General features: G+C 49.1%; 1 protein-coding gene across 3 annotated transcripts; it reads left to right on the top strand.

Moving 5' to 3' along the window:
- Window positions 1-115730: 115730 nt before the first annotated feature.
- Window positions 115731-383148, top strand: LOC146797210 (uncharacterized). Of its 3 annotated transcripts, XM_085624168.1 has the most exons (9): window positions 115978-116158; window positions 141240-141315; window positions 141410-141532; window positions 146490-146616; window positions 171440-171553; window positions 209766-209879; window positions 245797-245907; window positions 250083-250181; window positions 381937-383148. In XM_085624168.1, exons 4-9 carry the CDS (start codon window positions 146583-146585, stop codon window positions 382617-382619), a joined length of 1155 nt encoding a protein of 384 aa, XP_085480294.1. In that variant the 5' UTR covers window positions 115978-116158; window positions 141240-141315; window positions 141410-141532; window positions 146490-146582; the 3' UTR covers window positions 382620-383148. The 3 variants fall into 3 exon arrangements, with proteins under 3 accessions (XP_085480293.1, XP_085480292.1, XP_085480294.1); XM_085624166.1 differs by lacking the exon at window positions 141240-141315 and having other exon boundaries at window positions 115735-116158; XM_085624167.1 differs by lacking the exons at window positions 141240-141315; window positions 141410-141532 and having other exon boundaries at window positions 115731-116158.
- Window positions 383149-572159: the final 189011 nt, after the last annotated feature.

Raw genomic sequence — 572159 nt, 5'->3', positions numbered from 1 at the left:
AGACCCATCGAAAGGGACGAGATATTGTTGGCCTTGACGGGTATGAAGTCCGGTAGCGCCCCCGGAGTGGATGTCCTCACAGTGGCCTTCTACAGGGCGTTTCTTGATATTTTATTGCCTCACCTGTGTACGCTTTATGACGACATGTGCCAATCTGGCACTATGCCGCCCTTGATGAGAGAGGCCGTCATAGTCGCAATACCCAAACCGGGAACGCCCCCGGACAAGTGTGGATCATACCGCCCGCTTTCCTTGATAAATGTCGACACTAAAATCTTTGCTAAAATCCTTGCGAATTGGATAGTTCCCCTCGCTCAGATTTTAGTTGCCCCGGAGCAAGCTGTGTTCATCCCGGACAGGAACCTCACTTATAATTTATGTATGGTCTTTGGCGCCCTACAGCATATTCGGCAAGACACCAAGGCAGTAGCGGTCTTCCTTGACATGGAAAAGGCCTTTGATTCTGTTGAGTGGCCCTTCATGCGTCAAGTCTTAACTAGGATGGGTTTTGGGCCGGTGTTCATAAAATTAATTGAGGTGCTGTACAATCACCCCTCCGCCAGAGTCCGAGTTGGCAATCTAGTGACGGACCCCTTCATCATTACCTGGGGGATGAGACAGGGATGCCCGCTGTCCCCTATATTATATGCCCTTGTGGCTGAGCCTCGGGCCTGTGCATTACGAGAATATCATGGTCACAAGGGTATTAGATTCCCGAAGTACGAATTAATAGTGTCAACCTAAGCAGACGACACATTATTATATGTACGGGACCCAGACAACAACCTCTCTTCTGTCTTGCGTGAGGTAGTGCACTATGGTGCCCTCTGGTGCTGAGGCTTAATTGGTCCAAGTCTGTTGCGGTCCCACTCGCGCCTGCCACAACGCCATTTGAACCAGACTACCCACTGCAATGGTCCACTGATTCGATCAAGTACCTGGGTATACAGGTGCACCCTGACTCAGAGGTAGTCTTTCGGGAAAATTATGGTGCTGCTGTTAGTAGGTTGGAGGACGACGTGGACTCATGGATCAGGCTGCCTCTACCACTGTTAGGCAGAATATCGATCATGAAAATGGTGGTGCTACTGCGATTTTTGTTCTTATTCATGAATATTCCCATTGTTTTACCCATCTCTTTTTTTAATCGGGTCACGACATTACTGATAAAATTAGCCTGGGCGGGCAAACACGCTAGAATTAAGTGGCAGACGTTGACCTTGCCGTATCATATGGGAGGACAGGTTTCACCCTATATTATAGGGCTATGCAGAGTGCACATGTATATCATTGGCTACTCGGTCCGCCAAATGCTCCTCATTTTCGTATTGAGACGCTTGTTGCGGACCCGCTGCCTCTTCCGGCCTTGATATTTGAAAATATAGACCGTAGGACAGGCATACTTGATTCCATCAATGTTACGCTGCATGCCTGGCACTCACTGTTACAACTCCAAGCCGGAGCACTATTATACTTTCCAGTCATGCCCCTTGACTGGGCCCGTTGGCTGCCCCCATGCAGAGACAGTGGGGTGATTCGTGCATTGAGCTCCCTGAACATTCAGACGGCAGGTGATCTCTTTCACAACGGCGAGGTTAAAAAATGGGAAGAGTTGGTACAGCAGGAGCCCCCTCACACCCTACTGCAACGATTTCAATTCCATAGGGTGAGGCACGCCCTACGAGATATTCTGGGTGACGATCTCTTGGAACCCCCGAGGTCCTGGAATTATCCTATGTCATCAAAGCAAAATCCCCCTGCAAGATAGTTTCCAATATTTATAAGATTGCTATGTCACACAGGGTTAATCAGTACGCCAGGGCTCGGTTGGACTGGCAGCGAGACTTGCTATGTGGGCGAATTTCTGCAACAGTACACGATGCATCTCGTTAAATGGCAGGCATAGGTTGATCCATTTTAAATATCTAAACAGGGCATATTATACGCCGGAGAGACTCCACAGATACGGGTTGAGGGACACCGCTGCCTGCGACAGATGTGCAAAACAAAAAGCAGACTTCTGACATTTAGCCTGGTCATGCCCTAGGGTACATAGATTCTGGGAATTGGTCTTTAGTGAGTTCAGGAAAATAATGGAATTGGTGCTCCACCTAGACCCTGCCCTTGCCCTGCTGGGTTATTCCAAGAAGATCCCCCGAGGGGGGCGTAGACTGATAGACATGGGGCTTCTTCTAGCTAAACGCAGAGTAGCGATCAACTGGCTTCGTGGCCCCACCCCTACAATGGCACAGTGGTATCATGACATGCTTTTTTGCTGTACGCAGACAGAAACCTTCAGCAATCTCCTTCCCCCCAGGAGTCGCCCGAAAAATTTCTGGGGACTCTACACGACATACATATCTGCTGGGGGGACGGACCAGTCAGAGCCTGACCGAGACGTGCCGAGCCAAGTCCTTACTGCTCCTCATGATTGACCCCACTTGTGACATTATTTGGCAGATACCACGAATGTTGAGTGGATGTAATATTTACTATTGATCCATTCAGGAGATGCTGAAAGTGTCAATATCACAGCCCCTAGTATGGCATATCACATTTGTATGCACTGGCAGGTTGATTGGTACTAGATCTGTTTGTATTATGCTTTATTGTAACCACATTGTACACCATGTGTTCATTTCACATTGATTGAGATGTGGCATCTTGCTTCTTGTATGTACTGATAAAGCTTCATATATAAAACATAAAAACAATGTTTTTTTAAATGTCATGGCCCAATTTATGGGACTGATTGCCATGACATACAATATGCCATCCCAGCACCACCTCCTGAGCAAATACCCAACACAATTCCAAGGACTTGTACACACAGGTCAGATATTCACCAAGTGCCTGTGCATCTAAAACAATAAGTTAGAATGAAATCAAAGTCTGCTGGACCAAGACATTATTGAGAGAGCCACTGGCCTTACCCCTGGGCTGTCACCCATTGTGGTGGTCCTCAAGCAAGACACCAAAAATATATGCATCTGTGTATTCATAAGTATTTTGAACACTGCCATTTAATGAGAGCAACACCCAGGACCACTGCTGCACTAACGCAGCATGTGTATTTTCCAAGCTAAATCTTTAGAAATAGTACCACCAAATCCCACCGTCTAGCTACAGCATCACTTTCTCAACATAAGTGGGTTTATTTTAATACAAACACTTCAGCTTCAGAGGGTCATCTGCAGTGAAAATATTTGAGAAAACAGTAAAAAGAGTGATTCGTCCTATCAAAATTGCTTCAACAACAGGAAGGGTGTTTTAGTGTTTGGGTGCACTAAATAAGGAAAATGATCTCGCACTGAATGAAATGTGCACCCAGGTGGAAGGCGCTGAAGTGACTATCAATGCAAACAGTAGTGAACTAGGAAAAGGAGAGCTCATATTCACTGGCCACATCTCCCTCTGCAAAAGAATGCAGACAGGCGCACCAAGTCATTGCACTGAGCAAGGTGCCTTCTCTGACTGATGTCTCATATATGGACAATGTCCTGTGGGACTCATTCAGAGTGTGTGAAACCTCTAGAACATTTTAAGGAATAAGCCATCCAATGTCATATCATTCTATTGTACCAATATTTTGTTACTTGATGGCGTGGCCACCAACATGGCCGTGTAGCCACATTTGCTGTTCGCTCCAGCTACCTAGTTTTAGTTCAATAATTATCCGACCCTTTCAGACGCCATCCATAAGAAATATAGCATCCTAAATGTACCTGGATTACCTCTGCCACATTGACGGTGCTTCCCAGGATACAAGACCGTCCGGGGCCACATCTGCGTACTTCCGGCTTGCGGAGCTGCTGCTGAAGCTGCAAAAGATGGTGACCTGCTTGTGTTGATTGCGGGTGCGAGACGGAGGGGTTGAGGCAAGTGGGCCGCAGCGGTGAGCACCTACCCTGCGCTGGCCCTCTGGTTGCTTAGTGCCTTGTGGGACACCATTACCGGTCAGAGATCTCAGGCATGTGCAGTCTGTCCAGTCTGCTGACGACCCCTGGGGGCGAGACTGCTGTCAGTGGGTCCTGAGATCAGGAGAGGGCATTGGGACTGAAGAAGCCAGACTGGGGCTTATCGGAGCCGGATGCCATGGAGGAGGCCTGAGGGCCGATTAGAGATCCCGTCAGGTGCTGGAGTAAAGGCCCTCTCCCACTGGCGACAGCGGGCTCATCTGCAGGTCTGCCCCGAGGTTTGCCAGGAACGCTACCCAGTGAAAAGCAACGTCAACGGTGGGGCCGCCTCGCAGGCTCCGGGCCTGGAGGTGAGGAGCAGTTGTATAGGGCCCCTGGGTCTGCATTGACTGGGGCTAAAATGTCTACCGGCGGCCCAAGCACCTTTGACAGACACTGCGTGGGCTGGCTGGGAGTTCCCGAGGGCATCGGACGAGAGGCGCTCTCCTCCCCCTTTGATCGGGAACTCCTTCTGTCTGCCGGCTCCTTCTTTTTTTGATCCTTGGGCAGTGGACTGCGGTGCCAGACAGAGGCTGGGAATTGAGTTTGGCCACCAACGGAGCTCGGGCTTCCTCGTGGCCCCACAGCACGGACGGGGGTGGGGGGGTCCTGTGCCCGGTGGGACTATCAGTGACGCAGTGTTAATGGAGCCCTTGCTGCATCCCTTTGGCTCCTCAGAGCCCCCCTTTTCTGGACTCAATCTTGGGAGCCTGCTTTCATATTGGGGCCTGGATGGGGACACACAGGACCGGCGATATTTATCACTAAGCGCACTTAGCGCTAGGATAATTATCGCTGGCTAGCGTGGATTTTTATCGCTGAGATAGCGTGCTATTAGCAACGCTTATCTCAAAAGTGATAAAATTCCAAGCGCTAACTGCCAAATGTGAGATTATTGCTGGAAATCCAGCGATAATCTCACAAAGTTTGGCGATAGCTTGATGATAGGGCAAGGCATATTTAGCCATGATATCCACCGTACATAGGATATCATGGCTAAGTCAGTTTTGAAGCCGGCGTAAGGAAAGTAGCGATAACAGAGGTTATCGCTACTTTACTTGTCGCTCTGCAGGTTAGCGTGCCCATTGATAATTGGAGAAATGTCGCTTAGCGACATTTCTCCAGTTATGTCAGGTCAGGAACGCCCACTTTGCATCTCAATAGAGATGCAAAGCTGGGCGTTCAGTAAACAGGCGCTAATGCAAGGATTCACGCGACAGCGTGACCTTGCTGATAAGGCAATAAAATTATCGCCACTTTTCGTCCGAAAACGGACGCAAAAGCGGCGATAATTTTATATCGCCTTCTTGATGATATGCCCCTAAGTGCGTTTCTCCACCCCTGAGTGACTCAGTTGGCTTCTACCAAGTGGGATACTGGGGGGCTGGCTGTGATGAGGATGTGCGGGCCCCTGTGCTGGAGACCTGGACTGGGCTCTGATGGGGTGTCAGGGAGGGCGGGGACCAAATGTTGAACAACCCACTTGCCTGCATTACCGAAGGATTTCACTTCACACAGACCTCATTCTGCCTTTAGAGGTCCAGGACATTGGCGGTTACCCGGGGTTTCTACCGCGGTGGCCGCTAAATTCTCCTGTGGTGTGAACACTGCAGAGAGTGGCTCACCCTGTAACAGAACAGAGATGCCCCTTTTGCCTCCCCTGCTGCCTTCTCCTCACCTACCGGGTCACCCATTCGCTGTTTGGACACTGTGCATCCCTTCCTCCCTGTTAGACTGGACAAGACATTATCTATAACTAAGACCAAAGACAAGGAGTAAAAACAGGTGCGACAGGGCAAGCTGGAACGCCACACAAAAGTCATGTCTGGCAGAACAAGAGGATACCATCACTCCTGGCCCAAGTAATGCAGATTTATTACAAGCTAGCCAATCCACCAAAGAAGTGATTGAAGGTAAAATCGATGAGGTACGCTCAGAGGTGTCTCGCTTGCGTCAGGACCTTCGTAATGTCTCTGACAGGGTGACAGTGACAGAGACAAGGCTTTCTAAGGTCAAAGAAGAAGTGATCCAGAATATTAAGAAAGGAACAACGTAGGACCAATGCTGGGATCCTATGGTGGATTCAAGATGCTGAAAATCAAGCCCGAAGGTCCCATCTCCGCTTTGTTGGATTCCCGGAAGGATTTGAGGGCACTGCCACATGAGAGTTCCTCACCTCCTGGTTAAAGAATACATTTCCCACCAAACCATTTTCCTCTTGTTTCATGGTGGAATATGCCCGAAGAGGCCTGAGAGGAAAACCTCCCCTCAGGGCTTCCGCACAGATCATCACTGCAAAGTTCCTTAACTTCCTATACAGAGACGTGATCCTCCGGGAAGTACGCTGATTGGGGGACATATGCCCGGAGGGCTCTCAGATCATGATATTCCCTGATTACAGCCTCGAAGTTCAACATCAACGATGCACGTTTGACTCTGTGAAAACGAAACCCCGTGCCCTACAACTGCAATACATGTTGCTATTTCCAGACAAGTTAATGGTCCTATACCAGGGGAGATCCCTCTTCTTCCACTCTTGGAAGAGGCCTGAACATGGTTGGGGGAGCGGATGGGGACCCTATATGGTTCCATGGCTGCCAATGGATGACAATCACTACGAACACCGGGCAGCAAATCGGAGACTGGTCAATAGCTGCAGCGAAGACGGAGTCGTAGGGCTACCTCGTCTGGACTGAGGACCGTATATCAGATAAAAGGTCAGAAGAAAGACAACCATTGGTCGACGGACACAGAAGGAGATGACCACCAGGAGCCAAAACTATCCAAGAAATGCCCCCCCTTTGGAGCTTTAAGGTCAGGCTTTGGGGCTGCGGATTCCTCCTCTGGGCTGGAGAGTACTCATCCTTTGGCGCTGGAGCAATATCTGCTGACCCGCTTCTAGAGATTCAGACTTGAAACTGACAGCATCTGACACAGGGACGCGCTTCTACTTACTCTGACCTCTGCAAGCTGATCGGCTCCACATTTTATATAACGCTGCCGTGAGGGGAACGGCTTTTGGGCACTGAGACTACATTCTTCAATCCGCTGCCGTGAGGGGAACGGCTCTTGGGTGCAGAATAACTACATCTCCCATAAGGCCATCATCAGAGGGCGCCAAAAGCCCTCTTAATCAGCACGGGGCACACGCAGCGCTAGACGCACGCGGGCATGCCCGGGCGCTACCCGGGCGAAGCCCAGGCCAAGGGCGGGCCCGTCCGCGTCCGTCCGTACCCCTCGAAGCCCGAAGTAGTCTGGGCCGGGCCACTCCTCCAACAATTCCAGATCGGTAAGCGCAAACATCTGGGTAACTCTGATAAGGGGGGTGTGAAAGCTAAAATACCCAGAAAGTCACCATCTATAATTTCTTATCTAACCTCTGCTGTGGGTGCCTTGAATAAAGAAATAACGAATGCGGAAAAGGAGCTAGGCTTGGACTCAAGTGAAGCACCTAGGGAAGGGACCGAGGCGACAGCATTCTTGGCATATGCTCCCGTACCCCTGAACCCTGTGGTATTGATTAATGTTCCCAAATCAAAGACTGATGCTCTACCCTCTGCTTTGGCCGGTATAGATGGCATGCCTAGCGCCCAGAGCACCTATACTTTACCATGTGGCAAATTAGAAAGGGCTCCACTGGAGGGGCCTACTGGAGTAAAACGTTCTCACAAAAAAAACTATAAAGCGCACTAAGGGCTCTAAGAACAGCACCTCTAAGCCCTTCCAGGGAATTGATGAATCCATTCAACAATCTTTGCGGTCCCTTATTGAGGATATTTTTAGCACAAGATTCGAATTAATGTTGACCACTAATGCTAAGAACATTATTGACACTATGAATTCTTGTGTGGCTGATTTAAAAAAGAAATGCGATCATTTAAATACTGTTATGGAATCCCGTCTGAGAGAAAAATTGTGTCCCATGGTTGACAATATTGATGTGTTTCCAGCACCATCTGGTCTAGCTAATAGAGGGAACAACCAATCGAGTGACTTGCCGCCATCCTTGGGGAGGGGCGGTACCCTGAATTCAGGGGATAGGATGGATGTCCCTCTTACTGTGAGCCAAAGGGATCCCAATGTTGCCCCCTGTACCGACACTACGCAGCCTAGAGGGGCGGTACCCTGAATTCAGGGGATAGGATGGATGTCCCTCTTACTGTGAGCCAAAGGGATCCTAATGTTGCCCCCTGTACCGACACTACGCAACCTCGAGGGCCGCCCACAGCCATGAGGGGGAATTCTGAGCAGTATAAGAATTCTATATTTTATAACTACAATAGGATTGATCTCCCCCCAGAAGCTACTTCTTTGGTTGCCATTCTTGTTGGGGTTCCTTCCCTAGAGCATCCGGATAAAGAATCAACAAATGGTTTGTTGCGTAAAACAAAAAGTTGGTGTAACCATTATTGTTCTGGTTCCTCTAAGATCTCAGACCATATTATTATGGCTAGACGGCTGTCTTGGGTGGGTAATCATCCCAAAAGAATCGCTGGTGATTGTATAATAGTCAATTTTAACAAACCAGATGTAGCGGACCGGTTGTTTTGGGATGCTACTGACCTAAATGTGGACGGCATAAGGGCCGTCCCGTGGGGTTATTTTTACCCACCAATAAGTTCAGGTTACTCTTACAATAGGTCAAAGGCCAACATTACTTCCCATGTGCTGCTGCACCGGCCTGTAAGACTTGTAAGCAGTGTTTCCAGTCCTGCAAGTTTGTGTGGAGTTGGTGCCCTGTCTCCTTATATTATGGGTGTGCGGTCAGGTTCTAAGGAGGAGGGTTTACCACTGTCAAATAGATTTTATCCATTAAGCCAGCTGGAGTCAAATGATTGACTCCCAGTGACAGCGGTTAGTTCTTCTGTTCCTAGCCTTAATGTCTTGGAGGGTATTGATACCGGGAGTGAAAATTGTCTATCTGTTATGCCTCGTATCAATTATGCCCAAAAAGTTACTGGCAACGCAAATTTATCCAAATGCAGAATTATTAGCTGGAACTTTGCGGGCATAAGAAGTAAAAGAGATAACCCTCAGTGGCTAGAATTTATAAAAGCTTTTGACATAATTGCCCTTCAGGAAACTTGGGATAGGGGGGATAATTTTTGGCTGGATGGTTTTAGCTCTTATTTCTTACCAGCCCGAGCAGCTCCAGCAGGAAGAGCTAAGGGTGGTCTTATGTTACTTCTGTCTCTGAATTTACGGGGATCTATGAAAAGGATTGACATAGACTCCTTTAACTGTCTGGCAGTAGAAATATGTTCCCCAAACTACCCCAAGATACTTCTTGTGAATTTCTATAACTCTGGGGAAAATGACTACAGGAACCAACACTTGAATACTTTGAAACGTTTTTTAGGAAATTACAGGGTAATGCAAACCACTTTATATTATGTTGTGCTTATGGGCAATTTTAACATACATCCTTGCCGCTCTCATTGTTGTATTGAAGATGATCTTGGTTATAATTTTGCAATGACCCCTCATTTTGAACATTCAGAGCGGGGGGAGAGCTTAGAGTCCCTCTTGTCCGAAGTTGATCTCTTTGAACCTGGTTTTACTAATATTCTTGACCGGTGTCCTACATTTAAGTCTATAGCCAGAGATACTATTATTGATTACATTTTTTTGTCTCCTGTGCTTTTAGGCAAAGTAGTCTTTTATAATGCCAGGGAATCGCCCTTTAGTGACCATAACCCTGTCATCTTGGAACTAGATAAAAGCTGTGGCCTATTAGCACTTGGTAGTAGGCACCTCGCACCCTGTTCCATAATTACCTGTGATCAGGGGAGAAGGCTCAGATGGTCCAAAGTTTTGCCGGACATCTTCTTTACAGATTTGTGCGATAAATGCCAAGGGAATATTTTAATATGTGCCGACCCTTTGAGCACGAAAGATGCTATTTTTAGAGCCTTTAAGGGTATTTGCAGTCAAATAGCTAGCGAATTAACAGTCAATTCTAAGCCGAGAGTGTCATGTGGCTTAAAATGGTTTGATAATAAATGCTCTCGTGCTCACCGACTTTTAAATCTAGCATTATAAAGCTCACCACGTGATAGGGTCTTAATAGCTGATTTACGGAAACAGTATAAAACGGTAATTAATAGCCGGAAAGCAGAGATTAAGGCTGAGGCATGGCAGGCGCTGTTATCAGTAGATGTACTCAGGGATAGTTCAAAATTTTGGGGAATTATCAATACCCTTTTTTCTCAGGCTTGGATAATGAGATCCAGGAATGTAACATCACAGAGGCTCAATGATTGTCCCATCTTAAGGCAATATATGCCTCCATAGAGACTCAAGACTTGTTTCTTGGTTCATCACCTTCTCAAGTCCGAGTCCCATTTGTGTTCCTTGAAGAGGAAGTGGAGAAAGCAATAAGGGAGACTATCAGTGATAAGGCCCCTGGCCCTGACTCTGGGGCATATTATCAAGGCAGGCGATAAAACTGCCGCTAAAACGGCGATAATGGGCTTGATAATATGCTCTATGGAATTCCAATTGAAGCTCAGGTTAGATATCCTTCACATCTAACATCTAACACCATAAATAACGTTTTTATATGGTTGTCTGGAATGAAATTTCTGTAGTTTGCCCCGTATGGATTATATCTTTTTAGCATCTTGCACTTTATAAAAAACGTTGCACTTTAAGATATATTATATGGAGAGAAAATCGAAGTTTCGTATTTTAATATGTTTGCCATTTTGCACTTTGAAATTTTATTTTGAAGACTAACGCGCTATTTTAATTTATGAGCTTTTTAACTGCATTTTGCACTTTATACAAAATTTGTACTGTATGCTTAGCAAAGCTCTAGCACTATAAGATGGTTCATAGGAAAAGACTCTTGTAGTTTTGCATTTCTTGTATTTTTGAATCCTGCCTATTAAGTTCCTTTTTCACATGGATTGTTATGAGCTGCCTACCGAGCTGTTATCAGGATAGCTTCCATTTTAAAATGAATTGTAGTATTGAATGAAATGTTTGCTTTTATGACATTAAGTTGTCGAATAAAGCATTCATGATGATGATGATGACACAGGAAGTGGCAACTGAATATCCGAGGAGCAGTGCGGTAACCTAACTGCGAAAGCATGGTACGACACCCAAGAGAGCAAAACCAACTTTGGGCACACCCATTACTCTGTCTACGTTGACTACTCTCTCTCTTTTTTTTTTTTTTTAAAACCGTTTTTATTGCAGAACAATATAATAAGCAGCTTACATACATAATGATCCTGCACCGCCAGTGCCAGTGCCATTCCTTGCGTGGCCATTAGGCTTTCGCACACAGCTTGTTAGCCCACATCCCAGAGGCCGGGCAGCGGTGACAAGTAGGCCATTGTACCGAATCATAGTTCAACCTGTACCTTTGCTACGAACATAATAGGGTGTCTGCGTTCCGCTTTAAAGTTTCCTCCCCCCTTCTCCCCCACCCCGTCACTGCCCCTCCCCAGTCCCTATCCCCCAGCCCCCTCCCCCACCACCCTCCAGTGCCCACGCCTGTCCCCGGCCTTAATGTGTAGTCTGGGGTACATATCAGAAGTAAATAACCATCTACTGTGTGTGTGTGGTTGGGATGCTCCGGGGAGCAACATCAGGCTCAGAGGGCGCCTCGTCCTCCTCCGCCATGCTGCTGCGCAGGGCCTGTACCAACACTTCCCACGCTGTGGCCGCCGCCAGTGCGCGATCATCAGTCCTGCGGATCGCCAGTTGGTATCTAAGTGTTCTTTCACTTGCCGCCCACTTCTGCAGTTCCTTAATCCACCTCCCATGTGTGGAGCCCACCTTCGACTTCCAGAGTCTCGTCACTTCTCTCTTTGCCAAGAGGAGGCCCATGTCTATGAATTTACTTGTGGTCTTGTTCTTGGGTGTATGAGGAAACCAGTGCAGGACACAAACCGCCTTAGTGTATTGCAATTCCCTGTCCGTTACCTCAGCCAGCGTTTCACCCACTTCCCTCCAGTATTCGCGCAGGTGAGGGCAGTCCCATAACATATGTCCTAGCTCCGCTCCCATAACGCCGCATCTAGGGCATGCCGCATCTACCACCCCGAAATGCCTCCTGAGTTTACCCGGTGTGAGGTAGGCCCTGTGGAGGATATAAAAGTGTATCAGCTGGAAGCGTGCGTTTCTGGTACTTTTCCTGGCCCTCTTCACTAACCCCGCCCACTTGGTGTCAGGGATCTCCATTCGATGTCCAGCTCCCATTTGGCCTTTAGCGCCGCCAGCGGCTGCAAGGTTTCGCGCAACATTCTGGAGTACAGACAAGTCACCGCTTTATAAGTGCCGGCAGACATCATGGTATACTGGCAAGCCGCAGATGTAGTAGGCTCCAGGAGCCCCTCTCCCCAATGCGCCTGCATCGCTCCCGTCACCGCCGCGTGCAGCAGATAATCTCCTCGCGGTAGATCGAACCGCTCCTGCAGGGTTTGATAAGGGATCAGCGCTCCCTCCTCGTATAAGTCGCCCAACATTTGGAGGCCCGCCTCCTCCCACACCTGCAATCCCGACCAGTCTCCACCGTGCGGGAGCGCCGTCACCATTCCTAGCTGAATCTCCGGCGCATATGGGTGCCGCACTCCCGCACGACGTTGCGACCGATTCCAGCAATGCCGGAACGTCTGCTCCTCCAGGGACAAGTCTCCAACAACCAGCCTCTGCTGCAGCGTAATATACGCCAGCACATGGCGAGGGGTGCCTCCCTCCCTGTCCTGTTCCGGCCCCCGATATACTCTTGCCACCTCCTGTGTAAAGATCTGTAGCTGCGCCGCCAGATAATAAAACTCGAAGTCCGGGACCGCTAGGCCTCCCTCATCCTTTGGCCGGGTCAGAGTCGCCAGCGCAACTCTGCGCCGTCCCGTGCCCCAGAGGAACGAGACTAATAGCGATCGCAGCTGTCGGAAAATAGAGCCCGGTATCCACACCGGGAGCGTGCGGAAATAGTACAGGAGACGTGGCAACGCTATTATTTTCAGCAACGAGATTCGCCCCGTTACCGAGAGTGGTAGTGTGGCCCAGAAGGACATGCTACCCTTCAGTGCTCGTATACAGCGCCCCACGTTGCCCTCCAGCATATCTACGGTAGAATGATATATATGTACTCCGAGGTATTTAAGGCAACTAGGCTCCCAATTAAGCAGTGGTCGGAACGCTGGCCGCGGCTCGCCCCGGCGCAACGGGAACAAACAGGTCTTAGACCAGTTTACCCGCAGCCCGGAGATTCTACCAAACCTCGCAAGAAGCCTTTCCGCTCCATCCAGTGCGTCCGCCGCATCCTCCAAAAACAGGAGCAGATCATCTGCATATAGTGAGATCAGTTGCGGGGTCCCTCTGTAAACCAATCCCCTGTAGTAACGGCCTGTTCTGGCCTCCGCCGCGAGGGGCTCTATTGCTAGCGCGAACAAAAGTGGGGAAAGCGAGCACCCCTGTCTGGTGCCCCAGCCCACGTGATACTGACTCGATACAAGGGATTCCACCCGCACCCTTGCCACCGCTGAGGCGTACAGGACCTTCGTCCAACCAATGTATCCAAGGCCGAAACGCTTCATAGCTCTGTACAGGTACCCCCACTCCAGGCTATCGAATGCCTTCTCTATATCCACTGATAAGACGAGTGGTACTTGTGCGCCCTCCAGCGGGTCCCCCAACAGGCGGATAAGTCGTCGGATGTTAGTGGTGTTCCTCGCGGAAATGAACCCCGACTGGTCACTATGAACCAGTTTCGGCATGTGCCGCAGCAGCCTGGTCGCCAGTATGGTGCTCAGGATTTTATAATCCGTCGTCAGCATTGATAGAGGTCTATAAGAAGCGGGGTCCGTTCCCTCCCTTTCCGGCTTCAGCAGTGGGATCATCCGGGCCTCGCACATGGATTGTGGCAGTCTACCCCTTGTCTTGGCCTCCCCATACACCGCCTGGAGCCTTGGGGCCAGTTGGTCCAGATATTTACCATAAAATTCTATGGGCAAGCCGTCCAGGCCCGGGGTTTTATTTCGAGCCATCCGTTTCACTGCCCCCCTGATTTCCGCCAGATCTATGTCTCCCTGCCCTCCCTGCCTAAGGCCTCCGCGTCTTCCCGGTCGAGTCGCGGCAGTGGCAGCCCCTCCAGAAATGCGTCAATGTCCTCCTCCAGCCCCTCCAGCGCGCTTTTGTAAAGCGTCCTATAGTACGAGCAGAAACTATCCAGTATATCCATCTGGGCCGTGACCACTTCGCCTCCCTCCCTCTCTAGGGCCAAGATCGGTTGGTTACGTTTGGCGGGATTGGCCAGCCAGGCCAACAGCGTTCCCGCTTTGTCCCCCTCTGCGTGTGCCCTCACCATATAGTTCTTGTAGTCAAAGCTGCGGAACCTCTCCACTTCAACCGCCACCGCCTGTCTAGCCTCACTCACTGCCTCTTGGAGCTCGGGGCGACCAGGCCGCGCCACCTCAGCCGCCCGCAACTTCCCCTCCGCCTTGTCCAAGTCCTCCAACAGAGTCCTCCGCACCCCAGCATATTTCCCTATGCAATGGCCTCTAACAACTATTTTGAAGGCGTCCCACTCCATCGCTCTGGACGCCGTGGACCCGCTATTCTCGTTAAAGTATTGAGTAATCCTTTCACCGAGTGCCACCCGGTATGGGGGGCCATCTAGTGTATCAGGCCTTAGCTGCCACATTGGGACCCTCGAGATCTCAGTCATCCAGTCTAACTTCAGCAGCAAAGGATTATGGTCGGACAGCATTCGGTTTAAGTACTCCGCGTGTGCGACTGACTGTAGCACGGCCGGGGAGCACAAGAAAGCATCCAGCCTAACATGGAGGTCATGCAGTGTTGAGTAGTCCCTCGTTGTTGCATCCTCCAGGCCACACCTCCCCTGCCATTCGAGCCTACGCTTCGCTAGCCGGTGTACCGGTGATGTCTCTAAAGGCGGGTGGGACCTATCAAGTGCAGGGTCCGTTATTGAATTAAAGTCCCCTCCCAGCAAGATAGGACCCGTCAAATAACCGGCTAGCACTCCAGAAAGTTTCGTGAAATACGGCCCTTGATCCATATTAGGTGCATATACGCTACATAGCACGATGTCCCGGCCCCTAAGTTTACCTTCAACAGCCACATACCTACCCTCTGGGTCTATCGTGTGCCTAACTACTTGGAAGGGGGTCCCCGCACGTATCCAAATCAAAGTGCCCCTCGCAAAAGCAGAGTACGTGGTGTTAAATAATTGCCCTCTCCACTTATGCTGCAGCGCAATGCCCTCTTGCTTCGTTAAGTGCGTCTCCTGCAAAAGCGCGATCTGAACACCCCTGCGCACCAAATAAGCGTGAATCTTATGCCTCCGTGCCATGGTGTGGAGTCCCCGTACATTCCATGTCACACATGTCACCATTCCAGTATTAGCCATAGTCCCATGTCAGAGGCCAGGTTATAACACCCCTCCATGTCCAGTCGCGCTCGGTGACACTGTCCCATCCCACCCCTGAAAAGACCTTTTCCCCCCCTCCAACTCCCCCGCCTCGAGTCCCCCCAACTACTCTCGGCCCCACCCCCCCCAGAACAGGACCTAACTTCGAAAAAGCAGCTCCCATCCAAACTAAGGAAGAGCAACCTTGCTCAACCGCCCACCTAAGCCGCAGTCTACACTGCGGCGGCGTTATGGGCCTCTAGGGTGTAACCCGGCACCAAGGGCGGCAATCACAATCCCGTCCCCCCGCCCCCCAATCCCCCATTGTCACTCACGAACATCCGAACAGTTCCGCAGCATGTAGCATCCTCGGGAAGAGCCGGCTCCCCGGCCCCCTCGTACCGGCCGCATGGGAGGGCTGCTCCCTCAGCCCTCAACAATTTCTCCCGAGGTCTGCGGGGTCACCACCGGGCCAGCGGCCCCATTAAGTTCTGACTGGTCTGTGTCTGAGCTCATGACGCGGCTTTCCGAGCCCGACCCACGGGTCGACTGGGTCGCTACAGTTCCCGAGAGGTCCACCACCGCTTGCAGAGCCGCTCTCCTCTCCTCTTCTGTTTGCGAGTCTGTGGGTCTTCCAGCTCTCTGCCTCCGCTGCCGGAGCCTCCGCGATTTCCGCACTGGCTGCAATCGTTGCTCCTCGGCAGCTCGGAATCTCGCCCCATCTGTCCCTGCCTTGTGAACGTCCCACCACGCCCAGGCGTCCTCCGCTGTGGGGAAGAAGAGCGTCTTGCCGTCGGCCACAACTCGCAACTTGGCCGGGAAAAGGAGCGAGTACTGGATACCCCCAGCTCTCAGCTCACATTTGAGAGGCAAGAAGGAGGCACGCAATTTCTGGGTTTCGAATGTGTAATCCGGGAACATTGTAACATTACTGTTATCCACTTGGAATGGGCCCACATCCCTGGCTCGCTGCAGCAGCCAGTCCCTGTCCTTGTAGTGCAGCAGCTTCATCACCACTGGGCGCGGTGGTGGACCAGGTTTGGGGGGTCTCGCCGGCACACGGTGCGCCCGCTCCAGTGTAAAGAAGGGCGAAAGTCCCTCCGGAGCCACTTCTGATCGCAGCCAAGCGTCCAGGTACCCCACCATGTCATCCCCTTCCGTTTTTTCCGGCATACCCACCAAGCGAATATTGTTACGCCTGCTGCGGTTTTCAGCATCCTCCGCTCACCGCTCCAGGACTTGTATGCGGTCTAACGCGTTAACCAACCGCCCTTCCAGGGACTTACGTGCCGGCACCAGTTCCTGCAACGTGTCTTCTATGGTTGTGACTCGGTCCTTTAGTTTGCTATGGTCTGCTCGCAGGATCCCCAAGCCAGATGCCACTTGAGCTATGTCCTGCTGCAATGCATCTTTTGTGGCCGCTATGGCCTCCAGGATACAGTCTCGCAACTGCTGCAAGTCTGCGGGGCTCTGGGTGGCCCCGTACCGCGCCTCCGATCCAGGCGCCACCTCTCCTCCTTTAGCCTTGGGCTTGCCCATCATGCAGGCGCGCCAGTCGGTCGCGGCTCTCCCGCAGCTCGGGTGTCCTCCGCCAGGCCGGTCTCCCCCAGAGTCCACAGGGGTGCGCCCGGGTGCCGCCCGCCACCCTCCAGACCCGCTGCAATGCTGATCCCCCCTGTCCCTGGGGCTCCACCTCCTCGTTGGTTGCTCCTCGTTCTCGCGCAGGGTGTGCTCCAAGCGTGCAGGCAAGCGCAGCCCGGCCCCAGCAGCACACCTCCTCAGGGTCCGCTCCCTGGCGGGTGCCTCCTCCCGCGCACCCGGCGCCGGCCTCACTGCTACAGCCAGCCGACTTTTCAAGGGCCGTGGGACGCAGAACTCAACCGGCAGGGTGCCCGTCCTCCTTCCAGCAGTCCCCTCTTGCAGCTCGCTGCTCCAGCTCACATCGGGGGCCCCGCCACTCAGGAGAGGCGCAATCCGGCGCCCCCCCCGCCGTCTCACTCAGCCGTTCTCGCGCCGGTCGAGTCTGGGCCCAGTAGCCGCAGCAACCTTAGTGCCCCAGGTCGCACTCCCACTCAGGCCTCCGTCATTCGGTGCCCCCTCGAACCCCGCAGGCACCTCCAAGGGCAGGGACACAGTCTTCGGGGCCCCCAGTCGCTCACCTCCTTCGTGTCGCTGGCAGCCCAGGCCGCCCCTCCTACCGCGTAGCCGCCGGAGCCCTTCGCCAGCTCCGTCAATGCCTCCACTGCCTGAGTCGCGGGTCCGTTGTCCCGGCGCCGGGTCGGCCGAGGTGTCAGTCCCTCCACGGAGCTTCGACTGGGGCCTGCCAATCCTCGTCTTCCCGCTGCCTCGTCCCGCAGTGCCGACAGTCAGCGGGCCTCAGGGTGGCCGCCGGGGCGATCCCCACCCTCCGACGGCCGATCAGCCGCCCGCAGAGTTCCTGCCCTCAGCGCTCAGGACCGCAGCTCCCCCGTCCCCCGTGTTCAGGGCCAACCCGGCGGGGTCTCCACGCTCCGTGCTTGGTCCCACAAGGGCTGTCTGACCCAGATCTCCGTCAATGGTGTAGGTCCGGGAGCGCGGCCGCCATTTTAGGTCGCGCCGCTCGCCAAGCTCTTCGCTCCCCTCAGCAGGCCAATCGCCCCAGAGGCAGCACCGGAGGACGTCCCGTGCTGTGCCGCCGCTTGTCTCGCACTCAGCGCCGCTGCAGGGGACCGGTTCGCGCCGGATTCCGTGTAAGTTTCAGGATTTTCGTGGGGATCGGGAGCGGAGCTCTGAGCTCACGCCGCCATTCCCTTCAGCATCCAAGCCACGCCTCGTTGACTACTCTCTCTTCTCTACTGTTTCTCTCTCTTTTCTCTCCTCTCCCCGGCTCATTCTCTTTCCCTCCCTTTTCCCTGACTTTTCTCTGTCCCTTATTTCTTCCCCTCCCTTTATGTTTATTCTGTCGAGTTGACCTGTACTCTATTTGAACAGCTATGATGGGGAGGGCGATATAGCCCCCATATTGGGCCTGCAATGTGTTTCCCTTGCAAACTGCTGAGGTATGCACATGTGGGTGGGGGGGTGGTATGGGAGGGTGATGGATTTATGGTTAAAAATTGTTTCTTTGAATTGTTGTTTACATTTTTTCCATTGGTGGTACGGACACATTGAGTACACTATTGATATAACTCAAGATGAGAGCTGGCGACAAATGACTTCACCCAGACATAAGCACACTACTGACTGGGGTCCCCAGCAACATTTCTCCCTCACCTGGAATGTAAATGGGATGGGTAGTAAGATCAAAAGAGGGCTAGTGGCTGCATACCTAAAACGTCTCAAGCCAGAAGTAGCTCTGCTGTAGGAGACTCATTTCAGAGGAACCCTTTGTCCCTTTTTGGCACGAGGAGCATATACCGTGCTGGCACATTCTGGCTTTACATCTGGATCCCGAGGGGCTAGCGATTCTGATCCGAAAATCCCACCACCCCTTTCATGTGCAGAAATCTTGGCTGGACCACCAGGGGACATATGCTGCAGTTCAGTGCCTCTGGGGGAGGTTGAGTGTCATGCTATTCAGTGTCTATGCCCCACTCCATCTTCAATCATACACCTTAGCCAAACTCACTGATATCCTACTAGAAGCCAAATCCTCTGTCCATATTATATGAGGTGACTTTAATTATGTATTCTCTCCAGCCCTGGATAGATTGAGAGTGATGCTTACCTCGTGTAGAATTATACCCCTATCGCCATTTGTTGACACTTTGGGATTCACTGATCTGTGGAGACGACACCACCCGCAAGGCCAAAGTTACTCCTTTTATTCGGGTTCTCACAAAGAATACTCCAGAATCAACCATATATTTGCATCAGCAGGCGAGGTGGGCACGATACAAAGAATGGATACACTTAGCGAGGGGCTTTTCAGACCACTCTCCATTGTGGGTGACCAATAGATCAGAAACACTGTGACACTTCTAATGTCTGGAGGCTGAATGCCTGGGAGCTAACAGATGACAATATGCTGCGAGAGAGTAGTACAGAATCAGACTTCTCTTTCTTAGAAAACAAGTTGAATCGACTGTTACATTACGGGAGGCGTACAAGGCAGCCATGTGGGACAGAATTCAAAATATCATTGCCTTTAAGAAAAAAAGGCAACTGGGAAATAGCAGGTTAAGAAAAATGACTCTTGAAAGCAGAGACCAAATATATCCACACTCCGAATCCTCTAAAAAGACGACGGATAGACACCCTGTGCACTGAATATAACGAATTGACTAGAGATGTAGTGTGTAAACTTTTTTTGGCCACACACCATCGTCTCTATGAGGTAGGCAACAAAGCCAGGAAATTGTTGGCCTGGCTAAGCCACCGGGACATGGAGGCCAGATGGGTCTCCCAAATTCAAGACATGGAGGGCAACCTCTGCTCTACAGATGGGGAGATCACAAGAGAGTTTGCAAAATATTACGCAACCCTCTATGAAGATTGGCCCTTGGCAAATGCCACCCAAATTGATGATTAGATCCCCCTCCTGACCATATCCAGCAAAGACCGTGAGTCCCTCGATGCAGACATTACTTTAGCTGAAGTCCAAAATGCTGTAAGTTGAATAAATTCTGGCAAAACCCCAGGGCTTAATGGGCTCACCGGTCGACATTTTCAAGAAACAAGTGGATATACATGCTCTCCACATACTCCAACTATTCCTGAAGGCACGAGCGGAGAGTATCCTCACACCTGACCTGCGCAGAGCCATGATAACAGTAACGCATAAAGTTGGAAACAAAACACCTCTTACCAGCTGATTTTATTGATTAATATAAAAATTTTAGCCACTATCCTACCCACTAGACTCTTGAGAGAGATTACCCCATTGATCCACAGTATTCAATCCAGATTCATGCCAAAACCCTCTACCAGGGGAAATCTACGCATGACTCCATGACTCCATAACTGGATGGTGACGGCTCAAACCAGACAAGCTCCCCATCTTTTTATTTATTTTTATTTCACTTGACACTGAGAAAGCCTTTCACACGATCCACTGGCCCTTCATGATCCAGACACTGACGAAAATGGGGTTCAGACCCCACTATCGAGAATGGATAAACCTTACTTTACACAAAGCCTGTGGCTGTCATAAAGGTAAATGGCGTGCTGTCTCCTGAATTCCCTATTGAAAAAGGAACCCGACAGGGCTGACCCCTTTCCCCACTCCTCTTTGCTCTGATCATAGAAACTTTAACGTGTTTGATCCGTGCCCACCCTGGGGTCAGGTGCTTCCGAATGGAGGGCACACCAATCCCCGGAAAAAAGATTTCCCTCTATTCAGACAACATCCTGCTTTACCTATCCCAACCTCAAGATTCGATCCTAGCTGTCTTACACACATTTCAACGTTACGGCACCCACTCTGGGTACACAATAAATTGGAAAAAAACTATACTTTTTCCCGTTTGAGGGTACTTTGACCTGAATGACCTCCCTTAGCAACTTAACATAACTAGGGAGGGATTTCAATAGTTGGTAATATATGTCATGACAGAGACGGAGAGATGCATAGAACGAAATGTTAAGACTATATTGATTGACTTTTAATCAGATGCCAGCCACTCTAAGAAGCTCCCCCTAACGCTCTTGGGTAGAGCGGCAATATTCAAAATGATTACCCTCCCAATATTTTTATATACCTTACAGAATGTATACTATAGGCTCCTGGATGATATCTCTACTAAAATTGAGGGTGAACTGAAAAGACTGCTGTGGAATGAGAGTGATCCGCGAATAGCCCTCTGAAAGCAACAGCACAACTCCTACAACAGAGGTATTGCTCTCCCAAATCTCCGGGTTTATTATTGGGCATCCCATCAAGTAGCCATTAATGTCTGGGGTTATGCAGACAATGATCTTGCTACATATGCCCTAGAGAGGACTCAGTTCCAGGTGCGCCCATAGCACCATTATCTTTATGGAAGGTAACCTCCTGTATGGGAGGGAAACAGAAAATTACCCACGAAACCCACTATGGATGGGTAGAAACTTGAAAAAAATACCTACATTAAAAGGGTTTACATCTTGGGATCGGATAGGCATTTCCAAAGTGGGTGACTTGCCCAAGACGGAAATCTTGAGGCACTTTTCTTCCCTCCAGAGGGAATTTCACATCTATGACCAACAGCATTATAAACACCTACAGCTCGGAAAGCGGATAATATCCCACTGGATCACCCTGAATACGCTCCCTTGGAGGGCAGGCTTCTAGGGCCTCATTTATTAAAAGTGACGCATTGCTGCGTGAAAACAGTGATGCGTCACTTTTCATTGCGCCCTCCTTGCGACATGCTGGATGCGTCATATTTACAATGTGACGCATCATGTTGCAAGGAGTTACAAATCCGTCAGTATTTCTGATGTATCTGTAGGCGCAAAATGACGCATTGCTTGAGTGTGTCACAAAAGTGACGCAACTCCAGCAATGGGTCATTACACATGGGCAAGTCCCATGTGAAATGTGCCTGCGTCAGTCTTACGCCTGCCATGAGGCAGGCGTAAGATATTGACGCATTTGCGTCCTAGAAGTGGCGCAGTGAAATCTTATAGATTTCACTGCGTCACTTCTACGAGGCTTACTTGCGTTGAAACGCCCACCCTGCATACATTATACCTGGTGCAGGTATTATGTGGCACAGGGGTTTACAAAGTGACGCATCTACCTAGATTCGTCACTTTGTAAATATGGTGCAACAAGGCTCATTTTTTATGCCGCAGGTGCGTCACAAGAAGTGACGCACCGGCGGCACAAAACTGACGCAAGGGCTCATAAATAAGCCCCATAACTTCTAAGGAATTGCATGAAAAAGCGGTGTCTTACACTTACAAAACTATACATAATAACATGCCTGACACCGTCCTAAAATTGAGGGTTGCATGGGAGGCTGATATTGGTGCATTTGAAGACATAGATTGGGAGGCAGCATTGTTGTTCCCACGAGAAGTAGCAATTAGAACCCGGTTACGCCTCATCCAATTCATAATCCTACATAGGATACATTATGATAGAGGTTGCCTCCATGAAATAGGCAAAGTACCCTTACCAGACTGTCTGTGCTGTGGGAAGAATCGGGGCAACTTCATTCACACACTATGGACCTGTTCAGCCCTACATCTATACTAGAGCCCAGTGTTGGCAGAACTCAATGCCATACTGGGGTTGCAGTTGCCTAAAGACCCTAAGTTTGTCCTCCTAGGGATACTGAATGACGTGGATGTACCACGGGCAAAGGTGCTGCTGTGTAATCTGGGTTTGGTGGTGGCCAATGCGACCGGAATGGAGGATGGGCATGTATTTATTCATGGCAGCAGAAAAAGTAATGTATATAGGCAGGGGGTGCCCACCTGCTCTTCGTAAAATATGGGGGAGCTGGATTGCATATTATGGACTTGCTGAGGATGATGATAAGGTTGCTGCCCCTCCTTTGTAATTACACTGTGAAATCTATGATAGTTCAATATGTCGGGGTGGGATGCATTCTTTCGGCAAAGCTCACGGATATTCAGCACCTAGCCCTGTCCCCAGGTTCCAACACAGATGAAGGACACCATGGCCTCGGTGTCTCTGGGCTGGCGTGCCACAGTCTGGTTGGGGAGCTAAGGTTGTGTTTTTATTGTTCGAATTTACATTGGTGTAAATTGTACTCCCTGGACCACCGCACTAGGGGCCATATGTACATATGTAGGTAAATCTGAAATACCGATTCGTTAATACCGAATTTTACCGATTCGGTATTAATAAATCGGTATTTCCGATGTACTTAAAGATTTGGTATAAATTACCGAATCGGTAAAAATCGTTAAGAAATACCGAATCGGAATGAATCCAATTAAAAAAAAAAACGAATCCCCATTACCGAATACTAAATACCGATTCGGTAAATACCAAATCGGTAAATACCGATTCGGTAATTTAAAAAAATCACAATTTGTGGAATCAGCCAATCCTGTGCATCCTCATTACCTCCCAAACAGGAAGTGACCACACCCATGCAGCTGCACTGAACCTGGAGCTGACTGTGAGGCAGGGAGCAGAGGAGAGAAGCCAGGTGCAACTCCACAGACTTTGATATCCAATTGCCATCCAAATGGAAAACCAGGAGAGGGAGAATGAGGCACCAGAGAGGAAAAGAAAGCAGAAATTCAGTGGGAGAGAGCTGGAGGTCCTCATTGAAGATGTCACCAAGGACCATGACCGCCTATTCGGGAACCAGTCCCTGCAGGTGCCAGAGTCCCAAAAAAGAAAGATCTGGCTTGCTATCCAGGACACAATTAACGCCATTGGAGTTACCCACCGCTCCATTGATGACCTCAAGAAAAGGTGGTATGACCTGAGGAAGGCTGCAGAGAGGCGCAAGCAGGCAGAGCGCACATGTGGAGGGAGGAATACAGCACCTGCACCAACTGCTCTGCATCTGCTGGTTGAGTCCACCCTCCAGCCGGAGAGTGTGAGTGGGGTCGGCGATGCAGACAGCTCAGCCAGAGCTGCCAACAAACAAGGTAAGATGCATTCACAGCATGCTGTGCAACCCCCACCCTACCCCCAATCCCCAGAGAGGCATAGGGACTCCCACTCCAGTTCATGTTTTACCCCTAATCTGCAATGCATCATGGGAGATGTAGTCAGAAGTAACACATGTCAGAACAGTCAGTCCAGCAAACCCAAAGGCATGTGACAGCAATTAGCAGGCAGAGGACAGTCAGTGTGATTAGCAGGCATTAAATTTATTACTATGCAAATGCTGCCAGAAAAGTGAGCAAATGTACATTCTGTCTCCACAGGCGAGCCATCTCGCAGGGCAGCAGAGGGGAGCAGAGGAAGGGCACCCAGGCCAGAGAGGAGAGAGGAGGAGGACCAGTCGCCTGCAGGGCACACCACCCCACCACCACCACCACAACACCTACCATCAACGCCACCTCCATCACCATCACCACAGCTACCATCAACACCACCATCACCAACGCCACAATTAACGCCACCACCACCGCCAGGCAGGAGGCATGCAATGGCCACCCTCCAGCCGATGGAGGTGTCCGAGAAGGAGAGCACGGGTGGACAACAGTCTACAGTGGCTGAGGTTGACACCAGGGCAGGATCACAGTCCCCCACAGAGCACGCCCACACATCTTCCAGGCGCCGCAGGGCAAGGGCAGCCAGTCCTCAGGTCCAGGCCGAAGATGACAGTGTGTTTGTTGGCCTCGAAGGTAACATTCTGAAGGTCCAGCGCCTGCAAGGGAGAGCAATCAGGTCATTGCAGCGGGGGATGGCACACATGAATGCCCACATGCACCACATTGAGAAGGGCATTGGTGCCTGTTAGAAAGGGTAGACGGACCGGGAGGGTCGGCCGGGGTCAGGAGGAGAGGCCTCCGGGGAGAGCCGTCTCCAGCGATCGTACAGACAAGTAACTTCCCCCCCACAGACAGATACCACACACGGATAAGGTTCAGTGTTCTTTATAAGCACTTCTTAAGGTACGGTTGAATGGTACAAGGAGGTCTGGACTCAGGGGTCCCCTCGATTCAAGTCTCTCAATGCAGGGTAAGGGGGAACGGGACAGTCTGGTTACCAGTCAGGTAGTTCGGATGAGATGATGACTAGCTCACAATCCTCGAGCTTGGTGGTTTAGTTGGTACGGGCCGCGGCAGCGCCAGCAGGTCCCGGTCGAGATGGTCGGTACACGGTCCGCGGCAGCGCCAGCAGGTCCCGGAAAGATGGTCGATGTACGGTCCGCGGCAGCGCCAGCAGGTCCCGGTGAGGATGGTCGTTACAACGGGCCGCGGCAGCGCCAGCAGGTCCCGACGAGGATGGATGTTGCAGAAGGCCGCGGCAGCGCCAGCAGGCAGGACGATGGTTCACAAGAGCGGGCTACGGCAGCGCCAGTAGTCCGTCAAGGCTGAGTTCTCTCGGTGTCTCTCGACTCCAGGATACAACTGCCTTCCTGCTCCGGAGTTGCCCCAGTTATAGGGCAGGCGCTCTTTGATGTCCGGACCCTCGCACTTGGAGGTCGGAGGGCCCGGGATGAAGGTGTCCAGACACCCAGCAGGGGGTGGAGCCAGCGCCTGGGGGAGCTGGAGGCGATCGGCACCTGGCGGGGGAAGAGCTCTTGACACTTCGTCCTCCCATTGACCTGCCAAGTGGTCCGCTCACCTCCCGGGTGGATGGTGGTGCCGGGATGTCGGGGCCGGTCAGGCCCGGGGTTAGGGTCGGGGCGAGGCCACGCGGCCTCGTGGTGCAGGGCCCAAGATGGCGTCTTGAACCGGCCGGGGGAGCCGGTGGGGCTGGGCCCCGTGATGAGTAGAGGTCCGAGGGCAGAAGATCCGTCGGGAGACGGGGTACAGGTGCTTTTCGTGGGTTATGCCTGGTGGGCCGGAGCTCGGGCCCTGTCGTGCGGGGAGGGAGCAAGCCCTTCGTGTGGCCTGTCCAACATGCGTCCCCCCCAGCTGAAGGCGGGGAGAGTCACCCATCTCCTTGGGGACTCTCTTCGTCGAGGCGGAAAAAGCGGGACAGGCCATCCGCGTTGGCCTGGTCGGTGCTCCACAGTGAAGTCCATTCCCTGCAGGGAAATGGACCAGCGCAAGAGTTTTGGGTTCTCCCCCCGCATCTGCATCAGCCACGGCAGGGGTCGATGGTCGGTTTGTACCCGGAAGTGGGTACCGAAGAGATAGGGCCGGAGCTTTTTGAGGGCCCACACCACTGCGAAGGCCTCCCTCTCGATGGTGCTCCAGCGCTGTTCTCGGGCCAGGAGACGTCGACTGATGAAGGCCACCGGCTGGTCATGACCTTCGGGGTTTAACTGAGAAAGGACGGCTCCGATGCCGTGGTCGGAGGCGTCGGTCTGTACCATGAATTCCCGACTGTAATCGGGGGCCTGGAGCACAGGGGCGGTGCATAGAGCGGCCTTCAGCTTCTCGAAGGCCGCTTGACAATCGGGGGTCCAGTTAATCCGCTTCGGCTGGTTCTTGGACGTGAGACCCGTGAGGGGCCCCACGATGCTGCCGTAGTCCTTCACGAACCGCCGGTAGTAGCCGGTGAGCCCCAAGAAGGCTCGGACCTCGGTCTGGGTGACGGGGGGCTGCCAGGACTGGATGGCAGCAATCTTAAGTTGTAGCGGGGCCACCAGCCCGCTCCCCACTTGGTGCCCAAGGTAGGTCACAGACCCTTGGCCAATTTGGCACTTGCCGGCCTTAATTGTGAGGCCGGCCCGCTGGCGGGCCTGTAGGACCTCTTGGAGGTGACGGAGGTGGTCGGGCCAGTGGCGGCTGTATACAGCGATATCGTCCAGGTAGGCAGCGCTGAACTCTTCGAGCCCCGCCAAGACCTGGTTCACGAGGCGTTGAAACGTGGCGGGGGCATTCTTCATGCCGAAGGGCATGACCTTGAATTGGTAGTGGCCATCGGGGGTAGAGAAGGCTGACCGTTCCTGAGCCCTGGGTGTGAGGCCGATCTGCCAGTAGCCCGCTGTTAGGTCGAAGATACTGAGGTAGCGGGCGGCCCCCAGCCGGTCGATCAGCTCGTCTGCTCGGGGGATCGGATGAGCGTCGGTCCGGGTGACAGCGTTCAAGCCCCGGTAGTCGACGCAGAATCTCAGTTCAGGTGCGGTGCCGGGGGCAGCGGCTTTGGGGACCAATACAACCGGACTGGCCCAGGGACTGTCCAAGGGCTCGATGACCCCGATTGTGAGCATCTTGGCCACTTCCTCCTGTATGCAGGCCCGTACCCGATCTGGTACGCGGTAGGCCCGGTGTCGGACAGGGGGACTGTCCCCGGTGTCCACGTCGTGCAAACACCAAGGGGTGACCCCGGGGGTGAGGGAGAACAGGGTAGCGAACTGCAGCAGGAGGTTCCGGCAGCCCTGGCGTTGCTCCGAAGTGAGGGCGTCAGAGAGCCGGACCCCGTCCACGGAGCCGTCATTCTCCTGAGTCTTCAGAAGATCCGGGAGGGGTTCGGAGTCTTCCTCTGCCCCACTGTCCGTAGCCATCAGGAGGCTGAGTTCTGAGCGCACAAAGTGTGGTTTGAGTCGGTTGGTGTGGAGGACCCGAAGGGGGTTCCGGGAGGTCCCCAGGTCGATGAGGTAAGTGACGGGGCTTTTGCGCTCGACCACTTTGAAGGGCCCCGTCCACTTATCTTGCAAGGCACATGGTTCGGTGGGGGACATCACCCATACTTGTTGTCCAGGCTCGAACTCAACGGAGGAGGCATTGTGATCATACCACCTCTTCATGTCCTCCTGGCTGGCCTCGAGGTTCGCCTTGGCCATCTCTCTGAAGCGCCGGGTCTGATTGCGTAGGGCCAGGAGGTATTTGAAGACGTCTGGAGGGGTCTTTAGGGGGGCCATCTCCCAACCTTCTTTTACTAGGCTGAGGGGCCCTCGCACAGGGTGCCCGTACAGGAGTTCGAAAGGGCTAAAACCGAGGGACTTCTGGGGAACTTCTCGGTAGGCAAAGAGGAGGCACGGGAGTAGTACATCCCACTGGCGACGGAGGGGCTCTTCCAATCCCCCAATCATCCCCTTGAGAGTGCGGTTAAAACGCTCCACTAGTCCGTTCCCTTGGGGGTGATAGGGGGTCGTGAATCTGTAGGTGACCCCGCATTGTTGCCAGAGGGACTTCATGTATTTGGATATAAAGTTCGTGCCTCGGTCGCTGACGACTTCTCGGGGGAAGCCTACCCGGGAGAAGATCCCCATTAGGGCCCGGCCAACCACCGGAGCTGTCACGGTCCGTAGGGGCACCGCCTCGGGGTAGCGGGTGGCATGGTCCACCAGTACTAAGATGAACCTGTGTCCTTGTGCCGTGCGGGGGTCCAGAGGCCCCACAATGTCTATCCCCACCCTCTCGAACGGGGTGGTGACCACAGGGAAGGGTTGCAGAGGGGCTTTCAGCTTCCGACCACTCTTCCCGCTGGCTTGGCATGTGGGGCAAGATCGGCAGTGGTTCAGGACGTCGTTCCTCATTTTCGGCCAGAAAAAGTGGGTCACTAGGCGGCTGTACGTTTTGTCCTGGCCCAGGTGTCCAGCCAGGGGGACATCGTGGGCCAGGTTGAGCAGAAAGTCTCTGAAGCGGAGAGGTACCACCAGTACTCGACCGGCCCCCAGCTCGGCGATTCTTTGCTCGCTGTATAGCAGGTCGTTATCCCAGTAGACCCAGTGAGTTCCGGTGGAGTCCCCTGCGTTCTGGGCGCTGGCTTGTTGGCGGAGTCCCTCGAGGGAGGGACAGGTCTTTTGTTCCTGGCGGAACTGTTCTTGGGTGGGCCCCCCTGCTTGACGCCACTGAGCCAGGTCAGGAAGGTTCTGGGGTTGCGCGTCCCCTTCGGTCGTCGGGTCTGGGAGGCTGGCCTCGTCGTTGTCTTCTACTGGGGCGACCGGGGGCGGAGGTGCTGGCCATTCTGGTTCTTCTGATCGGGGGACGGCACGGGCGGCCATGGACCGGGTGGTTACGCAGGCCCAGTCCGGGAGGCCCAGCATCCCCAGGTGCTCTCTTCTCTCAACGGTGGCCCACGGGGAACTCTCGAGGTCATTCCCCAGGAGGCAGTCCACGGGGGCATCGTCCCGGACCGTCACCTTCAACAGGCCGGAGACCCCTCCCCATTCGAACGGGACGCAGGCCATTTGACACATACTCTCAGAGTTGTCTGCCGAGTGGACGGGGCAGAGAATGTTCGGCAGGATCTGCTCGGGCTTCACCAGGTGACAGCGGACGGCCGTCACACTGGCGCCTGTGTCACGCAAGGCCTCGGCTCGCTGTCCATTAATGGTCACCCACTGACCGTATTTCCTGGTGTTAGCGGGGAGGGGGGCCCGTGGGACCATGTCTCTTCCCCCTAAGCACGCCAGGACCATGGCGGCCGGTTCCCACTCTTGCGGGGCCGGCTCATACTCTTCTGGTTCCCCCGATAATCGCTCTTCCCCCAGGGCGGCGGCAGCTACCTGGCGGGGCTTGGGTGTTTGGTTCTGCGGGCAGCTCGGGTCATTGGCGTAGTGGCCGACTCGCTGGCATCGGTGGCACGTGACGTTGGCTCGGAACCCAGGACGCCACGGGGGGTTGCCCCGGCCGGCCGGAGGCGGGGTGCTGGCCACGGGTGTTGCTGGCAAGGCGTCTCTCCCTCGCCCCTGGCCCCCTCCTCCTCCCCGAGGATGGTGCTGGCCTGGGTTGCTTCTGTTCTGTTCGTGTGGCCCCCTCCGGCCCACCCGGGTGCTTTCCCATCGGTCAGCTTCGGCGGCGAGCTGCCGGGGGTCAGTTAGCTTACTGTCGAGGAGGTGCTGCCTGAGCTCGACGAAACAGTTGTTCGACAGGTGCTCCCATACCATAAGGTTAAAGAGTTGTTCGTAGGTGGAGACATGGCTCCCCTTGATCCAACCCTCGAAGGCACGGCTAAAATAGTTCACGTATTCTACCCAAGTTGTACCTAGGATCCGGGTGCAATCTCTGAACCTCTGGCGGTACATCTCGGGTATGAGGCCGTAGCGGGTGAGGAGGGCAGCCTTCATGTGGTCGTAGGACGACATTTGGTGATCTGGGAGCTGCAGTAGGGCATCGCGACCCTCGTTGACAAACCTCCCCCAAAGTCCGGCTCCCCAATCACTCCGGTCGATCCGGTGGGAGGTCATGGCGATCTCGTAGGCTTTAAACCACTGTTGTATGTCGTCTTCTCGGACATACTCGCGGACAACATCCTTGGGGATGTGGACTTTTTTCTCGATTGGCCCCGGGGTGTGTGGTCGCTCAGGCACCCCCAGTTCTTTATTCTGTTTCCGAAGTTCTATCTCCGCTAGTTGGCGCTCGTGCTCGAGCGTTATTTTTTTCTCCTCCAGCTCTCTCTGTCTCTGCTTCTCTTCTCGTTCTTCTCGGAGCCGCATATGCTCGAGGTTGAGTTTCTGTTCAGCTAACTTGAGTTCCCCATCCATCTTGAGTCGTGCCATTTCCAACTCGTGCAATCTGGTTCTTTCTCTTTCTCGGATCTCCTCCTGCGAGAGGCCCGTTCCCCGCTCCTCGGGAGCCGTGGCGTTCCCCTCTGGTGTGATGCTGCTTTGGTCGGAGGGTCCGGCGACCCCAGTTTCTGTCCACGACTCTAGGGCGTGCTTTAGATCATCCTTGGTACTCAGGCCGGTGGTAGCAATGCCAAGTTCTATGCAGAATTGTCTCAGTTCGCGGTGGTTGTATTCTTCCAACGTATCCATTTGGAATTTCTCGGTGGAGCTGCTATCTTTGGCTGACATCGTGTTTTTGTCGTGGGGTGAGCTACTCTCTGTACGATTACGCGTTGATTCGGATCGCGCCGCTGGCCACCAATGTTAGAAAGGGTAGACGGACCGGGAGGGTCGGCCAGGGTCAGGAGGAGAGGCCTCCGGGGAGAGCCGTCTCCAGCGATCGTACAGACAAGTAACTTCCCCCCCACAGACAGATACCACACACGGATAAGGTTCAGTGTTCTTTATAAGCACTTCTTAAGGTACGGTTGAATGGTACAAGGAGGTCTGGACTCAGGGGTCCCCTCGATTCAAGTCTCTCAATGCAGGGTAAGGGGGAACGGGACAGTCTGGTTACCAGTCAGGTAGTTCGGATGAGATGATGACTAGCTCACAATCCTCGAGCTTGGTGGTTTAGTTGGTACGGGCCGCGGCAGCGCCAGCAGGTCCCGGTCGAGATGGTCGGTACACGGTCCGCGGCAGCGCCAGCAGGTCCCGGAAAGATGGTCGATGTACGGTCCGCGGCAGCGCCAGCAGGTCCCGGTGAGGATGGTCGTTACAACGGGCCGCGGCAGCGCCAGCAGGTCCCGACGAGGATGGATGTTGCAGAAGGCCGCGGCAGCGCCAGCAGGCAGGACGATGGTTCACAAGAGCGGGCTACGGCAGCGCCAGTAGTCCGTCAAGGCTGAGTTCTCTCGGTGTCTCTCGACTCCAGGATACAACTGCCTTCCTGCTCCGGAGCTGCCCCAGTTATAGGGCAGGCGCTCTTTGATGTCCGGACCCTCGCACTTGGAGGTCGGAGGGCCCGGGATGAAGGTGTCCAGACACCCAGCAGGGGGTGGAGCCAGCGCCTGGGGGAGCTGGAGGCGATCGGCACCTGGCGGGGGAAGAGCTCTTGACACTTCGTCCTCCCATTGACCTGCCAAGTGGTCCGCTCACCTCCCGGGTGGATGGTGGTGCCGGGATGTCGGGGCCGGTCAGGCCCGGGGTTAGGGTCGGGGCGAGGCCACGCGGCCTCGTGGTGCAGGGCCCAAGATGGCGGCTTGAACCGGCCGGGGGAGCCGGTGGGGCTGGGCCCCGTGATGAGTAGAGGTCCGAGGGCAGAAGATCCGTCGGGAGACGGGGTACAGGTGCTTTTCGTGGGTTATGCCTGGTGGGCCGGAGCTCGGGCCCTGTCGTGCGGGGAGGGAGCAAGCCCTTCGTGTGGCCTGTCCAACAGTGCCATGAACAACACCATGGCTAAGGGCATGAATGACGTGGCGGAGGCTGTGAGGCTGCTGTGCAGCAAGTTAGACGAGGACCGTCTTTCAAGGCGCAGGGAGCGGCAGAAGCTGGACAATTACACCAAGGCGGAGACCCGCCTGTCCACAGCAACCTCTCTCATGTGCAGACGCTCTGTGGCCATGCAAGAGGAGATGGCACACTGCAGTCGTGATGTTGCTAGGGGACTGGTCACAGTGACCACTGCACTTGAAGTGCTCCAGACAGACAAGGTGGCCACAACAGGTGATGGGGGTGAAGGTGAGGAGGCTACTAGCAGTAGTAGCATCACTCCCCTTCCCACAGAGTTCAGGAGGCAGAGCGAACGCCACAGCGCTGGCTCTGGCCAAACCGGCAGTGCGGACAGTGGGGCAAGGGAACGTGGCAGTGCAGCGCTTGGGCGCAAGAAGTAGAGGCAGCCATGCTATGGTTGTACTGACATGGGTGACGTAACCCATGTATGTGTGGTCACTGCTTTTGATCTTGGTGGTGTGCTATGGTCATTAAACACCATCACTAAAATACAGTAACTGGCTATGTCTCCTTACTCACTCAGAAGTAGTTGCATGTTATCTCAGCCCGTCTGTGTCTCCCATCCGGTGCTGCTGCCACACCTACTGCACTGTGCTCTGGCTGTGGACAGTCCTTACCCTCATCCTCAGAGTCAGTTAGTTCCACTGCTGTTCCTTTCTTTGTGGCAAGGTTATGCAGCACTGCACATGTTGCTATTATTTTGCAGCAGGTGATGGGGCGGTACTGACGTGCACCTCCACTTTTGTGGAGGCAACGGAACCTGCTTTTTAGTAGTCCAAAGGTGCGCTCCACAATGTTGCGCGTGCTTTTACGTGCCACATTGTATCTCCTCTCACTTGTTGTGGATGGATTGAGAAATGGAGTCAGGATAAATGACCACACGGCATATGCGCTGTCACCTATATGGGAAAGAAAGTGCCATTAATCTGAGTCACCAATACATCAGGGTGTGTCACATTGATTTACCTAGCAGGTATCCTTCTCCAAATTCTCCCCCAGTCAGACGTGTGTATATCCCACTGTTGCGGAATATGTAGGAGTCATGGGTGCTCCCAGGGAATTTTGCCACAATGTCAGTGATGATGTTGGCTGCATCGCAGATGACCTGCACGTTGATGGAGTGGGTGGTTTTTCTGGTGCGGTAGATGTACTCGGTGGCTGCAGGTGGGAAGATAGGTATGTGTGTCCCATCAATGCACCCTATGACATGCGGGAACTGTGCCTTTTGGTAGAAGTCTGTTTTTGTTGTCTGCAGTTCGGCCTGTGTGTTGGGGAAGCGTATGTAGTGATGCATCCTTTGCATCATGGCATCCAAGAAATTGTTAAGGAACCGAGACAGGCAGCTTTGCGACACTCCACCTGCCGCAGCTATCATCCCCTGGTAACTTCCTGATGCTAATAGGTGGAGGCAACAGAGCACCTGGACATGTGGTGGTATGGCGTGCGCCCTTGGTGTAGGATGCTCCAGGAGTGGGTGCAGGTCCCGTATCAGGTTCAGGATAGTTTGGGGGTGTAGCCTGTACCTTTCATGTATTTCTGCCTCAGTGAGTTGGAATAGTGTGATGCGCCATCTGTATATGCGCTCCTCCCTTCTCCAGATCCTCATTCCTGCTGCCCGTAGTCGTAGCCGCCTTGCAATAACATAGAGGGCCGCCATTGTGTTGAGACTGTTGCATTTTGGGGCTGTTTAAATGCTGTGCACATGATTACCACCTGCTTTGAGTCAGTGGTAATTACCGACTCTTAAATACCGAATTTCATGAAATTCGGTATTACCGATTTTTGGTACATCTCTTTTACCGATTCTTATTTACCGATTCGGTATTTGGGGTTTTCGGTATCACCGAGTTGGTAATAAGGAATTGGTAACTGATTTTGCTTATTTTACCGATTCCTTATTACCGAATCCATTCGGTATTACGTACATTGCAATTGGCTAAATACCGGTCGGTAACTGTGATATTTACCGAATTTCACCTTTACCGACTGGTATTTAGCCACCTACATCGGGCCCTAGGTTGGTTAATGTTTTGTTTTAATTTAGAAGAGAGGTTTTAAAATGCCTGCCTATTCAGCCGCACCTTGCTTTTAGTAGCGCTCCCTTGTAATAGTCTTCCCTTTATCTTTTATTACCATTCCCTGGAACCTAACTTATTAGCCAGTCGGCGCTTGCACAACTCTAAAGCATTTAAATGCGCGGCCGGCCCCATCGTGTCCTTCAGTTTCCCACTAGTAGACCTGAATGCCAACTTAAGGAAACACAGACATAACAGTAATTAAAATATAGAAATGGAGATTCTAATGTTTAAACCCACACTAATCCCAACGTATATTAGTATTTACCTAGCTTGTAGCAACATGTAAAGCAATAATACTCACCATTTTGTAGTACTGAAGCACAAACAGTCACAAAAGCAACATAAATCATGCAACTTTCTATTTCACCACAATCTAAGGTTAGTTTGCCTACCATAGTTAATTTAAATAATTATTTTGCCATTCAATTTGCAATTTAGTCCCACGTGTATCGCGTGTTTATCAAGGTGTGAATGTTGATTAGTGATATTTCACTTCAAACCAATTAGTACAAATTAGATTTAGAATGATTACGTACTTAATTTCATGCAAATTAGAGGAGGTTTACAAAATTTTGTTTTACCTGCTCCATCAATCCCTCCTTTGGTGATTTTTAACATCACCACTAATCACTAAATGTTCTAAATTTCTCTACAGAAATGGTGTTATTCAGTCCCCTTGCATTTGTTAGGTTACATCATAGTGTTTCCCATATCGTTCTCTTTTGTTTTCTAGTACATATTTTCTTGCAACTCTTCTAATTCTATATCTTCTATCTCTCTTTCTCTTATTTCCTTCTCTTTTCTTTTCATATTTTCTCTTTTTATCTTATTTTGTAATTTTCTTCTTTTTATGCACACACATCCTAATCTTAATATTAACACTAAGATAATCACAAAGGTCACAGGTATCAGTATTTTACCCACAAAGGAACTACCTAATTTTGTTAATAAATTCTTAATAGTGGAAAAACCCTTACCAAGTTTCTCCCGTACACCTTCAACCTCCAGTGGAACAATTTCTTCATGCAAATCAGTTATATTCTTAATGTATTTCTTTAGGTTCTGACCTTCGTTAGGAATATAAGAACAGCAATATTGCACTTTCAGCATTCCACAGACTCCTCCCGCTTTGGCCAATATAATGTCAAGGGCAAGTCGATTTTGCATAAACATAGCTCACATGGCAACCATTTCGGTATTCACCATTAAGAACCCTCCAGCTGTGCTTGTCGATAACCGATCCACAACTGTAGACAATTTTCTAATTGTATGTGCATTCAGAGATATTCCAACTGCTGGTATCAGTGCTCCAAAAATATCACCTATAATTTCTGACCAACTTTCCCTCGTTCTACGTGTTAGTTGTCTACCTATTTCGTGCAAACTGTCCTCTTCCCTTCCCACATGAAATATGTTTGGGAAGACCAGGCCTAGGTAACATGTCCCATACCAGTGGTCCGATAACCTATAATAAGCTCTGTTCCCACAGATGTAATATATTCTAGGGAATACCGGATCATTTCCTCCTTTAAATCTCCATCCTCCCATGATTTTATATAAAGTCATGGCATTCACTTGCACCTACAAAATAATTATCATATACAGTATTATCTCTACTGATGCACAATTTCTCTTTCTGGGGCCAATCTAAAGCCATTGTTGGATATGTTTCTCCCTTCAAATGATTTTCTTTTCCAACATCCCAAAATGTTGCTTCCATCTTTTCCCCAGACACCTTCCTTTGCATCTTAACTCTCCTCTCCTCTACCATGTTCAGGAAAGTTTTCTCTTCTTTTCTCAAACTACAAGTAAGGTTATTCATAAATACTTCTTCTAAGGTTAATTCTCTTGTTTCCAGGAAAAATTCACCAAATGCTCTACCAGGAATTGGCTTGTTTAGTTCAGGAACTACAGGAATCTGTGAGAAAATATTATCTACATCAGTGTAATAGTATTCTAATGTTCCTGTTTTATAAAACAAACTAGCTAAGACACTACAAGTTATCCCATATGTCAAAGGAAGGTGATGATAAGTGACACCTTCTGATACAGATGCAGGTAACTGCATGCAAACGTAGCAGTCTCTAACCTCCATGGCTTTTACATACTCGTACAACAACCTTGAAAGAGCATTATTAGAAAAATTATTTATGGACTTATCTTTGTGATGTTCTGTTCTATCTACCAGTTTGGTAACATGACTTTCATCGGCCTTTTCCTTATTAGTTCCGTTTACTGTGTGCTCTTCTATATTTTCAAATGTTACTGTAAATGAAATTGTTATTGCTAATATGATCCAGACAAGCATTAGTAATCCTGTACAACAAAAACACATTTTACACCATCTTCGGAGAAACCCACATGTGGGACTTCTATCTTCTCTATTTTCGGTAATGATCAGTGTCTTTTGACTTAGCCTCTTTCTTTAACAATTTACCTGTGTCCACAGTCACCTTTCTCAGGCCCTTTTCAATCTTATCACCTAAATATTGTACTTCTTTCTGACAAAACTGTAATTTTAATGGGGATACTTTGAGTCCTCCATCGGCCAAATGATTCAACAGTGCAATTGTGTCAACCACGCATGCCTCTCGCGTCTTCGATGCCACCAATAGGTCATTGATGTATTGCACAAGCACTGAACTTTCAGGCATTTTTAAATAGACTTCTTTAGAATCTGATTAAATATTGATGGACTTTCTGTATACCCTTGAGGGATACGGCACCATGCCAAAATACGCTCACCGAACCGGAACGCAAAAATGTGTTGGCTATCAGGGTGCAATGGAATAGAAAAGAAAGCATGACACAAGTCAATGACTGTGTACCATTCTTCATCATGGGGAATCTGATATAGAATTACCGAAGGGTTCGGCACAATGGGACAGCATGGAACAACAATTTTATTCACCTTTCTCAAAACCCGTACTATCCTAAAGGACCCATGATCGGAGAGTTACATGGACTACTCATAATATCTCTCAGAATTCCTTATTCAATCACTCTGTCTATTACAGGCGTTACTCCTGCAATTATCTCTGGTGTTAATTTATAATGAGGAATATTCGGGTAATTTACTCCTTCTTTTACAATTATTTTCCCAGGATCTACTCTTTTCATTAAACCAACATCCTCTCCTGTGAAATCCCACACTTCGGTTTTCACGGTTTCCTTCAACTCTAGAGGCAGCCCTTCCGGATAAAATACAACAAATGCCTCAGTGATTTCAGGTTCTAAGTTTGCCATTGTCATTCTATACAATACGTCTTAATCAGGAGTTTCAAAAGCTATACCATCAGGGTACCAAAGATGGTGCAGTTCATATTACACAACAAATCTCTCCCCAACAGATTTACAGGACTAGTGTCACACACGACAATTCGATGCATGTCAGTGAATTTCCCTATTTTAACATTTACAGGATCGGTAAGATGAGCTTTTATCTGTCTGTTTGCAACGCCGACTACTTGGATTGTTTCACCAGAGAGAGGAAGATTTTTAACGTCAGCTGATTTAACAGTTGAACGAGTAGCACCAGTATCCACTAGGAAAGTAATGTTCACTTAATTCACCTTTCCATCCACAAAGGTTCCTGTCTGGTCTACCTCTAGAGTTGCGCCAAGTATGCACTCCTCTTCCTCTCCTAGGCACCGTCAATAACTCTCTTCTGACTCACTCTCATCGCGTTGCAGCCAATACTGTGAAACGGCAACAGCGTGCGGTAGCTTTGTTACCTGTTCTTCGGTGTAGAATCCTGTCTCATTACTGTATCTTTGAGGATTTACGTGCTGTGGAAAAGGTGGCTTTGGCACCTGACACTGTTGGGTAACAACCTGCTGCTGTCGCGGCGGTTGGCAACTTACCTCATTCTGCACCTGTGGATTCAATGATGAATTATCACCATTAGCTCTCTGTGGGAATTTACACTCGGATTTCCAATGTCCTAATTTTCCGCAATTATGACATGGCCATTTCTTTTTAGCTTCCTCTATGCTGATCTGTACTTTTCCTTTTCCAATATTAGGTTTTTGTTTTGCATGCCCCATACCATTAGCCTGCTCGATCAACTGGGCTTCTTGTCGCTCGGCTACCTTAACCTTTGCCCACATTGCCTTTTCTTTCAGTTTATGCTGTCTGGCTTCAATTTCATCACTAAAATATTTTGCATGTCGTAACACTTCGTCTATCTTTTTGTTCTGCCAATCCACTGTATGCTGTTTAATCATTTCACTAACCTCAGGCTTTAAACCATAAACAAATCTGTACACAAAATTCCTCAAATCCTTTTCGCTTAATTCTCATCTCCACTGTATTGTTTAAAAGCCAACAATAACCATTCATAATACGCATGTACTGATTCTTTAGCCTCCTGATGAGTTATGTCAATTTTTACCCAGTCAGTTTCTTTCGGAGGTACTTTATTGTTCAAAAAAGTAATTACCTGATCATATTTTTTCATTACTTCCGGATCAGGAGCTCCTGTCTTAGGATCCCTAGGATACTCTTGCGTGGCCAATCTATTGTAATTTTACATTCTGCCCATAAATCTGCAGGTACAATTATATCAAAAAGACCATTCAGATCTACCACAACACCTTTGAAAGTTTGACAAACCTTTCTACCTGTCAGTACCATTCAACAGGTTTTTCTCTTAACCTTAGAAAATCATTGGTATATGACAAAATATCCTGTCTGGTCCATGGAACATGCACATATCCTCCTCCAGGAATTTCTCTCATGGGACATTCTGTTACCACTGACTCCTTTTCTCTCACTGGAAATGCTGAGAAGGCCTTATCTGTAGTTTCCTCTCTCTTTCTGAACCATCTACTTTTCCATCGATTCACTTCACCCCATTTCTTTACCAATGCAATCAGTTCTTTAATTTGGGTCAACCTCCCTGCAGTATTCAAGTTTTCAATATCCTTTTCGGAAAAATCTACCCTATATGGCTTCTGTAATGACCGTTTTTTCTCAAAATCGATTCTCATTTCACTCGCTGTCTCTTCTAACTTTTCAAGCAAAGTCCTTGCTCTCCAAGTTGTACTTTTGCAGAGATACATTAATTCCTCATCCTGATATGCTTTTAATTTTTCAGTTGGAATGGTTCCTACGATTAACTCTTCTAATGTTACTTTTAATTTTGTTACATCTAAAGGTTGTGGCACTGTATCTTTTTTCTGTAAGCTTCTTAACCATTCACTTAATTCTTCCGATGATGGTCCTACAGGGGAGGTCTCTGTTCTTATTTTATCTATCATTCTCTCTGGGGTTTCGGTTGCTGATTCTGTTGTCATAGGTGTCTTACTCGCTGGACTTTGATTTACAGTTACATTTTTAGGGGTACTTAATCCTGATGTTCCTGCCAACCCCTTCCAATCATTTCCTCCGGAACCACTCCTTTATTTCTCCTTTTGCATACCTTAATTATATGGGACTGTTAAACAATGCTCACTATCTTTTTGTTTATCAAAAACAGGTATCACCGGTCCTATAGTTACAGGTACTGTCACTGCTTCCATATTCTTAGTTAAGTCTCTAATTTTCTCCGTTAATTGCAGTGTAGTTCTATCTAACTCTGCTGAATTTTCATTACCAGTTCTAACGGGTTGTGACATTTCAGAATCTTTAAATGGATTAGTTCTTCCCAAATTAGGTGGCATTTGCTCAAAATTCTTATTCATTACAGTGTCCTTTGGCGGTGCACTCGGCGTCCTTAATGAGGAATTCGGTTGATATGGAGGTTTTTTTTTATAAAACATGTCTTCCAGCACTTCATCTTCTGATTCACTCACTCCATATCTGTACCCTTCTGACCCTGTATTATTTATCTTTTCTGTACATTTCCTGCCACTCGTCTCTTCCAACATTTCTCAGAGGAAACATACCATCAGTCAAATTCGCATTCCACCATCTTCTCATTCCGTCATCATGACTTTCTTGACCACAATGTCTACCAAACATGTAATTATACCTTCTTCCACTCCGATGCCTTTCTCTTTCATACATCTCTTCTTCCCATTCAGTCAAAGCCTTGAATTGGGTAGGTCTGGGTTTTGGTTCTAATCTCATCATCCTATCTCTTAAATTTTGTAATACTGCCAAACTAAACAAACCATTTTCTGGAAATGCTACTACTCCATCCTCTTTGGTATACTTTGCCCAATTCTCTAACCAAATACATGTATGATAACCATGTTTCGCTGCCATAAACGATGCAGGCGATTTCGGTGGAGGAAGTATTTGTCCTTCCCTAGTCACAATCGGCTTATCCTTCTTAAATAGGTTTTTTATTTTCCCAAACCATGATTTTTTCTCTTTCTCAGGTGGATCGTAGTACATCATTTTTATCCTTTCGAAGTTTTCAATCAACTAAGCTTTTCAAATCAGTTCCTTCACGGCTTCTCCGTATTCTGTCCAATCCTAGCGCGACTCACACTAACGCACCAATCCTGTGCATCTACGCCACTCTCCTTTACAAAATTTATCGGCAAACTTTTTCTTACGTTTTCTTTACTCAAAATCTGTTAGTAACAACATAAAACATCTCCATTGCCTGTTTCGCTAAACCAAAGAGATAGTTTTGTCCATTAACACAAGAATTCTGTCTTTCCAGTAGGCAGCGCTTACCTCTACACTACCACAGAATTTTCCGTTACGCTGATAAATTAGCACTTCCCTCTACCTTACCCTTCTAACAAGCAAAAGGTGAACCCGTTTCCTTGGGGATAAAACACATGTTGAGACTACAATTCTCCTGAGAATTAAGGCCAGAGTTTCACAAGAGAACCTATTGCTATTTCACTCACACACATTCATCTGGAAAATGTCCCTAAAGATAACACACGACGATATTACCACTTTGAACTCAGACAATGCACTGTGCGACTTCACTTGCCACACGTTTGTCCCTGCCTGCATACAGGGCAATCCACTTCCTACTTTCCGGAAGCTTCAAATTTCCGACTACATGTAACGTAGACAATACTCAACATAAAGTGTTTACCATAAATCGATAATCACCAAACCAATGCAATAAAACCATCAATCTGCTACCAAGAAATCTGATGCAGCGCAAAGAGCAAATTTACATATTCTCCCTATGTCACAGATACGTAATCACAAACAACTCATTCATACACTCATTCATTGGTGGGGCCCATAACACCAACACGCACTCATCTTATTCAAATCCGGACACAGGAGAAAAAGCGCTGGACATGTGGGTACCTTATTACCTTTCAGGATTAACTTCTTAACACTATATACATTATATACACGTGCACCTAAAGAATCCTGACCTTAACATCAAGGCACTCCACCATTTGGGCGATGGACCAATTAGTTGGACTGGTTGATGGTGATATAGAACCAGCTAACACACAATTAAAGCCTAGGAAACATTTGATTATTTTCTATAATCAATTAAAGAACCACAAACTCATTTCTTATTAGTTCAAATTCTGTTTATCTAATAATAATTTTCTCCGAATTAGCATTTAGGCACTACAGGTCATAATATAAATTCAGTTTATTTCAAAGAGGAAATCGGACATCCGGCAAATCAGCATAGATTTAGAAAGCACATTTAATAATTACCAGTTAGTACACGTTGGCGACTCTCAAACAGAGAAATACCCGCATTCTCTGGTACAATCTCCGGGATATCTGTCCGACCCACAGCAAAGAGGAAACCATCAAACGAAATAACTCCCCGAAAATCCACGAAACCCAAGGTAAACCATGGAAATCTTCACCAGTTCAATGCAGACCCAACGCCATGAAAGATCAGCCCAATGAACCACCCCCCTTTGGCGGATGAGGGCATTTTAAACCCTTTTTCTCACAAGCAACATTTTAGGGGTAAAGAAATGTTCTGATTGGATAGTCCGGGTTTATCTGCGAGTCTTTCTAAAGTTTCCTAGGGCAAACTGGTTCTCCATGGGACTTGGCATAGAAAAGCGCAAATTTATATTATTCATTCAGTTCTCAGGCGAAAGTTTCGAAAGTAACGTTTAGAGGAAGAAAAGGCATTCCAGTACAGGTTCTGCATTGTTCCCCTTTGCTGTTCACACCGTCCGTCTGTTGGCAGTCAAACACGCTCATATCTTTGACAAGGAACACTGTGTCACAGAGCTGAGGTCATTTGGAGATCTCCAGAGCCATCCGATTCTCTGCAGAAGTCATTGCGCTCACATGGTGACGGCTTCATAGGGACTCCATTTTAGGTACTGCGGCCTAGTAGGCCCGAATGCCAACTTAAGCAAAAACAGACATAACAGCAATTAAAATATAGAAATGAAGATGGTAATGTTTAAACCCACACTAATTCCAACGTATATTAGTATTTACCTAGCTTGTAGCAACATGTAAAGCAATTCTACTCACCATTTTGTAGTACTGAAGCACACCACAATCTAAGGTTAGTTTGCGTACCATAGTTAATTTAATTAAATATTTTGCCATGCAATTTGCAATTTAGTCCCACGTGTATCTCATGTTTATCAAGGTGTAAATGTTGATTAGTGATATTTCACTTCAAACCAATTAGTACAAATTAGATTTAGAATGATAAAGCAATTAATTTCATGCAAATTAGAGGAGGTATACAAAATGTTGTTTTACCTGCTCCAACAGTATCGCAGAGGTAAGCTTTTTTTCCCCCACCCTGAAGGTAAAAATGGATAGTAAGACACATTAGCCGCGGTGAAGAAGAAGCTCGCTGGATTCAGGGCTGCTAATAAACTTCAATTGTAGTAGGCTTTGCGTGTCGAGTGTTACCTTACAGTAAGGAGACGCACATCGCTATCAGACGTTGGCTGCTTGCAATGCACCATCAGTACAGCTGCTAGCATTCTGACAACCACAATGGTCCTCTGCCCTCCTTGGCTTCTCCTCGCTGTGTTTGTAGGAAAACCTTGACAGTCTGTCTGTAAATAAACATCACAAATGGCCGTTTCACAGACCCCAGTTCATGCTTTTGCAAGCCCGGCTGTGGACAGTCAAACCTTCATTGGGTTTTCAAAGGTGAGAACCATTGCTAGGCAGCGAGGTTGGGATGTGTTTTCACCGGGCCAGGCACCACATGCACAGCATGGAGCCCCCTGCACAATATTATATCAGAACATTTATCATCCTCTACCAGTGTTTCTTACTAAGACCCTAACATTCATGTAACTTGCAAAAGGCACATTTTGACTTTGGACTCTGCTCGTTAGGATGACAAGACCTTTTTATTAAAGATCCAATCTATTACTATTACTTTTAAAATTGTAAATGAAGGCGCAGACGGGAATAGACTTTTTACTGGTCGGATTTCAAGCTTTTTGTCAAGTGACCCTGACGTGGAAAATAACTTTACCTTGCAACGACCATTTGTAATCGAAAAGCAATGTAAGACGGGTGTAAGAGCAGGCCGGTCATGAGGGACAAGTTACTTCTGGCCACCTGAAAGTAAAACAAATCAGAATACATTGTTTATTTTCAGTATTATGTAGCGCAAACTCGACCCAATGGTTTTGGAGTGCTTTAAACATGCACAGGTACATTGCAAAAGGACACATTCATTTTTTGGGTGGGCATGGAGAGATTAAGTGGTTTGCCCACAATCACAGGATGTATTTCTCTCTCCTCCCTCTACCACACAATTATCTCACCAGCTTTAACAACCTACCTGTAAACACACTCTCTCTCTCTAACACTGCCTTTTTCTAACTCTTTCACTCTCTATCTTATTCTCTCTTCACTTTATTCACAAATAACTCTATCTCTATATACCATCTCTCTCTCACTTTCTATCACTTTCACACTCGCCCTTCCCATTTGCGAGTGCTTTACCACCCTCTTGAAGAGGGCGGTACATTGTGAGTGTTTTTGCGACCGAAATTGCGGTCGCAAAACATTCTTACATAGGCCTCTGACTCGCTATTAGGAAGGGATGCCTACGGAACGGCCCTTCCTAATAGCGACTCGCAATTCCTATTTAGCGAGTCGCAAAAATATTGCGACTCGCTAAATAGGGATTGTACATGGCCCTATTAGATTTTGCATGTGCAAACGGGTCACAAACCAGTTTGCGCATGCAAAACAGGGTCGTACATTTATCTGGCCCTTGGTCCCGAAGAGACCCTTTCATTAATAGGGGCTCGCAACATCGACAAAGTCTCCGCTTGGTTCCCAGATATAATGATACCAGTAGGAACTGTGGATTTACCTACATCGTCCTAATATGTACACTTGAACTTCTGTACAGAACCAGGGGAATTGCGCAGTGTCTTTTGATATATATGGTGTAAATGTTTGTTCACTTCCGTTAGCCCTGTCTCGTCTGCACTTTGTTCACTGATCCACTGACCACTGCATATGAATTGTGAATAGTTACTGTTGACAGCTACCTTTATCAGTACCTTTTTTTCTTCTTTTTCTCAAGTAATAAGATATTGTTGTAATATGACGTTGGATGGTGGATTCCTCATAATGTTCAAGAGGTTTCACACACTCTGAAAGAGTCCCACGGGACGTTGTGCGTATATGAGATATTGACCTAGGTCCCCGTGGGCAGGTTGGGTTATCCTTGTTTATTACTACATAATCTGACTGGTCGTTCCTACGGTTGGCAAGCTGCTTCTCCAGGTATATCAACAACTTTCCAGCTACTGTATTCCTTCTACTCAGAGAACTCAGCAAGCAAGGAAAGCTGTTCACATGGTTGAAAGAGTGCAATAAAAGATGCATCAGCGACTGTCAATCATCTTGCCTACTTTGAACCTGAATTATACACCTAACTGTTTGTTGCTGCTAGTCCAGTGGATCTGGGTGCCATACAGACCCAGCACAAGCCAGGCACAAGCCAGGCAGAGACTGTCTGAGGAGGGTTATCAGATGTGATAGCAAAAGTCTCAAAGTCTCACTGAAACAGAAAGGCCCGCTAACCCACTGGAGAAGGAGAGTCTAACAGTAGAGAGGGATTGTGAACACCATCACATGTTTATATGGGAAGCTGTTCTTCATTGTGTCCGATCACAAGCACTTCTGAACTTCTGACCTTCAACGGAAACACAAAGGCAAAAGTACTCTGAAGAAGAGATACATGGGGGATACCATTGATAGAATATGATTTCAAGATAGTCCATATGCCGAGAAAGGCCGCACCCCAGCATACTATCTGTCCAGACACTCACTCCCTGTTATGGGTAAGAACCGTTCGCTAGGAGACGAGACTATCAACCTTGTCCTACATTGATCGATGCCTGAACGAGTCTCTATGGATCACCAACTGCGCAGACGCCCTTGCACCACTGAAGAACCCCCCCAGCAGACGCGGCAGCAAGAAAACCTCCTGGTTCACCGACGAACTCATCACCTCCAGGAAGAACTGCTGCTCCCTGGAGAATACCTGGCGCACCAACCAGACCACAGACAACATGACTGCCCTCAAACACGCCACCCGCAAACACCACCAACTGATCCGCGCCACAAAGAAGACAGCCTTCAAGGAACGACTGGACAACAACACCCACAACAGCAAAGAACTCTTCACCATCGTCAAAGAGCTCTCCAACCCCGACGCCGGAAACAACGACATCACTCCCTCGCAAGACCTCTGCGACTCTCTCGCAGCATTCTTCCACGACAAGATCGCCGACATACACAACAGCTTCGGCCCTCCAACCACGAACCCCACCACCAAACCGACGACCCCCACCGCCACCCTCCGCACCTGGACCCCGGTCAGCACCGAAGACACAACTCGCACGATGAACACCATCCACTCCGGTTCCCCCACGGACCCCTGTCCACACCACATCTTCAACTCGGCCGACTACATCCTCTCACCCCACCTCCGCGACATCATCAACGCCTCCTTCAACACCGCCACCTTCCCGGATTGCTGGAAACACGCCGAGATCAGCGCCCTGCTGAAGAAACCTACAGCAGACCCCACCGACCTCAAGAACTTCCGCCCCATCTCGCTCCTTCCGTTTCCTGCCAAAGTCACCCATGTAAGAGGGTCAGTCGCCATGGGCTTGACAAACACACCCGAAGGAGGGACAAATGTCACCATTCACCACACAAAAGAAAAGTAGTTGGAAAAGCACAGGAAGCAACCAACGAAAAGTGGTGGGTGTGGCCAAACTCCTGATACAGAATACAGCATGCCTCAGGGAGCAGAGTAGGCGCACTGACTCTAGGCTCGACCTAAAAAGGAAGAGCAACATGGAGCACATAGGGTGGGTAGAAAATCAAATGTGTGAGAGTGGCAGAGCATTTGAAGCTGGGAGGGGGTAGAAACACAAGAAAGCCACATGGGTGGAGCACAAGACGACAAGCAAATCATGGAGGGAGACAGGGAAGAAGCACACGGGTGAGAGAACAGCATGGAGAGGGGAAGAGAAGCATAGTAAGGAGAGAGCTGCAAAACACATGCATTCCCGTCGAGTGCTTAAAAAAAAGAAAAATGAAGTGCCTGAAAAGCGAGCTGTGCAAGGCCACAGTCATTTGTCCAGGCTCCAAGGGAGGGTGTGAGGAAATGTGGTTTATTATATGGTGTGGTTGAGAGACCTCACTGTGCAAGAAACTCACAGCCCTGTTTTGTGTCCAGTCATGCTTGTTTGCCAAACCTTAGCTCAACCCTTGGTAGTTGTAGCTTCAAGCAGTCAGGCTTCAACAAAGGAACTAGTGTAAAGCATGTAAACACCACCAAAACAACCACATAAGATACAAACATGACTCTCAAGAAATATGACACCAATTTATAAAAATAGACTGTGTTTTTAAGAATGTATAGACCTGAAAAAAAACAAAATCCACTGGAGGGTTCCGGAGATTTAAATACTTAAAGAAACAATAAATCACAGCTTATGACTGAACCGCAGTAAAGCATTGGTAAGTACTGTAAATTTAGCACTTAGGAACTTTTTGAGAAAAACTGTTATCAGAGTTGAGTGTGGTTACTTCCGGTTACTTTGGATGACCAACTCCGGCAAGGAGCAGGTCAGGGAGAACGGTTACCTTGAGGAAATAGCAGTCTCCAGTCCAGTTACATTGTTAATAAACATTTGCCTTTCACTTCTAGGGAGTGGTCCTGATGCAAGGGATTCAGGAAGCTGAAGGACGCTGAGGATGCTGTGCCAACGATGGGAGCTTTCTGCGGCTAGTCCTCAATCCACGGTCTTGGTGGAGCGACTTTGGCCACAGTGGTCAGTGTCCCTCAAAGTCCTGATGGGTCCAGTGAAAGTCCAGTTGCCACTGGGCTACTGGTCTCTGATCAGAACAAACCCAGCGTTTTCCTTCTACTGTTGATAGAATTTCCTTCTGGGTGACCAAACTGCTTTCCGAAGGCTCTCCTAGGTCCAGCAGACTCGGGTTCAACTGTTGAGCAGCAGGACTCGGTCTTCCAGGTTGCACTTTGGCAGTGGAATATGATGCCGTGATCTGGGTACCAACACACCAAGACATGGTTCTCCTTCTTTTGTTGCCAGGGTGCTGGAACAGGAAGTCCGACAACTGACTCTTGGAGTCTCTGCTTTTGTCTGGGGCTTGGTAGATGACTTCTCCATGAGCAGGACACCAAATGCACACTCCTCTCTTCTAGCTGTAGGAGTGTTGTAAATTGGCAGCGATTGGCTTAGCATTAGCAGAATCCATCTTGTATTTAGAGGCTATCTTGTCCATTTCGCTGAATCCATTTAGTATTTCTGACAGCCATTTTGTTTGCCATGTGCTCACCATGTGCTTTGTCCTCCCTCAGTGTTGACTGCTCTTGTAATCTGCCTAGAAACGAACTATATTTAGCATCTTCCACCTTTGCACATGCCCAGTGAGTTTTCAACTGTCCTTGCAGCTGTTAGTAGTATGTAACTGTCAGGATGTGTTTACTAGCATTTGCAAACTGTTAACTCCTCCTACTTGTCGACTGTGACCTTATATGTACATAAAATCTTCTGCTGTACTTGTACCGCCCTCTTTCAAGCCCCTGTGTGGGTATAAAAGGACCATGCTCCTTCTGTTGGGTGTGCTACTTCATTCAATACCGAAGGGTGCTGTGTGAATGTAGTTCCACCTCATGAGGTTTATTAAACTTTGTATTTTCTATTCCAGTTTCTGTGCCAACTTCTTCCTATTGGTCTGAGGACTCTGTGCAGAGAAGGGCGAACCCCTTGCACTGGTAGGCCTAGCTGAGGCCCACTTCTACAAATTGGCGCCCATCCAGTGGGGCTCATCGGCGACTCGGATGCCCAAAGGATTGGTCACGACGAAGGATTGGAATCTCGCTCTGGACGCGATCGCTGCCCGATGAGACCCGAGTCTTGGCAACCACGGCGTTTTTCCTTTCTTTCTGATCTGACCATCCAGGTGGTGCCGGTCCTCGAATGAGATCTCTTCTGTTGGTTCGCCGTGCAGTGACCATTTGGTCAATTTTAGAACTTGGCAGTTGGAACCTGGACACCAAGTGATTGGTAAGTGTCATTCTGCGGCACTTGCTGTTGGTTTTTATGCCTGGGATTGGTAAGGTAGTTTAGTAACACTTACTACGGCTTTTGTATTTTGGAATTTGTGTTGGCCAACTTAGATTTCTATGTGATTCATATATAAATTGCAATTTATATAGGCAGGTAATGAGGAGAATTTTCTCTATCTGAATTGATTTGAATGGCACATCGTACTAAAGGTACCTTAAGTGCTACTTTGATTATAATACTGCATATTCTGCATTATTTTTGGCATGCCTGTTTTTAGCACACTTCGTAGGATGTGTTGCCTTTGTAGTGGTACCAGTTTGAGACTCGATGAAGCACAACCGTGTGGAAATATAGATTTTTCTGATCAGTTATGTCCCCTATCTTGGACCCCAACGGTTCCATGTATGAATCACAAGTACATGTATGTTCCCTCCAGTTCCAGTTATGAAGACGCAAACACATGTGCGTCCACCGTCAACATGTCCTCTTTCAGATCCGCCATGAATAGGCCGGATATTCTATTCCTAAGTATGAAAGGCCACCGGCTTTATATGGTTCACTTATGCCATTTTACAGTTCAGGCAAGTAGGCCCTGATTCCGTCGTCAAACTCTTCTTGCCTTCTGCCTCTGAAAGCTCCAGTCTGAGCCCGCATCTGTGACCATGAACTTTGTCTCATTCTCTGCGCGGCCCACGAAGCCTGACATCAGCTTGCTGCCTGCCAAAAAACTGTATTTCACCTTCGAAATTATCTGCTCCGCCCCCTGCCCGATGCATTCCTGTCTAGTAGTTTAAGTAAACATTCTTCCAGTTACCGAGCAAAGGCCCGGCTTCTCTGTCTTTATGCAAGTAATTCATAGCCCTATTACTATGGAAGATTTCTACCCACGCATCTAGTGTAGACACTTAGACGCTTGTACATGCACTAACAGTCAGTATAGTCAGTATAGTCAGTATAGAATAAGATTCTACTCTAAGAAGACCTCTCTTTTGGATAACATAGTTCTTTAAACATAGGATGTTAGATATGATTTGGGATTAGGTTGACTTGACCCTCCAGACTTCTGTCGCCACATGTAGAGCTAAATGTCAAGTCCCCTTCACCCCCTAGTTACACGTCAATCACACGTCATGCGGCTGCGCACGCACTTCTGCCAAGTATTTCTGCTGACATTGCGAAATTCTTTCATGGAACCACCCTATTATGACATCACATCTGATGACGTTCTTTAATCACACCCAGTTACGCCTATTTTTGCTACGCATGAATATATTATCCACACTATCAATTGTTACGCCTCTTGTATTTGCTTCACTGTAATGCCTATTGTATAAAAGTGATTAATTATCAATAATATGTGTACTTCACTTCCTGAACCTTCGTGGTGATGGAACTTGGAGCAACCGATTCGAATCGACCATTGGAATAAAGCCCATTCCGAACCTCTAATACCACGGATTCTGCCTCTTATTTACTGAGCTATTTTTATTATGTTTATGTATCAAATTAAGTCCCGGTAATTAAATTATTTACCACATAAATGGCGCCCGAATAGGGACACTTTCTCATCTCACGCGCCGGCGGTGCGTTGCAGGCCCGGTCTCCTGCCACAGCTGGACGGACAACAACGCGTACCAGCAGGATTTCCTGTATCTCCCTTCGGTCAAGCGGGGGCGACTGAGGCTGCGATCAACACCCAGACGAGGCGGTGAGAAGTGCGAAGTATCCCGACCAGAGCCTAGCTGAGAGAGCAAGATCCGAGGTATACAGAGGCCCATCAAGTCCCGCAGTCCCGAAGTGTCCGAAGTTTTCGAGTCGAGTCCAGTCCAGTCCGGTCCAGTTCAGTTCCGTTCCGAGGCCTTCCGTTCCGAGCTACCCGGTGAGTACCATTACTGGGGAGGCGTTCTGACGTGCACATAGGTTGTGCCGGTCAAGACGGGTTTGGGTACACAAATCCGGTCTGCACTGTTTCAGCAGTGTATCTGTACTGTTTAGCAGTATATCTAGTATATCAAGTATATAAATTCAGAATAATTCAGTTAAATGGCGAGTATTATGTTTAGTGATTAAGTTTTCCTTAGATCGTCATCATCATCGTTGCTCAGTTAAATGTTAAATGTTAAATGTTTTAAATACGTTCTGCATATTGTGGTGTGAATGACTGTTCATTATTGTGTTTATTTGTATTAAGTTTGTTCAAGATCAAGTATCAGATCAGTTCTCAATATGCCGCTCTTTTCGAAATTAAGACAGATCACAACAAGAAAAGGGGTACTCGAAGAAGCGGTCCCTATTCCTCCTAGGGACACTCCAGGGTACTTCATGTATCATAAACACGGCTTAGACGCTATATTATTTCTTGATTTATGGGTAGACTACACCAAGGAATTACCAGAAAGTCAGAGGTGGCCCGCAGCTGGGACCTGGGATGCAGAGTGCATCATGAAAGTAGAGGAAGAGTTATGGAAAAGGAAAGTCAGACAGTCACAGAAAGACGCCGTTGAGTTATGGCGTAAAGAATCTCATAGACGTACAGAAAAAGCACTCCGACAGGAAGAGAAAAATAAAGAGAATTCAAATAAAGTCCGAGAAAATCTATTAATTGAAGAAGGTACACGAGTGAAATCAGAACAAATAGACAGACAAAGAAATGCCCTTATGAATGGTATGTATCCCCTCCTGGCCGAGGGATTACCTAAGGCTACTCCGGAAATACCAAAAGACTTGCCACCCCCATTATTTCCAATAAAAATACATCCTAGGGGGCATCCTAGAACCGCAGAAGATGTTTTTCTTTCCTCATATTTAGATGACGCAGCTCCCGAGTATGCTAATCCCGCCCCACATAGACCGCCTGCCAGGGAGGTTCAACGCCAAGATCCAGTATCTGTATCTCTACAGCCACAAATCCTGACACAAGTTCCGGCAAGCACATCTGTTTCTACATCTGTTCCTACAGCTACTTCTATAGCTGTGTCCACACCTATAGTTGCTGTATCGCGTTCAACGAATCCTTTCACGCCCGATACCCCAGATGGGGCTACGGGAGGTGCTACCAACATTTTTTCTACGCCACCCAGAGTAAATAAACTTACTTTCCAAGAGTCAGCACATTCACGTACCCCCAAACTCATAAATGCCCGCACGCTTAAGGAACTTCTTATAGATTGTAGATATGACCCTGTGCCCGGCAAAGAGGACGAAATGATCATGGCATCATTACGTATCAGACGAGCCGCGGTGTATCTAGGGAAGTTACCAGGAATGACTGTGCATCTAGATAATATATACCATTTTGTCCAAACAGGGCGAGATTCAGAATGTATTAACAGAGCTATGGAATACCAGAAAGTGGAGATACAGGGGGAACTGTTACGTTTCCTCATAAATTGTGTGATCAGAAATCAAGACCGACCGGGGGTAGACCCGGAAGCAATGCAAACTCTTACCAGATGGAGCCAGAATATATCAGAAGGGAGACATGATAAGCAAAATTGTATAATAGCCATGTGCCGAAAGATCCGTAAAGAAATAGAACGACTACACGAAGAGAGATTAGCTGTAGACCAGTTCGAACAAAGCGAGGAGGAAGGATCAGGACTGCCCACAGGACAGTCAGAAACCATAGCCTATGTAGGTAGAGGAAGATCCTGTAATAGTACTAGATGTTTTATTGACCCGATACGTCCGATATGTCCAGATAATAACAGGAATTTCCAAACACCTATAATAAATATAAGGTCTCACGAACATTCGTTCCAAGCCGCTGACAAATTACTCCGAGAACGAAGGGGTTATCATTTCCTCGATTCTATGGATGAACAAGAATTAGCCAGGTCAGCCGTTCATTGGGTTGACAGTCCCGGAAAATATGGTGATGATACAGTAGCACACACATTTTTGAACCTCACCCCAGATGAACAGCGTTTAGCTGGGATTTATATGATTCAACAACTCCTTATACTATATCAGAGTCAGCATTTAGATCCTGGTCCCTTACCTGAAATACTGACTGAACTACTCACGAATAGATGGAGAGGTTCAGGTACTAAGTTAATTAAAGAAATACTAGAATCAAGAAAGCAGTACATTCTCTTTGTATGCCCAGAACATGTCTCACTGCCCATTAAGGAAAGAACCACGTATTACATGGACAGACAGAATCCCTTACGAGAAGTACACCCAATAAAAGGCGAGGACAATGAGTTTAAACGTGTATTTGTATATACGCCCATATCGAAAATAGAATTGTTACAAATGAAGAAAGTGGTACCCAGTCATGACAAAGACCCAGCGGGTTTCCACCGAGAAATTAAAGACATGTTACTCATGGGAGAGTATACCTATCCCGACATTATGACAATATTAAAGGTATTAATGCCTGCTGGCATTTATGAAAAACTCAAGGAAAAAGAATGGGAGGTGGGAGACCAAAAGATAGAATGGTCAGCATTAGAAGCAGAAGAAAAGGCCCGAACTGCAGGAGCAGGACTTGGGGATAAAACTAAAGCACTACCAGGTTTACTAGTACAGGTACTGCCACGTTTATTAACTACGAAAAAGGAAGACTGGGGTACAATTTCAGCCTGTAAACAAAAGCAAGATGAAGACACTAGTGATTTCTATGCCCGATTTGAAAAATGTTTTGGTATAAATAGTGGCATAAAACCAAGTAGCGAATCATACCCACATCTGTTTGTGACAAAATTAGTTGAAAATTCCTTGCCTCAAGTGAAGAATAGAGTATTAAAATTCGAGAGTACCTGGCAAGGTAACACACCATCACAAATGTTACAAATGTTACAGTATCATCACAATAGAATTAGAGAGGAACAAGAACATGAACAAAGACGCATGAAAGACACGAAAATGAAAATGCTAGTCTCTCAGACAGTTCCAGCTGAAGGACATAAAAAGGGTATGACACATTCCGGTGATTCAGCGGGACCTGTAAAAGGGACATGCAACTATTGTAAACAGCCAGGTCATTATATACACGATTGCCCAGTCCTGAAGCGTAATATCGCCACAGGTAAAACACAAGAAAGACCACGGCCACCTAGACAGGATCAGAATGAACAAGGAGCCCCGCAGCATGCACAGTCCATGCCAGCTCCACCACAGTCTATACAGTTTGTGCCAGCTGCACCAGCGCTGCCTGTTGCTGCCACACAAACCACGACACGACAGCTGTACCAGACCGCACAGTATGACTATCCTGATTATCAGCGATACGCATGAACCAGCCTAGAGAGGGAAGTTGACTTACCCCTTATTGAGGTCCCTGTAGACCAAGAAGGACCTTATGTACATAGTGAATTATTAGGCCAAGATAGAAAATTTTTACTTGATACAGGGGCAAGTCGAACAACCATAAAACGTAGTGAAGTTCCAGGGGCACCCCTCTCAGGCTCACAGAACATTTCCCTTGGTTTTTCAGGAAAACCTATTGTTAATGAAGTATCACAGCCTCTTCCACTTACGATAGGACCTTTGACCCGAACTACAGATTTATTGCTTACTAAATCATGTCCAGAAAACTTGTTAGGTATAAAAACACTGAAAGCTCTAGGAGCTATAATATGTTGTTCTCCGGAAGGAGTAAGATTGTTTTTACGTGATTTCAAAGGTCACTATGTGTCTAGAGACATGGATTCCCGATTGCAGACTTTACCTACACATCTATGGGCACAAGGCCCTACTGATGTTGGTTGCATGAATATTACACCATATCGAGTTACACTAAAGGCAGGAGTGGTACTACCACGAATGCGACAATACAAGTTACCACCAGAGGCTGTAGTGGCTTTACTGCAAATCATTGACGAGCTCATTGCCCAAGGAGTGGTCGTGGAAACAGACTCCAATGTATGTAATTCACCGATAATTCCGATTCTTAAACGAACAGATCCGAAGGCCCCGCCAGTATATCGATTGGTTATTGATCTGCGCGAATTGAACAAGTGCATTGTGCCACAATTCCCTGTGGTCCCAGATATCTCATCATTACTGACAGCTATTGATTCCGAAGCAACATTCTTTACTGTAATTGATCTGAAGAATGCCTTTTTCAGCGTCCCAATAGATCCGGAAAGCCAATACTTGTTTGGATTTAGTTTAAATGGACGTAGCTTTAAATTCACACGCGCACCTCAAGGATTTACAGAAAGCCCCAGCATCTATAGCCAAGCACTGAAAAGAGAACTCGACAGTATCCACATGCCAGTTAACACCGCTCTGCTTCAATATGTTGATGATCTGCTGATCACCACGAGAAGCGAACCCGAATGTGAGAAAGCATCACTGACAGTTTTACAATCTCTAGCCGAAAAAGGGCACAAGGTGTCCCCTTCTAAGCTGCAATTCTGTGTCCAGCGAGTTGTTTATCTTGGACACTCGCTGTCCAAGGAGGGAAGGCAGCTTACACCCGACCGCATTCAGTTAATAGCTAACATGCCAATACCCAAGACACAAAAGGAAGTGCGGGCTTTCATAGGCCTCACTTCATATTGTAGGCAGTGGATCCCTCAGTATGCATTTCTAGCAAAACCACTCATTCAGTCGACAACACAGGAGGCAGCCACATCGACTGTTCTCCCTTGGACTCAGGAACATACACAAGCGTTTGAAAGCTTAAAGACAGCTTTATGTCAAGCACCTGTTTTAGCAACACCATGTTACCATAAGCAGTTTACACTCTTTGTTACAGAACGCGAAGGTACTGCCTTGTCAGTACTCACACAGGAACAAGCAGGATCACACAAACCATGTGCTTATTTTTCTAGTACATTAGACCCCGTAGCTCAGGCTTTGCCTGCATGCCTAAAATCAGTGGCAGCAACAGCTTTAGCAATCAGACAAAGCGATGCCATAGTGTTAGGACATCCATTGACAGTTCAAGTACCACATGCAGTAGAGGTTCTTGTAAATAGAACGCAAACACAACACTTGACTATAGCACGACTTACAGGGTATGAATTAACATTGTTTCAGCCACATATAGAAATCAGACGTTGTAACACATTGAATCCTGCCACACTTTTACCTGTGATCGGAACAGATCCACTAGCCCATGACTGTATTGAAGTTATTACAATCACGACGAAACCTAGACAAGACTTAACTGATGTCCCATTGTCAGACCCAGACCTGACGTTGTATGTAGATGGTTCATGTATGAGAACAAATACAGGAGAGTTAGTGGCCGCTTACGCAGTCACAACAGATACTGAAATCATTGAAACAAATTGCATAAATACCTTGTCAGCTCAAGCCGCAGAGCTTATCGCTCTGACACAAGCCTGTATTCAAGCCACAAATAAAAAAGTCAACATATATACTGATTCACGTTATGCATTCGGAGTTGTACATGACTTCGGCGTGCTGTGGCGAGAGAGAGGTTATTTAACTTCTCACGGTGCCCACATTCAGCACGGACCCCTCATTCATGCCTTATTAGATGCAATACATCTACCCACTGCAATATCAATTATGAAATGTAAAGCTCATACGAAAGTTACTGATATTATTTCTCAAGGCAATGATCTAGCTGACAGAACAGCTAAACAGACTGCTCAAACTCAAACATCCGACATGACAAAGACAATAGTCCCGACGCCAACACATTGTATGACGGTTAAAGATCCTACTCTTGACGTAATTGATATACAGACACATGCTACACCAGACGAAATAAAGAAATGGACTGAATTAGGAGGGATTCAAACGGATCAAGGATGGATGATGAAGGAAAAATCTGTATGGTTCCTTCCTGATTCCATGGTCCAAGTTATCATTAATACAATACATAGTCCAGCGCATCTAGGAGAAAAAGCTATGCTAGACAGCATTCAACACATTTGTTTTAATAAACATTTACGAGCAGCAGCTAAACAAAAAGTTCGTACCTGTATGATCTGTTGTCAGTTCAACCCAGGAAAAAGCGTTCCCGTAGAACAGGGTGGATTTCAGCCTCCTGATCACCCTTTTGAAGTCCTCCAGATGGATTATATCCAGTTGGAACGATGTCGAGGATTCAAATATGTTCTCGTAGTTGTCTGTGCTCTTTCCCGTTGGACAGAGGCATACCCGGTTTCAGATTACACTGCCCCGACTACTGCCAAACAGTTGGTTCGAGAATTCTTCCCACAGTACGGTTTACCACGTGTTGTCTACTCAGATAACGGCCAGCCGTTCTCATCCGAATTAATGAAACATGTTTCACTTTTGTTAGGCTATCAGTGGAAATTCCACTGTGTCCGACACCCCGAGGCAGCAGGTCTCGTAGAAAGACATAATCAGATCCTGAAAATCAGATTGTCCAAAATATGCAGAGAGAAAGGTGTCGACTGGGTAGTAGCGTTACCAGTTGCACTCTTTTACATGAGAATGGTAGCACACTCTCGAACAGGGCTATCCCCGTATGAGGTGATCTTTGGCAGACCACCAAATATGTGGGGGACGCCCATACCACGCAAAATAACTGATATTGACTGTAATATGCTGACAGATTACTTGGCTTCCTTGATGTCTGCACTACAATCTTGTCGTTCACAGGTAGCTGCAGCCTTTCCCGACAACACTGAGGTGAAACCCCATGACGTAATTCCAGGCGACCTGGTCCTAGTGAGGAACTTTGATCGAAAGACTCAACTGGATCCTAGGTGGAAGTCGCCGCAACTTGTCTTGCTCACCACAAGGACAGCCGTGAAGATCGAGGGCAGAAAAGGCTGGGTACATTCAAGTCATATCAAGAAATTTCATGGACTACCATCGGATGTGAATACCACACCTCGTGTGTCTTCACCCATTGACTCAAAACTCCCTTTGGTTGAAACGAGTAATTCCGAACATTATAAACTAAAACTCAGGTCTAATCAGTCAAGCAATTTGATTGTTTAAGTCCTCTCCAAGGTGAAGCGGTTGAATTGTCTCTGACATGTATCCCTTAGACCTGAATAGAGAAAAAACCCGAAAAATGTTAAAACGACATGCGTACTGTAAATCACTGCGTAGTCATTGCACAGTGACGTTATTAATTTTGTTTTTCTTAAGTCTTTTAATAATTACTGCAAGTATATTGTTGCACATATATTATCCTATTTCTAGACATATTTACAATGTTACTGCTGAACATTCTTTTAGTGAATTACCTCCGCTTGAGTTGTCTTATAGATTTGCGCTGCGCAATAACACGTTTATTAGTATGTTACATCATTCCCATCAGGTTAGCAATGCTACAAATTGCTGGATATGTGGCCGACTCCCTCCCTATCAGAATTATAAAGGAATTCTACCTCTCTTTCCATACCCGTTCACACACAACGGCTCCTGTGGAGCATGGTTTAGTTTAATTAATTCCCTAGATTCGAATTCTGCAGTTTATCAAGACAACTGGGTATGGGGAAATTTGAACTTAGTTTTACTTAAGGTCTGCTACCCTAACAAGGAGGGACTTCCCAAGAGAACAGGAACTGATCTAGAAAACGAAGTGTATGGATTAGGTAATTTTACACTTAATCTTATGATTCTAAATGTCGAATCCGAAGTTACTCCAATTTTGCCCGCTATGTCAATATTTCCAGTAAAAGGTGAATTATGTGTAAGAAAGAATGGTTCCATACATATGGGCCATAGTAGATGCACCACTGTAGTAGAATTTAGTGATCAAGGCAAGTCTACATTTAGAGCTTCCCGCCATTCCTATTTCATATGTGGTCAGACGGCCTATGTACGTTTGCCTCTAGATTGGGATGGTACGTGCTACATTGGATTCCTTTTGCCACCCGTTTTCCTAGCTCCTCCTGATTATCACAGAAATACTCATTTAGTACACAATAGAGAAAGGAGAGATCTCCCAATAGTCGATTACACTGAAACAGCATGGGAAAAATACACAGATTTCAATAAAGGTCTCTTTCCCTATATAGGTACAGTTACCAATAGTAAGCTGATACGTAGATTAACCAGAACCCTTGAAGCAGTAGTGAACGAAACTATTTCCGCCTTAGGCAATTTAACAGAAGAGCAGTCTGCTATGCGGATTGTTGTGCTTCAAAATCGTCTTGTCCTTGACGTCATCCTGGCCGATAGGGGCGGAGCTTGTAGGGTCATCGGATCAAGTTGTTGCATTTTCATACCAGAAAATTCGCCATCTGTATATAAAGCCATAACTCGCCTTCATAAGATTGTAAGCCAGATACACCAGAATCCAGGCACCTGGACTTGGTCCGGTTGGTTTTGGAGTGTATTATCTACCTTTGGATGGAAGGTCCTATCCTTCTTAGGTATTGGCCTTCTCATACTATTCAGTTGCTGTCTATGTCTACAATGTGGACCAGCGATTTGTGGTCTGTGTGCCACATCGTGTATTCCACCACCAAGATTTCATTCATCCCAGAAGAAGAAAGAAGAGCAAATGATGCTATATGAACAGATCAATGGATTGATGAAGATTGATATCTCTTAACGGGCAAGTAGGGGACAAGGAGGGAATGTGGAAATATAGATTTTTCTGATCAGTTATGTCCCCTATCTTGGACCCCAACGGTTCCATGTATGAATCACAAGTACATGTATGTTCCCTCCAGTTCCAGTTATGAAGACGCAAACACATGTGCGTCCACCGTCAACATGTCCTCTTTCAGATCCGCCATGAATAGGCCGGATATTCTATTCCTAAGTATGAAAGGCCACCGGCTTTATATGGTTCACTTATGCCATTTTACAGTTCAGGCAAGTAGGCCCTGATTCCGTCGTCAAACTCTTCTTGCCTTCTGCCTCTGAAAGCTCCAGTCTGAGCCCGCATCTGTGACCATGAACTTTGTCTCATTCTCTGCGCGGCCCACGAAGCCTGACATCAGCTTGCTGCCTGCCAAAAAACTGTATTTCACCTTCGAAATTATCTGCTCCGCCCCCTGCCCGATGCATTCCTGTCTAGTAGTTTAAGTAAACATTCTTCCAGTTACCGAGCAAAGGCCCGGCTTCTCTGTCTTTATGCAAGTAATTCATAGCCCTATTACTATGGAAGATTTCTACCCACGCATCTAGTGTAGACACTTAGACGCTTGTACATGCACTAACAGTCAGTATAGTCAGTATAGTCAGTATAGAATAAGATTCTACTCTAAGAAGACCTCTCTTTTGGATAACATAGTTCTTTAAACATAGGATGTTAGATATGATTTGGGATTAGGTTGACTTGACCCTCCAGACTTCTGTCGCCACATGTAGAGCTAAATGTCAACTCCCCTTCACCCCCTAGTTACACGTCAATCACACGTCATGCGGCTGCGCACGCACTTCTGCCAAGTATTTCTGCTGACATTGCGAAATTCTTTCATGGAACCACCCTATTATGACATCACATCTGATGACGTTCTTTAATCACACCCAGTTACGCCTATTTTTGCTACGCATGAATATATTATCCACACTATCAATTGTTACGCCTCTTGTATTTGCTTCACTGTAATGCCTATTGTATAAAAGTGATTAATTATCAATAATATGTGTACTTCACTTCCTGAACCTTCGTGGTGATGGAACTTGGAGCAACCGATTCGAATCGACCATTGGAATAAAGCCCATTCCGAACCTCTAATACCACGGATTCTGCCTCTTATTTACTGAGCTATTTTTATTATGTTTATGTATCAAATTAAGTCCCGGTAATTAAATTATTTACCACATAAATGGCGCCCGAATAGGGACACTTTCTCATCTCACGCGCCGGCGGTGCGTTGCAGGCCCGGTCTCCTGCCACAGCTGGACGGACAACAACGCGTACCAGCAGGATTTCCTGTATCTCCCTCCGGTCAAGCGGGGGCGACTGAGGCTGCGATCAACACCCAGACGAGGCGGTGAGAAGTGCGAAGTATCCCGACCAGAGCCTAGCTGAGAGAGCAAGATCCGAGGTATACAGAGGCCCATCAAGTCCCGCAGTCCCGAAGTGTCCGAAGTTTTCGAGTCGAGTCCAGTCCAGTCCGGTCCAGTTCAGTTCCGTTCCGAGGCCTTCCGTTCCGAGCTACCCGGTGAGTACCATTACTGGGGAGGCGTTCTGACGTGCACATAGGTTGTGCCGGTCAAGACGGGTTTGGGTACACAAATCCGGTCTGCACTGTTTCAGCAGTGTATCTGTACTGTTTAGCAGTATATCTAGTATATCAAGTATATAAATTCAGAATAATTCAGTTAAATGCCGAGTATTATGTTTAGTGATTAAGTTTTCCTTAGATCGTCATCATCATCGTTGCTCAGTTAAATGTTAAATGTTAAATGTTTTAAATACGTTCTGCATATTGTGGTGTGAATGACTGTTCATTATTGTGTTTATTTGTATTAAGTTTGTTCAAGATCAAGTATCAGATCAGTTCTCAATATGCCGCTCTTTTCGAAATTAAGACAGATCACAACAAGAAAAGGGGTACTCGAAGAAGCGGTCCCTATTCCTCCTAGGGACACTCCAGGGTACTTCATGTATCATAAACACGGCTTAGACGCTATATTATTTCTTGATTTATGGGTAGACTACACCAAGGAATTACCAGAAAGTCAGAGGTGGCCCGCAGCTGGGACCTGGGATGCAGAGTGCATCATGAAAGTAGAGGAAGAGTTATGGAAAAGGAAAGTCAGACAGTCACAGAAAGACGCCGTTGAGTTATGGCGTAAAGAATCTCATAGACGTACAGAAAAAGCACTCCGACAGGAAGAGAAAAATAAAGAGAATTCAAATAAAGTCCGAGAAAATCTATTAATTGAAGAAGGTACACGAGTGAAATCAGAACAAATAGACAGACAAAGAAATGCCCTTATGAATGGTATGTATCCCCTCCTGGCCGAGGGATTACCTAAGGCTACTCCGGAAATACCAAAAGACTTGCCACCCCCATTATTTCCAATAAAAATACATCCTAGGGGGCATCCTAGAACCGCAGAAGATGTTTTTCTTTCCTCATATTTAGATGACGCAGCTCCCGAGTATGCTAATCCCGCCCCACATAGACCGCCTGCCAGGGAGGTTCAACGCCAAGATCCAGTATCTGTATCTCTACAGCCACAAATCCTGACACAAGTTCCGGCAAGCACATCTGTTTCTACATCTGTTCCTACAGCTACTTCTATAGCTGTGTCCACACCTATAGTTGCTGTATCGCGTTCAACGAATCCTTTCACGCCCGATACCCCAGATGGGGCTACGGGAGGTGCTACCAACATTTTTTCTACGCCACCCAGAGTAAATAAACTTACTTTCCAAGAGTCAGCACATTCACGTACCCCCAAACTCATAAATGCCCGCACGCTTAAGGAACTTCTTATAGATTGTAGATATGACCCTGTGCCCGGCAAAGAGGACGAAATGATCATGGCATCATTACGTATCAGACGAGCCGCGGTGTATCTAGGGAAGTTACCAGGAATGACTGTGCATCTAGATAATATATACCATTTTGTCCAAACAGGGCGAGATTCAGAATGTATTAACAGAGCTATGGAATACCAGAAAGTGGAGATACAGGGGGAACTGTTACGTTTCCTCATAAATTGTGTGATCAGAAATCAAGACCGACCGGGGGTAGACCCGGAAGCAATGCAAACTCTTACCAGATGGAGCCAGAATATATCAGAAGGGAGACATGATAAGCAAAATTGTATAATAGCCATGTGCCGAAAGATCCGTAAAGAAATAGAACGACTACACGAAGAGAGATTAGCTGTAGACCAGTTCGAACAAAGCGAGGAGGAAGGATCAGGACTGCCCACAGGACAGTCAGAAACCATAGCCTATGTAGGTAGAGGAAGATCCTGTAATAGTACTAGATGTTTTATTGACCCGATACGTCCGATATGTCCAGATAATAACAGGAATTTCCAAACACCTATAATAAATATAAGGTCTCACGAACATTCGTTCCAAGCCGCTGACAAATTACTCCGAGAACGAAGGGGTTATCATTTCCTCGATTCTATGGATGAACAAGAATTAGCCAGGTCAGCCGTTCATTGGGTTGACAGTCCCGGAAAATATGGTGATGATACAGTAGCACACACATTTTTGAACCTCACCCCAGATGAACAGCGTTTAGCTGGGATTTATATGATTCAACAACTCCTTATACTATATCAGAGTCAGCATTTAGATCCTGGTCCCTTACCTGAAATACTGACTGAACTACTCACGAATAGATGGAGAGGTTCAGGTACTAAGTTAATTAAAGAAATACTAGAATCAAGAAAGCAGTACATTCTCTTTGTATGCCCAGAACATGTCTCACTGCCCATTAAGGAAAGAACCACGTATTACATGGACAGACAGAATCCCTTACGAGAAGTACACCCAATAAAAGGCGAGGACAATGAGTTTAAACGTGTATTTGTATATACGCCCATATCGAAAATAGAATTGTTACAAATGAAGAAAGTGGTACCCAGTCATGACAAAGACCCAGCGGGTTTCCACCGAGAAATTAAAGACATGTTACTCATGGGAGAGTATACCTATCCCGACATTATGACAATATTAAAGGTATTAATGCCTGCTGGCATTTATGAAAAACTCAAGGAAAAAGAATGGGAGGTGGGAGACCAAAAGATAGAATGGTCAGCATTAGAAGCAGAAGAAAAGGCCCGAACTGCAGGAGCAGGACTTGGGGATAAAACTAAAGCACTACCAGGTTTACTAGTACAGGTACTGCCACGTTTATTAACTACGAAAAAGGAAGACTGGGGTACAATTTCAGCCTGTAAACAAAAGCAAGATGAAGACACTAGTGATTTCTATGCCCGATTTGAAAAATGTTTTGGTATAAATAGTGGCATAAAACCAAGTAGCGAATCATACCCACATCTGTTTGTGACAAAATTAGTTGAAAATTCCTTGCCTCAAGTGAAGAATAGAGTATTAAAATTCGAGAGTACCTGGCAAGGTAACACACCATCACAAATGTTACAAATGTTACAGTATCATCACAATAGAATTAGAGAGGAACAAGAACATGAACAAAGACGCATGAAAGACACGAAAATGAAAATGCTAGTCTCTCAGACAGTTCCAGCTGAAGGACATAAAAAGGGTATGACACATTCCGGTGATTCAGCGGGACCTGTAAAAGGGACATGCAACTATTGTAAACAGCCAGGTCATTATATACACGATTGCCCAGTCCTGAAGCGTAATATCGCCACAGGTAAAACACAAGAAAGACCACGGCCACCTAGACAGGATCAGAATGAACAAGGAGCCCCGCAGCATGCACAGTCCATGCCAGCTCCACCACAGTCTATACAGTTTGTGCCAGCTGCACCAGCGCTGCCTGTTGCTGCCACACAAACCACGACACGACAGCTGTACCAGACCGCACAGTATGACTATCCTGATTATCAGCGATACGCATGAACCAGCCTAGAGAGGGAAGTTGACTTACCCCTTATTGAGGTCCCTGTAGACCAAGAAGGACCTTATGTACATAGTGAATTATTAGGCCAAGATAGAAAATTTTTACTTGATACAGGGGCAAGTCGAACAACCATAAAACGTAGTGAAGTTCCAGGGGCACCCCTCTCAGGCTCACAGAACATTTCCCTTGGTTTTTCAGGAAAACCTATTGTTAATGAAGTATCACAGCCTCTTCCACTTACGATAGGACCTTTGACCCGAACTACAGATTTATTGCTTACTAAATCATGTCCAGAAAACTTGTTAGGTATAAAAACACTGAAAGCTCTAGGAGCTATAATATGTTGTTCTCCGGAAGGAGTAAGATTGTTTTTACGTGATTTCAAAGGTCACTATGTGTCTAGAGACATGGATTCCCGATTGCAGACTTTACCTACACATCTATGGGCACAAGGCCCTACTGATGTTGGTTGCATGAATATTACACCATATCGAGTTACACTAAAGGCAGGAGTGGTACTACCACGAATGCGACAATACAAGTTACCACCAGAGGCTGTAGTGGCTTTACTGCAAATCATTGACGAGCTCATTGCCCAAGGAGTGGTCGTGGAAACAGACTCCAATGTATGTAATTCACCGATAATTCCGATTCTTAAACGAACAGATCCGAAGGCCCCGCCAGTATATCGATTGGTTATTGATCTGCGCGAATTGAACAAGTGCATTGTGCCACAATTCCCTGTGGTCCCAGATATCTCATCATTACTGACAGCTATTGATTCCGAAGCAACATTCTTTACTGTAATTGATCTGAAGAATGCCTTTTTCAGCGTCCCAATAGATCCGGAAAGCCAATACTTGTTTGGATTTAGTTTAAATGGACGTAGCTTTAAATTCACACGCGCACCTCAAGGATTTACAGAAAGCCCCAGCATCTATAGCCAAGCACTGAAAAGAGAACTCGACAGTATCCACATGCCAGTTAACACCGCTCTGCTTCAATATGTTGATGATCTGCTGATCACCACGAGAAGCGAACCCGAATGTGAGAAAGCATCACTGACAGTTTTACAATCTCTAGCCGAAAAAGGGCACAAGGTGTCCCCTTCTAAGCTGCAATTCTGTGTCCAGCGAGTTGTTTATCTTGGACACTCGCTGTCCAAGGAGGGAAGGCAGCTTACACCCGACCGCATTCAGTTAATAGCTAACATGCCAATACCCAAGACACAAAAGGAAGTGCGGGCTTTCATAGGCCTCACTTCATATTGTAGGCAGTGGATCCCTCAGTATGCATTTCTAGCAAAACCACTCATTCAGTCGACAACACAGGAGGCAGCCACATCGACTGTTCTCCCTTGGACTCAGGAACATACACAAGCGTTTGAAAGCTTAAAGACAGCTTTATGTCAAGCACCTGTTTTAGCAACACCATGTTACCATAAGCAGTTTACACTCTTTGTTACAGAACGCGAAGGTACTGCCTTGTCAGTACTCACACAGGAACAAGCAGGATCACACAAACCATGTGCTTATTTTTCTAGTACATTAGACCCCGTAGCTCAGGCTTTGCCTGCATGCCTAAAATCAGTGGCAGCAACAGCTTTAGCAATCAGACAAAGCGATGCCATAGTGTTAGGACATCCATTGACAGTTCAAGTACCACATGCAGTAGAGGTTCTTGTAAATAGAACGCAAACACAACACTTGACTATAGCACGACTTACAGGGTATGAATTAACATTGTTTCAGCCACATATAGAAATCAGACGTTGTAACACATTGAATCCTGCCACACTTTTACCTGTGATCGGAACAGATCCACTAGCCCATGACTGTATTGAAGTTATTACAATCACGACGAAACCTAGACAAGACTTAACTGATGTCCCATTGTCAGACCCAGACCTGACGTTGTATGTAGATGGTTCATGTATGAGAACAAATACAGGAGAGTTAGTGGCCGCTTACGCAGTCACAACAGATACTGAAATCATTGAAACAAATTGCATAAATACCTTGTCAGCTCAAGCCGCAGAGCTTATCGCTCTGACACAAGCCTGTATTCAAGCCACAAATAAAAAAGTCAACATATATACTGATTCACGTTATGCATTCGGAGTTGTACATGACTTCGGCGTGCTGTGGCGAGAGAGAGGTTATTTAACTTCTCACGGTGCCCACATTCAGCACGGACCCCTCATTCATGCCTTATTAGATGCAATACATCTACCCACTGCAATATCAATTATGAAATGTAAAGCTCATACGAAAGTTACTGATATTATTTCTCAAGGCAATGATCTAGCTGACAGAACAGCTAAACAGACTGCTCAAACTCAAACATCCGACATGACAAAGACAATAGTCCCGACGCCAACACATTGTATGACGGTTAAAGATCCTACTCTTGACGTAATTGATATACAGACACATGCTACACCAGACGAAATAAAGAAATGGACTGAATTAGGAGGGATTCAAACGGATCAAGGATGGATGATGAAGGAAAAATCTGTATGGTTCCTTCCTGATTCCATGGTCCAAGTTATCATTAATACAATACATAGTCCAGCGCATCTAGGAGAAAAAGCTATGCTAGACAGCATTCAACACATTTGTTTTAATAAACATTTACGAGCAGCAGCTAAACAAAAAGTTCGTACCTGTATGATCTGTTGTCAGTTCAACCCAGGAAAAAGCGTTCCCGTAGAACAGGGTGGATTTCAGCCTCCTGATCACCCTTTTGAAGTCCTCCAGATGGATTATATCCAGTTGGAACGATGTCGAGGATTCAAATATGTTCTCGTAGTTGTCTGTGCTCTTTCCCGTTGGACAGAGGCATACCCGGTTTCAGATTACACTGCCCCGACTACTGCCAAACAGTTGGTTCGAGAATTCTTCCCACAGTACGGTTTACCACGTGTTGTCTACTCAGATAACGGCCAGCCGTTCTCATCCGAATTAATGAAACATGTTTCACTTTTGTTAGGCTATCAGTGGAAATTCCACTGTGTCCGACACCCCGAGGCAGCAGGTCTCGTAGAAAGACATAATCAGATCCTGAAAATCAGATTGTCCAAAATATGCAGAGAGAAAGGTGTCGACTGGGTAGTAGCGTTACCAGTTGCACTCTTTTACATGAGAATGGTAGCACACTCTCGAACAGGGCTATCCCCGTATGAGGTGATCTTTGGCAGACCACCAAATATGTGGGGGACGCCCATACCACGCAAAATAACTGATATTGACTGTAATATGCTGACAGATTACTTGGCTTCCTTGATGTCTGCACTACAATCTTGTCGTTCACAGGTAGCTGCAGCCTTTCCCGACAACACTGAGGTGAAACCCCATGACGTAATTCCAGGCGACCTGGTCCTAGTGAGGAACTTTGATCGAAAGACTCAACTGGATCCTAGGTGGAAGTCGCCGCAACTTGTCTTGCTCACCACAAGGACAGCCGTGAAGATCGAGGGCAGAAAAGGCTGGGTACATTCAAGTCATATCAAGAAATTTCATGGACTACCATCGGATGTGAATACCACACCTCGTGTGTCTTCACCCATTGACTCAAAACTCCCTTTGGTTGAAACGAGTAATTCCGAACATTATAAACTAAAACTCAGGTCTAATCAGTCAAGCAATTTGATTGTTTAAGTCCTCTCCAAGGTGAAGCGGTTGAATTGTCTCTGACATGTATCCCTTAGACCTGAATAGAGAAAAAACCCGAAAAATGTTAAAACGACATGCGTACTGTAAATCACTGCGTAGTCATTGCACAGTGACGTTATTAATTTTGTTTTTCTTAAGTCTTTTAATAATTACTGCAAGTATATTGTTGCACATATATTATCCTATTTCTAGACATATTTACAATGTTACTGCTGAACATTCTTTTAGTGAATTACCTCCGCTTGAGTTGTCTTATAGATTTGCGCTGCGCAATAACACGTTTATTAGTATGTTACATCATTCCCATCAGGTTAGCAATGCTACAAATTGCTGGATATGTGGCCGACTCCCTCCCTATCAGAATTATAAAGGAATTCTACCTCTCTTTCCATACCCGTTCACACACAACGGCTCCTGTGGAGCATGGTTTAGTTTAATTAATTCCCTAGATTCGAATTCTGCAGTTTATCAAGACAACTGGGTATGGGGAAATTTGAACTTAGTTTTACTTAAGGTCTGCTACCCTAACAAGGAGGGACTTCCCAAGAGAACAGGAACTGATCTAGAAAACGAAGTGTATGGATTAGGTAATTTTACACTTAATCTTATGATTCTAAATGTCGAATCCGAAGTTACTCCAATTTTGCCCGCTATGTCAATATTTCCAGTAAAAGGTGAATTATGTGTAAGAAAGAATGGTTCCATACATATGGGCCATAGTAGATGCACCACTGTAGTAGAATTTAGTGATCAAGGCAAGTCTACATTTAGAGCTTCCCGCCATTCCTATTTCATATGTGGTCAGACGGCCTATGTACGTTTGCCTCTAGATTGGGATGGTACGTGCTACATTGGATTCCTTTTGCCACCCGTTTTCCTAGCTCCTCCTGATTATCACAGAAATACTCATTTAGTACACAATAGAGAAAGGAGAGATCTCCCAATAGTCGATTACACTGAAACAGCATGGGAAAAATACACAGATTTCAATAAAGGTCTCTTTCCCTATATAGGTACAGTTACCAATAGTAAGCTGATACGTAGATTAACCAGAACCCTTGAAGCAGTAGTGAACGAAACTATTTCCGCCTTAGGCAATTTAACAGAAGAGCAGTCTGCTATGCGGATTGTTGTGCTTCAAAATCGTCTTGTCCTTGACGTCATCCTGGCTGATAGGGGCGGAGCTTGTAGGGTCATCGGATCAAGTTGTTGCATTTTCATACCAGAAAATTCGCCATCTGTATATAAAGCCATAACTCGCCTTCATAAGATTGTAAGCCAGATACACCAGAATCCAGGCACCTGGACTTGGTCCGGTTGGTTTTGGAGTGTATTATCTACCTTTGGATGGAAGGTCCTATCCTTCTTAGGTATTGGCCTTCTCATACTATTCAGTTGCTGTCTATGTCTACAATGTGGACCAGCGATTTGTGGTCTGTGTGCCACATCGTGTATTCCACCACCAAGATTTCATTCATCCCAGAAGAAGAAAGAAGAGCAAATGATGCTATATGAACAGATCAATGGATTGATGAAGATTGATATCTCTTAACGGGCAAGTAGGGGACAAGGAGGGAATGTGGAAATATAGATTTTTCTGATCAGTTATGTCCCCTATCTTGGACCCCAACGGTTCCATGTATGAATCACAAGTACATGTATGTTCCCTCCAGTTCCAGTTATGAAGACGCAAACACATGTGCGTCCACCGTCAACATGTCCTCTTTCAGATCCGCCATGAATAGGCCGGATATTCTATTCCTAAGTATGAAAGGCCACCGGCTTTATATGGTTCACTTATGCCATTTTACAGTTCAGGCAAGTAGGCCCTGATTCCGTCGTCAAACTCTTCTTGCCTTCTGCCTCTGAAAGCTCCAGTCTGAGCCCGCATCTGTGACCATGAACTTTGTCTCATTCTCTGCGCGGCCCACGAAGCCTGACATCAGCTTGCTGCCTGCCAAAAAACTGTATTTCACCTTCGAAATTATCTGCTCCGCCCCCTGCCCGATGCATTCCTGTCTAGTAGTTTAAGTAAACATTCTTCCAGTTACCGAGCAAAGGCCCGGCTTCTCTGTCTTTATGCAAGTAATTCATAGCCCTATTACTATGGAAGATTTCTACCCACGCATCTAGTGTAGACACTTAGACGCTTGTACATGCACTAACAGTCAGTATAGTCAGTATAGTCAGTATAGAATAAGATTCTACTCTAAGAAGACCTCTCTTTTGGATAACATAGTTCTTTAAACATAGGATGTTAGATATGATTTGGGATTAGGTTGACTTGACCCTCCAGACTTCTGTCGCCACATGTAGAGCTAAATGTCAAGTCCCCTTCACCCCCTAGTTACACGTCAATCACACGTCATGCGGCTGCGCACGCACTTCTGCCAAGTATTTCTGCTGACATTGCGAAATTCTTTCATGGAACCACCCTATTATGACATCACATCTGATGACGTTCTTTAATCACACCCAGTTACGCCTATTTTTGCTACGCATGAATATATTATCCACACTATCAATTGTTACGCCTCTTGTATTTGCTTCACTGTAATGCCTATTGTATAAAAGTGATTAATTATCAATAATATGTGTACTTCACTTCCTGAACCTTCGTGGTGATGGAACTTGGAGCAACCGATTCGAATCGACCATTGGAATAAAGCCCATTCCGAACCTCTAATACCACGGATTCTGCCTCTTATTTACTGAGCTATTTTTATTATGTTTATGTATCAAATTAAGTCCCGGTAATTAAATTATTTACCACATAAATGGCGCCCGAATAGGGACACTTTCTCATCTCACGCGCCGGCGGTGCGTTGCAGGCCCGGTCTCCTGCCACAGCTGGACGGACAACAACGCGTACCAGCAGGATTTCCTGTATCTCCCTCCGGTCAAGCGGGGGCGACTGAGGCTGCGATCAACACCCAGACGAGGCGGTGAGAAGTGCGAAGTATCCCGACCAGAGCCTAGCTGAGAGAGCAAGATCCGAGGTATACAGAGGCCCATCAAGTCCCGCAGTCCCGAAGTGTCCGAAGTTTTCGAGTCGAGTCCAGTCCAGTCCGGTCCAGTTCAGTTCCGTTCCGAGGCCTTCCGTTCCGAGCTACCCGGTGAGTACCATTACTGGGGAGGCGTTCTGACGTGCACATAGGTTGTGCCGGTCAAGACGGGTTTGGGTACACAAATCCGGTCTGCACTGTTTCAGCAGTGTATCTGTACTGTTTAGCAGTATATCTAGTATATCAAGTATATAAATTCAGAATAATTCAGTTAAATGGCGAGTATTATGTTTAGTGATTAAGTTTTCCTTAGATCGTCATCATCATCGTTGCTCAGTTAAATGTTAAATGTTAAATGTTTTAAATACGTTCTGCATATTGTGGTGTGAATGACTGTTCATTATTGTGTTTATTTGTATTAAGTTTGTTCAAGATCAAGTATCAGATCAGTTCTCAATATGCCGCTCTTTTCGAAATTAAGACAGATCACAACAAGAAAAGGGGTACTCGAAGAAGCGGTCCCTATTCCTCCTAGGGACACTCCAGGGTACTTCATGTATCATAAACACGGCTTAGACGCTATATTATTTCTTGATTTATGGGTAGACTACACCAAGGAATTACCAGAAAGTCAGAGGTGGCCCGCAGCTGGGACCTGGGATGCAGAGTGCATCATGAAAGTAGAGGAAGAGTTATGGAAAAGGAAAGTCAGACAGTCACAGAAAGACGCCGTTGAGTTATGGCGTAAAGAATCTCATAGACGTACAGAAAAAGCACTCTGACAGGAAGAGAAAAATAAAGAGAATTCAAATAAAGTCCGAGAAAATCTATTAATTGAAGAAGGTACACGAGTGAAATCAGAACAAATAGACAGACAAAGAAATGCCCTTATGAATGGTATGTATCCCCTCCTGGCCGAGGGATTACCTAAGGCTACTCCGGAAATACCAAAAGACTTGCCACCCCCATTATTTCCAATAAAAATACATCCTAGGGGGCATCCTAGAACCGCAGAAGATGTTTTTCTTTCCTCATATTTAGAGGACGCAGCTCCCGAGTATGCTAATCCCGCCCCACATAGACCGCCTGCCAGGGAGGTTCAACGCCAAGATCCAGTATCTGTATCTCTACAGCCACAAATCCTGACACAAGTTCCGGCAAGCACATCTGTTTCTACATCTGTTCCTACAGCTACTTCTATAGCTGTGTCCACACCTATAGTTGCTGTATCGCGTTCAACGAATCCTTTCACGCCCGATACCCCAGATGGGGCTACGGGAGGTGCTACCAACATTTTTTCTACGCCACCCAGAGTAAATAAACTTACTTTCCAAGAGTCAGCACATTCACGTACCCCCAAACTCATAAATGCCCGCACGCTTAAGGAACTTCTTATAGATTGTAGATATGACCCTGTGCCCGGCAAAGAGGACGAAATGATCATGGCATCATTACGTATCAGACGAGCCGCGGTGTATCTAGGGAAGTTACCAGGAATGACTGTGCATCTAGATAATATATACCATTTTGTCCAAACAGGGCGAGATTCAGAATGTATTAACAGAGCTATGGAATACCAGAAAGTGGAGATACAGGGGGAACTGTTACGTTTCCTCATAAATTGTGTGATCAGAAATCAAGACCGACCGGGGGTAGACCCGGAAGCAATGCAAACTCTTACCAGATGGAGCCAGAATATATCAGAAGGGAGACATGATAAGCAAAATTGTATAATAGCCATGTGCCGAAAGATCCGTAAAGAAATAGAACGACTACACGAAGAGAGATTAGCTGTAGACCAGTTCGAACAAAGCGAGGAGGAAGGATCAGGACTGCCCACAGGACAGTCAGAAACCATAGCCTATGTAGGTAGAGGAAGATCCTGTAATAGTACTAGATGTTTTATTGACCCGATACGTCCGATATGTCCAGATAATAACAGGAATTTCCAAACACCTATAATAAATATAAGGTCTCACGAACATTCGTTCCAAGCCGCTGACAAATTACTCCGAGAACGAAGGGGTTATCATTTCCTCGATTCTATGGATGAACAAGAATTAGCCAGGTCAGCCGTTCATTGGGTTGACAGTCCCGGAAAATATGGTGATGATACAGTAGCACACACATTTTTGAACCTCACCCCAGATGAACAGCGTTTAGCTGGGATTTATATGATTCAACAACTCCTTATACTATATCAGAGTCAGCATTTAGATCCTGGTCCCTTACCTGAAATACTGACTGAACTACTCACGAATAGATGGAGAGGTTCAGGTACTAAGTTAATTAAAGAAATACTAGAATCAAGAAAGCAGTACATTCTCTTTGTATGCCCAGAACATGTCTCACTGCCCATTAAGGAAAGAACCACGTATTACATGGACAGACAGAATCCCTTACGAGAAGTACACCCAATAAAAGGCGAGGACAATGAGTTTAAACGTGTATTTGTATATACGCCCATATCGAAAATAGAATTGTTACAAATGAAGAAAGTGGTACCCAGTCATGACAAAGACCCAGCGGGTTTCCACCGAGAAATTAAAGACATGTTACTCATGGGAGAGTATACCTATCCCGACATTATGACAATATTAAAGGTATTAATGCCTGCTGGCATTTATGAAAAACTCAAGGAAAAAGAATGGGAGGTGGGAGACCAAAAGATAGAATGGTCAGCATTAGAAGCAGAAGAAAAGGCCCGAACTGCAGGAGCAGGACTTGGGGATAAAACTAAAGCACTACCAGGTTTACTAGTACAGGTACTGCCACGTTTATTAACTACGAAAAAGGAAGACTGGGGTACAATTTCAGCCTGTAAACAAAAGCAAGATGAAGACACTAGTGATTTCTATGCCCGATTTGAAAAATGTTTTGGTATAAATAGTGGCATAAAACCAAGTAGCGAATCATACCCACATCTGTTTGTGACAAAATTAGTTGAAAATTCCTTGCCTCAAGTGAAGAATAGAGTATTAAAATTCGAGAGTACCTGGCAAGGTAACACACCATCACAAATGTTACAAATGTTACAGTATCATCACAATAGAATTAGAGAGGAACAAGAACATGAACAAAGACGCATGAAAGACACGAAAATGAAAATGCTAGTCTCTCAGACAGTTCCAGCTGAAGGACATAAAAAGGGTATGACACATTCCGGTGATTCAGCGGGACCTGTAAAAGGGACATGCAACTATTGTAAACAGCCAGGTCATTATATACACGATTGCCCAGTCCTGAAGCGTAATATCGCCACAGGTAAAACACAAGAAAGACCACGGCCACCTAGACAGGATCAGAATGAACAAGGAGCCCCGCAGCATGCACAGTCCATGCCAGCTCCACCACAGTCTATACAGTTTGTGCCAGCTGCACCAGCGCTGCCTGTTGCTGCCACACAAACCACGACACGACAGCTGTACCAGACCGCACAGTATGACTATCCTGATTATCAGCGATACGCATGAACCAGCCTAGAGAGGGAAGTTGACTTACCCCTTATTGAGGTCCCTGTAGACCAAGAAGGACCTTATGTACATAGTGAATTATTAGGCCAAGATAGAAAATTTTTACTTGATACAGGGGCAAGTCGAACAACCATAAAACGTAGTGAAGTTCCAGGGGCACCCCTCTCAGGCTCACAGAACATTTCCCTTGGTTTTTCAGGAAAACCTATTGTTAATGAAGTATCACAGCCTCTTCCACTTACGATAGGACCTTTGACCCGAACTACAGATTTATTGCTTACTAAATCATGTCCAGAAAACTTGTTAGGTATAAAAACACTGAAAGCTCTAGGAGCTATAATATGTTGTTCTCCGGAAGGAGTAAGATTGTTTTTACGTGATTTCAAAGGTCACTATGTGTCTAGAGACATGGATTCCCGATTGCAGACTTTACCTACACATCTATGGGCACAAGGCCCTACTGATGTTGGTTGCATGAATATTACACCATATCGAGTTACACTAAAGGCAGGAGTGGTACTACCACGAATGCGACAATACAAGTTACCACCAGAGGCTGTAGTGGCTTTACTGCAAATCATTGACGAGCTCATTGCCCAAGGAGTGGTCGTGGAAACAGACTCCAATGTATGTAATTCACCGATAATTCCGATTCTTAAACGAACAGATCCGAAGGCCCCGCCAGTATATCGATTGGTTATTGATCTGCGCGAATTGAACAAGTGCATTGTGCCACAATTCCCTGTGGTCCCAGATATCTCATCATTACTGACAGCTATTGATTCCGAAGCAACATTCTTTACTGTAATTGATCTCAAGAATGCCTTTTTCAGCGTCCCAATAGATCCGGAAAGCCAATACTTGTTTGGATTTAGTTTAAATGGACGTAGCTTTAAATTCACACGCGCACCTCAAGGATTTACAGAAAGCCCCAGCATCTATAGCCAAGCACTGAAAAGAGAACTCGACAGTATCCACATGCCAGTTAACACCGCTCTGCTTCAATATGTTGATGATCTGCTGATCACCGCGAGAAGCGAACCCGAATGTGAGAAAGCATCACTGACAGTTTTACAATCTCTAGCCGAAAAAGGGCACAAGGTGTCCCCTTCTAAGCTGCAATTCTGTGTCCAGCGAGTTGTTTATCTTGGACACTCGCTGTCCAAGGAGGGAAGGCAGCTTACACCCGACCGCATTCAGTTAATAGCTAACATGCCAATACCCAAGACACAAAAGGAAGTGCGGGCTTTCATAGGCCTCACTTCATATTGTAGGCAGTGGATCCCTCAGTATGCATTTCTAGCAAAACCACTCATTCAGTCGACAACACAGGAGGCAGCCACATCGACTGTTCTCCCTTGGACTCAGGAACATACACAAGCGTTTGAAAGCTTAAAGACAGCTTTATGTCAAGCACCTGTTTTAGCAACACCATGTTACCATAAGCAGTTTACACTCTTTGTTACAGAACGCGAAGGTACTGCCTTGTCAGTACTCACACAGGAACAAGCAGGATCACACAAACCATGTGCTTATTTTTCTAGTACATTAGACCCCGTAGCTCAGGCTTTGCCTGCATGCCTAAAATCAGTGGCAGCAACAGCTTTAGCAATCAGACAAAGCGATGCCATAGTGTTAGGACATCCATTGACAGTTCAAGTACCACATGCAGTAGAGGTTCTTGTAAATAGAACGCAAACACAACACTTGACTATAGCACGACTTACAGGGTATGAATTAACATTGTTTCAGCCACATATAGAAATCAGACGTTGTAACACATTGAATCCTGCCACACTTTTACCTGTGATCGGAACAGATCCACTAGCCCATGACTGTATTGAAGTTATTACAATCACGACGAAACCTAGACAAGACTTAACTGATGTCCCATTGTCAGACCCAGACCTGACGTTGTATGTAGATGGTTCATGTATGAGAACAAATACAGGAGAGTTAGTGGCCGCTTACGCAGTCACAACAGATACTGAAATCATTGAAACAAATTGCATAAATACCTTGTCAGCTCAAGCCGCAGAGCTTATCGCTCTGACACAAGCCTGTATTCAAGCCACAAATAAAAAAGTCAACATATATACTGATTCACGTTATGCATTCGGAGTTGTACATGACTTCGGCGTGCTGTGGCGAGAGAGAGGTTATTTAACTTCTCACGGTGCCCACATTCAGCACGGACCCCTCATTCATGCCTTATTAGATGCAATACATCTACCCACTGCAATATCAATTATGAAATGTAAAGCTCATACGAAAGTTACTGATATTATTTCTCAAGGCAATGATCTAGCTGACAGAACAGCTAAACAGACTGCTCAAACTCAAACATCCGACATGACAAAGACAATAGTCCCGACGCCAACACATTGTATGACGGTTAAAGATCCTACTCTTGACGTAATTGATATACAGACACATGCTACACCAGACGAAATAAAGAAATGGACTGAATTAGGAGGGATTCAAACGGATCAAGGATGGATGATGAAGGAAAAATCTGTATGGTTCCTTCCTGATTCCATGGTCCAAGTTATCATTAATACAATACATAGTCCAGCGCATCTAGGAGAAAAAGCTATGCTAGACAGCATTCAACACATTTGTTTTAATAAACATTTACGAGCAGCAGCTAAACAAAAAGTTCGTACCTGTATGATCTGTTGTCAGTTCAACCCAGGAAAAAGCGTTCCCGTAGAACAGGGTGGATTTCAACCTCCTGATCACCCTTTTGAAGTCCTCCAGATGGATTATATCCAGATGGAACGATGTCGAGGATTCAAATATGTTCTCGTAGTTGTCTGTGCTCTTTCCCGTTGGACAGAGGCATACCCGGTTTCAGATTACACTGCCCCGACTACTGCCAAACAGTTGGTTCGAGAATTCTTCCCACGGTACGGTTTACCACGTGTTGTCTACTCAGATAACGGCCAGCCGTTCTCATCCGAATTAATGAAACATGTTTCACTTTTGTTAGGCTATCAGTGGAAATTCCACTGTGTCCGACACCCCGAGGCAGCAGGTCTCGTAGAAAGACATAATCAGATCCTGAAAATCAGATTGTCCAAAATATGCAGAGAGAAAGGTGTCGACTGGGTAGTAGCGTTACCAGTTGCACTCTTTTACATGAGAATGGTAGCACACTCTCGAACAGGGCTATCCCCGTATGAGGTGATCTTTGGCAGACCACCAAATATGTGGGGGACGCCCATACCACGCAAAATAACTGATATTGACTGTAATATGCTGACAGATTACTTGGCTTCCTTGATGTCTGCACTACAATCTTGTCGTTCACAGGTAGCTGCAGCCTTTCCCGACAACACTGAGGTGAAACCCCATGACGTAATTCCAGGCGACCTGGTCCTAGTGAGGAACTTTGATCGAAAGACTCAACTGGATCCTAGGTGGAAGTCGCCGCAACTTGTCTTGCTCACCACAAGGACAGCCGTGAAGATCGAGGGCAGAAAAGGCTGGGTACATTCAAGTCATATCAAGAAATTTCATGGACTACCATCGGATGTGAATACCACACCTCGTGTGTCTTCACCCATTGACTCAAAACTCCCTTTGGTTGAAACGAGTAATTCCGAACATTATAAACTAAAACTCAGGTCTAATCAGTCAAGCAATTTGATTGTTTAAGTCCTCTCCAAGGTGAAGCGGTTGAATTGTCTCTGACATGTATCCCTTAGACCTGAATAGAGAAAAAACCCGAAAAATGTTAAAACGACATGCGTACTGTAAATCACTGCGTAGTCATTGCACAGTGACGTTATTAATTTTGTTTTTCTTAAGTCTTTTAATAATTACTGCAAGTATATTGTTGCACATATATTATCCTATTTCTAGACATATTTACAATGTTACTGCTGAACATTCTTTTAGTGAATTACCTCCGCTTGAGTTGTCTTATAGATTTGCGCTGCGCAATAACACGTTTATTAGTATGTTACATCATTCCCATCAGGTTAGCAATGCTACAAATTGCTGGATATGTGGCCGACTCCCTCCCTATCAGAATTATAAAGGAATTCTACCTCTCTTTCCATACCCGTTCACACACAACGGCTCCTGTGGAGCATGGTTTAGTTTAATTAATTCCCTAGATTCGAATTCTGCAGTTTATCAAGACAACTGGGTATGGGGAAATTTGAACTTAGTTTTACTTAAGGTCTGCTACCCTAACAAGGAGGGACTTCCCAAGAGAACAGGAACTGATCTAGAAAACGAAGTGTATGGATTAGGTAATTTTACACTTAATCTTATGATTCTAAATGTCGAATCCGAAGTTACTCCAATTTTGCCCGCTATGTCAATATTTCCAGTAAAAGGTGAATTATGTGTAAGAAAGAATGGTTCCATACATATGGGCCATAGTAGATGCACCACTGTAGTAGAATTTAGTGATCAAGGCAAGTCTACATTTAGAGCTTCCCGCCATTCCTATTTCATATGTGGTCAGACGGCCTATGTACGTTTGCCTCTAGATTGGGATGGTACGTGCTACATTGGATTCCTTTTGCCACCCGTTTTCCTAGCTCCTCCTGATTATCACAGAAATACTCATTTAGTACACAATAGAGAAAGGAGAGATCTCCCAATAGTCGATTACACTGAAACAGCATGGGAAAAATACACAGATTTCAATAAAGGTCTCTTTCCCTATATAGGTACAGTTACCAATAGTAAGCTGATACGTAGATTAACCAGAACCCTTGAAGCAGTAGTGAACGAAACTATTTCCGCCTTAGGCAATTTAACAGAAGAGCAGTCTGCTATGCGGATTGTTGTGCTTCAAAATCGTCTTGTCCTTGACGTCATCCTGGCCGATAGGGGCGGAGCTTGTAGGGTCATCGGATCAAGTTGTTGCATTTTCATACCAGAAAATTCGCCATCTGTATATAAAGCCATAACTCGCCTTCATAAGATTGTAAGCCAGATACACCAGAATCCAGGCACCTGGACTTGGTCCGGTTGGTTTTGGAGTGTATTATCTACCTTTGGATGGAAGGTCCTATCCTTCTTAGGTATTGGCCTTCTCATACTATTCAGTTGCTGTCTATGTCTACAATGTGGACCAGCGATTTGTGGTCTGTGTGCCACATCGTGTATTCCACCACCAAGATTTCATTCATCCCAGAAGAAGAAAGAAGAGCAAATGATGCTATATGAACAGATCAATGGATTGATGAAGATTGATATCTCTTAACGGGCAAGTAGGGGACAAGGAGGGAATGTGGAAATATAGATTTTTCTGATCAGTTATGTCCCCTATCTTGGACCCCAACGGTTCCATGTATGAATCACAAGTACATGTATGTTCCCTCCAGTTCCAGTTATGAAGACGCAAACACATGTGCGTCCACCGTCAACATGTCCTCTTTCAGATCCGCCATGAATAGGCCGGATATTCTATTCCTAAGTATGAAAGGCCACCGGCTTTATATGGTTCACTTATGCCATTTTACAGTTCAGGCAAGTAGGCCCTGATTCCGTCGTCAAACTCTTCTTGCCTTCTGCCTCTGAAAGCTCCAGTCTGAGCCCGCATCTGTGACCATGAACTTTGTCTCATTCTCTGCGCGGCCCACGAAGCCTGACATCAGCTTGCTGCCTGCCAAAAAACTGTATTTCACCTTCGAAATTATCTGCTCCGCCCCCTGCCCGATGCATTCCTGTCTAGTAGTTTAAGTAAACATTCTTCCAGTTACCGAGCAAAGGCCCGGCTTCTCTGTCTTTATGCAAGTAATTCATAGCCCTATTACTATGGAAGATTTCTACCCACGCATCTAGTGTAGACACTTAGACGCTTGTACATGCACTAACAGTCAGTATAGTCAGTATAGTCAGTATAGAATAAGATTCTACTCTAAGAAGACCTCTCTTTTGGATAACATAGTTCTTTAAACATAGGATGTTAGATATGATTTGGGATTAGGTTGACTTGACCCTCCAGACTTCTGTCGCCACATGTAGAGCTAAATGTCAAGTCCCCTTCACCCCCTAGTTACACGTCAATCACACGTCATGCGGCTGCGCACGCACTTCTGCCAAGTATTTCTGCTGACATTGCGAAATTCTTTCATGGAACCACCCTATTATGACATCACATCTGATGACGTTCTTTAATCACACCCAGTTACGCCTATTTTTGCTACGCATGAATATATTATCCACACTATCAATTGTTACGCCTCTTGTATTTGCTTCACTGTAATGCCTATTGTATAAAAGTGATTAATTATCAATAATATGTGTACTTCACTTCCTGAACCTTCGTGGTGATGGAACTTGGAGCAACCGATTCGAATCGACCATTGGAATAAAGCCCATTCCGAACCTCTAATACCACGGATTCTGCCTCTTATTTACTGAGCTATTTTTATTATGTTTATGTATCAAATTAAGTCCCGGTAATTAAATTATTTACCACAACCGCCCCCCCCGGAGGGGACGCCTAATAGGGATATGTATATTAAGTATGGTCTTTCTTCTATAATGTACAGCACATTATGGAATAAATACACGCGTAAGGATCCAGAGTTGCGTTGGCCTATATATGGGTCATTTGATTTACGAAAGATTGAGTATGTGGAACAATGTATGTTTAAGCGAAAGACTAGGCAAGATATGTTTGATTGTGTACGAATGTGGGAGAAAGAAGTGCGTGAACGAATGAAGCATGAGCAAGCCTTGATTGAAAAAGAACAGCGAAAGAACATTTATGTGAAAGCATTAGAGCTGAAGAACAAAGAAATAAAAGAGTTAAAAGAGAGAGAAGATAGGGAGCTAAATTTACAGGTAACTGGCCAATACGCTGTTCGGCGGCCCCTTTATCCTATACTTAATAAACCACAAGATGATTCCTTATTATTAGATCGTCCTCCACCTCCGTATACTGTTCCTTCTGCCCCTCATGAGTCAGATGAGGACTCTAGTTTGGAGGAACACAAGGCACGAGAAACTCGTTCTATGTTGACCGCTGCGCGCGTCCCAGCTTAGATCTGCTGCTCGGAAAGCAGTTCATAGCATTGCCCCCGCCTCTGAACTTCTAGATAGTATGAAAGGGTGGCAGGAAAGAGAGCAGCTATATTTTACTGAGGTGTTTGCCGCAGAGGTCCTTGAGTTGTTTAGGAAATATTCTGAGGAGTTAGAGCCCGACGATGTAGCAGTTAATTGTAAGCAAATGCGAGATGGTCTTTTTGTTTTCCCCCAGGTGAATGATACAATCAGGCGTTTGGTTAAACTGTTTATTGATGCAGTCCGTTTGCGAGAGGAGAAAAAGGCTGCAGACGTAGCTGCACAGACATCTCAGACCGGCATGGCATAAGCTTCTATCTCCGGAACAGATAAGACTATGATAGTTCATGCGAAACCTATGCGGGAGGCCGCGCCTTTGTATGTTCCTCCTAAAGGACAGGGTACAAGTGATGATAAGGCCTCTATCGATGCAAAGGGTTATTTTATTTATAATTGGGTTTACAGTCCTTGGAATAGGACGGATGTCATGGCACTTAAAACTGCATTGCCTGATCCGCAGAAAAATCCAGCCGCTTTTTATGAGGAAGTTGAGGGTGCTATTAGCTCTTGTACTATGACTTTTCCTGATATTGATTTATTTTTTGGATTGATATTACTGCCTGATATGTGGAGAACTGTTCGTAAAATTGATGATGGTGCAGCTTTTGGGGCGTTATGGAAAGACTTAGAACAAATGGATGTAGAAAGGGAAGCCACACAGAAGCCATGTCAGTTAATTTTAGATCTTCCCGCAGCTATATTAGTTAAGTTAAAAACGATTATTCCCCCTAAAAAGATAGATTGGACTGTTTTAGCGTCTTGTAAGCAAAAGGCAGATGAATCGGTCTCTGATTCCTTTGAAGAAGCATTCCACGTTTTAGTGGCCAGTCATTGACAGATGACACGGGCAGACATCTGTTTGTCGATAAATATGTCGCAAACCTGTTGCCAGGAATAGCTAGTCGCTTAAAAGCCAGTGAGAGTTCATGGACTACCTCTTCTCCGGTTTCTCTCTTGACTATGGCTCAGTATTATGAACGCCAGAAATTAGAAGCAAAGGGTAATGAGGATAAGAAGACTAAAGAATTAAAAACGAAGGTTATGTTGGCTCAGGCTTATGGTCTGCCTTTTAGAGATAGTGATAGAGGTGGACGTGGATCTTATGGTTCGTCTTTCCCTTCTTATACTCGTTCGAATTTGTCTGCTGACCAGTGCGCGTACTGTAGGAAATTTGGGCATTGGGCTTCCGATTGTCCAGCAGTGCGTGCTCAGCAGTGTCCACGTGGTCGGGGACAAATGAGAAATCGTTCAGGATATTCAGGGCCTAGAGGAAGCACAGGTGATCGTGCTAGGTTTGATGCTAATATACGTGGGCAGAATGGATTTAACACTTTTGATAGAAGGAACCAATATCAAATGGTTATTCCACCAGTACATATTAGTGTCAAGGAGGGCGCTGTGCTGCCACGTTTGCCTCAATACAAAATTTCACAGGAAGGTGAAGAAGCACTCATACGTATTGTCCATGATCTCATTGAAGTGGGGGTTGTTGAGGAAGTTCCTTACAATGTTTGTAACAGTCCGATTCTTCCTATTCTGAAAAAAGATACTGACACTAGGATTTACCGATTCATTATTGATTTGCGAGAAGTTAACAAGATTGTAGTACCACAATACCCCGTGGTTTCTGACATAACGACACTTCTTACTTTGGTTCCTCCGACAGCAACTACATTCTCTGTGATAGACTTGAAGCATGCTTTCTTTTCGATCCCTATTCATCCTGATAGCCGATATTTGTTCGGTTTCACTTTGAATAATCGATCGTATAGATTTTGTAGAGCTCCTCAAGGCTATACTGAGAACTGAGAGTCCTAGTATTTACAGTCAAGCATTAAAAAGACAACTTGATTCTTTTGTTTTGCCTGAAGGTGTGGCTCTCATACAATATGTCGATGACATCTTGTTGGCAGCCGATACCCCTGAACAGTGTGAAAAATGTACTTTGTCCTTGCTATCTTTTCTTGCTTCCCATCATCACAAAGTGTCACGAAAGAAATTGCAATATTGTAGACCGAAGGTAACCTACTTAGGTCACCTTCTGTCTAAGGAGGGCCATGCACTCACACCAGATCGCATTCAAGCTATTTTAGACACACCAGTGCCCCTTACTCAGAAAGATGTCCGTGCATTCATTGGTCTTACTTCTTTTTGTAGGCAATGGATATTAGGGTTTTCACACATTGTTAAACCCTTGCTAGCACTTTTGACTAACGATACTCCAATGCCCCTCCCATGGACAGATGAATGTGAGAATGCTTTCCGACAGTTACGACAAGCTCTTTGTTCAGCACCAGTGTTAGGTACTCCAGATTATACGAAGCCTTTTACACTATATGTCCATGAGAAAGATGGATGCGCATTGTCAGTTTTAGTGCAGACACACGGTGACAAACAGCGTCCATGTGCATATTTTTCAGCAGTTCTTGATCCTGTTGCTCGTGCGTTACCTGGATGCTTCCGTTCAGTTGCAGCAACAGCTGTGTCAATACATCAGAGTGAAGGGATAGTTTTGTCACATAAGCTGTTGGTGCTAGTACCCCATGTGGTTGATGCCCTTTTAAATCAGATGAAGACGCAGCATTTAACTAGTGCTCGTCTGACAGGATATGAATTGACATTGTTGGCCCCTCACATTACACTAAAGAGATGTGCGATACTAAACCCAGCCACTTTGTTGCCATACCCGGTGACTCAGTCTCAGTCACAGGAGTCTCATCATTGTATATTCCTTACTGAGGAACAGACAAAGGGTCGTGTCGATTTGCAAGACACGCCCCTTTCAAGTGTTGATGGGGAACTATGGGTTGATGGGTCCTGTTTGAAGTTACCAGATGGTACAACATCAGCTGCATATGCAATTACAACACTTCAGACGGTAGTTGAGACAGCTCGTATTCCACTGAAGTCAGCCCAGGCAGCTGAGCTAATAGCTTTAACACGAGCATGTGAACTTAGTACTGACTTATCTGTGAACATTTATACAGATAGCCGCTATGCTTTCGGAGTGGCTCATGATTTTGGGCTACTCTGGAAGGAGAGGGGCTTTCTTACATCCCACGGGATGCAAATAATGCATGGAGAATTAGTACATAATCTCTTGACTGCTTTAACATACCCGAAGAGAATAGCAATTGTTAAATGTAGCGCACATAAGAAAATAATTGATAAGATAGGACAAGGCAATGCTTTTGCAGACCAAACAGCCCGTGAAACTGCCATGCAGCGAAGCACCACGTCTATGTACGTAGTGAAGTCACAGGCTGAATGTTGGCATGATACCAGACAGGAAGTGCTAGATATGCAGAGATCTGCTTCTGCAGAAGAAATTGAGCAATGGTCTAAGGAGGGAACATTGGACGATGAGGGCTGTTGGAGGAATAAAGAGATGAGCAAGTGGAGACTGCCTACCGCCTATTTACAACCTATGATTCATATGGCACATGGGCCGGCACATGTTGGAGCCTTCTCGATCACAAAATTGCTCACGCAAGTTTGGGAGCATCCAGAAATTGCCGGCACAGCTAAAAAGATGGTGCATTCTTGTCTGATTTGTCTTCAGCATAATCCTGGTAAAGGGACACAAACTCCTACAGGAGGGTTTGCTACGCAACCGCACCTTTTGAAGTTTTGCAATTGGATTACATCCAGCTTGAGCGCTGTAATAACTTAAAGTATGGTTTGGTAGTGGTATGTGCCTTCAGTAAATGGATAGAGGCATACCCTACGAAGGACAATACAGCTCTCACTACAGCAAAGGTACTTTTGAAGGAATTCTTCCCTAGATTTGGTGTCTGTAAGCATTTATGGAGTGATAACGGACCCCATTTTGTTGGCCAAGTTGTCGACTATGTCCTGAAGGGATTAGGAATTAAGCACAAGTTCCACGCTGCTTTCCATCCACAATCAGCAGGGCTAGTGGAAAGGTATAACGCCACACTTAAATTGAAACTGGCGAAAATACTGGCTTCCACATCCTTGAATTGGCCAGACGCATTACCTTTGGCACTGTTGTCCATTAGATCAGTGCCACATTCGCGATCTGGTCTTACACCATATGAGGTGGTGTTTGGAAGGCCTATGAACATTTGGGGAATTCCTAAACCACGCCCCATACATGATGTACCATGTGTGTTGATGAGTGGCTACCTATCACAATTGACTGACAGTTTGGTTTCTATTCAACAGGTTCGAGAAGCTCTTCCTGATAGGTCTGCAGGTGAAGGCCATGGACTTCGACCTGGAGACCAGGTGATGATCCGATCATTCCAGAGGTCAAGCAGCTTGGAACCGAGGTGGCGCGGCCCAGAGCAGGTGCTCCTTTCAACGAGAACTGCGGTCCGAGTGACGAACAGGAGGAACTGGGTGCACTCCACCCATTGCAAGAAAGTGCTGTCTACCTTGGTGGATCCTGCTGCCTTAATCGACCATTGGGACATCCTGGATACACAGAAAGGCCAAGCCATATCACCTGACGAACTTGAGGGAGTCTTCCCGGACCACAGGATTCCTGGAGTATCCCGATACCAACTGAGACAACGGAAAGAGCCCGCATCGTCGAAATAGACTGGTTGAGCAACCGCCCTGGGTTAGTGAAACGGAATGCTGATGTGGCAAGGGGGGGGGAATCAGTCTTGTATAGTGTAGTGACACCCGTCTTGACCCTCGGTGAAGAAACCAACGGCTGCCCAGGGATAAGAGCTCCAACGATTGTTTTCAACGACAAGCTGATCATATCCACAATGAAATCAACTGCTGCTAAGAGAAAGATCATTTGTGCTATAGGGTTTGTTGTTGCTATGGTGGCTGTAGCAGTAATAACCTGGTTCGTTGAGAAAGTGGCTCCTGCTCGAGAGCTTTTGGCCGCCACTACTCCAGTATCAGTTGAACACCACTACTTTACGCTTCCCTACCATGAGCAGAAGCATCGACAATCTTATTTAAATAATACCTTTATCAAGATGTTGCATCATACTCATAATGCCACAAATACTACCAACTGTTGGGTGTGTGGGATGATACCTGCACATCAAAAGAAAGGAGGAACACCTTTTATTCCTCTTCCCTTTTCTCATAATGGTTCTTGTCAAGCTTGGTATGCGCTTCTGTTTGTATCTGGAAGACGTACAGTAGGCGGGCTTCTTTTTCGCCTTAATAAAGTATGCTACCAAGATAAAGATGGTTATCCTCAAGCCAAAGGGACCAAATGGGAATGGGACGAGTATCAACCGGACAATATTTCAACACCATATGTCTTCACAAATATGAGAACTTTTACCAGTAATGAACAATTTGTGATTTCTGTTACTAGAGCTAAAGCAGATCTATGTGTAAGCAGTATTGGGAGAATTCCAGTGGGGAAAAGCGAATGTACTGTAATTCTGACTATTGAAGGTATAAATAATAGCAGTTTTATAGCCTCACATAATACCTATTTTGTCTGTGGTAGCCACGGATATTATCAACTACCTGCTGGGTGGTCAGGTGTGTGCTATGTGTCCTTTCTATTGCCCTGTCAGGAATCACAGGAGGTTTCCTCCTCCTATTTCCTCCGTAGCTACTATTCTCTCTTCGCAAACTCAAAGAGTAGCTAATCCTTTTAGTTGGAGCGCTAGTTGGCACCGTAGAAACTCCAACATGACTGCCAACATCCTGACATTGCAACAGCATAACGCTGTTTAGCAGTCTAGTCTTTCTGCAAATGACAGTTGTTGAGGTGTGCTCCAACATTCTATTGTGCACTTCACTGAAGATTCTTCTGGAGCAGCACCTGTTGTTCATGCGTCGCGAAAGTTAGTCAGGGTAGTGGCGGCATATGCGGGGTTAGCTTCGTCGGTTACTACCAATATTCAAGATTAAAGGTTAGTGTCAACTTCAAAGTATTATTTCTGTTCCCATCCAAGTTTTCAGGCAATAAGCTGTTGAAACATAATTCTGACTGTAGCCTTGCTTGCGCTAATGATTGAAATAAATCTGTGAAGAAGATTAATTCAACTTTAACCAATTAAATATATTTAGTATTGTATTTCCTGAGAGAATGACAAGGAAGAGAATGTTGACAAGTTCAGTTAACTCTTAACGTCCTGTAAATTCGCGCTAGGGAAAAAGGCGAGCATTGTTTCTCTGAGCTGCGTTATTCTAGATCGAATGTCTCATTCTGGATTTGAAGTTTACTTGCGGGCACTGTTCCTTTGTGCCTCGCGGTACCTAAAGGCTGCAGGAATTAAACTCGTGCGCACGTTTCAGTTAGTGTGCACTACCGGCAAGGTTACAGAAATTCATCTGCAATATTTAAACGCGCCTCTCTTTTGAGCTGCGTAATTCAAAAAACGAACAAGTGCGAAGACTGAGAGATTTCCGTTCGCGCTTCATTACATTTTTTTCCCTGAGAAGGAATATATTAAATTGCACACGTCTTGGCAGCCGCCATAAGAGCTGTGATAAATAGTCATACCAAACTGATTACAAGCACCTTCTCTAATTGGCTGGGAAGCATAAATCAGCAAATCTTCCATTTAGAAAAAATCTTAGACAGGTGCAATTGTCCTCATATCTCTATTTAATTGAAGTTCTCATACTTCAGGCAACAAATTATAAACATCTCAATCACTTGTCCAGTAAGTACATAGGTAGGAAGGGAACATCGAACTACATTACATACTTACAGAACAGAAAGATAACTTGCCTTGTTTTTCCCTTTATCAAGACAGAGAACCTTAGAATAGAACGGCCTGCAAGGAAAAGAACAAGTGATTAGAGAGAAGGCTTCTCTGGGTAAACACACACAACGCTCAAGAGAAGTAAGAAGAGTGGCAAGCCCAAAACTACTTACTGGTGAGATTAGTTATTAAATGTATATGTATCTATATTAAGGAAAGCAGTCTGTCAAGGTAACCGATATATCTGACTATTTAATGTTTCTAGCCTAACAACCTGAAGAAGAAGATTAAGCAGGACCAGCAGTGTTTTGGAGCTGTCTCTTCTCTGTCCAATCCCCTTTCCCCCCTCAGAACTTACCTGAGATGGATTAAAACAAACCTAGCAGGGAGGGTCCTGAGAAGAGCACTGGGAGTTAGCGTCATTCTGCTCCTGTGTGATTCGTTAAGTTCCCCTGACAGAGTGAAGTGCCCACGTTGGTACTAACACCTGAGCAGAATGACGGAAGGTCTGGATCTAAAAAATTTAGGCAAGATTTTAAGTAATATACAAAGGGACTTAGAGGCAGTGAGGGAGGAGAATAAGATATTAAGACAGGAGATTATAACCTTTAAAACGGGAACACCAGTTCAGGTAGCCAGTCAAGCCTCCACATCTTTTACTACATGGAATCCAAACGCTAGCACTCCGTCTTTTGCCACCACCCAAGTCATTCACTCATTATCCCCCATAATTCCTCTTGCTCCACCAGAGAGGTTCAATGGAGATCCGCAAAAGGCACAAATTATTTTGACCCAGTGTTCATTGCACTTCATGTGCCGTCCAACCATTTTCCCTGATGCCCAATCCCGTGTGGCATTCATCCTGTCCTACCTTAGTGGGGACGCCGCTTCCTGGTCCATGCCACTAGTGTCTCAAGATGATCCACTTTTATATAACCTTGAAGACTTCAAGAAAGAATTCCTTCGCATCTTTGATCGTAGAACTGCATCACAGGCGTCTGACAACGAACTGTTAGAATTAAAACAGGGTAACCGCGAACTCGTGGCCTATCTAGCTCAATTTAATAAATTAATAGTAGAGACGAATTGGCCAGAAAATAAAAGAGCAGCAGTATTTTACAGGGGATTGCGAGAAGAATTGAAAGATGCCCTTTCCCAAATCGACCTACTGACATCTCTGCCCTAGTGGATTTGACTCTAGAGATTGATTATTGGCAAACCGAGCGAAAAAGAGAACGTAGACGGGAGTTTCGACCTAGTGTTCCACGTTTTGATCGAGTTAAAACTGAACCGTCACGAACAGCGGAAAGTTCCACTGGAGCAGAACCCATGCAAATTGGAGTAATCAGAGGTCCACTCTCCAAGGAGGAAAAAGAGAAACGAAGATTAAACAAGTTGTGTTTGTATTGTGGAGGAAGTGGACATTTTGTCAGGAACTGTTTAAAAAGACCAAAATTATCAGCAAAGGAGAAGGAAAACTAGAGGCACTACGGGTGAGCGGAGTTGGACCCGTGGTTGCGAAAGGAGCAACATCTCCAACAGACCATCAGGTAGCGAACACGTTACAAGTCTCTTCGCCCCATTTGGTTACGACAGTAACATTACGATTTAGAAGTATAAATTTGACCGGAGTTATTGTCATGGTTGATTCTGGAGCAACAGGTAATTTCTACGACCATAAATTTGCGGATCAAATTGGATTACAAGCCATTAAAAAGGAGAAAAGCGAGAAGGTCCGAGCAGTTGATGGTACTGAATTAACTTCAGGACCAATAATCAGTTATACAGAATCGGTACACATGACCACCATTGAGGGACACCAAGAGACCCTGCAGTTTAATTTAATTGACGCCCCCCCAATTTCAACTAATCTTGGGCCTACCTTGGTTGACTGAACACAATCCGTTGAAAGATTGGAGAGCCCGGACTATTCAATTAAATTCGGAATATTGTGCAAGACATTGTTTTGAAGATATGGCTCACCCTACCGTAACCAGTGCGGTCATTCAGTTATGCACTAATGGAAATTCTATATGTGTCATTCAAACACCTGAAATACCAGAGCTTTACCGAGAATTCGCAGATGTCTTTGATGAAATTAAAGCTGAAACATTACCTCCACACAGGTCTTATGACTGCAAGATCGACCTGGAACCCGGAGCCAACCTACCTTGCAGTAGAGTTTATGCCCTAACGGAAAAGTAAAATCTCCACTTAAAAGACTATTTGACCAAGAACTTGGCAAATGGCTTTATTCGGCCATCCCAGTCCCCTGTCTCTTCCCCCTTTTTTTCGTGCCAAAGAAGGTGGGGGGAATTTTAGGACTTGCATAGACTTTAGAGCAATCAACAGAATCACCATAAAAAAACGATACCCGTTACCCCTCATCTCGGTATTGATTGTTCAGGTGAAAGAAGCTAAGATTTATACTCTCCTAGACTTACGTGGAGCATATCATCTAATCAGACTCCGAGAAGGCGATGAATGGAAGACCGCGTTCAGAACTAAATTCGGGCTCTATGAGTACCTTGTAATGCCGTATGGTCTGTGTAACGCACCTGCGGCCTTCCAATTCTTTATCAACGATGTTTTAAGTAATTTTATTGACCGATGTGCAATAGTCTACATTGATGACATCTTAATTTATTCAAATACGACTGAAGAACATTATGATCAGGTCAGAGCAGTTCTACAATGCCTACGGGAAAACTCTCTATATGTAAAACTGGAGAAATGCCTCTTTAACACCGACACAGTGGAATTCCTTGGCTTTGTACTCTCGCCTAGTGGAGTTCAAATGGATGAACAGAAGGTGAAAGCAATAACAGACTGGAAATCTCCTACTAGTATCAAAGAACTTCAAAGCTTTATTGGATTTGTCCAATTTTTACAGACGATTCATTCATGGATTCTCTTCTAAAATTCTTCCTTTAACTCGTCTTCTGAAGAAAGGCGTCTCTTTCCACTGGTCTGATGAAGCTGAAGAGGCCTTCCGATTAATGAAAACCAGTTTCACCACAGCCCCAGTTTTACTTCACACAGATCCCTCCGAACCCTTCTATCTGGAGACGGACGCTTCAGACCTAGCCATCGGAGAAATTCTTTCACAGAGACACAAAGACACTGGGCAGCTGCATCCTGTAGCGAAGACCACATGGCCTGACCATTTATGGACTGCTGAGTATGCCTACAATAACGCTTTTAATGTCTCCACAGGTTGCTCACGTACATAATCTTTATTTAGATATAACACAGATATCTTTAAAAGAAATTACAAAATTACAAAATGTTCACCTTTCTTTATAAATTCGGGCAGGCATCCTAATTCCCATGTTAATTTTGACAATACTAACCTTCCTGCTGTTCAGTATATTGCCCACCAGTTAGCTAGGATCCACCACACTGTAACCCAGAATTTGTCCACAGCAAAGGCTCGTTACAAACACTTCGCTAATCGAAAACGTAAAAAGGCACCTGAGCTTCATGTGGGAGATTTAGTCTGGTTGTGTACAAAAAGTCTTAGACTCAAAGGTTCCCGTAAATTCCAGCCTCGTTTTATGGGTCCTAATCCAATTGAGAAGGTCATTAATCCAGTTACTTACCGATTATCTCTTCCTGGTTCCACCAAAATTCACCCGGTCTTTCATGTTTCTCTTTTGAAACCAATTCACCCTGGGTTGCGTAGGTCTTCACCTCCTGATCCTCTAATCCTGCATGGTGAGGCTGAGTATGAAGTTAAACGGATTTTAGATTCAAAACTCATCCGTGATGAACTCTTTTACCTCATTGATTGGAAGGGTTATGGACCTGATGAACGTTCCTGGGAAAGAAGTACTGATGTCCATGCCCCTCGATTAATTAAAGCCTTCCATGCTAAATTTCCTACTAAACCCAGATTGGAGGAAACCCAGTTGGGAGGGGGTACTGTCAGGAATCACAGGAGGTTTCCTCCTCCTATTTCCTCCGTAGCTACTATTCTCTCTTCACAAACTCAAAGAGTAGCTAATCCTTTTAGTTGGAGCGCTAGTTGGCACCGTAGAAACTCCAACATGGCTGCCAACATCCTGACATTGCAAAAGCATAACGCTGTTTAGCAGTCTAGTCTTTCTGCAAATGACAGTTGTTGAGGTGTGCTCCAACTTTCTACTGTGCACTTCACTGAAGATTCTTATGGAGCAGCACCTGTTGTTCATGCGTCGTGAAAGTTAGTCAGGGTAGTGGCGGAATATGCGGGGTTAGCTTCGTCGGTTACTACCAATATTCAAGATTAAAGGTTAGTGTCAACTTCAAAGTATTATTTCTGTTCCCATCCAAGTTTTCAGGCAATAAGCTGTTGAAACATAATTCTGACTCTAGCCTTGCTTGCGCTAACAATTGAAATAAATCTGTGAAGAAGATTAATTCAACTTTAACCAATTAAATATATTTAGTATTGTATTTCCTGAGAGAATGACAAGGAAGAGAATGTTGACAAGTTCAGTTAACTCTTAACGTCCTGTAAATTCGCACTAGGGAAAAACGCGAGTATTGTTTCTCTGAGCTGCGTTATTCTAGATCAAATTTCTCATTCTGGATTTGAAGTTTACTCGCGGGCACTGTTCCTTTGTGCCTCGCGGTACCTAAAGGCTGCAGGAATTAAACTCGTGCGCATGTTTCAGTTCGTGCGCACTACCGGCAAGGTTACAGAAATTCCTCTGCAATATTTAAACGCGCCTCTCTTTTGAGCTGCGTAATTCAAAAAACGAACAAGTGCGAAGACTGAGAGATTTCCGTTCGTGCTTCATTACATTTTTTTCCCTGAGAAGGAAAATATTAAATTGCACACGTCTTGGCAGCCGCCATAAGAGCTGTGATAAATAGTCATACCAAACTGATTATAAGCACCTTCTCTAATTGGCTGGGAAGCATAAATCAGCAAATCTTCCATTTAGAAAAAATCTTAGACAGGTGCAATTGTCCTCATATCTCTATTTATTTGAAGTTCTCATACTTCAGGCAACAAATTATAAACATCTCAATCACTTGTCCAGTAAGTACATAGGTAGGAAGGGAACATCGAACTACATTACATACTTACAGAACAGAAAGATAACTTGCCTTGTTTTTTCCTTTATCAAAACAGAGAACCTTAGAATAGAACGGCCTGCAAGGAAAAGAACAAGTGATTAGAGAGAAGGCTTCTCTGGGTAAACACACACAACGCTCAAGAGAAGTAAGAAGAGTGGCAAGCCCAAAACTACTTACTGGTGAGATTAGTTATTAAATGTATATGTATCTATATTAAGGAAAGCAATCTGTCAAGGTAACCGATATATCTGACTATTTAATTTTTCTAGCCTAACAACCTGAAGAAGAAGATTAAGCAGGACCAGCAGTGTTTTGGAGCTGTCTCTTCTCTGTCCAATCCCCTTTCCCCCCTCAGAACTTACCTGCGATGGATTAAAACAAACCTAGCAGGGAGGGTCCTGAGAAGGGCATTGGGAGTTAGCGTCATTCTGCTCCTGTGTGATTCGTTAAGTTCCCCTGACATGCCCCCTGTGTTTCTGGCACCTGCATCATATCACCGGGACTTTAAATTATTTAACGATATCTCTAGAAATAGATACAAGAGGACAATAAGTACTGACGAAGTAGACCAAACTGATACCACTCTGCAACAATATGTCGATTTTAATTTAGGTTTGTTATTCTTTGTGGGTGCTGCATTAAACAGTAGGAAAGTAAGACGATTAACTAGAGTTGTGGAAGCTGTTACCAATCAGACAGCTATGGCACTTGGGAACATTACGGAGGAGCTGCAAATTGTAAGGATTGTAGCTCTCCAGAACCGAATGGTTCTAGATGTGGTTCTGGCTGATCGAGGTGGTGCATGTTGCATCATCGGTAGCAGCTGTTGCGTATTCATACCAGATCACTCACCTTCAGTATATGACGCAATATCAAAACTGCATAAGATTGCTGCAGAAATTCATCCAGAGACTGGTACTTGGACTTTTGCTGGATGGTTTTGGACTCTTGTTTCTGCTTGGGGCTGGAAGCTACTGACTATCCTGTGTGTAATGATTACGATACGTTTTACATGCTGTGTCTGTATCCAATGTGGTCCAATGCTTTGCTCCATTTGCATCTCTGCCTGTATACCTGTCAAAAGGAATGTTGCAGAAACAGAAGCCCAACAAATGTTGAATAAAGAGGTGGCCGAAATAATGCTAATAGATGTACGGGATGCATATTTAGATTACCCCAGAGGAACAGATGTCTTCAGCTAATGCTAAAAGGGTCGTCTGTTGTAAATTGGCAGCGATTGGCTTAGCATTAGCAGAATCCATCTTGTATTTAGAGACTATCTTGTCCATTTTGCTGAATCCATTTAGTATTTCTAACAGCCATTTTATTTGCCATGTGCTCACCATGTGCTTTGTCCTCCCTCAGTGTTGACTGCTCTTGTAATCTGCCTAGAAACGAACTATATTTAGCATCTTCCACCTTTGCACATGCCCAGTGAATTTTCAACTGTCCTTGCAGCTGTTAGTAGTATGTAACTGTCAGGATGTGTTTACTAGCATTGGCAAACTGTTAACTCCTCCTACTTGTCGACTGTGCATTTCTATATGACCTTATATGTACATAAAATCTTCTGCTGTACTTGTACCGCCCTCTTTCAAGCCCCTGTGTGGGTAAAAAAGGACCATGCTCCTTCTGTTGGGTGTGCTACTTCATTCAATACCGAAGGGTGCTGTATGACTGTAGTTCCACCTCATGAGGTTTATTAAACTTTGTATTTTCTATTCCAGTTTCTGTGCCAACTTCTTCCTATTGGTCTGAGGACTCTGTGCAGAGAAGGGCGAACCCCTTGCACTGGTAGGCCTAGCTGAGGCCCACTTCTACAGGAGCAGCAGGTGCAGTACAACTTCGGTGCAGCTTCTCTTTGCCAAGTCCAAGGTCAGCAGGACAGCACTTCTTTGGTCCTCTTCTCCAGTACAGTCACGATCTGCGGTCTGGGGGCAAGGGTACCTCCTTTATTCCTAGAAAGTGCCCTCAGGGGATGTTGCATTCACTAACCAATGGGCTATTTGGATCCATCCCACCTAATGACAGGTTCCTGTGAAGTCTGATATTTAGCTAAATGAGAATACTGAGTTATGCCCACTCTCAAGATGGCAGAGCTCCCCTATTGGCTTGTGGCTACCTATGGGCTACAAGCTCATGAGCAAACCTATTCAGCAACTGTTTTACCCTCTGTCTCCAACGCCAACCTGTCTACCCAGACAAAAAAAATACTTTTGAGTGTGATCACCATTTGCCCTTCAAAGGTGGCTTCCCCTTTGAAGCTTATTGTGTGTACTCACACCTGGTGTGGCTTTCAGCCAGGGGGAGGTAGTACCTCTCCAAACGGCAGGCCTTTATTGTGTCCTTTTCTGAAAGTCTTTCACACTCCTAGGAAGGCAGAAGGCTGGCTTGAAGGTAGCAACTGTTAAGTGGCCACTGGAAACTTGGACAACAGAGTGGCGGCTTTTTAAAGGTACCTAATGCCTGAAAGTTACTTTGTATTTGACTTAGGCATCAAGTCAGATTTAAGTTAGCGATTCTTTTGATACCTTGAAGTACCAACTTTGTTAGTCCCATTGAGGAGCTAGCACGGCTGAGCTGTCATTGTGTAACCCTGTACTGGCCAATAGGGCTACTAGCCTTCCCACAGTAAAAATTACAATTTGGAGTTTTCACTGCTAGATCATATAAAAACATACCCCACCCTTTAATTACAGCCCTCTACATTAGGGCTCGACAGGCCTACCTTAGGGGTGACATATATATTAATGAGGAAGGTTTAGGCTTTGCTAAAAGTTTATATGGCAAAGTCAGGTTAGCAGGTTAAAAGTGCTCTACCAGTCTGTAGTGTCAGGCTGCGAGGCTTTCTTTACTTTGTCACACTCATGGGGGCACAATAAGTGCTGCAGCCATTGAGGGACACTAACTTACAGGCCCTGGGTACCCTGGTACCATATACTAGGTCTTATAAGTAAGTTACCTGATGCCAATTGGGTATAAGTTAATTAAACATGTACTTTTAAAAAGGGTCAGAGTACCTGCACTGAGGCCTGATTAGCAGGGCGCAGGGCATTTCAGTCTTACAGCAGTGCCCAGTAGTCAAAATGTGGGGGTGAACCTGCAAAAAGCCTGTTTCCTGATAGAGGGACAAGCAGAAGAAGCACCCAGAAAGTTCACACGTTAAAGAAATAAGAAGCAGGAAGCAACAGTGACAATGAAGCCAGCCAGTGGCAAGCAATGGGCGGGCTTTAAGCCTGAGAGTGACAATGAAGCCAGCCAGTGGCAAGCAATAAGCGGGTTGTAAGCTTGAGAGTGACAATGAAGCCAGCCAGTGGCAAGCAATGGGCGGGCTCTAGGCCTGAGAGTAACAATTAAGCCAACCATTGGCAAGAAATGGGCAGGCTGTAAGCCTGAGAGTGACAATGAAGCCTGCTAGTGGTAAGCAATGGGTGGGCTCTAGGCCTGAGAGTGACAATGAAGCCAGCCAGTGGCAAGCAATGGGCGGGATCTAGGCCTGAGAGTGATAATGAAGACAACCAGTGGCAAGCAGTGGGCGGGCTCTTAGCCTGAGAGTGAGAATGAAGCCAGCCAGTGGCAAGCAATGGGCGGACTGTAAGCCTGAGAGTGATAATGAAGTCAGCCAGTGGCAAGCAATGGGCGGGCGGTAGGCCTGAGAGTCATAATGAAGCCAGCCAGCGGCAAGCAATGGGCGGGCTCTAGGCCTGAGAGTGATAATGAAGCCAGCCAGTGGCAAGCAATTGGCAGGCTCTAAGCCTGTGAGTGACACTGAAGCCAGGTAGTGGCAAGCAATGGGCGGACTGTAAGCCTGAGAGTGATAATGAAGCCAAACATTGGTAAGCAATGGGCGGGCTCTAGGCCTGAGAGTGATAATGAAGCCAACCAGTGGTAAGCAGTGGGCGGGCTCTAAGCCTGAGAGTGAGAATGAAGCCAGCCAGTGGCAAGCAATGGGCGGGCTCTAAGCCTGAGAGTGACAATGAAGACGGCCAGTGGCAAGCAATGGGCGGACTGTAAGCCTGAGAGTGATAATGAAGTCAGTCAGTGGCAAGCAATGGGCGGGCGGTAGGCCTGATAGTGATAATGAAGCCAGCCAGCGGCAAGCAATGGGCGGGCTCTAGCCCTGAGAGTGATAATGAAGCCAGCCAGTGGCAAGCAATTGGCAGGTTCTAAGCCTGAGAGTGACACTGAAGCCAGGCAGTGGCAAGCAATTGGCGGGCTCTAGGCCTGAGAGTGACAATGAAGCCAAACATTGGTAAGCAATGGGCGGGCTCTAGGCCTGAGAGTGACAATGAAGCCAGACAGTGGCAAGCAATGGGCGGGCTCTAGGCCTGAGAGTGACAATGAAGCCAAACAGTGGTCAGCAATGGGCGGGATCTAGGCCTGAGAGTAACAATTAAGCCAACCATTGGCAAGAAATGGGCAGGCTGTAAGCCTGAGAGTGACAATGAAGCCTGCTAGTGGTAAGCAATGGGTGGGCTCTAGGCCTGAGAGTGACAATGAAGCCAGCCAGTGGCAAGCAATGGGCGGGCGGTAGGCCTGATAGTGATAATGAAGCCAGCCAGCGGCAAGCAATGGGCGGGCTCTAGCCCTGAGAGTGATAATGAAGCCAGCCAGTGGCAAGCAATTGGCAGGTTCTAAGCCTGAGAGTGACACTGAAGCCAGGCAGTGGCAAGCAATTGGCGGGCTCTAGACCTGAGAGTGACAATGAAGCCAAACATTGGTAAGCAATGGGCGGGCTCTAGGCCTGAGAGTGACAATGAAGCCATCCAGTGGTAAGCAATGGGCGGGCTGTAAGCCTGAGAGTGAAGATGAAGCCAGACAGTGGCAAGCAATGGGCGGGCTCTAGGCCTGAGAGTGACAATGAAGCCAAACAGTGGTCAGCAATGGGCGGGCTCTAGGCCTGAGAGTAACAATTAAGCCAACCATTGGCAAGAAATGGGCAGGCTGTAAGCCTGAGAGTGACAATGAAGCCTGCTAGTGGTAAGCAATGGGTGGGCTCTAGGCCTGAGAGTGACAATGAAGCCAGCCAGTGGCAAGCAATGGGCGGGCTCTAGGCCTGAGAGTGATAATGAAGACAACCAGTGGCAAGCAGTGGGCGGGCTCTTAGCCTGAGAGTGAGAATGAAGCAAGCCAGTGGCAAGCAATGGGCGGACTGTAAGCCTGAGAGTGATAATGAAGTCAGCCAGTGGCAAGCAATGGGCGGGCGGTAGGCCTGATAGTGATAATGAAGCCAGCCAGCGGCAAGCAATGGGCGGGCTCTAGCCCTGAGAGTGATAATGAAGCCAGCCAGTGGCAAGCAATTGGCAGGTTCTAAGCCTGAGAGTGACACTGAAGCCAGGCAGTGGCAAGCAATTGGCGGGCTCTAGGCCTGAGAGTGACAATGAAGCCAAACATTGGTAAGCAATGGGCGGGCTCTAGGCCTGAGAGTGACAATGAAGCCATCCAGTGGTAAGCAATGGGCGGGCTGTAAGCCTGAGAGTGAAGATGAAGCCAGACAGTGGCAAGCAATGGGCGGGCTCTAGGCCTGAGAGTGACAATGAAGCCAAACAGTGGTCAGCAATGGGCGGGCTCTAGGCCTGAGAGTAACAATTAAGCCAACCATTGGCAAGAAATGGGCAGGCTGTAAGCCTGAGAGTGACAATGAAGCCTGCTAGTGGTAAGCAATGGGTGGGCTCTAGGCCTGAGAGTGACAATGAAGCCAGCCAGTGGCAAGCAATGGGCGGGCTCTAGGCCTGAGAGTGATAATGAAGACAACCAGTGGCAAGCAGTGGGCGGGCTCTTAGCCTGAGAGTGAGAATGAAGCCAGCCAGTGGCAAGCAATGGGCGGACTGTAAGCCTGAGAGTGATAATGAAGTCAGCCAGTGGCAAGCAATGGGCGGGCGGTAGGCCTGAGAGTCATAATGAAGCCAGCCAGCGGCAAGCAATGGGCGGGCTCTAGGCCTGAGAGTGATAATGAAGCCAGCCAGTGGCAAGCAATTGGCAGGCTCTAAGCCTGTGAGTGACACTGAAGCCAGGTAGTGGCAAGCAATGGGCGGACTGTAAGCCTGAGAGTGATAATGAAGCCAAACATTGGTAAGCAATGGGCGGGCTCTAGGCCTGAGAGTGATAATGAAGCCAACCAGTGGTAAGCAGTGGGCGGGCTCTAAGCCTGAGAGTGAGAATGAAGCCAGCCAGTGGCAAGCAAGGGGCGGGCTCTAAGCCTGAGAGTGACAATGAAGACGGCCAGTGGCAAGCAATGGGCGGACTGTAAGCCTGAGAGTGATAATGAAGTCAGCCAGTGGCAAGCAATGGGCGGGCGGTAGGCCTGATAGTGATAATGAAGCCAGCCAGCGGCAAGCAATGGGCGGGCTCTAGGCCTGAGAGTGATAATGAAGCCAGCCAGTGGCAAGCAATTGGCAGGTTCTAAGCCTGAGAGTGACACTGAAGCCAGGCAGTGGTAAGCAATTGGCGGGCTCTAGGCCTGAGAGTGACAATGAAGCCAAACATTGGTAAGCAATGGGCGGGCTCTAGGCCTGAGAGTGACAATGAAGCCATCCAGTGGTAAGCAATGGGCGGGCTGTAAGCCTGAGAGTGAAGATGAAGCCAGACAGTGGCAAGCAATGGGCGGGCTCTAGGCCTGAGAGTGACAATGAAGCCAAACAGTGGTAAGCAATCGGCGGGCTCTAGGCCTGAGTGACAATGAAGCCAAACAGTGGTAAGCAATGGGCGGGCTGTAAGCCTGAGAGTGACAATGAAGCCAGCCAGTGGCAAGTAATGGGCGGGCTTTAGGCCCACGGCAAGCTAACAATATGTTATGTTATGTTAGGGTGATTTATAAAGCGCACGATTACCCGAAGGTGTCCTGGCGCTGAAACACTTCTCTCAAGACAAGGCTGGGCCAGCGGGATTATTTATCAAAAAGCCAAGTCTTCAGGTCTTTTCTGAAGCTTAACAGATTCTTAGCATTTTTCAGGTGGAATGGGAGCTCATTCTAGGCCTTAGCGGCACAGAAGGTAAAACTTCGACCACCCCAGTGGGCTTTTTTTCTTGGCGGAACAGCGATCAGTTTTGCTTCAGAAGATCAAAGTATGCGCTTAGGTTTATACCATTGGAATTGGCTTTTGAGGTTGTCCGATCCTTCTCCATGCAATGCCTTGAACACTATACATAGTGATTTGAAGTGAACCCGATTTCTAACAGGGAGCCAATGCAATTTTTTTATCACACTAGAAATCGAGGCAAATTTTGGGGTACCTGTGAGGAGTCTAGCCGCGGCATTTTGGAGCATCTGGAGCTTGTGCAACAGCTTTTGTTGATTGTTCAAGTATAAACTGTTGCAATAGTCCAGTCTTGATAGCACCAAGGCCGTGACCACTGTTTTGCGACCGTCCAGCGGAAGGAGGTTTAATACTTTTCTCACTATTCTTAAAACGTACCTTGTTTTGGAAACAACCGTATTAACCTGAGCTCCCATAGTGAGTTTTTCATCTAACAGTATCCCCAGATTTTTTACTTTTTTTGCTGGAATGGGCAGAGACCCCATTGAGGACGGCCACCATGAAGGGGTCCAAAAACTGTGGTTGTTCCCAAACAGCATCACCTCGGTTTTATCGGAGTTCAGCCTCAGGCAGTTCCCTGCCATCCATCGTCCAACTTTTTCCATACAAGACTGGAAACGGTTATCCAGCCTGGTTTCTTTCCCAGGTAGTAATGCTACCACAATTTGGGTATTGTCTGCGTACGAGGTGATCCCGAACCCAAATGCCCTAATGACTGATGCCAAGGATGAAACATATATATTAAAAAGAGTCGGGCTCAGGGATGACCCCTGCGGGACGCCACATGGCAGTGAGAAGGGTTTAGATTGAGATTTCCCCAATGCTACTCTCTGGCTTCTATCAGTTAGAAAATAACTCAGCAGCTCCCAGGCTTTGCCGATTACACCACATTGTTTTAAACGGTCCATCAACCTCCCATGATGGACAGTATCAAATGCGGCTGAGAGATCTAACAGGATCAGGGCTGCTCTACCTCCCTGATCCAGGGCTGATCTGATCTCCTCTGTGGCTTTTATCAAGGCAGACTCAGCACTATAACCCTCTCTAAAACCCTGTTGGGAGGGGTCCAGCACTTGTGCATTCTTCAGGAATGAACTGAGGTGTCTATTCATGGCCTTTTCCACAATCTTCGCGGGAAGAGGGAGGCGGGAGATTGGCCGAAAATTGTTGGGATCAAGTGGGTCAAGGCTGGGCTTTTTTAAAAGAGGTAGAATGGAAGCCATCTTCCAAAGTTTAGGGAAAAGTCCATCTTCATACATACCGTTAAAAATAGCGGTAAGACAGCATGCACTGGGGACAGGGGCCAGTTTATTAATTTTCAAAGGGCATGGATCCAGAGGTGAGCCGGATTTTGCACCAGTTAGCAGGTTCTAGGTATCCTGCACCGTCATAGGGTTAAAAACCTTCATTGTTGCCACTGGAACATTTTTATGTACCAAATCAGTATCTTCTACCAGGGCTGCCTTATTTTGATCAGCAAGATCAGAAAAAATATTTGTGACCTTTGTTTGAAAGAACGTGGCGATCTCTTCACAGAGCTCGGGGCTAGACTGGATCGTGGGAGGTTTCAGAGTCGCCAACTTGGAGACCGTATAAAAGAGCTCTCTGGGTGAGTTCTTTGCCGATTCTATTTGAGATGAGTAGTATGCCTGTGATAGAGATCAGGGTATCTAAAATATGCCCACTACCACGGATAGAGTAATCACACAGTTACACGCACATACATTCATCATACACTAGGGCCCATTTCACTAACATACGCTCAAATACTCTACCAGCAATAAACCTGTGGAAAGAAAAACACCTAAACACCCTGCATCAATATCAGGTCGATCAGATCTGGTTTAGTGACTGTCCTAATCAATAACATAATCTACACAACATATACAATAATGATCAAAAATATAAACCCAATAATTGACAAGAAAGAAAATTCAACACCATGTTTAAAATTATATTGCTTTATCTAAAATTAGTCAAAGTAAAATCAATCACAATAAATCATTTCTCATAGTTACCTATTCTAACTAAGTGTCAGAACGGGTCAGGACAAGTCTCTCGGTAAAGTCTTTCAAGACGAAGTCCTCAGCACGATCCTCGGCAACGCAATCTCCCGCAGCAAAGGTAAAATGGCAAGAGGCAAAGCCCTCCCTAGGCTAACAATTTTTATAGTAAAAATTACAATGGAAACACTCATCAAATTTGCAAAATACACTGAATCACTGAGCAGAGCGAGAAGGAAAGGATGCAACATTGCAACATTTGTGAACCTCCGCTCAGGAAAAATACACATAGCGAAGACTACGGAACAGGAACCAAGAAAATAAAACATGTATCACATTTAATCCGGCTTCTCCTCGGCCATCGAGCCACAGTTCAGAGTTTTCCTCTAAGGCTCCTTTGTCTTTCGAGATTGCCAAGGACACTTTCACTTCTCTTGGAGAACTCCCAAAAACTGCTGCTGTCCTCATGGAAAGTTTCATAGAAGGACCATGGTCAGTCAACTTCAAGACCATTTCCAGCAGGGGTCTCCCTCGTCACGTCTTTCACATATTCACTCAAGGCCAGGCTTCAAAATTCAGCCATCTTAATACAGCCTCCATAGGCCACAATAGACCATCTTTAATTAAAGAGACAAAATAAACGTTACTACAGCATAATGATTAAACAGTGTTAACCCCACTAATACCCTTATGTGTATGCATTTATCTAGCTTTTGCAACATAAAAAAAAAGCATTAATTCGGACAGCGTTTTGTGCTCAAAATAAACAGCACACAGCAACGTTTAAACATGAAAACTTGCACATTATTTTTTAGAAAACAGAAACAGCACACACATGCTAACCCTCGTGTAACTTTCTCTTATGTTAAGACAAACGAATTGATTAATAAAAACACACTTGCACAAGACAAATAATTAATTGTTATTCATTAATAATTAATAAAACGCATAGACATACTAGAGCTTCAAAAGCCCCTGAATTTTCTAAATGAAAACTCTGCTCCAGCAATCCCCCCTTTGGTGATTTTATCACCAAATAAACCCAAAAAAAAAATTAGTGAAAATTTAGTCCCATTTTAGGAGAAATCAGAAATGTCTTTTCCCCTTACACAACATTAAACACCAGTCACTCTTTCATCATCTCTCTTTGTCTCTAAATAAACACTCTCCCTCAATTCTTCTAGTTCAATTTCTTGAGGTTCTCTTTTCAACTTCTTATTTTTCTTTTCCTTATTCAATTTCTTTTTCCCTCCCCTGTTTTACAACACACACACACCAATCTTATTATTAATAAAGCCACAATTATACAAGACAAAGGAAACAATATTCTACCTATAATAGTACTACCTATTTTTGCAATAAAATCCTTAACAGCTATCATTTTATTAGCTATTTTAGTCCACAAATTCCCAGCTTCAAGTGGTACTAATTCTTCATGCAAATCAGTAATATTTCTGATATAGACCTTCAGGTCTTTACTTTCGTCAGGAATGTAAGTGCAACAATGTTGAACTTTCAATATTCCACAAACTCCACCCTCCTTGGCCAATAGAATATCAAGGGCAAGTCGATTTTGCATAGACATGGCACGTACGGCACTTAATTCCGTATTCACCAAAAGAAACCCTCCTGCGGTATTTGTCGATAAGCGATCAACCACTGTGGACAGTTTCCGAATTCCATAAGCATTTAAAGAAATTCCCACTGCTGGAATCAAAACCCCAAAAATATCACCCACAATTTCAGACCAAGTTTCTCTCTTAAAACGTGTTAATAAGTTAATATCTTCTACATCTTTTATTTTATCTGTATGAAAAATCTTAGGGAAAACCAGGCCCACATAACACGTGCCATACCAATGGTCAGGCAACTTGTAATAAGCCTTATTCCCACAAACATAGTACACTCCTGGAAAAATTGTATCTTCTCCACCTCTGAAACCCCAACCTGTCGCAATGAAGTATGTATCATGGCACTCACTAGTCCCCACAAAATATGTATCATATTGGGATTTCCTTCTTGTAATGCAAAGTTTTCCCTTCTGCGGTGCATCCAGAGCTAAAGTTGGACTAGCCCCATTCTTCAACTCTTTTCCCATCTCAATGTCCCAAATTGTCTCACTCACTTCATATTTTCCCCCTTTCTCATGCATGTTCACTCTCCTTTCTTCTACCATATCCAGGAAAGCTCTCTCCTCTTCTTTCAAACTGCAAGTTAAATTATTCTTAAAAATGTAATCTAATGTTAATCCTTTTTCTTCAATAAAAATCTCACCAAAAGTGTTAGCTTCTTTAGCTGGATTCAGCTCTTTATTCATTGGCAAGTGCCCAAAAATACTATCTCTGTTAGACATCTTATAATCTATTTTCCCTAACAAATAAAAAACACTACTCAAAATACTACAGGAAATACCATATGTAGCTGGTAAATGGTGATAAGTAACACCCTCTGAGACAGATGCAGGTAATTGCATACAGACGTAGCAATCCCTTACTTCCATTGTCTTCACATATTCATATAACAGTTTAGAAAAAACATTACTAGAAAAATTATTAATTGACCTATCTTTGTGTATGTAACTACTATTTCTAATTGGAACTACTTTTTGTGAATTCTTCTCTACATTTGTCACATTCTCTATATTCATTCCAAACTCTACTCTAAAAGTAACTAATAAAACTAAAACACCCCATAGAAGCATTAATAATCCAGTACAACAGCAGCACATTCTACACCACCTCTTAAAGAAGGCACATCTATTTCTATTATCCTCTATGTTAGCCATTTTAGTTTAGCCTCTACTCCACTACTGTTTGAACTTCTTCAATTCTTCAGCAATTCTTCAACTTTCAGTTTATCCAAATGATCTCTTCGTTCACTTGATCCAAATGAATCCTACTTTCACTCAGTTTGGATACTTGTCATTCTTTACTTCAATTTCTTCAACATCAAATTGTATCAGATCTCCAACATCAAGATCCTCAGTACTCGACTCTTCTCCAATGTCAGTCAAGAGTACTTTCAGAATTTCACCAGTATCTTCCTCAACCACTTCTCTCAAGACCACTTCCGGATTATCTCGAGTCACTGTTTCTTCTTTTCCTCCTTCAGTCAGTGCCACATAAGACCATTCCGGTGATCTGTACTTTTGGTTGGGTCTTCTTATTCTTTTTATTTCCACTGGTTCGTTTGATTCCTTTGATTCTTCTCCTTCAGCTTTTGAACTTTGACTTGAAACTTCATTCACTTGTTCAGCTTTCGATGAATTTGCTCTTATCACTCTGTATCTTAGCCTCTTAACTCTGTTGTTAGGCCAACGGTCTCCTCTTAACACCTTTTTCGGCTTTGTTTCTTTATTACTCCTTTCTCCAATCCAAGTTCTCTTTCTCAGAACTCGACCCTCTGTTTGTTCATCCTCATCATCTGTTTCAAGTGCCTCTTGTTTCCGTTTTCCAGCAGCTTTCTTCTTCTCCACAGATTTTTTCACCACTGTTTGAGACTTCCCTACTCCTGTCCCTCCTCGGGTCTCCAACACGCAATCTTCTTGCTGTCTACTTGTCCCTTCACCTGACTCCTCATGAATGTTCCCTACACCTCCTCGGGGGTCTTCCGCAATCTGTCCCTCTCTATCTTCTTCTGACCTTACTTCTTCAAGTATAATCTCAAGTGGTTCTTCAATCTCCTCCTCTTCTGATTCAGGAGTAGTCTCTGTGTGATTCCTCTTTTCTTTTCTTTTCCCTTCGCTGCTGTTTGAAACCTCAGGCTCTCTTACAGAATTTGATCTTCTCTCTGATACTCGCAGTGATTCTCTTGAAGCTCTCTCTGCTTCTTTTCTCACTGATTCCGTATCTTCAGTATCTTCATCATCACTGGAATCTGACTCTTCAAAATACTCTTTACCAGTCCCTTCTTTCGGATTTGGAACTCTCAGAGTATGACTTGCATGTACCCAGTGCTTCACTCCAGCACACTTTACTGCAGTCGTTGTAGTCAGAATGACTTGTCTCGGCCTTCCCCACCTTGGAATCAAACAATTTCTTCTTCTGTGTACCTTAATCCTCACCCAGTCTCCTGGACTCAGATCATGGGCTTGCTTCTTCTCAAGTGTGGTAGCTTCTTCTCCAACCTGGTGAAACACAGAATGAACTGCGTCAGCCAGGCCTTTACAGTAATCCAAAATCATGTCATCAGTTATTGTCACCAACTTATTGACAGGCACGAATGCATGGCGCATAGCACGTCCCATGATTATCTCGTGCGGACTCAAACCAGTAGATCTCATTGTCATCAGAACTAAAGGCAAAACATCTGGCCATTTCATGCCAGTGGCTAAGCACATCTTTCCAATCCTATTCTTGATCGTGCCATTAATCTGCTCAACCACACCAGAAGCCTCTGGTCGGTATGCACAATGTAGCTTCTGCTGTATTTTCAATGCTTCACAAATCAAACCCATGAGCTCATTTTGAAAGTGTCTACCTCTATCAGACTCAACTGTTACTGGAAACCCGTACCTAGGAATCAACTCCCTCAACAGTAACTTTGCCACTGTTAATCCATCATTTCTTCTAGTCGGGTAAGCTTCCACCCACCTTGAAAACAAACAGACTACCACTAGAACATACCTCAGTCTGTTTACTTGGGGCATTTCAATAAAATCAATCTGCATTCTTGTAAAAGGACCTCCTTCTCTGCCTATTGTTCCCAGACTCACCACTGTCTTTTTCCCAGTGTTAAATTGCTGACAAACTAAACACCTCTGACAGATGCTCTCTGCAATTGTCCTGAATTTTGCATTGTACCAGGTCTGTTTAAACGACCTAACCATCGCGTCTCTCCCCAAATGTCCCTGGCCATGATACATCCTTGCCATTGACGACAAGATAGAGTTAGGCATCACTGGTCTGCCATCTCTGTAGACCCAAACATGGTCTGTTTCTCTTGGAGCACATCCTGCCTTAATCCAATCTTGTTTCTCTTCATCTCCTGCCTCATCTTGTAACTGTTTCACTTCATCCCAGGTCTCTAGGACATTAGTAAACATCACAGAAAGAAAAGACATTTCCTTTTCTCTTTCCCTGTTAATGGACTGATTGGTCTTGGCACAGTACTGCGCAACATCATTGGCGTACCTATTTCCAATCGTTATAAAATCCTCCCCCTGACCATGGGCAGCACACTTTACAACTGCTAACTCCTTAGGCAGCTGTATCGCCTCAAGCAATTTTCCAATCATTTCAGCATTCTTTATTGGAGTTCCACTCGATGTCAAGAAACCTCTTTGTAGCCAAAGTTGGCCAAAATCATGCACCACTCCAAATCCATACTGACTATCAGTCAACACAGTCGTCCTCAAATCTTTCCCAATCTCACAAGCTTTTGTCAATGCTATTAATTCAGCAACTTGCGCAGATTTCACTCCTTTCAATGGTGATGCTTCCATGACCTCTGAAACTTTGCATACCGCATATGCTGCACATAGCACACCATCATCATTCCTCAAGCATGATCCATCCACAAACAACACATGGTCATTCTCAGGTAAGGGAATATCCCTTATGTCTGGTCTTGGTTTTGTACAGTACTCAAGCACATCCAAACAATCATGATCATCTTCCATTTTCACACCCACATTTTCAATGTCTGGCAAAAGTGTCGCTGGATTCACATTCACACATCTCTCGAGAGTCACATTTGATGCTCCCAGAATCACTTTTTCGTACTTAGTCAACCGACTATGTGACATGTACTGAGTTCTACTTCTTGTCAAAAGAATTGCCACATTGTGAGGTACGAATACCCTTACAGGATATCCCATTATGATTCCCTCACTCTGTTCCAAGCTTCTGCATGTTGCAGCCACAGATTTCAGACAACCTGGTAAACCCACAGCTACAGGGTCAAGTGTTGATGAGAAGTACGCAATAGGCCTTCTCAATTGTCCATGTTTCTGGATTAACACTGAAAGTGCACATCCATTTCTCTCACTGCAGTACAGCTCGAATTCTTTTTCATAGTCAGGCATACCCAAAGCTGGAGCCTCACACATTTTACTTTTGAGCTCTTCAAATGCTGCCAATTGTTCTGCATCCAGATCTAATGGATCTGTCATTTCACTTTTTGTCAATTTAATCAGTGGCTTTGCTATCAGAGAAAAATTAATTATCCACTGACGACAATAACCCACCATACCCAGGAACATTCTCACTTCTCTCTGGGTTTTTGGAGCTTTCATTTCTCTGATTATTCTGATCCTGTCAGTAGTCACTTTTCTCAGACCTTTTTCAATATTGTGTCCAAGATAATGAACCTCTTTCTTACAAAATTGCAATTTGGCTGGAGATACCTTTAACCCTCCATCTGCCAGATGATTCAATAAAGCTAAGGTATCCACTTCACAAGCTTCACGTGTCTTTGATGCCACCAGTAGGTCATCAATGTACTGCACTAACACTGAGTTTTCGGGCATAATCAAACTCTCCAACGACTTCTTCAATAACTGATTGAATATCGAAGGACTCTCTGTATACCCCTGTGGGATTCGACACCATGCTAAGATACGCTGGCCAAACCTAAATGCAAAAATCGGCTGGCTGTCATGATGCAATGGAATTGAAAAGAACGCATGACACAAATCAATCACTGTATACCACTCAGCATCATGTGGAATTTGATACAGAATCACTGATGGATTTGGCACAATAGGACAACATGCCACCACAATTTGATTAACTTTTCTCAGATCCTGTACGATCCTAAATTTGCCATTAGGCTTTTTCAGTCCCATTATCGGTGAATTACACGGACTACTCAGTAGTTCTCTTAGAACTCCCTGCTGAATCATTTTCTCAATTATAGGAGTTATCCCTTCAATTATTTCTGGTGTCATTTTGTACTGAGGAATGTTAGGATATGTAATTCCCTCTTTCACTGCAATTTTCACTGGATCTACATTATTCATCAATCCCACATCCTCTCCTGTAAAATCCCAAACTGCTCTTTTCACTGTGTCTCTCAACTCTTGAGGCAAATCCTCCGGATTAAACACAGCAAATGCACCAATTAACTCACTTTCTCTATTTTCTAGAGTCATTCGGTAGAAAACATCATCATCTGGTGTCTCAAAAGCTATTCCATCTGGTGTACAAAAGATTGTGCAGTTCATTTTACACAATAAGTCCCTACCTAACAGGTTCACTGGACTCGTATCACAGACAATAAATCTGTGCATGTCTGAAAATGTTCCTATCTGCACTCTTACTGGTTCAGTAAGACGTGTTCTGATTTGTGTATTGGCTACACCAACTACTTGGATTGCTTCATCCGAGAGAGGAAGATTTTTAACATCTGTTGACCTGACAGTTGATCTTGTCGCACCTGTGTCTACCAAAAAAGTAACACTCTCCTCATTTATTTTCCCATCCACAAATGGTCCCGCCTGGTCTATTTCTAGAGTTGCACCAAGTATGCACTCTTCCTCCTCTCTTCGGCACCGTCAATAATCACCCTCAGACTCACTCCCTTCACTCTTTAACAAGTACTGCTGTACCTGGTTAGAACGCCTTGGTTTGTTTACCTGCTCATCATTGTAGAATCCTGAATCCTGATTATACTTTTGTACCCCTCTATTCTGCGGCAAGGGCGGTTTTGGCTCTTGACTCTGCTGTCTCACAACTTTCTGTTGTTGCTGTTGATTATTCCCTTCGTTCTGGTTCTGCACCTGTTGATTTAAAGGTTTACTCTCATTACTCACTAATGGTGGATTAGGACATTCAGATCTCCAATGTCCCAGTTGGCCACAGTTGTGACAAGGAAACTTTTTCTTTGCTTCCTCAAGACTTCCTTTCCCCTTTCCTGCATATCTGGGTCTATTTCCTGCATTATTTCCTGGATTATTCGCCTGTTCCACTAACTGTGCTTCCTGTCTTTCTGCAACTTTCACTTGTGCCCACATTGCTTTCTCTTTCAGCTTTCTTTGTTTTGCTTCAATTTCATCACTGAAGTATTTTGCATATCTCAGAATCTCATCTACTTTTTTACTCTGCCAATCCACTGTGTGTTCACGAATTCTCTCACCAATTTCAGGTCTTAGACCATATACAAATCTGTATACAAAGTGACTCAAATCTTTGTCACCCAGGTGTTCATCTCCACTGAATTGTTTAAAAGCCAGTATCAGCCTCTCGTAAAAAGCATGAACTGATTCTTTTGCTTCCTGTTGTGTTCGATCTATCTTAACCCAGTCTGTCTCTTTTGAAGGAACTTTACTCTTCAGGTATACCATCACCTGATCATATTTTCTCATTACTTCTGGATCTGGTGCCCCTGTTCTTGGATCTCTTGGATATTCCTCAGTAGGCCAACTCACAACTATTTTACACTCAGTCCACAAGTCTGCTGGAACAATTATATCAAACAGACTATTCAGGTCAACCCACAGCACTTTTGACAATTTCACAAACCTATCTACCTGCCTATACCACTCGACGGGCTTTTCTCTCAATCGAGGAAAATCATTCGTAAATGATAAAATATCCTGTCTGGTCCATGGAACATGTACATATCCTCCTCCAGGTATTTCTCTCATAGGATAATTATCCACCGGTTTCTCCTTTTCTCTTACTGGAAATGCTGAATAAGTTATTCTATCTACAGATTCCTCTCTTTTCTTATACCACCTATCCTTCCACTTTTCTACATCACCCCATCTTCGCAATAATGCCACCATTTCTTTAATCTGTCCTGTTCTACCAGAAGCATTCAAATTTTCAATGTCCTTCTCAGTAAAATCCATCCTGTAAGTTCTCTGTAAAGCTTTCACTTTATCAATGTCAACTCCTTGTTCATTTGCTATTGCTCTTAGCCTGTCATGAGTATTCCTTGCTCTCCAGGTAACACTTTTACACATAAACATCAGCTCACCATCATGATGACTCTTCAGGATTTCTGTTGGAACTGTTCCTGTCACAAGCTCTTCTAATTCTATACGTAACCTAGCCACATCAATAACTTGTGAATCCTTATCCTTTTTCTGAAGAACCTTCATCCAATCATTCAAATCATCAACTGTTATTTCAGCAGTTTTTCTCACTGGAACCACTCTTTTCTGCGGTTCTAAAATTGGCATCCCTGAACAACTAGGTTCACTAGCATCCAGGAGTTCACTACATGTGTCATGTCTGGTTTGTCTCAGGTCACTTCTTTCTGCTCTTTTATCTGAATCTCCTGAAGGACCAACTGAATTTGTCAAATTATTCCCAACATATGGAATCACTAGTCCATTCTCACCTGCTCTCTGTTTGTCAAACACAGGCATAACCGGACCTATAGTTACAGGCACCGTAACAGCTTCTAGATTCTTCGTTAACTCCTTAATTTTCTCAGTCAGTTCTGTTGTCGTTTTTGCTAATTTTCTGGCATTTTCCTCACTACTTCGATTCTCTCTCTCCCTGAAAGAACTACTACTTCTTGATTCAGGTGTCACTTTTTCTTTCTCAATAATACAGACTGTATCTCTTATCGGAGAAACAACTGGTGTACTCTCATCTGGTTCTGGTCTATATGGAGGTGGTCTCTTGTAAATCATGTCATTTAAGACCTCATCATCATACTCATTAACTCCAACTGCTCCTTCTTCAATTGTTCTCATAGGATATAATCCCTCTGACATATTAACATCTCGCCATCTTTTCATCCGATCATGATGTGTTTCACGATCATGTCTCCTCCCAAACATATTCCTGTAATACCCTCCAGACCTTTGCTTTTCTCGCTCATGAACTTCCTCTTCCCATTCCACTAAAGCCTCGAACTGTGTAGGTCTCGGCTTCGGGTCCAGACGTACCATCTTTTCCCGTAAATTTCTCAACACGGCCAAATTAAATGAACCATGTTCTGGAAATGCTAGAACACCATCTTCTTTAGTATACCTAACCCAATTCTGCAACCATATACAGGTATGTAATCCATATTTCGCAACCATGAAGGATGCAGGTGTTTTCGCTGGAGGTAGCAACTCACCCTCTCTCGTTTTAACCTCTTTATCCTTGGTAAACCACCTTTTAACTTTCCCAAAGAATGTTTTTTTCTTTTTCTCCTCTTGATAATACATTTTAGCGCTTACCAAAACTCTCTACTCTTTCCGTATTATAAATATACAATACGAGCTTTTCAACCAATAGCAGCGCGACTCACACTAACGCACCAATCCTGGAGCGTCTACGTCACTAAACAGCTCTTCCAATCCCTGCGCGACTCACACTAACGCACCAATCCTAGCGCGAACCCTATTCTGATCCACTATCCAATCAGAGCGCGGACTTTCTGACGTCAACAGTCGCTGCAGTCGCTTGTCTCCTGTCTTCTGTCACTCGTCTACCCCTCCTTTACAAAATCTCTCAGTAGACTTCGTGTCAAGATTTCTACAAAATCTATTAGTTACAACATAAAAACATCTCCATTGTCTGCTTCGCTAACCACAGAATAGTAAAAGAGAGTCTATTTTTCAAAAGTCAACAAACTTTCATACATCTCATAACTGTTTCCTCTAGGACTTATCCAAAGAGTCTTACAATCAATAAATGTATATACATTCACGCACATTCATGCAAGAAAAATATAGTACATGCACACAGAATCCTGTTTCCCGAGAACAGCGCACAATCTGCTCCACTACAGAATTATAACATACATTAACTAAGCAACTTCGCCCAGTTCCTCAAACAAGCTCAGAGAATACCTATTACTCCTCCCGCGATAAGCTTTAACGGAAATCCTCTACGGATCCCTGGGACTTAAGACCAGAGTTTCACATATAACCTTCACTATGATACACACTCCTTATATACCAGAAATATATTCTAATAGTAACATACAACAATGTCACTGATTCCGAACCCAGACAATGTGAACGCGCAACTTCAATTGTCACACGTTATTCCTTACAATCCCGTCTTTCCCGAGAGCAGCATATACTTCCCTCTGCCCTACTACGGAACTGCTACAACAGCTTCCAAGTTCCAGAAGCACTACATATAACTCAACATGACGACTTCAACATATAATATTAGTACATATACCAATATTGACAAAATAAAATCAATAATCAATAAGCCAATGTACAACAGGAACAGGAAGCAAAAGAATCAGTTCATGCTTTTTACGAGAGGCTGATACTGGCTTTTAAACAATTCAGTGGAGATGAACACCTGGGTGACAAAGATTTGAGTCACTTTGTATACAGATTTGTATATGGTCTAAGACCTGAAATTGGTGAGAGAATTCGTGAACACACAGTGGATTGGCAGAGTAAAAAAGTAGATGAGAGTCTGAGACATGCAAAATACTTCAGTGATGAAATTGGAAGCAAAACAAAGAAAGCTGAAAGAGAAAGCGATGTGGGCACAAGTGAAAGTTGCAGAAAGACAGGAAGCACAGTTAGTGGAACAGGCGAATAATCCAGGAAATAATGCAGGAAATAGACCCAGATATGCAGGAAAGGGGAAAGGAAGTCTTGAGGAAGCGAAGAAAAAGTTTCCTTGTCACAACTGTGGCCAACTGGGACATTGGAGATCTGAATGTCCTAATCCACCATTAGTGAGTAATGAGAGTAAACCTTTAAATCAACAGGTGCAGAACCAGAACGAAGGGAATAATCAACAGCAACAACAGAAAGTTGTGAGACAGCGGAGTCAAGAGCCAATATGCCCACTACCACGGATAGAGTAATCACACAGTTACACGCACATACATTCATCATACACTAGGGCCCATTTCACTAACATACGCTCAAATACTCTACCAGCAATAAACCTGTGGAAAGAAAAACACCTAAACACCCTGCATCAATATCAGGTCGATCAGATCTGGTTTAGTGACTGTCCTAATCAATAACATAATCTACACAACATATACAATAATGATCAAAAATATAAACCCAATAATTGACAAGAAAGAAAATTCAACACCATGTTTAAAATTATATTGCTTTATCTAAAATTAGTCAAAGTAAAATCAATCAGAATAAATCATTTCTCATAGTTACCTATTCTAACTAAGTGTCAGAACGGGTCAGGACAAGTCTCTCGGTAAAGTCTTTCAAGACGAAGTCCTCAGCACGATCCTCGGCAACGCAATCTCCCGCAGCAAAGGTAAAATGGCAAGAGGCAAAGCCCTCCCTAGGCTAACAATTTTTATAGTAAAAATTACAATGGAAACACTCATCAAGTTTGCAAAATACACTGAATCACTGAGCAGAGCGAGAAGGAAAGGATGCAACATTGCAACATTTGTGAACCTCCGCTCAGGAAAAATACACATAGCGAAGACTACGGAACAGGAACCAAGAAAATAAAACATGTATCACATTTAATCCGGCTTCTCCTCGGCCATCGAGCCACAGTTCAGAGTTTTCCTCTAAGGCTCCTTTGTCTTTCGAGATTGCCAAGGACACTTTCACTTCTCTTGGAGAACTCCCAAAAACTGCTGCTGTCCTCATGGAAAGTTTCATAGAAGGACCATGGTCAGTCAACTTCAAGACCATTTCCAGCAGGGGTCTCCCTCGTCACGTCTTTCACATATTCACTCAAGGCCAGGCTTCAAAATTCAGCCATCTTAATACAGCCTCCATAGGCCACAATAGACCATCTTTAATTAAAGAGACAAAATAAACGTTACTACAGCATAATGATTAAACAGTGTTAACCCCACTAATACCCTTATGTGTATGCATTTATCTAGCTTTTGCAACATAAAAAAAAAGCATTAATTCGGACAGCGTTTTGTGCTCAAAATAAACAGCACACAGCAACGTTTAAACATGAAAACTTGCACATTATTTTTTAGAAAACAGAAACAGCACACACATGCTAACCCTCGTGTAACTTTCTCTTATGTTAAGACAAACGAATTGATTAATAAAAACACACTTGCACAAGACAAATAATTAATTGTTATTCATTAATAATTAATAAAACGCATAGACATACTAGAGCTTCAAAAGCCCCTGAATTTTCTAAATGAAAACTCTGCTCCAGCACCTGTTTGGCCAACCGGACCTCTAGCTTATATCTTTGCAGGCTGGCTTTATATAGTTCTCTGTCAGTGTCTAGGTACCCTTTCCTCCAGTTCCGCTCCAGTCGTTTACACAAACACTTATGTTTCTTTATTTCCGCTGTGTACCAAGGGGCTGAGGGGAAAGCTCTTTTCATAATAATTTATTATACATCTTGCAATAGACAGCACATGTGCCATGTAGTAGGCGAGACAGAAAGAGGGGTCCACTCATAACGCCCATCAAGTATTTATCGGGGGAGCCAGCACAGTTTCCTCAGTGATGTTTTCATTTTGTATTTATTTTAGGATGAGTTATAAGGCATGACTAAAGCTCCGAGGGAGTCGGAGCACCTCATTATACTTTCATTCTCAGACCCCTCTAGGAAGTTTGTTCATCATTGTAAATTTGTAATATTTTCTTGTACATTCCCCACCCTTGCTTGCTGTGTTTGATATTGTGTTCTTGCCTTCTATGGTTTTACCCTACCTCTTCTAGTCTCCTGTTTATTTCTGGAGCGTTCTATTTTGTAACATTTCTCTCATGTGACGTAACTGGTTCTATTGTACAGCGCTCTGACACCTTCGGGTAAAGTCCGCGCTATATGAAAATGCATTAAATAAATAAACCTCATAATAAACATTTATTATCACAAATGCTGTTAAAAAAGAATAGATGCCGTGCACCACCTATAGAAACAGACGTTAGTATGTGGGGTGCAGTGTGGGCTACAATGTCAGCTGCCTTCTGAAATCAAGACGATCATACCACATGCGTCAGAAGCACGGCGGGCGCGTGTTCATAACGGCTGTATCAGGCAATTACAATGATAATTCTTGCCTTGAAGAGAAAGCACTTCCTGGTTGCAAGGTCAGATTTCTGGTGCAGCGTCATTGAGGAAGCTGCAGCCGCATCAGTGGAAACACGAACCTGGGCTGAAAGAGGCAAAATGGATCAACCCCCCGTATTCTGACTGACTATGAGTGACTGCCTAGTGCCGGTATCGGGGTTCGGTTTGAAACTGAGTGCATTGAGTGGCTTTATAGCGCCTCCGTCCGAGGCATAGTCCTGCATCCTGCACCTTCGGGCAGGTCCGGGGGAGCAGTGTCTCTCTTCGGGGCCTGTGCATAGCGCAGCGAGGCTCGGGGCACAGTCAGAGGCGCTGTGTGGGGTGGAATGAACTCTTGTCTGCTCTGCTCTGTGCAGTCCACAGCACCAGACGCTTAATCCCCGAGATCTCTTGTGAGAAGCCGCTTCAGCACCTCGGAGAGGCATGTCCAGGCGGGGTCCCGAGGAGGTGAGATGCCTGTCCTAGGGTCTGTTCTGGGGTCTGTGTGCCGTGCCCCCCCCCCCCCCTTCCCTTGTCCTAGTGGATGCAGAGGAGGTGGGAGGCCTGTCCTGGGGTTTGTGTGGTGTGATCCCCACCCCTTGGCCTAGGGAATGCAGAGGAGGTGAGGCATGTGGTGTGCCCCCCTATCCTTGTCCTGGGGGTCCAGAGGAGGTGAGTCCTGTCCTGGGGTCTGTCCTGCGATCTGTGTAGCGTGCCCCCCCATCCCTTGTCCTATGGGATGCAGAGGAGGTGAGGCATGTGGTGTGCCCCCCAACCCTTGTCCTGGGGGTCCAGAGGAGGTGAGGCCTGTCCTGGGGTATGTGGTGTGACCCCAACCCCTTGTCCTGTGGGGGCAGAGGTAAGATATGTCCTGTGCTGGGGTTTGTGTGGTGTGCCCCCCACCCCTTGTCCTGGGGGGTTCAGAGGAGGTGGGAGGCCTGTCCTGTGGTTTGTGTGGTGTGACCCCAACCCCTTGTCCAGGCGGGGTCCAGAGGTGAGGTCTGTTTTGTCCTGTGGCTTGTGTGGTGTGACCCCAACCTCTTCTCCAGGCGGGTCCAGAGGAGGTGGGAGGCCTGTCCTGTGGTTTGTGTGGTGTGACCCCAACCCCTTGTCTAGGCGGGTCTAGAGGAGGTGAGGCCTGTTTTGTGCTGGGGTTTTTGTGGTGTGCCCCCTACCCCTTGTCTTGGGGGTTGCAGAGGAGAGGAGGCCTGCAGTGGGCTGGGGTATGTGTGGCGTGTCCCGATCGCTTGTCATGGGGGATGCAGAGGAGGTGAGGCCTGTCCTGTGCTGGGGAGTGCTGTACCCTCCCACTCACCGTTTGTCCTGAGGTGTCCAGAGGATGTTAGGCATGTCCTGTACGGTGTGTGTGTGGTGTGCCCCACTTTTAGTCCCTGTCCTTTGCAGGGGGGTGTGAAGTGTGCCCCCACACTTAGTCCTGGGGTGTGCAGAAGAGGTCAGTCCTGTCCTTTGCAGGGGGGTGTGAGATGTGCCACCCACTGCTTGTCCCGGAGGGGCAGAGGTAAGACATGTCCTGTGTTGAGGAGTGGGGTGTGCCCCCCTACCCCTTGTACTGGTGGAAGCAGAGGAGGTGAGGCCTGCCCTTTGCTGGGGCGGCTCTGGCCCCCACCCACGGCTTGTCCTAAGGTGTCCAGACGATGTGAGTCCTGTCTTGTGCAGAAGGTTGTGTGGTGTGCCGCCCACTGCTCATCTGGGGTGAGAATGGCCGAGGTAATCGATGTCCTGTGCTTAGGTGTGTGTGGTGCGTCTTAACCCCGTAGCCCTGAGATGTGCAGAAGAGATCACTCCTGTCCTTTGCAGGGGATGTAGGGTGTACCCTGCCGCTAGTTGAGGGGCAGAGGTAAGACAGGTAAGATTTTGTAGGTTTCCATGGGACGACTTAGTTGGTGAACCAGGCAGCAAAGTTCTGGACGCCCTGGTCGAGGTCTGTTGAGGCCTCGGGTTGGGAGGTGGTGAGGGCCTGTGACCATTGAGGTTTGGTGACCTTGCTGCAACTGCAGTGGAAGAAGATCTGACACTTGGTGATGGTGTGCTGGGCGTTGGTGATGGGGAAGTGTACAATGGTGTGGCCAGTCCAGGTGAGTTCTGTTGTGCAGCTTAATTTGATTCTGTCGCTGTAGGTGAGAATGAGGTTAGGTATGTGTCCGACTTTGTGCGTGGGTTCGGTGACCAGTTGGGTAAGGCCAATGTTGTTCAGGTTCTCCAGGAGGGCAATGGAGTTGGCGTGAATGGGATTATCTGTGGAGGGTAAGGTCACGGAGTAGGACGTAGTGGTGAGAGTCAATTGCTAGGGGGCGATGAGGTTGGGATGGCGCCCCAGAATGTTGCTGAGGGTCCTGGGGTGCCTATTATCCTGGGCTTCACGTCAGTTTGTAATAGGAAGTTGAGGTGTTTCATGAGAGGTGTGGGGTCATTGTTGAAGATGATGGCGTTGCCTTCCCTTGCTTTTTGGTGCAGTCTCGGTGTATCATCTTGTAGCCTTTGGGAGTGGCGAAGTTGATGTTGGGGTTCGAGGGGTTGAGCAGCGTTCCGATGATGAAGGCAATGTCTATGGATAGGGTGGTGATGGTGTCCCAGATTTCCATGGCATGTTTGCAGAGTGAGCGGGCATTGCGCAGGATACAATGGAGCAGGTGCAGGGTGTTCTTGGTCTTGTGGGGAGGAGTGGTGCGGGATCTTTTGTAGGTTTTGTCGCAGGAGACGTGGCAGTGTCGGCAGGTGAAGGATCCTTTGGTGGATCATGGGTAGAAGGAGAGGCAGCTGGTGTTTCGGCATCCAGGGTCCAGGAGTTCCTTGTCGGTGTACCATCGGGCGGCGTGAGGGCCAGGGGTCCTGATACTGGGAGTTGTCCTACCGGCGGAGAAATGGCATCGAACCTGCTGCTCCTAGTGGACCTGGGTGCTGGGCAAGGACCTGGAGCAGGCAGTGCAGGGGTAGCAGGCAGCCCAGGGACCAGGACAGCAGGCAGCATAGGGCCAGGCTGGGGGGGGGGGGGGGGGCAAGCAGCACAGGGTCACCAGGCAGTGCATGGAGAGGGACTGCCGGCAGCATAGGGACAGAAAGCTGGGCAGGGACTGCATGCAGTGCAGGGGTAAGGACAGCAGGTAGAGCAGGGACTGCATGCAGTGCAGGGGTAAGGACAGCAGGTAGAGCAGGGACTGCATGCAGTGCAGGGGTAAGGACAGCAGGTAGAGCAGGGACAACATGCGGCGTGAGGACAAGGACAGCATGTGGTGCTGGGACAGGAACAGCAGGTGGCACAGGGATGGCAGGCGGTGCAGGGGCAGGAACAGCAGGCGGTGCACGGACAGCAGACAGCTTAGGAGCAGGGACAGCATGCAGCATAGGGACAGGGACTCCAGGCAGCGTAGGGGCAGGGACAGCAGGTGGCATAAGGACAGGGACTGCAGTAGGCATAGGTACAGGGAAAGTAGGCAGCACAGGGACTACAGGCAGCGCAGGGACAGGGACAGCAGGTTACGTAGGAACAGGGACTGCAGGCAGCGCAGGGACAGGGGGGCAGGCACAGTACCTTAAGCTGGGGCACAGGCGAGAGAGGGGTGACCCGTCCTGCGAAGCAGGAGCTGCAGAGGAACTTTAGGTGCGAAAATATAAAGACCAGCTGACCACGCCTCGGGCTGCTGGGAAATCAAGTCCGGTTCAGTGTGTCCTGAGGGTTAGGGAGTCCGAGGCACTCTCAGTGCAGAGCAGCTGGCAGGCAGCAACGGGGGGGAAACACTTCCTGGAGGGAAGGGTGAAAGGCAGCTTCCAGAGATGCGGGAGCTGCAAGGCAGATTTATTCGGTGCCGGGAGGCTCGACAATTTAAAGACCAACTGGCCCACCTCTGGGGTTGCTGGGAAATATAGTCCGGTACAGTGAGTCAGGTGGTGAGAGGGGGTCCGTGGCACTCTCAGCACGGAGCAGCAGGCAGGCAGCAACAAGAGGAGAGACACCTCCTGGACGAAAGGGCGGAAGGTGGCACTATTCAACTTTACTCAACTACACTCTATGCAACCCCATTGTGCGCCATTCCACTCTACCCCTCTCCATTCTACACCACTACAGTCTACATCACTCTACTCTATGCCACTCCACTGGACTCTATTCCACTGTACTTCACAGTAACTCACTCTAATGTAAGCCATTCCACTCTGCTCCACTCTACATCACTCTACTGTATGCCACTCCATTCTACACCGTGCCGCTCTATGCCACAGCACTCTACGATATTCCAAGTCAAGTCAAGTCAAGTCAGATTAACTTTATTCGGCACACAGCCGTAAAATTTTCGACAATTAAGCAATACAAATTTAAAATACACATTTTCCTTTAAAAAAATATTATTAAGATAAAAGTTCCATTATAAGCTAAAATCATACTTATGCATCGATGTAATAGTAGCTGTAAAATTTGGACCAATTTGAGATAAAAACAAGGAATACAGATCATTTCTACTCCCCACCCATTTATTGCACTTCATAGCGTTTCCTAATGCCCTTTGCTGTTCTAATAAAATTTAAAACAGCATTGCAAATAACAGAATTGGTAAGTGATTGCAGATATCTGTACCCCTCAATTTGTGTACATGGACGAGTACTCAATAGTAGGGGTAACAAAAATCTACTCCGTGGCTCTTTATAAAGTGCACAAAAAACCGTAAAGTGCAAGGTGCTCTGAGAAGTTCTGTTGTGGCATGGGCAGGCAATAAGGTTGTCCGTTCACCCCGATTGTTTGGGGAACGCTACCAAAAAGTGCAGAGCGCTAAGGCGAAATCTTGTTAAAAGAAAACGCATCTGACTATTCGTTGTGAAGGATAGGTAATATTGCTGTTTGGGCATGAAAGGGCAACTAGGGCCGGGTGCCACCAATTGTAAATGACGCGAATTTGCCCAGACCCTATACTCCTCTTTATACCCTTTGCATTTAAGGGGCTACTCGATGGAGTGTCAAAGTACTCATCCAACCCAATCTTGCATAACCTATCCCTCTCAAACCGAAGCCTAGGGATCTTCACAGATTTGTCCAAATGAATACAGTCTTCGATGATCTCCCTAGAAAACTGTAACTCTTCTGAGACCCAGATTTTGGCCCACAAGACCAAAGGGGCAGCAGCGATACGATCTTCTATGTATTCCATCCCCACTTCTCGATGAGAAAATGAGGTAGCAGAGCTGCTTGGAATCATCAACAAGTGTTTTATAAACTTGTTCTCCACTACTTGTAGTGGGTGACTTCTTTGATAGCCCACAATGCCCACCCCAAACGATGCGACTGACAAGCATTTTGCATTGAATAGGGTAACCAGCTCGGACACTGGCTTGTGGCCTAGCTTACAGGTGAACCGAAAGAGCCCCTCCACTACTCTACTTGTCTGCTGTGCCCTAGCCATAATCAGGGAATCCCATTTCAAATCCTTGCTAAACATGTTCCCCAAGTATGCAAACTGATCCACCCTTTCAATGGACATACCCCTGACATTAAAACTTCTGGTTTTAATCTTTTTTGGGCCGCATACCATTATGTAAGACTTTGAGAAATTAACCCTCAAGTCTAGAGCCGCCATAAAATTAGTAAAGGCATCCAGGGAGGTTTGGAGGCTGTTCGCCTTCAAGGCCATGAGTACAGTATCGTCCGTATACGAGAGCAGCGGAACTGGCTGACCATTAATGCGGGGAAAATCAATTTTCTTGCCTAGTAAAAATGCTTCTAGACCATTTGTGTAAATTAAAAACAGAAAAGGAGCTAAAATGCACCCCTGCCGAACTCCTTCTGTCGAGGCAATGGGCTTTGTCCTTTCCCCGTGTGATCCAAATCTTATGGAAACAGATGTATTAGTGTGTAGCCTTTTTAGGAGCAGGATTAGTGCACTCTCAAATCCCATTTCTGTCATTAGTGCCCACAGTTTCCCTCTGTTCACAGTATCAAATGCACAGGACAAGTCCATGAAGGCAAGGTGGATAGAACCACTCTTTGCCCTCATGTACTTGCCCATGATCAAGGACAGATTTAGGCACTGCTCTGTTGTTCCCAATCCCCTCCGGAAGCCATACTGTGTCTTCGAAATGATCCCCCTACTAGTTGCCCATTACTCTAGTCGGGCAAGGATTACCCTACCCAATACTTTGGCGGTAGAGTCAATAAGGGAAATGGGCCTATAACAGGCAGGGTCATTTCTATTCCCTTTCTTAAACATGGGTACGACTATAGCCCCTTTCCAGGATACTGGAATTGTACCAATCACCACGGATTTAAAAACTTGCGTTAGCAGGGTGCCCAAAGATTTATATTTAACTTAAAACGATCTAGTGGAACTCCATCTGGACCTGGAGCTTTACTGCAAATTCCCTTTGCAATGGCCTCCTCCACCTCTGACACCGTAAGTGAAGCACTAAGCTCAACTGCCTGCGCCATATCAGCCGGAGGCTCCTCAGTAGAAATCGGCAGCTCCCTACCATTTGGGTTAAAGATAGTTGCAAAATGTAGTTCCCAAGTATCTCCCAGGATTAGTAACTCCATTTTTCCCACTTCCTCAGTGAATTGAGGTCCGTTGATGATGGCCCAGAAGCTTTTGCTATCTCTAAGAGCGCTAGCTCTCTCCCGGTCATCCCAAGCTTTCACCTCAGCTCCTCTTTTCTTTCACTGATGGTGGTTTTATATAGGCGTCTTGCGTATTTTATTTGTTCTCTGTTATGGGGGTGAGTCTGGAGGACGGTTTTTAAGATCTTATGGGCTCCGTAACATTCTGTATTAAACCAGCATCTCTCACGATGCTGCTGGGGCCTAGCTGGGTATGTTAATCTGTTTGCTACGTTAGAGTAGAGCTGTTCAAAGTTCTGCACGATTGTAGATGAGGAAGAATCCTGCTCCAAACAATCCATGATCAGGTCGAAATTAGATCTAACTATTTCCTCCTCAAAAAGTATTGGATTTATTTTTCCCCAGTTAAGTCGAACACCTTTATTGCGATTATAATCAGTTGAGCGACCATCCCACCCTGTAGTTCTAGCTATTACTTTAAGTGAAGCGATTAATGTGTTGTGATCACTCGCTGTTTCCAGGTCCACATGAAAATCACACACCAGTGAGGAGCATTCCCTGGAAATAAACATAAAGTCAATAGAACTTTCCCTACCCCCGCCAACAAAGGTAGGGAACTTAACTGAGAAACTGTTAGTCAGGCTGTCCAAGTTATTCTCAATGATTATGGTATTCAGTGCCTCTCGCTGCGGAGAATGAATAACTTGCGCCAAAGGCTGATCATCTGTGTCCGAGAGACACAGACTCTATCATTACTGTATTCACAGGCTGTACAGTTAAAACCCCCACCCATAAAACACATAAAGGTTGCCACTTCCCAGAGATGTTAGTGATTTCCATTTGCAAGGCTTCTATAACATGGCAGTTCTTTGGATCGAAAATATTATAGTACCAGTTTATAAGAAGGACTCTCACCTGGCGCATGTTAACAATCATAATCAATTGAACGATTGAGAGGATCCTACACAAAAAACTTTTATGGAACCAAATCTGACTGAGAATAAGATTACCAGCCCTCCCCGACGACGATGCTGTGGCCGGCACATCAAAGGCCTGATAGTCATCCATCTCTATACTTTCTTTGGCCCACGTCTCCTGCAAATAGATTACATCAAAAACCCTGATATTCCACTATATGCCACTCCACTGTTTCACACTCCATGGTATCTCATCCCAATCTACAACACTCCACTCTACACCACACCAGTCTTTGCCACTAAAGTGTACACCACTCCACTGTGTGTCCCTCCACTCTACTCTACACTATTCTACTGTACGCAACTCTGCTGTGTACCACTCCACTCTATGCTATTCCATCTAATGCCACTTCAGTCTTTATCACTCCACTATATGCCACTCCACTGAACGCTATTCCACTGAATCCCACTCCACTATATGCTACTCCACACCACTCCACTCTACACCCCTCCACTCTTTACCACTAAACTTTTTGCTATTACTCTCTACAGAAGATCTTTCTACACTAATCCAATCTGCGCCACTTCACTGTACGCCACTCCACTCTACACTGTTCCACTGTACTCAACTCCACTTTACACCACTCCAATCTATGGTATTCCACTTAATGGCGCTCTAGTGTACGCCACACCATTGTATACTATTTCACTGTACGCAACTCCATTGTACATCATTGCACTCTATTCCATTTCACTCTACACTATTTCAATGTAGACCACTGCACCGTACCATACTCCACTCTACTGTACGCTATTCCACTCACGCCACCCCGGTCTACGCCACTCCACTCTATACCACTACACTGTATGCTATTCAACTGTACACCACTCCACTGTACCACACTTCACTTTATTTAACCCCACTTTACGACACTACACTCTATGAAACTACGCTGTATGACACTGTCCACCACTGTATTTTACGACACTCCTCTTAATGACACGCCACTTGATGACACTGGACTTTATGATATAAAAACACATTTTTATTTTTTTACAACATTAAAATTCAATGAAAAAAATAAAGATAATCCTAAGGAAAACTTTATTTATTCTTTCTATACAAACCAAACGTAAACTACACAGATATTACAAAAGTTATAGTTATAGCTTTAATTTTTAATTTAAGTATCACCTTTCAATTACTATAACTTTATTTATTCTTTTTATACAAACTACATTTAAACTACACAAAATGTATGAATTCTGAAGTTATACTTGGTCATGCAAAACAGGAAGAATGTCTGTTAGTCTAATCCTTACATGGTGCTTACAGTGCAACTCTGCATTCTGATCCATACCTGGCCCTTCCAGCGAATGGAAGAGTAAGTGCTTGGTGAATCCGGGAGTATTACTGCAGTCACCAGTACTCTCCTAACAGTGATTTCATCTCATGAAAAGGATAACTAGATGTCTTAATGTCACCAGGAATGCTTGCTTTCAGCCCTGGGTTTTCATTGAACAAATCTGTGCATTGCAAGAGTTGCTGTCTTTGTTCAGTTGCTTTAACACCTTTGGACTACCTTACTTAAAAAAAACATTATTTACTAGAGATAAGACCAGGCTATCCACATAACTAGAAATCATCTGTTAACCCCAACCCCTGAATGTCCTGGTACCCTGAGATGAGTAACTGGTCTCTATTGTGAATGAGATGTGTCCAACAAACCTCAGATTATCCATGTGGATAGGCCAGACAGGCGATGTGGAGTCACCATAGGGCGCTCCTTTGGGGCAACCTGGGCGGAAGTCTGCGATGCAAAGTTTTCTACATTCATATGGTTCAGCCAAATCAGTTGGGAAAGTCAGCTGTTCTTAGGCGGTCAGACATTGCTGCCATGTGATGTGTTCTGGCAGTTGGGTCCATGGTTTGGTCTCATTACCCCAGTTGGACTGACAGGCTTGATAATAGTGACAGAGCTGTGTAGTTTTCCAGGTTCCAGTGTGACTAGCTCTTCAATTCCAGTTTTATTCATTTTCTGGGACTTTCAGTCATTATAAACAAGATGACATGACTGAGAATGGATTAAAAAAACCTGCACAGCATGACCTGCTGACATATGGAGCTGAGAAATGTGAGAGGTCTGTAATGATTTGCAGTAGTAAAATCCAAGACTGGAAACTTGGTGCCCTGATGACATGGAACCAAAAGTCAACCCTCCCTTGAGGTAATCTTTTGTGGCTCGGTCACAATGGGTTTCCTAATCATGAGATGTTTGGGTGTTAGGAATGGCTTAAGCAGCTTGACGCACTATCATTTCATCAACAAAGGAGGAATCCTTATGCCAACAACCCACTACTCCGCTATTTTCATCACCTCTTCCAACACATATTTCTGAGTTGCTGCAAAAGTTGTTGTTTGTCGCTTAACTTCCATCTTTGTCCCCAGACTCTACTCTTCTGTAATATTATATGACCATGCCACTCCTTCATTTCCCAATCATTTATCATCATTAAACATTTGTTCTAATATTTATGGTGTCATAGTGAATGCTCCAATGCAAGTGCTTTTTGGGGTCCTGGGCAGCCAAAGGTTACTGGGCAGTATCCAGTGGTGGTAAGACCACTGGTGACCTTGGGTCACTAAACTGGTGCCTTCCAACTGGATAGATAAGAGACTCTCAAGATAGAGAAGGTGAAAATGAGAGGCATAATGAAGGAAGTGGATAGCTTCAGAAACTGAGAGTCCGCATGACTCAGTAAATCACACTCGGTAATACCAATGTCCAATCAATGATTTACTTTAGAGCAAGAAAGTTAATTTGGAGAATAGTAAATAGAACAGCTAAAATTACGATAACCAAGAAAAGCTGGTGCTTCCACCTTCTGGGGAGGACAAAGAGTCCAAACGTTTTTGTAGCTCCCTTGCAGTAGCAGCTGACTTATCTTCAACATTGCCCTATGACCAATTCAAACAATCAATCAAATGTTATTTGAAGAGCGTGACTAATCACTCCAGGGGTATCAAGGCACTGTGCTGCAGGTATCATTTGAAGAGTCAGGTCTTGAGTTCCTTCCTGAAGTGGTTCAATAAGGGAGGCATGCGGAGGTGAAGTGGGAGGGTGTTCCAGGATTTGGCAGCGAGGTGTGAGGAGGAGCATCCTCCAGAGTTCCTGTAGCGGATATGAGGTGTCTGAGGGAGTGGCAGGTGTGCAGAGCGGAGGTTTCTAGAGGGTTGTTGGAAGATCAGGCGGTGGTTTATGTAGTCTGGTACTTAGTTGTGGAGGGCTTTGTATGCATGGGTCACGAGCTTGAACTGGCATCTCTTCTAGATGGGGAGCCTGTGGAGGTTTTCAGGTGCAGGGTGATGTGTGTCCTCTTGGTCAGGTTGAGAATCAGTCTGGCTGCTGCGTTCTAGATTGTCTGGAGTCTCTTGCAGGATGTTGGTGGAGGTGGCGGTATAGAGTGCATTGCTGTAGTCGAGCCAGCTGGTGATGATGGTATGCGTCACTGTTTTCCTTGTGCTGATGTAGAGCAGTCTGAAGATTTTGCAGAGCAAGCGGATCATGTGGAATTAGGCTAAGGCAAAACATTGACCTTTTGTTTCATGGAGAGTTCTGTCCAGTATGATGCCAAGGGCGCAGACATCGTCTTTTGATGTGGGGGTGGGTCCGAGCTCCGCAGGCCACTACGAGTCGTTCCAGAGGGCGGTGTGTATGCCGAAGATCAAGCCTTTCATTTTGTCCGTGTTGAGTTTCAGGCAGTTGTCTTTCATCCATGTTGTGACGTTCTTTATGCGGTTGTGGAAGTTGGTCTTCATCAAGGCAGGGTTCGTTGAGAGAGAGCTAACGAGCTGAGTGTCATTGGCATAGGAGATGATGTTGATATTGTGCGATCGGACGATGTCTGCTAGAGGAGTCATGTAAATGTTGAAGAGGGAAGGGCTGAGGAATCAGCCTTGTGGTACTCTGCCGATGGTGTGCTTGGGTTTCACGATGAATGGCCGGAGGCAGACTCTCTGGGTGCGTCCCGTGAAGAAGGAGGCCATCCATCCGAGTGCATCGCCTATGATTCCAATCTGGCGAAGTCGGTCGTTGAGTGTGTGGTGGGAGATGGTGTTGGAATGCTGCGGAGAGATCCAGGAGGATGAGGGTGCTGATTCTCTTCTGTTGAGTAAGGCTTGGATGTCATTTCTTGCTGCGATCAGGGATGTCTCAGAGCTGTGGTTGGCTTTGAAGCCTGATTGGGATGGGTCCAGCAATTTGTTTCTTTCCAGATAATCGGTGAGTTGCAATTTGATGGCCTTCTCCATGACTTTGGCAGGGAACGGGAGGGAGATGGGACAGTAGTTCTCTAGTACTCTGGGGTCTGCCAAAGGTTTCTTGAGAAGGGGTCTAATCTCCGTGTGGCTGTGGTTATGGAGGCGTTGAGGATGGTGATGCTCTGGTGGCTGATCTCGTTGCTTCTGCGGTTGAAGAGTCATTGAGGGCATGGGTTGGTGGGTGCTCCTGAGTGGATGGTGTTCATCAGGGTGGTAGTTTTTGGCATTGATGTGGCTAGACCTTTGGCCGCCCGGGGCGGTCCTTGCATTTGCCGCCTCGCGGCAGCCGCATGTAAGACAAGGGGGGAGGCTGCCAGGTTGGAGGTGATGTTGTGCTGAGAGGTGCTGAGGGCATGTGTCCATTGCTGCTGAGTTACCTTGGTCCAGCTGTGGTAGGGGGCTCTGTGTCGGTTGGGGGTGGGGCACGGTGGAGCGGTGAGGGTGTGTATGATGGAGTAGTATGTCCAGGTGAGTTCCAAGTCGTGGTTGTAGCTGATTCTGTTGCTGGACATAAAAGATGGGGTCTAGCGGGTTTCTGGTTCTGTGTGTGGGGTTGGTGACAATCTGCTTAAGGCTGATGTTGCCTAGCCTTTCCAGGAGGTCGGAGGGGTTAAGGCCGGTGGGGTTGTCCAGGTGGAAGCTGAGGTCTCCCAGGAACATGTATTGAGATTCGATGGCGAGCATGGTGATGAGTATAACGATGGAGTCACTGAGGCTGGTTCGTGGTTCTGGCGGTCTGTAAGCGAGGGTGCCTTTGATGGTGGTTTTGGCATCAGTGTGAAGCGGGAAATTCATGTGTTCCATCATCATTATGGTGTCGTCGTTAAGGTATTCTAGCAGGAGAGTTACACAGTTTAAAGAGACAGCAAGAACTATCGTCAACATTTCGGTCTTACTATGTCAGGCCTACACGAGACCTTCTTCAGGACATAAGACTTTCTTTAAATTTCATTGGTTACTCCCAGGGAGTGTCCCCACGCTAGAGAAACAGCACTAAGATCCAAGTATCTGTCATTCAAGTTCTGCTGCAAGGGCTAGTCAGTCCTGCGTTATTTACCTGAATAGCCAAAACCGTGCTTCTGATGGTTCCAATCTCAGGTCCCGGGCCATACCGTTCCATAGTTTAGCTGCCAGGAGTCTAGAATAGCTGCCCTCAGGTGCATTCTATTCACTCTAGAAACCACAGTCAGTGCCGCCCCAGAAGACCTAAGGTGTCTAGTAGGAGTGTAGGCTTGAATCAGAGGAAACAAATATCTTGGGCCCCTCTGATTGAGTATCCCAAGCACAAAGCTTTAAAAGAGACTCCATGCCAGATGGAAGCCAATGAAGTTCGGCAAGTTCCGTGCTTATGGAGAACTGTTTTGGAATTTTTAGAAGCAGCCAAAACGCAGCGTTTTGTACCCTCTGAAGCATCCCCAGCCTGCCTTTGGAGACCCCCAGGTATAGTACATTACAGTAATCTAAGCAGGATACCAACAAAGTCTGAATAACTGTTTTCTTAGCTGATTCAGATAGGAATCCCAGAATCTTTCAAACCATCTTTCACACTCCAAAGCAGGTACCGACCGTAGCCAAGATCTTATTTATCAAAGGATAGCACCGCATCAACGGTGACGCCCAGGTTTTTAACTTTAGGTTTAGGGATCGAAGTGGGGCCCAGTTCACAAGGCCACCAAGCAGAGGACCATATCCAGGGCTGTTTCCAGATCACCAAGACCTCTGACTTGTCTGCATTCAATCTAAGAAAGGTGGCATCCATCCACGCCGCAAGCTCCACCAGACAGGACTTAAAATTTGCTGCGGCCCTCCCGTCATCTTGTGCCATTGTGATGATAAGGTGAGTGTTGTCAGCATATGACACGTTCCTCACACCATGGCGTTCAATCACGTCCGCCAGGGGATGGAGATAAAGGTTGAACAGGGTCGGGCTGAAGGCCGATCCCTGTGGCACACCCTGCTGTAAGGGGCTGATTTCCGAGGTGTGCGGGTTCTGAAACACCTGGAGCAAGCGGTTGGGCAAGAAGTCGGCAAGCCATTCATAGGATCTTCTCCCTATGCCCTGTAGCCACAACCGTGCTAGAAGCAGACAGTGTGATACGGTATCAAAAGCCGTACTTAGATCTACCAAGACAAATGCAGCCTTCTTACCTTCATCAGCCAGCATACGTAGCATCTCTGAGGCAGATTCTGTAATGTACTGCGGCCTAAAACCTGATTGCGTCTCATGAAGGAGTTCATTTTCGTCAATTAACTTCATTAGTTGTGAATTTACATGTTTTTCAGCGATTTTAGCAAAAAAGGGAATCATCGAAATTGCTCTAAAGTTTTCAGGCTTGGAAGGATCCGGCGAGGGTTTCTTAAGAAGAGGATCCACCATAGCGTGTTTCCACTCAGCTGGTAGTTGTCCAACTTCGAAAGATAAGTTAAGCAGTGCTCACAAGTCAACATATAATAAATTAGGCCGGGACAGGAGATTTATGCGTAAATAGCACAATAATATGTAGTTTACCTTATATTACTAATAGTGTACAGGAGTGTGAGAAGTTGGCCTGGTATATGATGTTCACTAGTTAAAGTGACCACCTTGTACCATGCCAAGCAACCCTTATGGTGTGGTTGTAAGTCAACCTTTTCAGACTAGCTGCCGTAGTGGTAGCGTAGGCTAAGCAGTCTTTGAGGCTAAACTCGTTAAAGCGTGTTAAGCAGGCTGTTTTACCAAATGTAACCCCCCTTTATACCAATGAAAGGACACCACACAGATATATATTGAAAATATATATGTATTTATTTCTCAAAGTATCCCCTAGACTCTTTATGAGCACAGGAGCACAAATCGTTAAACAAGACAATGTTATAATATACAGAAGTTGCACTTTATATGGATGGGCCCTGGTGGCCACTCAAACCATATACTAAAATAGTGGTATAAGTACCACGAACAGGAAAGGGAAAAGGCCTAGGGCCTCTAGAATCGCTGGGCCTACAAGGAGCTAACTTCAGTTAGTGACCAGGAGGTCCACGGGTCGCGTGTGCAGTGAGGGAAGTTACACGCGGGCTCCCATAGGTTTTCAATGGGTGCGTAAAAGTTACAAAGTTACTGCAGAAAGGGTCTTCTGGATGGACTACGATCTTAAGATTCAAAACACATACACTAGAGATGTTTCTCTACACTCGGGCACCGGAGTGCCACCTTTACCTCACCCACAGGAAGCGGGTGCATAGGTCTCGAAGTGCGTCGGGTTTCTTCTATCGATTCAATGGAGCCTGATGACAAAGATGCTGCAGGCGGTCGGTCCAGAAGAGATGCGTTGGATCCAAGGGTGGATCGGAGTTGTAGAAGACCTGAAAGCAGAGGGGACAGTGTTCACAGTCACTAGCCAGTGACCGGCGTGGCACCAGGTAGGTACCAGGCGATGTCGGGTGCAAACAGGTGATGAGGTGTAGCTTGTCTCCGCAGCCACGTGGTCCCTGGAGGTCGACGACGTCCAGGAGTCGAGTCACGAGCTGTCCCACGCAGGCTCTCGCTGTCGACGGTGTCGGCGACTCGAAAGAAGCAAACAAGCCTTGGCAAAGGCAGGAGTCATGGAAGTTCAAGAAAGTTGATGGTTCTGACCAGCAAGGTCAGAGGGGCTGCTCTTTTGGAGAGCAGCTAGGGCCAGTCTGGAGCAACCAGACCAGCGTCGTCGTTTTCAAAATAGGTCGCCAAAATGGCCACTAGCCAACGGGCCAGGGACCGGGCAGGCGCGTCGAGATGAAAAGTGCAGAGGGTCCCCATGCAGATCGTGGAGATGCTGGAGGGCTCACCTTTGGTGCAGATGCTGCTCTGTGGTTGGGCTTCTCATGACCCAAAGCACAACTCGGAGGGAGCCTCTGTCATTGCGCTTGCAGCTTGTCGTCGGTCTTCCAAGATGGCTGGCTCCACGTGTCTCGGTGCCTCCACGGGTTCCTTCTTTGCAGGGACTGTGGATCGGGCTGTGAGAGGTCTGGAGGTCCAGGTCTTGTCGGGCTCTGGGCTCGGGCTCCGGCAGGAGGCGGCGGCAAAGCAGACGTTCAATAGCTGGTTGGTGCTTGCGTTAGCAAGATGGTCACTCCCTGACCATAGGGGAGATTTCCTTCAGTACTCTGTGCAGCAGAGCGTCGAAGTTCCCGTCTTCTTCTTGTGGTTAAGTTGATTCCAGGATGTCTGAAGTCTTAGGACACAGCTCCTACCTTTAAGCGGATTCTAGGGGCCGGACTACCTGCTAGGTCCCTCCCTAAGGGTGGGACCAGGAAGGGGGGTGGTTACACCCCCAATCCTTTGTCCAGCTCGCCCCAGGTCCGGGGCTGGTGTGCCCCAGGACCGGTTTGAACTGGCTTATGCACCGAGGCTCCTTGTGAGCCTCAGGCATGTCTGATTCCTTTCAAGCCCTACCTGACCAATACACAAAATCCTGTCTGGGGTGGTGCTCGCACCTCCCCTGGCAGGAAACCCTTTGTCCACGTCTCCCAAGCTGGAAGGACTCCCAGCAGCAGGAGGGCAGACTTGTGTCTGTGGTGGCAGCATCCATTTTGTGGAGCTGAGGCTATGTCTGATTTTACCCGGGTTTCAGGTACTGTACATGTTGTGTCCCTCTAGAAGGGTGGAATGCTAACCCCGTCGCCAGAATTGGCGAGGGGTTAGTATTCCAATTCGTATGACACCTTACTCGACATGTTTTGATAAAGCTAAACCAAAGATAGCATTTAACCGCGAGGTTCATAATGCACTCAAGAGTATATGGTATGACGATATCTGGAAACGGTAGAAGGAAGTTGTTCCGACCACTGCAGACAGGCTCAGCTCATGCCAGAGCACCATCTCACATGGAACCAAGCAATCTGCCTTCAGGATTGTCAAGGCCTGCCATAGGAGTGACTTATAGGTTAACATGTGTCCCATTTAAGGTTAGGTATAGGTATACTACACCTAAGTAAGAGGTGGTTACACCAACTTACCCCAGCTGAGTGATCAGCCAGTTGTGTCAAATTTGTTAGGCCAGGCCAGGGGTGGCACAATACATGCTTCAGCCCCTGGTAGGCCTTAGATACACCAATGCCCTGGGTACCCTAGTGTACACTGGTACAGGGGCTCACAGGGTGATCCACTTCCAATTGGTTATGCACCTAGGGTGCATAGTGTCAATTTAGTAGAGAGAACAGCAGGCTTGGGGTCTGATTAGCAGGCCCACAGCCTCAATACGTCAAAAACCAGTGAAGCAAAAAGCAAATTTGGGGTGACCATAGGATAGCAGACCCTACCCTCCTACAAGGAGATTATCCAATTTCAAAAGATTCACAACCAGGCCACCTAAAAATTACTTATAGTTCCATGTTTTAATGAAACAAACTGCTCTAAACCATGGCCGTTCCTCCTCACTCCAGAAAAAGAGCTGCTTGAAACTGCTCCTTCGAAGTTCCCTCTGATGCTCATTATCCAGTTGAACAATGTAAACCAAGCCCTGTTGCAAAGAAAACACCTGCGATGTGACCCTGCACAATCCCATCTTGACTCATGTATCTTTCTATCAAGTAAGTGAGGCTGTAATGTATGCTACGACTCTGATTACGCAATAAAGGGAAGCAATTATTCATGTGTAGTGGACATGTCTCTTTTATACTGGCAAAACGTGGACCAGTCGTCACTCTTTACCGCAAACTGAGCAGAAAGCCATCACCCGAGTGAGATTGAGCTCAATAGCATGGCTTTGACCATTTGAAAATCTCTGTCTGCCTCAGCCCTTTGGGTTTTTTATCACAAAGATCCTGACAGCACTAAATAATTTCTCTTAATTGGTTGCTGATGTGGAAATATCGCGTAACCTTTAAAAGCTTTTTACATTCCAGTGGACGCAACTTTATTCATGTGACACATTTTGATAATTACCTTCTGAATTCAGCTGCACATACAGGGTCTGATTCACGAAGGTAAACATTCTCGTTTGTGTGAGTTTACTCTTTTATGTTATTCACAAAAGTGTGGGCCATATTCTTAAGGAGTTATCGCCGAGTCATCGGCACTTTATCGCAGCCAAAGTCGCGATAAATTTACCGCCCCATTCACAAGCTAGTGCAAACAGCCGATATCACCAGTTTTCTGGCGATAGCATCCTCAAAAAACATCGCCACAGATGACCCCATCAACTATCGCTAATGAGATGCAAAGTAGGCGTTCCCGTGCAAAAAGCAGCGACACCACATCGCAACATTCTCAACGACCAGCCAGATCTGCGATAAGATCACAAGACAGGTGAAAAGGCGCGTTAGCACCAGGAAACTAACACCTGCTCCGACCTGGTGCAAAGTCGGACTACAACCTGCACCAGAAAACAGAGCCCAGCCCAGAGCCACACCTGGAGAACAGAGATGACATGGAGGCACTTAACATGTATGCCGGACACCCAAGAGGGCCACAACGCCCACCGCCACCACCCCCAGGACCACCCCCGGGCCCCACTCTGTACACCCTCACCTCCCCCGGACCAAGACACTGCAGATCAATGGCACAAAAACATGAACAAAAGCACCCGCCTGATGTCGCAGAATTGCAACGATCAACAGACATGTGAGCACCGAAATCCTGATTCATACATTCACCATTTACAGACCAAACAAAATGACACATCCTAATTTGTCACCAAACAACTATTTTGAAGAGTCATGGAGGGGCATCCCTGGACAATCTGTGACTCACAGCCTACAAGACAATATCCAAGATAAGAAGGTGTGTCAGGCACTCATCAAAGGACAGGGAGAGAGAGAAAGAAAGAACGAAAGAAAGAAAGAAAGAACGAAAGAAAGAAAGAAAGAAAGAAAGAAAGAAAGAAAGAAAGAAAGAAAGAAAGAAAGAAAGAAAGAAAGAAAAAAGAAAGAAAAAGAGAGCGACTGAACAAGGAGTGCAAGGCCATTCGGGCCCTTGGCTCATGCAAACATGCCAACAGCTGAGTGTGTCTCAAAATCTGTGCACCCCAAATCACAGGCAAGGCATCAAAGTCAGCGCAAAGTCCACATCACTTCCAAGAAATGCAAGCAGTAGTCCGACTGATATCAGGAATGAAAGCCCCTTTGTCTCAACACACAAGCCTGAAGGCCAACCGAACCCCCGACCTTGGTCCTGAATCCGGCTGGCACACCCTGCATGAGATACCATACCAGCCTCCAACGACTCCCACACCACGAACTGCGCCAATGAAACTCCAATGTGCCCACACCCCACACACACTTGTCCCTGCACGACCTACAACTGCAAGGGATGCCCTTGACACATAAGTAAAAAACTACCCACACATCCAAACGTCGCACACACATACAACTCATTGCCCAGAGCTGTGGCATATTGTCCACCGAACTTCCGCCGGTCTGAGGAGTGCCGGTGCCACGAGCCCAACAAACGCAATGGCAGGCATTCCCTGGCACATGTACAACCCCTGTCACGTGGAACTGTACTGTGCACGAATGCTGCATCTGTTGGGATCCCAGCCAATGTCAGTGTTACAAATCAGTTTCCGTCAGAGTTTCCGTCTTGCCAACGTCACCTGCATCCAGCCCTGGTTCCACTGTCGATCATGCACATTCGAGTGGCCCATGGAGGTCTGCCTATCCAACGCAATGGTAGCTGAATTGGATTATAACCCAACAGTGTGCCCCCTGTTGGCCCACAAACAGGAGTGTCACCGGGATAGCCGTGCATGGGATGCACTGATCTCTGGCATATGTGCTGGCTCATGGGAGATTGCACAACTCCTTGTGTGCAGTGACCACATCGAGGCGCTCCCCTATTGGGCTGTTTTTTTTTTTTTCTTTTTTAAATTTTTTTACCGAATTCTTCCGATGCCTCTATCAGCTTAGGTAAAGCAGACTTTATATCCGTAGTGACTATAGCGATATCATCTGCGTATGCAAACACCTTATACGCTATGTCGTGTATCTGAACAGGTTTAATTCCTGCATTAGCATCCAAACTATTTAAGAATGGCTCAATATACAGAGCAAATAACGGGTGAAGTAGGACAGCTTTGTCTTGTTCCCCTGGTAATTATTATATTACCTATTGGGCTGTGTTGCGGATTGGGGAAACGGCGTGGACTGAACACATCTGCCCGGACCAGTTAATGGATTGGCTCACCCTGGTGTTCCTTGAACCCGACAATGACGTCCTATTGGAACACATTGCACATGAGGCTGCGCCGGCATTCATGGACGAGTAATTACGTTCCTGCAGCCACATCTGATTGTCACCCACAGCACAGGTCCCAAAAACCTTGTTGCATTGTGGGGAATGCTCACATATCCCACCACTACAGAGGACATGTCTGCCTTCGTCTGGACTCTGAATGCATGTGCGTGGAACTCCGCGAGTGTACACACACCTGTGCAAGGTGATGCAGTTCCATGGTCGGAACAGCACAGCGTCGTTTGGCAATGTTACCATTTCGGACACACTGCTGGGGGGAGAGCACACACATGGTTATGTAGCACGACATGTGTCCTTGTCGGACCCTTTCACCTGATCACTGTCAGCAGAGCAGACAGTCGGCGCAGTCCGGTGGCAGAGCACTATGCAGACCCCATGGGCTGTAAGTCGTGCCCCCTCACACGTGGCAATGGGCAGACGCCAAACAACACATGACTCATCCAGCAAGGCAAGATGGTCTGAGACCGTTGCCATCCATAATGATTGGTGTTCAGCTCTGCCTCCCCATTTCCTGCACCTCAAAAGGATCCCATGTTGCGTACAAGTGTCTTAAGCATGTCCCTGCCTATTGTGGCCGTTGCCTTGTCCGTACTGACACACACATTCCAATAAAGTCTACGCAACTTCACTGGTGTCTAACTGTGATGAGTGTTGATAAGATTGACCACTCGTGTGCCACAATGAGCATCGTCCCTACACAGGGAGGGTCTGACCGACGTATGTACAATGGGGGTGGGTCCCTTTTGACAGCTCCACCTCTGTGAGCCAGACATTGTTTTGGGATAGTTGCTGGCATACAGGTGCACTTACGTGTCTTCAGCAATGTGAGTATGGTGTCCAACCTCTGACCATGTGGAGCAATGTCATATATCATAACAGAATGTGTCCACACAGATGTGTGTGAGTAGGTATGCGACGTGACGTTCTGTTGTCACATGTGATGTAGGGCACCACTCCTGGCCTGCTACCGATTTGGTCATTCCTACACACAGCCCTATTCAATAAATGGACGTGTGCCTATGTTGGGGGGTTGTGAGATTGCTGTTAATGTGCAATGAGGACACAGCTAGTACTCACCTTCACAGTCATCCGATTGGCCATGTGTCTCAGGGATAAACATGCGTATTGATGTCATTTACCAAAGTGTACATTCTTGTTTAATCATTGTCCCTACATCCAGCCATACTTCCATACATGAGTGAGAATAGTCATGACACATCTGGTGAATGATGGAGCTGGAGCCGTACATGGTCATCCAAGCCCACATAACAACAGTAAGTGTTGATTGTCCCTCTGCAATGTTAAGGGGAGATGCAGGTTAACAGAGTTTCCCCTGTATGTTGACGCTTTGCAGATGTTTACATACAGACTGCATGACAATGCACATTGTGACTGTTTTGGTGGAGCTGGTTATTTGATGGCAGACAGTGGGCTGTTCGACTACATGACGGATGTGTGGTTGTACCTGTACATTATCATCACACAATGTCAGTCAATGCCAGATGTGAGTGGCCTGTTACTATACACAAGCGGAACCTGTTTGTGTCCTCTGTCCTGTGGTGTAGGTGTTGCACTTTGTACCACATTGCCGTAATTGCTGATGTTCTGTGATTGCTATGTGTGTGTGCTGCATTGTGGGGGAGTTGCCCCTGCAGCTCTGATTTCGTGTACCCTTATCCTTTTGAGGCAGTGTGCCTTTGAATTGTGTGCTTTTTGGGGGCTGAATTGTTTGCAACTTGGGTCATATGTGCTCTTGGACAGATTTTGTGGCCTTGTGCATTGTTCGTCTGCTGCGTGTATTGGACGGCATGGGTTGTGGGTGCACGTGGATATATGTCAGAGTGTGACCTGCTCCTTTACGGATTTGATCTGCACTGGGCCACATCCATGTCGAATCGTGCACCATGTCATGTATATTGGCTGCTGCCATGCTATCGGTCATGCAGTGTCACTTGCATAGTCAGTGTGGCTCACACAGCCACTGCTTTTCTGTATTCATCACATGTGCATGGCTGGGTTGTGTCGTTGGTGATTTGGAGGGGGCCCATGTGTCCACATTGTGGACGGGGGCCTACTTGGTGTTCCTATGTGTGCTTCTGTGTGCCAAGGGTATCAGGGCCATGTTCCACAATCATTGTGGGTGTGCAGTGTGCTACACATAATTGTGCATGTGTGCCATTGTGCCCATCTCTCCCCGTCCCCCAGTTCCTGGTGGTTACTCACTCCCTGTTGCTGTGGGGTCAGGTCATTTTTAGCTGTGTCCATGCCCCCAACTCCTGCCACCGTCTCTACACTGATGACTGTGGCCACCATTTGCTCCTGCTCACCCAGCTCCTCCTGTGGCGCAGGACTCCCACCTCCAGTCGCCTTTGCTGCCTTCCTGTTGGCAGCGAGCTTCTCCTTGGTTTGGCTGTGCACTTCATGCCAGCGCCTCTTGACCTCCTCCATTAACCTCCTCGACACTCCGACTGCATTGACGTTGGTGACGATGGACTGCCATATTTCCGTTTGTGTTGCCAATGGCACAGTGGAGGTGCCGAACAGTTGTTGATGGTGTTCTTTCACTTCAGTGACGATGATTCGGTCTTCCTGACCACTGAACCCAGTCTTCCTCTTCCTCTTCTCTTTGCCCTTCCCCGAACAGAGGGGTCCTGGCTGGTCCTCCATGGGGCTTATGGGGTTCGGCTTGTCCTCTACTCTAGGTCCGGGTGCATCCATGGTGCTACGCAGTTTGACTAGGTTTTGGTGGGTTTTTTTGTGCTTTTATAGGTCATTTTCCCGCATGACGCGTGGAAATTGCAGGCCTATCGCTGGTTTTCGCTGATTTTGGTATCGCGCTTTGTGGCATCGCAACTTTTTGGCCGTTTGTGTTTCTCATTTTTTGTTTATCGCGTTGGTTTTTACGCGGTCATTTGGCGCGTTATCATGCTGCTTTCACATGGTGCTGCTGGGTTGGGAATTGGACGTTAAGACGGTGTTATTTTTTCCCGATGGACTGCGATATGCAAAGTTGCGTTAAGCTAAATTTGCGATGGTTATCACACGTTCTTGAGAATATACCCCTGTGATTTAATAGTAACTTTATGACTGCAGAGACTCGTAGTCGGGGCGGAGAACTCCGCACACAAAAAGAAAGAAAGGTAAACATTCTCGTTTGTGTAAGTTTACTCTTTTTCGTTATTCACAAAACCGTGATTTAATAGTAACTTTGCGACTGCAGAGACTCATAGTCGGGGCAGAGAACTCCGCACAAAAAAAGGAAAGGACAGGCCTATTTTTTTATATGCGGATTCTCTAACTGACTGCAGAGTCTCTGCAGTCATAAAGTTTCTATTAAATCACAGTTTTGTGAACACAGAGAAAGAGTAAACGTACACAAACATTTAACTTTACCTTTGTGAACCTTGCCCACAGTGTCTGTCATTGTCATCCTTACTTGTGACTCCGCAAGTCATTTGATGTATGCTTTGACATGCCACTCCCAAGGTTAATAGCTCGGTCTTTGTAAGTCCAGAACTGCTGGCTTTGCCTCTGCTTGTTGCTGATTTGTTTTGTCCCAATGCATTAACTGTACACACTCTTGCTTGCTCTCGGATTGTGGTACTTTTTTTTTTTTTCTTTTTTGCAATTGCTTGAAAAACAAATCGAAACCATTAGAGTTGAAGCTCGCGCTTCTCAGTATTTCCTAGAGCCGCACACAAACAACTAGCTATAAAGAACCTTTGTGGCATGTGACCAGTTTCCCAAACATGCATACATTTCGGCCACTCTAATTGATGATAAAGCTGTAATCATACATTACTTAGGTGTTGCTTACCTCATTTATTTAGCGGAGCTTTCACTTATCACCAAATATTCAGTGATTTCTAAAGATGTATGTTTCACCATTACCTCTACCCACCTCTAACACCTAAAATCACCCTACCTCCCTTTACCTCTATCCACCTCTAACCCCTAAAATCATCTTCACCTTCCTTTACCTCTATGTGCCCCTGAACCCTCAAGTCACTCACCTCCCTTTACCTCTACACACTACTGAACCCTCAAGTCACTCTCATCTCCCTTTACATCTACACACTACTAAAACTTCAAGTCACTCTCACCTACCAATACCTCTACCCAGCAGAGAACCCTCAAGTCACACTCACCTCCCTTTACCTCCACCCACCCATGAACCCTCAAGTCACTCTCACCTCCCCTTACCACTGCCCATCCAAGTACCAATTCACCCTCACCTCCCACTACCTCTACCCACCCCTGAACCCTCAAGTCACACTCACCTCCCTTTACCTATACACACTACTGAACCCTCAAGTCACTCTCACCTTCCTTTACCTCTACCCACCCATTAACCCTCAAGTCACTCTCACCTCCCTTTACTTCTACACACTACTGAACCCTCTATTTACTCTCACCTCCCTTTACCTCTACACACTACTGAAACGTCAAGTCACTCACCTACCATTACCTCTACCCACCCAAGAACCCTTAAGTCACGCTCACTTCCCTTTACCTCTACCTGCCTGAACCCTCAAGTCCCCCTCACCAACCTTTACCTCTACCCACCGAGTCCTCATCATGTCAGGAATCTCGTAAACGTCATTTCTATAATGAATAATCAAGTTGGGAAACGTAGGGTCATTGTGAAACCCTCTTGTTACAACTGCTGGGTTAATGTTTGAGGCAGTATCGACCCTTTTAAGATGGACGCCCTGTTTCTCAACTCTCATGATGTACTAGCAACAGGCATTCGCAGATCCCACGCGACGCGAGATTTCTTCCTCAGCGCGTGCGCGTTCTATTGCGCACTTTAATTTGAATTCTGACGAGAGAGGAAGTTTTCCCTAAGTCTGCTACGATTCAGTAAATCTGTAGCGCTTATCAGAGTCTCTCCACGAAACGGAATTCATAGTTCGGGTGTACGAATGAGCTCAGCAGATGTAAGTAGGAAGAGCGGCGTCCACAGTTTTAGAGCAGCCGTTTCCGCTTAAGGAACTTGGAACACTAAACATATCCAAAGGAATTGTCAGAGGCAACCCACTGTTCCTCGCTCCGGTAGGCTTACCGTTGAGCACTGGGTGAGCGAGTGGGTTATAACCTAGAAGACCCAAGACAAGTAAGCGTATTGACTATTCTTTCTAAGACTTCATTGCGAAGAAAAAGTATTTCAAAGCGACTTCTACCACTCTTGCTCAGTCCCCTTAACCCTTCCTTCCATGCGTGCTCTCCTATTCTGTCCTCCCACCTTCTATCCTTGCCTAATTTCCTTTTTGCGCGTATCCTAAAAGAGCTGAGTATAAGAGATTCTCTTCAAGAAAACAATGAACTAATCCAGTGGTCAGAAAAAACATATGGTGAACACAAGATCAGTAGGATTACTGGCGATCAGAAGGAAAACCTAATAGTGACAACCTTATAACCATTCATCTATTGAAAGACTCTGTACAAAAGAAAGAAAAAGGGTATGAAGACAGACCACATATATTAGTAGGGTAGAAAGTTAGGAAGGGGGTTTAACAGTGACTTTTCTCTCCTATGTGCATTAGGAAATAGCAGACGCTCCAGCCTAAGCAGCTAAGTCCCGTAACATCAGAGGAGGAGCAGTTACTCACGCCGAACCTGGTAGGAATCGCAAGAGAGTGATAGAACAGGAAGAAAAAGGTAGAAGTTAGTTATAGTGTTTAGAGTTGAAGTGTTGTCTCCCTCTGTGTATTAGGTACTCCAGCTACAACCCAAGAAAGGAGAAGAAGGAGATCAGGTCCAGCACGAGTGTCTCTTCTCTGTCCACTTCCTTTTCCCCCGGCCTGGAGGAGCTGCTGTATGCAGTGAGCTCTGGGAGGTGGGCATTGGGAATTAGCGACATTCTGCCTCTGTGGAGAATCTTAAGCACCTTGACACATCACCCTTACCTTTCTTTACCTCTGCCCTCCCGAACACTCAAGTCCTCGTCACCCTTACCTCTCTTTACCTCTACCCACCTGAACCCTCAAGTCACCCTTGTTTACCTCTATCCACCCAAGCCTTCAATTCACTATCACCTCCCTTTACATCCACCTACACAGGAGCCCTCAAGTCACCCTCACCTCCATTTACATCTACCCACCCAAGAGCTTACCTGCATGATAAGTGGTAAAGGTACAAATACTTATGTGCGTGGAACTCACCGGCATTGTAAAGACTACATAGTAAAGGTCCTGCGTGGTAAAGGTTGTTTCACCTTAGACAGGACATATGCCGTCCCTTTCCTTAAACACTCTCCTGCCTTTACCCTACCACCCCTAAATGTTTGGGGGGTACTGTTGTTTTTAGGTCTCGCCTAGCGTAACTGCGCACATGCGCAGATCGCTCTGCAAGATTTATTGTCAATGGGGAGTTTGAGAAAAGGGCTTGAAGCCCCGCCCCTTATTTCCATTGGCTGGCATCACCGTTTATGTTAAACGGTGGCCTGCCATTGGAAATAAGCTTTCTGGGTTGCCTCCCTTTCGCTTTTTGGGCCGGCCCACCCAGACTGGCATGCCTGCTTTCCTTCTGTCGCAAATCAATTCTTATCTTTACAAGGCATCATGTGTACTGCACGCTCCCGGCTTCCTGCAACCATGCGGCCTTCATGCCTGGAGCAAGCACCAGTCAGCTCTGTCATTGGTTACGACTGGAAGATAGCAATCCTTTTCCTCACACGGTGTGCGATGGCCCCTCCTCTGTTGCGCCAGCCACGCCGTCTGTGTGTCGCACTGGACACGCTGTCCAGTCCCGCCGGTGTCGATATCATCGTCGGGTCCAGCTTCACTTTGGTTGCAGTGAGTGCTGGCCAGGAGGGACCATTGCCGGGTTTGAACATTCTCATCCTGTTTCCCCCTGTTTGGGGCCCTGTGGCTCTGATCTCCTGGTGTTGCGGCACCCTGGGTGTGGGCGCAACTGCACTGCAGGTATTTGCCGGTCAGGGAGCCTGTGGCTGGCCTAGGGTTCGGTCCCAGTGTGTTCTGTGGAGGGGGGGGAGCGGTGTGTTTGCAGCGTGGGTTGTGCCGCATTCCGCCCCTACTCCAAATTACAGCTGTGGCTCCGGGCGGTGACACGGGGGTGGCAATTATGCCGAGCTCCTGATTTTGTCGTACTCCTGCCGAGATATGCGTGAATGGTCTGCTGTGTGGCGTTGTGTTCCAGAGCTCAGTCCCACCCGCACGACATCTGCCCAGGATGGATTCCAGGGGTCGCGCTGGCCCTGGGGGATGGCTTGATTATTTGCCCACCAGGGTATATTGAGGGGTTCGCGTTGTTGTTGACTCAACGGGTCGCTCTGTGGGGTCCGCGTACTCATCCTCCCCCCCCTGGTCGTGAAGACCAGGATACTGTCAGCTGTCTCGGTATCTCTCTAAGACGCAAGCTGTGTTTGTTTCTCTATGCTCAGACACCTCTTTATAATCCAGGGTTCGCGTTGTTGTTGCCCACCGGGTCGCTCTGTGGGGTCTGCGTGCTCGCCCCCCCCCCTGTTTTCTAGCATGGTGCCGGTGCTCTTGGCGGGTTCCACCCCCATGAGAGGAAGGGCGGGGGTCTGAGGCACTGCGCTGAGGGTGTTGGCTTGCTTGGGGCCCGGTCGGGCGGGTTGGAGCTGTGGGGCACTGCCTTTCCCGGTCAGGTCGGGGTGGTGTGCTGTGTGTTGGCCTACTGGCGCGCTGCACCAGCCCGAGGGGTGGCGCTGCCCAGGGCGAGTGGTCAGGGCCTCTCCCCGGGCCTGGTCATGCTAATGGCCGCCCAAGCTACTTGCGGCAATGCTGGGGCGGCGGTCGGAGTCGATTGGGTGTGTGGCTTTGCACTTGTCTGCGGGTCTGGTGCGGGGGGCCGAGGGATGGTCCGGGCCCTCTCGTTTTGCTTTAGGCATGCCTGTGCACCGCCCCAGAGGCTGGGCTGGGGCGGTTTGATTCATGGTGGGTGTCGGCACCACACCCGACCGCTGGTCCGTATGCACGGGCCACAGGGGGGTCATATCAACCCTGTCCGTCCGTGGATGTGCTCGACGGCTACGCCATTGGGGCTTGTTGCCTCCGCTGGAAGGAGAGGCACCCTTCTCCGGCTCTTGGTTCTCATCGTGCAGAGTGAGGCCGGATTCCGCGGCGCGGTGTGAGTGGATTGCATCAGCTTGGGCTTGTCTCCCCGGCCTTGAAACATGTGTTGCTGCTGTGGGCGACTATATTGGAGGATAGGTTGTGGCGCAACGGCCGGGGCTGAAGGCCGGAAGGCTTTCTTATCTTGGATCATGTGGATAGGACATCTGCTCACCTTTGGGTCCCGCGGGCGGCTTCCTGCCGTGCATGGGGAGTGTTGTGTGTGTACTTTGGTTTTGGGTCTCTTCGTTCATTTGACCAGCTGAGTCGGGATTCAATGTCATTGTGGGGAGCTTGTGCAGGGTTTTCTTTGTCTATTGCAGCAGCACCAGTGTAACCGCTTTCCTTGTGGTCCTGTGGTCTTTTTCCTTTCGGGTGGCCAATATGTGATCTAGTGTGTGGGGTTCTGCTCCAGGGTTGTGTGGGAACTGGCTTGCAAGGTTGGCGGCTGTTCGGGAAGTGGAGCAGGAAGATGTGGTTTCCGCCTTTGAACTGTCGGGCCGACACCAAGAGGGTCGCGGATGTGAACATGTTGCACGCTGAGGTGTTTGGCCCACCGGGTGCTTTGTGCTGCGCAGTACAGGACGCACACCACATGTGCTGCGGCCGAATGTCTGCTGTTTGGAGTATGGCGGCGTCCACAGTGTCCGCGAGGGGAGGGAGTGCTCCTTGGATCAGGAGCACTTGCACAGGCGTGCAGCAGGGCCGGACTGGGAACCAAAACCGGCCCTGGCAAAGTGCTTGACGCCCCTCCCTCCCCGCTTGGGGGAGCTGCCGAGCTCTTTGCCAGAGCCGGTTTTTGTAACAAAAACGGCCAAACCGGCCCCCATCCGTGCGGCGCACCGGGGGATTGCCCGGTGCCCGCTACAGCCAGTCCGGCCCTGGTGTGCAGGCCTTGGGCAGGCTTGGATCCCTGCTTGGCTATTCTGCCTTTCATCCTCTGGAGGTCGACAGGGTAGGTGCCTTTGAGCTGGGTGAAAATGGCCACTCAGAGATTAATGTGTCTTTTGTGAGTGAAGTGCCGGTTTTAAGGTAGTGCATTTTGAAGGCCCTGGTTGTGTGGGTCCACACATGAAGTTCTGCGAGGCTCGGTTTTTCAGCTGTGTGCATTTTGGATGCTGGTTTCTTTCGCGGTTCGGAGCTGCAATTATTAGCCACATTAGTCTTGTGAAGCAACAGGATTTTCACCGCGTGCAGGGGTGCGGCATTTCCTTTAACGAGATGGAGCTTCAATCAATAATAAGCCTCAGTATTCCGGTGATGCAGCAGGTTTTCACCGCGTGCAAATGTGCATTGTGGGAGGGTGAGAGTGACGGAGCGCTCACCTGTGAAACAAACAGGGTTATCTGATTCCGGGGACAGAGTTTGCACGAGCCGAGCTGCCTCGAGTGCACGTCACGGGCCCCGGAGTTGAGGAGCACCGACAGAGCTGGAAGCTGGTACTGTATTCACTGGGGTGGTGCAGCTCGCGATTGAGGGGGTCTGGAAGAGCTTCAAAACGTTACCCATACTTCAATGGTAGAGGGAGCTGCAGGGCATGATTGGGTCACACTAACACGGCATATGGGAATCCCAATATTAAAACACCTTACTGCCCCGTACCCGCTTACTTCATAGTCCGTTCTTCTCTTGCATAGAATGTGTGTAGGGCCCGAAAACACATCCAAGATCTCCAGCAGCATGTTTGCTGAGCTAGACGGGCCAAAAACAACTTAACAAACAAATCTCAGGCAGCAAGAACAGCAGTAACTATAACAAACAAGCATTTGCAATGCAATAGGTCTCGAATTGATGCGGGTTTCAGCTATTGACATTGCAAATAACAATGCCTTTTATTTTTGTTTTCTTTTTAAAAACATAAATAAAAGGCATTGTAATATACAATTCCAATAGCTTAAACTTGCATAACTGCAAAATCTATTGCATTGCAAATGCTTGTGGTTGGTCAGCAGTCAAGTCTCAGATTTTTGGCTTTCACTAGCCTATTTACACTCCAACCCAGCGGCTTTAAGGGCCCTGCATCTCGCTCCTCTGGGGTAACAGCTACCACTTGAATCCTAAAAAAGCAGGTTTGTGCATGGAGGAAAGTACGCCCATTGGGTGAGGCATTCCATAAAGATTTTTTTGCCAACTTATTATTTCCAATTCCGCGGCTACCCAGGGTATTGGGAAATAATACCAAAGTGTCTTTCTCATAACTGTGCTGAGGCTTTAACAATAATGTCCACATCATTTGTGTGGCTTAATGGCTTCAGCGGCCGACTTTGAAGCTGGGGAACCAGCCTCAAGTCTGGCTAGAAGCTCATTCAACCTGTCATTCTGGGCAAATCACTTAATCTACGCGTGCCTACAATGAATGTATCCATCTGTAATGCTACTTGTGATCATGTAAAACGCTTTCATACCTTCGAGTCGAGTTCACGCTACATACAACTACAAAACAAAACAAGCATTAAAAATGCAATAGGTCTCGCCTTTCATTAAGTTAAAGCCATTTGCTTTGCTATACAATACCATTAGCAAAGCAAACGGCTTTAACTTAATCAAAGGCGAGACGTATTGCATTTTCAATGCTTGTTTTATTATGCCCTTGAGTGTGTTTGGTGGACAGCTTCGCCTCTTTGACAGTTTGCCACCTCTCCCCCTCCCAGCCCCCCCCCTCACACACCATACTTTACTGTACATTTTCCTTTTCAGCTACAGGCTGCCTACCTCGACGTCGCTGCCTATTTCCCTGAAGAGGAATGGAAGCTTTTGCAGGATTGGCAGATAGAACTTTACAGGAACGTGATGAAGGAAATTCACCAAGCCTTGATCTCATTGGGTAAAGTTATGTTGTCTATATTCAGCTAGGCATTTTAAATATGACACACCAGACAGTTTCTCAAAATATATTTCTATATTATGTGTGGTGTACCTGAAAGAATTGTAGCATCCTAGCATGCTTAGTCTCCTAGATCTCATAAAGATATTTGGTCCAGATGCGCTAATGTTAAAGCGTACGTAAATGTTACTTAGATACTTACATATGCCGCCTTTGGGTGTTATTCCCAGATTGTAATGATGAAAATATTCTGCTAGAAAAATAGGCGTTTGCAGTGAGCAATTTGAGAGTGTTGGTGACGTTGTAGAGTGCTCCACATAAAGGATATATATATATATATTCACTGAAAAAAACATAGGTTTCAGGGGTGTTATAGTTAGCTGGACTTTTCACTTGTACAAAACCATTGAAATTCCCCCGTTATAGTTAGTTCAGCTAACTATAACTCGCGCGCCCGCAATGCACTGCTGATGACGTCACATATTACATCACTAATGACATGGTCAGTGACATCACTCATGACATCACTGATGACATCTCAAATGACATCACTGATGACATCACTGATGACATCATCCAGTGAATGTCTGTTATTCAGAAAATTAAATATGTTTTATATATGTATATCTAAACAATGATGGAAGAATAAATGGGTATATAAGTGTCTAAATGGATGATTTGTTTTTGAAAAATTGATTGTGTAACTGACTGATTAAGTGTATCATAGTGAATACATGGGTTAGTGAGTAATGTTTAAATATGTAAATATCTGTATCAGTCTCTCACTTTGTGTATAAGTGGCTGCATGGGTTGGTGAGTAGCTACATGGGTGTCTATATAGGTTATTAGTTGGTTTTTTGAGTATCAGTCTGAGTGTCTGCATGGTTCGGTGGGGGGTATTACGTAGTGCATAGGTGCATGAATGAGTGACTCACTCTTTGTATGTGTTGAAGACAGCATGTGTGCAGGACTGTATGGGTGGATCAGTGTGTGTATGGGTGTGTTAGTGAGTGAATGACTGTCTCAATAGTGTCTTTATGAGTAACTACATATGTTTTAAACTAGTATATGTGACTATTGGTGCATATAAGTGAGTATATGTGAGAGTGAGAGATTGAAAGAGTTCCTGTATGAATAAGTATGTGTTTCTATAAGTGATTGTTTAAAAGACTAAGTATGTGTAAGTTTCCGTAGAAGTAAGTGTGGTGGTGTGTGTATAACTGTATATGCAAGTAAATGTATGTTTGATTCTTTATTAGCATGAGTGACTATGTGTGTGAGTAACTCTATGGATGAGTGGCATTGTGTAACAGGATGTATAGGTGTATGAGTACATATGATGAGTGAGTACATGTATGAGTGACTGTATAGGACTGTTGATGAATGAGTGGATGTGTATGTGGATCTTAGAATTACTGAAGAGGTTGTTGTAACTGGTATTGGTATGTCCATTGTTTTGAACATTTTAGTCTCTATTTTTGAATGTGTGTATCAAAGGTTATATTAGGGTGAGAGGAGGTCTGCCACTCTATCACAAGGATGATGTCATCAGTGATGTCATCAGTGATGTCATTTGAGATGTCATGAGTGATGTCATGAGTGATGTCACTGACCATGTCATGAGTGATGTAATATGTGACGTCATCAGCAGTGCATTGCGGGCGCGCGAGTTATAGTTAGCTGAACTAACTATAACGGAGGAATTTCAATGGTTTTGTACAAGTGAAAAGTCCAGCTAACTATAACACCCCTGAAACCTATGGTTTTTTCAGTGAATTTCTGAGGTTTTTTAAATGCTAATTCCTAACTATAACGTGCCTGAAACCTATGGTTTTTTCTGTGAATTTCAAAGGTTTTTAAATGCTAATTTCTAACTATGCCTACAGAGATAAGACATGTGAAGAAAGAAGAAAAAATTCACAGAAAGAAAAAAAAGAAGTGCAAAAAGAAGCAACAGAAGTCCTCAAAGACGGAGAAATGTGCAGGAAGAAGGATAACGTGCAGAAAGAACAAAAAGAAGAGCAGAAAGAAGCCTTGTTGCAAAATCATCCTGTACCCTCAACTTTTTCAGACGGATACTGGTGGTAACTGAGTCTGACTAACCAGTCCTAGAGCCAGTGCTATGTTAAAAGACACTTAGAATACAGTGAAAACACCTACATACACTAGGGAACATTATGTGTTGGGGTCCCCCTGTGATTAGCATGACCTCCTCTGTAAGCTCCTAGTATATAATAGGGCAGGGGGGTTAAAACTACCTCTTAAAACAGGCCACAGGGCGTTTTTGCACACGTTAACTCAGGCCCCGTCCCCTCCCTTCACCACTGTGTAAACACGCCCTGTGTCCGTTTTTAGTTGGGAGATTAAGTTCATTTGAATCCTGAGGGTCCCTAGGGTCCAACTAGCCCACTAGGTACCTCCAGTAAGTGCCACAGAGCTGCGTTGCAGAGAGGTGTAAAAAGTGGCACGGCCTAGACCACCTCTCTGCAATGCAGCTCAGTGGCGCTTACTGGAAGCACTTGGTGGGCTAGTTAGCCCCCAGGGGCCCTCAGTATTGAAGGGAAATTATATCCCCAATTTAAAACGTGCCATAGTGCGTGTTTGCACACGTCACCTCAGGCCCCGTCCCCTCCCTTCACCACTGTGTAAACGCGCCCTGTGGCTGTTCTAAGTTGAGAGATTAAGTCCCCTTGAATCCTAAGGGTCCCTAGGGTCAAACTAGAACACTAGGTACCTCCAGTAAGTGCCACAGAGCTGCGTTGCAGAGAGGTGTAAAAAGGGACTTGCCCTCAGAACACCTCTCTGCAGCGCAGCTCCCTGGCGCATACTGGAGATGCCTGTTGGGCTAGTTGGCCCTCAGGTACCCTCAGTATTGAAGAGGAATTAATTCCCCAACTTACAACTCGCCAGGGGGCGCGTTTGCAGAGTGCTGCAAGGAGGGGGCGTGGCCTCCGGCACGATGACAGTCTTTTATTTATTTTAATTTTTTAAGAAGGGGGGCTGTGTGGTTCCCCTTCTTATTCTAATTTATTGGCCCTGATGACCCCATCCCCCAGGGCCTGTCTCCTAATTATATTTTTTTGACCCCAATCCCCAGGGCCGGCCACTGTTTTTTATTATTTTTAAAAAATATATATTTATAGACACACCTAGGACATGCTGGACAAACCGTACGTACCTATCACCATGACGATTTGCGTGATATTCATTAAAAGGCGACTATGAATACAATGAATCCACGTGGAATGTATTTACACCACTAGTGAAGCTCTGACATGTCTGATGCCCTACCGTGCCTAATCCCGGTCGACACCCTTGTCGTTTATTTATACAAACATGGGTAGCTATTGACGGGCACATTTAATACACATGCACACCAAGCCATTCAAAGGGGATTCGACAAGAATTCGACCAAAACTATGCAAGAAACCCCCCTCACGGTTAATAAAACACACATCCACTGCTGGATGTGTAATACTTTTTATTTTACTCTCTGGAAAGGGGACGAACATCACTTGAGAGTCACAGCGCGCTCCTGGCAGAGCCCAATGCTGTGTTACACCCACCATTGCCTGCCGAGTGCCACACACCTCTGTGTTGTATTCCACCAGCTAGTGCATATGCTATGACACTCTCTAGCCCATGTGCACTGTAACACCACCCCGTGAATATGTCATGCCACACTTGTCTTCGCACAGGTTATATTGCCCCATCTAACGTGCCTTCCTCAATGCCTATGTTATAACGCACAGTGCTATGCCATACATATTACAATCTGGGATCCATATCTTTGTCACAGTGCATATGCAACGTTACACTCCCCAGCACATATTTTATATTACAACTTTAGAGACTAGTTAGGTTACACAACACTGCCCTGTGCATATTACACTCCAAGGCGCATATTGCATAGCACGCGCTACTGCCTGTGCTATCTCGCGCTCTCCAATGAATCTGTCATTGCGCACAATGTATTGCATATTATATTTCACGCCCGGTTCATCTTATATCACACTTTTTGGTGCATAGTTTGTACCATACACTATATCTAGTTTTAATTTTCAATCGTGCTCTCAGGAGTATGTTCTATATAACACTGTGTTCACCTACCCTTTTCACGGGCATTACATTTTGCGATAGGGGGTGGAGGGTCAGGGGGTGTTTCTGCCAAGTGAGCCCGGAGTCACAGTCACAACCGCCCTCTTCTTCCTGAATAAAAGTGAGATTATGCTGCATACTTGTTCATATTTTAAGTAGTTCGCACAGACACACGTTTTAAAAACAATAAAGTTCCTAATACCCGCCTTCTCTGAACAGTTAGCTTGCTGCCCCATCCCCCTCCTCCCTATCCTCTGTTGTGTGAATCCATGGACTAGCCTCCTCCCTCCTGCCATGCATGGTCTGATGTGCTGCCACTGCCCTCAATTTAGTATGATGTACCAGTTCACTCCTCCTGCCCTCCATTGCCCAATTCCATGCCCCATCATTGACCTCCTGCTTAAACTCTGTGCTTACCTTGCTGCCCCTATTCTCCTTCCCCCTGCCCTCCGATGTCTTTGTGCATGCCCCTGCTCCATCCTTTTTGCCCACCATGTTCCATCGACCTGCCACTCCTATCTACTCTGAGTGTTCTGTTGAGCTGCCACTCCCCTCCCACCTGCCTAGCATTGTCAGATGACTGTAACCTGTCCCTGCCACCTCCACCCTGCCTGTCCACATGCCATGCCCCTATCCTCTTCCTCCTGTCCTACATGGTCCATTGTACTGCCACACCCTTCTGCCCTCTTTGGTCTGTTGTGCTGCAACTGCTCCTCCTGCCTGCCCCGTGCGGTCTGTTGTGAGGCCCCTTCCCCTGAACTTTATTGTCTGTGCACAGGTCCTGACCCTCCCTTCTATACTCCATCGTCCTTTGTGCATGCCCCTGCACCCTCCTTCTTGCCCATCATAGCCATTGTGCTGCCACTAACCCTCCCACTTGCCATGCATGGTCTTCTGTGCTGTCATGGCCCCTCCCACCTTCCCTGTGTGGTCAGTTAGCTGCCCCTGACCCCCTCCCACCTTCCCTCCATGGTCTGTGTGTATGCCATCACAGTCTCACTGTTGCTCTTCATGGTGTGTCTTGCTTCTAGTGCCCATCCTGCCTGACCTCCATGGCTATCTTGCTGCTCCTGCCCTGCCCCCTTGCCCCCAGCCCTCTGTTTACATGTGAAGACCCCTACTCCCTCCCTCCTGGCTTGTCTGTTCCATTGTAATTCCCCTGATCCGTCCCTCCTGCCCTTTATGGTCTGTTATGCTGCAGCTTTCTCTCCTGTCTGTCCATTATGGTCAGCTAGCTTCCATTGCCTCTTGCCCCTCTGTTCTCTGTTGTCCATGTGCATGGTCCTGTCCCCTCCCTCTTGCTTTCTATGAATTGTTGTGCTGCACTCCCGTCCCGCATGCCCTGTGTGGTGTATTGTGCTGCTGCAAACCCTGATGCCTGCCCTGCAGGGTCAGTTTGGTGCACCTCTCCATGTCCCTCCTGTCCTCTGTTATCCAAGTCCATGTCCCTACCCCATTTCCTTCCATGATCCAATGTACCATACTTGCGAACATTTTGAGCTTGGTAAGAGGGAGATTTTGAAAAAAAAACTGGGGTATGATTTTCCCCTTTGAGTTACATTGAAAAAGAGGAGATTGTAGACAGGAGACAGATCAAATAAAGCCCATTTGAGCTTAAAAACATTGGACGTTTCCTGGCTGAATCGGGTCTGTTGGCATGTATGGTTGTACTACCATTGCCTCTTCCTTCTGCCCACAATGGTCTATTACATTGCCACAGCCTCTCTTACAAGTCCTGTATTGTTGGTTTGTTGCCCCTGCCCCCCTTTCCACTGCCCTCCATAGTCTGTTGTGCTGCCACGGCCCTTCCTGCCTGCTCAGTGTGGTTAAATTGTTGCCTTTGCACCCTCCTACCTGCCTTCAATTTTCAGAGTCCTTGCCCCTGGCCTCTGCCTCTCAACAGTATCCTAATGAACAACTAGATTGCTAACATTCTATATTTATTACAAAAGTGTGGAACGCCTGACGTCATCTTGATGTAATCAAAACTGTAATACCTAGAGCATTTCCTTTAGAAATTACATATATGAGAGGGTCTTATTGGCATCAAAATTATGGTTAGTGCTCTAAAAGACTAAAATAAGGACATATTTTCTGAGTTTTCAAATAGCGACAAAGCACTTTTAAATTATTTGTTATCTTTATGTTTTTTTATCCAGTTGACCACTTGATTAAATGTTGCACTTAGGGGAGAGGATGTGGTGTTACTTCCAGAACTGCAGACTTTGCAACTGGGGAACCAGGTTGGAGTTTCTGCTTCAGCTCGACATTCTGTGATTCTGGTCAAATCACTTAGTCTCCCCATGTCTACAACCAAAATGAATTTGTTCTTGTGTGATGTAACCAATGCTCATGTAAAGCACTCCAATACCTGACAAGTCTGCACAATATAACACTGCAAAAACACAAAATAATAAGTGTTTTGCACACTTCTGTCATTGGGCTATATTTGGGCTACATCTGGGTGATTTTGGGCTACATTTGGGCTCTTTTGTCTCCGGTGGCCATCTTGGGAGATTTATTTGTTATGAAGTTTCCTAATTTCCTTATGTACTGCAGTCTCCTCAGTAGGAAATGCTTTCAGTTTTTTACTTTGATTCCATCATGAAGGTATTCAGATATGTCACACATTTGCCATAAATTCTGTAAGTTAGCACTCTAGTTGCTCATTAGATCACTGTAGTAAAACTACTGTTCACCATGGAAGTCTGCTCCTGGTATTAAAAGTGCATGTTTCAGTCTGCATGTCAGAATTTTTTAATGAAATAGAAGAGGATTTGAGAAGTCACTCAAAATGTGCCCTCATTTTCTTTCTTCAGCATTAATCATAATTTCTATGGCAAAATGAACCCCCTCATTGTGTTCCTTTTTAACCCCTTCAGCGCTCATGACGGAGCAACTCCGTCATGAGCCACGGGTGCCGTGTGCTCATGACGGAGTGGTTCCGTCATGCCGCGGCCGTTGGCCGCCGCTCCTCCCACGCTGCGCTGATTCCCCGCCTGTGCGGGCGATTAGCGCAGTGGGCGGAGTCATGACGGAACCACACCTTCATGAGCACAGCTCAACCGTGGTTCATGACGGAGTGGCTCCGTCATGAGCACAGCGCCACCGCACTGCCCCCAAACCCCCCCCAGCGCTGATGCGGAATTCCTGCCGCAGCCAAGGGGTTAAATTAAATGTTTTAAGTGTTACCAGTTTATTCCAATCAAGATGGCTTCAGGTGTGCCATACTTTTGTCATAATGAAGACAGTAAGCGCTCTAGTTGTTTTTAAGAACACTCTGGGACATTCTGTCATTGGGCTATACTTAGGCTACATCTGGGTGATATTTGGGCTACATTTGGGCTCTTTTGTCTCTGGTGGCCATCTTGGGAGACTTATTTGTTATGAAGTTTCCTAATTTCTTCATTTACTGCAGTCTCCTCAGCAGGAAATACTGTCAGTTTTTTACTTTGATTCCATCAAGAAGGCATTCAGATGTGTCATACATTTACCATAAATTCAGAATGTTAGCACTCTTTTTGCTCATTAGATCACTGTAGTAAAGCTACTGCTCACCAGGGAAAACTGCTGCTGGTATTGAAAGTGCATGTTTCAGTCTGCATGTCAGAATTTTTTAATGAAATAGAAGAGGATTTGAGAAGTCACTCAAAATGTGCCCTAATTTTTCTTTCTGCAGCACTAATCATACTTTTTATGGAAAAATGAACCCCCTCATTTTGTTTCTTTTTAAATTAAATGTTTTAAGAGTTACCAAGCAAGATGGCTTCAGGTGTGCCATACGTTTATCATAAGTAGGACTGTTAGCGCTCTAGTTGTTCTTTGGAACACTCTGGGAAGCTGCAGTAGAACACAAAGGAATCAACTGACAGTCTCTGCCCTTGTTGGATGTACATGTTTTACTGAGAATGTCAGACTTCATTCTCACATGACTGAGAAAGATAATGTGAATTTACAGAAAATAAGCTCTCAGTTTAGCTTATAGATCACCTTCCAAACCTCTGTGGGAAAAGCATGAGAAAATATTTTTCTCTCAATCATGATATCCCAGCAGAAGGCTTTTTCACATGGTGAAATCACCTTAGAACATACCACAATTCCTAAAATGAGTATGGTACCATCAACAAATGATTTATAATGTAACTAAAGTCTTAAAACCTTCTATTAACTGCAATGCTTTTTAATGAGGTGCTATCATGTATATTGGTCCCAAGATGGCTGCCAACACTTCTTGGATGAAGTGCTGACAGCCAATCAGATCTCAGGATGAGATGTGTGGTTAGGCTCCGCCCACATATATATATGATTTTACTTTTGATTTTCTCAGGAACTACTAAACAGATTGACACCAGACCTGCAAAAGGCACATCCCTGACCTGAGGACTACCTCTTTGCCAAATTTAAAGTTATTCTGTTCAGCCGTTCGGGCTGTACCTTGGACTAAAGGTCCCTATGGAAAATTGCATGGGGAAAACACGTTTTGGGACCCCCCTTTTTTCTCAGCCCCCGCTTGGCGAATCCCCCCGAGACTTTCAGGGTAGGAGCGGAGCGCCCCACCTATTTTGAAAGTTTCGCGAGGATTCGTCAACCGGCGCCACAGTTATTCCAAATAGAATGTTGCGGATTTCCTATGGAAACACGGTCCTAACTACAACTATCTACTGGCGACCGCCAGTAGATAATATATGTGTGTGTGTGTATGTGTGTGTGTGTGTACATGTATATATGTGTGTGTGTATATATGTATATATATGTATGTATATGTGTATATGTATATGTGTGTATATATGTATATGTGTGTGTGTGTGTGTATATATTATCTACTGGCGGTCGCCAGTAGATAGTTATAGTTAGAACCGTGTTTCCATAGGAAATCCGCAACATTCTATTTGGAATAACTTTGGCGCCGGTTGACGAATCCTCGCGAAATTTTCAAAATAGGCGGGGCGCTCCGCTCCGCTTCTACCCTGAAAGTTTCGGGGGGATTCGCCAAGCGGGGGCTGAGAAAAAAGGGGGGTCCCAAAACGTGTTTTCCCCATGCAATTTTCCATAGGGACCTTTAGTCCAAGGTACAGCCCGAACGGCTGAACAGAATTACTTGAAATTTGGCAAAGAGGTAGTCCTCAGCTCAGGGATGTGCCTTTTTCATATATGGAGTCAATCTGTTCAGTATGTCCTGAGAAAATCAAAAGTAAAATCATATATATATCTGGGCGGAGCCTAACCACACAGCTCATCCTGAGATCTGATTGTCTGTCAGCACTTCATCCAAGAAGTGTTGCCAGCCATTTTGGGACCAATATACATGATAGCACCTCATTAAAAAGCATTGCAGTTAATAGAAGGTTTTAAGACTTTAGTTACATTATAAATCATTTGTTGATGGTACCATACTCATTTAAGGAATTGTGGTGTGTTCTAAGGTGATTTTACCATGTGAAAAAGCCTTCTGCTGTGATATCATGAACCATGTTTTAGAGAAAACTATTTTCTCATGCTTTTCCCACAGAGGTTTGGAAGGTGATCTATAAGCTAAACTGAGAGCATATTTTCTGTAAATTCACATTATCTTTCTCAGTCATGTGAGAATGAAGTCTGACATTCTCAGTAAAACATGTACATCCAACAAGGGCAGAGACTGTCAGTTGATTCCTTTGTGTTCTACTGCAGCTTCCCAGAGTGTTATAAAGAACAACTAGAGCGCTAACAGTCTTACTTATGACAAAAGTATGGCACACCTGAAGCCATCTTGATTGGAATAAAGTGGTAACACTTAAAACATTTAATTTACAAAGGAACAAAATGAGGGGGTTCATTTTGCCATATAAATTATGATTAGTGCTGCAGAAAGAAAAACACATTTTGACTTCTGAAATCCTCTTTTATTTCATAAAAAATTCTGACATGCAGACTGAAACATGCACTTTCAATACCAGCAGCAGATTTGCCTGGTGAGCAGTAGCTTTACTACAGTGATCTAATGAGCAACTTGAGAGCTAACATTCAGAATTTATGGAAAATGTGTGACACATCTGAATGCCTTCTTGATGGAAGTAAAAAACTGAAAGTATTTCCTACTGAGGAGACTGCAGTAAATGAGGAAATTAGGAAACTTCATAACAAATAAATCTCCCAAGATGGCCACCAGAGACAAAAGAGCCCAAATGTAGCCCAAATGTAGCCCAAATATCAACCAGATGTAGCCCAAATGTAGCCCTAATGACAGGACGTCCCAGAGTGTTCTTAAGATCAACTAGAGCGCTTACTGTCTTACTTATGACAAAAGTATGGCATACCTGAAGCCATCTTGATTGGAATAAACTGGTAACACTTAAAACATTTAATTTAAAAAGGAACACAATGAGGGGGTTCATTTTGCCATAGAAATTATGATTAGTGCTGAAGAAAGAAAAATTAGGGCATATTTTGAGTGACTTCTCAAATCCTCTTCTATTTCATTAAAAAATTCTGATATGTAGACTGAGACATGCACTTCTAATACTAGCAGCAGACTTCCGTGGTGAGCAGTAGCTTTTCTACAGTGATCTAATGAGCAACTAGCTCATTAGATCTCAGCGCTTGGACGCCTCCGGGCAGCAATTCGCGCTCTACAAATGTACATCCAATCCAATCCAATCCAATCCAACTAGAGTGCTAACATTCAGAATTTATGGCAAATGTGTGACATATCTGAATACCTTCTTGATGGAATCAAAGTAAAAAACTGAAAGCATTTCCTACTGAGGAGACTGCAGTAAATGAGGAAATTAGGAAACTTCATAACAAATAAATCTCCTAAAATGGCCACCAGAGACAAAAGAGCCCAAATATAGCCCAAATGTAGCCCAAATATCACCCAAATGTAGCCCAATGACAGAAGTGTGCAAAACACTTATTTTTTGTGTATTTGCAGTTTTATATAGTGCAGACTTGTCAGGTATTGGAGTGCTTTACATGAGCATTGGTTACATCACACAAGATCAAATTCATTTTGGTTGTAGACATTGGGAGATTAAGTAATTTGACCAGAATCACAGAATGTTGTGCTGAAGCAGAAACTCCAACCTGGTTCCCCAGTTGCAAAGTCTGCAGCTCTGGAAGTAACACCACACCCTCTCCCCTTGGATGCAACATTTAATCAAGTGGTCAACTGGATAAAAAAACTAAGATTACAAATAATTTAAAAGTGCTTTGTCGCTATTTGAAAACTCAGAAAATATGTCCTCATTTTAGTTTTTAGAGCACTAACAATAATTTTGATGCAAATAAGACCATCTCATATATGTAATTTCTAAAGGAAATGCTCTAGGCATTACAGTTTTGATTACATCAAGATAACGTCAGGCGTTCCACACTTTTGTAATAAATATAGAATGTTAGCAATCTAGTTGTTCATTGGGATACTGTTGAGAGGCAGAGGCCAGGGGCACGGACTCTGAAAATTGAAGGCAGGTAGGAGAGTGCAGAGGCAACAATTTGACCACACTAGGCAGGCAGGAAGGGCAGTGGCAGCACAGCAGACTATGGAGGGCAGTGGAAAGGGGGGCAGGGGCTACAAACCAACAATACAGGACTGGCAAGAGAGGCTGTGGTGATGTAATAGACCATTGTGGGCAGAAGGAAGAGGCAGTGGTCATACAACCATACATGCCAACAGACCCGTTTCAGCCAGGAAACGTCCAATGTTTTTAAGCTCAAATGGGCTTTACTTGATCTGGTTCCTGTCTACAATCTTCTCTTTTTCAATGTAACTCAAAGGGGAAAATCAATACCCCAGATTTATTTCAAAATCTCCCTCTTACCAAGTTCAAAATGTTCGCAAGTATGGTACATTGGATCATGGTAGGCAGGAGGAATTGGGGTAGGGACATGGACTTGGATAACAGAGGACAGGAGGGACATTGAGAGGTGCACCAAACTGACCCTACAGGGCAGGCATCAGGGTTTGCAGCAGCACAATACACCACACAGGGCATGCGGGACGGGAGTGCAGCACAACAATCCATTGAAAGCAATAGGGAGGGGACAGGACCATGCACATGGACAACAGACAACAGAGGGGAAAGAGGCAATGGTAGCTAGCTGACCATAATGGACAGACAGGAGAGAAAGCTGCAGCATAACAGACCATAAAGGGCAGGAGGGACGGATCAGGGGCATTACAATGGAACCTACAAGCCAGGAAGGAGGGAATAGAGGTCTGCACATGGAAATAGAGGGCTGGGGGCAAGGGGGCAGGGCAGGAGCAGCAAGATGACAAATGGAGGTCAGGCAGGATGGGCACTAGAAACAAGACACACCATGGAGAGCAACAGTGAGACTGATGGCATACACACAGACCATGGAGGGAAGGTGGGAGGGGGTCAGGAGCAGCTAGCTGACCACACAGGGAGGTGGGAGGGGCCATGGCAGCACAGAAAACCATGCATGGCAAGCGGGAGGGTTAGTGGCAGCACAATGGCTATGATTGGCAAGAAGGAGGGTGCAGGGGCATGCACAAAGGACCATGGAGGATAGAAGGGAGGGTCAGGACCTGGCCACAGACAAGAGATTTCAGGGGAAGGGGCCTCACAACAGACCGCGCGGGGCAGGCAGGAGGAGCAGTTGCAGCACAACAGACCAGGGAGGGCAGAAGGGTGTGGCAGTAAAATGGACCATGAAGGACAGGAGGAAGAGGATAGGGGCATGGCATGTGGACAGGCAGGGTGGACGTGGCAGGGACAGGTTACAGTCATCTGACAATGCTAGGCAGGTGGGAGGGGAGTGGCAGCTCAACAGAACACTCAGAGTAGATAGGAGTGGCAGGTCCATGGAACATGGTGGTCAAAAAGGATGGAGCAGGGGCATGCACAAAGACATCGGAGGGCAGGGGGAAGGAGAATAGGGGCAGCAAGCTAAGCACAGAGGCTAAGCAGGAGGTCAATGATTGCCCATAGAATTGGGCAATGGAGGGCAGGAGGAGTGGACTGGTACATCATGCTAAATGGAGGGCAGTGGCAGCACATCAGACCATGCATGGCAGGAGGGAGGAGGCAAGTCCATGGATTCAGACAACAGAGGATAGGGAGGAGGTGGATGGGGCAGCAAGCTAACTGTTCATAGAAGGTGGGTATTAGGAACTTTATTGTTTTTAAAATGTGTGTCTGTGCGAACTACTTCAAATATGAACAAGTATGCAGCATAATCTCACTTTTATTCAGGAAGAAGAGGACGTTTGGGACTGTGACTCCGGGCTCACTTGGCAGAAACATCCCCTGACCTTCCACCCCCCATCGCAAAATGTAATGCCCGTGAAAAGGGTAGGTGAACGCAGTGTTATATAGAACATAGTCCTGAGAGCACGATTGAAAATGAAAACTAGATATAGTATATGGTATAATCTATGCACCAAAAAGTGTGATATAAGATGAACCGGGGCGTGAAATATAATATGCAATAAACTGTGCGCAATGACAGATTCATTGGAGAGCGCGAGATAGCACAGGCACTAGCGCTTGCCATGTGATATGCGCCTTGGAGTGTAATATGCACAGGGCAGTGTTGTGTAACCTAAGTAGTCTCTAAAGTTGTAATATAAAATATGTGCTGGGTAGTGTAACATTGCATATGCACTGTGACAAAGATATGGATCCCAGATTGTAATAAGTATGGCATAGCGCTGTGCTTTATAACATAGGCATCAAGGAAGGGACGTTAGATGGGGCAATATAACCCGTGCGAAGGCAAGTGTGGCATGACATATTCACGGGGTGGTGTTACAGTGCACATGGGCTAGAGAGTGTCATAGCATAAGCACTAGATGGTGGAATACAACACAGAGGTGTGTGGCACTCGGCAGGCAATGGTGGGTGTAACACAGCATTGGGCTCAGCCAGGAGCACGCTGTGACTCTCAAGTGAGGTTTGTCTCCTTTCCAGAGAGTAAAATAAAAAGTATTACACATCCGGCGGTGGATGTGTGTTTTATTAACCGTGAGGGGGTTTCTTGCATAGTTTGGTCGAATTTGTGTCGAATCCCCTTTGAATGGCTTGGTGTGCATGTGTATTAAATGTGCCCGTCAATAGCTACCCATGTTTGTATAAATAAACGACAAGGGTGTCTACTTGGAGAGTACCCACCAGCGGGGGCGCCGGGATTAGGCACGGTAGGGTGTCAGACATGTCAGAGCTTCACTAGCGGTGTGAATACATTCTACGTGGATTCATTGTATGCATAGTCGCCTTTTAATGAATATCACGCAAATCGTCATGGTGATAGGTACATACGGTTTGTCCAGCAACACAGCCCCCCTCCTAAAGAATTAAAAAAAAAAAAAAAAAAAAAGGCCATGACCCGGGGGTTGGGGTCCCCGGGGCCGATTAAGGCCTTGGGAGGGCCAAATTAATTTTTTTCAACAAAAAAAATTAGGGTGCAGGCCCTGGGGGATGCGGTCCCCAGGGCTAATAAATTAGAAAAAGAAAGGGGGCCACACAGCCCTCCTTCTTAAAAATAAATAAATAAAAGACCGGCATCGCGCCGGAGGCCATGCCCCCTTCTTGCAGCACTCTGCAAACGCGCCCCCTGGCCAGTTGTAAGTTGAGGAATTAATTCCCCTTCAATACTGAGGGTCCCTGAGGGCCAACTAGCCCAGCAGGTATCTCCAATATGCGCCAGGGAGCTGCGTTGCAGACAGGTGTTCTGAGGCCACGCCACTTTTTACACCTCCATGCAACGCAGCTCTGTGGCGCTTACTGGAGGTACCTAGTGGGCTAGTTTGACCCTAGGGACCCTTAGGATTCAAGAGGACTTAATCTCTCAACTCAGAACGGCCACAGGGCGCGTTTACACAGTGGTGAAGGGAGGGGACGGGGCCTGAGGTGACGTGTGCAAACACGCCCTGTGGCACGTTTTTAAGTTGGGGAAATAATTCCCTTTCAATCCTGAGGGATCCTGGGGTCCAACTAGCCCACCAGGTGCTTCCAGTAAGCACCACTGCTCTGCGTTGCAGAGAGGTGGTGCAGGCCGTGCCACTTTTTACACCTCTCTGCAACGCAGCTCTGTGGCGCTTACTGGAGGTACCTAGTGGTCTAGTTGGACCCTAGGGACCCTCAGGATTCAAGGGGACTTAATCTCCCAACTTAAAATGGCTACAGGGTGTGTTTACACAGTGGGGAAGGGAGGGGACGGGGCATGAGGTGACGTGTTCAAACACGCCCTGTGGTGCGTTTTAAGAGGTAGTTTTAATCCCCTGCCCTATTATATACTAGGGGCTTACAGAGGAGGTCATGCTAATCACAGGGGGACCCCAACGCATAGTGTGCCCTAGTGTATGTAGGTGTGTTCACTGTATTCTGAGTGCCTTTTAACATAGCACTGGCTCTAGGACTGCTTAGGCAGACTCAGTTACCACCAGTATCCGTCTGAAAAAGTTGAGGGTACAGGATGATTTTGCAACAAGGCTTCTTTCTGCTCTTCTGTTTGTTCTTTCTGCACGTTATATTTAGGGCTCCCGGTTTTATGGTATTTATTTTTTTGCCATTTCCGTCTGTATTTATCCATATATATTTTTTGGGCTTTTTTTCTGTATTTATCCATATTTATTTTTGCCACAAGCAAAAGACGACGCTACAGCTAGTATTTTTCCACATTTATTTACATTGACCAGGCACACCTGCGCCCGGTTGCTATTGGGCAACACAATACATTCAGCTGAAAACTTTGCCATTGTAGTACAAGCACATGTGCATTTCAAGAGACTTTGAGGGCATTGAGGCTCTTTCTGGTTTGTTAATGAAGTGAAGACCACTGAAAACCCGTTCAATATTTGCTGATGGTACTGGAATGACCAAAAGATTCTGTTAGAGCTTCACCCCTCTGAAACCTGCCCCAGAGGCCTCAACAAAACCATGTTTCACAGCTTTAAAAAAACCTGCTCCCTTCGACCATCTGTGTTTGCTTCTTCCCTTTGTGTTGCCGCTCCTTCTCTTTGCCTGCTGGCCTCCCACCCAGCACAATATAAATGATTAGAGAGGCCATATGCCTTTGTCCCGTCCTGCTTCATGAAAGACTCAGACTGCTTTTGTTGCTGTTTTTAGATAGCGCAAACTCATCCCGAAGGTATTGGAGTGCTTTACATTGTGAGACTTTAATTTTATGCAGGTACAGGAAGATGAAGTGATTTTCTCAGAGTCAGAAGATGTTGAGCCAGTGCCAAGACTCAAATCTGGTTCCCCAACTGCAAAGTTGGCAGCTTTCTCGGAGCTGCTTAATCTCACTATAGCAGGTTGCCTGGGGCACTGAAGATGCTTTACGATCTCATCTCAGTGTTATCTTTTGGCTAATGATCTGAAGTGCTGTAGGCGACTGTAGCACTTTATAACACTTCTTACAAATAAACAGGCTCTTACATTTGTGTTTGTATGGAAGGTTAAATTGCAAGTCGTTATATACTTATTTCATGTCTCATTCTGTTTTATTTTTCACATCATCACTGGCTTTTTTGCAAAACAACCAAAAAGCCTTTTCTTCGGAAAAAGCCTTCTATTTATTTCAATTTCTACTTTCTGTGCCCGTTTGTCTGTAGCTTTACTGCGGCAAGGGCCACCCGCTCGCCAGCTCTTCTGAGTGGCAGGGGAATGCAAGAGTTGTGCACTGGCCTGGCAGGTTGCTGGCAGTGCGTACCTCCCCCCCCCACGTTTGTGGCAGCCCGGTCTGAAACAGCTTACACACAGCCGCCCCGAGCACTTCACAGGTCTTTAAAAGACCATTCGCTTGTTAATGGGGCTTTGTTGGTTGTTCACCCCTTCTAGAGCCCCTGCATCGCCACTCCGACTATTGCTGGAAGAATTAGCACATTACACAATACTGCCCTGTCAGCTGAAACCCAGAGGCATCGGGTTTTTGCTTGCAGGAATCGGGAGGCGGGAAACTAGCGCGGCAACATTTACTCGTATTTTACCGTTTATAAATATAAATACAGACAAAGGAAATATCGATTTCCGTCTGTATTTATATGTATAAATCCGTAAATACGGAAAACCGGGAGCCCTAGTTATATTTCTTCCTGCACTTTTCTTCGTCTTTGAGGACTTCTGTTGCTTCTTTCTGCATTTCTTTCTTTCTTTCTGTGCGTTTTTCCTTCTTTCTTCACATGTCCTATCTCTGTAGGCATAGTTAGAAATTAGCATTTAAAAAACCTTTGAAATTCACTGAAAAAACCATAGGTTTCAGGCACGTTATAGCTAGGAATTAGCATTTAAAAAACCTTAGAAATTCACTGAAAAAACCATAGGTATCAGGGGCGATATAGTTAGCTGGACTTTTCACTTGTACAAAACCATAGAAATTCCCCCGTTATAGTTAGTTCAGCTAACTATAACTCGCGCATCACTCATGACATGGTCAGTGACATCACTCATGACATCACTGATGACATCATCCTTGTGATAGAGTGGCAGACCTCCTCTCCCCCTAATATAACCTTTCATACACACATTCAAAAATAGAAATTAAAATTTTCAAAACAATTGACATATCAATTCCAGTTACAACAACCTATTCAGTAATTGTAAGATCCACATACACATCCACTCATTCACCAACAGTCCTATACAGTCACTCATACATGCACTCACTCATCATATGTATTCATACACCTATACATTCTGTTACACAACGCCACTCATCCATAAAGTTACTCACACACGTAGTCACTCATGCTAATAAAGAATCAAACATCCGTTTACCTGCATATTCAGTTATACACACACCACCACACTTACTTCTACAGAAACTTACACATACTTAGTCTTTTAAACAATCAATTATAGAAACACATACTTATTCATACAGGAACTCTTTCAATCTCTCACTCTCACATATACTCACTTATATGCACCAATAGTCACATATACTAGTTTAAAACATATGTAGTTACTCATAGAGACACTATTGAGACAGTCATTCACTCACTAACACACCCATGCACACACTCATCCACCCATACAGTCCTGCACACATGCTGTCTTCAACACATACAAAATGTGAGTCACTCATTCATGCACCTATGCACTACGTAATACCCCCCACCAAACCATACAGACATCAGACACTCATACTGATACTCAAAAAACCAACTAATAACCTATATAGACACTCATGTAGCTACTCACCAACCCATGCAGCCACTTATACACAAAGTGAGAGACTGATACAGATATTTACATATTTAAACATCACTCACTAAGATACACTTAATCAGTCAGTAATACAATCAATTTTTCAAAAAACAAATCATCCATTTAGACATTTATATACCCATTTATTCTTCCATCGACCTTGAGATATACATATATAAAACATATATAATTTTCAGAAAAACACACATTCACTGGATGATGTCATCAGTGATGTCATTTGAGATGTCATCAGTGATGTCATGAGTGATGTCACTGACCATGTCATGAGTGATGTAATATGTGACGTCATCAGCAGTGCATTGCGGGCGCGCGAGTTATAGTTAACTGAACTAACTATAACGGGGGAATTTCTATGGTTTTGTACGAGTGAAAAGTCCAGCTAACTATATCGCCCCTGAAACCTATGGTTTTTTCAGTGAATATATATATATATATGTACATGTACATGTGTGTACATATGTATATGTATGTGTGTGTGTGTGTGTGTGTGAGTGTGTGTGCTACCTACTGGTAGTCACCAGTAGGTAGTCAAGTCATAGTTAGGAACATGTTTCTATAGGAAAAGCATTTTGTGACTTGCCTATATCTTTGACGCCCTTTGATGAATCTTCATGAAATTTTCCAAACAATGTGCCTGTGATTCTTGTTGCTCATGTAAAGTTTTGTAGTGATCCGTCAAGTGGGGTCCGAGGAAAAGGGTGTTAACATTTTTTAAAATTTTAGTCGAAGCTGCAGCCCGAAGCACTGGATGGAATTACACCAAATTTGTCAGAAAGAAACATGTGGTTAGGCAGAGCTGCCTTTCAGTTATTTGGTGTGAATCCATTCAGTAGTTGTTGGGAAATGTATGAAAATAAAGTTTGTGATATCTGTGGCCATGACGACTTCGTGAAAAATAACAAGCTTGAGGAGGGAAATGCAGAGCTGTGATTGACTGCCAACACTTTAACCCAGGAAGTGTTGGTAGCCACCTTGAGTCGAGTCCCAAAACAAAATGTAAAAAAAAAGAAAAGGGGGCAGGGTAGGAATGCCCTGATCCCATAAAGTTGGTCCAAGGGAACCAGAGGGACCCCGGTAGGCCAAAAAAGCATTAAAAAAAAAATACCACAAGATTATGTCACTGACCATGTCATGAGTGATGTAATATGTGAGGTCATAAGAAGTGCATTACAGAGGCGTTAGTTATACTTAGCTCAGGTAACTATAACTGCTGAATTTCTCTGGTTTTGTACAAGTGAAATGTGAGCCTAACTATAACGTCCCTGTAACCTTTGTTTTTTTCCAGTGAATATATATATATGTAGTTAGTATCTAGCTTCCATAGGGAGAGCGTTTTGGGTTTTGCCAATAACCATGGCGTTGTTGGATGAATCCTCGCACAATTTACAAAACTAGTTCAGCACTCAATTCAGCTGCTGTATTGAAAGTTATGGTGTGAGTCATCAATCGGGGGCAGGCAAAGGGGGGGTCCCAAAAAACGTTTTCTCTATGTTAATTTCCATAGGAACTTTAGACATGGCCCGAACTGCTGAACAGAATTACACCAAATTTGGCAGGAAGATGAATGTTGGTTCAGGGAAGTGCCTTTTTGTGATTTGGTGTAAATCCATTCAGTAGTTGCTGCGAAATTGAAAGAAATTTCCAGTTATATATCTGGGGAAGCGGAGGATCCACGACCCCTCCCGATCTCGTGCTGAGATGTGATTGGCTGCCAATACTTCAAACAAGGAAGTGTTGGCAGCCATCTTGTGACTCGGTTGAACCAAGTCACAGGAAAAAATGTAAAAAAAAGAAAAGGATGTGTGGTAGAAACACATTGACCTCTTGGGGGAAGGGGTCCCTAAAACCCGAGCTCCCGGGGGCATTTGCATATTACAGGCCAGGGGCGCATGGGCCCCCCTCCTGGGCCTTACTAATGCCCCGGGGACCACCAACTACCCTGGTGCACTGCTTGTTGGGGGTTGACGTCCCTTTGGCTGCAGAGGGCCCTTGGGTGCCAGTAAGTTCACCTGTTACCTCCAGTAATTCTCACACAGCTGGACTGCTGAAAGATCTTCAGAGGCCACGTCCCCTTTCTCCACCACTCTGCAAACGCAGCTACCAGTTAAAAAAACATAGAAATTTACTTAGAAAACCAATGCTTACAGGGACGTTATACTTAGGAAAAAGATTTGAAAAATCTGAGCAAATTCACTGACAAAATCAAAGGTTACAGGGATGTTATTGTCAGGCAGAGGAGATTCGCCCCACTGCTTTCTCGCAGTACGAGAAGCAGAAACATAAAATTGTATTTTTAATACCATTTTATGTTTCTGCTTCTCGCACTGCGAGAAAGCAGAAGACAGGGTTTGGTTGGGGGCGGGAGAGTGGGCGGTCCTGCTGGAGGGCGCGAGAGGAGTGTCTTGCCCACTATTGTGGGCACTGACTGGTTGTTCGGCCCCAGGGCCAACCAAACCAGTCATACACAGTCTGCATTTCTCTACGTAAGCTGCATGCAGCCTACAAAGAGAAAATGGCCTCCCCATAGACGCCAGTGGTGTCTGCGTTTCAGCCAATTGCAGCATTGTGTGAATGGCTTAGGGGAGGGAGGCTGCCTGTGGCTGCTTCCTGCTGTAGAGAAGACGCGCAACATCGCAGACCGACGGCACGGAACGGGCCAGGCCGGCAAAGGTAAGTTAACTATAACAAATTTTTAAAAAAATGAAACCTCCCCCCCGCGTGACCCCTTCCCCGAGCAAACCCGCGGCCCATACCGGCCGCGATAGGTTATACTTAGGAAACAGAATTTAAAAAACCTTAAAAATTCACTGAAAAAAACCAAAGGTTACAGGGACGTTATAGTTAGGCACGGGTTTCACTCATACTAAACCAGTGAAATTCAGCAATAATAGTTAGCTGAGCTAACTATAACTCACGCCCCTGCAATGCACTGTTTAGGACCTCACATACTGCATCACTCATGACATGGTCAGTGACATCACTGATGACATCTACAAAACCACTCAAACACCTACTCATACCCCCATATAACCTCTTGTATGCCCAGTCACTCACCTACACACCCATCCACATAACCATTCACACACTCATTTCAGTACTCACACACCCACTCACTCTTCCATAGAGCCACTCACACCCCCACTCACTCACTCGTACAGCCACTCACACAACCTTTCACTCACCCATACAGCCACTGATACAACCACTCACTCGCCCATATACTCAGTCTCATAACCACACACTCATCTATAAAGCGACTCACATACCCACGTATTTACCTACATAGTCACTCACACACCCACTCATTCACCCAATCAGTCTCTCAAGGCTCACTCACCATACAAGCACTCACACACCATACAACCTCTTACATACACATTCAAAGATCAATACAAGCACTCACTCATCTGCTTACACACTCATGCAGGCATTTACACAAACACTCTCCAATACAGCCACTTAGACACCAAGTCACTTAAGCAAACACTCATTCAAACAGCCCTGGATAAAGACCTGGATAAAGGCCAACTGCTTAAACTCAACTTGGACAAAACAGAGGTTCTCATCTTCAGAAACAAGCCCTCCCTCTGGGACGACACCTGGTGGTCCACTGTTCTCGGCCCCTCTCTCATCCCCACCTGCCACGCTCGCAACCTCATAATCGTCCTAGACAGCCAACTGATCATGAAGCAGCAGATCAATGCTGTCCCCGCCGCCTGCTTCTACACTCTCCACATGCGCCGTAAGATCTTCCGATGGATCCCCGTCTTGACCAGAAAGACATTCACCCAGGCACTCGTCTCCAGCTGACTCGACTACGGCAATGTACTCTACAATCTAAACACCAAACAGCTCCTGAGCCGCCTCCAGACCATTCAGAACTCAGCAGCTAGACTCATCCTTGAACTCTACAGAAGAACCAGCACCCCCCCTCAACTCAGAACCCTCCACTGGCTCCCTGTCCAGGAAAGAAACTTCTTCAAACTCCTCACTCACGCCTATAAAGCCCTCCACAATTCTGGACTTGCCTACATCCACAACTACCTGAGGTCCCACCAGCCAACCAGAGAGCTCCACTCCTCCACCCTCACCCTGGTCCACATCCCACGCATCTATCGAAGCTGCTCTGGAAGTCGTTCCTTCTCCTACCTCGCCGCCAAGTCATGGAACAACCTCCACCTCTCTGTAGGACTTCAGGAAGAAGCTTAAGACCTGTCTCTTCGACCACCACAGCCACCTGACCGAGGCTCACAGATCCCCAGCAGCTGGAGATTCCCCTCCCCTCCTGGGGTGACAAATTGCACTTACAAGACCCTATGATTAATTGATTGATTGATGGTGCGGGTGGACTCAGTCTCGCGCAGTTTTGATGTTTATGTTGTACCAAATACACACAGTTTTTCTGAGAAAGTATGAATCGTACGACGGCAGTGCTCAGTGTCTCAGGGGAATGCACTGGCATAGCAGTCAATCTGGCAATGTGTTTTCTAATATTGGCTCTCATGATGTCTATGCCCCCCGGCTTGAAGAACCAGCCCCCTCGAAGTTCGGGTCTAGTTGCGCCTCTGGTTACAAGGTGAGGGATTTTACCTCCTCCTCCTGGCGGGGATATAGCAAGAAGGCAGTGGGACAGGTAGAAGGAGGATGGATGAGTGGTCCTGATGCTGAATCAGGTGGCTCAAGTCCTAAGCCACAAGCCTCACTGTACGCTTCCCGGTTCTCTCATCAATGCTGCATTCCCCACACATTCCCCCTTTGGGTCGAAAGCTGCCCGCAAAGCTCCACATGGCTCTCTGTGTGGGTGCATGTGGGTGCAATCTATGTGGCCACAGCAGGAGTTGGCATAGTTCAAAAGCAACGAGGCACCAAAGCCTCAACAGGGCTAAAAAAAGCGAGGTGGACACAAGCACACTCCGCAGCACAGAGGAGGCAGCATGACAGCTTCTCACCGGCATCTGAAGGTATCTGTTATATCCTGCTTATTTAAGTATACGTGTCCCAGTTTACCTATCTCCCTGCTGCTTAGCCAGTGTGAGTGTTGAGAGTGGAATGTTGGTGTGACTGTGATGAATGGAATACCTGGGTGCCTGTGTGGATGAGTGGTGACAGTTTGAAGATGGGCTGAGCAGCAGGCAGGCTGCTCCTAGTGGGGCTGAAGGGCAGATGTACATGGAAACCAACTTATTGTTCTAGAATGCCATTCTGCAACCTCATCTTAATAAAGGAACTCTTAAAATACAACTTGGCTACGTCTGGTAAGATACAACACTTACCAGCAGTATCCGCAGCAACAACCCGGATGCTGCAAAGACCAAGTAGAAGTGATCAGAGTTGTACCATGTTATTTTCCTTGAATTGTAGAAACCTGACTTAGTCATTGTGTATCCATCTATTCAAGTAGTTAATTGGCAAGTTACCTGCAAAATATGTGTGCAGAAGAGTGGAAATGTTGGCACTGACTCTGGAGATGTTTTACACCACAGACCACAGCACTTCCCATTTTAGATCCAAAAGTATGTCACTAGGTCATATATTTATGACCATAATGCAGAGCAACAATTACGTCTGTAATCATTCCATACACACTCCAGATCACCACAAGTCCAGTCCCAAAAGCTATGACTGTGATAACCCCGTTGGAGTGTGAAACCACAGAAATGTCCACTGTTATCCTGGGAATCCCTTATCCGTCACCAATGTGGTGTGTGCCCAGTGTGCCTCAAGGACTCAAAACCCATCTTCAAAGGAAACAAAAGTCCTGCCCAACAAACCCAGTGAATTGTGACACTTGTCAGCCTCCCAGGCGTGTCCATGAGACTGCAGCAGGGCTGAGCACCCAGTTAGTGCAGACCCCTGCAGCTGGGGACTCCTATTTTTCAAGGCAGTAGAAATTTACTGGTAGAACATTAGCAGAACCTGAGAATTCATTGTAATTATGACCTCTGTGGTGCGCTCAATTAAACAGTAACTATCACTGAGAAAACATTCACAGCTTTTGGACAGAAATAGATTTTCCAAGGGTTTGAAGGAGTAGAAATAAAAAGTGGGGGAAAGCTATTGAGCAAGGACGCTACTGAATATCCATCAAACCAATTGGAATGTCACGCGCCCTAAAATGAAGGCAGTTTTACGAATTTGAAAACACTGTCTCATTGCAGTGTTTTGGAGGACACAGCTGGCAGTCCAAGTACCTGGGGTCCTTATGAGCAGAGGGGACTGGTGTGGGGCCCTTTGCATGCTGCTGTACCCAAACTCCACAGCTGGGTATTAGCTTGGATGTGTTGGTGATACATCACATGTATTGTTTGAGCATTGGGTTGACACAGTGCTAGCTGGGCATAGCCTATAACCTACCTGATTGGGCACCTGGCACAGACATGCCCTGTGGGGCACGTGCTGCCTCCAGGTCCCTGCCAGTGCTCCCTGGCAGTCGTGGGAGTGGTCCAGCTGTGCCAGCTGTGGCCAGCAAGCGATGCTAAGTCACTGGCACTTCACGAATACAGTGATCCACGATGATTCTCTTGCTTTCTGTTTCCTTTTGTCGACAGGTCCTCTCATCGCCACCACAGTCTGGTCTCTGAGAGGGAAGGACCGAGCAGAGGAGCCACATGCTGTGAATGTCCAGGAGAGTGAGATCAAACAGACGGTCACTCAGCCCCCAGGTGAGTGAGAACTCAGTGACCTGTGACATGATGGCGTAGATTCCACAGAGACACAACACTTGCACACCTGTTCAAAGCAGACAAGTGCAAGCAGAGATTAGCATGTCAGATATCAGCTGCTTGTTGAAAAGTAATGCACAAGACAAGTGCAGGTCTACATATTCCAAGACAGATCTGCACAGATGTGTAAACATACATACATACATACATACATACATACACGCATACATATACACATGCATACATACATACATACATGCATACATGCATACAAACATACATACATACATGCATACAATGAAAAGGGGAGCTGAGTCAGTGTCTCTTTCTGGTTGCCAGTCCTCTGAAACTGCAGAAATATGTTTACGTTGGTATTCATCTGCTAACGATAATCGTAAAGTGAGAACTCAACATCTGTAGCAGCGAAACAAACATTGTACACTGGAAGAGGGAGCCCAGGATTGCAAACAAGAGAAATAAACTGTATGACATGGTATATATACATTTCGAACATTTTGAGCGGTGTATCAGCTGTGATGGGAGGCAATCACTCAAACGCAAATACACTCAAGATGTGAATGTTATGGAAGAATGATTTGGGGATTTTTGGAAGGGTAGACAGGTGAGAGCTCAGTGTACACCTTTTGTCAGGCTGAGAGTGTCATAGTTTGGTTGTGAGGGATTAAAAGTCCTAACTCTGCAGATCATTCATTCAGCTGCTTTCTGATGGTGTGATAACCTCCATCAAACATTCAATCAGGGAATTGTAAGCGCGCTACTCATCCGAGTGTCTCTCAAGGCGCTGGTGGGGTGAGGGGGTGGGGGGGGAGGGCATGATCAGCAGAGCTGTTCAGCCGAAGAGCCAGATCTTTAAAGTCTTCCTGAAAATGTTCAGGGAGGGGGTGCTTCTGATGTCTGCCGGGAACTCGTTCCAGGTCTTGGCCGCAATGTTAGAGAAGGATCTTCCGCCTGCTTTGGCACCTTCCCAGATGACTGGAAACATGCAGAAGTCAGGCCCCTGCTCAAGAAGCCCTCAGCTGACCCCACGGACCTCAAGAACTATGGCCCCATCTCGCTCCTCCCCTTCGTGGCCAAAGTTGCGGAGAAAACAGTTAACGGGGAACTGAAAAGATTAATCGAAGACAATGCCATCCTCTACCCTTCCCAATCAGGATATCGAAGCAACCACAGCACCGAGACGGCCCTACTAGCCGCCACAGAGGACATCCGCGCCCTCCTTGACCAAGGCCACTACGCAGCCCTGATTCTACTCGACCTATCAGCTGCTTTCGACATCGTCTCCCATCCACACTTGTCGCCAGACTACACAGTGCCGGCATACAAGGAACCGCCCTAGAATGGATCCGTTCCTTCCTCCCCCCGGAAGAAGCTAAAGGATTAGACTGCCACCCTTGCTCTCCGATCCGACGGAAATCACCTGTGGAGTCTCACAGGGGTCATCACTCAGCCTGACCCTCTTCAACATCTACATGGCCCCCCTCGCCGCTATCGTCCGACAACACGGCCTCAACATCATATCCTACGCTGACGACACCCAGCTCATCCTCTCCCTCCCCAAAGACTCCACCAACACCAGACTGAACCTCCAGAAAGGAATGCAGGACGTCGCAGTCTGAATGACCAACAGCTGCCTAAAACTCAACTCAACTTACATAAAGTAAAACTGATTAAATTAATTACGGTGGCAGCAGGGCGTGGAGTGGGCTGGAGGCAGGCTGGTTCCTAGGTGGGGTGGGCAGCAGGCGCGGGCAGCAGCGTCGAACCTCCCAGGATGAGGTCGGGGTCTGGAGAGCAGGAAACGGCACAGCTGAGCTGCGTGGAGAGAGTGGACCTAGACTGAGGGTCAGAGGTCTTACTCCATGTCTTACTCCATATGCAGTCCTGGAGTATCCGACGCAGTCTGACGATAAAACCCGGCCAGCTCGACCAGTCCCCAGCTCCAGAATACTCCACTCAGAAGGATGGGGCTGTGCACCAGTACCTTGAAGGAGCACTGAGTTCCAGGAATAGAGAGTGATTGCTACTGCCTCCCAGACTAAGGTCGAATCGTGAACAAGAACCTGTCAGGATGTTCTGGGGGAGTGCCTTAGAAGTAGATTTACCTCATTAGTGTAAGAGGGAACCGTGCACTATACTGTACGGAGAGCATGCCTGTAAGAGGAAGTGCGTCAGGCCAGCCATTTGTAGAGCTGTGAGAGGTCCTCACCATTCAGGGTATGGGATCACTCAGCTGAAGTGCTGGAGGGGAAGCTACAACATCTGTCTGCATTTCCCAACGACCAGGGGAGATGTTGTCAGCTGCACACATTGTTGGTGAGCTCCAGTTATCCCTAACCACACTTGTGCTGCAGGGAAACCATTGTTTGCCCCTGCTTGCTTTCAGGTACCTGTGGAACCTACTTAGCGCCATGTTCTGGCCTAGGACATAACTAGACCTGGCTGTATTTACCTTTGAATTGCTGACCTTATGGAAATCCTTCCAGCGCTTCTGGAGATTTCAGCAGTTGGCCGTGATATGCAGTCTCCAACTTTTTCCCTGTCACCAGAGTCTTTGCCCCTGCTGCTAGGAAAACCTATGACTGGTCATTCCAAAGTTAAGGATGTTTTCAGACAGCCGTGTCCTGCTACTAACAACAGCCGTGTCCTGAACATGGTTTCTGTAGAGTGGACACTAGAATAACCTTTAGTCGCCCAAGGGTAGTCCTGTGGGTTAGAGGATTGCTGTGACTCTTGGCTTTAATTAAGCCCTATAGATTGCCCGTGCAACCTCCCTCTGACCATTTATTTCCAGGCTTTGTGGGTGAACACTACATCATCTTCTTCAGAGTAAGATCTAATTGTGTTTCTGTGGGTCCGGAAGCGTTTTGTAAGAAGTATATCAATACCTTATAAAACTGTTTCTCACTCCAAAATAGTAGCTCGGATCCAAGCAAGTAGAGCTGGAAAACAGGCTGGGAGGTGTAGCAACCGGAGCTGGTAGCTCCTGAGTAGGATCTGCGAGAGATTAAAATCATGTGTTATGCTTTACCTCCTAGACCATGGACCCAAGGATTGCAAGGCCAGGTCATTGTGTAACCATCTTCAAAGTTTACACCATGAGGAAAGCTTAGCACTAAGAAACTTTAATAACACTTGTGTCGGATCTGTGGCCATAAAAGAGCTAAAGCAGTTTTGTTTTCTTTGTGAATTTCATTTCATGTATGATGTTCGGGTAAATGTATATGAAATTATACTTTTGTTTTTATAAAATAGAGCAGTCACTGGTTATTCAGTGTTTTGGGGTAGTTAGGGTTACTCTAATATGTTCTGAGAGTCTAGTCCACCCCATGTCCTTGAGTAAACCTTGGCTGTGCTGTCACTGGACCCTGAGAGTCAAGTGCTGGAGAAGACTTCTCGCGTGCGGCACCGGAACATCAAGTTTTAAATATCGTTCTAAGTGAACATTGTATTAAAAATATTAGTAATCAATATATTGACAAAATACATATGTATAAGTAAACATAGGACTACTATATTTAACTGCACATGTATGTACCTTAGCGATACACGCCTCTTCAAGGTATGTATATGGCGTTAAGAGTAGAAAAGACTTCTCAACACTTACCTCCACAGTTTTTTGGCTGTCTGTTTTTACTAAAGCATTCTAGTCAATCAACCAATCAATCATAGTATTTGTAAAGCGCGCTACTCACCCGTGAGGGTCTCAAGGCGCTGAGAGGGGGGGGGGGGGGGGTTTGCTACTGCTCGAAGAGCCAGGTCTTGAGGAGTATTCTGAAGGCGAGTAGGTCTTCCGTCTGCCGTAGGTGGGTAGGTAGGGTGTTCCAGGTCTTGGCAGCGAGGTAGGAGAAGGATCTGCCGCTGGAGATTGTTCGTTGGATGCGGGGGACGGCGGCGAGGGCGAGGCTGGCGGAGCGGAGCTGGCGGGTGGGGGTGTGGAAGCTGAGTCTGCTGTTCAAGTAGGCTGGTCCGGTGTCGTGGAGTGCTTTGTGTGCGTGGGTGAGGAGTTTGAAGGTGATCCTCTTGTCGACGGGGTGCCAGTGTAGGTTTGTCAGGTGGGGGTGATGTGGCTGCGGCAGGGGACGTTGACGATCAGTCGGGTGGAGGCATTTTAGATGCGCTGTAGTCGTCGTAGGTGTTTGGCTGGGATTCCGGCGTAGAGTGCGTTGCTGTAGTCCAGCCTGCTGCTGACGAGGGCCTGTGTCACCGTTCTTCTTGTTTCGGTTGGGATCCACTTGTAGATCCTGCGAAGCGTGCGGAGGGTGTTGTAGCAGGAGGAGGAGACGGCGTTGACCTGTTTGGACATGGAGAGGGAGGAGTTGAGGAAGAATCCTAGATTGCGTGCATGGTCGGTGGGTGTCGGTGCTGTCCCCAGAGTGGTCGGCCACCAGGAGTCATCCCAGGCCGAGGGGTTGGGTCCGAGGATGAGGACCTCCGTCTTGTCCGAGTTCAGTTTCAGCCGGCTGCTCCTCATCCAGTCGGCGATGGCCTTCATTCCGTTGTGGATGTTGGTTTTGGCGGTGCTTAGGTCCTTGGTGAGGGAGAGGATGAGCTGAGTGTCATCGGCGTAGGAGATGATGTTGAGGTTGTGGTGGCGGGCCACTTGTGCGAGGGGGGCCATGTAGATGTTGAACAGCGTAGGGCTGAGGGAGTAGCCCTGGGGGACGCCGCAGGTGATGTCGGTGGCTTCGGATCGGAAGGGTGGGAGGCAGACGCTCCGGGATCTGCCGGAGAGGAAGGATGTTGTCCAGTCGAGGGCCTTCTCTTGGATACCGGCTTCTTGAAGGCGTGTTTTTAGAGTGCGATGGCAGACCGCGTCGAAGGCGGCCGAGAAGTCCAGGAGGATGAGGGCTGATGTTTCGCCGTTGTCTAATTGGCACGTGATGTCGTCTGTGGCGGCGATGAGGGCAGTCTCGGTGCTGTGGTTTTGTCTGAATCCGGATTGGGACGGGTCCAGGGTGTTGTCTTCGAGGTGGCGGGTCAGTTGCTTGTTGACGATTTTCTCGAAGACCTTCGCCGGGAACGGGAGCAGGGAGATGGGCCGGAAGTTCTTGAGGTCCGCCCTGGGCTTCTTGAGGAGGGCATTGATTTCGGCATGCTTCCAGCTTTCCGGGAATGTCGCTGTTTCGAAGGAGATGTTGATGACCTTCCGTAGTTGGGGGGCGATGGCTGCATCTGCTGAATATGTGGTGTGGGTACGGGTCTGTCGGAGATCCTGAGTGGATGGAGTTCATGACCTTGCGTGTCTCGTCGTCGCTGACGTTGGACCAGGAGGTAAGGCGGTTGGCGTTGTTGGTGTTCGGAGGAGGGGTGGAGTCTGGCGTGGTCGGGTCGGTCGTGGTGTTGAAGCTGTCGTGGATGTCAGCGATCTTGCGGTGGAAGAAGATGAGTCGTACAGTTCCTGTGAGGGCGGGATGTCGTTGGTGTTGGCGCTGGGGTTGGAGAGTTCTTTAACGATGCGGAAGAGCTCTTTGCTATCATGTGCGTTGTTATCCAGGCGGTCTTTGAAGGAGGACCTCTTGGCTGATCTGATGAGGTGGTGGTGTCTGCGGGTTGCGTCCTTGTGGGCAGCGTGGTTGTCCGGTGTACATTCGTGGAGCCATTTCTTCTCCAGTTTCCGGCATGCGCGCTTGGAGGCCAGGAGCTCGTCGGTGAACCAGGTGGCTCTCTTGCTGGTGTGGCTGTTGGAGGGTTTCTTCAGTGGGGCGAGGGTGTTGGCACAGTCGTCGATCCACTGTCTGAGGTTGCGGGCTGCGGCGTCTGGGTTGGTGGGGTGGGTGGGTAGGTTCTGGGAGAGGGTGGTGAGCAGCTGGTCTTCGGTGACTTTGCTCCAGCCGCGGCGAGGCGGCTGTTGGGTGCGGTGGTGCATGGTTGGTTTTTTGAAGGTGAAGTGAATGCAGCGGTGGTCAGTCCAGCGGGGTTCGGTGGAGTGGTCGAAGGTGACGTAGGTGCTTGTGGAGAAGACGGCGTCCAGCGTGAGGCCGGCGGCGTGGGTGGGTGCAGTGACGAGTTGTCTGAGGCCGAGGTTGGCGAGGTTGCCGATCAGCGTGGTGGAGTTGACGTCGTTGTTGTACTCGAGGTGGACGTTCAGGTCCCCGAGGAGGATGTAGTCCGTGGAGGCGAGTGGTGGTGTTGGGGTCGGTGTGGATCTGGAAGTGCAGGTGTTCGCCGGTGTTGAGGGTGTCGTCTGTGTGGGTGGTGACCTTGAGGGTGGACTTGTGGACAATGGCAATTCCTCCTCCGATGCCGTTGGCGCGGTCCCTGCGGGTGATCTTGTAGCCGTCTGGGATGGCAATGGCGATGTCTGGTGCAGAGGAGTCGTTCCACTACATCTCGTCAGGAAGGCTATGTCCAGGGTAGTGGCGTCGAGCAGGTCACAGAGCTCGATGGCGTGTCTGCGTGCGGAGCGGGTGTTGAGGAGTATGCAGTGGAGGTGGTTGGGTCTGGTCCTTGATGGTTTGGTGGTTCTGTCCCAGGTGAAACTGCAGCTGCGGCAGGAAAAGGGTCCGTGGGTGCGTTTCGAGGCGGCCTGGTTGCAGCGTTGGTCTCGGCCGGTTTTCAGAGCATGGAGGGAGTCGGCGTCGTAGCTGAGGCTGGGTATGGTGCGGTGGGGTGCGCGGGGTCCAGGGGTTCTGTCATGGGGCGCGGTCCAGGCGCAGACGGGCTTGCCTCTGGCGCGACTCAGGCGCGCCAGCGGCGCGTCCGCTGCACGGCCGCGCAGCGTCCTGCAGTAAGAAGGGGTGGAGGGAGGGAGGAGCAGCTGGGAGGCAGGTGGCGGGAAGCGAATGGGAGAGGAGGGGGGCGGGGCCGCAGGGGACGCAGCGGCGGGAAAGGAATGCGGGGAGCGGGGCGGTGAAGAACTTAAGGCACAGCAGAAAGGAAACAGGCAACAAAAACACAGGCAACAGTTATTTAAGCAGCGCACAGACAAACAGGCAACAAATACAGGCAACAGTGACTAAAGCAGCGCACACAGAAAACAGGCAACAAATACAATACAAATACAGGAAACAGGCAGCAGATCAGACCGAATACTTACCGCCCACCACTGGGCCACCAGGGATGAGGCGCAGGCGGGAGCCTGCGGGTGGAGGAGGGCCTCGAACTCCCAGCAGCAGCGAGGGGCAGCAGACAGAGGACACAGCACCAGCAGGGAACGCTGGAGCGGTGGGTGGAGCGTCCTGGCCTGAGAACAGGTCAAGCTTCGCACCCTCGCCGCGCAGCGTCCTGCATGAGGAAGGGGTGGAGGGAGGGAGGAGCAGCTGGGAGGCGGGTGGCGGGAAGCGAATGGGAGAGGAGGGGGGCGGGGCCGCGGGAAAGGAATGCGGGGAGTGCGGGAAGCGGGGCGGCGAAGAACTTACGGCACAGCAGAAAGGAAACAGGCAACAAAAACACAGGCAACAGTTATTTAAGCAGCGCACAGCAAAACAGGCAACAAATACAGGCAACAGTGACTAAAGCAGCACACAGAGAAAACAGCCAACAGATACAATACAAATACAGGAAACAGGCAGCAGATCAGACCGAATACTTACCGCCCACCACTGGGCCACCAGGGATGAGGCGCAAGCGGGAGCCTGCGGAAGGAGGAGGGCCTCGAACTCCCAGCAGCAGCGAGGGGCAGCAGACAGAGGACACAGCACCAGCAGGGAACGCTGGAGCGGTGGGGGGAGCGTCCTGGCCTGAGAACAGTAGCATGATGTGTTGTAGTTTCTGCTCTGACAAACATCTGTGCTTGGCAATAATCTTGCAGTTCAGTAATATGGTGGGTCCAGGATATCAGTGGCACAGAACAGTAATGACTGATTGCCTTGGAACCATCAACACAAATAGGTCTCTCACTCACATAAAGACTCCGTCAACACAACATGGGATGTGCCACCATAGCCCAAGAGGGAAAGAAAGACCCATTGAAAAGAGCCATCATTATTTGTTGACCTAATCCAAAGAGGGGGGTCGTACTGTAGTGATAATTATGACTTTTCTTTTCTAGTCTTTCCACTTTTTGAATTACATGTGCTAATCAATCAGAAGTGAAACCATGTGATTAATATAAGATGCCTATGTAGTTTATGTTATTTTAACTACAACATGATAATCAAGTTTGCTTGAACATATTTTCAGAATGTATTTAAGATCGAACGACTATAGTGTAAACTCTAGTCCTCTCTAAGCTATCACCGGCACATCAAACAAACACTGTATCCCCATGAGGACTACGCTTAACGCAGTAGCTAGACTTCTCTCAGAAGGGAGACATTATGATCACAACACTCCCACTTTAAAAAAAAATCATTTGGCTTCGAATTGAAGCAAGAAGCATATTTAAGATGGCTTGCAAAACCCACAAAGTTTTTTACACAGAGAAACCAAACTACCTCGCACACAAATTATCAAAAGCCAGCCTAAAGAGGCCTCTGTGAATTTTCAACACCTTACTCTTGATTCCTCCCGAATTCAAGAAAGACAAGGATTGGCATAGCCAATAGGTCTCGCCTTTGGGACCTTATAAGTGTTTAGTTATCCAGCACAAAATCCTTGATGCAACAACATCAAGTGTTGCATGGCTAAACACTTATAAGGTCCCAAAGGTGAGACCTATTGGCTATGCCAATGCTTGTTTTGAGTGAGTGGCTCGTGCAGGTATGCCACTGTGAGGTAGAGATGCTGCAAATGCTTTTAGAGGAGCCTCTGTGACATTGCGCCTCTTCAAAATGTATTTTGGGTCTGGTGTAATACTTCTAGCCCCTATTCCTGTCTTCTCGCACCCAATGCATCCTTAAATGTCCCATGTACAGCCGGGGTTGACACTCCTATTACCCCTGCCCTCCAGTGACACTTTACCTGACATGGGTGGTGGTGGTGGAGGTGGTGGACGAGGTGGTGGCAGTGGACGTGGTGGTGGTGGATGTGGTGGTGGACGTGGTGGATGTGGGGGTGGAGGACGTGGAGGTGGTGGACATGGTGGTGGTGGTGGATGTGGTGGTGGTGGATGTGTTGGTGGTGGTGGAGGTGGACGTGGTGGTGGACATGGTAGTGGTGGTGGACGTGGTGGTGGTGGACGTGATGGTGGACATGGTGGTGGTGGACGTGGTGGTGGATGTGGGGGTGGCGGACGTGGTGGAGGACATGGTGGTGGTGGAGGACGTGGTGGAGGACATGGTGGTGGTGGAGGACGTGTTGGTGGTGGAAATGGTGGTGGTGGATGTGGTGGTGGTAGACATGGTGGTGGACGTGGTGGTGAACGTGGTGGTGGTGGACATGGTGGTGGTGGTGGATGTGGTGGTGGTGGTGGACGTGGTGGTGGTGGATGTGGTGGTGGATTTGGTGGTGGTGGACGTGGTGGTAGTGGTGGATGTGGTGGTGGATGTGGTGGTGGACATGGTGGTGGTGGATGTGGTGGTGGTGGACGTGGTGGTGGTGGTGGACGTGGTGGTGTTGGTGGACATGGTGGTGGTGGATGTGGTTGTGGACGTGGTGGTGGTGGATGTGGTGTACATGGTGGTGGTGGTGGACATGGTGGTGGTGGACGTGGTGGTGTACATGGTGGTGGTGGACATGGTAGTGGTGGTGGTGGATATCGTGGTGATGGACATGGATGTGGTGGTGGATGTGGTGGTGGGTGTTGTGGTGGCGGACATGGTGGTGGTGTACGTGGTCGTGGTGGGCTTGGTGGTGGCCGTGGTGGTGGTGGACTTGGTGGTGGTGGACTTGATGGTGGTGGATGTGGTGGTGGTGGACATGGTGGTGGTGGACATGGTGGTCGATGTGGTAGACGACGTGGTGATGGACGTGGTGGTGGGGTACGTGGTGGTGGACGTGGTGGTGGTGGACATGGTGGTGGACGTGGTTGTGGTGGTGGACGTGGAGGTGGTGAACGTGGCAATGGTGGTGGACGTGGTGGTGGTGGTGGGCGTGGTGGTGGTGGTGGTGGGTGTGGTGGTGGTGGACGTGGTGGTGGTGGTGGACGTGGTGGTGGTGGGCGTGGTGGTGTACGTGGGGGTGGACGTGGTGGTGGTGGTGGTGGACATGGTGGTGGTGGTGGTGGACTTGGTGGTGGTCGTGGACATGGTAGTGGTGGTGGACGTGGTGGTGGTGGACATGGTGACAAATAGTGAGAAAAGATAAAATCAAAACACAGAGTGAATGATAAAAAAAAGAAAGCAAGATAGAGCACGAGGGAAGAAATGATGAGAAAACTGTCACAGTAAAAGCAAAACATAAAGTAAATGATAGCCGTGCACGAGTGAATAACTAATGCTGCTATTTTGAAGCATACACAGTAAAAGCAAAACACGGAGTAAATGATTGCCGTGCACGAGTGAATAACTAATGCTGCTATTTTAAAGCACACGCGTGCTTGTCACAGTAAAAGCAAAACACACTGCTGGCACTGCAATCGTGTGTTTGCTGGCCCAGAAGTGATGCATTTGTGCATGCGTGCGCGAGCGTTCGGCTCTTTTTGGAAGCACATACTCGTGCTTGTAGGCACGCCCCTGCTCGCTCCCGCAAGGTGGATGCCGCCACAAGCACGAGTATGTGCTTCCAAAAAGAGCAGAGGGACGGCTAAAGGTCCTCCTATGCAGCGCATGCGCGCTGCATAGGTGAGGCCTAAAAAATCACTTGCTCGGTCCTTCTCTGGGAATGCGACCAGAGTTTGGAATGCTCTACCCAAGAACTACGTGACATTTATATCATTCCTATGCTTTAGAAAAAAACTAAAATTATTCCTACTCAACAATCACCTGTATCCATCCACCTAAGATAATTGGCTTGCTTCTGTGCACTATCCCTCCCATTACTGATCAATCTGAGCATCTGTACGTCCGGAACAATCGAACAATTAATCTACCTATGATTGTATATTACAACTCTGTATAGCTACTATTAGTTATTTGTATACTTTGTAAAAGTGATGTCTGTTCAACCCTCGTAAAGTGCTCTGATAACTCGGGGCAAGTTCGTGCTATATAAAATTCAAAAAATATTTTTTAATATAAAGTTGACACGGTTCATAACTATGTGTCTCGTTGACTGTTACTGTTCAAGAAACACAGTACTAAAGAATGGAAATAACTAAAGGGCATCCTACCACTCTCTGCTGATTGCTTATCCTGAAAGATTCAACAACAAATAAATATTATTATAAAAGCTGAGCACAGAGTGTGACTGTTGGAGAGGAACCTTTGCAATGGGACAAGCCATGCAGAATCGCATCAGCCAGTTTAACTGAAGTCTACCGGAGAGTGAGGCATTCAGCGTTAACTTCCTGAGCTAAGTACCACGCACAACAAATATGCCAAGCTTCTGCAATGATATTGAACATAAGCCTTATTGTTTAAATGGGTATGCAGATAAAAACCATCTTTAAAACCCTGAATAGGAGGCCTTATTTATGAGGCCTTACAGCAACGTTGGGTCACTTTTTCGTGACGCAGTGGCAGCGTACAAATTGCGACATACTGAACCCTATCTAAAAAGTGGCGCATCTAGGCAGATGCGTCACTTTGTAAACCCCTGCGCTACATTATACCTGCGTCAGGTATAATTAGGGCTCCCGGTTTTCCGTTTAAACGGATTTTTACATATAAATACAGACGGAAAACAAGTTTTCCTTTATCTGTATTTATATATAAAAACGGGAAAATACTAGTACCTGCTCCTGCAGACCAGCCTCCAGTAACACAAAACTCTATTGTTGATGCCCCAGCTCCGCTCCGCCCCGCCCCTCGAGTGAGGTCTAAATTTACATCAATAGAATCACCCCCCAACCATCTGCTGTCTCCCCCTCCTTAGACGGTTAAGAGGTGTCAGCCCAGGCTGAGACAGCTTCCCGGAGCACACACAGCCGCACCCGAGTGCTTCACAGGTCTTTAAAAGACCATTTTCTTTTTAATGAGGCTTTGTTGTTCTTTCGCCCCTCCTTAGAGCCCCTGCCTCTTCACTCTGCCGATTGCCCGACCACCGCTAGACCATTCACTGACATGTTCAACCTGCTGTGAACAGGAGGAAACCGTTGCATATTTCTCCTCAGAACCGGATAACAACATAAGGAATATGAGAGCACCTTGCGTAATTTCAGATGATGCCCAATACCAATATTTTATGAGACAGTACAATTACTGGCATGTATCAGCAATGGAACATTATTAGTGTTAAAAAAAATCAATGTGTAGTAATGTCGGACAACTACTGTACTTGTCGTACAGCATGCACACAAATACACATCCATAAATTGCACCTTTGTGAATGTAACTCTCTGCATACTTTATGATTATTCCCCATGCATATGTAATACCTACGCCGTGAAAAGGTTAGGCAATTCGGTTTCATGTCTCCTCGGTTAGAATTCATGTATTCCTACAGGGAGTTCCGTTCCTTGCCTTGCTCCTTCCACTGACTGCGAAGCCTGCAGCACACATCAGATGCTGAGCGCCGATGAAATAACACACCTGTTTTTCACCCCTTTACTGTCTTCAAATCTTTACTTTATGCAAAGGTTTGAGCAATTACTGCAGCTGGCAGTTCACTGACGTTTACCAACTTAAACACTTTTATGTGTCTGTGTGCTCCCAGCAGCCAACAAACAGATCACAGTTAGCTCACTTAGATGCATGTTCATTAAAATGACAGAAATATGCTTCAAGATATCAACTCCGTCCCTCATGATCAAGAGCAGGTCTTCTATATACGGCAGCCAAGGCATTATGTGACTTACAAACGGATTGTTGTCTCAGAGACATGATCCTCTAAATTGCAGCACTAAAATCTCGACATGGCTGTAAGCTAGGTTGCTGCAGCAGCTCTAGCCCGCAGCTGCAATTAAAACGCACCCTCAAACCATAAGAAATGTCTGAGCACTTTGACATGCAAGCCGAGCATCACAAGATTCAGAGGGTTACATAGAATTACACGAACTGTGGAAAATGGGGTTCCCACTGTCATGTAAAATTTTCACACGAAGGAGTAAACATTTTCACACAAGAAACAGGCAGAGATTTTGAGTTGCTTCTCGCTATACATTTTAAGCTTGCACCAGTGTCTTGTGAACACAAGCACTGAAACACAAGCGCCGCGGCCGCGAAAGTTAATTCTAGTGAGAGAGAGAGAGGGGGAGCACGCCAGATGTACCTGCCCCTGATTAGTTGTACCATCGCGACCCCAAGGAGAATGCGTTTTAGCAACCTAGGAATAACAAGATAAAATAACAAGCATTTGCAATGCAATAGGTGTCGCTTTTAGGCAAGTGTAAGCTATTGGCAATGTAAATAACAATGCCTTTTACTTATGTTTTAAAAACCAAAACAAAAATTAAAGGCATTGGTATTTGCATTGTCAATAGCTGAAACCCTCGTAAATGCGAGACCTATTGCATTGCAAATGCAGAGTTTGCCAGTGAAGCGCTACTTTTCTTTTCATGTTGTTTGCTTTTTTCAAGCAAAAACACTCATTGAATACCGAATAATGAGTGTAAAAGCGTTAAGTTGTATTCCCTATGAGTGTTTGCTTTTTTAGGTCTCGCCTTGCTATCGCGTTAGCGATCGCAAGGCGAGACTATTGTAAAAGGGCATTTCAAAGTGCTCCCAAAAAGCGGATTGCATTGCTAGCACGCGCACAATCACGCGCTTGGTGCCGCCATGCACTCCGCTTTTTGGGAGCACTTCAAAGGGCTTGCTCCCCCGCCTGGAATGCGCTCCCCCGCCACCAAGCGCGCGCGCGCCACGCTCCGCCGGGCTTGTCTTGTTTTTGTTGCTGTTTTCCGCCCGTCTTACTTTTATTAGCCCGTCCTGCTTTTCATTTGCTTTATCTTTTATTGGCTGTGCATGGGGAAAAGAAGGGGAAATGGGTCACAGCAGCGGGTGGTTTCACCGTGTGAGTTTGAATTTTACTGACATAGTCTACCTCGAAAAACAATAAGTGCTATATCTGCTTCTCCCTGCCCGTCCCGCTTTTCATTTCCTGGATCTTTTATTGGCTGTTCATGAGGTAGGATGGGGGCAATTGGTCACAGCAGCGGGTGGTTTCACCATGTGAGCATGAATTTTTCTGACATAGTCTAACTTCAAAAACAAGAAGTGCCGTAGCAACTTCTCCCAAGCCCTCTCTCTCCGCATAATCTCATTATGTTTGGGGAAGGCGCCGGGCTTACAGCGACATTAACAGGGTGGCACCTTCTGTAGTATCATTCAGTTAAGGGTGCCTAATATGACATGATTAACTTAGCATGCCCCATTTACACCACAAGGCGCCAGACAGACGTAGATCACAAAAGGTGAGAAAAGTGTTGCCACCATTCCAGTGCATGTGACCTCGCTGGCACTTCTGCCGCCTCGACTCATCTGTGGAGAGGCTTTTTCCACAGGCTTCCACTTACCCGATCTTAGGACAGGTAGGATCACAGGCCGACAAAGAGACTAATTGCCGTCGTACACCAATTTGCAGTCGAGGGCCAACTGACAGACTTAAGTGGATGGCCGGAGCCCTCTTCCAGAGACAGACCTTTTGGCACCTCAGTGAGCAATAGAGCATACACGCACCTACCGGCGTACTCCTCATTACAGGTGCCTGCTTCCTTACTGCGACTTTGTTAGCACAATAAGCCGGACAAGCTACAGGAGCTCTACCGTTCGGTGGCCCCATGTCCTCTTCTCCCCCTGTCCTGAAGAGGCCCGAATGGATGGGCTGAAATGCGGTAACTTTCTGGATTGGAGGAGTCCGAAAAAAACATAACTTACATATATAGAGAATACACACTGCTGTTGTATGAGGGGCTCGTTGCTTCCTTCTGTGTGGATCTACATTGGACTATCTCCTCTATGGACTGCACTCACTGTGCAGCTTTTGCAGTCATATTGAAAATGTGTCCTTTGGAAGAGAAATGAAGTACAGCCATGTGTTTTTGATATGTCATACTATAATCCTGTAAGATATGTGTAATAAAATGTTTTGTTTTGTGAATGTAGTTATTGTTTGTTTGCAGATAAAAAACTTCCAGTGCTTTGAACTGGTACATGCTTGTGATTCCAGACTTATAAAGTAATGTTGGTCAGTATAGTGGCACAGAGTGATAGAGATTAATTAAGGTTTTCTTCTAGTAGAGTCATCCCTTTGTTCGTTTCCACACATTTCCGTGTTTACATTTGCCATACTGCATGCCCAGGTTGTGGTGGGAGTAAGAGGTCAAACCCCTAGATTGTGGAACCATCCCACTGCAAGCAGTGCAGCCGTCCTGTCCTTCAATGCCCAGACTGTTTGTACACCATGCCTTGTCCAAGGACACCTCTGTCCTCTGTAAGAATATATTGTGGGCACATGCTCTGTTTCGAATGCTCTCCTGCAGTGGGATGCGGGTGGGACAGCTGCAGCTTGCCTTCCTGAGTGTGAGTGTACAAAGTGTCCCAAAGAGCTGAGTTCTAACGTTGCGGGATACGATGGTCTCCTTCACTCTGGGGCAGGGAGACGTGGGGCCTGGAGTTGGGGCTCCGAGGGTAGCGGAGTACAGAGGTAAACTGCACTGGCTGATGAGGACTTACCAGAACATCTTGTATGTATGTATGTATAGATTTTTATTATGAATTGTTCAGAAATATATGGTTGTGAGAGTGTAAAGTTCTCTGTAGCTCAAAAACAGAATTAATGTTTGTTTGCTAAACACTGTCCAACAACTCCCTAGTACTAAATATTCTTAACACCTACTGGTGCCTCAACATCATCTTTTGGTTTGAAAGTGTAAATGTAAGTGCAATAGTTGCACTGTCTTGATGGCCCGTGGGACCAATATCGTTGTTTGCAATTGCTTGTTTTTCTGCCAACTGGAAGGGCAGAGCTGTGCAGTGTTAAATGGTGGGATGTGTAAAGGCGCTGCCCTGCCTAAAAGGCTGCAGCGGGGACGCAGTGTTGATTGTGATATTAACAGCGGGGATCGTGAGGCTCGCTACTCCATAGCTGAAAAAAAGGCAAACACTTCTTAGATAAACAGATCCCGCTCTCTTCTAAGCTGTGTATTTATACTGAGCATTTGATGCTAAATAAAATTGTATTGGGGTTCTTTGAGTTTCACTTACGTGCAGGTAGATGTATACAGTATGTTACAGTCCTTTACTGCAGAACGTTTCTTTTCTTCTCTACCCTACAGTGGATGTTTGATGTCGGCTTGATTAACAGTAGTATTGCTCACAAATAAGTGAACAGCCCACATCGTGCCGCCATGCAATCCGCTTTTGTGAACCGCTTCAGCCCACTGGCGCGAGCACTGGCGACAGGCGTGCGGTTATGCGCACAATGACGAGCAGAGGCGCCATATGGCTTTCCTCTCTCGTCATGGTGCGCGCACATCGTACACCACTCGCCAGCCAGCCTGCTTTCACTTTTGCGCCTCAATGCTCCTCCCCCTCCCCCACCACAGCGCAAAAGTGAAAGCAGGCTGGCTAGCGAAAAATACATGAGCTTGTAACAATGCTAGCTACACTACTACTTAACGTACTTCAACCCGCCTTTGTGACTAGGTAACAATTACAAAGGATCATTTGGATACTAAACTAAATTGTATTCAAATCCGACCAAGTTTATTCAGCACTGCAACCAACTGGCATCTTTATTATGGACCCATCATGTTATTATATGAACCTTTTCATACACACTTGCGTGAATTGGGAAGGTAGTATTCTTTCACTCAAGATTTATTTTATATTTGTTTCTAGTTTTATATAGCGCAAACTCGACCCGTAGGTATTAGAGTGCTGTACACGAGCACCAGTTACATTACTCAAGGACACATTCATGTTTTGGAAGGCACGGGGAGATTAAGTTATTTGCCCAGAATCACAGCACGTTTTTAGGTCTCGCCTTGCTATCGCGTAAGCGATCGCAAAGCGAGACTATTGTAAAAGGTCATTTCAAAGTGCTCCCAAAAAGCGGATTGCATTGCTAGCACGCGCACAATCACGCGCTTGGTGCCGCCATGCACTCCGCTTTTTGGGAGCACTTCAAAGGGTCCGCTCCCCCGCCTGGAATGCGCTCCCCATCCCCCGCCCCCGCCAAACGCGCTAAAAGGGCATTTCAAAGTGCTCCCAAAAAGCGGATTGCATTGCTAGCATGCGCACAATCACGCGCTTGGTGCCGCCATGCACTCCGCTTTTTGGGAGCACTTCAAAGGGTCCGCTCCCCCGCCTGGAATGCGCTCCCCCTCCCCCGCCCCCGCCAAACACGCGCGCCAAATTTGCTTTCACTTTTGCGCCGCGAGCAGACGTGCCAAATTTGCTTTCACTTTCACGCCGCGAAACGCAAATCATAACTAAGCAAATCATTTAATATCACCGCGCCTCAAAATGAATGGGTCTGTAATGCAACTGGTGCCCATGTAAAGCGCTGTTATACCTTCGGGTCGCGTTCGCGCTATATAAAACTTCAACAGCAAAAAAACTCGGAAAAAATGAAAACCATCCGAAGCAGTGCTTTCAGTATTTTAAACGATTTATTTCAAAACCACGAGGGGCTTTCGAGGCTCTTCCTCCGGAGGGGTGTAGACGAGTATGCACATAAGAAACATATTGCCCGTTAACATGTCTAAATTGGGGTGTGGGTGGGTACGAACAGTAAGGGACAGTGCAGATGACTTCGAGCCAGGCGCGCAACGCACATTGGGATCAAAGGGCTTCAGCCCCACTCCCCTCACGTCGTGTGTGGCAACCCAGGCTGAGTTTCCAGCACCAAAGTCGGCAGTTTAGCCGACGGACCACATCCTCTTCCCCAAGAAACTTAACGAAACCCAAATCATAACTAAACAAATCATTTAATATCACCGCGCCTCAAAATGAATGGGTCTGTAATGCAACTGGTGCCCATTTAAAGCGCTGTTATACCTTCGGGTCGCGTTCGCGCTATATAAAACTTCAACAGCAAAAAAACTCGGAAAAAATTAAAACCATCCGAAGCAGTGCTTCCAGTATTTTAAACGATTAATTTCGAAACCACGAGGGGCTTTCGAGGCTCTTGCTCCGGAGGGGTGTAGACGAGTATGCACATAAGAAACATATTGCCCGTTAACATGTCTAAATAGGGGTGTGGGTGGGTACGAACAGTAAGGGACAGTGCAGATGACTTCGAGCCAGGCGCGCAACGCACATTGGAATCAAAGGGCTTCAGCCCCACTCCCCTCACGTCGTGTGTGGCTACCCAGGCTGAGACGGCTTCCTGGGCACCCGAGTACTTCACAGGTCTTTAAAAGACCATTTGCTTGTGAATGAGGCTTTGCTGTTTTTCACCCCTTCTCAGAGCCCCTGCATCTCCACTCTTAACTACTGCTGGAAGTGTCAGCCCCCCACCCGAAATTTTTTCTTAGCTCCCTCGAAATTTGGCTCTAGTTGTGCCCCTGCTACGAGTGTATCTAAAGGGTGATGGTGACCAAGCGTGCACCACTGAGCGCCGCTCCTCTAGATGTGTGCACGAGGGTGCTGCTGCTCATGTCTGTGTAAACAAGTCTGGTGCCCGTCCAGCGTGGGCTCAACAACCGTCCTTTGTGGAGGGTGCCGAAGCCACCCGAGTCTGCGCACATCAGTGGTCCAAGTGTGCCTGTTTGTGGGGAGGGAGGGGTCTGATGGGCACGACGTGCCCATAATTGTAACAAGCATTGGCATAGCCAATAGGTCTCGCTTTTTTGGACCTTCTAAGTATTTAGTTTTGCAGCACAATATCTTTTGCGCAACACCATCAGCTGTTGAATGGCTAAACCTTGTACCTTATAGGTGTTTAGCCATGCAACAGTTGATGTTGTTGCACCAACGATATTGTGCTGCATAACTAAATACTTATAAGGTCCCAAAAGCGAGACCTATTGGCAATGCCAATGCTTGTTCCAGTATGTTGTTCCTTTTTTTTCAGGCAGCATATTACTGTAGTCTAGTGCATAATTTGAATTGAATTGCTTCCAGGTGTTTATAGCGGGGCACAATTGGGCTGTAGCTGAAGGCAGTGTGAGTTTCTCGCAGTGGGGCAGTATGGTGTTCAGAGGGGAAGAAAATGTGGCACTCTGCGGATGACAGAAACTGCCAGGCTCTGAGACAAATGGCTTGTCATAACACTTTTAAGCATATTTGGGACATTCTTCAAATGGCAAAGTCTTCAGATGAATGTATAATGTTGACCAATAACAACCGAGCGCATGTGTGCATTGTCAATTTAAATAAGTGTGGAAAAATACTAGCTGTAGCGTCGTCTTTTGCTTGTGGCAAAAATAAATATGGATAAATACAGAAAAAATGCCCAAAAAATAAATATGGATAAATACAGACGGAAATGGCCAAAAAATAAATACCATAAAACCGGGAGCCCTAGGTATAATGTATGCAGGGTGGGCATTCGCCGGTGAAAAAGGCTAGTAGAAGTGGCACACTGAAATGTATGAGATTTCACAGCGCCACTTCTACGAGTCCACTGCATCAAATCCTTACGCCTGCTTCACAGCAGGCGTAAGTAATGATGCAGGCCCTTTTAAATAAGGCTCACCCATGTGTAATTACACATTGCTGGAGTTGCGTCTGTTTTGCGACACACTCCAGCAATGCGTCATTACTGCGCCACCAGATACTTCAGGATTCCTGATGTATCTGGTCAATTCTCACGACATGGAGCGCCGTACTGTAAATACAGCGGTACAAAAGGGGGTGGTGATGGACGGAGCATCAGAACCAATCAAATACTCACACCCAGTCAACAGATCTGGGTTTGATCCATCACCATTCTTTAGCCCACTCTGCCACCCCAGTTCAGATATGGCCATATGCAAATCAGTCTGACCCTGTGCCTCATGGGAACCGTCCAGCCCGAACTGCCAAGCCATGCCTTCCCTGGACCGGAAACAAGCTTCCTAGGACCGGTTTCTGGCATTTCAGCCGTCTTCAGCCAGGCTTGCTTGAATCCAGTGGCAAAGTGAGCAAGGGACTCACGTCTGAGCATACCCTGCCAACTTATGGCGAACAAAGCGGTACAAAAGGGGGTGGTGATGGACGGAGCATCAGAACCAATCAAATACTCACACCCAGTCAACAGATCTGGGTTTGATCCATCACTATTCTTTAGCCCACTCTGCCACCCCAGTTCAGATATGGCCATATGCAAATCAGTCTGACCCTGTGCCTCATGGGAACCGTCCAGCCCGAACTGCCAAGCCATGCCTTCCCTGGACCGGAAACAAGCTTCCTAGGACCGGTTGCTGGCATTTCAGCCGTCTTCAGCCAGGCTTGCTTGAATCCAGTGGCAAAGTGAGCAAGGGACTCACGTCTGAGCATACCCTGCCAACTTATGGCGAACAAAGCGGTACAAAAGGGGGTGGTGATGGACGGAGCATCAGAACCAATCAAATACTCACACCCAGTCAACAGATCTGGGTTTGATCCATCACCATTCTTTAGCCCACTCTGCCACCCCAGTTCAGATATGGCCATATGCAAATCAGTCTGACCCTGTGCCTCATGGGAACCGTCCAGCCCGAACTGCCAAGCCATGCCTTCCCTGGACCGGAAACAACACCCCTCTCTGGTGCTACTCTGTCCGGTTCAGGTGCGTCCGGACCCTTCCCTGGATGTGCCTCCTCGGTTGTTCCGCGAATTTCCCTAGTGTAGGATTCTTCAGTCAGGTTGCAGCAAAATCGGGCAGCATCTCAGCACAGCATCAGCATCTCAGCATCAAGTGTGTCTACCTATCAATACCTACCTCTTGTTATACCAAATTCAAGTGTATGATCCACCCCCATATGTTTCAATTCCATGTTCACCCGTAATTTGATTGGGCCAAATAGTGGGGTGAGGAAATCACACCATACTAAGTGCAATATTTTCTTTAGGCTATTGTCTAATTCTCCTCCCCTTAATTTCAATACCCACAAGCTGTATTCCCACAAGCATCTCATATTATGATCAATAAATTTGTGGTACAATGTAGCTTTTGTTTCCTCTCGTAGGGTTCAGAGAGTTAAGTTCCCATGTCCTTGCTGAGCTTGAGTTTGGCAGTCAAACAAAAATGAGTTAATTTGTTCAGGGCAAGTAGACATTCTGCGCATGTGTAGAGGTCACATGGAAACAGAGACGCGGTCACCCTCCAAGGCTCAAATGGGAACTATTAATAAAGTCAAAGAAGAACACGTTAGAATACAAACTTAAATGAATTCACTGTATACCACTTACTTCTACTCTAACCCCATTTACTTGATAAATCTTTTGCATCAATAGCTTAGTAGAACGTGCGTAGATTAGTTTCAGCTCATCATGCGCATTAGTATGTTGCTTTTGAAGTGGCCATATTAGAAGTTACTGCGCAGCTGCAAAGTTTCCCCTCAACCGACAGAAGAACGTCACACCACGTGATGTGGTAGACGCATGCGCAGAAGATTTCCCGCATTTAAGCGGCTTTTTTAATACACTCGGGTTATTTATTAACAGAAGCACATAGAAAAGCATTCCCCTAGATACAATATTATTGATTATGCTGCGATTTTAGTACTCACGGACAGTTTGGTTATGGTATTACAGGTTACCCGAGAGGATTGCATATGAGCAAGTTTCTTCAAATGTGAAACCTTGCTCCATCAATCCCCTCTCTGATGGCATTTTATGCCATCACTAGATTCTATTTAAATCAGATGCCAACTTTAGCATTCTATCATTTCGATGTCTTAAAATCCTTTATTCTTTCCCTTATCTTTCTTAAATTGTGATCCTTTCATTCTTTTGTAGATATTTCCCTTCAATTCTTCAAGTCGTATTTCTTCTAACTTTCTTTTCCTACCTTTTTCATTCACTTCGTATTTCATTCTTTTCCCACTGCATTTGCGACTACACATTATCATCAACACAAGCAAAATTATGCCCATGATTGGCAGTAATATTTGACCTAAAATACCTTTACCTATATTAGCAAACCAACTACTTATAATGGAAAAACTATTTGTTATTTTCTCCCATACACTGTCAACCTCCAGTGGTTTCAGTTCTTCTTCCAAATGTGTAATATTTTTAATATATCTTCCAATTTCTACACTTTTATCAGGTATATATGTGCAACAATGTTGCGCTTTCAACATTTTACAGACTCCACCCTCTTTTGCTAATAAGACATCAAGGGCAAGTCGATTTTGCAAAACCATAGATCTGACCGCAACTAATTCAGTATTGATCAGCAAAAATCCTCCAACAGTGTCAGTAGATAACCGATCAACCACTGTTGACAATTGACAAATTTTCCGAGAATTTAGCAGAACCCCCACTGAGGGTATCAATGCACCAAATATATCAGCTACTATTTCAGAAAAACTAACTCTTTTATATCTTGTTAGTTCCTTATTGTCATTATTGCTTCCAGTGATTCTTTTAACATGATAGATTTTAGGGAATACTATTCCGAAATAGCAACTCCCATACCAGTGACCAGGCAACCTAAAATAGGCTTTATTTCCACAAATATAATAAATTCCAGGAAATTCTGGATCGGTTCCTCCTTTTAGTCCCCAACCCCCAATTACTAAGAAGTTGTGTTCACATTCACTGGAACCAATAAATACATTGTTATATTCAGTTTTAATCCTATGAAGACATATTTTCCCCTTCTTTTCAAAGTCCAGAGACATAGCAGCATGAATCTTCCCAGTTGCTAAAAGGTCTTCCCTTTCAGCCCATTTAGGTATCTGAGGTTTCGGTTCAGAGGCTCTTCTTTGGAAATCCTGTCTTCTAATTTCTACTAAATTCAAAAATATCTTTTCTTCTTCATGTAATTTACATTTTAAGTTGTGTTTATGTGCATCACCTATATCTATTACCTTCATGGTTAGGAAATATTCACCCATAAAGTGTGAGTCTCTAGTACTAAGGACAGGGTTCATGCTTTTTCGCATAGGAACTTCTGAAAATATTACATCTACATTTGAGTAATAATACCGCAGTTTTCCAGTTCTATAGAATAAGCTAGCTAGTACACTACATGACATTCCATATGTCAGAGGCAAATCTTGATAAGTTACCCCTTCAGCTCCTGAGCTTGGCAATTTCACACAAACGTAGCAGTCACTAACTTCCATAGTTTCTACATAATGTACTAAGAGATTTGCAAATACATTTAAATCAGTTACATTCTTATCTACAGTGTGGTGTAAATCTAGCTCATCTGGTGTTTCTAAGTCTACTCTATCTCCTTTAATGTTTGCAACTTCAGTATGTGTGTTAGTACTATTTTGTTTGTCAGTAACCATCAAATAGGGAATAGCTATTGCTAATACCACCCATATTATGAGGATCAATATTAAACTACATATACAGATCCTGCAACACTTCTTTATACAACTTCGGTTTGGTTTTCCGGCAACATTATTATCAGACATCTTTGGGCAAGAAGATTATATCTTCTTTATTTCAGAACCTGTTAAGAGATAACACTTTGAGCTACTTCTCCTTTTCAAGTCGGTCTCACTTCTTCCTCGATTTGTTCAGCATTCAGCTCTTCATCACTGTCCTCATTTAAATCGAGGTTTTCAAAGTCTTCAAGAATAACATATTTCAATTCAGGTCCCTTAAATTTGTTATTCAATGTCTTTAATCTCTGACTCTTTCGTTTTGGTACTACTTTGGAAGGTCCAGATTGACTAGTTACCTCATTTACTTGATCAGGTTCTTCATTGATTGTCTTGAGTCGATATTTCAGTCTCTTGATAATTCTTGGCCAATTATCACCTTTTCGACTCTTTTTAAACTTTACTGCACTGCCAGGTTCTTCAAGACTCCTTTTATTTTCTTTAGATTTTGGCACAACTTGTTCAGCTTCGTCTTCTGATTTCCTCTCTATCTTACCTTGTCCAGGGCTTATTATTTCAGCCTGTTCTGCCTGGATGTGTTCATCTACCTCAATCTGACCCTGTTCAGGATTATTGATGTCTTGTTAGGTCTCGCCTGAGCCAGCGCATGCGCTGCTCTGCGAGACATTTAGTAAGTGGCCTTTTAAAAGTGCTACCACACGCTTTTGCTGGCCTAGCACTTGCGGTTACGCGCACGTGCACATGTGCAGCCATCAGCTTTCAGCACCCGAGGCGCCATCTGGAGCGCACACATTTACATATTTATAGATACATGTAAACGTTTTTTTTTATTTCTATTTTGCGCGCGCACACATTTACATATTTATAGATACATGTAAACGTTCTTAAAACAAATCGACACTTAGCGGAGGCAAAATATGCTAGTTCTAGGTGTCGCCATTGGGTACTTCTAATTAATACCGTGTGTGCTGTTCGCGTCCCTCGAGGGCTTTAAATAGAGGCCCCTCTAGAGAGGCCAGGTCCTTGGTGAAGGTGGGCTCTACAGCTGCAGGCTTCCGAATCCGTGCATATTTTTCTTTACAACACACCTCGGTGATACCCGTTTAGTAAGTATTCACGCTCATGGTGCAGTGCCTTTTTCTTTCCCACTGCTACTTGCAGCGAATGTCATTAAACTCCCACAGCGATGCACATTGCTAGAAATGTTTGCCAGAGAAGTGCTCTGTTTTCTTAGAAACCGTTTCTATTTTTGTTTTTAAACAGATGTGATCACGCACATGCTGCATTCCCCCAGAGGTGCCTCTGTCCATTGAAAAAACACAAATTCGTCAAATTCAATTGTTTTAAGAATATATTATCTTTTTGAAAAGAATATGCCCTCTACAGCGTAGCCGAAAGAAACGCGGCATGATTCTATTTAGGGGCTGTGGGTGGGCGGCCTACAAATACTGAGGGAGTCAATCCCGAGACGACAGGGTCAGGCGTATATACTGGAATGTAGCTTTATTTCTTTTTCTCAGTGCTTTTGTTCGTGTATTTCACTGGCTCTGCATTGAGCGTTGGACTGAACGATGATCAGCAGAACAAGATAGCTTGCAATTCGTTGAGCTGTAACTTTGAAACTTTCAGTTTTTTCTTGGTAGTTTGCATTTCATTATATGCTTGTGCATACAAGTCAACGTTTTTCTTGAGGCTATGAAAAGCATGTTATAGATCACATGAATAAGAACATGCAAAGTAGGACTCCCCTTTTGTAACGGTGGGGTTTGTGCACTTCTCTGTAATAATAGGCAAGCTCAGTTACTACTGGAGCTTCCCTCCCCCACCAGTCACTTTTGTTCCCGCCACCACCCACAATGTTTCTCAATCTTTCAGTAACCCATGAAAGCAGCGAGCAAACAGCTGCTGTAGATACAGGCAGCACCTCAGTTAACAAGTTTTAAAACAAAGTGTACGAGTCCACTTGATCATCCTTAATTTCTAGTCCAAAAGTGAAACTAGCTAAACCACTCCCCTATTTAAATTAAAGGAGCGACATGCAGAGCTATAGTTATGACGCACACGCAGGTATTTTCCTTTTTAGGTATTTTTTGGCTTCAGTCATTTTTCTCTGGATATATTTTTCCCAGGGAATTTAGTGGTTTACTAATCCATCGCAGACTGTGCTTCCTGTGCCATTTAATACAACGCATACGGTTGCCTCCGAATCAGACCTTGGTGCATGCACGTGAGGACGTGCGAATAACGCACTGCGCTACAACGTGTTCTGCAAGAGAATTCGAGCCAGTTACCTGTATTGGTCAAACTTTGCAAACTGCCTCCAGTCCAGTGGGTTGCTCTCGTAAGATTCCATTATTGTCTGCACCTCTTCAACGTTGATTTTGTCGCTGGAAAATATCTTGTGCAGAATCTGAATCAGATCTTGTAGAGTTTGCGGCTTTAACACTTCTGTCTGGTCCATCGTGCACACCTTTTGAGCAGTGGCAGATTCTTGAGCGCAATGACCGAGGCTCACACCCTTCGAGCAACAATTCCACACAGCCCCAGCCGGCCTCACTATTTATCGTCCCAAAGTTACAGTGGGATGAACCAACTTCCCTGGGAAGGAGGATCCAGGCAGCTGACTGGGTTCATTCTGCAACCTAGGCGCTCGACTGCAGGTGCAGACAACATTTATACCAATGTTCCGTCCATTCTTCTAGCTCCTGCCCGATTGTCAAGCTGCATGTTTTCCTGTTTGGCATCGGTTGCAACACCCTTTTTCTTAAGACATGCCCCGATTAGATCCCCATTCCTTTAGTAACCTTGGTAGACCGCCACAGTCTGTAGCTGGGTGATGTGCTGGGTCTTGCACTTAAGTTTTGTTTATGTGCTTGAACAGACAGCCGAGTTCACTACCGAAAGAGATCTCTGAAGCACACTGTGAAATCATATGCTTAGTAAAAGAGAGGGCGTTTTTAATTATTGTGTTACATGCGAATATTTTCAATAGTGTAGCTGTATCTCATGTAAAAATCCTTTTTTGGGGTAGTTGTGCTCTGACTTCCTTTGTAAACCTGTACCACTGCAGCTCTCTTCTTTTTTCTTTACCTGCATTATTTTTTTCTGCTGACTCAGCAGTTTGTGAGGCCAGTTTGGGAGCCATTAGAGTGGAACAGACGAGACTGCACCAGTCACAAGTGTTGGCGCAGAGGCCACCTAATTAAAAACATTGGCATAGCCAATAGGTGTCGCCTTTGGGAACTTATAAGTGCTTAGCCATGCAACAGTTGATGTTGTTGCACCAAGGATATTGTGCTGCATAACTAAATACTTATAAGGTCCCAAAAGCGAGACCTATTGGCTATGCCAATGCTTGTCTTTCTTCTGAATCCTGAACTTGCGTTTCTTTGCCTGTCTGGTCCTGTTCAGGTCTTTTTACCTCTTTACCTTCTTCTGCCTGAACGTTTTCTCTAGGTCCTGACTGTCCCTCCTCAGACTCCGGAACAGGATTTTGAGTTTCTTCTGTCTGAGGATACTGTTCTCTCCTTAGCTGTTCCTGCTCAGGCTCCCAAACAGTTGTTTCCTTACTTTCCTGAGCGACTTCTTCTATACCTGTCTGGTCCTCACTCTTCTCCTGTCTATCTAACTCTGTTTGACTTCTAGTTCTTATAAGTACATCAGGTATATCCACCACCGGGATCCAGTCGTCCTGATAAGTGCTCGGTTGATCTTGGGCAGCTTCTTCAGAATCTTCTATAGGAAGTTCTTCAGCTGCACAACCTTCAGCACCGTCAATTTCTGGTTTCAATTGTAGCTCATTTTCTTCGGGAGCTGGCACCCTTTTGGTATGACTTGCATGAATCCAATTAGGCAACCCTGCACACTTTACAGCTGTTGAAGTAGTCAATATAACTTGATGCGGTTTATCCCACCTCGGTGCTAGGCACGATTCTCGAGTGTGATTCTTCACAACTACCCAATCACTGGGATTCAGGTCGTGTGAGTGGCTCAGTTGTCTGTTGAAAGCGTCTTCCCCAACCTGATGAGCGATAGAACGCACTCTGTCAGCCAACTCTTTGCAATATTCCAAAACCAAGTCTTCAGTTATACTCAACAGCTTGTGTCCTGGTAAACATGCCTGTCTCAATACTCTTCCCATGATTATTTCATGGGGACTCAATCCAGTGTTTCTGTCTGGAATACTTCTGAGTCCCATCAGAACAAGAGGCAAAGCATCAGGCCACTCCAGTGGGTTGGATGCACACACCTAACCAAGTCTTGACTTGATTGTGCCATTCAATTGTTCTACCACTCCAGAAGCCTCTGGACGGTAAGCGCAGTGCAAATTTTGTTCCACTTTAAATGCTTCACAGATTAGTCGAACTATTTCATTCATAAAATGAGACCCTCTATCTGATTCAATCGTTACTGGAAAACCAAATCTTGGAATGAGTTCTCTTAATAAAAGTTTGCCCACTGTCAAGCTGTCATTTCTTCGGGTCGGGTATGCCTCCACCCACTTTGAAAATAAACAAACTATGACAAGTATGTATTTCAACCCTCGACAAGCAGGTAGTTGAATAAAATCTAACTGGAGTCTCACAAAAGGACCTTCTGCTTTTTCAATCTTTCCCATGTAGGCCACAGTTTTCCCGCCAGGGTTCATTTGTTGACATATTAAACATCTCTGGAAAAAGCTCTCTGCTACATTCCTGAACCTTGCGTTAAACCAATCTTGTCTAAAGAGTCGAATCATTGCATCCCTGCCCACATGTGTGTCTCCATGGTACATTCTAGCCATTGGTGCAAGCATACTGTCTGGCATGACTGGTCTGCCATCATAACAAACCCATACACCGTCTTCTGCCCTTCTTGACATCCTATTTTCACCCACTCTTCCCTTTCTCTTGTACCTACTGCATCCTGCAGACCTTTCACCTCCCACCAGGTTCCCACTCCTGCAAGTAGCATAGGGTGGCTGCTGATTTCACAAGTTTCGATCTGCTTATTTAAGGCAATCTTATGCCTTGCACAATGTTGGGCAACCTGGTCAGCATATCTGTTACCGGCTGTCACATAGTCATTTCCAGATTGGTGAGCAGCACACTTGACCACAGCCACTTCTTTTGGTAATTGAATTGCCTCTAGCAATTCTTTCACAAAAATTCAATTTTTAATAGGAGTCCCTGAGGAAGTCAGGAAATCCCATTGCATCCACAGTTCAAAATCATGCACAACCCCATAACCATATTGACTATCAGTAAATATGGTTATTCTCCAATTTTTCCCAATTTTGCATGCCTTAATTAAGGTGATCAATTCAGCAATTTGTGCAGATTTGAATTTTGGTAAATAGGATGCTTCGACTATTCCAGTTAATGTACATACAGCGTAAGCAGCACTCAATCCTCCTTCCTCGTGTCTCATGCAGGAGCCGTCTACCAACAGCTCATGTTCTGCATTTTTCAAAGGTTTTCTTGTATGTCTGGATGTGGTTTGGTGCTAAGTTCAGTCACATCAAGACATTCATGCTCAACCTCATCTCTCACTTCCTCTTCATGTGGATCAGGTAGTATGGTAGCTGGGCTAAGAACGGTACACTTCACTATTGTCACATTTTCAGCTCTCAAGATTATTCTTTCATATTGTGTCAACCTACTGGGAGATAGGTACTGTGTCAAGGTCCTTGTCAGTAAAATCACCACTGCATGAGGAACATACACCTTGACAGGATGTCCCATCACAATTGACTCACTCTGTTCTATGCTTAAGCAAGTGGCAGCCACAGCTTTCAGGCAACCTGGTAATGCACATGCCACAGGATCCAAGGTAGCAGAAAAATAGGCCACTGGCCTCATTAATCTGTGTCTCTGTGTTAGGACTGAAAGTGCACAATTACCCTCGTCATAGCAGAATAATGCAAATTCCTTCGAATAGTCAGGCATTCCTAAAGCAGGAGCTTTACACAAGCATTCTCGCAATTTTTTAAAAGCTCCCATGCTTTCGTTATCCCACTCTATGGGATCTTTCATCCTTTTTCTGGTCAGTTGTATCAAACGTTTAGCTAGTAAAGCAAACCCCACGATCCACTGCCTACAATACCCTGCAACTCCAAGGAACATTCTTATTTCTTTTTGGGTTTGTGGTAACTGTATTTGACTCATTCTGATTCTTTCAGAGGTCACTCTTCTGATTCCTCTTTCTATTTGAGGTCCCAAATATTTAACCAAAGTTTTACAAAACTGAAGTTTCTCAGGGGACACATTATGTCCACCTTTGGTCAAGTGATTTAACAGTGCAATAGAATCACTAACACAGTCTTCTCTAGTATTTGATGCCACCAGTAGGTCGTCAATATATTGCACCAGGACTGACTCTGGGCAATACGAGAGATTCAAGGCTTCTTTTGAGAATCTGATTAAAGATCGAGGGGCTTTCTGTGTACCCTTGTGGCACCCGATTCCACACATAAACATGCTCTTCAAGTTTGAACGAAAATAAGAACTTGCTATCTGGATGCAGTGGAATGGAAAAGAATGCATGCTATAAATCAATCAATGTGAACCATCCTGCTTTCCATGGTATTTGATAGAGAATCACAGCTGGATTAGGCACTACTGGGCAGTATGGTACAACAATTTTGTTAATTTTCCTGACGTCTTGAACCACCCTATATTTCCCATTAGGTTACTTAATGCCAATTATGGGTGAATTACACGGGCTACTCATAATTTCCTTCAGTATGCCTTGTTCGACCAATCGCTCTATTTCTGCTGCTACACCTGCCTTTACTTCGGGACTCATTTTGTATTGTTGGGTGTTCGGTTAAAAAACAGCACCTTCTTTCACAGTCACTTTTACGGTATCTACATTTGCCATTAATCCTATCTCTTTTCCAGTAAAATCCCATATTTCTGCATTTATGGTCAGTTTGACCTCTGCAGATAATTCATTTTGTGTCATCATTGCCTATAATTCATTTACTTCTGTTCCTTGTTTAGCTAACATGAACTTGTAAACTCCATCTTCATCAGGCGTTTGTATTGCGACACCATCCGGTGTGCAAAATATAGTGCAATTCATTTTGCACAACGGGTCTCTTCCAAGCAAGTTTACAGGGCTTGAATCGCAAACCACAAACTTATGCATTTCTTTAAACTTGCCAATTCGCTCCTCCATGGGTTCTGTGATTAGAGTGCTAATCCGTGTATTTGAGACACCTACTACTTGAATTTCTTCTCCCGAGAGGGGCAGGTTAGGAATGTCTGCTGTTCTCACAGTAGACCTGGTAGCGCCAGTATCTAACAAGAAGATAATATCATTTTCCTTTATTTTACCCTCTATGTAAGGCCCTGACTGATCTACCGGTAGGGATGCGCCAAGTAGGCACTCCCCTTCCTCCCCCCTCGGGCACCGTCATTCTTGATCATAATCAATCAGTGGGTTCTGCAAAAGAAACTGAGATGTTACAAACTTTTCTTACCACTTCCTTCTGGAAATCCGGCGTCCACACTGTACTTGGCTTGACTCACAAAATTTGATTTAGGGGCCTGTGGCATTTGACTCTGAAGATCTATACCCTGTTGCTGATGACTCATTAACACCTCATTCTGCGTCTGTGGGTTTAAATTTTGATTCGGGGCGTTATTAACTTGTATGGTTTTACACTCGTTCTTCCAATGTCCCAACATCCCGCACCCATGACAAGGAAATTTTTTCTTTGCCTCTTCTCGATTTAATTTTCCCCGTGGTTTTCCCCCATTATTTGACCTTGTGCTCTTCCCTGATTTTCTGACTGTTAGTTTAATTGGAGCTCCTGCTGTTTGGCTAATTTCACTTGAGCCCACATTACTTTTTCTTCTAATGCCTTTCGTTTGCTATCAATTTCATCCCCACAATATTTTGCATATTTTAAAATTTCATCGATGGGCTTTGACTGCCAGCACAGCATGTGCTGCTTAATCATTTGAGATATATCCAATCTCAGCCCAGACACAAATTGATACACAAAATGTGTCATATACTGTTTGAACACCTGTAAAAGATGTTCATAGTAGGCATTTACAGACTCATATTTCTCTTGCTTTGTTCTGTCTATCTTTAATAATTCACATTTGTAAAGCGCGAACAATCACCCTTAAGGGTCTCTAGGTGCTGGGGGCCATCAGGAAGATTAAGCAAGCTATTGCCCAGAGTCACATGGGGCTGGGCTAATCTGCTGCCGGCACCGGGGATCGAACTGTGATCCCCAGATTCCGGCATCAGTCGCCCTGGCCGCGGCGCCACACCTCTTTACCCAATCAGTTTCTTTCGGGGGAATTTTACTTTTCAAAAAAGTGATTACTTGAAGATACTTTTTCATCACATCTTCTGATGGGGCACCTGTTTTAGCATCTCTTGGATATTCCTCACTAGGCCAATCCACAGTAATTTTACATTCGGTCCACAAATCTGCAGGTACTACTATGTCAAACAAACCATCCAGATCCTTCAATAAGACTTTTGAAACTTTCACAAACCTCTCAACTTGTCTGTACCATTCCACTGTTTTTTCTCTCAATTTTGGAAAATCATTTGTAAAAGACAAAATATCCTGTCTATTCCATGGCACATGTACGTACACCCCTCCTGGTACTTCTCTTATTGGATACAACCTTTCAGCTTTCTCTGTTTCCCTCATAACATATTCAGCTGTCGTTCGATTTACCTGTGGTTCTTCCTTTTTCTTTGCCCATCTTACTCTCCATTTTTCAAAATCTCCCCATTTTTGCAACAGAAATAACAATTCCTTGATCTGCAACTTTCTTCCAGACACATTCATGTTTTCCAAATCCTTATCAGAAAATTCTGCTCTATATGGTTTCTGTAACACCTTTGATTTCCCTATGTCAATTCCCATTTCCGATGCCAAATTAGTCAGCTTTTCATGAAATGCCTTTGTATTTTGTGTAATACTTCTATAAATAAACAGTAATTCTTCCTCACTTAATGTGTTTAGCCTGTCCAGACCCACATTTCCAGCAACCATTTCTTCCAATTCTACTCTCAATTTAAAAATGTCTAATATTTTTGGCTGTGATTTTGACTTCTCTATTTCTTGAGACCATATCTCTATATCTTCTGGTGTTACTATTCTGACACTTCTATTTCCGGATGATGTTTCTAGTCTAACTTCCTTTGAAGAACTGGGCAAATTTCTTTTTGGGGTTCCCATCATCGGTTCTCTTATAGGCAAATCCATCAATGATATTACTGATTCACATTCACTTGCTTTATCGTCTATTATTATCTTTTCTTTTCTAGGTTCTATACTTGGGGTAGGCATTACAGGAACTTTAGGACAATTTGATTTTTCCCCATATAAGGGAACTACCGGACCTATTGTCACTGGTATGGTCAGTGCTTCAGGATGTGCGTTTATCTGGGCTATTCTTTGAATCAATTCATCTCTGTTCTTATTTATTGCTTCTCTTTCATTTTCTTGAAGTGCCCTATCTGTGGTGTCATGTACTATCTATGGAACCAAAGGTGTTCCTAACATTGGGGCACTAGGGGTCATTCTATTGAATCCATCATTATAAGGTGGAGAACTTTTCATTAATATGTCTTCTAGGTATCCCTCTTCTGCTTCTCCGCTACCTAATATGGTTAAGTGCTTGTTTTTCTACGTACATTTACTTCCTGTCTGCTCTTCTGATGTTAACACAGGATATAAATATTCTGCCACCATGGCCTGTCTCCATTGTTTCATTCTCTAGTTTCTCGGGGAAATTTTGGGTAATATTTGCTTAAATGCCTGTTACTTCGGGGTCTGTCGCGTTCAAATGCTGCCATTTCCCATTCTTCTAGAGCCTCATATTGAGTCAATCTAGGTCTGGGTTCTAACTCATTTATTTGTGTTCTTAAATTGTACAATATTCTTCCATTAAAGCTTCCATACCAAGGAAAGGCTAGCATTCCGTAATCTTTGGTGTATTCTACCCAATTTTCTAACCATACGCAAGTATGATAGCCTCTTTCCACCATCATGTATGATGCAGGCGTATCTAGAGAAGGAATGAGAATCTCCTCTCTACTCTTAACGGGCTTGTCCTTTTTGAAGTAATTCTAAACTTTTTGTAGAAATTACATTTTTCTTTTTTCTCCGTACATTGCGTACTTGTGCTGGTTAAGATACTGCTCGTAAACAAACCCTACAAATCTTCTATCTGGTCGAGTCCCTGTTAAGGTTGGATCGTACATGCAATCTTCTCTATCAATTATTATTCTCAGGATCTCTATTTTGATGACCAATCAAACTCTTGCTTTAATCCTGCTTGTTCTCTAATACCAGCATGTTTTCTATACTGAGGACCAATCAACTTTTACTCTGCTCGCTTGCTCAGCCAATGCTTGCGCGTTTTTTCTGTGACGTCAGTTTCACTCCTTACTACTGACCCCTCCTTTACAAATTCACATCAACTACATGCCCGCTGTTTCAACCAATCCCAGCGCGGTTCTTGGTGACGTCAGTGCAGCACCCGCAACTGACCCCTCCTTCACAAGGTAATGCGAAAAGCGTATTTTCTCACAAACTTTTCACACAAATATTATTAATTAACAACGTATAAACATTCGCTATTGTGTCTGACCCACTAATTCAAAGAAAAGTAAGATTTCTTTCACTGTGAGTAAAACCCTTCCGCTTACTCTTCACACACTACGAGTAAAACCTTTCCGCTTACTCTTCATACAAGCATCAGAAGAGAACCTGCTACTCCTTCAGTATTACCCTTTCTAGGTGGTATAATACCAAATTTCACCAGCGGACTCCTCGCTACCAATTATTCTCACAACACACAAGACATTTTCCCTAACTTAGTGCTTCCGGTCCTGCGTAACTTTCAGCACTTTCTCGATCCAGACCAATAACCTCACTGCAGTGTGGCTTCCATTTACTACCCGCTATTCAATATTCTCGGGAATTTCCAGACAACATGAAACAATATATAACGGGTTTTGGTTAAAACATAAATCAATAATTCACAGTTTCAAATACACTCCTCACCTAACTAACTATACTAACCATGCCTCTGCTACCAAGTAAAACTGATGCAGCGGAGTTTACCAGCTCTACACATTCATACACACAACACTCATTTGGGCCCATACACATTCATACAATCAATGAGCTAGTAAATATCCACTGGTCATCAGTTTTGTTTTACCCTAGGAAACCTTTAGACTAGTATTCTTACCATTCCTGTCTCCTGAGTAAATGCACATTCGATAAGATCTAGTAGTAGATTAGACTAGGGAGGAAAGACAATAATGCATTTAAATTTATTCTAAAGAACCACAGACTCAGAGGGAGTTTTAAAAGTTTATCTGAATTAATACATTTTGTGAGTCAAATCAATATACACATGAATAAACCAGAAATCTCCATCAGTATAAAATAGTACAGTTAGCTTATACTCAATTTGCATTAATAACTCTTTCCAATGACCACACCTGAGGAGAGAAAGAACAGAGAGCAAGTACGGAGCATTTACCCTACAATTATATTGACCTAGAATGGTGTGAGGACCCTGAGATCAGAGTGTCAGAGTTTCGGGACAGGAAAAGTGACCTCTTCTAGTGTAACGCCAGTGTTACACCCCTCTCTGGTGCTACTCTGTCCGGTTCAGGTGCGTCCGGACCCTTCCCTGGATGTGCCTCCTCGGTTATTCCGCGAATTTCCCTAGTGTAGGATTCTTCAGTCAAGTTGCAGCAAAATCGGGCAGCATCTCAGCACAGCATCAGCATCTCAGCATCAAGTGTGTCTAACTATCTATACCTACCTCTTGTTATACCAAATTCAAGTGTATGATCCACCCCCATATGTTTCAATTCCATGTTCACCCGTAATTTGATTGGGCCAAATAGTGGGGTGAGGACATCACACCATACTAAGTGCAATATTTTCTTTAGGCTATTGTCTAATTCTCCTCCCCTTAATTTCAATACCCACAAGCATCTCATATTATGATCGATAAATTTGTGGTACAATGTAGCTTTCGTTTCCTCTCGTAGGGTTTGTAGAGTTAAGTTCCCATGTCCTTGCTGAGCTTGAGTTTGGCAGTGAATCAAAAATGAGTTCATTTGTTCAGGGCAAGTGGACATTCTGCGCATGTGTAGAGGTCACATGGAAACGGAGACGCGGTCACCCTCCAAGGCCCAAATGGGAACTATTAATAAAGTCAAAGAAGAACACGTTAGAATACAAACTTAAATGAATTCACTGTATACCACTTACTTCTACTCTAACCCCATGTACTTAATAAATCTTTTGCATTAATAGCTTAGTAGAACTTGCATAGATTAGTTTCAGCTCATCATGCGCATTGGTATGTTGCTTTTGAAGCGGCCATATTAGAAGTTACTGCGCAACTGCAAAGTTTCCCCTCAAGCAACAGAAGAACGTCACACCACGTGATGTGGTAGACGCATGCGCAGAAGATTTCCCGCGTTTAAGCGGCCATTTTAATACACTCGGGTTATTTATTAACAGAAGCACATAGAAAAGCGTTCCCTAGATACAATAATATTGAGTGTGATGCGATTTTAGTACTCAAGGACAGTTTGGTTATGGTATTACAGGTTACCCGTGATGATTGCATACGAACAAGTTTCTTTAAATGTGAAACCTTGCTCCATCAGAAACTTGCACCCCATATTTTTTCAGTAGTTTAAAGTAGAAAGCAGTTCACAAACTTAAGTTCAGTCCAAGTTAAAAAAAAAATACAAAAGTTAAAACTACGATAAAGGCAAATACTTTTGTACTGGAAAAACAGGCAAACGTTATTACTGAAAAAGTGCAGGTCTCCTGCAGCTTTTTACATTAAAAAGTGTGTTTAGTCTGGTTAAACATAACAATGGTATCCTTGTATTATTTCAATCAACCTCAGAAATGTACAATTTTACACCTTAATGGGGGCGACGCAACTGTCAGAAAAGTAATTAATAAATCCCTATGCACATTTTTTTTTTTTTGATTTCATGAACACAGAAAGAGACTGAGTTAATTTTTGGGCTAGATCCTCTCGTTGATTTGTTACATGTATTGCCACAATAATGATAATGATGCTTAAGTAAACAAAAAGTTCTAATGTCTGAGAAATGCTTTCTTGTTGCTTCTATCGGTAAGAATACAAGATTGTTATACTAGGATAAATCAGGGCTGAAAAGTAAAGAATAATACTGAATACCGTGGAACAACAAACAATCAGATGGCATGGTCATGCCTCACTGCTAGAATGATCGAGTCTTCGAAGAAAGTGCTGACTTCTCTTTCAATTAGATATTTGGATTCCCGAATTCGATAAAGATTTAAGCATGTTGGCAGACAGCAGGACATGAGATCTGTAGAAAGCACTTGCAAGTGGAACCCTTTAGAAGGCAGTGCGATGCAATGTGAGATAGAACAGGTTACAGACGAGAAATATCAGCTCTTATTTCTGCTGCATAAAAAGGCCCATTTTCTGAGCAGGCGCAGTGTCATATGTTTAACTGAAAGCACAACTATGGCTGACCACTGGTTCAGCACCTCAATCCTTGTTTATAAATTAAATAAGAGTCCTGTGCACAATTCTTCCAGAGTCCGCCGCAGAAGGACTCCACTGTGATCTAGATGAAAATCTTTTTTGACAGAGAAAGAGGAAGGTGCACCAGTAAGAAGTCCAAACTTGATAGAAAGTCCTTTAAGTTTCTTTTATTCTTATATATTTTTCTAAAAAGAGAGATCAGCCAACGCGTTTACTTCTTAAGGCAAGAGCTTCTTCAGGGCTATATTAAGATGATGCGAATTACATACAAGTGAAGAGCATCAAAGAGTATATATTTCAAATGTATCCATGCGATTAAAGTTTGGAGATTCCATGATACGAATTCAAACAAGTAATACACATGAGTTCCAAAGCACTTTTCCGAATATGAAAAGCGTGGAATAGTTCACGAAACCAAATGTCAAACAGTATTATATGTTTTAAATGAAAACAATATTCCAACATTCAATGTGGACTGGTAGTTATTTCGCAAAAATAACATTGTTTCAGATCAGACTTTATAAACATCCCAAAGTTTTATGGTGAGAGCAGCTTGACATCTAGTAAAGGAGAGTTTTCAACCCGACCTCAATTACAAAACAAGCAGCGAAGCAGGAGGAAAATCCTTTAACTTTGAAGTCACAGAAAGAAAAGTAAACAGGCGCCCTCAGAAAACAATGTCTGACATTTGACTTGAGTCTTTGAATGCACAGCAAATGTGAGATAAGAACAAGATTTACAGGCCTTTTTACAGAAATGGAGGTCAGAGCGAGTGAAAAAATGAGCACTCATGTTAAGTGCTGTTAAAGACAAAAGTAGTTCCTAAGACAAATCCTAAATTGTGAGCAGTGGATGGATAGTAGTTATTGGTTCATGCTCTTGGGGATGGCTAAACACAGGAAGAGACAAGACACAAGCAGGCCTTGAACAAATGGGGTGAAAAAAAATCAGAGCTACGATAGAGCTAGCAAATGGAAAACCTATGGGCAGGCTGAAGCCCGCAAAGTATATACAACACGTTTTTTCGAGACTGCTCAGATGCTAACGCAGATCTAAAAGTGGGAATCGCATGAATATTTTCCCAGCTAGGAAATTTAGGCAGTTGATATAGTGTAAACGTTTATGCAATAGAGACTTGACTATGGATTTCATTGTCCTTGTGAGTTGTACCTGTGGCCTCTGTTTCAGATGGATAGACGGATGGAACACTGCATTCTGAGGCTTTTGAGTTAGTTTAAACTTTTTTGGAAAAGCTCTGATATATGATGTTGCTAAAATACAGTCTTGGTAAAAATGTATTTCTTGATGAGTGATATAGCATAAATCAAAGATTTCTGTCTTCTTGTCACAGATGATATAATGGGAGATTCTGATGTGCGATTCAAGATAAATATTGAAGCTCCCCAGGAGATGAATAATCTTCAGGACACAGACAAACAGGAAAGAGATGATCGTCTGAGAGCAGGTAAGGACAGCGGTTTGGATGTCCAAGTTATTGCTAATGAGCACACTCTGTGACTTCAACAAGCATCAAAAAACAGTTGGAGAATCTGTCAAAAGTTCACATAAAGTGCTCACTCTTCCCTGTGTCTTCATAACCATGTCTGCAACAGCTAATCATGTGTTTTCTGGCAGTAGGACAGTATGCCCCGAGAGTGTGCTTTTCTCAAGGCTTAGAGGTCCCGTTGAGAGACGAATGGTGCAGACAGACCCAGAAGTGTAAGAAATGCTGTCCTCACTGTGGTTACCATTCACATTGTGTTGTGTAAAACTTGTTTGGGGGGCTGCTCTAGATTGACTTCATCTGTGTGAGGCTGAGGGTTACTGTCTCATGGCAAGCTGCCCTTCTGTCAAGTCTGCATGCTGTTTCTTTGCATAATTTAAGATAAAGGCAGGTATGCACTTCATTTTGGAAATTGGGCTGAATCGAGGGCTCCCAGAAAGAGTTCAGGTTGACATGGTCTGTGCAAGATTTGTAATGTATCCACAAAGGATCAATTTAGATTCAGTGAATCTAAATAGAACTCATTACATAGGCACTTGTTACCTTTTTATATTTGTCATGGGTCTGTCCCTCATGGACTTACTTTGAACTCTACTGTGCTACATGAACCCTTTTTCAGTATTTTGAATCGTACAGCCACTCACACACACACACACACATGGTCAGTCACTCATACAACAACTCACACGCCTACTAAGTCGCCTATAGAGTCAATCACAGCCATTTATTCACCTATATATTTATACACACACACACTCATTTATTCATACAGATACTAACACATACTCATTTACCTATACAGTCACTGACACAAGCACACACTCACAGGGCTCCTCCTTAAGTCCCTCACTTTTTAATGTATATGTCTCTGAGCTGGCACTAGTAATTATATCCTTTGGGATGGAAATAACATCCTATGCAGATGATACCCAAAATGTTGTATCCATCAGTAAAAATACCCAACCTCCAGTACAAAGGTTTAGGGAGTGCATGACAGCAGTCAGCGCATGGATGAGCTCGCATTATCTTAAGCTCAATTTTGGGAAAACTGAGGTGATTTTGTTCGGCAACTTCTCCCCTTCCTGGTCTCAGACCTGGTGGCCAGATGATTTGGGAATAGCTCCAATCCCAGTCCTCGAAGCAAAAAATGTAGGTGTAATGATAGACCAAAAACTGTACCTTGAAGCACAAGTCAAGACAGTTACTACATCCAGTTTCTTCATCCTTAAAGAAATCATGAAAATCCTGCCTATGGTTCCTATAAAAAGCAAGAAAATGGTAGTCACATCCTTAAACCTGTCCAGGATCGAATACTGTAATGTACTTTATCTTGGTATTCCCATAAAACAAGTAAGAAGGCTCCAGAGGATCCAAAATTCTACTGCAGGAATCCTCCTGGGGATTCATAAATTCCAGTCCGTGGGCAAACACCTCCAGAGTTTGCACTGGCTGCCAATTCAGAGTCGTATCAAATTCAAAACCTTGTGCATTACATACAAGGCACTTCAAGGGGCCGGTCCTCACTTCTTGAGGCGGTCACTACATTGGTACTCGCCAAACAGATGCCTCAGATCTCAAGGGGCTAAGTTAATCCGCACTCAAAGAGTCTTTAAATCAAACTGGGGGAGCAGAAGCTTTGCGGTAGGAAATGCAAAGCTCTGGAACTCCCTCCCTCTTACCATCAGAAATCTTCCCTCCTTAGCACTGTTCAGGAAGGCTATTAAGACGTGGCTGTGCCCTGAATAGTGATCCGGCTTGCTCTTCTGGTTCGCTAGTGACAAGACACCGTCTGGTATTCGTGCGCTGTATACTTTTTTTAACATAACATAACATTATTCACTTATACAGTTACTCACACACCCAATGAATCATCCAATCTGGCACTCATACATCAACTGATTCAGAAATACACCTTGGTATGTGTACTTAAACTTTTTAGAAACACTCATAGTCACCAAATGATGTCATCAGTGATGTCATTTGAGATGTCATGAGTAATGTCACTGACCATGTCATGAGTGATGTAATTTGTGAGGTCATAAGCAGTGCATTACGGGGGCGCGAGTTATAGTTAACTCAGGTAACTATAATGGCTGAATTTCTCTGGCTTTGTACGAGTGACATATCAGCATAACTATAACATTCCTGAAACCTTTGTTTTCTTCAGCGAAAAACAAAATAATATATATATATATATATTCACAGAAAAAACCATAGGTTTCAGGGGTGTTATAGTTAGCTGGACATTTCACTCGTACAAAACCATAGAATTCCTCCGTTATAGTTAGTTCTGCTAACTATAACTCACGCTCCTGCAATGCACTGCTGATGATGTCACATATTACATCATTCATGACATGGTAAGTGACATCACTGATGACATCACTGATGACATCTCAAATGACATCACTGATAACATCACTAATGACATCATCCAGTGAATGTGGTTTAGTTTGAAATTTAAATATGTATTGTATATATACCAATCTGTATTGAAGATTGAGTGGATATATAACTGTCTGGATGGAGGATTTAGTAGCTGTCTGACTGTCTGTTTAAGTGAGTAATTAAAAGTGTCTCACTTAATACATGGATCAGTAACTAAACTATGTGAATGTGTGAATCACTGTCTTTGTTGTTGTATAACATGCTGCATCAGTTGGTCACTAACTACATGAGTGTGTATATTAGTTATTGATTAGTTGGGTGAGTATTTGTATGGGACACTGAGTTTGTGTGTGGTTGGATGGGATGTGTGTAACTCTATGCATAGATGTATGAATGGTTGATTTACTAGGTGTATAGGTTTAAGAGTGAATGTGGAAACAGTTGTTTGGGTGACTGAGTGTATTTATTTGTGTGTTGGTGAGCGAATATATGTTTTAGTTGTACATCTTCAACACAGTAAAAAAACTAAAAGGCATTGTATGTGAGAGTTGGTGTATATAAATAAGTATTTGTAAGAGTCAGTGATTGTGAGGGTAACTATATGAATGAGTGTATAATTGTAATGGTGATTTTTTAACATATTAACTATGAGTTACTATGTGTTTGAATAAATGAGGTGTTGTGTGTATAATTGTGTGAGTAAATGTAAGTGTGATTAATTTTTTTCATGAGTGAGTAGGATGACTGCATAACCGACTAAGATGACTGCTGATGTGTCAATGTCTATATATGTGTATAAGTGCATTTGATAGTGTTCCATTAATTAGTGACTGCATGTATAAGTGATTCTGTTGTTGAATGGGTAGTTGTGTGTGTAGACTTAGGAATCAGTGAGTGGGTATGTAGTAACTGGTACTGGTGTGTCAATGGTTTCAAATATGGTAGTCTGTATTTTACAGTGAGTGATGAAAGGTTATACTAGTGTATGATGAGGTGTATCAGATTGTCATGTGGATGATGTCATCAGTGATTTAATCAGTGATGTCATTTGAGATGTCATCAGTGATGTCATCAGTGATGTCACTGACCATGTCATGAATGATTCAATATGTGACATCATCAGCAGTGCATTGCGGGCGCGCGAGTTATAGTTAGCAGAACTAACTATAACAAAGGAATTTCTATGGTTTTGTACGAGTGAAATGTCCAGCTAACTATAACACCCCTGAAACCTATGGTTTTTTCTGTGAATTTCTAAGGTTTTTTAAATGCTAATTTCTAACTATAACGTCTCTGAAATTTATGGTTTTTTCAGTGAATTTCAAAGATTATTTAAATGCTAATTTCTAACTATAACGTCTCTGAAACCTATGGTTTTTTCAGTGAACTTCAAAGGTTTTTAAATGCTCATTTTTAAGTGTAATAGTAGTTATACCTATTTTTTTGTACTGATTTTCTACAGTTTTTTAACTGTTTATTTATAAATATTTTATTCATTAAATAGCATTATATATTTTTCCGAAAATTGCAAAAAAAAATACAAAAAAAAAATTCTACCTGAATTATTGTTTAATTTTTATTTTTTTATTTTAATATATTTAAATTATTTTCTTTTTTTTCCAAACTGTACACATCACGGTGGGTGCGCGGATTCTAGCTGCCATTTTAGAAAAGTCGTGAAGGATCCGTGTACGGTTGCGACGGCTGCATGTTTTTCAGTTACATCATATACATTTAATATTACGTGATGTGCGCAATTGGTATGCGACCAGTCCACGACTTGCTACCGCGCATTCGCGACGCTTGCACGCTGGCAGGTCCCGCGTGACGTCATATATGTGCTGGGGCGCGCTGGGTGCACGACTCCCGCAAAAAAAATTATGTTCTAAAATGATATGTATGTGTCTTTAATATACATATTAGGGCAAGAGATTATCTAAGATATTCATAATATTAATATATTTGTACTTAAGATAAACTTATTTTTAAATATATTTTCGCGAAGTCACGTCGGGTGCGTGCTTCGTGAGTGCAGAGTCCGCAGATCCCATGTGACCTAAAAAAAAAGATTTCATTGGTTCATAACATTTCCCACTGTAACTATTGAAGGACCCCACCCATTGTAATCATTCTTGTTGGATCATCTTTAGAGAGACATCTCTTTTCCTACAAGAACCCTTTTTGCTTGTTTTTTTTGTGTTTTTCAAAAAATATCAAACAAAATGGCATCTGGACAGCAGCTGCAGCAGGAGGAAGTATCTTCTGAAGAAGAATTCTTGCAGGAGGCACCACGTCCACAGAGGCCGGAATCTGTCGTGTGAAAATTCTTCACTTTTCAACCTGGAGAGAAGAAAGTAAATGCGAGAAAGGTGATGTGCAAAATTTGTGACCGAGTCCTGTCAAGAGGCAGTGAAAAAAAATACTCTTGTGGCACTGCTTCTATGTACAAGCATCTCCGGACTACACATCCTCTCAATCTTGCTCGGGTGGAAATGAGGCGAGCTGCTTTGAACCCCTCACCTGCTGTGGCAAGTACGTCTGGATCGTCCTCGGTAACACCTGCAATGGACATTAGGTCAGAATTCCCTTTCTCGAGCAATACTGCGTGAAGTGTAAGAACTTACATGCTTCAGTGAGCAGTCGGTGGATGCAGTTTGTGCTGCGCAACACAACCATCGTTGTTAATTTTTTGTTTTGTTTTTGGAATGATAGGTAATTCCAAAAGTTTCCTGTTTTATTAGTTCTTTTGTTTGTTCAATTTTTTGAAAAAACACTCAAACAATTTACAAAATTGTTCACAAAAAGTTTTAAAAAATACAAAAGAAACAAAAGTTCTTATCAGAACTACCTTATCTGGTTAAAGAAAGAACTATAATTGCAAGGTAATGTGTGAAAGTTTGGTTGAATATATGTATACAGCATGAATGACTGAAAGAATGCATTAGTAGTGTATGGTGAATTTATAGGTGAAGATTTATGAGGAAGTACTGCAGCGTGACACTGCAAGCTCTTTAGCTGCACTGCACTGTGGCACTTCCGAAGCACAGGGATGGGACATATGTACATGAATATGTTGCAACTCTGTGCTTCCCTCTGTACTGCTGCACAAACTACAGCCATGAGGTGACACAGGCACCCTTGCACCATGGTGCAAGGATGTCTGTGTCATGCGGAGCTTGTTTTTGTGCAGGAAGGGACACCTTCCTGCACAAAAACAATCAGTAAAGGCATTTTCCTCTTTCAATGTATGCTGTGGAATGCAGCATGCATTGAAAGAGGAAAAAATGAGGAGAAATAAAAACAATTCTCCTCGTTGCGCCTTGCTACACCAACTCTAGGATGGCGCAGCATTCACACACATCTCCAGATTTACGATTTCTCATAAATCTGGAGATGCGTCTTGTTCTATGGGTGTTGCATGGGAACACCCACAGCAACACCTATGGAACGCCCCTTCAACGCAAAGTTCTGTGTATGAAGGGGTCGTATTTACAAGGAGAGGAAAAACCATGCAGGGTGGCTCTTCCTCTCCTTGTAAATATGAAGGAGTGCCTGGCGCCATCACTACGTTACAAAAAGCGACGTACTGGTGGTGCAGGGTGCTTGTAAATCTGCCCCATAAGCGCTTAGGTATTGACAGACCGATACAATAAGAACATAGTGCTTGATGGGTGATTGAAGAATTGCATGAGACTGACAGAAGGTATCCAACGCTGCATGGGTACTACTTCAGTATTTAATGGAGTGGACCAATAGTATGTATTTGCTTAGAGATTTGTAGGGATTATGCACAGAATATTTTATGTGTACTTGTGTTGGTGCCTATGTCATTTTATAAGAGTACCACTAGTAACTAGAATGATGACAGTTCTGCAAACAGAGTGAACACTTAATTTATATGTGCTTACGTATTGGTGGAGTGATAGGATAATTAGATAGTGGTAGATAAGTGATTAAAGAAGTGCCTGGGACAGACTGGATGATTCCTACACTGCATGAGTACTAACTGGGTATTTAGAAGAGTGTATCAATAGTATGTAGCTAGTTAGAGGTCTGCTCAGATAGTGCACAAAATATTATAGCTGCACTTGTGTTAGTAGCTAGGCCATTCCATATGTTCATGACTAGTAACTAGAATAATTACAGTATTACAAACAGGGGGGCAGATTTACAAGCCCCTTGCACCACTTTTACGTCACTTTTCCCATGTTAAAAGTGACGCAAAAGTGGCGCAAGGGGCTTGTAAATGTGCCCCAGAGTGTATAGTGAATTTATAAGTGCTTAGGTATTGGTGGAGTGATAGGATACGTAGATAGTGCTGGATGGGTGAATGGAGAAGTGCATGGGACAGACAGAAGGATTCTTAGACTGCATAGGTACTAACTGGGTATTTAGAAGAGCGTATCAATAGTATGTAGCTGGTTAGAGGTCTGCATGCATAGTGCACAGACTATTGTAGCTGTACTAGTATTGGTGTGTCTATGGTTTTGAGAATGGTAGTCTGTATTTTAGGGTGTGAGGAGGTGCATCAGATGATCACGTGGATGATGTCATCAGTGATGTCATTTGTGATGTCATTTGTGATGTCATCAGTGATGTCACTGACCACGTCATGAGTGATGTAATATGTGACGTCATCAGCAGTGAATTGCGGGGGCACAAGTTATAGTTAGCACACTAACTATAACGGCCGAAATTCTCTTGTTTTGTATGAGTGAAATGTCCAACTAACTATGATGTCCATGAAACCTGTGGTTTTTTCAGTGAGTTCCTGAGGTTTTTTAAATGCTAATTTCTAACTATAATGTCCCTGAAACTTGTGTTTTTTTTCAGTGAATTTTATATATTTGTATGTAATCTCCTCTCACTCTTCAAGGAAGGAATCAGCACTCAGGTTGTAGTTTGGAAGTATTTAATCTACAAAGGACGTGATCCACGCATTTCGGAACCTTGATAATGATACAAGACGTCATTGTAGCATCCTTATTTAAATGTACAAATGCCTAAAGTTGCCAACATTAACAAAGGACTACATATTACTTTAATCCAACAAGCTGGCGGCCATATTGGCCTGGTCACGATGTGAAAATTCAGGAATTTATACAATAAAGAAAACAAGTGTTAATATGCACACAATCTCATTTCAGCATATCTTGCCCCGTGACTGCCATACCTGTATGTTCGTCAACGTGACTTATTCATAATAAACATACTTAGGATTGCAAACATCAACATAAACAATGGACTACACATTACTTTAAAGTGAAAAGCTATTGGCCATATTAATCTGGGCACGTTGCGTATTATAATGGTTCTTACATGAAAGAAAAGGAAAAAAAGGGGTGCTAATATACACACACTATCCCTATATAAAGTTCTAGCGATTATAGTTCCATTCCATTCACAGCTCATTTGAGATGTCATGAGTGATGTCGTGAGTGATGTAACTGACCATGTCATGAATGATGTTATGTCTGAGGTCATTAGCAGTACATTGCAGGGGCATAAGTTATAGTTAGCTCAGGTAAATATAACTGCTGAATTTCACTGGTTGTGTATGAGTGAAATCTGAGTCTAACTATACCGCCCCTGTAATCTTTGGTTTTTTCAGCAAATTTCTAATTATTTTTTTAACGTTAAGTAAGATGCATATCACAATGGATGGTGGGGGGTTGGAAGCAGGGCATGGCATTGTGCTGCCCCCACCCAAGCTTGCTGCTCCTGCCTTCCCTCCTCCTAGCCATCCATTGTCCAAGTCCATGTCCCTGCTCCCTTATTACAGCCCTGTGTGGCCGTTGTTCTGCCACTGGCCTTCCCGCCTTCTCTGAACAGTTAGCTTGCTGCCCCATCCACCTCCTCCCTATCCTCTGTTGTTTGAATCCATCTCCTCCCTCCTGCCATGCATGGTCTGATATGCTGCCACTGCCCTCCATTTAGCATGATGTACCAGTCCACTCCTCCTGCCCTCCATTGCCCAATTCTATGCCCCATCATTGACCTCCTGCTAAGCCTCTGTGCTTATCTTGCTGCCCCATTCTCCTTCCCCCTGCCCTCCGATGTCTGTGTGCATGCCCCTGCTCCATCCTTTTTGTCCACCATGTTCCATGGACCTGCCACTCCTATCTACTCTGAGTGTTCTGTTGAGCTGCCACTCCCCTCCCACCTGCCTAGCATTGTCAGATGATACTAACCTGTCCTTGCCACCTCCACCCTGCCTGTCCACATTCCATACCCCTATCCTTTCCTCCTGTCCCCCATGGTCCATTTTACTGCCACACCCTTCTGCCCTCCCTGGTCTGTTGTGCTGCAACTGCTCCTCCTGCCTGCCCCGTGTGGTCTGTTGTGAGGCCCCTTCCCCTGAACTCTCTTGGCTGTGCCCAGGTCCTGACCCTCCCTTCTATCCTCCATGGTCCTTTGTGCATGCCCCTGCACCCTCCTTCTTGCCCATCATAGCCATTGTGCTGCCACTAACCCTCCCGCTTGCCATGCATGGTCTTCTGTGCTGCCACGGCCCCTCCCACCTTCCCTGTGTGGTCAGCTAGCGCCCCTGACCTCCTCCCACCTTCCCTCCATGGTCTGTGTCTATGCCATTATAGTCTCACTGTTGCTCTCCATGGTGTGTCTTGCTTCTAGTGCCCATCCTGCCTGACCTCAATGGTCATCTTGCTGCTCCTGCCCTGCCTCCTGGCCCCCAGCCCTCTGTTTCCATGTGCAGACCCCTATTCCCTCCCTCCTGGCTTGTCTGTTCCATTGTAATGCCCATGATCCGTCCCTCCTACCCTTTATGGTCCGTAATGCTGCAGCTTTCTCTCCTGTCTGTCCATTATGGTCAGCTAGCTACCATTGCCTCTTACCCCTCTGTTCTTTGTTGTCCATGTGCATGGTCCTGTCCCCTCCCTATTGCTTTCTATTGATTGTTGTGCTGCACTCCCGTCCCTCATGCCCTGTGTGGTGTATTGTGCTGCTGCAAACCCTGATGCCTGCCCTGTATGGTCAGTTTGGTGCAACTCTCCATGTCCCTCCTGTCCTCTGTTATCCGAGTCCATGTCCCTAACCCAATTCCTCCTGCCTTCCATGATCCAATGTACCATACTTGCTAACATTTTGAACTTGGTAAGAGGGAGATTTTGAAAAAAAACGGAGGTATTGATTTTCCCATTTGACGTACATTGAAAAAGAGGAAATTGTAGACAGGAGGCAGATCAAATAAAGCCCATTTGGGCTTAAAAACATTGGACGTTTCCTGGCTGAATCGGGTCTGTTGGCATGTATGGTTGTACTACCACTGCATCTTCCTTCTGCCCACAATGGTCTATTATATTGCCACAGCCTCTCTTGCCAGTCCGGTATTGTTGTTTTTTTGCCCCTGCCCCCCTTTCCACTGCCCTCCATAGTCTGTTGTGCTGCCACTGCCCTTCCTGCCTGCCCAGTGTGGTCAAATTGTTGCCTCTGCACCCTCCTACCTGCCTTCAATTTTCAGAGTCCATGCCCCTGGCCTCTGCCTCTCAACAGTATCCTAATGAACAACTAGATTGCTAACATTCTATATTTATTACAAAAGTGTGGAATGCCTGACGTCATCTTGATGTAATCAAAACTGTAATACCTAGAGCATTTCCTTTAGTAATTTCATATATGAGAGGGTCTTATTTGCATCAAAATTATGGTTAGTGCTCTAAAAAACTAAAATGAAGACATATTTTCTGAGTTTTCAAATAGCGACAGAACACTTTTAAATTATTTGTTACCTTTATGTTTTTTTATCCAGTTGACCACTTGATTAAATGTTGCACTTAGGGGAGAGGATGTGGTGTTACTTCCAGAACTGCAGACTTTGCAACTGGGGAACCAGGTTGGAGTTTCTGCTTCAGCTCGACATTCTGTGATTCTGGTCAAATCACTTAGTCTCCGCATGTCTACAACCAAAATGAATTTGTTGTTGTGTAATGTAACCAATGCTCATGTAAAGTACTCCAATACCTGACAAGTCTGCACTATATAACACTGCAAAAACACAAAATAATAAGTGTTTTGCACACTTCTGTCATTGGGCTATATTTGGGCTACATCTGGGTGGTTTTGGGCTCATTTGGGCTCTTTTGTCTCCTGTGGCCATCTTGGGAGATTTATTTGTTATGAAGTTTCCTAATTTCCTCATGTACTGCAGTCTCCTCAGTAGGAAATGCTTTCATTTTTTTTACTTTGATTCCATCATGAAGATATTCAGATATGTCACACATTTGCCATAAATTCTGAATGTTAGCACTCTAGTTGCTCATTAGATCACTGTAGTAAAACTACTGTTCACCATGGAAGTCTGCTCCTGGTATTAAAAGTGCATGTTTCAGTCTGCATGTCAGAATTTTTTAATGAAATAGAAGAGGATTTGAGAAGTCACTCAAAATGTGCCCTCATTTTCTTTCTTCAGCATTAATCATAATTTCTATGGCAAAATGAACCCCCTCATTGTGTTCCTTTTTAAATTAAATGTTTTAAGTGTTACCAGTTTATTCCAATCAAGATGGCTTCAGGTGTGCCATACTTTTGTCATAATGAAGACAGTAAGCGCTCTAGTTATTTTTAAGAACACTCTGGGACATTCTGTCATTGGGCTATACTTGGGCTACATCTGGGTGATATTTGGGCTACATTTGGGCTCTTTTGTCTCTGGTGGCCATCTTGGCAGACTTATTTGTTATGAAGTTTCCTAATTTCCTCATTTACTGCAGTCTCCTCAGTAGGAAATAATTTCAGTTTTTTACTTTGATTCCAAAGGCATTCACATGTGTCACACATTTGCCATAAATTCAGAATGTTAGCACTCTTTTTGCTCATTAGATCACTGTAGTAAAGCTACTGCTCACCAGGGAAAACTGCTGCTGGTATTGAAAGTGCATGTTTCAGTCTGCATGTCAGAATTTTTTAATGAAATAGAAGAGGATTTGAGAAGTCACTCTAATGCCCTAATGTGCCCTAATTTTTCTTTCTGCAGCACTAATCATACTTTTTATGGAAAAATGAACCCCCTCATTTTGTTCCTTTTTAAATTAAATGTTTTAAGAGTTACCACTTTAATCCAAGCAAGATGGCTTCAGGTGTGCCATACGTTTATCATAAGTAGGACTGTTAGCACTCTAGTTGTTCTTTGGAACACTCTGGGAAGCTGCAGTAGAACACAAAGGAATCGACTGACAGTCTCTGCCCTTGTTGGATGTACATGTTTTACTGAGAATGTCAGACTTCATTCTCACATGACTGAGAAAGATAATGTGAATTTACAGAAAATATGCTCTCGGTTTAGCTTATAGATCACCTTCCAAACCTCTGTGGGAGGTTTGGAAGGTAGCATTTAAAAAACCTTTGAAATTCACAGAAAAAACCATAGGTTTCAGGCACGTTATAGTTAGGAATTCGCATTTAAAAAACCTCAGAAATTCACTGAAAAAACCATAGGTTTCAGGGGTGTTATAGTTAGCTGGACTTTTCACTTGTACAAAACCATTGAAATTCCCCCGTTATAGTTAGTTTAGCTAACTATAACTCGCGCGCCCGCAATGCACTGCTGATGACGTCACATATTACATCACTCATGACATGGTCAGTGACATCACTCATGACATCACTGATGACATCTCAAATGACATCACTGATGACATCACTGATGACATCATCCTTGTGATAGAGTGGCAGACCTCCTCTCACCCTAATATAACCTTTGATACACACATTCAAAAATAGAGACTAAACTTTTCAAAACAATGGACATACCAATACCAGTTACAACAACCTCTTCAGAAATTCTAAGATCCACATACACATCCACTCATTCACCAACAGTCCTATACAGTCACTCATACATGTATTCACTCATCATATGTACTCATACACCTATACATCCTGTTACATAATGCCACTCATCCATAGAGTTACTCACACACATAGTCACTCATGCTAATAAAGAATCAAACATACATTTATTTGCATATACAGTTCTCATCCAGGGGATACTCATCAATAGTCATAATCTATAAATAATCCCCGCCCATGTGCGGGATCCCGGAGCATATAGAAAATACATATATATACATATATATATACATATGTGAAAACATATAAATGCAGCCTAATAATGTTCAAAACATGGCAATGCTGTAAATTACATATTTTTGCATAGTAGTGCCCCCGTAAACCGTAAGGAAAAAAGGAAGCATCAGGCAAATTATAACACAGCACTGCTTTATTGCCATAAAGCAACATGTAATTGTAGGCATTCGCCAGTAGGCTGCAGTAGAGTATCAAGAAACCAAGAAAACTGACACCCTGCCTTTAAGGCATTAGAGTAGGGGGACCGTGCCTTTAAGGCCTGCCTGTGACCCCCTGCTCCCATGATGCACTACAGGTGGCAGTTGGGCCAGTTCTTTTTTCCGGCTCCTTCTGTGAGGATCCTGGAGCTTGAGCTCTTCAGTTTTTTGACTGAAATTTAGAATTACAGCTTTTTCAAGCTTTTTTCGACGTTTTCTGGCTTTTAAGGGCTAATTCTGCTGGTTTCCAGTGAATTTTCCAATTTTTTCCAGTCAGAATGTCTCCTTTATTCAGGAAATGCCCTTCTTGTGGTAATAAAATGGCATTGGCGGATCCACACTCGGTGTGTATTGTGTGTTTACCATCAAAACACGATCCTGACCAGTGTCCCCACTGCCAGAAGTTCTCAAAGTGCACTCTGAGGGACAGAGAGCGCATTAAACTGCATGCAAGACTGGAGAAGGAACGAAGCCGTCGTGAAGGCGAGCATTCCTCATCAAGACCACCTTCTTCAGCTACGCAAGTACAGAAACGGCGACATACCAGCTCCCCGGGCTCCAAAAAGACCAGGAGTCCAAGAGGTTCGCCGTCGACGTCGAGGATGCCGGCGAAAAGGCAGAGAACTTCGGCGTCGAGGGATTCATCCCACCATCAAGAGTCTCCGCCGTGCAAAAGTAAGTCGGCGTCGAGAGGCGGCCCTTCGGGCTCGAAGGCTGCTAGTCCGGTGACATCTGGACTGTCTCCGTCGACGTCGAGGCTTCCGTCGACATCGAGACACTCTCCGCCACCCTCGAGGGGGTCGACGTCGAGAGATGCGGCGACGTACATTCCGCCGCGAGTGGGCCGGTCACCGTCGATGGTAACCCCCACTCGGCGACATAGAAGGTCGACGTCGAGAGGAAGATCGACGTCAAGATCACCACGTCGACGTCGAGAGAGGTCAACGTCGAAGTCGCCCAGTCGACGTCGAGAGAGGTCGACGGCGAAGTCGCCCAGTCGACGTCGAGAGAGGTCGAAGTCGCCCAGTCGACGCCGAGAGAGGTCGACGTCGAAGTCGCTCGGTCGACGGCAGGAGAGGTCGACGTCAAAGTCGCCCAGTCGACGTCGAGAGAGGTCGACGTCGAAGACACGGCCGACGTCGAGGTTATCTAGCCGACGTCAGGTGCCAGAGAAGAGGAGATCGACGTCGAGGTCTCCGCGATCGGCGTAGAGACCGCCGTCGAGACCAGAACGGCATACCTCACACTTGCCGATGGTGACGCAGACGTCGTCGACGTCAAGGGATTCGACGTCGAGGGCGAAAACTGGACCGCCCGCGGAGAGGTCCCCAGGAGAACAGTCATCATCTCCGGGACTGCACATCGTGCAAATATCTCCGGAAAGATCACCCGAGGCTCCAGAGCTGTTCGGACTGTCACCGCGCTGGTTACGAGATGTGGGCGCTGGCGCATGTCGGAGTCCGGGATCGGACTACTCCCGCAGGTATTCCCCACCGCGCAGGAGTAAATCGCCTCCGAGGGATCCAAGGACAATTTCACCACGCCGGTCTCCTTCCAGGGACCGTCGCACCGCGCCAAAACGTCCAAGATCTCCGTCCAAGCGCAGATCAGGATCAAGGGCTCACCATAGCGAACGCTCCCACAAGAGGCGACGCACCAGGTCGTCCACTGGGACTTCATCCACAAGATCCTCAGTCCGGGACTATTCTCCTACTTTTTCATCCACGCCTCCATCGCGAGTGTCCCCGGTGGATGACATTATAACTTTCTCGGACGTCCTGTGTAGAGGGGCGCAGAAGTTGAACATCGCACTGCACGTCCCTCAGGCACCCACTTCTGTGATCTTTGACTCTTTACACCATCGGTCAGCTCCCAGACCTCTGCTCCCGTTGGTGCCAGGATTGTTAGAACCAGCGATGGCCACGTTCCTTACACCGGCTACAGCGGGCTCGGTTCCCTCGAGAATAGCAAAGAAGTACAAGGCTCCGACCGAGGACCCTTTATTCTTGAGGGCGGACCCGCCAGCGGATTCGGTGATCGTGGCGGCGGCCATGAAGTCTCACTCAGCCTCAGTATCTGCTTCTGTCCCCCCCTGAGAAGGACAGCAAGCTGATGGACTCCTACGGCAGGAGAATGTGCAACACCTCTGCCTCGCACATGAAGGTCGCTAGCGCTTCAGCCCTGCTGGGGAGGTATGATCGCTCCCTATGGGATTCCCTGGCCAGATTCGTGGAGAAATTGCCTAGGGAGGACAGGCAGGACTTCACGGAGATCCTCCATGAAGGCGGACTGGTGGCCAACCAAGTAATAAGCGCAGCGGCGGATGCATCAGACCTAGCCGTGCATGGCTACTCCCATGGCATCTGCTCCCGCCGTTCGGCCTGGCTCAGATTAACGGGCCTCAAACCAGATGCGCAGAAAAGAATTCTTAATTTGCCGTTTAATGGGTCATCGCTATTTGGAGCTCATGCGGACGACCAAATGAGCAAGATGAAAACGGAATTGGACACCGTAAAGGCTGTGGGACTGGAAAAGCGCAAAGAGTTCCGCAAGCGCTTTCGCCAGGGCAACAAACTTGCCTTTCACCAGCGCGTTCAAACGCCCCAATGGTCCTCTCAAAACCAACAGAGGTCCCAGTTTCAGCAAAGGGGCCGGGGCAGAGGAAGAGGAAATGCTAAACAGCAGCAGTCCTCTAACAAGCAACCTCCCAAACAGTGAAAACTTACTTCCTCCGCGCTCGTTCGCCACGCCGGTAGGAGGAAGTATCACCGTTCACCTGGCAGAGTGGAATGCAATTACAAACGACAGATGGGTGCTGAGTATTGTAGAGCGTGGCTACTTGCTGAGGTTCAAATCTCCCCCTCCGCAGGTACCCCCACGGAAACGGCCACTCCCTCCCAGCCAAAACAAGCTTTTAAAGGACGAAGTTGCCACTCTCCTCTCCAAAAACGCCATAGAGGAAGTTCCAAACAGGCAGAGAAATCAGGGAGTGTATTCCCGGTACTTTCTTGTTCAGAAAAGAGGAGCGATCAGAGACCACAGACCCATCCTCGATCTCCGCCTACTCAACAGATTTCTCAGAAGAGAAAAATTCAGGATGCTAGCACTGCACCAGATCTTCCCACATCTACACCGGGGGGACTGGATGTGTGCCATCGACTTACAGGATGCATACTTCCACATTTCTGTCTCAGCGAAACATCAGAAGTTTCTCAGATTTCACATCTTTCGCCAACATTATCAATACAAGGTCCTGCCATTCGGCCTCAAGTCCGCGCCACGAACATTCTCAAAGTGCATGGCGGTGGTGGCTGCATTTCTCCGCAAACGGAAGATATTCGTCTACCCCTATCTAGACGACTGGCTCTTAAAAAGTTCCACTCCGGCTCGACTCCAGAGTCATCTCTCTTTCTGCCTAAACCTTCTACACTCGTTGGGCCTTCAGGTCAACTACAGGAAGTCGATCCTCAATCCAACTCAACGGATCCACTACCTGGGCGCCTCTCTAGACTCCTCAAGCGCAAGCGTGTGTCCTTCGGAGGAGAGGTTATCCTCCATGCTGCAAAAAAGCCGCACGCTTCTCAGCACGGAATCTCCCACAGCCAGACAAGTGTCATCTCTCCTGGGATCCATGGCCTCGTGCATCTACATCGTGCCCAACGCACGTCTGCACATGCGTCCTCTGCAACAAGACCTAGAGGATCAGTGGTCGCAGAGGTCCGGCCGCTGGGAGGATCACATTACCCTTCATCAAGCCGCCAAAGATTCCATCCGGTGGTGGATGAAGCGCTCCAATCTGCTTCACGGCGTCCTTTTCCATCAGGCACCTCCGACACAGACAGTGGTCACAGACGCCTCCATGCAGGGCTGGGGGGCTCATATGGGCCGGCTTCAAGTACAAGGTCTCTGGTCCGCTACCGAACAGAGCTATCACATCACCTTCTTGGAGCTACGAGCAGTCCATCTCGCTCTCAAGTCCCTGTACCCATCCCTGCAGACCGACTATGTTCAGGTTCAGACGGACAACACCACAACTATGTTCTATATGAACAAGCAAGGAGGGACCAGATCACGGGTCCTGTCTCTGGAGGCCCAGTCAATCTGGAAATGGCTTCTGGCGAGAAACCTGACGATAGTCGCTGTTCACCTGCCAGGGACCCTGAACGTGCAGGCGGACGGCCTCAGCAGAGACTTCGTCGAAGCGCACGACTGGGTACTCAACGAAGACGTCGCTCAAGACATCTTCCGCTTGTGGGGCATACCAGACATCGATCTGTTCGCAGACGCGGACAACAAGAAATGCCCCGTCTTCGCCTCCAGGTTCCCTCAACGGGGGTCGCAGGGGAACGCGCTTTTGATCAGCTGGTCGAGGACATTGCTTTACGCTTTTCCTCCTCTCCCTCTCATCCCGGCTGTGATTCAGAAGTTATACAGGGCCAGAACTCGGATGATCCTAATAGCACCGGAGTGGCCCCGGCAGTGGTGGTACCTAGATCTACTCCAGCTGTCGGAGGTACCACAGAGGAGGTTGCCAAGCCTGCCGAACTTGCTGACCAAGGACAAGGGGAGAGTGTTCCACCCCAATCTCCCCTCCCTCCGCTTGACGGCATGGCTCCTGAATTCATCCAGTACGGACATCTAGATCTTCCACCGGACTGTATGAGCATTCTTCGGGAGGCAAAGAGGCCCTCCACGAGGAAGTCGTATGGCTTTAAATGGAAAAGATTCTGCTTCTGGTGTAGAGATAACACCCTTGATCCGATCCGGGGTCAAGAACAGGTTATTCTCCCCTACTTACTGTACTTGGCGAAGTCTGGGTTAAAGTACTCTTCCATCAGAGTGCACTTAGCTGCTATTACAGCCTATAGGAAGTCTCCTACCCAGACCTCATTCTTTCAGATGCCAGTGGTAAAGGATTTCTTAGAAGGGCTTAAGAAAGTTTACCCACCTGTGAGGTCTCCTTCCCCTTCCTGGGAACTGAACATCGTTCTCTCTAAGCTGATGGGAGCCCCTTTTGAACCGATTCATAAGGCCTCCTTGCAACATCTGACCTGGAAGGCTGCCTTCTTAGTAGCCATCACTTCGGCCCGTAGGGTTAGTGAAATTCAGGCCCTCTGCTGCAAGGAACCTTACACTGTGTTTCATGCTAATAGGGTGGTGCTCCGTACCCATCCGAGCTTCCTACTCAAGGTGGTCTCGGACTTCCACATTAACCAGGTGATCACGTTGCCCACCTTCTTTCCTCAACCGACCACTCCCCCGGAGAGAGCCCTACACTCTCTTGACCTCCGGAGGGTTCTGAAATTCTATCTGGCTAAGACCCTTACTCTTAGAAAGTCAGACAGGCTCTTTGTGAACTATGGGCCCACGAATACCGGGCTGGCTGCATCCAAGACATCTATTTCAAGATGGATTGTCTCTTGTATAGCTTTGGCTTACCAACTATCCCACAAAGTTCTGCAGGGTAAACCTAGAGCACACTCCACTCGAGGGAAGGCTTCTACGGTAGCACTCCTTCGCAACGTTCCCATGTCTGAGATCTGTAAAGCGGCTACATGGCGCTCAGTCCATACTTTTACGCGCCATTACTGCCTAGATTCAGACGCGCAGGCCGACGCCCAGGTGGGGCAGGCTTCTCTGAGGAACCTGTTTGCATAACTGTAATGCAAAATGTGTTTTGCTGTTTGTTTTTAACTGTTTTTTGCTCGTCCGCGAGACTTTGGGTATGGGCTTGCTACTCTATTCATAGATTATCACTATTGATGAGTATCCCCTGGATGAGAAGGATTAGTTACTTACCTGTAATCCTAGTTCTCATCCAGGGGTATACTCATCAAAGTCATAAGCGACCCACCCACCTCCCCGGACGAGCAATGTTTTCTCTTTAAATAAGTGATGTATGGAAGGCAGATCTACTCAGGTGCGGAGGCACCGCCAAAAAGAACTGGCCCAACTGCCACCTGTAGTGCATCATGGGAGCAGGGGGTCACAGGCAGGCCTTAAAGGCACGGTCCCCCTACTCTAATGCCTTAAAGGCAGGGTGTCAGTTTTCTTGGTTTCTTGATACTCTACTGCAGCCTACTGGCGAATGCCTACAATTACATGTTGCTTTATGGCAATAAAGCAGTGCTGTGTTATAATTTGCCTGATGCTTCCTTTTTTCCTTACGGGTTACGGGGGCACTACTATGCAAAAATATGTAATTTACAGCATTGCCATGTTTTGAACATTATTAGGCTGCATTTATATGTTTTCACATATGTATATATATATGTATATATATGTATTTTCTATATGCTCCGGGATCCCGCACATGGGCGGGGATTATTCATAGATTATGACTTTGATGAGTATACCCCTGGATGAGAACTAGGATTACAGGTAAGTAACTAATCCTTATACACACACCACCACACTTACTTCTACGGAAACTTACACATACTTAGTCTTTTAAACAATCACTTATAGAAACACATACTTATTCATACAGGAACTCTTTCAATCTCTCACTCTCACATATACTCACTTATATACACCAATAGTCACATATACTAGTTTAAAACATATGTAGTTACTCATAAAGACACTATTGAGACAGTCATTCACTCACTAACACACCCATACACACACTCATCCACCCATACAGTCCTGCACACATGCTGTCTTCAACACATACAAAGAGTGAGTCACTCATTCATGCACCTATGCACTACGTAATACCCCCCACCGAACCATGCAGACACTCAGACTGATACTCAAAAAACCAACTAATAACCTATATAGACACCCATGTAGCTACTCACCAACCCATGCAGCCACTTATACACAAAGTGAGAGACTGATACAGATATTTACATATTTAAACATTACTCACTAAGCCATGTATTCACTATGATACACTTAATCAGTCAGTTACACAATCAATTTTTCAAAAACAAATCATCCATTTAGACACTTATATACCCATTTATTCTTCCATCGACCTTGAGATATACATATATAAAACATATTTAATTTTCAGAAAAACACACATTCACTGGATGTTGTCATCAGTGATGTCATTTGAGATGTCATCAGTGATGTCATGAGTGATGTCACTGACCATGTAATGAGTGATGTAATATGTGACGTCATCAGCAGTGCATTGCGGGCGCGCGAGTTATAGTTAGCTGAACTAACTATAACGGGGGAATTTCAATGGTTTTGTACAAGTGAAAAGTCCAGCTAACTATAACACCCCTGAAACCTATGGTTTTTTCAGTGAATTTCTGAGGTTTTTTAAATGCTAATTCCTAACTATAACGTGCCTGAAACCTATGGTTTTTTCTGTGAATATATATATATATATATATATTCACTGAAAAAACCATATGTTTCAGGGGCGTTATAGTTAGTTGGACATTTCACTCGTACAAGCAGTGCATTGCGGGGGCGCGAGTTATAGTTAGCTGAACTAACTATAATGGGGGAATTTCTATGGTTTTGAAATGTCCAACTAACTATAACGCCCCTGAAACCTATGGTTTTTTCAGTGAATTTCTAAGGTTTTTTAAATGCTAATTTCTAACTATAACGTGCCTGAAACCTATGGTCTTTTAAGTGAATTTCAAAGGTTTTTTTAAATGCTCGTTTCTAACTATGCCTACAGAGGTAGGACATGTGAAGAAAGAAGAAAAAACGCACAGAAAGAAGCAAAAGAAAGGCAGAAAGAAGCAACAGAAGTCCACAAAGACGAAGAAAAGTGCAGGAAGAAGCAAGACATGTGCAGAAGGAACCAACAGAGGAGCAGAAAGAGGCCTTGTTGCAAAATCATCCTGTACCCACAACTTTTTCTGACGGGTACTGGTGGTAACTGACTCTGACTAACCAGGCCTAGTGCCAGTGCTCTGCTAAAAGACACTTAGAATACAGTGAAAACACCTACATACACTAGGGAACATTATGCGCTGGGGTACCCCTGTGATTAGCATTACCTCCTCAGTGAGGCCCTAGTACATAAAAGGGCAGGGGGATTAAAACTACCTCTAAGTCAGAGGTGCAGAAAAATGCTACTTTAACTAGTAGCCGTGTTTGCAGAGTGGTAGATAAAGGGTGCTGGGCATCCAAACAACGCTCAGGAATTCCGCTGCGTCGGACATACAGGAGGTACCAGTAGGGATTCTTGGCCCCCAAACTCCCTCAAGACTAAATTGGACTTCATCCCCCATCCCGTAGTCTGTCACGAGGCACGTTTGCAGAGTGGTAGAGAAAGGGGGCCATGGCCTCCGAAGACGTCTTATCAATCCCACTGTGTGGGACTTACTGGAGATAACAAGAGGGGTAGTTGGCCCCCAAGGACATCCTTGGGGGCCAACTTCCCATACTATTACCTCCAGTCAGTCCTACACAGCAGCATTGGTAAGTACTCGTACCAGGCCACACCCACTTTGCCCACCACTCTACAAACGCGCTCCCTGGCACGCACTTGGATGGAGAATGAAGTCCCCTTCACTGCTGGGGGTCCTTTAGGGGCCAACTAGCCTACCTTTTATCTCCAGTAAGCCCCACGCAGTGGGATTGGTGAGAGAGAGACAAAGGTCATGCCCCCTTTCTCCACCCCTCTGCAAACACGCCCTCTGGTGTGTTGTAAGTTGGGGGATTAAGTCCCCTTGAATCCTGAAGGTCCCAGGGGTCCAACTAGCCCACTAGGTGCTTCCAGTAAGCGCCACAGAGCTGCATTGCAGAGAGGTGTAAAAAGGGGCGTGTCCTGGACCACTTCTCTGCAATGCAGCCCTGTGGCGCTTACTGGAAGCACCTGGTGGGCTAGTTGGCCCCCTGGGACCCTTAGGATTGAAGGGGAATTAATCCCCCAATTAATTAACAGGATCGCGTCTTTTTTTTTTAGAAGGGGGGCTCAGTGGCCCCCCTTCTTTTCCCTTTTTTGGAGCCCTGGGGACCCCATCCCCCAGGGCCTGACCCCTTTTTACAAACAAAAAAAAAATGAACGGGAAGGGTCCAGCGTTGGCCCCTCTCCCGTGGCCAATTCCAGCCCCAGGGACCCCATCCCAGGGTGCATGGCCACATTATTATTCTTTTTTTATGGAGAGGGGCTGTGTGGCCCCCTCCTGAGGCCTCTATTGGCCCCGGGGACCCATCCTCCGGGGCCTGGCCATCCTTTTTAGGTCTTCCCTGGCGTTGGAGCACGCATGCGCTCCTCGCCTGCGAGAGCTATAGTAAACACTATGAAGAAGGGGACTTCAGTCCACGCCCCTGTGTCCGAATCGTTTCTGATTCGCTTGCATCGTGATTTATGTTATTTTCTCACTTTCGATTTGCTGGACGTCATTTGTGTTACTTCCCTTACAGTTTTGTGATGCCGCTCATTGTGACAGGCGCATCTGTTTTCACTCAGCCCAGACGCAAAGACAAGCAGCTGAATGAAAACAGATGGCAAGCGTTTTTTTTCTCTTTGTGCAAACACAGTCTGAGTCTTTTATCTGTTATCTTTCTCTGGCTGCCTGCTGACATGCAGTAAATCTCCGGTAACAACATGGCAAGTGCGCTGCACTCCCTCGTTGGCCCTTTGTGTGAAACCCGAAGCCAAGAGCCGGGGGAGGGGGCAAGAACTCTTTGTTTCTTGTGTGACACCGTGTCTTAGTCAGAAGTTACATCCTTTCTACTTCGACGCAACAACAGTACAGCTGCCAAGAGCGTCTTTCTTTGCTGTAGCTTTCCATTACAAAGCATGGTTCAGTTCAGTTCAGTGACTTTTAAATGGATCGACCAGGCTGGGCCAGCATCTTCGCGATTCCAACCCCATCAGCTCTCCGAAAAGTTAATAGCTACTTTAGGCAGCAAAAGCTGATCAGGTGAAGCATTCCGTGGTTTGTTGGATTCAGTACTGAGGTGTAGCCTGCTGCACACTTTTCTTGCTGCTGATTGACATCATTTTGGTGGAAGCAAGACTTAATGCTGATTAACAGCAGTGTGTGGATGCAGTGGCAGAGTGGATTCTGACGTGAAGGCGACTTAAAAGCACAGTGTATGAATTACAGTGTGCCGTGGAGAGAGTGACCCGTGGCAGCAGCCTGCTGCGACCGTGGCCAAACACTGGGGTATTCATCAGTCTGACGAACGTGAACTGACACTTGTGGAAACTTAACACCAGATCGCTATTGGGAGCACTAATCAACTTCTCAATAGACAGTGGCATTTAACAGCTGTAAACACGAGGAAAAGCTGTCACTATCTTCACACTCTCAGATCAGACAGGATCCCATTCACTCCGGCACATGCTTTTAGCGGCCAATGAACATAATAAGCTATAACTGCCAGTGAAATGCCATACAATTTATACAAATTGGGATGTGTCACTCTTTCTTGCCAGACCTCTGACTCCGCCCACTGACCCAATTCTCAGTTTATTCCCACCCTCTGATTCTCTGCCCACAGTTCCCCTACTTTGTTTTTCACTTTGACCACTGCACTATACTAATTTAGCACTAATCCTTTATGGGTTCCAGAGTAGCGTGCTACTCGCCGAAAAAGCACTTCGACGCCTCATCAGGGGTAGTAAGCGCTATATAAATGCAATTATGTTATGTTATGTTATGTTATGCTAAAGTAAATTTATAGAGCGCACGGCTACTCAGAAGAGTGTCCCGGCGCTAAGACAGAAAAGCAAACAGGAAGAACCAGAGGAAGGAAAAGTGAAAAAAAAAAAAGAAAAGATGAATCAAAATTACAATACAATACGTGTGGCTGAGGACTTCATGTGAGTACATGAACGCCACAGCTGTTAGTAGTTTTACCTAGATGGAATCTTGAAACATAGGCATGTCTGTGGTATATTTTGATTTAAGCTCGCAAATAACCTCACCATATAAGATTAAAGGGATGCTCACATTCTGCCATTACACAAAGCTTGCTCTCCTCCATAGCTTGACACGGTATTCGTGCGTTCTTACGCTGCCCGTGGCTTGGTAGTCTCGCGTTACTTCTCGCCTGTGAGATGAGACATGCCGCCCGAGAGGAGTGGAAGATGACTTTCATTTGCCGGGCTACGAGAAGCGGCCCTTACGTATTGTTAGCATATTGCTCGCCATGTATCCACATTTCCGCTTTGATGCGAGATTGGAAGACAGACTGGGAATAGCCCTTGCCCTTGAGATCGGAATGCTTCAGTCAGTCCTGTATCTACTAAGGTTCTCTCTTGTGCCCCTGGCCTGCTCGTTTTAGTGACCTTCACTGGAGAGCAATTCCTCCTTAGGGCTCGCCTTCGCCTCTGTGCCAGCTGTGAGCGTGGAGCCCATAGATTCGCCTGGTGGAGACATTGGACTCTTGAATCTCATGTCTGTCTCCACAGCCTTAGCCCATCTGAAATTAAGGTGAACTGCTTAAATTTACCACATGTGCTGCCAAGAGAGACTTTCGTTGGCTGTCCATCCGAAACAGATAGCCAATTTATTGGCCTTTAGGCGGTTGCCAGCATGACACTGAAACTTCCTAGAGAACATGGTTTGGCGCAATATTAAACACATAAATAAATATGGCGCTAAATGCCAAGTGTGGCCGGTGGAAGAAGTAATATGTTGGGCATATGTGTGCCTTTGTTCTATGTTTTGTAACCATAGGTGGGAGCTCAGTAAATCACTGTGGCTAAGATTTCAGGTCAGGTGGCGTTGGATTTCAGGATGATGACGGATTTGATGGTGTTAAAGTTTAGGTTTCTGTTTCAGAAAGGATGCAAGTTGTTTATCACTTGCAACAATTTTAGGTCGTTCATGATTTTACACAGCTTGTACTTCCACCATAATATTTATAGCAAACCTACAATCATCATTGGCACGGAGTTTTGACTCGTTTTAGGAGGTGCGTAACCAGAGGCCAATCACTGAATGGGTGAGTAGCATGAATGTTTTTTAATCGCATAAGTGGGTTTGATGTACAGGGGTGTGAATTGTGAAAAGGTCTTTATTGTGGTGGCAGAATGGGAAGTTGGCACTGGTGCACTTTGTAAGGCATGTTAGGATCCGGTCCTGGTAGGCGGTGTGGGCAACACTGTAAGATGCTGGCACTGGTGAGTTATTTTAGAATCTGCTACTGATCGGTAGTAAAACAAGCATTTGCAATGCAATAGGTCTCGCATTTAAATGAGTTTAAGCTATTGGCATTGTAAATGACAATGTCTTTTATTTATGTTTAAAAAACAAAATCTAAATAAAAGGCATTGTCATTTACAATGCCAATAGCTCAAACTCACGTAAATGCGAGACCTATTGCATTGTAAATGCTTGTTTAATTATTTTTGGGAGTGGGGCCGCGTGGCCCCCCTCCTCAGGCCAAATATGACCCCGGGGACCCCATTCACCGGGACCTGACCTCACCGTCCTGCGGGAGCCGGCATTGCTTTTCCACATGGGGAGCTGCTAACATGCAGCTCTCCATTTGGAAAAGCAATCTGCTTTGCTTCATTGAAGCGAGAGCAGGTTTCTCTGAAGCAAAGCAGTTTGCAATGACAGGGCAGGAGCCGCGCAGCTCCCGCCCTGCCATTGCAAACAGCAGTGTCCCGGGGGTGGGCACCCAGGGGACACTGCAGGAGCCGGCTCTAGGGCATGTGCGGGGGCTCGAGCCACCCCACACAGGTGTATATTTAAAAAAAATAATGCCCCGGGGGTGGCCGCGTGCCCCCGCGATTATAATTAATAGGGGCCTCCCTGGGCTCCCGCAATAACATTATTGAATGCCCCCGGGACTTGGCCCACCCGGGGGCTAAATAATAACGAAGCGCGGGATCCCGTGCTTCGTTTTTCTTTTAATTTTCGGACAAAATTCGCGCTGGGTGCGCTTTTTAAAAAAAAAATGCTCTTTTGGGCCCTGGGGGTCCTTGTTGGACCCCCTGAGCAGGCCTAGGGGGTCAGGGTGTTTCTACCCTGCCCCTTTTTCTTGTTTTACGCCTTTGTTTCTCTGTTTTCTTGTGCCTCGGTTACCGAGGCACAAGATGGCTGCCAACACTTCCTGGTTTGGAGTGTTGACAGCCAATTAGCATAAAGTTTGTGGTCGGGAGGGTCCGCGGATCCTCCGTGCCTCTAAATATCGAAACTTTTATATTTTGATAATTAATTCCCCAACTTAAAGCGTGCCACTGGGCGCGTTTGCAGAGTGTTGCTGGGAGGGGGCGAGGCCTCCGGCACGATCGTGAGTTATTTTTGTAAAAATGTTTTGGGAAGGGGGGCTGTGTGGCCCCTCTTCTTTTTACTGTTGTTGGATCCTGGGGACCCCATCCCCCAGGGCATGGCCCAACTTTTTTTTATTTTTACGGAGGGGGCTGTGTGGCCACCCTCCTCTGGTCATTTAGGGCCCCGGGGACCCCATCCCCCCGTGGCCGGTTTTCGCGTGACTTCGCCACTCCTTGCCCCGGGGACCCCATTCCCTGGGGCCTGGCCTTTCGTTGGGGACCATGGGGGAGCCCCAATGCCCCCACGGTCCCAGCTGGCTCCCCACCTCCTGCGGGAGCCGGCATTGCTTTTACATATGGGGAGCTGCTGACATGCAGTTCTCCGTGTGGAAAAGCAATCAGGTTTGAATTTTGCAAGAGACAGCAGGTTTCCTGCTCTCTCTTACAAAATCCAAACCACAGTTTGCTATGACAGGGCGGGAGCAAACAACAGTGTCCCGGAGGTGGGCCCCCCGGGACACTGCAGGAGCCGGCCCTGGGGGGTGGCAGTCCCCAGGGCCATCACAGGCTCCCACTCCCAACATCTGAACAGCCCCGGGGAGGTGGCGGTCCCCGGGGCATGTGGGTGGGCTTGAGCACCCCCAAACAGGTATATGTTTAAAAAAAAAGAAGCCCTGGGGGTGGCGGTCCCTAGGGGGTGGCGGTCCCTGGGGTTGCGGGGGGGGCCGTGTGCCCCCCGCAAATATTTATGCAAACCCCCGAGGTGGTGGTCCCCGGGGCAGTATGGGGGGATTGAGGCCCCCCACACATTTTTTTACTTCCCCCAGGACCTGGCCCACCCGGGAGCTTCAATTAAACGAAGCGCGGGAGTCCGCGCTTCATTTATTTTTATTTTCTCGGCCGGATTCGCGTACCCAGCACAAATTCAGCCGATTTGAAAAAAAAAGCTTTTTTGGGCCCGTGGGGTCCTTGTGGGACTCCCTGAGCAGGCCTAGGGGGTCAGGGTGTTTCTACCCTGCCCCCTTTTCTTGTTTTGCGCATTTGTTTCATTGTTTTCTTGTGCCTCGGTTCTACCGAGGCACAAGATGGCTGCCAACACTTCCTGGTTTGAAGTGTTGAGAGCCAATTAGAATGCAGCTTGTGATCGGCAGGGTGCACAGATCCACCGCGGCCATAGATATTGAAACGTTTATTTTTTGATTTTCTCAGCAACTACTGAAAGGATTTACACCATTTTAAAAAAAGGGCGCTTTCTGAACCAAGCATTACCTTTTTAGGTCTTGCCTAGCTATTGCGTTTACGCAATTGCTATGCGAGACTCTAGTAAGAGGGGCTCCCAAAAGTGCTCCCAAAAGTGGATTGCATGGCGAGCACGCGCACAATCACGTGCATCGTGCCGCCATGCAATCCGTTTGGGGAAGAGCTTCAGCCCACTGGCGCCCTCGGCATCATACTTCAAAGGGTCTGCTCCCCCGCCTGGAATGCGCGCCCCCGCCAAGCACGCGCGCCATGCTCCGCCGCGTCACAAATTTGCTTTCACTTTCGCGGCAGACGCGAGCGTCCGGACCACTTTAGAAGCCGGTCTTGTTTATTATTATTATTATCTTTATGCTGCTTTCTTTCTATAAGTGATTCAAGGAAATGAAAATAATATGTTTTACGTGTAGGTAATCCCTGTCTTTATACTTCAGTCGTTTTACTCTCCATCAACAATTCTTGTTAAAGTAAGCACTTTTGATATATATCACAGTACTTCTTGCTCCCCCTTTCAGCCGAACATTCAGACTCCAGATAACGCACCCACTTTGCTAACGAACAACAGTAGATGGACGAGACCACGAGTAATATTTTTCATTTTCACACATTTGTGATCATTCACAAGACTGTGTTTGTGATCATGGCTGAGGTGTCGCCTTCACTAGAAGCCTGTGGGCGCTGCAGGAAGCGCTTGTTTCTACTGATGGCGGAAACGCGCCGGCGCTCTCTTTGCACTCACTGCGCCCTCCCTGAAGCAGGGGAAACTGCTGCTCCCATTCACCAGTAAGAAGTGCTCGATGGCGCCTAGAGCGGAGGGGCTCTCGCTCAAAGAAACGGCAACAAGCACGCGTTTGTGTCAGCCTCCAGCAGGCCCTGCGCCTAGAACATAAAGGCGCTATATGGTGAGTGTAGCAGCCTGCCTCTGGGCGACGTGCGAGGTTCACCCCCCCCCACTTCATTCTCGTGGTCCTTGTCTGTAAATCGTGCGCCACGAAACAGTGGCGTTTAGTTCGGCACGGTAGACTTGCTTTGTGCAGCACCAGACATGTCACCTTTCAAAACCCTCGAGGCGCTAGGAGACCTACTGTGCACATAGTTACAGTGCCTCAATTCGAGAGCTGCATGATCTAGGGTCGTAGGTGAAGCCACGTGACCCAGGAGGGTGTGGGGAGGGGGCACTGCGTCTGCACATGTGAAGCAAGCCTCGCACCAGACACACACACACACCGAGCGAGGCTCTTGGGACCCCGACCTGGAAGAACTGAGGCTGAACTTAAAGCACAGCCCCAGGCCGATCCTCGCAGCCTAATCACGGTTTATAAGGGACACCCCATTATTCTTAAGACCTGGTACTCCTTTCATCATCCTCTAGAGTCTATTTGTAATTTGCTTGCAGATCGTGAATTTGCAAAATCCCGAAGGGTCTGGGGTTTGACACCGTGCATGGTTGCAGAACTCTCCCGTTAGAAACCCTTTGTTGCACCTGGCAGCACATCAGAGATCCACAAGCTGGACCTTTTGGGCCAGCAGAGATCTCATTTTTTAAACCTCATCCCGGACATGTCCTGAATGCAAAGTGAAGAAATTTCTGAAAGATGAAGTTCTTCTAATGTACCACAGAATGGAACCGACTCCTACTTTGAGGGGCGTTAATAGTGTATTAAGGCCCTTAGGCTTACAGGGCAACATAAATATAAAAGAGCAGCTTCACACTCTGGTGCTGAGCACGGGTCATTGGGGTCATCTATCTAGAGCCCGTGCGCCTCATTTCCTTAAGGCCCCCGTTCTTGGGTTATCACGCACGAGAGGAACCCTGCTGCCGAGGCACACAAAACGCGTCCCCTTGCAATGACACTTCTCCTCAATCAGTCTTCTCCCCCTTACAGTCATTTATTATTATCTGCCCCTGCCTCCAGTTTTCTCTCTCCTTCTCCCTCCCCCGTTTCTCCGCCCCTCTCAGAAGGGTATCCCTTTCTCTCCATCTTTCTACCCTGTCTCTCCTTTCATTTCATGGCACCGCCATTGCCAGCGTGTTCTCTTCCACCTCTCTCTTTGAATGGCTGCCTCTGGCGCAGCAGCTCTGCGAGTGTTTCTCTCCCCCCTCTCTCTTTTCTCACTCCTTCCCTCCACCTTCCTCTTTTCCATTTACTCTCCCCCCGCCAATCTTTAGCATCGTGAGGGGACTGGTTTACTGGGAAGCGCTATATTCAATCCAGTCTTATGTACACGCACATAACAAAATTTTAGGACCTGCCATTTAGAGGCAGACAGAAGGGGAACGTATATGCTCAATGCATTAAATCTCATCACAGCACATTGTAGCAAACGTGAAATAAAATTAAAGGTAATGTAGCAAACACATAGTAAAAACATGAGCATATCCTTTTATGGTAACGTAAAAAGGAAACCGACTCTGGGTGCGAGGTGAGGGGCGACAGCTCTACATACCTTCCTCCTTAACATTCCCCTGCCACGATACTTAGTATATACTATTGCGCTTCATTGACACAATAACAAAGTGCTGAATAGGGTAGAATGAAAGGCGTGGTACCAGGACACTCGTTTTAGGGGTTTAGATAACAAGGAGGGAGGGGTTCATAGGAAATTTAATGAGAAGCGGTAATACGTAAAAGCTGGCAGTATGGACATGGAGTCTACCACGGCACGGGACACGGCCTTCCCTCCATGAGCGCCCCACTGTTAATGGCTGGCAGGACTGAGTTTAATATGCATCCCGCCATTGTATTTGTTTTTGTTTACTGCTCACGTTAGCAAACCGAGCTTAGGTGCCTGCAGTGAGATCAGCGGGTTTGGCATTTGGTGTGGTTTTGTTTTCCCGTTGCGATATCAGGGATTGCGTAGGCATTGGCAGTGAGATCAGCAGCTCTACAATTGTGTGTGGTTTCTGTTTCAGGTGCTGCCTGGATATCAGATGTTTTTTTTTCTGTGTGTGGAGCTATTGGCATTGTAAATGACAATGCCTTTTATTTATGTTTTCAAAACCAACACATAGATAAAAGTTTTGTCATTTACAATGCCAGTAGCTCGAAGTCTCGCAAATGCGAGACCTATTGCATTGCAAATGCTTGTTGCCAATTGTGATGTAATTCCGTTTATCAGTTCGAGCTGTAGCCGTGTCTAAAGTTTCCTATTGGAAATTGATTTTTTGGCCTCTATTTTTTGAATTTCTCAGGAACTACTGAAGGGTCTTACTCCATTTAACAAAAAAGTCTCTTTCTGAACCAAGGGCTACCTTTTGCCAAATTTGGTGTAATTCCGCTCAGCAGTTCGGACTGTAGTCGTGTCTAAAGCTTCCTATGGGAAATAACATGGAGAAAACACGTTTTGGGACCCCACTTTTTTCTCGGCCTCCGCTTGCCGAATCACCCCGAAACTTTCAAGACAGGAGCTGACCGGAGCGCCCCACTAGTTTTGAAAATTTCGCGATGATTCGTCAACCGGCGCCAAAGTTATTGACATCAACGAGTTCAATAATTCCATTGTCTTGGATTTTTGTTAAAATTGTGGAAAGCTCACACTATGGGGTAACACCCTCTTTGACCTTGATTTTCTTGTACAAAATTTCTGATTTTGCCCCCCTTGCGTTGAAAAACCCTTTAAATATTTTTTTTTCAATCCACATCCGAGACAGAGTTACCGTGTGCTAATGTCCAGGTCTAATCATTCTGGTTGCTAATTTTGTACTGTCCAAATAAACTCCCGTAAATGAAATTGACATGAAGGGTTTATTGAAGTACAGCTGACAGAGCTTCTATAGTTCATCATGACCTTGAGGATCCCACCAACTGACATAAGATTCAAACCATAGTTTAAATAGATTCCAAAATAGAATGAATACATAACCAATATTATGGCAGTAGATTTATCAATCAATCAATCAATCAATCACAACATTTGTAAAGCGCGCTACTCGCCCGGAAGGGTCTCAAGGCGCTGAGGGGGTGGGGTGCGTTACTGCTCGAACAGCCAGGTCTTGAGCTGCTTCCTGAAGGAGAGATGGTCTTGGGTTAGCCGAAGGTGGATGGGGAGGGAGTTCCAAGTCTTGGCTGCCAGGTAGGAGAAGGATCTTCCTCCGGCGGTGGCTCTGCGGATGCGTGGTACGGTGGCGAGGGCGTGGCTGGTCGATCGTAGCTGGCGGGTGGGCGTGTAGAAGGTCATGCGGTCGTTGAGGTACTTGGGGCCCAGGTCGTGGAGAGCCTTGTGTGCGTGGGTGAGGAGTCTGAACGTGATTCTCTTGCTGACGGGGAGCCAGTGCAGGTCTCTCAGGTGTCCGGTGATGTGGTTTTGTCGGGGGATGTCCAGGATGAGTCGTGCGGAGGCGTTCTGGATGCGTTGGAGTCTTTTTTGAAGTTTGGCTGTGGTTCCAGCGTAGAGGGTGTTCCCGTAGTCCAGTCGGCTGGTGACGAGTGCCTGGGTAACGGTCTGCCTGGTTTCTGTGGGGATCCATCTGAAGATCTTGCGGAGCATGCGCAGGGTGTTGAAGCATGATGAGGAGACGGCGTTAACTTGTCTGGTCATCGAGAGGGAGGAGTCCAGGATGAAGCCCAGGTTGCGCGCGTGGTCCACTGGTTTGGGAGTGGTGCCCAGGGCAGGGGGCCACCAGGAATCGTCCCAGGCGGAGGGGGATGATCCCAGGATGAGGACTTCCGTCTTGTCTGAGTTCAGTTTCAGGCGGCTGTTCTTCATCCACTCGGCGACGTCTTTCATCCCTTCGTGTAGGCTGGCTCTGGCGGTAGCGGGGTCGTTGGTGAGGGAGAGGATCAGTTGGGTGTCGTCGGCGTAGGAGATGATGTTGAGGTTGTGTTGGCGTGCGATGGCTGCGAGGGGGCTCATGTAGACGTTGAAGAGGGTTGGGCTGAGTGATGATCCTTGTGGTACGCCGCAGATGACTTCGGTGGCCTCGGATCTGAACGGGGGGAGGCGGACTCTCTGGGTTTTTCCGGCGAGGAACGAGATGATCCACTCCAGTGCCTTCTCTTGGATTCCGATGTTGCTGAGGCGCTGCTCTAGGGTGCGGTGGCAGACAGTGTCGAACGCAGCAGAGAGGTCCAGGAGGATGAGGGCCGCTGTTTCCCCGTTGTCGATCAGGGATCTGATGTCGTCGGTTGCTGCGATCAGGGCGGTCTCGGTGCTGTGGTTGGCCCGGAACCCGGACTGCGAGGGGTCGAGGGATCCGTTCGTCTTGAGGAAGGCGGCGAGCTGTCTGTTGACGGTCTTCTCGATGACTTTGGCAGGAAAAGGAAGGAGCGAGATGGGACGGTAGTTCTTGAGGTCAGTGGGGTCCGCCGTTGGTTTCTTCAGGAGGGCGCTAAGCTCGGCGTGCTTCCAGCTTTCCGGGAAGGTGGCGGTGTGGAAGGAGGTGTTGATGATGTCCCGGAGGTGGGGTGCGATGATGGCGTCGGCCTTGTTGAAGACGTGGTGGGGGCAGGGGTCGGTGGGGGATCCGGAGTGGATGGTGTTAATCGTGTGGGTGGTGTCTTCGGTGCTGATCGGGGTCCAGTTGCCGAGGATGGTGGCGGCGGGCGTTGGTTCGGTGGTATGGTGCGTGGTCTGTGCGTTGAAGCTGTTGTGTATGTCGGCGATCTTGCTGTGGAAGAACGAGGCGAGTGTGTTGCAGAGGTCTTGCGAGGGAGTGATGTCGTTGTTTCCGGCGCTGGGGTTGGAGAACTCTTTGATGATGCTGAAGAGTTCCTTGCTGTCGTGGGCGTTGTTGTCCAGTCGTTCTTTGAGTGCTGTTTTCTTGGTGGCACGGATCAGCTGATGCTGTTTGCAGGTGGCGTGCTCGAGGGCGGTCCTGTTGTCTGTGGTCTGGTCGAGCCGCCAGGCTTTCTCGAGGGTGCGGCAGTTCTTCTTGGAGTCCTTGAGTTCGTCGGTGAAGCAGGGGATTTTCTTGCTGCCAGGTCTGCTGGGAGGGTTCTTTAGTGGTGCGAGATCGTCGGCGCAGGCGGTCAGCCACTTGGTGAGGTTGCTGGTGGCTTTGTTGGGGTCCGTTGTTCTGGTGGGAGGGTTCTGGCTGAGGGAGGTGGTGAGCTGCTCGGCGGTGATCTTGCTCCAGCTCCGGCGAGGAATCTGTTGCGGGTGGTGGTGGTTCGTGGTTCTTCTGAAGCTGAAGTGGACGCAGCTGTGGTCAGTCCAGTGGAGTCCGGTGGAGTGGCTGAAGGATATGTGCTTGCTGGATGAGAAGACGGGGTCAAGCGTGTGGCCGGCGTAGTGGGTGGGGGTGTTCACCAGTTGCTTGAGTCCGAGGTTGGCAAGGTTGTCCAGAAGGGTGGTGGTGTTTCTGTCATTGTTGTTTTCCAGGTGGAAGTTGAGGTCCCCTAGTAGGATGTAGTCAGCGGAGGGAAGGGCGTGCGGGCTGATGAAGTCTGCGAAGTCTTCGCTGAATTGTGTGCGTGGTCCAGGGGGTCTGTAGATGAGGGTGCCTCTGAGGGTGGTCTTGGGGTCGGTGTGTATCTGGAAGTGGAGGTGTTCGGCGGCGGTGAAGGTTTCGTCGGAGTTGGTCGAGATGCGGATGGTGTTCTTGTGTATGATGGCGATGCCTCCTCCCGTCTGGTTGATGCGGTCCCTCCGGGTGATCTTGTATCCGTCCGGGATGGCTATGGCGATGTGGGGCGTTGAGGAGGCGTTCATCCAGGTTTCAGTGAGGAAGGCGACATCTGGTGCTGTTGCGTCGAGCAGGTTCCAGAGTTCGACGGCGTGCCTGTGGACGGAGCGGGTGTTGAGCAGGATGCACTTGAGGTGGTTGTTGCTGGTGCTCGGCTTGGCGGGTGCGGTGCAGGTCCGGAGGCAGGTGAATTTGCAGGCTTGGCAGGTGAAGGGTCCGTGGGTGCGTCTCGGGGTGGCTCGGTAGCAGGCGGGGTTCCGGCCGGTGTTGAGTGTGTTGAGGGTGGTGGGGTCGTAAGTCCGTCATGTTGGCTGGCGTTCTCGGGGGCCAGGGGTCCTGGCGCTGGGCGCGGTCCAGGCGCGGACGGGCGCAGACGGACTTGCCTTAGGCGCGGCTTCGGCGCGCCAGCGGCGCGGCCGCTGCGCGGCCTCCATATGAGTGGGAGAGGGAGGGAGGAGCAGCTGGGAGGTGGGAGCGGGGCGGCCAATGGGATTCAAGGGGGCGGGGCCGCAGGGACGCAGCGGCGGGAAAGGAGCGGCGGGGGCAACGGTACAGAAGGAAAGGGTGCAAGTGAAATTAATGGGCGAGGGTACAGAAGGCAAAAGTTAGTGCAGGCAGTGGATACAGAATAAAAATAGGGGTACAATGCAGAGTTACGGGCAGGGGTACAGAAATCAAAACTTAGCACAGGCAGAGAAGTGGCAATCAGGAAGCAGAGCAAGCGGCAGATGCGAGCGGTAGACGGCGGGATGCCTGACACACAGGGGGCTGCGTGGCGGTGAGGGGAGCGACCTACCTGAGGCAGGGTCAAAGGTCGCTGATCCTTGATGAATTATGAATAACAATAGAAAGGAAAGACGTGCTAGATGACACAAAACTTCAATTGAAACTGTCACCACTGCTTTTTTCTTGTCTAGTGCTGGAAACTCTTCACCGGTTAAGGATGGGGATTTGGAGCTTGAACAGGACAATCTTCAACACCTAAGTTGTTCAGAGGACAAAGCCAAGGAGTTAGAAATGGATAGACGTTAGTGGTAGCTGACATGTCCCGAGGGTGGTGGGGTGGGTGGGACATTAAAGACACTTACCTGTGAGTGTGATGTCTTCCTCGATGGTCGGGCAGGCTCCAAACTCTCAAGCCAATCCTGGCGCTGCTCTCATCATGAGAACAGCACCAGGATTGGTGGGAGCGGCCTCTTTTAGCACTCACAAGAGCACTGGAGGTTTTTGCTTACTCTATCCAGCTGTCTTAAGACAGCAGGGTTAGAGAGGTTTAAAATGCACATGTCTGGCTGGCCGTCGCAAGATAGCCGGCCAAAGAGACATGCGCATTTTTAACTTGAGCACAAAGCTCCCTGCTGCCACTCAGCAGCAATGGCCCGCCCTTTCCTGATGCTCAGTTCGGGACGGGTTGGTTGCCGAAAAATAAAATGCTATTAAATAAACGTTTTTACCATTTTATTTTTCAGGTTTGACTTGGGGGTTTTCTTTGTGGGGCGACGCTCCTCCACTCAAATGGAGGAGCTACCCCTAATAGACATTTTTCTTTACTGAAAATCTTCAATAGACATTTGACAAATGTTAATGCCTAGTGCTCAGAAAAAGGCTTGAAACTAGATGTTTGTGATCCCTTTAAGATACTAGGGTTTTAGAAGACCTTCAGCTCACGTGCATGTGAGAAAAGTGTGTGGTGTGCAGCTTTAGAAGACCTTCAGCTCACATGCATGTGAGCAAAGTGGGTGGTGTGCAGCTTTAGAGGACTTTCAGCTCACATGCATGTGAGAAAAGTGTGTGGTGTGCAGCTTTAGAAGATCTTCAGCTCAAATGCATGTGAGCAAAGTGTGTGGTGTGCAGGTTTAGATCTTCCGTTCACATGCATGAGGGTCGGATCTTGCAAGTTTCCCGATTGTACATTTGGTCATAATCACGTGAGCGGAGTAAGGCGAAATGTCACTTACAAATATGGTAACCAAGACAGTGTGCCCAAGTCACATGATCAAGCAGTTAAAACAATTAGGAGTAGGTTTGAGCATCATTAAACCTGATGACAGCGTTTGACCTCTTCGGAAGAATGTGTTGGACACTTTCCAGTGTTTAATATGTATAATTAGTTTGTTTCTGTAAACCGAGTTATTTTTATCTGTTCCACAGAATTTCCACTTCTGAATGGGGATACTTGTTCGAGGAAAGAAGAACAGGTTTCCATGCTCATTGATCATTTTGGTGCAGAAATCAGAAAAGACAGCGCCGACCTCATCCCAGGTTTGTCAGTAATGCTGCTGATTTCCTGCTGTGCTTGCAGTCGGTGTGTTGCTCATCCCAGGTTTGTCAGTAATGCTGCTGATTTCCTGCTGTGCTTGCAGTCGGTGTGTGACTCATCCCAGGTTTGTCAGTAATGCTGAAAAAAAAAAAAAAAAGTCCCAGGTTTGTCAGTAATGCTGCTGATTTCCTGCTGTGCTTGCAGTCGGTGTGTGACTCATCCCAGGTTTGTCAGTAATGCTGCTGATTTCCTGCTGTGCTTGCAGTTGGTGTGTGATGCCTTCTCTGCAGGCCAGATGCTTACATTCGTCAGTCAGTAATTCCCTTTCGCCACGTGTCTTGATCACCCTAATGTTATTTTTGTCACACACGCTGTAGCCCCTTAAAGCCAACAGGAAATCACCTTTTTAGTGAAAAGGAGAACCGAAAGTTGTCTCCCATCCTCTGCTAGTGAGTTCTGCTCTATTAGACAGGGGTTGTAAGAGTCAGACAGACCTCTCAGAGAGTCTCTCTTCTGCAGATGCCTCTGAATCAACAGGTGCACACAATGATTGGCATTTCACTATTAGATGTGTAGTAAGTACTTGTTCAGGGAGTGTAGCAAAACGATCATTGTAATTAACATCTCAGCAGATAATATGCAGATTAGGACGAAGGTTAAAAAGACCCCAATTCTATTTCATCACACATCCCTAAACTGGTACTCTATTTCTACTGAATGCATCTATAATCTTTTCAGCCATCCAACCTGGCGGGCAGCATTATTACAGTAATTTATTGTGCTGTGGCATGCCTTGTCTCCCCACATACCTTATCTCAGAATTCAGCACGTAATCATCTCCCATCAGCAGCCGGTCCATGTGTGGGAAGCTCCCCCCTGCACCTTATACCTTTATTATTAACAGTGTCTTATGGAGCGAAAAGAGGGCCATTCATTCTCAGCTTCTGCTTTGCTAGAAAAATGTGCAAATATTGCCCTTTTGCAGAAGTGTACAGAAGCTAATGCTAATTTTTAGGTATCCACTCTGGACAGAGCATGCTCTGTCTTGAAAGAGACATGTTGTATATGCTTTATGCGTGTCAGCCGCCCATAGACTTCCCATTTGCTGGCTTCTTCGTTGCTCTCCTAACTTTCTCCCAATTTGTCCATGCATGCGCCATGCCTCTTCCTGTGTTTAGCCCTTCCCGAGAGCATGGATCAATTGCTCCTACCCATCCACTCCTCCCATTTAATGACCATTTTAGGAACCTCTTTTTTCTTTGTGTAATAGCCCTTCTCAGGAGCAGTTGTGTTTTCACTCGCTCTGAGCACTGCGCCATTTCTTTAAACAGGCCAGTAAATCATATTCTTATCTTGCTTCTTGTCTTGTCCCCCAATCACCCGCCTCCTGCTGTCGCTTTCTACATCCCACACTCCCGTGTCTGCTTGTCTTGTGCTTCTCCGACTGTTGTGAAATTGCTCTCCCCACAATGCATTTTTTTCTTATCCCGTCCCCCACTCACCTCCTCCCGCTGTCGCTTGCTCCCTCCCACGCCTGTGGCTGCTTGCCCTGTGCCTCTCCGACCATAATGGAACAGGCCTGTAAATCATGTTCTTGTCTTGTTTTTCAAGCCAAAGGACATTTTTCAATTTCCAGGAGAGGGTTCACGAAGCGAGAGCAAGAAAGTCCGCAATCTCCTCCATGGTCTCTATTGCCTTGCAAGGTCAAGTGACCACTACGTTTCAGCTGCCCTTCACTCACTCATTCTCACCACCTCCCCTCCCCACCCCTGAGATAGTTACAAAAAACAGGAACACGTTATAACGGGCTTGCTGGTTACTAATAAAACAGGCTGCGGGAAGGGCGTGTTTTAATTAACTGGATGGTCATTGTAAAGCACCACTTGCCACCAACTGCACTCCTAGGCGCTGGAGTGCATCTATATAGTAAGCGTTTTGTGGTTTAGAATGCAGCCTCAGTACATAAGAAAACACATGGTTTGTTATGTTTTAGAATTACAGGTTTACAGCTAATGATCAGTAAAAAGGCTTACTGGAAGATCAAATTACCAAAAGCATTTTCCACAGACGGCCCCCTTTGAGATGTAGGTTTGGTAAAGGTTGATGAAGCACCTAAGTAAATTCACATTACTCAGATTTTTGAAACAGTAACCTACCAGGGGCCCCAAAGAGGCACTTGGCACATGAACGGTCTCTAAGCCCCGTGTGAACCATAATAACATCAGTGTTAAAAAAGAATACATTATTATTACATAACACTTTAGGGCTGGCATATCTCAGTACTGCAAGAATTTGTCACTGTTACACAAATTAACAGGATTAGTTTTATAAAACCCCAAACCATCCAAATGCCGAGTTAGCCCTGCCAGGACCCGCTCACGTGACCCAGTGATAGCAGTACAGTGGCCCAATAAGCTGGCTTACCACTTTCTGGTAATGGCCTTGACATCTAAGTAGTCACTGTAAATCCAATTTACTGACTGTAAGGGAGGTATAGTCAGACTTCACAATGTTTATGTCAAACCAGATAGACACAACAGTGACCCACAAACCCCCATGTATTAGGAAGAGGGAATAGATTTAATGAAGGATTCCTGAATTTGAATCTACGCATGCAGTGATCTCTGCATTTTGATGATTGCTGGCCGTGATACGTCTAGCCAGTGAGATAGCTCAGTGGGTTGAGTGCCTGCAGCAGGCATGTGTGTGTAACATGCAAGTCACAAGCATGAGTCTCACTAAGGCAGGAGGTACCTTCTGTTCTTGAATAGAAGTATCATGATTTTGCAATTTCAGCAGCAGTCATTAAAGGGAATTGACTCATTTCATACTGTGTTTTGCTCTCTATCAAACGGTAAATTTAATTTGTGATGCCTTGTTCTTGTATGCCCATGGTTACACAAAGGTGTAACGGTGCATCAGCTGTGAGTGCTTGAGTGTTGCATCTGCCTGGGTATCACTTACCATCTGCCCATGCAATGCTGAAGCACCTTGATCTTGATAAAGCCAATAGCTCTTGCATTGCAGAGACCGATTGGCTTTGCTAATGCTTCTCATCTTCCTAGACGGGTCTCTGCTGTGCATCGTTCCTTGCAACCATGATTACTACGTGTACAGAAGAGAAGTTGAAAGTTTCCCATCACTGTCTTAATTTGAACTGTGTCAGAAATACGTGGAGTTTCCATGCTGAAAGATGGCAACAGAGGACAAATTTTAACATTGAAAGAGTTAAGCTGCTTTTCGAGGACATTTACACACATTCTCTAAACGCAGTCAACTGTACGTTCAACCACACCTGTCTTGCATCTAACATGCATTAGTGTCCCATGAAAGCCCTGCCACACAAGCCACAGGTCAGACACTGACATTAAACAGTGGTTGTTGACTTCTCCACAGGTTAAGGCAGTTTTTATATTTTACATTGTTCATTCTTGAACAGTAATGAAGATATACTCAAGTTGGCATGTCTCCAGGGAATTTAAATTCAAGAACCACCCTTATCGTGTACATTGCAGAACACTGCGTCTCTGTATCGCCTTTTTTTTCCACTCTGATGGGTCATCTTGGTGACTCATCATCTCGAAGTCTGCCCCTGGTACCTCGTGTCTGAAGATCAAACTCTCAGATTCTAAGAGATTTATGATGACTATTGGCAGTGACATTGGGCAGGGTTTACCAGTTCTTCAGATATCTCTTTGTGATAAGAAAAACATCTCAAGATAGGTACTAAATGGAAGCTCTGTTTTGTGGGCCCTACTCGCTGTTATTGTGTCTGGCACAGTAAGATATGTTTGCTACATAGGTTCTACATTGATGCATAAACCTTTTTAATACTGGTATTGTAGGATTGGAGCTGTCACCTGCCTCAGCTGGTTTATGAAAAAGCCTTTTAAAAGAGGTGCAGAGGGTGACCTCATTTCTCAGTATATACCAGTATAAAACACCACCTGTGGTCTGACTTGTGCAGAGTCTTCTATAGGAGTCATTTTCAAGGACTCGTCTCTTATAAGGCAGAAACCGTACAGAGATTCAGCAGTTTTGGTATAATTTAAAATGGCGAACCACACTCCCTGCGTTCTTCCCTAAGGGAATTCTCATTTCTTGATGATGTATTCTGAGCAAAACATATATTTATATGAGTTTTCATTTGCTACTTATTTTTTATGGTTAATAACAGAGTACGAGGTTGTTTCCTTTCACATAAAAGATGAAGAGGAAACCGGCTGCATGGAGCTCCAGAACAGGACGAGAGTTAAACGCATCCAGGTTCCATCCGGTGAGTGAAAAATGAGTCAGATGATCCAAGATTTTGTTTCCAAAAGCTGTGGAACTTCATGTTTATTCTGATATGTAAAATGTATCTGTTTCCGGCTTTTGGGATGGTCAGATGGGCTCTGACAAGCCCTCTGTGATTGAGCCAGCTCTTGTTGGACGTGCTTGATGTTGTTATTGCTTCATGGGTGGTTACTGAGGCATTACACCAGAGTGTGGATTGAGCCTGTCTGTCTGCAATGAGATTCTGAATTTGGGGAGCGACTCCCAGCCCCCTGCCCAACAGTCTGAGCTTGATATCACACGCCCCTTATATAAGCTGCTAATGGACATGACATCTCTGCTGTGATTGGCTACTGTATCTCATGTTTCTGTTGGGTTTACGATTAGGGCTCTGATTGGCCCTTGGGTTAGTGATTCTATTGGATGAAGGGTTTAGGGATAGTGTTATGATTGGCAGATAGCTCTAAGGTTTTTTATTAGTTCCTGGGGCTAGGTTTTTTATTTGACCTAGGGCTTAGAGTTTAGTTTTTGATTGGCTGCTAGGATTAGGGCTGCAATTGGTTGTAAGGGCTTGGTCTCTTATTGGTCCTACGGCTTAGGGCTAGTGTTCTGATTGGTTAGCATTAGGGCTAGGGTTCTCATTGGCCAAATGGGTCACCTGACCACGTGGGCTATATAAGGTCAGGGCTCAGGGCATCTCAGCCCGGGCATCAAGGCTAAAGGTGGGGAGGACGAGGGACACGATACAGAACAAATACGCTATTGCTATCCTCATGCAGCTAATACCAGCAATAAGATCACACCTGCTACAATTCCACAAAACACTGCTCGCTCTTTTACAAAACAAAGTCACACCATCACCAAAAGGCATTCTCTGAACTGTTTACTAATAAATGCTCTATCACTAAAAAAAAAACAAGCATATCATCTACAACCTTCTCACTGTCACACAACCTGACATACTCTTCATTACTGAATCATGGTTGGGCGGAATCACTGACAGAATATCGAAGGTCAGAATATCGACCTACAGAAATATAGCAGCAAGAATATCGAAGTCAAGATTATCGACATCCTATCTACATTATGGTAAGTACAAAAATATTGGGGGAAAAATATCGATGTCAAATATATCGTTGTTAAAAATATAGGGGTTTTTTAAAGTAAAAAAAGAATGTAAATAAAGTAAATAATACATATAATTAAAATAAACATAGTTACAAATATTTTAAGATGCTTAAAAATTATAAATAATATATATACAATTTATAAGTACATTTAGGTGCCGATTCCGATCGGGTAAAAAGGCCCTACGAATCGTCGTACGGAGCGTTTTCTCCGTACGACGCGTTCCCGGTAAACTGTAATTACAACCCAGGAAGTACGATTCGTACAGAAAGGTGATTTCCATATGAATCGTAGTAAACACCGTACGGGGGAAATTACCTTTTCGAATCCTCTCCGGAACAGCCTGTACGCGCCGTCCGTACGAATGTAAGCAGCGTTTTACGGACCAGCAAGTACGATCCGTTCCCACGGCACTCCGTAGGGCTCTTTTTTTACGGGAGCCAAAAACTGCCGTAAAAGCTGATTCCCCAGGTGTACGAGTCGTACAGGTCCCCCCACCCCAGCCCCGTATGTACGCGCCGTACCCCCAGCGCGTACCCCCTGCCCCGTGTGTACGCGCTGTACCCCCAGCGCGTACCCCCAGCCCCGTATGTACACGCCGTACCCCCAGCACATACCCCCAACCCCGTATGTACACACGTATCCCCAGCGCGTACCCCCAGCCACGTATGTACGCGCTGTACCCCCAGCGCATACATACGGGGCTGGGGTACACGCTGGGGGTACGGCGTGTACATACGGGCCTGGGGTGGGGGTACGCACGTACATACGGGGCTGGGGTACGCGCTGGGGGTACGGTGCGTACATACAGGCCTGGGGTGGGGGTACGGCGCGTACATACGGGGCTGGGGGTACGCGCTGGGGGTATGGCGCATACATATGGGCCTGGGGTGGGGGGGCCTGTACGACTCGTATCCCGGGCACAACTGTCCCCGGATACGAGTGGTACGGCGTTCACCCCGTACGGGGCTTTTCCCATGCGCTTGTGTGTTCGGAAGGGCGGTACGGATCGTACTTGCGCGCTCGGACTTCAGTTTTACGATTTGTACGTAAAACTGTCCGGGGACGTCTCGTAGACTGTTCCCGACGCGATTCCTATGTATTTTTCCCGTATGAATCGTACTTCACCGTTTGTACGGTACTTGTACGATTCGTACATAAAAAAATACGGATACGAGTCGTACAGGAAAAAAAATTACAGGATCGGAATTGGCACCTTAAGATATACATATAATATATAATATACATACTTACTTATTAATATGTTTTACTAATTATTTTAATAACATAAATTATTTGCAAAAAATCTTCTAAATTATAAATACATCTATGCACATAAAACAATAATATATATACAAATTAAATAAATATATGTTACAATTTATTTTTTTTACAATTAATTATATACTACATTAGCTAAAATAATACCAAAAATATTAGATAGTGGAGGGAATAAAATTACTATTCCAACTCCAAACAGTGCAACAGTAGGATAAATGTTGGATAGCGTAGGGGTTAAAATTAATATTCCAACTCCAGGGAGTGGAACAGTAGGGAAAGTGTTGGATAGCGTAGGGGTATAAATTACTATTCCCACTCCAGTGAGTGCAACAGTAGGGAAAGTGTTGGATAGCGTAGGGGTAAAAATTACAATTCCCACTCCAGTGAGTGCAACAGTAGGGAAAGTGATGGATAGCGTAGGGGTTAAAATTACTATTCCCATTCCAGTGAGTGCAACAGTAGGGAAAGTGTTGGATAGCGTAGGGGTAAAAATTACTATTCCCACTCCAGTGAGTGCAACAGTAGGGAAAGTGTTGGATAGCGTAGGGGTAAAAATTACTATTACCACTCCAGTGAGTGCAACAGTAAGGAAAGTGTTGTATAGCGTAGGGGTAAAAATTACTATTCCCACTCCAGTGAGTGCAACAGTAGGGAAAGTGTTGGATAGCGTAGGGGTTAAATTAACATACTTAGCAATTACATTTTTTTTTAAAACAAATAACATTAATAATTAATTAACAACTACATTATTATTAAATACTGAGAAAATTAAATTAATATTTACTTAAATAACATTAAATTACTTCCTACCCTATTCCCCCATAAACACACAACGATGCTACACATAAAAAATAACACAATTAATGTAATTATCAATTAATCAATTAATAAAAATGAATTAACAATGTAATATTAATTAACAATAAATTAATTACCAATAACAATAAATAGAAATTATTAATAAATTAATTATAATTAAAATAATTATAAATTAATCAATTAATAAACATTAATTACCAATTAATAATTGATTAACAATTAATTAATCAACAACAATAAATAAAAAAACATATTAATTAATTAATTATAATTAAATTACTTCCCACCCTATTCCCCTATAAACCCACAACCCACTACACATAAAAAATAACATAATTAATGTAATTATCAATTAATCAATTAATACAAATGTATTAGCAATTAATAATTAATTAACAATAAATTAACAATAACAATAAACAAAAATTATTAATACATTATTTATAATTAATATAATTATAAATTAACCAATTATTAAAAATTAATTACCAATTAATAATTAGTTAATAAATTAAGAATCAACAACAATAAATGAAAACATATTAATTAATTAATTCATTATAATTAAATTACTTCCCACCCTATTCCCCTATAAACCCACCACCCGCTCTGATACTAAAACGCAAAATTTACTTTAAAAACATTACTAATTTCTAAACATTTAATACATATATTAAAAAATAATGAAAATACATTTTAAAAAATGTTATACATACATATAAAATACATACTAAAATCCATAATACTAATAAAAATATCGATATTATTGACAACGATATTTTTGCTAGCGATAATACTTACTTCGATATTACTTACATCGATATTTAGAAAAACGATATTACTTACCTTAAGGTCGATATTCTGGTCACCGATATTCTTTACTTCGATATTCTGTCCCTACGATATTAAAAACTCGATATTAATGTTAGTCGATATTAACAAATCGATATTTTGACTGCACACTGGTTGGGAGATGACATGACTCCAGTGTTGCACAAAGCCATTTCTCTAGGCTATCAAACTATCACACAAAATGGTATAGGCAAAAGAGGAGGTGGCTTAGCTGTTGTGTTCAGGCAAACATTAAAAATCACTAATGCTGACAACATCTCATACAAGGTTGTGAGGCCCTCTTTACCAGATGCAACCCTACACAATCTTCCTCTTGTAACTTCCTGCTCCTTTACAAACCTCCACCTAGCAAGGCAACATTCCCAGATACACTTCTAGATACAGTTTCAAACCTGATAACATTACACGCCAACCACTGCATTCTTGCTGACCTAAACATTTGGTTTGACAAACAAAATATGGCACATCCAAAAACAATCATCACTGGCCTAGACGCACTAAACCAACTTCAGATCGCACACAAACCCACACACATCGCTATCCAAATACAGAACTAGTTACCATTCAAACAATTACACCAGTCTCATGGTCAGATCACCATTTTCTTGCTTTCCAACATAAAACAACTCAATGCAATACACCTAAAACAACCGTACATGCATCCACCTATCAACTGTGGAACAAACTCAACTTTGAACAACTAAAACCCAACTAACAGATCTAGACACTATAAATTACATTCAAGAACTATATGAGTGGCTACAGAAAACTTTGGATATCCTAATACCACTCAGAAGAACACAAAAGAAAATGAGCACCTTGGAGACATACAGAGCTAAAAGAGATTAAAAGCAAAATAGAAAGGTGCAACGTGCCTGGCTTAAAACAAACACAAATCAAACAAACTTCACCCATAGAAACTTAACAAGCTATTCAAGTCATCAATCCCAAAAAGCGAAGAAAAATTTGTAATCACACAGAATTCAAAATGCTAAATGTGCTAATAAAGAATTCTATAAAATTCTCACCAAATTTTGTAAAACAAATTGCCTAGAAGGAGCTCATCACATTACTCAAGACATCACAGACAAATGGGCAAATCATTACTCATCCAAAGCAGACACGTTAGACTCCTATTTAAAACAAAGAAAAACCACCAGCATTAACTCTTTTCCAAAACAATCCTCCAAGAGTAGGCTAACCCAGCCTCTGCATTCCTTCTAACAAATATCACACAATGAATTTATGGACCTTGTCAGAGCAAGAAGGCCTGCTGGCAGCCCTTCTGACCCGTGTCCACCACAAACCTTCAAGAAAATTCTTCTTACTACCTCTCATGCCACACCAAGCATCAATAATTCTTTAACTGCTGGAATATTTCCAGAATACCTGAAAAAGTCATACATGTGCCCATTACTAATGAAAACAAACCTGGATCCACTTAACCCTGATAACTACAGACCAATTTCAAATGGACCTTTCCTGGGCAAACTGATAGTCAGAGCAGCATTCACCCAGATGTCACAATTCATTGAAGATCGTTCTATACTTTCAGACTTCCAAAAAGTATTCTGTCCAGGAAGATGCACAGAATCTGCCCTCATTGCAATCTGGGATGACCTTAAGAACACAGCTGACCAGAACTTGGTTGCTGCACTATTTCTCTGGGACCTCTCAGCCGCCTTTGGCATGTTTGACAATGACACTGTAATACAAATACTCTACAAAGCTGGCATAGAGGGGACTGCTCTCAAATGGATCACATCTTACCTTCAAAACAGAAATAATGTAATCCGTACCCCCCTCCCCGTTCTCATCCAAACCGTACTTCACAAAAGCAGGAGTACCTCAAGGCTCTATCATCTCAACAATGCATTTCAATGTCTACATGAAGTCATTACCGACACTGCTCAATCAATTTCACCTCACATGGTATAATTATGCACATGACACATACTCCTTAAATTGGAGAGCCCAAAGCCTTTAGAAACTCACACATGTTCAGTTTCCTCAGAGTCGTTGGCCAGTGGATGACATGGAGCCATCTCAATTTGAATGCTCCCAAAATAGAACTACTCTTGTGTTCTGATCGAAAAAAAATTATGACCCACTCACCTCCTGCCCTGGCGATCTGGGAACACCGACTAAAGAAAGTAAGAAAACTCAGAATTACCATGAACTCCAAGCTATCAATGAATGCCCAAGTGGACAAACTAGCAAGCTCCAGTTTCATTACTATAAAAACTCTGCAACTAATTGTCCCTCTCCTGGGATTTCCACAGAAGGTCATGGGTACTATCTCTCTTGTTCTGTCAGAACTCGATTATGCCAATAGCCTTTACCACAGATCATCAGTAACAACTATGAAGAGACTACAAGGGATTCAGAACTCTGCTGCCAGATGACTCTTAAATTTAAAGCCACAAGCTCACATTTCCCCTACATTGAAGGCGCTGGATCGGTTACCGGTTTCCACAAGATCCACATTCAAGCTGCTTTGCATCACCCACAAAGTGATACATGGAACAGGGCCGCTCTTCATCAGGAATAAAACCATCAAATACATTCAACAAAGCAATCTCCGCTATAGACTGGCACCTCGCCTTAAAAAGCCACCATACAAGTAGAAACCATAGGTGGCACATCCTTCTCTGTTCAAGCAGCCAAACTATGGAACTCTTTAGCCCCAAACATAAGACCCACGGATAACCACCTTATCTTCAGAAGACTACTCAAGAGTTGGCTCTTCCCCACCTTACCAACATACTTAAACATAAATATACAGCTTATCCCTGTGTATATAAACAGTTTTTTTGATTATATATGTGTACCTAGACATGTGTATTCCTTTGTATAAATGTGTATTATCTTGTTTATAAATATATAGGGGCAGATTAATGTGGGACTTGCGCCCCTTTTACGCCACCGTTGAGTCACTTTTGTGACGCAGCGGCGGCGTAAACCCTGCGCCACGTTGCGCCCCATTTACATCGTGACGCATCTATGGAGATGCGTCATGGTGTAAAGCCCTGCACCACGTGAAACCTGACGCAGGTTTCACGTGGGCGTTTCGACACGGGGGGGGGGGCGTTCCGTCGCAGGAACGCCCCTGAAAAGTGACTCAGTGAAATCTATAAGATTTCACTGAGTCACTTTCCCAATGCTGATGCGTCAAAACCCTGCGCCTGCTTGAAGCAGGCGTAAGGCTTGACGCACCATGTTAGGGATAGGGTAGGTTGGAACAGTGCTGGAGTTGCGTCGCGCTTGCGACGCAACTTCAGCACTGCGCCAACCTTACGCCGGCAGATGCGTCACGTATCTGCTTGTCCTTGCGCCATGATGCACCGCATTGTAAATGCGGCGCATCTGCGGTGGCGCAAGGGCAAACTTGTGTGACGCATCTTCCCTGGCACATCCATGCTGATTTGCAGGGATGCGCCAGGGAACATAAATCTGCCCCATAGATTTTCATTAGTTCTGCTTAACAAATGCTCAAATTACTTAAGTGTATATTATCTACTGGCGTAGTCAGGATGAAGTTTCCATAGGAAGCAATTTTGCAATAGCTTTGTCATTGTTTGACGAATCCTCGCGAAATTATCAAACCTATTTCGACGCTCACTTCAGCTGCTATCTTGAAAGTTTCGGGATTGAACCTCAAGCTGGGGCTGAGAAGAAGGGGAGGGTCTAAAAACACATTTTCCCCCATGTTAATTTCCGTGGAAACTTTAGACATGGCTACAGCCAAACTGCTGAACGGAATTACACCAAATTTTGCAGAAAGGTAGCTGTTGGTCCAGAAAGTGCCCTTTTTGTAAACTGGTGTAAATCTGTTCAGTAGTTGCGGAGTAGTTTAAAGAAATTTCCAATTGTATATATAAGGTCGCAGAGGATCTGCAAACCCTCCAGATCTCATGCGGAGAGCTAATTGGCTGCCAACACTTCAAACCAGTAAGTGTTGGCAGCCATCTTGGGACTCTGGTTGAGCCACGTCCCAGATAAAACATAAAAAAGAAAAGAGGGCAGGGAAGAAATACCATAACCCCCTAGGTGTCTTGGTGGGGGAGGGGAATCCCACAGGGACCCTCGAGGGCCAAAAAAGCATTTTTATTTCACATTTTTGATCAGTGGATCCCGCCCAAAATAAATAAATATGTGATTTGTTAATTATCGCCCGCCGGGTGGACCAGGTCCCGGGGGCACACGACCCCCCTCCTGGGCCTTAATATTGCCCCGGGGACCACCACCTCCCTGGGGCTTTTTAATAAATGAATGCAGGGGAAGCACATACAGCACCCCCCTCCCGAGCCCCGGGCACCGCATGTAGGAAGTTGGTTCTGTATATACTATACCAAAGTAAGATATAGTGTGCACAGAGTCCAGTGGAACCCCAGAGCCTTACAGAGGCTTAAGTATATAAAACAAATCCTCTCTTTTGTGGTAGTGTGGGTGATCAGTTAGGCTTACCCGAGGGCTGTGTTAAGCATTTGCTGCAAGAAATGATTATAATCACTCAATGACTTAATCCGAGACCAATTGTTTGTAAAAATATTACTTTTTGCATGTTTATTACTTAGAACCAAAGATACTTTGTTGCAATAATATACGTTTTGTGAAATCACAGTTTTTAAGTATAAAAAGTGGACACGTTGCATTTTTTGAACAGTTCAATGTTAACAAAAGAAAGGAAAACAATCATGCAATTTCACATTTAAGTACATGACTTACAATTCCAGTCTTCGGTTTTTAGGACCAACACTTGGCAAGGGTCAGGTAAGTGTAGAGACTGCACCACCAGCGGCACTAGGGCAGCCCGGTGCAGAGGTCAAATTCGGTCACTGGGTCCAATGTTAGTCAACTGAGCCTGGGGCACGCTAAGAGGAGCAAGTTGCTAGCAATTAAAAGAGTTGGGGGTCGATCCCTGGGGGTTAGGACCAGCACTGAGGGGGCCACAAGGCAGCACCAAACACACCCCCTCAGCGGCATAGATGTGGCCGGGTGCAGATTGCCAACACGGATGCGGGCACCGAATCCAAAGCAATGGACATTTAAGATCTTGAACAAAGGCTGCAGGCTTCGACCAGGAGGGAACTGGTAGCTCTGGAGGTAAGTTAGCATGTTGAAGGGCACCTGGGCACCGTCAGTCGAGCTCCGAAGGCTGGTGGGCTGCTGTGTAGTGGTCTCCTTTGAGGTCGGAAGATCCTTACTGGAGCGGCTAGGTGACCCTCGAGTTGAGGCTGCAGGCGTCATCGTGGAGTCCAGGAGAGGTCATTCTGGGATGGACTCAAGCTCAGGACCTCTGGGGAACCTTCTTCCGTGGGCCACTTGGATTCGGCCAGAAGCGTTGGGTGCAGAGGCGGGTCTGTAGGGCTGGTTGTGGGCTTCTTGTTGGTTTCTTTGTGGACAGGGCCTCAGTCCTTGGGAGTTCTTGATCTTTAGGGAAGGCAGGCAGTCCTTTCAGGGTTGTGGAGGTCTCAAGGCCTGCAGGACGAGTTGCTTTTTGAAGCAGATTTCATAAAAAAACCAACTTACTATAATATGTTAACATGATACAGGCAAGATTTAAGTTTTCACAATACTTTATTAATCCACTACAATGACCTACATTTCTAAAGAGACATCCTGGGCAGGTGTTGCGGACCCCCAAGGCTTCAGGGAACACAGGTTAAGAACCACTGGTACAGTGGGAAATAGAACCTTTTCAAAATAGAAAAATGTAGATAATTATTTTGCCGGAGGAGGATGCTGACAAGGAGCGACATTGTGCTGCTGTTTTTGCCTATGGCTGGTTATCCTTAAAGGAAAAGTAAGGCCCAGGATGACACAGGTGCTTCTTGATAACATCAACCCAACATCTGTGCCTTGAACATCTAGGTGGCGATTACGATCCTGGAAAAACCAGGTACGAACCGTCGGACGGAGCATATTCTCCGTCCGACGCGCACCCGGTCGGAACAATATACAAACATGGAAGTACGATTCGCACGGAAATACTATTTCCGTACGATTCGTACAAAACACCGACCGACGAAAATATACATACAAATGTGATCCGGGAAAGCGCCGACGTGACGTCGGGACGCACGCAGCCTGCCTTTCACGAACCAGGAAGTACGATTCGCACCGACGTCATCCCGCACGGAGAATATTTTCCGGCAGCCAAAAACTGCCAGGAAATCAGGACGACGCGAACAAGGAGTACCTGCACGCGACGGACAGACATGGACCCGAACCTACGTGTCATCCCGGCCCTCATAGCAGTCGACCTCCTCTACAGGTTCCGACGCAGACGCCGCAGAAGGTCAGAACAACAAAGGGAGGGGGAAAGGGGGTTGGGGGGGGCAGGAGCAGGGGCAGGCCACAAAACCCCCACCCAAGTCACACAGCACACATGCCCTGGACATACCTGACCCCCAGGCCCTGGTCACTACGAGGGGGTGGGGGCGTGTCCAGCAAAGCCAGCGTCCGCCACAACGGAAGTGGTTGACGACGCGAACCGGTAACACAACAATACAGGTACGTCCCGTACCCACGCCTTAACAGCGTGGGTACGAGTCGTACCACACCCACACCTACGTCACCCCAACAATGGCGGGACGGCTCGTACCCACGTGGCAAAGGCCTGGGTACGGCCCGCACAAGCATTCCACAGCGTGGGTACAGATATGTACGGACCGTACCCCCACCCGCGTATGCATGGAGCCAACCCCCACCACAACAGCGTATGTACGGACCGTAACACCACCCCCATATGTATGGAGCGTACCCCCCACCCCAACAGTGTACGTACGGACCCTAACACCACCCCCGTATGTATGGAGCGTACCCCCCACCACAACAGCGTATGTACGGACCGTAACACCACCCCCGTATGTATGGAGCGTACCCCCCACCCCAACAGTGTACGTACGGACCGTAACACCACCCCCGTATGTATGGAGCGTACCCCCCACCACAACAGCGTATGTACGGACCGTAACACCACCCCGTATGTATGGAGCGTACCCCCCACCTCAACAGTGTACGTACGGACCGTACCCCCACCCGTGTATGCATGGAGCGTACCCCCCACCCCAACAGTGTACGTACGGACCGTACCCCCACCTGCGTATGCATGGAGTGTGCCCCCCACCCCAACAGTGTACGTATGGACCGTACCCCCACCCGCGTATGCATGGAGCGTACCCCCCACCCCAACAGTGTACGTACGGACCGTACCCCCACCCGCGTATGCATGGAGCGTACCCCCCACCCCAACAGTGTACGTACGGACCGTAACACCACCCCCGTATGTATGGAGCGTACCCCCCACCCCAACAGTGTACGTACGGACCGTAACACCACCCCCGTATGTATGGAGCGTACCCCCCACCCCAACAGTGTACGTACAGACCCTAACACCACCCCCGTATGCATGGAGCGTACCCCCCACCCCAACAGTGTACGTACGGACCGTAACACCACCCCCGTATGTATGGAGCGTACCCCCCACCCCAACAGTGTACGTACGGACCCTAACACCACCCCCGTATGTATGGAGCGTACCCCCCACCACAACAGCGTATGTACGGACCGTAACACCACCCCCGTATGTATGGAGCGTACCCCCCACCCCAACAGTGTACGTACGGACCGTACCCCCACCCGCGTATGCATGGAGCGTACCCACCACCCCAACAGTGTACGTACGGACCCTAACACCACCCCCGTATGTATGGAGCGAACCCACACCCGTGTATGTTCTAAGCGTACATATCCTGATATAGGAGGGTTGGGTGCAGAGTCCTCCCAGCAGTGGCCGGACATAAGAGGGGTGGGTGCAGATTCCTCCCAGCAGTGCCCAGACACAGGAGGGGTGGGTGCAGATTCCTCCCAGCAGTGCCGAGACACAGGAGGGGTGGGTGCAGAGTCCTCTCAGCAGTGCCCAGACACAGGAGGGGTGGGTGCAGAGTCCTCCCAGCAGTGCCCAGACACAGGAGGGGTGGGTGCAGATTCCTCCCAGCAGTGCCCAGACACAGGAGGGGTGGGTGCAGAGTCCTCCCAGCAGTGCCCAGACACAGGAGGGGTGGGTGCCTAACACTCACAGCAGTGCCCCTGGAAAGAAAAGGGTGGAGTACCCACAGATCCAATGGCCACAAATGTCAGTCAGGTGCACAAAGACCCTGCAGTACATGTACCACATGTGTGCGAGGCTGGGAGTATACACATGCATAGCGCCGAAAAGAAAACATGTCCACATGAAGTCATGTCAACAGTCTACATACACAAGTACAGTGACCACCAAGGATGCCACGAATGATGCAGGTGGAGACATCGCTCAGCATGCATGGCCCAAGTCTAACGAGTCCGTCACACACCCAGCCAATGTAGACACAGCTCAGCACCACATATTGGAATGACCCTGCAGGGAAGATGTCAGGTTACACAGAGGAAGGAACACACCTTGGGACGATGTCACCATGCAGTAACTGCTTACATGAACAAAGTTATGTAGCCAACAGCTTGTGATGGCACACAGATACCAGGGTCCACCCTATGACCAGCACAAGACTACAATTCCCACACACCCAACACATTACCACCACCCAAAATAATGGAGGAGGTCCACCAACAGCAATACCAGATAAACAGTAGTGTTCTATTTTAAAAACAAAATAAATGCTTTATTCAGCAGGATCTAACTAATAATCCTTATAAATGTCCATATATACAAGGCCCATAGGGCAGTCCATGACTCCAATCCGGAAGGGGGCCACAGTGGGCCGCGTGTCCCCTAGCTTGCCTGCACAGTCAGACTCCTTTGTCTTCCAGAGGGGGGGGGGCATCATGTGGGGGGGAAGGACCAGGCACCGCAGGGACATGAGGGCGAAGGGTAGGCGTCGTGGGTGCAGGGACGGAGGACTCCACCACAGGGGGTGGGGCAGCGCCAAAGGTGGAGGTCAGGATGGCGCTGCACACCTTAGCAAGGTCCCCCAGCGTCTCCCCTGCACCCGAAGAAACCACAGGCCCCAAGGAGGGGGGGGGGGTCGGAGGGATGGGTCGCAGCGCCACTGGGGAAGGGTGTGGACAGGGGGGGGGGGGCTCAACTCCCCTGTCGGTGTCCTGCCTCCACCGCTTGCGGGGTGGTGCCACACTGGGGCTGATGGACAGACTGGGCAGGACTGACCCTGCATCCGACTGGCCAGGAGAGCTGAGGGGAGGGGATTTGGAGGGAGTGGATTTTGTGGAATGCGGACTCCCACTCTGGCTGCGTGTCTTACGTTTGCCCCCGACCCAGTGGGTGTGCCTACTTCACCCTGTGTGTGCGTGCCAGGCGGTGTGCGTTTGACCTTCCCTGCTGGTGTGGTGCCTGTGTCTGTTGTGGTGGGTGCATGCTGACGTCTGGGTGTACGTGGGACAGGCATGGGAGTGGGAAGTGTGGATGGGTCAGGGGTAGGGGGTTGGACGAAGCGCTGCAGGAGACCCACTGCTGCAGTCAGTGTCGAGTCAATGGACCTCAGCAAGTTGCGTTGGTCAGCCTGCGATGAGAAAATGCCCTCCAAGTATGCCTTCATGTTGTTTAGCACTTGGCTGTGGCCATGGAGGACATTAAGCATCGCAGCCTGACCAACCTGCAACTGCCGCTGGATGTCCACAGACTTGGCATTGGCGGCAGCAGTGGAGACAGGGGCAGGGGGTGCGGTGCCTGGCAGAAAGGAGACATGTGGTGACCGGGCACGCTGGGAAGGGACACGAGCAAGTGGGAGGCGGCTGATGGCAATGGAGGGGGCGGGGAGAGATGTTGTGCCGCTGTCAGCTGGTGGTGCAGCCTCCACCCACTCGGAGAGCTCAGCCTCGGACCCGTCAGCTTCATATTCTGTCGTGCCAGTGGACAGGTCCTCCGCCTCACTCCCCTCCGCCTCAGTTCCACTCGATGTGCCAGCCAAGATGTCACTGCTGGCACTGGTGCTCGGTCCCTCCGCACGGTCTGTGCTGATGTCTCCATCCGTGTCCCCCGACGATGCTGTGGGCAAGGTGAAGAGACAGGAATTAATCATACACCTGTATACATATGTCACATGAGTCCAATCTACATAGGTTACAGTGCATAGCCTGAAAAGAAAGATGAGTAACATCTACAATACAAGGTACATATGTAGGCCCTGCAACACACAGTTGGTTGACCCACCATGCCACTGAAAAACTATGGAGAGCATGACACAATAGCAAATGACATGAAATGGATTTTGACAGAGGAGCCAGGCTCTGGGGACAATCCAGCACTGCATCTGCACCACACAGCGTTGCCGAAAATAGGGATGAGCAGGGACCATATCCATGAACTTGAGGCACATGCTGCATAGGTAATACTGAAAACATGCCCACCATGACTGGCTCACGGCACCTTGAGTGTATGTCCAGACAAACATCACACACTGGCCAGACCTAGCAAGGAGATTTCAGGTTTTGACATGTAGGCCTTGCCCGCACCAACCACCCCCTACATGAGACAATTTGTTGAGACACAGGAAGCACTTACATCTCTTAGTCTGGGTGAAATACACATGGGCTAGAAAAATGCAAGATTGGACACAAAATACCCAAGGTGCGCCTGTCCAAATAATCATGTACAAATGGGCATCATCAGATGAATGTAACAAGACACACAGGCACTGGCCACCGTGAGTATGAACAAGGAAAATCAGGTCAGGCTGTACAGTGGACACTTGTACTACATTTTACGTCAATATACATGGTGCCAGGGGACAATGGCACAGAGCACAACCTATGCTGTAGACACTGAGAGTGTCCACATTTTGTGATAACACACATGACACCTAGGAAAATATGCCCCAGGGGACAGTAGTGGCCACACAACTCCATGGTCCTGAATGGGAATGACTGCAACACACGCCACCATCCCTGCACTATGCGTATCGCACACTCATGCACATCATGTCACAGGCCACAACATAGGAAATGCGTGCTGTAAGGCATGACACTTGAGTGACTAACTCCCCTGTCTGGACTCCGCATCAGTGCCAACTGACATGGAACCCACAAGTACTGAACTGGACAGGGCACAGGCAAGGTCCCAAAACCTGTTACACACCACCCCCACACATGATGCTACAGGCATTGTTCACGTGGATAAACTGCCAGCCTAGATAACCTTGTGAAGGAGTGACTACACACAGACCAGGGAACACATTGCAAGGAGGGGAAGGGAGGCAGGAGAGCACCGCTATACTGTGGGTAACAGGATCTGCACAGCACCTTTAAACCCTGGCAGTGTATCCATGCAACTGCGCACTTACAAATGCTGGTGACACACAACAAACACACATGTACCTACCCCCTTCCTGCTGCTGCTTCTCCTGTAAGCGCCTGTCCAAGTCTGGAAAGACCACCGCCAGCACACGCTTGTGGATGTGGGTCAGACGGCGGCGCCCACGGTTCTTATGGGTCTCAGGTGAGTCCCCCAGCAGGACCCGTGCGATCCTCCGCGTCCAGCACCGGATATCCTGCCAGCGTTTTCTCACCTGGGCCAGGCGCCGCTTGCGACCCTCCGTCCTCCTCACGGCACTGACGGCGTTCATCCAGATCTGCTTCTTGGCAGAGGCGCCTACCTGTGAGGATGAACAAGTGACACTACATCAATACACCTGGCACATGTCACAGAGACACATATTAGAACAAATTTGCTGGTTACAACAAGGCATAGTATGCAGCCAACGCATTGCACCTTTGTCATAGGGACATTATCCTCTGGGGAAGGGCAAAAGCAGTACGTGCCATTGAAAGTACACAGGTGGAATGAGGGCAACGACACAATCAATGATCCAGGCTCACACTGTGCATCACAAGCTACACCAGGATTATGTGCAGCACCTCAAAGCAGTCACATGCCACAGGCCACTGACGCTACCTCAGCAGAGTACACAGACACACACAGGCACAGGACATTCACCTGCCATTGCCAAATGCAGCTACAAACCTCACTCTGCACATGTGCCACTAGACGGGGGGGGGCTCACAGGTGTGGGGCTGGCTCTGCACGTCAGACAAACAGCACTGCTCCCTGCTCACATCAGATGGGCAGGGTATATCCATCCCTCATGTAGCTTGGGTGCTACACTCCACATATGCACCCACCCACATGACAGGGGACTTACACACACACCGATGTCCAGGGTACGAACACATCATGTGGACACTCTCAGCACAGGTACACAGAACTAACACACATCTGTGGGTACAGTCACCTGTCACACTGGGCTGACCACATAATCACATGAGGACTGTAGAGGCAACATTCCCAGGAGGATAAGACAGGCAGAATGTGGCATGCACCATGCAGTGATTGTCACAGTAAACACAATGCAAGTGAGGACGGCAGACATGCACCACAGCATGCTCTGGCTGGGAGACATCAGGCATTCCCCCCCCTGGGACCCCCCCTAAAGTACATTGCATGTGTGTCACACCTGGACACAATGCCAGAAGTCACAGTCACAAAAAAGGGACACAGTCTGTGCTAGTGGACTCTGCACTCACCTGATACCCTGGTCGCCCATACAGCAGGGGGTACTGTGGGAGGATCACATCCAGCAATGCCAGGTTCTCCTCCAGGGTGAAAGGCTGGGCCCTCTCCACAGACCTTGACATGGTTCCAGGGAATCACGAGCAGCAGCAGGGTCTTAGAATCCAAAGATGTGCAGGCAAGTGCTCTCTCATGGGACCTGGCTGCCTTATATCTGCCTTGCTGGCCTGTTTCATGCACAGGAGTACAGAGTGATTGGTCACTCACATTTGCATCCTATGTTTCCTCCAATCCCTTTAAACCTAGCACAGTCAGTGTTTTTTTTTTTTTTTCTTGAGCATGATGTCAACTCCACAACCACTTTGCAACAAAGTAGATTCATTCAAACCGACTTTTGCTGTGCACCTGCAGAAAAAAAATCATACTTTAAACTTGGTCTCCATGACAACCAGCATGCATGTAGGCCTTTATACTTGTCCCTCGTGTGTCCCCTATGTAATTTGGAGATTCACACACAGGTACGGTGCGTTCCGGGGCCCTAGGGCACCCCAAATGCATAGCAACGGCCCGTACAGGCGTGTGTACGGTCCGTATCACTATGGGTACGCATACGCGAGCACACCCATAGTGATAGTGAGCGTACGCGCGTGTGTACGGTCCGTATCACTATGGGTACGCATACGCGAGCACACCCATAGTGATAGTGAGCGTACGCGCGTGTGTACGGTCCGTATCACTATGGGTGTGCTCGCGTATGCTAAAGGCCTACATGCATGCTGGTTGTCATGGAGACCAAGTTTAAAGTATGAATTTTTTTCTGCAGGTGCACAGCAAAAGTCGGTTTGAATGAATCTACTTTGTTGCAAAGTGGTTGTGGAGTTGACATCATGCTCAAGAAAAAAAAAAAAAAACACTGACACCAGAGGGGCCAGGTTGGTCGGGGTCGTCCACAGAGTGGTGAGAGTCGTCGCTGCCGGTGGGATCGTCATCCCGCAGAGCCGGGTCCTGTGAGTCTTCCCCCCCAGTGTTGGGGGGTGATCCACGACGTTGACCTGTGTGTGAGAGAGACAATGTTATTTTTGTTCCATGCAACATCCATGTTTCATTCGTTTCAAAGTTGGCACATTTCCTCTGGGTATTTGGATATGTCTTGCATTCCACTCACAGTGCACTTGTGCATGGGTATGTCCCTTGGCCACAGCTTTTGAGACTTTACCTATGTGTGACACAGTCTTACTTGCTGCGTCGGAGAGGTGTGGCTCACTGGTTAGAGGCGGCAGATCCGTAAGCAGAGAATCGGCCAGGGACCAGGGTTCAATTCCCGACGCGGCAGGGTCGTAGACCAGGGTCAAAACGGACTCGATAATTCTGGCCTCGGTACCTACTCTAACCAGGAACACACTCGGCAACTCTGGGCATTAAGCTTGCCTCATCTCTACAACGGCCCACCACAGACGCCGGGGATGCCTGGTTTCACCTTGGAGATACCCAGAAAGGGACCATCTCACAGGGATAGCCAGGACGGGTTCCCCAGCGGTCTATAGCGCCGGGACACTTCCGAGTAGCTGTGCGCTGAATAAATTAACATAACATAACATAACAATTGTGACTGCAGTCAGCAGTGGAGTGAGCAGGTGTGGCGAGCCATGCATTGGCGCCTTCCGTGTTGCATTGTACGTGGGCACATGGAGTTGTTCCACACACTTATATAATGCAGGTAGCTGGCGTTGTGCTCGTGCACAGGTTGAGACATGGCCCAGTGTTTTGCCATGGAGAAGAGAGGGGGATTCAGGCACTGGACACCCTTGTCTACATGCACGCAGTCCACCTGCTGACGAGCAGACATTCCCACACCACCCAAGGCTGAATTGGTCTCCCTGTGTCTCCCTTTCTCACTCCCTCTCTGTCCCCCTCTCCCTCCCGCCCTGTGTCAGCCTCCTCCCTCTGTCCGTCTCCCTGTGTCTCCCTCCCTCTCTCTCCCCCTCTCCCTCCTTCTGTGTGTCACCCTCTGTCACCTCAGCCCAGCTTCCTAGGCACACCCTTTTTGCAGATCTTTGAATGGCCCTTGGCTTGTTCATGTGAGTTTGTTTCTGATCTCCAGGCACCCATTGGGTGTAGTGTCTGTGTCTGCGCTGCTGCTGTGGTGGTGTGTGCTGCCACTCTTTCACAGTGTTGGCTGTTCATTAGCTGCTGTCATGTGCAAAAAGTGCCTTCACCCCATGTCTTAATGCAAGGCGTCCGCCATTTGCTGGCAAGTCTTTCCTGTGTGGGGACACACTGTTTGTCTGGCTGTGACCTAGGCCATATGGGCAGAGGGCATTGTTGTCTGCTTCTGAGTTGCACTATGTGATTTTTGAGGCCCACACTCCCGCCATCCGGGTTACCGTGTCTTGTGTTGGTGTTTTCTGTGGCCTGTGACTTGGGATTGTCCAGCTGGGTGCATGGGGCATGGTGGCGCTAGTGGCATGTGCGTGTTTATGGAGTGTGGTTGAGTCATGCAATAGCTTGGGGTGGTTGCGTGCATGATTGTGAGTTTGGTTGTGGATGACGTTCCCCCCATGTGAGGTGAGTTGTTTGTGTACTCACCAGGCTCTCGGAGTCCTTCTACTCCGTCCACTGCCACCACCGGCAGTATGGCCATCACCCTCTCCTCCCAGGGATGGTATTGTATGCGTCTGCGGGGCGGCCCTCCTCCAGTGATGTTGGCCTGGTTGTGGTCGTCGGTCATTGTGGCTCGGACCCTCCTCCGCAGATCGTACCACCTGGCTTGGCATTCATGCCTGGTCCTTCTGGTGGACGCAACAGCATTCACAGCATCGACAATCGTCTGCCACATGGCTGTTTTTTCGGAAATGCTGGTCTGTCTGACCAATGTTCCAAAGAGGTGTGGCTCGACTCTGAGGATTTCGTCGACAAGGACCTCCAACTCTTGGCTAGTGAACTCTGGATTCTTGTTAGTGGGCATGGTGAGGGGTGTGGGTGTGGATGGTTGTGGGGGGTGTGGGTGTGGATGGTTGTGGGTGTGTGGGTGTGGTTGTGCAGGTGTGTGTGTGAATGTGATGAGGGGGTGTTTGTGAAGGTGGTTGTGTGAAGGTGTGCAAGTGTAAGGTGTAGTAAAGGTTCAAGTATGGTGCTGTGGGTTGTCTGTGGGGTCTGGCAGCAGTGAGTCTGTTGCAAAGGCTCATGGTTTGTGTCTGTGGGCCCTTTTTATTGGTCCATTGGTGGGTGTGGCTGTGTTTGAACTTTGGGTGGGTGTGTTATAAGGAGTGGTTGTGTTTTGGGCCTCTGTTTGGGAGTTTGGCAGTTGCAGGTCAGTGAATGTGTTGTATTTGTGCTTGTTGGACATGTTTTGTGGCTTTGTGCGATTCGAATAGAGTCTTCTTGTGTTGTTTTGCTTTGTCCTGATTGTGTACGTGTGTTTTTAGCGTGTGTACGGTGTGGACATCGGCCATTTTGTTGTACAGTGCTGTCCTTGTCTCTGGCTTGGTACGACTCGTACATGCGCGATGTTGGGTGAAGGTGCTGGTGTTGGGGCCTGGGGTGCGCTCCGTACTTAGACTGTTGGGGTCGGGGTACACTCAATACATACGCGGGTGGGGGTACGGGCCGTACATACACGGTTGGGGTGGGGGTACGCTCCATACATAACGCGGGTGAGGGTACGGGCCGTACATACACGGTTGGGGTGGGGGTACGCTCCATACATACGCGGGTGAGGGTACGAGCCGTACATGCGCGGTTGGGGTGGGGGTACGCTCCATACATACGCGGGTGAGGGTACGGGCCGTACATACACGGTTGGTGTGGGGGTACGCTCCATACATACGCGGGTGAGGGTACGGGCCGTACATACACGGTTGGGGTGGCGGTACGCTCCATACATACGTGGGTGAGGGTACGGGCCGTACATACACGGTTGGGGTGGGGGTACGCTCCATACATACACGGGTGTACATAAACGGGTGGGGGTTCGACTCGTACGTACACGGTGTACATACACGGGTGGGGGTTCGACTCGTACATACACGGGTGTACATACACGGGTGGGGGTTCGACTCGTACGTACACGGGTGTACATACACGGGTGGGGGTTCGACTCATACATAGGAGGGCTGGGGGGGTGGTTGGGCGCGTACATACGGGGGCTGGGGGGTGATTGGGCACATACATATGGGGGCTGGGGGGTGTTGGGCGCATATGCGGGCACATGTCTCCATGGTTGCTATAGGAGTTCGGTGCGGACGGTGCTTTTTCCATACGGTTGTAACATCGGACGCACGGGATGGATCGTACTTCCGCGGTCGGACTTCACTTTTCACATTTGTACGGTAATTCGTCCGGGGACATTTTCCGACCCGAGGACGTGTGGGGAATTATTCCCAATGCGATTCGTATGGACTTTTTCCCATGCGAATCGTAGTTGGCAGTTTGTACGGCACTTGTACGATTCGTACGGTAAAAAGACCGGATACGAGTCGTACGGGGAAATTTTTTAAAGGATCGTAATCGGCACCTAGTATTGATGCACCTTCAGCGCTCTTTATTCCTCGTTCTGCTCCAGCCATTAGTTTGTAGGTATTGATTTTTATAAGGAAGCTCCCCGGGCCTGCTGTCCAACCCACTATTGTACCAGGAAACCAATCGTTAGGTCTCCAACGCCTCGTTACAGCATTTCTTTTTCACTATATAAGCTATACTTCAAGAAACCCCATTCCTGGTCAGCGCCTCCTGTCATACCCAGGTCAAAGTCCAGCAGACGGGTAACGGTGTCTTCTCATAACTGCTGCAGTCAAAGCAAGCTCAGTCCTGAAGTACCCAAAGAGCTTGCATTCGGACCACAATGCTGCTGCCATCTTAGCACTTCCATCTAAACAGCTGCTCTTCCCTCTGAATGGCAACACTCATCCAGAGGACGACCTGTTTGGGTACAGCAAGCGGCATGGACATGTAGCGTTCGGGACATTCAAGAGGCATATAGCATAAGGCGAACATAGCAAGACAGCTGAATTTCAACAGACAACAGAATACCAGCAACATTCACACTGTAAAGGATTCACTGGAAAGCACCAACAACGCTCACAGAGTATGTTCTGGTGTGTAAAATGGTATTTGAATGAGGGTTTAAAGGCCTGCTTAAGGAACTAAGGGGCATATCAGCAACAACCGGTGATAATTATCGCTAAGCGCACTTAGCGCTAGGATAATTATCGCCAGCTAACGTGGATTTTTTTCGCTGAGATAGCGTGCTATTAGCAACGCTTATCTCAAAAGCGATAAAAATCCTAGCGCTAACTGCCTAACGTGAGATTATCCCTGGAAACCCAGCGACAATCTCACGAAATGTGGCGTTAGCTTGTTGATAGGGCCTCACAAACTTAGCCATGATATCCACCTTCCATAGGATATCATGGCTAAGTCAGTCCTGAAGCAGGCGTAAGGAAAGTAGCGATAACAGGGGTTATCACTTCATTTCTTGCCGCTATGCTTCATAGCGTGGGGCTTGATGATAGGAGAAATGTCACTTAGCAACATTTCTCCTGTCATGTTAGGTCAGGAAAACCCATTTTGCATCTCATTAGAGATGCAAAGCTGGGCGTTAAGATTTTGTGTGCTAATGCAAGGTTTCACGCGTTTGCGTGACCTTGCTAATTAGGCGATAAAATTATCGCCGCTTTTCGGCCGAAAACGGGTGCTAAAGCGGCGATAATTTTCTATCACCGCCTTGCTGATATGCCCCCAATGACATAGTGTATAACGGTCTACTCAAGGAACTAATGATACGTGGGGTTGCTAAGTGGACTGTACATTGTACATTGCATTCCTTTCTGGAGACGTGCCCTTAGGAAAAACATTACCAGCTTCTCATTTTTCATTTTCCACTGCCTAGTCTATCATTCTGATCTAACAGTCACATGCTCTAAATTATATTAAAATCCTTTCACTAACACCTGGTAAAGGGGTAAAAGGTATTGATTGCTGCTAAAACTGAAGGGGAAATCATCGTCTTGCAAGACATCAAGATTAGCTGTTAACCCTTTTTTCCTCTTACTTGCAGGAGATTTTAATATTCACCGCTGTCAGCAAGGGTGTGTCGCAGAGCAGAGTTTAGATGGGAATGGGTCAAATAACACGCATTATGAACATTCTAGACAGGGGCACTCCCGGAAGAGATTATGGCTAATAATAATTTGTTTTGGATTGATCAGATTGAGGGGAGAGATCATGTCCCTTCATTCTCTAGTTGGGGATTTCCCTCGACAATAGATTTTATAATGGCATCAGCCCTCTATCATCATGTTCTGGATTTAAGGGTGGAATAGAATAATTTCAGTGATCACAATCTGATTTTTTTAGAACTAAAATGGGGCTTGGAAATAAATAAAACTCAGGAAGTTGGCCCCTCAAAACTGGAAATTCTCCCCAAGGAGCAAGGAAGAAGACTAAAATGGGATAGAGTGATCGCAGACACCTTTTTGAAGAATGTATATACTGCGAATGCGGTTGACTTAGCTATTTGTCTTGACAACAATACACAGGAGATCTTGTCAGCCTTTGTTAGTCTGTGTGGACAGATCTCATTACACCTTTCCACTGGAAAAAGAATGGCCAAACTAGAAGGGGAGAGATGGTTCGACTCTAATTGTTCTAAAATACATTAAAACGTACTCTCTGCCCATATAAAGTCCCACAGGACAGTAAAGATATTAGAGCCTGCAGGAAAGTGTATAAAGTAGAGATTCAGAGATGGAAGCTGGAAGTTGGGAACCAAGCCTGGGACGAACTTTTGCAATCAAGGGCTCTCCGCGATCGCCGAACTTTTAGGAAATAGTAAATAGACCTTTTTTTTTCAAAACACCAATCTGAAATACTTAATCCCTCCTGATGAATGGGTTGCATATCTTTAAGACATGTTTGGGAGGGTGAGGGTGGAGTATGAAAATCTGAAGTGGGAGCCATAGGGTAAGGCCGGCTATTGTCTTTTAGCGAAGAAGGTCTAAGAAGCCATCGTGGCCTCGGTAGGGAGTAAAGCCCTGGAGTAGATAATGTCCTAGCAGATCTGTATAAGACTGATCCATTACAATGGGCTAAAATATCTCAGGTTTTTAATGCAGCATGTAGAAAAAGCTTTCCTGAAGCCTGGTTAAAGTCGATTATTGTCCCTGTATTTAAAAAGGGGGCTAGAGGCCATCTCCAATGCTACCAGCCCATCTCCCTGCTATCATATGCAGTTGAAATTGTGGGAAGGGCAGTGCTGGTTAGATTAACTGATTGGCTGGAAGAAAATAATATACTCTCGGACCTCCAGTATGGTTTTAGGAAGGGGTTAGGGACATTAGACCAGTGCATGAATTTACAGCTGATCATTGGCAAGTATACGATCGCCAAAGACGAGAATTTCTACATGGCTTTGATGGGCCTTACTGCAGCCTTCGATCGAGTAAACACAGCTAAAGTCTGGCCCATGCTTATTAAAATAGGGGTGGATTATAATTTAGTGGCCTTCCTACACACCCTTCATACAAATCTCATGGCTTTCATTAGGTATGACGAGGACGGCAGCTTATCTGCAGCAGTGGAGATCAAAAGGGTAGGTAGGAAGCGGTGCATTCTTGCCCCTCTGCTTTTCACACTCTATATCAGCCAACTAGAGCCCACACTTAGTGCCGCCTGTAGCGATATACCCAGGGTTGGCAAAGAAATTATACCTGCATTAATGTATGCAGACGATGCAGTCCTGATAGCAAGGACTCCTCAAGACTTCTGGATGCCTTCATGTGCTTTATGTATTCTTTGGACCTAGTGTCAAATTTTACAAAATCTCACACAACAGTAGTGGGCCAACGAAAGAAAGTTAAGATAAAATTCTTTAGTGAGGGAGTTAAACTTACGAAAGTAGCCACCTGGGCATTGTGTTTGATGAGTGGGGTCCTGGAACCCTCATAAAACTAGGAAAAATAACACCCTGCTAAGAGCTGTTGCAGCACCAACAGACTTTGCAAGAATGATAGGGGCCAGGCCGTTGAAGGTACTAATTAACGTGTATTTTTAAAAATGTACTCCTATGGCATGGTATGGGTCTGATCTCTGGGCTACAAGGAAAGTAGGGAGCTGCAACAGGTTGAAGATAGGTTTATGAGAAACATCTTGACAGTTCCCCTTATTGCCTTGGCTCCAATCTTGCAATGGCTGAGAATATGGACAAACTCATCTACTGACCTAAACACAGAAGTGCTTAGTGATTATTTATCACTGGAGAAAAGTCTACGAACTCCCTGGATTGGGTATGTTAAATACTGGCTGGGAAAGGTGGGGCGACCGGACTTAATAAACAATCCTAAAGTGGGGATGAACAGGAATTTGGTGGTGATTAAGACCCTATCTCTTTCATTAATGGCTGCAGAAAGCACACTAAACCCTTGATGAGGGCACATGCCATGTTATTGACGCGTCCAGCGTTGGGGCCATACCTGACGATGGTTGTTAATCTTCATCCTCAACATTTACTTACGAGATTTAGGTTACATATGATCCACTGGGTCCTTGCAGTCCCTAAAGGTTTTAGTAAAGTAGAGGATTTCGCTCTGTTTACTTGTGACAACTTCTCATCGCAAGATATCATGCATTTTATATTCTTCTGTGAGTTTTCTCTGCCATTACGGAGAAGTTTTACCTTGGCATTGCTGAAAAGGATGGATTTCAACAAGTGAAATCAGCGATGTTGTATTTGCAAATGCTCTCATCTCCCCTGGTTATTTCTCTTATTGCAGATTTTTTGGTGGGAGCTTTTAGGCTAAGGAACAAAACTGTTAGATGCCAGTATATGCAATAAATGAATTAACATAAGCTTTTTACTTTGTTAATTGTGCTACGTTTGGCTGCTTCGTATGTTTCTTATAATATATTTATGGCACTGGTTGTATTACAGAAATCGTTTTTAATGGAATTGATCTTTTAAGTAGGGGCTGTCGATTAACACTGGGCATCTAATGTCCCTGTAGGAGAGTAGGGTCTGCTTTCTATGTTCACCCCCACTTTTTAGGTCTCGCGAGCCAAAGGCTCGAAGAGACATTTTATATGTGGGATTTTCAAAGTGCTACCCACAGTCTTTTGGCTGGCCTAAACCTTGAGTGCACGAGATCACATGCACGTGCACAGCTGCTCCTCTGCTCATTGCATTCCCCCCTCCCTTCTCACCCAGCCCTTTGATGCTCTGCTTGATTACTTTCACTTTCGCCCGCTTTGACCCTTGCATTCCCCCCTCCCTTCTCACCCAGCCCTTTGATGCTCTGCTCCCATCTCCCTCCTCCCTGGGCGTGAAGGGAGACAGAGCCATCCTGCTTGATTAATGGCTTTTTTATTTTACTGCTTCAACAGAACCAGCAGGCCACCAGTCACCCACTTCAGCTCTGTCAGTGCCCCACGGACTTTCGGTTTATGCTGCTGAAAGAGCATACAGTGAAAAGACTATGTGCCAGCTGATACGTTAAGAGCGTCTCACTCTGGGGCTCTGTTCAGTAATGATGTAGCTTTAAATTAATGTCTGCCTCAATGAGTACTTAATAATGATGAAATACAAGTCAGATAAAAAAACTTCCGCATTTCGGTAGCAATATTATCTAAGAACACAGAAGATCGTATGGCCTGTGGAACAAAGAGGTGTTTTTGTGCGACTTCCTTGTTTAAAGCACATAGTCATGGGCTCTCAATCACATGCATGATCAAACAGGGACATGCAGCTGAAATGTGATAAAAAGTTCCACACAAATTTCACAAAAGAAAACCACAAGGCTTGCGTGCAGATCAAAGACAGTTTATATGCAGCCAAAAAGGATAGTGCTGATCTCAAGGCATATGACTAACTAATTGACTCACTCTCACTGACTCACTCTCTCTCTCATGACTCACTCTCACTGACTCACTCTCACTAATTGACTCACTCTCACAGACTCACTAATTGACTCACTCTCACAAACTCACTAATTGACTCACTCTCACTGACTCACTCTCTCTCACTAATTGACTCACTCTCACTGGCTCACTTGCTCACAAATTGACTCACTCTCACTGAGTCACTCTCTCACTAATTGACTCACTCTCACGGACTCTCTCTCTCTCTCATGACTCACTCTCACTGACTCTCTCTCTCTCTCATAACTCACTCTCACTGACTCAATCTCACTAATTAACTCGCTCTCACTGACTCACTCACTAATTGACTCACTCTCAATGACTCACTAATTGACTCACTCTCACTGACTCACTCACTCTCTCACTAATTGACTCACTCACTGGCTCACTCTCACTGACTTACTCTCACGGACTCACTAATTGACTCACTGAGTCACTCTCTCACTAATTGACTCACTCTCACTAATTGACTCACTCTCTCACTAATTGACCCACTCTCACTAATTGACTCACTCTCACTGACTTACTCTCACGGACTCACTAATTGACTCACTCTCACTGACACACTCACTAATTGACTCACTCTCACGGACACACTCACTAATTGACTCACTCTCAATGACTCACTAATTGACTCACTCTCACTGACACTCTCACTAATTGACTCACTCTCACTGACTCACTCACTAATTGACTCACTCACTAATTGACTCACTCTCACTGACTCACTCTCACTAATTGACTCACTCTCACTGGCTCACTAATTTACTCACTCTCACTGAGTCACTCTCTCACTAATTGACTCACTCTCACTGACTCACTCTCTCTCTCATAACTCACTCTCACTGACTCACTCTCACTAATTGACTCACTCTCACTGACTCACTCGCTGATTGACTCACTCACTGAGTCACTCTCTCACTAATTGACTCACTCACACTGACTCACTCTCTCTCTCATGACTCACTCTCACTGACTCACTCACTAATTGACTCACTCACTGAGTCACTCTCTCACTAATTGACTCACTCTCTCACTAATTTCCACACTCTCACAGACTCACTCTCACACACTCACTCATTGGCTCACTCTCACTGGCTCACTCTCACTGGCTCACTAATTGAATCACTCACACTGACTCACTCTCTCTCTCATAACTCACTCTCACTGACTCACTATCACTAATTGACTCACTCTCACTGACTCACTCACTGAGTCACTCTCTCACTAATTGACTCACTCTCTCACTAATTTCCACACTCTCACAGACTCACTCTCACAGACTCACTCACTCACTCATTGGCTCACTGGCTCACTCTCACTGGCTCACTAATTGACTCACTCTCACTGGCTCACTCTCACTAATTGACTCAGTCTCACTGACTCACTCACTAATTGACTCACTCTCAATGACTCACTAATTGACTCACTGTCACTGAGTCACTCTCTCTTATGACTCTCTCTCAATGACTCACTAATTGACTCACTCACTGAGTCACTCTCTCTCACTAATTGACTCACTCTCACTGGCTCACTTGCTCACTAATTAACTCACTCTCACTGAGTCACTCTCTCACTAATTGACTCACTCTCACTGACTCACTCTCACTAATTGACTCACTCTCACTGAGTCACTCTCTCACTAATTGACTCACTCTCACTGACTCACTCTCACTAATTGACTCACTCTCACTGAGTCACTCTCTCACTAATTGACTCACTCTCACTGACTCACTCACTAATTGACTCACTCTTACTGATTGACTCACTCACTAATTGACTCACTCTCACTGACTCACTCTCTCACTCATTGACTCACTCTCACTGACTCACTCTCACTCACTCATTGACTCACTCTCACTGGCTCACCATACCACAGGAATGTTCCACAGGCAAATATAAACTTTCTTTACAGTATTCTTGTTGCATCCTTTTGTAGTGTGATCGAAGTATACTACAGTTACACATATAAAGGAATCAAGGCCTAAAGCAAGTACATTAAAATGAAGTAAATATTGCCTACTTGACACTAGAGATGTGGGAAATAGTAACTGTGGTTAATGTATATACTCTATTCACATTAAGTGGCGATTAATGGTTACTTTAGTTACTCTTTTCCCTTGCTCCGTGCCATAAGCAGTGACTTGAAAAAAGACCACTTATGCCATAGGTTGACTCACTCACACTGACTCACTATCACTGACTCACTATCACTAATTGACTCACTCACTGACTCACTCACTAATTGACTCACTCAGTCACTCTCTCACTAATTGACTCACTCTCTCTAATTGCCACACTCTCACTGACTCACTCTCACAGACTCACTAATTGACTCACTCACTAATTGACTCACTCACTAATTGACTCACTCACAGACTCACTAATTGACTCACTCACTAATTGACTCACTCTCAATGACTCACTAATTGCCTCACTCTCACTGACACTCACTAATTGACTCACTCTCACTGACTCACTCACTAATTGACTCACTAATTGACTCACTCTCACTGACTCACTCACTAATTGACTCACTCTCACTGACTCACTCTCACTAATTGACTCACTCTCACTGACCCACTCTCACTAATTGACTCACTCTCACTGACTCACTCGCTGATTGACTCACTCACTGAGTCACTCTCTCACTAATTTCCACACTCTCACAGACTCACTCTCACTCACTCATTGGCTCACTCTCATTGGCTCACTCTCACTGGCTCACTAATTGACTCACTCACACTGACTCACTCTCTCTCTCATGACTCACTCTCACTGACTCACTATCACTAATTGACTCACTCTCACTGACTCACTCACTAATTGACTCACTCACTGAGTCACTCTCTCACTAATTGACTCACTCTCTCACTAATTTCCACACTCTCACAGACTCACTCTCACAGACTCACTCTCACTCACTCATTGGCTCACTCTCACTGGCTCACTAATTGACTCACTCTCACTGGCTCACTCTCACTAATTGACTCAGTCTCACTGACTCACTCACTAATTGACTCACTCTCAATGACTCACTAATTGACTCACTCACTGAGTCACTCTCTCTCACTAATTGACTCACTCTCACTGGCTCACTAATTAACTCACTCTCACTGAGTCACTCTCTCACTAATTAACTCACTCTCACTGAGTCACTCTCTCACTAATTGACTCACTCTCACTGACTCACTCTCACTAATTGACTCACTCTCACTGACTCACTCTCACTGACTCACTCTCACTAATTGACTCACTCTCACTGACTCACTCTCACTGACTAACTCTCACTGACTCACTAATTGACTCACTCTCACTGACTCACTCACTAATTGACTCACTAATTGACTCTCTCACTGACTCACTCTCACTAATTGACTCACTCTCACTGAGTCGCTCTCTCACTAATTGACTCACTCTCACTGACTCACTCTCTCTCTCATAACTCACTCTCACTGACTCACTCTCACTAATTGACTCACTCTCACTGACTCACTCGCTGATTGACTCACTCACTGAGTCACTCTCTCACTAATTGACTCACTCACACTGACTCACTCTCTCTCATGACTCACTCTCACTGACTCACTCACTAATTGACTCACTCACTGAGTCACTCTCTCACTAATTGACTCACTCTCTCACTAATTTCCACACTCTCACAGACTCACTCTCACTCACTCATTGGCTCACTCTCACTGGCTCACTCTCACTGGCTCACTAATTGACTCACTCTCACTGGCTCACTCTCACTAATTGACTCAGTCTCACTGACTCACTCACTAATTGACTCACTCTCAATGACTCACTAATTGACTCACTGTCACTGAGTCACTCTCTCTCTTATGACTCACTCTCACTGACTCACTCTCACTAATTGACTTAGTCTCACTGACTCACTCACTAATTGACTCACTGTCAATGACTCACTAATTGACTCACTCACCGAGTCACTCTCTCTCACTAATTGACTCACTCTCACTGGCTCACTTGCTCACTAATTAACTCACTCTCACTGAGTCACTCTCTCACTAATTGACTCACTCTCACTGACTCACTCTCACTAATTGACTCCCTCTCACTGAGTCACTCTCTCACTAATTGACTCACTCTCACTGAATCACTCTCACTAATTAACTCACTCTCACTGAGTCACTCTCTCACTAATTGACTCACTCTCACTGACTCACTCACTAATTGACTCACTCTTACTGATTGACTCACTCTTACTGATTGACTCACTCACTAATTGACTCACTCACTAATTGACTCACTCTCACTGACTCACTCTCTCACTCATTGACTCACTCTCACTGACTCACTCTCACTCACTCATTGACTCACTCTCACTGGCTCACCATACCACAGGAATGTTCCACAGGCAAATATAAACTTTCTTTACAGTATTCTTGTTGCATCCTTTTGTAGTGTGATCGAAGTATACTACAGTTACACATATAAAGGAATCAAGGCCGAAAGCAAGTACATTAAAATGAAGTAAATATTGCCTACTTGACACTAGAGATGTGGGAAATAGTAACTGTGGTTAATTTATATAATCTATTCACATTAAGTGGCGATTAATGGTTACTTTAGTTACTCTTTTCCCTTGCTCCGTGCCATAAGCAGTGACTTGAAAAAAAGACCACTTATGCCATAGGTTTGCTCACTCACACTGACTCACTATCACTGACTCACTATCACTAATTGACTCACTCACTGACTCACTCACACTGACTCACTATCACTGACTCACTATCACTAATTGACTCACTCACTGACTCACTCACTAATTGACTCACTCAGTCACTCTCTCACTAATTGACTCACTCTCTCACTAATTGACTCACTCTCACAGACTCACTCTCACAGACTCACTCTCACAGACTCACTCTCACAGACTCACTCACTAATTGACTCACTAATTGACTCTCTCACTGACTCACTCTCACTAATTGACTCACTCTCACTGAGTCACTCTCTCACTAATTGACTCACTCTCACTGACCCACTCTCTCTCTCATAACTCACTCTCACTGACTCACTCTCACTAATTGACTCACTCTCACTGACTCACTCGCTGATTGACTCACTCACTGAGTCACTCTCTCACTAATTGACTCACTCACACTGACTCACTCTCTCTCTCATGACTCACTCTCACTGACTCACTCACTAATTGACTCACTCACTGAGTCACTCTCTCACTAATTGACTCACTCTCTCACTAATTTCCACACTCTCACAGACTCACTCTCACTCACTCATTGGCTCACTCTCACTGGCTCACTCTCACTGGCTCACTAATTGACTCACTCTCACTGGCTCACTCTCACTAATTGACTCAGTCTCACTGACTCACTCACTAATTGACTCACTCTCAATGACTCACTAATTGACTCACTGTCACTGAGTCACTCTCTCTCTTATGACTCACTCTCACTGACTCACTCTCACTAATTGACTTAGTCTCACTGACTCACTCACTAATTGACTCACTGTCAATGACTCACTAATTGACTCACTCACCGAGTCACTCTCTCTCACTAATTGACTCACTCTCACTGGCTCACTTGCTCACTAATTAACTCACTCTCACTGAGTCACTCTCTCACTAATTGACTCACTCTCACAGACTCACTCTCACAGACTCACTCTCACTGGCTCACTCTCACTGGCTCACTCTCACAGACTCACTCTCACAGACTCACTCTCACAGACTCACTCTCACAGACTCACTCTCACTGGCTCACTCTCACAGACTCACTCTCACAGACTCACTCTCACAGACTCACTCTCACAGACTCACTCTCACAGACTCACTCTCACAGACTCACTCTCACAGACTCACTAATTGACTCACTCTCACTGACTCACTCTCACTAATTGACTCACTGACTCACTCACTAATTGACTCACTCTCAATGACTCACTAATTGACTCACTCTGACTCACTCTCTCTCATGACTCACTCTCACTGACTCTCTCACTAATTGACCCACTCTCACAGACTCACTAATTGACTCACTCACTAATTGACTCACTCTCACAGACTCACTAATTGACTCACTCACTAATTGACTCACTCACTAATTGACTCACTCTCACAGACTCACTAATTGACTCACTCTCACTGACTCACTCACTAATTGACTCTCTCACTGACTCACTCTCACTAATTGACTCACTCTCACTGACTCACTCTCACTGACTCACTAATTGACTCACTCTCACTGACTCACTCACTAATTGACTCACTAATTGACTCACTCTCACTGACTCACTCACTAATTGACTCACTCTCACTGACTCACTCACTAATTGACTCACTCTCACTGACTCACTCTCACTAATTGACTCACTCTCACTGACTCACTCACTAATTGACTCACTCTCACTGACTCACTCACTAATTGACTCACTCTCACTGACTCACTCACTAATTGACTCACTCTCACTGACTCACTCACTAATTGACTCACTCTCACAGACTCACTCTCACAGGCTCACTCTCACAGGCTCACTCTCACAGGCTCACTCTCACAGGCTCACTCTCACAGACTCACTCACAGACTCACTCACAGACTCACTCTCACAGACTCACTAATTGACTCACTCTCACTGACTCACTCTCACTAATTGACTCACTGACTCACTCACTAATTGACTCACTCTCAATGACTCACTAATTGACTCACTCTGACTCACTCTCTCTCATGACTCACTCTCACTGACTCTCTCACTAATTGACTCACTCACACAGACTCACTTACTAATTGACTCACTCTCAATGACTCACTAATTGACTCACTCTCACTGACTCCCTCTCTCCCTCTCACTAATTGACTCACTCTCACTGGCTCACTTGCTCACAAATTTACTCACACTCACTGAGTCACTCTCTCACTAATTGACTCACTCTCACTGACTCACTCTCTCTCATGACTCACTCTCACTGACTCAATCTCACTAATTAACTCGCTCTCACTGACTCACTCACTAATTGACTCGCTCTCAATGACTCAAAAATGGACTCACTCTCACTGACACACTCTCTCACTAATTGACTCACTCACTAGCTCACTGACTTACTCTCACGGACTCACTAATTGACTTACTCTCACGGACTCACTAATTGACTCACTCTCACTGACACACTCACTAATTGACTCACTCTCACTGACACACTCACTAAGTGACTCACTCTCAATGACTCACTAATTGACTCACTCTCACTGACTCACTCTCTCTCATGACTCACTTTCACTGACTCACTATCACTAATTGACTCACTCACTGAGTCACTCTCTCACTAATTGACTCACTCTCTCCCTAATTGCCACTCTCACTGACACACTCTCACTGACACACTCTCACTGACACACTCTCACTGACACTCTCACTAATTGACTCACTCTCACTAATTGACTCACTCTCACTGACTCACTAATTGACTCACTCACTGACTCTCTCTCTCAATCTCACTAATTGACTCGCTCTCACTGACTCACTCACCAATTGACTCACTCTCAATGACTCACTCTCTCATGACTCACTCTCACTAATTGACTCAGTCTCACTGACTCACACTAATTGACTCTCTCAATGACTCACTAATTGACTCACTCTCACTGACTCACTCTCTCTCACTAATTGACTCACTCTCACTGGCTCACTAATTTACTCACTCTCACTGAGTCACTCTTACTAATTGACTCACTCACACTGACTCACTCTCTCTCTCTCATAACTCACTAACTGACTCACTCTCACTAATTGACTCACTCTCACTGACTCACTCGCTGATTGACTCACTCACTGAGTCACTCTCTCACTAATTGACTCACTCACACTGACTCACTCTCTCTCTCATGACTCACTCTCACTGACTCACTATCACTAATTGACTCACTCTCACTGACGCACTCACTAATTGACTCACTCACTGAGTCACTCTCTCACTAATTGACTCACTCTCTCACTAATTTCCACACTCACAGACTCACTCTCACAAACTCACTCTCACTCCCTGACTCATTGGCTCACTCTCACTGGCACACTCTCACTGGCTTACTCTCACTGACTCACTAATTGACTCACTCTCACTGGCTCACTCTCACTAATTGACTCAGTCTCACTGACTCCCTCACTAATTGACTCATTCAATGACTCACTAATTGACTCACTGTCAGAGTCCCTCTCTCTCTTATGACTCACTCTCACTGACTCACTCTCACTAATTGACTTAGTCTCACTGACTCACTCACTAATTGACTCACTGTCAATGACTCACTAATTGACTCACTAAATGACTCACTGTCACTGAGTCACTCTCTCTCTTATGACTCACTCTCACTAATTGACTCACTCTCACAGACACTTACTAATTGACTCACTCTCAATGACTCACTAATTGACTCACACTCTCTCTCACTAATTGACTCACTCTCACTGGCTCACTTGCTCACTAATTAACTCACTCTCACTGACTCACTCTCACTAATTGACTCACTCAGTGACTCACTCACTAATTGACTCACTCTCAATGACTCACTAATTGACTCACTCTGACTTACTGTCTCATGACTCACTCTCACTGACTCTCTCACTAATTGACTCACTCACACAGACTCTCTCACTAATTGACTCACTCACACAGACTCACTTACTAATTGACTCACTCTCAATGACTCACTAATTGACTCACTCTCACTGATTCACTCTCTCCCTCTCACTAATTGACTCACTCTCACTGGCTCACTTGCTCACAAATTTACTCACTCTCACTGAGTCACTCGCTCACTAATTGACTCACTCTCACTGACTCACTCTCTCTCTCATGACTCACTCTCACTGACTCAATCTCACTAATTAACTCGCTCTCACTGACTCACTCACTAATTGACTCACTCTCAATGACTCAAAAATGGACTCACTCTCACTGACACACTCACTCTCTCACTAATTGACTCACTCACTAGCTCACTGACTTACTCTCACGGACTCACTAATTGACTCACTCACTGACACTCTCACTAATTGACACTCACTGACACACTCTCACTAAGTGACTCACTCTCAATGACTCACTAATTGACTCACTCTCACAGACTCACTCTCTCTCATGACTCACTTTCACTGACTCACTATCACTAATTGACTCACTTTCACTGACTCACTATCACTAATTGACTCACTCTGACTGACTCACTCACTAATTCACTCACTCATTGAGTCACTCTCTCACTAATTCACTCACTCTCTCCCTAATTGCCACTCTCACTGACACACTCTCACTGACACACTCTCACTGACACACTCTCACTGACACACTCTCACTAATTGACTCACTCTCACTGACACACTCACTAATTGACTCATTCTCAATGACTCACTAATTGACTCACTCTCACTGACTCTCTCAATCTCACTAATTGACTCACTCTCAATGACTCACTCTCTCATGACTCACTCTCACTAATTGACTCAGTCTCACTGACTCACACTAATTGACACACTCTCAATGACTCACTAATTGACTCACTCTCACTGACTCACTCAATCGCGCTAATCGACTCACTCTCACTGGCTCACTAATTTACTCACTCTCACTGAGTCACTCTCTTACTAATTGACTCACTCACACTGACTCACTCTCTCTCTCTCATAACTCACTAACTGACTCACTCTCACTAATTGACTCACTCTCACTGAATCACTCTCTCTCTCATGACTCACTCTCACTGACTCACTATCACTAATTGACTCACTCTCACTGACGCACTCACTAATTGACTCACTGAGTCACTCTCTCACTAATTGACTCACTCTCTCACTAATTTCCACACTCTCACAGACTCACTCTCACAGACTCACTCTCACTCCCTGACTCATTGGCTCACTCTCACTGGCACACTCTCACTGGCTTACTCTCACTGACTCACTAATTGACTCACTCTCACTGGCTTACTCTCACTAATTGACTCAGTCTCACTGACTCACTCACTAATTGACTCACTCAATGACTCACTAATTGACTCACTGTCACTGAGTCAATCTCTCTCTTATGACTCACTCTCACTGACTCACTCTCACTAATTGACTTAGTCTCACTGACTCACTCACTAATTGACTCACTGTCAATGACTCACTAATTGACTCACTAAATGACTCACTGTCACTGAGTCACTCTCTCTCTTATGACTCACTCTCACTGACTCACTCTCACTAATTGACTCACTCTCACAGACTCACTTACTAATTGACTCACTCTCAATGACTCACTAATTGACTCACACTCTCTCTCACTAATTGACTCACTCTCACTTGCTCACTAATTAACTCACTCTCACTGAGTCACTCTCACTAATTGACTCACTCTCACTGACTCACTCTCACTAATTGACTCACTCTCACTGATTGACTCACTCTCACTGATTGACTCACTCACTAATTGACTCACTCACTAATTGACTCACTCTCACTGACTCACTCTCACTCACTCATTGACTCACTCTCACTGGCTCACCATACCACAGGAATGTTCCACAGGCAAATATAAACTTTCTTTACAGTATCCTTGTTGCATCCTTTTGTAGTGTGATCGAAGTATACTACAGTTATACATATAAAGGAATCAAGGCCGAAAGCAAGTACATTAAAATGAAGTAAATATTGCCTTCTTGACACTAGAGATATGGGAAATAGTAACTGTGGTTCAAGCATGCAGACAGCGGGCTTCTTTGCAATTACATTAGAAATGCTAAATTAACAAGTGTCAGCAGGAAACAGACCAGAGGCGCCACTAGGGCAGAAGCCAGACAGAACCATGCTCCTTGATTGCTGTTTCCCCTCAGCTGTGTCCGTGCTGCATATACTTAAGGAGTCTGCGAGGTTAATAAGGTCACATTTAAAATTCTGCTTTGGCTTACAGCGCTTCATATTTCACTGCTCCCACACGCAGGGGGCCAGAAGCAACGGATATGGTGTGATACATAGAAGTAAGAGGGAACAACTGTCAAAATTGAAATGACAAAAAAAGGTTTTAATAAAGGCGCGTTGTTAGAAACCTGCATGCCACTGTACAACATAAACGTTACATAAATATACTAAGAAATATACAATTTTCTTTGTACAATATTTCTATAGTGGATTAAAAACTTTAAAGTTTGGTGAATGGGAGCCCCACCATAAATCAGTGTGACTCTGGCCACACCTAACACATGGCTACCCTGTCTCGTCTAACATATAGGAAAACATCTACAAAAAATGCTTTCATTTATTCCAAATTATAAACACTTAATTCTGATAACAGAAATCTACACATTTTTTTCATACGGTACCATACGAAAATGCACCTCCTTATAAACCTTCCGTTTTCCTTCTGCCTACATGGAATGGTCTTTTCCCTGCTCCTATGGGACAGAACAGCAACTTCTCAAGGAGATAGCAATCTTAAGTGCCAGGCCACATGTCTTTTATTATGCTGCCACAGGCTAAACAATTGGAACTTTTGACACCACGCCAGACTTCTTGGGGCAGGGAGGAACTGATAACAGTCAACAGTTGTACACTGGCTCAGTTACTGCTCACACATTAAGCCACGGGTCACGACAAAGGAAAATGCAGCTTTGTTAAACCCTACATCCTTATATCCCAACTTTTAAGTGTGCTGCCGCAGTCTCTAACAGAAGTACATTTAAGAAACAATTGCAACATTTCACACCACGCCACACTGCTTGGCACATCTTTCTTTCTTGAAGCACAAGGTGTGAATACATTTAAAACAGACTGAACTGATAGAATAGCCTAAAGGCAGCATTACGTTTTTAGCCAATTACAACGCAGCTTTCTAAAACAAGCATTTGCAAAGCAATATGTATCGCATTTGCGAGAGTTTAAGCTTTTAGCATTGTAAATGGCAATGCTTTTATTTATGTTTTAAATACCAAAAATAAATAGGAGGCATTTTCATATACAATGCCAAGAGCTCAAACTTGCGTAAGTGCGAGACCTATTGCATTGCAAATGCTTGTTGCTTTTGCTTTACTGGTTTTCGACTTAGATGTGGCTGTGGGCCTGCTAATCAGACCCACAGCCCTGCTGTTCTCTCTCTAAATTAATACTATGTACTTTAGGTGCATAACCCATTTGGATAGGATCACCTTATTGGCCCCTGTACAGTGTACCCTAGGTACCCAGGGCATAGGTGTACCCTAGGCCTACCAGGGGCTGCAGCATGTATTATGCCACCCCTGGCCTGGCCTTCCATTTTGACCTAACTGGCTGATCACTCAGCTGGGGCAAGGTCGTGTAATCACCCCTTGCTTAGGTGTAGTATTCCTATACCTAACTTACATATAGACACATATGTACCTATCAGTCACTCCTATGGCAGGCCTTGACAATCCTGGAGGCAGAGTGCTTGGTAACATGTGAGATGGTGCTCTAGCATGAGCTGAGCCTGTCTGCAGCTTTCGGAACCTTGTCCTTATAGCTGTTCTATGATATAGCCTACCATATACTCTTAAAGTGCCTTATAATCTTAGACGGTTATGGTAACTATGGTTTGGCTTTATCGAAACATGTCGTGTAAGGTGTCTAACACTGTGGAATAATACCCCCATGCCATTTCTGGACATGAGAATATTATTCCCCCCTTCTAGAGGGAAAGACATGTTAAAATCATACTTCAACTGTTAGCCTCTGACCAAAGCCTCAGCATCACAAAATGGATGCTGCTGCCACGACACAAGTCTGACCTCCTGCAGCTGGGAGTGATCCCAGCCAGGGAGGCCTGGACAATAGGTTTCCTGCTTGGGGAGGTGCTAGCACCTCCCCAGACAGCCTTTAGTGTATTGGGGCAGGGTGGGCTGAAAGGAATGAGACATGCCTGGGGCACACAAGGTGTTCCTTGCATAGTCCAGTTCAAACCGGCGCTGGGGCACTCCAGCCCCAGCTCTGGCGCGAAACTGGACAAAGGGAAGTGGGTGTAACCACCCCCTCCCAGGTCCCACCCATAAGGCGTGACCTAGCAGGTATCCCAGCCCCCCAGATTAGTATAAGAGTGGGAGTTGGGCCTCAAGACTTTAGATTATCCTGAACCTGCAAAACTGAACAGAAACTCTGGACCTTCGACATTCGACGAAAGAAGAAGACTGAAGAATCTCCCTTGTAGCCAAGGAGTGGCTACCCTGTGCAAACAGGCACCATCAAGAGACTACCCTTTGCTTTGCCCACGTTCTACGAGGAACCGACTGCAGAGCCTGACCAGAGCCTTGACTTCCAGACTTCTCCGACCCTGATCCACATCTACAGCAGAGCTGAGATCCGTGGAGGCAACGAGCGACGTGGGACCGGCTACCTGGAAAAAGTGGCTAGTAACTTAAAGCGCAGCTTCTGAGGTACCCTCGAAGTTGTGCACCGGGGATTGAGAAGCCCCAACCCCAAGCACCATCTGCACCGAAGATCAGCCCCCCACACTCCACGAGTCCTGCGTGGGGCCCTTCAGCATTTTCCTGCTTGCCGCATCTGTCCGGTTGCTTGCCCGCTGGCTAGTGGCCTTTGTGACGACGCACCCTGAAATCTTCTGCGCTGGTTTGGCTCCTCCAGACTGGCTCCCGCTTCTCTGCAAAGAAGAAGCACCCCAGACCTTCCTGGTCTGCACCAGAAGCAAGTCCTTCGTTCTTCGTGGGTTCCGCTTGCCAAGGCTTGGTGAGTCCTAGTCCAACTTCGACGCCGCCGACAGCAAGAGCCTTCGTGGGACAGCTCGCCTCCTGGTCCTGGTCGTCCTCGACGCTTCCTGGTCCTCCTGGCTGCAGCGACAAGCTTCACCTTCACCTGCAATCTTCACGACATCGCCTGGTTCCACGTGGTCACTGGCTAGTGACCCTGACTCTGTCCCTTCTGCTTGCAGGTTTCTTCTCTTCTTGATCCCAGCCTTGGGATCCACCGGACACTCTTCACTGACTGCCTGTCAGCATCTTTCTTCAGGCATCCATAGGAGTCGACGACGAAAACGACGCATCTTCACCCCTATGCACCCGCAGCCTGTGGGCTAGGTAACTTGGGTACTCCGGTGCTCATCAGGATAGTGACTATCCTAGTGTCTAGTTTTCAAGTCTCAACTTCCTAGCTACTCCGGAAGTGTCCTAAATCTACCGTTTTCTAAACTGTACTATTGCTATTGACTTTTACGCATTACGCGTGAGTGTTTCCACTCTGCACACGAATCCCGTGGGCCTCCCACTTCCTAACTAACGCTAGTGTAGTGTAGCCCCAGCGATTCCCTAGGCCTAGGCCTATTCTATTTCCGTGACAGTGGTTCTTATACCACTTACTTAGTATATGGTTTGCGTGGCCCCTAGGGCCTAACTGTATTACTTACCTGTGTGACTTAATGTATGCTTAAATAAGACTGTGTTGTACTTACCTCTAATCTCATAAAGAGTGCTGAGGGTTTGACTAGAATAAATACACTTTATTTTATATATATATCTGTTGTGGTGTCCTTTCATTTGGTATTCAAGGGGTTATATGGTATCACAGCTGGCTTCACATGCCATTCAGAGTTTAGCCTAAGACTGCTCTTGTCCATGCTACCACTAGGATAGCTGGTCTATAAGGTTGACTTTACAACCAATCACCATAAGGGTATTTGGACTGATATAAGGTGTACACTAGAACTAGTGACATCATACATCAGGCCAACTTCTCACATTGGTGAGCAGCGGTTGGGATCTGAGCTTGCTGTTGTAATACCATTGTAATCTTGAGATACTAAATTGAAAGATCACACAGATATTGTCTAGGTACATATAACATAGATTATAATACTTAAGTCCTACTGGACTTTGTAGTTGTAGGTTGAAGGGAGTAACACACCCTGACTACAACTACTAGAGAGATCTGAAAGAAACACGTTAGTTAGATTCCTCACCTTAGAATATCCCCAGGCGTCAGACTGGATCCGGAAGATTTTTCGTCAGCAATACCCCTTGCGCGTCGCTAGGCGTCGTCTGCGGCTCCGCGTCCGTCGTCGGCGTCGTGCGCCGGGATGACGTCGTCGGAGTACTTAGACGCCGCCCTCGCGCGCTGACGTCAGTTCTTCTTTTTTCCGCGCCAGTAAGCGCAGATCCGGGAGAGCTACCCCTTTTAGTCTTTTTTGACTAAATCTTTTTGATCATTTTTGATCCTTGTCTGTCGACATCTGGTGCCGGTAGGATGCCTGGGTTCAAGGCTTGTGAAGATTGTCATCGACTGATGTCGGTGACCGATCACCACCGCCGGTGCCTCTACTGCTTAGGCCTCGACCACGACGCGGAGTCGTGCAACGACTGTCAGGCCCTGACTTCGAAGGCTAGGCGGGAGCGGTCCCGCAAGCTTCTGGAGCTTCGCCACTCGGCTCCGCGTCGTGCGCGATCCCGGTCCAGGAGGAGGTCCAAGGATCGCTCGCGGAGCCCTAGCCGACGCCACCATCGCTCGTCGGGCTCCAAGTCGTCGGGTAAGTCTAAACACTCTAAGAAGTCGAAGCGGCGACATCGCTCTTCGGACTCCCCTCGCCGGTCGCGCGACTCGGCCGAGGGTCCAAGTGGTTCCACCCCCGCGGCTCCGGCGGAGCCGCAGGTGCCGCGTCCGCCCCCATACCTTCCGGTCCCTGGGGCTGATGCGGCGCCGGCGGAGATCAGTGCCTTCCTCTCGGCCATGAGGAGCCTGGCCCCGCCGTCGACGCCCGCTGGCGCGCCTTCGGGCCCCGCGGACTCGACTGGGCGACCTCGCGTGCCGGCGGCTCGGGCCCCGGCGCCGTCGACGACTCCGGTCTCGACGCCGCAGGTCCCCGCGGGGCCCTTGCCTGGGCCCCAGTCGACGCCGGTTGACCTTGTCACTCCTCCACCGGCGCCGACGCCTGAACCACCGACGCCGTCACCGGCGCCACCGACGCCGACGCCTGTGACGCCGACGCCCCGGTTTAGCCCTCATCCGGACCCGACGCCGGCACGGCGTCCGCCGACGCCGCATCCGACGCCGCTTGAGACCTACCATCTCTACAGTCCGGTTCCGATCATTCCTCCTGTTTATCAGGAATCGGAAGAAGGGGGCGACTGGGAGGGGTTCGAGGACCCTCTGGCTGTTCAGTCACAGCTTTCTCAGGACTGGGCAGATGAACTGGGGGAGGCCAGCGGACTGGACACCTCGCCAGACGCTGGATTCACTTCTCCTCCGACCGTGGCTTCGGAGGAGGGTGCAGCATTTTCTGTGGTGCTGCGCAAGGCGGCTGAGGCCCTTGGGCTCGAGTTGCCTGCCGTGGCTGTGAGGACCAACATCCTCACTGAGGTGCTTCAAACCTCAGCAAGCTCCACTGAGCCTCTGCTGCCGTTCAACGAGGCCCTCACTGACGTTCTGCAGGGCACCTGGTCCAAGCCCTCCACAGTTCCTCCTGTGGATAGGAACGTTGCCAGGCGCCACCGCCCTGCTCCGGGCGACCCCAGTTTCCTGTCCCAACACCCCACCCCCGAGAGTCTGGTTATCCAGGCCTCTACTTCCCAGTCCTCCTTCCCGACCGCTCCGCCGGACCGGGATTCCAAGAGACTCGAGCAGTTTGGCAAGAAACTGTTCTCGTCCCTTAGTTTGGGCCTGCGGTCCTTAAATACCGCCTGTCTCTTGGACCGTTATTCCCATTCCCTGTGGGATACGGTGGAGGACGTGCTGCCCCTGTGTCCGGAGGAGGTCCGGACGCGTCTTACCCAGGCTTTGGCCGATGGGAGGGATGCAGCACGGCACGCCATAAGATGTGGGCTTGACACCACGGACTCGCTAGGTCGGGCGATTTCCACCACGGTGGCGCTCCGCCGCCACGCCTGGATGCGGTCCACGTCATTTTCCGGGGATGTCCAGAACACCCTCATGGACATGCCCTTTGATGGCACTCGCCTGTTTGGTGAGAAGGCGGACAGTGCGCTGAACCGTTTTAAGGACTCCCGGGCTACGGCCAAGTCCTTGGGCCTCTCGGCTCCGCGGGCGCACACCTCCGCTTTTCGCCCCTTTCGTGGCCAAGGAAGGGGCGCCTCCTCACGTCCGCAAAGCCACCAGCCGCAGAACCAACCTGCGCGCGGTCGCGGACGTGGCTTCCGCCGTGGCGGAAATGGAGGACGACGTGGTCAGCCCACATCCACCCCGGCAGCATCCGCCTCAAAGCCTTCCTAGTCCGAGCTTTCAGGCCCATACCACGCCAGTGGGCGGCAGAGTTCGCCATCACCTGCTCCACTGGCGGTCCATAGCATCGGACAGGTGGGTGCTGCAAATCGTCCGAAGGGGCTACTCCCTCCCCTTCGAGACGACCCCTCCAGCCATGCCACCACAGCACCACCGTATCTCGGGGGATCATTTGGATCTTCTCCGCGAGGAAGTTTCGGCTCTCTTGGCCAAGGGGGCCGTCGAGCGCGTTCCGAGTCCAGAAGTAGGTCGTGGTTGTTATTCCCACTACTTTCTGGTTCCCAAGAAGGGCAAGGGGGGCCTGCGCCCTATCTTGGACCTCCGGAACGTCAATGCCTTCCTCCGAAAGGAAAGGTTCAAGATGCTAACGTTGGCTCAGGTTTTAGCTGCCCTAGACCCTGGAGACTGGATGGTAGCGTTGGACTTGCAGGACGCATATTTCCATATCCCCGTCCTGCCGGCCCACCGGCGTTACCTGCGGTTCACGGTGGGCCAAGAGCACTTTCAGTTTACCGTGCTCCCCTTCGGCCTCACCAGTGCCCCTCGGGTGTTCACGAAAGTGATGGCGGTGGTCGCAGCTCATCTGCGCAGATCAGGGGTCCCAGTCTTCCCCTATCTCGACGACTGGTTGTTGAAGGCGGGCTCGCCCCAGGCAGTCGTCTCCCACCTCCAGACTACGGCGGATCTCCTGCATTTGCTGGGGTTTTCCATCAACGTGCCGAAGTCACACTTGAGTCCCTCTCAGAAGCTCCTCTTCATCGGAGCGGTTCTCGATTCGGCGCAGTTCCGGGTCCATCCTCCGGAACAGCGGGTCCGGGATATACAGGCCCTGATTCCCATCTTTCGGCCTCTATCCCGGGTTTCGGTCAGGCTAGTGTTGCGGCTTCTGGGGCTGATGGCCTCCTGCATCCTACTAGTGCATCACGCCAGGCGGCGCATGCGGGCTCTGCAGTGGGACCTGAAGTTTCAGTGGGCCCAGCATCACGGCAACCTGTCCGACCATGTCTTGATCTCGGAGGGTACTGCACAGCAGTTGCAGTGGTGGCTCACGGACCGCGAGTGGGTCAAGGGCAAGAGCCTCTCCCTTCCCCAACCGGAGCATGTCGTAGTGACGGATGCGTCCCTCCTGGGATGGGGTGGCCATATGGGAGAGGCGGAGATCAGAGGCCTCTGGTCTCCGGCGGAGTCTCGTCTCCACATCAACCTGTTGGAGTTGAGAGCGATCCGGCTTGCACTGAAAGCCTTCCTTCCCTCTGTCAGGGGAAGTGTCGTGCAGGTGTTCACGGACAACACCACCGCCATGTGGTACTGCAACAAACAGGGCGGGGTGGGGTCGTGGACCCTTTGTCAGGAGGCTCTGCGCCTCTGGACATGGCTGGAACACCAGGGCGTCACCCTGGTGGTTCAACATCTGGCGGGCTCTCTGAACGCCAGAGCAGACGAACTCAGCCGCCGGTGCATGATGGATCACGAATGGCGTCTGAACTCCGAAGTGGTGCAAGGCCTCTTTCAGCAGTGGGGAGAGCCTTGGTTAGATCTATTCGCCACCGAAGAGAACGCGCAATGTCAGCAGTTCTGCGCGTTGGACTTTCCAAGGCGGCACTCGCTCGGCGACGCTTTTCGTCACGAGTGGAGTTGCGGTCTGTTGTACGCCTTTCCGCCTATACCACTTCTGCCCAGAGTGCTGAAGAAGATCAGGCGCGACCGGGCCCAAGTCATCTTGGTGGCTCCGGATTGGGCACGAAGATACTGGTATCCCGAGCTACTCAGTCTGTTGACCGATCCCCCGATACGTCTGCCCCTTCGGGAGGATCTTCTGTCGCAGCAGCAGGGGACGGTCCTCCACCCGAACCTGTCCAGCCTCCACCTCCATGCGTGGAGATTGAGCGGCGGCAGTTGATGCCATTTGACTTGCCTCCTGAAGTCTGTGATATCATTCTGGCAGCCAGGCGTCCCTCCACAAAGTCGGTATACGCCTGCCGGTGGAACAAATTTGTGGCATGGTGCACAGCAAAGGCTGTGGATCCCCTTTCCGCCCCTCTTTCTGAGGTTCTCCTCTTCCTTCTTTCTCTGGCCCGGCAGGGCTCTGCCCTGGGCACCCTGAAAGGTTATCTTGCTGCCCTCTCCGCCTTCTTGCGGCTTCCTGATCAGCCTTCTCTTTTCAAGTCCCCTGTGGTGTCACGCTTTCTCAAAGGCATTACACACACGTTCCCTCCTGTCCCTTTTGTAATGCCTCAGTGGGACTTGAATCTGGTTTTGACATTCCTGATGTGCGCTCCCTTCGAGCCTCTTCACAATTGCCCTCTTCGTCTTCTAACTCTAAAGACTGCTTTTCTGGTAGCCATCACCTCGGCTAGACGGGTGAGTGAGCTCCAGGCTTTATCTTCAAAGCCTCCTTTTCTATCTGTTCATCCGGACAAGGTTGTCCTTCGGCCTCGTCCCTCCTTTCTTCCTAAAGTGGTGACTCCATTTCACCTTGGGCAGTCTGTCACCTTGCCCACCTTCTTTCCGCCTCCGCATCCTTCCAAAGAGGAAGAGAGGCTCCACCGTCTGGACCCAAAACGTGCGCTCTCCTTTTATCTGGACCGCACAAAACAGTTCCGGGTGGACGACCAGCTTTTTGTTGGGTACGTGGGCGCTAAGAAGGGGAAAGCTGTGCACAAACGAACCATCTCTCGGTGGGTCGTTTTGTGTATAAAAATCTGCTATTCCTTGGCTAAAAAGGACCCTCCTGTTGGGCTGCGCGCCCATTCTACTCGGGCCACGGCGGCTACTACTGCCTTGGGACGGGGAGTCCCTTTGCAGGACATCTGTCAGGCGGCGACGTGGGCTTCGCTACACACGTTTGCCAGGCATTATTGCCTTGACAGCCAAGTCCGGAGGGATGGCTTCTTTGGCCGTTCTGTCCTCCAGGACTTTCTGGTGTGATCTTGGTTCGCAGACCCACCACCGGGGATGGTATTGCTTGGGTATCTATTCTAAGGTGAGGAATCTAACTAACGTGTTTCTTTCAGATGAACAAGTTACTAACCTTCGGTAACGATGTATCTGTAAGAAACATTAGTTAGTTAGATTCCTCACCGACCCACCCATCCTCCCCGTTCTGCGAACTGACATCTAGGGTTAAGGTTGTCCTTTCAGGCCCCTAGATTTTATTTTTGGCACCAGTGTCGGTCTTTGCATGGCTCTGCGTTCCTGGCGCGGAAGGCTATGTACAAGAACTGACGTCAGCGCGCGAGGGCGGCGTCTAAGTACTCCGACGACGTCATCCCGGCGCACGACGCCGACGACGGACGCGGAGCCGCAGACGACGCCTAGCGACGCGCAAGGGGTATTGCTGACGAAAAATCTTCCGGATCCAGTCTGACGCCTGGGGATATTCTAAGGTGAGGAATCTAACTAACTAATGTTTCTTACAGATACATCGTTACCGAAGGTTAGTAACTTGTTCGTTTAGTAGATACAACTAGTGTAGGTAGGTGCACACACCACACCCTCACTAGATCATGTCTCTGAGAGGAGATCAAGTAGATGCTCCCTCAGGAGGATCAGGTCTGCAAAAGACCCCCTCTAGATATGATACCTTAACATTCCAGGAGATGAGACACTTGTGTACCTCCAGAGGAATAAAACAGGGTGCAAACCCTACCCTCCTTCAGTTAAGACAACTCCTAGAGGAGTATGACATTATTAGGGCATCTCAGGCAGGTACCCTAGGTACAGAGGAGGGTCTACCCACCACAGAGGAGTCAGAGGAGACTTCAGATGAAGAGGTAGACAGCCAGGGCCAAGTAGGAAGACTTAGCCAGGCTAACCTAAGCTTACATGGGAGTTTGCATGGGGTCCCCCCTTACAGACCCCCAAGTAGGCTTACACAGAGAAGCAGGAGGGACAGATCCCCTTCAAGGGAATCCATCCACTCCCATGTCTCTAACATCTCTAATGCTTCCTCTCACAGGGGAATGACTTCCCCTGAGAGAAAGGAGCATGAAGCCAGAATGAGGGAAGCTAATCTGAGGATTCAGAGGGAAGAACTTGCCCTTGCCAAAGAGAAGCTTGCTCTGGCTAGAGAACAAAAGTTGAGTGGGTCAGAACCCACTGGTGGCAGCAATATCCCTAAGGATAGAGACAGGCACTATGATAATAGAAACCTGAGCAAGATTGTCCCTCCCTACAAGTGTGGGGATGACATCCACAAATGGATAACTGCTTTGGAGAGAGCTTGCAAAGTACAGCAGGTACCCCAAAGTCAGTGGGCAGCTATCTTGTGGCTCTCCTTCTCTGAGAAAGGCAGAGACAAGCTCCTCACAGTTAGTGATGAGGATGCAGATAATTACACTGTCCTGAAGAGTGCTCTGATTGATGGGTTTGGCCTAACCACTGAACAATACAGGTTGTTGTTCAGGGATACCCAGAAGACACAGACTCAGGACTGGACTGACTTTGTAGATTGTGCCACTAAGGCTCTGGAAGGCTGGCTAATGGGAAGTAAGGTTAAGGACTATACAGGATTGTATAATTTGATCATGAGAGAGCAAATACTTAACAACTGTCAAAACCAGCTATTGCATCAACACCTGATTGATTCTGATCTGACTTCTCCCCAAGAATTGGGAAAGAAGGCAGATAGATGGGTCAGGACTAGAGTTAAGCAGAAAAACCAGAACCAGGGCGGTGATCAGAAAAAGGCAGACCAGAAGGGTAATGAGCAGAAACAAAAAGACCAGAAGTCTTCACCAGGCCCCCAAAAGGCTCAGGGGGAGGGTGGTCCCAAAAAGGATAAAAAGAAAGATGGCCAAAAGAAACCATGGTGCAACTATTGTAAGTCCAACTCACATTGGTTTAGTGAGTGCACCAAAAAGGATAAGCCCCCAGCCACCATTGCCCCTAAGGCAACTGTACCCCCTAGTTCAGCTGTAAGTGGTGGTTCCCAGCAAAAGGGTGTAGTAGGGTTAACCCTGGGAACTGAGGAGGATTCTGGCCTAGTCAGAGTACCTACTCAGGCTGTTCTGATCTGTGATGGGGACTTAGCTTTGTCCTCTACTGTAGGCCCCAGTAACCTGGGCAAGTACAGACAGACACCTTTTATCAACCAAAGAATGGCTCAGGCCTACAGGGACACTGGAGCTAGTGTCACAATGGTGACACCTGCTTTTGTGGACCCTGGACAGATCATACTAGGTGAGAATTACCTAGTGACCAACACTAGCAATGCCACTACCTCCCATAGTGTGGCTATTGTTAACTTCTCCTGGGGAGGGGTAACTGGCCTCAAGAAAGTTGTTGTTAGTTCAGACCTTCCTGTAGAGTGTTTACTGGGCAATTATCTTGAAACTTCAGTTTGGTCTGAAGTGGAGTATAGGACCCATGCAGAAATGCTGGGGATAGATGCACATGTCCTTGCTGTGACCAGGTCACAGGCCAAAAAGTGCACCACTGAACAAGTGCTGGATCCTGAAACTATGGACCAGTCACAACCCAAGAGAAAGAGCAGTAGGGTTAAGGCTGTGCCTTCCCCCCTGCCTCAGGTGGTGGATCAGCCCTCCCAGGAGGATGATTCTGAGAGTCCTGAAGGAACTGTCCTAGAAGAACTTGAACCTGATCAGGTTGAGTTTCTTGGGACAGGGGGACCTTCAAGGGTAGATCTGAGGCAGGCTCAATTAGACTGCCCCTCTCTTGAACCCCTCAGACAGCTGGCTGCTGCTGAGGCTGCAGGGAATGCTCAAGGTACCCATAGAGTGTATTGGGATGAAGGGCTACTGTATTCAGAGGCTAGAGACCCCAAGCCTGGTGCATCCAGGAGGTTGGTCATACCACTGAAGTTCAGAGGCTTCCTTCTAACCTTGGCCCATGATATTCCCCTTGCAGGACATTTAGGCCAGAACAAGACTTGGGACAGGTTTGTCCCTCACTTTCACTGGCCCCATATGTCAGAAGATACTAAGGAGTTTTGTCGCTCCTGTGTCACCTGCCAAGCCAGTGGAAAATCAGGTGGCACCACAAAGGCCCCCCTCATACCACTACCTGTGGTGGGGGTCCCCTTTGAAAGAGTGGGCATAGATATTGTAGGACCAATGGACCCACAAACAGCATCTGGGCACAGATTCATACTGGTGATAGTGGACCATGCCACCAGGTACCCAGAAGCAATTCCCCTGAGGACCACAACAGCTCCTGTTGTGGCAAGGGCCCTGCTTGGAGTATTCTCCAGAGTGGGCTTTCCAAAGGAGGTCATTTCTGACAGAGGTACCAACTTCATGTCAGGATACTTGACTGCAATGTGGAAGGAGTGTGGTGTTAACTATAAGTTCACCACACCCTATCACCCACAGTGCAATGGGCTTGTTGAGAGATTCAACAAGACCCTAAAGGGAATGATAAAAGGATTACCAGACAAGCTTAGGCGAAGATGGGACATCCTTTTACCCTGCCTTCTGTTTGCTTACAGAGAGGTCCCACAAAAGGGGGTTGGCTACAGCCCTTTTGAGCTTTTGTTTGGGCATCCTGTAAGAGGACCCCTGTGTTTGGTGAAGGAAGGATGGGAGAGACCTCTCAGACAACCCAAACTAGACATAGTGGATTATGTACTTGGTCTCCACTCCAGGATGGCAGAGTATATGAAGAAGGCTTCTAAAAACCTTGAGGCAAGCCAAGAACTCCAAAAAGCTTGGCATGACCAAAAGGCTGTACTGACTGTTTACCAGCCAGGGCAGAAAGTGTGGGTGTTGGAGCCAGTGGCCCCAGCAGCACTCCAAGACAAATGGTCTGGACCCCACACTATTGTTGAGAAAAAGGGAGAAGTCACCTACTTGGTGGACCTTGGGACTCCCAGAAGCCCCCACAGGGTGCTTCATGTCAACAGATTGAAGGCATATGTTGACAGGGCAGACATGGGGCTACTCATGGCTACAGATGAGGGGCAGGAGGAAGAGAGTGACCCTCTCCCAGACCTGTTGACTCAGAACCCTGATGATGGCTCAGTTGATGGTGTGGTCTTTTCTGACAGCCTCACTGTCCATCAGCAACAGGACTGCAGACAAGTTCTGCAATCCTACAGACATATGTTCTCTCTGACCCCAAGTCAGACAAACTGGTGCACCCATGAGGTGGACACTGGTGACAGTCTGCCTGTGAAGAGTAAAATCTACAGGCAACCTGACCATGTCAGGGACTGCATAAAAGTTGAGGTACAAAAGATGTTGGAGCTGGGAGTCATTGAACCTTCAGAGAGCCCTTGGGCTAGTCCTGTAGTTCTTGTGCCAAAACCTCACACCCAAGATGGTAAGAGAGAGATGAGGTTTTGCGTGGATTACAGAGGTCTCAATGCTGTCACTAGGACAGATGCCCACCCAATACCTAGGGCAGATGAGCTCATTGACAGACTGGCAGCTGCTAAGTTTTTGAGCACATTTGACCTAACAGCAGGCTACTGGCAAATCAGACTAGCTGAGAGTGCAAAGGCCAAAACTGCTTTCTCGACCCCAGGAGGACATTATCAATTTGTGGTAATGCCCTTTGGTTTGAAGAATGCACCTGCCACTTTCCAAAGGTTGGTGAATCAAGTCCTTACTGGGTTGGATGATTATTGTGCAGCTTATCTTGATGATATTGCTGTCTTTAGCTCCACCTGGGAGGATCACCTGGTCCACCTGAGGAATGTTTTAGAGGCCCTGCAAAAGGCAGGCCTCACTATCAAGGCCACTAAGTGCCAGATAGGGCAGAGCAAGGTTGTATACCTGGGCCACCTAGTTGGTGGGGGTCAGGTTCAACCACTGGAGAGCAATATCCAGACCATAAAGGACTGGGCTCCTCCAACTACCCAGACTCAGGTCAGAGCTTTCTTGGGCCTGACTGGGTACTACAGAAAGTTTGTTAAGAACTATGGGTCCATAGTGACACCACTTAATGACTTGACCTCCAAGAAGATGCCAAAGAAAGTTCAGTGGACAGTAAGCTGTCAAAAAGCATTTGATGACCTGAAGCAGGCCATGTGCAGTGCACCTATTCTGAAAAGTCCAGACTACTCCAAAGAGTTCATTGTCCAGACAGATGCTTCTGAGTTAGGTGTGGGAGCTGTTCTTTCACAACTGAATGTAGATGGTCAAGACCAGCCCATTGCTTTTATAAGTAGAAGGCTGACCCCTAGAGAGAAACGTTGGTCAGCTATTGAGAGGGAGGCCTTTGCTGTGGTTTGGGCCCTGAAGAAGCTGAGGCCATACTTGTTTGGCACTCACTTCAAGATTCAGACAGACCATAAGCCCCTCTTGTGGCTAAATCAGATGAAGGGTGAAAATCCCAAACTTCTTAGGTGGTCCATTTCCCTACAGGGGATGGACTTCACAGTGGAACATAGACCTGGGACTGACCATGCCAATGCAGATGGACTCTCCAGATATTTCCACTTAGAACATGAAGACTCAACTGGTCAAGGTTAGTTTAATGTCCCTAAGTTTGGGGGGGGTTGTGTAGGAGAGTAGGGTCTGCTTTCTATGTTCACCCCCACTTTTTGCTTTTGCTTTACTGGTTTTCGACTTAGATGTGGCTGTGGGCCTGCTAATCAGACCCACAGCCCTGCTGTTCTCTCTCTAAATTAATACTATGTACTTTAGGTGCATAACCCATTTGGATAGGATCACCTTATTGGCCCCTGTACAGTGTACCCTAGGTACCCAGGACATAGGTGTACCCTAGGCCTACCAGGGGCTGCAGCATGTATTATGCCACCCCTGGCCTTCCATTTTGACACAACTGGCTGATCACTCAGCTGGGGCAAGGTCGTGTAATCACCCCTTGCTTAGGTGTAGTATTCCTATACCTAACTTACATATAGACACATGTGTACCTATCAGTCACTCCTATGGCAGGCCTTGACAATCCTGGAGGCAGAGTGCTTGGTAACATGTGAGATGGATGCTCTAGCATGAGCTTGGCCTGTCTGCAGCTTTCGGAACCTTGTCCTTATAGCTGTTCTATGATATAGCCTACCATATACTCTTAAAGTGCCTTATAATCTTAGACGGTTATGGTAACTATGGTTTGGCTTTATCGAAACATGTCGTGTAAGGTGTCTAACACTGTGGAATAATACCCCCATGCCATTTCTGGACATGAGAATATTATTCCCCCCTTCTAGAGGGAAAGACATGTTAAAATCATACTTCAACTGTTAGCCTCTGACCAAAGCCTCAGCATCACAAAATGGATGCTGCTGCCACGACACAAGTCTGACCTCCTGCAGCTGGGAGTGATCCCAGCCAGGGAGGCCTGGACAATAGGTTTCCTGCTTGGGGAGGTGCTAGCACCTCCCCAGACAGCCTTTAGTGTATTGGGGCAGGGTGGGCTGAAAGGAATGAGACATGCCTGGGGCACACAAGGTGTTCCTTGCATAGTCCAGTTCAAACCTGCGCTGGGGCACTCCAGCCCCAGCTCTGGCGCGAAACTGGACAAAGGGAAGTGGGTGTAACCACCCCCTACCAGGTCCCACCCATAAGGCGTGACCTAGCAGGTATCCCAGCCCCCCAGATTAGTATAAGAGTGGGAGTTGGGCCTCAAGACTTTAGATTATCCTGAACCTGCAAAACTGAACAGAAACTCTGGACCTTCGACATTCGACAAAAGAAAAAGACTGAAGAATCTCCCTTGTAGCCAAGGAGTGGCTACCCTGTGCAAACAGGCACCATCAAGAGACTACCCTTTGCTTTGCCCACGTTCTATGAGGAACCGACTGCAGAGCCTGACCAGAGCCTTGACTTCCAGACTTCTCCGACCCTGATCCACATCTACAGCAGAGCTGAGATCCGTGGAGGCGACGAGCGACGTGGGACCGGCTACCTGGAAAAAGTGGCTAGTAACTTAAAGCGCAGCTTCTGAGGTACCCTCGAAGTTGTGCACCGGGGATTGAGAAGCCCCAACCCCAAGCACCATCTGCACCGAAGATCAGCCCCCCACACTCCACGAGTCCTGCGTGGGGCCCTTCAGCATTTTTCTGCTTGCCGCGTCTGTCCGGGTGCTTGCCCGCTGGCTAGTGGCCTTTGTGACGACGCACCCTGAAATCTTCTGCGCTGGTTTGGCTCCTCCAGACTGGCTCCCGCTTTTCTGCAAAGAAGAAGCACCCCAGACCTTCCTGGTCTGCACCAGAAGCAAGTCCTTCGTTCTTCGTGGGTTCCGCTTGCCAAGGCTTGGTGAGTCCTAGTCCAACTTCGACGCCGCCGACAGCAAGAGCCTTCGTGGGACAGCTCGCCTCCTGGTCCTGGTCGTCCTCGACGCTTCCTGGTCCTCCTGGCTGCAGCGACAAGCTTCACCTTCACCTGCAATCTTCACGACATCGCCTGGTTCCACGTGGTCACTGGCTAGTGACCCTGACTCTGTCCCTTCTGCTTGCAGGTTTCTTCTCTTCTTGATCCCAGCCTTGGGATCCACCGGACACTCTTCACTGACTGCCTGTCAGCATCTTTCTTCAGGCATCCATAGGAGTCGACGACGAAAACGACGCATCTTCACCCCTATGCACCCGCAGCCTGTGGGCTAGGTAACTTGGGTACTCCGGTGCTCATCAGGATAGTGACTATCCTAGTGTCTAGTTTTCAAGTCTCAACTTCCTAGCTACTCCGGAAGTGTCCTAAATCTACCGTTTTCTAAACTGTACTATTGCTATTGACTTTTACGCATTACGCGTGAGTGTTTCCACTCTGCACACGAATCCCGTGGGCCTCCCACTTCCTAACTAACGCTAGTGTAGTGTAGCCCCAGCGATTCCCTAGGCCTAGGCCTATTCTATTTCCGTGACAGTGGTTCTTATACCACTTACTTAGTATATGGTTTGCGTGGCCCCTAGGGCCTAACTGTATTACTTACCTGTGTGACTTAATGTATGCTTAAATAAGACTGTGTTGTACTTACCTCTAATCTCATAAAGAGTGCTGAGGGTTTGACTAGAATAAATACACTTTATTTTATATATATATCTGTTGTGGTGTCCTTTCATTTGGTATTCAAGGGATTATATATGGTATCACAGCTGGCTTCACATGCCATTCAGAGTTTAGCCTAAGACTGCTCTTGTCCATGCTACCACTAGGATAGCTGGTCTATAAGGTTGACTTTACAACCAATCACCATAAGGGTATTTGGACTGATATAAGGTGTACACTAGAACTAGTGACATCATACATCAGGCCAACTTCTCACAGTCCCTAATTATGTATTTTATGTAATTTGTACTTTTAAGGTTTTAAAGACAGAATAAACTCTTTTGACTGATTGACTAATTAGATCACCTTACTAAGGAGATTAAATATTTGGAAGCCAAACACCAGCGCCCAAAAGCTTAGCCCATCTCAAAAAACAGAAGCACCTAAAATTCAATTATAACAAAACCTTAAGCTTAAGAGCATTCAGGAGGGTTAAAGCTCAGAAAATAATGAAACTTTGATACCTAAATACGCTTTAAAAATGGCAGCGTTTTACATCAGATTCAAGAAGAATGGATCCCTAATTAACATAATGAAGGGCAAGATACGTTCTAAACATAAAAAATTAGCAACGAGGTTGAATCTTATTGTTCCAATCTTTAGGCGACTAACAAACAAATCACAGCTGATAACTGCACCTCATTTTTAAACAAAATGGATATCAACACAATCCTAGACGAAGATAAAGAATCTCTTAGCAAACTGTTGGATAGATTAGAAATTCATAAAGCTGCTACTGTCTCTATACTAAGAGGTAAGGCACCGACCCCTTTCTAAGACACATAAATAAGTATCACGTTTAAACCATGCACCATTAAAACCTAAGCGTAGGCTGATGACATTTTTGTATTCACTGCTAATCTTAGAAAGCTATCCAGGTCCTATTGGTAATAATACTTAAATGCTCTGAGGCCTCTGGATACTGTTTAATAAGGATCAAACAGAAGTTCCCCATCTCAACTGACTTTTTATTCTGGAAACGATATTAAGTGCCGGCTTTCTATCACAAATGTAATTTATCAATTATTTAGATATATTGTTCTCCAGCGACCTACATGAGTCAATCAAAAATAAGAAAGAAAAGGCCCTCTCCCAAAATCGAAGATCGGCTTGACACCTGTTAATTAAGGGGCATATGTAGAAGCCCCTATCACCACCAGAGCATCACTTTACTTGACGCTCTGGTGGCATTGCGGTATTTCCCATATTTACGTGGTTGTGCTAAGCCACTTAACGTGGCTTAAAGCCACCTTGTAAATATGCCCCTTTCCACCGCAGTCCTCTGCGACAAAGAGGAGTGCAATGGGTGTTGCAGTGGACGTTTCACAGCAACACCCATTGCTTTTTGACTCTGTCCCAGATTTACAAGGTTGAGGCAGCGCTAGGGAATTCCTGGTCTTAGAATGGCGATACAAGGAGAAAATATTAAATTCTCCTCATTTTTTGCTCTTTCCATGTGTGCTGCATTACGGCAGGGTGCTTGCGCTGGTGCTAGGCAGCTTTTTTTGTGCCTGTGCTAGAGGAAACACAGGGGTGTGCCGTATTCTTTGTGAATACGGTGCATGCCTGTGTTTAAAAAATGTCAGAGCACAGCATTACCAAATTTATACATATGCCCCCATATTTCTTGGTGGGGAGATTTCAGTCACTAAAAATATTGATTACACCAATAGACAACTTTTTATCAAGTATAGTCCCAATCATACGCTCTCTTTTTTTTTCATCCTAGATATAATAAGCTTTCTCTTTTTGATGGAATAATAAGAAAGCCAGAGTTCATTTAAAAAAATCTACTTGAATTACGAGGATGGAGGATATGTAAGTTCAATCAGTAGTTTTTGAGACAGAAGAGTTTTAAAAAGTTAGTGCTTTTATGAATCTTTGCTATTGGGAACTCGCAAATATTTTATAGTCTGGAATTTAAAAACAAAATTGTAATCTGAATTGAAGAGCGAGCCTTCTTTTCCCCTGTTGCTTTCGGATCGACTGCACCAGAGTTCGTACTATTGATCCGAGAGATCTGATTGGCTGCGTAAGAGAAAAAGCATTTGCAATGCAAATAGGTCTCGCATTTGTGAGTTAGAGCTATTAACATTGTAAATGGCAATGTTTTTTACCTACACGTTTTATTTTTGGAGTGAATGTATGTAGTGTGCAAAATCCCTTGGAAAGGTCCTGCACATCGTAATAAATTTATTGAAAAGACGCAAAGTTTGGATTGTGTCAACAATTGCTTGGCAATATCTCATTGGTGAAGTGTCGCCACACATGCACACCGTGGTGCTTTACTAATGCGAAACTCATTAATAAAAGTAGTGCTTACAGACTAACCAACGCGATCGGGATCGGAGCATGTGAATCCGAATCGCGGCTTCTCTTTCATTTTCTAGACTGTTTGACTCACTCTCCTACATCTTGGTTATCCCCCAAACATTGGGAGGCAATGAAGTTTTCCAAGGGGGTGGGGGTAGGGGGCTTCGGGGGTACATGAACATGTATTCATTTCCTAGTTGTCAAAGGTCGCCCGGTGCTATTAGTTAAAAGTGTGCAGATTTCATTAAGATACTAAGAGTACTTTGCTCGCATCTATGAGAAAATCGACATTAACTAAACAAAATGCCAGAATACATGTCAGTGGTCACAGTGTTTTAGACAGTACTGGTTGCTTAGTTTCATTGCATTATTTTTTGTATTTACTCTTTTACACAGCATCCAAAGTAGGTTACCTAATCCCAAAGCCCTGAGTTGTTAAATGCCCCATTGAAGGGTGTGTTTTACAGCTGAGCAAATGCGTCCAAATGTAATTTTGGTAGTGCCATGGAATGATCAGCCAATGAGGTACTCGATGAGCAGGTATTTAACTACACGTTCAAAACGTACGGCATTGTGGCTGTTGTTTGTTTGTACACAACCAACTCTCTGAATGTGTTTATTAACACAGAGCTTCATCTACCAGACAGTGCTCACAGAGGGGAGACTAAAGCACAGAACAAAATGTATTCATTTATCCTGAGTGTGAAGGCACCTGGAAGGCTTTGGCTAAGGAAAATCATGAATTTCTACATCCCGTCATGGCTTTTTTGCGATAATACAATTAATCCTTCAGTATTCAGCAAACATTTCTACAGTGCCTTTATGAAAGCGAAATTGTTCACAAAGCTTCCACACTACAGTATATACTGCCTGTCTCTCAAAGTGATGGCAGCGCATTCGCGCTACAACGCTAGGCGAGACCTGAAAGAAAATAGTGTCAGGAGTAAAGGGGCCAGTAGCTGTGGAAGGATACAAATGATGAATGAGGAGGGACCAACAAGCCTCAAACCCATCGGAAGGCACCATTTAAGACAAAAGCCAATGGGCAGAGAGTGAGCCGAGCTTCCACGAAGCTTCCACACTACAGTATATACTGCATTCCTCGCATAGCGATGTCTGCACATTCGCGCTGCAACGTTAGGGGAGACCTAAAAAGGTCTCTTGTAGCGGCCATTACAAGACTCTGGGCACAGTACTGGTGTTGTAAATCAAAACATAAAACGACGCACCCTGAGCTCCAGTCTGCTGTAGAGTGGGGACAAATTAACAACAAATTAAATCAATGGTTAACACAGAATTTTGTTTTCTTTCAGTGGTGGGAAAAAACATTGACAGTGTTGCTCTCAGAGCATTGATTAGCACAAGTGGCAAGTTTTCCTTTGTATGCCCATCCTTGATGCAAACATGTACCAATGAATATTCACCAGTATACGCAAATAAACATTTTAAAAGCAGAACCATATCAGCAAAAAGTTAAACACACTGTCCTACACTTCACTTTATTTTCCAGTTTTAAGTCTTGTTAATTCCTCTTTTGTTTAAATGTACTCCAAAAGAAAAGTGTGTTTTATAACACTTTTCATATCCTAACAGAGCTACTTTCCATTTAAAAATTCTCTTATAGTAATCTACATTTTTTCTTGAGAATACATTTGAAATATTAGTATATTATCTATTCCCAAACAATTAAACACATATTTCTCAAAATATTGAAAGGCATACCTTACTTGAAAAAATACTTCTATTACACTACACACAGTACTAACTTAAAGAACATGTTTGTAAACATATATTTGTGGTATCATTTTTAAAAACTGTGTTTAAACCCTATGTCCCGTCTTCACGATTACGGCGAGAGTCGTGAAGACGTAGATAACCGCGATGATTGAGCCTTTTTTTAACTGTAAAACACATATATGCACACATTTTACAGTATTTCAGACACTAGGGATTTTTACTACACTGTTTAAAATCATATTTTGTCAATACCCGCAACAGTACATGAGGGGCCACGATGGCTGTCGCGGCTATGGCGCACAATTTTAAAAATCCATTTTGGACACATAACTTGTGTCACTGATACCCCCATTTGTCAAACATGGGGTCAGAGTACCTCTACCCTGACCCCTTATGTCACTTTCCCCAAAACGTTTCAGCACCATGAACCGTCCCAGATACATAAAACGACGGCCACAACTTTCTGTTCAGGTTGTGTCCAAACATTCACAGCATTCCCATTGGCGAACTTTCGCGATTTACCTTAAGCACGCCACGATGTAACGGTGAGCACCGCAAAACCACTGCAACTTTCTGTTAAGGTTGCATCCAGCCAATCAGAGTATCCCCGTTGGTGCGCGCTTTCGCGGTTTACTGCAAACTGTTTGCAATTTAACCGTAATATCCCAGCAAATCCGCTGCAAAATATCCGTGCCAGGAGATATCACTTTAATGTTTGGATTTAATTTCTCGAAAACTACGGAACGGATTTGCACAAAATAACAAAAAGCACAATCTGCGTAACAACATCTACCTTACTACCAAAGTTGGTGTAATTCCGTCCTGCGGTTCGGGCAGTAGGTTCGACAACGCATTCCTATGGGAATTAACCTTACAAAAGCACCCTTTTTTGGGCTTCTATGTCTCAGTCCCCACTGCACGGATCACCCCCAAACTTTCCATGACACACAGAACCTATTTTGACACTTTTTGGGGAAAATTGATCAAACGGTGCCAAAGTTATAGGCATGTCAAAAAATGCTTTTCCTGTGGTCCTATTTACTGGCGACCGATAAAAGGGGGGTCCCAAAACGTGTTTTCTCCATGCAATTTCCATAGAAACTGGAGACAAGGCTACAGGTCGAACTGCTGAATGAAATTACGTCAAATTTGGCAGGGAGAAAGGTCTTGGTCCAGAAAGCACACTTTGTTTTAAATGGTGTAAATCCGTTCAGTAGTTTTTAAGATATTTAAAGATTTACAGATATCGATACTTCAAAATTGAGCGATCTGATTGTCTGAGCCCTCCCCGAGCACAAGCTTGCCTCCGATTGTCTGCTAACACTTCAAACCAGGAAGTATTAGCAGCCATCTTGTGCCTCGCATCATCGACTTAAAATAAAACAGAGGTTCCAAGGCCAATTCAATTTAATATATATATTATCTACTGGCGGTCGCCAGTAGATAGTTATAGTTAGGACCGTGTTTCCATAGGAAATCCGCAACATTCTATTTGGAATAACTTTGGCGCCGGTTGATGAATCCTCGCGAAATTTTCAAAATAGGTGGGGCGCTCCGCTCCTACCCTGAAAGTCTTGGGGGGATTCGTCAAGCGGGGGCTGAGAAAAAAGGGGGGTCCCAAAACGCGTTTTCCCCAAGGTACAGCCAAGGTACAGCCCGAACGGCTGAACAGAATTACTTGAAATTTGGCAGAGAGGTAGTCCTCAGGTCAGGGATGTGCCTTTTGCAGGTCTGGTGTCAATCTGTTCAGTAGTTCCTGAGAAAATCAAAAGTAAAATCATATATATATGTGGGCGGAGCCTAACCACACATCTCATCCTGAGATCTGATTGGCTGTCAGCACTTCATCCAAGAAGTGTTGGCAGCCATCTTGGGACCAATATACATGATAGCACCTCATTAAAAAGCATTGCAGTTAATAGAAGGTTTTAAGACTTTAGTTACATTATAAATTATTTGTTGATGGTACCATACTCATTTTAGGAATTGTGGTATGTTCCAAGGTGATTTCACCATGTGAAAAAGCCTTCTGCTGGGATATCATGATTGAGAGAAAAATATTTTCTCATGCTTTTCCCACAGAGGTTTGGAAGGTGATCTATAAGCTAAACTGAGAGCTTATTTTCTGTAAATTCCCATTATCTTTCTCAGTCATGTGAGAATGAAGTCTGACATTCTCAGTAAAACATGTACATCGAACAAGGGCAGAGACTGTCAGTTGATTCCTTTGTGTTCTACTGCAGCTTCCCAGAGTGTTCCAAAGAACAAATAGAGCGCTAACAGTCCTACTTATGATAAACGTATGGCACACCTGAAGCCATCTTGTTTGGATTAAAGTGGTAACTCTTAAAACATTTAATTTAAAAAGGAACAAAATGAGGGGGTTCATTTTTCCATAAAAAGTATGATTAGTGCTGCAGAAAGAAAAATTAGGGCACATTTTGAGTGACTTCTCAAATCCTCTTCTATTTCATTAAAAAATTCTGACATGCAGACTGAAACATGCTCTTTCAATACCAGCAGCAGTTTTCCCTGGTGAGCAGTAGCTTTACTACAGTGATCTAATGAGCAAAAAGAGTGCTAACATTCTGAATTTATGGCAAATGTGTGACACATCTGAATGCCTTTGGAATCAAAGTAAAAAACTGAAATTATTTCCTACTGAGGAGACTGCAGTAAATGAGGAAATTAGGAAACTTCATAACAAATAAGTCTGCCAAGATGGCCACCAGAGACAAAAGAGCCCAAATGTAGCCCAAATATCACCCAGATGTAGCCCAAGTATAGCCCAACGACAGAATGTCCCAGAGTGTTCTTAAAAACAACTAGAGCGCTTACTGTCTTCATTATGACAAAAGTATGGCACACCTGAAGCCATCTTGATTGGAATAAACTGGTCACACTTAAAACATTTAATTTTAAAAGGAACACAATGAGGGGGTTCATTTTGCCATAGAAATTATGATTAATGCTGAAGAAAGAAAATGAGGGCACATTTTGAGTGACTTCTCAAATCCTCTTCTATTTCATTAAAAAATTCTGACATGCAGACTGAAACATGCACTTTTAATACCAGGAGCAGACTTCCATGGTGAACAGTAGTTTTACTACAGTGATCTAATGAGCAACTAAAGTGCTAACATTCAGAATTTATGCCAAATGTGTGACATATCTGAATACCTTCATGATGGAATCAAAGTAAAAAAATGAAAGCATTTCCTACTGAGGAGACTGCAGTACATGAGGAAATTAGGAAATTTCATAACAAATAAATCTCCCTAGATGGCCACAGGAGACAAAAGAGCCCAAATGTAGCCCAAAATCACCCAGATGTAGCCCAAATATAGCCCAATGACAGAAGTGTGCAAAACACTTATTATTTTGTGTTTTTGCAGTGTTATATAGTGCAGACTTGTCAGGTATTGGAGTAATTTACATGAGCATTGGTTACATTACACAAGAACAAATTCATTTTGGTTGTAGACATGGGGAGACTAAGTGATTTGACCAGAATCACAGAATGTCGAGCTGAAGCAGAAACTCCAACCTGGTTCCCCAGTTGCAAAGTCTGCAGTTCTGGAAGTAACACCACATCCTCTCCCCTAAGTACAACATTTAATCAAGTGGTCAACTGGATAAAAAAACATAAAGGTAACAAATAATTTAAAAGTGCTTTCTCGCTATTTGAAAACTCAGAAAATATGTCCTTATTTTAGTCTTTTAGAGCACTAACCATAATTTTGATACCAATAAGACCCTCTCATATATGTAATTTCTAAAGGAAATGCTCTAGGTATTACAGTTTTGATTACATCAAGATGACGTCAGGCGTTCCACACTTTTGTAATAAATATAGAATGTTAGCAATCTAGTTGTTCATTAGGATACTGTTGAGAGGCAGAGGCCAGGGGCACGGACTCTGAAAATTGAAGGCAGGTAGGAGGGTGCAAAGGCAACAATTTAACCACACTGAGCAGGCAGGAAGGGCCGTGGCAGCACAACAGACTATGGAGGGCAGTGGAAAGGGGGGCAGGGGCAACAAACCAACAATACAGGACTTGCAAGAGAGGCTGTGGCAATGTAATAGACCATTGTGGGCAGAAGGAAGAGGCAATGGTAGTACAACCATACATGCCAACAGACCCGATTCAGCCAGGAAACGTCCAATGTTTTTAAGCTCAAATGGGCTTTATTTTATCTGTCTCCTGTCTACAATCTCCTCTTTTTCAATGTAACTCAAACGGGAAAATCAATACCCCAGTTTTTTTTCAAAATCTCCCTCTTACCAAGTTCAAAATGTTCGCAAGTATGGTACATTGGATCATGGAAGGAAATGGGGTAGGGACATGGACTTGGATAACAGAGGAAAGGAGGGACATGGAGAGGTGCACCAAACTGACCCTGCAGGGCAGGCATCAGGGTTTGCAGCAGCAAAATACACCACACAGGGCATGCGGGACGGGAGTGCAGCACAACAATCCATAGAAAGCAAGAGGGAGGGGACAGGACCATGCACATGGACAACAGAGAACAGAGGGGCAAGAGGCAATGGTAGCTAGCTGACCATAATGGACAGACAGGAGAGAAAGCTGCAGCAAAACAGACCATAAAGGGCAGGAGGGACGGATCAGGGGCATTACAATGGAACAGACAAGCCAGGAGGTAGGGAGTAGGGGTCTGCACATGTAAACAGAGGGCTGGGGGCAAGGGGGCAGGGCAGGAGCAGCAAGATAGCCATGGAGGTCAGGCAGGATGGGCACTAGAAGCAAGACACACCATGAAGAGCAACAGTGAGACTGTGATGGCATACACACAGACCATGGAGGGAAGGTGGGAGGGGGTCAGGGGCAGCTAACTGACCACACAGGGAAGGTGGGAGGGGCCATGGCAGCACAGAAGACCATGCATGGCAAGTGGGAGGGTTAGTGGCAGCACAATGGCTATGATGGCAAGAAGGAGGGTGCTGGGGCATGCACAAAGGACGATGGAGGATAGAAGGGAGGGTCAGGACCTGTGCACAGACAAGAAAGTTCAGGGGAAGGGGCCTCACAACAGACCGCATAGGGCAGGCAGGAGGAGCAGTTGCAGCACAACAGACCAGGGAGGGCAGAAGGGTGTGGCAGTACAATGGACCATGTGGACAGGAGGAAGAGGATAGGGGCATGGCATGTGGACAGGCAGGGTGGAGGTGGCAGGGACAGGTTACAGTCATCTGACAATGCTAGGCAGGTCGGAGGGGAGTGGCAGCTCAACAGAACACTCAGAGTAGATAGGAGTGGCAGGTCCATGGAACATCGTGGGCAAAAATGATGGAGCAGGGGCATGCACAAAGACATCGGAGGGCAGGGGGAAGGAGAATAGGGGCAGCAAGCTAAGCACAGAGTTTAAGCAGGAGGTCAATGATGGGACATAGAATTGGGCAATGGAGGGCAGGAGGAGTGGACTGGTACATCATACTAAATTGAGGGCAGTGGCAGCACATCAGACCATGCATGGCAGGAGGGAGGAGGCTAGTCCATGGATTCACACAACAGAGGATAGGGAGGAGGGGGATGGTGCAGCAAGCTAACTGTTCAGGGAAGGCGGGTATTAGGAACTTTATTGTTTTTAAAACGTGTGTCTGTGCGAACTACTTAAAATATGAACAAGTATGCAACATAATCTCACTTTTATTCAGGAAGAAGAGGACGTTTGTGACTGTGACTCCGGGCTCACTTGGCAGAAACACCCCCTGACCCTCCACCCCCTATCGCAAAATGTAATGCCCGTGAAAAGGGTAGGTGAACACAGTGTTATATAGAACATAGTCCTGAGAGCACGATTGAAAATGAAAACTAGATATAGTGTATGGTATAAACTATGCACCAAAAAGTGTGATATAAGATGAACCGGGTGTGAAATATAATATGCAATACATTGTGCGCAATGACAGATTCATTGGAGAGCGCAAGATAGCACAGGCACTAGCGCGGGCTATGCGATATGCGCCTTGGAGTGTAATATGCACCGGGCAGTGTTGTGTAACCTAACTAGTCTCTAAAGTTGTAATATAAAATATGTGCTGGGGAGTGTAACGTTGCATATGCACTGTGACAAAGATATGGATCCCAGATTGTAATATGTATGGCATAGCACTGTGCGTTATAACATAGGCATCGAGGAAGGCACGTTAGATGGGGCAATATAACCCGTGCGAAGACAAGTGTGGCATGACATATTCACGGGGTGGTGTTACAGTGCACATGGGCTAGAGAGTGTCATAGCATATGCACTAGCTAGTGGAATACAACACAGAGGTGTGTGGCACTCAGCAGGCAATGGTGGGTGTAACACAGCATTGGGCTCTGCCAGGAGCGCGCTGTGACTCTCAAGTGATGTTCGTCCCCTTTTCAGAGAGTAAAATAAAAAGTATTACACATCCGGCAGTGGATGTGTGTTTTATTAATCGTGAGGGGGGTTTCTTGCATAGTTTTGGTCGAATTTTTGTTGAATCCCCTTTAAATGGCTTGGTGTGCATGTGTATTAAATGTGCCCAGCAATAGCTACCCATGTTTGTATAAATAAACGACAAGGGTGTCTACCGGGATTAGGCACGTTAGGGCATCAGACATGTCAGAGCTTCACTAGTGGTGTAATTACATTCCACGTGGATTCATTGTATGCATAGTCGCCTTTTAATGAATATCACGCAAATCGTCATGGTGATAGGTACGTACGGTTTGTCCAGCATGTCCAAGGTGTGTCTATAAATATATATATTTTTTAAATAATAAAAAACAGTGGCCGGCCCTGGGGATTGGGGTCAAAAAAATATAATTAGGAGACAGGCCCTGGGGGATGGGGTCATCAGGGCCAATAAATTAGAATAAGAAGGGGAACCACACAGACCCCTTCTTAAAAAATTAAAATAAATAAAAGACTGGCATCGTGCCGGAGGCGACGCCCCCTCCTTGCAGCACTCTGCAAACGCGCCCCCTGGCGAGTTGTAAGTTGGGGAATTAATTCCTCTTCAATACTGAGGGTCCCCGAGGGCCAACTAGCCCAACAGGCATCTCCAGTATGCGCCAGGGTGCTGCGCTGCAGACAGGTGTTCTGAGGCCAAGCCCCTTTTTACACCTCTCTGCAACGCAGCTCTGTGGCGCTTACTGGAGGTACCTAGTGGTCTAGTTTGACCCTAGGGACCCTTAGGATTCAAGGGGACTTAATCTCTCAACTTAGAACAGCCACAGGGCGTGTTTACACAGTGGTGAAGGGAGGGGACGGGGCCTGAGGTGACGTGTGCAAACACGCACTATGGCGCGTTTTAAATTGGGGATATAATTTCCCTTCAATACTGAGGGCCCCTGGGGGCTAACTAGCCCACCAAGTGCTTCCAGTAAGCGCCACTGAGCTGCATTGCTGAGAGGTGCTCCAGGCCGTGCCACTTTTTACACCTCTCTGCAACACAGCTCTGTGGCACTTACTGGAGGTACCTAGTGGGCTAGTTGGACCCTAGGGGCCCGATTCACAGAACAAACTTAAGACTAAATCCTAAACTTAGTACCATTCTGGTATTCACAGAATGCACCTAGTACTTCTGCTATTCACAGAATGAACTTACTACTTTTGCTATTCACAGAATGAACTTAGTACTTTTGCTATTCACAGAATGGATTTACGACTCCTAAACTTACGTCTGCACTCGGGCCGGAAATTCCGGCCCGGAGGCGGAGCTTCCGGCCCGGAGGCGGAGCTTCCGGCCCAGAGGTGGGGATTCCGGCCGATTTAGCTATGGCCGAAATCTCCACCTCTGGGCCGGAAGCTCCGCCTCCGGCCCGGAAGCCCCGCCTCCGGCACGGAAGCCCCGCCTCCAGGCCGGAAGCTCCGCCTCCGGGCCGGAATTTCCGGCCCGAGTGCGGACGTAAGTTTAGGAGTCATAAATCCATTCTGTGAATAGCAAAAGTACTAAGTTCATTCTGTGAATAGCAAAAGTAGTAAGTTCATTCTGTGAATACCAGAAGTACTAGGTGCATTCTGTGAATACCAGAATGGTACTAAGTTTAGGATTTAGTCTTAAGTTTGTTCTGTGAATCGGGCCCTAGGGACCCTCAGGATTCAAATGAACTTAATCTCCCAACTAAAAACGGACACAGGGCGTGTTTACACAGTGGTGAAGGGAGGGGACGGGGCCTGAGTTAACGTGTGCAAAAACGCCCTGTGGCCTGTTTTAAGAGGTAGTTTTAACCCCCCTGCCCTATTATATACTAGGAGCTTACAGAGGAGGTCATGCTAATCACAGGGGGACCCCAACACATAATGTTCCCTAGTGTATGTAGGTGTTTTCACTGTATTCTAAGTGTCTTTTAACATAGCACTGGCTCTAGGACTGGTTAGTCAGACTCAGTTACCACCAGTATCCGTCTGAAAAAGTTGAGGGTACAGGATAATTTTGCAACAAGGCTTCTTTCTGCTCTTCTTTTTGTTCTTTCTGCACGTTATCCTTCTTCCTGCACTTTTCTTCGTCTTTGAGGACTTCTGTTGCTTCTTTCTGCACTTCTTTTTTTTCTTTCTGTGCATTTTTTCTTCTTTCTTCACATGTCCTATCTCTGTAGGCATAATTAGAAATTAGCATTTAAAAAACCCTTGAAATTCACAGAAAAAAAACCATAGGTTTCAGGCACGTTATAGTTAGGAATTAGCATTTAAAAAACCTCAGAAATTCACTGAAAAAACCATAGGTTTCAGGGGTGTTATAGTTTGCTGGACTTTTCACTTGTACAAAACCATTGAAATTCCCCCGTTATAGTTAGTTCAGCTAACTATAACTCGCGCGCCCGCAATGCACTGCTGATGACGTCACATATTACATCACTCATGACATGGTCAGTGACATCACTCATGACATCACTGATGACATCTCAAATCACATCACTGATGACATCACTGATGACATCATCCTTGTGATAGAGTGGCAGACCTCCTCTCACCCTAATATAACCTTTGATACACACATTCAAAAATAGAGACTACAATTTTCAAAACAATGGACATACCAATACCAGTTACAACAACCTCTTCAGTAATTCTAAGATCCACATACACATCCACTCATTTACCAACAGTCCTATACAGTCACTCGTACATGTGCCTCACTCATCATATGTACTCATACACCTATACATCCTGTTACACAATGCCACTCATCCATAGAGTTACTCACACACATAGTCACTCATGCTAATAAAGAATCAAACATACATTTACTTGCATATACAGTTATACACACACCACCACACTTACTTCTACGGAAACGTACACATACTTAGTCTTTTAAACAATCACTTATAGAAACACATACTTATTCATACAGGATCTCTTTCAGTCTCTCACTCTCACATATACTCACTTATATACACCAATAGTCACATATACTAGTTTAAAACATATGTAGTTACTCATAAAGACACTATTGAGACAGTCATTCACTCACTAACACACCCATACACACACTCATCCACCCATACCGTCCTGCACACATGCTGTCTTCAACACATACAAACAGTGAGGCACTCATTCATGCAACTATGCACTACGTAATACCCCCCACCGAACCATGCAGACACTCAGACTGATACTCAAAAAACCAACTAATAACCTATATAGACACCCAGGTAGCTACTCACCAACCCATGCAGCCACTTATACACAAAGTGAGAGACTGCTACAGATATTTACATATTTAAACATTACTCACTAAGCCATGTATTCACTATGATACACTTAATCAGTCAGTTACACAATCAATTTTTCAAAAACAAATCATCCATTTAGACACTTATATACCCATTTATTCTTCCATCGACCTTGAGATATACATATAGAAAACACATTTAATTTTCTGAAAAACACACATTCACTGGATGATGTCATCAGTGATGTCATCAGTGATGTCATTTGAGATGTCATCAGTGATGTCATGAGTGATGTCACTGACCATGTCATGAGTGATGTAATATGTGACGTCATCAGCAGTGCATTGCGGGCGCGCGAGTTCTAGTTAGCTGAACTAACTATAACGGGGGAATTTCAATGGTTTTGTACAAGTGAAAAGTCCAGCAAACTATAACACCCCTGAAACCTATGGTTTTTTCAGTGAATTTCTGAGGTTTTTTAAATGCTAATTCCTAACTATAACGTGCCTGAAACCTATGGTTTTTCCTGTGAATATATATATATATATATATATATATATATTCACTGAAAAAACCATAGGTTTCACACATGTTATAGTTAGTGGAAATTTTACTGATAAAAAACCAATGAAATTGCCCCGTTATAGTTAGCGCAGGCAACTATAACTCACGCGACCACAATCCTCTGCTGATGCTAATACTGTATTTAGACACTTATTTGCCCATGTCTTCTTCCATACATTTTTAGCTATACATATATTACAAATATTTTTTTTTCATAAAGACACATATGTCATCAGCAGAGGATTGCGGTCGCGTGAGTTATAGTTGCCTGCGCTAACTATAACGGGGCAATTTCATTGGTTTTTTATCAGTAAAATTTCCACTAACTATAACATGTGTGAAACCTATGGTTTTTTCAGTGAATTTGCAAGGTTTTTTAAATGCTAATTCCTAACTATAACGTGTGTGAAACCTATGGTTTTTTCAGTGAATTAGTACGGTTTTTTAAATGCTAAGTTTTTTTCCCTTATAATAAGCCCTGTACATTTGGTGGCCTACGGCCACCAAAAGCACAGGGGGTGGGGTAAGTGTGGATAGTGTTTTTTTCCATTGTAATAAGCCCAGCACATTTGGTGGCCTTCGGCCACCAAAAGCACAGGGGGTGGGGTAAGTGTGGATAGTGTTTTTTTTATTTTTATTTTTTTACCGTACGCTTACCGTAAGCGTACGGTAAGCGTACCCCGCGAAATTGCCGAAAAAAAAATAAAACCGTTTTTGCACTTGGGGGATGTTTGGGGACTCCCTCAACATGACTATGTGGGAGGGAGTTGTCAAAACAGCCCCTTTACATGTTTTTGGGCTTCCGATCTCTCAGTGCGAGAGACAAAATGGCGGCCGCCGCTTCCTGGTTTCGGCCGATTCGAATGTTTACTAAGATCTAAGAGCCAATCAGAATCGCGCTCGCGCACGCCACCGTACGCTTACCGTAAGCGTACGGTAAGCGTACCGTAAGCTGGCTCAGATATATATATTGATTTAAAGGCTATTTTCTCAGAATCTACTGAACAGATTTACACCAAACCTACAAAAGGCACTTCCTTGACCTAGGGACTACCTCTCTGCCAAATTTTGAGTAATTCTGTTCAGCCATTCGGGCTGTAGCTCGTTCTAAAGGTCCTATGGAAAAATGCATGGGAAAAACGCGTTTTGGGACCCCCCTTTTATCTCAGCCCCCGCTTGACGAATCCCCCCGAGACTTTCAGGGTAGGAGCGGAGCGTAGCGCCCCACCTATTTTGAGAAATTCGCGAGGATTCGTCGACCGGCGCCAAAGTTATTCAAAATAGAATGTTGAGGTTTTCCTATGGAAACGTGGTCCTAACTATAACTACCTACTGGCTATCGCCAGTAGGTAATATATATATATATATATATATATATATATTCACTGAAAAAACCATGGGTTTCACACACGTTATAGTTAGGAATTAGCATTTAAAAAACCTTAGAAATTTAATGAAAAAACCAAAGGTTTCACACATGTTATAGTTAGCTGGACATTTCACTCGTAAAAAACCAATGAAATTCCCCCGTTATAGTTAGTTCAGCCAACTATAACTCGCGCGCCCGCAATGCACTACTGATGACGTCACATATTACATCACTCATGACATGGTCAGTGACATCACTCATGACACACTGATGACATCTCAAATGACATCACTGATGACATCATCCAGTGAATGTGTGTTTTTCTGAAAATTAAATATGTTTTATATATGTATATCTCAAGGTTGATGGAAGAATAAATGAGTATATAAGTGTCTAAATTGATGATTTGTTTCTGAAAAATTGATTGTATAACTGACTGATTAAGTGTATCTTTTTGAATACATGGCTTAGTGAGTAATGTTTAAATGTGTAAATACCTGTATCAGTCTCTCACTTTGTATATAAGTGGCTGCATGGGTTGGTGAGTAGCTACATGAGTGTCTATATAGGTTAATAGTTGGTTTTTTGAGTATCAGTATGAGTGTCTGAGTGTCTTCATGGTGCGGTGGGGGGTATTACGTAGTGCATAGATGCATGAATGAGTGACTCACTGTTTGTATGTGTTGAAGACAGCATGTGTGCAGGACTGTATGGGTGGATGAGTGTGTGCATGGGTGTGTTAGTGAGTGAATGACTGTCTCAATAGTGTCTTCATAAGTAACTACATATGTTTTAAACTAGTATATGTGACTATTGTTGTTTATAAGTGAGTATATGTGAGAGTGAGAGATTGGAAGAGTTCCTGTATGAATAAGTATGTGTTTCTATAAGTGATTGTTAAAAAGACTAAGTATGTGTAAGTTTCTGTTAAAGTAAGTTTGCTGGTGTGTGTATAACTGTATATGCAAGTAAATGGATGTTTGTTTCTTTATTAGCATGAGTGACTATGTGTGTGAGTAACTCTATGGATGAGTGGGATTGTGTTACAGGATGTTTAGGTGTATGAGTACATATGATGTGTGAGTACATGTATGAGTGACTGTATAGGATTGTTGGTGGATGAGTGGATGTGTATGTGGATCTTAGAATTACTGAATAGGTTGTTGTAACTGTTATTGGTATGTCCATTGTTTTGAACATTTTAGTGTCTATTTTTGAATGTTTGTATCAAAGGTTATATTAGGGTGAGAGGAGGTCTACCACTCTGTCACAAGGATAATGTCATCAGTGATGTCATGAGTGATGTCACTGACCATGTCATGAGTGATGTAATATGTGACGTCATCAGTAGTGCATTGCGGGCGCGCGAGTTATAGTTAGCTGAACTAACTATAACGGGGGAATTTCATTGGTTTTTTACGAGTGAAATGTCCAGCTAACTATAACATGTGTGAAACCTTTGGTTTTTTCATTAAATTTCTAAGGTTTTTTAAATGCTAATTCCTAACTATAACGTGTGTGAAACCCATGGTTTTTTCAGTGAATTTCAAAGGTTTTTTAAATGCTAATTCCTAACTATAACGTGTGTGAAACCCATGGTTTTTTCAGTGAATTTGCAAGGTTTTTTAAATGCTAATTTTTTTTTTTTCTTCTATTTTTTTTTACATATTTTTATTTTAATTTTCTATCCTTTTTTAAAGACTATGGTTAAATTTTTAAAATTCTATAATATGTTTTTTTTAATATATTTTATAAAATAAACATGTAAAATTTATTAGCAATACATTTTTTCCTTTTTTTTTGTATTTTTTTTTTAGTACGCGTACCGTAAGTTTACGGTAAGCGTACGGTTTACGCAACGTCCGTAATTTATCTACGCTGTTTGCGTATAGTTACGCAATTTGCGTAGCCGCGCGTACTCCGCGTGGGACGCGTACGCGTGTACGCTACACGCGCACGTTACGCGGAAGTGTCGGGGAGTGACTGTTAAGCGCATGCGCGCAAGCGCGTGTCTTTTTTACGCGCATGCGTACTTTTGCCGTAAGCGTACCGTAAGCGTACGGTAGGTCATGTGATCATGAAACACAACTTTTGATTGGTTGAAACTACTTTCAGTTCTAGAACTCTCCTACACCACACCCATTCCCCTCATTTCTGCTTGTGATCCCTTAGGAGAAGGAGCTGGGTTGTCTTTGTGATACGATGGCAGAACAGCAGAGCTCTTCTGAGAGTGAGGCTAGCAGCACTACCTTGAGGCAGAGAGCGAGGAAACAAAAGACCTCTTACGTATGGGATTATTTTACTTTTCCAGAAGGCCAGCAAAAGGTAAATGCACCCTTAGTGACTTGCAAGCTGTGTAAGCGTGTACTTTCAAGAGGTAATCCTGACAGGAAGTATTCCTTTGGGAATCACACCATGATGAGACACCTTAAGGATGTACACAGAAGGACACATGCTCGACTTACTGAAGGTAACCCTTCAGTAAATCAACCAAGCACATCCACAGCAGCTCAGCCTGGACCATCATCTGCAGAGCCGAGTCCTTCTTCTGCAGGTCAGGTGAGCCCTTCATCTGTGGGGGGAGCATCTCCTTTTTCTGGTCCTCTGGAAATTAACCCTCGGTTTGCGAGGGTTGAAGTACGGTGCGCCCATTGTCACGATCTAATTACTTATAGGGAGACCAGTGTTTCCCTAGTGAACAGTAAAATAGATCAGCACACTTGTCGTACCGTCTAATATTCCCAATCTTTCTTTCCTCTGTCCCTGCATGAACACAACGGCTCTTTTAAGAGCCAACCTTACCTTTCATCTATTTTTTATATATTTTTTAAAAAACTTTTTTTTTTTTTTTTTTACCGTACGCGTACGGTACGCGTAATTTTTTTTTTTTTTTTTAAAAACACTAAAAATCAATTATCACATTACAAGGTCCTTGAGAGACTACAATTAAAAACTGCAAATGTGATTGTAGAGAAGTGGAAAAAAGGGACCATGACATTATTGACTTACCATACCCACTCAAAAAAAGATTTATTCATTTAATTTATTTTTAATTGCTTTTTAAATGGTTATAGTTTTCGAAAATTTTCTATCTCAATCTGAAAAAAAAGAAAAAAGTATTAATATTTAATAAAACATTTAATAATACAGTACACATATTTACATATTTTTCAAAAAATATTTTTGCCTTTTTTTTGCTGTTTTCAGAAAATATTGCATTTCACTATAAATTGTGAAAGCAATTGCATTCATCATTTAACAGCAGGCAAAAAAAAATTAACAATCTCAAAGATTGTTTTTAAAAAAGCCCAGAATCTCTTTTTTCATAAACATAACTTTAAAGAAATGCATAATATTCTAAAAAAATCTCATCTAATATCTATACTTATTTCTTTAAAATACCGTCTGATATTTTTGTTTCAGAAGTATAATCACAATAATATATGTCAAATAACTCCACAATACATCTGGTTCCATTTCCTTTAGGCCAAATAGTAATTTTAAAATTCTTTTTTTGTTTAATTTCCAATGGTAATCCAATAAAAAACAAAAGTTTAAATTGTACAGATGTCACCGTTTCTCTGTAACATTTTGGTTTCCGAAAGATTAATTAATAGTTAAATAAGTCCACAATAGAATTGTTTACTTTTCCGCATGGCCAAATAGTAATTTAAAAAATCTTTTTTGAAAAAATTTCCAATGCCAATCCAATAACATTCCAAAATTTAAATTGTGCAGATGTTACCGATTTTTTCTAAATTTTTGGTTTTCCAAAGTTTCCTTAAAAAATGGAAAAATTCCACATTACAATTGGTTACCTTTCCATTAGGCCAAATGATAATTTGTTAAGTCTTTTTATTTGTAAATTCCAAATGGTAATCCAATAAAATGGTAAAATTGTTTTCTCCAGATGTTGTCAAATCTCTCTAAAATTTAGGTTTCAGGAAGATTAGATAGGAATTTGCTAAATCAAAAGGCAAACGTTGCTTAAAAATCAATTGGGAATCATTACACAGTGTCCAGCCTTTTTCACATTTAAGATAAACTGTGTAATGACCAGAAGTTACAGTAGGTCCATCATGGAAAATTATTGCAACTGTTACAAAAGTTTTTCCTGAAATTGATAATTGCTGTCCTGTAAACTTCTTTATTAAAGTTTCCAATTTTGAACCATCAGCTCTACATTGTTGCATCATTAAAATTACATACTGTCTGTATTCCTTTAAAATTAATGTTGAAAACATGTCAGATTTACACTCACTGCATTGCATGCTATGATTAGCATCTTTAACTAATTTAGCAAAAGTGACTGTTTTACTCTCTGGCAATGTTAAATAAATAAACCTTTCAGAATCAACATTAGAGCCACATATATTATAACAGTTTTCACAACTATGTTCCCATTTATAAGAGAGACCAAACATATTTTGTATTTGTACCCCTTCCTCTTCCAGTACCTGAAGAAAATACATCAAGAATTCCTGTGCATCTTGCTGTACATTTTGAGAAAACTGTGTTCGTCCTGAACATACATCTAAAAGTTTTCTAATTTCAGTAGCACTTTCTATTTGAGTTTTATCATTACTCAGCTTTTCAAAAAGGAGACTCAGCACAGTACAGAATCTTTTTCCCTGATTTACTATTATCTGCTCTTGCAAACTTTCCAGATAAAATGCAACATTCAGCACTACATTAGCGTAGCAGTTGACACCAGAGCTATTTTCAAAATAACATCCTACAACCTGTTCTTCATTTTCCTTATTCTTTTTGCTTGCAATTACATCACTCCTCTTTTTTTTCCTCCTCTCTACATCTTCATTACAGATATTCTCATTTCTCCTTTTACGAGAAACTACACGTTTCTCCAACACAGGATACTGACCTAAATGAGGAGCATAGCTTCTTCTTAATCTATTATACTCCTTTACACAGTTTGTATCAGCACTAACTTTTGAATCATCAAAGTCTATCATGAATAAACCTGATAATGTTTTCACTCGTGACAAAGCAACATATGCCATACCTTCTTTGAACACAGTTGAACCAATGTTCACAAATGCACAATCTACAGTCAATCCTTGAGACTTGTGAATAGTTACAGCATATGCTAGAGAAAACGGAAACTGCTTCCTACGTACATATAAGTCTTTCACAAGCATGAAACGAACTGTACAACGACAAATATCTTTAACTTCTTCTATCTGATCAAATTTTATTTTTAAACATTCAATTCCATCTTTTTTCTGATAATTAATAAAACCCACAACTCTTCCCATAGCTCCATTAACTAAACCTTTTTCAACATCCAAATTTCTCCTTAAAAATACTCTACAGTTCATGCAAACATATAGATTTTTTTCTAATCCAGCTGTTTTGGAAATCTTCTTCTCTAGTGAATCCAATTTATTTTTCAGTGTGCCTGTTAATGTGACAGTAATTCTTCCATCCTCAATTTTGTCCACTGCTTCCAATTTCCTGATATCTTCCTTTTCCAATTTCAAAAGCTCCTCATTGAATATTGAGCATTCACGTAGAGTTGGCATTAAGCAGATGACACTTTTGTTTTCTGCAATGTTCTTGTATATCTTCTCTGCAACTATTTCTTCCTTTGGAAATAAATTATGTAGCAGCCGAGTCTGTAATGCTTTTTTGCCAGCTTCTGTGAGTAGTCCAATCCTGATATCTTTCAGAATACTTCCATATTCTTCATCGTTTGCTTGCCTCATATTAGTTGTAAGTTCCTTGTACTCAAAGAAGGACCAAATATTTGCATTACCGATGCTTCCCAATGACTTCTTCGTGTCTTCATGTGTCACAGTATTAAACACTGGTTGTCCTTTAACTGGAGTAAGTTGCAAAAGATCTCCAAAAACTATGACGTGTTTTCCTCCAAATAACACGTCATAGTCTGACTTCAGAATTTGCTGCATTCTTAAATGCACAAAGGCAAGCATTAAGTTCGATACCATGCTCACCTCATCAATAATGAGAACTTGCATCTTCTTCAATACTCTTGAAACTTCCAAGCATGCTTCTCCAGTTAGCTTGTTGTATTGTATTTTGTTCTCATGCTCCACTGGTAACATTAGCAAACGATGTAAAGTGATTCCTTTTATGTTATATGCTGCTAACCCAGTTGGAGCAGTAACCACACAAGACAAAGTAGAATCCGTTTTTTGCTGTAGGTAGCTTCTGATGACTTTTATAAGGAAACTTTTTCCAGTTCCAGCTTGTCCGCTTACATACATCCTGATTGGATGAAATGATGTGCATGAGCACTCTTTTTTTTCATGTAGAAATCCGTGATCAATTTTGTTTCTGATCTCTTCATAAATTTGTTGCTGCTCTTGATTCAGTTGTCTTTCCAAATTTTGTAAGTCTATAAATTCTTCTTGAGCTTGATTCATAGCTGTTTCCACTTCATTCATGGCTATTGATGCTTCATTTTCAACGATTGGTTGTCCTAGGGGATCTTGACTGAGTGTTCCTGAACTTTGGCTGTCCTGAGAACTGTCTCTAGCTATTTCTGCTGCAATTGTAGTTTCCTGTTCAATTTCTTCATTTAACATTTGCAGATAAGTTGTGAATGTTCTGCATTGTATGCTGTCGTTGCAAGCATTAAATGAATCTTCATAGCTTTGAAATTCTCCCAGTAGTTCATCCTCTGTACGCCATGGTTTAAACAGCTGTAAAAGAGCCAAGTAGTAAAATTCCTTTTTGTCAGTAGTGTCGCAACTCAGCTTCCGGTGATTTATCAAACTTCCTTTTGTTTGCTTCACCAAACATCCTTCCTCACCAATAACTTTATATTTTCCATTGTTGATGTCTTCTGCAGCTTTCCGTGAATAAATGTAGTTCTGCAGCACTTCATAGAGACACATGTTCTCCAGATGATGACTTCTCTTTGGGTAATATGTATCCAACATGTTTGATTTCAAAATATCTGTACTTTCTGGGTCATTCTCGGCCAAATATTCAATTTCTCCAACAGATTTCAGTACCCGATTTCTCATTGCTGCAAGGCCTAAACTTGCCCAAATTATTCTTCTTGATTTCGAGTAGAGACTTGCAGAAGATAACCTATCTGAACATTCGTAGGATCCAATTTCTCGATGCGATAACATCTTCAAACTGAAACTGTACAGCTTCTTACTGACAGTTTTCTCGTGAGAAATCTCTTCCCACATTTCCTTCAATTCTGTTTTTTCTGATTTCGTAATGTAAGACGTTACATATCGAGCAACAGCAATGGAATTGTCAGCTACATACTGTATATCCATGTTAGCGTTCCACATGGATAAAATCACTGGGTTGTAGTCATTTATATTTTTTGATTCTTCTTTTCTTTTAAGGTTGTAGGTATTCTTAGGTGATTTTCTTGTGATAGTATGTCTCACAGCTGACATAAAACTGTTATCTCTTCCTTTTGAAAGAACAGGTCTAGGAAATCCAAATCGACATTTAGTGTAGTATTTATCTTTGCTCTTGTATTTCCGTCGACAGTATTTTCCACACCGATGACTTTGGAAACGTAAAACTTGCTCCTTTAACTTTTTCTCTTCTGTGCTTTTTGGTATAGCACATGTTGCATATTCTTCAATGTAAGATAACACTGCTTCATCAGTATCTGTTCCAAACTTTGGGGCATCCTTGATCCACAACAGCATATGAATATGAGGAGCACCTCTTGCCTGGTACTCTTTTCTCCAAAAGAAATCCACTACTTCTCCTAGAGGTGGATTTTTTTTATTGCAGATGAAGGACATCATAGCCTCAAATCTATGATTGAAATATCTGCAAACATTAACCGGATCCAATGAGCACAGTTCTCCTGCTGTTTTGTATTCGATGTTTTTAATGTTTGAATTTGCCTCTCGTAGAAAATCCAGTAAATCATCCCAAGCGTACTCAGCACAGCTTAGGGTAAGGAACCATGTTGGTGTTCCTAAATTCCGTAACATGCATTTTAATTCACCATGGCGTCGGTACCAATATTCATTTGTCCCACGCTGACAAGCCATCAGATTGATCAGTTGTGTTTCCAAATGATCATCTCGGTGCTGCACTTTCTCCATAAAATCCTTAGCAGACACATTTTGTAAATGTACTCCACTTTTTAAAATGTGATTTACTGCATAAGACAGTGCAGACAAGTCGCTTTCAAATAAAAGATGGAACAAATAAGGAATACTTTGTCGAAATCTGGGATCTTCAGCATATGTAGTCCGATACTCAGAAGCTGGAATCTGTTCCGGACGTTCATCGTATCGTCCTCCTTTTCCTTTAGGAAACAGCTGGGGAAAACATCGAGCTTCCAAGCTCTCCTCCCATACACTCACGGGAGTTCCTTTTGCTTTCTTCATCTGAAATAGATCAATATTGTCTCCCATAACTTCTTTTGAATGAAGAGGATGTATGCTAAAATGTTCATAAATTTCTTCTTCCTTTGACTTGTCCACTTTTTCAATTTGTCCAGTTGGTGTTTCTGTGTCTTCTTGTAAATCTTCTTCTTCTTCTTCTTCTATATAAATTGATTCATACCATTTGTCATTCCTTTTCAAATACAAATTTGCTCTTTGTACTTTCCGTACATCTACCAGCTCCTGCCAAATCTTCTTATTCTTTGTAGGTACACCATTAACCAGAATAATTAATGGTTCAGTTTCCAAAGTATCCGCATCAATAGTTTCCATATTTTTTTTCAAATCCAAGGGCAAATACACCACTCTACCTTTTAAACCTCTCAGTAAATCTGAAGGAGGTAATTTACCAGTTTTGGGCTCCATACGTACTATGGTCTGGAACGGATGAACACATTGAATGAGTATAGACTCATATGTATTTAATTCAGAAAGTTCAGCAGGAATAGCATCCAATTCTAAATTATTCTGTACAGCTCTGGTCGGCATTCTATTTTCCTCTAACTTGTTGTAACAGTATTTACAAATACGCTGAACTTCACCCAATTCAAAACAATTTTCAAGAAATATATAGGTGGCAAAATCCTTCCACTTATAATTATCTTCATTTTCACTCTTTCTGTAGAGATCAACATACCTGGTTTGTTTTCTATAATGAGTTCTGCGGCAACAAATACAAGTTATATTTGGTCTTTCATTAGAGATTATTGCAAATTTTGTTATGTGATCATTAAATGTCTTACTTACAGAGGGTTCTACATTTTCTTCCACTTCTTCCTCATTTACTGTGTCCTTCTCTGCACTGTTTTGTTCAGGACCAAAGTAACAAAACTGAATTTCATCAACAACCTTCTCTACATCTGATACCGTTCCACGGAACAGAGCCCTATTCAATTCATCTAACTTTATTGCTGGACTTTTAGCAAAATACAACCGTCTCACAAACTTTCTCATTTCAGTATGATGAACAGCCAGCATCCTAAAATGATGGAAAACACTATTACACACTTTTCTAGATAGACAAGCCAGAGAATGACCCTGCAAACCAGTATTCTCTCTCACTCTGCATGGATCTAGACTTTGAAGCACCTTAATCTTCTGTTTCACACGTTTTTTGCTATATTCTCTTAGAAACTCACGAAATTTATCAATAGATTCCTGACGCACAGTGCAAATACTACTACAATTCCAAGTGTACACTGGGGCTTTAGGACGTCTCCCCATAGCCTCATCCGCCATCACTTGTACCTCATCTCTTGGAACCATTATCTCCTTCTCCATTATGCAACCATTTTTCACTTCATAAGCACGACCTCTGGTGTCAACTGCATGCAGCAAACTATTACTTTGAAAATAACTCTCTTCATTAAAAAAAGGTTCACTACTTGAACTATGCATCCATTTTCCTAAAAACACTTTACAAAAGTTTGTTCTGTTCACTACTCTTTTCCTTTTGCTATGTGATTTCAGTACATTAACCATTTTGTCTAATGTACGCATCCTATTCAAAATTAAAATGAATAGTTTCCTTTTTAATTCTAATGCCTTAGCTGCAATGGCTTCAATTTCTTTTTTTCTCTTAAAAAACTTTGCCTTTTGCTTATATTTCTTCACATCCTTTATCAAATTGGACATAACTCTCCTCTGAAACATTTTTCTACGTATCTCTTTAAACGCTGTTTTTCTGTTAAAGTTTATCTTTTGAGTTGCAGAAGGTATATTTGCATTAACTACATTCTCAATTTTTTCCTGTCCTTTTCGATTTAAATCATTCTTTCCAGTACAGACATTTTGTACATTTTTCCTTTTTTTGAATATGTTCCTTAGAAAATCTTTTTTTTGCTTACCAGAAGATTTTTTCTTCTTCCCAACATGAGCATCTTCAACTAACTTAGGTCCTCCAGTTGTCTTCAAATATAGGTTTTTTTTCTGCTCTTTTTTTACTCTGGATTTTGTAGGCATCTTAAATTTTGTTCACTGCTCTTCAGCAATACCTGAAAAAAACTAAAAAAAAATTCCTTTATTTTATTTAAATATATTACTACATTTGTTTTCACATTAGTCACAAAACGAAATTTCTTTGCCAATTTGAAAGCACACTTACTGCTCTTTTTTTTGGCAAGTGATAAACACTTTTACAGACTGACACATTATGAATCCACTTTTCAGATTTTTTACAAAGCACATGTCCAAACTGCTTTTTCAGACCAGCATCATTTGTAACCTGGGTGTCTGCCTACACTCCAGCAAGGGCAACCAGCCTTAGTGATGCTGAATGTATTTGCATTACTGACTGAAACCTCAAACCCCACTCGCTTGTGAATACTGTGCATGATTCCACATGGTAAGCAGCTACCTGTGTGCTAAGAGTCTGCTTCTGCACCAAAAAATGGCTCCCCCTTTCCATCTAATGCAACTGTGAAATCTCCAGAGCAATACGCAATAAATCTCTGCCTGTAATTCCTATTTGCACACAGAGTCATGTTTTCACATTAGTCACAAAACGAAATTTCTTTGCCAATTTGAAAGCACACTTACTGCTCTTTTTTTTGGCAAGTGATAAACACTTTTACAGACTGACACATTATGAATCCACTTTTCAGATTTTTTACAAAGCACATGTCCAAACTGCTTTTTCAGACCAGCATCATTTGTAACCTGGGTGTCTGCCTACACTCCAGCAAGGGCAACCAGCCTTAGTGATGCTGAATGTATTTGCATTACTGACTGAAACCTCAAACCCCACTCGCTTGTGAATACTGTGCATGATTCCACATGGTAAGCAGCTACCTGTGTGCTAAGAGTCAGCTTCTGCACCAAAAAAAGGCTCCCCCTTTCCATCTAATGCAACTGTGAAATCACCAGAGCAATACGCAATAAATCTCTGCCTGTAATTCCTATTTGGACACAGAGTCATGTTTTCACATTAGTCACAAAACGAAATTTCTTTGCCAATTTGAAAGCACACTTACTGCTCTTTTTTTTTGGCAAGTAATAAACACTTTTACAGACTGACACATTATGAATCCACTTTTCAGATTTTTTACAAAGCACATGTCCAAACTGCTTTTTCAGACCAGCATCATTTGTAACCTGGGTGTTTGCCTACACTCCAGCAAGGGCAACCAGCCTTAGTGATGCTGAATGTATTTGCATTACTGACTGAAACCTCAAACCCCACTCGCTTGTGAATACTGTGCATGATTCCACATGGTAAGCAGCTACCTGTGTGCTAAGAGTCTGCTTCTGCACCAAAAAATGTCTCCCCCTTTCCATCTAATGCAACTGTGAAATCACCAGAGAAATACGCAATAAATCTCTGCCTGTAATTCCTATTTGCACACAGAGTCATGTTTTCACATTAGTCACAAAACGAAATTTCTTTGCCAATTTGAAAGCACAGTTACTGCTCTTTTTTTTGGCAAGTGATAAACACTTTTACAGACTGACACATTATGAATCCACTTTTCAGATTTTTTACAAAGCACATGTCCAAACTGCTTTTTCAGACCAGCATCATTTGTAACCTGGGTGTCTGCCTACACTCCAGCAAGGGCAACCAGCCTTAGTGATGCTGAATGTATTTGCATTACTGACTGAAACCTCAAACCCCACTCGCTTGTGAATACTGTGCATGATTCCACATAGTAAGCAGCTACCTGTGTGCTAAGAGTCTGCTTCTGCACCAAAAAATGTCTCCCCCTTTCCATCTAATGCAACTGTGAAATCACCAGAGAAATACGCAATAAATCTCTACCTGTAATTCCTATTTGCACACAGAGTCATGTTTTCACATTAGTCACAAAACGAAATTTCTTTGCCAATTTGAAAGCACACTTACTGCTCTTTTTTTTGGCAAGTGATAAACACTTTTACAGACTGACACATTATGAATCCACTTTTCAGATTTTTTACAAAGCACATGTCCAAACTGCTTTTTCAGACCAGCATCATTTGTAACCTGGGTGTCTGCCTACACTCCAGCAAGGGCAACCAGCCTTAGTGATGCTGAATGTATTTGCATTACTGACTGAAACCTCAAACCCCACTCGCTTGTGAATACTGTGCATGATTCCACATGGTAAGCAGCTACCTGTGTGCTAAGAGTCAGCTTCTGCACCAAAAAAAGGCTCCCCCTTTCCTTCTAATGCAACTGTGAAATCACCAGAGCAATACGCAATAAATCTCTGCCTGTAATTCCTATTTGCACACAGAGTCATGTTTTCACATTAGTCACAAAACGAAATTTCTTTGCCAATTTGAAAGCACACTTACTGCTCTTTTTTTTGGCAAGTAATAAACACTTTTACAGACTGACACATTATGAATCCACTTTTCAGATTTTTTACAAAGCACATGTCCAAACTGCTTTTTCAGACCAGCATCATTTGTAACCTGGGTGTCTGCCTACACTCCAGCAAGGGCAACCAGCCTTAGTGATGCTGAATGTATTTGCATTACTGACTGAAACCTCAAACCCCACTCGCTTGTGAATACTGTGCATGATTCCACATGGTAAACAGCTACCTGTGTGCTAAGAGTCTGCTTCTGCACCAAAAAATGTCTCCTCCTTTCCATCTAATGCAACTGTGAAATCACCAGAGCAATACGCAATAAATCTCTGCCTGTAATTCCTATTTGCACACAGAGTCATGTTTTCACATTAGTCACAAAACGAAATTTCTTTGCCAATTTGAAAGCACACTTACTGCTCTTTTTTTTGGCAAGTGATAAACACTTTTACAGACTGACACATTATGAATCCACTTTTCAGATTTTTTACAAAGCACATGTCCAAACTGCTTTTTCAGACCAGCATCATTTGTAACCTGGGTGTCTGCCTACACTCCAGCAAGGGCAACCAGCCTTAGTGATGCTGAATGTATTTGCATTACTGACTGAAACCTCAAACCCCACTCGCTTGTGAATACTGTGCATGATTCCACATGGTAAGCAGCTACCTGTGTGCTAAGAGTCTGCTTCTGCACCAAAAAATGTCTCCCGCTTTCCATCTAATGCAACTGTGAAATCACCAGAGCAATACGCAATAAATCTCTGCCTGTAATTCCTATTTGCACACAGAGTCATGTTTTCACATTAGTCACAAAACGAAATTTCTTTGCCAATTTGAAAGCACACTTACTGCTCTTTTTTTTGGCAAGTGATAAACACTTTTACAGACTGACACATTATGAATCCACTTTTCAGATTTTTTACAAAGCACACGTCCAAACTGCTTTTTCAGACCAGCATCATTTGTAACCTGGGTGTCTGCCTACACTCCAGCAAGGGCAACCAGCCTTAGTGATGCTGAATGTATTTGCATTACTGACTGAAACCTCAAACCCCACTCGCTTGTGAATACTGTGCATGATTCCACATGGTAAGCAGCTACCTGTGTGCTAAGAGTCTGCTTCTGCACCAAAAAATGTCTCCCCCTTTCCATCTAATGCAACTGTGAAATCACCAGAGAAATACGCAATAAATCTCTGCCTGTAATTCCTATTTGCACACACAGTCATGTTTTCACATTAGTCACAAAACGAAATTTATTTGCCAACTTGAAAGCACACTTACTGCTCTTTTTTTTGGCAAGTGATAAACACTTTTACAGACTGACACATTATGAATCCACTTTTCAGATTTTTTACAAAGCACATGTCCAAACTGCTTTTTCAGACCAGCATCATTTGTAACCTGGGTGTCTGCCTACACTCCAGCAAGGGCAACCAGCCTTAGTGATGCTGAATGTATTTGCATTACTGACTGAAACCTCAAACCCCACTCGCTTGTGAATACTGTGCATGATTCCACATGGTAAACAGCTACCTGTGTGCTAAGAGTCTGCTTCTGCACCAAAAAATGTCTCCTCCTTTCCATCTAATGCAACTGTGAAATCACCAGAGCAATACGCAATAAATCTCTGCCTGTAATTCCTATTTGCACACAGAGTCATGTTTTCACATTAGTCACAAAACGAAATTTCTTTGCCAATTTGAAAGCACACTTACTGCTCTTTTTTTTGGCAAGTGATAAACACTTTTACAGACTGACACATTATGAATCCACTTTTCAGATTTTTTACAAAGCACATGTCCAAACTGCTTTTTCAGACCAGCATCATTTGTAACCTGGGTGTCTGCCTACACTCCAGCAAGGGCAACCAGCCTTAGTGATGCTGAATGTATTTGCATTACTGACTGAAACCTCAAACCCCACTCGCTTGTGAATACTGTGCATGATTCCACATGGTAAGCAGCTACCTGTGTGCTAAGAGTCTGCTTCTGCACCAAAAAATGTCTCCCCCTTTCCATCTAATGCAACTGTGAAATCACCAGAGCAATACGCAATAAATCTCTGCCTGTAATTCCTATTTGCACACAGAGTCATGTTTTCACATTAGTCACAAAACGAAATTTCTTTGCCAATTTGAAAGCACACTTACTGCTCTTTTTTTTGGCAAGTGATAAACACTTTTACAGACTGACACATTATGAATCCACTTTTCAGATTTTTTACAAAGCACACGTCCAAACTGCTTTTTCAGACCAGCATCATTTGTAACCTGGGTGTCTGCCTACACTCCAGCAAGGGCAACCAGCCTTAGTGATGCTGAATGTATTTGCATTACTGACTGAAACCTCAAACCCCACTCGCTTGTGAATACTGTGCATGATTCCACATGGTAAGCAGCTACCTGTGTGCTAAGAGTCTGCTTCTGCACCAAAAAATGTCTCCCCCTTTCCATCTAATGCAACTGTGAAATCACCAGAGAAATACGCAATAAATCTCTGCCTGTAATTCCTATTTGCACACAGAGTCATGTTTTCACATTAGTCACAAAACGAAATTTATTTGCCAACTTGAAAGCACACTTACTGCTCTTTTTTTTGGCAAGTGATAAACACTTTTACAGACTGACACATTATGAATCCACTTTTCAGATTTTTTACAAAGCACATGTCCAAACTGCTTTTTCAGACCAGCATCATTTGTAACCTGGGTGTCTGCCTACACTCCAGCAAGGGCAACCAGCCTTAGTGATGCTGAATGTATTTGCATTACTGAGTCCAACCTCAAACCCTTAAACTATTCTTTTATTATACCAGTACACCTTAATTTATTGTGAAAACATAGTCCATATTATTTTACATGTTCCTCACATTTAAATTTCTCCCAAAACAGAAAATAATAAACACAACTTCAACAAAAAGAATTGCATTTCTATTATTCATTTCTTAATTTACCATATACATCCCCTCTCAGACTCGAAACTCACCTTTAAAATTAGTTAGTTGTGAAAGAAATGTGGCACTCAAACAGCAGATTATCAGAGCCAGGATCTCTGTTCTCTACACCTCTCTCCTCTCAGCAGAACCAGATAATGGCAAACTTTCCCTCTCTTTTTCCACACATATACATGTTAGTTTCAAATCTCAGTGCTTGCCCCTTTTTTTCAAATGTAATCACACATTTCTATTGGTTGAAAACCCAACCCTTTTCCAAAAGTACCCTTCCCCCAACTTGACTTCTGCCTAGTACCCTTCCCCCAACTTGACTTCTGCCTGCTACCATAGCAACAGCTCATGGAACACTGCTGTGTGGAGTCAGGTCAGAAGTTCGCCAAACAATGTTTCAATTCCAAAGAGCAAGAGTGCTTGACTTTTCAAACCTAACAGCAAATCCATAGTACTGTTCTTTGGTAACACATTTTTCTGTACCAATACAAAACATGCTTCTATTAATTTACACATACAGCCTAGTTTTTATTCTAGAATGGTATGAAACAGCCAATCAGTTCTTTTTTTTGAAAAAAATATGTATGCCTCCATTTCCAAACTGTCTTTCTTTTCATATTGCCATTCTACTGAAAGACACCTCCTGAGTGCATCCAGTTCTCCTTTGAAGATGTTCACAGTGTGGATTGTAGGGCACAGCTATGTCTTCTGGAGTGAAAAGTATGCAGAGAAAACAGATATGGTGAGAGACCTTGCTTTGCCAAATGTAGACATTAAATGGATTGGTCAGAGAGGGTTAAAGTGGCACCAATTGATGCCATTGGTGAAATCCTTCATGCACATCCAACACCCTGACCTCATAATAGTGCACTGTGGTGGCAATGACCTAGGCACTTTGACTGGGGTAGGTCTGGAAATGCTTATGAAGGAGACCTTTGCACAACTGTTTTCACTTTTCCCTAAAACTGCCTTTGTGTTTTCTAACATATGCCAAAGGCAAAAATGGAACTGGTCCAATCATTTCTGTCCGCAGATTGACAAAGCAAGAAAGCACGTCAACAAATCTGTTTCTGCTTTCCTCCGTGACTATGGTATGGGTTCCATTTACCACAACAACTTGCGTTATGACATGCAAGACATTTATAGAGGAGATGGTGTACACTTCAATGATGAAGGGAACAGAGTCTTCCTCTTGAACCTTAGACTCTGCATCGGTACTTACTTGTAGGTACCACTAAAAAATCACTTAATAAACACAACGGCTCTTTTTAGAGCCCCCTAATATCTAAACACTTAAATCTGATTTTCATTTCTTTTTTTATTTTGTTTTTCTACCGTACGCTTACCGTACGCGTACCCCGTGATTTTTTTTAAAATCAATAAATGTTTTCTTTGTACTTTTCTGTCCTTCTTTGACCCCCTTACAAATGTTAGGGGGTCTGTAACTCTCCTCCTTGCCCCCTTTTCTTGTTATCACTCTTTTTTTTCTGAGTGAAACACACGAAATGGCGGCCGCCGCTTCCTGGTTTCGACCGATTCGAATGTTTACTAAGATCTAAGAGCCAATCAGAATCGCGCTCGCGCACGCCACCGTACGCGTACGGTAAGCGTACCGTAAGCGCACCGTAAGCTGGCTCAGATATATATATTGATTTAAAGGCTATTTTCTCAGAATCTACTGAACAGATTTACACCAAACCTACAAAAGGCACTTCCTTGACCTGAGGACTACCTCTCTGCCAAATTTCAAGTAATTCTGTTCAGGCGTTCGGGCTGTAGCTGTGTCTAAAGGTCCTATGGAAAAATGCATGGGAAAAACGCGTTTTGGGACCCCCCTTTTATCTCAGCCCCCGCTTGACGAATCCCCCCGAGACTTTCAGGGAAGGAGCGGAGCGGAGCGCCCCACCTATTTTGAAAAATTCGCGAGGATTCGTCGACCGGCGCCAAAGTTATTCAAAATAGAATGTTGCGGATTTCCTATGGAAACGTGGTCCTAACTATAACTACCTACTGGCGACCGCCAGTAAGTAATATATATATTATCTACTGGCGGTCGCCAGTAGATATTTATAGTTAGGACCTATTTTCCATAGGATATATATATATATATATATTCACTGAAAAAACCATAGGTTTCAGGGGTGTTATAGTTAGCTGGACTTTTCACTTGTACAAAACCATTGAAATTCCCCCGTTATAGTTAGTTCAGCTAACTATAACTCGTGCGCCCGCAATGCACTGCTGATGACGTCACATATTACATCACTCATGACATGGTCAGTGACATCACTCATGACATCACTGATGACATCTCAAATGACATCACTGATGACATCATCCAGTGAATGTGTGTTTTTCTGAACATTAAATATGTTTTATATATGTATATCTCAAGGTCGATGGAAGAATAAATGGGTATATAAGTGTCTAAATGGATGATTTGTTTTTGAAAAATTGATTGTGTAACTGACTGATTAAGTGTATCATAGTGAATACATGGCTTAGTGAGTAATGTTTAAATATGTAAATATCTGTATCAGTCTCTCACTTTGTGTATAAGTGGCTGCATGGGTTGGTGAGTAGCTACATGGGTGTCTATATAGGTTATTAGTTGGTTTTTTGAGTATCAGTCTGAGTGTCTGCATGGTTCGGTGGGGGGGTATTACGTAGTGCATAGGTGCATGAATGAGTGACTCACTGTTTGTATGTGTTGAACACAGCATGTGTGCAGGACTGTATGGGTGGATGAGTGTGTGTATGGGTGTGTTAGTGAGTGAATGACTGTCTCAATCGTGTCTTTATGAGTAACTACATATGTTTTAAACTAGTATATGTGACTATTGGTGTATATATGTGAGTATATGTGAGAGTGAGAGATTGAAAGAGTTCCTGTATGAATAAGTATGTGTTTCTATAAGTGATTGTTTAAAAGACTAAGTATGTGTAAGTTTCCATAGAAGTAAGTGTGGTGGTGTGTGTTTAACTGTATATGCAAGTAAATGTATGTTTGATTCTTTATTAGCATGAGTGACTATGTGTGTGAGTAACTCTATGGATGAGTGGCATTGTGTAACAGGATGTATAGGTGTATGAGTACATATGATGAGTGAGTACATGTATGAGTGACTGTATAGGACTGTTGGTGAATGAGTGGATGTGTATGTGGATCTTAGAATTACTGAAGATGTTGTTGTAACTGGTATTGGTATGTCCATTGTTTTGAAAATTTTAGTCTCTATTTTTGAATGTGTGTATCAAAGGTTATATTAGGGTGAGAGGAGGTCTGCCACTCTATCACAAGGATGATGTCATCAGTGATGTCATGAGTGATGTCATTTGAGATGTCATGAGTGATGTCATGAGTGATGTCACTGACCATGTCATGAGTGATGTAATATGTGACGTCATCAGCAGTGCATTGCGAGCGCGCGAGTTATAGTTAGCTGAACTAACTATAACAGGGGAATTTCAATGGTTTTGTACAAGTGAAAAGTCCAGCAAACTATAACACCCCTGAAACCTATGGTTTTTTCAGTGAATTTCTGAGGTTTTTTAAATGCTAATTCCTAACTATAACGTGCCTGAAACCTATGGTTTTTTCTGTGAATTTCAAAGGTTTTTTAAATGCTAATTTCTAACTATGCCTACAGAGATAGGACATGTGAAGAAAGAAGAAAAAATGCACAGAAAGAAACAAAAGAAGTGCAGAAAGAAGCAACAGAAGTCCTCAAATACGAAGATAAGTGCAGGAAGAAGGATAACGTGCAGAAAGAACAAAAAGAAGAGCAGAAAGAAGCCTTGTTGCAAAATCATCCTGTACCCTCATCTTTTTCAGACGGATACTGGTGGTAACTGAGTCTGACTAACCAGTCCTAGAGCCAGTGCTATGTTAAAAGACACTTAGAATACAGTGAAAACACCTACATACACTAGGGAACATTATGCGTTGGAGTCCCCCTGTGATTAGCATGACCTGCTCTGTAAGCCCTTAGTATATAATAGGGCATGGGGATTAAAACTACCTCTTAAAACAGGCCACAGGGCGTTTTTGCACACGTTAACTCAGGCCCCGTCCCCTCCCTTCACCACTGTGTAAACACGCCCTGTGTCCGTTTTTAGTTGGGAGATTAAGTTCATTTGAATCCTGAGGGTCCCTAGGGTCCAACTAGCCCACTAGGTACCTCCAGTAAGTGCCACAGAGCTGCGTTGCAGAGAGGTGTAAAAAGTGGCACGGCCTGGACCACCTCTCTGCAATGCAGCTCAGTGGCTCTTACTGGAAGCACTTGGTGGGCTAGTTAACCCCCAGGGGCCCTCAGTATTGAAGGGAAATTATATCCCCAATTTAAAACGTGCCATAGTGCGTGTTTGCACACGTCACCTCAGGCCCCGTCCCCTCCCTTCACCACTGTGTAAACGCGCCCTGTGGCTGTTCTAAGTTGAGAGATTAAGTCCCCTTGAATCCTAAGGGTCCCTAGGGTCAAACTAGACCACTAGGTACCTCCAGTAAGCGCCACAGAGCTGCGTTGCAGAGAGGTGTAAAAAGGGGCTTGGCCTCAGAACACCTGTCTGCAGCGCAGCTCCCTGGCGCATACTGGAGATGCCTGTAGGGGGCGCGTTTGCAGAGTGCTGCACGGAGGGGGCATGGCCTCCGGCACGATGCCAGTCTTTTATTTATTTTAATTTTTTAAGAAGGGGGGCTGTGTGGTTCCCACTCTTATTCTAATTTATTGGCCCTGATGACCCCATCCCCCAGGGCCTGTCTCCTAATTATATTTTTTTGACCCCAATCCCCAGGGCCGGCCACTGTTTTTTATTATTTTTAAAAAAAATATATTCATAGACACACCTAGGACATGCTGGACAATCCGTACGTACCTATCACAATGACGATTTGCGTGATATTCATTAAAAGGCGACTATGCATGCAATGAATCCACGTGGAATGTATTTACACCACTAGTGAAGCTCTGACATGTCTGATACCCTACCGTGCCTAATCCCGGTAGACACCCTTGTCGTTTATTTTTTTTTTTTGTTGAAACATTTTTTTATTGTTTTCATAGCATCAACTCGGTACAAACCCCGCTGCCTCCCCCGTCACTGAAGGTATTTCACATACATTGTTACCAGCCAATATCTGGGAGATTGAACTTCCAGCCCATGCGGGCTCCCCCCCTCCCTCCCCACCCCATGTCAGTGTGCCCCCTACCTTCCTCCTCTCTCCTCATGTGCCCCTTCCCTGCTATAAATCAGGCATGGGTGCTCAACCTCCTCAAGGGAACCATGGCTTTCCCTCGTGCCTAGCCACACCCTTGCTTCCAGCGATCGCTACCACTCCCCCTCTACTCCCCGTTCAACGCCTCCTCCTGCCTGTCAGAGGTGTCCCCCTCTCTCCCGGTGTCAGACATCAGCCCCTGAAGTTCCACCACCAGCTCCTCCCACGCTCGGGCCGTCGCCAGCGCCTTCTCGTCATCCCTCCAAAGAGCTAATTGCAACCGGCGCGTACCCTCTGCCCCCGCCCATCGCGCAAACGCCGCCCTCCACCGCAAGAAGCTAGGCCCCGCCCTGGACTTCCAGTGCATAGTCAGTTCCCTCTTGGCCATTATCAACCCTAAGTCGTAAAACTTGCTAGTGACCTTCGTCCGGCGGTTGTGTGGGAACCAAAGTAGTAAGCAGGCCCCCAGTTCCGGGTCAATAACGCAGTCCGTCACCTGATTCAGGCAATCCATAACCTCTGCCCAATAGTCACCCAACTGAACGCAGGACCAAAACATGTGACGAAAATCAGCACCCTCTCCCCCGCACCGCGGGCATTGAGAGTGCGCACCCCCAAAATATTGCAATATCTTAACCGGCGTCAAATACGCCCTGTGCAACGTAAAAAATTGAACCAACTGAAACCGGGCATTGCGCGTTCCCTTCCAGGCCCGCCGCACCAACGTGGTCCATGTAGTCTCGGGGATCGGCTTCTCAAGGTCCAATTCCCACTTGCCCCTCAAGGCGGCAAGGGGGAGCAGGCCTTCCGACGACAGTCTGCGGTAGAGACAAGTATTGGCCTTGGACCTCCCTGCCGCCATCACTACATATTGGCAACCTGCAGCGATCGGTGGCTCCGAGAGCCCCACGTTCCAGTGTCTCTGAAGGCTCGCTACAAGGGCCGCGTGGAGTAAAAAGTCCCCACGTGGGAGCCCGTAGGAGTCCTGCAACTCCTGGAAGGGCAGCAGCACCCCCTCCCTGAATAAGTCGCCCACCATCTGCACGCCCAGCTCCTCCCAAACGGCCAGTCCAGACCATTCGCCCCCATGCGGGAACGCCGTACACATTCCCAAAGGAATCTCCGGGGCATAGGGGCGAGTTATCGCCGCCCTCCTCTGGCACCGGTTCCAGCACAGCCGGAGTGTACGCTCCTCCAAAGTAAGCAGGGCAAGGTCCAACCTCTGCTGTAAGACTATGAAGGCTAGCACATGCCGCGGAATCAACCTGCCCTGTGGGCCCTCCGGGCCTCTATACTCCCTAGCAACCGCCTGCGTAAGCCATTGGAGTTGGGCCACCAGATAGTACCACTCGAAGTCCGGGACTGCCAGGCCCCCCTCCGCTCTCGGCCGCCGCAGTGTGGTCAAAGCCACCCCCCTTCTCCCTGAGCCCCAAATGAAGCCCGTGGACATTGCCCTGAGCCGTGCGAAGCACGACGCAGGTATCCATATAGGCAGGGTGCGAAAGAAGTAGAGGAGTTGTGGCAACGCCACCATCTTCAACAGCGCTACCCTCCCGGCACACGAAAGTGGGAGCGTACTCCAGAAACTCATGCTACTACGCAAGCCGCGAATGGCTCTGCCAATATTCCCCTCCAGCAAATCCGGCTGGGTGTGGTAGATACTAACCCCCAAATATCGCAGGCAGCTACCTTCCCATCGGATCACTCCCAGCGACTGGGGGGCCCGGCCGCCCGGCACCAGCGGGAACAAGCATGTCTTGCCCCAGTTGACCTTGAGCCCGGACAGGTGCCCAAAGGCCTCCAACAAGGCAGTCGCCCCACGCAGTGCGCCATCGGCATCCGCCAAAAACATCAGCAGATCATCTGCATACAGGGAGAGATAGTGGGCGTCCCCCCTCAATTGAACTCCTGCATAAGAACGCCCCAGTCGGGCATGCGCCGCCAGCGGTTCAATGGCCAGGGCGAACAACAAGGGGGAGAGCGAGCAACCCTGCCTCGTCCCTCTCCGCACCGGGTAGGAGGCCGATATGGTAGCCCCCGTCTTCACCCGGGCCGTGGCCTCGTTATAGAGCAAGGTAGTCCAGCGCACAAAGCCGTCCCCCAGACCAAAAGCCCGCAGCACTCGGTAGAAATAGGGCCACTCTACACTATCAAAGGCCTTTTCTATATCAACCGACAGTGTGCAGGCCTCCGGATATATGTCCCGGTCCAGCTCCATCACCCACAGCAAACGTCGAACCGAAGTGGCCGTGTTACGCCGAGGGATAAAGCCCGCCTGATCCGGGTGGATCAAGGCGGTCATATGAGTCAACAGGCGCGACGCCAAGATTTTACTCAAGATTTTGTAATCCACCGTCAACATGGAGAGCGGGCGGTATGCCGTGCGTGCGTCGGCCTCTCCTCCCGGCTTCAACAGGGGCACCACAATTGCCTCCTGAGCGGAGGCCGGTAAGCGCCCAAGTCGCCAAGCCTCACCGTATATCCCTTGTCGTTTATTTATACAAACATGGGTAGCTATTGACGGGCACATTTAATACACATGCACACCAAGCCATTCAAAGGGGATTCGACAAAAATTCGACCAAAACTATGCAAGAAACCCCCCTCACGGTTAATAAAACACACATCCACTGCCGGATGTGTAATACTTTTTATTTTACTCTCTGGAAAGGGGACGAACATCACTTGAGAGTCACAGCGCGCTCCTGACAGAGCCCAATGCTGTGTTACACCCACCATTGCCTGCCGAGTGCCACACACCTTTGTGTTGTATTCCACTAGCTAGTGCATATGCTATGACACTCTCTAGCCCATGTGCACTGTAACACCACTCCGTGAATATGTCATGCCACACTTGTCTTCGCACGGGTTATATTGCCCCATCTAACGTGCCTTCCTCGATGCCTATGTTATAACGCACAGTGCTATGCCATACATATTACAATCTGGGATCCATATCTTTGTCACAGTGCATATGCAACGTTACACTCCCCAGCACATATTTTATATTACAACTTTAAAGACTAGTTAGGTTACACAACACTGCCCTGTGCATATTACACTCCAAGGCGCATATTGCATAGCCCGCGCTAGTGCCTGTGCTATCTCGCGCTCTCCAATGAATCTGTCATTGCGCACAATGTATTGCATATTATATTTCACGCCCGGTTCATCTTATATCACACTTTTTGGTGCATAGTTTATACCATACACTATATCTAGTTTTCATTTTCAATCGTGCTCTCAGGACTATGTTCTATATAACACTGTGTTCACCTACCCTTTTCACGGGCATTACATTTTGCGATAGGGGGTGGAGGGTCAGGGGGTGTTTCTGCCAAGTGAGCCCGGAGTCACAGTCACAAACGTCCTCTTCTTCCTGAATAAAAGTGAGATTATGCTGCATACTTGTTCATATTTTAAGTAGTTCGCACAGACACAATGTTTTAAAAACAATAAAGTTCCTAATACCCGCCTTCTCTGAACAGTTAGCTTGCTGCCCCATCCCCCTCCTCCCTATCCTCTGTTGTGTGAATCCATGGACTAGCCTCCTCCCTCCTGCCATGCATGGTCTGATGTGCTGCCACTGCCCTCAATTTAGTATGATGTACCAGTCCACTCCTCCTGACCTCCATTGCCCAATTCTATGCCCCATCATTGACCTCCTGCTTAAACTCTGTGCTTAGCTTGCTGCCCCTATTCTCCTTCCCCCTGCCCTCCGATGTCTTTGTGCATGCCCCTGCTCCATCCTTTTTGCCCACCATGTCCCATGGACCTGCCACTCCTATCTACTCTGAGTGTTCTGTTGAGCTGCCACTCCCCTCCAACCTGCCTAGCATTGTCAGATGACTGTGACCTGTCCCTGCCACCTCCACCCTGCCTGTCCACATGCCATGCCCCTATCCTCTTCCTCCTGTCCTACATGGTCCATTGTACTGCCACACCCTTCTGCCCTCCCTGGTCTGTTGTGCTGCAACTGCTCCTCCTGCCTGCCCCGTGTGGTCTGTTGTGAGGCCCCTTCCCCTGAACTGTCTTGTCTGTGCACAGGTCCTGACCCTCCCTTCTATCCTCCATCGTCCTTTGTGCATGCCCCTGCACCCTCCTTCTTGCCCATCATAGCCATTGTGCTGCCACTAACCCTCCCACTTGCCATGCATGGTCTTCTGTGCTGCCATGGCCCCTCCCACCATCCCTGTGTGGTCAGTTAGCTGCCCCTGACCCCCTCCCACCTTCCCTCCATGGTCTGTGTGTATGCCATCACAGTCTCACTGTTGCTCTTCATGGTGTGTCTTGCTTCTAGTGCCCATCCTGCCTGACCTCCATGGCTATCTTGCTGCTCCTGCCCTGCTCCCTTGCCCCCAGCTCTCTGTTTACATGTGCAGACCCCTACTCCCTCCCTCCTGGCTTGTCTGTTCCATTGTAATGCCCCTGATCCGTCCCTCCTGCCCTTTATGGTCTGTTATGCTGCAGCTTTCTCTCCTGTCTGTCCATTATGGTCAGCTAACTACCATTGCCTCTTGCCCCTCTGTTCTCTGTTGTCCATGTGCATGGTCCTGTCCCCTCCCTCTTGCTTTCTATGGATTGTTGTGCTGCACTCCCATCCTGCATGCCCTGTGTGGTGTATTGTGCTGCTGCAAACCCTGATGCCTGCCCTGCAGGGTCAGTTTGGTACACCTCTCCATGTCCCTCCTGTCCTCTGTTATCCATGTCCCTATCCCATTTCCTTCCATGATCCAATGTACCATACTTGCGAACATTTTGAACTTGGTAAGAGGGAGATTTTGAAAAAAAACTGGGGTATTGATTTTCCCCTTTGAGTTACATTGAAAAAGAGGAGATTGTAGACAGGAGACAGATCAAATAAAGCCCATTTGAGCTTAAAAACATTGGACGTTTCCTGGCTGAATCGGGTCTGTTGGCATGTATGGTTGTACTACCATTGCCTTTTCCTTCTGCCCACAATGGTCTATTACATTGCCACAGCCTCTCTTGCAAGTCCTGTATTGTTGGTTTGTTGCCCCTGCCTCCCTTTTCACTGCCCTCCATAGTCTGTTGTGATGCCACGGCCCTTCCTGCCTGCTCAGTGTGGTTAAATTGTTGCCTTTGCACCCTCCTACCTGCCTTCAATTTTCAGAGTCCGTGCCCCTGGCCTTTGCCTCTCAACAGTATCCTAATGAACAACTAGATTGCTAACATTCTATATTTATTACAAAAGTGTGGAACGCCTGACGTCATCTTGATGTAATCAAAACTGTAATACCTAGAGCATTTCCTTTAGAAATTACATATATGAGAGGGTCTTATTGGCATCAAAATTATGGTTAGTGCTCTAAAAGACTAAAATGAGGACATATTTTCTGAGTTTTCAAATAGCGACAAAGAACTTTTAAATTATTTGTAATCTTTATGTTTTTTTATCCAGTTGACCACTTGATTAAATGTTGCACCTAGGGGAGAGGATGTGGTGTTACTTCCAGAGCTGCAGACTTTGGAACTGGGGAACCAGGTTGGAGTTTCTGCTTCAGCTCAACATTCTGTGATTCTGGTCAAATCACTTAATCTCCCCATGTCTACAACCAGAATGAATTTGATCTTGTGTGATGTAACCAATGCTCATGTAAAGCACTCCAATACCTGACAAGTCTGCACTATATAAAACTGCAAATACACAAAAAATAAGTGTTTTGCACACTTCTGTCATTGGGCTACATGTAGGCTATATCTGGGTGATATTTGTCCTGCATTTGGGCTCTTTTGTCTCTGGTGGCCATCTTGGGAGATTTATTTGTTATGAAGTTTCCTAATTTCCTCATTTACTGCAGTCTCCTCAGTAGGAAATGCTTTCAGTTTTTTACTTTGATTCCATCAAGAAGGTATTCAGATATGTCACACATTTGCCATAAACTCTGAATGTTAGCACTCCAGTTGCTCATTAGATCACTGTAGTAAAGCTACTGCTCACCACTGAAGTCTGCTGCTGGTATTAAAAGTGTATGTTTCAGTCTGCATGTCAGAATATTTTTATGAAATAGAAGAGAATTTGAGAAGTCAAAATGTGCCCTAATTTTTCTTTCTGCAGAACTATTCATAATTTCTATTGGAAAATGAACCCCCTCATTTTGTTCCATTGTAAATTAAATGTTTAAAGTGTTACCACTTTATTCCAATCAAGATGGCTTTAGGTGTGCCATACTTTTGTCATAAGTAAGACTGTTAGCGCTCTAGTTGTTCGTTAGAACACTCTGGGACATTCTGTAATTGGGCTATACTTGGGCTACATCTTGGTGATATTTGGGCTACGTTTGGGCTCTTTTGTCTCTGGTGGCCATCTTGGGAGATTTATTTGTTATGAAGTTTACAAATTTCCTCATTTACTGCAGTCTCCTCAGTAGGAAATACTTTCAGTTTTTTAGTTTGGTTCCATCAAGAAGGAATTCAGATGTGTCACACATTTCCCATAAATTCTGAATGTTAGCACTCTAGTTGCTCATTAGATCACTGTAGTAAAGCTACTGCTCACCAGGGAAGTCTGCTGCTGGTATTCAAATTGCATGTTTCAATCTGCATGTCAGAGTTTTTTTATGAAATAGAAGAGGATTTGAGAAGTCAAAATGTGCCCTAATTTTTCTTTCTGCACCACTAATCATAATTGCTGTGGCAAAATGACCCCCCTCAGTTTGTTCCTTTGTAAATTAAATGTTTTAACTGTTACCACTTTATTCCAATCAAGATGGCTTCAGGTGTGCCATACTTTTGTCATAAGTAAGACTGTTAGCGCTCTAGTTGTTCGTTAGAACACTCTGGGACATTCTGTCATTGGGCTATACTTGGGCTACATCTCGGTGATATTTGGGCTACATTTGGGCTCTTTTGTCTCTGGTGGCCATCTTGGGAGATTTATTTGTTATGAAGTTTACAAATTTCCTCATTTACTGCAGTCTCCTCAGTAGGAAATACTTTCAGTTTTTTAGTTTGGTTCCATCAAGAAGGCATTCAGATGTGTCACACATTTGCCATAAATTCTGAATGTTGGCACTCTAGTTGCTCATTAGATCACTGTAGTAAAGCTACTGCTCACCAGGGAAGTCTGCTGCTGGTATTCAAAGTGCATGTTTCAATCTGCATGTCAGAATTTTTTTATGAATTAGAAGAGGATTTGAGAAGTCAAAATGTGCCCTAATTTTTCTTTCTGCACCACTAATCATAATTGCTGTGGCAAAATGAACCCCCTCAGTTTGTTCCTTTGTAAATTAAATGTTTTAACTGTTACCACTTTATTCCAATCAAGATGGCTTCAGGTGTGCCATACTTTTGTCATAAGTAAGACTGTTAGCGCTCTAGTTGTTCGTTAGAACACTCTGGGACATTCTGTCATTGGGCTATACTTGGGCTACATCTCGGTGATATTTGGGCTACATTTGGGCTCTTTTGTCTCTGGTGGCCATTTTGGGAGACTTATTTGTTATGATGTTTCCTAATTTCCTCATTTACTACAGTCTCCTCAGTAGAAAAATCTTTCAGTTTTTTACTTTGATTCCATCAAGAAGGCATTCAGATGTGTCACACATTTGCCATAAATTCAGAATGTTAGCACTCTAGTTGCTTATTAGATCACTGTAGTAAAGCTACTGCTCACCAGGGAAGTCTGCTGCTGGTATTGAAAGTGCATGTTTCAGTCTGCATGTCAGAATGTTTTAATGAAATAGAAGAGGATTTAAGAAGTCACTCAAAATGTGCCCTAACTTTTCTTTCTGCAGCACTAATCATACTTTCTATGGCAAAATGAACCCCCTCATTTCGTTCCTTTTTAAATTAAATGTTTTAAGAGTTACCACTTTATTCCAACCAAGATGGCTTCAGGTGTGCCATACTTTTGTCATAAGTAGGACTGTTAGCGCTCTAGTTGTTCTTTAGAACACTCTGGGAAGCTGCAGTAGAACACAAAGGAATCAACTGACAGTCTCTGCCCTTGTTGGATGTTTTACTGAGAATGCCAGACTTCATTCTCCCATGACTGAGAAAGATAATGTGAATTTACAGAAAATATGCTCTCAGTTTAGCTTATTGATCACCTTCCAAACCTCTGTGGGAAAAGCATGAGAAAATAGTTTTCTCTCAAACATGATTCATGATATCACAGCAGAAGGCTTTTTCACATGGTAAAATCACCCTACAATTCCTAAAATGAGTATGGTACCATCAACAAATGATTTATAATGTAACTAAAGTCCTAAAATCTTCTATTAACTGCAAGGCTTTTTAATGAGATGCTATCATGTATATTGGTCCCAAGATGGCTGCCAACACTTCTTGGATGAAGTGCTGACAGCCAATCAGATCTCACGATGAGATGTGTGGTTAGGCTCCGCCCAGATATATATATGATTTTACTTTTGATTTTCTCAGGAACTACTGAACGGATTGACACCAGATATGCAAAAGGCACATCCCTGACCTGAGGACTACCTCTTTGCCAAATTTAAAGTAATTCTGTTCAGCCGTTCGGGCTGTACCTTGGACTAAAGGTCCCTATGGAAAATTTTTTCTCAGCCCCCGCTTGACGAATCCCCCCGAGACTTTCAGGGTACAAGCGGAGCGGAGCGCCCCACCTATTTTGAAAATTTCGTGAGGATTCGTCAATCGGCGCCAAAGTTATTCCAAATAGAATGTTGCGGATTTCCTATGGAATCACGGTCCTAACTATAACTATCTACTGGCGTCCGCCAGTAGATTATATATATATATATTACCTACTGGCGGTCGCCAGTAGGTAGTTATAGTTAGGACCACGTTTCCATAGGAAAACCTCAACATTCTATTTTGAATAACTTTGGCGCCGGTCGACGAATCCTCGCGAATTTTTCAAAATAGGTGGGGCGCTACGCTCCGCTCCTACCCTGAAAGTCTCGGGGGGATTCGTCAAGCGGGGGCTGAGATAAAAGGGGGGTCCCAAAACGCGTTTTTCCCATGCATTTTTCCATAGGACCTTTAGAACGAGCTACAGCCCGAACGGCTGAACAGAATTACTCAAAATTTGGCAGAGAGGTAGTCCCTAGGTCAAGGAAGTGCCTTTTGTAGGTTTGGTGTAAATCTGTTCAGTAGATTCTGAGAAAATAGCCTTTGAATCAATATATATATCTGTATGCGCGCAGAGTGCGCGCTGGGTGCGCGCACCTTGCCGTGCGCGAGCGCAATTCTGATTGGTTGTTAGATCTTAGTAAACATTCGAATCGGAGGAAGTCAGGAAGCGGCGGCCGCCATTTTGTCTATCGCATAAAGAGGGGGTGATAAACAAAGGGGGAGCACTTGAAAAGGGGGCAGAGTGGGTAGAAATAGACCCAGTAGGCATTGTAAGGGGGTCAAAGTAGGACCTTGTAGGGCAAAAAAAAAGAATAATATTTTGAAAAAAAATATCGCCGAGTGCGCGCACCCTGCGCGCACCCGGAAAAAAAAATAATAAAAGAAATTTAAAAAAAATTGCATTTAAGTGTTTAGATATAAGGTGGCTCTAAAAAGAGCCCTTGTGTTTATTGTTTGTTTTTCGGTACCTACAAGTAAGTACCAACGCAGAGTCTGAGGTTCAAGAGGAAGACTCTGTTCCCTTCATCATTGAAGTGCACACCATCTCCTCTATAAATGTCTTGCATGTCGTAACGCAAGTTGTTGTGGTAAATGGAACCCATACCATAGTCACGGAGGAAAGCAGAAACAGATTTGTTGACGTGCTTCCTTGCTTTGTCAATCTGCGGACAAAATTGGTTGGACCAGTTCCACTTTTGCCTTTGGCATATGTTAGAATATACAAAGGCAGATTGAGGAAAAAGCGACATTAATTGCACAAAGGTGTCCTTAATAAGCATTTCCAAACCTACCCCAGTTAAAGTGCCTAGATCATTACCACCACAGTGCACAATAATAAGGTTAGGCTGTGGGAGATGTAGAAAGGTTTTCACCAAAGGCATTAATTGGTGCCACTTTAACCCTCTCTGACCAATCCACTTGATGTCTACATTTGGCAAAGCAAGGTCTCTCACCATACCTCTTTTCTCTGCAAATTTTTCACTCCAGAAGACATAGCTGTGTCCTACAATCCACACTGTGAACATCTTCAAAGGAGATCTGGATGCACTCAGGAGGTGTAATTCAGTAGAATGGTAAAAAGAAATGAAAGACAGTTTGGAAATGGAGGCATACATATTTTTTATAAAAAAAAAAGAACTGATTGGCTGTTTCATACCATTCTACACTAAAAACTAGGCTGTATGTGTAAATTAATAGAAGCATGTTTTGTATTGGTTCAGAAAAATGTGTTACCAAAGAACAGTACTATGGATTTGCTGTAAGGTTTGAAAAGTCAAGCACTCTTGCTCTGTGGAATTGAAACATTGTGTGGCGAACTTCTGACCTAACTCCACACAGCAGTGTTCCATGAGCTGTTGCTATGGTAGCAGGCAGAAGTCAAGTTGGGGGAAGGGTACTAGGCAGAAGTCAAGTTGGGGGAAGGGTACATTTGGAAAAGGGTTGGTTTTCAAGCAATAGAAATGTGTGATTACATTTGAAAAAAAGGGGGAAGCAGTGTGATTTGAAATTAACATCTATATGTGTGGAAAAATAGAGGGAAAGATTGCCATTATCTGGTTCTGCTGAGTGGAGAGAGGTGTAGAGAACAAAGGTCCTGGCTCTGATAATGTGCTGTGGGGTTTTGAGGTTTCAGTCTGTAATGCAAATACATTCAGCATCACTAAGGCTGGTTGCCCTTGCTGGAGTGTAGGCAGTCACCCAGCATACACATGGTTTGTGGTCTGAAAATGCAGTCTGGACATGTGCATTTAAAAAAATCTGAAAAGTGGATTCATAATGTGTCAGTCTGTAAAAGTAATTTGCACTTGCCAACAAAAAAGAGCAGTAAGTGTGCATTCAAATTGGCAAAGATTTTTCGTTTTGTGACTAATGTGAAAACATGACTCTGTGTGCAAATAGGAATTACAGGAAGAGATTTGTTGCGTTTTCCTCTGGTGATTTCACAGTTGCATTAGTAGGAAAAAGGGGGAGTCTCTCAAAAAAAAAAAAAAAAAAAAAAATTAAAAAAACCTTGGGTGCGCGCAGGGTGCGCGCACCTCAAAAAAATTTCCACAAAAAATTTCAAAAAAAAAATTTTTTTGGTTAAGTTTATAGGTGGCTCTTAAAAGAGCCCTTGAGTTAATGGAGGGAAACAGGAAGAGAAAAACGCAAAAAATGAAAAAAAATCTATGGCCTAGTGCATGAATGCGCATCAAATTTTCTCTGAAGGAGATCAAGACTGGTCTCCCCCACAGAAATAAGTGAACCGCAATCAGTGCACCGTGTAGACAACCTCGCCAAACAAGGTGGACCAACAAGAGGTAAAGAAACAGGTGAAGGCACCATCGCAGCTGAAGTGCTCCCCTGAGCTGCCGAAGATGTGCTCGGCTGAGCTGCTGCTGATGTCGTCGGCTGAGCAGGTGAAGAGTTTTCTTCAGAAGCTCGACGAAAAGATACTGGGTGCATTTTGTCAACATGTCTTAACATAGTGTGAATGCTAAAAGAATATTTCTTGTTAGGATTCCCACGAGATAAGACTTTTTTACAAAGTACACATGTAACTTTCGGTGCATTTACCTTTTTCTCATTCTCTGGAAAAGTGAAAAACTGCCATATAAAGCTGTCTTTCTGCTTCCTGTTCCTCTGCCTCTCAAGAGTGTCCTGGTCACTGTCTGAAGTAGGTTGCTGTTCAGCCATTGTCTCTCAACAACAGAATAGCTCCTTCTCCAAAGGAATCAGAACTAATAATGAGGGGAGTAGGTGTGGTTTGGGAAGAATCTGGAACAGAAAGTACTTCAAACCAATCAAAAGTGATGATTCTTGATCACATGACTTGCCATGAGGGGATTGGGTGTGGTATTGAAACAATTAGAAACTGAAAGTAATGATAACCAATAAGAAATGTTGTTTTCTTATTTATAAACCCGAGGTGCGCGCACTGTGCAAGCTCCGAGCGCGCACCCCGTGATGACGTATGCACGAACGCGTAAACGCGCAGGTGCATACGTCATATACGCGCACCTAGCGCGCATACGTTTAACACGCGTATACGCGACTGTTATTGCGCGTAATTTTAGCGTATGCGGAAGTAAACCGCGTCGAGGGCGTAGGACGCATGCGTGCGTACGTACGTACGCATACGTACTGGGTGCGCGCTCCCAGCGCGCACCAACAGGTATATTTGCGTACGTAAATAACGTACGCCGGAATTCATAAAAAACATACGAAATAGTACTAGGTGCGCGCTCAGAGCGCGCACCCCAAGAAATTATAAATAAAAAAAAAAAAGAGGACATTAAATAATTTAAACAATTATAAAAAAAAAATATCCAAATTGAATTATTTAAAAAAATAATTTATAAAAAAATACAGATAATATATAAATGAATATAAAGTAATTTTATTTAAATAAAAAAAAATATCTTTAATTAAAAATACATAACTTAGCATATAAAAAACCATACAAATTCTCAGAAAAAAACATAGGTTTCAAAAACGAAATATTTAGGGATTAGCATTTAAAAAACCTTGCAAATTCACTGAAAAAACCATAGGTTTCACACACGTTATAGTTAGGAATTAGCATTTAAAAAACCTTGCAAATTCACTGAAAAAACCATGGGTTTCACACACGTTATAGTTAGGAATTAGCATTTAAAAAACCTTAGAAATTCAGTGAAAAAACCATAGGTTTCACACATGTTATAGTTAGCTGGACATTTTACTCGTAAAAAACCAATGAAATTGCCCCGTTATAGTTAGTTCAGCTAACTATAACTCGCACGCGCCCGCAATGCACTGCTGATGACGTCACATATTACATCACTCATGACATGGTCAGTGACATCACTCATGACATCACTGATGACATCTCAAATGACATCACTGATGACATCATCCTTGTGATAGAGTGGCAGACCTCCTCTCACCCTAATATAACTTTTGATACACACATTGAATAATAGAGACTAAAATTTTTTAAACAATGGACATACCAATACCAGTTACAACAACCTCTTCAGTAATTCTAAGATCCACATACACATCCACTCATTCACCAACAGTCCTATACAGTCACTCATACATGTACTCACACATCATATGTACTCATACACCTATACATCCTGTTACACAATGCCACTCATCCATAGAGTTACTCACACACATAGTCACTCATGCTAATAAAGAATCAAACATACATTTACTTGCATACACAGTTATACACACACCACCACACTTACTTCTACAGAAACTTAAACATACTTAGTCATTTAATCAATCACTTATAGAAACACATACTTATTCATACAGGAACTCTTTCAATCTCTCACTCTCACATATACTCACTTATATACACCAATAGTCACATATACTAGTTTAAAACATATGTAGTTACTCATAAAGTCACTATTGAGACAGTCATTCACTCACTAACACAGCCATACACACACTCATCCACCCATATAGTCCTGCACACATGCTGTCTTCAACACATACAAACAGTGAGTGACTCATTCATGTTCCTATGCACTACATAATACCCCCCACCGAACCATGCAGATACTCAGACTGACACTCAAAAAACCAACTAATAACCTATATAGACACCCATGTAGCTACTCACCAACCCATGCAGCCACTTATACAAGTGAGAGACTGATACAGATATTTACATATTTAAACATTACTCACTAAGCCATGTATTCACTATGATACACTTAATCAGTCAGTTACACAATCAATTTTTAAAAAACAAATCATCCATTTAGACACTTATATACCCATTTATTCTTCCATCAACCTTGAGATATACATATATAAAACATATTTAATTTTCTGAAAAACACACATTCACTGGATGATGTCATCAGTGATGTCATTTGAGATGTCATCAGTGATGTCATGAGTGATGTCACTGACCATGTCATGAGTGATGTAATATGTGACGTCATCAGCAGTGCATTGCGGGCGCGTGCGAGTTATAGTTAGCTGAACTAACTATAACGGGGCAATTTCATTGGTTTTTTACGAGTAAAATGTCCAGCTAACTATAACATGTGTGAAACCTATGGTTTTTTCACTGAATATATATATATACAGAGATGAAAGTGTTTGTTCACACATTTCTGCTAACAAAGTAGAATAAAAACCACCCAAAAAAATACGGCATAATAGACTGTCTCACAATTGCACCTCATAGACTTCCGCTCCTAATCGCCATGGGTACGCGTCTTCTAGTCTTTCCTCCCGGACTGCTACTTCTGCCGAGGTCACAAGCACTGCGAAATCGGCTGAGTTTTCAGGGATCAAACAGGGTCCGAGAAGAGGTGAAACTTGAGCTGCTCGCAAACCATCCTCCAAACTGAAGCGGTGACGCCGACAAAAAATAAACTAAAAAACATACCCATCTGCCACTATTTCTCCAGCAGGACCCAACACCAAACAGGACCGGGTGAGTTAGCCGACCACTCCCTTCCCAGCTCCAAAAATCAGCCTGGGCACCACAGCCGCCGGCCCACAGCCACCATTAATAATGGACTCAGTATAATAGCAGTCAGTGCTTGCCTCCATCCGACCATTAGGGCACCCTGTTCCGCTGCTTGAGTGTTTATTGGCTGCCCACCCTCCTGGAAAGTGCCACTTTCAGAGTGTAGCAGCACAATGGAAATTGCCAGCTTTGCTCCAATGGAAGTGCAGCAGCCCTGCTCAGAAGCGGTAGCAAAGGAGCAGTGCTCGGAAGTTCTTGCTCAGTCCCATTCACATTATGGCCTCTCTGCTGAGCAGTGCCACCACAGCCGCCGGCCCGCAGCCACCATTAATAATAGAGTCAGTATAACCGCAGTCAGTGCTGGCCTCCGTCCAAGGATTAGGGTAGCCTATTCCGCTGCTTCAGTGTTTGTTGGCTGCCCACCCTCCTGGGAAGTGCCAGTTTCAGAGTATATTAGCACGGTGGGTAGTGCCCAGTTTGTTCCAATGGAAGTGCAGCAGCCCTGCTCAGAAGCGGTAGCAAAGGAGCAGTGCTCGGAAGTCCTGGCTCAGTCCCATTATTTACCAAGCAGGGGCGAAGCTTAAAAGGCACGGTACATGGGCACCGTTTGTTGTTCCACCGAAGGTGGGGGGGGGTGAGGGGGAGCTATTGGACCAAAGGGTACTGTGTGTGCTATAGAGTACTAAGTACAGCCTGCGTGTAGCAAATGTTCCTACAGGCACATTAATTACTCATCATAAGAAGTAAAAATATTGCATGGAGTTTTTATGTCTTGTACTAATGTAAAAGGAAGCATCGATCTGGACCGGTAAAGGGATGTGGCCTAACGGCTGCGGTGGCCAACCTCGAAGCTGGGGAACAGGGTTCGAGTCTCGGCAGGGTTTGAGTCTCGGCAGGGACGTTCAACATTCTGTAATTCTGGCCAAATCACCAAATATTGTCCCTGTCCCTAAAAACAAATTTGCCTTTCTGTAACGTAACTGGTGCTCATATAAAACGCTCTCATAGCTTTGGGTCTAGTTGCACCATATAAAATTCCCCCCCCAAAAAATCTCGATTCCAAAACACATGTCCAGGCCCTGTACGTCTTACACAGATGTGTATGGCCTTAGCCATAAGCACTTGCTAACAATGTAAACAGAAACTGCACTCACTCTCCAAAAGTTTTTATATACTCTAACATGTTAATGTGGTGTTATGTTTTTCCAAGAATGTTCGGCTCCGAGGGGCCTTTTAAAGGTGCCATAAATTATCGCATGTGTGGCTGCAGGGTGGTTGGGGCACCCAGATGCAGGGTTCCTGGCCTTGGGCACCTTTTCCAGTACACTTTATGCTGATATATAGGTTGTGTGTTGTAGCTATACATTCACAGCTGAATGGCCCTCAAGGTCGTGAACCTGCTGCAGCGCCTGCTGTTGTTTACAGAGTTACCAAGCCCTACTTATACTCAATTTATTATTTATTTATCCCAGCACTTTTTTTTACTTTATATTTTTTTGTTTCTAACTAGGATGTGTTAAAGTGGATTAAAAAAAAAACCACAAGTTGTAAGTATATCTTATGCAAACAAATTTGTATGTAGGTATGCAGGGCAATTCTGCTATATGATCTTCACTTAAAAGTTATGGAGTGTTGTACTAAATAGGGGAAAATATAGTAAGTGGGTGCAGAAAACGGGGTTCACAAATACACATTGGCAGTTTTGGAGACTTTCCGGGTGTCTGATCACCCCTCACACAAGGACTCTGTGGTGTTTGAAGACACAGCTCTGTTGAGGTTGCTCAATGCAGTCGCGAGCCTGATGGGGTTGCTCAATGCAGTCGCGAGCCTGCATAAAAGCGCAAGATCTCTTTTTCTTATCACTGCAGGCTAGGTTCAGGGTCAGGTTGGGGAGTGACTAACTCATTCACCCTTTACCTTAGCTGTGGGTGACCGGGTCAAACGGGCTAAAATGTAGTGTGCCCAATAATGCATATATCACACCACCTCTTGCTCATCCCAAGACTCCTCCTACTGATATAAGCTCCAAACATCCCTCCACTATCCTTTTCAATCCAAATACCAGACTAACATGCCCACCTCTCAAATTAATTTCATATTTCCCTATACTAATTCACCACTAATCCTTTCTGGGTTCCGGAGAAGCATGCTACTCAACGAAAAAGCGCTTCAACACCTCATCCGAGTAGCAAGTGCTATATAAATGCAAACCTTTTTCCCTCTTCTATCACTCCACTGCCCTTCTCAATCCTTAATCAGTATTACGATCCCAGCATAATGATATAATTTAGAACAAAGGCCCCGTCATCCTCCAAAGAACAATTAAAAGGTATGCTCTCCTTTCGCAGGTGCATCCTAAGTCTGAAACAATTTAAGTCATTTATTTGTTTCTGATCGGCAGCACAGAAGCAGGTTCTCTGCCCACTCCCAGCAGAAAGAGAGTGGGAAAGAGGGCAGTGGGGTGCAAGGTGGAGGAACTGCCCTAGCTTGTAATAGAATGTAAACGTAGTTTTTATAAATATGCCTATATATATTTATTTTTTTTCACTGTAAAAAGCATAGGTTTTACAAACGTTATAGTTAGAAATTAGCATTTTAAAAAACCATCGAAATTCACTGAAAAAAACATAGGTTTCAGGGATGTTATAGTTAGAAATTAGCATTTAAAAAAACATAGAAATTCACTGAAAAAACCATAGGTTTCAGGGACGTTATTGTTAGAAATTAGCATTTAAAAATTCTTTGAAATTTACTAAAAAAAACATAGATTTCAGGAACGTTATAGTTAAAAATAAGCATTTAAAAAACCTTTGAAATTCACTGAAAAAACCATAGGTTTCAGGAACGTTCTAGTTAGTTGGACTTTTCGCTCGTACAAAACCATAGAAATGCTAGCGTTATAGTTAGTTCAGCTAACTATAACTCGCTCCCCCACAATGCACTGCTGATGACGTCACATATTACATCATTCATGACATGGTCAGTGATATCACTGATGACATCACTGATGACATCTCAAATGACATTACTGATGACATCATCCAAGTGAAAACCTGATGCACCTCCTCACACCCTAATATAACCCTTGATACACTCACTCTAAAATACAGACTATCATTTTTTAAACCATAGACACACCAATACCAGTTAGTACATACCCACTCACTAATTCCTAGGTCTACACACACATCCACTCATTCACCTATACAGTCACTCATACATGCAGTCAGCCATCAGTATGGCATTATAATATGCACTCACATACCTATACAGACACACACACAGCCACTCATCCATAGAGTTACTCACACACCTAGTCAGTCATGCAAAGAATCAATCACACTCCCATTTACTCACCTGTACAGTTATACACACACCACCTCACTTATTCAAACATATACTAACACATAGTTACACTCTTATACAATAACTAATACAAGCATACACTGATCCATACAGCCACTCTCACAATCACTCACTCTCACAAATAGTCATTTGTACACTCCAACATTCACATATACTGCCTTTAACATATGCAGTTACTCACACATGTACCACTGAGGCATCCATTCACTCACCAACACACCCATACACACTCTCACCCACCCATACAGCCCTTCACAGATGCACTCATACACGCAGTGAATCATCCACTCACACATCTACGCACAGAGTTACACCCCCCACCCACACAGACACTCAGGCAGCCATACAGATACTCAGACAACCAATCAATAACCCATATAGAGGCTCATTTAGCTATTCACCAACCCATGCAACCGTTTACACACCAACTGACAAACTAAACCGTGTGAATGTCTGTATCACTCACTAACACATGCATTAGTAAGACACATTTAATCACTCACTTATACAGTCAGTCAGGCACCTACTAAATCATCCATACAGACACTTATACACCCATTCATTCTTAAATACACCTTGACATATATATAAAACATATTTAAACTTTATTGAAACACGCAGTCACTGGATGATGCCATCAGTGATGTCATTTGAGATGTCATCAGGGATGTCACTGACCATGTCATGAATGATGTAATATGTGGTGTCATCAGCATTGCATTGCGGGGGTGCGAGTTATAGCTAGCTGAACTAACTATAACGCCGGAATTTCTATAGTTCCACCGTTCTCTGAAACTTCCCTTCCGTGGAAAACAAACAGATGCGAACCCTCGTTTTCGTGCTGGAATTTTTTAGTTTATTGTTTAGTCACCACAATCGCCATGACACATTTTGGCCTGACATGGTCTTGATCACATGACGCGCACTGGGAGTCACATTACTCTTTTAAAGTGCTAGGTAACACATGATACTTTCATCATATAGACATGGAAGAAATCCTCCTATCTTTTCATTATCTAAGATATGACTGTGCAAATCAGCAATGAATAAATAAAGGGTTAAAATACACATAGTATAAATACATATAAAACAGATTTACGTAAAATACATAAAAATTGTAATAAAAGTATTCAAACATTGTCATTTAAAACATAATGTTGTCAGTTTACATGTTGTAGTAAAAACATCTGCTATATCTGTATAATACAATACAGTACACGTATTGTGATTACTTCGTTTAACTCTTGCTGATTCATTGTTATACTTGCACAGAAACCTATTCGTAACCTATATCTATCTAATATTATGGCATTTCCTAGCCTTGTCTAAAGTGCTCAGTGAAATATTTAAAAACGTGCTACCCTGGAACTACCCGTGTTCCTAAAGTATAAATGAATAAATAAAAGGGTGTGTTAAGTTGAAATCAAATAGTGAACTCATTATGGCTTGATGCTTACTGCAGTATGCTGAAGAGATGATAATAAAATCTGGATAGTTGTTAATTAATCATTTATGTTGCACCGACACCCAGTGGGGAAGTTACCATGCTATGATCACCTGTCATATTAATCATAACCAAGTATAAAAATCCTCACTGGAGTTGTGCCCATTGGGAGTCTTTGGGGGATATTCTCAAGAATGTGTGATAACCATCGCAAAAGTTACTTAACGCAACCCTCAACATCGCAGTTCATCGCCGGAAATTTACACCGTGTTAACCAGGTATTCACAACATGGCGGTACCATGCAATAGTCACCAGATAATGCGTCAACTGACCGCGTTAAAATCAACGCCACGCTGCCAAAATGCGAAACACGGACACCAAAAAAGCTGCGATGTGGCCAATCACAATACAAAAAGCAGCGAAAACCAGCGGCAGGCCTGCAAATTCCACGCGTTTGGTGGGAAAATGCACTATTAAAGCAACAAAAATAACACACCAGAAAGAAGCCAAAGTGCGTAGCAACATGGATGTACCCTGACCGAGCACAGAGGCCAACTCGAACCCCACAAGCCCCACAGACCACCAGCAAGGAACAACGGGGTCTGGGAAGGCCAAAGAGAAGAGGGAGAGGAAGACGGGGTGCAGTCCGCAGGAAAACAAGACCATCATCACGGAGGTGACAGAACACAACCAGCAACTGACCCACAATCAGACTACCTTGAATGCAGCCGGAGTGTCGAGGAGGACAATGGAGGAGGCCAAGAGACGCTGGCTTGACTGACTGATTGTATTTATAGAGCGCACTTATGCCGAGGCGTCTTGGCGCTAGGTAGCCGAAACTGGGAAAGCACCGAAGTTAGCCTTGTAAGAAAAGCCTGGTTTTTATGGCCTTTCTAAAGATGGAACGAGAGGGCTGAAGGCGGAGGGAGACAGGGAGGGCGTTCCAAAGTCTGGCTGCCAGGAATGAAAAGCGTTTACCACCCCATCTTGCCCTCTTGATTTTGGGGGGATGGACCAACCCGACGTCCGAAGACCGTAGACAACGCGCTCGAGTGTAGCGGGGGAATAGAGATTGGACATCTTCGGCCCGCCTCCATAGAGGGCTTTGTGTACAAGGCAGAGGGCCTTGAAATCAACTTGGCGTCTTACCGGAAGCCATTGAAGAGCTTTAATGCTCGCGGAGGTGGGATGGTGTTTCGGAAGGCCACATATAACTCGGGCAGCAGTGTTTTGAAGATATTGGAGTTTAGTCAGCTGTTTTACCCCCGAGGCCAAATAGAGTGCGTTACAATAATCTATCCTTGATAGAATAAGAGCACCCACTACAGTTTTCCTGAGGGAAGGCGGGATAAATGGGAGAATTTTGTAAAGAATTTTGAGTGTGAAAAAACAGGCGGAAACCACTTGGTTGATTTGGGGGGCACAGGTGAGCCCACCGTCGAGGAGAAAACCAAGATTTCTAGCCTTGGTAACTGGCGAGGGGCATATACCAGCTTCCGGGGGCCACCAGCGCTGGTTCCATATGGAGGGTTTATTTCCGAACTCGAGGACCTTGGTTTTTTGAGTATTTAGCTTTAAAAAATTAACCCTCATCCATGACATTACGGAGGAGAGACAATCGCGAAATCGCTCAGCTGGCATATTATCATTTTGGGTAATTGACACCAGTAGTTGTGTGTCGTCAGCGTAGGACACGAGCACTAGGCCATGGCTCTTAATCAGTCTGGCCAGTGGGGTCACATAGATGTTGAAAAGGGTGGGTGAAAGTGCCGAGCCCTGTGGGACTCCGCCCGGGAGTGTGAACCGTTCCAATTTCAAACCTTCCCAGTGGATTAGCTGTTCCCTAGAGTCGAGGAAGGAAGTGAGAAGGGATAGGGCCTTGCCACTGACTCCCACAGATTGCAGCCTAGTTAGTAATACTGTATGATTTACAGTATCAAAGGCTGCCGTGAGGCCTAATAGTATTAGGGCAGCTCTACCCCCATCATCCAACACCCTTCGAATTCCTTCGGTTGCCATGATCAAGGCAGATTCAGTAGAGTGTTGGCATCTAAACCCATGCTGAGTAGGATCTAGCAGGTTGTTTCCCTCCAGGTAGGATGTCAGATCCTGATTAATGGCCTTTTCCAATATTTTGGAGGTTATAGGCAGACATGAGATGGGGCGGTAGTTTTTCGCCTCCAAAGGATCAAGAGAAAGTTTTTTCAAAATAGGCCTCATGCAGGCCAGTTTCCATCCTACTGGAAAGATCCCTGTTTCAATCACTAGATTGAGCAGCGGGGTCAATGCTCTGCCGACCTCTTCCGCTGCTAGGTGTAGGATATACGGGGGACAAGGGTCAAGTGGGGATTCTGATTTAGTTAGAGAGAGTGATTCAACGACTTGCTTCACCTCCAGATTTGAAAAGTTAGTTAAGCTGCCATGGTGGGACTGTCTGTCCCACGCCTCAAGGGGTATGGTAGTATTGACCTGGGGTAGATTCAAAAGTTCATCATAGACCAGATTTACCTTGGTCTGGAAAAAGACTGCTAGGTGATCGATAAAAATTTGGTTGGGGAGAAAGACAGAGTCCCTTGGCTGACTTGACAGTGCAGTGACAGTTTTGAATAATTCTTTGGAGGAGTTGGAAGATGCAAGAATTTTAGCAGTAAAATAGGTTGACTTAGCTAAAATTATGGCTTGTTTGTATTCCTTCAAAACTGCACCATAAACTGCTTTGAGCGAGAGACTATAGGAGGAGCGCCAAATGCGCTCCTTATGTCTGCATTTGATTTTGATGCTTTTTAACTCTGCAGAGTACCAAGGTGCTGAAACGTGTCTTTTTTTTACTGGTTTAGACACTTCCGGGGCCAATGGATTAGTGGCCTGAATAATCCAATTATTAAAGTCTAAGGCTGCCAGATTGGGATCGGTCTGGAAGATGGGGAGATCTTTCAGGGCTGCGGACAGCTCAAGCTGCGCGACCTTTTTCCAGGCCCGAATTTTGCTCTGAGGGGGTCTTATTCTGCGAGACTGATTGATGTCGGCAATATTGATGATAAAGTTGACAGCATAGTGGTCGGTCCAAAGAAGGGGGAATGAGTTAATTACCGTGATGAGTGAACTATTAGTTAAAATGCCGTCCAGGGTGTGTCCGGCTTGATGTGTAGGTTGTTGCACCAGTTGCGTCAGACCAAAACTAGCTAACGTGTCAGTTACACTTGAGGTGTCCACATTCTTAGTTACCTCTAAGTGAAAGTTAAAATCTCCAAGCAATGTAAAGGACTCCGTGTTAAGACAAGACTCCATGCGGGTTTGCAACTGGGTGACGAATGTACGCCTAGGACCGGGGGTCTATAGACTAAGATTCCTTGAAAAACCTCCCTATTGTTCATTTTTATGCTCAGAAACATAGCTTCTGCCGCCAGAAGAGGTTAGGGTATCATTCTTACCTTAAAACAATCTCGATATATCAAAGCGATTCCACCCCCGGTAGTCGCTGTTCTATCCAGATTGGTGACTAAATAATCTGCTGGTACTACATGATTCCAGTCAGGGTTGCTTGCTTCATTAGCCCAAGTTTCAGTTAAAAAAATCAAATCAGGGTGATGAAGTTGGATAAGACATTCTAGGTCGGTTCTGTGTTTCATCAGAGATCTGATGTTAATTAGAACGCAGTTAATAGGATTGGCGCGTGTTATTGCCACGTTGTTGTCTGAGGGGATGGAATGCTGGTGTAGCCCACCCTGTGCAGGATTGGACGCCCTAGTATTAATATGTTGGGAACAAAGGTTGGGCCCGGACTGAGTGGAGTTAGGTTGGTTGGCTCTACACCTACCGCAGTATACCCAGGGGAAGATGAAAAAGTCTCTGTCCCGACTGGGGACCAAGCAATCATCATATTTTAAGGACAGTAGCTCATTGCGATGATATACCCGCCTAGACATTGAAGCAGGGGTTCTGGCGCTGGTCGCGCTCTGGGCACTGATGGGTGCAGACGGGCTTGCCTTTGGCGTGCCGCCGGCGCGCTCACTGCGCGCGTCTGCTGCGCGGTCGCAGCATCCGATCTTAAGTAGGCGTAGGGAAATAGCAGGCTGAGCCACTAGAGTGCCAACCGCTACACGTGTCCGCTCTGGGCAGAGGGGTCACGTGGTATGCGTGAAAATGGCGGCATCAGAGAGTGCAATCGAACAGGGGGTGTATCAGCAAGAGGGTGAGTTTTGTCTTTTTTACATAAAGGCGCAATTTAAAAACATTTAATATTTCCTAGGAATCAGCAGAGTGAATATTTTTCAAAACAATATGTGAGCAAAACGACACTAGTAGTCAGCGCGTCAGCAACTCGAGTTCACAGCAATTCAAATTCACATCAATTTGCATTCACCAACAACAGAGGTCACAATTCCTTCAGTTTAGGCAAGCGGAACGTCAAGCAATGATTAAAAAGGAGCAGTAGGCAAATAACGCTAGTAATCAGCACTAAGCCCAAGACGGAGTACCTCACAGAAAACAGTCACAATGTACATTGTCATACCGTCTGCATGTAAACAAGAAGAAAGCGCCAACACACATGTCAACACAATATCAACATGCATCTCCCCACCACATTGCAGAGGGACACACAAAACCTCCAGCAGAGCACAGAAGACCACACATCAGTGATGTTGGAAAGGATCACCACACCTTCGACACCAACGCCCTACAACAGCCCATGGACATCCCACGCAACCCACCACCAGAACCAGGGCAGCCAAGCTACTAAGAGAAGAACCTACCCCCTGCAACAGACCACACAGCATGAAGCACCTGCAAGCACGGTAGGCTCACAACACTTCACCGACCCACACATGGCACCCCAATGTCAGGTATCAGAACGCCAAAAGGAGGTGGCCCAACAGGTACGGGTGTGTTCCGAACCCATGGAAGGCGAACCAGATCACATACGTGGGTGTCTATTACCCTTCAGGGACCACCTACACCCCACAAAGGAGACCCACACTGCCGTAGAGACACATGGATGCACATTCCCAGTACAGAACCACGTCCAGGGGCACGCACATATCAGTCACACACCCACGTTGGCTCTGCGTACGACGGCACAGTCCTCTGCCCTTACGAATTGTGTGGGTGACGACAAAGCTACATGTCCAAACTCTAACCTGCTGCCGGCGGTGACATGTCTGCATCCGCTGTACACAGCACAATGTAATGTCCTAGGGCCCAGGGCCCTCATGCATACAACAAGACAACAGGGACACACGCAGATATCATGTTGAACTGGCTACGGGCATGTGCGCCCGGCCACTTAGGTGGCAGGGCCACATGTACAGTGACGCCTGCGCTGGATGTGTCTGGGGTGAGTATAAGGCAACCCGCACGGAGTGCTTGGTGCTTGCAACAGCTTGAACAGTGGACACCAGTGCAATGGAAACAGAAAACACCTGCATAACAGAATCAACTGCTGAGAAACATGGAGCCGGAGCAAGTACAGCGGTCACCCAACATACAAACAGAAGTGTCCGTGAGTTTCAGTGTGCTGCGGTTGGGTCCCCAGAGATGAGTGTGCTCATGTGAATAAAGTGTCTAGGATTGTGTCCCTTCTGGACATTCCTGATGCACCTGCAGTGGGGGGATGTCACACCTGCATCATCTTCCTCATCCCCGTCCCAGGTCTCCCACACTGCCTGAGGTGACATTGCTGCGTGAGCTCTCCACAGCACATAACCAAAACAGTAATGGACGATGATTCATGGTGCACAGAGCTAGTGGCACCTGGAGTGCTGAGCAGGGGATCAGGCAGAGGATGGCATCCACGACAGGTGCAGGCAACTTCGTCAGTCTGCCAGTACAACCGTTTCAACACTGGAAGTTGGCGGTTGGAGTTAGTCCTGGCGGTGGTAGCGTGTGCCTCCTGCGGTGATGCGACGTCCGGGCCGGTTAGGACTCGATTTGATGTGTGAGCCCTGGTGGGCCGCATTTGAGGCCGGAGGTAGCGGACAGCGCAGGGCCACAGACACATGGCGTTGATGACCCCAAGGCCATCCCCTCCGAGGCCATCCAACATCTCAGAAGAAGGGGTCCTGGACCTGACCAGCACAGAGTTAGTGGCCCAGGATGCACTGCAGCCGGCACAGGCACCCCGCCACGGGACGGTGACTTGCGGTGCAGTCAGATGGGCCACGCGACCTGAGGGAGTCCTCATCAATGTCCGAGGTGTATGTGGTGGAGGGTTGCGGGGGACAGTGGAAGGTGTCCTCCAGGGCATGATGCAGAGAGTGGAAGCTGTCCGGAAGCAGCAAATGGAGGAGTGGAATGCCACAGCATCGTTTTAGCCACAAAGTCAGTATCACCGACATTATGGCGACGACAACCCCAAGTCCATGGACTCAGTCGCCACCAAAGTTCAACCAGAAAGTGTCCATGGGTCTCGGGGAACAGACTTAGTGGCACCGGGGCTGAAAGGGGATGCAGTCTGCGTTAAGGCCTGTACAATGACATCAAGTCAGCCATAAATAAATCAAGACTAAGTTCGAATAGTGTGACCTACTCGACCGCAATGGAGGCCTGAGGCAGCGGTCAGCGCGGGCCAGCGAGCTCCTCCTGGACTCTAACACACGACCTTGACATGACATTTGGGGGTGACTTGTTGTTGACGGAGGCAAAGCCACGATGACGTGTCTTGCCTGGTACGGACTGGATTGGATTAGCGTGAGGCCTGCTGGACCGCAGTGATGTACCGTAAAAATAAACTAAAGGACTATACCTACCAATAGTCCCAATACCATTACCAAATAATCAGTCAGTTGGCAGTGAAGAAGGTTCAATCGTTTTTTATACAAAATACTCTATAGAGGAGCCTCTCCACACCTCACCCATCAGGTGCGCCGAAAAGACTGTTGGCTCGTATTCAAACATGAGGTTATATACTTTTCGGTTTAACACATACAATCACTATAAAAGGAAAAACACCAGTTGGCCCTCGAGCTCCAGGAAAAGACCATATATGGCACACATCAGACCAGTACAAAGGCCTGACTATCTATTACTGATGAGGTCAGGAGGGGTGACTCCCTTTCGTCTTGGTGCCTGGGAGTGTAGACACGGCGCCTCCAGGAATGCACTTATCACCCCTAAAGCCAGATGCGACCTTGAGTCTTAAAACAGTCGAGTAAACAGCCTACCTTCAGCTGCTACCAGTAACTCAGATGAACTGGGGCCTGACAACTGCACGTGATCAACACGTGATCACGGCCCATGCTCGAGCATATGTTCAGAAGATGGCGTCTGTATGGTTTCTCGGCCTACTCTTTTAGCAATAGATATACAGGGAGGAAATAAACAAGTTTCCTCCAAGCAAAAGCATATATATCAAACAGAGAGTGTATGTATTGATGCATCATGCTAACATAATATAGGTCCGATACTCCTTATATACGGGAAATCTACCTTTTTATCCCTCAGAACGGCCCTTTTAGCATGATGTAGCTAACTAAAACAGTTCAATCTTCAAATATTCCCTCATCAATCTGCATTAGGTCTTTGAGCTCCTGCTGAAGTAGCTGAGCTTTTACCGCTGTTGGGGATGGACCAGACACAGAGGAAGTGAGTTTTGTTGCACAATAAGAGCAACATGCAGGTCCACATTGTACACAAACACAACACGTAAATATGATACCGGCTATACATGCTAGCACCATCAAAATTTTCCACCCCCAAGTAAGACAGCAAACCCCAGAACCAACCAGAGAGAGACCACGTACCAGTTTCTACATGTATCTCGGAAGCTAAACGATGTAGCTTCAGTATAGCCAAATGAACGGAGGGGGCGGAGTCAGGAATATAAACACAGCAAGAGCTGCCAATCACACGGCATGCTCCTCCTCGATCTGCCAAGATAACGTCCAAAACCATACGATTTTAAAGCGAAACGAGTCTGGTCGCCTGTAGCTCTACTGTTATATTGGTCAGTATTCCTGCAGTAGTGTTGATCACCCCTTCAACTACTCTAGACAAACGTCGTACTTCTTGGCTAGTAATTATAGGCCCCCAAAAGGGTAACATTCCCTTCATAATGTCGGTGAAATGCTGCAGTGGATTATCGGTCTGATCTATATCAGTGGTATCTATCACTCTTTTATTTCTCCTACGCTACGTTTATCTAGTCGGTGATCCTTGTGATAATTAATAGGGGCAATATAGACTGGAGGGCACAGAAAGGACAGGTAGCAACGTCCAGTCCAACCTTGTGGAAGCCAAGTATAGGCACTTTCTCCACAAACAAAATATACATTAGGGGGTGTTAACAACGGAGGGCTGCTAAAGGTACGCAATGATAAGTGTAATTACATCCGCTTTCTCTTACTGATATGTACCCGGCTCCTTGAACACAAAACGTAATACAGGCACTGGAATAGCCCTATCTTCAGTAACATTACGGTCCTGAAAGTGTCGATAATATTGAGTGAAATTGAATTCAACAAAGTCCAAAATTTCATTTTTCAACCAAGTGGTATTTTCGTACGTTGTATACATATTCATACAAGCATTCGGATCTAAGGTTCCCTCTCCATTATTCCCATCGGGGTTGAATCCTTGATGAACCTCAATATATGCTAAAATCATTTCATAATCTCTCTCTGAAAACCTTCGAGCGTCCACAGTGTAATGCATATACATCATAGAAAGCAATTTGAACCAAGCCTCGCAGCTTCCTAGATTAGACAAAGGTAGGGATATAAATAAGTCGTTCTTGTGCATAACAGATGGTAAAAGACCACAAACCCAACAATTTGTAGTATTGGTGGCACTGTGTGTTTGATGAAGCATTTCAATGAATGCGTTTTTCACATAGGTCTGACGATGCCTTTCCTTATGAGGGGCTAAAGTATGAAACACATGTTCCGGAGATGGGGTAGTTGTTCCTAAAACAGTATGCATAGGGTGGCGAAATTCTAAATATATAAATACTCCCAGTAATATAATTAACAATATTGCTATAGTAGCTATAAATGCAATTGTAACACGATTGGTCCAACTAGAAAAAACAAACATTTGCGTAGGAAAATGGCGTGGTACAAAAGTCCGCCTTACACCCCAGACCCATGGGAAGATTATAACACACCAGATGTCCCTAATATACCACAAGATGCCATCTATCCCTCTAGACCTTCCCCGCCAGAGGGCCCCATGGGTTTCAACCAGCTCGTTCATAGAGCTGCACAATACCACGGGGTAGATTTACATACAGACCCTGTGGAGGAGGATTTTTTACTGGACACATTTGAGACATCCCAAAGGTCCACTTCTGTACTCCCTAAGTTGAAGGGCGTAATTAAACACGCACCTAAGGTATTCAAAGATCCTTTTAGGGCTAGGGTTATTAACCCCAGGATAGAGAAGAAATACAAATCTGCCCCAGCAGACCCTGTTTACATCAAGGGACAAATACTATTGGATTCCTTAGTGGCCTCCAACGCCAGAAAAAGGGCCAATTCACAAACGTCAGGGGATGCTCCACCTCCCGACAAGGAATCAAAATTCTTGGGCGCTTCTGGTAATCGTACAGCATCACAAGTAGCCAACATATGGCGAATCGCCAACACACAAGCTTTGCTGGCTAGATATGATAAGGCACACTATGACCAACTTGAGACCCTATTGCAACACCTTCCTGACAAATACAAGACCAAAGCCAACGACCTCATACAGGAGGGTAAACTTATTACAAACACCTCCATTCGTTGTGCTCTGGACGTGGCTGACACCGCCTCCCGAGCCTTTAACACAAGTGTCCTTCTACGTAGACATGTATGGCTATGCATTTCAGGTTTTAAGCCAGAAGTCCAAAATACTATACTCAACCAGCCATTTGATCAGGAACACCTATTTGGCCCTGCCGTGGATTCATCTCTAGAAAAGATGAAAAAAGACACCGACACGGCTAAATCAATGGGAGCCTTGCAATCTCAAGCTCCCAGACGCTCTTTTCGTCGCTTCTCTTACAAGGGCACCTCCAGAGGCTATTCCTCTGATAACCCCTCCACATCCTACAAAAATCCCACCCAATCCTCATTCACCAGAGGTTATCAGAGAGGAGGCTACAGAGGCAACAATAACAAAGGTAGAGGCAAAACCAAAAATACTCGCTCTGCCTCCACCCCTACCCAATGGCTTCCTTCCGCTCCCCCGGATCATTCCACTCTGGTCGGGGGAAGATTGCTAAAATTCCTACCTGCCTGGAACAACATCACTACAGACAAGTGGGTGAGACAAATCGCTCAATAAGGTTATTGTCTAGAACTCGCCTCTACCCCCCAAACATACCACCCAGACAGCATCAAATGTCACCAGAACATTTATCACTGCTAAAGCAAGAGGTAAATTCCCTCCTCCAAAAACAAGCAATAGAACTAGTTCCCCTTCATCAGCAAAACACAGGGGTTTACTCCCTGTACTTCCTCATTCCGAAAAAGGACGGCTCTCTGAGACCCATCTTGGATCTCAGACCCCTAAACCTGTACATACAATCAGACCATTTTCACATGGTCACCCTTCAACAGGTCCTTCCTCTTCTTACACAAGGCGATTTCCTTGCCACTCTAGATCTCAAGGACGCCTACTTTCATAATCCCATTCACACCTCTCACAGGAAATATCTCAGGTTTTTAGTGGACGGTCAGCATTACCAATTCAAGGTACTCCCATTCTGAGTCACCACAGCACCCACAGTCTTCACCAAATGCCTGGCAGTGGGTGTGGCTCATCTACGAAGACAGCAAATTCATGTCTTCCCATACTTAGACGACTGGCTCATTAAAGCCAAGTCATACAACCAGTGTGTACCTCACACTTACGCCACAATCCAACTACTCCACGACTTAGGGTTTACTATAAACCACGCAAAGTCTCACCTACAATAAACACCACAAAAGCACTTGCCTATCCCAGTCCAACCAGGATAGCAAGCATATAAAGAATCAGAACAAGATTTCAGACACAACACTATCTTCCAGTTCGAGTGTTCATGCAGTTGATAGGGATGATGGCCTCTTGCATATTTATAGTACCTCACGCAAGACTCCAGATGCGTCCTCTACAGGAATGTTTGGCACGTCAGTGGAACCAAGCTCAAGGTCAGCTGACAGATCTGGTGTTGGTGGACGGTTGCACTCATCGCTCTCTGCAGTGGTGAAACACCAAAAACCTTTCCAAGGGGCGACCGTTCATCGAGCCGGTTCCACAGATTGTGCTAACAGCGGATGCATCGCTCTCCGGCTGGGGAGCTCATCTATTACATCACACCGTGCAGGGCAAGTGGACCCCTCAACAAAAGTTACTCCACATCAATCACCTGGAGTTACTAGCCATATTCCTGGCGTTAAAGTCCTTCCAAAAACACATACTGGGCAAAGCTGTCTTAATCCGCACCGACAACATGACAGCAATGTACTACATACAAAAACAGGGCGGTACACACTCCCTACAACTCTCTCAACTAGCACAAAGCATATGGATATGGGCTATTCCTCAGGACATTTTTCTCCTAGCCCAACACGTTCCCGGAGTCCAGACCAACATAGCAGATCTGTTAAGTCGCCAGACGCAACAGATTCACGAGTGGGAACTTCATCCGCAAGTTCTTCAACCATTTTTCCACATGTGGGGACAACCAGAGATAGATCTCTTCGCCACACACGAAAACGCCAAATGCCCAAGCTTCGCCGCCAGATATCCACACCCATTGTCCAAAGGAAATGTGATATGGATGAATTTGTCAGGCAGATTTGCGTATGCTTTTCCGCCTCTGCCACTCATTCCACTGGTGGTACGCAAACTACAGCAACACTCACTGACTCTCATCCTAGTTGCTCCTACATGGGCCAGACAACCGTGGTACATCACATTACTGGAACTATCCGTAGTCCCGCACCAAAAACTACACCTCTGCCCACGCCTCTTAACCCAGAACCGTGGAGAGATCAGACACCCGGACCCAGCACAGCTCAACCTAGCGATCTGGCTCCTGAGGTCTTAGAGTTTGGTTACCTTAACCTTCCCCCTGACTGTATGAACATTATCAGGGAAGCTAGACGCCCCACCACTAGAGTCTGCTATGCAGCCAAGTGGAAACGATTGATATATTGTCACAACAACACCATCAATCTTCTAGATGTGTCTATTCAACGCATCATAGGTTATCTACTGCATCTCCAAAGGTGTAACTTAGCGTATACATCTATTAGGTTACACCTCGCTGCCATAGCAGCCTACTTACAAAATAGACAACACTTGTCGCTATTCAGGGTACCTGCCTTCAAAGCATTTATGGAAGGCCTCAAAAGAATAATTCCTCCCAGAGTACCACCCTCACCTGTGTGGAATTTAAACATAATTCTCACAATACTAATGGGCCCTCCTTTTGAACCTCTGCACAAATGCGAGCTACAATTTCTAACATGGAAAGTCGCTTTCCTAGTGGCCATTTCTTCCCTTAGAAGAGTCAGTGGGCTACAAGCACCGATTATTCAAGAACCTTTTTTACAACTCCATCATAACAAACTGGTTCTCAAAACCAATCCAAAATTTCTCCCTAAGGTTATTTCTCTCTTTCACCTCAACCAGTCTGTGGAGTTGCCAGTATTCTTCTTGCAACCAGTAACAGTCACAGAAAGAGCTCTTCACTCTCTAGATGTTAAAAGAGCTCTGCTTTATTACATTGAAAGAACAAAACCTTTTCGCAAAACAAAACAACTTTTCGTGTCTTTTTCACCACCACATAAAGGCAACCCCATATCAAAATCTGGGATAGCAAAGTGGATTGTCAAATGCATACAGATTTGCTATCACAAAGCAAAACGTACATTATCAGTTCCCCCTAAAGCCCACTCTACCCGAAAGATAGGGACTTCAATGGCATTTTAAGGGAACATTCCCTTAGAAAATATCTGCAAAGCAGCTACATGGTCTACACCGCACACATTCACAAAGCACTATTGTGTAGATGTGCAAATAAAACAGCAAGCTAGTGTGGGCCAGGCTGTACTCAAAACATTATTTCAAACTACTGCAACGGATACTTGTGGCCGCTAAGGAGGGGTACTGCTATACAATCTATGCATAGTGTGTGATCTGCAGCTCATATGCCTTGAACGGAAAATGCTACTTACCAGTATGCATCTGTTCTTGGCATGTAGAGCTGCAGATCCACACATGTCCACCCACCTCCCCGGCTACCTTTATCTGTTCCAGTATTATCTTATTTAGATACAGCATACATGGGCATCTTATCTGTTTCTCACAAAACTCCATCATTTCCCTGCTGGCGAAAGAAAATATGAAGATGGAGCCGATGCCCATGCACACTATCATCCAAAGGAGGAGTCACCTATCTCGTGACTTCCAAAGACTTTTCCAAGACAAAATCAAGTGCAAACATCTGGGCCCAACACCAGATGGCGATCTATGCTTAGTGTGTGGATCTGCAGCTCTACATGCCAAGAACAGATGCATACTGGTAAGTAGCATTTTTCTTCTGGGGCCTAATAAGGGTTGGGGGGGTGCTTTTTCCTTGTATTTGGCTCCGGTTTGGGTCCATTGCGCCTAAAGGGCAACCGTATGCTGCGCAGGGCAATGACCATGTGCACCGTGGGGTTGGCTGCCTGCTAGGAATTTGGCTTTATGTATGGTGCTAAAATATTACTTTATGTAAAAAAAAAAAGACATTCACTGAAAAATATAAAAGGTAAAGTAACATTATAGTTAAGTGAGATAAAAAGATCAGTTTTTGTTTCAAAATAAAAACCTTTGAAATTCACTAAAAAACCAAAGGTTAACTCCTTCGCTGCTATGCCTTTTCCATCCCTGCGCTAAGTCATTTCTGGCTATTTGGGGTAGTTTGCATTTAGGCCCTTGAACCTTTTTGTCCACATTAGGCATTCACGCCAAATTTGCATCCTTTTCATCCAACATCCTGAGGATTCTAAAGGTACCCAACATTTATGGATTCCCCTGGAGGAGACCAAGAAATTAGAGAAAATACAGCAAAACGTTTTTTTTCAGGAAAAAGTGCTGCAGAAGAAATCGTCCCCCTGCAAATGGTATCAACGAATGGTTTGTGGTCCTAAAATCACAATTTTCCCAGCTTTTAGTTACAGCTAAACGTTTGTCAGAAAACCAAGCATTTCTACACAGTTTTAGCATTTTACTATTTTATGTGCTTTCAACCTCCTTCTAGTGAGTGGTAGAAACCAATAATGGATCCATGAAAGCTATATATTTCTGAGAAGTAGAGAAAATTGTGAATTCAGCATGGAATCATTTGTGTAGATCCTTAAAGGTTTTCTTATAAAAAGTAACCATTGAAATAAAACAAAAGACTGAAATCAAGTTAAAAAAAACAGCCGTTTGTGTCCACGTTTTTATCTGTAACTTCTTCTAACTGTGGCAGATTTTCAAAAAACGTTAGTCTGCTGAACCCTTCTGGTTGTTGAGATAAATAGGTCTTGTAGCTTCTTCAAAAACTCGAGTTACCCAGAGCCAATAACTGAGCTGCACCCTGCAATGGTTTTTCATTATGTACCGGGCATATAGCAATTCATTTGGTAAAATATTGAGTAAACAAGAGGTATCAAGGAAACTTATGCATTTCTGAAATGGGCACAAGATATGGAGTTTAGAAGCAGGCATTATTTGCACATCTCTGAATTTGCGAGTACCCATACTAGCATGTGAAGTAGAGGAAATATTTTCAAAATCTCTTCTTTTTTAAACACTGTTTTACATTTGGAAGGAAGGAATGCATAGAAAGACAATTTAAGACTTGTTGTACTATTCTGTGTTCCTCTAAGTCTCCCAATAAATATGGTACCTCACTTGCGTGGGTAGGCATTGTCCATGCAACAGGAAACAGCCCAAAACGCAACGTGGACACATCACATTATTGCAGTGAAAACTGACCCTTTTTTGCAATGTGCATAGCTGCGGATTTTGGACCCTAGATCAGCCGACACATCGGGAGACCTAAAAAACCTGTACAGTTTTAAAAACTAGACACTCAGGGGAATCCCGGATGGGGTTACTTGTGTGGCCATCACCAGGTTCTGTTACCCAAAATCCCTTCCAAACCTCAAATAACACATTTTCCTCACATTTCTGTGATGGAAGGTTCTGGAATCTGTGGGGAGCCACAAACTTCCACCCACCCAGCATTCCCCCAAGTCTTCTGATAAAAATGGTACCGCACTTGTGTGGGTAGGCTTAGTGCCCGCAGCAAGAAACGGCGCAAAACACAGCCTGGACACATCACATTTTCAAGTGAAAACTGACCCTATTTTCGCAACGTGTCTAGCTGTGGATTTGGGACCCTAGCTCAGCCGGCCCCTAGGCAAACCGAGGAAACTGTGGGGCAGATTTATGTTCCCTGGTGCATCCCTGCAAATCAGCATGGATGCGCCAGGGAAGATGCGTTACGAAAGTTTACCCTTGCGCCACAATAGATGCGCCGCATTTACAATGCAGCGCATCGTGGCGCAAGGATAAACAGATGCGTGACGCATCTGATGGCGGAAGGTTGGCGCATTGCTGGAGTTGCGTCGCAAGCGCGACGCAGCTCCAGCAAGGCTCGGGGGTGCCCTATCGTTATAATGCTGCGTCAATCTTTACGCCTGCTACAAGCAGGCGCAGGGTTTTGACGCAGCATGGCCGGAAAAGTGACTGAGTGAAATCTTGTAGATTTCACTCAGCCACTTTTTGGAGGCGTTCCTGCGCCAGAAGGGCCCCCCCCCCCTGTGCAGGTACGCCCACATGTTGCGCAAGCTTTACAACGTGACGCATCTCCCTAGATGCGTCACGTTGTAAATGTGGCGCAACATGGCGCAGGGTTTACGCCGCCGCTGCGTCACAAAAGTGACGCAACGGCGGCGTAAAAGTGGCGCAAGTCCGTTATAAATCTGCCCCTTTATATTTTTGATAACCAGACACCGAAGGGAATTCAGGTTAGGGTGACTTGTGTGGCTCTCACCATGTTCTGTTACCCAGATTCCCTTGCAAACCTCAAACTTTGTAAAAGAAAAAATAAATTCCGTCACATGTCTGTGATGGAAAGTTCTGGAACAAGCGAGAAGCAACAAACTTCCACCCACGCAGCCTTCCCCCAACCCTCCCGAAAAAAATGGTACCTCACTTGTATGGGTAGACCTAGTGCCCGCGACAGGAAATGGCCCTGTGGCAACTTCAAAAGTATCGATCACAAAAAAGACTTGGTTTTGCGAGGGAGTCACCTGCGTTTTTTGGTCCCGGGTTCGGCAGCCATCTAGGGAAACCTACCAAACCCAGACATTTCTGAAAACTAGATGCCCGGATAAGTCCAGGGAGGTGTGGCTTGCATGGATCCCTCAATGTTTTCCTACTCAGAATCCCCTGTTAACTTCAAATTTAGCTAAGAAAATCACATTATCCTTACATTTCTGTTCGGCATTACGGCGCCGGCACAAATTTCCTACCAACCAGCGTTCCCTTTGGTCTCCCGATAAAAATTATACCTCACTTGTTTGGGTGTCCAATGCAGAGTCAGCCTAAAAACGTATATAAAAAAATATATATAGTGCTTAGATCTCACTGTGCTGTCCCCTCAATCTCTACGTTTTTGGCCCTTCCCAGTCTCAGTCCCTTGGCCCACCCACAGAAGTGAGGTATAATATTACTCGGGAGACCGAGGGGAACGCTGGGTGGTAGGAAATACATGCCGGCATGGTGACCCCACACAGACATGTGAGAAAAATGTGAATTTTTAGCTAAATTTGAGGTTTGCAAGGGATTCTGAGTAAGAAAACGTTGAGGCATCCACACAAGCCACACTTCCTTGGACTCCCCCGGGTGTCTACTTTTTAGAAATGTCTGAGTTTGATAGGTTTCCCTAGATGGCCGCCGAGCTCGGGACCAAAAACCGTAGTGGCCCCTTGCAAAAACAGGTTGTTTTGTGATAGATGATTTTGATGTCTCCACAATACATTTTGGGCCCTTCCCTGTAGCAGGCACTTGGCCCACCCACACAAGTGAGGTACCATTTTTATCGGGAGAACTGAGGCAATGCTGGGTGGTAGGAAATTTGTGTCTGCCCGGTGATCCCACAACTTTCCCACACAGATGTGTGGTAGGTTTCCCTAAATGGCTGCCTAGCCCGGGATTAAAACACACGAGCCTCCTTTGCAAAAACAGGTTGTTTTGTGATAGATAGGTGGACACCTGGTTTTTGTTCCCGGGCTTGGCGTCCATCTAAGTAAACCTACCAAACCCAGATATTTTGGAAAACTAGACACCCGGGGAGTCCAGGAAGGTGTTGCTTGTGTGGATCCCCTAACATTTTCTTACCCAGAATCTCTTGCAAACCTCATTCATAGCTACAAAAAATCACATTTTTATTACATTTCTGTGTGGGATCAGCATGTTGGCACAAATATCCTACCACCCAGCGTTCGCCTCTGTTTCCTACTAAAAATGATACCTCACTAGTGTGGGTGCCCAAAGCAGAATCAGCCTAAAAACGTATAAAGTGAAAAACTGAGGGGGAACCAAAGTGGTCAGTTCTTTAAATAAGTTTTTAGGCTGATTCTGCTTTGAGAGGTATCATCTTGATCAAGAGATGGAGGGGAATGCTGGGTGGTAGTAAATTTGTGCGGGTGCTGTGATCCTTTAACTTTCCCACACACACATGCGAGGAAGATTTGACTTATTAGCTACATTTGGGGTTTGCAGTGGATTCTCGGTAAGAAAACGCTGGCGGATCCACGCAAGCCACACTGCCAGGCAAGTGCATCCACGCACACCACCAGCCAAGATTCTCCCCTTTCCAAAGATACCTCTCCCGTCTGCCTCTTTGCCCCGGGGGTGAGATAGCCCAGTGAGCATGTAGGCAGTGAAAGTGAAACGAGCTGGTCGGCTTATTTCACTTTCATTTTCAATGTAATGATGTCAGTGTGCCATGCTCACGACTGTCCTTACTTTGGAAAACAAATATCTCTAGAGGTTGGGAAGCTCTTCCCCAGCTCCAGAGGCTAAAAGAAAAAGGAAATTTCTCTGATGTTTACAGCAGAGGGATTTAGTGCTCGTGTGTAGACGACAGAATAATTCAGCCCTCGGCACATGATGTTGTAAACATAATCCCATTTTGTCTTTTTCTCAGTTTGGGTGCTGTACCACCACAGTACGGAACTCACCTGACAGTCTCGGTAAATCTGAAGAACATCTTGAATAATGGGGGATCCAGCTGCCATGGTCTTGTTGGACCTTTCAACAATGTTTGACACCATTTTGCACCTGAAACTGATTCACAGGCAGCAACGAAGTCGCAGGTGCCTGTGGACGCTCCTGGCCTGATTTCACAGTGGTCTGCTCATTCTTGGAATGCTATGGGACGCTGCTAGTGCTGCCCTGAATAACCTTCCCACAGCTGAAGTGGGTGTTGCAGGATACTGGCCCAGTTCCAAAAGTTCTGGTGGAGCTGCGCTTGAAATTGATGAGATCCAAAGGTTAGACGTGATTGGAATTAAGGGCTCTGCATTGGAGTAGTCAACCAACTATTCACCAATAGGTCTCAGACTATTCATCTTCCACCCTGCACCTCGAATCCAACTACGCTTACCAGGGGGTGCCGCCGGGGTCTTCCTTGAGCCCTACACTTTTTAATATATATATGATCCTTTGGCATCCATAAGCAGCAACTTTAGATTCACAGTTCTGTTTTATACGGATGATACCCAGATAACCGTTTTATCTGCCAATGATCTTGTTGCTTGTCAGTATAGGTTTAAAACTGCCTAATGCTGCTCTTTTCTTTGATGAAGGAAAAATACCTGAAAGTTATTGCTGATGAAACAGAAATGTTGATTTTGGCAAAGATGAGCAAATGTGGAACAATATCTGAGGCCTTCTAAACTGGGATCTCCACCAATATCCACCGAGACTGACAGAAACCTTGGGGTAAAAACCCACAGTCAATTATCTTTCAAACAGCGAATTAATGAGGCCTCGGTTTCTGCTTTGGTATCTTTAAAACATTGAGAAAGATTATAGGGTTTCTGCCTCTGGCTGTGAGAAGAACTGTACTTATTTCCAGATTAGATTATTTGCCTCCCTGCCTATTGTGTATGTTGACTTCAAACTGTGCAGAATTCGACAGCTAGACTCCAGCTTCGTTTTCCAGGGTAGAAGTCATTCTATTCAAAGCTCAGAAAACTTAATTGGCTGCCAATTGAAAAAAATCAGATTCAAGTTAAGGTTCCGATTTATATTAACAGAGCGATACACAACTCCGGACCTATGAGCTTACAAAATCTTTTTAAAATATATTTGGTGTCCAGAACCTTGAGATCTGCCTATGCTTAGGTTCTGGTCCTGCCAAAATTCTGTCGGACTCAGAGAGGGGGTCGTACAGTTACTGTATTGGGATCCTCCTTACCCTGTCACTGAGGATTATGCCCAATCATTCAAGTTTTCAGTTTTTTCTCTGTCTCTCACCCATTGACTTTTTCCTGACTGAACGGTTCCTCTAGTTCTGTAGTCCGTCTACCTCCTAGAAGTGGCAAATGATCTATACTCATATTTAAAAGTAAACCAGCAATTAGGAAAGCACAATAAAGCATTTGCTTTTAATTCTGAACTGTGATGGAAACAGAAATGTTTATAGTTTCAAAACGAATCAAGACAGAATATGTGTTCTTACTTCGCAAACCATTAGTGTGCATACTGTTAGTACGCAATTTTTAGTTCGCATATGTCGTTACTACGCATTTTTATACTTCGCATGCTTTTACTTCGCATCTGCTTCTACTTCTCAATAAGATTTTTTTTTTTTAAATGAGTATGTTCCCATTACTCCAAAACGATAAATATTTTTATTAATTATGAATTTTTTAACAAAAATGTACCATTCCCCTGGAGCGGGATGCAAGCAAATAAGGGGTTTTGGGTGGGGAAGTAAACTAAAACACTAATAAACTACACTACCCTACACTAATGAAACACCACTACACTACCCTAAACCCTAAATCACTACACCCTTTACTTACATACACTTTCCCCTACTCCGCTACATACACTCCTTCACTACCCATTACAACCCCCGACACTACACAAAACACTTAAACTGTAAACTTTACTACACTAACACTAAAACACTACCCTAAAACCTAATACTCTACCCCCAGCACGACCCTGCCCTTAGCCCCAGTCCTCTCACTACTCCCAAACACTACCCCACACAACCCCCTACTTCCCTGAACCCTAAAACCATACACTACCCCCACATCACTACCCTTAACCCTAAAACACTACCCCAGCACGACCCTGCCTCTATCCCTACACTAACACAAGTACACAACACACAACTCTACACAACACTAACACAAGTACGACCCTACACAGCCCCACTTACCTCTTTCCATGCGTGGTTCCCTTCTTCTCTCCCTTCCAGATTCCTACGTCGTTGCCACTCTGGATATAAACCTGTTTGTGCAAATGGCCGCCGTGACGAGCTCCAAGAGCGGCGCCTGCCCCCTACGCATGCGGCGTTAGTACACATGCGATGTAACAGCACGCGTACTAAAGGCAGTGCGTTGCTACATCACATGCGTAGTAAGGCTTACGAAGTAATGGCATGCGTACAAACAGCCGCGCACTAATGGCTGTTTACCATCAAGACACTCTACTGAGTGATGCGCAAATTATAAATATTCTAGGAACCCGGGGGCAAATTTATGAGCCCTTGCACAGCCGGAGCGTCGCTTTTTGTGACGCTCCGACGGCGCAATCTACAAAATCATATCTATAAGTTTATGCAAAGTTACTTTGCGAGGCCTTCAATGGCCTCATAGATATGGAGTACGGCACGGCACTGTAAATCGCTGCATTGCCTTACTCTGAGCATGGGAGGCATTCCAAGAGCGTTGCGGTGAGTGCTCTCATGCAACACTCATGGATTTTGACGCTTCCCTAGATTTCGTTATTGAAGTGTATCCAGTCTGCGATATCATGGTCCCTTTATCAGACTGAGCTTTATTACATCTGTGCCTGTTGGATTAACAGTGTACACTGCACTTTTATATGTTTACACTTTTTTAAGTCAGATTCATAGTTTTGAAGAAACTGTTCCCTTTTAACTCATGTGGAGAATGCTAATGTCTGACCATTATTTTAATCCAACAGACGATGATAGCATGAACAGAAAGAAGAAAGCGAAGGAGCAAATAAACTGTCCAGATGTATCTCCACCACGCGAAGGATGTTCTTGGATAAGGAACACTCTGGGCATCCACAGTTCTAACAAGGAAGCAAACCCTGGAAGTCAGCAGTGGGCGGAAAGTTATCCAGAAATTCAAGGGGAGAAAACTGCTGAGCATAAACTTACTTTTTTTGGCAGCCAAGAACCTATGAACTTTCATCTAGAAGGCCCCAACGTAGGAAGATCAGATCAATATAGTGAATGTGAACTTAGAGACTCACAGTGTACTGAAGACTTTCAAGAGACTCAACAAAATCATAGAACATATGTATGTAATGAAAACACAAGCAATGATTTGAATGAAGAATTTACTAGGCCTATGGGAAGAAATTCAAGAGAGCGACTGTACGCATGTACTGAATGCGAGAAAAGTTTCTTTCACAGGAGTCATCTCATCACACACCATAGAATACATTCCGGTGAAAAACCTTACTTTTGTGGTTTCTGTCACAAAAGGTTTAACCGGAAAGACTATCTGGATGAGCACATAAGGATACACACTGGGGAGAGGCCATATAAATGTATGAAATGTCAAAAAAGCTTCATTAGAAAGTGTCACCTCAATGACCATCAAAGAAAGGTTTGCACCAATCCTGCAAAGCAATAATTTAAGAGTTGGGGTGGTGTAATACAAGCCAGGATTGAATAGGTTGCAAATACTGTGAGAATCTCAAGAACTAACAGAAATATCCTATTTTTCTCAGGCAATTTAGAAAAACTTAAAATAAATTAGAAATAGGAAACTTGATACTGTGATAAGCAATCAGCCGTGGAAGCAAAACAAAAAGGGGGAGAGAAAAGGGTTTACTACGCACATCAAAAAGAAACTGCATATTCTGCCGAATATCTTTCTACTTTTTCACATTTTATGTCTATAATTTTTTTGTATTTTTTCTGTTTGTAATCTCTTTCACTTATATAAATCACAAAGTGTTATCCTATGGACAGTCTGTAAAAACTATGGGTGAGTGAACTAATGTCTAATGTAGAGGAAAATGAGATTACGGATTTTAGTTTCAGGTTGAGCCCAGTAGCTGGGTTGAGGCAACACAAAAGGGAATTTCAACTCCTGAAGCAAATGAGAAGCATTCATGCTCTGTTATACAAAAAGTAATAATAAATTGTTTTATAAAGTGCTTCATAACACTCCTTGTAAGTGCTGCACATAACAGATACTACTATTACTCATTCGAATGTCACAAACTGCTCTGTTTAGCATCTCTTTCTCACACCAACAGAGAGAAATTGCAGATGGAGGAGGCTGTGCAACATATCAGATGAATCCTGGATTTGATTCTGTTTGGCCCCCCTCACAAGAGGACCTTGTTTAACAATATCTGGCCAGTGAAGTTGTGGCTCTTCCACTGCATGCGGAAGTACTTAAGATTATGCACAAAGAAGGGTCCAGTATTGACAAGGAGAATTTTCCCCACATTCTGACAGAGGTAACTATTGGGGTATTTTCATAATGAGTTTTCCTCTTTTTTCAGATGTGGATTTTATTATGGAGTATATTTTTTATCTCCATACCCGCTTTAATTCGGTGACCAAAAAGAGGTAGTTTTTCATTAGAATAACGATGGCCTCGCTGGAAATGCTATAGTTTGAAAGTTTTCACAGAGATGGCCTCAACATAAATGACACAATGGCAGTCGGAAAGGAGCTGGCCTGACGCCTGTTGAAGTGGGCTTTGAGTGGCAACGGATGCATGTTCTGCTTGTACATCCATTGCAACAACCTTTGGCAAGTCCATAGGTATGAACTTGGCAAGCTTGTGCAGTAGTCAAATTACTTTTTATTATTAGTCCAAGCATATGCCTCAAAAATAAAGAGAAGAAAAAAAAGAAAATATGCCACCTCCTAAACATCACTTATTGTCAGAACACCTTTCAGAGGGCCATGGGGCAAGCAGGGGCTACTGGCCCCAGCCGGCGGTTTGAGGCCTTTTACTCCTGATAGCCCATGGCCCATATTACTATGGGTTCTGAGCAACTGCGCCAAGTACCCCTTCAGCACTTGACTTTCAGTAGTAGCTTCGGTCCAGAAGTCACAGGGCTCCTAGAAGGGGGCGGGGGAGTTGGAGTCGGGGGTGAACACAGGCTCACATTTCAATATATGTTCAATAGCAGCAATAAATGATTATCCAGTCAAATATGTGCTTTTATGAAAAAACAAATATTTATATGTGAACACAAAGTAAATATGGCAAACGCAGTCCCCTAAGTTGGGGACTCTAGTGTTCAAAAGGCTTGTCCCTGAGTCCCACTCTCCTCCTGCTAACTGTAATGGTTATTCCCCATTCACTATAGGCAGGATTCATATTAAGCCCCACTAGTAGTTCGAGTTAAAGGAGTATCACTCTGACTCTTCCCAAAAGTCATAAGTGTTCGAGTGCCCGAATAGCTATGCGGCAGAACAAGTTTCCCCTGGACCTTCAGCCCTGCTATCAGTCTTATCCAATGATGCAGGGGCACTGCTACTGGAGTACTGGGAGCATTTCAAGCTCAGCCATCAAAAGGGCTGCCATGGCTGCTGAAGGTGAGTAGCACTTGTGGCTCTGCAGGAGCATCGGCTAGGCATTCACAGCACTACCTCCGGTGAGATGGTAAGTTCATCTGATCCTTCTCACAGGTGAGGGGCAGCGATCACTCAGGTTCTGATCCTCATTCAAGGCTCAGGTACACACAGGTCACCATGGCGTCCTATCCTCTTGAACATGGCTGAACCAGTTAACTTCCCATTTTCTTCACTGTGGCTTCATTTTTAGGTCTCGCCTGGCGAACGCAGCGCAAAGCGCTGCTGTCGCCAGCGAGATCTATTGTTGCTGACTTGCCTCGGAAGTGGGACAGGAGATGGGCACGCGCAGGCTTTGGCGGATTTAAGTTTGTGTACGTGCACGTACAGCCACGCGGTGTGCACATCTCCTGTCCTCTTCCGTCCTGAGCAGCCTCATGCAATTTCATTTTTTTTTTTTAAATGCGCACGCGCGCTCCAAGCACTTACCGGATCTTGTTGGGACTCTGCGCTGCTCCTCTGCTGTTCCTGGCGGTCACTGCAGCAACACGCGGGGCTCCGTTTTGCTCACAGGAGCCCCGCCTGAAATCCTGCTTTGGCCGCACCATGCACCATTCACGGAGGCGGGGTGGGCTCCCGCCGGACTTCCTGTACTGTGTTTTTTTTTTTTTGCCTTGGGCACTTTGGCGGCCACCTCCCTGGGACGCACGAGCCGCGCAGCACTCATTAAAGTCCGGCGGTTTTGAAGTCCGCACATGCCGCCACTGGGCACGAGCCGCAGAACACGCGAAAGTTACAGGTACCGCGCATGCGCGGGCAGCCCTCTCCCTCGTAGGTCTCCTCCTTGTTACTCTAATGTAACCTAAGCCACAATGACACCTATTTGCTTGCGACGTTTTTAGATCAAAACAATCGCTAAAGTAGTTGTTTCTGAGAATGTACGCACCATGTAAATTATATGGGCTCGATTTTAAAGAAGATCAAGAATCGTAAAATACACATTATAATCACAATTATAATTATTTATAACATATATAATTTGGCGCATAGAAAAAAAGTATTTGGAAAGTTTAATTTCTATGTGAAGCTTGGTGGTAGTTAGTATAAATCTACTCCAATAGAAGATGGACGCCCGCATCGCAGACTAGTCAAAAAGAAAACTGTGCCTTCAGAGCTTTTCTGTTTCCAGGGTCTCTTTATTTCCATGTAGTTCCTCGGTTCTTGACATAGAAAAGGGACGAAAGAGCAGAGTGCTCATTGAAACAAAAGACGAGCTTGTGTTCAGCCTACTCACCAGAGAGCAACAGAAACTGGGTTGTTTCCGGAACTGGGTTTTCGACGCCAGAAGTACACTCAACTATGGCTGCTAGGAGTATTAGGACGATGACAGCAGAGGCGATAAGGAGATGGAGCAGGGTGTGTCAGTGCACTGCTGTATTGGTCCTCTTCCTGCTTCCGATGCCGGGTGAGCATTATGTCTCTAGGACCATCAGTATCATTGCTCCTGCTACCTGTAGCCATTTACCCTAACCTCCTTTCGAGGGGAGGCAAATCGTATATCCGCAGTGAGGTCGTCTTTGATACAATTGTTTTTGAATTTTACTTTCTCATTAGTGAGTCTTGTGTTTCCCCTTAACCCTCTTTACCTTCGGCGTAGGGTAAGCGATGCTGGACTTCCCCTTTTAATGTATGTTCACAGTGTAGGTGGTCTGTGCCTTCGTTTTTCTCTTCCTTTTTATTAGCTCAATGTCGTTGTCCTCTGTTCTCCCTACTTTAAGAGCAAGGCGTGTGCATCTAGGTCTGTATACTTTAATTTCGAGTTTGTGCTCCGAGTTATCACTCGTCTTTCTTTAGTCGATAGCCTGTATTGCGATGCCCTCCTCATTTAGTAATTGTTCACATCCCATGTAATCCCCTAATGGCCCTACAATTGCTTCTTTTTAGGTCGTGCCTACTAGTCACTTCAAGCTGTGTGCGAAAAGATCTATTGTCCTCTTACCGTGAGCTTAGAGCTCACCATTGCTTACCCACGGTTTGCTTTTTTGGCCTCACTCTCATTTGTTTACTTTGTATTCATTAGCTTGTGTTGACTTGCCTTCTGTTCTTCGCCCAACCCTGGATCATGTCCTCATTACTCGTGTCCTTTCACTGTTAAATTTTCAGGCACTAATTTTTTCTTTCTGTATAAGTCTTCAATGACAGTGCAAGTGTTTTCCAGCTGTCTTCCTCATGTACTTCTCTAGCCCTCTGTGCTCCGTAATGCTCTCACTCGGCTCTTGTATGTGTACTTTTCTCCCACCCCCTATGTATTGCACTCACCCTCATGTGTTAATGCCCCTTCTTTGTTTTGTAGCCCTGCTCTTTAGCCTGTGTGGTACTTTTCTCTTCATGCTGCCCATGTCGTATACTTTTTCCCCGCTCTCTGTGTTGGTTCCGCTCTTGCCCCTGTGTTGCTTCCGCTCTTGCCTCTTGTGTTGCTATCTGTGTACCTCATCCTCCATGTTGCTATTCATGTTCCCCACCCTCCATGCTGCTTCCGCTCTACCTACCTTCGGTGTTGCTTCCGCCCTACCTACCTTCGGTGTTGCATCATTCAACCCGGCATTCTATGTTGCTTTCCGTGCCATAGTTTTTGCTTCCCACCGCCTTTCCGTATTGCTGTCCGCAACCTTTCTGTGTTGCTTCACCTTGCCTGGCCCAGAAAGGAACAAGCATTTGCAATGCAATAGGTCTCGCATTACTGAAAGTTTGAGCTAGTGACGTTGCTTTATTACTTGCAACACCAATAGCTCAAACTTTAAGTAATGTGAGACCTATTGCATTGCAAATGCTTGTTTAATTTAGCTGGCTGCTCATTCTGCACGGGGCACTTTACTGAGTGCTGCTGCTCCCCGTAGATTGCTCCAGTCCTGGGGCAGCCATTCTGAGGTTAGCAGGCTAGTTGTTCAGCCGCTACCTACAAATAGGCACGCTGACGCGACCGCGCAGCTCTGCCTTTATGGTTTGTTTCATGCTGTGTTCAATGCTTGCCAGGAATTGTACCTTTTAAATGCATTTTAAATGTTTTTATGTCACTGCTGCTGTAGTTGCACAGATAATCTGCTCTTTTAAAATACCTGAAACCGCTTCAATTTTATGCACGGGGCACTTTACTTTTGAATTTTGCTGGCTGCTTATTCTGCACGGGGCACCTTACTGACTGCTGCCGCTCCCCGTAGATTTCTCCGGTCCTGGGGGAATCGGGGGCAGGGAGCGGGGCAGCCATTTTGAGGTTAGCAGGCTAGTTGTTCAGCCGCTAAATACAAATAGGTATGCTGACGCGACTGCCGAAGGGGCGCCTAAGGCAAGCCCATCTGCGCCTGTCCGCGCTCGGATCAGATTCAGGGCAGTCCCCTTGGCTCTCCGAGGTCAGACTCTCTGACATACTCCAGAGACAATCTCCTGGGGCTGAATCAGGAAGCAAGACTCGCGACCTGCCCCAAGATTTTGCTTAAAGCAACCCAGAAAGACCTTCCAGTTACATGTCCTAATTGTCATCTGGTACTTCCTTACATCATGGATCACCTCATTAGCTACCTGGGATACAAGAAAGGGGTGACTACAAAGATAGGTGACAAAAGAATAGACTCCTTGGCAACAGTACACTTCACTCAACAAGCCACTTGCATTCGTCGGATGAGAATGGACAACAGGAATATGGTCAAAAGGGAGACAACAAATTATAAATGATACAAATTTATAAAAAATTCATCGATAATCACAAATATCAAACAGTACACATTGTCATGTAGCTAATTATGAGGCAATGACAATGTCATATGATGCAATACAAAAATAATTATCAGATGTTCATAGACAAATGTCACTTTAAAAAAAAATACATTTACAAATGCAATGAAATAAACAACACAAAATATAAAATTGGGAACAGAAAGAGAAAGAACATATAAGTCCTATTGAAACAAAGAAAACCACCAAATCAAAGCTTCATCAATTGTGACCCTACTCGATATCACTTCCGTTATATATGTCACAAAAATAAACATAGGTTTCGTGTGGTCTCCTTTTTTAAGGGCATCGACGCGTTTCGGTGGGCACTGATTCACAGCCAACACCTTCTTCAGGAAATGTAATAAAAGGTCCCAATATCAGAAACAATTAAAAGCAATAATCTGAAAAAAAGCCATATACAATAATTTTAGTGGCAACCAAAATAAATTCATTATCTCCTTATTTGACACATCCTACTGTCCAACAACTCATACCACACCCTAGGAGGTGAGACTAGCATTTATACATATCACGCACTCTTGAAATTATACCTTGTATATGGGTTCTATACGCTATTAGAAACCACTTAGCACTATAGTGGAATATCTTTATAAAGTGCACACAGAACATATTTATAAACTATGAGATAGTCCAAGTTTTTTTTGGGTACTCCTCATGTTACAGTCTCATTTCAGGCTATGACATCTACACTACCGCTTATGTTTAACAGTTGGTAGGAGTTTCCCTCATATTATTAGATAGCCAAAGAAACGCAATTCACACATTCTCCTATTTATTAAGCATTGATTGTCAGTCTTATTTTTTTTTTAAATTTTTTAGAACTCACATTTCATATTTGGAAACAAATATCCTTGTGTATCCTGCCGTGGTTTTATCCGTATATCTGGTCCATAAGATGTCTTCATATAATTTTAGACAGAATTCTATTCAGATAGAACATGTGCGCTGTAATAGTAACACGACAATAAATTAAAATCAAAGTTTAGAGTATTGCAAGTTAGTAATTTAATTCCTAATTTTGTATTAATAGGTCTTTTGATCGTTCATGATCAGAATACGAATGAGGACTGTATTCGGATAAATAGACTAGTGTCCTGAGGTTTTTTAACCCGGAGTTGACATAATCAAGGTATTAAAAACGAATAGCTTTCACACATTACTAACTTGCAATACTCTGAACTTTGATTTTAATTTATTGTCGTGTTACTATTACAGCGCACATGTTCTATCTGAATAGAATTCTGTCTAAAATTATATGAAGACATTTTATGGACCAGATATACGGATAAAACCACGGCAGGATACACAAGGATATTTGTTTCCAAATAAGAAATGTGAGTTCTAAAAAAATAAAAAAATAAATAAGACTGACAATCAATGCTTAATAAATAGGAGAATGTGTGAATTGCGTTTCTTTGGCTATCTAATAATATGAGGGAAACGCCTACCAACTGTTAAACATAAGCGGTACTGTAGATGTCATAGCCTGAAATGAGACTGTAACATGAGGAGTACCCAAAAAATACTTGGACTCTCTCATAGTTTATACATATGTTCTGTGTGCACTTTATAAAGATATTCCACTATAGTGCTAAGTGGTTTCTAATAGCGTATAGAACCCATATACAAGGTATAATTTCAAGAGTGCGTGATATGTATAAATGCTAGTCTCACCTCCTAGGGTGTGGTATGAGTTGTTGGACAGTAGGATGAGTCAAATAAGGAGATAATGAATTTATTTTGGTTGCCACTAAAATTATTGTATATGGCTTTTTTTCAGATTATTGCTTTTAATTGTTTCTGATATTGGGACCTTTTATTACATTTCCTGAAGAAGGTGTTGGCTGTGAATCAGTGCCCACCGAAACGCGTCGATGCCCTTAAAAAAGGAAACCACACGAAACCTATGTTTATTTTTGTGACATATATAACGGAAGTGATATCGAGTAGGGTCACAATTGATGAAGCTTTGATTTGGTGGTTTTCTTTGTTTCAATAGGACTTATATGTTCTTTCTCTTTCTGTTCCCAATTTTATATTTTGTGTTGTTTATCTCATTGCATTTGTAAATGTATTTTTTTTAAAGTGACATTTGTCTATGAACATCTGATAATTATTTTTGTATTGCATCATATGACATTGTTATTGCCTCATAATTAGCTACATGACAATGTGTACTGTTTGATATTTGTGATTATCGATGAATTTTTTATAAATTTGTATCATTTATAATTCGTTGTCTCCCTTTTGACCATATTCCTGTTGTCCATTCTCATCCGACGAATGCAAGTGGCTTGTTGAGTTTGGGGCTCCGGAATAGGGATTAGGGCTTGGTTCTAGGGTTTAGGGCCAGGTTTCCGGTGCTCAGCATTAGGGTTTAGGGCTCGGGGCTAGGGCTTAGGGCTCAGCTTTAGGGTTCAGGGCTCGGCTTTAGGGTTTAGGGCTCCGGAATATTGTTTAGGGCTCGGCTCTAGGGTTTAGGGCCAGGTTTCCGGGGCTTGGCATTAGGGTTTAGGGCTCGGGGCTAGGGCTTAGGGCTCAGCTTTAGGGTTCAGGGCTCGGCTTTAGGGTTTGGGGCTCCGGAATAGGGTTTAGGGCTTGGTTCTAGGGTTTAGGGCCAGGTTTCCGGTGCTCGGCATTAGGGTTTAGGGCTCGGGGCTAGGGCTTAGGGCTCAGCTTTAGGGTTCAGGGCTCGGCTTTAGGGTTTAGGGCTCCGGAATATTGTTTAGGGCTCGGTTCTAGGGTTTAGGGCCAGGTTTCCGGGGCTCGGCATTATGGTTTAGGGTTCGGGGCTAGGGCTTAGGGCTCAGCTTTAGGGTTCAGGGCTCGGCTTTAGGGTTTGGGGCTCCGGAATAGGGTTTAGGGCTTGGTTCTTGGGTTTAGGGCCAGGTTTCCGGTGCTCAGCATTAGGGTTTAGGGCTCGGGGCTAGGGCTTAGGGCTCAGCTTTAGGGTTCAGGGCTCGGCTTTAGGGTTTGGGGCTCCGGAATAGGGTTTAGGGCTTGGTTCTAGGGTTTAGGGCCAGGTTTCCGGTGCTCGGCATTAGGGTTTAGGGCTCGGGGCTAGGGCTTAGGGCTCAGCTTTAGGGTTCAGGGCTCGTCTTTAGGGTTTAGGGCTCCGGAATATTGTTTAGGGCTCGGTTCGAGGGTTTAGGGCCAGGTTTCCGGGGCTCGGCATTAGGGTTTAGGGCTCGGGGCTAGGGCTTAGGGCTCAGCTTTAGGGTTCAGGGCTCGGCTTTAGGGTTTAGGGCTCCGGAATATTGTTTAGGGCTCGGTTCTAGGGTTTAGGGCCAGGTTTCCGGGGCTCGGCATTATGGTTTAGGGTTCGGGGCTAGGGCTTAGGGCTCAGCTTTAGGGTTCAGGGCTCGGCTTTAGGGTTTAGGGCTCCGGAATATTGTTTAGGGCTCGGTTCTTTGGTTTAGGGCCAGGTTTCCGGGGCTCGGCATTATGGTTTAGGGTTCGGGGCTAGGGCTTAGGGCTCAGCTTTAGGGTTCAGGGCTCGGCTTTAGGGTTTGGGGCTCCGGAATAGGGTTTAGGGCTTGGTACTAGGGTTTAGGGCCAGGTTTCCGGGGCTCGGCATTAGGGTTTAGGGCTCGGGGCTTAGGCTTAGGGCTCAGCTTTAGGGTTTAGGGCTCGGCTTTAGGGTTTAGGTCTCCGGAATATTGTTTAGTGCTCGGTTCTAGGGTTTAGGGCCAGGTTTCCGGGGCTCGGCATTATGGTTTAGGGTTCGGGGCTAGGGCTTATGGCTCAGCTTTAGGGTTCAGGGCTCGGCTTTAGGGTTTGGGGCTCCGGAATAGGGTTTAGGGCTTGGTTCTAGGGTTTAGGGCCAGGTTTCCGGTGCTCAGCATTAGGGTTTAGGGCTCGGGGCTAGGGCTTAGGGCTCAGCTTTAGGGTTCAGGGCTCGGCTTTAGGGTTTGGGGCTCCGGAATAGGGTTTAGGGCTTGGTTCTAGGGTTTAGGGCCAGGTTTCCGGTGCTCGGCATTAGGGTTTAGGGCTCGGGGCTAGGGCTTAGGGCTAAGCTTTAGGGTTCAGGGCTCGGGTTTAGGGCTCCGGAATATTGTTTAGGGCTCGGCTCTAGGGTTTAGGGCCAGGTTTCCGGGGCTCGGCATTAGGGTTTAGGGCTCGGGGCTAGGGCTTAGGGCTCAGCTTTAGGGTTCAGGGCTCGGCTTTAGGGTTTGGGGCTCCGGAATAGGGTTTAGGGCTTGGTTCTAGGGTTTAGGGCCAGGTTTCCGGTGCTCGGCATTAGGGTTTAGGGCTCGGGGCTAGGGCTTAGGGCTCAGCTTTAGGGTTCAGGGCTCGGCTTTAGGGTTTAGGGCTCCGGAATATTGTTTAGGGCTCGGCTCTAGGGTTTAGGGCCAGGTTTCCGGGGCTCGGCATTATGGTTTAGGGTTCGGGGCTAGGGCTTAGGGCTCAGCTTTAGGGTTTAGGGCTCGGCTTTAGGGTTTAGGTCTCCGGAATATTGTTTAGGGCTCGGCTCTAGGGTTTAGGGCCAGGTTTCCGGGGCTCGGCATTATGGTTAAGGGTTCGGGGCTAGGGCTTAGGGCTCAGCTTTAGGGTTCAGGGCTCGGCTTTAGGGTTTGGGGCTCCGGAATATTGTTTAGGGCTCGGCTCTAGGGTTTAGGGCCAGGTTTCCGGGGCTCGGCATTATGGTTTAGGGTTCGGGGCTAGGGCTTAGGGCTCAGCTTTAGGGTTCAGGGCTCGGCTTTAGGGTTTGGGGCTCCGGAATAGGGTTTAGGGCTTGGTTCTAGGGTTTAGGGCCAGGTTTCCGGTGCTCAGCATTAGGGTTTAGGGCTCGGGGCTAGGGCTTAGGGCTCAGCTTTAGGGTTCAGGGCTCGGCTTTAGGGTTTGGGGCTCCGGAATAGGGTTTAGGGCTTGGTTCTAGGGTTTAGGGCCAGGTTTCCGGTGCTCGGCATTAGGGTTTAGGGCTCGGGGCTAGGGCTTAGGGCTCAGCTTTAGGGTTCAGGGCTCGTCTTTAGGGTTTAGGGCTCCGGAATATTGTTTAGGGCTCGGTTCGAGGGTTTAGGGCCAGGTTTCCGGGGCTCGGCATTAGGGTTTAGGGCTCGGGGCTAGGGCTTAGGGCTCAGCTTTAGGGTTCAGGGCTCGGCTTTAGGGTTTGGGGCTCCGGAATAGGGTTTAGGGCTTGGTTCTAGGGTTTAGGGCCAGGTTTCCGGTGCTCGGCATTAGGGTTTAGGGCTCGGGGCTAGGGCTTAGGGCTCAGCTTTAGGGTTCAGGGCTCGTCTTTAGGGTTTAGGGCTCCGGAATATTGTTTAGGGCTCGGTTCGAGGGTTTAGGGCCAGGTTTCCGGGGCTCGGCATTAGGGTTTAGGGCTCGGGGCTAGGGCTTAGGGCTCAGCTTTAGGGTTCAGGGCTCGGCTTTAGGGTTTAGGGCTCCGGAATATTGTTTAGGGCTCGGTTCTAGGGTTTAGGGCCAGGTTTCCGGGGCTCGGCATTATGGTTTAGGGTTCGGGGCTAGGGCTTAGGGCTCAGCTTTAGGGTTCAGGGCTCGGCTTTAGGGTTTAGGGCTCCGGAATATTGTTTAGGGCTCGGTTCGAGGGTTTAGGGCCAGGTTTCCGGGGCTCGGCATTAGGGTTTAGGGCTCGGGGCTAGGGCTTAGGGCTCAGCTTTAGGGTTCAGGGCTCGGCTTTAGGGTTTAGGGCTCCGGAATATTGTTTAGGGCTCGGTTCTAGGGTTTAGGGCCAGGTTTCCGGGGCTCGGCATTATGGTTTAGGGTTCGGGGCTAGGGCTTAGGGCTCAGCTTTAGGGTTCAGGGCTCGGCTTTAGGGTTTGGGGCTCCGGAATAGGGTTTAGGGCTTGGTTCTAGGGTTTAGGGCCAGGTTTCCGGGGCTCGGCATTAGGGTTTAGGGCTCGGGGCTTAGGCTTAGGGCTCAGCTTTAGGGTTTAGGGCTCGGCTTTAGGGTTTAGGTCTCCGGAATATTGTTTAGTGCTCGGTTCTAGGGTTTAGGGCCAGGTTTCCGGGGCTCGGCATTATGGTTTAGGGCTCGGGGCTAGGGCTTAGGGCTCAGCTTTAGGGTTCAGGGCTCGGCTTTAGGGTTTAGGGCTCCGGAATATTGTTTAGGGCTCGGTTCTAGGGTTTAGGGCCAGGTTTCCGGGGCTCGGCATTATGGTTTAGGGTTCGGGGCTAGGGCTTAGGGCTCAGCTTTAGGGTTCAGGGCTCGGCTTTAGGGTTTGGGGCTCCAGAATAGGGTTTAGGGCTTGGTTCTAGGGTTTAGGGCCAGGTTTCCGGGGCTCGGCATTAGGGTTTAGGGCTCGGGGCTTAGGCTTAGGGCTCAGCTTTAGGGTTTAGGGCTCGGCTTTAGGGTTTAGGTCTCCGGAATATTGTTTAGTGCTCGGTTCTAGGGTTTAGGGCCAGGTTTCCGGGGCTCGGCATTATGGTTTAGGGTTCGGGGCTAGGGCTTAGGGCTCAGCTTTAGGGTTCAGGGCTCGGCTTTAGGGTTTGGGGCTCCGGAATAGGGTTTAGGGCTTGGTTCTAGGGTTTAGGGCCAGGTTTCCGGTGCTCAGCATTAGGGTTTAGGGCTCGGGGCTAGGGCTTAGGGCTCAGCTTTAGGGTTCAGGGCTCGTCTTTAGGGTTTAGGGCTCCGGAATATTGTTTAGGGCTCGGCTCTAGGGTTTAGGGCCAGGTTTCCGGGGCTCGGCATTATGGTTTAGGGTTCGGGGCTAGGGCTTAGGGCTCAGCTTTAGGGTTTAGGGCTCGGCTTTAGGGTTTAGGTCTCCGGAATATTGTTTAGGGCTCGGCTCTAGGGTTTAGGGCCAGGTTTCCGGGGCTCGGCATTATGGTTAAGGGTTCGGGGCTAGGGCTTAGGGCTCAGCTTTAGGGTTCAGGGCTCGGCTTTAGGGTTTGGGGCTCCGGAATATTGTTTAGTGCTCGGTTCTAGGGTTTAGGGCCAGGTTTCCGGGGCTCGGCATTATGGTTTAGGGTTCGGGGCTAGGGCTTAGGGCTCAGCTTTAGGGTTCAGGGCTCGTCTTTAGGGTTTAGGGCTCCGGAATATTGTTTAGGGCTCGGTTCGAGGGTTTAGGGCCAGGTTTCCGGGGCTCGGCATTAGGGTTTAGGGCTCGGGGCTAGGGCTTAGGGCTCAGCTTTAGGGTTCAGGGCTCGGCTTTAGGGTTTGGGGCTCCGGAATAGGGTTTAGGGCTTGGTTCTAGGGTTTAGGGCCAGGTTTCCGGTGCTCGGCATTAGGGTTTAGGGCTCGGGGCTAGGGCTTAGGGCTAAGCTTTAGGGTTCAGGGCTCGGCTTTAGGGTTTGGGGCTCCGGAATAGGGTTTAGGGCTTGGTTCTAGGGTTTAGGGCCAGGTTTCCGGTGCTCGGCATTAGGGTTTAGGGCTCGGGGCTAGGGCTTAGGGCTAAGCTTTAGGGTTCAGGGCTCGGCTTTAGGGTTTAGGGCTCCGGAATATTGTTTAGGGCTCGGCTCTAGGGTTTAGGGCCAGGTTTCCGGGGCTCGGCATTATGGTTTAGGGTTCGGGGCTAGGGCTTAGGGCTCAGCTTTAGGGTTCAGGGCTCGGCTTTAGGGTTTAGGGCTCCGGAATATTGTTTAGGGCTCGGTTCGAGGGTTTAGGGCCAGGTTTCCGGGGCTCGGCATTAGGGTTTAGGGCTCGGGGCTAGGGCTTAGGGCTCAGCTTTAGGGTTCAGGGCTCGGCTTTAGGGTTTAGGGCTCCGGAATATTGTTTAGGGCTCGGTTCGAGGGTTTAGGGCCAGGTTTCCGGGGCTCGGCATTATGGTTTAGGGTTCGGGGCTAGGGCTTAGGGCTCAGCTTTAGGGTTCAGGGCTCGGCTTTAGGGTTTGGGGCTCCGGAATAGGGTTTAGGGCTTGGTTCTAGGGTTTAGGGCCAGGTTTCCGGTGCTCAGCATTAGGGTTTAGGGCTCGGGGCTAGGGCTTAGGGCTCAGCTTTAGGGTTCAGGGCTCGGCTTTAGGGTTTGGGGCTCCGGAATAGGGTTTAGGGCTTGGTTCTAGGGTTTAGGGCCAGGTTTCCGGTGCTCGGCATTAGGGTTTAGGGCTCGGGGCTAGGGCTTAGGGCTCAGCTTTAGGGTTCAGGGCTCGTCTTTAGGGTTTAGGGCTCCGGAATATTGTTTAGGGCTCGGTTCGAGGGTTTAGGGCCAGGTTTCCGGGGCTCGGCATTAGGGTTTAGGGCTCGGGGCTAGGGCTTAGGGCTCAGCTTTAGGGTTCAGGGCTCGGCTTTAGGGTTTGGGGCTCCGGAATAGGGTTTAGGGCTTGGTTCTAGGGTTTAGGGCCAGGTTTCCGGTGCTCGGCATTAGGGTTTAGGGCTCGGGGCTAGGGCTTAGGGCTCAGCTTTAGGGTTCAGGGCTCGTCTTTAGGGTTTAGGGCTCCGGAATATTGTTTAGGGCTCGGTTCGAGGGTTTAGGGCCAGGTTTCCGGGGCTCGGCATTAGGGTTTAGGGCTCGGGGCTAGGGCTTAGGGCTCAGCTTTAGGGTTCAGGGCTCGGCTTTAGGGTTTAGGGCTCCGGAATATTGTTTAGGGCTCGGTTCTAGGGTTTAGGGCCAGGTTTCCGGGGCTCGGCATTATGGTTTAGGGTTCGGGGCTAGGGCTTAGGGCTCAGCTTTAGGGTTCAGGGCTCGGCTTTAGGGTTTAGGGCTCCGGAATATTGTTTAGGGCTCGGTTCGAGGGTTTAGGGCCAGGTTTCCGGGGCTCGGCATTAGGGTTTAGGGCTCGGGGCTAGGGCTTAGGGCTCAGCTTTAGGGTTCAGGGCTCGGCTTTAGGGTTTAGGGCTCCGGAATATTGTTTAGGGCTCGGTTCTAGGGTTTAGGGCCAGGTTTCCGGGGCTCGGCATTATGGTTTAGGGTTCGGGGCTAGGGCTTAGGGCTCAGCTTTAGGGTTCAGGGCTCGGCTTTAGGGTTTGGGGCTCCGGAATAGGGTTTAGGGCTTGGTTCTAGGGTTTAGGGCCAGGTTTCCGGGGCTCGGCATTAGGGTTTAGGGCTCGGGGCTTAGGCTTAGGGCTCAGCTTTAGGGTTTAGGGCTCGGCTTTAGGGTTTAGGTCTCCGGAATATTGTTTAGTGCTCGGTTCTAGGGTTTAGGGCCAGGTTTCCGGGGCTCGGCATTATGGTTTAGGGCTCGGGGCTAGGGCTTAGGGCTCAGCTTTAGGGTTCAGGGCTCGGCTTTAGGGTTTAGGGCTCCGGAATATTGTTTAGGGCTCGGTTCTAGGGTTTAGGGCCAGGTTTCCGGGGCTCGGCATTATGGTTTAGGGTTCGGGGCTAGGGCTTAGGGCTCAGCTTTAGGGTTCAGGGCTCGGCTTTAGGGTTTGGGGCTCCAGAATAGGGTTTAGGGCTTGGTTCTAGGGTTTAGGGCCAGGTTTCCGGGGCTCGGCATTAGGGTTTAGGGCTCGGGGCTTAGGCTTAGGGCTCAGCTTTAGGGTTTAGGGCTCGGCTTTAGGGTTTAGGTCTCCAGAATATTGTTTAGTGCTCGGTTCTAGGGTTTAGGGCCAGGTTTCCGGGGCTCGGCATTATGGTTTAGGGTTCGGGGCTAGGGCTTAGGGCTCAGCTTTAGGGTTCAGGGCTCGGCTTTAGGGTTTGGGGCTCCGGAATAGGGTTTAGGGCTTGGTTCTAGGGTTTAGGGCCAGGTTTCCGGTGCTCAGCATTAGGGTTTAGGGCTCGGGGCTAGGGCTTAGGGCTCAGCTTTAGGGTTCAGGGCTCGTCTTTAGGGTTTAGGGCTCCGGAATATTGTTTAGGGCTCGGCTCTAGGGTTTAGGGCCAGGTTTCCGGGGCTCGGCATTATGGTTTAGGGTTCGGGGCTAGGGCTTAGGGCTCAGCTTTAGGGTTTAGGGCTCGGCTTTAGGGTTTAGGTCTCCGGAATATTGTTTAGGGCTCGGCTCTAGGGTTTAGGGCCAGGTTTCCGGGGCTCGGCATTATGGTTAAGGGTTCGGGGCTAGGGCTTAGGGCTCAGCTTTAGGGTTCAGGGCTCGGCTTTAGGGTTTGGGGCTCCGGAATATTGTTTAGTGCTCGGTTCTAGGGTTTAGGGCCAGGTTTCCGGGGCTCGGCATTATGGTTTAGGGTTCGGGGCTAGGGCTTAGGGCTCAGCTTTAGGGTTCAGGGCTCGTCTTTAGGGTTTAGGGCTCCGGAATATTGTTTAGGGCTCGGTTCGAGGGTTTAGGGCCAGGTTTCCGGGGCTCGGCATTAGGGTTTAGGGCTCGGGGCTAGGGCTTAGGGCTCAGCTTTAGGGTTCAGGGCTCGGCTTTAGGGTTTGGGGCTCCAGAATAGGGTTTAGGGCTTGGTTCTAGGGTTTAGGGCCAGGTTTCCGGGGCTCGGCATTAGGGTTTAGGGCTCGGGGCTAGGGCTTAGGGCTCAGCTTTAGGGTTCAGGGCTCGGCTTTAGGGTTTAGGGCTCCGGAATATTGTTTAGGGCTCGGTTCTAGGGTTTAGGGCCAGGTTTCCGGGGCTCGGCATTATGGTTTAGGGTTCGGGGCTAGGGCTTAGGGCTCAGCTTTAGGGTTCAGGGCTCGGCTTTAGGGTTTGGGGCTCCGGAATAGGGTTTAGGGCTTGGTTCTAGGGTTTAGGGCCAGGTTTCCGGTGCTCGGCATTAGGGTTTAGGGCTCGGGGCTAGGGCTTAGGGCTCAGCTTTAGGGTTTAGGGCTCGGCTTTAGGGTTTAGGTCTCCGGAATATTGTTTAGTGCTCGGTTCTAGGGTTTAGGGCCAGGTTTCCGGGGCTCGGCATTATGGTTTAGGGCTCGGGGCTAGGGCTTAGGGCTCAGCTTTAGGGTTCAGGGCTCGGCTTTAGGGTTTGGGGCTCCGGAATAGGGTTTAGGGCTTGGTTCTAGGGTTTAGGGCCAGGTTTCCGGTGCTCAGCATTAGGGTTTAGGGCTCGGGGCTAGGGCTTAGGGCTCAGCTTTAGGGTTCAGGGCTCGGCTTTAGGGTTTGGGGCTCCGGAATAGGGTTTAGGGCTTGGTTCTAGGGTTTAGGGCCAGGTTTCCGGTGCTCGGCATTAGGGTTTAGGGCTCGGGGCTAGGGCTTAGGGCTAAGCTTTAGGGTTCAGGGCTCGGGTTTAGGGCTCCGGAATATTGTTTAGGGCTCGGCTCTAGGGTTTAGGGCCAGGTTTCCGGGGCTCGGCATTAGGGTTTAGGGCTCGGGGCTAGGGCTTAGGGCTCAGCTTTAGGGTTCAGGGCTCGGCTTTAGGGTTTGGGGCTCCGGAATAGGGTTTAGGGCTTGGTTCTAGGGTTTAGGGCCAGGTTTCCGGTGCTCGGCATTAGGGTTTAGGGCTCGGGGCTAGGGCTTAGGGCTCAGCTTTAGGGTTCAGGGCTCGGCTTTAGGGTTTAGGGCTCCGGAATATTGTTTAGGGCTCGGCTCTAGGGTTTAGGGCCAGGTTTCCGGGGCTCGGCATTATGGTTTAGGGTTCGGGGCTAGGGCTTAGGGCTCAGCTTTAGGGTTTAGGGCTCGGCTTTAGGGTTTAGGTCTCCGGAATATTGTTTAGGGCTCGGCTCTAGGGTTTAGGGCCAGGTTTCCGGGGCTCGGCATTATGGTTAAGGGTTCGGGGCTAGGGCTTAGGGCTCAGCTTTAGGGTTCAGGGCTCGGCTTTAGGGTTTGGGGCTCCGGAATATTGTTTAGGGCTCGGCTCTAGGGTTTAGGGCCAGGTTTCCGGGGCTCGGCATTATGGTTTAGGGTTCGGGGCTAGGGCTTAGGGCTCAGCTTTAGGGTTTAGGGCTCGGCTTTAGGGTTTAGGTCTCCGGAATATTGTTTAGGGCTCGGCTCTAGGGTTTAGGGCCAGGTTTCCGGGGCTCGGCATTATGGTTAAGGGTTCGGGGCTAGGGCTTAGGGCTCAGCTTTAGGGTTCAGGGCTCGGCTTTAGGGTTTGGGGCTCCGGAATATTGTTTAGTGCTCGGTTCTAGGGTTTAGGGCCAGGTTTCCGGGGCTCGGCATTATGGTTTAGGGTTCGGGGCTAGGGCTTAGGGCTCAGCTTTAGGGTTCAGGGCTCGTCTTTAGGGTTTAGGGCTCCGGAATATTGTTTAGGGCTCGGTTCGAGGGTTTAGGGCCAGGTTTCCGGGGCTCGGCATTATGGTTTAGGGTTCGGGGCTAGGGCTTAGGGCTCAGCTTTAGGGTTTAGGGCTCGGCTTTAGGGTTTAGGTCTCCGGAATATTGTTTAGGGCTCGGCTCTAGGGTTTAGGGCCAGGTTTCCGGGGCTCGGCATTATGGTTAAGGGTTCGGGGCTAGGGCTTAGGGCTCAGCTTTAGGGTTCAGGGCTCGGCTTTAGGGTTTAGGGCTCCGGAATATTGTTTAGGGCTCGGTTCGAGGGTTTAGGGCCAGGTTTCCGGTGCTCAGCATTAGGGTTTAGGGCTCGGGGCTAGGGCTTAGGGCTCAGCTTTAGGGTTCAGGGCTCGGCTTTAGGGTTTGGGGCTCCGGAATAGGGTTTAGGGCTTGGTTCTAGGGTTTAGGGCCAGGTTTCCGGTGCTCGGCATTAGGGTTTAGGGCTCGGGGCTAGGGCTTAGGGCTCAGCTTTAGGGTTCAGGGCTCGTCTTTAGGGTTTAGGGCTCCGGAATATTGTTTAGGGCTCGGTTCGAGGGTTTAGGGCCAGGTTTCCGGGGCTCGGCATTAGGGTTTAGGGCTCGGGGCTTAGGCTTAGGGCTCAGCTTTAGGGTTTAGGGCTCGGCTTTAGGGTTTAGGTCTCCGGAATATTGTTTAGTGCTCGGTTCTAGGGTTTAGGGCCAGGTTTCCGGGGCTCGGCATTATGGTTTAGGGTTCGGGGCTAGGGCTTAGGGCTCAGCTTTAGGGTTCAGGGCTCGGCTTTAGGGTTTGGGGCTCCGGAATAGGGTTTAGGGCTTGGTTCTTGGGTTTAGGGCCAGGTTTCCGGTGCTCAGCATTAGGGTTTAGGGCTCGGGGCTAGGGCTTAGGGCTCAGCTTTAGGGTTCAGGGCTCGGCTTTAGGGTTTGGGGCTCCGGAATAGGGTTTAGGGCTTGGTTCTAGGGTTTAGGGCCAGGTTTCCGGTGCTCGGCATTAGGGTTTAGGGCTCGGGGCTAGGGCTTAGGGCTCAGCTTTAGGGTTCAGGGCTCGTCTTTAGGGTTTAGGGCTCCGGAATATTGTTTAGGGCTCGGTTCGAGGGTTTAGGGCCAGGTTTCCGGGGCTCGGCATTAGGGTTTAGGGCTCGGGGCTAGGGCTTAGGGCTCAGCTTTAGGGTTCAGGGCTCGGCTTTAGGGTTTGGGGCTCCGGAATAGGGTTTAGGGCTTGGTTCTAGGGTTTAGGGCCAGGTTTCCGGTGCTCGGCATTAGGGTTTAGGGCTCGGGGCTAGGGCTTAGGGCTCAGCTTTAGGGTTCAGGGCTCGGCTTTAGGGTTTAGGGCTCCGGAATATTGTTTAGGGCTCGGTTCTAGGGTTTAGGGCCAGGTTTCCGGGGCTCGGCATTATGGTTTAGGGTTCGGGGCTAGGGCTTAGGGCTCAGCTTTAGGGTTCAGGGCTCGGCTTTAGGGTTTAGGTCTCCGGAATATTGTTTAGGGCTCGGTTCGAGGGTTTAGGGCCAGGTTTCCGGGGCTCGGCATTATGGTTTAGGGTTCGGGGCTAGGGCTTAGGGCTCAGCTTTAGGGTTTAGGGCTCGGCTTTAGGGTTTAGGGCTCCGGAATATTGTTTAGGGCTCGGCTCTAGGGTTTAGGGCCAGGTTTCCGGGGCTCGGCATTATGGTTTAGGGCTCGGGGCTAGGGCTTAGGGCTCAGCTTTAGGGTTCAGGGCTCGGCTTTAGGGTTTAGGGCTCCGGAATATTGTTTAGGGCTCGGTTCGAGGGTTTAGGGCCAGGTTTCCGGGGCTCGGCATTAGGGTTTAGGGCTCGGGGCTAGGGCTTAGGGCTCAGCTTTAGGGTTCAGGGCTCGGCTTTAGGGTTTAGGGCTCCGGAATATTGTTTAGGGCTCGGTTCTAGGGTTTAGGGCCAGGTTTCCGGGGCTCGGCATTATGGTTTAGGGTTCGGGGCTAGGGCTTAGGGCTCAGCTTTAGGGTTCAGGGCTCGGCTTTAGGGTTTGGGGCTCCGGAATAGGGTTTAGGGCTTGGTTCTAGGGTTTAGGGCCAGGTTTCCGGTGCTCAGCATTAGGGTTTAGGGCTCGGGGCTAGGGCTTAGGGCTCAGCTTTAGGGTTCAGGGCTCGTCTTTAGGGTTTAGGGCTCCGGAATATTGTTTAGGGCTCGGCTCTAGGGTTTAGGGCCAGGTTTCCGGGGCTCGGCATTATGGTTTAGGGTTCGGGGCTAGGGCTTAGGGCTCAGCTTTAGGGTTTAGGGCTCGGCTTTAGGGTTTAGGTCTCCGGAATATTGTTTAGGGCTCGGCTCTAGGGTTTAGGGCCAGGTTTCCGGGGCTCGGCATTATGGTTAAGGGTTCGGGGCTAGGGCTTAGGGCTCAGCTTTAGGGTTCAGGGCTCGGCTTTAGGGTTTGGGGCTCCGGAATATTGTTTAGTGCTCGGTTCTAGGGTTTAGGGCCAGGTTTCCGGGGCTCGGCATTATGGTTTAGGGTTCGGGGCTAGGGCTTAGGGCTCAGCTTTAGGGTTCAGGGCTCGGCTTTAGGGTTTAGGTCTCCGGAATATTGTTTAGTGCTCGGTTCTAGGGTTTAGGGCCAGGTTTCCGGGGCTCGGCATTATGGTTTAGGGTTCGGGGCTAGGGCTTAGGGCTCAGCTTTAGGGTTCAGGGCTCGTCTTTAGGGTTTAGGGCTCCGGAATATTGTTTAGGGCTCGGTTCGAGGGTTTAGGGCCAGGTTTCCGGGGCTCGGCATTATGGTTTAGGGTTCGGGGCTAGGGCTTAGGGCTCAGCTTTAGGGTTTAGGGCTCGGCTTTAGGGTTTAGGTCTCCGGAATATTGTTTAGGGCTCGGCTCTAGGGTTTAGGGCCAGGTTTCCGGGGCTCGGCATTATGGTTAAGGGTTCGGGGCTAGGGCTTAGGGCTCAGCTTTAGGGTTCAGGGCTCGGCTTTAGGGTTTAGGGCTCCGGAATATTGTTTAGGGCTCGGTTCGAGGGTTTAGGGCCAGGTTTCCGGTGCTCAGCATTAGGGTTTAGGGCTCGGGGCTAGGGCTTAGGGCTCAGCTTTAGGGTTCAGGGCTCGGCTTTAGGGTTTAGGTCTCCGGAATATTGTTTAGTGCTCGGTTCTAGGGTTTAGGGCCAGGTTTCCGGGGCTCGGCATTATGGTTTAGGGTTCGGGGCTAGGGCTTAGGGCTCAGCTTTAGGGTTCAGGGCTCGTCTTTAGGGTTTAGGGCTCCGGAATATTGTTTAGGGCTCGGTTCGAGGGTTTAGGGCCAGGTTTCCGGGGCTCGGCATTATGGTTTAGGGTTCGGGGCTAGGGCTTAGGGCTCAGCTTTAGGGTTCAGGGCTCGGCTTTAGGGTTTGGGGCTCCGGAATAGGGTTTAGGGCTTGGTTCTAGGGTTTAGGGCCAGGTTTCCGGTGCTCAGCATTAGGGTTTAGGGCTCGGGGCTAGGGCTTAGGGCTCAGCTTTAGGGTTCAGGGCTCGGCTTTAGGGTTTGGGGCTCCGGAATAGGGTTTAGGGCTTGGTTCTAGGGTTTAGGGCCAGGTTTCCGGTGCTCGGCATTAGGGTTTAGGGCTCGGGGCTAGGGCTTAGGGCTCAGCTTTAGGGTTCAGGGCTCGTCTTTAGGGTTTAGGGCTCCGGAATATTGTTTAGGGCTCGGTTCGAGGGTTTAGGGCCAGGTTTCCGGGGCTCGGCATTAGGGTTTAGGGCTCGGGGCTAGGGCTTAGGGCTCAGCTTTAGGGTTCAGGGCTCGGCTTTAGGGTTTGGGGCTCCGGAATAGGGTTTAGGGCTTGGTTCTAGGGTTTAGGGCCAGGTTTCCGGTGCTCGGCATTAGGGTTTAGGGCTCGGGGCTAGGGCTTAGGGCTCAGCTTTAGGGTTCAGGGCTCGTCTTTAGGGTTTAGGGCTCCGGAATATTGTTTAGGGCTCGGTTCGAGGGTTTAGGGCCAGGTTTCCGGGGCTCGGCATTAGGGTTTAGGGCTCGGGGCTAGGGCTTAGGGCTCAGCTTTAGGGTTCAGGGCTCGGCTTTAGGGTTTAGGGCTCCGGAATATTGTTTAGGGCTCGGTTCTAGGGTTTAGGGCCAGGTTTCCGGGGCTCGGCATTATGGTTTAGGGTTCGGGGCTAGGGCTTAGGGCTCAGCTTTAGGGTTCAGGGCTCGGCTTTAGGGTTTAGGGCTCCGGAATATTGTTTAGGGCTCGGTTCGAGGGTTTAGGGCCAGGTTTCCGGGGCTCGGCATTAGGGTTTAGGGCTCGGGGCTAGGGCTTAGGGCTCAGCTTTAGGGTTCAGGGCTCGGCTTTAGGGTTTAGGGCTCCGGAATATTGTTTAGGGCTCGGTTCTAGGGTTTAGGGCCAGGTTTCCGGGGCTCGGCATTATGGTTTAGGGTTCGGGGCTAGGGCTTAGGGCTCAGCTTTAGGGTTCAGGGCTCGGCTTTAGGGTTTGGGGCTCCGGAATAGGGTTTAGGGCTTGGTTCTAGGGTTTAGGGCCAGGTTTCCGGTGCTCGGCATTAGGGTTTAGGGCTCGGGGCTAGGGCTTAGGGCTCAGCTTTAGGGTTCAGGGCTCGGCTTTAGGGTTTAGGTCTCCGGAATATTGTTTAGGGCTCGGTTCGAGGGTTTAGGGCCAGGTTTCCGGGGCTCGGCATTATGGTTTAGGGTTCGGGGCTAGGGCTTAGGGCTCAGCTTTAGGGTTTAGGGCTCGGCTTTAGGGTTTAGGGCTCCGGAATATTGTTTAGGGCTCGGCTCTAGGGTTTAGGGCCAGGTTTCCGGGGCTCGGCATTATGGTTTAGGGCTCGGGGCTAGGGCTTAGGGCTCAGCTTTAGGGTTCAGGGCTCGGCTTTAGGGTTTGGGGCTCCGGAATATTGTTTAGTGCTCGGTTCTAGGGTTTAGGGCCAGGTTTCCGGGGCTCGGCATTATGGTTTAGGGTTCGGGGCTAGGGCTTAGGGCTCAGCTTTAGGGTTCAGGGCTCGGCTTTAGGGTTTGGGGCTCCGGAATAGGGTTTAGGGCTTGGTTCTAGGGTTTAGGGCCAGGTTTCCGGTGCTCAGCATTAGGGTTTAGGGCTCGGGGCTAGGGCTTAGGGCTCAGCTTTAGGGTTCAGGGCTCGTCTTTAGGGTTTAGGGCTCCGGAATATTGTTTAGGGCTCGGCTCTAGGGTTTAGGGCCAGGTTTCCGGGGCTCGGCATTATGGTTTAGGGTTCGGGGCTAGGGCTTAGGGCTCAGCTTTAGGGTTTAGGGCTCGGCTTTAGGGTTTAGGTCTCCGGAATATTGTTTAGGGCTCGGCTCTAGGGTTTAGGGCCAGGTTTCCGGGGCTCGGCATTATGGTTAAGGGTTCGGGGCTAGGGCTTAGGGCTCAGCTTTAGGGTTCAGGGCTCGGCTTTAGGGTTTGGGGCTCCGGAATATTGTTTAGTGCTCGGTTCTAGGGTTTAGGGCCAGGTTTCCGGGGCTCGGCATTATGGTTTAGGGTTCGGGGCTAGGGCTTAGGGCTCAGCTTTAGGGTTCAGGGCTCGGCTTTAGGGTTTAGGTCTCCGGAATATTGTTTAGTGCTCGGTTCTAGGGTTTAGGGCCAGGTTTCCGGGGCTCGGCATTATGGTTTAGGGTTCGGGGCTAGGGCTTAGGGCTCAGCTTTAGGGTTCAGGGCTCGTCTTTAGGGTTTAGGGCTCCGGAATATTGTTTAGGGCTCGGTTCGAGGGTTTAGGGCCAGGTTTCCGGGGCTCGGCATTAGGGTTTAGGGCTCGGGGCTAGGGCTTAGGGCTCAGCTTTAGGGTTCAGGGCTCGGCTTTAGGGTTTGGGGCTCCGGAATAGGGTTTAGGGCTTGGTTCTAGGGTTTAGGGCCAGGTTTCCGGTGCTCGGCATTAGGGTTTAGGGCTCGGGGCTAGGGCTTAGGGCTCAGCTTTAGGGTTCAGGGCTCGTCTTTAGGGTTTAGGGCTCCGGAATATTGTTTAGGGCTCGGTTCGAGGGTTTAGGGCCAGGTTTCCGGGGCTCGGCATTAGGGTTTAGGGCTCGGGGCTAGGGCTTAGGGCTCAGCTTTAGGGTTCAGGGCTCGGCTTTAGGGTTTAGGGCTCCGGAATATTGTTTAGGGCTCGGTTCTAGGGTTTAGGGCCAGGTTTCCGGGGCTCGGCATTATGGTTTAGGGTTCGGGGCTAGGGCTTAGGGCTCAGCTTTAGGGTTCAGGGCTCGGCTTTAGGGTTTGGGGCTCCGGAATAGGGTTTAGGGCTTGGTTCTAGGGTTTAGGGCCAGGTTTCCGGTGCTCAGCATTAGGGTTTAGGGCTCGGGGCTAGGGCTTAGGGCTCAGCTTTAGGGTTCAGGGCTCGGCTTTAGGGTTTGGGGCTCCGGAATAGGGTTTAGGGCTTGGTTCTAGGGTTTAGGGCCAGGTTTCCGGTGCTCGGCATTAGGGTTTAGGGCTCGGGGCTAGGGCTTAGGGCTCAGCTTTAGGGTTCAGGGCTCGTCTTTAGGGTTTAGGGCTCCGGAATATTGTTTAGGGCTCGGTTCGAGGGTTTAGGGCCAGGTTTCCGGGGCTCGGCATTAGGGTTTAGGGCTCGGGGCTAGGGCTTAGGGCTCAGCTTTAGGGTTCAGGGCTCGGCTTTAGGGTTTGGGGCTCCAGAATAGGGTTTAGGGCTTGGTTCTAGGGTTTAGGGCCAGGTTTCCGGTGCTCAGCATTAGGGTTTAGGGCTCGGGGCTAGGGCTTAGGGCTCAGCTTTAGGGTTCAGGGCTCGGCTTTAGGGTTTGGGGCTCCGGAATAGGGTTTAGGGCTTGGTTCTAGGGTTTAGGGCCAGGTTTCCGGTGCTCAGCATTAGGGTTTAGGGCTCGGGGCTAGGGCTTAGGGCTCAGCTTTAGGGTTCAGGGCTCGGCTTTAGGGTTTGGGGCTCCGGAATAGGGTTTAGGGCTTGGTTCTAGGGTTTAGGGCCAGGTTTCCGGTGCTCGGCATTAGGGTTTAGGGCTCGGGGCTAGGGCTTAGGGCTCAGCTTTAGGGTTCAGGGCTCGTCTTTAGGGTTTAGGGCTCCGGAATATTGTTTAGGGCTCGGTTCGAGGGTTTAGGGCCAGGTTTCCGGGGCTCGGCATTAGGGTTTAGGGCTCGGGGCTAGGGCTTAGGGCTCAGCTTTAGGGTTCAGGGCTCGGCTTTAGGGTTTGGGGCTCCGGAATAGGGTTTAGGGCTTGGTTCTAGGGTTTAGGGCCAGGTTTCCGGTGCTCGGCATTAGGGTTTAGGGCTCGGGGCTAGGGCTTAGGGCTCAGCTTTAGGGTTCAGGGCTCGTCTTTAGGGTTTAGGGCTCCGGAATATTGTTTAGGGCTCGGTTCGAGGGTTTAGGGCCAGGTTTCCGGGGCTCGGCATTAGGGTTTAGGGCTCGGGGCTAGGGCTTAGGGCTCAGCTTTAGGGTTCAGGGCTCGGCTTTAGGGTTTGGGGCTCCGGAATAGGGTTTAGGGCTTGGTTCTAGGGTTTAGGGCCAGGTTTCCGGTGCTCGGCATTAGGGTTTAGGGCTCGGGGCTAGGGCTTAGGGCTCAGCTTTAGGGTTCAGGGCTCGGCTTTAGGGTTTAGGGCTCCGGAATATTGTTTAGGGCTCGGTTCTAGGGTTTAGGGCCAGGTTTCCGGGGCTCGGCATTATGGTTTAGGGTTCGGGGCTAGGGCTTAGGGCTCAGCTTTAGGGTTCAGGGCTCGGCTTTAGGGTTTAGGTCTCCGGAATATTGTTTAGGGCTCGGTTCGAGGGTTTAGGGCCAGGTTTCCGGGGCTCGGCATTATGGTTTAGGGTTCGGGGCTAGGGCTTAGGGCTCAGCTTTAGGGTTTAGGGCTCGGCTTTAGGGTTTAGGGCTCCGGAATATTGTTTAGGGCTCGGCTCTAGGGTTTAGGGCCAGGTTTCCGGGGCTCGGCATTATGGTTTAGGGCTCGGGGCTAGGGCTTAGGGCTCAGCTTTAGGGTTCAGGGCTCGGCTTTAGGGTTTAGGGCTCCGGAATATTGTTTAGGGCTCGGTTCGAGGGTTTAGGGCCAGGTTTCCGGGGCTCGGCATTAGGGTTTAGGGCTCGGGGCTAGGGCTTAGGGCTCAGCTTTAGGGTTCAGGGCTCGGCTTTAGGGTTTAGGGCTCCGGAATATTGTTTAGGGCTCGGTTCTAGGGTTTAGGGCCAGGTTTCCGGGGCTCGGCATTATGGTTTAGGGTTCGGGGCTAGGGCTTAGGGCTCAGCTTTAGGGTTCAGGGCTCGGCTTTAGGGTTTGGGGCTCCGGAATAGGGTTTAGGGCTTGGTTCTAGGGTTTAGGGCCAGGTTTCCGGTGCTCAGCATTAGGGTTTAGGGCTCGGGGCTAGGGCTTAGGGCTCAGCTTTAGGGTTCAGGGCTCGTCTTTAGGGTTTAGGGCTCCGGAATATTGTTTAGGGCTCGGCTCTAGGGTTTAGGGCCAGGTTTCCGGGGCTCGGCATTATGGTTTAGGGTTCGGGGCTAGGGCTTAGGGCTCAGCTTTAGGGTTTAGGGCTCGGCTTTAGGGTTTAGGTCTCCGGAATATTGTTTAGGGCTCGGCTCTAGGGTTTAGGGCCAGGTTTCCGGGGCTCGGCATTATGGTTAAGGGTTCGGGGCTAGGGCTTAGGGCTCAGCTTTAGGGTTCAGGGCTCGGCTTTAGGGTTTGGGGCTCCGGAATATTGTTTAGTGCTCGGTTCTAGGGTTTAGGGCCAGGTTTCCGGGGCTCGGCATTATGGTTTAGGGTTCGGGGCTAGGGCTTAGGGCTCAGCTTTAGGGTTCAGGGCTCGGCTTTAGGGTTTGGGGCTCCGGAATATTGTTTAGTGCTCGGTTCTAGGGTTTAGGGCCAGGTTTCCGGGGCTCGGCATTATGGTTTAGGGTTCGGGGCTAGGGCTTAGGGCTCAGCTTTAGGGTTCAGGGCTCGGCTTTAGGGTTTGGGGCTCCGGAATAGGGTTTAGGGCTTGGTTCTAGGGTTTAGGGCCAGGTTTCCGGTGCTCAGCATTAGGGTTTAGGGCTCGGGGCTAGGGCTTAGGGCTCAGCTTTAGGGTTCAGGGCTCGTCTTTAGGGTTTAGGGCTCCGGAATATTGTTTAGGGCTCGGCTCTAGGGTTTAGGGCCAGGTTTCCGGGGCTCGGCATTATGGTTTAGGGTTCGGGGCTAGGGCTTAGGGCTCAGCTTTAGGGTTTAGGGCTCGGCTTTAGGGTTTAGGTCTCCGGAATATTGTTTAGGGCTCGGCTCTAGGGTTTAGGGCCAGGTTTCCGGGGCTCGGCATTATGGTTAAGGGTTCGGGGCTAGGGCTTAGGGCTCAGCTTTAGGGTTCAGGGCTCGGCTTTAGGGTTTGGGGCTCCGGAATATTGTTTAGTGCTCGGTTCTAGGGTTTAGGGCCAGGTTTCCGGGGCTCGGCATTATGGTTTAGGGTTCGGGGCTAGGGCTTAGGGCTCAGCTTTAGGGTTCAGGGCTCGGCTTTAGGGTTTAGGTCTCCGGAATATTGTTTAGTGCTCGGTTCTAGGGTTTAGGGCCAGGTTTCCGGGGCTCGGCATTATGGTTTAGGGTTCGGGGCTAGGGCTTAGGGCTCAGCTTTAGGGTTCAGGGCTCGTCTTTAGGGTTTAGGGCTCCGGAATATTGTTTAGGGCTCGGTTCGAGGGTTTAGGGCCAGGTTTCCGGGGCTCGGCATTAGGGTTTAGGGCTCGGGGCTAGGGCTTAGGGCTCAGCTTTAGGGTTCAGGGCTCGGCTTTAGGGTTTGGGGCTCCGGAATAGGGTTTAGGGCTTGGTTCTAGGGTTTAGGGCCAGGTTTCCGGTGCTCGGCATTAGGGTTTAGGGCTCGGGGCTAGGGCTTAGGGCTCAGCTTTAGGGTTCAGGGCTCGTCTTTAGGGTTTAGGGCTCCGGAATATTGTTTAGGGCTCGGTTCGAGGGTTTAGGGCCAGGTTTCCGGGGCTCGGCATTAGGGTTTAGGGCTCGGGGCTAGGGCTTAGGGCTCAGCTTTAGGGTTCAGGGCTCGGCTTTAGGGTTTAGGGCTCCGGAATATTGTTTAGGGCTCGGTTCTAGGGTTTAGGGCCAGGTTTCCGGGGCTCGGCATTATGGTTTAGGGTTCGGGGCTAGGGCTTAGGGCTCAGCTTTAGGGTTCAGGGCTCGGCTTTAGGGTTTGGGGCTCCGGAATAGGGTTTAGGGCTTGGTTCTAGGGTTTAGGGCCAGGTTTCCGGTGCTCAGCATTAGGGTTTAGGGCTCGGGGCTAGGGCTTAGGGCTCAGCTTTAGGGTTCAGGGCTCGGCTTTAGGGTTTGGGGCTCCGGAATAGGGTTTAGGGCTTGGTTCTAGGGTTTAGGGCCAGGTTTCCGGTGCTCGGCATTAGGGTTTAGGGCTCGGGGCTAGGGCTTAGGGCTCAGCTTTAGGGTTCAGGGCTCGTCTTTAGGGTTTAGGGCTCCGGAATATTGTTTAGGGCTCGGTTCGAGGGTTTAGGGCCAGGTTTCCGGGGCTCGGCATTAGGGTTTAGGGCTCGGGGCTAGGGCTTAGGGCTCAGCTTTAGGGTTCAGGGCTCGGCTTTAGGGTTTGGGGCTCCGGAATAGGGTTTAGGGCTTGGTTCTAGGGTTTAGGGCCAGGTTTCCGGTGCTCGGCATTAGGGTTTAGGGCTCGGGGCTAGGGCTTAGGGCTCAGCTTTAGGGTTCAGGGCTCGTCTTTAGGGTTTAGGGCTCCGGAATATTGTTTAGGGCTCGGTTCGAGGGTTTAGGGCCAGGTTTCCGGGGCTCGGCATTAGGGTTTAGGGCTCGGGGCTAGGGCTTAGGGCTCAGCTTTAGGGTTCAGGGCTCGGCTTTAGGGTTTGGGGCTCCAGAATAGGGTTTAGGGCTTGGTTCTAGGGTTTAGGGCCAGGTTTCCGGTGCTCGGCATTAGGGTTTAGGGCTCGGGGCTAGGGCTTAGGGCTCAGCTTTAGGGTTCAGGGCTCGTCTTTAGGGTTTAGGGCTCCGGAATATTGTTTAGGGCTCGGTTCGAGGGTTTAGGGCCAGGTTTCCGGGGCTCGGCATTAGGGTTTAGGGCTCGGGGCTAGGGCTTAGGGCTCAGCTTTAGGGTTCAGGGCTCGGCTTTAGGGTTTGGGGCTCCGGAATAGGGTTTAGGGCTTGGTTCTAGGGTTTAGGGCCAGGTTTCCGGTGCTCGGCATTAGGGTTTAGGGCTCGGGGCTAGGGCTTAGGGCTCAGCTTTAGGGTTCAGGGCTCGTCTTTAGGGTTTAGGGCTCCGGAATATTGTTTAGGGCTCGGTTCGAGGGTTTAGGGCCAGGTTTCCGGGGCTCGGCATTAGGGTTTAGGGCTCGGGGCTAGGGCTTAGGGCTCAGCTTTAGGGTTCAGGGCTCGGCTTTAGGGTTTGGGGCTCCGGAATAGGGTTTAGGGCTTGGTTCTAGGGTTTAGGGCCAGGTTTCCGGTGCTCGGCATTAGGGTTTAGGGCTCGGGGCTAGGGCTTAGGGCTCAGCTTTAGGGTTCAGGGCTCGGCTTTAGGGTTTAGGTCTCCGGAATATTGTTTAGGGCTCGGTTCGAGGGTTTAGGGCCAGGTTTCCGGGGCTCGGCATTATGGTTTAGGGTTCGGGGCTAGGGCTTAGGGCTCAGCTTTAGGGTTTAGGGCTCGGCTTTAGGGTTTAGGGCTCCGGAATATTGTTTAGGGCTCGGCTCTAGGGTTTAGGGCCAGGTTTCCGGGGCTCGGCATTATGGTTAAGGGTTCGGGGCTAGGGCTTAGGGCTCAGCTTTAGGGTTCAGGGCTCGGCTTTAGGGTTTGGGGCTCCGGAATATTGTTTAGTGCTCGGTTCTAGGGTTTAGGGCCAGGTTTCCGGGGCTCGGCATTATGGTTTAGGGTTCGGGGCTAGGGCTTAGGGCTCAGCTTTAGGGTTCAGGGCTCGGCTTTAGGGTTTGGGGCTCCGGAATAGGGTTTAGGGCTTGGTTCTAGGGTTTAGGGCCAGGTTTCCGGTGCTCAGCATTAGGGTTTAGGGCTCGGGGCTAGGGCTTAGGGCTCAGCTTTAGGGTTCAGGGCTCGTCTTTAGGGTTTAGGGCTCCGGAATATTGTTTAGGGCTCGGCTCTAGGGTTTAGGGCCAGGTTTCCGGGGCTCGGCATTATGGTTTAGGGTTCGGGGCTAGGGCTTAGGGCTCAGCTTTAGGGTTTAGGGCTCGGCTTTAGGGTTTAGGTCTCCGGAATATTGTTTAGGGCTCGGCTCTAGGGTTTAGGGCCAGGTTTCCGGGGCTCGGCATTATGGTTAAGGGTTCGGGGCTAGGGCTTAGGGCTCAGCTTTAGGGTTCAGGGCTCGTCTTTAGGGTTTAGGGCTCCGGAATATTGTTTAGGGCTCGGTTCGAGGGTTTAGGGCCAGGTTTCCGGGGCTCGGCATTAGGGTTTAGGGCTCGGGGCTAGGGCTTAGGGCTCAGCTTTAGGGTTCAGGGCTCGTCTTTAGGGTTTAGGGCTCCGGAATATTGTTTAGGGCTCGGCTCTAGGGTTTAGGGCCAGGTTTCCGGGGCTCGGCATTATGGTTTAGGGTTCGGGGCTAGGGCTTAGGGCTCAGCTTTAGGGTTCAGGGCTCGGCTTTAGGGTTTGGGGCTCCGGAATAGGGTTTAGGGCTTGGTTCTAGGGTTTAGGGCCAGGTTTCCGGTGCTCAGCATTAGGGTTTAGGGCTCGGGGCTAGGGCTTAGGGCTCAGCTTTAGGGTTCAGGGCTCGTCTTTAGGGTTTAGGGCTCCGGAATATTGTTTAGGGCTCGGCTCTAGGGTTTAGGGCCAGGTTTCCGGGGCTCGGCATTATGGTTTAGGGTTCGGGGCTAGGGCTTAGGGCTCAGCTTTAGGGTTTAGGGCTCGGCTTTAGGGTTTAGGTCTCCGGAATATTGTTTAGGGCTCGGCTCTAGGGTTTAGGGCCAGGTTTCCGGGGCTCGGCATTATGGTTAAGGGTTCGGGGCTAGGGCTTAGGGCTCAGCTTTAGGGTTCAGGGCTCGGCTTTAGGGTTTGGGGCTCCGGAATATTGTTTAGTGCTCGGTTCTAGGGTTTAGGGCCAGGTTTCCGGGGCTCGGCATTATGGTTTAGGGTTCGGGGCTAGGGCTTAGGGCTCAGCTTTAGGGTTCAGGGCTCGGCTTTAGGGTTTAGGTCTCCGGAATATTGTTTAGTGCTCGGTTCTAGGGTTTAGGGCCAGGTTTCCGGGGCTCGGCATTATGGTTTAGGGTTCGGGGCTAGGGCTTAGGGCTCAGCTTTAGGGTTCAGGGCTCGTCTTTAGGGTTTAGGGCTCCGGAATATTGTTTAGGGCTCGGTTCGAGGGTTTAGGGCCAGGTTTCCGGGGCTCGGCATTAGGGTTTAGGGCTCGGGGCTAGGGCTTAGGGCTCAGCTTTAGGGTTCAGGGCTCGGCTTTAGGGTTTGGGGCTCCGGAATAGGGTTTAGGGCTTGGTTCTAGGGTTTAGGGCCAGGTTTCCGGTGCTCGGCATTAGGGTTTAGGGCTCGGGGCTAGGGCTTAGGGCTCAGCTTTAGGGTTCAGGGCTCGGCTTTAGGGTTTGGGGCTCCGGAATAGGGTTTAGGGCTTGGTTCTAGGGTTTAGGGCCAGGTTTCCGGTGCTCAGCATTAGGGTTTAGGGCTCGGGGCTAGGGCTTAGGGCTCAGCTTTAGGGTTCAGGGCTCGTCTTTAGGGTTTAGGGCTCCGGAATATTGTTTAGGGCTCGGCTCTAGGGTTTAGGGCCAGGTTTCCGGGGCTCGGCATTATGGTTTAGGGTTCGGGGCTAGGGCTTAGGGCTCAGCTTTAGGGTTTAGGGCTCGGCTTTAGGGTTTAGGTCTCCGGAATATTGTTTAGGGCTCGGCTCTAGGGTTTAGGGCCAGGTTTCCGGGGCTCGGCATTATGGTTAAGGGTTCGGGGCTAGGGCTTAGGGCTCAGCTTTAGGGTTCAGGGCTCGTCTTTAGGGTTTAGGGCTCCGGAATATTGTTTAGGGCTCGGTTCGAGGGTTTAGGGCCAGGTTTCCGGGGCTCGGCATTAGGGTTTAGGGCTCGGGGCTAGGGCTTAGGGCTCAGCTTTAGGGTTCAGGGCTCGTCTTTAGGGTTTAGGGCTCCGGAATATTGTTTAGGGCTCGGCTCTAGGGTTTAGGGCCAGGTTTCCGGGGCTCGGCATTATGGTTTAGGGTTCGGGGCTAGGGCTTAGGGCTCAGCTTTAGGGTTCAGGGCTCGGCTTTAGGGTTTGGGGCTCCGGAATAGGGTTTAGGGCTTGGTTCTAGGGTTTAGGGCCAGGTTTCCGGTGCTCAGCATTAGGGTTTAGGGCTCGGGGCTAGGGCTTAGGGCTCAGCTTTAGGGTTCAGGGCTCGTCTTTAGGGTTTAGGGCTCCGGAATATTGTTTAGGGCTCGGCTCTAGGGTTTAGGGCCAGGTTTCCGGGGCTCGGCATTATGGTTTAGGGTTCGGGGCTAGGGCTGAGGGCTCAGCTTTAGGGTTCAGGGCTCGGCTTTAGGGTTTGGGGCTCCGGAATATTGTTTAGTGCTCGGTTCTAGGGTTTAGGGCCAGGTTTCCGGGGCTCGGCATTATGGTTTAGGGTTCGGGGCTAGGGCTTAGGGCTCAGCTTTAGGGTTCAGGGCTCGGCTTTAGGGTTTGGGGCTCCGGAATAGGGTTTAGGGCTTGGTTCTAGGGTTTAGGGCCAGGTTTCCGGTGCTCAGCATTAGGGTTTAGGGCTCGGGGCTAGGGCTTAGGGCTCAGCTTTAGGGTTCAGGGCTCGTCTTTAGGGTTTAGGGCTCCGGAATATTGTTTAGGGCTCGGCTCTAGGGTTTAGGGCCAGGTTTCCGGGGCTCGGCATTATGGTTTAGGGTTCGGGGCTAGGGCTTAGGGCTCAGCTTTAGGGTTTAGGGCTCGGCTTTAGGGTTTAGGTCTCCGGAATATTGTTTAGGGCTCGGCTCTAGGGTTTAGGGCCAGGTTTCCGGGGCTCGGCATTATGGTTAAGGGTTCGGGGCTAGGGCTTAGGGCTCAGCTTTAGGGTTCAGGGCTCGTCTTTAGGGTTTAGGGCTCCGGAATATTGTTTAGGGCTCGGTTCGAGGGTTTAGGGCCAGGTTTCCGGGGCTCGGCATTAGGGTTTAGGGCTCGGGGCTAGGGCTTAGGGCTCAGCTTTAGGGTTCAGGGCTCGTCTTTAGGGTTTAGGGCTCCGGAATATTGTTTAGGGCTCGGCTCTAGGGTTTAGGGCCAGGTTTCCGGGGCTCGGCATTATGGTTTAGGGTTCGGGGCTAGGGCTTAGGGCTCAGCTTTAGGGTTCAGGGCTCGGCTTTAGGGTTTGGGGCTCCGGAATAGGGTTTAGGGCTTGGTTCTAGGGTTTAGGGCCAGGTTTCCGGTGCTCAGCATTAGGGTTTAGGGCTCGGGGCTAGGGCTTAGGGCTCAGCTTTAGGGTTCAGGGCTCGTCTTTAGGGTTTAGGGCTCCGGAATATTGTTTAGGGCTCGGCTCTAGGGTTTAGGGCCAGGTTTCCGGGGCTCGGCATTATGGTTTAGGGTTCGGGGCTAGGGCTGAGGGCTCAGCTTTAGGGTTCAGGGCTCGGCTTTAGGGTTTGGGGCTCCGGAATATTGTTTAGGGCTCGGTTCGAGGGTTTAGGGCCAGGTTTCCGGGGCTCGGCATTAGGGTTTAGGGCTCGGGGCTAGGGCTTAGGGCTCAGCTTTAGGGTTCAGGGCTCGGCTTTAGGGTTTAGGGCTCCGGAATATTGTTTAGGGCTCGGCTCTAGGGTTTAGGGCCAGGTTTCCGGGGCTCGGCATTATGGTTTAGGGTTCGGGGCTAGGGCTTAGGGCTCAGCTTTAGGGTTTAGGGCTCGGCTTTAGGGTTTAGGTCTCCGGAATATTGTTTAGGGCTCGGCTCTAGGGTTTAGGGCCAGGTTTCCGGGGCTCGGCATTATGGTTAAGGGTTCGGGGCTAGGGCTTAGGGCTCAGCTTTAGGGTTCAGGGCTCGGCTTTAGGGTTTGGGGCTCCGGAATATTGTTTAGTGCTCGGTTCTAGGGTTTAGGGCCAGGTTTCCGGGGCTCGGCATTATGGTTTAGGGTTCGGGGCTAGGGCTTAGGGCTCAGCTTTAGGGTTCAGGGCTCGTCTTTAGGGTTTAGGGCTCCGGAATATTGTTTAGGGCTCGGTTCGAGGGTTTAGGGCCAGGTTTCCGGGGCTCGGCATTATGGTTTAGGGTTCGGGGCTAGGGCTTAGGGCTCAGCTTTAGGGTTTAGGGCTCGGCTTTAGGGTTTAGGTCTCCGGAATATTGTTTAGGGCTCGGCTCTAGGGTTTAGGGCCAGGTTTCCGGGGCTCGGCATTATGGTTAAGGGTTCGGGGCTAGGGCTTAGGGCTCAGCTTTAGGGTTCAGGGCTCGGCTTTAGGGTTTAGGTCTCCGGAATATTGTTTAGGGCTCGGTTCGAGGGTTTAGGGCCAGGTTTCCGGGGCTCGGCATTATGGTTTAGGGTTCGGGGCTAGGGCTTAGGGCTCAGCTTTAGGGTTTAGGGCTCGGCTTTAGGGTTTAGGGCTCCGGAATATTGTTTAGGGCTCGGCTCTAGGGTTTAGGGCCAGGTTTCCGGGGCTCGGCATTATGGTTTAGGGCTCGGGGCTAGGGCTTAGGGCTCAGCTTTAGGGTTTAGGGCTCGGCTTTAGGGTTTAGGTCTCCGGAATATTGTTTAGGGCTCGGCTCTAGGGTTTAGGGCCAGGTTTCCGGGGCTCGGCATTATGGTTTAGGGTTCGGGGCTAGGGCTTAGGGCTCAGCTTTAGGGTTTAGGGCTCGGCTTTAGGGTTTAGGTCTCCGGAATATTGTTTAGGGCTCGGCTCTAGGGTTTAGGGCCAGGTTTCCGGGGCTCGGCATTATGGTTAAGGGTTCGGGGCTAGGGCTTAGGGCTCAGCTTTAGGGTTCAGGGCTCGTCTTTAGGGTTTAGGGCTCCGGAATATTGTTTAGGGCTCGGTTCGAGGGTTTAGGGCCAGGTTTCCGGGGCTCGGCATTAGGGTTTAGGGCTCGGGGCTAGGGCTTAGGGCTCAGCTTTAGGGTTCAGGGCTCGGCTTTAGGGTTTGGGGCTCCGGAATAGGGTTTAGGGCTTGGTTCTAGGGTTTAGGGCCAGGTTTCCGGTGCTCGGCATTAGGGTTTAGGGCTCGGGGCTAGGGCTTAGGGCTCAGCTTTAGGGTTCAGGGCTCGTCTTTAGGGTTTAGGGCTCCGGAATATTGTTTAGGGCTCGGTTCGAGGGTTTAGGGCCAGGTTTCCGGGGCTCGGCATTAGGGTTTAGGGCTCGGGGCTAGGGCTTAGGGCTCAGCTTTAGGGTTCAGGGCTCGGCTTTAGGGTTTGGGGCTCCGGAATAGGGTTTAGGGCTTGGTTCTAGGGTTTAGGGCCAGGTTTCCGGTGCTCAGCATTAGGGTTTAGGGCTCGGGGCTAGGGCTTAGGGCTCAGCTTTAGGGTTCAGGGCTCGGCTTTAGGGTTTGGGGCTCCGGAATAGGGTTTAGGGCTTGGTTCTAGGGTTTAGGGCCAGGTTTCCGGTGCTCAGCATTAGGGTTTAGGGCTCGGGGCTAGGGCTTAGGGCTCAGCTTTAGGGTTCAGGGCTCGTCTTTAGGGTTTAGGGCTCCGGAATATTGTTTAGGGCTCGGCTCTAGGGTTTAGGGCCAGGTTTCCGGGGCTCGGCATTATGGTTTAGGGTTCGGGGCTAGGGCTTAGGGCTCAGCTTTAGGGTTTAGGGCTCGGCTTTAGGGTTTAGGTCTCCGGAATATTGTTTAGGGCTCGGCTCTAGGGTTTAGGGCCAGGTTTCCGGGGCTCGGCATTATGGTTAAGGGTTCGGGGCTAGGGCTTAGGGCTCAGCTTTAGGGTTCAGGGCTCGGCTTTAGGGTTTAGGGCTCCGGAATATTGTTTAGGGCTCGGTTCGAGGGTTTAGGGCCAGGTTTCCGGGGCTCGGCATTAGGGTTTAGGGCTCGGGGCTAGGGCTTAGGGCTCAGCTTTAGGGTTCAGGGCTCGTCTTTAGGGTTTAGGGCTCCGGAATATTGTTTAGGGCTCGGCTCTAGGGTTTAGGGCCAGGTTTCCGGGGCTCGGCATTATGGTTTAGGGTTCGGGGCTAGGGCTTAGGGCTCAGCTTTAGGGTTCAGGGCTCGTCTTTAGGGTTTAGGGCTCCGGAATATTGTTTAGGGCTCGGTTCGAGGGTTTAGGGCCAGGTTTCCGGGGCTCGGCATTAGGGTTTAGGGCTCGGGGCTAGGGCTTAGGGCTCAGCTTTAGGGTTCAGGGCTCGGCTTTAGGGTTTAGGGCTCCGGAATATTGTTTAGGGCTCGGCTCTAGGGTTTAGGGCCAGGTTTCCGGGGCTCGGCATTATGGTTTAGGGTTCGGGGCTAGGGCTTAGGGCTCAGCTTTAGGGTTTAGGGCTCGGCTTTAGGGTTTAGGTCTCCGGAATATTGTTTAGGGCTCGGCTCTAGGGTTTAGGGCCAGGTTTCCGGGGCTCGGCATTATGGTTAAGGGTTCGGGGCTAGGGCTTAGGGCTCAGCTTTAGGGTTCAGGGCTCGGCTTTAGGGTTTGGGGCTCCGGAATATTGTTTAGTGCTCGGTTCTAGGGTTTAGGGCCAGGTTTCCGGGGCTCGGCATTATGGTTTAGGGTTCGGGGCTAGGGCTTAGGGCTCAGCTTTAGGGTTCAGGGCTCGGCTTTAGGGTTTAGGTCTCCGGAATATTGTTTAGTGCTCGGTTCTAGGGTTTAGGGCCAGGTTTCCGGGGCTCGGCATTATGGTTTAGGGTTCGGGGCTAGGGCTTAGGGCTCAGCTTTAGGGTTCAGGGCTCGTCTTTAGGGTTTAGGGCTCCGGAATATTGTTTAGGGCTCGGTTCGAGGGTTTAGGGCCAGGTTTCCGGGGCTCGGCATTAGGGTTTAGGGCTCGGGGCTAGGGCTTAGGGCTCAGCTTTAGGGTTCAGGGCTCGGCTTTAGGGTTTAGGGCTCCGGAATATTGTTTAGGGCTCGGCTCTAGGGTTTAGGGCCAGGTTTCCGGGGCTCGGCATTATGGTTTAGGGTTCGGGGCTAGGGCTTAGGGCTCAGCTTTAGGGTTTAGGGCTCGGCTTTAGGGTTTAGGTCTCCGGAATATTGTTTAGGGCTCGGCTCTAGGGTTTAGGGCCAGGTTTCCGGGGCTCGGCATTATGGTTAAGGGTTCGGGGCTAGGGCTTAGGGCTCAGCTTTAGGGTTCAGGGCTCGGCTTTAGGGTTTGGGGCTCCGGAATATTGTTTAGTGCTCGGTTCTAGGGTTTAGGGCCAGGTTTCCGGGGCTCGGCATTATGGTTTAGGGTTCGGGGCTAGGGCTTAGGGCTCAGCTTTAGGGTTCAGGGCTCGGCTTTAGGGTTTAGGTCTCCGGAATATTGTTTAGTGCTCGGTTCTAGGGTTTAGGGCCAGGTTTCCGGGGCTCGGCATTATGGTTTAGGGTTCGGGGCTAGGGCTTAGGGCTCAGCTTTAGGGTTCAGGGCTCGTCTTTAGGGTTTAGGGCTCCGGAATATTGTTTAGGGCTCGGTTCGAGGGTTTAGGGCCAGGTTTCCGGGGCTCGGCATTAGGGTTTAGGGCTCGGGGCTAGGGCTTAGGGCTCAGCTTTAGGGTTCAGGGCTCGGCTTTAGGGTTTGGGGCTCCGGAATAGGGTTTAGGGCTTGGTTCTAGGGTTTAGGGCCAGGTTTCCGGTGCTCGGCATTAGGGTTTAGGGCTCGGGGCTAGGGCTTAGGGCTCAGCTTTAGGGTTCAGGGCTCGGCTTTAGGGTTTAGGGCTCCGGAATATTGTTTAGGGCTCGGTTCTAGGGTTTAGGGCCAGGTTTCCGGGGCTCGGCATTATGGTTTAGGGTTCGGGGCTAGGGCTTAGGGCTCAGCTTTAGGGTTCAGGGCTCGGCTTTAGGGTTTAGGTCTCCGGAATATTGTTTAGGGCTCGGTTCGAGGGTTTAGGGCCAGGTTTCCGGGGCTCGGCATTATGGTTTAGGGTTCGGGGCTAGGGCTTAGGGCTCAGCTTTAGGGTTTAGGGCTCGGCTTTAGGGTTTAGGGCTCCGGAATATTGTTTAGGGCTCGGCTCTAGGGTTTAGGGCCAGGTTTCCGGGGCTCGGCATTATGGTTAAGGGTTCGGGGCTAGGGCTTAGGGCTCAGCTTTAGGGTTCAGGGCTCGGCTTTAGGGTTTGGGGCTCCGGAATATTGTTTAGTGCTCGGTTCTAGGGTTTAGGGCCAGGTTTCCGGGGCTCGGCATTATGGTTTAGGGTTCGGGGCTAGGGCTTAGGGCTCAGCTTTAGGGTTCAGGGCTCGGCTTTAGGGTTTGGGGCTCCAGAATAGGGTTTAGGGCTTGGTTCTAGGGTTTAGGGCCAGGTTTCCGGGGCTCGGCATTAGGGTTTAGGGCTCGGGGCTTAGGCTTAGGGCTCAGCTTTAGGGTTTAGGGCTCGGCTTTAGGGTTTAGGTCTCCGGAATATTGTTTAGTGCTCGGTTCTAGGGTTTAGGGCCAGGTTTCCGGGGCTCGGCATTATGGTTTAGGGTTCGGGGCTAGGGCTTAGGGCTCAGCTTTAGGGTTCAGGGCTCGGCTTTAGGGTTTGGGGCTCCGGAATAGGGTTTAGGGCTTGGTTCTAGGGTTTAGGGCCAGGTTTCCGGTGCTCAGCATTAGGGTTTAGGGCTCGGGGCTAGGGCTTAGGGCTCAGCTTTAGGGTTCAGGGCTCGTCTTTAGGGTTTAGGGCTCCGGAATATTGTTTAGGGCTCGGTTCTAGGGTTTAGGGCCAGGTTTCCGGGGCTCGGCATTATGGTTTAGGGTTCGGGGCTAGGGCTTAGGGCTCAGCTTTAGGGTTCAGGGCTCGGCTTTAGGGTTTGGGGCTCCGGAATAGGGTTTAGGGCTTGGTTCTAGGGTTTAGGGCCAGGTTTCCGGTGCTCAGCATTAGGGTTTAGGGCTCGGGGCTAGGGCTTAGGGCTCAGCTTTAGGGTTCAGGGCTCGGCTTTAGGGTTTGGGGCTCCGGAATAGGGTTTAGGGCTTGGTTCTAGGGTTTAGGGCCAGGTTTCCGGTGCTCAGCATTAGGGTTTAGGGCTCGGGGCTAGGGCTTAGGGCTCAGCTTTAGGGTTCAGGGCTCGTCTTTAGGGTTTAGGGCTCCGGAATATTGTTTAGGGCTCGGTTCGAGGGTTTAGGGCCAGGTTTCCGGGGCTCGGCATTAGGGTTTAGGGCTCGGGGCTAGGGCTTAGGGCTCAGCTTTAGGGTTCAGGGCTCGGCTTTAGGGTTTGGGGCTCCGGAATAGGGTTTAGGGCTTGGTTCTAGGGTTTAGGGCCAGGTTTCCGGTGCTCAGCATTAGGGTTTAGGGCTCGGGGCTAGGGCTTAGGGCTCAGCTTTAGGGTTCAGGGCTCGGCTTTAGGGTTTGGGGCTCCGGAATAGGGTTTAGGGCTTGGTTCTAGGGTTTAGGGCCAGGTTTCCGGTGCTCAGCATTAGGGTTTAGGGCTCGGGGCTAGGGCTTAGGGCTCAGCTTTAGGGTTTAGGGCTCGGCTTTAGGGTTTAGGTCTCCGGAATATTGTTTAGGGCTCGGCTCTAGGGTTTAGGGCCAGGTTTCCGGGGCTCGGCATTATGGTTAAGGGTTCGGGGCTAGGGCTTAGGGCTCAGCTTTAGGGTTCAGGGCTCGGCTTTAGGGTTTGGGGCTCCGGAATATTGTTTAGTGCTCGGTTCTAGGGTTTAGGGCCAGGTTTCCGGGGCTCGGCATTATGGTTTAGGGTTCGGGGCTAGGGCTTAGGGCTCAGCTTTAGGGTTCAGGGCTCGGCTTTAGGGTTTAGGTCTCCGGAATATTGTTTAGTGCTCGGTTCTAGGGTTTAGGGCCAGGTTTCCGGGGCTCGGCATTATGGTTTAGGGTTCGGGGCTAGGGCTTAGGGCTCAGCTTTAGGGTTCAGGGCTCGTCTTTAGGGTTTAGGGCTCCGGAATATTGTTTAGGGCTCGGTTCGAGGGTTTAGGGCCAGGTTTCCGGGGCTCGGCATTAGGGTTTAGGGCTCGGGGCTAGGGCTTAGGGCTCAGCTTTAGGGTTCAGGGCTCGGCTTTAGGGTTTGGGGCTCCGGAATAGGGTTTAGGGCTTGGTTCTAGGGTTTAGGGCCAGGTTTCCGGTGCTCAGCATTAGGGTTTAGGGCTCGGGGCTAGGGCTTAGGGCTCAGCTTTAGGGTTCAGGGCTCGTCTTTAGGGTTTAGGGCTCCGGAATATTGTTTAGGGCTCGGTTCGAGGGTTTAGGGCCAGGTTTCCGGGGCTCGGCATTAGGGTTTAGGGCTCGGGGCTAGGGCTTAGGGCTCAGCTTTAGGGTTCAGGGCTCGGCTTTAGGGTTTAGGGCTCCGGAATATTGTTTAGGGCTCGGTTCTAGGGTTTAGGGCCAGGTTTCCGGGGCTCGGCATTATGGTTTAGGGTTCGGGGCTAGGGCTTAGGGCTCAGCTTTAGGGTTCAGGGCTCGGCTTTAGGGTTTGGGGCTCCGGAATAGGGTTTAGGGCTTGGTTCTAGGGTTTAGGGCCAGGTTTCCGGTGCTCAGCATTAGGGTTTAGGGCTCGGGGCTAGGGCTTAGGGCTCAGCTTTAGGGTTCAGGGCTCGGCTTTAGGGTTTGGGGCTCCGGAATAGGGTTTAGGGCTTGGTTCTAGGGTTTAGGGCCAGGTTTCCGGTGCTCGGCATTATGGTTAAGGGTTCGGGGCTAGGGCTTAGGGCTCAGCTTTAGGGTTCAGGGCTCGGCTTTAGGGTTTAGGTCTCCGGAATATTGTTTAGGGCTCGGCTCTAGGGTTTAGGGCCAGGTTTCCGGGGCTCGGCATTATGGTTAAGGGTTCGGGGCTAGGGCTTAGGGCTCAGCTTTAGGGTTCAGGGCTCGTCTTTAGGGTTTAGGGCTCCGGAATATTGTTTAGGGCTCGGTTCGAGGGTTTAGGGCCAGGTTTCCGGGGCTCGGCATTAGGGTTTAGGGCTCGGGGCTAGGGCTTAGGGCTCAGCTTTAGGGTTCAGGGCTCGTCTTTAGGGTTTAGGGCTCCGGAATATTGTTTAGGGCTCGGCTCTAGGGTTTAGGGCCAGGTTTCCGGGGCTCGGCATTATGGTTTAGGGTTCGGGGCTAGGGCTTAGGGCTCAGCTTTAGGGTTCAGGGCTCGGCTTTAGGGTTTGGGGCTCCGGAATAGGGTTTAGGGCTTGGTTCTAGGGTTTAGGGCCAGGTTTCCGGTGCTCAGCATTAGGGTTTAGGGCTCGGGGCTAGGGCTTAGGGCTCAGCTTTAGGGTTCAGGGCTCGTCTTTAGGGTTTAGGGCTCCGGAATATTGTTTAGGGCTCGGCTCTAGGGTTTAGGGCCAGGTTTCCGGGGCTCGGCATTATGGTTTAGGGTTCGGGGCTAGGGCTTAGGGCTCAGCTTTAGGGTTTAGGGCTCGGCTTTAGGGTTTAGGTCTCCGGAATATTGTTTAGGGCTCGGCTCTAGGGTTTAGGGCCAGGTTTCCGGGGCTCGGCATTATGGTTAAGGGTTCGGGGCTAGGGCTTAGGGCTCAGCTTTAGGGTTCAGGGCTCGTCTTTAGGGTTTAGGGCTCCGGAATATTGTTTAGGGCTCGGCTCTAGGGTTTAGGGCCAGGTTTCCGGGGCTCGGCATTATGGTTTAGGGCTCGGGGCTAGGGCTTAGGGCTCAGCTTTAGGGTTTAGGGCTCGGCTTTAGGGTTTAGGTCTCCGGAATATTGTTTAGGGCTCGGCTCTAGGGTTTAGGGCCAGGTTTCCGGGGCTCGGCATTATGGTTAAGGGTTCGGGGCTAGGGCTTAGGGCTCAGCTTTAGGGTTCAGGGCTCGGCTTTAGGGTTTAGGTCTCCGGAATATTGTTTAGGGCTCGGTTCGAGGGTTTAGGGCCAGGTTTCCGGGGCTCGGCATTATGGTTTAGGGTTCGGGGCTAGGGCTTAGGGCTCAGCTTTAGGGTTTAGGGCTCGGCTTTAGGGTTTAGGGCTCCGGAATATTGTTTAGGGCTCGGCTCTAGGGTTTAGGGCCAGGTTTCCGGGGCTCGGCATTATGGTTTAGGGCTCGGGGCTAGGGCTTAGGGCTCAGCTTTAGGGTTTAGGGCTCGGCTTTAGGGTTTAGGTCTCCGGAATATTGTTTAGGGCTCGGCTCTAGGGTTTAGGGCCAGGTTTCCGGGGCTCGGCATTATGGTTTAGGGTTCGGGGCTAGGGCTTAGGGCTCAGCTTTAGGGTTTAGGGCTCGGCTTTAGGGTTTAGGTCTCCGGAATATTGTTTAGGGCTCGGCTCTAGGGTTTAGGGCCAGGTTTCCGGGGCTCGGCATTATGGTTAAGGGTTCGGGGCTAGGGCTTAGGGCTCAGCTTTAGGGTTCAGGGCTCGTCTTTAGGGTTTAGGGCTCCGGAATATTGTTTAGGGCTCGGTTCGAGGGTTTAGGGCCAGGTTTCCGGGGCTCGGCATTAGGGTTTAGGGCTCGGGGCTAGGGCTTAGGGCTCAGCTTTAGGGTTCAGGGCTCGGCTTTAGGGTTTGGGGCTCCGGAATAGGGTTTAGGGCTTGGTTCTAGGGTTTAGGGCCAGGTTTCCGGTGCTCGGCATTAGGGTTTAGGGCTCGGGGCTAGGGCTTAGGGCTCAGCTTTAGGGTTCAGGGCTCGTCTTTAGGGTTTAGGGCTCCGGAATATTGTTTAGGGCTCGGTTCGAGGGTTTAGGGCCAGGTTTCCGGGGCTCGGCATTAGGGTTTAGGGCTCGGGGCTAGGGCTTAGGGCTCAGCTTTAGGGTTCAGGGCTCGGCTTTAGGGTTTAGGGCTCCGGAATATTGTTTAGGGCTCGGTTCTAGGGTTTAGGGCCAGGTTTCCGGGGCTCGGCATTATGGTTTAGGGTTCGGGGCTAGGGCTTAGGGCTCAGCTTTAGGGTTCAGGGCTCGGCTTTAGGGTTTGGGGCTCCGGAATAGGGTTTAGGGCTTGGTTCTAGGGTTTAGGGCCAGGTTTCCGGTGCTCAGCATTAGGGTTTAGGGCTCGGGGCTAGGGCTTAGGGCTCAGCTTTAGGGTTCAGGGCTCGGCTTTAGGGTTTGGGGCTCCGGAATAGGGTTTAGGGCTTGGTTCTAGGGTTTAGGGCCAGGTTTCCGGTGCTCGGCATTATGGTTAAGGGTTCGGGGCTAGGGCTTAGGGCTCAGCTTTAGGGTTCAGGGCTCGGCTTTAGGGTTTAGGTCTCCGGAATATTGTTTAGGGCTCGGCTCTAGGGTTTAGGGCCAGGTTTCCGGGGCTCGGCATTATGGTTAAGGGTTCGGGGCTAGGGCTTAGGGCTCAGCTTTAGGGTTCAGGGCTCGTCTTTAGGGTTTAGGGCTCCGGAATATTGTTTAGGGCTCGGTTCGAGGGTTTAGGGCCAGGTTTCCGGGGCTCGGCATTAGGGTTTAGGGCTCGGGGCTAGGGCTTAGGGCTCAGCTTTAGGGTTCAGGGCTCGTCTTTAGGGTTTAGGGCTCCGGAATATTGTTTAGGGCTCGGCTCTAGGGTTTAGGGCCAGGTTTCCGGGGCTCGGCATTATGGTTTAGGGTTCGGGGCTAGGGCTTAGGGCTCAGCTTTAGGGTTCAGGGCTCGGCTTTAGGGTTTGGGGCTCCGGAATAGGGTTTAGGGCTTGGTTCTAGGGTTTAGGGCCAGGTTTCCGGTGCTCAGCATTAGGGTTTAGGGCTCGGGGCTAGGGCTTAGGGCTCAGCTTTAGGGTTCAGGGCTCGTCTTTAGGGTTTAGGGCTCCGGAATATTGTTTAGGGCTCGGCTCTAGGGTTTAGGGCCAGGTTTCCGGGGCTCGGCATTATGGTTTAGGGTTCGGGGCTAGGGCTTAGGGCTCAGCTTTAGGGTTTAGGGCTCGGCTTTAGGGTTTAGGTCTCCGGAATATTGTTTAGGGCTCGGCTCTAGGGTTTAGGGCCAGGTTTCCGGGGCTCGGCATTATGGTTAAGGGTTCGGGGCTAGGGCTTAGGGCTCAGCTTTAGGGTTCAGGGCTCGTCTTTAGGGTTTAGGGCTCCGGAATATTGTTTAGGGCTCGGCTCTAGGGTTTAGGGCCAGGTTTCCGGGGCTCGGCATTATGGTTTAGGGCTCGGGGCTAGGGCTTAGGGCTCAGCTTTAGGGTTTAGGGCTCGGCTTTAGGGTTTAGGTCTCCGGAATATTGTTTAGGGCTCGGCTCTAGGGTTTAGGGCCAGGTTTCCGGGGCTCGGCATTATGGTTAAGGGTTCGGGGCTAGGGCTTAGGGCTCAGCTTTAGGGTTCAGGGCTCGGCTTTAGGGTTTAGGTCTCCGGAATATTGTTTAGGGCTCGGTTCGAGGGTTTAGGGCCAGGTTTCCGGGGCTCGGCATTATGGTTTAGGGTTCGGGGCTAGGGCTTAGGGCTCAGCTTTAGGGTTTAGGGCTCGGCTTTAGGGTTTAGGGCTCCGGAATATTGTTTAGGGCTCGGCTCTAGGGTTTAGGGCCAGGTTTCCGGGGCTCGGCATTATGGTTTAGGGCTCGGGGCTAGGGCTTAGGGCTCAGCTTTAGGGTTTAGGGCTCGGCTTTAGGGTTTAGGTCTCCGGAATATTGTTTAGGGCTCGGCTCTAGGGTTTAGGGCCAGGTTTCCGGGGCTCGGCATTATGGTTTAGGGTTCGGGGCTAGGGCTTAGGGCTCAGCTTTAGGGTTCAGGGCTCGGCTTTAGGGTTTGGGGCTCCGGAATAGGGTTTAGGGCTTGGTTCTAGGGTTTAGGGCCAGGTTTCCGGTGCTCAGCATTAGGGTTTAGGGCTCGGGGCTAGGGCTTAGGGCTCAGCTTTAGGGTTCAGGGCTCGGCTTTAGGGTTTGGGGCTCCGGAATAGGGTTTAGGGCTTGGTTCTAGGGTTTAGGGCCAGGTTTCCGGTGCTCGGCATTATGGTTAAGGGTTCGGGGCTAGGGCTTAGGGCTCAGCTTTAGGGTTCAGGGCTCGGCTTTAGGGTTTAGGTCTCCGGAATATTGTTTAGGGCTCGGCTCTAGGGTTTAGGGCCAGGTTTCCGGGGCTCGGCATTATGGTTAAGGGTTCGGGGCTAGGGCTTAGGGCTCAGCTTTAGGGTTCAGGGCTCGTCTTTAGGGTTTAGGGCTCCGGAATATTGTTTAGGGCTCGGTTCGAGGGTTTAGGGCCAGGTTTCCGGGGCTCGGCATTAGGGTTTAGGGCTCGGGGCTAGGGCTTAGGGCTCAGCTTTAGGGTTCAGGGCTCGTCTTTAGGGTTTAGGGCTCCGGAATATTGTTTAGGGCTCGGCTCTAGGGTTTAGGGCCAGGTTTCCGGGGCTCGGCATTATGGTTTAGGGTTCGGGGCTAGGGCTTAGGGCTCAGCTTTAGGGTTCAGGGCTCGGCTTTAGGGTTTGGGGCTCCGGAATAGGGTTTAGGGCTTGGTTCTAGGGTTTAGGGCCAGGTTTCCGGTGCTCAGCATTAGGGTTTAGGGCTCGGGGCTAGGGCTTAGGGCTCAGCTTTAGGGTTCAGGGCTCGTCTTTAGGGTTTAGGGCTCCGGAATATTGTTTAGGGCTCGGCTCTAGGGTTTAGGGCCAGGTTTCCGGGGCTCGGCATTATGGTTTAGGGTTCGGGGCTAGGGCTTAGGGCTCAGCTTTAGGGTTCAGGGCTCGGCTTTAGGGTTTGGGGCTCCGGAATAGGGTTTAGGGCTTGGTTCTAGGGTTTAGGGCCAGGTTTCCGGTGCTCAGCATTAGGGTTTAGGGCTCGGGGCTAGGGCTTAGGGCTCAGCTTTAGGGTTCAGGGCTCGTCTTTAGGGTTTAGGGCTCCGGAATATTGTTTAGGGCTCGGTTCGAGGGTTTAGGGCCAGGTTTCCGGGGCTCGGCATTAGGGTTTAGGGCTCGGGGCTAGGGCTTAGGGCTCAGCTTTAGGGTTCAGGGCTCGGCTTTAGGGTTTGGGGCTCCGGAATAGGGTTTAGGGCTTGGTTCTAGGGTTTAGGGCCAGGTTTCCGGTGCTCGGCATTAGGGTTTAGGGCTCGGGGCTAGGGCTTAGGGCTCAGCTTTAGGGTTCAGGGCTCGGCTTTAGGGTTTGGGGCTCCGGAATAGGGTTTAGGGCTTGGTTCTAGGGTTTAGGGCCAGGTTTCCGGTGCTCAGCATTAGGGTTTAGGGCTCGGGGCTAGGGCTTAGGGCTCAGCTTTAGGGTTCAGGGCTCGTCTTTAGGGTTTAGGGCTCCGGAATATTGTTTAGGGCTCGGCTCTAGGGTTTAGGGCCAGGTTTCCGGGGCTCGGCATTATGGTTTAGGGTTCGGGGCTAGGGCTTAGGGCTCAGCTTTAGGGTTTAGGGCTCGGCTTTAGGGTTTAGGTCTCCGGAATATTGTTTAGGGCTCGGCTCTAGGGTTTAGGGCCAGGTTTCCGGGGCTCGGCATTATGGTTAAGGGTTCGGGGCTAGGGCTTAGGGCTCAGCTTTAGGGTTCAGGGCTCGTCTTTAGGGTTTAGGGCTCCGGAATATTGTTTAGGGCTCGGTTCGAGGGTTTAGGGCCAGGTTTCCGGGGCTCGGCATTAGGGTTTAGGGCTCGGGGCTAGGGCTTAGGGCTCAGCTTTAGGGTTCAGGGCTCGTCTTTAGGGTTTAGGGCTCCGGAATATTGTTTAGGGCTCGGCTCTAGGGTTTAGGGCCAGGTTTCCGGGGCTCGGCATTATGGTTTAGGGTTCGGGGCTAGGGCTTAGGGCTCAGCTTTAGGGTTCAGGGCTCGGCTTTAGGGTTTGGGGCTCCGGAATAGGGTTTAGGGCTTGGTTCTAGGGTTTAGGGCCAGGTTTCCGGTGCTCAGCATTAGGGTTTAGGGCTCGGGGCTAGGGCTTAGGGCTCAGCTTTAGGGTTCAGGGCTCGTCTTTAGGGTTTAGGGCTCCGGAATATTGTTTAGGGCTCGGCTCTAGGGTTTAGGGCCAGGTTTCCGGGGCTCGGCATTATGGTTTAGGGTTCGGGGCTAGGGCTGAGGGCTCAGCTTTAGGGTTCAGGGCTCGGCTTTAGGGTTTGGGGCTCCGGAATATTGTTTAGTGCTCGGTTCTAGGGTTTAGGGCCAGGTTTCCGGGGCTCGGCATTAGGGTTTAGGGCTCGGGGCTAGGGCTTAGGGCTCAGCTTTAGGGTTCAGGGCTCGTCTTTAGGGTTTAGGGCTCCGGAATATTGTTTAGGGCTCGGCTCTAGGGTTTAGGGCCAGGTTTCCGGGGCTCGGCATTATGGTTTAGGGTTCGGGGCTAGGGCTTAGGGCTCAGCTTTAGGGTTCAGGGCTCGGCTTTAGGGTTTGGGGCTCCGGAATAGGGTTTAGGGCTTGGTTCTAGGGTTTAGGGCCAGGTTTCCGGTGCTCAGCATTAGGGTTTAGGGCTCGGGGCTAGGGCTTAGGGCTCAGCTTTAGGGTTCAGGGCTCGTCTTTAGGGTTTAGGGCTCCGGAATATTGTTTAGGGCTCGGCTCTAGGGTTTAGGGCCAGGTTTCCGGGGCTCGGCATTATGGTTTAGGGTTCGGGGCTAGGGCTTAGGGCTCAGCTTTAGGGTTTAGGGCTCGGCTTTAGGGTTTAGGTCTCCGGAATATTGTTTAGGGCTCGGCTCTAGGGTTTAGGGCCAGGTTTCCGGGGCTCGGCATTATGGTTAAGGGTTCGGGGCTAGGGCTTAGGGCTCAGCTTTAGGGTTCAGGGCTCGGCTTTAGGGTTTGGGGCTCCGGAATATTGTTTAGTGCTCGGTTCTAGGGTTTAGGGCCAGGTTTCCGGGGCTCGGCATTATGGTTTAGGGTTCGGGGCTAGGGCTTAGGGCTCAGCTTTAGGGTTCAGGGCTCGGCTTTAGGGTTTAGGTCTCCGGAATATTGTTTAGTGCTCGGTTCTAGGGTTTAGGGCCAGGTTTCCGGGGCTCGGCATTATGGTTTAGGGTTCGGGGCTAGGGCTTAGGGCTCAGCTTTAGGGTTTAGGGCTCGGCTTTAGGGTTTAGGTCTCCGGAATATTGTTTAGGGCTCGGCTCTAGGGTTTAGGGCCAGGTTTCCGGGGCTCGGCATTATGGTTTAGGGTTCGGGGCTAGGGCTTAGGGCTCAGCTTTAGGGTTCAGGGCTCGGCTTTAGGGTTTGGGGCTCCGGAATAGGGTTTAGGGCTTGGTTCTAGGGTTTAGGGCCAGGTTTCCGGTGCTCAGCATTAGGGTTTAGGGCTCGGGGCTAGGGCTTAGGGCTCAGCTTTAGGGTTCAGGGCTCGGCTTTAGGGTTTGGGGCTCCGGAATAGGGTTTAGGGCTTGGTTCTAGGGTTTAGGGCCAGGTTTCCGGTGCTCGGCATTATGGTTAAGGGTTCGGGGCTAGGGCTTAGGGCTCAGCTTTAGGGTTCAGGGCTCGGCTTTAGGGTTTAGGTCTCCGGAATATTGTTTAGGGCTCGGCTCTAGGGTTTAGGGCCAGGTTTCCGGGGCTCGGCATTATGGTTAAGGGTTCGGGGCTAGGGCTTAGGGCTCAGCTTTAGGGTTCAGGGCTCGTCTTTAGGGTTTAGGGCTCCGGAATATTGTTTAGGGCTCGGTTCGAGGGTTTAGGGCCAGGTTTCCGGGGCTCGGCATTAGGGTTTAGGGCTCGGGGCTAGGGCTTAGGGCTCAGCTTTAGGGTTCAGGGCTCGTCTTTAGGGTTTAGGGCTCCGGAATATTGTTTAGGGCTCGGCTCTAGGGTTTAGGGCCAGGTTTCCGGGGCTCGGCATTATGGTTTAGGGTTCGGGGCTAGGGCTTAGGGCTCAGCTTTAGGGTTCAGGGCTCGGCTTTAGGGTTTGGGGCTCCGGAATAGGGTTTAGGGCTTGGTTCTAGGGTTTAGGGCCAGGTTTCCGGTGCTCAGCATTAGGGTTTAGGGCTCGGGGCTAGGGCTTAGGGCTCAGCTTTAGGGTTCAGGGCTCGTCTTTAGGGTTTAGGGCTCCGGAATATTGTTTAGGGCTCGGCTCTAGGGTTTAGGGCCAGGTTTCCGGGGCTCGGCATTATGGTTAAGGGTTCGGGGCTAGGGCTTAGGGCTCAGCTTTAGGGTTCAGGGCTCGTCTTTAGGGTTTAGGGCTCCGGAATATTGTTTAGGGCTCGGTTCGAGGGTTTAGGGCCAGGTTTCCGGGGCTCGGCATTAGGGTTTAGGGCTCGGGGCTAGGGCTTAGGGCTCAGCTTTAGGGTTCAGGGCTCGTCTTTAGGGTTTAGGGCTCCGGAATATTGTTTAGGGCTCGGCTCTAGGGTTTAGGGCCAGGTTTCCGGGGCTCGGCATTATGGTTTAGGGTTCGGGGCTAGGGCTTAGGGCTCAGCTTTAGGGTTCAGGGCTCGGCTTTAGGGTTTGGGGCTCCGGAATAGGGTTTAGGGCTTGGTTCTAGGGTTTAGGGCCAGGTTTCCGGTGCTCAGCATTAGGGTTTAGGGCTCGGGGCTAGGGCTTAGGGCTCAGCTTTAGGGTTCAGGGCTCGGCTTTAGGGTTTGGGGCTCCGGAATAGGGTTTAGGGCTTGGTTCTAGGGTTTAGGGCCAGGTTTCCGGTGCTCGGCATTATGGTTAAGGGTTCGGGGCTAGGGCTTAGGGCTCAGCTTTAGGGTTCAGGGCTCGGCTTTAGGGTTTAGGTCTCCGGAATATTGTTTAGGGCTCGGCTCTAGGGTTTAGGGCCAGGTTTCCGGGGCTCGGCATTATGGTTAAGGGTTCGGGGCTAGGGCTTAGGGCTCAGCTTTAGGGTTCAGGGCTCGTCTTTAGGGTTTAGGGCTCCGGAATATTGTTTAGGGCTCGGTTCGAGGGTTTAGGGCCAGGTTTCCGGGGCTCGGCATTAGGGTTTAGGGCTCGGGGCTAGGGCTTAGGGCTCAGCTTTAGGGTTCAGGGCTCGTCTTTAGGGTTTAGGGCTCCGGAATATTGTTTAGGGCTCGGCTCTAGGGTTTAGGGCCAGGTTTCCGGGGCTCGGCATTATGGTTTAGGGTTCGGGGCTAGGGCTTAGGGCTCAGCTTTAGGGTTCAGGGCTCGGCTTTAGGGTTTGGGGCTCCGGAATAGGGTTTAGGGCTTGGTTCTAGGGTTTAGGGCCAGGTTTCCGGTGCTCAGCATTAGGGTTTAGGGCTCGGGGCTAGGGCTTAGGGCTCAGCTTTAGGGTTCAGGGCTCGTCTTTAGGGTTTAGGGCTCCGGAATATTGTTTAGGGCTCGGCTCTAGGGTTTAGGGCCAGGTTTCCGGGGCTCGGCATTATGGTTTAGGGTTCGGGGCTAGGGCTTAGGGCTCAGCTTTAGGGTTTAGGGCTCGGCTTTAGGGTTTAGGTCTCCGGAATATTGTTTAGGGCTCGGCTCTAGGGTTTAGGGCCAGGTTTCCGGGGCTCGGCATTATGGTTAAGGGTTCGGGGCTAGGGCTTAGGGCTCAGCTTTAGGGTTCAGGGCTCGTCTTTAGGGTTTAGGGCTCCGGAATATTGTTTAGGGCTCGGCTCTAGGGTTTAGGGCCAGGTTTCCGGGGCTCGGCATTATGGTTTAGGGTTCGGGGCTAGGGCTTAGGGCTCAGCTTTAGGGTTCAGGGCTCGGCTTTAGGGTTTGGGGCTCCGGAATAGGGTTTAGGGCTTGGTTCTAGGGTTTAGGGCCAGGTTTCCGGTGCTCAGCATTAGGGTTTAGGGCTCGGGGCTAGGGCTTAGGGCTCAGCTTTAGGGTTCAGGGCTCGTCTTTAGGGTTTAGGGCTCCGGAATATTGTTTAGGGCTCGGCTCTAGGGTTTAGGGCCAGGTTTCCGGGGCTCGGCATTATGGTTTAGGGTTCGGGGCTAGGGCTTAGGGCTCAGCTTTAGGGTTTAGGGCTCGGCTTTAGGGTTTAGGTCTCCGGAATATTGTTTAGGGCTCGGTTCTAGGGTTTAGGGCCAGGTTTCCGGGGCTCGGCATTATGGTTTAGGGTTCGGGGCTAGGGCTTAGGGCTCAGCTTTAGGGTTTAGGGCTCGGCTTTAGGGTTTAGGTCTCCGGAATATTGTTTAGGGCTCGGCTCTAGGGTTTAGGGCCAGGTTTCCGGGGCTCGGCATTATGGTTAAGGGTTCGGGGCTAGGGCTTAGGGCTCAGCTTTAGGGTTCAGGGCTCGTCTTTAGGGTTTAGGGCTCCGGAATATTGTTTAGGGCTCGGTTCGAGGGTTTAGGGCCAGGTTTCCGGGGCTCGGCATTAGGGTTTAGGGCTCGGGGCTAGGGCTTAGGGCTCAGCTTTAGGGTTCAGGGCTCGTCTTTAGGGTTTAGGGCTCCGGAATATTGTTTAGGGCTCGGCTCTAGGGTTTAGGGCCAGGTTTCCGGGGCTCGGCATTATGGTTTAGGGTTCGGGGCTAGGGCTTAGGGCTCAGCTTTAGGGTTCAGGGCTCGGCTTTAGGGTTTGGGGCTCCGGAATAGGGTTTAGGGCTTGGTTCTAGGGTTTAGGGCCAGGTTTCCGGTGCTCAGCATTAGGGTTTAGGGCTCGGGGCTAGGGCTTAGGGCTCAGCTTTAGGGTTCAGGGCTCGTCTTTAGGGTTTAGGGCTCCGGAATATTGTTTAGGGCTCGGCTCTAGGGTTTAGGGCCAGGTTTCCGGGGCTCGGCATTATGGTTTAGGGTTCGGGGCTAGGGCTTAGGGCTCAGCTTTAGGGTTCAGGGCTCGGCTTTAGGGTTTGGGGCTCCGGAATAGGGTTTAGGGCTTGGTTCTAGGGTTTAGGGCCAGGTTTCCGGTGCTCAGCATTAGGGTTTAGGGCTCGGGGCTAGGGCTTAGGGCTCAGCTTTAGGGTTCAGGGCTCGTCTTTAGGGTTTAGGGCTCCGGAATATTGTTTAGGGCTCGGCTCTAGGGTTTAGGGCCAGGTTTCCGGGGCTCGGCATTATGGTTTAGGGTTCGGGGCTAGGGCTTAGGGCTCAGCTTTAGGGTTTAGGGCTCGGCTTTAGGGTTTAGGTCTCCGGAATATTGTTTAGGGCTCGGCTCTAGGGTTTAGGGCCAGGTTTCCGGGGCTCGGCATTATGGTTAAGGGTTCGGGGCTAGGGCTTAGGGCTCAGCTTTAGGGTTCAGGGCTCGGCTTTAGGGTTTGGGGCTCCGGAATATTGTTTAGTGCTCGGTTCTAGGGTTTAGGGCCAGGTTTCCGGGGCTCGGCATTATGGTTTAGGGTTCGGGGCTAGGGCTTAGGGCTCAGCTTTAGGGTTCAGGGCTCGGCTTTAGGGTTTAGGTCTCCGGAATATTGTTTAGTGCTCGGTTCTAGGGTTTAGGGCCAGGTTTCCGGGGCTCGGCATTATGGTTTAGGGTTCGGGGCTAGGGCTTAGGGCTCAGCTTTAGGGTTTAGGGCTCGGCTTTAGGGTTTAGGTCTCCGGAATATTGTTTAGGGCTCGGCTCTAGGGTTTAGGGCCAGGTTTCCGGGGCTCGGCATTATGGTTTAGGGTTCGGGGCTAGGGCTTAGGGCTCAGCTTTAGGGTTCAGGGCTCGGCTTTAGGGTTTGGGGCTCCGGAATAGGGTTTAGGGCTTGGTTCTAGGGTTTAGGGCCAGGTTTCCGGTGCTCAGCATTAGGGTTTAGGGCTCGGGGCTAGGGCTTAGGGCTCAGCTTTAGGGTTCAGGGCTCGGCTTTAGGGTTTGGGGCTCCGGAATAGGGTTTAGGGCTTGGTTCTAGGGTTTAGGGCCAGGTTTCCGGTGCTCGGCATTATGGTTAAGGGTTCGGGGCTAGGGCTTAGGGCTCAGCTTTAGGGTTCAGGGCTCGGCTTTAGGGTTTAGGTCTCCGGAATATTGTTTAGGGCTCGGCTCTAGGGTTTAGGGCCAGGTTTCCGGGGCTCGGCATTATGGTTAAGGGTTCGGGGCTAGGGCTTAGGGCTCAGCTTTAGGGTTCAGGGCTCGTCTTTAGGGTTTAGGGCTCCGGAATATTGTTTAGGGCTCGGTTCGAGGGTTTAGGGCCAGGTTTCCGGGGCTCGGCATTAGGGTTTAGGGCTCGGGGCTAGGGCTTAGGGCTCAGCTTTAGGGTTCAGGGCTCGTCTTTAGGGTTTAGGGCTCCGGAATATTGTTTAGGGCTCGGCTCTAGGGTTTAGGGCCAGGTTTCCGGGGCTCGGCATTATGGTTTAGGGTTCGGGGCTAGGGCTTAGGGCTCAGCTTTAGGGTTCAGGGCTCGGCTTTAGGGTTTGGGGCTCCGGAATAGGGTTTAGGGCTTGGTTCTAGGGTTTAGGGCCAGGTTTCCGGTGCTCAGCATTAGGGTTTAGGGCTCGGGGCTAGGGCTTAGGGCTCAGCTTTAGGGTTCAGGGCTCGTCTTTAGGGTTTAGGGCTCCGGAATATTGTTTAGGGCTCGGCTCTAGGGTTTAGGGCCAGGTTTCCGGGGCTCGGCATTATGGTTAAGGGTTCGGGGCTAGGGCTTAGGGCTCAGCTTTAGGGTTCAGGGCTCGTCTTTAGGGTTTAGGGCTCCGGAATATTGTTTAGGGCTCGGTTCGAGGGTTTAGGGCCAGGTTTCCGGGGCTCGGCATTAGGGTTTAGGGCTCGGGGCTAGGGCTTAGGGCTCAGCTTTAGGGTTCAGGGCTCGTCTTTAGGGTTTAGGGCTCCGGAATATTGTTTAGGGCTCGGCTCTAGGGTTTAGGGCCAGGTTTCCGGGGCTCGGCATTATGGTTTAGGGTTCGGGGCTAGGGCTTAGGGCTCAGCTTTAGGGTTCAGGGCTCGGCTTTAGGGTTTGGGGCTCCGGAATAGGGTTTAGGGCTTGGTTCTAGGGTTTAGGGCCAGGTTTCCGGTGCTCAGCATTAGGGTTTAGGGCTCGGGGCTAGGGCTTAGGGCTCAGCTTTAGGGTTCAGGGCTCGTCTTTAGGGTTTAGGGCTCCGGAATATTGTTTAGGGCTCGGCTCTAGGGTTTAGGGCCAGGTTTCCGGGGCTCGGCATTATGGTTAAGGGTTCGGGGCTAGGGCTTAGGGCTCAGCTTTAGGGTTCAGGGCTCGTCTTTAGGGTTTAGGGCTCCGGAATATTGTTTAGGGCTCGGTTCGAGGGTTTAGGGCCAGGTTTCCGGGGCTCGGCATTATGGTTTAGGGTTCGGGGCTAGGGCTTAGGGCTCAGCTTTAGGGTTCAGGGCTCGGCTTTAGGGTTTAGGGCTCCGGAATATTGTTTAGGGCTCGGTTCTAGGGTTTAGGGCCAGGTTTCCGGGGCTCGGCATTATGGTTTAGGGTTCGGGGCTAGGGCTTAGGGCTCAGCTTTAGGGTTCAGGGCTCGGCTTTAGGGTTTGGGGCTCCGGAATAGGGTTTAGGGCTTGGTTCTAGGGTTTAGGGCCAGGTTTCCGGGGCTCGGCATTAGGGTTTAGGGCTCGGGGCTTAGGCTTAGGGCTCAGCTTTAGGGTTTAGGGCTCGGCTTTAGGGTTTAGGTCTCCGGAATATTGTTTAGTGCTCGGTTCTAGGGTTTAGGGCCAGGTTTCCGGGGCTCGGCATTATGGTTTAGGGCTCGGGGCTAGGGCTTAGGGCTCAGCTTTAGGGTTCAGGGCTCGGCTTTAGGGTTTAGGGCTCCGGAATATTGTTTAGGGCTCGGTTCTAGGGTTTAGGGCCAGGTTTCCGGGGCTCGGCATTATGGTTTAGGGTTCGGGGCTAGGGCTTAGGGCTCAGCTTTAGGGTTCAGGGCTCGGCTTTAGGGTTTGGGGCTCCAGAATAGGGTTTAGGGCTTGGTTCTAGGGTTTAGGGCCAGGTTTCCGGGGCTCGGCATTAGGGTTTAGGGCTCGGGGCTTAGGCTTAGGGCTCAGCTTTAGGGTTTAGGGCTCGGCTTTAGGGTTTAGGTCTCCAGAATATTGTTTAGTGCTCGGTTCTAGGGTTTAGGGCCAGGTTTCCGGGGCTCGGCATTATGGTTTAGGGTTCGGGGCTAGGGCTTAGGGCTCAGCTTTAGGGTTCAGGGCTCGGCTTTAGGGTTTGGGGCTCCGGAATAGGGTTTAGGGCTTGGTTCTAGGGTTTAGGGCCAGGTTTCCGGTGCTCAGCATTAGGGTTTAGGGCTCGGGGCTAGGGCTTAGGGCTCAGCTTTAGGGTTCAGGGCTCGTCTTTAGGGTTTAGGGCTCCGGAATATTGTTTAGGGCTCGGCTCTAGGGTTTAGGGCCAGGTTTCCGGGGCTCGGCATTATGGTTTAGGGTTCGGGGCTAGGGCTTAGGGCTCAGCTTTAGGGTTTAGGGCTCGGCTTTAGGGTTTAGGTCTCCGGAATATTGTTTAGGGCTCGGCTCTAGGGTTTAGGGCCAGGTTTCCGGGGCTCGGCATTATGGTTAAGGGTTCGGGGCTAGGGCTTAGGGCTCAGCTTTAGGGTTCAGGGCTCGGCTTTAGGGTTTGGGGCTCCGGAATATTGTTTAGTGCTCGGTTCTAGGGTTTAGGGCCAGGTTTCCGGGGCTCGGCATTATGGTTTAGGGTTCGGGGCTAGGGCTTAGGGCTCAGCTTTAGGGTTCAGGGCTCGTCTTTAGGGTTTAGGGCTCCGGAATATTGTTTAGGGCTCGGTTCGAGGGTTTAGGGCCAGGTTTCCGGGGCTCGGCATTAGGGTTTAGGGCTCGGGGCTAGGGCTTAGGGCTCAGCTTTAGGGTTCAGGGCTCGGCTTTAGGGTTTGGGGCTCCAGAATAGGGTTTAGGGCTTGGTTCTAGGGTTTAGGGCCAGGTTTCCGGGGCTCGGCATTAGGGTTTAGGGCTCGGGGCTAGGGCTTAGGGCTCAGCTTTAGGGTTCAGGGCTCGGCTTTAGGGTTTAGGGCTCCGGAATATTGTTTAGGGCTCGGTTCTAGGGTTTAGGGCCAGGTTTCCGGGGCTCGGCATTATGGTTTAGGGTTCGGGGCTAGGGCTTAGGGCTCAGCTTTAGGGTTCAGGGCTCGGCTTTAGGGTTTGGGGCTCCGGAATAGGGTTTAGGGCTTGGTTCTAGGGTTTAGGGCCAGGTTTCCGGTGCTCGGCATTAGGGTTTAGGGCTCGGGGCTAGGGCTTAGGGCTCAGCTTTAGGGTTTAGGGCTCGGCTTTAGGGTTTAGGTCTCCGGAATATTGTTTAGTGCTCGGTTCTAGGGTTTAGGGCCAGGTTTCCGGGGCTCGGCATTATGGTTTAGGGCTCGGGGCTAGGGCTTAGGGCTCAGCTTTAGGGTTCAGGGCTCGGCTTTAGGGTTTGGGGCTCCGGAATAGGGTTTAGGGCTTGGTTCTAGGGTTTAGGGCCAGGTTTCCGGTGCTCAGCATTAGGGTTTAGGGCTCGGGGCTAGGGCTTAGGGCTCAGCTTTAGGGTTCAGGGCTCGGCTTTAGGGTTTGGGGCTCCGGAATAGGGTTTAGGGCTTGGTTCTAGGGTTTAGGGCCAGGTTTCCGGTGCTCGGCATTAGGGTTTAGGGCTCGGGGCTAGGGCTTAGGGCTAAGCTTTAGGGTTCAGGGCTCGGGTTTAGGGCTCCGGAATATTGTTTAGGGCTCGGCTCTAGGGTTTAGGGCCAGGTTTCCGGGGCTCGGCATTAGGGTTTAGGGCTCGGGGCTAGGGCTTAGGGCTCAGCTTTAGGGTTCAGGGCTCGGCTTTAGGGTTTGGGGCTCCGGAATAGGGTTTAGGGCTTGGTTCTAGGGTTTAGGGCCAGGTTTCCGGTGCTCGGCATTAGGGTTTAGGGCTCGGGGCTAGGGCTTAGGGCTCAGCTTTAGGGTTCAGGGCTCGGCTTTAGGGTTTAGGGCTCCGGAATATTGTTTAGGGCTCGGCTCTAGGGTTTAGGGCCAGGTTTCCGGGGCTCGGCATTATGGTTTAGGGTTCGGGGCTAGGGCTTAGGGCTCAGCTTTAGGGTTTAGGGCTCGGCTTTAGGGTTTAGGTCTCCGGAATATTGTTTAGGGCTCGGCTCTAGGGTTTAGGGCCAGGTTTCCGGGGCTCGGCATTATGGTTAAGGGTTCGGGGCTAGGGCTTAGGGCTCAGCTTTAGGGTTCAGGGCTCGGCTTTAGGGTTTGGGGCTCCGGAATATTGTTTAGGGCTCGGCTCTAGGGTTTAGGGCCAGGTTTCCGGGGCTCGGCATTATGGTTTAGGGTTCGGGGCTAGGGCTTAGGGCTCAGCTTTAGGGTTTAGGGCTCGGCTTTAGGGTTTAGGTCTCCGGAATATTGTTTAGGGCTCGGCTCTAGGGTTTAGGGCCAGGTTTCCGGGGCTCGGCATTATGGTTAAGGGTTCGGGGCTAGGGCTTAGGGCTCAGCTTTAGGGTTCAGGGCTCGGCTTTAGGGTTTGGGGCTCCGGAATATTGTTTAGTGCTCGGTTCTAGGGTTTAGGGCCAGGTTTCCGGGGCTCGGCATTATGGTTTAGGGTTCGGGGCTAGGGCTTAGGGCTCAGCTTTAGGGTTCAGGGCTCGTCTTTAGGGTTTAGGGCTCCGGAATATTGTTTAGGGCTCGGTTCGAGGGTTTAGGGCCAGGTTTCCGGGGCTCGGCATTATGGTTTAGGGTTCGGGGCTAGGGCTTAGGGCTCAGCTTTAGGGTTTAGGGCTCGGCTTTAGGGTTTAGGTCTCCGGAATATTGTTTAGGGCTCGGCTCTAGGGTTTAGGGCCAGGTTTCCGGGGCTCGGCATTATGGTTAAGGGTTCGGGGCTAGGGCTTAGGGCTCAGCTTTAGGGTTCAGGGCTCGGCTTTAGGGTTTAGGGCTCCGGAATATTGTTTAGGGCTCGGTTCGAGGGTTTAGGGCCAGGTTTCCGGTGCTCAGCATTAGGGTTTAGGGCTCGGGGCTAGGGCTTAGGGCTCAGCTTTAGGGTTCAGGGCTCGGCTTTAGGGTTTGGGGCTCCGGAATAGGGTTTAGGGCTTGGTTCTAGGGTTTAGGGCCAGGTTTCCGGTGCTCGGCATTAGGGTTTAGGGCTCGGGGCTAGGGCTTAGGGCTCAGCTTTAGGGTTCAGGGCTCGTCTTTAGGGTTTAGGGCTCCGGAATATTGTTTAGGGCTCGGTTCGAGGGTTTAGGGCCAGGTTTCCGGGGCTCGGCATTAGGGTTTAGGGCTCGGGGCTTAGGCTTAGGGCTCAGCTTTAGGGTTTAGGGCTCGGCTTTAGGGTTTAGGTCTCCGGAATATTGTTTAGTGCTCGGTTCTAGGGTTTAGGGCCAGGTTTCCGGGGCTCGGCATTATGGTTTAGGGTTCGGGGCTAGGGCTTAGGGCTCAGCTTTAGGGTTCAGGGCTCGGCTTTAGGGTTTGGGGCTCCGGAATAGGGTTTAGGGCTTGGTTCTTGGGTTTAGGGCCAGGTTTCCGGTGCTCAGCATTAGGGTTTAGGGCTCGGGGCTAGGGCTTAGGGCTCAGCTTTAGGGTTCAGGGCTCGGCTTTAGGGTTTGGGGCTCCGGAATAGGGTTTAGGGCTTGGTTCTAGGGTTTAGGGCCAGGTTTCCGGTGCTCGGCATTAGGGTTTAGGGCTCGGGGCTAGGGCTTAGGGCTCAGCTTTAGGGTTCAGGGCTCGTCTTTAGGGTTTAGGGCTCCGGAATATTGTTTAGGGCTCGGTTCGAGGGTTTAGGGCCAGGTTTCCGGGGCTCGGCATTAGGGTTTAGGGCTCGGGGCTAGGGCTTAGGGCTCAGCTTTAGGGTTCAGGGCTCGGCTTTAGGGTTTGGGGCTCCGGAATAGGGTTTAGGGCTTGGTTCTAGGGTTTAGGGCCAGGTTTCCGGTGCTCGGCATTAGGGTTTAGGGCTCGGGGCTAGGGCTTAGGGCTCAGCTTTAGGGTTCAGGGCTCGGCTTTAGGGTTTAGGGCTCCGGAATATTGTTTAGGGCTCGGTTCTAGGGTTTAGGGCCAGGTTTCCGGGGCTCGGCATTATGGTTTAGGGTTCGGGGCTAGGGCTTAGGGCTCAGCTTTAGGGTTCAGGGCTCGGCTTTAGGGTTTAGGTCTCCGGAATATTGTTTAGGGCTCGGTTCGAGGGTTTAGGGCCAGGTTTCCGGGGCTCGGCATTATGGTTTAGGGTTCGGGGCTAGGGCTTAGGGCTCAGCTTTAGGGTTTAGGGCTCGGCTTTAGGGTTTAGGGCTCCGGAATATTGTTTAGGGCTCGGCTCTAGGGTTTAGGGCCAGGTTTCCGGGGCTCGGCATTATGGTTTAGGGCTCGGGGCTAGGGCTTAGGGCTCAGCTTTAGGGTTCAGGGCTCGGCTTTAGGGTTTAGGGCTCCGGAATATTGTTTAGGGCTCGGTTCGAGGGTTTAGGGCCAGGTTTCCGGGGCTCGGCATTAGGGTTTAGGGCTCGGGGCTAGGGCTTAGGGCTCAGCTTTAGGGTTCAGGGCTCGGCTTTAGGGTTTAGGGCTCCGGAATATTGTTTAGGGCTCGGTTCTAGGGTTTAGGGCCAGGTTTCCGGGGCTCGGCATTATGGTTTAGGGTTCGGGGCTAGGGCTTAGGGCTCAGCTTTAGGGTTCAGGGCTCGGCTTTAGGGTTTGGGGCTCCGGAATAGGGTTTAGGGCTTGGTTCTAGGGTTTAGGGCCAGGTTTCCGGTGCTCAGCATTAGGGTTTAGGGCTCGGGGCTAGGGCTTAGGGCTCAGCTTTAGGGTTCAGGGCTCGTCTTTAGGGTTTAGGGCTCCGGAATATTGTTTAGGGCTCGGCTCTAGGGTTTAGGGCCAGGTTTCCGGGGCTCGGCATTATGGTTTAGGGTTCGGGGCTAGGGCTTAGGGCTCAGCTTTAGGGTTTAGGGCTCGGCTTTAGGGTTTAGGTCTCCGGAATATTGTTTAGGGCTCGGCTCTAGGGTTTAGGGCCAGGTTTCCGGGGCTCGGCATTATGGTTAAGGGTTCGGGGCTAGGGCTTAGGGCTCAGCTTTAGGGTTCAGGGCTCGGCTTTAGGGTTTGGGGCTCCGGAATATTGTTTAGTGCTCGGTTCTAGGGTTTAGGGCCAGGTTTCCGGGGCTCGGCATTATGGTTTAGGGTTCGGGGCTAGGGCTTAGGGCTCAGCTTTAGGGTTCAGGGCTCGGCTTTAGGGTTTAGGTCTCCGGAATATTGTTTAGTGCTCGGTTCTAGGGTTTAGGGCCAGGTTTCCGGGGCTCGGCATTATGGTTTAGGGTTCGGGGCTAGGGCTTAGGGCTCAGCTTTAGGGTTCAGGGCTCGTCTTTAGGGTTTAGGGCTCCGGAATATTGTTTAGGGCTCGGTTCGAGGGTTTAGGGCCAGGTTTCCGGGGCTCGGCATTATGGTTTAGGGTTCGGGGCTAGGGCTTAGGGCTCAGCTTTAGGGTTTAGGGCTCGGCTTTAGGGTTTAGGTCTCCGGAATATTGTTTAGGGCTCGGCTCTAGGGTTTAGGGCCAGGTTTCCGGGGCTCGGCATTATGGTTAAGGGTTCGGGGCTAGGGCTTAGGGCTCAGCTTTAGGGTTCAGGGCTCGGCTTTAGGGTTTAGGGCTCCGGAATATTGTTTAGGGCTCGGTTCGAGGGTTTAGGGCCAGGTTTCCGGTGCTCAGCATTAGGGTTTAGGGCTCGGGGCTAGGGCTTAGGGCTCAGCTTTAGGGTTCAGGGCTCGGCTTTAGGGTTTAGGTCTCCGGAATATTGTTTAGTGCTCGGTTCTAGGGTTTAGGGCCAGGTTTCCGGGGCTCGGCATTATGGTTTAGGGTTCGGGGCTAGGGCTTAGGGCTCAGCTTTAGGGTTCAGGGCTCGTCTTTAGGGTTTAGGGCTCCGGAATATTGTTTAGGGCTCGGTTCGAGGGTTTAGGGCCAGGTTTCCGGGGCTCGGCATTATGGTTTAGGGTTCGGGGCTAGGGCTTAGGGCTCAGCTTTAGGGTTCAGGGCTCGGCTTTAGGGTTTGGGGCTCCGGAATAGGGTTTAGGGCTTGGTTCTAGGGTTTAGGGCCAGGTTTCCGGTGCTCAGCATTAGGGTTTAGGGCTCGGGGCTAGGGCTTAGGGCTCAGCTTTAGGGTTCAGGGCTCGGCTTTAGGGTTTGGGGCTCCGGAATAGGGTTTAGGGCTTGGTTCTAGGGTTTAGGGCCAGGTTTCCGGTGCTCGGCATTAGGGTTTAGGGCTCGGGGCTAGGGCTTAGGGCTCAGCTTTAGGGTTCAGGGCTCGTCTTTAGGGTTTAGGGCTCCGGAATATTGTTTAGGGCTCGGTTCGAGGGTTTAGGGCCAGGTTTCCGGGGCTCGGCATTAGGGTTTAGGGCTCGGGGCTAGGGCTTAGGGCTCAGCTTTAGGGTTCAGGGCTCGGCTTTAGGGTTTGGGGCTCCGGAATAGGGTTTAGGGCTTGGTTCTAGGGTTTAGGGCCAGGTTTCCGGTGCTCGGCATTAGGGTTTAGGGCTCGGGGCTAGGGCTTAGGGCTCAGCTTTAGGGTTCAGGGCTCGTCTTTAGGGTTTAGGGCTCCGGAATATTGTTTAGGGCTCGGTTCGAGGGTTTAGGGCCAGGTTTCCGGGGCTCGGCATTAGGGTTTAGGGCTCGGGGCTAGGGCTTAGGGCTCAGCTTTAGGGTTCAGGGCTCGGCTTTAGGGTTTAGGGCTCCGGAATATTGTTTAGGGCTCGGTTCTAGGGTTTAGGGCCAGGTTTCCGGGGCTCGGCATTATGGTTTAGGGTTCGGGGCTAGGGCTTAGGGCTCAGCTTTAGGGTTCAGGGCTCGGCTTTAGGGTTTAGGGCTCCGGAATATTGTTTAGGGCTCGGTTCGAGGGTTTAGGGCCAGGTTTCCGGGGCTCGGCATTAGGGTTTAGGGCTCGGGGCTAGGGCTTAGGGCTCAGCTTTAGGGTTCAGGGCTCGGCTTTAGGGTTTAGGGCTCCGGAATATTGTTTAGGGCTCGGTTCTAGGGTTTAGGGCCAGGTTTCCGGGGCTCGGCATTATGGTTTAGGGTTCGGGGCTAGGGCTTAGGGCTCAGCTTTAGGGTTCAGGGCTCGGCTTTAGGGTTTGGGGCTCCGGAATAGGGTTTAGGGCTTGGTTCTAGGGTTTAGGGCCAGGTTTCCGGTGCTCGGCATTAGGGTTTAGGGCTCGGGGCTAGGGCTTAGGGCTCAGCTTTAGGGTTCAGGGCTCGGCTTTAGGGTTTAGGTCTCCGGAATATTGTTTAGGGCTCGGTTCGAGGGTTTAGGGCCAGGTTTCCGGGGCTCGGCATTATGGTTTAGGGTTCGGGGCTAGGGCTTAGGGCTCAGCTTTAGGGTTTAGGGCTCGGCTTTAGGGTTTAGGGCTCCGGAATATTGTTTAGGGCTCGGCTCTAGGGTTTAGGGCCAGGTTTCCGGGGCTCGGCATTATGGTTTAGGGCTCGGGGCTAGGGCTTAGGGCTCAGCTTTAGGGTTCAGGGCTCGGCTTTAGGGTTTGGGGCTCCGGAATATTGTTTAGTGCTCGGTTCTAGGGTTTAGGGCCAGGTTTCCGGGGCTCGGCATTATGGTTTAGGGTTCGGGGCTAGGGCTTAGGGCTCAGCTTTAGGGTTCAGGGCTCGGCTTTAGGGTTTGGGGCTCCGGAATAGGGTTTAGGGCTTGGTTCTAGGGTTTAGGGCCAGGTTTCCGGTGCTCAGCATTAGGGTTTAGGGCTCGGGGCTAGGGCTTAGGGCTCAGCTTTAGGGTTCAGGGCTCGTCTTTAGGGTTTAGGGCTCCGGAATATTGTTTAGGGCTCGGCTCTAGGGTTTAGGGCCAGGTTTCCGGGGCTCGGCATTATGGTTTAGGGTTCGGGGCTAGGGCTTAGGGCTCAGCTTTAGGGTTTAGGGCTCGGCTTTAGGGTTTAGGTCTCCGGAATATTGTTTAGGGCTCGGCTCTAGGGTTTAGGGCCAGGTTTCCGGGGCTCGGCATTATGGTTAAGGGTTCGGGGCTAGGGCTTAGGGCTCAGCTTTAGGGTTCAGGGCTCGGCTTTAGGGTTTGGGGCTCCGGAATATTGTTTAGTGCTCGGTTCTAGGGTTTAGGGCCAGGTTTCCGGGGCTCGGCATTATGGTTTAGGGTTCGGGGCTAGGGCTTAGGGCTCAGCTTTAGGGTTCAGGGCTCGGCTTTAGGGTTTAGGTCTCCGGAATATTGTTTAGTGCTCGGTTCTAGGGTTTAGGGCCAGGTTTCCGGGGCTCGGCATTATGGTTTAGGGTTCGGGGCTAGGGCTTAGGGCTCAGCTTTAGGGTTCAGGGCTCGTCTTTAGGGTTTAGGGCTCCGGAATATTGTTTAGGGCTCGGTTCGAGGGTTTAGGGCCAGGTTTCCGGGGCTCGGCATTAGGGTTTAGGGCTCGGGGCTAGGGCTTAGGGCTCAGCTTTAGGGTTCAGGGCTCGGCTTTAGGGTTTGGGGCTCCGGAATAGGGTTTAGGGCTTGGTTCTAGGGTTTAGGGCCAGGTTTCCGGTGCTCGGCATTAGGGTTTAGGGCTCGGGGCTAGGGCTTAGGGCTCAGCTTTAGGGTTCAGGGCTCGTCTTTAGGGTTTAGGGCTCCGGAATATTGTTTAGGGCTCGGTTCGAGGGTTTAGGGCCAGGTTTCCGGGGCTCGGCATTAGGGTTTAGGGCTCGGGGCTAGGGCTTAGGGCTCAGCTTTAGGGTTCAGGGCTCGGCTTTAGGGTTTAGGGCTCCGGAATATTGTTTAGGGCTCGGTTCTAGGGTTTAGGGCCAGGTTTCCGGGGCTCGGCATTATGGTTTAGGGTTCGGGGCTAGGGCTTAGGGCTCAGCTTTAGGGTTCAGGGCTCGGCTTTAGGGTTTGGGGCTCCGGAATAGGGTTTAGGGCTTGGTTCTAGGGTTTAGGGCCAGGTTTCCGGTGCTCAGCATTAGGGTTTAGGGCTCGGGGCTAGGGCTTAGGGCTCAGCTTTAGGGTTCAGGGCTCGGCTTTAGGGTTTGGGGCTCCGGAATAGGGTTTAGGGCTTGGTTCTAGGGTTTAGGGCCAGGTTTCCGGTGCTCGGCATTAGGGTTTAGGGCTCGGGGCTAGGGCTTAGGGCTCAGCTTTAGGGTTCAGGGCTCGTCTTTAGGGTTTAGGGCTCCGGAATATTGTTTAGGGCTCGGTTCGAGGGTTTAGGGCCAGGTTTCCGGGGCTCGGCATTAGGGTTTAGGGCTCGGGGCTAGGGCTTAGGGCTCAGCTTTAGGGTTCAGGGCTCGGCTTTAGGGTTTGGGGCTCCAGAATAGGGTTTAGGGCTTGGTTCTAGGGTTTAGGGCCAGGTTTCCGGTGCTCAGCATTAGGGTTTAGGGCTCGGGGCTAGGGCTTAGGGCTCAGCTTTAGGGTTCAGGGCTCGGCTTTAGGGTTTGGGGCTCCGGAATAGGGTTTAGGGCTTGGTTCTAGGGTTTAGGGCCAGGTTTCCGGTGCTCAGCATTAGGGTTTAGGGCTCGGGGCTAGGGCTTAGGGCTCAGCTTTAGGGTTCAGGGCTCGGCTTTAGGGTTTGGGGCTCCGGAATAGGGTTTAGGGCTTGGTTCTAGGGTTTAGGGCCAGGTTTCCGGTGCTCGGCATTAGGGTTTAGGGCTCGGGGCTAGGGCTTAGGGCTCAGCTTTAGGGTTCAGGGCTCGTCTTTAGGGTTTAGGGCTCCGGAATATTGTTTAGGGCTCGGTTCGAGGGTTTAGGGCCAGGTTTCCGGGGCTCGGCATTAGGGTTTAGGGCTCGGGGCTAGGGCTTAGGGCTCAGCTTTAGGGTTCAGGGCTCGGCTTTAGGGTTTGGGGCTCCGGAATAGGGTTTAGGGCTTGGTTCTAGGGTTTAGGGCCAGGTTTCCGGTGCTCGGCATTAGGGTTTAGGGCTCGGGGCTAGGGCTTAGGGCTCAGCTTTAGGGTTCAGGGCTCGTCTTTAGGGTTTAGGGCTCCGGAATATTGTTTAGGGCTCGGTTCGAGGGTTTAGGGCCAGGTTTCCGGGGCTCGGCATTAGGGTTTAGGGCTCGGGGCTAGGGCTTAGGGCTCAGCTTTAGGGTTCAGGGCTCGGCTTTAGGGTTTGGGGCTCCGGAATAGGGTTTAGGGCTTGGTTCTAGGGTTTAGGGCCAGGTTTCCGGTGCTCGGCATTAGGGTTTAGGGCTCGGGGCTAGGGCTTAGGGCTCAGCTTTAGGGTTCAGGGCTCGGCTTTAGGGTTTAGGGCTCCGGAATATTGTTTAGGGCTCGGTTCTAGGGTTTAGGGCCAGGTTTCCGGGGCTCGGCATTATGGTTTAGGGTTCGGGGCTAGGGCTTAGGGCTCAGCTTTAGGGTTCAGGGCTCGGCTTTAGGGTTTAGGTCTCCGGAATATTGTTTAGGGCTCGGTTCGAGGGTTTAGGGCCAGGTTTCCGGGGCTCGGCATTATGGTTTAGGGTTCGGGGCTAGGGCTTAGGGCTCAGCTTTAGGGTTTAGGGCTCGGCTTTAGGGTTTAGGGCTCCGGAATATTGTTTAGGGCTCGGCTCTAGGGTTTAGGGCCAGGTTTCCGGGGCTCGGCATTATGGTTTAGGGCTCGGGGCTAGGGCTTAGGGCTCAGCTTTAGGGTTCAGGGCTCGGCTTTAGGGTTTAGGGCTCCGGAATATTGTTTAGGGCTCGGTTCGAGGGTTTAGGGCCAGGTTTCCGGGGCTCGGCATTAGGGTTTAGGGCTCGGGGCTAGGGCTTAGGGCTCAGCTTTAGGGTTCAGGGCTCGGCTTTAGGGTTTAGGGCTCCGGAATATTGTTTAGGGCTCGGTTCTAGGGTTTAGGGCCAGGTTTCCGGGGCTCGGCATTATGGTTTAGGGTTCGGGGCTAGGGCTTAGGGCTCAGCTTTAGGGTTCAGGGCTCGGCTTTAGGGTTTGGGGCTCCGGAATAGGGTTTAGGGCTTGGTTCTAGGGTTTAGGGCCAGGTTTCCGGTGCTCAGCATTAGGGTTTAGGGCTCGGGGCTAGGGCTTAGGGCTCAGCTTTAGGGTTCAGGGCTCGTCTTTAGGGTTTAGGGCTCCGGAATATTGTTTAGGGCTCGGCTCTAGGGTTTAGGGCCAGGTTTCCGGGGCTCGGCATTATGGTTTAGGGTTCGGGGCTAGGGCTTAGGGCTCAGCTTTAGGGTTTAGGGCTCGGCTTTAGGGTTTAGGTCTCCGGAATATTGTTTAGGGCTCGGCTCTAGGGTTTAGGGCCAGGTTTCCGGGGCTCGGCATTATGGTTAAGGGTTCGGGGCTAGGGCTTAGGGCTCAGCTTTAGGGTTCAGGGCTCGGCTTTAGGGTTTGGGGCTCCGGAATATTGTTTAGTGCTCGGTTCTAGGGTTTAGGGCCAGGTTTCCGGGGCTCGGCATTATGGTTTAGGGTTCGGGGCTAGGGCTTAGGGCTCAGCTTTAGGGTTCAGGGCTCGGCTTTAGGGTTTGGGGCTCCGGAATATTGTTTAGTGCTCGGTTCTAGGGTTTAGGGCCAGGTTTCCGGGGCTCGGCATTATGGTTTAGGGTTCGGGGCTAGGGCTTAGGGCTCAGCTTTAGGGTTCAGGGCTCGGCTTTAGGGTTTGGGGCTCCGGAATAGGGTTTAGGGCTTGGTTCTAGGGTTTAGGGCCAGGTTTCCGGTGCTCAGCATTAGGGTTTAGGGCTCGGGGCTAGGGCTTAGGGCTCAGCTTTAGGGTTCAGGGCTCGTCTTTAGGGTTTAGGGCTCCGGAATATTGTTTAGGGCTCGGCTCTAGGGTTTAGGGCCAGGTTTCCGGGGCTCGGCATTATGGTTTAGGGTTCGGGGCTAGGGCTTAGGGCTCAGCTTTAGGGTTTAGGGCTCGGCTTTAGGGTTTAGGTCTCCGGAATATTGTTTAGGGCTCGGCTCTAGGGTTTAGGGCCAGGTTTCCGGGGCTCGGCATTATGGTTAAGGGTTCGGGGCTAGGGCTTAGGGCTCAGCTTTAGGGTTCAGGGCTCGGCTTTAGGGTTTGGGGCTCCGGAATATTGTTTAGTGCTCGGTTCTAGGGTTTAGGGCCAGGTTTCCGGGGCTCGGCATTATGGTTTAGGGTTCGGGGCTAGGGCTTAGGGCTCAGCTTTAGGGTTCAGGGCTCGGCTTTAGGGTTTAGGTCTCCGGAATATTGTTTAGTGCTCGGTTCTAGGGTTTAGGGCCAGGTTTCCGGGGCTCGGCATTATGGTTTAGGGTTCGGGGCTAGGGCTTAGGGCTCAGCTTTAGGGTTCAGGGCTCGTCTTTAGGGTTTAGGGCTCCGGAATATTGTTTAGGGCTCGGTTCGAGGGTTTAGGGCCAGGTTTCCGGGGCTCGGCATTAGGGTTTAGGGCTCGGGGCTAGGGCTTAGGGCTCAGCTTTAGGGTTCAGGGCTCGGCTTTAGGGTTTGGGGCTCCGGAATAGGGTTTAGGGCTTGGTTCTAGGGTTTAGGGCCAGGTTTCCGGTGCTCGGCATTAGGGTTTAGGGCTCGGGGCTAGGGCTTAGGGCTCAGCTTTAGGGTTCAGGGCTCGTCTTTAGGGTTTAGGGCTCCGGAATATTGTTTAGGGCTCGGTTCGAGGGTTTAGGGCCAGGTTTCCGGGGCTCGGCATTAGGGTTTAGGGCTCGGGGCTAGGGCTTAGGGCTCAGCTTTAGGGTTCAGGGCTCGGCTTTAGGGTTTAGGGCTCCGGAATATTGTTTAGGGCTCGGTTCTAGGGTTTAGGGCCAGGTTTCCGGGGCTCGGCATTATGGTTTAGGGTTCGGGGCTAGGGCTTAGGGCTCAGCTTTAGGGTTCAGGGCTCGGCTTTAGGGTTTGGGGCTCCGGAATAGGGTTTAGGGCTTGGTTCTAGGGTTTAGGGCCAGGTTTCCGGTGCTCAGCATTAGGGTTTAGGGCTCGGGGCTAGGGCTTAGGGCTCAGCTTTAGGGTTCAGGGCTCGGCTTTAGGGTTTGGGGCTCCGGAATAGGGTTTAGGGCTTGGTTCTAGGGTTTAGGGCCAGGTTTCCGGTGCTCGGCATTAGGGTTTAGGGCTCGGGGCTAGGGCTTAGGGCTCAGCTTTAGGGTTCAGGGCTCGTCTTTAGGGTTTAGGGCTCCGGAATATTGTTTAGGGCTCGGTTCGAGGGTTTAGGGCCAGGTTTCCGGGGCTCGGCATTAGGGTTTAGGGCTCGGGGCTAGGGCTTAGGGCTCAGCTTTAGGGTTCAGGGCTCGGCTTTAGGGTTTGGGGCTCCAGAATAGGGTTTAGGGCTTGGTTCTAGGGTTTAGGGCCAGGTTTCCGGTGCTCAGCATTAGGGTTTAGGGCTCGGGGCTAGGGCTTAGGGCTCAGCTTTAGGGTTCAGGGCTCGGCTTTAGGGTTTGGGGCTCCGGAATAGGGTTTAGGGCTTGGTTCTAGGGTTTAGGGCCAGGTTTCCGGTGCTCGGCATTAGGGTTTAGGGCTCGGGGCTAGGGCTTAGGGCTCAGCTTTAGGGTTCAGGGCTCGTCTTTAGGGTTTAGGGCTCCGGAATATTGTTTAGGGCTCGGTTCGAGGGTTTAGGGCCAGGTTTCCGGGGCTCGGCATTAGGGTTTAGGGCTCGGGGCTAGGGCTTAGGGCTCAGCTTTAGGGTTCAGGGCTCGGCTTTAGGGTTTGGGGCTCCAGAATAGGGTTTAGGGCTTGGTTCTAGGGTTTAGGGCCAGGTTTCCGGTGCTCGGCATTAGGGTTTAGGGCTCGGGGCTAGGGCTTAGGGCTCAGCTTTAGGGTTCAGGGCTCGTCTTTAGGGTTTAGGGCTCCGGAATATTGTTTAGGGCTCGGTTCGAGGGTTTAGGGCCAGGTTTCCGGGGCTCGGCATTAGGGTTTAGGGCTCGGGGCTAGGGCTTAGGGCTCAGCTTTAGGGTTCAGGGCTCGGCTTTAGGGTTTGGGGCTCCGGAATAGGGTTTAGGGCTTGGTTCTAGGGTTTAGGGCCAGGTTTCCGGTGCTCGGCATTAGGGTTTAGGGCTCGGGGCTAGGGCTTAGGGCTCAGCTTTAGGGTTCAGGGCTCGTCTTTAGGGTTTAGGGCTCCGGAATATTGTTTAGGGCTCGGTTCGAGGGTTTAGGGCCAGGTTTCCGGGGCTCGGCATTAGGGTTTAGGGCTCGGGGCTAGGGCTTAGGGCTCAGCTTTAGGGTTCAGGGCTCGGCTTTAGGGTTTGGGGCTCCGGAATAGGGTTTAGGGCTTGGTTCTAGGGTTTAGGGCCAGGTTTCCGGTGCTCGGCATTAGGGTTTAGGGCTCGGGGCTAGGGCTTAGGGCTCAGCTTTAGGGTTCAGGGCTCGGCTTTAGGGTTTAGGTCTCCGGAATATTGTTTAGGGCTCGGTTCGAGGGTTTAGGGCCAGGTTTCCGGGGCTCGGCATTATGGTTTAGGGTTCGGGGCTAGGGCTTAGGGCTCAGCTTTAGGGTTTAGGGCTCGGCTTTAGGGTTTAGGGCTCCGGAATATTGTTTAGGGCTCGGCTCTAGGGTTTAGGGCCAGGTTTCCGGGGCTCGGCATTATGGTTAAGGGTTCGGGGCTAGGGCTTAGGGCTCAGCTTTAGGGTTCAGGGCTCGGCTTTAGGGTTTGGGGCTCCGGAATATTGTTTAGTGCTCGGTTCTAGGGTTTAGGGCCAGGTTTCCGGGGCTCGGCATTATGGTTTAGGGTTCGGGGCTAGGGCTTAGGGCTCAGCTTTAGGGTTCAGGGCTCGGCTTTAGGGTTTGGGGCTCCGGAATAGGGTTTAGGGCTTGGTTCTAGGGTTTAGGGCCAGGTTTCCGGTGCTCAGCATTAGGGTTTAGGGCTCGGGGCTAGGGCTTAGGGCTCAGCTTTAGGGTTCAGGGCTCGTCTTTAGGGTTTAGGGCTCCGGAATATTGTTTAGGGCTCGGCTCTAGGGTTTAGGGCCAGGTTTCCGGGGCTCGGCATTATGGTTTAGGGTTCGGGGCTAGGGCTTAGGGCTCAGCTTTAGGGTTTAGGGCTCGGCTTTAGGGTTTAGGTCTCCGGAATATTGTTTAGGGCTCGGCTCTAGGGTTTAGGGCCAGGTTTCCGGGGCTCGGCATTATGGTTAAGGGTTCGGGGCTAGGGCTTAGGGCTCAGCTTTAGGGTTCAGGGCTCGTCTTTAGGGTTTAGGGCTCCGGAATATTGTTTAGGGCTCGGTTCGAGGGTTTAGGGCCAGGTTTCCGGGGCTCGGCATTAGGGTTTAGGGCTCGGGGCTAGGGCTTAGGGCTCAGCTTTAGGGTTCAGGGCTCGTCTTTAGGGTTTAGGGCTCCGGAATATTGTTTAGGGCTCGGCTCTAGGGTTTAGGGCCAGGTTTCCGGGGCTCGGCATTATGGTTTAGGGTTCGGGGCTAGGGCTTAGGGCTCAGCTTTAGGGTTCAGGGCTCGGCTTTAGGGTTTGGGGCTCCGGAATAGGGTTTAGGGCTTGGTTCTAGGGTTTAGGGCCAGGTTTCCGGTGCTCAGCATTAGGGTTTAGGGCTCGGGGCTAGGGCTTAGGGCTCAGCTTTAGGGTTCAGGGCTCGTCTTTAGGGTTTAGGGCTCCGGAATATTGTTTAGGGCTCGGCTCTAGGGTTTAGGGCCAGGTTTCCGGGGCTCGGCATTATGGTTTAGGGTTCGGGGCTAGGGCTTAGGGCTCAGCTTTAGGGTTTAGGGCTCGGCTTTAGGGTTTAGGTCTCCGGAATATTGTTTAGGGCTCGGCTCTAGGGTTTAGGGCCAGGTTTCCGGGGCTCGGCATTATGGTTAAGGGTTCGGGGCTAGGGCTTAGGGCTCAGCTTTAGGGTTCAGGGCTCGGCTTTAGGGTTTGGGGCTCCGGAATATTGTTTAGTGCTCGGTTCTAGGGTTTAGGGCCAGGTTTCCGGGGCTCGGCATTATGGTTTAGGGTTCGGGGCTAGGGCTTAGGGCTCAGCTTTAGGGTTCAGGGCTCGGCTTTAGGGTTTAGGTCTCCGGAATATTGTTTAGTGCTCGGTTCTAGGGTTTAGGGCCAGGTTTCCGGGGCTCGGCATTATGGTTTAGGGTTCGGGGCTAGGGCTTAGGGCTCAGCTTTAGGGTTCAGGGCTCGTCTTTAGGGTTTAGGGCTCCGGAATATTGTTTAGGGCTCGGTTCGAGGGTTTAGGGCCAGGTTTCCGGGGCTCGGCATTAGGGTTTAGGGCTCGGGGCTAGGGCTTAGGGCTCAGCTTTAGGGTTCAGGGCTCGGCTTTAGGGTTTGGGGCTCCGGAATAGGGTTTAGGGCTTGGTTCTAGGGTTTAGGGCCAGGTTTCCGGTGCTCGGCATTAGGGTTTAGGGCTCGGGGCTAGGGCTTAGGGCTCAGCTTTAGGGTTCAGGGCTCGGCTTTAGGGTTTGGGGCTCCGGAATAGGGTTTAGGGCTTGGTTCTAGGGTTTAGGGCCAGGTTTCCGGTGCTCAGCATTAGGGTTTAGGGCTCGGGGCTAGGGCTTAGGGCTCAGCTTTAGGGTTCAGGGCTCGTCTTTAGGGTTTAGGGCTCCGGAATATTGTTTAGGGCTCGGCTCTAGGGTTTAGGGCCAGGTTTCCGGGGCTCGGCATTATGGTTTAGGGTTCGGGGCTAGGGCTTAGGGCTCAGCTTTAGGGTTTAGGGCTCGGCTTTAGGGTTTAGGTCTCCGGAATATTGTTTAGGGCTCGGCTCTAGGGTTTAGGGCCAGGTTTCCGGGGCTCGGCATTATGGTTAAGGGTTCGGGGCTAGGGCTTAGGGCTCAGCTTTAGGGTTCAGGGCTCGTCTTTAGGGTTTAGGGCTCCGGAATATTGTTTAGGGCTCGGTTCGAGGGTTTAGGGCCAGGTTTCCGGGGCTCGGCATTAGGGTTTAGGGCTCGGGGCTAGGGCTTAGGGCTCAGCTTTAGGGTTCAGGGCTCGTCTTTAGGGTTTAGGGCTCCGGAATATTGTTTAGGGCTCGGCTCTAGGGTTTAGGGCCAGGTTTCCGGGGCTCGGCATTATGGTTTAGGGTTCGGGGCTAGGGCTTAGGGCTCAGCTTTAGGGTTCAGGGCTCGGCTTTAGGGTTTGGGGCTCCGGAATAGGGTTTAGGGCTTGGTTCTAGGGTTTAGGGCCAGGTTTCCGGTGCTCAGCATTAGGGTTTAGGGCTCGGGGCTAGGGCTTAGGGCTCAGCTTTAGGGTTCAGGGCTCGTCTTTAGGGTTTAGGGCTCCGGAATATTGTTTAGGGCTCGGCTCTAGGGTTTAGGGCCAGGTTTCCGGGGCTCGGCATTATGGTTTAGGGTTCGGGGCTAGGGCTGAGGGCTCAGCTTTAGGGTTCAGGGCTCGGCTTTAGGGTTTGGGGCTCCGGAATATTGTTTAGTGCTCGGTTCTAGGGTTTAGGGCCAGGTTTCCGGGGCTCGGCATTATGGTTTAGGGTTCGGGGCTAGGGCTTAGGGCTCAGCTTTAGGGTTCAGGGCTCGGCTTTAGGGTTTGGGGCTCCGGAATAGGGTTTAGGGCTTGGTTCTAGGGTTTAGGGCCAGGTTTCCGGTGCTCAGCATTAGGGTTTAGGGCTCGGGGCTAGGGCTTAGGGCTCAGCTTTAGGGTTCAGGGCTCGTCTTTAGGGTTTAGGGCTCCGGAATATTGTTTAGGGCTCGGCTCTAGGGTTTAGGGCCAGGTTTCCGGGGCTCGGCATTATGGTTTAGGGTTCGGGGCTAGGGCTTAGGGCTCAGCTTTAGGGTTTAGGGCTCGGCTTTAGGGTTTAGGTCTCCGGAATATTGTTTAGGGCTCGGCTCTAGGGTTTAGGGCCAGGTTTCCGGGGCTCGGCATTATGGTTAAGGGTTCGGGGCTAGGGCTTAGGGCTCAGCTTTAGGGTTCAGGGCTCGTCTTTAGGGTTTAGGGCTCCGGAATATTGTTTAGGGCTCGGTTCGAGGGTTTAGGGCCAGGTTTCCGGGGCTCGGCATTAGGGTTTAGGGCTCGGGGCTAGGGCTTAGGGCTCAGCTTTAGGGTTCAGGGCTCGTCTTTAGGGTTTAGGGCTCCGGAATATTGTTTAGGGCTCGGCTCTAGGGTTTAGGGCCAGGTTTCCGGGGCTCGGCATTATGGTTTAGGGTTCGGGGCTAGGGCTTAGGGCTCAGCTTTAGGGTTCAGGGCTCGGCTTTAGGGTTTGGGGCTCCGGAATAGGGTTTAGGGCTTGGTTCTAGGGTTTAGGGCCAGGTTTCCGGTGCTCAGCATTAGGGTTTAGGGCTCGGGGCTAGGGCTTAGGGCTCAGCTTTAGGGTTCAGGGCTCGTCTTTAGGGTTTAGGGCTCCGGAATATTGTTTAGGGCTCGGCTCTAGGGTTTAGGGCCAGGTTTCCGGGGCTCGGCATTATGGTTTAGGGTTCGGGGCTAGGGCTGAGGGCTCAGCTTTAGGGTTCAGGGCTCGGCTTTAGGGTTTGGGGCTCCGGAATATTGTTTAGGGCTCGGTTCGAGGGTTTAGGGCCAGGTTTCCGGGGCTCGGCATTAGGGTTTAGGGCTCGGGGCTAGGGCTTAGGGCTCAGCTTTAGGGTTCAGGGCTCGGCTTTAGGGTTTAGGGCTCCGGAATATTGTTTAGGGCTCGGCTCTAGGGTTTAGGGCCAGGTTTCCGGGGCTCGGCATTATGGTTTAGGGTTCGGGGCTAGGGCTTAGGGCTCAGCTTTAGGGTTTAGGGCTCGGCTTTAGGGTTTAGGTCTCCGGAATATTGTTTAGGGCTCGGCTCTAGGGTTTAGGGCCAGGTTTCCGGGGCTCGGCATTATGGTTAAGGGTTCGGGGCTAGGGCTTAGGGCTCAGCTTTAGGGTTCAGGGCTCGGCTTTAGGGTTTGGGGCTCCGGAATATTGTTTAGTGCTCGGTTCTAGGGTTTAGGGCCAGGTTTCCGGGGCTCGGCATTATGGTTTAGGGTTCGGGGCTAGGGCTTAGGGCTCAGCTTTAGGGTTCAGGGCTCGTCTTTAGGGTTTAGGGCTCCGGAATATTGTTTAGGGCTCGGTTCGAGGGTTTAGGGCCAGGTTTCCGGGGCTCGGCATTATGGTTTAGGGTTCGGGGCTAGGGCTTAGGGCTCAGCTTTAGGGTTTAGGGCTCGGCTTTAGGGTTTAGGTCTCCGGAATATTGTTTAGGGCTCGGCTCTAGGGTTTAGGGCCAGGTTTCCGGGGCTCGGCATTATGGTTAAGGGTTCGGGGCTAGGGCTTAGGGCTCAGCTTTAGGGTTCAGGGCTCGGCTTTAGGGTTTAGGTCTCCGGAATATTGTTTAGGGCTCGGTTCGAGGGTTTAGGGCCAGGTTTCCGGGGCTCGGCATTATGGTTTAGGGTTCGGGGCTAGGGCTTAGGGCTCAGCTTTAGGGTTTAGGGCTCGGCTTTAGGGTTTAGGGCTCCGGAATATTGTTTAGGGCTCGGCTCTAGGGTTTAGGGCCAGGTTTCCGGGGCTCGGCATTATGGTTTAGGGCTCGGGGCTAGGGCTTAGGGCTCAGCTTTAGGGTTTAGGGCTCGGCTTTAGGGTTTAGGTCTCCGGAATATTGTTTAGGGCTCGGCTCTAGGGTTTAGGGCCAGGTTTCCGGGGCTCGGCATTATGGTTTAGGGTTCGGGGCTAGGGCTTAGGGCTCAGCTTTAGGGTTTAGGGCTCGGCTTTAGGGTTTAGGTCTCCGGAATATTGTTTAGGGCTCGGCTCTAGGGTTTAGGGCCAGGTTTCCGGGGCTCGGCATTATGGTTAAGGGTTCGGGGCTAGGGCTTAGGGCTCAGCTTTAGGGTTCAGGGCTCGTCTTTAGGGTTTAGGGCTCCGGAATATTGTTTAGGGCTCGGTTCGAGGGTTTAGGGCCAGGTTTCCGGGGCTCGGCATTAGGGTTTAGGGCTCGGGGCTAGGGCTTAGGGCTCAGCTTTAGGGTTCAGGGCTCGGCTTTAGGGTTTGGGGCTCCGGAATAGGGTTTAGGGCTTGGTTCTAGGGTTTAGGGCCAGGTTTCCGGTGCTCGGCATTAGGGTTTAGGGCTCGGGGCTAGGGCTTAGGGCTCAGCTTTAGGGTTCAGGGCTCGTCTTTAGGGTTTAGGGCTCCGGAATATTGTTTAGGGCTCGGTTCGAGGGTTTAGGGCCAGGTTTCCGGGGCTCGGCATTAGGGTTTAGGGCTCGGGGCTAGGGCTTAGGGCTCAGCTTTAGGGTTCAGGGCTCGGCTTTAGGGTTTGGGGCTCCGGAATAGGGTTTAGGGCTTGGTTCTAGGGTTTAGGGCCAGGTTTCCGGTGCTCAGCATTAGGGTTTAGGGCTCGGGGCTAGGGCTTAGGGCTCAGCTTTAGGGTTCAGGGCTCGGCTTTAGGGTTTGGGGCTCCGGAATAGGGTTTAGGGCTTGGTTCTAGGGTTTAGGGCCAGGTTTCCGGTGCTCAGCATTAGGGTTTAGGGCTCGGGGCTAGGGCTTAGGGCTCAGCTTTAGGGTTCAGGGCTCGTCTTTAGGGTTTAGGGCTCCGGAATATTGTTTAGGGCTCGGCTCTAGGGTTTAGGGCCAGGTTTCCGGGGCTCGGCATTATGGTTTAGGGTTCGGGGCTAGGGCTTAGGGCTCAGCTTTAGGGTTTAGGGCTCGGCTTTAGGGTTTAGGTCTCCGGAATATTGTTTAGGGCTCGGCTCTAGGGTTTAGGGCCAGGTTTCCGGGGCTCGGCATTATGGTTAAGGGTTCGGGGCTAGGGCTTAGGGCTCAGCTTTAGGGTTCAGGGCTCGGCTTTAGGGTTTAGGGCTCCGGAATATTGTTTAGGGCTCGGTTCGAGGGTTTAGGGCCAGGTTTCCGGGGCTCGGCATTAGGGTTTAGGGCTCGGGGCTAGGGCTTAGGGCTCAGCTTTAGGGTTCAGGGCTCGTCTTTAGGGTTTAGGGCTCCGGAATATTGTTTAGGGCTCGGCTCTAGGGTTTAGGGCCAGGTTTCCGGGGCTCGGCATTATGGTTTAGGGTTCGGGGCTAGGGCTTAGGGCTCAGCTTTAGGGTTCAGGGCTCGTCTTTAGGGTTTAGGGCTCCGGAATATTGTTTAGGGCTCGGTTCGAGGGTTTAGGGCCAGGTTTCCGGGGCTCGGCATTAGGGTTTAGGGCTCGGGGCTAGGGCTTAGGGCTCAGCTTTAGGGTTCAGGGCTCGGCTTTAGGGTTTAGGGCTCCGGAATATTGTTTAGGGCTCGGCTCTAGGGTTTAGGGCCAGGTTTCCGGGGCTCGGCATTATGGTTTAGGGTTCGGGGCTAGGGCTTAGGGCTCAGCTTTAGGGTTTAGGGCTCGGCTTTAGGGTTTAGGTCTCCGGAATATTGTTTAGGGCTCGGCTCTAGGGTTTAGGGCCAGGTTTCCGGGGCTCGGCATTATGGTTAAGGGTTCGGGGCTAGGGCTTAGGGCTCAGCTTTAGGGTTCAGGGCTCGGCTTTAGGGTTTGGGGCTCCGGAATATTGTTTAGTGCTCGGTTCTAGGGTTTAGGGCCAGGTTTCCGGGGCTCGGCATTATGGTTTAGGGTTCGGGGCTAGGGCTTAGGGCTCAGCTTTAGGGTTCAGGGCTCGGCTTTAGGGTTTAGGTCTCCGGAATATTGTTTAGTGCTCGGTTCTAGGGTTTAGGGCCAGGTTTCCGGGGCTCGGCATTATGGTTTAGGGTTCGGGGCTAGGGCTTAGGGCTCAGCTTTAGGGTTCAGGGCTCGTCTTTAGGGTTTAGGGCTCCGGAATATTGTTTAGGGCTCGGTTCGAGGGTTTAGGGCCAGGTTTCCGGGGCTCGGCATTAGGGTTTAGGGCTCGGGGCTAGGGCTTAGGGCTCAGCTTTAGGGTTCAGGGCTCGGCTTTAGGGTTTAGGGCTCCGGAATATTGTTTAGGGCTCGGCTCTAGGGTTTAGGGCCAGGTTTCCGGGGCTCGGCATTATGGTTTAGGGTTCGGGGCTAGGGCTTAGGGCTCAGCTTTAGGGTTTAGGGCTCGGCTTTAGGGTTTAGGTCTCCGGAATATTGTTTAGGGCTCGGCTCTAGGGTTTAGGGCCAGGTTTCCGGGGCTCGGCATTATGGTTAAGGGTTCGGGGCTAGGGCTTAGGGCTCAGCTTTAGGGTTCAGGGCTCGGCTTTAGGGTTTGGGGCTCCGGAATATTGTTTAGTGCTCGGTTCTAGGGTTTAGGGCCAGGTTTCCGGGGCTCGGCATTATGGTTTAGGGTTCGGGGCTAGGGCTTAGGGCTCAGCTTTAGGGTTCAGGGCTCGGCTTTAGGGTTTAGGTCTCCGGAATATTGTTTAGTGCTCGGTTCTAGGGTTTAGGGCCAGGTTTCCGGGGCTCGGCATTATGGTTTAGGGTTCGGGGCTAGGGCTTAGGGCTCAGCTTTAGGGTTCAGGGCTCGTCTTTAGGGTTTAGGGCTCCGGAATATTGTTTAGGGCTCGGTTCGAGGGTTTAGGGCCAGGTTTCCGGGGCTCGGCATTAGGGTTTAGGGCTCGGGGCTAGGGCTTAGGGCTCAGCTTTAGGGTTCAGGGCTCGGCTTTAGGGTTTGGGGCTCCGGAATAGGGTTTAGGGCTTGGTTCTAGGGTTTAGGGCCAGGTTTCCGGTGCTCGGCATTAGGGTTTAGGGCTCGGGGCTAGGGCTTAGGGCTCAGCTTTAGGGTTCAGGGCTCGGCTTTAGGGTTTAGGGCTCCGGAATATTGTTTAGGGCTCGGTTCTAGGGTTTAGGGCCAGGTTTCCGGGGCTCGGCATTATGGTTTAGGGTTCGGGGCTAGGGCTTAGGGCTCAGCTTTAGGGTTCAGGGCTCGGCTTTAGGGTTTAGGTCTCCGGAATATTGTTTAGGGCTCGGTTCGAGGGTTTAGGGCCAGGTTTCCGGGGCTCGGCATTATGGTTTAGGGTTCGGGGCTAGGGCTTAGGGCTCAGCTTTAGGGTTTAGGGCTCGGCTTTAGGGTTTAGGGCTCCGGAATATTGTTTAGGGCTCGGCTCTAGGGTTTAGGGCCAGGTTTCCGGGGCTCGGCATTATGGTTAAGGGTTCGGGGCTAGGGCTTAGGGCTCAGCTTTAGGGTTCAGGGCTCGGCTTTAGGGTTTGGGGCTCCGGAATATTGTTTAGTGCTCGGTTCTAGGGTTTAGGGCCAGGTTTCCGGGGCTCGGCATTATGGTTTAGGGTTCGGGGCTAGGGCTTAGGGCTCAGCTTTAGGGTTCAGGGCTCGGCTTTAGGGTTTGGGGCTCCAGAATAGGGTTTAGGGCTTGGTTCTAGGGTTTAGGGCCAGGTTTCCGGGGCTCGGCATTAGGGTTTAGGGCTCGGGGCTTAGGCTTAGGGCTCAGCTTTAGGGTTTAGGGCTCGGCTTTAGGGTTTAGGTCTCCGGAATATTGTTTAGTGCTCGGTTCTAGGGTTTAGGGCCAGGTTTCCGGGGCTCGGCATTATGGTTTAGGGTTCGGGGCTAGGGCTTAGGGCTCAGCTTTAGGGTTCAGGGCTCGGCTTTAGGGTTTGGGGCTCCGGAATAGGGTTTAGGGCTTGGTTCTAGGGTTTAGGGCCAGGTTTCCGGTGCTCAGCATTAGGGTTTAGGGCTCGGGGCTAGGGCTTAGGGCTCAGCTTTAGGGTTCAGGGCTCGTCTTTAGGGTTTAGGGCTCCGGAATATTGTTTAGGGCTCGGTTCTAGGGTTTAGGGCCAGGTTTCCGGGGCTCGGCATTATGGTTTAGGGTTCGGGGCTAGGGCTTAGGGCTCAGCTTTAGGGTTCAGGGCTCGGCTTTAGGGTTTGGGGCTCCGGAATAGGGTTTAGGGCTTGGTTCTAGGGTTTAGGGCCAGGTTTCCGGTGCTCAGCATTAGGGTTTAGGGCTCGGGGCTAGGGCTTAGGGCTCAGCTTTAGGGTTCAGGGCTCGGCTTTAGGGTTTGGGGCTCCGGAATAGGGTTTAGGGCTTGGTTCTAGGGTTTAGGGCCAGGTTTCCGGTGCTCAGCATTAGGGTTTAGGGCTCGGGGCTAGGGCTTAGGGCTCAGCTTTAGGGTTCAGGGCTCGTCTTTAGGGTTTAGGGCTCCGGAATATTGTTTAGGGCTCGGTTCGAGGGTTTAGGGCCAGGTTTCCGGGGCTCGGCATTAGGGTTTAGGGCTCGGGGCTAGGGCTTAGGGCTCAGCTTTAGGGTTCAGGGCTCGGCTTTAGGGTTTGGGGCTCCGGAATAGGGTTTAGGGCTTGGTTCTAGGGTTTAGGGCCAGGTTTCCGGTGCTCAGCATTAGGGTTTAGGGCTCGGGGCTAGGGCTTAGGGCTCAGCTTTAGGGTTCAGGGCTCGGCTTTAGGGTTTGGGGCTCCGGAATAGGGTTTAGGGCTTGGTTCTAGGGTTTAGGGCCAGGTTTCCGGTGCTCAGCATTAGGGTTTAGGGCTCGGGGCTAGGGCTTAGGGCTCAGCTTTAGGGTTTAGGGCTCGGCTTTAGGGTTTAGGTCTCCGGAATATTGTTTAGGGCTCGGCTCTAGGGTTTAGGGCCAGGTTTCCGGGGCTCGGCATTATGGTTAAGGGTTCGGGGCTAGGGCTTAGGGCTCAGCTTTAGGGTTCAGGGCTCGGCTTTAGGGTTTGGGGCTCCGGAATATTGTTTAGTGCTCGGTTCTAGGGTTTAGGGCCAGGTTTCCGGGGCTCGGCATTATGGTTTAGGGTTCGGGGCTAGGGCTTAGGGCTCAGCTTTAGGGTTCAGGGCTCGGCTTTAGGGTTTAGGTCTCCGGAATATTGTTTAGTGCTCGGTTCTAGGGTTTAGGGCCAGGTTTCCGGGGCTCGGCATTATGGTTTAGGGTTCGGGGCTAGGGCTTAGGGCTCAGCTTTAGGGTTCAGGGCTCGTCTTTAGGGTTTAGGGCTCCGGAATATTGTTTAGGGCTCGGTTCGAGGGTTTAGGGCCAGGTTTCCGGGGCTCGGCATTAGGGTTTAGGGCTCGGGGCTAGGGCTTAGGGCTCAGCTTTAGGGTTCAGGGCTCGGCTTTAGGGTTTGGGGCTCCGGAATAGGGTTTAGGGCTTGGTTCTAGGGTTTAGGGCCAGGTTTCCGGTGCTCAGCATTAGGGTTTAGGGCTCGGGGCTAGGGCTTAGGGCTCAGCTTTAGGGTTCAGGGCTCGTCTTTAGGGTTTAGGGCTCCGGAATATTGTTTAGGGCTCGGTTCGAGGGTTTAGGGCCAGGTTTCCGGGGCTCGGCATTAGGGTTTAGGGCTCGGGGCTAGGGCTTAGGGCTCAGCTTTAGGGTTCAGGGCTCGGCTTTAGGGTTTAGGGCTCCGGAATATTGTTTAGGGCTCGGTTCTAGGGTTTAGGGCCAGGTTTCCGGGGCTCGGCATTATGGTTTAGGGTTCGGGGCTAGGGCTTAGGGCTCAGCTTTAGGGTTCAGGGCTCGGCTTTAGGGTTTGGGGCTCCGGAATAGGGTTTAGGGCTTGGTTCTAGGGTTTAGGGCCAGGTTTCCGGTGCTCAGCATTAGGGTTTAGGGCTCGGGGCTAGGGCTTAGGGCTCAGCTTTAGGGTTCAGGGCTCGGCTTTAGGGTTTGGGGCTCCGGAATAGGGTTTAGGGCTTGGTTCTAGGGTTTAGGGCCAGGTTTCCGGTGCTCGGCATTATGGTTAAGGGTTCGGGGCTAGGGCTTAGGGCTCAGCTTTAGGGTTCAGGGCTCGGCTTTAGGGTTTAGGTCTCCGGAATATTGTTTAGGGCTCGGCTCTAGGGTTTAGGGCCAGGTTTCCGGGGCTCGGCATTATGGTTAAGGGTTCGGGGCTAGGGCTTAGGGCTCAGCTTTAGGGTTCAGGGCTCGTCTTTAGGGTTTAGGGCTCCGGAATATTGTTTAGGGCTCGGTTCGAGGGTTTAGGGCCAGGTTTCCGGGGCTCGGCATTAGGGTTTAGGGCTCGGGGCTAGGGCTTAGGGCTCAGCTTTAGGGTTCAGGGCTCGTCTTTAGGGTTTAGGGCTCCGGAATATTGTTTAGGGCTCGGCTCTAGGGTTTAGGGCCAGGTTTCCGGGGCTCGGCATTATGGTTTAGGGTTCGGGGCTAGGGCTTAGGGCTCAGCTTTAGGGTTCAGGGCTCGGCTTTAGGGTTTGGGGCTCCGGAATAGGGTTTAGGGCTTGGTTCTAGGGTTTAGGGCCAGGTTTCCGGTGCTCAGCATTAGGGTTTAGGGCTCGGGGCTAGGGCTTAGGGCTCAGCTTTAGGGTTCAGGGCTCGTCTTTAGGGTTTAGGGCTCCGGAATATTGTTTAGGGCTCGGCTCTAGGGTTTAGGGCCAGGTTTCCGGGGCTCGGCATTATGGTTTAGGGTTCGGGGCTAGGGCTTAGGGCTCAGCTTTAGGGTTTAGGGCTCGGCTTTAGGGTTTAGGTCTCCGGAATATTGTTTAGGGCTCGGCTCTAGGGTTTAGGGCCAGGTTTCCGGGGCTCGGCATTATGGTTAAGGGTTCGGGGCTAGGGCTTAGGGCTCAGCTTTAGGGTTCAGGGCTCGTCTTTAGGGTTTAGGGCTCCGGAATATTGTTTAGGGCTCGGCTCTAGGGTTTAGGGCCAGGTTTCCGGGGCTCGGCATTATGGTTTAGGGCTCGGGGCTAGGGCTTAGGGCTCAGCTTTAGGGTTTAGGGCTCGGCTTTAGGGTTTAGGTCTCCGGAATATTGTTTAGGGCTCGGCTCTAGGGTTTAGGGCCAGGTTTCCGGGGCTCGGCATTATGGTTAAGGGTTCGGGGCTAGGGCTTAGGGCTCAGCTTTAGGGTTCAGGGCTCGGCTTTAGGGTTTAGGTCTCCGGAATATTGTTTAGGGCTCGGTTCGAGGGTTTAGGGCCAGGTTTCCGGGGCTCGGCATTATGGTTTAGGGTTCGGGGCTAGGGCTTAGGGCTCAGCTTTAGGGTTTAGGGCTCGGCTTTAGGGTTTAGGGCTCCGGAATATTGTTTAGGGCTCGGCTCTAGGGTTTAGGGCCAGGTTTCCGGGGCTCGGCATTATGGTTTAGGGCTCGGGGCTAGGGCTTAGGGCTCAGCTTTAGGGTTTAGGGCTCGGCTTTAGGGTTTAGGTCTCCGGAATATTGTTTAGGGCTCGGCTCTAGGGTTTAGGGCCAGGTTTCCGGGGCTCGGCATTATGGTTTAGGGTTCGGGGCTAGGGCTTAGGGCTCAGCTTTAGGGTTTAGGGCTCGGCTTTAGGGTTTAGGTCTCCGGAATATTGTTTAGGGCTCGGCTCTAGGGTTTAGGGCCAGGTTTCCGGGGCTCGGCATTATGGTTAAGGGTTCGGGGCTAGGGCTTAGGGCTCAGCTTTAGGGTTCAGGGCTCGTCTTTAGGGTTTAGGGCTCCGGAATATTGTTTAGGGCTCGGTTCGAGGGTTTAGGGCCAGGTTTCCGGGGCTCGGCATTAGGGTTTAGGGCTCGGGGCTAGGGCTTAGGGCTCAGCTTTAGGGTTCAGGGCTCGGCTTTAGGGTTTGGGGCTCCGGAATAGGGTTTAGGGCTTGGTTCTAGGGTTTAGGGCCAGGTTTCCGGTGCTCGGCATTAGGGTTTAGGGCTCGGGGCTAGGGCTTAGGGCTCAGCTTTAGGGTTCAGGGCTCGTCTTTAGGGTTTAGGGCTCCGGAATATTGTTTAGGGCTCGGTTCGAGGGTTTAGGGCCAGGTTTCCGGGGCTCGGCATTAGGGTTTAGGGCTCGGGGCTAGGGCTTAGGGCTCAGCTTTAGGGTTCAGGGCTCGGCTTTAGGGTTTAGGGCTCCGGAATATTGTTTAGGGCTCGGTTCTAGGGTTTAGGGCCAGGTTTCCGGGGCTCGGCATTATGGTTTAGGGTTCGGGGCTAGGGCTTAGGGCTCAGCTTTAGGGTTCAGGGCTCGGCTTTAGGGTTTGGGGCTCCGGAATAGGGTTTAGGGCTTGGTTCTAGGGTTTAGGGCCAGGTTTCCGGTGCTCAGCATTAGGGTTTAGGGCTCGGGGCTAGGGCTTAGGGCTCAGCTTTAGGGTTCAGGGCTCGGCTTTAGGGTTTGGGGCTCCGGAATAGGGTTTAGGGCTTGGTTCTAGGGTTTAGGGCCAGGTTTCCGGTGCTCGGCATTATGGTTAAGGGTTCGGGGCTAGGGCTTAGGGCTCAGCTTTAGGGTTCAGGGCTCGGCTTTAGGGTTTAGGTCTCCGGAATATTGTTTAGGGCTCGGCTCTAGGGTTTAGGGCCAGGTTTCCGGGGCTCGGCATTATGGTTAAGGGTTCGGGGCTAGGGCTTAGGGCTCAGCTTTAGGGTTCAGGGCTCGTCTTTAGGGTTTAGGGCTCCGGAATATTGTTTAGGGCTCGGTTCGAGGGTTTAGGGCCAGGTTTCCGGGGCTCGGCATTAGGGTTTAGGGCTCGGGGCTAGGGCTTAGGGCTCAGCTTTAGGGTTCAGGGCTCGTCTTTAGGGTTTAGGGCTCCGGAATATTGTTTAGGGCTCGGCTCTAGGGTTTAGGGCCAGGTTTCCGGGGCTCGGCATTATGGTTTAGGGTTCGGGGCTAGGGCTTAGGGCTCAGCTTTAGGGTTCAGGGCTCGGCTTTAGGGTTTGGGGCTCCGGAATAGGGTTTAGGGCTTGGTTCTAGGGTTTAGGGCCAGGTTTCCGGTGCTCAGCATTAGGGTTTAGGGCTCGGGGCTAGGGCTTAGGGCTCAGCTTTAGGGTTCAGGGCTCGTCTTTAGGGTTTAGGGCTCCGGAATATTGTTTAGGGCTCGGCTCTAGGGTTTAGGGCCAGGTTTCCGGGGCTCGGCATTATGGTTTAGGGTTCGGGGCTAGGGCTTAGGGCTCAGCTTTAGGGTTTAGGGCTCGGCTTTAGGGTTTAGGTCTCCGGAATATTGTTTAGGGCTCGGCTCTAGGGTTTAGGGCCAGGTTTCCGGGGCTCGGCATTATGGTTAAGGGTTCGGGGCTAGGGCTTAGGGCTCAGCTTTAGGGTTCAGGGCTCGTCTTTAGGGTTTAGGGCTCCGGAATATTGTTTAGGGCTCGGCTCTAGGGTTTAGGGCCAGGTTTCCGGGGCTCGGCATTATGGTTTAGGGCTCGGGGCTAGGGCTTAGGGCTCAGCTTTAGGGTTTAGGGCTCGGCTTTAGGGTTTAGGTCTCCGGAATATTGTTTAGGGCTCGGCTCTAGGGTTTAGGGCCAGGTTTCCGGGGCTCGGCATTATGGTTAAGGGTTCGGGGCTAGGGCTTAGGGCTCAGCTTTAGGGTTCAGGGCTCGGCTTTAGGGTTTAGGTCTCCGGAATATTGTTTAGGGCTCGGTTCGAGGGTTTAGGGCCAGGTTTCCGGGGCTCGGCATTATGGTTTAGGGTTCGGGGCTAGGGCTTAGGGCTCAGCTTTAGGGTTTAGGGCTCGGCTTTAGGGTTTAGGGCTCCGGAATATTGTTTAGGGCTCGGCTCTAGGGTTTAGGGCCAGGTTTCCGGGGCTCGGCATTATGGTTTAGGGCTCGGGGCTAGGGCTTAGGGCTCAGCTTTAGGGTTTAGGGCTCGGCTTTAGGGTTTAGGTCTCCGGAATATTGTTTAGGGCTCGGCTCTAGGGTTTAGGGCCAGGTTTCCGGGGCTCGGCATTATGGTTTAGGGTTCGGGGCTAGGGCTTAGGGCTCAGCTTTAGGGTTCAGGGCTCGGCTTTAGGGTTTGGGGCTCCGGAATAGGGTTTAGGGCTTGGTTCTAGGGTTTAGGGCCAGGTTTCCGGTGCTCAGCATTAGGGTTTAGGGCTCGGGGCTAGGGCTTAGGGCTCAGCTTTAGGGTTCAGGGCTCGGCTTTAGGGTTTGGGGCTCCGGAATAGGGTTTAGGGCTTGGTTCTAGGGTTTAGGGCCAGGTTTCCGGTGCTCGGCATTATGGTTAAGGGTTCGGGGCTAGGGCTTAGGGCTCAGCTTTAGGGTTCAGGGCTCGGCTTTAGGGTTTAGGTCTCCGGAATATTGTTTAGGGCTCGGCTCTAGGGTTTAGGGCCAGGTTTCCGGGGCTCGGCATTATGGTTAAGGGTTCGGGGCTAGGGCTTAGGGCTCAGCTTTAGGGTTCAGGGCTCGTCTTTAGGGTTTAGGGCTCCGGAATATTGTTTAGGGCTCGGTTCGAGGGTTTAGGGCCAGGTTTCCGGGGCTCGGCATTAGGGTTTAGGGCTCGGGGCTAGGGCTTAGGGCTCAGCTTTAGGGTTCAGGGCTCGTCTTTAGGGTTTAGGGCTCCGGAATATTGTTTAGGGCTCGGCTCTAGGGTTTAGGGCCAGGTTTCCGGGGCTCGGCATTATGGTTTAGGGTTCGGGGCTAGGGCTTAGGGCTCAGCTTTAGGGTTCAGGGCTCGGCTTTAGGGTTTGGGGCTCCGGAATAGGGTTTAGGGCTTGGTTCTAGGGTTTAGGGCCAGGTTTCCGGTGCTCAGCATTAGGGTTTAGGGCTCGGGGCTAGGGCTTAGGGCTCAGCTTTAGGGTTCAGGGCTCGTCTTTAGGGTTTAGGGCTCCGGAATATTGTTTAGGGCTCGGCTCTAGGGTTTAGGGCCAGGTTTCCGGGGCTCGGCATTATGGTTTAGGGTTCGGGGCTAGGGCTTAGGGCTCAGCTTTAGGGTTCAGGGCTCGGCTTTAGGGTTTGGGGCTCCGGAATAGGGTTTAGGGCTTGGTTCTAGGGTTTAGGGCCAGGTTTCCGGTGCTCAGCATTAGGGTTTAGGGCTCGGGGCTAGGGCTTAGGGCTCAGCTTTAGGGTTCAGGGCTCGTCTTTAGGGTTTAGGGCTCCGGAATATTGTTTAGGGCTCGGTTCGAGGGTTTAGGGCCAGGTTTCCGGGGCTCGGCATTAGGGTTTAGGGCTCGGGGCTAGGGCTTAGGGCTCAGCTTTAGGGTTCAGGGCTCGGCTTTAGGGTTTGGGGCTCCGGAATAGGGTTTAGGGCTTGGTTCTAGGGTTTAGGGCCAGGTTTCCGGTGCTCGGCATTAGGGTTTAGGGCTCGGGGCTAGGGCTTAGGGCTCAGCTTTAGGGTTCAGGGCTCGGCTTTAGGGTTTGGGGCTCCGGAATAGGGTTTAGGGCTTGGTTCTAGGGTTTAGGGCCAGGTTTCCGGTGCTCAGCATTAGGGTTTAGGGCTCGGGGCTAGGGCTTAGGGCTCAGCTTTAGGGTTCAGGGCTCGTCTTTAGGGTTTAGGGCTCCGGAATATTGTTTAGGGCTCGGCTCTAGGGTTTAGGGCCAGGTTTCCGGGGCTCGGCATTATGGTTTAGGGTTCGGGGCTAGGGCTTAGGGCTCAGCTTTAGGGTTTAGGGCTCGGCTTTAGGGTTTAGGTCTCCGGAATATTGTTTAGGGCTCGGCTCTAGGGTTTAGGGCCAGGTTTCCGGGGCTCGGCATTATGGTTAAGGGTTCGGGGCTAGGGCTTAGGGCTCAGCTTTAGGGTTCAGGGCTCGTCTTTAGGGTTTAGGGCTCCGGAATATTGTTTAGGGCTCGGTTCGAGGGTTTAGGGCCAGGTTTCCGGGGCTCGGCATTAGGGTTTAGGGCTCGGGGCTAGGGCTTAGGGCTCAGCTTTAGGGTTCAGGGCTCGTCTTTAGGGTTTAGGGCTCCGGAATATTGTTTAGGGCTCGGCTCTAGGGTTTAGGGCCAGGTTTCCGGGGCTCGGCATTATGGTTTAGGGTTCGGGGCTAGGGCTTAGGGCTCAGCTTTAGGGTTCAGGGCTCGGCTTTAGGGTTTGGGGCTCCGGAATAGGGTTTAGGGCTTGGTTCTAGGGTTTAGGGCCAGGTTTCCGGTGCTCAGCATTAGGGTTTAGGGCTCGGGGCTAGGGCTTAGGGCTCAGCTTTAGGGTTCAGGGCTCGTCTTTAGGGTTTAGGGCTCCGGAATATTGTTTAGGGCTCGGCTCTAGGGTTTAGGGCCAGGTTTCCGGGGCTCGGCATTATGGTTTAGGGTTCGGGGCTAGGGCTGAGGGCTCAGCTTTAGGGTTCAGGGCTCGGCTTTAGGGTTTGGGGCTCCGGAATATTGTTTAGTGCTCGGTTCTAGGGTTTAGGGCCAGGTTTCCGGGGCTCGGCATTAGGGTTTAGGGCTCGGGGCTAGGGCTTAGGGCTCAGCTTTAGGGTTCAGGGCTCGTCTTTAGGGTTTAGGGCTCCGGAATATTGTTTAGGGCTCGGCTCTAGGGTTTAGGGCCAGGTTTCCGGGGCTCGGCATTATGGTTTAGGGTTCGGGGCTAGGGCTTAGGGCTCAGCTTTAGGGTTCAGGGCTCGGCTTTAGGGTTTGGGGCTCCGGAATAGGGTTTAGGGCTTGGTTCTAGGGTTTAGGGCCAGGTTTCCGGTGCTCAGCATTAGGGTTTAGGGCTCGGGGCTAGGGCTTAGGGCTCAGCTTTAGGGTTCAGGGCTCGTCTTTAGGGTTTAGGGCTCCGGAATATTGTTTAGGGCTCGGCTCTAGGGTTTAGGGCCAGGTTTCCGGGGCTCGGCATTATGGTTTAGGGTTCGGGGCTAGGGCTTAGGGCTCAGCTTTAGGGTTTAGGGCTCGGCTTTAGGGTTTAGGTCTCCGGAATATTGTTTAGGGCTCGGCTCTAGGGTTTAGGGCCAGGTTTCCGGGGCTCGGCATTATGGTTAAGGGTTCGGGGCTAGGGCTTAGGGCTCAGCTTTAGGGTTCAGGGCTCGGCTTTAGGGTTTGGGGCTCCGGAATATTGTTTAGTGCTCGGTTCTAGGGTTTAGGGCCAGGTTTCCGGGGCTCGGCATTATGGTTTAGGGTTCGGGGCTAGGGCTTAGGGCTCAGCTTTAGGGTTCAGGGCTCGGCTTTAGGGTTTAGGTCTCCGGAATATTGTTTAGTGCTCGGTTCTAGGGTTTAGGGCCAGGTTTCCGGGGCTCGGCATTATGGTTTAGGGTTCGGGGCTAGGGCTTAGGGCTCAGCTTTAGGGTTTAGGGCTCGGCTTTAGGGTTTAGGTCTCCGGAATATTGTTTAGGGCTCGGCTCTAGGGTTTAGGGCCAGGTTTCCGGGGCTCGGCATTATGGTTTAGGGTTCGGGGCTAGGGCTTAGGGCTCAGCTTTAGGGTTCAGGGCTCGGCTTTAGGGTTTGGGGCTCCGGAATAGGGTTTAGGGCTTGGTTCTAGGGTTTAGGGCCAGGTTTCCGGTGCTCAGCATTAGGGTTTAGGGCTCGGGGCTAGGGCTTAGGGCTCAGCTTTAGGGTTCAGGGCTCGGCTTTAGGGTTTGGGGCTCCGGAATAGGGTTTAGGGCTTGGTTCTAGGGTTTAGGGCCAGGTTTCCGGTGCTCGGCATTATGGTTAAGGGTTCGGGGCTAGGGCTTAGGGCTCAGCTTTAGGGTTCAGGGCTCGGCTTTAGGGTTTAGGTCTCCGGAATATTGTTTAGGGCTCGGCTCTAGGGTTTAGGGCCAGGTTTCCGGGGCTCGGCATTATGGTTAAGGGTTCGGGGCTAGGGCTTAGGGCTCAGCTTTAGGGTTCAGGGCTCGTCTTTAGGGTTTAGGGCTCCGGAATATTGTTTAGGGCTCGGTTCGAGGGTTTAGGGCCAGGTTTCCGGGGCTCGGCATTAGGGTTTAGGGCTCGGGGCTAGGGCTTAGGGCTCAGCTTTAGGGTTCAGGGCTCGTCTTTAGGGTTTAGGGCTCCGGAATATTGTTTAGGGCTCGGCTCTAGGGTTTAGGGCCAGGTTTCCGGGGCTCGGCATTATGGTTTAGGGTTCGGGGCTAGGGCTTAGGGCTCAGCTTTAGGGTTCAGGGCTCGGCTTTAGGGTTTGGGGCTCCGGAATAGGGTTTAGGGCTTGGTTCTAGGGTTTAGGGCCAGGTTTCCGGTGCTCAGCATTAGGGTTTAGGGCTCGGGGCTAGGGCTTAGGGCTCAGCTTTAGGGTTCAGGGCTCGTCTTTAGGGTTTAGGGCTCCGGAATATTGTTTAGGGCTCGGCTCTAGGGTTTAGGGCCAGGTTTCCGGGGCTCGGCATTATGGTTAAGGGTTCGGGGCTAGGGCTTAGGGCTCAGCTTTAGGGTTCAGGGCTCGTCTTTAGGGTTTAGGGCTCCGGAATATTGTTTAGGGCTCGGTTCGAGGGTTTAGGGCCAGGTTTCCGGGGCTCGGCATTAGGGTTTAGGGCTCGGGGCTAGGGCTTAGGGCTCAGCTTTAGGGTTCAGGGCTCGTCTTTAGGGTTTAGGGCTCCGGAATATTGTTTAGGGCTCGGCTCTAGGGTTTAGGGCCAGGTTTCCGGGGCTCGGCATTATGGTTTAGGGTTCGGGGCTAGGGCTTAGGGCTCAGCTTTAGGGTTCAGGGCTCGGCTTTAGGGTTTGGGGCTCCGGAATAGGGTTTAGGGCTTGGTTCTAGGGTTTAGGGCCAGGTTTCCGGTGCTCAGCATTAGGGTTTAGGGCTCGGGGCTAGGGCTTAGGGCTCAGCTTTAGGGTTCAGGGCTCGGCTTTAGGGTTTGGGGCTCCGGAATAGGGTTTAGGGCTTGGTTCTAGGGTTTAGGGCCAGGTTTCCGGTGCTCGGCATTATGGTTAAGGGTTCGGGGCTAGGGCTTAGGGCTCAGCTTTAGGGTTCAGGGCTCGGCTTTAGGGTTTAGGTCTCCGGAATATTGTTTAGGGCTCGGCTCTAGGGTTTAGGGCCAGGTTTCCGGGGCTCGGCATTATGGTTAAGGGTTCGGGGCTAGGGCTTAGGGCTCAGCTTTAGGGTTCAGGGCTCGTCTTTAGGGTTTAGGGCTCCGGAATATTGTTTAGGGCTCGGTTCGAGGGTTTAGGGCCAGGTTTCCGGGGCTCGGCATTAGGGTTTAGGGCTCGGGGCTAGGGCTTAGGGCTCAGCTTTAGGGTTCAGGGCTCGTCTTTAGGGTTTAGGGCTCCGGAATATTGTTTAGGGCTCGGCTCTAGGGTTTAGGGCCAGGTTTCCGGGGCTCGGCATTATGGTTTAGGGTTCGGGGCTAGGGCTTAGGGCTCAGCTTTAGGGTTCAGGGCTCGGCTTTAGGGTTTGGGGCTCCGGAATAGGGTTTAGGGCTTGGTTCTAGGGTTTAGGGCCAGGTTTCCGGTGCTCAGCATTAGGGTTTAGGGCTCGGGGCTAGGGCTTAGGGCTCAGCTTTAGGGTTCAGGGCTCGTCTTTAGGGTTTAGGGCTCCGGAATATTGTTTAGGGCTCGGCTCTAGGGTTTAGGGCCAGGTTTCCGGGGCTCGGCATTATGGTTTAGGGTTCGGGGCTAGGGCTTAGGGCTCAGCTTTAGGGTTTAGGGCTCGGCTTTAGGGTTTAGGTCTCCGGAATATTGTTTAGGGCTCGGCTCTAGGGTTTAGGGCCAGGTTTCCGGGGCTCGGCATTATGGTTAAGGGTTCGGGGCTAGGGCTTAGGGCTCAGCTTTAGGGTTCAGGGCTCGTCTTTAGGGTTTAGGGCTCCGGAATATTGTTTAGGGCTCGGCTCTAGGGTTTAGGGCCAGGTTTCCGGGGCTCGGCATTATGGTTTAGGGTTCGGGGCTAGGGCTTAGGGCTCAGCTTTAGGGTTCAGGGCTCGGCTTTAGGGTTTGGGGCTCCGGAATAGGGTTTAGGGCTTGGTTCTAGGGTTTAGGGCCAGGTTTCCGGTGCTCAGCATTAGGGTTTAGGGCTCGGGGCTAGGGCTTAGGGCTCAGCTTTAGGGTTCAGGGCTCGTCTTTAGGGTTTAGGGCTCCGGAATATTGTTTAGGGCTCGGCTCTAGGGTTTAGGGCCAGGTTTCCGGGGCTCGGCATTATGGTTTAGGGTTCGGGGCTAGGGCTTAGGGCTCAGCTTTAGGGTTTAGGGCTCGGCTTTAGGGTTTAGGTCTCCGGAATATTGTTTAGGGCTCGGTTCTAGGGTTTAGGGCCAGGTTTCCGGGGCTCGGCATTATGGTTTAGGGTTCGGGGCTAGGGCTTAGGGCTCAGCTTTAGGGTTTAGGGCTCGGCTTTAGGGTTTAGGTCTCCGGAATATTGTTTAGGGCTCGGCTCTAGGGTTTAGGGCCAGGTTTCCGGGGCTCGGCATTATGGTTAAGGGTTCGGGGCTAGGGCTTAGGGCTCAGCTTTAGGGTTCAGGGCTCGTCTTTAGGGTTTAGGGCTCCGGAATATTGTTTAGGGCTCGGTTCGAGGGTTTAGGGCCAGGTTTCCGGGGCTCGGCATTAGGGTTTAGGGCTCGGGGCTAGGGCTTAGGGCTCAGCTTTAGGGTTCAGGGCTCGTCTTTAGGGTTTAGGGCTCCGGAATATTGTTTAGGGCTCGGCTCTAGGGTTTAGGGCCAGGTTTCCGGGGCTCGGCATTATGGTTTAGGGTTCGGGGCTAGGGCTTAGGGCTCAGCTTTAGGGTTCAGGGCTCGGCTTTAGGGTTTGGGGCTCCGGAATAGGGTTTAGGGCTTGGTTCTAGGGTTTAGGGCCAGGTTTCCGGTGCTCAGCATTAGGGTTTAGGGCTCGGGGCTAGGGCTTAGGGCTCAGCTTTAGGGTTCAGGGCTCGTCTTTAGGGTTTAGGGCTCCGGAATATTGTTTAGGGCTCGGCTCTAGGGTTTAGGGCCAGGTTTCCGGGGCTCGGCATTATGGTTTAGGGTTCGGGGCTAGGGCTTAGGGCTCAGCTTTAGGGTTTAGGGCTCGGCTTTAGGGTTTAGGTCTCCGGAATATTGTTTAGGGCTCGGCTCTAGGGTTTAGGGCCAGGTTTCCGGGGCTCGGCATTATGGTTAAGGGTTCGGGGCTAGGGCTTAGGGCTCAGCTTTAGGGTTCAGGGCTCGGCTTTAGGGTTTGGGGCTCCGGAATATTGTTTAGTGCTCGGTTCTAGGGTTTAGGGCCAGGTTTCCGGGGCTCGGCATTATGGTTTAGGGTTCGGGGCTAGGGCTTAGGGCTCAGCTTTAGGGTTCAGGGCTCGGCTTTAGGGTTTAGGTCTCCGGAATATTGTTTAGTGCTCGGTTCTAGGGTTTAGGGCCAGGTTTCCGGGGCTCGGCATTATGGTTTAGGGTTCGGGGCTAGGGCTTAGGGCTCAGCTTTAGGGTTTAGGGCTCGGCTTTAGGGTTTAGGTCTCCGGAATATTGTTTAGGGCTCGGCTCTAGGGTTTAGGGCCAGGTTTCCGGGGCTCGGCATTATGGTTTAGGGTTCGGGGCTAGGGCTTAGGGCTCAGCTTTAGGGTTCAGGGCTCGGCTTTAGGGTTTGGGGCTCCGGAATAGGGTTTAGGGCTTGGTTCTAGGGTTTAGGGCCAGGTTTCCGGTGCTCAGCATTAGGGTTTAGGGCTCGGGGCTAGGGCTTAGGGCTCAGCTTTAGGGTTCAGGGCTCGGCTTTAGGGTTTGGGGCTCCGGAATAGGGTTTAGGGCTTGGTTCTAGGGTTTAGGGCCAGGTTTCCGGTGCTCGGCATTATGGTTAAGGGTTCGGGGCTAGGGCTTAGGGCTCAGCTTTAGGGTTCAGGGCTCGGCTTTAGGGTTTAGGTCTCCGGAATATTGTTTAGGGCTCGGCTCTAGGGTTTAGGGCCAGGTTTCCGGGGCTCGGCATTATGGTTAAGGGTTCGGGGCTAGGGCTTAGGGCTCAGCTTTAGGGTTCAGGGCTCGTCTTTAGGGTTTAGGGCTCCGGAATATTGTTTAGGGCTCGGTTCGAGGGTTTAGGGCCAGGTTTCCGGGGCTCGGCATTAGGGTTTAGGGCTCGGGGCTAGGGCTTAGGGCTCAGCTTTAGGGTTCAGGGCTCGTCTTTAGGGTTTAGGGCTCCGGAATATTGTTTAGGGCTCGGCTCTAGGGTTTAGGGCCAGGTTTCCGGGGCTCGGCATTATGGTTTAGGGTTCGGGGCTAGGGCTTAGGGCTCAGCTTTAGGGTTCAGGGCTCGGCTTTAGGGTTTGGGGCTCCGGAATAGGGTTTAGGGCTTGGTTCTAGGGTTTAGGGCCAGGTTTCCGGTGCTCAGCATTAGGGTTTAGGGCTCGGGGCTAGGGCTTAGGGCTCAGCTTTAGGGTTCAGGGCTCGTCTTTAGGGTTTAGGGCTCCGGAATATTGTTTAGGGCTCGGCTCTAGGGTTTAGGGCCAGGTTTCCGGGGCTCGGCATTATGGTTAAGGGTTCGGGGCTAGGGCTTAGGGCTCAGCTTTAGGGTTCAGGGCTCGTCTTTAGGGTTTAGGGCTCCGGAATATTGTTTAGGGCTCGGTTCGAGGGTTTAGGGCCAGGTTTCCGGGGCTCGGCATTAGGGTTTAGGGCTCGGGGCTAGGGCTTAGGGCTCAGCTTTAGGGTTCAGGGCTCGTCTTTAGGGTTTAGGGCTCCGGAATATTGTTTAGGGCTCGGCTCTAGGGTTTAGGGCCAGGTTTCCGGGGCTCGGCATTATGGTTTAGGGTTCGGGGCTAGGGCTTAGGGCTCAGCTTTAGGGTTCAGGGCTCGGCTTTAGGGTTTGGGGCTCCGGAATAGGGTTTAGGGCTTGGTTCTAGGGTTTAGGGCCAGGTTTCCGGTGCTCAGCATTAGGGTTTAGGGCTCGGGGCTAGGGCTTAGGGCTCAGCTTTAGGGTTCAGGGCTCGGCTTTAGGGTTTGGGGCTCCGGAATAGGGTTTAGGGCTTGGTTCTAGGGTTTAGGGCCAGGTTTCCGGTGCTCGGCATTATGGTTAAGGGTTCGGGGCTAGGGCTTAGGGCTCAGCTTTAGGGTTCAGGGCTCGGCTTTAGGGTTTAGGTCTCCGGAATATTGTTTAGGGCTCGGCTCTAGGGTTTAGGGCCAGGTTTCCGGGGCTCGGCATTATGGTTAAGGGTTCGGGGCTAGGGCTTAGGGCTCAGCTTTAGGGTTCAGGGCTCGTCTTTAGGGTTTAGGGCTCCGGAATATTGTTTAGGGCTCGGTTCGAGGGTTTAGGGCCAGGTTTCCGGGGCTCGGCATTAGGGTTTAGGGCTCGGGGCTAGGGCTTAGGGCTCAGCTTTAGGGTTCAGGGCTCGTCTTTAGGGTTTAGGGCTCCGGAATATTGTTTAGGGCTCGGCTCTAGGGTTTAGGGCCAGGTTTCCGGGGCTCGGCATTATGGTTTAGGGTTCGGGGCTAGGGCTTAGGGCTCAGCTTTAGGGTTCAGGGCTCGGCTTTAGGGTTTGGGGCTCCGGAATAGGGTTTAGGGCTTGGTTCTAGGGTTTAGGGCCAGGTTTCCGGTGCTCAGCATTAGGGTTTAGGGCTCGGGGCTAGGGCTTAGGGCTCAGCTTTAGGGTTCAGGGCTCGTCTTTAGGGTTTAGGGCTCCGGAATATTGTTTAGGGCTCGGCTCTAGGGTTTAGGGCCAGGTTTCCGGGGCTCGGCATTATGGTTTAGGGTTCGGGGCTAGGGCTTAGGGCTCAGCTTTAGGGTTTAGGGCTCGGCTTTAGGGTTTAGGTCTCCGGAATATTGTTTAGGGCTCGGCTCTAGGGTTTAGGGCCAGGTTTCCGGGGCTCGGCATTATGGTTAAGGGTTCGGGGCTAGGGCTTAGGGCTCAGCTTTAGGGTTCAGGGCTCGTCTTTAGGGTTTAGGGCTCCGGAATATTGTTTAGGGCTCGGCTCTAGGGTTTAGGGCCAGGTTTCCGGGGCTCGGCATTATGGTTTAGGGTTCGGGGCTAGGGCTTAGGGCTCAGCTTTAGGGTTCAGGGCTCGGCTTTAGGGTTTGGGGCTCCGGAATAGGGTTTAGGGCTTGGTTCTAGGGTTTAGGGCCAGGTTTCCGGTGCTCAGCATTAGGGTTTAGGGCTCGGGGCTAGGGCTTAGGGCTCAGCTTTAGGGTTCAGGGCTCGGCTTTAGGGTTTGGGGCTCCGGAATAGGGTTTAGGGCTTGGTTCTAGGGTTTAGGGCCAGGTTTCCGGTGCTCAGCATTAGGGTTTAGGGCTCGGGGCTAGGGCTTAGGGCTCAGCTTTAGGGTTCAGGGCTCGTCTTTAGGGTTTAGGGCTCCGGAATATTGTTTAGGGCTCGGCTCTAGGGTTTAGGGCCAGGTTTCCGGGGCTCGGCATTATGGTTTAGGGTTCGGGGCTAGGGCTTAGGGCTCAGCTTTAGGGTTTAGGGCTCGGCTTTAGGGTTTAGGTCTCCGGAATATTGTTTAGGGCTCGGCTCTAGGGTTTAGGGCCAGGTTTCCGGGGCTCGGCATTATGGTTAAGGGTTCGGGGCTAGGGCTTAGGGCTCAGCTTTAGGGTTCAGGGCTCGGCTTTAGGGTTTAGGGCTCCGGAATATTGTTTAGGGCTCGGCTCTAGGGTTTAGGGCCAGGTTTCCGGGGCTCGGCATTAGGGTTTAGGGCTCGGGGCTAGGGCTTAGGGCTCAGCTTTAGGGTTCAGGGCTCGTCTTTAGGGTTTAGGGCTCCGGAATATTGTTTAGGGCTCGGCTCTAGGGTTTAGGGCCAGGTTTCCGGGGCTCGGCATTATGGTTTAGGGTTCGGGGCTAGGGCTTAGGGCTCAGCTTTAGGGTTTAGGGCTCGGCTTTAGGGTTTAGGTCTCCGGAATATTGTTTAGGGCTCGGCTCTAGGGTTTAGGGCCAGGTTTCCGGGGCTCGGCATTATGGTTAAGGGTTCGGGGCTAGGGCTTAGGGCTCAGCTTTAGGGTTCAGGGCTCGGCTTTAGGGTTTGGGGCTCCGGAATATTGTTTAGTGCTCGGTTCTAGGGTTTAGGGCCAGGTTTCCGGGGCTCGGCATTATGGTTTAGGGTTCGGGGCTAGGGCTTAGGGCTCAGCTTTAGGGTTCAGGGCTCGTCTTTAGGGTTTAGGGCTCCGGAATATTGTTTAGGGCTCGGTTCGAGGGTTTAGGGCCAGGTTTCCGGGGCTCGGCATTAGGGTTTAGGGCTCGGGGCTAGGGCTTAGGGCTCAGCTTTAGGGTTCAGGGCTCGGCTTTAGGGTTTGGGGCTCCAGAATAGGGTTTAGGGCTTGGTTCTAGGGTTTAGGGCCAGGTTTCCGGGGCTCGGCATTAGGGTTTAGGGCTCGGGGCTAGGGCTTAGGGCTCAGCTTTAGGGTTCAGGGCTCGGCTTTAGGGTTTGGGGCTCCGGAATAGGGTTTAGGGCTTGGTTCTAGGGTTTAGGGCCAGGTTTCCGGTGCTCGGCATTAGGGTTTAGGGCTCGGGGCTAGGGCTTAGGGCTCAGCTTTAGGGTTCAGGGCTCGGCTTTAGGGTTTAGGTCTCCGGAATATTGTTTAGGGCTCGGTTCGAGGGTTTAGGGCCAGGTTTCCGGGGCTCGGCATTAGGGTTTAGGGCTCGGGGCTAGGGCTTAGGGCTCAGCTTTAGGGTTCAGGGCTCGTCTTTAGGGTTTAGGGCTCCGGAATATTGTTTAGGGCTCGGCTCTAGGGTTTAGGGCCAGGTTTCCGGGGCTCGGCATTATGGTTTAGGGTTCGGGGCTAGGGCTTAGGGCTCAGCTTTAGGGTTCAGGGCTCGTCTTTAGGGTTTAGGGCTCCGGAATATTGTTTAGGGCTCGGCTCTAGGGTTTAGGGCCAGGTTTCCGGGGCTCGGCATTATGGTTTAGGGTTCGGGGCTAGGGCTTAGGGCTCAGCTTTAGGGTTCAGGGCTCGTCTTTAGGGTTTAGGGCTCCGGAATATTGTTTAGGGCTCGGCTCTAGGGTTTAGGGCCAGGTTTCCGGGGCTCGGCATTATGGTTTAGGGTTCGGGGCTAGGGCTTAGGGCTCAGCTTTAGGGTTCAGGGCTCGTCTTTAGGGTTTAGGGCTCCGGAATATTGTTTAGGGCTCGGCTCTAGGGTTTAGGGCCAGGTTTCCGGGGCTCGGCATTATGGTTTAGGGTTCGGGGCTAGGGCTTAGGGCTCAGCTTTAGGGTTCAGGGCTCGGCTTTAGGGTTTGGGGCTCCGGAATAGGGTTTAGGGCTTGGTTCTAGGGTTTAGGGCCAGGTTTCCGGTGCTCAGCATTAGGGTTTAGGGCTCGGGGCTAGGGCTTAGGGCTCAGCTTTAGGGTTCAGGGCTCGGCTTTAGGGTTTGGGGCTCCGGAATAGGGTTTAGGGCTTGGTTCTAGGGTTTAGGGCCAGGTTTCCGGTGCTCGGCATTATGGTTAAGGGTTCGGGGCTAGGGCTTAGGGCTCAGCTTTAGGGTTCAGGGCTCGGCTTTAGGGTTTAGGTCTCCGGAATATTGTTTAGGGCTCGGCTCTAGGGTTTAGGGCCAGGTTTCCGGGGCTCGGCATTATGGTTAAGGGTTCGGGGCTAGGGCTTAGGGCTCAGCTTTAGGGTTCAGGGCTCGGCTTTAGGGTTTGGGGCTCCGGAATAGGGTTTAGGGCTTGGTTCTAGGGTTTAGGGCCAGGTTTCCGGTGCTCAGCATTAGGGTTTAGGGCTCGGGGCTAGGGCTTAGGGCTCAGCTTTAGGGTTCAGGGCTCGTCTTTAGGGTTTAGGGCTCCGGAATATTGTTTAGGGCTCGGTTCGAGGGTTTAGGGCCAGGTTTCCGGGGCTCGGCATTAGGGTTTAGGGCTCGGGGCTAGGGCTTAGGGCTCAGCTTTAGGGTTCAGGGCTCGGCTTTAGGGTTTAGGGCTCCGGAATATTGTTTAGGGCTCGGTTCTAGGGTTTAGGGCCAGGTTTCCGGGGCTCGGCATTATGGTTTAGGGTTCGGGGCTAGGGCTTAGGGCTCAGCTTTAGGGTTCAGGGCTCGTCTTTAGGGTTTAGGGCTCCGGAATATTGTTTAGGGCTCGGCTCTAGGGTTTAGGGCCAGGTTTCCGGGGCTCGGCATTATGGTTTAGGGTTCGGGGCTAGGGCTTAGGGCTCAGCTTTAGGGTTTAGGGCTCGGCTTTAGGGTTTAGGGCTCCGGAATATTGTTTAGGGCTCGGTTCGAGGGTTTAGGGCCAGGTTTCCGGGGCTCGGCATTAGGGTTTAGGGCTCGGGGCTAGGGCTTAGGGCTCAGCTTTAGGGTTCAGGGCTCGGCTTTAGGGTTTGGGGCTCCAGAATAGGGTTTAGGGCTTGGTTCTAGGGTTTAGGGCCAGGTTTCCGGGGCTCGGCATTAGGGTTTAGGGCTCGGGGCTAGGGCTTAGGGCTCAGCTTTAGGGTTCAGGGCTCGGCTTTAGGGTTTAGGGCTCCGGAATATTGTTTAGGGCTCGGCTCTAGGGTTTAGGGCCAGGTTTCCGGGGCTCGGCATTATGGTTTAGGGTTCGGGGCTAGGGCTTAGGGCTCAGCTTTAGGGTTTAGGGCTCGGCTTTAGGGTTTAGGTCTCCGGAATATTGTTTAGGGCTCGGCTCTAGGGTTTAGGGCCAGGTTTCCGGGGCTCGGCATTATGGTTAAGGGTTCGGGGCTAGGGCTTAGGGCTCAGCTTTAGGGTTCAGGGCTCGTCTTTAGGGTTTAGGGCTCCGGAATATTGTTTAGGGCTCGGCTCTAGGGTTTAGGGCCAGGTTTCCGGGGCTCGGCATTATGGTTTAGGGTTCGGGGCTAGGGCTTAGGGCTCAGCTTTAGGGTTCAGGGCTCGGCTTTAGGGTTTGGGGCTCCGGAATAGGGTTTAGGGCTTGGTTCTAGGGTTTAGGGCCAGGTTTCCGGTGCTCAGCATTAGGGTTTAGGGCTCGGGGCTAGGGCTTAGGGCTCAGCTTTAGGGTTCAGGGCTCGTCTTTAGGGTTTAGGGCTCCGGAATATTGTTTAGGGCTCGGCTCTAGGGTTTAGGGCCAGGTTTCCGGGGCTCGGCATTATGGTTAAGGGTTCGGGGCTAGGGCTTAGGGCTCAGCTTTAGGGTTCAGGGCTCGTCTTTAGGGTTTAGGGCTCCGGAATATTGTTTAGGGCTCGGTTCGAGGGTTTAGGGCCAGGTTTCCGGGGCTCGGCATTAGGGTTTAGGGCTCGGGGCTAGGGCTTAGGGCTCAGCTTTAGGGTTCAGGGCTCGTCTTTAGGGTTTAGGGCTCCGGAATATTGTTTAGGGCTCGGCTCTAGGGTTTAGGGCCAGGTTTCCGGGGCTCGGCATTATGGTTTAGGGTTCGGGGCTAGGGCTTAGGGCTCAGCTTTAGGGTTCAGGGCTCGGCTTTAGGGTTTGGGGCTCCGGAATAGGGTTTAGGGCTTGGTTCTAGGGTTTAGGGCCAGGTTTCCGGTGCTCAGCATTAGGGTTTAGGGCTCGGGGCTAGGGCTTAGGGCTCAGCTTTAGGGTTCAGGGCTCGTCTTTAGGGTTTAGGGCTCCGGAATATTGTTTAGGGCTCGGCTCTAGGGTTTAGGGCCAGGTTTCCGGGGCTCGGCATTATGGTTTAGGGTTCGGGGCTAGGGCTTAGGGCTCAGCTTTAGGGTTTAGGGCTCGGCTTTAGGGTTTAGGTCTCCGGAATATTGTTTAGGGCTCGGCTCTAGGGTTTAGGGCCAGGTTTCCGGGGCTCGGCATTATGGTTAAGGGTTCGGGGCTAGGGCTTAGGGCTCAGCTTTAGGGTTCAGGGCTCGGCTTTAGGGTTTGGGGCTCCGGAATAGGGTTTAGGGCTTGGTTCTAGGGTTTAGGGCCAGGTTTCCGGTGCTCAGCATTAGGGTTTAGGGCTCGGGGCTAGGGCTTAGGGCTCAGCTTTAGGGTTCAGGGCTCGTCTTTAGGGTTTAGGGCTCCGGAATATTGTTTAGGGCTCGGTTCGAGGGTTTAGGGCCAGGTTTCCGGGGCTCGGCATTATGGTTAAGGGTTCGGGGCTAGGGCTTAGGGCTCAGCTTTAGGGTTCAGGGCTCGTCTTTAGGGTTTAGGGCTCCGGAATATTGTTTAGGGCTCGGTTCGAGGGTTTAGGGCCAGGTTTCCGGGGCTCGGCATTAGGGTTTAGGGCTCGGGGCTAGGGCTTAGGGCTCAGCTTTAGGGTTCAGGGCTCGTCTTTAGGGTTTAGGGCTCCGGAATATTGTTTAGGGCTCGGCTCTAGGGTTTAGGGCCAGGTTTCCGGGGCTCGGCATTATGGTTTAGGGTTCGGGGCTAGGGCTTAGGGCTCAGCTTTAGGGTTCAGGGCTCGGCTTTAGGGTTTGGGGCTCCGGAATAGGGTTTAGGGCTTGGTTCTAGGGTTTAGGGCCAGGTTTCCGGTGCTCAGCATTAGGGTTTAGGGCTCGGGGCTAGGGCTTAGGGCTCAGCTTTAGGGTTCAGGGCTCGTCTTTAGGGTTTAGGGCTCCGGAATATTGTTTAGGGCTCGGCTCTAGGGTTTAGGGCCAGGTTTCCGGGGCTCGGCATTATGGTTTAGGGTTCGGGGCTAGGGCTTAGGGCTCAGCTTTAGGGTTTAGGGCTCGGCTTTAGGGTTTAGGTCTCCGGAATATTGTTTAGGGCTCGGTTCTAGGGTTTAGGGCCAGGTTTCCGGGGCTCGGCATTATGGTTTAGGGTTCGGGGCTAGGGCTTAGGGCTCAGCTTTAGGGTTTAGGGCTCGGCTTTAGGGTTTAGGTCTCCGGAATATTGTTTAGGGCTCGGCTCTAGGGTTTAGGGCCAGGTTTCCGGGGCTCGGCATTATGGTTAAGGGTTCGGGGCTAGGGCTTAGGGCTCAGCTTTAGGGTTCAGGGCTCGTCTTTAGGGTTTAGGGCTCCGGAATATTGTTTAGGGCTCGGTTCGAGGGTTTAGGGCCAGGTTTCCGGGGCTCGGCATTAGGGTTTAGGGCTCGGGGCTAGGGCTTAGGGCTCAGCTTTAGGGTTCAGGGCTCGTCTTTAGGGTTTAGGGCTCCGGAATATTGTTTAGGGCTCGGCTCTAGGGTTTAGGGCCAGGTTTCCGGGGCTCGGCATTATGGTTTAGGGTTCGGGGCTAGGGCTTAGGGCTCAGCTTTAGGGTTCAGGGCTCGTCTTTAGGGTTTAGGGCTCCGGAATATTGTTTAGGGCTCGGCTCTAGGGTTTAGGGCCAGGTTTCCGGGGCTCGGCATTATGGTTTAGGGTTCGGGGCTAGGGCTTAGGGCTCAGCTTTAGGGTTTAGGGCTCGGCTTTAGGGTTTAGGGCTCCGGAATATTGTTTAGGGCTCGGTTCGAGGGTTTAGGGCCAGGTTTCCGGGGCTCGGCATTAGGGTTTAGGGCTCGGGGCTAGGGCTTAGGGCTCAGCTTTAGGGTTCAGGGCTCGGCTTTAGGGTTTGGGGCTCCAGAATAGGGTTTAGGGCTTGGTTCTAGGGTTTAGGGCCAGGTTTCCGGGGCTCGGCATTAGGGTTTAGGGCTCGGGGCTAGGGCTTAGGGCTCAGCTTTAGGGTTCAGGGCTCGTCTTTAGGGTTTAGGGCTCCGGAATATTGTTTAGGGCTCGGCTCTAGGGTTTAGGGCCAGGTTTCCGGGGCTCGGCATTATGGTTTAGGGTTCGGGGCTAGGGCTTAGGGCTCAGCTTTAGGGTTCAGGGCTCGGCTTTAGGGTTTGGGGCTCCGGAATAGGGTTTAGGGCTTGGTTCTAGGGTTTAGGGCCAGGTTTCCGGTGCTCAGCATTAGGGTTTAGGGCTCGGGGCTAGGGCTTAGGGCTCAGCTTTAGGGTTCAGGGCTCGTCTTTAGGGTTTAGGGCTCCGGAATATTGTTTAGGGCTCGGCTCTAGGGTTTAGGGCCAGGTTTCCGGGGCTCGGCATTATGGTTTAGGGTTCGGGGCTAGGGCTTAGGGCTCAGCTTTAGGGTTCAGGGCTCGTCTTTAGGGTTTAGGGCTCCGGAATATTGTTTAGGGCTCGGTTCGAGGGTTTAGGGCCAGGTTTCCGGGGCTCGGCATTATGGTTTAGGGTTCGGGGCTAGGGCTTAGGGCTCAGCTTTAGGGTTTAGGGCTCGGCTTTAGGGTTTAGGTCTCCGGAATATTGTTTAGGGCTCGGCTCTAGGGTTTAGGGCCAGGTTTCCGGGGCTCGGCATTATGGTTAAGGGTTCGGGGCTAGGGCTTAGGGCTCAGCTTTAGGGTTCAGGGCTCGGCTTTAGGGTTTGGGGCTCCGGAATAGGGTTTAGGGCTTGGTTCTAGGGTTTAGGGCCAGGTTTCCGGTGCTCAGCATTAGGGTTTAGGGCTCGGGGCTAGGGCTTAGGGCTCAGCTTTAGGGTTCAGGGCTCGGCTTTAGGGTTTGGGGCTCCGGAATAGGGTTTAGGGCTTGGTTCTAGGGTTTAGGGCCAGGTTTCCGGTGCTCGGCATTAGGGTTTAGGGCTCGGGGCTAGGGCTTAGGGCTCAGCTTTAGGGTTCAGGGCTCGTCTTTAGGGTTTAGGGCTCCGGAATATTGTTTAGGGCTCGGTTCGAGGGTTTAGGGCCAGGTTTCCGGGGCTCGGCATTAGGGTTTAGGGCTCGGGGCTAGGGCTTAGGGCTCAGCTTTAGGGTTCAGGGCTCGGCTTTAGGGTTTGGGGCTCCGGAATAGGGTTTAGGGCTTGGTTCTAGGGTTTAGGGCCAGGTTTCCGGGGCTCGGCATTAGGGTTTAGGGCTCGGGGCTAGGGCTTAGGGCTCAGCTTTAGGGTTCAGGGCTCGTCTTTAGGGTTTAGGGCTCCGGAATATTGTTTAGGGCTCGGCTCTAGGGTTTAGGGCCAGGTTTCCGGGGCTCGGCATTATGGTTTAGGGTTCGGGGCTAGGGCTTAGGGCTCAGCTTTAGGGTTTAGGGCTCGGCTTTAGGGTTTAGGTCTCCGGAATATTGTTTAGGGCTCGGCTCTAGGGTTTAGGGCCAGGTTTCCGGGGCTCGGCATTATGGTTAAGGGTTCGGGGCTAGGGCTTAGGGCTCAGCTTTAGGGTTCAGGGCTCGTCTTTAGGGTTTAGGGCTCCGGAATATTGTTTAGGGCTCGGCTCTAGGGTTTAGGGCCAGGTTTCCGGGGCTCGGCATTATGGTTTAGGGTTCGGGGCTAGGGCTTAGGGCTCAGCTTTAGGGTTCAGGGCTCGGCTTTAGGGTTTGGGGCTCCGGAATAGGGTTTAGGGCTTGGTTCTAGGGTTTAGGGCCAGGTTTCCGGTGCTCAGCATTAGGGTTTAGGGCTCGGGGCTAGGGCTTAGGGCTCAGCTTTAGGGTTCAGGGCTCGTCTTTAGGGTTTAGGGCTCCGGAATATTGTTTAGGGCTCGGCTCTAGGGTTTAGGGCCAGGTTTCCGGGGCTCGGCATTATGGTTAAGGGTTCGGGGCTAGGGCTTAGGGCTCAGCTTTAGGGTTCAGGGCTCGTCTTTAGGGTTTAGGGCTCCGGAATATTGTTTAGGGCTCGGTTCGAGGGTTTAGGGCCAGGTTTCCGGGGCTCGGCATTAGGGTTTAGGGCTCGGGGCTAGGGCTTAGGGCTCAGCTTTAGGGTTCAGGGCTCGTCTTTAGGGTTTAGGGCTCCGGAATATTGTTTAGGGCTCGGCTCTAGGGTTTAGGGCCAGGTTTCCGGGGCTCGGCATTATGGTTTAGGGTTCGGGGCTAGGGCTTAGGGCTCAGCTTTAGGGTTCAGGGCTCGGCTTTAGGGTTTGGGGCTCCGGAATAGGGTTTAGGGCTTGGTTCTAGGGTTTAGGGCCAGGTTTCCGGTGCTCAGCATTAGGGTTTAGGGCTCGGGGCTAGGGCTTAGGGCTCAGCTTTAGGGTTCAGGGCTCGTCTTTAGGGTTTAGGGCTCCGGAATATTGTTTAGGGCTCGGCTCTAGGGTTTAGGGCCAGGTTTCCGGGGCTCGGCATTATGGTTTAGGGTTCGGGGCTAGGGCTTAGGGCTCAGCTTTAGGGTTTAGGGCTCGGCTTTAGGGTTTAGGTCTCCGGAATATTGTTTAGGGCTCGGCTCTAGGGTTTAGGGCCAGGTTTCCGGGGCTCGGCATTATGGTTAAGGGTTCGGGGCTAGGGCTTAGGGCTCAGCTTTAGGGTTCAGGGCTCGGCTTTAGGGTTTGGGGCTCCGGAATATTGTTTAGTGCTCGGTTCTAGGGTTTAGGGCCAGGTTTCCGGGGCTCGGCATTATGGTTTAGGGTTCGGGGCTAGGGCTTAGGGCTCAGCTTTAGGGTTCAGGGCTCGTCTTTAGGGTTTAGGGCTCCGGAATATTGTTTAGGGCTCGGCTCTAGGGTTTAGGGCCAGGTTTCCGGGGCTCGGCATTATGGTTTAGGGTTCGGGGCTAGGGCTTAGGGCTCAGCTTTAGGGTTTAGGGCTCGGCTTTAGGGTTTAGGTCTCCGGAATATTGTTTAGGGCTCGGCTCTAGGGTTTAGGGCCAGGTTTCCGGGGCTCGGCATTATGGTTAAGGGTTCGGGGCTAGGGCTTAGGGCTCAGCTTTAGGGTTCAGGGCTCGGCTTTAGGGTTTGGGGCTCCGGAATAGGGTTTAGGGCTTGGTTCTAGGGTTTAGGGCCAGGTTTCCGGTGCTCAGCATTAGGGTTTAGGGCTCGGGGCTAGGGCTTAGGGCTCAGCTTTAGGGTTCAGGGCTCGGCTTTAGGGTTTGGGGCTCCGGAATAGGGTTTAGGGCTTGGTTCTAGGGTTTAGGGCCAGGTTTCCGGTGCTCGGCATTAGGGTTTAGGGCTCGGGGCTAGGGCTTAGGGCTCAGCTTTAGGGTTCAGGGCTCGTCTTTAGGGTTTAGGGCTCCGGAATATTGTTTAGGGCTCGGTTCGAGGGTTTAGGGCCAGGTTTCCGGGGCTCGGCATTAGGGTTTAGGGCTCGGGGCTAGGGCTTAGGGCTCAGCTTTAGGGTTCAGGGCTCGGCTTTAGGGTTTGGGGCTCCGGAATAGGGTTTAGGGCTTGGTTCTAGGGTTTAGGGCCAGGTTTCCGGGGCTCGGCATTAGGGTTTAGGGCTCGGGGCTAGGGCTTAGGGCTCAGCTTTAGGGTTCAGGGCTCGTCTTTAGGGTTTAGGGCTCCGGAATATTGTTTAGGGCTCGGCTCTAGGGTTTAGGGCCAGGTTTCCGGGGCTCGGCATTATGGTTTAGGGTTCGGGGCTAGGGCTTAGGGCTCAGCTTTAGGGTTTAGGGCTCGGCTTTAGGGTTTAGGTCTCCGGAATATTGTTTAGGGCTCGGCTCTAGGGTTTAGGGCCAGGTTTCCGGGGCTCGGCATTATGGTTAAGGGTTCGGGGCTAGGGCTTAGGGCTCAGCTTTAGGGTTCAGGGCTCGTCTTTAGGGTTTAGGGCTCCGGAATATTGTTTAGGGCTCGGCTCTAGGGTTTAGGGCCAGGTTTCCGGGGCTCGGCATTATGGTTTAGGGTTCGGGGCTAGGGCTTAGGGCTCAGCTTTAGGGTTCAGGGCTCGGCTTTAGGGTTTGGGGCTCCGGAATAGGGTTTAGGGCTTGGTTCTAGGGTTTAGGGCCAGGTTTCCGGTGCTCAGCATTAGGGTTTAGGGCTCGGGGCTAGGGCTTAGGGCTCAGCTTTAGGGTTCAGGGCTCGTCTTTAGGGTTTAGGGCTCCGGAATATTGTTTAGGGCTCGGCTCTAGGGTTTAGGGCCAGGTTTCCGGGGCTCGGCATTATGGTTAAGGGTTCGGGGCTAGGGCTTAGGGCTCAGCTTTAGGGTTCAGGGCTCGTCTTTAGGGTTTAGGGCTCCGGAATATTGTTTAGGGCTCGGTTCGAGGGTTTAGGGCCAGGTTTCCGGGGCTCGGCATTAGGGTTTAGGGCTCGGGGCTAGGGCTTAGGGCTCAGCTTTAGGGTTCAGGGCTCGTCTTTAGGGTTTAGGGCTCCGGAATATTGTTTAGGGCTCGGCTCTAGGGTTTAGGGCCAGGTTTCCGGGGCTCGGCATTATGGTTTAGGGTTCGGGGCTAGGGCTTAGGGCTCAGCTTTAGGGTTCAGGGCTCGGCTTTAGGGTTTGGGGCTCCGGAATAGGGTTTAGGGCTTGGTTCTAGGGTTTAGGGCCAGGTTTCCGGTGCTCAGCATTAGGGTTTAGGGCTCGGGGCTAGGGCTTAGGGCTCAGCTTTAGGGTTCAGGGCTCGTCTTTAGGGTTTAGGGCTCCGGAATATTGTTTAGGGCTCGGCTCTAGGGTTTAGGGCCAGGTTTCCGGGGCTCGGCATTATGGTTTAGGGTTCGGGGCTAGGGCTTAGGGCTCAGCTTTAGGGTTCAGGGCTCGGCTTTAGGGTTTGGGGCTCCGGAATAGGGTTTAGGGCTTGGTTCTAGGGTTTAGGGCCAGGTTTCCGGTGCTCAGCATTAGGGTTTAGGGCTCGGGGCTAGGGCTTAGGGCTCAGCTTTAGGGTTCAGGGCTCGTCTTTAGGGTTTAGGGCTCCGGAATATTGTTTAGGGCTCGGCTCTAGGGTTTAGGGCCAGGTTTCCGGGGCTCGGCATTATGGTTTAGGGTTCGGGGCTAGGGCTTAGGGCTCAGCTTTAGGGTTTAGGGCTCGGCTTTAGGGTTTAGGTCTCCGGAATATTGTTTAGGGCTCGGCTCTAGGGTTTAGGGCCAGGTTTCCGGGGCTCGGCATTATGGTTAAGGGTTCGGGGCTAGGGCTTAGGGCTCAGCTTTAGGGTTCAGGGCTCGTCTTTAGGGTTTAGGGCTCCGGAATATTGTTTAGGGCTCGGCTCTAGGGTTTAGGGCCAGGTTTCCGGGGCTCGGCATTATGGTTTAGGGTTCGGGGCTAGGGCTTAGGGCTCAGCTTTAGGGTTCAGGGCTCGGCTTTAGGGTTTGGGGCTCCGGAATAGGGTTTAGGGCTTGGTTCTAGGGTTTAGGGCCAGGTTTCCGGTGCTCAGCATTAGGGTTTAGGGCTCGGGGCTAGGGCTTAGGGCTCAGCTTTAGGGTTCAGGGCTCGTCTTTAGGGTTTAGGGCTCCGGAATATTGTTTAGGGCTCGGCTCTAGGGTTTAGGGCCAGGTTTCCGGGGCTCGGCATTATGGTTTAGGGTTCGGGGCTAGGGCTTAGGGCTCAGCTTTAGGGTTTAGGGCTCGGCTTTAGGGTTTAGGTCTCCGGAATATTGTTTAGGGCTCGGTTCTAGGGTTTAGGGCCAGGTTTCCGGGGCTCGGCATTATGGTTTAGGGTTCGGGGCTAGGGCTTAGGGCTCAGCTTTAGGGTTTAGGGCTCGGCTTTAGGGTTTAGGTCTCCGGAATATTGTTTAGGGCTCGGCTCTAGGGTTTAGGGCCAGGTTTCCGGGGCTCGGCATTATGGTTAAGGGTTCGGGGCTAGGGCTTAGGGCTCAGCTTTAGGGTTCAGGGCTCGTCTTTAGGGTTTAGGGCTCCGGAATATTGTTTAGGGCTCGGTTCGAGGGTTTAGGGCCAGGTTTCCGGGGCTCGGCATTAGGGTTTAGGGCTCGGGGCTAGGGCTTAGGGCTCAGCTTTAGGGTTCAGGGCTCGGCTTTAGGGTTTGGGGCTCCAGAATAGGGTTTAGGGCTTGGTTCTAGGGTTTAGGGCCAGGTTTCCGGTGCTCAGCATTAGGGTTTAGGGCTCGGGGCTAGGGCTTAGGGCTCAGCTTTAGGGTTCAGGGCTCGGCTTTAGGGTTTGGGGCTCCGGAATAGGGTTTAGGGCTTGGTTCTAGGGTTTAGGGCCAGGTTTCCGGTGCTCAGCATTAGGGTTTAGGGCTCGGGGCTAGGGCTTAGGGCTCAGCTTTAGGGTTCAGGGCTCGTCTTTAGGGTTTAGGGCTCCGGAATATTGTTTAGGGCTCGGCTCTAGGGTTTAGGGCCAGGTTTCCGGGGCTCGGCATTATGGTTTAGGGTTCGGGGCTAGGGCTTAGGGCTCAGCTTTAGGGTTTAGGGCTCGGCTTTAGGGTTTAGGTCTCCGGAATATTGTTTAGGGCTCGGCTCTAGGGTTTAGGGCCAGGTTTCCGGGGCTCGGCATTATGGTTAAGGGTTCGGGGCTAGGGCTTAGGGCTCAGCTTTAGGGTTCAGGGCTCGTCTTTAGGGTTTAGGGCTCCGGAATATTGTTTAGGGCTCGGCTCTAGGGTTTAGGGCCAGGTTTCCGGGGCTCGGCATTATGGTTAAGGGTTCGGGGCTAGGGCTTAGGGCTCAGCTTTAGGGTTCAGGGCTCGGCTTTAGGGTTTGGGGCTCCGGAATATTGTTTAGTGCTCGGTTCTAGGGTTTAGGGCCAGGTTTCCGGGGCTCGGCATTATGGTTTAGGGTTCGGGGCTAGGGCTTAGGGCTCAGCTTTAGGGTTCAGGGCTCGGCTTTAGGGTTTAGGTCTCCGGAATATTGTTTAGTGCTCGGTTCTAGGGTTTAGGGCCAGGTTTCCGGGGCTCGGCATTATGGTTTAGGGTTCGGGGCTAGGGCTTAGGGCTCAGCTTTAGGGTTCAGGGCTCGTCTTTAGGGTTTAGGGCTCCGGAATATTGTTTAGGGCTCGGTTCGAGGGTTTAGGGCCAGGTTTCCGGGGCTCGGCATTAGGGTTTAGGGCTCGGGGCTAGGGCTTAGGGCTCAGCTTTAGGGTTCAGGGCTCGGCTTTAGGGTTTGGGGCTCCGGAATAGGGTTTAGGGCTTGGTTCTAGGGTTTAGGGCCAGGTTTCCGGTGCTCGGCATTAGGGTTTAGGGCTCGGGGCTAGGGCTTAGGGCTCAGCTTTAGGGTTCAGGGCTCGTCTTTAGGGTTTAGGGCTCCGGAATATTGTTTAGGGCTCGGTTCGAGGGTTTAGGGCCAGGTTTCCGGGGCTCGGCATTAGGGTTTAGGGCTCGGGGCTAGGGCTTAGGGCTCAGCTTTAGGGTTCAGGGCTCGGCTTTAGGGTTTGGGGCTCCGGAATAGGGTTTAGGGCTTGGTTCTAGGGTTTAGGGCCAGGTTTCCGGGGCTCGGCATTAGGGTTTAGGGCTCGGGGCTAGGGCTTAGGGCTCAGCTTTAGGGTTCAGGGCTCGTCTTTAGGGTTTAGGGCTCCGGAATATTGTTTAGGGCTCGGCTCTAGGGTTTAGGGCCAGGTTTCCGGGGCTCGGCATTATGGTTTAGGGTTCGGGGCTAGGGCTTAGGGCTCAGCTTTAGGGTTTAGGGCTCGGCTTTAGGGTTTAGGTCTCCGGAATATTGTTTAGGGCTCGGCTCTAGGGTTTAGGGCCAGGTTTCCGGGGCTCGGCATTATGGTTAAGGGTTCGGGGCTAGGGCTTAGGGCTCAGCTTTAGGGTTCAGGGCTCGTCTTTAGGGTTTAGGGCTCCGGAATATTGTTTAGGGCTCGGCTCTAGGGTTTAGGGCCAGGTTTCCGGGGCTCGGCATTATGGTTTAGGGTTCGGGGCTAGGGCTTAGGGCTCAGCTTTAGGGTTCAGGGCTCGGCTTTAGGGTTTGGGGCTCCGGAATAGGGTTTAGGGCTTGGTTCTAGGGTTTAGGGCCAGGTTTCCGGTGCTCAGCATTAGGGTTTAGGGCTCGGGGCTAGGGCTTAGGGCTCAGCTTTAGGGTTCAGGGCTCGTCTTTAGGGTTTAGGGCTCCGGAATATTGTTTAGGGCTCGGCTCTAGGGTTTAGGGCCAGGTTTCCGGGGCTCGGCATTATGGTTTAGGGTTCGGGGCTAGGGCTTAGGGCTCAGCTTTAGGGTTCAGGGCTCGGCTTTAGGGTTTGGGGCTCCGGAATAGGGTTTAGGGCTTGGTTCTAGGGTTTAGGGCCAGGTTTCCGGTGCTCAGCATTAGGGTTTAGGGCTCGGGGCTAGGGCTTAGGGCTCAGCTTTAGGGTTCAGGGCTCGTCTTTAGGGTTTAGGGCTCCGGAATATTGTTTAGGGCTCGGCTCTAGGGTTTAGGGCCAGGTTTCCGGGGCTCGGCATTATGGTTTAGGGCTCGGGGCTAGGGCTTAGGGCTCAGCTTTAGGGTTTAGGGCTCGGCTTTAGGGTTTAGGTCTCCGGAATATTGTTTAGGGCTCGGCTCTAGGGTTTAGGGCCAGGTTTCCGGGGCTCGGCATTATGGTTTAGGGTTCGGGGCTAGGGCTTAGGGCTCAGCTTTAGGGTTCAGGGCTCGGCTTTAGGGTTTGGGGCTCCGGAATAGGGTTTAGGGCTTGGTTCTAGGGTTTAGGGCCAGGTTTCCGGTGCTCAGCATTAGGGTTTAGGGCTCGGGGCTAGGGCTTAGGGCTCAGCTTTAGGGTTCAGGGCTCGTCTTTAGGGTTTAGGGCTCCGGAATATTGTTTAGGGCTCGGCTCTAGGGTTTAGGGCCAGGTTTCCGGGGCTCGGCATTATGGTTAAGGGTTCGGGGCTAGGGCTTAGGGCTCAGCTTTAGGGTTCAGGGCTCGTCTTTAGGGTTTAGGGCTCCGGAATATTGTTTAGGGCTCGGTTCGAGGGTTTAGGGCCAGGTTTCCGGGGCTCGGCATTAGGGTTTAGGGCTCGGGGCTAGGGCTTAGGGCTCAGCTTTAGGGTTCAGGGCTCGTCTTTAGGGTTTAGGGCTCCGGAATATTGTTTAGGGCTCGGCTCTAGGGTTTAGGGCCAGGTTTCCGGGGCTCGGCATTATGGTTTAGGGTTCGGGGCTAGGGCTTAGGGCTCAGCTTTAGGGTTCAGGGCTCGGCTTTAGGGTTTGGGGCTCCGGAATAGGGTTTAGGGCTTGGTTCTAGGGTTTAGGGCCAGGTTTCCGGTGCTCAGCATTAGGGTTTAGGGCTCGGGGCTAGGGCTTAGGGCTCAGCTTTAGGGTTCAGGGCTCGTCTTTAGGGTTTAGGGCTCCGGAATATTGTTTAGGGCTCGGCTCTAGGGTTTAGGGCCAGGTTTCCGGGGCTCGGCATTATGGTTTAGGGTTCGGGGCTAGGGCTTAGGGCTCAGCTTTAGGGTTTAGGGCTCGGCTTTAGGGTTTAGGTCTCCGGAATATTGTTTAGGGCTCGGCTCTAGGGTTTAGGGCCAGGTTTCCGGGGCTCGGCATTATGGTTAAGGGTTCGGGGCTAGGGCTTAGGGCTCAGCTTTAGGGTTCAGGGCTCGGCTTTAGGGTTTGGGGCTCCGGAATATTGTTTAGTGCTCGGTTCTAGGGTTTAGGGCCAGGTTTCCGGGGCTCGGCATTATGGTTTAGGGTTCGGGGCTAGGGCTTAGGGCTCAGCTTTAGGGTTCAGGGCTCGTCTTTAGGGTTTAGGGCTCCGGAATATTGTTTAGGGCTCGGCTCTAGGGTTTAGGGCCAGGTTTCCGGGGCTCGGCATTATGGTTTAGGGTTCGGGGCTAGGGCTTAGGGCTCAGCTTTAGGGTTTAGGGCTCGGCTTTAGGGTTTAGGTCTCCGGAATATTGTTTAGGGCTCGGCTCTAGGGTTTAGGGCCAGGTTTCCGGGGCTCGGCATTATGGTTTAGGGTTCGGGGCTAGGGCTTAGGGCTCAGCTTTAGGGTTTAGGGCTCGGCTTTAGGGTTTAGGTCTCCGGAATATTGTTTAGGGCTCGGTTCTAGGGTTTAGGGCCAGGTTTCCGGGGCTCGGCATTATGGTTTAGGGTTCGGGGCTAGGGCTTAGGGCTCAGCTTTAGGGTTTAGGGCTCGGCTTTAGGGTTTAGGTCTCCGGAATATTGTTTAGGGCTCGGCTCTAGGGTTTAGGGCCAGGTTTCCGGGGCTCGGCATTATGGTTAAGGGTTCGGGGCTAGGGCTTAGGGCTCAGCTTTAGGGTTCAGGGCTCGTCTTTAGGGTTTAGGGCTCCGGAATATTGTTTAGGGCTCGGTTCGAGGGTTTAGGGCCAGGTTTCCGGGGCTCGGCATTAGGGTTTAGGGCTCGGGGCTAGGGCTTAGGGCTCAGCTTTAGGGTTCAGGGCTCGGCTTTAGGGTTTGGGGCTCCAGAATAGGGTTTAGGGCTTGGTTCTAGGGTTTAGGGCCAGGTTTCCGGTGCTCAGCATTAGGGTTTAGGGCTCGGGGCTAGGGCTTAGGGCTCAGCTTTAGGGTTCAGGGCTCGGCTTTAGGGTTTGGGGCTCCGGAATAGGGTTTAGGGCTTGGTTCTAGGGTTTAGGGCCAGGTTTCCGGTGCTCAGCATTAGGGTTTAGGGCTCGGGGCTAGGGCTTAGGGCTCAGCTTTAGGGTTCAGGGCTCGTCTTTAGGGTTTAGGGCTCCGGAATATTGTTTAGGGCTCGGCTCTAGGGTTTAGGGCCAGGTTTCCGGGGCTCGGCATTATGGTTTAGGGTTCGGGGCTAGGGCTTAGGGCTCAGCTTTAGGGTTTAGGGCTCGGCTTTAGGGTTTAGGTCTCCGGAATATTGTTTAGGGCTCGGCTCTAGGGTTTAGGGCCAGGTTTCCGGGGCTCGGCATTATGGTTTAGGGTTCGGGGCTAGGGCTTAGGGCTCAGCTTTAGGGTTTAGGGCTCGGCTTTAGGGTTTAGGTCTCCGGAATATTGTTTAGGGCTCGGTTCTAGGGTTTAGGGCCAGGTTTCCGGGGCTCGGCATTATGGTTTAGGGTTCGGGGCTAGGGCTTAGGGCTCAGCTTTAGGGTTTAGGGCTCGGCTTTAGGGTTTAGGTCTCCGGAATATTGTTTAGGGCTCGGCTCTAGGGTTTAGGGCCAGGTTTCCGGGGCTCGGCATTATGGTTAAGGGTTCGGGGCTAGGGCTTAGGGCTCAGCTTTAGGGTTCAGGGCTCGGCTTTAGGGTTTGGGGCTCCGGAATATTGTTTAGTGCTCGGTTCTAGGGTTTAGGGCCAGGTTTCCGGGGCTCGGCATTATGGTTTAGGGTTCGGGGCTAGGGCTTAGGGCTCAGCTTTAGGGTTCAGGGCTCGTCTTTAGGGTTTAGGGCTCCGGAATATTGTTTAGGGCTCGGCTCTAGGGTTTAGGGCCAGGTTTCCGGGGCTCGGCATTATGGTTTAGGGTTCGGGGCTAGGGCTTAGGGCTCAGCTTTAGGGTTTAGGGCTCGGCTTTAGGGTTTAGGTCTCCGGAATATTGTTTAGGGCTCGGCTCTAGGGTTTAGGGCCAGGTTTCCGGGGCTCGGCATTATGGTTTAGGGTTCGGGGCTAGGGCTTAGGGCTCAGCTTTAGGGTTTAGGGCTCGGCTTTAGGGTTTAGGTCTCCGGAATATTGTTTAGGGCTCGGTTCTAGGGTTTAGGGCCAGGTTTCCGGGGCTCGGCATTATGGTTTAGGGTTCGGGGCTAGGGCTTAGGGCTCAGCTTTAGGGTTTAGGGCTCGGCTTTAGGGTTTAGGTCTCCGGAATATTGTTTAGGGCTCGGCTCTAGGGTTTAGGGCCAGGTTTCCGGGGCTCGGCATTATGGTTAAGGGTTCGGGGCTAGGGCTTAGGGCTCAGCTTTAGGGTTCAGGGCTCGTCTTTAGGGTTTAGGGCTCCGGAATATTGTTTAGGGCTCGGTTCGAGGGTTTAGGGCCAGGTTTCCGGGGCTCGGCATTAGGGTTTAGGGCTCGGGGCTAGGGCTTAGGGCTCAGCTTTAGGGTTCAGGGCTCGGCTTTAGGGTTTGGGGCTCCAGAATAGGGTTTAGGGCTTGGTTCTAGGGTTTAGGGCCAGGTTTCCGGTGCTCAGCATTAGGGTTTAGGGCTCGGGGCTAGGGCTTAGGGCTCAGCTTTAGGGTTCAGGGCTCGGCTTTAGGGTTTGGGGCTCCGGAATAGGGTTTAGGGCTTGGTTCTAGGGTTTAGGGCCAGGTTTCCGGTGCTCAGCATTAGGGTTTAGGGCTCGGGGCTAGGGCTTAGGGCTCAGCTTTAGGGTTCAGGGCTCGTCTTTAGGGTTTAGGGCTCCGGAATATTGTTTAGGGCTCGGCTCTAGGGTTTAGGGCCAGGTTTCCGGGGCTCGGCATTATGGTTTAGGGTTCGGGGCTAGGGCTTAGGGCTCAGCTTTAGGGTTTAGGGCTCGGCTTTAGGGTTTAGGTCTCCGGAATATTGTTTAGGGCTCGGCTCTAGGGTTTAGGGCCAGGTTTCCGGGGCTCGGCATTATGGTTTAGGGTTCGGGGCTAGGGCTTAGGGCTCAGCTTTAGGGTTTAGGGCTCGGCTTTAGGGTTTAGGTCTCCGGAATATTGTTTAGGGCTCGGCTCTAGGGTTTAGGGCCAGGTTTCCGGGGCTCAGCATTAGGGTTTAGGGCTCGGGGCTAGGGCTTAGGGCTCAGCTTTAGGGTTCAGGGCTCGTCTTTAGGGTTTAGGGCTCCGGAATATTGTTTAGGGCTCGGTTCGAGGGTTTAGGGCCAGGTTTCCGGGGCTCGGCATTAGGGTTTAGGGCTCGGGGCTAGGGCTTAGGGCTCAGCTTTAGGGTTCAGGGCTCGGCTTTAGGGTTTGGGGCTCCAGAATAGGGTTTAGGGCTTGGTTCTAGGGTTTAGGGCCAGGTTTCCGGTGCTCAGCATTAGGGTTTAGGGCTCGGGGCTAGGGCTTAGGGCTCAGCTTTAGGGTTCAGGGCTCGGCTTTAGGGTTTGGGGCTCCGGAATAGGGTTTAGGGCTTGGTTCTAGGGTTTAGGGCCAGGTTTCCGGTGCTCAGCATTAGGGTTTAGGGCTCGGGGCTAGGGCTTAGGGCTCAGCTTTAGGGTTCAGGGCTCGTCTTTAGGGTTTAGGGCTCCGGAATATTGTTTAGGGCTCGGCTCTAGGGTTTAGGGCCAGGTTTCCGGGGCTCGGCATTATGGTTTAGGGTTCGGGGCTAGGGCTTAGGGCTCAGCTTTAGGGTTTAGGGCTCGGCTTTAGGGTTTAGGTCTCCGGAATATTGTTTAGGGCTCGGCTCTAGGGTTTAGGGCCAGGTTTCCGGGGCTCGGCATTATGGTTTAGGGTTCGGGGCTAGGGCTTAGGGCTCAGCTTTAGGGTTTAGGGCTCGGCTTTAGGGTTTAGGTCTCCGGAATATTGTTTAGGGCTCGGTTCTAGGGTTTAGGGCCAGGTTTCCGGGGCTCGGCATTATGGTTTAGGGTTCGGGGCTAGGGCTTAGGGCTCAGCTTTAGGGTTTAGGGCTCGGCTTTAGGGTTTAGGTCTCCGGAATATTGTTTAGGGCTCGGCTCTAGGGTTTAGGGCCAGGTTTCCGGGGCTCGGCATTATGGTTAAGGGTTCGGGGCTAGGGCTTAGGGCTCAGCTTTAGGGTTCAGGGCTCGTCTTTAGGGTTTAGGGCTCCGGAATATTGTTTAGGGCTCGGCTCTAGGGTTTAGGGCCAGGTTTCCGGGGCTCGGCATTATGGTTTAGGGTTCGGGGCTAGGGCTTAGGGCTCAGCTTTAGGGTTCAGGGCTCGGCTTTAGGGTTTGGGGCTCCGGAATAGGGTTTAGGGCTTGGTTCTAGGGTTTAGGGCCAGGTTTCCGGTGCTCAGCATTAGGGTTTAGGGCTCGGGGCTAGGGCTTAGGGCTCAGCTTTAGGGTTCAGGGCTCGTCTTTAGGGTTTAGGGCTCCGGAATATTGTTTAGGGCTCGGCTCTAGGGTTTAGGGCCAGGTTTCCGGGGCTCGGCATTATGGTTTAGGGTTCGGGGCTAGGGCTTAGGGCTCAGCTTTAGGGTTTAGGGCTCGGCTTTAGGGTTTAGGTCTCCGGAATATTGTTTAGGGCTCGGCTCTAGGGTTTAGGGCCAGGTTTCCGGGGCTCGGCATTATGGTTTAGGGTTCGGGGCTAGGGCTTAGGGCTCAGCTTTAGGGTTTAGGGCTCGGCTTTAGGGTTTAGGTCTCCGGAATATTGTTTAGGGCTCGGCTCTAGGGTTTAGGGCCAGGTTTCCGGGGCTCAGCATTAGGGTTTAGGGCTCGGGGCTAGGGCTTAGGGCTCAGCTTTAGGGTTCAGGGCTCGTCTTTAGGGTTTAGGGCTCCGGAATATTGTTTAGGGCTCGGTTCGAGGGTTTAGGGCCAGGTTTCCGGGGCTCGGCATTAGGGTTTAGGGCTCGGGGCTAGGGCTTAGGGCTCAGCTTTAGGGTTCAGGGCTCGGCTTTAGGGTTTGGGGCTCCAGAATAGGGTTTAGGGCTTGGTTCTAGGGTTTAGGGCCAGGTTTCCGGTGCTCAGCATTAGGGTTTAGGGCTCGGGGCTAGGGCTTAGGGCTCAGCTTTAGGGTTCAGGGCTCGGCTTTAGGGTTTAGGTCTCCGGAATATTGTTTAGGGCTCGGCTCTAGGGTTTAGGGCCAGGTTTCCGGGGCTCGGCATTATGGTTAAGGGTTCGGGGCTAGGGCTTAGGGCTCAGCTTTAGGGTTCAGGGCTCGTCTTTAGGGTTTAGGGCTCCGGAATATTGTTTAGGGCTCGGCTCTAGGGTTTAGGGCCAGGTTTCCGGGGCTCGGCATTATGGTTTAGGGTTCGGGGCTAGGGCTTAGGGCTCAGCTTTAGGGTTTAGGGCTCGGCTTTAGGGTTTAGGTCTCCGGAATATTGTTTAGGGCTCGGCTCTAGGGTTTAGGGCCAGGTTTCCGGGGCTCGGCATTATGGTTAAGGGTTCGGGGCTAGGGCTTAGGGCTCAGCTTTAGGGTTCAGGGCTCGTCTTTAGGGTTTAGGGCTCCGGAATATTGTTTAGGGCTCGGCTCTAGGGTTTAGGGCCAGGTTTCCGGGGCTCGGCATTATGGTTTAGGGTTCGGGGCTAGGGCTTAGGGCTCAGCTTTAGGGTTTAGGGCTCGGCTTTAGGGTTTAGGTCTCCGGAATATTGTTTAGGGCTCGGCTCTAGGGTTTAGGGCCAGGTTTCCGGGGCTCGGCATTATGGTTAAGGGTTCGGGGCTAGGGCTTAGGGCTCAGCTTTAGGGTTCAGGGCTCGTCTTTAGGGTTTAGGGCTCCGGAATATTGTTTAGGGCTCGGCTCTAGGGTTTAGGGCCAGGTTTCCGGGGCTCGGCATTATGGTTTAGGGTTCGGGGCTAGGGCTTAGGGCTCAGCTTTAGGGTTCAGGGCTCGGCTTTAGGGTTTGGGGCTCCGGAATAGGGTTTAGGGCTTGGTTCTAGGGTTTAGGGCCAGGTTTCCGGTGCTCAGCATTAGGGTTTAGGGCTCGGGGCTAGGGCTTAGGGCTCAGCTTTAGGGTTCAGGGCTCGTCTTTAGGGTTTAGGGCTCCGGAATATTGTTTAGGGCTCGGCTCTAGGGTTTAGGGCCAGGTTTCCGGGGCTCGGCATTATGGTTTAGGGTTCGGGGCTAGGGCTTAGGGCTCAGCTTTAGGGTTTAGGGCTCGGCTTTAGGGTTTAGGTCTCCGGAATATTGTTTAGGGCTCGGCTCTAGGGTTTAGGGCCAGGTTTCCGGGGCTCGGCATTATGGTTTAGGGTTCGGGGCTAGGGCTTAGGGCTCAGCTTTAGGGTTCAGGGCTCGTCTTTAGGGTTTAGGGCTCCGGAATATTGTTTAGGGCTCGGCTCTAGGGTTTAGGGCCAGGTTTCCGGGGCTCGGCATTATGGTTTAGGGTTCGGGGCTAGGGCTTAGGGCTCAGCTTTAGGGTTCAGGGCTCGGCTTTAGGGTTTGGGGCTCCGGAATAGGGTTTAGGGCTTGGTTCTAGGGTTTAGGGCCAGGTTTCCGGTGCTCAGCATTAGGGTTTAGGGCTCGGGGCTAGGGCTTAGGGCTCAGCTTTAGGGTTCAGGGCTCGTCTTTAGGGTTTAGGGCTCCGGAATATTGTTTAGGGCTCGGCTCTAGGGTTTAGGGCCAGGTTTCCGGGGCTCGGCATTATGGTTTAGGGTTCGGGGCTAGGGCTTAGGGCTCAGCTTTAGGGTTTAGGGCTCGGCTTTAGGGTTTAGGTCTCCGGAATATTGTTTAGGGCTCGGTTCTAGGGTTTAGGGCCAGGTTTCCGGGGCTCGGCATTATGGTTTAGGGTTCGGGGCTAGGGCTTAGGGCTCAGCTTTAGGGTTTAGGGCTCGGCTTTAGGGTTTAGGTCTCCGGAATATTGTTTAGGGCTCGGCTCTAGGGTTTAGGGCCAGGTTTCCGGGGCTCGGCATTATGGTTAAGGGTTCGGGGCTAGGGCTTAGGGCTCAGCTTTAGGGTTCAGGGCTCGTCTTTAGGGTTTAGGGCTCCGGAATATTGTTTAGGGCTCGGTTCGAGGGTTTAGGGCCAGGTTTCCGGGGCTCGGCATTATGGTTTAGGGTTCGGGGCTAGGGCTTAGGGCTCAGCTTTAGGGTTCAGGGCTCGGCTTTAGGGTTTGGGGCTCCAGAATAGGGTTTAGGGCTTGGTTCTAGGGTTTAGGGCCAGGTTTCCGGGGCTCGGCATTAGGGTTTAGGGCTCGGGGCTTAGGCTTAGGGCTCAGCTTTAGGGTTTAGGGCTCGGCTTTAGGGTTTAGGTCTCCAGAATATTGTTTAGTGCTCGGTTCTAGGGTTTAGGGCCAGGTTTCCGGGGCTCGGCATTATGGTTTAGGGTTCGGGGCTAGGGCTTAGGGCTCAGCTTTAGGGTTCAGGGCTCGGCTTTAGGGTTTGGGGCTCCGGAATAGGGTTTAGGGCTTGGTTCTAGGGTTTAGGGCCAGGTTTCCGGTGCTCAGCATTAGGGTTTAGGGCTCGGGGCTAGGGCTTAGGGTTCAGCTTTAGGGTTCAGGGCTCGTCTTTAGGGTTTAGGGCTCCGGAATATTGTTTAGGGCTCGGCTCTAGGGTTTAGGGCCAGGTTTCCGGGGCTCGGCATTATGGTTTAGGGTTCGGGGCTAGGGCTTAGGGCTCAGCTTTAGGGTTTAGGGCTCGGCTTTAGGGTTTAGGTCTCCGGAATATTGTTTAGGGCTCGGCTCTAGGGTTTAGGGCCAGGTTTCCGGGGCTCGGCATTATGGTTAAGGGTTCGGGGCTAGGGCTTAGGGCTCAGCTTTAGGGTTCAGGGCTCGGCTTTAGGGTTTGGGGCTCCGGAATATTGTTTAGTGCTCGGTTCTAGGGTTTAGGGCCAGGTTTCCGGGGCTCGGCATTATGGTTTAGGGTTCGGGGCTAGGGCTTAGGGCTCAGCTTTAGGGTTCAGGGCTCGGCTTTAGGGTTTGGGGCTCCGGAATATTGTTTAGTGCTCGGTTCTAGGGTTTAGGGCCAGGTTTCCGGGGCTCGGCATTATGGTTTAGGGTTCGGGGCTAGGGCTTAGGGCTCAGCTTTAGGGTTCAGGGCTCGGCTTTAGGGTTTGGGGCTCCGGAATAGGGTTTAGGGCTTGGTTCTAGGGTTTAGGGCCAGGTTTCCGGTGCTCAGCATTAGGGTTTAGGGCTCGGGGCTAGGGCTTAGGGCTCAGCTTTAGGGTTCAGGGCTCGTCTTTAGGGTTTAGGGCTCCGGAATATTGTTTAGGGCTCGGCTCTAGGGTTTAGGGCCAGGTTTCCGGGGCTCGGCATTATGGTTTAGGGTTCGGGGCTAGGGCTTAGGGCTCAGCTTTAGGGTTTAGGGCTCGGCTTTAGGGTTTAGGTCTCCGGAATATTGTTTAGGGCTCGGCTCTAGGGTTTAGGGCCAGGTTTCCGGGGCTCGGCATTATGGTTAAGGGTTCGGGGCTAGGGCTTAGGGCTCAGCTTTAGGGTTCAGGGCTCGTCTTTAGGGTTTAGGGCTCCGGAATATTGTTTAGGGCTCGGCTCTAGGGTTTAGGGCCAGGTTTCCGGGGCTCGGCATTATGGTTTAGGGTTCGGGGCTAGGGCTTAGGGCTCAGCTTTAGGGTTCAGGGCTCGGCTTTAGGGTTTGGGGCTCCGGAATAGGGTTTAGGGCTTGGTTCTAGGGTTTAGGGCCAGGTTTCCGGTGCTCAGCATTAGGGTTTAGGGCTCGGGGCTAGGGCTTAGGGCTCAGCTTTAGGGTTCAGGGCTCGTCTTTAGGGTTTAGGGCTCCGGAATATTGTTTAGGGCTCGGCTCTAGGGTTTAGGGCCAGGTTTCCGGGGCTCGGCATTATGGTTTAGGGTTCGGGGCTAGGGCTTAGGGCTCAGCTTTAGGGTTTAGGGCTCGGCTTTAGGGTTTAGGTCTCCGGAATATTGTTTAGGGCTCGGTTCTAGGGTTTAGGGCCAGGTTTCCGGGGCTCGGCATTATGGTTTAGGGTTCGGGGCTAGGGCTTAGGGCTCAGCTTTAGGGTTTAGGGCTCGGCTTTAGGGTTTAGGGCTCCGGAATATTGTTTAGGGCTCGGCTCTAGGGTTTAGGGCCAGGTTTCCGGGGCTCGGCATTATGGTTAAGGGTTCGGGGCTAGGGCTTAGGGCTCAGCTTTAGGGTTCAGGGCTCGTCTTTAGGGTTTAGGGCTCCGGAATATTGTTTAGGGCTCGGCTCTAGGGTTTAGGGCCAGGTTTCCGGGGCTCGGCATTATGGTTTAGGGTTCGGGGCTAGGGCTTAGGGCTCAGCTTTAGGGTTCAGGGCTCGGCTTTAGGGTTTGGGGCTCCGGAATAGGGTTTAGGGCTTGGTTCTAGGGTTTAGGGCCAGGTTTCCGGTGCTCAGCATTAGGGTTTAGGGCTCGGGGCTAGGGCTTAGGGCTCAGCTTTAGGGTTCAGGGCTCGTCTTTAGGGTTTAGGGCTCCGGAATATTGTTTAGGGCTCGGCTCTAGGGTTTAGGGCCAGGTTTCCGGGGCTCGGCATTATGGTTTAGGGTTCGGGGCTAGGGCTTAGGGCTCAGCTTTAGGGTTTAGGGCTCGGCTTTAGGGTTTAGGTCTCCGGAATATTGTTTAGGGCTCGGCTCTAGGGTTTAGGGCCAGGTTTCCGGGGCTCGGCATTATGGTTAAGGGTTCGGGGCTAGGGCTTAGGGCTCAGCTTTAGGGTTCAGGGCTCGTCTTTAGGGTTTAGGGCTCCGGAATATTGTTTAGGGCTCGGCTCTAGGGTTTAGGGCCAGGTTTCCGGGGCTCGGCATTATGGTTTAGGGTTCGGGGCTAGGGCTTAGGGCTCAGCTTTAGGGTTCAGGGCTCGGCTTTAGGGTTTGGGGCTCCGGAATAGGGTTTAGGGCTTGGTTCTAGGGTTTAGGGCCAGGTTTCCGGTGCTCAGCATTAGGGTTTAGGGCTCGGGGCTAGGGCTTAGGGCTCAGCTTTAGGGTTTAGGGCTCGGCTTTAGGGTTTAGGTCTCCGGAATATTGTTTAGTGCTCGGTTCTAGGGTTTAGGGCCAGGTTTCCGGGGCTCGGCATTATGGTTTAGGGTTCGGGGCTAGGGCTTATGGCTCAGCTTTAGGGTTCAGGGCTCGGCTTTAGGGTTTGGGGCTCCGGAATAGGGTTTAGGGCTTGGTTCTAGGGTTTAGGGCCAGGTTTCCGGGGCTCGGCATTAGGGTTTAGGGCTCGGGGCTAGGGCTTAGGGCTCAGCTTTAGGGTTTAGGGCTCGGCTTTAGGGTTTAGGTCTCCGGAATATTGTTTAGGGCTCGGTTCTAGGGTTTAGGGCCAGGTTTCCGGGGCTCGGCATTATGGTTTAGGGTTCGGGGCTAGGGCTTAGGGCTCAGCTTTAGGGTTTAGGGCTCGGCTTTAGGGTTTAGGTCTCCGGAATATTGTTTAGGGCTCGGCTCTAGGGTTTAGGGCCAGGTTTCCGGGGCTCGGCATTATGGTTAAGGGTTCGGGGCTAGGGCTTAGGGCTCAGCTTTAGGGTTCAGGGCTCGTCTTTAGGGTTTAGGGCTCCGGAATATTGTTTAGGGCTCGGCTCTAGGGTTTAGGGCCAGGTTTCCGGGGCTCGGCATTATGGTTTAGGGTTCGGGGCTAGGGCTTAGGGCTCAGCTTTAGGGTTTAGGGCTCGGCTTTAGGGTTTAGGGCTCCGGAATATTGTTTAGGGCTCGGCTCTAGGGTTTAGGGCCAGGTTTCCGGGGCTCGGCATTATGGTTAAGGGTTCGGGGCTAGGGCTTAGGGCTCAGCTTTAGGGTTCAGGGCTCGTCTTTAGGGTTTAGGGCTCCGGAATATTGTTTAGGGCTCGGCTCTAGGGTTTAGGGCCAGGTTTCCGGGGCTCGGCATTAGGGTTTAGGGCTCGGGGCTAGGGCTTAGGGCTCAGCTTTAGGGTTCAGGGCTCGTCTTTAGGGTTTAGGGCTCCGGAATATTGTTTAGGGCTCGGCTCTAGGGTTTAGGGCCAGGTTTCCGGGGCTCGGCATTATGGTTTAGGGTTCGGGGCTAGGGCTTAGGGCTCAGCTTTAGGGTTTAGGGCTCGGCTTTAGGGTTTAGGTCTCCGGAATATTGTTTAGGGCTCGGCTCTAGGGTTTAGGGCCAGGTTTCCGGGGCTCGGCATTATGGTTAAGGGTTCGGGGCTAGGGCTTAGGGCTCAGCTTTAGGGTTCAGGGCTCGGCTTTAGGGTTTGGGGCTCCGGAATATTGTTTAGTGCTCGGTTCTAGGGTTTAGGGCCAGGTTTCCGGGGCTCGGCATTATGGTTTAGGGTTCGGGGCTAGGGCTTAGGGCTCAGCTTTAGGGTTCAGGGCTCGGCTTTAGGGTTTAGGGCTCCGGAATATTGTTTAGGGCTCGGCTCTAGGGTTTAGGGCCAGGTTTCCGGGGCTCGGCATTATGGTTAAGGGTTCGGGGCTAGGGCTTAGGGCTCAGCTTTAGGGTTCAGGGCTCGGCTTTAGGGTTTGGGGCTCCGGAATATTGTTTAGTGCTCGGTTCTAGGGTTTAGGGCCAGGTTTCCGGGGCTCGGCATTATGGTTTAGGGTTCGGGGCTAGGGCTTAGGGCTCAGCTTTAGGGTTCAGGGCTCGGCTTTAGGGTTTGGGGCTCCGGAATAGGGTTTAGGGCTTGGTTCTAGGGTTTAGGGCCAGGTTTCCGGTGCTCAGCATTAGGGTTTAGGGCTCGGGGCTAGGGCTTAGGGCTCAGCTTTAGGGTTCAGGGCTCGTCTTTAGGGTTTAGGGCTCCGGAATATTGTTTAGGGCTCGGCTCTAGGGTTTAGGGCCAGGTTTCCGGGGCTCGGCATTATGGTTTAGGGTTCGGGGCTAGGGCTTAGGGCTCAGCTTTAGGGTTTAGGGCTCGGCTTTAGGGTTTAGGTCTCCGGAATATTGTTTAGGGCTCGGCTCTAGGGTTTAGGGCCAGGTTTCCGGGGCTCGGCATTATGGTTAAGGGTTCGGGGCTAGGGCTTAGGGCTCAGCTTTAGGGTTCAGGGCTCGGCTTTAGGGTTTGGGGCTCCGGAATATTGTTTAGTGCTCGGTTCTAGGGTTTAGGGCCAGGTTTCCGGGGCTCGGCATTATGGTTTAGGGTTCGGGGCTAGGGCTTAGGGCTCAGCTTTAGGGTTCAGGGCTCGGCTTTAGGGTTTAGGTCTCCGGAATATTGTTTAGGGCTCGGCTCTAGGGTTTAGGGCCAGGTTTCCGGGGCTCGGCATTATGGTTAAGGGTTCGGGGCTAGGGCTTAGGGCTCAGCTTTAGGGTTCAGGGCTCGGCTTTAGGGTTTAGGGCTCCGGAATATTGTTTAGGGCTCGGCTCTAGGGTTTAGGGCCAGGTTTCCGGGGCTCGGCATTAGGGTTTAGGGCTCGGGGCTAGGGCTTAGGGCTCAGCTTTAGGGTTCAGGGCTCGTCTTTAGGGTTTAGGGCTCCGGAATATTGTTTAGGGCTCGGCTCTAGGGTTTAGGGCCAGGTTTCCGGGGCTCGGCATTATGGTTTAGGGTTCGGGGCTAGGGCTTAGGGCTCAGCTTTAGGGTTTAGGGCTCGGCTTTAGGGTTTAGGTCTCCGGAATATTGTTTAGGGCTCGGCTCTAGGGTTTAGGGCCAGGTTTCCGGGGCTCGGCATTATGGTTTAGGGTTCGGGGCTAGGGCTTAGGGCTCAGCTTTAGGGTTTAGGGCTCGGCTTTAGGGTTTAGGTCTCCGGAATATTGTTTAGGGCTCGGCTCTAGGGTTTAGGGCCAGGTTTCCGGGGCTCGGCATTATGGTTAAGGGTTCGGGGCTAGGGCTTAGGGCTCAGCTTTAGGGTTCAGGGCTCGTCTTTAGGGTTTAGGGCTCCGGAATATTGTTTAGGGCTCGGTTCGAGGGTTTAGGGCCAGGTTTCCGGGGCTCGGCATTAGGGTTTAGGGCTCGGGGCTAGGGCTTAGGGCTCAGCTTTAGGGTTCAGGGCTCGTCTTTAGGGTTTAGGGCTCCGGAATATTGTTTAGGGCTCGGCTCTAGGGTTTAGGGCCAGGTTTCCGGGGCTCGGCATTATGGTTTAGGGTTCGGGGCTAGGGCTTAGGGCTCAGCTTTAGGGTTCAGGGCTCGGCTTTAGGGTTTGGGGCTCCGGAATAGGGTTTAGGGCTTGGTTCTAGGGTTTAGGGCCAGGTTTCCGGTGCTCAGCATTAGGGTTTAGGGCTCGGGGCTAGGGCTTAGGGCTCAGCTTTAGGGTTCAGGGCTCGTCTTTAGGGTTTAGGGCTCCGGAATATTGTTTAGGGCTCGGCTCTAGGGTTTAGGGCCAGGTTTCCGGGGCTCGGCATTATGGTTAAGGGTTCGGGGCTAGGGCTTAGGGCTCAGCTTTAGGGTTCAGGGCTCGTCTTTAGGGTTTAGGGCTCCGGAATATTGTTTAGGGCTCGGTTCGAGGGTTTAGGGCCAGGTTTCCGGGGCTCGGCATTAGGGTTTAGGGCTCGGGGCTAGGGCTTAGGGCTCAGCTTTAGGGTTCAGGGCTCGTCTTTAGGGTTTAGGGCTCCGGAATATTGTTTAGGGCTCGGCTCTAGGGTTTAGGGCCAGGTTTCCGGGGCTCGGCATTATGGTTTAGGGTTCGGGGCTAGGGCTTAGGGCTCAGCTTTAGGGTTCAGGGCTCGGCTTTAGGGTTTGGGGCTCCGGAATAGGGTTTAGGGCTTGGTTCTAGGGTTTAGGGCCAGGTTTCCGGTGCTCAGCATTAGGGTTTAGGGCTCGGGGCTAGGGCTTAGGGCTCAGCTTTAGGGTTCAGGGCTCGTCTTTAGGGTTTAGGGCTCCGGAATATTGTTTAGGGCTCGGCTCTAGGGTTTAGGGCCAGGTTTCCGGGGCTCGGCATTATGGTTTAGGGTTCGGGGCTAGGGCTTAGGGCTCAGCTTTAGGGTTTAGGGCTCGGCTTTAGGGTTTAGGTCTCCGGAATATTGTTTAGGGCTCGGCTCTAGGGTTTAGGGCCAGGTTTCCGGGGCTCGGCATTATGGTTAAGGGTTCGGGGCTAGGGCTTAGGGCTCAGCTTTAGGGTTCAGGGCTCGTCTTTAGGGTTTAGGGCTCCGGAATATTGTTTAGGGCTCGGCTCTAGGGTTTAGGGCCAGGTTTCCGGGGCTCGGCATTATGGTTTAGGGTTCGGGGCTAGGGCTTAGGGCTCAGCTTTAGGGTTCAGGGCTCGGCTTTAGGGTTTGGGGCTCCGGAATAGGGTTTAGGGCTTGGTTCTAGGGTTTAGGGCCAGGTTTCCGGTGCTCAGCATTAGGGTTTAGGGCTCGGGGCTAGGGCTTAGGGCTCAGCTTTAGGGTTTAGGGCTCGGCTTTAGGGTTTAGGTCTCCGGAATATTGTTTAGTGCTCGGTTCTAGGGTTTAGGGCCAGGTTTCCGGGGCTCGGCATTATGGTTTAGGGTTCGGGGCTAGGGCTTATGGCTCAGCTTTAGGGTTCAGGGCTCGGCTTTAGGGTTTGGGGCTCCGGAATAGGGTTTAGGGCTTGGTTCTAGGGTTTAGGGCCAGGTTTCCGGTGCTCAGCATTAGGGTTTAGGGCTCGGGGCTAGGGCTTAGGGCTCAGCTTTAGGGTTCAGGGCTCGTCTTTAGGGTTTAGGGCTCCGGAATATTGTTTAGGGCTCGGCTCTAGGGTTTAGGGCCAGGTTTCCGGGGCTCGGCATTATGGTTTAGGGTTCGGGGCTAGGGCTTAGGGCTCAGCTTTAGGGTTTAGGGCTCGGCTTTAGGGTTTAGGTCTCCGGAATATTGTTTAGGGCTCGGCTCTAGGGTTTAGGGCCAGGTTTCCGGGGCTCGGCATTATGGTTAAGGGTTCGGGGCTAGGGCTTAGGGCTCAGCTTTAGGGTTCAGGGCTCGGCTTTAGGGTTTGGGGCTCCGGAATATTGTTTAGTGCTCGGTTCTAGGGTTTAGGGCCAGGTTTCCGGGGCTCGGCATTATGGTTTAGGGTTCGGGGCTAGGGCTTAGGGCTCAGCTTTAGGGTTCAGGGCTCGGCTTTAGGGTTTAGGTCTCCGGAATATTGTTTAGGGCTCGGCTCTAGGGTTTAGGGCCAGGTTTCCGGGGCTCGGCATTATGGTTAAGGGTTCGGGGCTAGGGCTTAGGGCTCAGCTTTAGGGTTCAGGGCTCGGCTTTAGGGTTTAGGGCTCCGGAATATTGTTTAGGGCTCGGCTCTAGGGTTTAGGGCCAGGTTTCCGGGGCTCGGCATTAGGGTTTAGGGCTCGGGGCTAGGGCTTAGGGCTCAGCTTTAGGGTTCAGGGCTCGTCTTTAGGGTTTAGGGCTCCGGAATATTGTTTAGGGCTCGGCTCTAGGGTTTAGGGCCAGGTTTCCGGGGCTCGGCATTATGGTTTAGGGTTCGGGGCTAGGGCTTAGGGCTCAGCTTTAGGGTTTAGGGCTCGGCTTTAGGGTTTAGGTCTCCGGAATATTGTTTAGGGCTCGGCTCTAGGGTTTAGGGCCAGGTTTCCGGGGCTCGGCATTATGGTTTAGGGTTCGGGGCTAGGGCTTAGGGCTCAGCTTTAGGGTTTAGGGCTCGGCTTTAGGGTTTAGGTCTCCGGAATATTGTTTAGGGCTCGGCTCTAGGGTTTAGGGCCAGGTTTCCGGGGCTCGGCATTATGGTTTAGGGTTCGGGGCTAGGGCTTAGGGCTCAGCTTTAGGGTTTAGGGCTCGGCTTTAGGGTTTAGGTCTCCGGAATATTGTTTAGGGCTCGGCTCTAGGGTTTAGGGCCAGGTTTCCGGGGCTCGGCATTATGGTTAAGGGTTCGGGGCTAGGGCTTAGGGCTCAGCTTTAGGGTTCAGGGCTCGTCTTTAGGGTTTAGGGCTCCGGAATATTGTTTAGGGCTCGGTTCGAGGGTTTAGGGCCAGGTTTCCGGGGCTCGGCATTAGGGTTTAGGGCTCGGGGCTAGGGCTTAGGGCTCAGCTTTAGGGTTCAGGGCTCGTCTTTAGGGTTTAGGGCTCCGGAATATTGTTTAGGGCTCGGCTCTAGGGTTTAGGGCCAGGTTTCCGGGGCTCGGCATTATGGTTTAGGGTTCGGGGCTAGGGCTTAGGGCTCAGCTTTAGGGTTCAGGGCTCGGCTTTAGGGTTTGGGGCTCCGGAATAGGGTTTAGGGCTTGGTTCTAGGGTTTAGGGCCAGGTTTCCGGTGCTCAGCATTAGGGTTTAGGGCTCGGGGCTAGGGCTTAGGGCTCAGCTTTAGGGTTCAGGGCTCGTCTTTAGGGTTTAGGGCTCCGGAATATTGTTTAGGGCTCGGCTCTAGGGTTTAGGGCCAGGTTTCCGGGGCTCGGCATTATGGTTAAGGGTTCGGGGCTAGGGCTTAGGGCTCAGCTTTAGGGTTCAGGGCTCGTCTTTAGGGTTTAGGGCTCCGGAATATTGTTTAGGGCTCGGTTCGAGGGTTTAGGGCCAGGTTTCCGGGGCTCGGCATTAGGGTTTAGGGCTCGGGGCTAGGGCTTAGGGCTCAGCTTTAGGGTTCAGGGCTCGTCTTTAGGGTTTAGGGCTCCGGAATATTGTTTAGGGCTCGGCTCTAGGGTTTAGGGCCAGGTTTCCGGGGCTCGGCATTATGGTTTAGGGTTCGGGGCTAGGGCTTAGGGCTCAGCTTTAGGGTTCAGGGCTCGGCTTTAGGGTTTGGGGCTCCGGAATAGGGTTTAGGGCTTGGTTCTAGGGTTTAGGGCCAGGTTTCCGGTGCTCAGCATTAGGGTTTAGGGCTCGGGGCTAGGGCTTAGGGCTCAGCTTTAGGGTTCAGGGCTCGTCTTTAGGGTTTAGGGCTCCGGAATATTGTTTAGGGCTCGGCTCTAGGGTTTAGGGCCAGGTTTCCGGGGCTCGGCATTATGGTTTAGGGTTCGGGGCTAGGGCTTAGGGCTCAGCTTTAGGGTTTAGGGCTCGGCTTTAGGGTTTAGGTCTCCGGAATATTGTTTAGTGCTCGGTTCTAGGGTTTAGGGCCAGGTTTCCGGGGCTCGGCATTATGGTTTAGGGTTCGGGGCTAGGGCTTATGGCTCAGCTTTAGGGTTCAGGGCTCGGCTTTAGGGTTTGGGGCTCCGGAATAGGGTTTAGGGCTTGGTTCTAGGGTTTAGGGCCAGGTTTCCGGTGCTCAGCATTAGGGTTTAGGGCTCGGGGCTAGGGCTTAGGGCTCAGCTTTAGGGTTCAGGGCTCGTCTTTAGGGTTTAGGGCTCCGGAATATTGTTTAGGGCTCGGCTCTAGGGTTTAGGGCCAGGTTTCCGGGGCTCGGCATTATGGTTTAGGGTTCGGGGCTAGGGCTTAGGGCTCAGCTTTAGGGTTTAGGGCTCGGCTTTAGGGTTTAGGTCTCCGGAATATTGTTTAGGGCTCGGCTCTAGGGTTTAGGGCCAGGTTTCCGGGGCTCGGCATTATGGTTAAGGGTTCGGGGCTAGGGCTTAGGGCTCAGCTTTAGGGTTCAGGGCTCGGCTTTAGGGTTTGGGGCTCCGGAATATTGTTTAGTGCTCGGTTCTAGGGTTTAGGGCCAGGTTTCCGGGGCTCGGCATTATGGTTTAGGGTTCGGGGCTAGGGCTTAGGGCTCAGCTTTAGGGTTCAGGGCTCGGCTTTAGGGTTTAGGTCTCCGGAATATTGTTTAGGGCTCGGCTCTAGGGTTTAGGGCCAGGTTTCCGGGGCTCGGCATTATGGTTAAGGGTTCGGGGCTAGGGCTTAGGGCTCAGCTTTAGGGTTCAGGGCTCGGCTTTAGGGTTTAGGGCTCCGGAATATTGTTTAGGGCTCGGCTCTAGGGTTTAGGGCCAGGTTTCCGGGGCTCGGCATTAGGGTTTAGGGCTCGGGGCTAGGGCTTAGGGCTCAGCTTTAGGGTTCAGGGCTCGTCTTTAGGGTTTAGGGCTCCGGAATATTGTTTAGGGCTCGGCTCTAGGGTTTAGGGCCAGGTTTCCGGGGCTCGGCATTATGGTTTAGGGTTCGGGGCTAGGGCTTAGGGCTCAGCTTTAGGGTTCAGGGCTCGGCTTTAGGGTTTGGGGCTCCGGAATAGGGTTTAGGGCTTGGTTCTAGGGTTTAGGGCCAGGTTTCCGGTGCTCAGCATTAGGGTTTAGGGCTCGGGGCTAGGGCTTAGGGCTCAGCTTTAGGGTTCAGGGCTCGGCTTTAGGGTTTGGGGCTCCGGAATAGGGTTTAGGGCTTGGTTCTAGGGTTTAGGGCCAGGTTTCCGGTGCTCGGCATTATGGTTAAGGGTTCGGGGCTAGGGCTTAGGGCTCAGCTTTAGGGTTCAGGGCTCGGCTTTAGGGTTTAGGTCTCCGGAATATTGTTTAGGGCTCGGCTCTAGGGTTTAGGGCCAGGTTTCCGGGGCTCGGCATTATGGTTAAGGGTTCGGGGCTAGGGCTTAGGGCTCAGCTTTAGGGTTCAGGGCTCGGCTTTAGGGTTTAGGGCTCCGGAATATTGTTTAGGGCTCGGCTCTAGGGTTTAGGGCCAGGTTTCCGGGGCTCGGCATTATGGTTAAGGGTTCGGGGCTAGGGCTTAGGGCTCAGCTTTAGGGTTCAGGGCTCGTCTTTAGGGTTTAGGGCTCCGGAATATTGTTTAGGGCTCGGCTCTAGGGTTTAGGGCCAGGTTTCCGGGGCTCGGCATTATGGTTTAGGGTTCGGGGCTAGGGCTTAGGGCTCAGCTTTAGGGTTCAGGGCTCGGCTTTAGGGTTTGGGGCTCCGGAATAGGGTTTAGGGCTTGGTTCTAGGGTTTAGGGCCAGGTTTCCGGTGCTCAGCATTAGGGTTTAGGGCTCGGGGCTAGGGCTTAGGGCTCAGCTTTAGGGTTCAGGGCTCGTCTTTAGGGTTTAGGGCTCCGGAATATTGTTTAGGGCTCGGCTCTAGGGTTTAGGGCCAGGTTTCCGGGGCTCGGCATTATGGTTTAGGGTTCGGGGCTAGGGCTTAGGGCTCAGCTTTAGGGTTTAGGGCTCGGCTTTAGGGTTTAGGTCTCCGGAATATTGTTTAGGGCTCGGCTCTAGGGTTTAGGGCCAGGTTTCCGGGGCTCGGCATTATGGTTAAGGGTTCGGGGCTAGGGCTTAGGGCTCAGCTTTAGGGTTCAGGGCTCGTCTTTAGGGTTTAGGGCTCCGGAATATTGTTTAGGGCTCGGCTCTAGGGTTTAGGGCCAGGTTTCCGGGGCTCGGCATTATGGTTTAGGGTTCGGGGCTAGGGCTTAGGGCTCAGCTTTAGGGTTCAGGGCTCGGCTTTAGGGTTTGGGGCTCCGGAATAGGGTTTAGGGCTTGGTTCTAGGGTTTAGGGCCAGGTTTCCGGTGCTCGGCATTATGGTTAAGGGTTCGGGGCTAGGGCTTAGGGCTCAGCTTTAGGGTTCAGGGCTCGGCTTTAGGGTTTAGGTCTCCGGAATATTGTTTAGGGCTCGGCTCTAGGGTTTAGGGCCAGGTTTCCGGGGCTCGGCATTATGGTTAAGGGTTCGGGGCTAGGGCTTAGGGCTCAGCTTTAGGGTTCAGGGCTCGGCTTTAGGGTTTAGGGCTCCGGAATATTGTTTAGGGCTCGGCTCTAGGGTTTAGGGCCAGGTTTCCGGGGCTCGGCATTATGGTTAAGGGTTCGGGGCTAGGGCTTAGGGCTCAGCTTTAGGGTTCAGGGCTCGGCTTTAGGGTTTAGGGCTCCGGAATATTGTTTAGGGCTCGGCTCTAGGGTTTAGGGCCAGGTTTCCGGGGCTCGGCATTATGGTTAAGGGTTCGGGGCTAGGGCTTAGGGCTCAGCTTTAGGGTTCAGGGCTCGTCTTTAGGGTTTAGGGCTCCGGAATATTGTTTAGGGCTCGGCTCTAGGGTTTAGGGCCAGGTTTCCGGGGCTCGGCATTATGGTTTAGGGTTCGGGGCTAGGGCTTAGGGCTCAGCTTTAGGGTTTAGGGCTCGGCTTTAGGGTTTAGGTCTCCGGAATATTGTTTAGGGCTCGGCTCTAGGGTTTAGGGCCAGGTTTCCGGGGCTCGGCATTATGGTTAAGGGTTCGGGGCTAGGGCTTAGGGCTCAGCTTTAGGGTTCAGGGCTCGGCTTTAGGGTTTGGGGCTCCGGAATATTGTTTAGTGCTCGGTTCTAGGGTTTAGGGCCAGGTTTCCGGGGCTCGGCATTATGGTTTAGGGTTCGGGGCTAGGGCTTAGGGCTCAGCTTTAGGGTTCAGGGCTCGGCTTTAGGGTTTAGGTCTCCGGAATATTGTTTAGTGCTCGGTTCTAGGGTTTAGGGCCAGGTTTCCGGGGCTCGGCATTATGGTTTAGGGTTCGGGGCTAGGGCTTAGGGCTCAGCTTTAGGGTTTAGGGCTCGGCTTTAGGGTTTAGGTCTCCGGAATATTGTTTAGGGCTCGGCTCTAGGGTTTAGGGCCAGGTTTCCGGGGCTCGGCATTATGGTTTAGGGTTCGGGGCTAGGGCTTAGGGCTCAGCTTTAGGGTTCAGGGCTCGGCTTTAGGGTTTGGGGCTCCGGAATAGGGTTTAGGGCTTGGTTCTAGGGTTTAGGGCCAGGTTTCCGGTGCTCAGCATTAGGGTTTAGGGCTCGGGGCTAGGGCTTAGGGCTCAGCTTTAGGGTTCAGGGCTCGGCTTTAGGGTTTGGGGCTCCGGAATAGGGTTTAGGGCTTGGTTCTAGGGTTTAGGGCCAGGTTTCCGGTGCTCGGCATTATGGTTAAGGGTTCGGGGCTAGGGCTTAGGGCTCAGCTTTAGGGTTCAGGGCTCGGCTTTAGGGTTTAGGTCTCCGGAATATTGTTTAGGGCTCGGCTCTAGGGTTTAGGGCCAGGTTTCCGGGGCTCGGCATTATGGTTAAGGGTTCGGGGCTAGGGCTTAGGGCTCAGCTTTAGGGTTCAGGGCTCGTCTTTAGGGTTTAGGGCTCCGGAATATTGTTTAGGGCTCGGTTCGAGGGTTTAGGGCCAGGTTTCCGGGGCTCGGCATTAGGGTTTAGGGCTCGGGGCTAGGGCTTAGGGCTCAGCTTTAGGGTTCAGGGCTCGTCTTTAGGGTTTAGGGCTCCGGAATATTGTTTAGGGCTCGGCTCTAGGGTTTAGGGCCAGGTTTCCGGGGCTCGGCATTATGGTTTAGGGTTCGGGGCTAGGGCTTAGGGCTCAGCTTTAGGGTTCAGGGCTCGGCTTTAGGGTTTGGGGCTCCGGAATAGGGTTTAGGGCTTGGTTCTAGGGTTTAGGGCCAGGTTTCCGGTGCTCAGCATTAGGGTTTAGGGCTCGGGGCTAGGGCTTAGGGCTCAGCTTTAGGGTTCAGGGCTCGTCTTTAGGGTTTAGGGCTCCGGAATATTGTTTAGGGCTCGGCTCTAGGGTTTAGGGCCAGGTTTCCGGGGCTCGGCATTATGGTTAAGGGTTCGGGGCTAGGGCTTAGGGCTCAGCTTTAGGGTTCAGGGCTCGTCTTTAGGGTTTAGGGCTCCGGAATATTGTTTAGGGCTCGGTTCGAGGGTTTAGGGCCAGGTTTCCGGGGCTCGGCATTAGGGTTTAGGGCTCGGGGCTAGGGCTTAGGGCTCAGCTTTAGGGTTCAGGGCTCGTCTTTAGGGTTTAGGGCTCCGGAATATTGTTTAGGGCTCGGCTCTAGGGTTTAGGGCCAGGTTTCCGGGGCTCGGCATTATGGTTTAGGGTTCGGGGCTAGGGCTTAGGGCTCAGCTTTAGGGTTCAGGGCTCGGCTTTAGGGTTTGGGGCTCCGGAATAGGGTTTAGGGCTTGGTTCTAGGGTTTAGGGCCAGGTTTCCGGTGCTCAGCATTAGGGTTTAGGGCTCGGGGCTAGGGCTTAGGGCTCAGCTTTAGGGTTCAGGGCTCGGCTTTAGGGTTTGGGGCTCCGGAATAGGGTTTAGGGCTTGGTTCTAGGGTTTAGGGCCAGGTTTCCGGGGCTCGGCATTATGGTTTAGGGTTCGGGGCTAGGGCTTAGGGCTCAGCTTTAGGGTTTAGGGCTCGGCTTTAGGGTTTAGGTCTCCGGAATATTGTTTAGGGCTCGGCTCTAGGGTTTAGGGCCAGGTTTCCGGGGCTCGGCATTATGGTTAAGGGTTCGGGGCTAGGGCTTAGGGCTCAGCTTTAGGGTTCAGGGCTCGGCTTTAGGGTTTGGGGCTCCGGAATAGGGTTTAGGGCTTGGTTCTAGGGTTTAGGGCCAGGTTTCCGGTGCTCAGCATTAGGGTTTAGGGCTCGGGGCTAGGGCTTAGGGCTCAGCTTTAGGGTTCAGGGCTCGGCTTTAGGGTTTGGGGCTCCGGAATAGGGTTTAGGGCTTGGTTCTAGGGTTTAGGGCCAGGTTTCCGGTGCTCAGCATTAGGGTTTAGGGCTCGGGGCTAGGGCTTAGGGCTCAGCTTTAGGGTTCAGGGCTCGGCTTTAGGGTTTGGGGCTCCGGAATAGGGTTTAGGGCTTGGTTCTAGGGTTTAGGGCCAGGTTTCCGGTGCTCAGCATTAGGGTTTAGGGCTCGGGGCTAGGGCTTAGGGCTCAGCTTTAGGGTTCAGGGCTCGTCTTTAGGGTTTAGGGCTCCGGAATATTGTTTAGGGCTCGGCTCTAGGGTTTAGGGCCAGGTTTCCGGGGCTCGGCATTATGGTTAAGGGTTCGGGGCTAGGGCTTAGGGCTCAGCTTTAGGGTTCAGGGCTCGTCTTTAGGGTTTAGGGCTCCGGAATATTGTTTAGGGCTCGGTTCGAGGGTTTAGGGCCAGGTTTCCGGGGCTCGGCATTAGGGTTTAGGGCTCGGGGCTAGGGCTTAGGGCTCAGCTTTAGGGTTCAGGGCTCGTCTTTAGGGTTTAGGGCTCCGGAATATTGTTTAGGGCTCGGCTCTAGGGTTTAGGGCCAGGTTTCCGGGGCTCGGCATTATGGTTTAGGGTTCGGGGCTAGGGCTTAGGGCTCAGCTTTAGGGTTCAGGGCTCGGCTTTAGGGTTTGGGGCTCCGGAATAGGGTTTAGGGCTTGGTTCTAGGGTTTAGGGCCAGGTTTCCGGTGCTCAGCATTAGGGTTTAGGGCTCGGGGCTAGGGCTTAGGGCTCAGCTTTAGGGTTCAGGGCTCGGCTTTAGGGTTTAGGTCTCCGGAATATTGTTTAGGGCTCGGCTCTAGGGTTTAGGGCCAGGTTTCCGGGGCTCGGCATTATGGTTTAGGGTTCGGGGCTAGGGCTTAGGGCTCAGCTTTAGGGTTCAGGGCTCGGCTTTAGGGTTTGGGGCTCCGGAATAGGGTTTAGGGCTTGGTTCTAGGGTTTAGGGCCAGGTTTCCGGTGCTCAGCATTAGGGTTTAGGGCTCGGGGCTAGGGCTTAGGGCTCAGCTTTAGGGTTCAGGGCTCGGCTTTAGGGTTTGGGGCTCCGGAATAGGGTTTAGGGCTTGGTTCTAGGGTTTAGGGCCAGGTTTCCGGTGCTCGGCATTATGGTTAAGGGTTCGGGGCTAGGGCTTAGGGCTCAGCTTTAGGGTTCAGGGCTCGGCTTTAGGGTTTAGGGCTCCGGAATATTGTTTAGGGCTCGGCTCTAGGGTTTAGGGCCAGGTTTCCGGGGCTCGGCATTATGGTTTAGGGTTCGGGGCTAGGGCTTAGGGCTCAGCTTTAGGGTTCAGGGCTCGGCTTTAGGGTTTGGGGCTCCGGAATAGGGTTTAGGGCTTGGTTCTAGGGTTTAGGGCCAGGTTTCCGGTGCTCAGCATTAGGGTTTAGGGCTCGGGGCTAGGGCTTAGGGCTCAGCTTTAGGGTTCAGGGCTCGTCTTTAGGGTTTAGGGCTCCGGAATATTGTTTAGGGCTCGGCTCTAGGGTTTAGGGCCAGGTTTCCGGGGCTCGGCATTATGGTTTAGGGTTCGGGGCTAGGGCTTAGGGCTCAGCTTTAGGGTTTAGGGCTCGGCTTTAGGGTTTAGGTCTCCGGAATATTGTTTAGGGCTCGGCTCTAGGGTTTAGGGCCAGGTTTCCGGGGCTCGGCATTATGGTTTAGGGTTCGGGGCTAGGGCTTAGGGCTCAGCTTTAGGGTTCAGGGCTCGTCTTTAGGGTTTAGGGCTCCGGAATATTGTTTAGGGCTCGGTTCGAGGGTTTAGGGCCAGGTTTCCGGGGCTCGGCATTAGGGTTTAGGGCTCGGGGCTAGGGCTTAGGGCTCAGCTTTAGGGTTCAGGGCTCGGCTTTAGGGTTTGGGGCTCCGGAATAGGGTTTAGGGCTTGGTTCTAGGGTTTAGGGCCAGGTTTCCGGTGCTCGGCATTAGGGTTTAGGGCTCGGGGCTAGGGCTTAGGGCTCAGCTTTAGGGTTCAGGGCTCGGCTTTAGGGTTTAGGGCTCCGGAATATTGTTTAGGGCTCGGCTCTAGGGTTTAGGGCCAGGTTTCCGGGGCTCGGCATTATGGTTTAGGGTTCGGGGCTAGGGCTTAGGGCTCAGCTTTAGGGTTTAGGGCTCGGCTTTAGGGTTTAGGTCTCCGGAATATTGTTTAGGGCTCGGCTCTAGGGTTTAGGGCCAGGTTTCCGGGGCTCGGCATTATGGTTTAGGGTTCGGGGCTAGGGCTTAGGGCTCAGCTTTAGGGTTTAGGGCTCGGCTTTAGGGTTTAGGTCTCCGGAATATTGTTTAGGGCTCGGCTCTAGGGTTTAGGGCCAGGTTTCCGGGGCTCGGCATTATGGTTAAGGGTTCGGGGCTAGGGCTTAGGGCTCAGCTTTAGGGTTCAGGGCTCGTCTTTAGGGTTTAGGGCTCCGGAATATTGTTTAGGGCTCGGCTCTAGGGTTTAGGGCCAGGTTTCCGGGGCTCGGCATTATGGTTAAGGGTTCGGGGCTAGGGCTTAGGGCTCAGCTTTAGGGTTCAGGGCTCGGCTTTAGGGTTTAGGTCTCCGGAATATTGTTTAGGGCTCGGCTCTAGGGTTTAGGGCCAGGTTTCCGGGGCTCGGCATTATGGTTAAGGGTTCGGGGCTAGGGCTTAGGGCTCAGCTTTAGGGTTCAGGGCTCGTCTTTAGGGTTTAGGGCTCCGGAATATTGTTTAGGGCTCGGTTCGAGGGTTTAGGGCCAGGTTTCCGGGGCTCGGCATTAGGGTTTAGGGCTCGGGGCTAGGGCTTAGGGCTCAGCTTTAGGGTTCAGGGCTCGTCTTTAGGGTTTAGGGCTCCGGAATATTGTTTAGGGCTCGGCTCTAGGGTTTAGGGCCAGGTTTCCGGGGCTCGGCATTATGGTTTAGGGTTCGGGGCTAGGGCTTAGGGCTCAGCTTTAGGGTTTAGGGCTCGGCTTTAGGGTTTAGGTCTCCGGAATATTGTTTAGGGCTCGGCTCTAGGGTTTAGGGCCAGGTTTCCGGGGCTCGGCATTATGGTTAAGGGTTCGGGGCTAGGGCTTAGGGCTCAGCTTTAGGGTTCAGGGCTCGGCTTTAGGGTTTGGGGCTCCGGAATATTGTTTAGTGCTCGGTTCTAGGGTTTAGGGCCAGGTTTCCGGGGCTCGGCATTATGGTTTAGGGTTCGGGGCTAGGGCTTAGGGCTCAGCTTTAGGGTTCAGGGCTCGGCTTTAGGGTTTAGGTCTCCGGAATATTGTTTAGTGCTCGGTTCTAGGGTTTAGGGCCAGGTTTCCGGGGCTCGGCATTATGGTTTAGGGTTCGGGGCTAGGGCTTAGGGCTCAGCTTTAGGGTTTAGGGCTCGGCTTTAGGGTTTAGGTCTCCGGAATATTGTTTAGGGCTCGGCTCTAGGGTTTAGGGCCAGGTTTCCGGGGCTCGGCATTATGGTTTAGGGTTCGGGGCTAGGGCTTAGGGCTCAGCTTTAGGGTTCAGGGCTCGGCTTTAGGGTTTGGGGCTCCGGAATAGGGTTTAGGGCTTGGTTCTAGGGTTTAGGGCCAGGTTTCCGGTGCTCAGCATTAGGGTTTAGGGCTCGGGGCTAGGGCTTAGGGCTCAGCTTTAGGGTTCAGGGCTCGGCTTTAGGGTTTGGGGCTCCGGAATAGGGTTTAGGGCTTGGTTCTAGGGTTTAGGGCCAGGTTTCCGGTGCTCGGCATTATGGTTAAGGGTTCGGGGCTAGGGCTTAGGGCTCAGCTTTAGGGTTCAGGGCTCGGCTTTAGGGTTTAGGTCTCCGGAATATTGTTTAGGGCTCGGCTCTAGGGTTTAGGGCCAGGTTTCCGGGGCTCGGCATTATGGTTAAGGGTTCGGGGCTAGGGCTTAGGGCTCAGCTTTAGGGTTCAGGGCTCGTCTTTAGGGTTTAGGGCTCCGGAATATTGTTTAGGGCTCGGTTCGAGGGTTTAGGGCCAGGTTTCCGGGGCTCGGCATTAGGGTTTAGGGCTCGGGGCTAGGGCTTAGGGCTCAGCTTTAGGGTTCAGGGCTCGGCTTTAGGGTTTGGGGCTCCGGAATAGGGTTTAGGGCTTGGTTCTAGGGTTTAGGGCCAGGTTTCCGGTGCTCAGCATTAGGGTTTAGGGCTCGGGGCTAGGGCTTAGGGCTCAGCTTTAGGGTTCAGGGCTCGTCTTTAGGGTTTAGGGCTCCGGAATATTGTTTAGGGCTCGGCTCTAGGGTTTAGGGCCAGGTTTCCGGGGCTCGGCATTATGGTTTAGGGTTCGGGGCTAGGGCTTAGGGCTCAGCTTTAGGGTTCAGGGCTCGTCTTTAGGGTTTAGGGCTCCGGAATATTGTTTAGGGCTCGGTTCGAGGGTTTAGGGCCAGGTTTCCGGGGCTCGGCATTAGGGTTTAGGGCTCGGGGCTAGGGCTTAGGGCTCAGCTTTAGGGTTCAGGGCTCGGCTTTAGGGTTTGGGGCTCCGGAATAGGGTTTAGGGCTTGGTTCTAGGGTTTAGGGCCAGGTTTCCGGTGCTCGGCATTAGGGTTTAGGGCTCGGGGCTAGGGCTTAGGGCTCAGCTTTAGGGTTCAGGGCTCGGCTTTAGGGTTTAGGGCTCCGGAATATTGTTTAGGGCTCGGTTCTAGGGTTTAGGGCCAGGTTTCCGGGGCTCGGCATTATGGTTTAGGGTTCGGGGCTAGGGCTTAGGGCTCAGCTTTAGGGTTCAGGGCTCGGCTTTAGGGTTTGGGGCTCCGGAATAGGGTTTAGGGCTTGGTTCTAGGGTTTAGGGCCAGGTTTCCGGTGCTCAGCATTAGGGTTTAGGGCTCGGGGCTAGGGCTTAGGGCTCAGCTTTAGGGTTCAGGGCTCGTCTTTAGGGTTTAGGGCTCCGGAATATTGTTTAGGGCTCGGCTCTAGGGTTTAGGGCCAGGTTTCCGGGGCTCGGCATTATGGTTTAGGGTTCGGGGCTAGGGCTTAGGGCTCAGCTTTAGGGTTTAGGGCTCGGCTTTAGGGTTTAGGTCTCCGGAATATTGTTTAGGGCTCGGCTCTAGGGTTTAGGGCCAGGTTTCCGGGGCTCGGCATTATGGTTAAGGGTTCGGGGCTAGGGCTTAGGGCTCAGCTTTAGGGTTCAGGGCTCGTCTTTAGGGTTTAGGGCTCCGGAATATTGTTTAGGGCTCGGTTCGAGGGTTTAGGGCCAGGTTTCCGGGGCTCGGCATTAGGGTTTAGGGCTCGGGGCTAGGGCTTAGGGCTCAGCTTTAGGGTTCAGGGCTCGGCTTTAGGGTTTGGGGCTCCGGAATAGGGTTTAGGGCTTGGTTCTAGGGTTTAGGGCCAGGTTTCCGGTGCTCGGCATTAGGGTTTAGGGCTCGGGGCTAGGGCTTAGGGCTCAGCTTTAGGGTTCAGGGCTCGGCTTTAGGGTTTAGGGCTCCGGAATATTGTTTAGGGCTCGGCTCTAGGGTTTAGGGCCAGGTTTCCGGGGCTCGGCATTATGGTTTAGGGTTCGGGGCTAGGGCTTAGGGCTCAGCTTTAGGGTTTAGGGCTCGGCTTTAGGGTTTAGGTCTCCGGAATATTGTTTAGGGCTCGGCTCTAGGGTTTAGGGCCAGGTTTCCGGGGCTCGGCATTATGGTTAAGGGTTCGGGGCTAGGGCTTAGGGCTCAGCTTTAGGGTTCAGGGCTCGGCTTTAGGGTTTGGGGCTCCGGAATAGGGTTTAGGGCTTGGTTCTAGGGTTTAGGGCCAGGTTTCCGGTGCTCAGCATTAGGGTTTAGGGCTCGGGGCTAGGGCTTAGGGCTCAGCTTTAGGGTTCAGGGCTCGTCTTTAGGGTTTAGGGCTCCGGAATATTGTTTAGGGCTCGGCTCTAGGGTTTAGGGCCAGGTTTCCGGGGCTCGGCATTATGGTTTAGGGTTCGGGGCTAGGGCTTAGGGCTCAGCTTTAGGGTTTAGGGCTCGGCTTTAGGGTTTAGGTCTCCGGAATATTGTTTAGGGCTCGGCTCTAGGGTTTAGGGCCAGGTTTCCGGGGCTCGGCATTATGGTTAAGGGTTCGGGGCTAGGGCTTAGGGCTCAGCTTTAGGGTTCAGGGCTCGTCTTTAGGGTTTAGGGCTCCGGAATATTGTTTAGGGCTCGGTTCGAGGGTTTAGGGCCAGGTTTCCGGGGCTCGGCATTAGGGTTTAGGGCTCGGGGCTAGGGCTTAGGGCTCAGCTTTAGGGTTCAGGGCTCGGCTTTAGGGTTTGGGGCTCCGGAATAGGGTTTAGGGCTTGGTTCTAGGGTTTAGGGCCAGGTTTCCGGTGCTCAGCATTAGGGTTTAGGGCTCGGGGCTAGGGCTTAGGGCTCAGCTTTAGGGTTCAGGGCTCGTCTTTAGGGTTTAGGGCTCCGGAATATTGTTTAGGGCTCGGCTCTAGGGTTTAGGGCCAGGTTTCCGGGGCTCGGCATTATGGTTTAGGGTTCGGGGCTAGGGCTTAGGGCTCAGCTTTAGGGTTTAGGGCTCGGCTTTAGGGTTTAGGTCTCCGGAATATTGTTTAGGGCTCGGCTCTAGGGTTTAGGGCCAGGTTTCCGGGGCTCGGCATTATGGTTAAGGGTTCGGGGCTAGGGCTTAGGGCTCAGCTTTAGGGTTCAGGGCTCGGCTTTAGGGTTTGGGGCTCCGGAATATTGTTTAGTGCTCGGTTCTAGGGTTTAGGGCCAGGTTTCCGGGGCTCGGCATTATGGTTTAGGGTTCGGGGCTAGGGCTTAGGGCTCAGCTTTAGGGTTCAGGGCTCGGCTTTAGGGTTTAGGTCTCCGGAATATTGTTTAGTGCTCGGTTCTAGGGTTTAGGGCCAGGTTTCCGGGGCTCGGCATTATGGTTTAGGGTTCGGGGCTAGGGCTTAGGGCTCAGCTTTAGGGTTTAGGGCTCGGCTTTAGGGTTTAGGTCTCCGGAATATTGTTTAGGGCTCGGCTCTAGGGTTTAGGGCCAGGTTTCCGGGGCTCGGCATTATGGTTTAGGGTTCGGGGCTAGGGCTTAGGGCTCAGCTTTAGGGTTCAGGGCTCGGCTTTAGGGTTTGGGGCTCCGGAATAGGGTTTAGGGCTTGGTTCTAGGGTTTAGGGCCAGGTTTCCGGTGCTCAGCATTAGGGTTTAGGGCTCGGGGCTAGGGCTTAGGGCTCAGCTTTAGGGTTCAGGGCTCGTCTTTAGGGTTTAGGGCTCCGGAATATTGTTTAGGGCTCGGCTCTAGGGTTTAGGGCCAGGTTTCCGGGGCTCGGCATTATGGTTTAGGGTTCGGGGCTAGGGCTTAGGGCTCAGCTTTAGGGTTTAGGGCTCGGCTTTAGGGTTTAGGTCTCCGGAATATTGTTTAGGGCTCGGCTCTAGGGTTTAGGGCCAGGTTTCCGGGGCTCGGCATTATGGTTAAGGGTTCGGGGCTAGGGCTTAGGGCTCAGCTTTAGGGTTCAGGGCTCGGCTTTAGGGTTTGGGGCTCCGGAATATTGTTTAGTGCTCGGTTCTAGGGTTTAGGGCCAGGTTTCCGGGGCTCGGCATTATGGTTTAGGGTTCGGGGCTAGGGCTTAGGGCTCAGCTTTAGGGTTTAGGGCTCGGCTTTAGGGTTTAGGGCTCCGGAATATTGTTTAGGGCTCGGCTCTAGGGTTTAGGGCCAGGTTTCCGGGGCTCGGCATTATGGTTTAGGGCTCGGGGCTAGGGCTTAGGGCTCAGCTTTAGGGTTCAGGGCTCGGCTTTAGGGTTTAGGGCTCCGGAATATTGTTTAGGGCTCGGTTCGAGGGTTTAGGGCCAGGTTTCCGGGGCTCGGCATTAGGGTTTAGGGCTCGGGGCTAGGGCTTAGGGCTCAGCTTTAGGGTTCAGGGCTCGGCTTTAGGGTTTAGGGCTCCGGAATATTGTTTAGGGCTCGGTTCTAGGGTTTAGGGCCAGGTTTCCGGGGCTCGGCATTATGGTTTAGGGTTCGGGGCTAGGGCTTAGGGCTCAGCTTTAGGGTTCAGGGCTCGGCTTTAGGGTTTGGGGCTCCGGAATAGGGTTTAGGGCTTGGTTCTAGGGTTTAGGGCCAGGTTTCCGGTGCTCAGCATTAGGGTTTAGGGCTCGGGGCTAGGGCTTAGGGCTCAGCTTTAGGGTTCAGGGCTCGTCTTTAGGGTTTAGGGCTCCGGAATATTGTTTAGGGCTCGGCTCTAGGGTTTAGGGCCAGGTTTCCGGGGCTCGGCATTATGGTTTAGGGTTCGGGGCTAGGGCTTAGGGCTCAGCTTTAGGGTTCAGGGCTCGGCTTTAGGGTTTGGGGCTCCGGAATAGGGTTTAGGGCTTGGTTCTAGGGTTTAGGGCCAGGTTTCCGGTGCTCAGCATTAGGGTTTAGGGCTCGGGGCTAGGGCTTAGGGCTCAGCTTTAGGGTTCAGGGCTCGTCTTTAGGGTTTAGGGCTCCGGAATATTGTTTAGGGCTCGGCTCTAGGGTTTAGGGCCAGGTTTCCGGGGCTCGGCATTATGGTTTAGGGTTCGGGGCTAGGGCTTAGGGCTCAGCTTTAGGGTTTAGGGCTCGGCTTTAGGGTTTAGGTCTCCGGAATATTGTTTAGGGCTCGGCTCTAGGGTTTAGGGCCAGGTTTCCGGGGCTCGGCATTATGGTTAAGGGTTCGGGGCTAGGGCTTAGGGCTCAGCTTTAGGGTTCAGGGCTCGTCTTTAGGGTTTAGGGCTCCGGAATATTGTTTAGGGCTCGGCTCTAGGGTTTAGGGCCAGGTTTCCGGGGCTCGGCATTATGGTTTAGGGTTCGGGGCTAGGGCTTAGGGCTCAGCTTTAGGGTTCAGGGCTCGGCTTTAGGGTTTGGGGCTCCGGAATAGGGTTTAGGGCTTGGTTCTAGGGTTTAGGGCCAGGTTTCCGGGGCTCGGCATTATGGTTTAGGGTTCGGGGCTAGGGCTTAGGGCTCAGCTTTAGGGTTCAGGGCTCGGCTTTAGGGTTTAGGTCTCCGGAATATTGTTTAGTGCTCGGTTCTAGGGTTTAGGGCCAGGTTTCCGGGGCTCGGCATTATGGTTTAGGGTTCGGGGCTAGGGCTTAGGGCTCAGCTTTAGGGTTCAGGGCTCGGCTTTAGGGTTTAGGTCTCCGGAATATTGTTTAGGGCTCGGCTCTAGGGTTTAGGGCCAGGTTTCCGGGGCTCGGCATTATGGTTAAGGGTTCGGGGCTAGGGCTTAGGGCTCAGCTTTAGGGTTCAGGGCTCGGCTTTAGGGTTTAGGGCTCCGGAATATTGTTTAGGGCTCGGCTCTAGGGTTTAGGGCCAGGTTTCCGGGGCTCGGCATTAGGGTTTAGGGCTCGGGGCTAGGGCTTAGGGCTCAGCTTTAGGGTTCAGGGCTCGTCTTTAGGGTTTAGGGCTCCGGAATATTGTTTAGGGCTCGGCTCTAGGGTTTAGGGCCAGGTTTCCGGGGCTCGGCATTATGGTTTAGGGTTCGGGGCTAGGGCTTAGGGCTCAGCTTTAGGGTTTAGGGCTCGGCTTTAGGGTTTAGGTCTCCGGAATATTGTTTAGGGCTCGGCTCTAGGGTTTAGGGCCAGGTTTCCGGGGCTCGGCATTATGGTTTAGGGCTCGGGGCTAGGGCTTAGGGCTCAGCTTTAGGGTTCAGGGCTCGGCTTTAGGGTTTGGGGCTCCGGAATAGGGTTTAGGGCTTGGTTCTAGGGTTTAGGGCCAGGTTTCCGGTGCTCAGCATTAGGGTTTAGGGCTCGGGGCTAGGGCTTAGGGCTCAGCTTTAGGGTTCAGGGCTCGGCTTTAGGGTTTGGGGCTCCGGAATAGGGTTTAGGGCTTGGTTCTAGGGTTTAGGGCCAGGTTTCCGGTGCTCGGCATTATGGTTAAGGGTTCGGGGCTAGGGCTTAGGGCTCAGCTTTAGGGTTCAGGGCTCGGCTTTAGGGTTTAGGTCTCCGGAATATTGTTTAGGGCTCGGCTCTAGGGTTTAGGGCCAGGTTTCCGGGGCTCGGCATTATGGTTAAGGGTTCGGGGCTAGGGCTTAGGGCTCAGCTTTAGGGTTCAGGGCTCGTCTTTAGGGTTTAGGGCTCCGGAATATTGTTTAGGGCTCGGTTCGAGGGTTTAGGGCCAGGTTTCCGGGGCTCGGCATTAGGGTTTAGGGCTCGGGGCTAGGGCTTAGGGCTCAGCTTTAGGGTTCAGGGCTCGTCTTTAGGGTTTAGGGCTCCGGAATATTGTTTAGGGCTCGGCTCTAGGGTTTAGGGCCAGGTTTCCGGGGCTCGGCATTATGGTTTAGGGTTCGGGGCTAGGGCTTAGGGCTCAGCTTTAGGGTTCAGGGCTCGGCTTTAGGGTTTGGGGCTCCGGAATAGGGTTTAGGGCTTGGTTCTAGGGTTTAGGGCCAGGTTTCCGGTGCTCAGCATTAGGGTTTAGGGCTCGGGGCTAGGGCTTAGGGCTCAGCTTTAGGGTTCAGGGCTCGTCTTTAGGGTTTAGGGCTCCGGAATATTGTTTAGGGCTCGGCTCTAGGGTTTAGGGCCAGGTTTCCGGGGCTCGGCATTATGGTTTAGGGTTCGGGGCTAGGGCTTAGGGCTCAGCTTTAGGGTTTAGGGCTCGGCTTTAGGGTTTAGGTCTCCGGAATATTGTTTAGGGCTCGGCTCTAGGGTTTAGGGCCAGGTTTCCGGGGCTCGGCATTATGGTTAAGGGTTCGGGGCTAGGGCTTAGGGCTCAGCTTTAGGGTTCAGGGCTCGTCTTTAGGGTTTAGGGCTCCGGAATATTGTTTAGGGCTCGGCTCTAGGGTTTAGGGCCAGGTTTCCGGGGCTCGGCATTATGGTTTAGGGCTCGGGGCTAGGGCTTAGGGCTCAGCTTTAGGGTTCAGGGCTCGGCTTTAGGGTTTGGGGCTCCGGAATAGGGTTTAGGGCTTGGTTCTAGGGTTTAGGGCCAGGTTTCCGGTGCTCAGCATTAGGGTTTAGGGCTCGGGGCTAGGGCTTAGGGCTCAGCTTTAGGGTTCAGGGCTCGTCTTTAGGGTTTAGGGCTCCGGAATATTGTTTAGGGCTCGGCTCTAGGGTTTAGGGCCAGGTTTCCGGGGCTCGGCATTATGGTTAAGGGTTCGGGGCTAGGGCTTAGGGCTCAGCTTTAGGGTTCAGGGCTCGTCTTTAGGGTTTAGGGCTCCGGAATATTGTTTAGGGCTCGGTTCGAGGGTTTAGGGCCAGGTTTCCGGGGCTCGGCATTAGGGTTTAGGGCTCGGGGCTAGGGCTTAGGGCTCAGCTTTAGGGTTCAGGGCTCGTCTTTAGGGTTTAGGGCTCCGGAATATTGTTTAGGGCTCGGCTCTAGGGTTTAGGGCCAGGTTTCCGGGGCTCGGCATTATGGTTTAGGGTTCGGGGCTAGGGCTTAGGGCTCAGCTTTAGGGTTCAGGGCTCGGCTTTAGGGTTTGGGGCTCCGGAATAGGGTTTAGGGCTTGGTTCTAGGGTTTAGGGCCAGGTTTCCGGTGCTCAGCATTAGGGTTTAGGGCTCGGGGCTAGGGCTTAGGGCTCAGCTTTAGGGTTCAGGGCTCGTCTTTAGGGTTTAGGGCTCCGGAATATTGTTTAGGGCTCGGCTCTAGGGTTTAGGGCCAGGTTTCCGGGGCTCGGCATTATGGTTTAGGGTTCGGGGCTAGGGCTTAGGGCTCAGCTTTAGGGTTTAGGGCTCGGCTTTAGGGTTTAGGTCTCCGGAATATTGTTTAGTGCTCGGTTCTAGGGTTTAGGGCCAGGTTTCCGGGGCTCGGCATTATGGTTTAGGGTTCGGGGCTAGGGCTTAGGGCTCAGCTTTAGGGTTTAGGGCTCGGCTTTAGGGTTTAGGTCTCCGGAATATTGTTTAGGGCTCGGCTCTAGGGTTTAGGGCCAGGTTTCCGGGGCTCGGCATTATGGTTTAGGGTTCGGGGCTAGGGCTTAGGGCTCAGCTTTAGGGTTTAGGGCTCGGCTTTAGGGTTTAGGTCTCCGGAATATTGTTTAGGGCTCGGCTCTAGGGTTTAGGGCCAGGTTTCCGGGGCTCGGCATTATGGTTAAGGGTTCGGGGCTAGGGCTTAGGGCTCAGCTTTAGGGTTCAGGGCTCGTCTTTAGGGTTTAGGGCTCCGGAATATTGTTTAGGGCTCGGTTCGAGGGTTTAGGGCCAGGTTTCCGGGGCTCGGCATTAGGGTTTAGGGCTCGGGGCTAGGGCTTAGGGCTCAGCTTTAGGGTTCAGGGCTCGTCTTTAGGGTTTAGGGCTCCGGAATATTGTTTAGGGCTCGGCTCTAGGGTTTAGGGCCAGGTTTCCGGGGCTCGGCATTATGGTTTAGGGTTCGGGGCTAGGGCTTAGGGCTCAGCTTTAGGGTTCAGGGCTCGGCTTTAGGGTTTGGGGCTCCGGAATAGGGTTTAGGGCTTGGTTCTAGGGTTTAGGGCCAGGTTTCCGGTGCTCAGCATTAGGGTTTAGGGCTCGGGGCTAGGGCTTAGGGCTCAGCTTTAGGGTTCAGGGCTCGTCTTTAGGGTTTAGGGCTCCGGAATATTGTTTAGGGCTCGGCTCTAGGGTTTAGGGCCAGGTTTCCGGGGCTCGGCATTATGGTTTAGGGTTCGGGGCTAGGGCTTAGGGCTCAGCTTTAGGGTTTAGGGCTCGGCTTTAGGGTTTAGGTCTCCGGAATATTGTTTAGGGCTCGGCTCTAGGGTTTAGGGCCAGGTTTCCGGGGCTCGGCATTATGGTTAAGGGTTCGGGGCTAGGGCTTAGGGCTCAGCTTTAGGGTTCAGGGCTCGTCTTTAGGGTTTAGGGCTCCGGAATATTGTTTAGGGCTCGGCTCTAGGGTTTAGGGCCAGGTTTCCGGGGCTCGGCATTATGGTTTAGGGCTCGGGGCTAGGGCTTAGGGCTCAGCTTTAGGGTTCAGGGCTCGGCTTTAGGGTTTGGGGCTCCGGAATAGGGTTTAGGGCTTGGTTCTAGGGTTTAGGGCCAGGTTTCCGGTGCTCAGCATTAGGGTTTAGGGCTCGGGGCTAGGGCTTAGGGCTCAGCTTTAGGGTTCAGGGCTCGTCTTTAGGGTTTAGGGCTCCGGAATATTGTTTAGGGCTCGGCTCTAGGGTTTAGGGCCAGGTTTCCGGGGCTCGGCATTATGGTTTAGGGTTCGGGGCTAGGGCTTAGGGCTCAGCTTTAGGGTTTAGGGCTCGGCTTTAGGGTTTAGGTCTCCGGAATATTGTTTAGGGCTCGGCTCTAGGGTTTAGGGCCAGGTTTCCGGGGCTCGGCATTATGGTTAAGGGTTCGGGGCTAGGGCTTAGGGCTCAGCTTTAGGGTTCAGGGCTCGTCTTTAGGGTTTAGGGCTCCGGAATATTGTTTAGGGCTCGGCTCTAGGGTTTAGGGCCAGGTTTCCGGGGCTCGGCATTATGGTTAAGGGTTCGGGGCTAGGGCTTAGGGCTCAGCTTTAGGGTTCAGGGCTCGGCTTTAGGGTTTGGGGCTCCGGAATATTGTTTAGTGCTCGGTTCTAGGGTTTAGGGCCAGGTTTCCGGGGCTCGGCATTATGGTTTAGGGTTCGGGGCTAGGGCTTAGGGCTCAGCTTTAGGGTTCAGGGCTCGTCTTTAGGGTTTAGGGCTCCGGAATATTGTTTAGGGCTCGGCTCTAGGGTTTAGGGCCAGGTTTCCGGGGCTCGGCATTATGGTTTAGGGTTCGGGGCTAGGGCTTAGGGCTCAGCTTTAGGGTTCAGGGCTCGGCTTTAGGGTTTGGGGCTCCGGAATAGGGTTTAGGGCTTGGTTCTAGGGTTTAGGGCCAGGTTTCCGGTGCTCAGCATTAGGGTTTAGGGCTCGGGGCTAGGGCTTAGGGCTCAGCTTTAGGGTTCAGGGCTCGGCTTTAGGGTTTGGGGCTCCGGAATAGGGTTTAGGGCTTGGTTCTAGGGTTTAGGGCCAGGTTTCCGGGGCTCGGCATTATGGTTTAGGGTTCGGGGCTAGGGCTTAGGGCTCAGCTTTAGGGTTCAGGGCTCGTCTTTAGGGTTTAGGGCTCCGGAATATTGTTTAGGGCTCGGCTCTAGGGTTTAGGGCCAGGTTTCCGGGGCTCGGCATTATGGTTTAGGGTTCGGGGCTAGGGCTTAGGGCTCAGCTTTAGGGTTCAGGGCTCGGCTTTAGGGTTTGGGGCTCCGGAATAGGGTTTAGGGCTTGGTTCTAGGGTTTAGGGCCAGGTTTCCGGTGCTCAGCATTAGGGTTTAGGGCTCGGGGCTAGGGCTTAGGGCTCAGCTTTAGGGTTCAGGGCTCGTCTTTAGGGTTTAGGGCTCCGGAATATTGTTTAGGGCTCGGCTCTAGGGTTTAGGGCCAGGTTTCCGGGGCTCGGCATTATGGTTTAGGGTTCGGGGCTAGGGCTTAGGGCTCAGCTTTAGGGTTTAGGGCTCGGCTTTAGGGTTTAGGTCTCCGGAATATTGTTTAGGGCTCGGCTCTAGGGTTTAGGGCCAGGTTTCCGGGGCTCGGCATTATGGTTAAGGGTTCGGGGCTAGGGCTTAGGGCTCAGCTTTAGGGTTCAGGGCTCGTCTTTAGGGTTTAGGGCTCCGGAATATTGTTTAGGGCTCGGCTCTAGGGTTTAGGGCCAGGTTTCCGGGGCTCGGCATTATGGTTTAGGGCTCGGGGCTAGGGCTTAGGGCTCAGCTTTAGGGTTCAGGGCTCGGCTTTAGGGTTTGGGGCTCCGGAATAGGGTTTAGGGCTTGGTTCTAGGGTTTAGGGCCAGGTTTCCGGTGCTCAGCATTAGGGTTTAGGGCTCGGGGCTAGGGCTTAGGGCTCAGCTTTAGGGTTCAGGGCTCGTCTTTAGGGTTTAGGGCTCCGGAATATTGTTTAGGGCTCGGCTCTAGGGTTTAGGGCCAGGTTTCCGGGGCTCGGCATTATGGTTTAGGGTTCGGGGCTAGGGCTTAGGGCTCAGCTTTAGGGTTTAGGGCTCGGCTTTAGGGTTTAGGTCTCCGGAATATTGTTTAGGGCTCGGCTCTAGGGTTTAGGGCCAGGTTTCCGGGGCTCGGCATTATGGTTAAGGGTTCGGGGCTAGGGCTTAGGGCTCAGCTTTAGGGTTCAGGGCTCGTCTTTAGGGTTTAGGGCTCCGGAATATTGTTTAGGGCTCGGCTCTAGGGTTTAGGGCCAGGTTTCCGGGGCTCGGCATTATGGTTAAGGGTTCGGGGCTAGGGCTTAGGGCTCAGCTTTAGGGTTCAGGGCTCGGCTTTAGGGTTTGGGGCTCCGGAATATTGTTTAGTGCTCGGTTCTAGGGTTTAGGGCCAGGTTTCCGGGGCTCGGCATTATGGTTTAGGGTTCGGGGCTAGGGCTTAGGGCTCAGCTTTAGGGTTCAGGGCTCGTCTTTAGGGTTTAGGGCTCCGGAATATTGTTTAGGGCTCGGCTCTAGGGTTTAGGGCCAGGTTTCCGGGGCTCGGCATTATGGTTTAGGGTTCGGGGCTAGGGCTTAGGGCTCAGCTTTAGGGTTCAGGGCTCGGCTTTAGGGTTTGGGGCTCCGGAATAGGGTTTAGGGCTTGGTTCTAGGGTTTAGGGCCAGGTTTCCGGTGCTCAGCATTAGGGTTTAGGGCTCGGGGCTAGGGCTTAGGGCTCAGCTTTAGGGTTCAGGGCTCGGCTTTAGGGTTTGGGGCTCCGGAATAGGGTTTAGGGCTTGGTTCTAGGGTTTAGGGCCAGGTTTCCGGGGCTCGGCATTAGGGTTTAGGGCTCGGGGCTAGGGCTTAGGGCTCAGCTTTAGGGTTCAGGGCTCGGCTTTAGGGTTTGGGGCTCCGGAATAGGGTTTAGGGCTTGGTTCTAGGGTTTAGGGCCAGGTTTCCGGTGCTCAGCATTAGGGTTTAGGGCTCGGGGCTAGGGCTTAGGGCTCAGCTTTAGGGTTCAGGGCTCGTCTTTAGGGTTTAGGGCTCCGGAATATTGTTTAGGGCTCGGCTCTAGGGTTTAGGGCCAGGTTTCCGGGGCTCGGCATTATGGTTTAGGGTTCGGGGCTAGGGCTTAGGGCTCAGCTTTAGGGTTTAGGGCTCGGCTTTAGGGTTTAGGTCTCCGGAATATTGTTTAGGGCTCGGCTCTAGGGTTTAGGGCCAGGTTTCCGGGGCTCGGCATTATGGTTAAGGGTTCGGGGCTAGGGCTTAGGGCTCAGCTTTAGGGTTCAGGGCTCGTCTTTAGGGTTTAGGGCTCCGGAATATTGTTTAGGGCTCGGCTCTAGGGTTTAGGGCCAGGTTTCCGGGGCTCGGCATTATGGTTTAGGGTTCGGGGCTAGGGCTTAGGGCTCAGCTTTAGGGTTTAGGGCTCGGCTTTAGGGTTTAGGTCTCCGGAATATTGTTTAGTGCTCGGTTCTAGGGTTTAGGGCCAGGTTTCCGGGGCTCGGCATTATGGTTTAGGGTTCGGGGCTAGGGCTTAGGGCTCAGCTTTAGGGTTCAGGGCTCGGCTTTAGGGTTTGGGGCTCCGGAATAGGGTTTAGGGCTTGGTTCTAGGGTTTAGGGCCAGGTTTCCGGTGCTCAGCATTAGGGTTTAGGGCTCGGGGCTAGGGCTTAGGGCTCAGCTTTAGGGTTCAGGGCTCGTCTTTAGGGTTTAGGGCTCCGGAATATTGTTTAGGGCTCGGTTCTAGGGTTTAGGGCCAGGTTTCCGGGGCTCGGCATTATGGTTTAGGGTTCGGGGCTAGGGCTTAGGGCTCAGCTTTAGGGTTTAGGGCTCGGCTTTAGGGTTTAGGTCTCCGGAATATTGTTTAGGGCTCGGCTCTAGGGTTTAGGGCCAGGTTTCCGGGGCTCGGCATTATGGTTTAGGGTTCGGGGCTAGGGCTTAGGGCTCAGCTTTAGGGTTCAGGGCTCGGCTTTAGGGTTTGGGGCTCCGGAATAGGGTTTAGGGCTCGGTTCTAGGGTTTAGGGCCAGGTTTCCGGTGCTCAGCATTAGGGTTTAGGGCTCGGGGCTAGGGCTTAGGGCTCAGCTTTAGGGTTCAGGGCTCGTCTTTAGGGTTTAGGGCTCCGGAATATTGTTTAGGGCTCGGCTCTAGGGTTTAGGGCCAGGTTTCCGGGGCTCGGCATTAGGGTTTAGGGCTCGGGGCTAGGGCTTAGGGCTCAGCTTTAGGGTTCAGGGCTCGTCTTTAGGGTTTAGGGCTCCGGAATATTGTTTAGGGCTCGGCTCTAGGGTTTAGGGCCAGGTTTCCGGGGCTCGGCATTATGGTTAAGGGTTCGGGGCTAGGGCTTAGGGCTCAGCTTTAGGGTTCAGGGCTCGGCTTTAGGGTTTGGGGCTCCGGAATATTGTTTAGTGCTCGGTTCTAGGGTTTAGGGCCAGGTTTCCGGGGCTCGGCATTATGGTTTAGGGTTCGGGGCTAGGGCTTAGGGCTCAGCTTTAGGGTTTAGGGCTCGGCTTTAGGGTTTAGGTCTCCGGAATATTGTTTAGGGCTCGGCTCTAGGGTTTAGGGCCAGGTTTCCGGGGCTCGGCATTATGGTTAAGGGTTCGGGGCTAGGGCTTAGGGCTCAGCTTTAGGGTTCAGGGCTCGTCTTTAGGGTTTAGGGCTCCGGAATATTGTTTAGGGCTCGGCTCTAGGGTTTAGGGCCAGGTTTCCGGGGCTCGGCATTATGGTTTAGGGTTCGGGGCTAGGGCTTAGGGCTCAGCTTTAGGGTTTAGGGCTCGGCTTTAGGGTTTAGGTCTCCGGAATATTGTTTAGTGCTCGGTTCTAGGGTTTAGGGCCAGGTTTCCGGGGCTCGGCATTATGGTTTAGGGTTCGGGGCTAGGGCTTAGGGCTCAGCTTTAGGGTTCAGGGCTCGGCTTTAGGGTTTGGGGCTCCGGAATAGGGTTTAGGGCTTGGTTCTAGGGTTTAGGGCCAGGTTTCCGGTGCTCAGCATTAGGGTTTAGGGCTCGGGGCTAGGGCTTAGGGCTCAGCTTTAGGGTTCAGGGCTCGTCTTTAGGGTTTAGGGCTCCGGAATATTGTTTAGGGCTCGGTTCTAGGGTTTAGGGCCAGGTTTCCGGGGCTCGGCATTATGGTTTAGGGTTCGGGGCTAGGGCTTAGGGCTCAGCTTTAGGGTTTAGGGCTCGGCTTTAGGGTTTAGGTCTCCGGAATATTGTTTAGGGCTCGGCTCTAGGGTTTAGGGCCAGGTTTCCGGGGCTCGGCATTATGGTTTAGGGTTCGGGGCTAGGGCTTAGGGCTCAGCTTTAGGGTTCAGGGCTCGGCTTTAGGGTTTGGGGCTCCGGAATAGGGTTTAGGGCTCGGTTCTAGGGTTTAGGGCCAGGTTTCCGGTGCTCAGCATTAGGGTTTAGGGCTCGGGGCTAGGGCTTAGGGCTCAGCTTTAGGGTTCAGGGCTCGTCTTTAGGGTTTAGGGCTCCGGAATATTGTTTAGGGCTCGGCTCTAGGGTTTAGGGCCAGGTTTCCGGGGCTCGGCATTAGGGTTTAGGGCTCGGGGCTAGGGCTTAGGGCTCAGCTTTAGGGTTCAGGGCTCGTCTTTAGGGTTTAGGGCTCCGGAATATTGTTTAGGGCTCGGCTCTAGGGTTTAGGGCCAGGTTTCCGGGGCTCGGCATTATGGTTAAGGGTTCGGGGCTAGGGCTTAGGGCTCAGCTTTAGGGTTCAGGGCTCGGCTTTAGGGTTTGGGGCTCCGGAATATTGTTTAGTGCTCGGTTCTAGGGTTTAGGGCCAGGTTTCCGGGGCTCGGCATTATGGTTTAGGGTTCGGGGCTAGGGCTTAGGGCTCAGCTTTAGGGTTTAGGGCTCGGCTTTAGGGTTTAGGTCTCCGGAATATTGTTTAGGGCTCGGCTCTAGGGTTTAGGGCCAGGTTTCCGGGGCTCGGCATTATGGTTAAGGGTTCGGGGCTAGGGCTTAGGGCTCAGCTTTAGGGTTCAGGGCTCGTCTTTAGGGTTTAGGGCTCCGGAATATTGTTTAGGGCTCGGTTCGAGGGTTTAGGGCCAGGTTTCCGGGGCTCGGCATTAGGGTTTAGGGCTCGGGGCTAGGGCTTAGGGCTCAGCTTTAGGGTTCAGGGCTCGTCTTTAGGGTTTAGGGCTCCGGAATATTGTTTAGGGCTCGGCTCTAGGGTTTAGGGCCAGGTTTCCGGGGCTCGGCATTATGGTTTAGGGTTCGGGGCTAGGGCTTAGGGCTCAGCTTTAGGGTTCAGGGCTCGGCTTTAGGGTTTGGGGCTCCGGAATAGGGTTTAGGGCTTGGTTCTAGGGTTTAGGGCCAGGTTTCCGGTGCTCAGCATTAGGGTTTAGGGCTCGGGGCTAGGGCTTAGGGCTCAGCTTTAGGGTTCAGGGCTCGTCTTTAGGGTTTAGGGCTCCGGAATATTGTTTAGGGCTCGGCTCTAGGGTTTAGGGCCAGGTTTCCGGGGCTCGGCATTATGGTTTAGGGTTCGGGGCTAGGGCTTAGGGCTCAGCTTTAGGGTTTAGGGCTCGGCTTTAGGGTTTAGGTCTCCGGAATATTGTTTAGGGCTCGGCTCTAGGGTTTAGGGCCAGGTTTCCGGGGCTCGGCATTATGGTTAAGGGTTCGGGGCTAGGGCTTAGGGCTCAGCTTTAGGGTTCAGGGCTCGGCTTTAGGGTTTGGGGCTCCGGAATATTGTTTAGTGCTCGGTTCTAGGGTTTAGGGCCAGGTTTCCGGGGCTCGGCATTATGGTTTAGGGTTCGGGGCTAGGGCTTAGGGCTCAGCTTTAGGGTTCAGGGCTCGGCTTTAGGGTTTAGGTCTCCGGAATATTGTTTAGTGCTCGGTTCTAGGGTTTAGGGCCAGGTTTCCGGGGCTCGGCATTATGGTTTAGGGTTCGGGGCTAGGGCTTAGGGCTCAGCTTTAGGGTTCAGGGCTCGTCTTTAGGGTTTAGGGCTCCGGAATATTGTTTAGGGCTCGGTTCGAGGGTTTAGGGCCAGGTTTCCGGGGCTCGGCATTAGGGTTTAGGGCTCGGGGCTAGGGCTTAGGGCTCAGCTTTAGGGTTCAGGGCTCGTCTTTAGGGTTTAGGGCTCCGGAATATTGTTTAGGGCTCGGCTCTAGGGTTTAGGGCCAGGTTTCCGGGGCTCGGCATTATGGTTAAGGGTTCGGGGCTAGGGCTTAGGGCTCAGCTTTAGGGTTCAGGGCTCGGCTTTAGGGTTTGGGGCTCCGGAATATTGTTTAGTGCTCGGTTCTAGGGTTTAGGGCCAGGTTTCCGGGGCTCGGCATTATGGTTTAGGGTTCGGGGCTAGGGCTTAGGGCTCAGCTTTAGGGTTTAGGGCTCGGCTTTAGGGTTTAGGTCTCCGGAATATTGTTTAGGGCTCGGCTCTAGGGTTTAGGGCCAGGTTTCCGGGGCTCGGCATTATGGTTAAGGGTTCGGGGCTAGGGCTTAGGGCTCAGCTTTAGGGTTCAGGGCTCGTCTTTAGGGTTTAGGGCTCCGGAATATTGTTTAGGGCTCGGTTCGAGGGTTTAGGGCCAGGTTTCCGGGGCTCGGCATTAGGGTTTAGGGCTCGGGGCTAGGGCTTAGGGCTCAGCTTTAGGGTTCAGGGCTCGTCTTTAGGGTTTAGGGCTCCGGAATATTGTTTAGGGCTCGGCTCTAGGGTTTAGGGCCAGGTTTCCGGGGCTCGGCATTATGGTTTAGGGTTCGGGGCTAGGGCTTAGGGCTCAGCTTTAGGGTTCAGGGCTCGGCTTTAGGGTTTGGGGCTCCGGAATAGGGTTTAGGGCTTGGTTCTAGGGTTTAGGGCCAGGTTTCCGGTGCTCAGCATTAGGGTTTAGGGCTCGGGGCTAGGGCTTAGGGCTCAGCTTTAGGGTTCAGGGCTCGTCTTTAGGGTTTAGGGCTCCGGAATATTGTTTAGGGCTCGGCTCTAGGGTTTAGGGCCAGGTTTCCGGGGCTCGGCATTATGGTTTAGGGTTCGGGGCTAGGGCTTAGGGCTCAGCTTTAGGGTTCAGGGCTCGGCTTTAGGGTTTGGGGCTCCGGAATAGGGTTTAGGGCTTGGTTCTAGGGTTTAGGGCCAGGTTTCCGGTGCTCAGCATTAGGGTTTAGGGCTCGGGGCTAGGGCTTAGGGCTCAGCTTTAGGGTTCAGGGCTCGTCTTTAGGGTTTAGGGCTCCGGAATATTGTTTAGGGCTCGGCTCTAGGGTTTAGGGCCAGGTTTCCGGGGCTCGGCATTAGGGTTTAGGGCTCGGGGCTAGGGCTTAGGGCTCAGCTTTAGGGTTCAGGGCTCGTCTTTAGGGTTTAGGGCTCCGGAATATTGTTTAGGGCTCGGCTCTAGGGTTTAGGGCCAGGTTTCCGGGGCTCGGCATTATGGTTAAGGGTTCGGGGCTAGGGCTTAGGGCTCAGCTTTAGGGTTCAGGGCTCGGCTTTAGGGTTTGGGGCTCCGGAATATTGTTTAGTGCTCGGTTCTAGGGTTTAGGGCCAGGTTTCCGGGGCTCGGCATTATGGTTTAGGGTTCGGGGCTAGGGCTTAGGGCTCAGCTTTAGGGTTTAGGGCTCGGCTTTAGGGTTTAGGTCTCCGGAATATTGTTTAGGGCTCGGCTCTAGGGTTTAGGGCCAGGTTTCCGGGGCTCGGCATTATGGTTAAGGGTTCGGGGCTAGGGCTTAGGGCTCAGCTTTAGGGTTCAGGGCTCGGCTTTAGGGTTTGGGGCTCCGGAATATTGTTTAGTGCTCGGTTCTAGGGTTTAGGGCCAGGTTTCCGGGGCTCGGCATTATGGTTTAGGGTTCGGGGCTAGGGCTTAGGGCTCAGCTTTAGGGTTCAGGGCTCGGCTTTAGGGTTTGGGGCTCCGGAATAGGGTTTAGGGCTTGGTTCTAGGGTTTAGGGCCAGGTTTCCGGTGCTCAGCATTAGGGTTTAGGGCTCGGGGCTAGGGCTTAGGGCTCAGCTTTAGGGTTCAGGGCTCGTCTTTAGGGTTTAGGGCTCCGGAATATTGTTTAGGGCTCGGCTCTAGGGTTTAGGGCCAGGTTTCCGGGGCTCGGCATTAGGGTTTAGGGCTCGGGGCTAGGGCTTAGGGCTCAGCTTTAGGGTTCAGGGCTCGTCTTTAGGGTTTAGGGCTCCGGAATATTGTTTAGGGCTCGGCTCTAGGGTTTAGGGCCAGGTTTCCGGGGCTCGGCATTATGGTTAAGGGTTCGGGGCTAGGGCTTAGGGCTCAGCTTTAGGGTTCAGGGCTCGGCTTTAGGGTTTGGGGCTCCGGAATAGGGTTTAGGGCTTGGTTCTAGGGTTTAGGGCCAGGTTTCCGGGGCTCGGCATTATGGTTTAGGGTTCGGGGCTAGGGCTTAGGGCTCAGCTTTAGGGTTCAGGGCTCGGCTTTAGGGTTTGGGGCTCCGGAATAGGGTTTAGGGCTTGGTTCTAGGGTTTAGGGCCAGGTTTCCGGTGCTCAGCATTAGGGTTTAGGGCTCGGGGCTAGGGCTTAGGGCTCAGCTTTAGGGTTCAGGGCTCGGCTTTAGGGTTTGGGGCTCCGGAATAGGGTTTAGGGCTTGGTTCTAGGGTTTAGGGCCAGGTTTCCGGGGCTCAGCATTAGGGTTTAGGGCTCGGGGCTAGGGCTTAGGGCTCAGCTTTAGGGTTCAGGGCTCGGCTTTAGGGTTTGGGGCTCCGGAATAGGGTTTAGGGCTTGGTTCTAGGGTTTAGGGCCAGGTTTCCGGTGCTCAGCATTAGGGTTTAGGGCTCGGGGCTAGGGCTTAGGGCTCAGCTTTAGGGTTCAGGGCTCGGCTTTAGGGTTTGGGGCTCCGGAATAGGGTTTAGGGCTTGGTTCTAGGGTTTAGGGCCAGGTTTCCGGGGCTCGGCATTAGGGTTTAGGGCTCGGGGCTAGGGCTTAGGGCTCAGCTTTAGGGTTCAGGGCTCGGCTTTAGGGTTTGGGGCTCCGGAATAGGGTTTAGGGCTTGGTTCTAGGGTTTAGGGCCAGGTTTCCGGTGCTCAGCATTAGGGTTTAGGGCTCGGGGCTAGGGCTTAGGGCTCAGCTTTAGGGTTCAGGGCTCGTCTTTAGGGTTTAGGGCTCCGGAATATTGTTTAGGGCTCGGCTCTAGGGTTTAGGGCCAGGTTTCCGGGGCTCGGCATTATGGTTAAGGGTTCGGGGCTAGGGCTTAGGGCTCAGCTTTAGGGTTCAGGGCTCGGCTTTAGGGTTTGGGGCTCCGGAATATTGTTTAGTGCTCGGTTCTAGGGTTTAGGGCCAGGTTTCCGGGGCTCGGCATTATGGTTTAGGGTTCGGGGCTAGGGCTTAGGGCTCAGCTTTAGGGTTTAGGGCTCGGCTTTAGGGTTTAGGTCTCCGGAATATTGTTTAGGGCTCGGCTCTAGGGTTTAGGGCCAGGTTTCCGGGGCTCGGCATTATGGTTAAGGGTTCGGGGCTAGGGCTTAGGGCTCAGCTTTAGGGTTCAGGGCTCGGCTTTAGGGTTTGGGGCTCCGGAATATTGTTTAGTGCTCGGTTCTAGGGTTTAGGGCCAGGTTTCCGGGGCTCGGCATTATGGTTTAGGGTTCGGGGCTAGGGCTTAGGGCTCAGCTTTAGGGTTCAGGGCTCGGCTTTAGGGTTTGGGGCTCCGGAATAGGGTTTAGGGCTTGGTTCTAGGGTTTAGGGCCAGGTTTCCGGTGCTCAGCATTAGGGTTTAGGGCTCGGGGCTAGGGCTTAGGGCTCAGCTTTAGGGTTCAGGGCTCGTCTTTAGGGTTTAGGGCTCCGGAATATTGTTTAGGGCTCGGCTCTAGGGTTTAGGGCCAGGTTTCCGGGGCTCGGCATTATGGTTTAGGGTTCGGGGCTAGGGCTTAGGGCTCAGCTTTAGGGTTCAGGGCTCGGCTTTAGGGTTTGGGGCTCCGGAATAGGGTTTAGGGCTTGGTTCTAGGGTTTAGGGCCAGGTTTCCGGTGCTCAGCATTAGGGTTTAGGGCTCGGGGCTAGGGCTTAGGGCTCAGCTTTAGGGTTCAGGGCTCGGCTTTAGGGTTTGGGGCTCCGGAATAGGGTTTAGGGCTTGGTTCTAGGGTTTAGGGCCAGGTTTCCGGGGCTCAGCATTAGGGTTTAGGGCTCGGGGCTAGGGCTTAGGGCTCAGCTTTAGGGTTCAGGGCTCGGCTTTAGGGTTTGGGGCTCCGGAATAGGGTTTAGGGCTTGGTTCTAGGGTTTAGGGCCAGGTTTCCGGTGCTCAGCATTAGGGTTTAGGGCTCGGGGCTAGGGCTTAGGGCTCAGCTTTAGGGTTCAGGGCTCGGCTTTAGGGTTTGGGGCTCCGGAATAGGGTTTAGGGCTTGGTTCTAGGGTTTAGGGCCAGGTTTCCGGGGCTCGGCATTAGGGTTTAGGGCTCGGGGCTAGGGCTTAGGGCTCAGCTTTAGGGTTCAGGGCTCGGCTTTAGGGTTTGGGGCTCCGGAATAGGGTTTAGGGCTTGGTTCTAGGGTTTAGGGCCAGGTTTCCGGTGCTCAGCATTAGGGTTTAGGGCTCGGGGCTAGGGCTTAGGGCTCAGCTTTAGGGTTCAGGGCTCGTCTTTAGGGTTTAGGGCTCCGGAATATTGTTTAGGGCTCGGCTCTAGGGTTTAGGGCCAGGTTTCCGGGGCTCGGCATTATGGTTAAGGGTTCGGGGCTAGGGCTTAGGGCTCAGCTTTAGGGTTCAGGGCTCGGCTTTAGGGTTTGGGGCTCCGGAATATTGTTTAGTGCTCGGTTCTAGGGTTTAGGGCCAGGTTTCCGGGGCTCGGCATTATGGTTTAGGGTTCGGGGCTAGGGCTTAGGGCTCAGCTTTAGGGTTTAGGGCTCGGCTTTAGGGTTTAGGTCTCCGGAATATTGTTTAGGGCTCGGCTCTAGGGTTTAGGGCCAGGTTTCCGGGGCTCGGCATTATGGTTAAGGGTTCGGGGCTAGGGCTTAGGGCTCAGCTTTAGGGTTCAGGGCTCGGCTTTAGGGTTTGGGGCTCCGGAATATTGTTTAGTGCTCGGTTCTAGGGTTTAGGGCCAGGTTTCCGGGGCTCGGCATTATGGTTTAGGGTTCGGGGCTAGGGCTTAGGGCTCAGCTTTAGGGTTCAGGGCTCGGCTTTAGGGTTTGGGGCTCCGGAATAGGGTTTAGGGCTTGGTTCTAGGGTTTAGGGCCAGGTTTCCGGTGCTCAGCATTAGGGTTTAGGGCTCGGGGCTAGGGCTTAGGGCTCAGCTTTAGGGTTCAGGGCTCGTCTTTAGGGTTTAGGGCTCCGGAATATTGTTTAGGGCTCGGCTCTAGGGTTTAGGGCCAGGTTTCCGGGGCTCGGCATTATGGTTTAGGGTTCGGGGCTAGGGCTTAGGGCTCAGCTTTAGGGTTTAGGGCTCGGCTTTAGGGTTTAGGTCTCCGGAATATTGTTTAGGGCTCGGCTCTAGGGTTTAGGGCCAGGTTTCCGGGGCTCGGCATTATGGTTTAGGGTTCGGGGCTAGGGCTTAGGGCTCAGCTTTAGGGTTTAGGGCTCGGCTTTAGGGTTTAGGTCTCCGGAATATTGTTTAGGGCTCGGCTCTAGGGTTTAGGGCCAGGTTTCCGGGGCTCGGCATTATGGTTAAGGGTTCGGGGCTAGGGCTTAGGGCTCAGCTTTAGGGTTCAGGGCTCGGCTTTAGGGTTTAGGGCTCCGGAATATTGTTTAGGGCTCGGCTCTAGGGTTTAGGGCCAGGTTTCCGGGGCTCGGCATTATGGTTTAGGGTTCGGGGCTAGGGCTTAGGGCTCAGCTTTAGGGTTCAGGGCTCGGCTTTAGGGTTTGGGGCTCCGGAATAGGGTTTAGGGCTTGGTTCTAGGGTTTAGGGCCAGGTTTCCGGGGCTCGGCATTATGGTTTAGGGTTCGGGGCTAGGGCTTAGGGCTCAGCTTTAGGGTTCAGGGCTCGGCTTTAGGGTTTAGGTCTCCGGAATATTGTTTAGTGCTCGGTTCTAGGGTTTAGGGCCAGGTTTCCGGGGCTCGGCATTATGGTTTAGGGTTCGGGGCTAGGGCTTAGGGCTCAGCTTTAGGGTTTAGGGCTCGGCTTTAGGGTTTAGGTCTCCGGAATATTGTTTAGGGCTCGGCTCTAGGGTTTAGGGCCAGGTTTCCGGGGCTCGGCATTATGGTTAAGGGTTCGGGGCTAGGGCTTAGGGCTCAGCTTTAGGGTTCAGGGCTCGGCTTTAGGGTTTGGGGCTCCGGAATATTGTTTAGTGCTCGGTTCTAGGGTTTAGGGCCAGGTTTCCGGGGCTCGGCATTATGGTTTAGGGTTCGGGGCTAGGGCTTAGGGCTCAGCTTTAGGGTTCAGGGCTCGGCTTTAGGGTTTGGGGCTCCGGAATAGGGTTTAGGGCTTGGTTCTAGGGTTTAGGGCCAGGTTTCCGGTGCTCAGCATTAGGGTTTAGGGCTCGGGGCTAGGGCTTAGGGCTCAGCTTTAGGGTTCAGGGCTCGTCTTTAGGGTTTAGGGCTCCGGAATATTGTTTAGGGCTCGGCTCTAGGGTTTAGGGCCAGGTTTCCGGGGCTCGGCATTATGGTTTAGGGTTCGGGGCTAGGGCTTAGGGCTCAGCTTTAGGGTTTAGGGCTCGGCTTTAGGGTTTAGGTCTCCGGAATATTGTTTAGGGCTCGGCTCTAGGGTTTAGGGCCAGGTTTCCGGGGCTCGGCATTATGGTTTAGGGTTCGGGGCTAGGGCTTAGGGCTCAGCTTTAGGGTTTAGGGCTCGGCTTTAGGGTTTAGGTCTCCGGAATATTGTTTAGGGCTCGGCTCTAGGGTTTAGGGCCAGGTTTCCGGGGCTCGGCATTATGGTTAAGGGTTCGGGGCTAGGGCTTAGGGCTCAGCTTTAGGGTTCAGGGCTCGTCTTTAGGGTTTAGGGCTCCGGAATATTGTTTAGGGCTCGGCTCTAGGGTTTAGGGCCAGGTTTCCGGGGCTCGGCATTATGGTTAAGGGTTCGGGGCTAGGGCTTAGGGCTCAGCTTTAGGGTTCAGGGCTCGGCTTTAGGGTTTGGGGCTCCGGAATATTGTTTAGTGCTCGGTTCTAGGGTTTAGGGCCAGGTTTCCGGGGCTCGGCATTATGGTTTAGGGTTCGGGGCTAGGGCTTAGGGCTCAGCTTTAGGGTTCAGGGCTCGTCTTTAGGGTTTAGGGCTCCGGAATATTGTTTAGGGCTCGGCTCTAGGGTTTAGGGCCAGGTTTCCGGGGCTCGGCATTATGGTTTAGGGTTCGGGGCTAGGGCTTAGGGCTCAGCTTTAGGGTTCAGGGCTCGGCTTTAGGGTTTGGGGCTCCGGAATAGGGTTTAGGGCTTGGTTCTAGGGTTTAGGGCCAGGTTTCCGGTGCTCAGCATTAGGGTTTAGGGCTCGGGGCTAGGGCTTAGGGCTCAGCTTTAGGGTTCAGGGCTCGGCTTTAGGGTTTGGGGCTCCGGAATAGGGTTTAGGGCTTGGTTCTAGGGTTTAGGGCCAGGTTTCCGGGGCTCGGCATTAGGGTTTAGGGCTCGGGGCTAGGGCTTAGGGCTCAGCTTTAGGGTTCAGGGCTCGGCTTTAGGGTTTGGGGCTCCGGAATAGGGTTTAGGGCTTGGTTCTAGGGTTTAGGGCCAGGTTTCCGGTGCTCAGCATTAGGGTTTAGGGCTCGGGGCTAGGGCTTAGGGCTCAGCTTTAGGGTTCAGGGCTCGTCTTTAGGGTTTAGGGCTCCGGAATATTGTTTAGGGCTCGGCTCTAGGGTTTAGGGCCAGGTTTCCGGGGCTCGGCATTAGGGTTTAGGGCTCGGGGCTAGGGCTTAGGGCTCAGCTTTAGGGTTCAGGGCTCGTCTTTAGGGTTTAGGGCTCCGGAATATTGTTTAGGGCTCGGCTCTAGGGTTTAGGGCCAGGTTTCCGGGGCTCGGCATTATGGTTAAGGGTTCGGGGCTAGGGCTTAGGGCTCAGCTTTAGGGTTCAGGGCTCGGCTTTAGGGTTTGGGGCTCCGGAATAGGGTTTAGGGCTTGGTTCTAGGGTTTAGGGCCAGGTTTCCGGGGCTCGGCATTATGGTTTAGGGTTCGGGGCTAGGGCTTAGGGCTCAGCTTTAGGGTTCAGGGCTCGGCTTTAGGGTTTGGGGCTCCGGAATAGGGTTTAGGGCTTGGTTCTAGGGTTTAGGGCCAGGTTTCCGGTGCTCAGCATTAGGGTTTAGGGCTCGGGGCTAGGGCTTAGGGCTCAGCTTTAGGGTTCAGGGCTCGGCTTTAGGGTTTGGGGCTCCGGAATAGGGTTTAGGGCTTGGTTCTAGGGTTTAGGGCCAGGTTTCCGGGGCTCAGCATTAGGGTTTAGGGCTCGGGGCTAGGGCTTAGGGCTCAGCTTTAGGGTTCAGGGCTCGGCTTTAGGGTTTGGGGCTCCGGAATAGGGTTTAGGGCTTGGTTCTAGGGTTTAGGGCCAGGTTTCCGGTGCTCAGCATTAGGGTTTAGGGCTCGGGGCTAGGGCTTAGGGCTCAGCTTTAGGGTTCAGGGCTCGTCTTTAGGGTTTAGGGCTCCGGAATATTGTTTAGGGCTCGGCTCTAGGGTTTAGGGCCAGGTTTCCGGGGCTCGGCATTATGGTTAAGGGTTCGGGGCTAGGGCTTAGGGCTCAGCTTTAGGGTTCAGGGCTCGTCTTTAGGGTTTAGGGCTCCGGAATATTGTTTAGGGCTCGGCTCTAGGGTTTAGGGCCAGGTTTCCGGGGCTCGGCATTATGGTTTAGGGTTCGGGGCTAGGGCTTAGGGCTCAGCTTTAGGGTTTAGGGCTCGGCTTTAGGGTTTAGGGCTCCGGAATATTGTTTAGGGCTCGGTTCGAGGGTTTAGGGCCAGGTTTCCGGGGCTCGGCATTAGGGTTTAGGGCTCGGGGCTAGGGCTTAGGGCTCAGCTTTAGGGTTCAGGGCTCGGCTTTAGGGTTTGGGGCTCCGGAATAGGGTTTAGGGCTTGGTTCTAGGGTTTAGGGCCAGGTTTCCGGTGCTCAGCATTAGGGTTTAGGGCTCGGGGCTAGGGCTTAGGGCTCAGCTTTAGGGTTCAGGGCTCGTCTTTAGGGTTTAGGGCTCCGGAATATTGTTTAGGGCTCGGCTCTAGGGTTTAGGGCCAGGTTTCCGGGGCTCGGCATTATGGTTTAGGGTTCGGGGCTAGGGCTTAGGGCTCAGCTTTAGGGTTTAGGGCTCGGCTTTAGGGTTTAGGGCTCCGGAATATTGTTTAGGGCTCGGTTCGAGGGTTTAGGGCCAGGTTTCCGGGGCTCGGCATTAGGGTTTAGGGCTCGGGGCTAGGGCTTAGGGCTCAGCTTTAGGGTTCAGGGCTCGGCTTTAGGGTTTGGGGCTCCGGAATAGGGTTTAGGGCTTGGTTCTAGGGTTTAGGGCCAGGTTTCCGGTGCTCAGCATTAGGGTTTAGGGCTCGGGGCTAGGGCTTAGGGCTCAGCTTTAGGGTTCAGGGCTCGTCTTTAGGGTTTAGGGCTCCGGAATATTGTTTAGGGCTCGGCTCTAGGGTTTAGGGCCAGGTTTCCGGGGCTCGGCATTATGGTTAAGGGTTCGGGGCTAGGGCTTAGGGCTCAGCTTTAGGGTTCAGGGCTCGTCTTTAGGGTTTAGGGCTCCGGAATATTGTTTAGGGCTCGGTTCGAGGGTTTAGGGCCAGGTTTCCGGGGCTCGGCATTAGGGTTTAGGGCTCGGGGCTAGGGCTTAGGGCTCAGCTTTAGGGTTCAGGGCTCGTCTTTAGGGTTTAGGGCTCCGGAATATTGTTTAGGGCTCGGTTCTAGGGTTTAGGGCCAGGTTTCCGGGGCTCGGCATTATGGTTTAGGGTTCGGGGCTAGGGCTTAGGGCTCAGCTTTAGGGTTTAGGGCTCGGCTTTAGGGTTTAGGTCTCCGGAATATTGTTTAGGGCTCGGCTCTAGGGTTTAGGGCCAGGTTTCCGGGGCTCGGCATTATGGTTTAGGGTTCGGGGCTAGGGCTTAGGGCTCAGCTTTAGGGTTCAGGGCTCGGCTTTAGGGTTTGGGGCTCCGGAATAGGGTTTAGGGCTCGGTTCTAGGGTTTAGGGCCAGGTTTCCGGTGCTCAGCATTAGGGTTTAGGGCTCGGGGCTAGGGCTTAGGGCTCAGCTTTAGGGTTCAGGGCTCGTCTTTAGGGTTTAGGGCTCCGGAATATTGTTTAGGGCTCGGCTCTAGGGTTTAGGGCCAGGTTTCCGGGGCTCGGCATTATGGTTTAGGGTTCGGGGCTAGGGCTTAGGGCTCAGCTTTAGGGTTTAGGGCTCGGCTTTAGGGTTTAGGGCTCCGGAATATTGTTTAGGGCTCGGTTCGAGGGTTTAGGGCCAGGTTTCCGGGGCTCGGCATTAGGGTTTAGGGCTCGGGGCTAGGGCTTAGGGCTCAGCTTTAGGGTTCAGGGCTCGGCTTTAGGGTTTGGGGCTCCGGAATAGGGTTTAGGGCTTGGTTCTAGGGTTTAGGGCCAGGTTTCCGGTGCTCAGCATTAGGGTTTAGGGCTCGGGGCTAGGGCTTAGGGCTCAGCTTTAGGGTTCAGGGCTCGTCTTTAGGGTTTAGGGCTCCGGAATATTGTTTAGGGCTCGGCTCTAGGGTTTAGGGCCAGGTTTCCGGGGCTCGGCATTATGGTTAAGGGTTCGGGGCTAGGGCTTAGGGCTCAGCTTTAGGGTTCAGGGCTCGTCTTTAGGGTTTAGGGCTCCGGAATATTGTTTAGGGCTCGGTTCGAGGGTTTAGGGCCAGGTTTCCGGGGCTCGGCATTAGGGTTTAGGGCTCGGGGCTAGGGCTTAGGGCTCAGCTTTAGGGTTCAGGGCTCGTCTTTAGGGTTTAGGGCTCCGGAATATTGTTTAGGGCTCGGTTCTAGGGTTTAGGGCCAGGTTTCCGGGGCTCGGCATTATGGTTTAGGGTTCGGGGCTAGGGCTTAGGGCTCAGCTTTAGGGTTTAGGGCTCGGCTTTAGGGTTTAGGTCTCCGGAATATTGTTTAGGGCTCGGCTCTAGGGTTTAGGGCCAGGTTTCCGGGGCTCGGCATTATGGTTTAGGGTTCGGGGCTAGGGCTTAGGGCTCAGCTTTAGGGTTCAGGGCTCGGCTTTAGGGTTTGGGGCTCCGGAATAGGGTTTAGGGCTCGGTTCTAGGGTTTAGGGCCAGGTTTCCGGTGCTCAGCATTAGGGTTTAGGGCTCGGGGCTAGGGCTTAGGGCTCAGCTTTAGGGTTCAGGGCTCGTCTTTAGGGTTTAGGGCTCCGGAATATTGTTTAGGGCTCGGCTCTAGGGTTTAGGGCCAGGTTTCCGGGGCTCGGCATTATGGTTAAGGGTTCGGGGCTAGGGCTTAGGGCTCAGCTTTAGGGTTCAGGGCTCGTCTTTAGGGTTTAGGGCTCCGGAATATTGTTTAGGGCTCGGTTCGAGGGTTTAGGGCCAGGTTTCCGGGGCTCGGCATTAGGGTTTAGGGCTCGGGGCTAGGGCTTAGGGCTCAGCTTTAGGGTTCAGGGCTCGTCTTTAGGGTTTAGGGCTCCGGAATATTGTTTAGGGCTCGGCTCTAGGGTTTAGGGCCAGGTTTCCGGGGCTCGGCATTATGGTTTAGGGTTCGGGGCTAGGGCTTAGGGCTCAGCTTTAGGGTTTAGGGCTCGGCTTTAGGGTTTAGGTCTCCGGAATATTGTTTAGTGCTCGGCTCTAGGGTTTAGGGCCAGGTTTCCGGGGCTCGGCATTATGGTTTAGGGTTCGGGGCTAGGGCTTAGGGCTCAGCTTTAGGGTTTAGGGCTCGGCTTTAGGGTTTAGGTCTCCGGAATATTGTTTAGGGCTCGGCTCTAGGGTTTAGGGCCAGGTTTCCGGGGCTCGGCATTATGGTTAAGGGTTCGGGGCTAGGGCTTAGGGCTCAGCTTTAGGGTTCAGGGCTCGGCTTTAGGGTTTGGGGCTCCGGAATAGGGTTTAGGGCTTGGTTCTAGGGTTTAGGGCCAGGTTTCCGGTGCTCAGCATTAGGGTTTAGGGCTCGGGGCTAGGGCTTAGGGCTCAGCTTTAGGGTTCAGGGCTCGTCTTTAGGGTTTAGGGCTCCGGAATATTGTTTAGGGCTCGGCTCTAGGGTTTAGGGCCAGGTTTCCGGGGCTCGGCATTATGGTTTAGGGTTCGGGGCTAGGGCTTAGGGCTCAGCTTTAGGGTTTAGGGCTCGGCTTTAGGGTTTAGGTCTCCGGAATATTGTTTAGGGCTCGGCTCTAGGGTTTAGGGCCAGGTTTCCGGGGCTCGGCATTATGGTTAAGGGTTCGGGGCTAGGGCTTAGGGCTCAGCTTTAGGGTTCAGGGCTCGTCTTTAGGGTTTAGGGCTCCGGAATATTGTTTAGGGCTCGGTTCGAGGGTTTAGGGCCAGGTTTCCGGGGCTCGGCATTAGGGTTTAGGGCTCGGGGCTAGGGCTTAGGGCTCAGCTTTAGGGTTCAGGGCTCGGCTTTAGGGTTTGGGGCTCCGGAATAGGGTTTAGGGCTTGGTTCTAGGGTTTAGGGCCAGGTTTCCGGTGCTCAGCATTAGGGTTTAGGGCTCGGGGCTAGGGCTTAGGGCTCAGCTTTAGGGTTCAGGGCTCGTCTTTAGGGTTTAGGGCTCCGGAATATTGTTTAGGGCTCGGCTCTAGGGTTTAGGGCCAGGTTTCCGGGGCTCGGCATTATGGTTTAGGGTTCGGGGCTAGGGCTTAGGGCTCAGCTTTAGGGTTTAGGGCTCGGCTTTAGGGTTTAGGTCTCCGGAATATTGTTTAGGGCTCGGCTCTAGGGTTTAGGGCCAGGTTTCCGGGGCTCGGCATTATGGTTAAGGGTTCGGGGCTAGGGCTTAGGGCTCAGCTTTAGGGTTCAGGGCTCGGCTTTAGGGTTTGGGGCTCCGGAATATTGTTTAGTGCTCGGTTCTAGGGTTTAGGGCCAGGTTTCCGGGGCTCGGCATTATGGTTTAGGGTTCGGGGCTAGGGCTTAGGGCTCAGCTTTAGGGTTTAGGGCTCGGCTTTAGGGTTTAGGTCTCCGGAATATTGTTTAGGGCTCGGCTCTAGGGTTTAGGGCCAGGTTTCCGGGGCTCGGCATTATGGTTAAGGGTTCGGGGCTAGGGCTTAGGGCTCAGCTTTAGGGTTCAGGGCTCGTCTTTAGGGTTTAGGGCTCCGGAATATTGTTTAGGGCTCGGTTCGAGGGTTTAGGGCCAGGTTTCCGGGGCTCGGCATTAGGGTTTAGGGCTCGGGGCTAGGGCTTAGGGCTCAGCTTTAGGGTTCAGGGCTCGTCTTTAGGGTTTAGGGCTCCGGAATATTGTTTAGGGCTCGGCTCTAGGGTTTAGGGCCAGGTTTCCGGGGCTCGGCATTATGGTTTAGGGTTCGGGGCTAGGGCTTAGGGCTCAGCTTTAGGGTTTAGGGCTCGGCTTTAGGGTTTAGGTCTCCGGAATATTGTTTAGTGCTCGGCTCTAGGGTTTAGGGCCAGGTTTCCGGGGCTCGGCATTATGGTTTAGGGTTCGGGGCTAGGGCTTAGGGCTCAGCTTTAGGGTTTAGGGCTCGGCTTTAGGGTTTAGGTCTCCGGAATATTGTTTAGGGCTCGGCTCTAGGGTTTAGGGCCAGGTTTCCGGGGCTCGGCATTATGGTTAAGGGTTCGGGGCTAGGGCTTAGGGCTCAGCTTTAGGGTTCAGGGCTCGGCTTTAGGGTTTGGGGCTCCGGAATAGGGTTTAGGGCTTGGTTCTAGGGTTTAGGGCCAGGTTTCCGGTGCTCAGCATTAGGGTTTAGGGCTCGGGGCTAGGGCTTAGGGCTCAGCTTTAGGGTTCAGGGCTCGTCTTTAGGGTTTAGGGCTCCGGAATATTGTTTAGGGCTCGGCTCTAGGGTTTAGGGCCAGGTTTCCGGGGCTCGGCATTATGGTTAAGGGTTCGGGGCTAGGGCTTAGGGCTCAGCTTTAGGGTTCAGGGCTCGGCTTTAGGGTTTGGGGCTCCGGAATAGGGTTTAGGGCTTGGTTCTAGGGTTTAGGGCCAGGTTTCCGGGGCTCGGCATTATGGTTAAGGGTTCGGGGCTAGGGCTTAGGGCTCAGCTTTAGGGTTCAGGGCTCGTCTTTAGGGTTTAGGGCTCCGGAATATTGTTTAGGGCTCGGTTCGAGGGTTTAGGGCCAGGTTTCCGGGGCTCGGCATTAGGGTTTAGGGCTCGGGGCTAGGGCTTAGGGCTCAGCTTTAGGGTTCAGGGCTCGGCTTTAGGGTTTGGGGCTCCGGAATAGGGTTTAGGGCTTGGTTCTAGGGTTTAGGGCCAGGTTTCCGGTGCTCGGCATTAGGGTTTAGGGCTCGGGGCTAGGGCTTAGGGCTCAGCTTTAGGGTTCAGGGCTCGGCTTTAGGGTTTAGGGCTCCGGAATATTGTTTAGGGCTCGGTTCTAGGGTTTAGGGCCAGGTTTCCGGGGCTCGGCATTATGGTTTAGGGTTCGGGGCTAGGGCTTAGGGCTCAGCTTTAGGGTTCAGGGCTCGGCTTTAGGGTTTGGGGCTCCGGAATAGGGTTTAGGGCTTGGTTCTAGGGTTTAGGGCCAGGTTTCCGGTGCTCAGCATTAGGGTTTAGGGCTCGGGGCTAGGGCTTAGGGCTCAGCTTTAGGGTTCAGGGCTCGTCTTTAGGGTTTAGGGCTCCGGAATATTGTTTAGGGCTCGGCTCTAGGGTTTAGGGCCAGGTTTCCGGGGCTCGGCATTATGGTTTAGGGTTCGGGGCTAGGGCTTAGGGCTCAGCTTTAGGGTTCAGGGCTCGGCTTTAGGGTTTGGGGCTCCGGAATATTGTTTAGTGCTCGGTTCTAGGGTTTAGGGCCAGGTTTCCGGGGCTCGGCATTATGGTTTAGGGTTCGGGGCTAGGGCTTAGGGCTCAGCTTTAGGGTTCAGGGCTCGGCTTTAGGGTTTAGGTCTCCGGAATATTGTTTAGTGCTCGGTTCTAGGGTTTAGGGCCAGGTTTCCGGGGCTCGGCATTATGGTTTAGGGTTCGGGGCTAGGGCTTAGGGCTCAGCTTTAGGGTTCAGGGCTCGGCTTTAGGGTTTAGGTCTCCGGAATATTGTTTAGGGCTCGGCTCTAGGGTTTAGGGCCAGGTTTCCGGGGCTCGGCATTATGGTTTAGGGTTCGGGGCTAGGGCTTAGGGCTCAGCTTTAGGGTTTAGGGCTCGGCTTTAGGGTTTAGGTCTCCGGAATATTGTTTAGGGCTCGGCTCTAGGGTTTAGGGCCAGGTTTCCGGGGCTCGGCATTATGGTTAAGGGTTCGGGGCTAGGGCTTAGGGCTCAGCTTTAGGGTTCAGGGCTCGTCTTTAGGGTTTAGGGCTCCGGAATATTGTTTAGGGCTCGGTTCGAGGGTTTAGGGCCAGGTTTCCGGGGCTCGGCATTAGGGTTTAGGGCTCGGGGCTAGGGCTTAGGGCTCAGCTTTAGGGTTCAGGGCTCGTCTTTAGGGTTTAGGGCTCCGGAATATTGTTTAGGGCTCGGCTCTAGGGTTTAGGGCCAGGTTTCCGGGGCTCGGCATTATGGTTTAGGGTTCGGGGCTAGGGCTTAGGGCTCAGCTTTAGGGTTCAGGGCTCGGCTTTAGGGTTTGGGGCTCCGGAATAGGGTTTAGGGCTTGGTTCTAGGGTTTAGGGCCAGGTTTCCGGTGCTCAGCATTAGGGTTTAGGGCTCGGGGCTAGGGCTTAGGGCTCAGCTTTAGGGTTCAGGGCTCGTCTTTAGGGTTTAGGGCTCCGGAATATTGTTTAGGGCTCGGTTCTAGGGTTTAGGGCCAGGTTTCCGGGGCTCGGCATTATGGTTTAGGGTTCGGGGCTAGGGCTTAGGGCTCAGCTTTAGGGTTCAGGGCTCGGCTTTAGGGTTTGGGGCTCCGGAATAGGGTTTAGGGCTTGGTTCTAGGGTTTAGGGCCAGGTTTCCGGTGCTCAGCATTAGGGTTTAGGGCTCGGGGCTAGGGCTTAGGGCTCAGCTTTAGGGTTCAGGGCTCGGCTTTAGGGTTTGGGGCTCCGGAATAGGGTTTAGGGCTTGGTTCTAGGGTTTAGGGCCAGGTTTCCGGTGCTCAGCATTAGGGTTTAGGGCTCGGGGCTAGGGCTTAGGGCTCAGCTTTAGGGTTCAGGGCTCGTCTTTAGGGTTTAGGGCTCCGGAATATTGTTTAGGGCTCGGTTCGAGGGTTTAGGGCCAGGTTTCCGGGGCTCGGCATTAGGGTTTAGGGCTCGGGGCTAGGGCTTAGGGCTCAGCTTTAGGGTTCAGGGCTCGGCTTTAGGGTTTGGGGCTCCGGAATAGGGTTTAGGGCTTGGTTCTAGGGTTTAGGGCCAGGTTTCCGGTGCTCAGCATTAGGGTTTAGGGCTCGGGGCTAGGGCTTAGGGCTCAGCTTTAGGGTTCAGGGCTCGTCTTTAGGGTTTAGGGCTCCGGAATATTGTTTAGGGCTCGGCTCTAGGGTTTAGGGCCAGGTTTCCGGGGCTCGGCATTATGGTTTAGGGTTCGGGGCTAGGGCTTAGGGCTCAGCTTTAGGGTTCAGGGCTCGGCTTTAGGGTTTGGGGCTCCGGAATAGGGTTTAGGGCTTGGTTCTAGGGTTTAGGGCCAGGTTTCCGGTGCTCAGCATTAGGGTTTAGGGCTCGGGGCTAGGGCTTAGGGCTCAGCTTTAGGGTTCAGGGCTCGTCTTTAGGGTTTAGGGCTCCGGAATATTGTTTAGGGCTCGGTTCTAGGGTTTAGGGCCAGGTTTCCGGGGCTCGGCATTATGGTTTAGGGTTCGGGGCTAGGGCTTAGGGCTCAGCTTTAGGGTTCAGGGCTCGGCTTTAGGGTTTGGGGCTCCGGAATAGGGTTTAGGGCTTGGTTCTAGGGTTTAGGGCCAGGTTTCCGGTGCTCAGCATTAGGGTTTAGGGCTCGGGGCTAGGGCTTAGGGCTCAGCTTTAGGGTTCAGGGCTCGGCTTTAGGGTTTGGGGCTCCGGAATAGGGTTTAGGGCTTGGTTCTAGGGTTTAGGGCCAGGTTTCCGGTGCTCAGCATTAGGGTTTAGGGCTCGGGGCTAGGGCTTAGGGCTCAGCTTTAGGGTTCAGGGCTCGTCTTTAGGGTTTAGGGCTCCGGAATATTGTTTAGGGCTCGGTTCGAGGGTTTAGGGCCAGGTTTCCGGGGCTCGGCATTAGGGTTTAGGGCTCGGGGCTAGGGCTTAGGGCTCAGCTTTAGGGTTCAGGGCTCGGCTTTAGGGTTTGGGGCTCCGGAATAGGGTTTAGGGCTTGGTTCTAGGGTTTAGGGCCAGGTTTCCGGTGCTCAGCATTAGGGTTTAGGGCTCGGGGCTAGGGCTTAGGGCTCAGCTTTAGGGTTCAGGGCTCGTCTTTAGGGTTTAGGGCTCCGGAATATTGTTTAGGGCTCGGCTCTAGGGTTTAGGGCCAGGTTTCCGGGGCTCGGCATTATGGTTTAGGGTTCGGGGCTAGGGCTTAGGGCTCAGCTTTAGGGTTCAGGGCTCGGCTTTAGGGTTTGGGGCTCCGGAATAGGGTTTAGGGCTTGGTTCTAGGGTTTAGGGCCAGGTTTCCGGGGCTCGGCATTATGGTTAAGGGTTCGGGGCTAGGGCTTAGGGCTCAGCTTTAGGGTTCAGGGCTCGTCTTTAGGGTTTAGGGCTCCGGAATATTGTTTAGGGCTCGGTTCGAGGGTTTAGGGCCAGGTTTCCGGGGCTCGGCATTAGGGTTTAGGGCTCGGGGCTAGGGCTTAGGGCTCAGCTTTAGGGTTCAGGGCTCGGCTTTAGGGTTTGGGGCTCCGGAATAGGGTTTAGGGCTTGGTTCTAGGGTTTAGGGCCAGGTTTCCGGTGCTCGGCATTAGGGTTTAGGGCTCGGGGCTAGGGCTTAGGGCTCAGCTTTAGGGTTCAGGGCTCGGCTTTAGGGTTTAGGGCTCCGGAATATTGTTTAGGGCTCGGTTCTAGGGTTTAGGGCCAGGTTTCCGGGGCTCGGCATTATGGTTTAGGGTTCGGGGCTAGGGCTTAGGGCTCAGCTTTAGGGTTCAGGGCTCGGCTTTAGGGTTTGGGGCTCCGGAATAGGGTTTAGGGCTTGGTTCTAGGGTTTAGGGCCAGGTTTCCGGTGCTCAGCATTAGGGTTTAGGGCTCGGGGCTAGGGCTTAGGGCTCAGCTTTAGGGTTCAGGGCTCGTCTTTAGGGTTTAGGGCTCCGGAATATTGTTTAGGGCTCGGCTCTAGGGTTTAGGGCCAGGTTTCCGGGGCTCGGCATTATGGTTAAGGGTTCGGGGCTAGGGCTTAGGGCTCAGCTTTAGGGTTCAGGGCTCGGCTTTAGGGTTTGGGGCTCCGGAATAGGGTTTAGGGCTTGGTTCTAGGGTTTAGGGCCAGGTTTCCGGGGCTCGGCATTATGGTTAAGGGTTCGGGGCTAGGGCTTAGGGCTCAGCTTTAGGGTTCAGGGCTCGTCTTTAGGGTTTAGGGCTCCGGAATATTGTTTAGGGCTCGGTTCGAGGGTTTAGGGCCAGGTTTCCGGGGCTCGGCATTAGGGTTTAGGGCTCGGGGCTAGGGCTTAGGGCTCAGCTTTAGGGTTCAGGGCTCGGCTTTAGGGTTTGGGGCTCCGGAATAGGGTTTAGGGCTTGGTTCTAGGGTTTAGGGCCAGGTTTCCGGTGCTCGGCATTAGGGTTTAGGGCTCGGGGCTAGGGCTTAGGGCTCAGCTTTAGGGTTCAGGGCTCGTCTTTAGGGTTTAGGGCTCCGGAATATTGTTTAGGGCTCGGCTCTAGGGTTTAGGGCCAGGTTTCCGGGGCTCGGCATTATGGTTTAGGGTTCGGGGCTAGGGCTTAGGGCTCAGCTTTAGGGTTCAGGGCTCGGCTTTAGGGTTTGGGGCTCCGGAATAGGGTTTAGGGCTTGGTTCTAGGGTTTAGGGCCAGGTTTCCGGTGCTCAGCATTAGGGTTTAGGGCTCGGGGCTAGGGCTTAGGGCTCAGCTTTAGGGTTCAGGGCTCGTCTTTAGGGTTTAGGGCTCCGGAATATTGTTTAGGGCTCGGCTCTAGGGTTTAGGGCCAGGTTTCCGGGGCTCGGCATTATGGTTAAGGGTTCGGGGCTAGGGCTTAGGGCTCAGCTTTAGGGTTCAGGGCTCGGCTTTAGGGTTTGGGGCTCCGGAATAGGGTTTAGGGCTTGGTTCTAGGGTTTAGGGCCAGGTTTCCGGGGCTCGGCATTATGGTTAAGGGTTCGGGGCTAGGGCTTAGGGCTCAGCTTTAGGGTTCAGGGCTCGTCTTTAGGGTTTAGGGCTCCGGAATATTGTTTAGGGCTCGGTTCGAGGGTTTAGGGCCAGGTTTCCGGGGCTCGGCATTAGGGTTTAGGGCTCGGGGCTAGGGCTTAGGGCTCAGCTTTAGGGTTCAGGGCTCGGCTTTAGGGTTTGGGGCTCCGGAATAGGGTTTAGGGCTTGGTTCTAGGGTTTAGGGCCAGGTTTCCGGTGCTCGGCATTAGGGTTTAGGGCTCGGGGCTAGGGCTTAGGGCTCAGCTTTAGGGTTCAGGGCTCGTCTTTAGGGTTTAGGGCTCCGGAATATTGTTTAGGGCTCGGCTCTAGGGTTTAGGGCCAGGTTTCCGGGGCTCGGCATTATGGTTTAGGGTTCGGGGCTAGGGCTTAGGGCTCAGCTTTAGGGTTCAGGGCTCGGCTTTAGGGTTTGGGGCTCCGGAATAGGGTTTAGGGCTTGGTTCTAGGGTTTAGGGCCAGGTTTCCGGTGCTCAGCATTAGGGTTTAGGGCTCGGGGCTAGGGCTTAGGGCTCAGCTTTAGGGTTCAGGGCTCGTCTTTAGGGTTTAGGGCTCCGGAATATTGTTTAGGGCTCGGCTCTAGGGTTTAGGGCCAGGTTTCCGGGGCTCGGCATTATGGTTAAGGGTTCGGGGCTAGGGCTTAGGGCTCAGCTTTAGGGTTCAGGGCTCGGCTTTAGGGTTTGGGGCTCCGGAATAGGGTTTAGGGCTTGGTTCTAGGGTTTAGGGCCAGGTTTCCGGGGCTCGGCATTATGGTTAAGGGTTCGGGGCTAGGGCTTAGGGCTCAGCTTTAGGGTTCAGGGCTCGTCTTTAGGGTTTAGGGCTCCGGAATATTGTTTAGGGCTCGGTTCGAGGGTTTAGGGCCAGGTTTCCGGGGCTCGGCATTAGGGTTTAGGGCTCGGGGCTAGGGCTTAGGGCTCAGCTTTAGGGTTCAGGGCTCGGCTTTAGGGTTTGGGGCTCCGGAATAGGGTTTAGGGCTTGGTTCTAGGGTTTAGGGCCAGGTTTCCGGTGCTCGGCATTAGGGTTTAGGGCTCGGGGCTAGGGCTTAGGGCTCAGCTTTAGGGTTCAGGGCTCGTCTTTAGGGTTTAGGGCTCCGGAATATTGTTTAGGGCTCGGCTCTAGGGTTTAGGGCCAGGTTTCCGGGGCTCGGCATTATGGTTTAGGGTTCGGGGCTAGGGCTTAGGGCTCAGCTTTAGGGTTCAGGGCTCGGCTTTAGGGTTTGGGGCTCCGGAATAGGGTTTAGGGCTTGGTTCTAGGGTTTAGGGCCAGGTTTCCGGTGCTCAGCATTAGGGTTTAGGGCTCGGGGCTAGGGCTTAGGGCTCAGCTTTAGGGTTCAGGGCTCGTCTTTAGGGTTTAGGGCTCCGGAATATTGTTTAGGGCTCGGCTCTAGGGTTTAGGGCCAGGTTTCCGGGGCTCGGCATTATGGTTAAGGGTTCGGGGCTAGGGCTTAGGGCTCAGCTTTAGGGTTCAGGGCTCGGCTTTAGGGTTTGGGGCTCCGGAATAGGGTTTAGGGCTTGGTTCTAGGGTTTAGGGCCAGGTTTCCGGGGCTCGGCATTATGGTTAAGGGTTCGGGGCTAGGGCTTAGGGCTCAGCTTTAGGGTTCAGGGCTCGTCTTTAGGGTTTAGGGCTCCGGAATATTGTTTAGGGCTCGGTTCGAGGGTTTAGGGCCAGGTTTCCGGGGCTCGGCATTAGGGTTTAGGGCTCGGGGCTAGGGCTTAGGGCTCAGCTTTAGGGTTCAGGGCTCGGCTTTAGGGTTTGGGGCTCCGGAATAGGGTTTAGGGCTTGGTTCTAGGGTTTAGGGCCAGGTTTCCGGTGCTCAGCATTAGGGTTTAGGGCTCGGGGCTAGGGCTTAGGGCTCAGCTTTAGGGTTCAGGGCTCGTCTTTAGGGTTTAGGGCTCCGGAATATTGTTTAGGGCTCGGTTCTAGGGTTTAGGGCCAGGTTTCCGGGGCTCGGCATTATGGTTTAGGGTTCGGGGCTAGGGCTTAGGGCTCAGCTTTAGGGTTTAGGGCTCGGCTTTAGGGTTTAGGTCTCCGGAATATTGTTTAGGGCTCGGCTCTAGGGTTTAGGGCCAGGTTTCCGGGGCTCGGCATTATGGTTTAGGGTTCGGGGCTAGGGCTTAGGGCTCAGCTTTAGGGTTCAGGGCTCGGCTTTAGGGTTTGGGGCTCCGGAATAGGGTTTAGGGCTCGGTTCTAGGGTTTAGGGCCAGGTTTCCGGTGCTCAGCATTAGGGTTTAGGGCTCGGGGCTAGGGCTTAGGGCTCAGCTTTAGGGTTCAGGGCTCGTCTTTAGGGTTTAGGGCTCCGGAATATTGTTTAGGGCTCGGCTCTAGGGTTTAGGGCCAGGTTTCCGGGGCTCGGCATTATGGTTTAGGGTTCGGGGCTAGGGCTTAGGGCTCAGCTTTAGGGTTTAGGGCTCGGCTTTAGGGTTTAGGTCTCCGGAATATTGTTTAGGGCTCGGCTCTAGGGTTTAGGGCCAGGTTTCCGGGGCTCGGCATTATGGTTAAGGGTTCGGGGCTAGGGCTTAGGGCTCAGCTTTAGGGTTCAGGGCTCGTCTTTAGGGTTTAGGGCTCCGGAATATTGTTTAGGGCTCGGTTCGAGGGTTTAGGGCCAGGTTTCCGGGGCTCGGCATTAGGGTTTAGGGCTCGGGGCTAGGGCTTAGGGCTCAGCTTTAGGGTTCAGGGCTCGTCTTTAGGGTTTAGGGCTCCGGAATATTGTTTAGGGCTCGGCTCTAGGGTTTAGGGCCAGGTTTCCGGGGCTCGGCATTATGGTTTAGGGTTCGGGGCTAGGGCTTAGGGCTCAGCTTTAGGGTTCAGGGCTCGGCTTTAGGGTTTGGGGCTCCGGAATAGGGTTTAGGGCTTGGTTCTAGGGTTTAGGGCCAGGTTTCCGGTGCTCAGCATTAGGGTTTAGGGCTCGGGGCTAGGGCTTAGGGCTCAGCTTTAGGGTTCAGGGCTCGGCTTTAGGGTTTGGGGCTCCGGAATAGGGTTTAGGGCTTGGTTCTAGGGTTTAGGGCCAGGTTTCCGGTGCTCGGCATTATGGTTAAGGGTTCGGGGCTAGGGCTTAGGGCTCAGCTTTAGGGTTCAGGGCTCGGCTTTAGGGTTTAGGTCTCCGGAATATTGTTTAGGGCTCGGCTCTAGGGTTTAGGGCCAGGTTTCCGGGGCTCGGCATTATGGTTAAGGGTTCGGGGCTAGGGCTTAGGGCTCAGCTTTAGGGTTCAGGGCTCGGCTTTAGGGTTTGGGGCTCCGGAATAGGGTTTAGGGCTTGGTTCTAGGGTTTAGGGCCAGGTTTCCGGTGCTCAGCATTAGGGTTTAGGGCTCGGGGCTAGGGCTTAGGGCTCAGCTTTAGGGTTTAGGGCTCGTCTTTAGGGTTTAGGGCTCCGGAATATTGTTTAGGGCTCGGCTCTAGGGTTTAGGGCCAGGTTTCCGGGGCTCGGCATTATGGTTTAGGGTTCGGGGCTAGGGCTTAGGGCTCAGCTTTAGGGTTTAGGGCTCGGCTTTAGGGTTTAGGTCTCCGGAATATTGTTTAGGGCTCGGCTCTAGGGTTTAGGGCCAGGTTTCCGGGGCTCGGCATTATGGTTAAGGGTTCGGGGCTAGGGCTTAGGGCTCAGCTTTAGGGTTCAGGGCTCGTCTTTAGGGTTTAGGGCTCCGGAATATTGTTTAGGGCTCGGTTCGAGGGTTTAGGGCCAGGTTTCCGGGGCTCGGCATTAGGGTTTAGGGCTCGGGGCTAGGGCTTAGGGCTCAGCTTTAGGGTTCAGGGCTCGTCTTTAGGGTTTAGGGCTCCGGAATATTGTTTAGGGCTCGGCTCTAGGGTTTAGGGCCAGGTTTCCGGGGCTCGGCATTATGGTTTAGGGTTCGGGGCTAGGGCTTAGGGCTCAGCTTTAGGGTTCAGGGCTCGGCTTTAGGGTTTGGGGCTCCGGAATAGGGTTTAGGGCTTGGTTCTAGGGTTTAGGGCCAGGTTTCCGGTGCTCAGCATTAGGGTTTAGGGCTCGGGGCTAGGGCTTAGGGCTCAGCTTTAGGGTTCAGGGCTCGTCTTTAGGGTTTAGGGCTCCGGAATATTGTTTAGGGCTCGGTTCGAGGGTTTAGGGCCAGGTTTCCGGGGCTCGGCATTAGGGTTTAGGGCTCGGGGCTAGGGCTTAGGGCTCAGCTTTAGGGTTCAGGGCTCGGCTTTAGGGTTTGGGGCTCCGGAATAGGGTTTAGGGCTTGGTTCTAGGGTTTAGGGCCAGGTTTCCGGTGCTCAGCATTAGGGTTTAGGGCTCGGGGCTAGGGCTTAGGGCTCAGCTTTAGGGTTCAGGGCTCGGCTTTAGGGTTTGGGGCTCCGGAATAGGGTTTAGGGCTTGGTTCTAGGGTTTAGGGCCAGGTTTCCGGTGCTCGGCATTATGGTTAAGGGTTCGGGGCTAGGGCTTAGGGCTCAGCTTTAGGGTTCAGGGCTCGGCTTTAGGGTTTAGGTCTCCGGAATATTGTTTAGGGCTCGGCTCTAGGGTTTAGGGCCAGGTTTCCGGGGCTCGGCATTATGGTTAAGGGTTCGGGGCTAGGGCTTAGGGCTCAGCTTTAGGGTTCAGGGCTCGGCTTTAGGGTTTGGGGCTCCGGAATAGGGTTTAGGGCTTGGTTCTAGGGTTTAGGGCCAGGTTTCCGGTGCTCAGCATTAGGGTTTAGGGCTCGGGGCTAGGGCTTAGGGCTCAGCTTTAGGGTTTAGGGCTCGTCTTTAGGGTTTAGGGCTCCGGAATATTGTTTAGGGCTCGGCTCTAGGGTTTAGGGCCAGGTTTCCGGGGCTCGGCATTATGGTTTAGGGTTCGGGGCTAGGGCTTAGGGCTCAGCTTTAGGGTTTAGGGCTCGGCTTTAGGGTTTAGGTCTCCGGAATATTGTTTAGGGCTCGGCTCTAGGGTTTAGGGCCAGGTTTCCGGGGCTCGGCATTATGGTTAAGGGTTCGGGGCTAGGGCTTAGGGCTCAGCTTTAGGGTTCAGGGCTCGTCTTTAGGGTTTAGGGCTCCGGAATATTGTTTAGGGCTCGGTTCGAGGGTTTAGGGCCAGGTTTCCGGGGCTCGGCATTAGGGTTTAGGGCTCGGGGCTAGGGCTTAGGGCTCAGCTTTAGGGTTCAGGGCTCGTCTTTAGGGTTTAGGGCTCCGGAATATTGTTTAGGGCTCGGCTCTAGGGTTTAGGGCCAGGTTTCCGGGGCTCGGCATTATGGTTTAGGGTTCGGGGCTAGGGCTTAGGGCTCAGCTTTAGGGTTCAGGGCTCGGCTTTAGGGTTTGGGGCTCCGGAATAGGGTTTAGGGCTTGGTTCTAGGGTTTAGGGCCAGGTTTCCGGTGCTCAGCATTAGGGTTTAGGGCTCGGGGCTAGGGCTTAGGGCTCAGCTTTAGGGTTCAGGGCTCGTCTTTAGGGTTTAGGGCTCCGGAATATTGTTTAGGGCTCGGCTCTAGGGTTTAGGGCCAGGTTTCCGGGGCTCGGCATTATGGTTTAGGGTTCGGGGCTAGGGCTTAGGGCTCAGCTTTAGGGTTTAGGGCTCGGCTTTAGGGTTTGGGGCTCCGGAATAGGGTTTAGGGCTTGGTTCTAGGGTTTAGGGCCAGGTTTCCGGTGCTCAGCATTAGGGTTTAGGGCTCGGGGCTAGGGCTTAGGGCTCAGCTTTAGGGTTCAGGGCTCGTCTTTAGGGTTTAGGGCTCCGGAATATTGTTTAGGGCTCGGCTCTAGGGTTTAGGGCCAGGTTTCCGGGGCTCGGCATTATGGTTTAGGGTTCGGGGCTAGGGCTTAGGGCTCAGCTTTAGGGTTCAGGGCTCGGCTTTAGGGTTTGGGGCTCCGGAATAGGGTTTAGGGCTTGGTTCTAGGGTTTAGGGCCAGGTTTCCGGTGCTCAGCATTAGGGTTTAGGGCTCGGGGCTAGGGCTTAGGGCTCAGCTTTAGGGTTCAGGGCTCGTCTTTAGGGTTTAGGGCTCCGGAATATTGTTTAGGGCTCGGCTCTAGGGTTTAGGGCCAGGTTTCCGGGGCTCGGCATTATGGTTAAGGGTTCGGGGCTAGGGCTTAGGGCTCAGCTTTAGGGTTCAGGGCTCGGCTTTAGGGTTTGGGGCTCCGGAATAGGGTTTAGGGCTTGGTTCTAGGGTTTAGGGCCAGGTTTCCGGGGCTCGGCATTATGGTTAAGGGTTCGGGGCTAGGGCTTAGGGCTCAGCTTTAGGGTTCAGGGCTCGTCTTTAGGGTTTAGGGCTCCGGAATATTGTTTAGGGCTCGGTTCGAGGGTTTAGGGCCAGGTTTCCGGGGCTCGGCATTAGGGTTTAGGGCTCGGGGCTAGGGCTTAGGGCTCAGCTTTAGGGTTCAGGGCTCGTCTTTAGGGTTTAGGGCTCCGGAATATTGTTTAGGGCTCGGCTCTAGGGTTTAGGGCCAGGTTTCCGGGGCTCGGCATTATGGTTTAGGGTTCGGGGCTAGGGCTTAGGGCTCAGCTTTAGGGTTCAGGGCTCGGCTTTAGGGTTTGGGGCTCCGGAATAGGGTTTAGGGCTTGGTTCTAGGGTTTAGGGCCAGGTTTCCGGTGCTCAGCATTAGGGTTTAGGGCTCGGGGCTAGGGCTTAGGGCTCAGCTTTAGGGTTCAGGGCTCGTCTTTAGGGTTTAGGGCTCCGGAATATTGTTTAGGGCTCGGCTCTAGGGTTTAGGGCCAGGTTTCCGGGGCTCGGCATTATGGTTTAGGGTTCGGGGCTAGGGCTTAGGGCTCAGCTTTAGGGTTTAGGGCTCGGCTTTAGGGTTTGGGGCTCCGGAATAGGGTTTAGGGCTTGGTTCTAGGGTTTAGGGCCAGGTTTCCGGTGCTCAGCATTAGGGTTTAGGGCTCGGGGCTAGGGCTTAGGGCTCAGCTTTAGGGTTCAGGGCTCGTCTTTAGGGTTTAGGGCTCCGGAATATTGTTTAGGGCTCGGCTCTAGGGTTTAGGGCCAGGTTTCCGGGGCTCGGCATTATGGTTTAGGGTTCGGGGCTAGGGCTTAGGGCTCAGCTTTAGGGTTCAGGGCTCGGCTTTAGGGTTTGGGGCTCCGGAATAGGGTTTAGGGCTTGGTTCTAGGGTTTAGGGCCAGGTTTCCGGTGCTCAGCATTAGGGTTTAGGGCTCGGGGCTAGGGCTTAGGGCTCAGCTTTAGGGTTCAGGGCTCGTCTTTAGGGTTTAGGGCTCCGGAATATTGTTTAGGGCTCGGCTCTAGGGTTTAGGGCCAGGTTTCCGGGGCTCGGCATTATGGTTAAGGGTTCGGGGCTAGGGCTTAGGGCTCAGCTTTAGGGTTCAGGGCTCGGCTTTAGGGTTTGGGGCTCCGGAATAGGGTTTAGGGCTTGGTTCTAGGGTTTAGGGCCAGGTTTCCGGGGCTCGGCATTATGGTTAAGGGTTCGGGGCTAGGGCTTAGGGCTCAGCTTTAGGGTTCAGGGCTCGTCTTTAGGGTTTAGGGCTCCGGAATATTGTTTAGGGCTCGGTTCGAGGGTTTAGGGCCAGGTTTCCGGGGCTCGGCATTAGGGTTTAGGGCTCGGGGCTAGGGCTTAGGGCTCAGCTTTAGGGTTCAGGGCTCGGCTTTAGGGTTTGGGGCTCCGGAATAGGGTTTAGGGCTTGGTTCTAGGGTTTAGGGCCAGGTTTCCGGTGCTCGGCATTAGGGTTTAGGGCTCGGGGCTAGGGCTTAGGGCTCAGCTTTAGGGTTCAGGGCTCGGCTTTAGGGTTTAGGGCTCCGGAATATTGTTTAGGGCTCGGCTCTAGGGTTTAGGGCCAGGTTTCCGGGGCTCGGCATTATGGTTTAGGGTTCGGGGCTAGGGCTTAGGGCTCAGCTTTAGGGTTTAGGGCTCGGCTTTAGGGTTTAGGTCTCCGGAATATTGTTTAGGGCTCGGCTCTAGGGTTTAGGGCCAGGTTTCCGGGGCTCGGCATTATGGTTTAGGGTTCGGGGCTAGGGCTTAGGGCTCAGCTTTAGGGTTTAGGGCTCGGCTTTAGGGTTTAGGTCTCCGGAATATTGTTTAGGGCTCGGCTCTAGGGTTTAGGGCCAGGTTTCCGGGGCTCGGCATTATGGTTAAGGGTTCGGGGCTAGGGCTTAGGGCTCAGCTTTAGGGTTCAGGGCTCGTCTTTAGGGTTTAGGGCTCCGGAATATTGTTTAGGGCTCGGCTCTAGGGTTTAGGGCCAGGTTTCCGGGGCTCGGCATTATGGTTAAGGGTTCGGGGCTAGGGCTTAGGGCTCAGCTTTAGGGTTCAGGGCTCGGCTTTAGGGTTTAGGTCTCCGGAATATTGTTTAGGGCTCGGCTCTAGGGTTTAGGGCCAGGTTTCCGGGGCTCGGCATTATGGTTAAGGGTTCGGGGCTAGGGCTTAGGGCTCAGCTTTAGGGTTCAGGGCTCGTCTTTAGGGTTTAGGGCTCCGGAATATTGTTTAGGGCTCGGTTCGAGGGTTTAGGGCCAGGTTTCCGGGGCTCGGCATTAGGGTTTAGGGCTCGGGGCTAGGGCTTAGGGCTCAGCTTTAGGGTTCAGGGCTCGTCTTTAGGGTTTAGGGCTCCGGAATATTGTTTAGGGCTCGGCTCTAGGGTTTAGGGCCAGGTTTCCGGGGCTCGGCATTATGGTTTAGGGTTCGGGGCTAGGGCTTAGGGCTCAGCTTTAGGGTTTAGGGCTCGGCTTTAGGGTTTAGGTCTCCGGAATATTGTTTAGGGCTCGGCTCTAGGGTTTAGGGCCAGGTTTCCGGGGCTCGGCATTATGGTTAAGGGTTCGGGGCTAGGGCTTAGGGCTCAGCTTTAGGGTTCAGGGCTCGGCTTTAGGGTTTGGGGCTCCGGAATATTGTTTAGTGCTCGGTTCTAGGGTTTAGGGCCAGGTTTCCGGGGCTCGGCATTATGGTTTAGGGTTCGGGGCTAGGGCTTAGGGCTCAGCTTTAGGGTTCAGGGCTCGGCTTTAGGGTTTAGGTCTCCGGAATATTGTTTAGTGCTCGGTTCTAGGGTTTAGGGCCAGGTTTCCGGGGCTCGGCATTATGGTTTAGGGTTCGGGGCTAGGGCTTAGGGCTCAGCTTTAGGGTTTAGGGCTCGGCTTTAGGGTTTAGGTCTCCGGAATATTGTTTAGGGCTCGGCTCTAGGGTTTAGGGCCAGGTTTCCGGGGCTCGGCATTATGGTTTAGGGTTCGGGGCTAGGGCTTAGGGCTCAGCTTTAGGGTTCAGGGCTCGGCTTTAGGGTTTGGGGCTCCGGAATAGGGTTTAGGGCTTGGTTCTAGGGTTTAGGGCCAGGTTTCCGGTGCTCAGCATTAGGGTTTAGGGCTCGGGGCTAGGGCTTAGGGCTCAGCTTTAGGGTTCAGGGCTCGGCTTTAGGGTTTGGGGCTCCGGAATAGGGTTTAGGGCTTGGTTCTAGGGTTTAGGGCCAGGTTTCCGGTGCTCGGCATTATGGTTAAGGGTTCGGGGCTAGGGCTTAGGGCTCAGCTTTAGGGTTCAGGGCTCGGCTTTAGGGTTTAGGTCTCCGGAATATTGTTTAGGGCTCGGCTCTAGGGTTTAGGGCCAGGTTTCCGGGGCTCGGCATTATGGTTAAGGGTTCGGGGCTAGGGCTTAGGGCTCAGCTTTAGGGTTCAGGGCTCGTCTTTAGGGTTTAGGGCTCCGGAATATTGTTTAGGGCTCGGTTCGAGGGTTTAGGGCCAGGTTTCCGGGGCTCGGCATTAGGGTTTAGGGCTCGGGGCTAGGGCTTAGGGCTCAGCTTTAGGGTTCAGGGCTCGGCTTTAGGGTTTGGGGCTCCGGAATAGGGTTTAGGGCTTGGTTCTAGGGTTTAGGGCCAGGTTTCCGGTGCTCAGCATTAGGGTTTAGGGCTCGGGGCTAGGGCTTAGGGCTCAGCTTTAGGGTTCAGGGCTCGTCTTTAGGGTTTAGGGCTCCGGAATATTGTTTAGGGCTCGGCTCTAGGGTTTAGGGCCAGGTTTCCGGGGCTCGGCATTATGGTTTAGGGTTCGGGGCTAGGGCTTAGGGCTCAGCTTTAGGGTTCAGGGCTCGTCTTTAGGGTTTAGGGCTCCGGAATATTGTTTAGGGCTCGGTTCGAGGGTTTAGGGCCAGGTTTCCGGGGCTCGGCATTAGGGTTTAGGGCTCGGGGCTAGGGCTTAGGGCTCAGCTTTAGGGTTCAGGGCTCGGCTTTAGGGTTTGGGGCTCCGGAATAGGGTTTAGGGCTTGGTTCTAGGGTTTAGGGCCAGGTTTCCGGTGCTCGGCATTAGGGTTTAGGGCTCGGGGCTAGGGCTTAGGGCTCAGCTTTAGGGTTCAGGGCTCGGCTTTAGGGTTTAGGGCTCCGGAATATTGTTTAGGGCTCGGTTCTAGGGTTTAGGGCCAGGTTTCCGGGGCTCGGCATTATGGTTTAGGGTTCGGGGCTAGGGCTTAGGGCTCAGCTTTAGGGTTCAGGGCTCGGCTTTAGGGTTTGGGGCTCCGGAATAGGGTTTAGGGCTTGGTTCTAGGGTTTAGGGCCAGGTTTCCGGTGCTCAGCATTAGGGTTTAGGGCTCGGGGCTAGGGCTTAGGGCTCAGCTTTAGGGTTCAGGGCTCGTCTTTAGGGTTTAGGGCTCCGGAATATTGTTTAGGGCTCGGCTCTAGGGTTTAGGGCCAGGTTTCCGGGGCTCGGCATTATGGTTTAGGGTTCGGGGCTAGGGCTTAGGGCTCAGCTTTAGGGTTCAGGGCTCGGCTTTAGGGTTTGGGGCTCCGGAATAGGGTTTAGGGCTTGGTTCTAGGGTTTAGGGCCAGGTTTCCGGTGCTCAGCATTAGGGTTTAGGGCTCGGGGCTAGGGCTTAGGGCTCAGCTTTAGGGTTCAGGGCTCGTCTTTAGGGTTTAGGGCTCCGGAATATTGTTTAGGGCTCGGCTCTAGGGTTTAGGGCCAGGTTTCCGGGGCTCGGCATTATGGTTAAGGGTTCGGGGCTAGGGCTTAGGGCTCAGCTTTAGGGTTCAGGGCTCGGCTTTAGGGTTTAGGGCTCCGGAATATTGTTTAGGGCTCGGCTCTAGGGTTTAGGGCCAGGTTTCCGGGGCTCGGCATTATGGTTTAGGGTTCGGGGCTAGGGCTTAGGGCTCAGCTTTAGGGTTTAGGGCTCGGCTTTAGGGTTTGGGGCTCCGGAATATTGTTTAGTGCTCGGTTCTAGGGTTTAGGGCCAGGTTTCCGGGGCTCGGCATTATGGTTTAGGGTTCGGGGCTAGGGCTTATGGCTCAGCTTTAGGGTTCAGGGCTCGGCTTTAGGGTTTGGGGCTCCGGAATAGGGTTTAGGGCTTGGTTCTAGGGTTTAGGGCCAGGTTTCCGGTGCTCAGCATTAGGGTTTAGGGCTCGGGGCTAGGGCTTAGGGCTCAGCTTTAGGGTTCAGGGCTCGGCTTTAGGGTTTGGGGCTCCGGAATAGGGTTTAGGGCTTGGTTCTAGGGTTTAGGGCCAGGTTTCCGGTGCTCAGCATTAGGGTTTAGGGCTCGGGGCTAGGGCTTAGGGCTCAGCTTTAGGGTTCAGGGCTCGTCTTTAGGGTTTAGGGCTCCGGAATATTGTTTAGGGCTCGGCTCTAGGGTTTAGGGCCAGGTTTCCGGGGCTCGGCATTATGGTTTAGGGTTCGGGGCTAGGGCTTAGGGCTCAGCTTTAGGGTTTAGGGCTCGGCTTTAGGGTTTAGGTCTCCGGAATATTGTTTAGGGCTCGGCTCTAGGGTTTAGGGCCAGGTTTCCGGGGCTCGGCATTATGGTTAAGGGTTCGGGGCTAGGGCTTAGGGCTCAGCTTTAGGGTTCAGGGCTCGTCTTTAGGGTTTAGGGCTCCGGAATATTGTTTAGGGCTCGGCTCTAGGGTTTAGGGCCAGGTTTCCGGGGCTCGGCATTATGGTTTAGGGTTCGGGGCTAGGGCTTAGGGCTCAGCTTTAGGGTTCAGGGCTCGGCTTTAGGGTTTGGGGCTCCGGAATAGGGTTTAGGGCTTGGTTCTAGGGTTTAGGGCCAGGTTTCCGGGGCTCGGCATTATGGTTTAGGGTTCGGGGCTAGGGCTTAGGGCTCAGCTTTAGGGTTCAGGGCTCGGCTTTAGGGTTTAGGTCTCCGGAATATTGTTTAGTGCTCGGTTCTAGGGTTTAGGGCCAGGTTTCCGGGGCTCGGCATTATGGTTTAGGGTTCGGGGCTAGGGCTTAGGGCTCAGCTTTAGGGTTCAGGGCTCGGCTTTAGGGTTTAGGTCTCCGGAATATTGTTTAGGGCTCGGCTCTAGGGTTTAGGGCCAGGTTTCCGGGGCTCGGCATTATGGTTAAGGGTTCGGGGCTAGGGCTTAGGGCTCAGCTTTAGGGTTCAGGGCTCGGCTTTAGGGTTTAGGGCTCCGGAATATTGTTTAGGGCTCGGCTCTAGGGTTTAGGGCCAGGTTTCCGGGGCTCGGCATTAGGGTTTAGGGCTCGGGGCTAGGGCTTAGGGCTCAGCTTTAGGGTTCAGGGCTCGTCTTTAGGGTTTAGGGCTCCGGAATATTGTTTAGGGCTCGGCTCTAGGGTTTAGGGCCAGGTTTCCGGGGCTCGGCATTATGGTTAAGGGTTCGGGGCTAGGGCTTAGGGCTCAGCTTTAGGGTTCAGGGCTCGGCTTTAGGGTTTGGGGCTCCGGAATAGGGTTTAGGGCTTGGTTCTAGGGTTTAGGGCCAGGTTTCCGGTGCTCAGCATTAGGGTTTAGGGCTCGGGGCTAGGGCTTAGGGCTCAGCTTTAGGGTTCAGGGCTCGTCTTTAGGGTTTAGGGCTCCGGAATATTGTTTAGGGCTCGGCTCTAGGGTTTAGGGCCAGGTTTCCGGGGCTCGGCATTATGGTTTAGGGTTCGGGGCTAGGGCTTAGGGCTCAGCTTTAGGGTTTAGGGCTCGGCTTTAGGGTTTAGGTCTCCGGAATATTGTTTAGGGCTCGGCTCTAGGGTTTAGGGCCAGGTTTCCGGGGCTCGGCATTATGGTTAAGGGTTCGGGGCTAGGGCTTAGGGCTCAGCTTTAGGGTTCAGGGCTCGGCTTTAGGGTTTGGGGCTCCGGAATATTGTTTAGTGCTCGGTTCTAGGGTTTAGGGCCAGGTTTCCGGGGCTCGGCATTATGGTTTAGGGTTCGGGGCTAGGGCTTAGGGCTCAGCTTTAGGGTTCAGGGCTCGGCTTTAGGGTTTAGGTCTCCGGAATATTGTTTAGTGCTCGGTTCTAGGGTTTAGGGCCAGGTTTCCGGGGCTCGGCATTATGGTTTAGGGTTCGGGGCTAGGGCTTAGGGCTCAGCTTTAGGGTTCAGGGCTCGTCTTTAGGGTTTAGGGCTCCGGAATATTGTTTAGGGCTCGGTTCGAGGGTTTAGGGCCAGGTTTCCGGGGCTCGGCATTAGGGTTAAGGGTTCGGGGCTAGGGCTTAGGGCTCAGCTTTAGGGTTCAGGGCTCGGCTTTAGGGTTTAGGGCTCCGGAATATTGTTTAGGGCTCGGCTCTAGGGTTTAGGGCCAGGTTTCCGGGGCTCGGCATTAGGGTTTAGGGCTCGGGGCTAGGGCTTAGGGCTCAGCTTTAGGGTTCAGGGCTCGTCTTTAGGGTTTAGGGCTCCGGAATATTGTTTAGGGCTCGGCTCTAGGGTTTAGGGCCAGGTTTCCGGGGCTCGGCATTATGGTTAAGGGTTCGGGGCTAGGGCTTAGGGCTCAGCTTTAGGGTTCAGGGCTCGGCTTTAGGGTTTGGGGCTCCGGAATAGGGTTTAGGGCTTGGTTCTAGGGTTTAGGGCCAGGTTTCCGGTGCTCAGCATTAGGGTTTAGGGCTCGGGGCTAGGGCTTAGGGCTCAGCTTTAGGGTTCAGGGCTCGTCTTTAGGGTTTAGGGCTCCGGAATATTGTTTAGGGCTCGGCTCTAGGGTTTAGGGCCAGGTTTCCGGGGCTCGGCATTATGGTTTAGGGTTCGGGGCTAGGGCTTAGGGCTCAGCTTTAGGGTTTAGGGCTCGGCTTTAGGGTTTAGGTCTCCGGAATATTGTTTAGGGCTCGGCTCTAGGGTTTAGGGCCAGGTTTCCGGGGCTCGGCATTATGGTTAAGGGTTCGGGGCTAGGGCTTAGGGCTCAGCTTTAGGGTTCAGGGCTCGGCTTTAGGGTTTGGGGCTCCGGAATATTGTTTAGTGCTCGGTTCTAGGGTTTAGGGCCAGGTTTCCGGGGCTCGGCATTATGGTTTAGGGTTCGGGGCTAGGGCTTAGGGCTCAGCTTTAGGGTTCAGGGCTCGGCTTTAGGGTTTAGGTCTCCGGAATATTGTTTAGTGCTCGGTTCTAGGGTTTAGGGCCAGGTTTCCGGGGCTCGGCATTATGGTTTAGGGTTCGGGGCTAGGGCTTAGGGCTCAGCTTTAGGGTTCAGGGCTCGTCTTTAGGGTTTAGGGCTCCGGAATATTGTTTAGGGCTCGGTTCGAGGGTTTAGGGCCAGGTTTCCGGGGCTCGGCATTAGGGTTAAGGGTTCGGGGCTAGGGCTTAGGGCTCAGCTTTAGGGTTCAGGGCTCGGCTTTAGGGTTTAGGGCTCCGGAATATTGTTTAGGGCTCGGCTCTAGGGTTTAGGGCCAGGTTTCCGGGGCTCGGCATTAGGGTTTAGGGCTCGGGGCTAGGGCTTAGGGCTCAGCTTTAGGGTTCAGGGCTCGTCTTTAGGGTTTAGGGCTCCGGAATATTGTTTAGGGCTCGGCTCTAGGGTTTAGGGCCAGGTTTCCGGGGCTCGGCATTATGGTTAAGGGTTCGGGGCTAGGGCTTAGGGCTCAGCTTTAGGGTTCAGGGCTCGGCTTTAGGGTTTAGGGCTCCGGAATATTGTTTAGGGCTCGGCTCTAGGGTTTAGGGCCAGGTTTCCGGGGCTCGGCATTATGGTTTAGGGTTCGGGGCTAGGGCTTAGGGCTCAGCTTTAGGGTTCAGGGCTCGTCTTTAGGGTTTAGGGCTCCGGAATATTGTTTAGGGCTCGGCTCTAGGGTTTAGGGCCAGGTTTCCGGGGCTCGGCATTATGGTTTAGGGTTCGGGGCTAGGGCTTAGGGCTCAGCTTTAGGGTTCAGGGCTCGTCTTTAGGGTTTAGGGCTCCGGAATATTGTTTAGGGCTCGGTTCGAGGGTTTAGGGCCAGGTTTCCGGGGCTCGGCATTATGGTTAAGGGTTCGGGGCTAGGGCTTAGGGCTCAGCTTTAGGGTTCAGGGCTCGGCTTTAGGGTTTGGGGCTCCGGAATAGGGTTTAGGGCTTGGTTCTAGGGTTTAGGGCCAGGTTTCCGGTGCTCAGCATTAGGGTTTAGGGCTCGGGGCTAGGGCTTAGGGCTCAGCTTTAGGGTTCAGGGCTCGTCTTTAGGGTTTAGGGCTCCGGAATATTGTTTAGGGCTCGGCTCTAGGGTTTAGGGCCAGGTTTCCGGGGCTCGGCATTATGGTTTAGGGTTCGGGGCTAGGGCTTAGGGCTCAGCTTTAGGGTTTAGGGCTCGGCTTTAGGGTTTAGGTCTCCGGAATATTGTTTAGGGCTCGGCTCTAGGGTTTAGGGCCAGGTTTCCGGGGCTCGGCATTATGGTTAAGGGTTCGGGGCTAGGGCTTAGGGCTCAGCTTTAGGGTTCAGGGCTCGGCTTTAGGGTTTGGGGCTCCGGAATATTGTTTAGTGCTCGGTTCTAGGGTTTAGGGCCAGGTTTCCGGGGCTCGGCATTATGGTTTAGGGTTCGGGGCTAGGGCTTAGGGCTCAGCTTTAGGGTTCAGGGCTCGTCTTTAGGGTTTAGGGCTCCGGAATATTGTTTAGGGCTCGGTTCGAGGGTTTAGGGCCAGGTTTCCGGGGCTCGGCATTATGGTTTAGGGTTCGGGGCTAGGGCTTAGGGCTCAGCTTTAGGGTTTAGGGCTCGGCTTTAGGGTTTAGGGCTCCGGAATATTGTTTAGGGCTCGGCTCTAGGGTTTAGGGCCAGGTTTCCGGGGCTCGGCATTATGGTTAAGGGTTCGGGGCTAGGGCTTAGGGCTCAGCTTTAGGGTTCAGGGCTCGTCTTTAGGGTTTAGGGCTCCGGAATATTGTTTAGGGCTCGGCTCTAGGGTTTAGGGCCAGGTTTCCGGGGCTCGGCATTATGGTTAAGGGTTCGGGGCTAGGGCTTAGGGCTCAGCTTTAGGGTTCAGGGCTCGGCTTTAGGGTTTGGGGCTCCGGAATATTGTTTAGTGCTCGGTTCTAGGGTTTAGGGCCAGGTTTCCGGGGCTCGGCATTATGGTTTAGGGTTCGGGGCTAGGGCTTAGGGCTCAGCTTTAGGGTTCAGGGCTCGGCTTTAGGGTTTAGGTCTCCGGAATATTGTTTAGTGCTCGGTTCTAGGGTTTAGGGCCAGGTTTCCGGGGCTCGGCATTATGGTTTAGGGTTCGGGGCTAGGGCTTAGGGCTCAGCTTTAGGGTTCAGGGCTCGTCTTTAGGGTTTAGGGCTCCGGAATATTGTTTAGGGCTCGGCTCTAGGGTTTAGGGCCAGGTTTCCGGGGCTCGGCATTATGGTTAAGGGTTCGGGGCTAGGGCTTAGGGCTCAGCTTTAGGGTTCAGGGCTCGGCTTTAGGGTTTAGGTCTCCGGAATATTGTTTAGGGCTCGGCTCTAGGGTTTAGGGCCAGGTTTCCGGGGCTCGGCATTATGGTTAAGGGTTCGGGGCTAGGGCTTAGGGCTCAGCTTTAGGGTTCAGGGCTCGTCTTTAGGGTTTAGGGCTCCGGAATATTGTTTAGGGCTCGGTTCGAGGGTTTAGGGCCAGGTTTCCGGGGCTCGGCATTAGGGTTTAGGGCTCGGGGCTAGGGCTTAGGGCTCAGCTTTAGGGTTCAGGGCTCGTCTTTAGGGTTTAGGGCTCCGGAATATTGTTTAGGGCTCGGCTCTAGGGTTTAGGGCCAGGTTTCCGGGGCTCGGCATTATGGTTAAGGGTTCGGGGCTAGGGCTTAGGGCTCAGCTTTAGGGTTCAGGGCTCGGCTTTAGGGTTTGGGGCTCCGGAATATTGTTTAGTGCTCGGTTCTAGGGTTTAGGGCCAGGTTTCCGGGGCTCGGCATTATGGTTTAGGGTTCGGGGCTAGGGCTTAGGGCTCAGCTTTAGGGTTTAGGGCTCGGCTTTAGGGTTTAGGGCTCCGGAATATTGTTTAGGGCTCGGTTCGAGGGTTTAGGGCCAGGTTTCCGGGGCTCGGCATTATGGTTTAGGGTTCGGGGCTAGGGCTTAGGGCTCAGCTTTAGGGTTCAGGGCTCGGCTTTAGGGTTTGGGGCTCCGGAATATTGTTTAGTGCTCGGTTCTAGGGTTTAGGGCCAGGTTTCCGGGGCTCGGCATTATGGTTTAGGGTTCGGGGCTAGGGCTTAGGGCTCAGCTTTAGGGTTCAGGGCTCGGCTTTAGGGTTTGGGGCTCCGGAATAGGGTTTAGGGCTTGGTTCTAGGGTTTAGGGCCAGGTTTCCGGTGCTCAGCATTAGGGTTTAGGGCTCGGGGCTAGGGCTTAGGGCTCAGCTTTAGGGTTCAGGGCTCGTCTTTAGGGTTTAGGGCTCCGGAATATTGTTTAGGGCTCGGCTCTAGGGTTTAGGGCCAGGTTTCCGGGGCTCGGCATTATGGTTTAGGGTTCGGGGCTAGGGCTTAGGGCTCAGCTTTAGGGTTCAGGGCTCGGCTTTAGGGTTTAGGGCTCCGGAATATTGTTTAGGGCTCGGTTCGAGGGTTTAGGGCCAGGTTTCCGGGGCTCGGCATTAGGGTTTAGGGCTCGGGGCTAGGGCTTAGGGCTCAGCTTTAGGGTTCAGGGCTCGTCTTTAGGGTTTAGGGCTCCGGAATATTGTTTAGGGCTCGGCTCTAGGGTTTAGGGCCAGGTTTCCGGGGCTCGGCATTATGGTTAAGGGTTCGGGGCTAGGGCTTAGGGCTCAGCTTTAGGGTTCAGGGCTCGGCTTTAGGGTTTAGGGCTCCGGAATATTGTTTAGGGCTCGGCTCTAGGGTTTAGGGCCAGGTTTCCGGGGCTCGGCATTATGGTTTAGGGTTCGGGGCTAGGGCTTAGGGCTCAGCTTTAGGGTTCAGGGCTCGTCTTTAGGGTTTAGGGCTCCGGAATATTGTTTAGGGCTCGGCTCTAGGGTTTAGGGCCAGGTTTCCGGGGCTCGGCATTATGGTTTAGGGTTCGGGGCTAGGGCTTAGGGCTCAGCTTTAGGGTTCAGGGCTCGTCTTTAGGGTTTAGGGCTCCGGAATATTGTTTAGGGCTCGGTTCGAGGGTTTAGGGCCAGGTTTCCGGGGCTCGGCATTATGGTTAAGGGTTCGGGGCTAGGGCTTAGGGCTCAGCTTTAGGGTTCAGGGCTCGGCTTTAGGGTTTGGGGCTCCGGAATAGGGTTTAGGGCTTGGTTCTAGGGTTTAGGGCCAGGTTTCCGGTGCTCAGCATTAGGGTTTAGGGCTCGGGGCTAGGGCTTAGGGCTCAGCTTTAGGGTTCAGGGCTCGTCTTTAGGGTTTAGGGCTCCGGAATATTGTTTAGGGCTCGGCTCTAGGGTTTAGGGCCAGGTTTCCGGGGCTCGGCATTATGGTTTAGGGTTCGGGGCTAGGGCTTAGGGCTCAGCTTTAGGGTTTAGGGCTCGGCTTTAGGGTTTAGGTCTCCGGAATATTGTTTAGGGCTCGGCTCTAGGGTTTAGGGCCAGGTTTCCGGGGCTCGGCATTATGGTTAAGGGTTCGGGGCTAGGGCTTAGGGCTCAGCTTTAGGGTTCAGGGCTCGGCTTTAGGGTTTGGGGCTCCGGAATATTGTTTAGTGCTCGGTTCTAGGGTTTAGGGCCAGGTTTCCGGGGCTCGGCATTATGGTTTAGGGTTCGGGGCTAGGGCTTAGGGCTCAGCTTTAGGGTTCAGGGCTCGTCTTTAGGGTTTAGGGCTCCGGAATATTGTTTAGGGCTCGGTTCGAGGGTTTAGGGCCAGGTTTCCGGGGCTCGGCATTATGGTTTAGGGTTCGGGGCTAGGGCTTAGGGCTCAGCTTTAGGGTTTAGGGCTCGGCTTTAGGGTTTAGGGCTCCGGAATATTGTTTAGGGCTCGGCTCTAGGGTTTAGGGCCAGGTTTCCGGGGCTCGGCATTATGGTTAAGGGTTCGGGGCTAGGGCTTAGGGCTCAGCTTTAGGGTTCAGGGCTCGTCTTTAGGGTTTAGGGCTCCGGAATATTGTTTAGGGCTCGGCTCTAGGGTTTAGGGCCAGGTTTCCGGGGCTCGGCATTATGGTTAAGGGTTCGGGGCTAGGGCTTAGGGCTCAGCTTTAGGGTTCAGGGCTCGGCTTTAGGGTTTGGGGCTCCGGAATATTGTTTAGTGCTCGGTTCTAGGGTTTAGGGCCAGGTTTCCGGGGCTCGGCATTATGGTTTAGGGTTCGGGGCTAGGGCTTAGGGCTCAGCTTTAGGGTTCAGGGCTCGGCTTTAGGGTTTAGGTCTCCGGAATATTGTTTAGTGCTCGGTTCTAGGGTTTAGGGCCAGGTTTCCGGGGCTCGGCATTATGGTTTAGGGTTCGGGGCTAGGGCTTAGGGCTCAGCTTTAGGGTTCAGGGCTCGTCTTTAGGGTTTAGGGCTCCGGAATATTGTTTAGGGCTCGGCTCTAGGGTTTAGGGCCAGGTTTCCGGGGCTCGGCATTATGGTTAAGGGTTCGGGGCTAGGGCTTAGGGCTCAGCTTTAGGGTTCAGGGCTCGGCTTTAGGGTTTAGGTCTCCGGAATATTGTTTAGGGCTCGGCTCTAGGGTTTAGGGCCAGGTTTCCGGGGCTCGGCATTATGGTTAAGGGTTCGGGGCTAGGGCTTAGGGCTCAGCTTTAGGGTTCAGGGCTCGTCTTTAGGGTTTAGGGCTCCGGAATATTGTTTAGGGCTCGGTTCGAGGGTTTAGGGCCAGGTTTCCGGGGCTCGGCATTAGGGTTTAGGGCTCGGGGCTAGGGCTTAGGGCTCAGCTTTAGGGTTCAGGGCTCGTCTTTAGGGTTTAGGGCTCCGGAATATTGTTTAGGGCTCGGCTCTAGGGTTTAGGGCCAGGTTTCCGGGGCTCGGCATTATGGTTAAGGGTTCGGGGCTAGGGCTTAGGGCTCAGCTTTAGGGTTCAGGGCTCGGCTTTAGGGTTTGGGGCTCCGGAATATTGTTTAGTGCTCGGTTCTAGGGTTTAGGGCCAGGTTTCCGGGGCTCGGCATTATGGTTTAGGGTTCGGGGCTAGGGCTTAGGGCTCAGCTTTAGGGTTTAGGGCTCGGCTTTAGGGTTTAGGGCTCCGGAATATTGTTTAGGGCTCGGCTCTAGGGTTTAGGGCCAGGTTTCCGGGGCTCGGCATTATGGTTTAGGGTTCGGGGCTAGGGCTTAGGGCTCAGCTTTAGGGTTCAGGGCTCGGCTTTAGGGTTTGGGGCTCCGGAATAGGGTTTAGGGCTTGGTTCTAGGGTTTAGGGCCAGGTTTCCGGTGCTCAGCATTAGGGTTTAGGGCTCGGGGCTAGGGCTTAGGGCTCAGCTTTAGGGTTCAGGGCTCGTCTTTAGGGTTTAGGGCTCCGGAATATTGTTTAGGGCTCGGCTCTAGGGTTTAGGGCCAGGTTTCCGGGGCTCGGCATTATGGTTTAGGGTTCGGGGCTAGGGCTTAGGGCTCAGCTTTAGGGTTTAGGGCTCGGCTTTAGGGTTTAGGTCTCCGGAATATTGTTTAGGGCTCGGCTCTAGGGTTTAGGGCCAGGTTTCCGGGGCTCGGCATTATGGTTAAGGGTTCGGGGCTAGGGCTTAGGGCTCAGCTTTAGGGTTCAGGGCTC

Source organism: Triturus cristatus, chromosome 9 (assembly GCF_964204655.1).
Source record: "Triturus cristatus chromosome 9, aTriCri1.1, whole genome shotgun sequence".
NCBI lineage: Eukaryota > Metazoa > Chordata > Amphibia > Caudata > Salamandridae > Triturus > Triturus cristatus.
The sequence above is the reverse complement of the archived record's forward strand: the minus strand, read 5'-3'. Positions and strand labels throughout refer to the sequence as shown.

What these genes read in the sequence shown, in the direction of transcription:
- LOC146797210 (XM_085624166.1), top strand. Translation starts at nt 116,135, where the DNA reads ATGTCCAGGCGGGGTCCCGAGGAG. An exon ending in CCAAGCCTTGATCTCATTGG is followed by an intron (nt 146,617 to 171,439) that starts GTAAAGTTATGT and finishes TTTTGTCGACAG; the next exon opens with GTCCTCTCATCGCCACCACA. An exon ending in GACGGTCACTCAGCCCCCAG is followed by an intron (nt 171,554 to 209,765) that starts GTGAGTGAGAAC and finishes TTCTTGTCACAG; the next exon opens with ATGATATAATGGGAGATTCT.